Consider the following 576,716-nt stretch of genomic DNA (forward strand, 5'->3'; position numbering starts at 1 on the left):
GCTGATGCTTAACCCACTGTGCCACCTAGGTGCCCAATTTTTGACTGTTAAATACATTTTGTTTTCCTGGGGGGAAAAAAAACAACTTGATCATTATGTATATTGGCCTCTTGCATATTGCTGGAATCTGTAAATATTTTGTATAGGATTTTTACATCTAATGTTTATGAGGGAGATTAGCATGGAATTATCCTTTCTCATAATGTTTTGTCAAATCTTAATATCAAATTTATACCAGGCTCATTAAATGAAGTGGGAAATATCCTCTCCCCCAGCATAAATAATTTATTGCAAACATTCTCATGTTGCACTAGTGGGCTTGAGAGTCCATTCAGGAGTACTCTGCATGGGGGACCAGGAGGTAAGGAGTATAATGAAAATGTAAGGTGTGAAGACAGGATGCTGAGGAGCAGTCTTCATGCTGTAGCCTTGCTCAGCTAAGCGATGCCAGGCAGGAAAAACCAGGCCAGGTCAGGAACCCTTAGTTCTCCATTAGCCAGACCACTCAAGGTTTCTGGTTCTTCCTCCTGCTTCCTCATTCATGGTCTTGTTGGGAAGAGGGCGGTGTGAGGAGGCAAGAAGCTCTCTAGGGGTGCCTGGGGGGCTCAGGCGATTGAGCATCGACTCTTGATTTCGGCTCAGATCATGATCTCATGACTGCATCAGGCTCCGTGCTCAGTGGGGAGTCTGCTGAAGATTCTCTCTCCCTCTGCCCCTCCCCCCCACACACATGTGATCTCTCTAAGTAAAATCAAATAAAATCTTTAAGAAAAAGAAGATCTCAAGCTGTTTCTGGATGCTACCAGCTGAGCACTGGGTCGCTAGTCTAGTCTTTGGCTGGGAAAGCCTCCAAGAACTTGGGCCTTCCTTGTAGTATCTTCAGCCTGGTGGGGATGAGGGATGAGACCTTGCCTGTGGGCCGCCCTCCCTCTGTGGCACCCAGGAGTTGCTGCATGTAACAGGAGGTGCTGAGCAGCATCGGGCCTATGGCTTACATGCTGAAGAGGGGCCAGCAAAGAGCTTCCTTCATGATGCACTTGACCCTGTAGCAGTGTGTGACCCTGTAGCGGTGCGAAATGGAGGATGTGCTATTTTGAGTCGCCTTCACTGTCAACCAACCAATGAAATCCTGTGGGTTCACCTTGTACAAGCCATAGGTTATGCGGGTCACTTCGATCTTCCCGGCAGGCTTATGGGAGAGAATTAGTACCTTGTCTCTTGCATCGAGATAAGCATGTGGTTGGCACCCCTTAAAGACTTCCCCTAGGCTTTCAGTGTTCTCCCCCAGTAGGGGGGACCTCATCTGCTCTGATGGAGACTGCTATTTCTGCCCCTTCTGGAGGACCATGAACACTGTCCACTGTCTTGGAAATACTCTTCTGTTTTTTGGGGTTTTTTAAAAAAAGATTTTATTTATTTGAGAAAGAGACCGAGCACAAGCAGGGGAGTGGCAGAGGGAGAGGGAGAAGCAGGCTCCGCACTGAGCAGGGAGCCCGACACGGGTCTCAATCCCAGGACCCTGAGATGACCTGAGCTGAAGGCAGACACTTAAGCGACTGAGCCACCCAGGCGCCCAGTAGTCTTCTGTCTTTCCGGTGGTGCCATCCTCCTCCAGCACCAGGGAGAGGGCTTGTCTGTCAGCATCAGGCTGTCCCGGACCTGGAAGAGGCCCATCCAGACTGTGCGTCACAATGCCCTTCTGCACACTCTGGTTCGCGGTGCTTGCTCCGAAGGGCTGGGCCCTGGAGGCCTCCAGACTGGGCTCCAGCAGTGGCTACAGGGACATCACCGAGGTGCTCACTGCCACACATGTGAAGAGGGACTTAGGGTAGAAAAAGTTGAGGAACTTCATGGCGTATGCCTTGTACCACATCCACAGCCTCCTAACCCCCCTACAGTTCTGCCTCTGGGGAATATTTCCTCTATCTTCATGTCTGGGAGAGATTATATCAGCCTGGGGGAGGAGAAAAAAGAGAAAAAGAAGAACACAGTCAGTTAGGATTCCATTTATCAAAATTTCAATAACAGGCAAAAATAAGCTATCCTGTCTAGTAATGCATACAGAGCTGGCAAAGCTGTAAAGAGAAGCAAGAAAATGTACATCACAAGGATCAGAACAGTGGCTATGTCTCGAAGGGAGAGAGGATTTATCGTCCAGGATGGGCCAATGGAAACTTCTGTGTTATCTGTGTTATTGACCTGGGTGGTGGTTGTGCAGGACTTAGCATTAAAATTCTTTAAACCTGGGGAAATAATTCTGTTTTAAGCCATAGTCTTTAAATGATGACCTCTGGGCCAAATCCAGCCTGCTGCTATTTTTACAATAAAATTTATCGGAAGAGAACCACATTAATTATGTGCTTTAGTGCTACAAACATTCTACAGAAGTTCTGATGGAGACTGGATGTCCTGCAAAGCCAGAAATATTTACTGTCTGGCCCAGAAGAATTCATAAAACATGTGCGTAGTTTCAAGCAGAGGTTGTTTTATTTATTTTTTAAAATTTATTTATTTTTAAAGATTTATTTATTTGAGAGAGAGAGAGCATAACTGGGGAGGAGGGGCAGAGGGAGAGGGAGAAGCAAACTCCCCACTGAGCAGGGAGCCCAACTTGGGGCTCCACCCCAGGACCCTGAGATCAGAACCTGAGCCAAAGGCAGATGCCTAATCGACTGAGCCACCCAGGTGCCGCAAGCAGAGGTTGTTTTAGACCTTACATATAAATTGCATGCACTCTTCTATATGGATGGCATATTTCACATTTTTTTAAAAGCAGAAAAAGATGAAAAATGAATAGGATTTGTTCCTAATATGGTTAATATTTATTCATTAGTTTATATAATCTTTGTTTTGAAGACCCACTCTGAGAATCTGATTCAAGGATTATTTGGTGTCATTAACCAAAACTCATTTATGCTAGTCATGTAAAGGGAGCTTTACTGTAAACAAATAGGACCCCAAGGAACCCCACTGAACTTCAAGATTGGGAATACCAGCTTCAGACAGTTTCCCTCTGTCTCTCCTTCCTCCTCTCCGCTCCCCTCCCCCCATTGGTCACCACCACCTCCCTGGCCTCCCCTGCAGCTGTCCCCAAGTGGTGATTTAACCCCACGTCTTCTTGCTCTTCTAGCTAGTCCTTCACAGATCACTTGCTCAGCCCCTATGTCCAAATCCCGAAGAGACAATCTTCCTGCCCCAACTCCAAATTCCTGGGGCAAGTGGAACGTCTTCCAATTTAGGTTACATTCCTCCAGGTCCAGTTCAAAGTCCGGTTTGTAGTAATGGGCAGGTAGGGGTGGCAATGATTTTACACATCTAACAAAATAAGAAAGGAACAGGGATGGGCATTGTACAGGGGCAATAAACAGTAGGGGGTGAGTGAGAGATGTTGAAAGCTGTTACAGGATCCCTTTAAAGTGTGTACAAGGATTAATTTGCTCCCGGTATTGAAAGTATAAATACTTTTAAGCCCTTGAAATAGGAGGTTAAATTTGGGGGCAGGATGGAAGAGAATGGTGAGATGTTAGCAAAACAAAACCCTAAAACAAAAACAGCTGAGAAGGAAATGCAAAAGCTAACAATGCCATTGATGAAAAGTCTTTGACCGATCGGGCACATTCAGGGTGGTCTGGCCGTAGATGATGAAAGTCTTTGAATAGGATTGATTTGCAAATGAGCACAGGGGAGTATACACACTTAAATGATTCTTACATCAAAATAGTAGTCCTAGGCAGTGTGCGTTTATGAGTAACATGCTGGAAATCAGAATTATTGAACTCTTACTGCAGTACGCGCCCTGGGCTCTTTACACAGGCAAAGCAGATGCCGACTACTCTAATTCATACTTAGAGATGCAACTGAAATTAGCTGGAACTTTAGGCTGCTCGCGAAGGGTGGGTGTGGTGCAGTTTTCCCAACCTCCTCTAGTTGAGATCCGCAGCAGGGGATAATAGGTTCCTTTGATGGCTCTACCAGGACTCCCCAGGGGAGAATAGAAGTAACCTTACAGTAAATTGGGGGTTAGAATATATTCTGTAGGCAATGGGCTAGGTTTGCATTATCTTCCATTAGATATCGGTGGCAGTGGACATCACTTTGGATAAACTTTAAAATACAGGATACATACCCAGAATTGGAATACCTCCTTAAAATGTTTGCACATTTCTAAAGGCTTTGGACATATATATTGCCAAATTGCTTTCCAAAAACTTGTAGCAAATCATACTCTCCCTGGTAGTGCAGAGGGCTCCTGGCTTCTCAGCATCCTTGCTGGTACTAGAGATGAGTTTCTGTAAGCCTGCAAGTAGAAAATACTACCTTGTTGTTTTAATTTGTGCTGAATTACTTTTGATGACAGATCTAGGTAGATAAAGTTCTAAACTTTAAAAGGTGAAAATTTTCTACAACTGAGAGCAGTCAAAAGAATATGCCACAGAGGGGCGCCTGGGTGGCTCAGTCGTTAAGCGCCTGCCTTCGGCTCAGGTCATGATCCCAGCGTCCTGGGATCGAGCCCCGCATCGGGCTCCCTGCTCGGCGGGAAGCCTGCTTCTCCCTCTTCCACTCCCCCTGCTTGTGTTCCTCTCTCACTGTGTCTCTCTCTGTCAGATAAATAAATAAAATCTTTAAAAAAAAAAAAAAGAATATGCCACAGAGTCCCCCTACCCCCCAAAAAGCCCTAAAGGAGAGTTTCAACAGTGCTGTGAGCAATAATAGCATTGCTGGACTAACAATGTTCATGGACCATTTATTCAGATAAATAACTTCTCACGTTTATGTTTTAGGAAAGGAAGAAAACATTTTTAATTGGATTAATAGGAGTCCTAAATAAAATAATATATGCAAAAAAATTGGCACATAATAGGAGGCCAGAATGGTATTGCGGGGTTTTAAAAAGTCACATAATTTTATTTATTTATTTGTTTTTATTTTTAAATTTTTAAGTAATCACACCCAACGTCGGGCTTGAACTCACAACCCCGAGATCAAGAGTCACATGCTCCATGACTGAGCCAGTCAGGCGCCCCCAAAGTCACATAATTTTAAAGACACACTTCAAGTATATCGTGTATTAGCAAATATGGAAAGTATAATAAAGGTCAAGTTCAGGAAATGATAGTTATGAAAAATACTCATAACCCTCCAACCCCCCAAGGCCAAGCAAGTTTACTACCATCATGGGGAAGCACAGAATCTGTATGTGTTCTAACAGGATCTACCATGAGATGTTTACAAAGTAACCACATTCATTCAAACCAGTTGACCCACTTACTGCCCACATATCATTTCTAGACACTGCTAGCAAACATCTAGAAAGTCAGAACAGTCCATGACTGTCATACCAAAAATGCTGTTTAACCCTGTGCTTAACAGAACAGAACAGGGCACCGAATGGCAGGATAGATTTATAAGTAGATACACTTACCAAAGCAAATTAGTATTAGGTGCAAAATAAGTTCTGTAAATGTATATATCCTGAGGCAATTCCAAATTAAATAATTGTTTCATATCCAACTGCAGTTTTTATTTTATTTATATTTTATTTTTTAAAAGATTTTATTGAGAGAGAGAGAGAGAGAGCGCGCGCGCGCGCGTGCACGCGCGCATGCACACACACGCATGTGTGCACGAGTTGGGGGAGGGGCAGAAGAGGAGGGAGAAGTGGACTCCCTGCTGAGCACCGAGACCAGATGCAGGGCTCGATCCCAGGACCCTGGGATCATGACCTGAGCCGAAGTCAGATGCTTAACTGACTGTGCCACCCAGGTGCCCCCCAAGTGCAGTTTTTAAAAAACTTTTTATTTTGAAATAATGATAGATTCACAAGAGGTTGCCGGAATAAGAACCACCCAGGGAAGTTCAGCGAACTTTGTCTAGCCTCTTCCAGTGGTAACATCTACAGTATAGTATGAAAACCAGGAAACTGACTGCTTATATGATCCACAGCGCTTATTCAGACGTCACCAATTTCATAAGCACTCCTGTGTGTGTGTGTGTCTGTGCAATTTTATTGAAGGTGTATCTTCATGTAACCAGCATTACAATTAAGATACAGACCTGTTCCATCACCATGCAGCTGCCTCATGTTTCCCTTTTATATCCTCCCAACTCCCACCCTTAACTCCTGGCAATCACTGGTCTTTTCTTATCTATAATTTTGTTATTTCTAGAATGTTCTATAAATGAAATCATACAATATATAACCTTTGAATTGGCTTTTTTCATTCAAACTGATTCCCTTGATCCAAGTTGCAGTGTGTATCATTAGTTCATTCCTGGTTATTGCAGAGCAGTGTTCCATGGCATGGATGCATGGCGGTTTGTTCAACCATTCACCCATTGAAGGACATCTGGGCTATTTCCAGTTTGGGGTATCATGAATAAAGCCACTACCAACACTTGTGTGTAGGTTTTACATGACCCTAAGTTATTTCTTGGGATCAACGCCAAAGAGCGCAATTGCTGGGACATACGGGAAGAGCCTGTTTAGTTCTTTAAGAGACTGCCAAATTATTTTCCAGAGTGGCTGTACCATTTTACATTCCTATCTAGTGATTCTATAGACTTGCCAGCATTTCATGTCATCAGTATTTTTTATTTTAGTGATTCTGATTAACTTTATCGTGATATCTCATTGTGGTTTTAATTTGCGTTTCCATAAGAGCTAATAATGTTGAACATCTTTTTGTGTGCTTTGTCATTTGTATATGCTTTCCAGTGCAATGTCTGTTTATTTCCTAGTTGGATTGTTTGGGTTTTTTTAAAAAATTCATCATTTGTATATGCTTTCCAGTGAGATATCTGTTTATTTTCTAATTGGATGGTTTGGGTTTTTTGAGAACTTCTTATATATTCTAGATATAAGTCCTTTGTTAGATATGTGGTTTGCAAGCATTTTCTCCTAATCCATAGTTTGCCTTCTTACCCTCTTTCACAAAGGAAGAATTCTTAATTTTGATGAGGTCTAATTTATCAATTTTTCCTTATGGATTGTACTTTCAATGTCAAGTCTAAAAACTCTTCATCTAGTCTTAGATTCCATAAATTTCCTCCTATTTTTTTCCTATTAGGTTTTAGATTTACATTGTACATTTAAGTTCAAACCCTCTAGGACCGTATGCCAAGCGCACCACTGTCCAGCCAGCCACCTCTCCAGCCAAACACCCTCCATCCTTGGTACTGAAACATTGCCGTCTGTGAAACAGATGAAGGGGCAGGTGCGCTGAGGGTTGCTGGCTCAGGAGGCAGATAATTGACTATTTGCTTAAGTATCTAAACGTAGCTTGAAACGAGTAGCCATTATTTCAAAGTTCTAAACATGAGAATCTGCCCAGGATTCTCTGATAGAATTATTGGTTTTGAACTTGCTCTTCTTGAATAGGAAGCAAGAACACTCAGAGTTGGAGATTTTGCAAAATAAGAGAATGGTAGAGGATGGAGCACACACCTCCCCCATAATCAACCCAAAGAAACCAAATTTCAACTCCAAAAGGAAAGTATGTGTGCCTTTGCCCATGTGGCTCAGGAACCCCATCTATTTTGAAAACACTGGAATTATGAGAGTAGCAGGACTGATCTTCTTGCAAAAAGTTGCATCAAAAATGAGTATAAAAAATTAGTATGACTTGAGGACAGGCAGAGGGAAAGTTATTATTTTTGACTAAAATATTCTTGAGAACAAAAGATCTGGCAGATTCCAGAAGATGTCCTCTGACAGTTTAGTGTTTACTGGTTGGAAAAAGACATCCCCACTTTCCCACCTACGTCAGCACACACACGAAGTTGGGCCCGGTGAGAGCACATAGCAATAGGGCTTGAACACAAGCACAAACACAGCTGTACCAGGCTGCCGAGGCTGGTGGACCTTCCCCAGAGACAAGGGTCAACCTCTACCCTCCTGCGTACGGGGAGGGTCTTGTGTCCAAGTGACAAAACAGACAAGTGGGGATTTCTAAAAGAATTTCATTCTGAGACAACTTTATATAACCTCCTTGAGAGTGAAGGGTTAAAGAGGTAGAATTATAAAAGCAATCACCTTCATTCATTCATGTGGGCATTTGCTGATTCATTCATTCATTCAGCAGGTGCATCCTGTGCACCTCCTTTTTCCATTGCTGTTCTGGGCACTGGGTTTACAGTGACGAGCGAGGCAGACAAGGCCCTGGGCCAGAAATGGCCGTCTGGAGCAGGACTGACCGGTAGAAATATAACGTGAGCCAGAAATGTGAGACACATGTCATTTTAAGTTTCTTAGTAGCCACATTTTTAAAAGTATAAAGAAACAGGAGAAACTGATTATAAGTATCTATTTTATTTAACCCAATATATCCAAGAGTTTATCAATATAAAGATTACTTACCTTTTCTTATACTAAGTCTTCAATATCTGGCATCTATTTTACTATTTTATAGCCACATCATATCTCAGTTTAGACGAGGCAGGTTTCAAGTGCTCAGTAAGCACACGTGGTTTGTAGCTACCGTCTGGGACAGCGCAGATCTAGAAGAAACACTTCCAGGTGCCGCAATTGACACTGTGTACAAAGAAACTTATTTTATTTTTAAAAGACATGTTTGGGGCGCCCGGGTGGCTCAGTCATTAAGCATCTGCCTTCAACTCAGGGTCCTGGGAACGAGCTCCGCATCGGGCTCCCTGCTCCGCGGGGAGCCTGCTTCTCCCTCTCCCTCTCCCTCTCCCCCTGCTTGTGTTCCCTCTCTCGCTGTGTCTCTCTCTGTCAGATAAATAAATTATTAAAAAAAAATAATAATAAAATAAAAGACATGTTTATGTGCATATCCACCGGAGAATACATTGTAGTATGTATTCATACATATACTAAATAACGGTGAAAGTTAATGAACTAGAGCTTCACATATCAAGCTGATGGACCTCTCAGTGTTGAATAGAAAGAACCGTTACAGTAGAATACATATCCTATTCTATTTACATTCAAAATATATAAAATTAAATAATATGCTTAGAAATATATGCATACGTATTAAAAATATAAAGAAATGCCTGAGAATGATACATTCCAAATTAAGGGTAAGCTAAATTCAGAGAGAAAGAAATAGGAGTGGTGGCAATATGGTATTACTCCGGCTGGGTGGTGGGTGCATGCATGTTTTCTGTAGCACCCTTCACCCCTTTACAAATGTCTTAAATGGGGGTGCCTGGGTGGCTCAGTCAGTTAAGCATCTGCCTTCGGCTCAGGTCATGATTCCAGGATCCTGGGATGGAGCCCCGCATCAGGCTCCCTGCTGAGCAGGGAGCCTGCTTCTCCCTCTTCCCCTGCTGCTCCCCCTGCTTGTATGCTCAGTGTGTGTGTGTGTCAAATAAATAAATAAAATATTTTAAAAATGCCTTAAATGTTTCATGGCAAATTTCTTAGGAATGTGGAAAAATACATTATTATTATTATTATTTTATTTGAGAGAGAGAGCACAAGCGGAGAGGAGGGGCAGAAGGAGAGGAGAAGCAGACTCTTGGATGAGCAGGGAGCCCCATGCAGAGCTCAATCCCAGGACACTGAGAACCTGACCTGAGCCAAAGGCAGACGCTTAACCCACTGAGCCACCCAGGTGCCCCCCAAAACACCATATTTCAATACTACTATTACTATTGTTATTTTGATAATAGCTTATAAAGCTAATTGAACCTAAGGACTCTACTTCAGGAGGAAAACTGCAAGTAATAAAAGAAGATAAGGATGCTTGCACATGAAGTCAGATCTGTATGCCCCCAAAGTGTTAAAGAGCCAGACATGAAGCTGCAGCTCTTTCTACCCACCAGCTAAGAAAGGACTGACACTTTGTAGAATCCTTCTGTTAGGAGAGCTTATACTGGAGCGGGTAGGAAGGCAGTATCTGCCATTTCGCCACTCCAGACCGCAGTCCTGGAGATGACAGGCTGCAGACCGTGCTCTGAAAGGCAGGTCTTGAAACCATCTTGTCAAAAACCACATCTGATTACTCAGCCTCCACTGTTGCCTGTCGGTGCCCTGTGGAATGTGGACTCCAACCAGATAAGCTCGTGGTCATTCACCTCCAACTCAGCCCTGAAGTGAAATGGCAGGATCACGTGTAGACAAGCCTGCTCTAAACACAAGGCTTATCTGCTTCATAAGATGGCCAACACTTAGGGAATTCATCCTGAGATGAGAATTCAGTAACCGTAGCCCTTGAGCCTGTGGAAACACTGGCCGTGTGTCTATCCTTCGGTAGAGACCAAAGGACAGGATTGCCAAAGTCTAACCCCAGAGTGGAGGTCACTGACATGAGGTGGTTATCAGGACGTGGATCTGAATCTTGACCAATTTGCAAGAGAAGAAATGAAAGCAAAGGCATTTGTCACTTGAGGAATTTTATTTCTCTGTATGAATTATAGTTAAATTTTTTTTTTAATATTTATTTATTTGACAGAGAGAGACAGCGAGAGAGGGAACACAAGCAGGGGGAGTGGGAGAGGGAGAAGCAGGCTCCCGGCTGAGCAGGGAGCCCGACACGGGGCTCCATCCCAGGACCCTGGGATCATGACCTGAGCTGAAGGCAGACACTTAACGACTGAGCCACCCAGGCGCCCCTGTATGAATTATAGGTAGTTGTCACATTCTTCCACATATTCGAAATTGTTTTTGAGCCAACCTAGGAAGTAAAATCTGACTTTTGTCCCTCGGTCCCTCATTCCCTCCCCTCATCTTATATTTTTTCTTTTGATGGTGAAATTAATTAGGTTAGCAGGTCCACTGCTATAATAGAGAAGACCCCAAATAATACTGGCTTCGGTGAGATAGAGGTTTATTTCTCCGACGCGTAGAGGTCCAAGCTAGTATGGCAATCCCAGCCATACCAGGAATCACTTTCTTACCTAGATTACTCTGTAGTCTTCTACATGTGGTTGTTAATCTTCTCATGATCCAACCCTGCTGCTCCTGAGCCCAATGACTCATCTGTGCTCCATTCTGCAGAAAGAACGAAAGAGCAGGGCGCTTTCCCTGAAAGTCATGTCTATCTGTAGATAGAATAAAGGCCCTCAAGGACATTCGTGTTCCAATCTCCAGAACCTGTGAAATAGCAAAAGGGACTTTCCAGATGTGATTAAGTTAAGGATCTTGGTGTGGGAGTACGATTTCTTAACTCGAATTTACTGCTAGTGAGATAAGCTCCCTGGATTGTTTTTGTTGAGGAAAGACACTTTTTCCCAAAGTGGCAGCAGTAGGAAACCAAATGATGAAAACAGAAGTTATTTCAAAGAAAGGAAGACTGAAATCATCATAGTAATTTGGCTCAGATATGTTTGTGGGTTTATTGATTTGATTTCGTAGGCATCATTGATGGCAAAATGCCGAAACAGTGATGCATTATTTGTAGAAATGGACAGTGTGATGAACCAACAGAACCACCCCAACTTAAGCAGCACTTACATGCAAAACAGGAAGAGTTCCAAACCAAATGATCCTTTTAAGGAAAGAGTAACGGATTAAAAAGCTGATGGGAGTAGCTGTTCAGCAGGTCACTTACAAACGTTGGCACTTTGCAGGTGTCTTATGAAGCCGTGCGTTGGCTTACTCAGATTAAAAAATACAATTGCTGGGGCACCTGGTGGCTCAGTCCATGGAGCATCTGACTCTTGATTTGGGGTCATGAGTACTCTTTTTTTTTTTTTAAGATTTATTATTATTATTTTTCAAGATTTTATTTATTTATCAGAGAGAGAGAGACAGAGGCAGGCAGAGGGAGAAGCAGGCTCCTTGCTCAGCAAGGAGCCCGATGCGGGTTAAGTGTCTGCCTTCGGCTCAGGTCATGATCCCAGGGTCCTGGGATCGAGTCCCACATCGGGCTCCCTGCTCAGCCGAGGGCCTGCTTTTCCCTCTCCCACTTCCCCTGCTTGTGTCCCCCCCCCGTCAAATAAATAAATAAAATCTTAAAAAAAAAAGATTTTATTTATTTATTTGAGAGAGAGCGCACGCACGCACCCGCGCACAAGTGTATGAGCAGGGCGAGGGGCAGAGGGAGAGAAGCAGATTCGACCTCAGGACCCTGAGATCATGACCTGAGCCGAAATCAAGAGTCGGAGGTTTAACCAACTGAGCCACCCAGGCACCCCTGTGTGGAGCCTACTTTAAAATAAAATAAAATTTCGGGGTGCCTGGGTGGCTCAGTAGGTTGTCTGCCTTCAGCTCAGGTCATGATCCCAGGGTCCTGGAATCGAGTCCTGCATCGGGCTCCTTGCTCAGTGGGGAGTCTGCTTCTCCCTTTACCCTTCCCCCCTGCTCATGATCTGTCTCTCACTCTCTCTCAAATAAATAAAATATTAAAATAAAATAAAATAAAATTTCAAAAAGTACAATTGCTGAGACGCTAGCAAAAGACTGAATCGAAGGTTTGCTTGGAAGTAGGTGAATCCGTGGCAAAGAAGATGGCTCAAGAACCATTTGTCTAGGATACCATAGCTCAATATTTTCAGGAACTGACTGATGCTATAGACCAACCAACTGAACAAGTAAAGCTAGTGTTTTCATTGCAACTTGATAAAGGAACAGAAATTGCTAATGATAATGTTTAAAGTATATTTTGAACAGAATGGCATTATGAAGGAAGAATTATTTCTCTCAGCTTCATTGGCTATAGACACAATTAGCTCTGAACTGTATAAAATTTTGAGGGATTATACTGGCAATTAAATGTAGCTTGGAGTTTCAGATTTATGTAGGAATGAGTTTTGATGGTGTAGCTGTAATGACCAGAAAACTTCTGGAGTAGTTACACCGATTAAGGGTTTTATCCCAGAATGTAAATCGACATACTGCTTCCTTCCTCAAAAAGTCATTCCATAAAAAAACTAAAAAATGTACGCTTAGTGTCATAGTGAAAACTATGAATGAAATAAGAACTAATGTGTTAAAATTGAGATTATTCTTTTTATTAGTAACATGAAAGCTGATTGTATACAATTATTATTACATGCTGCAGTACAGTGTTTATCAAGGGGAGGAGTTATGTCAAAAATGTTTGCACTAAGGGACGCCTGGGTGGCTCAGTCTGTGAAGCACCTGCCTTCAGCTCAGGTCATGATCCCAGGGTCCTGGGATTGAGCCCCGCATCGCATCGTGCTCCTTGCTCAGCGGGGAGCCTGCTTCTCCCTCTGCCTGCCGCTCCCCCTGCTTGTGCACTCGGTCTCTCTCTCTGACAAATAAATAAAATCTTTAAAAAAATAATAAAATAAAAATGTTTGAACTGAGAAACAAACTCTGTGCCTCTGCAAGATGAGAGACTAGGTTAGTCCCAAAGTTTTAAAGAATGAATTAGGGGATGCCTGAGTGGCTCAGTCGGTTAAGCATCTGACTTCAGCTCAGGTCATGATCCAGCCCAGAGTGGGGCTCCCCACTCAGCAGAGAGTCTGCTTGTCCCCCTGTCCCTCCCCCGACTCACACTGTCTCTCTCAAATTAATAAATAAAATATTTTAAAAAGAGAAATATTTACTTCCTTTTTTTTTAAGACTTTATTTATTTATTTGACAGAGAGAGACACAGCAAGAGAGTGAACACAAGCAGGGGGAGTGGGAGAGGGAGAAGCAGGCTTCCCGCTGAGCGGGGAGCCCGATGTGGGATCATGACCTGAGCCGAACGCAGACGCTTAACGACTGAGCCACCCAGGCGCCCCAGAAATATTTACTTCCAAATGATTTAAAATCTTTAGAAAAATTTTGTCACAAAAGGGGTAAGTTTCGGTTATCTAGAAAACTGAGCAATATAAAATTCTTCATGCCCCACTGGTAAGTTCAATTAGACAAGAGGTCATAAGGAGTCTCTGTCATACGAATTTAGATCATGAAAAAAACCATGATGATGAGACTTTTCAAACAGAACTTCAGAGTATTCCATTCAGAAACAATGTCCGAGCGCTGAGATGAGAAAATCAGGAAAATGCTAAAGTCCAAGTCTTTGGCCTGGATGGGTAGGTCCCAGCTGTGGTTGCAATTCGAATTTTGGCGGCAAATTAGAATTCCCTGCGGAGCACTTGCAAATCCTGCTGCCTGGCCATACTCAATGAAATCAGGATGTTGAAGCTTCCCAGGTGATTCCAATGTGCCGTCAAGCTTGAGTGCCCCTGGTCTGCAGCTGTGCTTCTCAGAACCCCACAGATCCTGTTAAATGCAAATTCCACTTCAGTAGGTCTGGGGTGAGCCTGAGCTTCCAGCTGATGGCGCGGCTGCCGGTCCAGGGACCTCACTTTGCGAAACAAGGTTCAGGCGGTAGGGGGCATGCTACACCAAAGTGCAACTCATGAACAATTAGAAGGACAACAGGCGAGACTTCAAAAGAAATTCCCAGACACATTGTTTTATTTGCGGTAAAATATGTAGAACGTGACATTTGTCATTTTTGTCATTTTAAGTGTACAGTTCTGGGGCATTACATACATTTACATTGTTTTGCAACTACCACACCATCCACCTCCAGGACTTCTTCATCTTCCTAAACTGATAATCATTAAACTTCCCATTCCCCCTCCTCCCCTTAGCCTCTGACAGCCACCATTCTACTTTCTCTTTCTATGAATTTGACAACTCTGGGAACCTCTGTAAGTGGAATCATATAATATTTGTCCTTTTTTTTTTTTTTTTTTTTAAGTAAACCCTACCCCCAACGTGGGGCTTGAACTAATGACCCCAAGATCAAGAGTCGCATGCTCTGACTGAACCAGCCAGGTGCCCCAAGAGTTGTCCTTTTGTGATCAGCTTAATTCATTGAGCACAATATCCTTAAGTTTCATCCATGTTGTAGCATGTGTCAGAATTTCTTTCCTTTTTAAGGCTGAATAATATTCAATTGTCTGTATAGACACATTATTTTTTAGTAAATTTATCTCTGTTGGAAACAGCAGTTTTGATTGCAGAAGAACATACCCAGAACATGCCTCAGAGCAAAAGGAATCTGTTCCGTGGGGCAAAAGTCACTCCTTTAAATGGGCTGTCCTTTGGGGCGCCTGGGTGGCTCAGATGGTTAAGTGTCTGCCTTCAGCTCAGGTCATGATCCCAGGGTCCTGGAATCGAGCCCCGCATCGGGCTCCTGGCTCGGCGAGGAACCTGCTTCTCCCTCTCCCTCTGCCTCTCTCCCTGCTCATGCTTTCTCTCTCTCTCTCTCTGTATCTCTGTGTCTCAAATGAATAAATAAAATCTTTAAAAAATAATAATAAAAAAATAAAATAAATAAATAAATAAATAAATGGGCTGTCCTTTGTAATAGGAAGATGACTTACTGCCAGGGGCCCCAACTGATCCTCTTCCCATTTAACATTAATTGGGAAATTCCTGGTTTGAAAGAATTATTATTCTTTATTATTAATGACATAACTATGTCATCAAGAAGGCAGCCACTCGCGTTATGATGACAAAGCTTGCAGCTGCTGGACCAGGTCCAGGAGGGTGTGGTCACTGATGAACCTTGGCTCACGTGCTCTGGGGTCACGCCAAAATGATGGAGAACCTATACATGAAAATACCTCAGTGACAACTGTGCAAAGGCTGCCGAGCTCTGGGGCTGGCTCTGGTAACTGGTTTTTTCTGGTGGAGGTAATGCCTCCCTAAAAAAAGAAAAAAAAAAAATCGCCCAAAGGAAATGCACAGTGAATTCTTTGCAGGACTAAAATGAAAAAGGTTGACACCCAAAAATAAAACAATGTAAGAAAATTCCAAAGGAAATACTCAGTCTCCATTTAGAAATGTGAGAACAGACTTCCAGCAAGCCAATAAGAATGAAACTGACAAACAGTGGGGAGGTTCTTTTTATGAGTCTCAAATATCAGGAAACTTTCCCCCTGACGGCCCTGCGCGAATCTCGCTGTGATCTCTGCAATCCTTGGTTTATGCTCTCCTTGGAGGATACATTTTGCCCTGTTGCTCTCTTTCCATGTTTACCTGGCATTTGTGAACAGGGGCTTATTTAATAATTCTTGAATGGGAGGGATTTGTCTTCTTGGTTCCAGAAACAAACTGGTATTCGTGGAAAGATCTTAGAACTGAGAATTCCATAGGTCCAGGAGAGAATCCTCTTCGGCCGCTTAGCAGATTTTGGCAGGTTATTCATTTTTACTGTCTCAGCTTCATTGATCTTATTGGTGAAACGAAACTAACAATACCTTCCACATAGGGTATGTGAGATAGAGTTGGTAGAAGTGTCTGGTTATAGGGGGCACTCTGTAAATGTTGGTACCTACATCCTTTCTATGTTTATAATGCACACACTGTTAGGTCGCAGGGACTCGAGGGTGAGCAAAACTAGACCCACCCTCAAAGAGCTTAAAGTCTAGAGGGGAGGCAAGTCTTAATCAAACAATCACAAATGTCCAGTTGAACTTGGGTTTAAGCTCTGTGGCAAAGGAAAGATACAGAATGCTATCAGATGAATTATGAGGGTGTGGATGTGACTGTCGGGAAAGGTTTCTCTTGGAAGGGAATCTGGGATCTGAAGGACTGTTCTAGGGAGACGCTTCCAGATGGAGGGTCCCTGGCAAGTAAGAGGGTGAGGGAAGACAGGACAGCTGGAGCCCATAGGGAGAAGTTGCGATGGCAGTGGGGGAGGCCCAGCCTGGGGGCAGGGGTTGGTACTTGGTCACACCCAGGAGTTTTGTCTCTATTCTGAGACCAGGGGAAGCCATGGAGGGTGAAGAGGTCGCTGTTGAAGGCTGACATTTCACTCTGGGGAAGTTCCCCGGTCCAGCAGGCAGATAGATGGTGGTAGACTGGGATGGTGGTGATCAAGATGGTGACATGGAGATAAATTGGTAACCTTTGGGGGACATAAAAACCCTAGGCATCACATGGTGTCTGCTTTATACATGTTTGTAGAACAAATCAGTGAATCAGTGGCATTTTTTGTATAGGACTGATGATTGGTCCAATGCCCATCGGAAGCACATGTGTATAATTTGGCTATAAAAAAGAGTGAAACACAGATGAACTTTGAAAACATTAGGGGAAGTGCAGCAGTCAATCACAAAAGACCACATATTACGTGCTTCCATTTATATGAAATGTTTGAAATGTTAAGAAGAGCAAACACTGCGGGTGCCTGGCTGGCTCAGTGGGTAGAGCATGTGACTCTTGATCTCAGGGTCATGAGTTCGAGGCCCATGTTGGGTGTAGAGATGACTTAAATGAATGAATGGATGAATAAATGAGTGAATGAATGAATAAATTAATTAATTAAAAAAATGAAAAGGCCTTGGGGACCCACGGAGCTGGAGCACATTGCCTTTATCTTCAGCCACAATGGCTCCTTTAAAAAAAAAAAAAAAGAATATCAAAAACTATAGAGACAAAGTAGTCAGCAGCTGCCAGGGGCTGAGAGAAATGGGAGGGTTGAGGGGTTATAGCTAAAGGGTCAGTGTTTCTTTTTGAGGTTATGAAATGTTCTAAAATCGTGGAGGGGGTTGAACAACTCTGAGTATCCTAAAACCCATGAAACCATACACTTTAAATGGGTAAATAATATGCTTTCTAAATTACATCTCAATAAAGCTGTTACACAGATATATATATATATTCACATATATACACACGTGGGAGCGAGAGGGGGGAGAAGGAAGCCCACAGTCATAAACACTGCTACCTGTTGCCAGAATAGTCCAATGGGCATGAACTCCATGGTGCTAAGGTTGGCACTTCCTGACTCAGTGTCCTCCGGGGAGGAAAGCATCCCTGGCCCTTAGCCCCACTCTTCTCTTGGCTTTGGATTCCTTCCAGAGCAAATGAAGTGGTACTGTCTACAGACCTCAAGGGAAGGAAGAGGGAGGGCATTTTCTTTTTCTAGCCACCGCATTGCTACTTTGCTCTGTAGATCTGGAGCGAGGAACTGTCACATGACGGCAGCTGTCTCTGAACAGTGACTAAGGGGAGGACAGAAACTCCTACTCATCCTCTACGTCTCTATTTAGATGTCACCTCCTCCAAGAGGCCTTCTGTGACTTCTGAGAATGTGCCAGAGCCACTCTTGCCTTCCTACCCACCTTACCTACAGGTTTGTTTTTTTCTTTAAGATTTTATTTATTTATTTGACAGAGAGAGAGAGAGTGCGCACAAGCAGGGGGAGCAGGAGAGGGAGAAGCAGGTCCCCGCTGAGCAGGGAACCCAATGCGGGGCTTGATCCCAGGACCCTGAGATCATGACCTGAGCCGAAGGCAGAAGCTTAACGACTGAGCCACCCAGGCGCCCTCCCTAGAGAGTTGTTTCGTTACCCTTGCTCCCACTGAGCTGTCCTGTCCTTCAGGGCAGGCAGGGGGCTTATTCGCTAGCTGGACCCCCCAGCTCAACTGTAGGGGCTGGTGCATAGGACCTGCTCAGTGAGTCTTCAGGGAGTGAATGAAACAAATGCAGCCCTGAGTCCATTCACAAAGAAGATGAAAACCCAGCTTTCCAAAGATGGTTCTCGAAGTCTTAGTGCAGAAAAGATTTTGCAGCCACAGCAGCCTAAAGAGATTGGTCTGAGGGAAGCGCTGGGGAGCCAGATGCTCCGCGGGTAAGAGAACAGGAATCAACATGTGCAGATGACCTCATGTTTCCCCAGAGCGGGGATCACTTTTGCATTGCTCAAGCTTTGGGAATCTCTCTTCCTTCCAAAACAGTTCCAGGTCGTAATACAGGTGACACTTGTATGACCAACTTCTCATCTTCCACCCTGTGAGGGAGGAACAATAATCCACCAGTGCTGATACAAAGGTGTTTCCTTTTTTTTTTTTTTTCTTTTTCCTTTCAATAACACACAGACTGGAGTTCTGGAATTCAGGGTTTAAATTCATGGTCTCCTTGAGTGGGTCCCCATTATCCTAGGCAAATGGGTATATACTAACCTATTTTGGTTTCTTTAAAGCTACAAATGTGCAAAATGCCCCCCATCTTCAACAAAGTGTCATTTGGCTTTATTAATAGCTAAAAAGCATTTACATGTAATTGGACTGAGTTGCACCTACCTACTTTAAAAGGGCAAGCGGGCTGTGCTAGGGTCATTAAAACTTAATTTTGTTTGGCTCTGCCATACCCTGGCCTTGGGACCTCAGTTTCCAACTGTATAAAATGGCTGGCTGGTTGAGGGTTTTAAGGTTGTTTCTATCTCTCATGGTGATGTAGTTTGTGAATGTTGGTGAGGTCCAGAGCCCAAAGCCAAGGAAGAATTCTTGAGATGTCTTTGGGGCGAAAAGGTGATTTTATTAAAGCACGGGACAGGACCTGTGGGCAGAAAGAGCTGCTGCCCTGGGGTGGTGAGGGGTGACTGATTCTATACTTGGGAGTTGGGGGAGGTAAGGACACAGGGAGGTATCCAAGAGGACTTGGATATGCTGAAGAAGACCCTTGGGATCCTGGAGGTCTTGCCACTGTCAGGCTAAGGTGGTTTTTCCCTCTAGCAAAGCATTAACATTCAGACGGTTGGGAGTTTCCTGAAGGAATGTCATACTCTGCCGGCCTCAAGTACTTGTCCAAGGACTGCAGGTTATCAGGACATTTTATTTACATTCCCTTCTACCTCAGTTTCCCACATCATTAAGGTGGCGGGGGGGGGGGCTGATGTGAGGGCTCCAGGAAATTGAATTATGGGTCTATCAATAGCCTAACCCCCAGAGACCCATAAGAATGCTTTTTCCTTGTAAATCACTAAGACATTAGTAAACGGATGGAGACTCATGTCTTGTAGGACCGTGATCTCTCTTAGTTAACCATCTGTTTTTCCTTTCCCTGAGTGTTAGGGCAGCCAGGAGGGCCTGAGGAATTCACCCCTGTCAGGGTGTGTGACTAGGGAGAAGTTCGGCTCAGCCAGTGAAGTCTCCACCACGCTACTGCTTAATCCAAACAATTGTGTGAGTGCAAATGACATTCCAAGAGAGATAAGGTTCTCCTTGTACCCATGTTGACAGGACTCTTGTGTCCTTCAACTCAGGTTGGTCTCTTGCTTCTGGAACAATGGACGGTGGCCTCTTGTGACTTGAGGGGTTATGAAAGAATGCCTGCTCCAAGAGCTCAAGAACAATCTCTTCTCCTCAGACGAGGCTGTAGCTGCTGCCTAAAATTTCACCACCAACCACCAAGAGTTAGGTCATTGAGCTAAAACATTAATTTCTGTGGAAAACGAAAATGAAGATAGTCTTGGAAGGGTTAACACATGTGGCTGTGATCTGTCATTTCTCTCTTTCAACTGACATCTAGCAAGAGAAGATGTACTGAACCGTGGGGAGAAGAGCAAGCTGTCCCATCATGAGCCCTGAAGTCCTTGCTTGAAGAAGGTGGGCCTAGGCTGAGCCTGGGGGGAGCCCAGGATGTCAGGGGGGGTGGGATGAGGTTTCCTAGCACCTCAGGGAGGAAGAACGAGCCCGAGGATGGGAGCTTGTGTGAGAGAGACAATGGAGGTGGACTTTGGATCAAAAGCTTTCAGTTTTGAAAGGGACCTTGATGATCATCTGGTGATCATCACACACCCGTTTTACATGTGATGGATCTCGGTCTGAGAAAGGTCAGGTGAACTGATGGAGGCATACAAGAGGCCCCCAGCAGGTGCAGGCCTCAGACTCTCTCCCTGATTCCTAGTCCAGGAACTATACCATCTTCCAGGTGGGTTTCTTTTTTTTTTAAGATTTTATTTATTTATTTGACAGAGAGAGCGAGAGACCACAAGCAGGGGGAGCTTCAGAGGGAGAGGGAGAAGCAGGCTTAACACGGGGCTCGATGCCAGGACCCTGGGATCATGACCTGAGCTGAAAGCAGATGCTTAACCGACTAAGCCATCCAGTTGCCCCTTCCAGGTGTTTTTTTTATTTTGTTCCCCAGAGGTTTGGGGTTCCATGGAGCGGGGCTGAAAAGTTGAGGGAAAGAGACAAGGTGCTGGGGCTTGGCCAGGGGTGGAACCAGGTTTTATGGGGCCTAAGGTTTATATAAGGGGTGGAGGGATGGGTTCTTTAAAAAAAAAAAAACAACTACAAAATTAAAAATACAAACTTAGGCACAAGGCCTTTGAGGGCCCCTGAAGGCTGAGTACCATAAGCTTCATGGTAGACCTGCCACGGGGGTCCCACCGTTGATTCAAACAGGTCAGCTCCTCACGTGACACTCCTGCTTTAAGGTCTTAACGGTTAAAAAAGAGAGAGAAAACTTTGTAAAAAAAAGTTTGAAAATCACTGCTCTGTACTAGCTGTCAGTTGGCATTACTTAGGACCAGCCGGCGTCAGCCTCATCACCTGCCAACATTTAATTGTCAACATTTTTGAGAAATTAATTTTAAGTGAGTCATAAGACATACGCTTGTGCAGGACTTAAGTGCTGGGACTCAGAGACGCACAGTAACATTTGACTCACAAGATGGAAGTTGAGTGATTTTTTTATCAGGTGCTCCACAATCAGATGTCATAGATTATTTAGATTTTAATGGACAGGGGTTTAACACATTTATTTTAAGATTTTATTTATTTATTTGACAGAGAGAGAGTGAGAGAGCACAAGCAGGGGGAGTGGGAGAGGGAGAAGCAGGCTCCCCGCTGAGCAGGGAGCCCGATGCAGGGCTTGATCCCAGGACCCTGGGATCATGACCCAAGCTGAAGGCAGATGCTTAACCGACTGAGCCACACAGGTGCCCCATAATGCACAGGGGGTTAAAAATTACTTTTAAATGAAAAAAAAAGAAGAAGAAGAAGATAGCAGGAGGGGAAGAATGAAGGGGGTGGAAATCGGAGGGGGAGACGAACCATGAGAGACTATGGACTCTGAGAAACAAACTGAGGGTTCTAGAGGGGAGGGGGTGGGGGGATGGGTTAGCCTGGTGATGGGTATTAAAGAGGGCACGTACTGAATGGAGCACTGGGTGTTATACGCAAACAATGAATCATGGAACCTTACATCAAAAACTAATGATGTAATGTATGGTGATTAACATAACAAAATTTAAAAAATGAAAAAAATAACTTTTAAATGAAGCATACCGTAAAAAGCCTTTTTTTTTTTTTTTTTTTTTTGGCATGTCTTCTAAATACTGGCATTTGTTTTCATTAGTGGATGGGGGAAGGAAAGTCAGCTAGAATTCTCAATGCATGAGAATGTGAGGAACATCTTGGGAACGTCCTCATCCTCAGGAAAGAGAAGTTGGAGCAACAGGCTTTAGTACTATGACGTCCTTAATGATCTGGAGGATAAAGTTGTCTTGAGGGTAGCATGGGTTTTATCAGTTAGCTCTATCCGTTGTCCTTATGGATAGTTCTTGGGTTCTAAAATTGCTGTTGTTAGGAGTTAGTTGGACAGTTAGGTAGTCAGGGCCAGGGTCCCCAACAAGAAAATATGAAGTCAGGACAGCTAAAATAACACAGCGCTAACATCCTGTTCCGCAGCTTAGACAGGACGGCACTGACATTCCGCTTTGCAGCCTTTGCAGAAATGACTTCTGCAAAAGGCCTTGAAAAAAGGCAATTAACCACAAGGCATTTGTCAATATCACGGGTAAGGGGGAGTTAAGACATAAGCCCCCAGATGTAGAGAGAATCTTAAGCAAACTCTGCACTGAGCATGGAGCCCAACACAGGGCTCGATCCCAGGACCCCAAGATCATGACCTGAGCTGAAACCAAGAATCGGATGCTTAACTGACTGAGCCACCCAGATGCCCCTCAACCCTTTCTTAATACCCAACTTTAATTTGTAAAAAAAAACGGGGGGGGAGGAATATGTGTTAATTGACCTCATTATGGTAAACATTTCATAATATATATGTGTATCAAATCATCACATTGTACACCTGACATGTACACAATGTTACAAGTCAATTATATTTCCAAAAGGCTGGGGATGGGGTGGGGAAAGAAAAGCTATGAGAGAGGATGGGCTCCAACAGATATTAAATAAAACTGGAAAGGCTTCCTAATTAACACAGTGTGGTGCTGGTACACAGAAGGAAACAGAACAGTGGAAGAGAAACAGATGCAACTGTCTGATTAGTATATGATAAAAGTGTCATCTCATCACTGAGGCAAATGTTGGCTTTTAATAAATGATGCTGGAATGTGTGGTTAGCCATTTGAGAAAATAAAATTTGAGGAATACTTTATATCATACACAAGACAAATTCCAAATGCATCAGGGATCTAAATGTAAAAGGAAAGGAAGGGAGGGGAAGGAAGGAAGGAAGGAAAAGGAAGGGAGGGAGGAAGGGAGGGAGGGAGGAAGGAAGGAAGGAAGGAAGGAAGGAAGGAAGGAAGGAAGGAAGGAAGGAAGGAAGGAAGGAAAGAAATGTGAAGTAGCAGGAAGTCTCAGGAGGATGGTGAAGGGAAGTCCTGCAGGACAGCAATCTATTCACACAGGAGCAGGGGACAGAAGGCTCCAGCAGAGGGTGTCCCAAGGAGGAAGAATGTAAACTGATAAATTATGTGTTTGACTATCCTGAGAGGAACATGATTTAAGTATAAATGGCAATCTAATTATGATGGGAGAGAGGGTAAATGAGTGTGTGGGCATATAGTTGTGCTGGGAATAGAATGCATGGCAGTTAACTCTTCCTCCCCCATAGCAGGAAGTCCATAGATGATGTCTAAGGCAGAAAAATATCAGAAATGGCAATATAAACATGTTACTGGTGTTATGAAAGTAAATGCAAGAACCAACAAAAAGTTCTCTGGAGAACATCATTTGAGCATGAGAAATGGTGGGGCATTATTGTCCTTCATTAGAAACTTTGTAGTACTACTTGAGTTTTTAAACCATAGGTATTTATTACTTTGACCAAACTAAGTTAAATTTAAAAATTATACAGGGACATAGTAAAAAAAAGAATTTCAACTGTACAAAGACATTTGTGAAAAATTAGTCTCCTCCATAGAGATGAGTACTGTTAAAAATTTCTGGTGCATTCTTCCATATTATCTATCACACAAATACATAACACACATGTATATTATTTATATGTTACACAAACGGAGACAAGCTGTAAACATCACATATATTTTATTTGTACACACAGACTCTTCTGTACTTTGCATTTTCACATAACAATATATCTTGGAGATGTTCCAAAAAGCAGTAGATCTCCTAATTTTTAAAAAAGGCTGATTTTTATCCCGTTTTATGGATGTAACCTCTCTTAATGGACACTGAGGCCACCTCTGGTCTTTTGTTTTGTTTTGTTTTTATTTTTATTTTTTTCACCTCTGGTCTTTTGCAGTGAAAAACGTGCCACAACGAATATTTGTGTACACTTACCCTTGTGTAAATGCTCAAATATATCTCTAGGATAAATTCCTAGACATGGATTCTTGCAGCACAAGGCATGTATGTTTTGATATGTGCTTCTGTATTTCCTCCCAAGGGAGTTACACAATACACACCCACCAACCGCCTATGAATGCCCATTTCCTCATAAACACTGTCAATGCAGTGCAAGTCCAGACTTTTTTTTTCCTTTGCCAGTGTGATCAGTGAAAAATTGTTTCTTACTGTTTTGTTTTTGCACTTAATTGGGAGGGACAACCATTGCGCTGGCTGGCAGTTTAGGAAAATTAAAGAGGCAGTCCTCATACATAGCCTAGGCTGCTATAACTTTATGGAAGAATTTGAATACCATTCTTTGTATTGCTCCAGTGTTGGCAACAAAGGCTTAATCATGTCCTAGTTCTAATAAAACACAAACTTTTCTTGTGCTGGAGGCACACCGTTTCTAGAAACAAGTCAAGGAAGACAAATCACAACCCACTAAATAATAAGAACCAGAGAAAAATAAGATGTTTAGAAGCCTTTAAAAGAGTGATGGGTCATAGTTGGTCAGATATTTCTGGAAGCCAGTCTGGTAAATACATAAATATTTAACAATAGCAATGATTAAATAAATCATCAGCAGAAGAAAATATAAATATTGAGAACGATGACTATGCAGACCATTCTACAAGAATTAATAGGCACTTGGATGCCAGAGCAATGTTCTATGCCAAGAGAGACCAAGAAGAATAAGACTCAGGCTCGGGTCTCAAAGGGCTATGTGGGGAATGATTACAGGTAAACAGTTAAAATGCAGTGGGATTAAGGTTTCCTTATGCCATGGGAACTACTGTCTGGGGGCATCTGGGGCAAGGCTTACCCAGAGGAAGTTACTTTGGCTGGAGACTAGGCAGATGAATCAGGAGGATAGAGGAAACATCAAGGGCTATTTTTTTTTTTTTAAAGATTATTTATTTGAGAGAGAGAGAGAAGGGGAGAGTACATGCATGACTGGGGGTGGGGAGAAGCAGAGGCAGAGAGAGAAACAGACTCCCCATTGAAGCAGGAAGCCTGATGTGGGGCTCGATCCTAGGATCCCCAAGATCATGACCCAAGCCAACAGCAGGTGTTTAACCCACTGAGCCACCCAGGCACCCCCTTCAAGTGCTATTTAGAATTCAGTGAACTGCAAGCAGCTTGGAATAGTGGGAGCTTAGTTCGTGAGGGATGAGGGATGAAGTTGGAAAAGTGAACTGTTTTCATGACACAGTGGTACATGATGAAAACAGAACAGAAGGTAATACATACAAACTTCTTAGGATCACATGAAAACATGGCTACATATACTAACAACGGTCACCAGGTATTTTGGAAAACTGTTGATTAATTATATGAATTAAGTTTAACTGGTGTTATCAGCTCAGTTCAATGTAATGTTCATGACATTTTCATATAGATAGGTAATATAAAATCTCCTTGTAGTAAAAAATAACTAGACTAATTCTATAATATTTACATACTCATGAATATGAAAGAAAGAGAGGTGAACTATAATAATGTGCTGAGAAATATTACCTCCCCCGATATCTCTTGCATGTTAAGCATGGGTAGTAACAAAATAACTGAGACACAGTTACCTGATGTTTAAGGTTTCTTTTGCAGTCCAGTTTTTTATTTAAAATGGCAGTCGGGGGGGCGGCCTGGGTGGCTCAGTCCGTTAAGTGTCTGCCTTCAGCTCAGGTCATGATCTCAGGGTCCTGGGATCAAGCCCCGCATCGGGCTCCCTGCTCAGCAGACAGCCTGCTTCTCCCTCTCCCCCTGCCTGCCGTTACCCCTGCTTGTACACTCTCTATCTCTCTGTCAAATAAAAAACAACAACAAAAAAAACCCTTAAATAAAATGGCGGTCAGAGGGGGATGGGGAGATGGGGTAACAGGGTGATGGGCATTAAGGAGGGCACGTGATCTGATGAGCACTGGGTGTTATACACAACTAATGAATCATTGAACACTACATCAAAAACTAATGATGTACTATATGTTGGCTAAATGAATTTAAATAAAAATAAAATAAAATAAAATAAAATGGTGGTCAGAAAAAAGAAGTCAATAAGTAGTAAAGGAGGTAGAATTCCAGCATATTAAATCAGAAGGAATTTGGAAAATAATTTGTGCAGAGACAACAGATTGTATCATCTACATCTGTTGTTTAAAATGCCATTTAAAAGAAAGTGGGGCAGACTATTTGAAGCTTATTGCAAAGGCAGACTCACCCAAGAGGTACCTTCTTATCATGTTTAGAATTCTGGAGCTGTCCTAGAAAATGGCTGGGGAGAATTTGCCTTCCAACTGAGTTAATCTTGACTGCCAAGCACAGGTTACAATAGCACCTAGTATGGCTCGAATACCTTTCTGTTGGCAATAAATGCTTTAGTTTAAGTGACCACTGAGCTTAGTGAAGAAGTGAATACAGGGAGTATCCCCTCCTTTTAAACATCTTTCATTCTTTAGCTCATATCTTGTAGGAAAAAATTCTAGGAAATGAATTTTCAGTAAAATGAGCTAGTTCTCTTGGCAACCTCCCCAGCCTTCCTACCCACATCATGGAAATGCACAGGAGTGTTGCCAAGAAAAGGAAAAAAGGAAAAAGAGAGAAGGAGAAAAAAGAAAACAACAACAAAAAGAAACAGGAAATTGCAAACTGGCAAAATCTGAAAAGCATTGTTAGCCTTACTTAGAAATGACTGTTTCTGTTAATTATTTTCCCGAGCATGGAATTCTTTTCCCCTTGCAAGGGAAAGGTGTTGGTTATGGAACGGGAGTGGCTTCTACATAAAACCGGAATGCTTATTCAATCCTATCAGAGTACGCTGAGAAAGAAGTGCAGAGGCTGGTGGGATCAGGGATGCTCCCAGGACAAAGAAGTAACTTATGTAAGATACATTTCAAAATCAATCTTTATCGTGTTCATGAAACACTTTCAGGGATTGACCTGACAAGGCACCCTGAAATTTGGCATGGTTCTCTCAGAGAGGACAAAAGTCATGACTTCGAGGTGAGCTACTTCCTTTCTCAGCAAGGGTAGCTGACATGCTCTGAGAGTTGCCTTCTCAATGACTGGGAAGGCAACACGGGAGGGAAACTCAGTAGGACAGGATTTGAACATGCTTTGTCTGGTAGGTTCTAGGTGAGATGAGTTTTCAAGGAATTTCTCTCCCCTAGGATGAAACTCCTTCACGTCCTTGCAAGTCTTTTCCAAATCCAACTCTTTATGAAGCCTACCTTGACCATTTATTTAAAATTGCAACTTTCTCCCACTCCTAATCTCTTAACCCTGCTCTATTTTTATTATTTATTTTTTAATGTACAAATCTTAAGTGTACAGGGCAGTGAACTCTTATATATGTATACACTCATATAACCATCACCCAGGTCAAGATAATAGAACTTATATAGCACCCTAGAAGTCTCCCTCAGTGGCCGCCTCCCAGCCAGTCCTGTTCTATTTTTTTCAAAGCATTTGTCTCTTTTTAAGATACAATTTCCCGGGGGAGCCTAGGTGGCTCAGATGGTTAAGCGTCTGCCTTCAGCTCAGGTCATGATCCCGGGGTCCTGTGATTGAGCCCCATGTCGGGCTCCCAGCTCAGCAGGGAGTCTGCTTCTCCTTCTACCTCTGCCTCTCTCCTCTGCTCATGCTCTCTCTCTCTCTCTCAAGTGAATAAATAAAATCTTTAAAAGAAAAAAAAAGATACAATTTGCCTGATTGGTTCACTGACCTATCCAAGCAACTAGAACAGTGAGTGCCTACTATATGCTATTGCTAAATGAATGAATCTTTAAAACAATACCCATCATGTCCCTTTATCCCCACCTCTCCCCACCCTCCACTCCATGTGGTCTGTAGGAGAAACAAACTAGCTTGAAATCTTCAGTGTCTACACTGTGTTAAACATAGCCACAGCAGTGTTACTGATCAGATCTGAGTGTAGGCGTGACGTCTCTCTTCTAAGCAATGCTTTCTTGGACAGGTTGAGCACTTGCTGGTAGATCTGCAAGAAAGAAGGGATCCTTCCTTTAGTCTAGAGTCATCTCTTGATTCTTTTTTTCTTTTTTTAAAGATTTTATTTATTTGACAGAGAGAGGCACAGCGAGAGAGGGAACACAAGCAGGGGGAGTGGGAGAGGGAGAAGCAGGCCTCCCGCGGAGCAGGGAGCCCGATGCGGGGCTCGATCCCAGCACTTTGAGATCATGACCTGAGCCGAAGGCAGACGCCCAACGACTGAACCACCCAGGTGCCCCTCATCTCTTGATTCTTAGCTGTACTGGCCTTTCTCCTGGTAGGGCAGAGCCCTCCTCAGTGGCCTCCCTTCCTTCTAACTCCTGCTCCTACGAACGCCAGCACCTGGCTTGGGGAACTTGGCTCATCTTCATGCTTCTGTCTGCCAGTCAGTTGCAGATTCTGGCCCCTCTGCACCCTGCCATTTTTCCTGATGCTATCCCTGAAAGTTTCTCCTCCTTCCAGTGGTAACTCCTTCAGGCCCTCATTATGTTGCTTTACTAGCTTCTTAAATGGTACCCTCATCTTCAGTCTTCTTTCAAACTAGTCCTGTTACTTTCCCTAAAACACAACCTGGATCGTGTCACAGCTGTGATCATAAACTTTCAATGGTTTCCAAGTGCTGTCAAAAGGAAGCCCAGACTCCGTAACCTGCCTCCCCAGGCTTCTAGGCCCCAGTTTCCTCTCCAGCCTTATGGATAACCACTGTGCTGTCAGCCAACTGTCTTCCCCACTGTTGCTCACTGGTCCCTGTGTTTTCTGGCTTCTGTACCTTTGCTCTGCTGTTGGGTTCAGAAAATGGAAGGAACCATTTGAGATCATCCAATCCAGTGAGGAAACTGAGGCCCAGAGAGATTAAATGATTGACCAGCCCACTTGCTCAAAAGTCAAGTGTGACAGGGTGCCTGGCTGTCCAGTGGGTGGAGTGTGTGACTCTTGATCTCGGGGCCATGAGTTCAAAGGTCACGTTGGGCATAGAGATTACTTAAAAAAAATCAAGTGTGTCTAATGAAAAAGAAACTCAGGGCAGTTTAGGGTTTAACAATATCAGTTGAATCTTTCATGTACCTGGAGATCAAATAGTGGGCTATTCTTTGAATATCCTCTCCACCCAACTCTGATCCCTAAAAGTGTGGATCTCTGAGCCCCATCTTAAGCATGGCCTCCTCAGAGAAGTCTTCCTTAAGCCCCCAAGTGGGCATCTGAACTCTCAGGCCAATGACCTGAACCTCTCTGATCTGCAGGTAACTAGATATTTATCTAGGAATATTATCTTCTCTATTACATTTTAAGCAAACTCTTTGATTCATTTTTGACTTTACTCCATTCTCTTTAGAGCCTCTTCCATTGTGGGTGAGCAATAAAATTCTGCTGAACGGAGTTTCCAGTGTAAAGAGTGTTCTGTATATAGTGTTGAGGAGGCACGATTCACAAGCCCAGACACCAGCCCAGCGACCACGCACGCGTGCCCCAAATTTCCAGCTACTGCGTGCCATTTCACCTGCGGCACCTTGGCCGCTTTGACCCCAACCCCCTAAAGGCGAAGGAGTGTGGTCTCAGCAGAAAGCCTGCTTGCTGCCACTACAGAATAAGTTTCTTCAGGTCTTTTGGCGTAGTCCCTTTCCCCACCCTCCGCGCGGTGAACCGCGACGCGCGTTCGGTGTCCGGTCCTGGAACGTGACTTGGCCTCGAGGGTGTCCAGCTCCCCTTACCGAGGGAGGTCAGGTCCCAGGCGAGCCGCGGCGCGGCCAGCTTTCCCGGCTGGCGCGGTCACCGACGCCGGGTGGCGGCCAGGCCGGCCGAGGGCGGCGGGAAAGTGACGCGGGGACGGTGGGGCGGGGTGGCGAGCGCGGCCCCCAGGGAGGCGGGAGCGCCCGAGGAGCCGACAGCGACCGCAGCTGCCGGGTCGCGGGCCGGGCGAGGCCGGGGACGCGCTCAGGGGACGGCCGGGGCGCCCACCTGCCGCCAGGGCGCACGGAGGGCGCGGGGCCGGACCTGGGCCTGGTGTGCCCGCCCAGGGGCTCCCGGTCCAGCCCCTCTCCGCCCCCGGGAGGGACAAAGGGAGGGCAGACGGCCGGGCCCGCCCCCAGCCCCAGCCCCAGCCCCAGCCCCAGCCGCGGCTGCCGGAGAGAGACTGGAGGCACCACCCCGGAGCGGAGAAACCAGTTTGGCCGGTCCGGGGGTGCGGAGGGAAAAGGGCGGCTGCCGAGGACCGGCGCACGGACGCGGGGCGGGGGAAGGCGGGGAGCCATTGGCGACAGGCGAGAGCCAGAGGAGCCGCCGCCAACTGGACACGCTTCCCGGGGCCCCGGGCCAGCCCCCGTGCGCCATGAAGCGCTAGCGCGGCTGCCGGGCTGGGGCCAGGCGCTGGCGGCGGCGGCGGCCAGGTGCGCAGCGAGCGCGCGGAGGGGCGCGCACCCGGCGGATGTCCCAGCGGGGGCCAGAGAGCGCCAGGTAAGGAGGGGCGCGGCGCGGGGCCCCCAGCCTTCCCCACCCGGCCGATCCCGCGGTCTCCCACAGGTCCTCTGGCCGCCCCGGAGCGGGCGGACTCCCGGGATGCGGTGGCAGCAGCTGTCCGCGCCCTCCGGCTCCCGAGCCCGCAGCGGTGGGATTTAGGTGGGGGCCAGGAAACTTCGCGGCCTCGGGGATGGGGAGGCACAGCTGGCCGGGGAGGCAGCGCTGTGGAGACGTCCAGGAGGTTTCACTTGCCGGGAGGAGAGGGAACTCGCAGGTGGCGTTTGGGTTGTTTGGGTTTGCCACGCACATGTCTGGGGTTAAGCTTTGAGGGGCGAGCCTGGCAGGACTCGCAGGCCCTTGGGGGGCAGTTCCGTTGGCTTCCCTGCAGTGTCTGCCGCCCGTCTAGAAGCCTCCCGTGGCTAAGTTCTGCTGGGGCCCCCTTTGGGAGCCGATGCCAACGTGTCTGAAAAAGACCTTAGGACCTAATGGACCTGGCGCACCTGCGGGGAGGGATGGAGGGCGCCTGCTGCAGGACCAGGTACCCTCCTGACGTCTTCCGTGAGCCTTAACGCAGGTCGGGAGGTGATGGGGGAAGAGGGGCACTTTTCCTGGTGATGGTAGGCTCGTCTCCGCCAGCTCCCGTGGCACTGCCACGGGCCATGTCCTTCCCTCCCCAGTATGATGCCCAGCGCTGTCATTTCGCCGCTGTGCGTGCGGAGCGGCAACTTGTCCGGACGGGGGTTGCAGAGAATGGCGAGTGTTTTAACCCTCCACTTGCCCACGCATCCCCAAGGGAAAGAAGAGCCTTCAGCTGTCTGCCCAACTTCTCCGAGGGGATGTGCGCGCCTGGTCCCGGAACGCAGACTCGCCACAGCTGTAGGGGGAGGACGAGAGTGCGGAGGGAATGCGGAACGGGGGAGGGGGGTTGGCACGCGCCAGTCGGGCCCCGGGGCCGCATTTCCGCCCCGCGAGTGCCCCTCAACCCCACCTGACCCCTCTGGCCTGCCCGCGGTGCCCCCAGGCCGACCCCAAGTCCCAGTTCAGCGCCGGACGCCGCCGAGCTCCCTTGCCAGAAACTGCCCGCCCGGTTGGCTTGAGAAAAGATTCTCTCCCATCTTCCTGGTTGCGTTGCCTTCAGATTTCTGCCTCTACTCCTTGAGAATTCCAGGAGACGACCCAGGCCACGTGCCTGAAGATCACCAGGCACACACTAGGTTATGGACGAAGGTTGACTGCTTTTAGGAACAAAAACTGAAAATGTGTGATAAAATCTCCAGTGATGGTCAATACGAGAGCATATAAAAAAGAGGAAACACAAAATGTGAAGTAAAAGTTCTAATTTCCATCGTCTCGGGAGCACTTTTGTGTTAGACCTAAAATGCCATTCATTAATGTGGAGCCTATTGGAGAAGGCTTTATGTGAACCTACTATAAATATTTTTACCTTGCAAAAGATAATTAATGCTTATTAGCTGATTCCTTTCTGGGGGAGAAGTCTGCCTGCAATTACTCCCTGAATTTTCTTAATGACTTTCATTATGTAGTGGAGGCTTCCTGGTTGTAGTTTTAGGTAAGAAACCTTAACCACTTTCTTCTTTTGCCACTTGCTGGTGGCTGTGCTTTGGTGATATTTGGTGATTCTGTGTGTCTGTTATTGAGGGCCAAACAAGGCACCTGTAGCTTAATACTGGTGAACACAGATGCCATCTGGGTGAAAGCAGCTTTGGCCCTTTTCAAACTTCCTTTCTGGCCTTTATTTTAAGGAAAATGCATGCCAGGGGCACCTGGGTGGCTCAGTCGGTTAAGCGTCTGCCTTCGGCTCAGGTCATGATCCCAGGGTCCTGGGATCGAGCCCCGCATCGGGCTCCCTGCTCAGCGGGGAGTCTGCTTCTCCCTCTTCCTCTGCCTCTCCCCCTGCTTGTGAACTCTTTCTCTGTCAAATAAATAAATAAAATCTTAAAAAAAAAAAAAAGGAAAATGCATGCCAGTGTGCACTTATTCTTGTTAGTGATGGAACTAGGAGGTGTGTGTTTTTTTTTAATTTTTAAATTAAGACTTTATTTTTTAAAAATTTTTTGAAAGATTTTATTTATTAGAGAGCACAAGCAGGGGGAGTGGCAGGCAGAGGGAGAGGGAGAAGCAGGCTTCCCGCTGAGCAGGGAGCCCGATGTGGAGCTCGATCCCAGGACCCTGAGATCATGACCTGAGCCCAAGGCCGACACTTAACCGGCCGAGCCACCCAGGCGCCCCTAAATTGAGACTTTAAAATAATGATTTGGTGGGGTGCCTGGGTGGCTCAATGGGTTAAACATCTGACTTCGGCTCAGGTCATGATCTCAGGGTCCTGGGATCGCGTCCCGCGTGGGGCTTTGTGCTCAGCGTGGAGCCTGCTTGTCACTCTCCTTCTGTCCCCTTCCCCACCGCTGGTGCTGTCTCAAATAAATACATACAATCTTTAAATAAATAAAATAATGATTTGGTAAAGCAAATGGCTTAACAAAAAAGTCTGCGGACTTAAGGCAAGTTTAATACCGGCTCCCATGTTTCCCCTGGATTTCAGTCTTTGGGATCTTAGCATTCATGCACCCATCAGCTCCTGCTATAAGGGGTTTCTTTCCCTCCCTGTCTGCCTGCCTTTCCTGCCTGCCTTCCTTTCCTTATCTTTGAAAAGCAAGGAGTAGTGCAAAACCTATGGATTTAGATTCCCACAGGTTTCATTCAGTTCTTTTACTTATTTTAAATTGTATTTGATTTTTATAATTTTTTATTATATTTATTTTTTATTTGTGTTTACTTATTTATTTTTATAGATTTTCTTTATTTATTCATGAGAGACAGAGACAGGGAGCAGCAGAGGCAGAGGGAGAAGCAGGCTCCCCACGGAGCAGGGAGCCCAATGTGGGACTCGATCCCAGCACCCTGGGATCATGACCTGAGCTGAAGGCAGACGCTTAACTGACTGAGCCACCCAGGCACCCTATATTTACTTTTTAAATTGTCTAACCTTAGGTAAATTCCTAAATTTTTTGAACCTCAGTTTACCCAAAAAACGATATGATCAACTTCCTTTGGTTGTTGAGAGAATTAAATGAGAGAACAGGTGAATGTCCCTTATACACAGGTGTTCTTGTGTTCTTTCTGCTATTTTAGAAGTAGTATAATGCCCAGATGTTTGGTGTATTTTTTTTTAAAGATTTTATTTATTTATTTGACAGAGCACAAGCAGGGGGGAAAGGCAGAGGGAGAGAGAGAAGCAGGCTTCCCACTGAGCAGGGAGCCCAATGTGGGGCTCCATCCCAGACCCTGGGATCATGACCTGAGCCAAAGGCTTAACCAACTGAGCCACCCAGGCGCCCCTGTTTGGTGTATTTTAATATTTTATTGCCTTGCTGGTTTGAATTCCTTTTCAGTTTTTCATAAACGACATTCATGAAGTCCAGGTGATCCTTATAACTCTAGAGAGATTTGAATCTACTATTTATGTTTTCTCTTATGAATGCAGAGGAACTTGCTTTTTAGTTACCAGAACAAGTTTTGTGGGGTCCATTCATGTCATGTATGTCTAAAGAAAGGTGTTTTTAAGTCCCTTAAGCACATAATTTTAGATTTGCTTCTGTATTTGCTTCTAGATCCCTCTCCTGGGAAGTTTCTGTGTGTGTGTGTGTGGGGGGGGTTGTGTGAGTTTTCAGGTATGTGTTGGCATCGTTCAATTAGCTTAATTGTATTCATAACACCTGTAGGTGTTTTGTTACTTATTAAGTAAAAATTAATTTGCTGCCAGGGAGTTTTAATAACACAAAAAGAAGATAGCTTATCCTTTATTTTGTTAACCAAGTTACTCCTGAATGCCCAACTAAAAAGAATGCCCAATCTAAGATCTTGTGAGGTCTTGTGTTACGGAAGACCTGGCATAGTGGAGGAAGAGTCTAGAAAGCGTGTATATATAAAATAGTCTTGTTTCTTGTTCTTAGAAAACAGAGAAATTATCATCTGATCACCTAAGAATACATTCGTCCTCTCCCTAATACTTCTAAATGCATTGTACTTTTAAATACATTGTTTCCCAAACACACACAATAGGAGGTATGTTCAATAACTGATCCCAGGGCCCCCAGAGCCCAGAGGCAGCAGTAAAATAGAGGTTGGTGACACGTGCTTTGGAGTCCTTTGACCTAGCTTGGAATCCAGGTCTCACAGCTTTCTTAGCTGTATAACCTAGGGCAAGTTACTTAATCCGTCTAGCTTCAGTTTATCTGTAAAATGGTATAATAATAATAATAATAATAATAGTAATAATAAACAGTACCTCACAAGGTTGTGTGATGAGTTCCAAATAAGAGATTGAATCTAGCTAAATTTGGCTTGGCACAGAGCTCAATAAGACGTAGTCATTAATACTGCTGTTGTGTTGGGACGCCTGGGTGGCTCAGCTGGTTAAGTGTCCAACTCTTGGTTTTGGCTCAGGTCCCGATCTCAGCGTCGTGAGATCGAGCCCCACCTAGGGTTCCACACTCACCATGGAGTCTGCTTAAGATTCTTTCCCTCTCCTTTCCCCACCTCCCTGAACCTCCCCCCACCTCCCCACACTTGTATTCTCTCTTCTCTCTCTCTCTCTCAAAAAATTGTTTTACTGTTGTGTTGTTGTTGGTATTGCTCAGTAAATAATTATTGCTCATCCAGCAATTGCCTTTCTCCTAGACTTCGTAGGAAACAGGAATCACTTTGCATGTTGGCATTTATTTAGCAAACGTAGGTGACTATTTGCACCAAGCTTTGGTAAGAAAGAGTCCCCTAGGGTAGGGGGCAGATTCTGAACCTCCACATCCAGGATTTGACTTCTGGGGCATAGATGTCTGGGGACAGCATGAAGTTCGACAGTCCTTGGTGGCCTAGGGACATGCCCACTCAGTCACAGCCATGAGGTGCTGGGTCGGTGGAGGCCTTTGGGACATACAGAACACTTATGTGTCTCCTTTACCCCCCACCTCCTATCTCTTTTCCTTTGGCCTCTGTACTTCCATTAAAAAAAAAAAATTACTCTTCCGTGTTCAAAACTCAGGAGTTTCTGGAACTTGAGTCTTCCTGAAAGGATCCGCGCTCTGTGCGAGTGTCTCTCATTTGTGGCGCCTAGTAAGCAGTACTAATCAGAGACCCTTGATACAATCCGATTCATTCATCCTTTTAAAAAATACCTTGAGGATCTCTTCTCCAGCACTGTCCTGGGGATTACCTCCCTGCTTCACTGAAACCTCTGAGGGTCGCAGAGGGCCTGAGTTATGGGTTGGTTGGTTTGTTTTTCCTTCTTTGGTAAGAACGTAGCCCCGGTGTTCCCTTTCCCTCTGGTCTGGATGTTGTCCCTCTTTGCAAGGGGCGATGGTGGGCCCAGCCCAATTCCAGCTCTGAAGCTCTGTGTTCATTATCAGTCTCCAGGCTAGTGAATTGGCATTCAAGAAGGGAGAGCTGGGCCCAGAGGCTTGCTCTCGGTCTGGGAAAAGGCATTGACTCCTGGTGGGGGTGGGGATGGGGGTGGGTGCTGAGGTCACCCTTGTCCTGGGACAGCCTTTCCGTGTCGATGGCCACCTCCCCTTCTTGTGACTGAGAATCCTGTCACTTCGGCATCGAGTACATGTGTATCCTGACCTTTGGCTGGTAGCTTTGCTCTTTATTGACAGGGCTGTCGTTTATGGCTTTGTCTCTTTGCTGAGTGGCTTTCGTTCCACCAGAGCTGAGGTTTGTTTGGTTAGAGCACACAGTGTTTGAAATCTGTTTTCCAACCTTTACTCAACTTGAGCTGGAATATCCTCATTGGAACTCCTCAAGCACCGAGCATTGTCCTCACACAGTCTCCGATTGCCTGTTCTTGCTGTTGGGGGAGCTCCCAATGGGTTGGATGCATTATTTATTTTATGTGCGATGTGACTTGTTCACAGATTCTTACTGTGTCTTCTTGGGATGCAGTGAACTACTAGACCATTCTTGGAGATATGTATAGATGACCCCTGGATCCAGAAGAAACATTTAATGTTCTCTATAAGAAAATAGATGACCATTTGTCTTGGGTGATTTAAATATTCACTTACACGAGAAGATGGGTCAGATTCTGTATGTTTCGTGCTGGAAACTATTGGCCTCGCCACCATATTGGGAATAAATTTGTGGGCCTGTAAGCCAGGTACTAGCAAATGTTATATCAAAAATTCTGGAGGCTTATAAAACAAGCAAAGCAAGTGTGTGGGGTTCATCAGATGGAAGAGATTGTGGAGATTATGTGAAAATCTGTACTCATGATCTCACCTTAGTGCAGAAGTTTATTTCATGGGATTTTTGTTTAATTGTGGCAAAATATTGATAAAATTTGCTGTTTTTAAATGTGAACTCAGTGGTATTAAGCACCTTCATGGTATCAGGCAACAATCACCACTCTCTATTTCCAGAATTTTTTCATCATCCTATTCTGATACATTGTACCCATTAAACAATAGCTCCCCATTTCTCCCTCCCCACAGCTCCCAATAATCTCTATTCCACTTTGTCTCCATGAATTTGGCTAAGTACCCCATGTAAGTGCAATCATACAAAAAATGTATCCTTTTGCCACTGGCTTATTTCACCCAGCAGTGTCCTCATTGTTCATCCATGTCTTAGCAGATGTCAGAATTTCCTTCCTATTCCTTCCTGAATAATCACTGTATATATACCACATTTTGTTTATCCATTCATCATCCGTTGACACTTGGGTTGTGTCCACCTTCGGCTATTGTGAATAATGTTGCTATGAAGATAGGCAAATGAGTATCTGTTCACAGGAGTTTTTGAGATCATCTTCGGTTTTGTGACATTTATCTATCATAGAAAGTGGCTAAGATAGGCAGGGACGATTTCCTCCAAAACAGCTTGGAGATAAGAACGTGTGGCGCTACGGGGAGGATGGTTGCGTGGAGGGCGCATGAAGGGCCTGACACGTTTCTCTTTTTCACCTGCAGCAGTTCTTACAAAGCCGGCCCATGGTGTGGCTGACACTCTGCTTGCCTGTCCAGGCATAAAAGCTCAGGAGCCCTGGTGCCACAATCTGGAGGCCTCTGCAGATCACAGCTGTCTTCTAGGGAGGACATTCTGTAGTAGAGAAAAAAAATCCTTGACTTTCCTCCAGAACTGACTTGGACTAACACACATTGTTTTCTTTTGGTGGAAGGAGGGTTAGCATGTGAGAGAAACTGATATTTAAATGTTTGAAAAATGGGGGCACCTGGGTGGCTCAGTCAGTTAAGCATCTGCCTTCGGCTCAGGTCGTGGTCCCAGGGTCCTGGGATCGAGCCCCACGTCGGGCTCCCTGCTCTGCGAGAAGCCTCCTTCTCCCTCTCCCACTCCCCCTGCTTGTGTTCCCTCTCTCGCTGTCTCCCTCTGTCAAAGAAATAAACAAAATCTTAAAAAAAAAAAAAAAAACCTTTAAATGTTTGAAAAATGGAATACTTAATAGATTGATCTCTACCTTAGGATCGAATCCATGGTTTTCAAAGTAAGCTTTAAGGCCAAAGGTCAGTCACAGGCTGTGGAATGGCAGAATTATCCCATGTTGCACATGTGTAATAATAGCAGGGTCAAAACCAGAAGCCCTTTTTAAATAATTAGATGTCAGTCTGTTAGGTTAAAGGCATCTTAATCTATATTTTTTAGAGAACAACAGGCACTCAGTTTATGTTCAGACTGTGAAAAATTAGCCAAAATAAGAATTTGCATGTTTTAAAAGCGGGTTTTTTTTTTTTTTAAAGTAAAAAAAAATCTTCAAACTAAGCCCGAATACCACCATCCTTGGGTATTTCCCATCTTCCTATCCTCTGCTCGTTACAGCCACAAAAAGGATATTGGGGCTAACATGACTGATCTCTTGGAGGTTTGATACTTGATTTTGTCTAGCTCAACTTGATTAAGATTGTTTAGAATTTTTTTTTTTCTCAGTCTTAGGCTTCCCCCCTTACATAGAGAAACATGGTGAAAATTCTCAAAGGTCAATTTGAGAACCTCAGGCTGTGTGACTTGGTGAATAAATAGCATCTAATGTGTCCTTTGAGATCACTTGGACCAATACTCTTTTTGAAGCTGAAGGAAGTTTGCCCAGGCCCTGTCTCCTGGTTAACTCTTGGTCTCCCTTCCCGAGTTCCATGGCCAAAGAAGGACTCTCTTGGTTTCTCCTAAGGAACTTCCTGTCTTCTCGGTCATTGCACAGAGTGGACTCTTTCTTAGCCTACTAGTCTGAAACAGAGGCCTCGTTCATCCATCCTGCCAGCTACCTGACAGATATTAAAAGGCACATCTTGTGTTGCAGGCACTTGGCATCTGTCGGTGAATCCAGTAGATGAAGAGCCTGCCTTCATGGAGCTCACCTTCTAGAGAGGGGAGAGAGACAGTCGATACTGAAGGGAGTAAAGCGGTACACGATGTCGTATATCTGAAGATAAGTACTAGAGGGGTAAAAGGAGCAAGCGGAACAGGGTAGAGGGGCCTAGGGGAGGGGGTCAAGAGAACAGGATGCAGCTGGAGCGTGGAGAAGGTGACATTTGAGCAAAGACTCAGCAGGGAGAAGGGGAACCTTGAAGATCTGGAAACAGAGTGTCCTAGGCAGAGGGGACCGATTTCTCTGTGCAGAGGCCCTAATGTGCAGGTGCTTGGCTCCTGATTTGTCTGATGAAGCCCATGAACAGGTGGTTGGCTGTTCCTCAAACCTGTGTGTGAGCAGAGGAATGGGAGGAGAAGCCGAGAGCAGCGGGAAGGGGAGCCCCACCGTGCAGGCTTCCTAGGTGTGCAAGGACCTTGGCTTTGACGTTGTGCAGGACTGGGGGGCATTTGGTGCAGGATGTCGCCCAGTGGAGTAGCGTGATCTGTGGTCTGGTTGCATTTTAAAAGGGTCATTCTGGTTGCTGTGCGGAGATGGGGGGTGGCGGGGGTGGTCCTAGGCAGGGAGCCCAGGTAGGAAGCTGACCCAGGTGAGCCATGGTGGAGGCTGGGACCTGGGTGAGCTCTCTGCGAAAGAGAAAGTGGTGGATATATTTAAAAGGTAGAGCCAACGAGATTTCCGGACGGATTGGCTATGGGGTGGCAGAGAAAGAGGAGCCAAAGATAGCTTTCTTGGCAGGACCTGGGTTGCAATCGGAAATCTGAGTTTGCTGTAAACTGTGTTATAAAGAGGCTCTTCAGAAATATGCATATTTATGTAAAGTCGAGGTCCAGAGAGCTTTACCTTTGTTTATCTTCAGAGCCTGTCTTCCTACATTAGTCGGGGGAGAGGACTGGTAGAAAAAAGGAAATGGTTTGCACAAAGCAGGGAGGCCTTTCCTGGAAGGAAGATGGTCTGTAATGCACAGGGTTTGCGGGGCGAGGGGGCCTCTGCTGCGAGAGGGGAGGGGGGGCTGCCCCCCCCGCCAGGTCTGCTGCCAGAGGTGTTGCCCCCTTGCTGTGCGTTGCCTCCTTGGGAAGGCAAGTTCTTGCTACCCCTCAGGTGCAGGCAGGCCTCCTCCATCTCCATCCACATGTTGTCTTTTTTTTTTTTTTTTTGAGGGAGAGTGAGAGCAAGGGGGGTGGAGCACAGAGAGAGGATCTCAAGCAGACTCCCTGCTCAGTATGGAGCCCGAGGTGGGCCTCGATCTCACCACCCCCAGATCATGACTTGAGCAGAAACCAAGTGTTGGAGGCTTTAACCAACTGAGCCACCCAGCCACCCCCCGCCCCCAACATGTGGTCTTTTTCTTAAATAGCTTTATGGAGATATAATTCATGTGCCGTATAATTCATCCCTTTAAAGTGTTTAGTCCAGTGGTTTTTAGGATATTTACAGAGTTGTGCAGCCATCACCACAATCTGTTTTAGAACCTTTTCATCACCCAAAAAAAGAGATCCTGTACCTGTTAGCGGTCACTCATGTTCCTTCCTCGGCTCAGCTCCTGGCAACCTCCAATCTGCTTTCCCACTCTGGCCTCTATGTATTTGCCTATCTGGGCATTTTGCATAAACGGAATCTTACAGCATCTGTTCTTCTGTGATTGACTCCTTTTACTTAGCAGAATTTTTTTTTTTTTTAGATTTTGTATGTATTCGAGAGAGCAAGAGAGCAAGAGAGCATGGGGGTAGGAGCGGAAGGAGAGGGACAAGCAGGCTCTGCGCTAAATATGGAGCTTGACTCAGGATTCGGTCATGACCTGAGTCCAAACCAAGAGTTGGACATTTAACTGACTGAGCCACCCAGGCGCCCCTGAGCAAACATCCACATTGTAACATTTATCAGTACTTAATTCCTTCTCCTTGCTGAACACACAAGTTACTTTTGCACATGATGTGTTCTTGAAAAAAGACACAGGAAATGGAAATGTTAGTCACAAGCAGATTGACTTACATGTTACAGAGGGAATTGTTTGTGCCCGGAGAGCTAAGTGTGTATGTGTGTGTGCGTGCGCAGTCATGCACACACACGCATGTGTGTGCATTAATTTGTTCTCGTTCACAGTTGAATGCAAAGTCCACGGGATCTGGGAATGCATCTAAAGACCAGTGGCTTCTGGTATCTTAATGATTTTCTTTCATTCAGTGATTCAACAATTACTTATCAAATCCCCTCTACGCTCCAGGGCCTATGCCAGGAAATGGTGGTTAATAGAAGGATGAACAAAACAGATATGGTCCTCCCCTTTGTGGAGCTTACAAAGGTCATTACGGGTGGGGTGACAGGACTAGATATGTAATAAAAGATTGAACAAAGATATGAAACAAACTGATCTTAGAATCACAATTTATGATAAGCACTTAAAGGAAAATAAGACACTATTAAGAGAATAATGAGATCCTACTTGAAAATGACCCCAGAGGAACCTGGATGGCTGTTGATGGATGAATGGATAAACAAAATGTGAGGTATCCCTACAGTGGAATGTTATTCAGTCTTTAAAAAGGAAAGAAATTCTGACACGTACTATACCGTGAGTGAAACGTTAGGGACACCCAGGAGGGGCCAGGGGTCAAGCTTTGATAGGTTCAGAAGTCTCAGCTGGAGACGCATAACTTTGGGAACTGGTGGTGCGGAGGTGGGTTTCCGGAGTTCCACCGGGACGTTGGAAAGCTTATGAAACTGGTGTGTCCTGTCCTCAGGGCCGCCTTTTAATTTTGATAGATTTTTGTGAAATCATACATTCAGCTTTTTTTCCTTTTTAAGCAACAAAGCATTTACATTTGAGCAAAAAAAGCACTTGTACGGATGCACGGGCCCCGCCTTATGGATGAAGAGGAGATGGAGGGCCGTGCAGTATTGTCTAATACTCAGGACAACTGCATACACATCAGATGCTTATCAGATGCAGGAAAGGGTCAGTTTGTTTTGAATGGGAACTTGATAAAGTCACAGGATTTCTCAGGCAGTAGGGCATTTAAATTGTGTAGTGTATGTATTTACTGGCCTCTTTTTGCAAGTGAAGGAACTATAACCTACCTGAGGTCTCAAAAACTAGAAAGTGAACTGTGTTTCCTCAACTCCCAAGGTGAGGGTTCTTTCCAGAACCTTACAGCTGTGTTGGAAAAGCAGTACAGATGACCCAGAAATTGGTTAGCAAGTCAAAATACAGGGCACACAGTTACATTTGAATCTCAGATGAACAGTGAACGATTTTTTTAACATAAGTGTATCCCATGTAGTATTTGAGACATACTTATACCAAAAGAAAATTGTATTTAAAATTCAAATTTAACTGCATGTCCTGCATTTTATTTGGAAACACTACCCAGAATTGAACTTTTGGAACACAAAGATGTTTGCAATTTGAGGACTACTTGTATATTCCATTTGACGACTTCTGGATCTTCCATACATTTTTTTAAAATTTGGGGATTGTGAGGGAGGAGGATTGATTTTTCCTGTTCTTTCAAAATGGCTGTGTTGTGTTATTTACCTGGTCTTTGATGAATATTCATTATTTGTAAAAACAAACAAACAAACAAACAGCCTAGTGTTGGGTGGGGAAAGGCCCTGGGGTCAGGAGATGTCAGATCTGGCCAAGTCACTGACCGTTCTTTGACCTTGGCTAGTAATAACATACTGTATTTTTAGGCCACTTCATTGCTTTGAAGTCTTCTCACTTGGTGGTTATTAGGATGGATGGTATCCCCCATGGACCAGATGAGCAACACAAGGGAAAGCAAGGTCTGGGTGGATGGTCTCTGGCTGAAGCTGGGCTAGGACCCTCTTCCCAACTTTCACTTCAGTGGTGTCAATTAATTTTCAAAGCTCCCATTTCTTTGTGCTTCCTGTCACGCCCCTACGTTTTATAGAATATCTTTCTGATGTCATTCCATGACTCTTCGCAGTCTCCTGTGCCATAAGATTCTAGCTTTTAAAAGTTACATGGTAGATATAATTTCAAGTTGTAAGTTAAGATAATGAAGCACATGCCACTTTGGCAGTCATGGGCAGCCTCCCTGTACGTTGTCCTATGATGTAGTCTGTAGTATTTGACAAGCACGAGGGGCCACCGTGTTGCAGTAGCAAGCTCAGTTTCTTAGATGAGGCATTGTCAGAGTAACAATGATGCTTTTTGGGATTTTTGAAATCCTGATGCTTAAAGTGTACCAGTCCCAATGGATACCTCCAATATCTATGGACCCACATGTAGATAGCACGTATTCTATGTTTTGGGGAGTTCTTCCCGTTCCTCTTGGAATACACACTCACTGGCACGCAGTAGGAACTCAACAGTGTGTTGCGTGAATGATTATAACGGACCCTGTCCTTGAAGACAGCTTTGAAGGCCATTACTTTCACTTTAATGCTGACTTTAGAGAGCTATAGCTGTGTTAGAAATAGTGCTTGCCCTTCAGATATTTAATATGTAGTGGGGGAATCGTACAAAAACATATCTAACCAAAGTACAAGGAAGTAATGGTTTTCACACAACGTAAGAAAAAAGAAACCTGCTTTTCTGATGGCAGGTACATGCAGTAGGTTCTGTCTTGTTTCGTTCCATATTTACTTTATGAAGTATTTTTTATGTCTACGCAACGAATACCATCAATCCCTTTAGAAGGTTTATCAAATTTTAAATGAGACCTTTTTATTTTAAATGGCTTTTTTCCCCTGTATTTTGAGAAAATTTAAATCTACAGAAAAATAATACTAACATTCATGTACGTAATCACTGAAGTTTGACAAAATTTGGAGCGTTTTTAAATGAAAAGACTATTTATTTATTTATTTGACAGAGAGAGACACAGTGAGAGAGGGAACACAAGCAGGGGGAGTGAGAGAGGGAGAAGCAGGCTTCCCGCTGAGCAGGGAGCCCGATGCGGGGCTCTATCCCAGGATCCTGGGATCATGACCTGAGCCGAAGGCAGACGCTTAACGACTGAGCCACCCAGGTGCCCCAGAAAAGACTCTTTTTTTTTTTTTTTAAAGATTTTATTTATTTATTTATTTGAGAGAGAGAATGAGATAGAGAGAGAGAGTATGAGAGGGGGAGGGTCAGAAGGAGAAGCAGACTCCCCGCCGAGCAGGGAGCCCGATGCGGGACTCGATCCAGGGACTCCAGGATCATGACCTGAGCCGAAGGCAGTCGCTTAACCAACTGAGCCACCCAGGCGCCCCGAAAAGACTCTTTTTTAAAAGTTAAAAATCAGTAAAGCCCTGCAATCCATAAGGCACTACATCAGTTTTGAAAAAGAAGTTCCCAGCAAGGACCCAGCCAGAATAACAAAAGGAAATCTATAGTGTGTCCCATGCTACCCAGCCTCAGTGTTCTGGTGGGACTTTATGCTTACTTTTTATCAGATGAAGTTATATTTTATATATAGTTTCCTTTGCATGTGTCCTAAGGAGATCAGTAAGCCTAATATGCTTTAATTATACTTGTCAGAGGATTAAGGGAGCATAAATATTGGTGACCGTTGCAAGAACTAAGGTACATTTGATTTTATAAAGTAAAATTTTGTTTGCTACATTGTCTTAGGAATGGTACAATGATTTTCAGTCTAGAGTACCCTTAGAATTTATTATATAACAAAGTTCATTGTCTTCAAATTTTTATATGAGAATACTTCAAATCTTTCAAACAATATATATATTTTTTTAAAGATTTTATTTATTTATTTGAGAGAGAGAATGAGATAGAGAGAGCATGAGAGGGTCAGAGGGAGAAGCAGACTCCCTGCCGAGCAGGGAGCCCGATGTGGGACTCGATCCCGGGACTCCAGGATCATGACCTGAGCCGAAGGCAGTCGCTTAACCAACTGAGCCACCCAGGCGCCCTCAAACAATATATTTTTTTAAAGATTCTACTTATTTATTTGAGAGAGAGAGCACATGAGAGTGAGAGCAAGCTGGAAGGGGGTGGGGCGGGGAGAGGGACAAGCAGACTCTGCTTGGAGCAAGGAGCCAGATGGGGAGCTCAATCGGATCCGGACCCTGGGATCATGACCTGAGCTGAAATCAGGAGTTGGATGCTCAACCCACTGAGCCACCCAGGCACCCCTCAAACAATATTTTTATCCTAACATCCTGTTGGCCAGTCCTTGTATACTTTAGAATTCATCTAAGCTCTAAGTTGTTAGGAATCATTTTTCTGTCCCAAAGTGTTCAGAATCTGTGTTATCTCCCAGATCTGGCTGTATTTTAACCCCTCTTACTAGACGAAGATAATAGTATCTCTCCTTTGATCTTTGATTTTTTTTTAAACTCCCTTTAACATTTTTTGGGGTTCTTAGGTTTCATGAGCCTTTAGATGACCACATTATTGGAATGAAGGCTTTTAGATTAGAGGCTACGCAGCAAAATTCCCAGCTCTTACTCCCTATTTACGTTAAATTTCCTGGATCCTTCCCTCCCCAAGCTCTGTCCACATTAGTCTCCACTTAACAGGTGACCCTGAGATTTCTGTTTTATTTCTTTGCTTGTTTCCTGGACTGGTGCAGGTCCCATCTTTAGACTGATTCTGAGCATATCCTTAGTAGTGAAATTAAAATGGCAGGGTGATTCGTACTTCATCATCTGGCAATGTGATAGACTTTTTTTTTTTTAAGTAGTCTCTACACCCAGTGTGGGGCTCGAACTCACAACCCCGTGAGATCAAGAGTCGCACCCTCCACCTGCCGAGCCAGCCAGGTGCCGCTGTGACAGACTATTACAAAGCCCAGGCTATTGTTTAAGGAGGAAAACATTTAATGCAAAAAAAAAAAAAAAAAGCTGACAATGATATATTTGATCATTAAACTGCTTTGAATAGGAAAGGAATGTTTTCATTCCTGAGGTTAATGGTGCAGTCGCTTCTACTAACTTTATCTGATATGAAATGTCATTTCCCTCTTAGTTGGAATTCTAATAGGACAGAGCACACTCCTCTGTCTCAGGGTCTCTGCATGTACACGTGTGCTGTGTTCTTTGCCCTTGACTCCCATCTCCCGCCCACCTGCTGACCAGGTGCTACTTCCTTCTCGAAGACTTCCTGATTCTCCACCCTCCCAGGTCAAAGTGAGGGGCCCCTCCTTTGTTCTGGTCACTCTCTGTCCATTCTTGACCCAGATCTCGCCATCTCAGAGATGGTGGCTAGCTTTTATTTTACGTGCCAACTCCACTTGATGTAGTGGTAGTTATCTAAACTCTGCTTTTCAAAGAATTGTCCTGGAGTGGCAGCAGCAGACTTACTGAGCTAGAAGCTCGGGAAGTAGGACCCAGCCATCTGTGTCCGAACAGAACTTTCAGATGATTTTGACACCTGCTCCAGGTTGAGGACCACTGGCCTAGAAGTTTTTGGTGAGTAGGATTCTGAAGTCACGTCCCGCCATGGCAGGGAAGGGTATGTGAAGATTCCTTAGTGACAGACATCACCTTGAGCAGGTGAGAAGCAGGACAGGTGTAGGCCCCGGGGTGCTGCCATCCTGAGCTGTATTGTAATCGCTGGTCTAGCTGTCTCTGCACTAGTCTGTCACCTGCGTGAGAAGAGCACCTGTTTAGGGCTCACTGATGTAACCCAGCCCCCAGCACAGGGCTTACCTTATAGTAGCTGTTCTACAAGGACAAGGCCAATGGTAGAGTCAGACATGTGCCTTTTTCTACACTGAGGGTCACTGGAATTAGCTGCCATTATTGGAAGATGTTCTCTGAGAGCAGGTGTTGAAGTTGGTTGTTTTTTTCTTAGTGACACTGGGGTTAGAAGAACCACATGTGGCCTGATCAAGTGAACTTTATGGCTTCATTCCTTTGGTAAGGTGCCAGAGGAGAAGAACCATGTCCTTGGACCTTATTACTTATTCAAATAGTCACAAACAAAAATTGGTATTTTAAGATTCTTTTAGCACCAACTTCTGGTACCTGTTGCCATCCTTTGCAAATGCCACAAAATACCAGGGATTATTTTTAGTTCGCTCCTACTTGGGAAAAGTGGACTCTTGTGACATCTTGGTTTGGATCGGAGATCTTTTTACCAATGATACTTCGAAGCTTCTAGCCCATTCTATCACTCTGAGCTATAAAATATTTGCATAAAAGGGAAAAACAGCTCACACAAAGATTCACTCACTGTTTGGGGGTCTGTGTTTATTATCAAAAGACAATAAAGCTAAAAGGTTTTCAAGATCTGTGGACTATATTGGGGTTAGTAGAACTACAATAGTTTCTTATTAGATAGAGCAAGGTCAAGCGTAGTACTAGGTCTGGTTTTATTCAGTGAATTCTAGGTGCTTGTCCACAAAGCCAGAACATGAGAAAGTTGAAGTGGTTTGTGGAACTCTTCCCCTGGGCGGGCTGTGAACTTTCAAGACCGAAGTCAGGCACCAGCTTTATTAAAGACTGCAAAAGCTTCCCTAACCTAATTAGCCGGGGCGATTTGGGGCCCTAGGGCATATTTTAGGTTGTCACAACTCAGGGGGTGCAGCTAAACATCCCACGATGCACAGGACTGCTTCCACAACAAGGCATCCCACCTGAAATGTACAGTGCTGGGCTTGGGAAATCTTTCCCTACACCACGGACCGGAGTCCTCTGAGAATGCTGGTTCCCCGGGACTCCCTCCCAGCCTGCTTCTGCCTCCCTGAGGGGATCTGCTCCATTTCGGTGGCTTTCGGCACCATTAACACGCCAGTCCCTGCTGAGTTTCCACAGCAGCCAGCTTTTTTGCCCTGCCAGCCAGTCCTCTCCGCTGGTGGGTCTCCAGAGCAGCGCAGGCACGGCGCATCCAGCGCTGACACGCCCCCCCCCCCCCCCCCCCCGGTTTAGAACGACTCCTCTCCAGCTGATGCTGAAGCCAGACACCTGGACTTGAACTGTGACCCCCTTCCTCCTCCACATTGTGCCACCCCGACCTCCATTTCCTTTTTTTTTTTTTTTAAGATTTTATTTATTTGAGATAGAGGGAGCACTAGCTCGGGGGTGGGGGGAAGAGGGAGAGGGAGAAGCAGACTCCCTGCTGAGCAGGGAGCCCCACACGGGGCTCAATCCCAGGACCCCGGGATCATGAACTGAGCTGAAGGCAGATGCTCAACTGACTGAGCCACCCAGGCGCCCTGCGTCCTCCATTTCCAATCCACCTCTTAGATCTGCTGCCTCTACCTCCACAAGATCTTGAGTCTGTCTGATTGTCTCCACTGCCACCCCCTTATTCAAGCCACCACCAACCTCCTCCTGGGCCACCCCCCCCACCCTAAGAGTCCCCTAACTGATGTCTCCACTCCCAGCCCAGAGCGGCCACTCACGTCCTGGGTCACATCTGTGCCCAGCTGCAAAATTTTTTGTAGCTCACCATTGCACTGATAACATTTACCTCCTTCCTGTGGCTTAGCAGGTCCAGCCTGCGACCCCCTGCCAGTTTCACTCTTGTCCTGCTTCAGCCTCTGGAGCATGACCAGCCCTTTCCTGTCCCGGGACCTGCACATTTATTGCTTTCTCACCTGAAAAGCTCTTTCCCGCAAGGACTGCTTATCTTTTGCTTTTGGGGCTCAAGTGGCATTTCATCAGAGCATTTTCTGACCACCCCCCATGAAAGTAGGTCCCTCCCAAGCTATGCCCCTTGCTCTCTTTCTCGTCCCTTCATCTGCTTGTGGGATTATTGCTGTGCTGCTCCCTGAGTCTGGAAGCTTCTGGAGAAGGGACCACATCTGTCCTGCTCTCTACAGCTCAGTGGTGGACAGAATGGATATTAGTGGGAGTGGTTGCTGCCTGGGTGGCTGGGTGAGTGAAGGGAGACTAGCCTGCAGGGGTGAGGGAGGGAAGTGGGAAATGTCAGGCTGCAGGAGCACAGAGAAAGGAGTTACTCACTCAGGTCAGGGGTGTTCAGGAAGCTTCCCAAGAGGAGGTTTACACTGGAGGACAGTCTTGAAGAAAGATTAGGGGTTCCCCAAGTTCGGGAAATGATGAACAGTTTCAATTGGGGTGGGGGAAATACTTGAAAGTAAATGGAGCCCAAAGCAGCTCTGGCCTCTGAGAGACCCCCATGTGGCTTCGCTGGAGGATCCAGAAAGTGGCTACTCCCACAGTGTAGACCACTGTCTTCTCCAACATGAATGTGCATGTGGATCTCCTGGGGAATCGTGAAAATGTAGATTCAGGGTTGGTTGGAAGGTGAAATTCTGCAATTCTCCCAAGCTCTGGATGATGCCGAGGCTGCTGGCCTACAGGGCACAGAGGATGGGCAGGACCAGCTTACTGTCGAAAGAACAGCAGCTCCATCCTCATGTGCCCTTTGATAAAGGGTAGAAGACATGACTTCCGTGTTTTCTCTGAGAATTTTCTTCTGGACTCTTTTGTGGAACACAAAGAGGCATCTGATGGCTTCATTTTAGGGCAGCATCTTCCAGCTGTAACTTGGTAACTTTAAAGTTCTTATTACCTGGGCCTTCCTATGTTACTAAAGGAAGTAGAAATATAAACAGTTGTTTCTGAGCCCTGATGCTCTATCCTGTTACCTGTTGTCAAAGGACCACAGTAAGCATGTTAGTACTTTGTTGAGTATAAATCCACTTAAATATTATCCATCCTGCATTCCACCTTATCTGTTTTATGGTTTCTCCAAAGCACATTTGTTGCTCGGACAGTCTGTTCTCTGCCACTTGTCCTACTTCTGGGCAAGCGCCTGCCTCCCCTATCAGCCTATGTATCTTTAAAAAAGACAAACTAGTATTAGGCCAGTCATCATTCGGAGGGTAAATGTTTTCCTAAAAGAATTGCATCATAGTCCAGACTGAAACAAATGGATTCCACATTATCTGGAGCCTACGTTAAGAGGTATAAACCAGCAATGACTGAGGAGTTGTCTGTGTGTGTGTGTGGGGGGGTGTAAAGTCTTCTTGGGGTTGTAATAAATGAGGTTCTTCAAATCGGCTGCACATTGGAATCACCTGGGGGGCTCAACTGTACTGATGCCTGAGTCCCCCATGGGAGGGTAGGAGTCACCCAAGTGGGGTACACCTGGGGGGGGATTCTAATGCATAGTGGAGGCAGAGAATTGCCAGGGAAGTAGACGCTGGAGAGTCTGCCCTCTATGGGATGTCTTTTAGTGTGTCAAAAATTCACCGGGGCTCATGGAAATGCCATAGTGTCCGCATATGGGGGAAGGGATTGAAATAAATGGGCAGTGTCACTCAGACGCGGGACTGGGTTCTGGGATTACGTCAGCTGTGGGCAGCCTTGATCGAGTGTGCAGCCTCATAGCTCACTTCTGTGTCGTGATTTGCTGATGACAAAGCACCTTCACCTGCAGTATCTTACAGTCACAAGCATTCTAGAGAGAGGGCAGGCCACCTTTGCTCCTTCTGCCCTTTCTTCAAGGGACACGATTCTTTATCATTCGAGATTCAGCTGCAGTGTTCTCCTGGCCTGGACGCCCTCCCAGACCCTCCCCAGGCTGCGTTAGGGACCAAGCTCCTGGCATCTCGTGGCACTTCCCGTAATTGAACTGTAATAATCTGTTACGGTTTCTCTCCCTTTGAGGGTCATGATATCCTCTGCATCGCAAGGGTCTATAATAACCCAGTAGGCATTCACTAACTGATGATTTCATCCATCCATCCATCCATCACAACTTTCCAGGTGGGGACACCAGGCCCGGGGGGATGAAATACAGTTCAGCACTCCCCTCCCCTAACCTTTCCGAGCCCCAGATTCCGCTTGTAAAAATGAAGAGTTTGGAGATTTTCCCTAACATCCCTTGCAGCTCTGAACTAGGTGGTTCTGTTTTATCGTCTTGGTTCTTTGTTGCAAAAACTCAACAAAGCTCTCCGGGCAGGTGTGAAACAGTCCCAAGAAGAAAGAGTAAAGGTGTGATCGAGGTAAATCACCAACTGGCAGGAATAGAAATTCATATTTTCACTTCAGCCTGGACCAGGGACCCAGACCCGACGGCTGCGCATTAGAATCCCCTCGGGAGGTTGAGAAAGTAGAAAGTCCTGTGTCAGACCCTTTCTTGATTTTCCCCGAGTGATTTTGAAGTAGACCAATTGGTGTTCAAGGGCCACTTTTGTTCTTCTGGAGATTCAGACCACTGACCAGCAGTGGTTGTATGAATGGACTTCAAGTCCATTTTTATGAATTCTAAATAGCTGACTGACCCCAAAGGAGCCCGGTGGTGCCACCAACGTCGGCCAGCCCCCTGCATCGTGCACACGTTGCTGAGACAAGCAAGGGGCCTTGTGTCCAGATCATGAGGGAGTCAGGGATGTGGCTACTGTGACCTGACTCTTGACCGCTTAGAAATCACTTCCTAATCAGGGTGAGGAGGAGGGGTGAGTGTGGGCAAACAGAAGAGAAGAGGAAATGTGAAACCACATCTTCCTTCTCTGGGGGTAAAACTGTTCACAGAAAAAATAAGTTGTTCACATATATGGTGTACAATATTATTTGCATCAGGCAACCCCTTTGGCTAAAGCCAATGAGGAGATTTTGAGGGTTGGGGCGCCTGGGTGGCTCAGTCCGCTGAGCGGCTGACTCTTGGTTTCGGCTCAGGTCATGATCTCAGGGTTCTGGCATTGAGCCCTGCGTTGGGCTCTGCTCTCAGCGGGGAGTCTGTTGGAGATTCTCTCCCTCCCTCTCCCTCTGTCCTCGCCTCCCCCCATGCTCTCAGGCATGCGCACGCTCTCTCTTTCTAAAATATGTGAAACTTAAAAGATTTTGAGGGTTGTAAAATGAGATCATTTCTCTGGCCTTGCATATGGTTGGCAAACGATTGAAAGAAAAGCCACAGTGCCAATGTAATTTTGACTCTCCCCGCCCCAACACACACCTTCTGAGAAGTCCTCTTTTTCTCCATCTCCCCCGACCCCCCCAACCCAGCTCTGAATTGGAAGCCAGCCTACCAGCGCTCAGCAGTGTGATAAGATCTGACTCCTAATTGTTAAATTCCCGAGCTGTGAATGTATGTCAACATGCAACAGGATGTTCCTTACAGCTGCACATCGGGACTTGGGAGCCAGGCCAAAGGGAGCCATTTACGGAGTCTATCCTGTAAAACCTTCAGTTACATTTACAGTCATTGTGAACACATCCATTTTCATTGTAAAAGGACTTTTTAAGGAAATTGACAAGTTAAATATTTTTTAATCCTTTCAAGGATTTAGTTAAGTGAGTAAAAGATTAAAATGGCCTTGTTTGCTTTACTTTTTCTCAACTTCAGATTAAAAAAAAAAAATTCTCCATTTATCGACCTCTCCAAGACAGTTTTACATAGACAGACAAACTTGTGAATAGAGATTCATAGTAATCAAATAGGATCAGAAATGTGGACTTAAAGGTCAATTGATTGAGCTGGCTTTTGAACTCTGGCATTTATATGATGCAGTGAGTTACAGTGGGCTCAGTGAAAAGAGAATGCTTAACGTGATTACCTGTGTGTTTCATTTCTCTTTTATTGCATAACACAGGCTAAGCATTGATAATCATTCACCACCAAATAAGATATAAACACTGTGTTCAGTGGTGCCAAAATAAAAAAAAATGAACATATCACACCAGGGCTGATACCCCTTTGATTTTAAAAGCGAATTTTGAATTTTACTTCTGCCTCCTCTGGAGCCTTCCAGTTCTGTGAGTGCTCGTAATGCTTCACATCTGCTGGCGTTCGTTGGCGGGAAGTCACGGCTCCCTGGCTTGCATTTGACTGCTGGACCTCTCATGCTTGTTGCATGCGAGCTGTCTCAGGGCACTTTTTACCAAATTTGGGGCCCTGCTGAAACGTCTCCGGATTCTCATAAGTGTAATTTGCGGTTTCTGCAGTTTCTGGGCAACCTCTCTCCTTGTCGAGCTGGACGTCATGAACAGAATATGGCACAAGGGATGGGAGGTCACTTCCAAGGCGAGGGTGCAAAGAAGACCCTCCTTTTGACTTGCTCTCTGAGCAGCCAGCTTCCAGCCACCAGCCCACGAGGAACCAAATCCTGCCAGCAGGCCTGTGAGCGAGCTGGGAAGCAGAGCCTTAGGTCAGGCCCACGATCCGGAGCTGTTGAAACTGAGATAACACTTGTGTTTTAAACTGCTAAAGTTGGGGGTCATTTTTTATGCAGCAATAGGTAACTCATACAAGGACACCGATTCAAGGTCCAATTAAAGTGTCCCCTGCCGTTGGGGCGCTCACCATCTGTCGTGAGTGCTAGAGTTGCGAAGCATCACTGGTAAGCCAACATGTGAAATCATCATTGTTACTTTCTGATGAAGGACTCCCAACAAAAATAGCTCCCAAGCTTCAGTGTTGTCCTATGTATTTTTTTTGTTTTTCAGTTTAATTTTTGGAGTAAGTAAAACATGTGAATGCTACAATCTTCAAAAGGTCTGAAAGGGTATAAAGTGTCAAGTCAATCTTCCCCTTTCCACGTCAGTGCCCACTTCCCCTCCCCAAAGTCAACAGCCCTTACCAGTTTATCGGTTACCTTTCTAGAGATAGTCTTTGCATTTACAAATGTGTACATTACAAATGTGTACAGACCTATCCCGCCCCCACACAGAAACACCAAGGCAGTGAAATGTGACTTTGAACTTGGATTGGAAATCAGGAATATGCTTGATACATAATCGATGGAAAATTTACGTCATTCCTGCCGATGGATTCTGCCCTGAACTTAACAGAAAAGAAATTCACTTAAGGAAACAGTTGAAAAAACAAGTCGTGGAATGACTGGGCCTAGAGAAGCCATCTGGTTTGTCCACTTGCCTTGGGCAGGATAGTATTTAAAACATCCAGAGGAGCTGCTTTTGAGAGACTTCCATCATGAAATAGCTTCTTGATCTTTGGGGAAATGGGGAGATAAAAATAACTCTCCTCATCAGAAAATGTCCCAGACGGTTGTTCTAGAATTTTCTCCCTAAGAACCTGGCATACTGTGAAAAATTAGGGGTGTGTGTGTGTGTGTGTGTGGTTTGCTTCTGGGAACTAAGATGACCCCGCGTTAGCTGTGGAGTGAGTCCCAAGAACCGATCTGAAGAGAAGGGCTTGTTCTTGCTCTTCTGCTACTTCTTTGTACCTGCACCAGTGGTGGAGACTCTGGGTAACTCTTATTAATGGTGTGGGTGGGTGGTAGCCCAGGCTGTGGAACAGGTGCTAACTCCTTCCTTGGCTCGTTCGGCGACCTTTGCCACACATCTTCACCTGTTCATGTCTCTGTTTCCTCTCTGCAAGGGGAAGGTGATGAAACTGTAGCTTTCAAGGATGAGGGAAGCCTAATGAATATGGTATTTGAAGACCAATAAATGCCTTAGAAGAAAGGCGCCTGTTGAATTTGAGGTGATTATTCTCATTACAGTCATTACCTTTACAGTTCTAGGTAGCCTGCCAGACAAGTCACCACAGAGGTGAAAGAGTAATGGCATGGGATTCAGCTGCACACAGATGTTAGCTGTGTTTCCTTTATGTGTAGTATCGGCTTTGAATGGAATTGAATCAAAAAGTATGCTTACCTGGATCCTTATCACAAGGTCCGCCAATGCTTTGCATTTATTGTTCAGAGAACAGTAGTTGAAAGCATCCTACAAACAACCATGATGGTGGTTATTCAGTGACTCATGGTTCCTTTGACTGGAATCCAGTGGATTGTCTGTGTCTTGTTCTGACATCACTAGTAGATACTTCTTTTTCTTCTGACTAAAGCCACGCAGGAATGGTTAGGTTTCCAATGAATGCTTGCTTATGTCACTGCTCTCTGACAGGATCTCTTTCAATATGGAGAAATCTGAGAACCAGTTAATGTTTCTTAATTTTAGGCCACTCATCTGTGATCCTGGTGGTATGGAATGAGAATTCCTTCCTCCCTGCCTCCTTCCTCTCTCCATCGCCTCCCTCCCTTCCTCCCTTCTTCCCTCCCTCCCTCCCTCCCTTCCTTCCTTCCTTCCAACCTTCCATCCTTCCATTCTTCCTTCCTTCCTTCCTTCCTTCCATCCTTCCTTCCATCCTTCCTTCGTTCCTTTGTTCGTTCGTTCCTTCCTTCCATCCTTCCTTCCTTCCATCCTTCCTTCCTTCCATCCATCCTTCCATCCATCCTTCCATCCTTCCATCCTTCCTTCCATCCTTCCTTCCTTCCTTCCTTCGTTCCTTCATTCCTTCATTCCTTCCTTCGTTCCTTCCTTCCTTCGTTCCTTCCTTCCTTCCTTCCTTCCTTCCTTCCTTCCATCCACCAAACATTGGAGTACCTCCTATGTGCCCGGCACTGTTCTAGATGTTCTAGATTCATCAGGGAGAAAAAGAGACCATGTCTCCACCCTCGTGGAGCTTACATTCCCACATGGAGAGAGCGAGAAGAAACACAGGAGCAGGCATATGTGGGCTGGTGAGAAATGCAATGGGGCAAAAATGAGTGGGGGCAAGGGGTACAGAATAACAGTGAAGGAGGGGAGAGTTTGCAGTTTCGCACAGGCCACAAGGGAGGCCATTTTCACAAGGTGGGCGTTGACCCAAGCCACAAATACCTGGGAGCTGCCTACTGTGTGTAGGGCTGCGCTCTGGCTGTCCGCTTACCATGGTGGGTGGATGGTTTGCCCCACCTGCCTGCTGCCCCCTCCTGTCCCATTTTCCGTCCGACCCCCCAGCTGCTAACAGGCTCCACAGTGTCCTTCCCTGCCGTCTGTCTCTCCCACTGGAATGTACGCTTCCTGAGGGAAGGGACTTTCATTGGTTTTGTTCAGATCTATCTGAAAGCTGTTGCTTCTCCCTCTGAAAGGCTTTCCATGAGCCCTCCGCCTGCCCTGCCTTCGCCTCTTTGTCATCTGCCAGCCACAGGACCGTAGGGACTTCCTGCCATCTTGGTTCAGCCACAGATTGACTTCATCTCTCCCCGGAGTCCCTGCTCGGGGTTATCATTTCTAAACTACCTATGTGATTAGGCCAGTTCCTGGGGAAGAGGCCCCAGGCTCTTGACCCCGACAGTTCCGTGAACAGCGCTCCTCCTCCTTCCATGCTCTGCTGATGCTTCAACTCCCAGAGCCATCCTTGCTTGTTCTGGCACGTTCCTGCCCCTTCTGGCTCCATGTCCTCACTGTCCCCAGTGCCGCTCCATCACAGTGTAGATACTTGTGTGGGCCGTATTCCTGTCTGTCTCCCCTGAGACAGAAGCGTCAGAAGGACAGGAGGTGTGTCTTGCCCACCAACCGCTGACTGGGTACCTGTCAGAAGCTCTGGAGATATTTGGCCAAAGCGTGAGGAGCCTCTCATGGCCTCTGCTTGCTTAGCACACAAGTTCCAAATGCCTCTTACCTTCAAGGCCTTCCCATCTCCTGCCCTGATCACCGCCCAACTCAAATAACTTCCGTCCTCTTTCCGTCCTTCCTTGAAGTCCCTGCTCTCTCCTGTGGCTTCTCCTTCTAGCACCTGTCATGCTGACTTATAGTGAGGTGGCTATTTGTCACTGTTGCTGCATGGACTGCAAGCAGAGGAGGACAAGGCTTCTATTTTATATGTCACCATTTACTTTAGGTATATATATATATTTCATATTCACGTATATTTGATCTTTATATATATCTGCGAATATCTTTAATATACTTCATACATATATCTCTAATCACATGATTTTTGGGTGAATAGAGGAAATGGTGGAATTTTACGTCTTAGGAGGCTTGTTCCTTATGACTAATCTTAACTTTTTTGTAGCGCATTGATATGATAGAATTACAATTTGACCTCAGCGCAGGAAGGTTCCCTGTGGTGGAAATTCGGGGCTCTACAATGTGGCTTATTTGTCTCAAAGCTAAAGGTAGAGCCTGCTTTTTTTCTCCCAGATATTTATCATGAGTTTCTGGGCCTCAAGCTGTGCTCTCTTGTGAACGTGGTTTTCCTGGGTGTTCAAGAAAAATGCTGAGGGTGCCCCTTGACGTTCCCGGAAAACTAACTTCTCTTGGTTGACACTACTCAAATCTTTGGAAACTGGATGTGTTCTGATCAGATCCCTGGTCTCCAACATCAGGGACTACAGTAAAATTTAGACCTGAGGCGACGCCCCAGGGCTGCTGTGTGTGTGGCCCGTGTCACTGACTCGTAAGGCTCATCACATACCGAAAAGGAAACACTGCAATAGACATTTATTTATTGATTTATTTTCAAGTCCGCTCGGTGCCCAGTGCAGGGCTCGAACTCCCAACCCTGAGATCAGGAACCGAGAACAAGAGTGGGACACTTAACCAAGTGAGCCACCCAGGCGCCCCTACTTTTAAAGTGCAGATGCTTTTAAAATCAGCCTGATTTTTGGAAGCTTCGTGAGGGGAACCTGGTAACCTCAGATCACTCAGGAATTATAGAGAAGGTGAATTGAAGGGTCCGAAGTAAAGCGGAGGAGGGACTGGTCTTGAAAGAGGAGATGCACCAGCCCACTGCTGAGGGGTGGGCTGCTTGTGCGAAGGCCTGCCAGCCTATCTTCTAAAGCAGGGGCTGTGTCGCCGAGAGAAATGGCTCTGTCGTGAGTTAATGAAGTGGCTGTGGGAAAACTTAACCCTCTTAATTTTCCTATCAGCTGTCCTGGCACTAAATCCGAATTTCTTGATAAAAATTAAAGTCCATGTCCCTACTAGAGAGGGGACATTAAATAACCCGTGTCTGACTGTCCCTTTTCTGTTCTTCTAGCTCTTTCACAGCGGGGCACATGGAGATGTTTTTGCATACTGATACATTACCGTGCACTTGAAATCGGCTGCGGCGGGGGTTTGCCAAACGTGTGGTTTGCCCCACGGACGAGCCACCCTGCGGGCTGGCTGCCGATCTCGAGGCCCCCCGTCCTCCTCTTTTCTTCTCCTCTGGGCCCTTGCCACCCCTGGAAGCTGTTGTCTCAGCGCCCTGGCTCTGGAGCCCCTGGTTCTCACCGTGGGCCGGCTAGAGCTGCTGGAAGGGGCTTTGTGTCTGCCGCGGGCCACGGGGTGAGCAAGGTGAGCAGTGGGGAGAGGGCCTCTGGCAGCCCTCGCCGAACAGAAAGAAACATTGTTATTGCACGTGGTGACCAGGTGCCTTGGTACCATTTTGCCTAGAACACAGGCCTCTCGAGGCAAATGAGCGTTTTGTGGACGACTCTGGAAAGATCCATTCTGATCTTCAGACAACCAAATAAAATCTTTGGATTCCTATCGGCAGCTTGGGGTGGGTGGGACAGCTGGGAGGCCGGCTGAGCTGATCATCTACTTCTGCCTGAGAACAAGAGAAAGGAGTTCCGGGCATGACAGTTTGTGAGCCGGATATGCTGGAACCTGAGGGACTAGATTTGAATCTAGGCCCTATGACATACTAGTTGTGAGATCCTGGGAGGGTTTCTAGGCCTCAGTGTGTTCATCTGTAAAATGGGAACAACAGAACCTGTTGGTTCACTGGGCCCCTGTGAGCTCCAAATGCATTTGTGTGTGTTAAGTGCTCGGAAGAGTACCTCGCACATAGTATCAGCTCAAACAATGCTGGCTAGTGTTATCACCAATACATTACTAAATCAGGATAACAAGTAAACAATTCTTGGCTACCCCGTGCCTTTTGCTATGTGTCTGGAATGTGACCGGCACAGTGTTCCCGATGAGCCAGCTCTCTTCTCCAAACTCCCCTCCGGACTATTCCGGGGTCCTCTTTGGTGTTGCCTGCACTTGAGATAATCCACAGACTAACTGCTTCCTGCTTTACCCCGGCACCCCAAGGGACCTAACGCTGTTTCTCGCTAGTCATTGTGGATGCTTGCCAAGCTGGGAATGGGTAGATAGATGGCCTTCCATTGTGGTGGTTTGGTGTGGAAAGGCCATGGGCATCCCTGGAAAGGCTCTAGAGAAACTGGTTTTCACCCAAGGAAGGGTTCTAATCAGAGCACGGAGGAGGGAGCCAATTAGATCTTCATTTCCATCCCTGCAGGGCAGATCTGGGCAGAGATGAAGCATGAGGAGCAGGCAGCTGTCCTGCAGACAAAGACCACGCTGGGGCAGCGAGGGTTGGGCTCCTGGGCTCCGGCTCTCCTTTCCTTCTGAGATGCCCCTCCTCTTAACATGCCTGGGCCAGGAGAATGTGGAACAAAGATGCAAGGTGTGGTTGGCCCGGTTCGCTTCCCAAAGCCACCTGTCCCTTGCCGTCGGGACTTGAATGCTCAGACAATCTGGTTGGACCTATGGAAATTTGCCCTCTAGAACCTTCGGGCGGCGGGGGCGGGCAGGTGGGTGGCTCTTGGATCTTGCCTCCCTACTCAGGCAGCTCAATTACTTTCTGAGTGGCTAGGAAAAGAAAAACATCTCTGGATTTTTTATTTGCGGAAGTCCTTACTCGCCCCTGGCTTCTTGGGCTTTTTAACTGCCTAAAAACGATGGCTGGTATGGGCAGCCCAAGGGTTAAAGCTCTCTTCTGGGTGTGTGTTTCATTTTAGAGCATAACTCATTTCCTCCCTGCATCAATTTCCAGTTGTCCTCACTTGGGGTTTGTTACCAACTTGGCATGCGATGTCTCTTGCCTTTTATTTTTAGAACTTAGAGTAAGGATTAGCAATGTAATATTATGAATCCTGTGTATTGAATTAGGTAGAATGCACAATAGAGAAAAAGCCTTCAAAGCTTAGTTTTTTTTGGCATGTAAGTAGTAAAATGGCCTTGTAGAATTTTATTTATTTATTTATTTTTTAAAGATTTTATTTATTTATTTGACAGAGAGAGAGAGAACACAAGTAGGCAGAGTGGCAGGCAGAGAGAGAGGAAGAAGCAGGCTCCCCGCTGAGCAGGGAGCCCGATGTGGGGCTCCATCCCAGGACCCTGGGATCTTGACCTGAGCTGAAGGCAGACACTTATCTGACTGAGCCACCCAGGTGCCCCTGTAGAACTTTAATTTAGGGTATATTATCCTCCCTCAATTCCCTTGGCCAGTTATTTTGAGGATTTAGAAGTGGCTTTGGAGAGTGAGTGTGATTCTAGGATTCTTCTTAGTGGCTTGGAAAAAATATTCCTTTTATGTTTCATATATAAGGAATATATAAGGGTATTTATAGCTTGGATATATATTATGAGGAGCTGCTAATTGCCTAGGTTTTTACTCTAATTAAAAAAAAAATCAATTTAGAGCTCCGTGTGTATTCGTGTGTTTTCCTTCATGAAGGCGGAAACCAGTTACATGCTGACTTAGTGCAGTAAAACCGAGATGCCTGGCACGTCTTAAAGCCAGTCCTGCTTTTTATCTCCTGGACCAGTGCTGTCCAATAGAACTTTCAGTGATGATAAAAATGTCCTCTATCTAGTCACTAGCCACATGAGCACTTGATGTGTGGCTAGTGCCACGGAGGAACTGGCTTTAATTTTAGTTAATTAAATAGCCTCACGTGATGAGGGGTCCCTTGTATGGACCAGCAGTCTTAGCATCATCTGGGAGCTTGCTAGAAATGCACTCTCAGGCCTCCGCTAAGACCTTCTGAATCAGAAACTCTGGGAGTGGGGCCTACTAATTTGCATTTAATAAGCCCTCCCAGGAAGTCTGCTGCCAAGTTGGATTAGAGAACTACTGAGCCAAACCATAAGCCCCGTGAAGGTAGGGATCTCCGACTTTCTGTTTGTCACTGTGTCCCTAGCACACTTCTTGGCTCAGAGTAGTCGATCCTCAAGAAATACCTCTAGAAATAATCCATTACTCTTTGGGCAACTTGTCCACTTCAGAAATTTTTAGCTGAAATCCATTTAAATCTCTTTGTTCTCCAGAGGAGATAAAGAACAACTGAGTACTTTTTTTTTTAATTGGGGTAAAATTAAAACAAAATAACAAAATTTACAATTTTAACCATTTTTTCCCATTTTAACCATTTTTACATGTACATCTCAGTGGCATTAGGTAAATTTTTATTGTTGTGCAACCATCACCACTATCCATCTCAAGAACTTCAAACTGAAACTCTGTACCCATTAAACACTAACTCCTCATTGCCTGGTATGCCCCATCCCCAGTAACACTATTCTTCTTTCTGTCTTTATGAATTTGACCAACTCTAGATACCTTGTATAAGTGGAATCATAGTGTATTTGTCCTTTTGTGACTGGCTTATTCTGCTTGGCATAATATCCTCAAGGATCATCCATGTACCACACTTTGTTCATCCATTCATCTATTGGTGAACATTTGGGTGATTTCTACCTTTTAGCTATTATGATTAGTGCTGCTGTGGACATGGGTGTACAAATATCTACTCAGGGGGCGCCTGGGTGGCTCAGTTGGTTAAGCGACTGCCTTCGGCTCAGGTCATGATCTCAGGGTCCTGGGATCAAACCCCACATCGGGCTCCCTGCTCGGCGGGAAGCCTGCTTCTCTCTCTCCCACTCCCCCTGCTTGTGTTCCCTCTCTTGCTGTCTCCCTCTGTCAAATAAATAAAATCTTTTTAAAAAAAAAACAAAAAACAAAAAACATCTACTCAGATCCCTTCTTCAGTTCTTTTGGGTATATACCCAGAAGTGGAATTGCTAGAGTATATGGTAATTCTGTGTTTGATTTTTTATTTATTAATTTATTAAAAAATTTTTTTAAAAATTTACTAACTTGAGAGAGAATGAGCAAGTGTACAAATGGGGGGTAGGGGCCGAGGGAGGGGGACAAGCAGACTCCACACTGAGCATGAAGCTGGACCCCACAACCCTGAGATCATGACCTGAGCCAAAATTAAGAGTCGGCCACTTAACTGACTGAGCCACCCAGATGTTCCTATGTTTGATTTTTTAAAGGAAACACCAACCATACTGTTTTCCACAGTGGCTGCATCACTTTATATTCCCACCAGCAATGAATGAGGATTCCAACTTCTCCACCTCCTTACCAACACTTGTTATTTTCTGTTTTTTGACAACCAGGTACTTAGAAAAGCTAACTTGAGGATAATGTCAGAAAAAGAGCTCTGAACTTTCCTATATATATTTCTTTGATCAATTAAAACCTATACACTGAGGACCTATTGTACAGTAAGTTTTTGTATTAAAAGAAAATCAATAGAATTTATTCCAGATGGCCCGTGAAAAGGTTTGCTGGAATTTGGGGAAAAAAACCAAAAAACATATGGAAACTTAAATGGTGGAATGTTACTAGTTCCTGATGCAATTTGTGGAAACAGAACTCCATCTTTAGAGAATGGTTTTTTGACAACTGTTCTAACCTTTTGCATTTATCTCTAAGGAAATGACTGAATGACTGACTGCAAAAGTGTATGTTCAAGAAGCTTCATTTCCCTTGAGATTCTCATTGTTTTGGCCCCCGAATTTCATAGAATTTCAAGTACCAGTTATCTTTGATCAAGGGAAGTAATTTCTGTGAACACCTGGTTGTCATTTCTTAGAGTTCTTAAGAAAAATAATTTAAGGCTCTAAAGTCATTGTGCTTGATCATATCTGGGAAGTACATTACATATCAGGAAATACTCATGGGTTTGGTTGTTTAAGTAACAGAGATACACCCTGTCGGAAAAGATATCCTAAGTGCTAAAAGGGAAAAGTGAAAAAGCCAAAAAGTAGATTTCTGTGTTTACGATATGTTTATGGCCATTATACCCATGTTCCATGTAAATATCTTTGATTTGTCCTAACCTCAGGATCAGTGCAAATCAGCCAACTTCCCTCTCTCCTATTGCCTTTTTTGTGTGCCCCACCCTTGAGAGCAAGTCCTACTCAAGGGGGTATTTAAACTAGGAAACGTACATGTCATTATGCGTGTGTCAAGCCCCATAGAATGTACAACACAGGGACTGAACTCTCAAGTAAACTATAGACTTTAGTTAATAATAATGTATCAATATTGGCTCATCAGTTGTGACAAATGCATGGTACTAAAGCAAGATGTTAGTCACAGGACCAACAAGGCAAAGGGCTAAGGGGGTACATGGGAATTCTCTGTACTTATTGCTCAATTTTTCTATAAAGCTAAAACTGTTTTTAACAAAGTCTCATTAGGAAAAACGTGTTTTTAATCTGATGAAATTAGGAAATTTAGTGCCAGAAGGGATCTCAGACATCTTCTAGAAAAGCCTTAGGACAGTCTACCTCTGTTCCCCGGTCCAGTTTCAGGTCTGGGTTAGCAGTCTATTGTTTTTAAAAGCATTCCGTGGGATTCTTATGTGTGGTCCTGTTGCAGAAGGAGCGATCTGGTCAAGAACCTTCGCTTACAGATGAAAATCTGAGCCCGGCTGGGGACACAGCCTGCCTGAGGCCGTATAGCTGGTGTTGGCTGTGCTAGACTAGAGTGTAAGCTCTCTCTCCTACTTGTACTGTCTCAAGGACCTTCAGAAAGGCCATTCATGGTAACCTGACAATTGCTCGAAGCATGGGTGGCACCGTTGCTCTGGTCTCTTTAAAAAAAAAAAAAAGGGTGTGTGTGTGGAATGATTCAGCTGGCCCCTTGGCTGGGCTAGTGGTCTTATTTTCTCTCATTTTGAGAAACTCTTTTCCAGCAAGCTGCCCATCTGGGGAGGTGAAGATATTTTTTATGACTTCTTCCACTTTCAGTAATAAAAATTCTCAGTGATTACTGATTCTAGAACATGTTATTCCAGTTAGACATACTGATCCTCTTAAATGCTTTCTCTAGGACAGAAGCAATTTTTTAATTGTAGAGGACCAATTAAATTAGAATCCATTACATACCGACTTTGGGGGTGTGAATAATACCTATTTCTGTTAGGTATATTTCTCTTAAGAAACAACTTTTGGGCTTTAAAATTTTGATTTTATAGTACAGTGGTGAACAAAGGGGAGGATCGCCATCTTTTCTTGTCAGAGTTTCGTGAAAGGGAAAAGCTGTTGCAGGAGGTCCGGGAATAAACTCCAGGATGTGCATTACTCATGAACTGTATCTTGCGGAAGTCACTGGCGTCTCTTTCCCTCAAGGGAGACCAGTTTTCAGTTTGGGGAAGGTGAGAAAGAAAAGGGGAAGGTAGAGAGGGGCTGGCTGCGGGAGGGGGTCATCAGGCATTTCTGGAGCTGGCTCTGCCCCGCACGCCCTGTTCCCAGCTGGTGGGGTCTCGGGGACAGGACTTTGCCCTCATTAATCCCCTGAGACTATTAATTGTATTACTATACTGAATTCATCTGTGGCTCTCTGACATTTATATTTCTGTGTGCTCATTAAAATCACTATGGGTGCCTGGGTGGCTTAGTTGGTTAAGTGTCTGCCTTCAGCTCAGGTCATGATTCCAGGGTCCTGGGATCGAATCCCACGTTGTGCCGGGCTCCCTGCTCAGTGGGGAGTCTGCTTCTCCCTCTGCCCCTCCCCCTGCCCATGCTCTCTGTCTCTCTCTCTTTCTCTCTCTCGCTCTCTCAGATGAATAAATAAAATCTGTAGAAAAAAATAAATAAAATCACTATGGAGGGGGATCACTTTTAGTCGTCATCCTTTCCCCTTTGTACATTGGAGAGATTGGCCAACTTGGAAAAGCCCGGTACCACAGCATGAACCCCTTCCTGTTGTGCAGAGAGCTTGGTGTGCTGGCGACAAAGAGTGAGGAACTCCTAGCAGCTCTCCTTTATGGCTTTATGGGGGTGGGAAGGATGGGAGGGTGGGAGCAACACCAGTGGGAGAAAATTAGCCTTGAGGGGCAGTTGGCTGGCCAATGGCAGGACTGGTAGTGGGTTTCCCAGCAGCGGTGGTGGATTTGTGTTGAGTCATCCTAACACCTTTTTTTTTTCCTGGTTCCTTTTGACCTGAGTTGCCAGATACTTGCCAGGGATGAAAGGTTCACAAAGGGAACTTTCTTTTTTATCCCCTTGGAATATAGACTTAGTTGCTACCATTGGGGCTACCACTTTAGATCGAAATGTTGCCTGGGGGATGTCCCTGGAAGTCATAAGTATCTTACCTGGATGTTAATAAAGTCACTGTCACAATATAAGAGCCCTGGCGAAGTTGAGTCCCTAGAGGCAAGCTAGACCTTAGGACATGGAGTGGTGGATGAGTACTTCTGTCTTAAAGAAAAGAAAGAAGAAAGGGAGCAAAGCATGGTGGGATCTCTGGATTTCTTTAAAAAATCTTCCAAGGAAATGACTTGTACACACACATAAATATTTCTCTACTTGTAAACAGTGCCTGAAAAGTGACTTCTAGTGATTTCGAGGAAATAGCAAGTAAAAGAAGCAAGTGCAAAGGGGCACATATATTCTACTTCTGTATAAGAAAGATAAATATGAGGGGCGCCTGGGTGGCTCAATCGTTAAGCTTCTGCCTTCGGCTCAGGTCATGATCCCAGGACGAGCCCCCGTCTGGCTCCCTGCTCCACGGGAAGCCTGCTTCTCCCTCTCCCCCTCCCCCTGCTTGTGTTCCCTCTCTCGCTGTCTCGCTCTGTCAAATAAATAAATAAAATCTTTAAAAAAATAAAAAGAAAGATAAATATGAAATACATACAGCTGCTTATTTTTAGGAAAAGAAACATAGGAAGAATAAACAGAAATCAGTGAAGTTAATTACCAACAAGGAGTGGGTGGGGAAAAAGAAGAGAATATGTGAGGGAGAGCCACTTGGCTAAGTATGCCTTTTTGCAGTGTTTTAACTTTTGGGAGCATGTTAATGTTCCACATATTCAAAAAAAATTTAAATCAATAAAATATGAAGGAGTGAAAAAACCCTAAGATGGAAAGCAAAATGAAATGAATGAATCCAAATGCTTTTCAAATGAATACCACAACCACAATGAAGAGGGGGAAAAAAAAAGAATTCAAGGCACTATGAACACAGTATTTTACTATAAATACTCAATCTTAGACAATGTGTGGGAGAAAGACCAAAGACATCCTCAACTATTTTAGGGGTTTTATGTAGTGATGTTGGCAAAGCAATTCTGAGACAATTTTTAGATGTTAATAGTGAGCAGAGGAGTAAATGTATTGTTTGAGGGGCCAGGTTTCTCACTGAGGGAGAAGGAACATACAGGTAATAGGTGGGAGAAGTTGTGGGGATCAGTTGGAATCAGAGGTTTTGGCATGAGCTCAGTTTCTGAAATACGTACATGCAGAAGCATTCTCATGTAACATGTGTGTGTTTTACGTGTGAGTATGTCTGTACGTATGCATGTATATTTCTTCTGTCCACCAAAGGGCCAAGAAGCACAGACACCCCACTAGCAGTGAGCACCTCTCGTGCCCAGACTTTGGTCTCTAATGTCATTCCCCCACTGAAAGGAACAGGCTGCGGCAGGACAGGTGCAGCGAGCCTGGAACATCTTGTTACTGCTGCAAAGTAAGGAAATACTCCAAGAATGATGAGGGCCTCCCACAGGACATATGTGCCAGCTTGAAGGGACTCCTGCTGGCCACACCTTGGGCAATTTGAACACTGATTGTGGATGGGGAGGAATTAGAAACCATTAGGAAAAATAGAATTTAGGCTTCCATACTGATAACCAGTTGATTAAACAGACAAATAACTGGGAAGAAGGGAGCCTCTGCTGACGGTGGAATGCTCAGGCCGGCTGATGAATGTGAAGGGCATGCTGGAACGGGGAGTCATGCTGTTGTAGCCATGATAGCCAAGACAGGATTAGGCAAGAACCCCCAGTGGATGCCACAACTAGGAGGAAATTTTGTTAAGGAGTCGGATGTTCTCATTGTCTTAAAAGTGTCTCCCCGCAGATTACAAGTTTAAAAAAATATATAGTAGAGAAATCAGACAACACCTTGACCAAGTGATGAAAGTTAAATCCGCAATGAGGGGTGGAGGACATCAGGTGCCTCCAGATGCCAGGTCCTGAGAAGGACAGAACATCACCTATGCTGTGTTCCAGCAAGGGTGCATAAGTTGGATTCAGTGGTGGGGAAACCCCAAAGCCCAAATGAGGAACTCTCTGTTTAAGAAAAAGGAAAAAAAAGGGGCGCCTGGGTGGCTCAGTCATTAAGCGTCTGCCTTCGGCTCAGGTCATGATCCCAGGGTCCTGGGATCGAGCCCTGCATCAGGCTCCTTGCTCAGCGGGAAGCCTGCTTCTCCCTCTTCCACTCCCCCTGCTTGTGTTCCCTCTCTCGCTGTGTCTCTCTCTGTCAAATAAATAAATAAAATCTTAAAAAAAAAAAAAGGAAAAGAAAAAAAACGGGTGGGGTGGGGACTGTATTCTTTAAAAACTTCAGTGTCGTCAACGAATGACATCAGTGACAAAAAATAGAATGTTCCAGATTAAAGGACTTGTCCATTTAAGGTAGTAACTGATTCTGGGCTGGATCTCATCCTGGAGAAAAAAATAATACTCTAAAGGACAGTATTGAGTCAATAATAAAAAAAGAATATTAGCATATTAGTATTGACTTATGTAAAGTTGATTGCTATGTTATGATTACGTAGGGAATGGAGGAGTTTACCCCTGAGGTATTTAGGGGTATAGGGATATGGTGTAGCCAATCCTCAGATGGTTCAGAGGGAAAAACACACACACACACACACACACACACACACACACACACGAGAGTGAGCTAAGAGTAAAGCAAATGGTATAAAATGTTAACAGGTGAATGTGGATCAACAACAGCAAATATTGCTAATGTGGAACCAGTCTGTAGTTTGGCAGGTGATTTTTCATTTACTTTTCTAAGAAGTTTATGGCAAATCTGTGGCTCTCTTACGTTTTCGAATTCAGAGCACCCTCTATGGATTAACTTTAGAGGGTGCTTTCTCTCTTGCAGATACAGAATTTGAAAATTACCCAGATGTGTCTGTCCTGCCCTTTGACATGCTAATTCCCTTGCTAAAAGGGGACAGGTGAGCCACAGAGCTTGGTCCTTACAAACACCAGTTCTGGAGTGAAGCCGACCGTGATTGCAACCCCAGCTTGCCACTTACTAGTTGTACAACATTGAGGAAATCACTAACCTCCAAGCCTCAGTTTCCTTATCTGTAAAATGGGAATAGTTGTGGTATTTGGCTCTCCCAAATTCAATTTCTGCAACGGCTGGGGAGGGTCAGGCTGGCTGCCGGAGGGGGGGGCGGGGGGAGACGGGGGACTAGAGCGAGTGGGGCACAGCACACATCACTCAAAAGAAGAGCTACTACCCCACCCCCACTGATGATCGTTTTGCCCAAGTGTTGGATTTTATGCAAAATCAACAGATTTTTAAATGCAACTAATTAAAATCTCAACAAACAAGAAACCCTCAGTGAGCTAAACAGCACATGGCTGCAGGTTGCATTTAACCAACTGCCAGGTGTGGTTTCTGCTCTGACTCCAGTGGGGTCGGGAGCTGGTCTGGGTGTATGGGAATCTGACGCCAGTCCCAGAAAGGCTGCCCCGGTATTCGGGGCTGAGCACCACTACGACTCTATAGAGTACATAAGAGAATATGGAAGGATTCCCTGTATTTAAGGCCTGGGAAAGATTAGGATATTGACCACTTCTGCCCATTCTTTAAACAGTTAAAAGTTAAAAACTCCCTCTGGGAGCTTGCCTGTGTAAACAGGTGAGGCTGAGCAGCTGACCGGGAGGGAGCCCAGCTTGGGATCCGCAGATAGTGAAGAAATCAATCATTAAACACGTAAATAATCAAGGATTAACTTGATTAAACAGTCGATGTGAAATTTCCAAAGCCATTGGAAATTTTATCAAGGATTTTTATCTTGGTAGGAAATAAAGAAGATTCAGTGTCGTATAATCTTCCCCTTCCCACATGATGACGTGGTTATATAATACGTGAGTTCTGCTACTTAAACAGGAGGCTTTCTTAGGAAGAGTTTACTAAAGCAGTTCTGATGGGCGTGTAATATCTGGATACAAGAATACGTTCAGCTCGGGGCTCTCCGATGTACAATTACACATTGTTGGTAAACAACCGAGACTATTTTTGGCGGGCAGTATAGAGTGTCTCTTGTTGGCAAGATAGACGCTGTATATTGTGGCAGAGCTATCAGATGTTAAGACGCTTTCTGTTTCTGAAAGTAACACTTTCTCTTTGTGAAAAAAAAAAAAACAAACCCACTTTTATCCATTATGCAGAAATACGGACTGTGAGATGTTCTCTTTATATTCTACTTTAAATTCCAGAATTGGAGTTTTATGACTGCTTTCCTCTTCACTCAGGAGATCCGAAGAAGGAGGTAATGGATACGCCGCAGGCTGCTTTGTTGTGAGCAGCTGGGAGAGTAAAATATTTAATGTCTCTCTCACTACTAGGGTGACACAGCAGGTCACGGGCTAGGTATTCCCCTAGGTATCAATGATTCAGAGGAAGGTAAATTTGAGCCCAGGCGTGGGCCGTAGTAGCTTCTCAGCTGTTCCTGAAGCGTCAATTTGGTCACACATTTCTTCTCTTAGTGTTTAATTCTCCACCTAGGATTAGCAATGGCTGATATTTATTGTGCCTTTCCTTGGGGCCTGGCTCTATCCCAGGAGCGTTATCTGTATCAGCTCGTTTCATCCTCACGGCGTCCCTAAGAGGCAGGCACTACTATTTTACCCATTTTGCAGATGAGCAAACTGAGGAAGAGCAGTGTTACGTAACGAGCTTTCCAGAGGCCTCATGGCAGGCAGGGAATGCGGCTCCAGAACCCACCTGGTTCCCACTGTGCCAGAGTGAACCGTGGGCGCGCTGGGGATGCCGTGACCTGGGACTGTGGAATGACCTTAGCAACTGGAGAATTTTTTTTTTTTTTTTTTTTTAAGATTTTATTTATTTGCGAGAGAGAGAATGAGATAGAGAGAGCATGAGAGGGAGGAGGGTCAGAGGGAGAAGCAGACTCCCTGCTCAGCAGGGAGCCCAATGCGGGACTCGATCCTGGGACTCTAGGATCATGACCTGAGCCGAAGGCAGTCGCTTAACCAACTGAGCCACCCAGGCGCCCGCAACTGGAGAATTTTGACGTGGCTCCAGTTGCAGCCCTTATGGCAGCCAGCTGTGTGACCTTGAGCCCTCCGTGTAAGCTTTCTCAGCCTCAGTGTACTCATCCTCGAAATGGGGATAGTAGCACTATTTTATTCACGTGCTGGAGGAGAAAATGACCCAATAAAGGATGGGAACAGTATCTGAGCAAAAAATGGTTCTTAAAGATAGTTATAATGCACAAAAACAAGGTAAATGCTAAATGTTCTCAGTGATCTAAAGAGTAAATATGCTGCCCCTGGTACCGTAGAGACAGGGCGGCCCTGACTTAACAAAATGTTTCTGTTTTCCATGCCATTTTCACTTTAGGAACTATTTGGTGAAATTCACTTTTTACTTTGTGAAATCTATAACATTCAATGTCATTTAATAATACTCTTTTTAATAACTATGAAAAGACTTACCGTTTAACATTTGAGTTATTTAATACCTGGGTTCTCAAGATGGGCTAGTGGCTTCTCAGAGCGTGTGTTAGGAGTTAGAACATAACATGCTGCATAGGATGGTGCCCGAATGTCAGTACATTAGTTTATTCTAACGCTAGTTTATTATTTTCATTTTTTAATTGAGGTAGATTTCAAACATATAAAATAGAAACAATCATATAATGAACCCCCCTTCGTTCATGGCCATGGCCAATGAATGGTCTTTCATCTACACCTCTGTCTACTTCCTTCCCCAAATTATTTCAAAGCAAACTCAACCAGTGCATCTTTTTATTAAACCTGGTTTTGAAATTTAAGTTTGTTTCACTTGTTCATACCATGATAAAGATTGTCTGCAATTGTTCACTCTGTAGATGCCTGAGTCCCAGGTACCATACACCCTGCCGAGGGTTTTACATGAGATTGAGGTTTGAGGACCCTGTAACACAGGCATTATCTTCACGTTGTAAATGAGGAGGCTTACTGAGGGTACTTTCCCCAAGGTCTCCCAGGTCGTAAGTGGTAAGTGATTGGGAAATAAGAGTCCTGAGCCTTTGAAATTTCCTGTTAGAATCAGAACCAACCACAATACAAGGTAGAATACAAAGAATGGGTTGGGTAGACAGTAAGTTCCAATACAAATGAAAGAACCATTGCATCAGGATGTCAGGATGTGGGAAAGGAACAAAGTGCCTTGTTGCCTTGGCGAGTGTGTGACTGTGTCCCTGAGAGTGGACAGGAGGCAGAGCAGGGAGGAACCTGCCATGCAGGGTGGGCAACAGGTAGACCAGACTGATTTCTAATGCCATGTGAAACTAATAATTTCCATAGTAGCACACAACACTCACCGTCTGTCATAGCTTCTGAAGACATCCTGAGTAATCTCCCGGGTTTCTCATCTGATCTACAACAGCCATTCCTCGAGAGCTGTTAATTCAGATTTCAGAATGTGTTGAACATTAGTTGTATTTTGTATTTGGTCTAGGCTGCAAAATTTAAATGTCATTGAAAGGAGTCCTCTCTTACTGACAGCCTAAGAGTTTAAACAGGGACCAGCATCCATAATACGTGAATCTCATGTGATACATGCAGACATACCCAGAATTAGCTGCATTAGGGTTGGAGTAACACTGTTTTCTCTGCGCGGGGTGTAGACTTTGGAAAGCCAAGATACAAATTCGTCATAGCCAGAGCACTCAGGTGAAGGAGGAAAAGGGAGGGTGTAGCCTTTGAGTTTGGGTTGGGGTGTTAACCAGTAATGAGCCCAGGGACCGACCTGCTAGGCAGGTCTGACTGAGGAGTGCTGAGAGGTGGCCTCTTTTGTGGCTGAAAAACCAACTTTGGGTCTTGAGTGTAGTTTGGCTTTTCATTGATTGTATGATGACAAAGCCTGTGTCACAATGAGGAAATATTGAGGGATGGCCTTAGGTAAATCCAGAGCACAATTTTTTCAGAGTGCTTTTAAAACACATGCTTTGAAAAGCTTTTAATTAGTTCCAGATATTTGAAGTTCAAATCTATGTGGTATTTTTTTTTTTAATATTTTATTTAATTATTTGACAGAGACACAGCGAGAGAGGGAACACAAGCAGGGGGAGTGGGAGAGGGAGAAGCAGGCTTCCTGCCAAGCAGGGAGCCCGATGCGGGGCTCGATCCCAGGACCCTGGGATCACGACCTGAGCTGAAGGCAGACGCCTAACGACTGAGCCACCCAGGTGCCCCAAATCTATGTGGTATTTAAAGGCTTGTAAGTAGTTTTTTTCTTGGGTTGTGTATTATACATACATATTTATTCCTGACTTGGTTATGATGATTTATGGATTATTTAAACCCTTCATTTATTCCCGATGCTCTTCTTTGTAGTCTATTAACTTTTTTTTTTTCTTTCTTAAAGAGCTTTGGGAAGTCAGGAGAATTATTTTGCTGAAATATCAAAGTTTAGGACAGTTAGATTTGCTCCTTTTGGGAACATATCCCTAACATTGGTTTATGATGGGCAGCTGAGGGAATAAGAGAGTTCTTGGGAATAGAGGTAGACTGGGAGGTAGACTGGTTGAGGTTGAAGGGAGAGTCCTCTGAACAAGGCACCTGGAGCCTGCTTCCTCCCCAGACTTACAAGGAACAGTGAGCTCTGCTTCCTAAATAAAGGAATGATCTTCCTGATTCAACTCAGAGTTCTACAGTCAGGCCTTCACCTAAATCACATGTTAAATATTATGAAAGTGTATAAGCATTAGTAATAGTATGATAAAGGTTAAAAATAGTATGGTGATACCAGTGGGGTTGAAGAAGTAACTTTTCTGTGTCATGAATCCAATCGCATTCAAGAAAGTTCTTGCAAGAGATGGGGGTTGAAGTCTGGGTCTCTGGGGAAAGGGCGGCGGTGTAGAAGAGCAAAAATATTCAAATGTATTTTGGTTGGTTGGTTTACATTTTATTTCACTTCAGAGTTTATTATTTATTTTTAAGGATTTCATTTATTTAACAGAGAGAGACAGAGAGGGAACACAAGCAGGGGGAGTGGGAGAGGGAGAAGCAGGCTTCCCGTGGAGCAGGGAGCCCAATGCGGGGCTCAATCCCAGGACCCTGGGATCATGACCTGAGCCGAAGGCAGACGCTTAATGACTGAGCCACCCAGGCGCCCCCGTTTTGATGTTTTAATCAGTGTTAGATACTCGTATGGTTTTATGTTTTCTCTTTTTTAATGTTTTCTCTTAAAATGCAAATCAGAATATGTGTTTGTGCATTAGTCATCCCTATCTGAGCAGGCTGTCCTTATTTGCATTAAATACCAGTTTCTTCCGGGCATTTCCTGCAAATAATTTTTGTAATCTAGTTAAGTAGCGAAAAATAGCCTGATTTATCTTCGGGTAATTAGAAGAGAGAAGAGAAAATATGGTCATTTATGTCTTAATTATATAATGTGTTAACAAAAACTAGCCACAACTTTCCCTTTTAGGTATACAGTCATGGTGGGGGGGGGTGTGAATTCTGAATTTGTAGACAGAGTGAGCAATATCTGACTTTAACATCCTCTGTAAGGGGGTAGGGGATGCTGTGTAACCAGCCGTACTCAGAATTAGCTTCCATAGAATCCAGTGATTATTATAGGATAAGTCATTTTCTAAAGTGCTTCTTTGATGCTTGGATGGTATCAAAACGGAACGGTAAAACAAAACAAAACAAAACCGAGTGGTAACTACAGCAAAAAGATTTTTGAGAGGAGGAGGATTTTGTCACGGACACTATCCATTCACAGTGATAATAAAGTAATAAAAATTATGACTTTTTGGTTGGTTTTGCTACCGTTGTTTGAATCGTCTGCAGGGACTGTACTTTCTTGTTACCTGTAAGCTGAGCCAGTGAACTCCTCCAACCCCCCCCCCCCCCGGTCCGTCCCTGCAGCCTCAGCCCGGCCCTGACTGGCTGTGGGAATTTGGACGAGTTGCATTGAGGATTCTGCACCCAGTCCCTATTGTGTGTGGTTTTTCCACGCCACCAAGCTCTTCTCTGACATCAGCTGGGTGTCGTGCCCCTCCGCACCATGCGGACACTGTCTCCCTGGAGATGGCATCAGACCCCACAGGTTCAGGGCTCGGTCCCCCAAGACTGTCCTACCCCCAACTTCGGATGCCAACTGCCAGTCTAGCTTATCGCCTGGTGCTTATGACAGGCAGGCTGGAGACTGGAGATTCCGATGACCCCCTTTTTGGGTTCAGTTCATTCTCTAGAGCAGCTCTCAGAACTCAGAAACAGTTTACTTACTGGATCACTGGCTTATTCCAAAAGGGTGTGACTCAGCAACAGGCAGATGGAAGAGAGGCACAGGGTAATGTGTGCCTTCTCCAGGCGGATCGATCTCCCTGAATCTTCATGTGTTCGCCAAGCCCGGAACTTCAAACCCTCTCCTTGTGGGTTTTTATGGAGACTTCATTACATTGGCATGATTGATGAAGTCACTGGCCATTGGTGATTGAACTCAATCTCCAGTCTCTTTCCCCTTCCCCTGATCCCTAGCTTACCTAGGTGCTTTCCAAAAGTCACCCTCTTAACATAACAAAAAAACTTCATCACTCTTATCACTTGGGAAATTCCAAGGGTCTGGGGAGCTCTGTACCAAGAGCAGGAGGAAGATCAAATACATATTTTTTGTTATAGATCACAATATCCCACACATGATCTCTCATTCTTAGTTCCTTGGCAGAATGGGCTTGGCAGCAGTCATCATATGTTTATTTTATTTTTTTTGAAAGCCATAGTTCTTTAAATAAAAATTCTGTAGTATTCCGTAGTCAGATTTAAAAGGGGTAGCAGCTGAACTGCTGGGTCCTGCTGTCCCTAGGAGCTGTGCTAAAGAGCAGTGCCCCGGGGCGTCTCTGGAAAACCACCTGACCGGTGCGTGTGGGGAACGAGCAGGGGAGAGGCCAGGAGGAAACCAGGTAGCACTAACGACAGCTTCTCTCCTTGTACACAGAGGGCAAAAGGCATTTCCTACAAAGTCGGAGACCTGGGTTCTAGGTAATAGTGGAGAAATTCTCCTGCAAGGGTGAACACACCCTTGCTAGTGGGGCCCTCCATTTTATGATCCTCCCCCTTCTCAGTTTCCACCCTGAGTGTCGCAATCAGAGGATGATGTCAAGATGGCTGGGCACCCACCCATTCTAGCACCAACGTAGATTTAACTGTAGATCTCTTAGTTTATTTGTTTCTTCAGATTAGATGAACTGTCTCTTCTCCAGTTTGTGCCACGGAGATTTTAATAGGTACAATTAAGGCACTGAGTGTTGTGACTGAGCATAGACTCTTGACAAAGAATTTTATGCCAGTTACCACCTACTTGTGCTTGGGCAAAGAACTTGATCTCTCAACATCCATTTCCTCACTTGTAAAATGGGGATGATCATTTGGCCCTCAACAAATGATGTTAAGATAACGTATATCAAGCACTTAGCTCTGGGCCTAATCCATAGAATGTGTAGTCTGTTCTCCTATAAACGCTCACCAACATCATCCCATGAAAACCCCGGGAGCTTCAGAAGCTCTCTATTATAAGCGTTATCGTAAGTTCTTAGAACAATCAGATATGTAGAAACGTAGGCACTCCCGTTAATTGACCTGTCCAAAATCTGAAAGCCAGAACAGATCGTTAGGATTGCCCACTGTCTGTAGGAAACTCTGGACATGGTTCAAGCCAAATGTGTTTCCAAAGGACATATAAAATATTAACCACATGTTTACAGTATGGTCTTGGTCCAGAACTTTGGGTGTGAATTCAGCTGTCCAATCTAAGTTGAATCCTCTAAGCTGACTTTAAATACAGCAGAGGAATGTATGGGGATTAACATAACAATAAAAAATTAAAAAAAAAATACAGCAGAGGAGACAGTGATTAAATATAAGATGTGGCCCTCGTCCCTTAGACTTCCGGGATCCAGAATTTGCGAAGGTGTTAACTTTTTTAATTAATTTTATTTTAATTATGTTATGTTAGTCACCATACATTACATCATTAGTTTTTGATGTAGTGTTCCATTATTCATTATTTGCGTATAACACCCGGTGCTCCATGCAGTGCGTGCCCTACTTAATACCCATCACCGGACTAACCCATTCCCCTACCCCCCTCCCCTCTAAAACCCTCAGTTTGTTTCTCAGAGTCCATAGTCTCTCATGGTTCGTCCCCCCTCCGATTTTCCCCCCTTCATTTTTCCCTTCCTACTATCTTCTTTTTTTTTTTTTTCAACATATAATGTATTATTTGTTTAAGGGGTACAGGTCTGTGACTCATCAGTCTTACACAATTCACAGCGCTCACCATAGCACATACCCTCCCCAATGTCCATCACGGAGCCCCCCCCATCCCTCCCACCCCCCACCACTTCAGCAACCCTCAGTTTGTTTCCTGAGATTAAGAGTCTCTTACGGTTTGTTTCCCTCTCCGGTTTCATCTTGTTTCATTTTTTCCTCCCTTCCCCTATGATCCTCTGTCTTGTTTCTCAAATTACTCATATCAGTGAGATCGTATGATACTTGTCTTTCTCTGATTGATTTACTTCACTTAGCATAATACCCTCTAGTTCTATCCACGTCATTGCAAATGGCACGATTTCATCTTTTTGATGGCTACATAATATTCCATTGTATATATACCACTTCTTCTTTATCCATTCATCTGTTGATGGACATCTTGGCTCTTTCCATAGTTTGGCTATTGTGGACATTGCTGCTATAAATATTGGGGTGCACGTACCCCTTTGGATCCCTACATTTGTATCCTTGGGGTAAATACCCAGTAGTGCAATTGCTGGGTTGTAGGGTAGCTCTATTTTCAACTTTTTTTTTTTTTTAAAGATTTTATTTATTTGACAGAGACACAGCGAGAGAGGGAACACAAGCAGGGGGAGTGGGAGAGGGAGAAGCAGGCTTCCCGTGGAGCAGGGAGCCCGATGCGGGGCTCGATCCCAGGACCCTGGGATCATGACCTGAGCTGAAGGCAGATGCTTAACAACTGAGCCACCCAGGTGCCCCTATTTTCAACTTTTTGAGGAACCTCCATACTGTTTTCCAGAGTGGCTGTACCAGCTCGCATTCCCAGAAGGTGTTAACTTTTAAATGGAATGAGTAGTAAGGTCATGAAACCATGGCAGTGTCTAGAAAAATACCCGGTAGGTGCCTCAGTTGTAATTGATGTGTCAGTCATACATAGTGTCTATTTAAACCTTGGCACATATTTATATATGAATATTTGGAAAATTTAAAACATATTTACATATGAAAAGGGTGCCATGAAGGACTCTTAACCTGAGGGTTTGTGTTTTCAGTGGAAGCCACAGACCTTTACGATGCAGATTACAAGGAATAAGGAACTAACTTTGTAAATCACTTTGTCACTGGACCTGTGCCCAGGGCTCTTGAGATCTGTTGACCTTAGTGCATGAAGGTCACTGATTTGGGGTCTCCATCTACACATAGTGTAGGTCAGCAAGGGCTCTTAGAGGAAGAGAATGGACACAGACTAGATTTCGTGGCATCTCATGATCGTTAGGAGAGAACTGGAATCTTATGTTTACTAATATGCTTGGGAAGGTACAATGATACAAAGGAGTCCACATGGTAGTTTCATCTTTCCTGCCCTGACATGCAAGCCATCCCTTCTCTGAGCTCAGACACCGCCTCTGGATGAAACCAGCCAGCTCTCATGCTGCTGTCTTTGGTTTTGTAGTCCTCTGCAAAGACAGAGAGTGATCGTAAAGAAAGTGTGGGTGGGCAGAGTCCACCCTGATGCAATTTTTCTCCCCCTGTGACAAATCTGAAGAAATTTGGGGGCAAACAGATCTGGTTGAACCCTCGCTGTATGACCCTGGAGGAATCACCTAACCTGTATTAAAGCCTTCAAAAGGAGGATAATACTTTATTTTGGGGAATGTTGTGAGGATTTCATGAAATGAGCCCAGCACACAACTGACTGCTTGGTAGACTTTGGCTACAAGGGGTAGGTAGGTATTATCAATTGTCAGTTATTTTGGAAAGAGAAACACAGTAAGTCTCTTGTTTGAGAGCAAAAATTCTTTTCTAAAACGTACACGTGTCTGATTTACAAAGCTGCAGTAATAGGACACCGTTCTGATTGCTGACCTCCCCCCTTTTAAAGTTGTATGGAAAACATTTCCTATGTTTCTATGGCTGTCATTTTTAACAGCCACCCTCAAATCATAATTTATAAAACCATTAGCCTGTTGGACTCCCAGGTGGTTTCTGTTCCTGCTTTTTATAGCTAATCATGACAATCAAAAATTTTGTGTGAATCGTTATTTTACTTGTTTGTTTATATTGGAAGAGTTTCTAGAAATGAGATCATTGGGTCAAATGTTATAAATATCTTTAATGTTCTTGGGGCGTAAAATGTTGCTATATTGTTTTCATACATAAGGAATGTACCAGTTTCAATGCCAGCAGCAGCAGCGTGTGTGTGTGTGTGTGTGTGTGTGTGTGTGTGTGTGTGTGTGTGTGTTTGAAAGAGAAAGAGAGAGAATTCGTTTATTCAGCTCTATCCCAGCCAGCACAAGATGTAGTAATTGAATATTGTTAACCTAATAGGCATAAAGTGGTGTCTTGGTTTTCCTCTGTGTGCCTTTCTTTGATTTTTTAGTAAGAGTACTCCTTTCCCTGTGTGTTTATTATCCCAGTTACTTATACATCTGTCCCCTCTGCTTCCCCTTCCATTCAAACAAGCAGTCCTATTGACTCTGAATGGGGGAATATCAGCTGTCTCTTTGCAGATTGCAAATTTTAAGGTTTATGTTTAGTTCTGGAAAATTATGCCAATTCGTATGTCTTTCTGTAGTGTAGTCTTTTAACTTTTTTTTTTTTTTTTTCAGTAGGCTCCATGCCCAGCATGGAGCCCAGTGTGGGGCTTGAACTCACGGCCCTGAGGTTGAGACCTGAGCTGAGATCAAGAGTCGGATGCTCAACCGACTGAGCTACCCAGGTGCCCCTGTGGTGTAGTCTTTAGTTAAATGCGTCCATTTATCAATAGGTTGGTGACTCTTCAAACATTAAAGTTAATTTAACTCAACAGATTTATTTTTTATTTCACCTTGGAGGTTTTGCTTTTAGGCAGCTATCAGTTGTAAAGTCCCTATGTTTTATATTATTTAAGCATGAATATAATTTAAAAACCTAATCATAGAGGCAATAGTAATGGAGTAAAAATAAGGACATTGTCCTTACCAAGTGAGAATGGAGTGTGACTGTACAAACAATGCTTTTTTTCCTGGTAACTTTCAGTATTTATTATAAAAATACGTTGTGGATTGAGGCTGAGTCTCTAAAGTAAACACTTGGGGAATTCTGGCTTTATTATCCTCTGGGAACCAGTTCTGGTCTTTGGTTTACTTTTTTCCTTAGTTTTCCAGACGAAAGAATGGCAGCCCCGCCCGGTCTTAATTTTAAACACATTTTTTCTAGTTGCCACCACCCTGATTCAGGCCTGTATTCTTCCTTGCTTCAGTTACGTTCACACAGGGAGTGTTGTTTCTGAATGTGGCTGCAGAGGTAATAGGACCTGAACTGCTTGGTTTTACAGATGACAAAACGATGACGGGCGATGCTTGGTGGCCAGCGTGACCCCTGGCCGGTCTCCCTGTCTGGCTCTCACCTTCCGGGCCACCCACACTCCCTCCTCTATCAGATTAATCTTCCTGAAGCACCATGCAGATCATGTTCCTCTCCTTGCGGACACCTTTAGTGGTTCCTTCCACTTCTTGGAAGAGAGCCTGGCCAAGCCCTCATGGACCCGGCAGAGGACTCCAACCAGCCCTTCCCCAGCTTCTCTTCTGTACCCCTAAATCTTTCAGGTGGGTGGACGCCTCATGCTTGCCTGCGCTCAGTCTTCACTCCAGCTATTCCTCGTTCCTGAAAATCTCTCCCCATCCACCCTGAGTGCTCGTTCTCCTCTGTGACTCTCCTATTCCCAGCTCAAAACACCGAAGAAATAATTGTTGATTTAAATGCACTCCTATGTGATATAAACTGGGGAGCATTTAAAGTTTCCCCACTCGTTGGTGTAGGATAGATCTGTCTGTAGATCACGAAGTTTGCTTTATTTTTCTTGTCGGTTTCTCCATTTCTTTTGCTTAGGTTTTTCTTGTGACTGATGGTGCTCTAAGTTGGTGTGTGGCAGGAGCAAGCAGTGGGTGCTGGTAATAGGGGAGCAGGCTCAGGTGCTTCTGGGACAGAACTTGAATTCCAGTCTGAATCCACATGTGTGAACTCTACCACACAATCTGTGTAGCACAGACTCGGCTGTGTGGTCAGAGGGCTTGGATCCAATCTGACATTACCGAGCTGAATAACTTGGGGCTTCAGCACCTCTGTTTTCTTTTTGGTAAAATGGCAACCGTAGTGCCTGGCCACACATTGCAGAATGAGTCCATGACGATTGTGAGAGACAAGAAGTGTGAAAGATACTTAGTGATCTGTAAGGGGGGATGCCTCATCCTTGCTAGAGGATGTTGGTGAGCTCATGACAGGGTTGGGACAATATCACCAAGAAATCCTTTACGTTTCACCAGGAAAATGAGAAAACTGCCCTTCCCTGAGAAGCCAGAGTTCTGAGGTTTCCCTGTACCTTTTCAGCGGTGGCCAGCAGAGTTGTGCAGTACAACATGGTTGACAGCTTCCTTTGTGGCACAGGGCTCCATGGTGGACTTTCAGAGGAGCAGAGGATGAAGCTGTGGACCCAGAGAAGCCCTTTCTATCCCAAGGAAAGGCCTTGGCTCATTGTCCCCACGATGGTGACATCAGTGGTCCCTTAGTTTTATGGGAGTTATCCCAGGCTTCTAGGCTTTTTAGGTTTCAGTTTAAGAGGAAATGAAAACTGTAACCCTGTTTGTCCTGGGGACAGTGGAGTCATGTTTCGATAACTGTATAAAGTTTAAATTTAATCTAGATCTTAGATATGTCTTATTACTATTGCTTCATGAGATTATCTAATTACAACTGTCATCAAGCTTGTCAGATTTTACTCTGCAGAGTATTGGGCAGATTCCAAGCGGGGTGTGGCAGGTGTCTGGACTCACTGGGATTACAGAGAAGATTTCTGCTGCCTCTGAGATTGGGCTCTTCTTCAGAATAACTTGGAAATAATCTTACCACAGAATCCTTATTATTCGTGATTAATAATATGTGTATGAGTTCTCTGTCGTTACAAATTACTCCAAAACTTAGCAGCGTAAAGCAACACACATTTGTTATTTCCCAGTTTTTATGGATGAAGAATCCAGCACCACTTGACGGTGTCCTCTCTTCTTGGGTCTTTCACAAGGCTGCAATGAAAGCATCAGCCCAGGCTGGGGTCTCATCTGAAGGCTGGACTGAGGAAGGATGATCCACTTCCAAGTGCATGAGGTTGTTGGCAAAATTTATTTCCTTTCCCTTCACCTTAAAAAAAATTTTTTTTGCAGTTGAATTGAGATATAATTGACATATTGTATTAATTTAAGGTGTACAACATAATGATTTGATACATGTATATATTGTAAAATGATCACCACTGTAAGCTTAGTTAACATTCATCACCCTTACATACTTACAACTTTTTCCCTTGTGATAAATTTTAAGATCTACTCTCTGAGTAACTTTCAGATCTGCAGTATGTATTGGTAGCTATAGTCACCATGCTGTACATACCCAAAATTGGTTTCCTTGAGGGTTGTTGGTCTGAAGACCCCAGTTCCTTGTTGGCTATTGGCTGGACGGCCACTGAGTTTCTTGCCATGTGAGCCCCTCCATTGGACAGCTGCTTCACTAAAGCCAGGAAGGGGAGAGAGCTGGGTGGCTGGAAGGAAGCCATAGCCTCCTATAACCCAATCACGGATAAAACATCCCATTGCCTGTGTCATATTAGGTTGGTTAAAAGCAAAGTCTTATGTCCAGCCCACTCGCATGGGGAGGGGCTTACACAAGAGCGGGCATAGCAGGTGGTAACGTCATCGGGGGCGTCGTGGATGCTGCCTGCCAGACTTGTAGTTTATTATATTTAGCACAGAACATATAATATAAACACATAGTATAGGACACATAGAGACCTAATGCACACATTTATTATATCATGTTATGTTACTTTGCATTATCTTTAATAATAATAATAATAGGCAAAGGAAATGAGGAAAAACACATGTTAGAAACACCCTTTCCTGTTGAGGGCTTTCTGAGCCATGAAAACAGATGATGTAGAATGAACAAAAATGAATTTTGTGAATCTTCCTTTCTAAGCTGGACACGAATCAAGTCCTACAACAAAGCTGTTATTGACTGGGGACTCTTGGCCTTCTCCAGCCTCTTAGTTCCCTTTGTGTATGCACACAGATCCTACCCTGGCCATGACAAAACTCAGCTTTTTGTCCCTGCTTTTCCTTCACTGAAATCTAGAAACCTTGTGATAGCAGCAAAAGTTTGTGCTTTCATCATTACTGATTTCAGGCTTTTATCGCAAAGGCAGAAAGATAATTCTTTTTGCCTGGGTTCCCTTTTTCTCTCTCCTTCAGTGCCTCCCCTACAAAGGAAGAAGGATATCATTCATTCATTCACTTCGCAGGTAGTTGGTAGCCAAGTATATAAAGGTGACAGATGATGGGTGTTAGGGTTCATGTTCGGAAACCATCCTTCACCCCTTTTGTCTTGGGGGGTTTATGACCAAGAGGGCTTAACTATGGAAGGTAGGATGGAAAATGAAGCACCACTTTATTAAGAGCTGGAAAAGACCCAAATCAAGCTCTGGTACAAATGATGCCTCTTGCTTCCTACTCCTCCCCACCCCCTCTACCCGGAACCCTTTTTTAAGGCAGGCCTGCAGAAAAGTCTGGAGTCTGCTAACCAGACAGCTGTCTGGTCAGGGACGGAACAGGGAGAGAGGAGGACTGTTGCCGGGAGGCAGAGCCCATCCTGGGGTGGTGCTCTCATGGAGATGGTAAGGTAGGAAACAACCCACACGCTCTTCTGAACTTTAAATTCAGGTAAGGGAGTAACAGGATCTCCCTAGGGCTACAGGCTCTGAGCTGTATGGGTATCAAGGCCCTTTCCTTGGGCAGGAGCAGGTGGAGGGGGGAAGGAGCTGAGAAGTTGTCCACTTGGTGGGTATAGTCTGGGTATAGACACAGAAGTCTGTGTTTTGCAAATTCCTGTGTCTTAAGGACTCTGAAAAGAACCCCATGAAAACTAGCACATCGTACCTTATATCTACTCTCTGTGGGCTGTCACTAGGGGCTTTTACAACCATGAGGTATCTAAACAAATCCTCACAGTATTTGAAGGGTCACTAGCCCCCTACCCCTTTCTCTTTTTTTTAACAGATGGGAGAAATAAGCTTCCAAAATGTTAAGTAACCCACCCAAGTTATAAATTCGTGAATAGTAGAGCTGGGATTTGAATCCAGGCCCATATTCTTTCAAATAAACCATGCTGCTTCTCAGCTTAAGCAGGAGCTGGGTAAGAATATTTTCTGAAGATCATGTGACCAGAAAAGTCCTTGAATGCTAAGTCCTTGATGAATCAAAAACAAATCTGATCCATCCTTTGCCTACTTGCTCTAACATCTAGTCCCATTGACTTTGGACGCCATGATTATGAGCTCCTGGGTGAATGAGGAAGTACCACCCTATGGGGGGGTGGCTTTGTTAGCAGCTGCATGCTCACCGTTCCTCACGTGCTGAGGGAGATGATCGTGTGTTGTCCCCCAGGTGTGAGCAAGTGTGTGTCCTCTTCAGTTTCACAGCTTGCGACAACTGAGATGCTACCATTCCCAACCAATAGGGCAACTGTATTGGTGACATTTTTCCCACTACCACACCTGGTCATTTATTCCATATTCCCAAAGCATGCCTGATTGACCTAGGTCAATCCTGATTTTCTCTGGTTGTGGGCCTTTGATATTGACCACATATTGCTACCATCTCTAACTATTGTCTTTTGTTTTAGTCCAGGGGTCAATAGACTTTTTCTGCAAAGAGCCAGATAGTAAATATTTTAGACTCTGAGGCCATGTGGTATCCATCGTAACCATTCAGCTCTGCTCTGGTGTAGAAGCAGCCTGGGTAGTACATAAAGGAATGAACAAGGATGGGTTCTAATAAAACTTGATTTACAAAAACAGGTGGTCAGCTGAGCCTGGCCTGGAGGCTGTCATTTGCCAACTCCCGTGTGGACTATAAGCCCCCTGAGGACAGAGGCGGAAGTGCCTCCTCTGTGGTAGACCCTTGCCAGGTGCTGGGGTGATAGTGATAAACAAGAAAGATCAGGGCTCACCTTCAATGCCTTCAGTACCTTACCACAGGCTGGTTTAATTTTGCATATGTAGTAAAATCTTAGGCACTAAGTTTTGGATGGCCTTGAATAGTGAGACTCCTAAAGAATCTTCAATGTGTACAACTTCTTATCATTGCTGTCAAGCTTCTTCCTTCATCCACTGACTACTTGAAGTCTTTTACTGTGGGGTAGGTAGGAACTGTGGAGAGATGGCAAAGATATCTTTGAGCGTACTCTATTGAAAGTTCATTTGTTCTTTCCCCAGATCTTTGTGTGGCAAGTAGACAGTAGGCACTGAGTATTCACAGATGGGACTCTGTTCTTGTACAGCTCGGGGTGGAGCGGGAGAGGCAGATGACAGATAAGTAAAAGTGAACGTACATTTAAAAATTGTGGTAAGTGCCAGGAAGAAAAGAGAGAGGTAAGTGTTGGGGAGGTTAGTGGTAGCAGGAAGAAGAGGGCAGATACCTGTTCAACACCATCCGTGGAAGTGGATATTGAAGTTGAGATCTAAAGAATGAGAAATAGTAGCCATGCAGAGAACTGGGAGAGGAGCATTTCAGGCAGTAGGAAGAGCATGTCCAAAGGGCCTGAGGCGGGAAAGGCTTCACTGGCTTAAGCGGAAAGCAAGGCCATGGGGCTGAGGATTAGTGAGCAAGAAGGAAGTAGTAGAACTGTGCAGAACTCTCAGACTTGGGGGAAAGTGTGGATTTAGTTTAGAGTGTGAGGCCACAGTCTGCTTGGACTGCCATAGCAAAATACCACAGGCTGGGTGGCTTAAACCACAGACATTTATTTTCTCACATTTCCAAAAGCTGGAAGTCCAAGATTGAGGTGCCAGCCAGGTTGGTTTCTGGTGAGGCCTGTCTTCTTGGCTTGTAGATGGCCGCCAGCTTGCTGTGGCCTTTCCTCTGTGCATGCATGGAAAGAGAGCTCTCTGATGTCTCTTTCTCGTCTTATAAGGACACCAGACCTGTCAGAATAGGGTCCTGCCCTTACAAAATTACTTAGCCTTAATGACCTCCTTAAAGGCCCTATCTCCACACACAGTCACACTGGGGGTTGGGGCTTCAACCTGTGATTTTTTTTTTTAAGGGGGCACCACTCTGTCCAGAACGCCTAGGAAGGGTCTAAGCGAGAGCGTGGCATGACTCTGGGGGCTGTGTGGAAGCTGATCGCGGGAAGTCCAGTTAGTGCCCACCTGTGGCATTGCAGGAGAGAGATGACGGTGGTCTGAAGTAGGGTAGCGGCCACAGTGGGGGGGAGACGAGGGGATGGACTGGAGCTGTGTGTTTCGGCAGGAATGATCGGCCTTGCCGTGGCTCGTGGCTCTCATGGCCGGTTTACTCACCTATACCCCTAAATAACCTGGCTGTCTCCAGGGGGTCTGTTTCCGGTGCCCGCTGTGGTGGTCTGCACCGAGCAGGTGCTTAATGAAGGTTGAGGAAGCGCACACGTGGCCACAATGTGCTACGGGGGTGGTGAGAGACGGGACAGCACTTCCAGATCCATAGTCCACATAGTGCCTGCCCCACAGGTGTCATGGTTTCGACCCAGAAAGCTGCTTATGTCACTCGGGCCTTCAAAGAAAGGATTTCTTCCTAATTTTTCTTTGGTAGTGCTAAGATGATGAACTAAATGATTCCCATATGCCTGCATTACACACACACACACACACTCTCTCTCTCTCTCTCTCTCTTTCTTTCTTTCTTTCTCTCTCTCTCTCTGCAGAGAACTTCCGCTCAGCTCAGAGTTCCGCTTTCCAAGCGGCCCACACAATCTGGCCCAGGGTGGATGTTCCTGTGCTGAGTTGGCTGGTTATGCAATGCCTTGCTTAGTCTGGATCACATCCTCGTGGTTGTCAAAGCCATTCCTCTCTGTCTGCTCCTCCCTCAGCCTCGAAGGACTGGATTCATTCTTAATGTGGGAAATGAGCATGGAGACACTTGGCAATAATCATGATGAGGAAATGATCTCTTACTGATCACTTAATGCTCCTGACGTGGACACCCAAAAATGGTTTAAGTGGCTCATTTTATGTTATGTACTATAATGAAAAAATGTTTCTGTGTGGTGCTTTCAGACTTGTTATTGTTGTATATGTCCCTATGACAGAAAGATTAGGTCCTAAATCCTGCCACTTAGCAGCTGAGCCTCAGTGCCCTTATCTGTAAGATGGGAGAATATTATCTATCTCACAGGGTGGTCCTGCTTGATACATAGCAGGTGCTCATTAAATGGTAACAGCTTTCATTACTTTTGTTCTGAAAGATTGCTGGTGCAAGTTTTGCTTTTAAGGGTTTGGGAATTTTTTTTTTTTTAAAGATTTTATCTATTTATTTGAGAGAGAGAATGAGAGAGAGAGAGCACATGAGAGGGGGGAGGGTCAGAGGGAGAAGCAGACTTCCCGCTGAGCAGGGAGCCCGATGCGGGGCTCGATCCCAGGTCTCCAGGATCATGACCTGAGCCGAAGGCAGTCGCTTAACCAACTGAGCCACCCAGGCGCCCAAGGGTTTGGGAATTTTAAAGAGAGTGCATTAAATTTAAATATCAGCTAAAGCATGGGTGGCATGATATTACAAAACCACAAATAACGCCAATGAAACATGTATAAAACCCAAAGAAATAGTTATTTACTGGCCCACAGAAAATTGGGAAAGCAGGAAAATGTTCTACTCTGCAATTAAAGGGTTTTAAAACAGAATATGCATATGCTTAAGTGTAGTCATACACTAGTATTTTACCTCCTGGTGAGGGGCAGGTACATTTTAAAAGAGATTTTGGGAGATGGAAAAGCCTAAAAGGGATAAATCCCCACACCGTTCCATTTGTTATTATAAATAACATTTTTCTTAATTATGGGGAAATCATCAGTAACAATGACTTCACATTTGCATACTTACTGCACCGTAAGGACTGTATTGAGTATTTACTGGAGGCTAAATACTGAATCGAGTCATTTACTTAAATGATGCATGCCAATTGTTTGACATTTTGGAAAATGAATAAATGGCTGAATAATCAGGACTATTTTATACATACAGATTGTTAACCTACCTTTTAACTCAACATGTTTGGACTTTGGCAATGTCATTAAAAACTCTTCTGATTGGCGCGCCTCGGTGGCGCAGTTGGTTAAGCTGGTTTCCGCTCGGGTCATGATCTCGGGGTTGTGGGATCGAGCCCTGTGTTGGCTTCCGCCATCAGCGCAGAGTGTGCTTGAGATTCTCTTTCCCTCTCCCTCTGCCTCTCCTGCTCCCACGCAATCTCTCTCTCTCTCTCTAATAAACAAATAAATATTTTTAAAAAGTCTTCTGATCATGTTCTAAATTGTGCACTGTCCCATAGTAGGAGGATATCACAATTTATCTACACAGTTACCAATCACTGGATTGCTTCTGGGATTTACTGTTTTAAATGATGCTGGAAAAACCCTCATAATAAATATTTAAACATTTCCTACATGTTCAGCTATGGCTATACAAACTTAGATGTCTAAGATGCTAGATTTGATACAAAGCATGCAATCAGCCAAGTGGTTCCACTCAAGGCAACTAAGACTTGACTAAAACATATAAGAAACTGTAACATAAAAGTAGAATATAGAAAGTCTCTTCTAGGAAAGCAATTGTTTTTGCTGCAAAATTTTTTTTTAAAGTAAGCTAGACACCCAACCTTGAACTCATGACCCTGAGACCAAGAGTTGCATGCTCTACTGATTCAACCAGCCAGATGCCCCTTTGCTGGAAAATTACTGTGCAAGTTATTCAAGGAGTTTTGGTTTTCTTCTCTAGAGTAGGAACGACAATAAAACCTTCAGCAGGGTGGTGTGGGAAGTTTCGAGAAGTCAGTGCCTCTAAAGCATTTCGTGTAGGGCCTGGGGTGCAGTTACCACTAAGTAAATGTGAGCTGCTATTATTAACAATGTCAAGTACAGGGCAGTGTGATGCTTTTGTAAATAATGCCAGGCTCTGTGTCTGTCTTCATGCAACCCGTGGCCTTTGTGTAAATATTTTCCTACTATAACTGAGGTTGTGCTCGTCCCTTCTGCAGTCACTTTAAACAGGGGTGTGCACACAAAGACAAAGTCAGGGTGTGGGTGAGGGTAGTTCGGAAGGGAGGTGAGGGAGTGCTCCCAGGAAGTTCTTAGTAAAGTGTGAGGGCCTAAGCTTGTATTTAAAATGTATCACAGAGTAAAGTCTCAGAATATCAGCGTTAGCAGAAACCGGGTATCCTAGGGCAGGGTTTCCCAAATGTTGCCAGCAACCCGCAGTGAGAGATGCAATTGCATTAAGATCCACAATGCAAATAAATGTGTCTGTGTGTTGGTTTTGTCAGGGGGTCTCAGCAAACAGTACTAACTCTCGCGACACCTGCTGTACTCTGATGTTTTATCGGCTGTTTCATTTTATTGTAAGGTTGGTTATGGATTCACTTTATTTTGCTGGGTAGAGACCCCAATTTGAAATACTACCTTAAAGTTTGTGTATGCTCTAAGAAAAAGAGTTTGTAGCTACATTTTTGCTGTTGTTAATTCTCACCAAAACATTTAATCACTAATGAATGGTTTTGTTCTTTTTTTTTTTTTTTTAAGATTATTTATTTATTTATTTGACAGAGAGAGAGAGAGAGAGAGACAGGAGAGAGGGAACACAAGCAGGGGGAGTGGGAGAGGGAGATGCAGGCTTCCCGCTGAGCAGAGAGCCCGATGCGGGGCTCGATCCCAGGACCCTGGGATCATGACCTGAGCCGAAGGCAGACGCTTGACGACTGAGCCACCCAGGCGCCCCTGAATGGTTTTGTTCTTAGTTGCGCGATAATTTGAACTTGTGGGTCGCTCTTCAGACATCCTTGTTTGTGAGTGAGATAGTGTTCTGTTAAAAGGGCACCGTAACAGGATGCAGGCAGAATTCAGCCAAACACTGGGCACGGGTCATAAGTCACGCTGGTTTTTTTTCTTTTAAACCAGGTGGTTCCAGTTTGCCACCAGCATGAATTCAGAAAGAGACTCAGAAACGACCTTTGAGGAGGATTCTCAGCCTAATGACGAAGTGGTTCCCTATAGTGACGATGAAACTGAAGATGAGCTTGACGACCAGGGGCCTGCGGTCGAACCAGAACAGAACCGAGTCAACAGAGAAGCTGAGGAAACCCGGGAGACCCTCCGAAAAGGTAACCTCCCTTGGACTGGACACGGGGCAGCAGCGACAGGTGCAAAGGCCGGCCGGCCCGTGGTAGGTGGTCCAGGAGGTCTCTCCCCTCTCTGAGGATACAGGTGGGAGAACGGTCGCTGGGCTCGGACGAGCACATGTCGTCCTCAGCACGCAGGGCTGCTCGACCTACCTGACCAGGTCTGCCTGGGATATGGCAAGCATTGGTTAGCGTCGACTTTTAGAAGGGAGTTGCATGTGGAAGAATTTGCTTGTTCCTGCACCCAGGAAGCTTGGCGCTACCACACCTTTTGCTCAGTCATTTGTGACCGCGAGATGGTGTGGGCTCTGTTTGCTCTGAGGGGCCTGTCATACATGCAGCAGACAGCAGAATCGGGGCAGCTCCGAGGCTCCCTGACCAGGGGCCAGGGCCGGACAGTAACTTAGGCTCTGGGTGCCACGCGCTCTCTGTCACACCTACTCAACTCTCCTAGGAGTTCTTAAAAATTGCCCTAGACAGTCCGTCACTTAGGCCGACAGAGTGTAGCTTACTCCCCTGCAGCTCTTCTATTTCATTTTCCGCTGCTTCTCCCACCCTGGTAAGCAAATGTGATCTTTTCTTGTAGCCAATCCTTTCCTTCTTGGGCCCCAGATTTGCTCCAGATTTCAGATGGAAAATATTTCTTCCATGGTCCCTCGAATTCCAGCTAAATAGCTTCTGTTTCTCATTTACAGAAGTTTCCGCTAAGTTACGGTTTCTGACTCTGGGGATGTTGTCTCCACAGCCTCGGTCAGAATAACCTCTGATTCTATCTGGCTTCCCCAAAGTCTCCATCACTAACCCATCTGTCCTCCAAGTCCCCCCGAAGCCCGCTTCCCTTGTGTCGCTCCCTGCTCCCCTCATCTTTCCTGCCGGCTTCTGCTCCCTGGTCCATGTGGGGTTTTCAAACCATTTTCACCTGTAGGAAGAGCAACAGGGCATGAAATGCCACCCGTGGGATGATCCATCCTGCTCTGGCCAGAGGCCGCCTCTCTCCCCACCGCCGTGTGGGGAGGTTCTCCATGGGGGAGAGCATGTGTCCAAATGGGCGTTCACCCACAACGGGCTCCGAAGCCTGGTAGGCCATGGGCCCATTGTAGACTGTTTGCCGTCCTTGGTTTTCCATAGCAAACATTTAGAATGATCAGAACTTGCTGTGGATTTCTGGCTGCAATTCCAAGCTATTGAGAGTTAAGCTTAAGTGCTTTCTGCCTTGAAGCAGAAGGTACTAAAATCATGTAAACTTGAGCTAAATGAAAATGGAAACACTGCTAATCCAGACAGGAATGTGGCCTCTGTCATAACAGGTCCAGGCTGGATGGTGTTCGAGGGGGGATCAAGCCGAAGTAGCCTGACGAGTTAGCAAAGGAGTTCTGGGCGACTGCCCCAGTCCTGAATACCATGTTTCTTCCTCATTCCTTCCCCCACTGAGCCTCTCCATTTCCTAGCACAATCTCCGATTCGCTATCATATGTGGCTATCTGATGAGTTGGCAGAGAACCGGCTCAGTGAGGTTCAGGGTGAACTTTGCTGTTGGTGCTTGGTGCCATGCTATATCAGATGTGTGGTCCAGGACGCAACAAAGGACCGGGGCTGGGTGCATGCAGAAATGTCAGGGAAGCATGTAGTGGGTAGAAACTCTCACCTCTGGTTTTTTTCCAACTCCGCCTTCAAGTCCTGGTGCTCAGGGCCATTTCCTGATCATTCCGTTTGCAAGTCATCTTCCTTATAGATTTCTACTGTTGGAATACAGACCTCAAGGGAGCCCAGACTTGATCTTGGCTCTTCATAGTCTTTTCCAAAGGTGGCTTATATTTTTAGGGGAATCTGGTGGTTCTCATTTCTTTCTTTCTTTTTTTTTTTTTTAAAGATTATTTATTTATTTATTTGAGAGCGAGAGCACGAGGAGGGGGAGGGGTAGAGGGAGAGGGAGGAGGAGAAGCAGACTCCCCACTGAGCAGGGACCCTGACACGGGGCTCGATCCCAGGACCCCGGGATCATGACCTGAGCTGAAGGCAGATGCTTAACGACTGAGCCACCCAGACACCACCACCCCACCTTTTTCTTTTTTTTCAAGATTTTATTTTTAAGTAATCTCTACACCTACACCCAGAGTGAGGCTCAAACACACAATCCCAAGATGAAGAGTCGCATGCTCTACCGACTGAGCCAGCCAGGTGCCCCTGGTGGTTCTCATTTCTTAAAATTCCTGTCAAATGACCTTGCTTGTGACTTTTAGAAATACTATTATCCTAACACCTCTACCTGCCCTTCCAAACACATAGAGGACATTCAGTAAGTGCTAGAACCTCTCTCCCTACATTCCCATTTCTGCCCTGCACGCCCCACAACAGATTGGCTTCCTCTCCTTCTCCCTCTGTCCCTCCCTTTTTCCTCCTCTCCCCTCCTTCTCCCTTCTTAATTTTTTTTTTTTTTCATATTCTCACTTGGTCATTTTCCCAATTAAGGTTGTGTCATTCTGACTTTTTTCAATTTAACCATCCTCTGTCTGTCATGACATTTTATATGAAGGACAGTTTTCTTCAAAGAAATCAGTTCTGGGGCGCCTGGGTGGCTCAGTCGGTTAAGCGTCTGCCTTCGGCTCAGGTCAGGATCCCAGCGTCCTGGGATGGAGCCCTGCATCCGGCTCTCTGCTCAGTGGGAAGCCTGCTTCTCCCTCTCCCTCTGCCTGCTCCCCTGCTTGTGCTCTTCTGTGTCTGTCTCTGTCAAATAAATAAAAAATAAGATCTTAAAAAAAAAAAAAAAGAAAGAAGTTCTTTAGAAACCAGAGCATGAGTCACTCTGTGAAGTCCTGTGGGGCCGAGGAACGCCGGAGGCCAATGCCCATCACAGCAGAGCCGTGCCTAAAAGTGCATGAACCACATTCAGTCCTTTAACAGTATTGTCTGAGTGCAGAAAGTTGGTTTTTCATTTATTTTTTTAAAAAAGATTTTTACTCATTTATTTGAGAGCGAGAGAGAGAGCGCATGAGTGGGGTGAGGGGCAGAGGGGGAAGCAGCTCCCCACTGAGCTGGGAGCCTGATGCAGGGCTCAATCCCGGGACCCCGGGACCATGACCTGAGCTGAAGGCAGACGCTTAACGGACTGAGCCGCCCAGGTGCCCCAGAAAGTTGGTTTCTTAAAGATGCCCTAGCCCAACTGAGTTCAGCAAGGGTTTTGAGAGGCCCATTTTGAGTGCGTTTCCGTTGAAGGACCTTGGTTATGTGCTGTGAGCCTCCAGAACAAGGGTAAACATGCTGTTAGAATGTGCCACAGAGGAGGGGTAAACCCACAGATTCTACTGGAGTGATTTTACCCTTAGTTTACTTTGAGCAAGGTTGGGCAAAAACAAATGGCAGTGTTTCCCATGCTATGGTATGGACCCTTGTTTCCTGATGAGACACGAGAACAGCATTTCCCAGGGTGCGATCTGAGAAACACGACGTTTGCCAGATTCCTTAGGACACAAAGAGATCTGTGGCCCCCGAGACCAGAAACTCAGAATTCTTGAACCTCTTCTTGGAGCTTAAGGTTGTCCATTAGCTTAAAAGGATCCAAGAAGTTGAGGCATTAAAGAAGCCAGTTTAATTTTATTCAGCCACAGGTTCCTAAAATTCCTTGACTCTAGAATGCTGTGGGGTTTTTAAATTTTTTTTTTTTTCCCCATCCCACCATCTTGGTGTCCCCTAGGTCACCTCCTTGGGTAATTCTGGGCCAGTCAGGAACCAGCTTCCAGATGAAGTCCTTGGGAATGCATAAGGGCTCGGGAGAGGCTCCTGGATTAATGCAAACTGGCTCTTTCTTCCGAGCGTGGGGATGAAGGTGAAAGCTGTCTCGGACTGTCTCCTGCCCCCTTGGCCCACTGCCTCATTGATCACCTCTCCCATCTGCCCGCTCTGCTGGCTTACGTGTGTACTCGCAGCTTCCCTGTCCTGCAGCACGTTCTTACCGGAATCCTGCCTTCTGCCTTGGGCTGGCCGCCTGTCTCCTGTTCTCATGGCCAAGCTTCTGGAAACCCCTTTCTCTAGCACCACATCCTCCCGTTCCCCTGGGTTCTTCCCCTCCATGGGCTACCCCACTAGGAACCCCAGTGCCAAGGCCAGTGAGCTTTTCGTCAGCCATCATATTCCAACCTTTGTGATATCCAACCTTTATCAACTTGGTGACAGCCTCTCCTTTGGGAGTGCTGAGCTCCTTGGAAGGTGGTAACATCCTCTTGTCCCAGAACTCTTCCTGTTTCTCCTTCCTTCTGAAGAATGTTCACATCCCCCTTCGTACTCCATTCTCTCTCTGTAGGCCTTCCTTTGGCAAGCTGATTCCCTTTAACCTGCTCACTACCGTACCTCTGCATCACTCTGAGAGGCAAGGTGCGTGGTGGGGAAGAGGGAGGACGCTGGGTGCAGACTGTGGGCTTCAGCCCTGGCTTCACCACTTTCTAGCTGTGTGACCTTGAGGAAAGGACTTCCCCTCTCTGTGCCTCAGCGTGCCCATCTGTGAAATGGGCACAATATCAGTACCTACTTCATTGGGTAGTTGTACAGATTAAATCAGAAAATCGGGGTGCCTGGGTGGCTCAGTCGTTAAGCGTCTGCCTTCAGCTCAGGTCATGATCCCAGGGTCCTGGGATCAAGCCCCACATCGGGCTCCCTGCTCGGCGGGAAGCCTGCTTCTCCCTCTCTCACTCCCCCTGCTTGTGTTCCCTCTCTCGCTGTGCCTCTCTCTGTCAAATAAATAAATAAAATCTTTAAAAAAAAAAAAAATCAGAAAATCAATGTAGGGGTGCCTGGGTGGCTCAGTCGTTAAGCGGCTGCCTTCAGCTCAGGTCATGATCCCAGGGTCCTGGGATCGAGCTCCGCATCAGGCTCCCTGCTCAGTGGGAAGCCTGCTTCTCCCTCTCCCACTCCCCCTGCTTGTGTTCCCTCTCTCGCTGTGTCTCTCTCTGTCAAAATAAATAAAATCTTTAAAAATAAAAAAACTAACTGAGGGGTGCCTGGGTGGCTCAGTCAGTTAAGTGTCTGCCTTCAGCTCAGGTCGTGATCCCAGGGTCCCGGGATCGAGTCCTGCATCGGGCTCCCTGCTCTGTGGGAAGCCTGCTTCTCCCTCTCCCACTCCCCCTGCTTGTGTTCCCTCTCTCGCTATGTCTCTCTCTGTCAAATAAATAAGTAAAATCTTTAAAAAAAAAAAAAAAAATCAATGTAAAGGATTTAGGATGGTTTCAGGCATACAGGAAGTGCTCAATAAATGGTAGCTGTTATCTCCACCACCGCTCTGGCCAGTTCCTCCCTTAATGTCTTTCATATCAAACTGAAAGTGTCTACCCTTCCCCATCATCTCCTCTCTTCTTTCCATCATCAGACCTTCTTCTTGACCCCTCTACTTCCTTTTGGGGTACTCAGGTTCTCCCGGACCCCCTCCCTCAGGCTGCAGCTGTGGACTCATTCTTTTTTTTTTTTTTTTTTTTAAAGATTTTATTTATTTATTTGACAGAGAGAGAGATAGCGAGAGCAGGAACGCAAGCAGGGGGAGTGGGAGAGGGAGAAGCAGGCTTCTTGCCGAGCAGGGAGCCCAATGTGGGGCTCGATCCCAGGACCCTGGGATCATGACCTGAGCCGAAGGCAGACGCTTAACGACTGAGCCACCCAGGCGCCCTGGACTCATTCTTTTAAATAGTTCCTTCTGTCCCCAAATCCAAGTACAGTGAATGGTTGCAGAGGTGGATGGGATGAAGACCAGTTCATTTTCCCAGCAATGAGTTTGCCCACACTTTGAGTAAATTTGGGGTGATTTAGGGTCACCCCTGCCTTTGCCATCCTACAAGCCTTTCCCATGAACACAGCCTTCTCCAGCCTTTTTGTTTGCAGACCTGTGGTCACTCATGCCACTCCCACCCCCCTGCTTTCCTAGGCCCCAGTGGTTTCTCAGGTGAAGCCTTCCACCTGGTGTCAGGTAGTTCAGCGGACCCGCAGGAGGTCAAGGCATAAGTCTCTCCAAACAGAGAGCAGATTTGTGGAAAAGTTCACCCATGCCCACGTGAAACCGCAGGGACAAAGCGAAAGCTTGCAGGAAGAGCCCCACTTCTGCAGTGACTTGGTCTTGTAATGGGTTGACCTGTGTTTCCACTCCGAGGGCTGGGACAGAGGAGCCTGGCCTGCTTCCTTGTGTAAAAGGCATGCTTGAGCTGCCAAGTGAGAGATGGGGAGCAGCTCACTAGGAGAGGGGAATGGGAGGCAGGAGGGTCCTCTCGGGGCACCAGGCTCTGTGCCTGGGGGGGTTGTAGAGGCTCAGTGGGCATCTGTGGTTGAATGCATCAGAGAGCTTCAACACAGGTGTGAATAGGGAATCAGGTGCACTCCTCAGCGGCCTTTCCTGGTCAGGGAAGGCTTCCTGGAGGCGAGGACACCTGAGCTGAATCCTCGGTATGTGTGAGAGGGAAATCAACCCCACTGGTGTCAGGAGCAGGGTGTTCTAAGCAGAGGCAGCAGGAAGGGAGGCTCCGAGGAGCTGAGCGTTCAGGGAACTGGGAGTCATTTTTGGAGCCTAGATGATGAGCTGGGTCAACAGCCATGCCCGAGTTTGGACCTTCTCCTGAAGGCCCCAGTTTTAGACAGCGTTTTAGGCTGAAAATAACACGGCTAGATGTGCAGTGGCCTCCTCCCAGCACGGCTGCTCCTGGAGCCACGCTTGCTCCTCCCAGTCCAATCGTCATCCGGGTGGGGGTGGGGGAATGACTTCCCTGCACTTGGGATCGGACTCCAGCTCCTTCCCTTGGCTGCTCGGGCCCATGTGATCTGGCCCTGTTGTCCTCTCCCAGCTGCCTGCCTTACTCACTCACCCTGTCCTACCCTCGGTTCCTAATTCATGCACGCCTCCCCAGCCCATGACTTTCCATCCACTCTTCCCAAAGCAGTCCCTTCCCTGTGCCTGGCTCCTTCTCACCCTTCAGCTCTCATTGGAATTGTCACTTCCATAGAGAAGTCTTCTGTGAGCCCCAGCCCTAGCCTGGAGCAGACCCCCGGTTGTAGGAGTCCCTTGCACTTTCCTTCATACCCCCGAGGGCACTTAAGATTATGTCCTTGAATGACTGTGTGACTCTATCCCACTAGACTGTTGTCTTCATGAGAATTTGAGGCCATGCTTATCCCATGCAAAGCCCAGAAAAGGCACTCAATGAATATGTCGGGGACATAGATTTATTTAGAAATCCCATGTTGGCAACAGCAGGGAGAAGAGAGTAGACAATAATCCAAGTAACAACTGGTAAGGACCTAAACCAAGATGGCCAGGATGGAGAAAAGGGTGACAGATCATGATCAATGTTAGGGATTTGACATTCACAAATCCCATTAGATCCGAGGGTCAAGAGAAAAGGAGGCCTGAGGAATAACAGGCGCCCCAGTGGATAGTCTAGTTGTCTATTGCTGTATGAAAAACCACTCCGAATCTATTGGCACAAAGTCGTCATCATGGTGCTCACAGATTCTGTGAGTCTGGAGTTCAGACAGGACGTGGCGGCAGTGACTGGCTTCTGCTCTAGGATGTCTGGGCCCTAAGCTGTGTGAAGACCTGAACAACCAAGGTGATTTGAACGACTGGGGCCTGGAATCATCTGGAAGCTTCTTCTCTCATGTGTGGCACCTGAGCTGGGTAACTCAAAGGCTCAACTGGGTCTGCAGATGGAAGCATCTCTGCTTCGTTTGGGCTTCTGCCAGCATGGCACTGGGCTGCAATGGGAGTCCGATGAGGGGGGCCACGTCTGCAGAACTAGCATCCCAAAAGATCAAGATCAAGATCAAAGCGGAAGCTGGTTGCAGAATTTGGGCAGCATCGCTGGTGCTGAGCATCTCTTGGTTATGAGAGAGTCACTGAGGCTAGGTCTGATTCAGGGGAAGGGAAATTAGATGCTCTTTGTTGAGGAGGAGTAAGAAGGTCACATTGCACGTTGGGGGACACTCTTGCAGCCACCTTCGGAGAGTGCTTTCTGCCTCCGTGGATAACGGAGCCATTTGTAGGGATGAGTAATGCAGGGGCAAGGAGAGAGGGTTGACCTTTTGTAGGTCGAGGAGAGAGGGTTGTTGTTTTGATCCTCACTAGTCGGGGACATCGGTGGGACGTCCACTTGTGTTGCTGGCTACCTGGCAGTTAAAAAGATACAATGAAGTGGTCAGAAATGATGTAGAACGAAGCAGCCTTGTTACTGGGAAATGACAGCATTCCACATTCGTAACCACGAGGCGATAGACAGCACTGAGCTTCAGCTCCCAGACGCCCATCCCAGGGAGGGCAGGACTTCTGGGTTCTGCTGCATCACGTAAGTGGCAGGTTCTTAGGGAAGGGGTGACTGCAGGGCATGGCTTTAGGGAAGGAGTCTGTCCGGTGAGTCCTCGGCCCTCGCGCCTTCCACAAGCACACGCACCCCCTCCCACACAGCACGGCCCTCCGCCGGCACCTGGGCTCCGGGCCGCACCCCTGCCCAGCTTGCGTACCTGCTTGTGCTTGAGGCTCGCCGAGACGCATGACGACTGCCTGGCGGGACCGTTCTGCTTCTACAAGCTTTGAAATTGGAGCCAATTCACACAGAGGCTCCAGCATCATTTATCTTTGGTTTTGTTTTTTTGTTGTTGTTTAAAGCCAAATAATATAGTGAACAACATCATGTGGGGAATGCTAAGCCACTCACAGAACAGCTTCTAGGCGCCTCTGAAGCATGTGCCCGTGAGCTGCTGGTTCATTCACATCCAGCCCTTCTTGCCCAGAGTGGGAGGCTCTCTGTACTTGAAAATATAAAACTGCATTTCTTTCTTTTTTAAAGGTAAGCTCTAGGCCCAACGTGGGACTTGAACTCATGACCCTGAGATCCAATAGTCACATGCTCTACCAACCGAGCCAGCCAGGTGCCCCCAAACTGCATTTCTTTAAAACTCTCCTCCAGGGGCGCCTGGGTGGCTCAGTCATTGGGCGTCTGCCTTTGGCTCAGGTCATGATCCCAGGGTCCTGGGATCGAGCCCCGCATTGGGCTCCCTGCTCCTCGGAGAGCTTGTTTCTCCCTTCCCCGCTCCCCCTGCTATGTTCCCTCTCTTGCTGTGTGTCTCTCTGTCAAATAAATAAATATAACCTTTAAAAAATAAAAATAAAACTCTCCTCCAGCTCAGAATTTTATGGTTCAAAATTCTGTTCAGGGGTGAAATGATCAGTGGTTGGCAATATTTAAGATGGAATGTTCAGTCGAGGAAGTTGCCCTTGCTCAGCATGATTTCAGATTGGGTGTGGTGTCAATGAAACAAGGTCAGGTGTATACCTGTTGAAAGTGGTATCCTCCCAGAAGAATCTGGAGATAAGGATGTGGATCTCTAGAGCATCTTTGAATTCATTCTTATCTGGGATCAAAACGCAAATTGGCTCATTGAGATACGTCAATCATAGGAAATCCATGAAACATGCTGAAGAGCTATATTTTCCACTCAAGCAGATGCATTTTGACTTTTCAACGCATACCCCATGTGGAAATTCCACTCTGGCTACTCATTTTTTGTCTCAAAGAAGCTGTAGGCTGCCTTCTACCACTTTAGCTTTATGAATACCACAGTAACTGTCGGCTTATAAAATGAAGGGTGTGTGGGGTGTTCTTGGCTGAGGGTTTTGTAATGGGGGTGGGGATGATGAGACTGTTCTATCTCGTTTTGTAGAACTTGCTTTTGAGTAATGTCGTTTATGACCGAACCTCGAGCAAGAAGCTCTTGCTCATGGAGACCTACGCGGTGGTTGTTTTTCTGAAGGCCAGTTTGAAACCTGCGTCTCTTAAGTAGGTTTTTGATGATAGAAGTCACCTTAGGAAGACACATGCGCTAACCAGGGGTTCTCAGTCCTGCCGGCACAACAGAATCTTGTGTGGGGCTTTTAAACTCCCTAGATGCCTGGGCTCAGTCCCTGGCGATGCTGAGAGGGTAGGTCTAGAGTGAGGCAAGGGGAGGATCCATATTTTAAAGATTTTTATTTATTTATTTGACAGAGACACAGCGAGAGAGGGAACACAAGCAGGGGGAGTGGGAGAGGGAGAAGCAGGCTTCCCGCTGAGCAGGGAGCCCGATGCGGGGCTCAGTCCCAGGACCCTGGGACCATGACCTGAGCTGAAGGAAGCCACTTAATGACTGAGCCACCCGGGCGCCCCAAGGATCCATATTTTAAAATGAATCCCAGGGCACCTGGGTGGCTCAGTCGGTGTCTTCAGTTCCCCCAATGAGACTTGCACCTCTGTGTCTTCTAGCTCATCTGTGGCACCTGTGTCCATCCAGTCACCCCAGCTGGCATCCTGGGGTCACCTTTTTCTCATTCTGACTTCATTTTGATTTCTCATTCTTCCTTGCCCACATTCAGACCATTGTCCTCCAGTTCTTGAATCTGGCTTCTCTCCATTTCCAGTCCCTTAGTTCTGGCTCAGGCTCACATCCACTGTCCCTTCAGTGAGTGCAGTGATCTCCTGCCTCTAGATTTGTTCCCTTCAAATATATCCTGCTCACTGTTGTGAGTGTGACCAGGGCAAATCACAGTCTGACCGGGCCACTGCCGTCCTGAATCCCTGTGGCTTGGCTGGACATCAGAACCCGTAACCCCATAGACTTCCATCTTTTCCTATATTGTTCACTCTTGATTTATTCCCACCCACCATCCCACTGCCTTTAGAAACATATTCTTTAAAATAGCAAATACAATGGTGTAATGACCATAAGAAAATCAAGCAACTTACATATTGGCTTTATATGTAAACCTATAGAGGGAAGGAATTGAATTGTAAGCATACTGTTTTAAAAGGTGGTACATGCATATAGATGTAATTATAGGAGGGAACAGTGAAGATGAAGTCTCCTAACTTGTCTCCTCTTTCCTTCAGCTGTGTGGTTTCCTTTCCCAGAAAGAAACTGATGTTGTCAGTTTCTCAAATGTCCTTCTGGAGATATATACACACTTGTACATGCAAAGAACACTCACCCATGTCCCGTATACCCACAGATAGTTAACACACCTGTCCCAGTGTATAGGCGTGCATCCCTGTTGTGCATTAATTCTGTGTGTCCCATAGCTGAAAGCACAGTATGGTAGACACCCCTGCTTTTGTCCCTTAGTGTAATTTGGAGATCTTCTCTGTGAGTACATGGAAAGCTGCCTTATTCTTTTTTTTTTTTTAAGATTTTATTTATTGAGAGAGACAGAGAGCATGAGCAGGGGAAGGGGCAGAGGGAGAGGGACAAGCAGACTTCCCGCTGAGCAGGGAGCCTGATACAGGGTTTGATCCCAGGAGCCCGACTGAGATGACCTGAGCTGAAATCAGATGCTTAAATCGACAGAGCCACCCAGGCGCCCCAGCTGCCTTATTCCTTTTTGCAGACTGCATAGACTTGTCATGTAGTTGTTTAACTAGCTGCTCATGGTGGCATTTGGGTTGTTTCTGATCTTCCTGATAAACAGGGCTCCGTCGAATAGCGGCAAGGCGTGTCATTTCTCCTGTGTATGAATATATATATGGGGGGTAAATTCTTACACGTGGGATTGCTCCATCAGCCGGTGCACGTGGGTGTGTTAAAATCTGACAGATGTGTGGGGCGCCTGGGTGGCTCAGATGGTTAAGCGTCTGCCTTCGGCTCAGGTCATGATCCCAGGGTCCTGGGATTGAGCCCCGCATCGGGCTCCCTGCTTGGCGGGGAGCCTGCTTCTCCCTCACCCTTCTACTGTTCCCCCAGCTTGTGCTCTCTTGCTCTTCTGTCAAATAAATAAATAAAATCTTAAAAAAAAAAAAAAAAGACTTTCTTTAAAAAAAATAAATAAATAAAAGTAAAATCTGATAGATATGGTCCAGTTGCTGTTCACAGAGACCACTTAAGGTGGCCTGACCCTCCACTCTCTTTTCAATCCAGTGTGTCATCAGATTCTTTCCTCTTTGCCAATGTTTTGCCATTGTAGGCTAAAAATTGGTACCTCCCAGAAGAACTGCATTTCTTTTTTTTTTTTTATGAATTTGAGTATCTTTTCACATATTTAAGACCATTTGAATTTCCCTTTGTATGAAATGTCTATTCATGTCCTTTACCCATTTCTCTCTTCTGTGGTTTGTTGGTTTTTCTTTTTGATGTTAAACTTTAGATCTTTTTACTCTTGCTTTGTTGTAGTTCATACCAACCCGTGTAGCTGTTTGGCTGTTGGCGTGTCTATAAGCAAGAATTCAGAATCAGCAGTAAGGATGAGGGGCCTGGGGAACTTACTTTCTGTATGTCAGCGGTCAGAAGTTTGGGTGACGTCGGGAGCGCTCTGAACATCATGTAGCTGTGTTTAGATGTATTGAATACACATTTACCAAATTTGGGGACCACTCTGAGCCCTAGCTGGCTGATGTCACATGCGTATCTGGACACATGCATCGATGGTTTTACAAACGCTGTTAGTTGCTATCTTCATAGCTTTTTACCAAAGGGCCATACGTGCATTTTTTGCTGGTAAGTTCATTATTTCTTCTCTTTTCTTAGTATTTTCATTCTAGAAGATGGGACAAGCTATCTTCTTTTTCTATAAATTAGTCTTGTGGTCCAAATGTCTAGTAAAGTTCTCTGTTTCCACGTGAGCAATTAGTAAACGTTTGATCAAGAAGACAAATATTTCCAAGTGCTATTTTGCTGCCCTTCCTAAAGGCATGTGCTTCAGTGCAGCATTTCTCAAACCATATTAGGAGGTGTTCTGTGATTTAAAAAAAAAAAATGTGCCTGTGGTCACACTAATTTTGAAAAGACTGAATTAAATACAATTAAATAAATTTCTTCTCTGAGCCTTTAATGTACCAGTGGGTCCGCTGAATGTCCAAAAGAGGGATGCAGTATGACATGCTGTCTTTTGCAAATGTATTTAACCACAGAACACTGTTTTTACTTTTTTTTATGGTCTCCACTCGAAATATTCCTCAAGCAGTTAGCACAACGCTCAGCGGAGAATCAGGAGAAGACATCAGTTTGTTTGCCCTCTGATTTGTCTGAATTTTGCCAAACAAGGAACCTTTTGGAAATTGGGTTATTGATTATTTGGCTGCAGTCAGATTTCTAAAATTAACTAGAAAATTCCTGTGGTTAAGGTCAGCATGTTGCAGATAAAGACATACTGGTTACTTTCTCCAGTCTCCCCAAGGTGTTATCACAGCGTAAAATTAAGAGACCAAGGGCATTTCTGGTAGACCCTTCACTGCCCCTGCTTGAGGTCAGATACCCTTTCTCTCAGAAGCATCCACATCAAAATGGGCTGCGGATGAGGCGTAGTGTGGGCCGGACAGGGACCACTGGCTGGGGACTTAATCATGAGGGAAATTTCAAGCAAACCGAGAGTTGCTGGAGGGGAAGTAGGTGGGCGGATTGGGGTAACTGGGTGATGGGCATTAAGGAGGACACGTGATGGAATGAGCACTGGGTGTTATATACCACTGATGAATCACTAAATTCTACCCCTGAAACTAATAATACACTATATGTTAGCTAAATTGAATTTATTTATTGATTTTTAAGATTTTATTCATTTATTTGAGAGAGAGAGAGAGCGTGCACGAGCAGGGGGAGGGGCAGAGAGAGAAGCAGACTCCCTGCAGAGCAGGGAGCCCAACTGGGGGTTCAATCCCAGGACCATGGGATCATGACCTGAGCCGAAGGCAGACGCTTAACCGACTGAGCCACCCAGGTGTCCCAACTGAATTGAATTTTTTTTTTTAAAAGATTTTATTTATTTATTTGACAGAGAGATACAGCGAGAGAGGGAACTTAAGCAGGGGGAGTGGGAGAGGGAGAAGCAGGCTTCCCACTGAGCAGGGAGCCCGATGCGGGGCTCGATCCCAGGACCCTGGGATCACGACCTGAGCCGAAGGCAGACGCTTAACGACTGAGCCACCCAGGTGCCCCTCCAACTGAATTGAATTTAACTAAAAAATTAAAACAAACAAAAAAGAACCACAAGGGAGCCAAGGAATCTAGCTCATTAACTAACTGGGCAGCTTATTCTTTCAAGTTTTTCTGAGATTGATTTTTATCCCTTCCCCTTGGCCTTTTCTTGCTTCTTGAGGAATCCAGTCTATTTTCCCTCTCAGCCTTCCTGGGGCTTAGAACGGCAGCTCGGTGACATTCTGGGACACTGGTAGCTGGAGATGTGTCGCGAGCCATCTGCAAGCCAAAACAAACCATTAAAAGCACATACGTTTTCAAGTTACCATAACACAGAATGGATTCAAGATGATCCTATAAAATACCTTTTCTACCCACTTTTATTTAGATCTCCTATTTTTTTTTTTTTTAAGATTTTATTTATTTGACAGAGAGAGACACAGCGCGAGAGGGAACACAAGCAGGGGGAGTGGGAGAGGGAGAAGCAGGCTTCCCGCGGAGCAGGGAGCCCGATGTGGGGCTCAATCCCAGGACCCTGAGAGCATGACCTGAGCCAAAGGCAGCCGCTTAACGACTGAGCCCCCCCAGGCGCCCCAGATTTCCTATTTGAGTGGGGAAGAAATGTTCTGATTGCACAACAGATAGTGTGCATTGTAACAGTGCTTCCGAGTCCTCTTATAGTTCCATTTTAGTTTTCCCATTTGATAAATTGCACTTCCACTAGAAAGAGGCTGGATGCAGTTCCTTTTGTAATGGCATGATCATTATGATTACCCAATGAATGGCAGCCAAAATGATGCAGGAGGAATTTTCAGTAATGGTACTGTGGTTCTTAAAAAAGTAACCGGGTTAATCATCTGCATTCTTCAGTAGTCCACACTTGTCCCTTTTGCGTTATTATCTGTACTTCCTATGAGGGAAAAGTCTAGAAAATCCTTTAAAAAAAAATGAAATACAATATTTTCAAAAGTATGTCTTTACTTTGATAATTGTATGAGACCAATAATTTTAGAATTCTTTACCTGTAAATGGTCTTTAATATATTCCCATCTCCAAAAATAGTTCAGTCCCGTTAGTTGTTAATTTCCCTCCGTTGCCAGTGTGCCGGGGAGGGAGGGGTGCATCCAAACTGGCTTGACCCACTCGTGTATATCCTACAAAGGAAGTTCATCTGGTGTGCATGTTCAAACCCAAGTCACTGGAGGACCTGATGCCAAAGAGGTGCTTCCTCAACTTTCCTTCCTGATTGATGACATCCTTGTCTTGAGTTTTCATAACAGCGGCATGCTTATCCCTTCCTGTTGGGAGACCAAGCACTGCCTGATACTTGACTTCCACCTTTCCTGCTGGAAAGGTCAACCCTAAGCAATGCTCCCACCTCAGCTCGTGGGCAGACTTCTCAGGGTGGTTTGGAGCATAGGTTACAAAAACAGGCCCAGTCCGTACAGTGAAGTGGACAGAGAAACCGGACTCCTTGGCATGACTCTTTATACATAGTAAGCACTGAACAAATGTTAGCTATTGAGCTACACATCCTGGGACAGAAGAAGTCAGGAGTAGATGGGTAAAGCAAACCAGGTGGGTGGAAATATTGTTCCTCTGTAGATGTAGACTGACTGCCTGGTGCATCATCTCTGAAGGTCCCTTTAGCTGAAATTTCCATTAGGTGCTGGGCTCCATCAACAGGAGATCCATTGAGTTAGAAAGGACTTGAGCCAGAGGTAAACTAGATCTCACCTTGCGGGCTTTACCTTTCCTATTCGAGGTCTGCAAGCATATCCTCCACGAGTACCTTCAGCACGTGAGGGGAGGCCCCAGCCGGGCCCCAGAGAGCTGCCCGGTGTGGTGATTGCAGGCCTCTTGCCAAAGCAGCTAACCCTGCAGCAGCGGGACCCTCGTTTCAGTTTTGCTGAGTGAAGGCTGTGTAAGTCGACAGCTTGGGAGCCAGGGAGTCTCCAAGCCCAGAGCCGAAGCTCGGAAGGAAAGAAGGGAGGACCAAACACCCGGTAGGAGGAATTCCTGTCACCACAGGATGGCTGACAATTGCTATAAGATAGGGGGTGACAGGTCAACTCAGAAATCTGCCTCCAGCGAATCCTTAGCCAGCTGTGGACCCACTAGGGATGACGAGAAGCGAGTCTGGATCAGCCCAGGAAGCAACAGCCGCAGCCCCACCACGATGGACCCCGTGACATTTCACAAATCAGGGAGGAGCCCATCTCCTGCTAATTCAGGTTCTGGAAGTAAGAGAGCCACTGGGTTGGCTCTTCGTTGAGAAACTTCAAAGCCAGCCCTACCACAAAACAGTGGTCCCACAGTGAGGTAGAGAGGTGGGGGTTGTGTCTCAGGCTGTGGAGCCAGGAACGTGGAGACCACCATGGAGACGCCAGAGGGTAGCCAGGGGCTGGGTTTTGGGAGCAAGGAGGCTGTAATCTTGGAGTGTCGTTAAAAAGGAGACAGAGGAGCGAGCTACTATGGGGGCGCAGGCTCAGAGAAGACTTCCTGGAGACCATTCCAGCTTGCCTTTCTTGTGGGTTCAATATCCAGGCCATCTCAGAATGGAACACATCTTCTGTCGGAATCTCTATGTCCCACAGCCTAGTGGGAACCTCACAGTGGATTGATTGTGTGATGTCCCTATGGTGTAACCTGAGACCCAAGTCTCGGGGCAGAGGACCACCACCTCAACTTCACACTCCTTAGAGCCAGTATGATGGCGCCGCCTTGCCTCAGGCCTTCCTGACTGGTTCCCCAATACTGTAGCTGAAGTCATACCACCCACCTCCCTCTCCTCTTCTCCCCCCGCCGCCACCCAGTGTCCCTGAATATAGACTGGACTCCTGTCCCTTCAGGAGGCAGTCAAGAGATTGTGGGCAGCAAGAATTGTGGGCAACTGAAAGAGGAGAGTCATTACCCAGACTTTCCGCTTCTAAATAGATACCTGAAAAGAATTCATAAGAGTTCCAGAAGACAATCTGAGAATGTTCATAGCAAAATAATTTGTAATAGCAAGATGCTAGAAACACCCCAAATATTCACCAACAGAAGAACTGATAACCTGTGGGATACACACGATACTGTAAGCCGGTGGCAATGAAGAGCAGTCATCCACACTAATATAGATGAAACTCGGGTAGTGTTGATGGTGGAAAAGCAATTCACAGAAGAATCCAAGCAATACAGCTCAAAACTGGCCTGAACAACTTACTTGGGGGGGGGGTGCTTACTTAATAAACCTGTACAGAAAAATAAGGGGATGATAAGCACAGATGTTAGGAATGTGGTTGGTGGTTAGGTTGGGAATGAGGAAGATGTGATCTCACAGAGTTAGGAATTGTTCTACTAAACCCGTAGATAGCATCTTCCACTAAGCGTGGAGAAAACTATCCCCAAGGAGAATCTGGTTAGAAAGAGTTAGTACCGGGCGGTGAGGGAGGGGGGTGGCTAGGGAGAAGGGTTTCATGAGACACCTGTTGGGTGAGAAATGTTCCCCCCAGCAGTAAAGATGCTGTGGACGTTCTCAAGTTCCTTGGAATTCGGATATGCCGACTAAATGGACTGAGTCCGCTCGGTACTGTGCATGTGACATTAAGCGCGTGAGATAAAGCAGTGGACACTGATCTGTGATCAGGACCCAAGAGTGTTGAATTAGTCAGTGATGGCCTTTTTCTTTGATTTATCCATTCACTAAATATTTAATGGATGATAAACTTTACAAACCAAGTAGATGAGTGTGAAAATAATAATTTGGCTTAATTTAGCTGTGACCTTCCAGGGCTCTGGGATTTTGTTTGGGTCATGTTTAATGAGGATTACTCTTTTAGAACTCCAGTGTTCTATGGACAGTTGGTCAAATTACAACATGTCCATTAGTTTGCTAGGGCTGCCATAACGAAGTGTCACAAACTGGGTGGCTTCAACAGCAGAAACTTATAATCTCACAGATTTTGGAGCCTGCAAGTCCACGATCAGTGTGTGGGCAGGGGTTGGTTCCTCCGGAGGCTGAAAGGGAAGGAAGGGACTGTTCTAGGCCTCGCCCCTTGGCTTGTAGGTGGCCAGGTTTTCCCTGTGACTTCACCTCATCGTTCCACTGTGCATTCTGTGTGTAGATTTACTTTGTTTTAGAAGGCCATCAGTCCTATTGGGTTGGGGGCGACTGTAATGACCTCATTGTGTAATATAAAGGTTATATTATAATATAAAGGTTATATTCCAAGGCACAGAGTGGGAGTTTGGACTTTAACATCTGAACTCAGGAAGGACACAATTCAGCCCATAACCGTATGCTAATTCCCCACTTGATGGACTTTTTTCTCTCTCTTTTTAAAAGATTGTACGTGGCAAGTCAAAGCAAATGATCGAAGCTTCCATGAACAACCTCACTTCATGAAAACAAGGTTCTTTTGTATTAAGGAGAGCAAGTATGCGGTAAGTTGATTTTGACTTTCTAAATCCTCTCTACTAAGAGCCAGTTTTTTCCAGTAGCCATTATGCTTACCAGCTTTGTGAGACACCTGCCTTCCAGATCATCCCTGGCCCAGGCCATTGATAATCATTGTCCATTCTATAGAATATCATGTTTATACATCACATTCCATTTCATAAAGGTGAGTAGGAGTGGCTTGACACAGACCAAAATAAAATTATGTAGATTGAAATTCTCCCTATGTGTGCACAGAGCTCTCTTAACGTTTTATTTATTTATTTATTTTTTTATTTTTTAAGATTTTATTTATTCATTTGAAAGAGAGAGAGAGCACAAGCAGGGGGAGAGGCAGGGAGAGAGGGAGAAGCAGACTCCCCGCTGAGCAGGGAGCCCGATGAGGGACTCAATCCCGGGACCCTGGGATCATGACCTGAGCTGAAGGCAGACACCTAACCATCTGAGCCACCCAGGTGCCTTCTTAACATTTTATATAAGAATTTACAATAATGTCACAGAAGCCTTATGTTTGAAGGTAATAAGAATTTGAAAGGATCTTGATAACTTCTCTCCCCCTTCTCTGCCTGTGATAGATTTAGAGACTTTGAAGATACTTTCACCTCAAAAATCCTTATTACCTTTAACATACGGTAACACCTGTCAAGCGTTTGCTTTTGTGTCGTAATGTGTCTTTTAGCTGGCTAGGCCATCTGTAACAGGGACACAAACGGGCCGGTGTAAGACAACAGAAGTTCGTTTTCTTACAGTTAGGGAGCCAGAAGTCCAAAATCAAGGTGTTGGCAGGGTTGGTTCCTTCTGGGGGCCTGCGGGAAGGTCTGTTCCAAGCTTCTCCCCCAGCTTCTGGGGGTGGCTGACAGTCCTTGGCGTTCCTTGGCTTGTAGCCACATCCCTCCAATATCTGGCTCCGTCTTCACATGGCCTTTTCCCTGTGCATCTCCACATCTGTGTCCAGCTGTCCTCGTCTTCTAAGGACAACCAGTCATTGGATCAGGGCCCACCTTAATCCAGTGTGACGTCGCTGTAACTTGATCCCATCTGCAAAGACCCCATTCCCAAATAAGATGGCAGTCACGCGTCCCAGGATTAGGACCTGAGCGTATCTTTTGGGGCACACAGTTCAACACACAACAGTGTCTTTTCCTTTACGCGGTAGCCTTCATCCCTCAAGGAAAAGAGTGTTCCTTCTCCAGCTTTGTGGTCCACGCTGATGTCTCCCTTTGCCCCATTTTCTAAGAGGCTCTGAGGAGTCAAGGAATCTGCCAGCGACATCCACATGGTCACAGCCAGATTTGCCACGGAGATCCTTTGGGGGGAAATGTCTCCTTCTTGTTACTTGTTACTGAGCCTCCAAGGAGTCAAGGAGGCCTGGTTAGAATTAAAGGCGTAAAGGAAATCTCAGTGTCTTTCTGGCTAATGTCCCTGTGTCACTGTAGGCCATCAGGCTTTAAGGATTTTTGCAGGTGTGTCTACACTGGGATAAATGTGTGACCTTATGTAGAATGACTTTCTTTCTTTCTTTTTTTTTTTCCCAACAGAATAATGCAATTAAAACATACAAGTATAATGCGTTTTCCTTTCTACCGATGAATTTGTTTGAGCAATTTAAGAGAGCAGCCAATTTCTATTTCCTGATCCTTCTTATCTTACAGGTAATGCCCTTTGATATCTTAAATCTCTTTTGAATTATGACGACTCAGTAACACTGAGGTTGTGGACATGTATAATCTTGAAAGTCGTTATATTAATATCAGGGTTCTGCACGTAAGGGAATAGTGCCTCATACAGAACCAGGACGACAGTGTTCAGTGAACAGGGAAAGGAAGCAAATGGAGATATTTTAACTCTATATTTTTAAAAATTCTATTTCGTCCTGATGTGAGTGTTAAAACTGGTTTCCCCGAAGTGAATACAATTAAAACCTTCACTTTGTAAAATGATTTGTATCTTAAAATTCTGTTTTTGTGTGTGCTTGCCCTTTGTTTTTTCTTCAGATGCTTGATTTCCTCAAGAATATTATGTATTTGTTTTAATATTTGGGTCATGATTCTCAGTAAGTTATTTTTGTGAACTGGTTTTACGTGGACAAAAGGCCTGTTCTTTTCCTGAGTCTTTGTCTCCGTTGTGGCAAAGGATTCACTTATCTGGAGAGTGTTAATTTTACCTGTCTAGAAGCTGTTGTTATAATCAAAGGAACTCTACACCCTCTAGTTGCCAGAGTATCGACCTTTAGCCCCTGATGTGCAGGGTACAAAGGACAGCATCGCCGCTTGGTTTTATCAGATTCTTGACTGCCAGCATTGGATTTGGAAAACAGTCTCGTCTGCTGGGATTCACTCGGGAAGCCTTCATGAAATGGGAGCGTGTGTGTGTCCAGGTGGGGATGGAGGGTGCAGGAAGTGATGAGGAAACGTGAGAGAGAACCGGATACCCAGCAGATTTAGTAGGGTATGAAATGTACTGGCTTGATAGTGTAGAATGGTCCTGTTATCAGGAGGGACCTTAGAAACAGACCCGTGTGGAGACAAACACCAAAATTTGAAGGTGCTGCTATATGATAAGTGAGCTATTTTTCCCTACCTTCCTTCTAGCAAGGAAAAGGGGAGTTACACACATTGATAATAATGTGGCAAGTGATCTTTCTCTCTTCCAACCAATCCCCAATCATCTTCTCTTAAAGATGGAGCAATTTAAATTAGAATAATAGTTATAGCCTTAGCCGGCCACTTGCTTACATTGTTACGTCACTTAATTCTTGTACTCTGTGATGCAAGGGCTACCCTAACCTCCTAATTTTGCAGAGAAACTGAGGCCTGGGGAGGTATAGGAACTTGCTCAAAATCCCAAAGCCCTAAGTAAGAGAGCAGGACAGGATTTGGATCCAGGAACTTCTCTGCAAAGCCTGTCATTTTAACCACTACACAATATGGCCTGATGCTCCATGGGATGATTACAAGAGATCTTTACTAAACTTGCCTCCCAATCTTTTGTTCCGAATTGAAGCCTGTCTTAAGGGGGGCAAGGCCTCGTGCAAGGCCAGCCTCTTTCTCAGCCGGACCAGTAGTGATGACCCCCAAAGATGCCCAACGCAGTCATGAGCATTCAGAGGCAGCCACTACCTACTGCTGTCCTGACCTCCAGCCTGAGACCCTCAGAGACCACTGGCTGAGCCACCAGCCCTGGAGAGCCTGCTATATGCATGTCCTCTGGGGTCTGTTCCTGGAGGCCAGAAGCTAGAGGGGGCGGCAGGAGGAAGGTTGGCTGGAGGCTTGCATGCCTTTCCTTTCCTGTAGGCTCTGCAGGGTGTAGACTTGGGTGATGGTGGAGGTTGGAATTAGCAGTAACCGACAGAAGCCACGCCTTCACGGGCACATAAGTCTTCCTTGTATTTCTTGCAGGCAATCCCTCAAATCTCGACCCTGGCATGGTATACCACCCTGTTTCCCTTGCTCGTGGTGCTGGGCATCACGGCCATCAAAGACCTGGTGGACGACGTGGTAAGAATTGCTCGTGCAACTTTCTCCTCACTGCAGTGGAATCGATACCTTCTATTTTGAGATGATTAAAATAACCTTTCTCCTTCTCTCTTCTAAAGGCTCGCCATAAAATGGATAATGAAATCAATAATAGGACGTGTGAAGTCATTAAGGATGGCAGGTACTGTGCCTTCCTTAATTTGTCACTTAGTTACAGGGATAGAGTGGATGACTATGTCTAGAAACATACTTAGAGACAACTCTTCTGAACTTACAAGGCAGTCAGCCCAACGGCCTTTTCACTGTAAGGGTCTCTGTTAATTTACTAAGACTTGGTCCTCTCCTCATGACCCAGAGGCTATAGCCAAGTTGGAGTACGGGTGCTTGCCCTTTGGGCCCTACAGTATTAGCACTGTTGTGTTTATTTTATTAAAGCTTTTATTTATTGTTTATTAGAGAGAGAGAGAGAAAATGAGCAGGGGGAGGGGCAGAGGGAGAAGCAGGCGCCCTGCTGAGCAAGGAGCCTGATGTAGGATTCGATCCCAGGACCCCGGGATCATGACCTGAGCCGAAGGCAGACCCTTAACCTACTGAGCCCCCCAGGCGCCCCAGCACTGTTTACACTGTTTCCTCCTTTAGCCTGGAGCTCCCATCTTTGCTGTTCCCAAACTTGTGTGTTCAGGATTTCACCCAAACATCTTGACCCCTTTCCTGATTCTCCAGCTCAAGTGATTTCTCCCTTCACTGCGTTTTCAGAGCATTTTGCTTTCCTCTTTCTTATTATGGCCTGACTTGTATTAGAATTATTGGTGTAGGTGTCTCATCTTCTGTCCTGAACTGTAAGCTTCTCAGGGAGACTATCCTGATGGTATTTGGTTGGGTTTTTGTTTTTTGATTTTTGTGTGTTTTTTTTGGTCCATCAGAGCCTCCAACACACCAAAAGTGCTCCATAAATGTTAAATAAACATTGTCAACTGTGACCAACGTGCCAACTCACAAACCAGTAATGAGTTGTTTTTTTTGAGCAAGCGCCTGGGGGCAGAACCACAAAGTCAGGTGCTAAAAATAGTGACTAAGACAATGCCAAATCACTGTGATGTACACCTGAAACTGTAGGATATTATATATCAATTACATTTCACTAAAAAAGAAAGAAAAAAATAGTGTGAAGGCCCAATTCAAAGACTTTTTTAGGTGTCGACCCTGAGAAAGAGAAGGTGATTTATAGGCATAGTTCCACTGTGTCTAATTTACATATAGACTATGTCAGTCTGTTTGGATGGCTTTTTTTCCTTCCCAAATAAATGGATTCTGTTCTGAAGGTTACCTTTCAAATCACTTAGAATCACTGTCATGGAGAGTGGTAAGATTCACAGCCAGCCCGCATTACCCTGGCAATAGGCCACAGCCTGGTTAACTCCACTGGTAAAGAGTAGCTCTGAGCGGCCTTGGATTTGGGGGTCAGGGTGCATATCTGATAGGGCTGTGGCCCCAGCTCCCCCCCTGGAGGAGGGTTAAGCCTGTGTGGGGACTCGGACCTTGTGGGGAGGGCAGTGCGACCTCCCAAGGGGAAACTACATGTCGCAGTGGAAGGGTTCAAACAGAATTGCCTCTCATACCCCCAGAGAGCCGTGAAAGAAGGTTCTTATTCGTTTATAATTTGACACTCATATGCAAATTGTAATTTACAGTTTTACAGATACTGACATGTAAACCACCATTTCATTTATTGAAAGATGAGCCAAGTTTTTTTTTAATCCTAAGATTAAGAATTGTGTATTAAATTCTAATAAATTGGTGAAACTGGTATATAGGCATATATTTAGAATGTATTTTAAATTGAAAAATATATATATTTTCAACTCCAGGTCTCTTTTATCCATGAATTAAATGGGAGGACACACATGGTAATTGGATTTCTGCCTCCAAAAAAATTAAGCTTATTAGTTGTGATAGATTCACAGTATCTATTAGGGATGCCTTTTCTATATGTGAACAACTTTAAAACAGACTACTGTGTTTTAAAAGATGTTTAAAAAAGATGTTGATTTGTTAGACTTTTTAATATATTTTTTATGTTTTTTAAAGATTTTATTTATTTGACAGCGAGAGCAGGAACACAAGCAGGGGGAGTGGGAGAGGGAGAAGCAGGCTTCCCGCGGAGCAGAGAGCCCGATGCGGGGCTCGATCCCAGGATCCTGGGATCATGACCTGAGCCGAGGGCAGACGCTTAATGACTGAGCCACCCAGGCACCCCGATTTCTTAGACATTTAAATGGTTATTTCCTATGAAATTTAAGACTGAAAATAGTCCTCTTCTTATTTAATTTTGCATTTTATCAATGTCCTTATTAGACTTATGAAAGTGCGACACACTCCTTGGAAAGGTAATTTACACAATAGGGAGGAGGCACGTTCTAAAGTTCCAAGAGGATTCCAGGGGGCCCGTGTGGGAGCCAGAATGCATCCCGGCCCTGGGACCACCTGCATCCTGAGCAGGTGGTGGATAACCCAGAGGAGAGAGAACAGGAGAGGTAGGAGTACAGGACAAGAGCAAAAACAAAGGAGGTGCCAGGTATCATGACATAGGAAAGAACACATCAAAATGGTCCCCATCACCACTGCTTCCTGTAGAGGAGACTATGATTCCCGTGACCTCTTAATGTGGTTTCATCATTCAATGGCTGAACTTTTAGGAACCCTTTTCTCTGTGAAATTCACGTTTTCCCCAGAATCATTGGCTTCTAGAAAGAATAATTCCAAATCCTTTGCCAGTAACTCTGGAAAAGCCAATAAACTGTCATTATTTTTAATATTTAGATTCAAAGTTGCCAAGTGGAAAGAGATTCAAGTTGGAGATGTCATTCGTCTGAAAAAAAATGATTTTATTCCGGTAAGCGAATAAGCCCTGCATCCCTCATCTCTGATCCTCCCAGCTGCTCTGGTGCTCAGCTTCGCCTTGGGGATCTCTGAGTTATCGGTGTGTTTTGTTTTGAACAGGCTGACGTCCTCTTGCTGTCCAGCTCTGAGCCCAACAGCCTCTGCTACGTCGAAACAGCTGAACTGGATGGGTAAGCGGGTCTTCGCCAGGCCTGTTTTAAGACTGACCTTTGAGGGCACATTCATTCCGTTGAAAATTGCATCATGAAAAGGAGCCCTGAGATCTGGCCCTGCCTCCAGCACTTGCTGGCTGTCCAACAGTGTCCCTAGCGGACCAATGTCTCTTTTTTCCAATTCCATCTGTAAAGGGGGGCTCTCAAACCTGCCCTCCCCCCCAACACTGAGGGAAGGTAATAGGGTCAATGCCTGAGCCCTTTGTAAGCAGCTGAGCGGTGTCCAGACACATACGAATGACTATCAATATAAGCTATTTCAGAAAAAAACAAATTTTTAAAGTACTTGTCAATAGGCAATTTTGGATTTTCCCTTTGTTGGCTCTGGTTACAACGCTACCACTTATAAGAATGTTCTGCTTTTGACCCGTTTTGGATGCATTTATTGAGTGCCTGCTGTGTTGGGTTAGCATTATGTATTAGCTCATTTAATCTTTGCGGGGAGCTGAAATCATCTCAGGCAAACTAGGTCTGTCTTTGCGCTATGAATTAGTCAGTTGATCAGTCTTACCTATAAAATGGCCATTATTCCCATGAGTGAGAGCCTCTAAAGCTTTCCAAAGGTAGCAAATCCCAACATGCCCTGTCAGAACAAACCGAACGGGAAGGTGGAGGGCCACAGGTCAGCGTCTGAATAGAGGGGAACCCCAGAGTCAGTGTTTGTGGAGCCCACAAAAGGACGTCCGGCCTGTAAAGGCGGTATTGCTGTCCAGCGCCCAAATGCCCAGCCCGGCTCTTCTTTTTCCAGAACGTGCGCCTTCCTTGCTCTGTGGGTGGGAAATGCCACGTACTGGGGGGTAAGGTTCCCACCTCCTTTCCTAGGTAGAATTATCTTTCAAAGATATGGGATCTGGAAAATAATAGGTTGACAGAGTCCAAACACTTTCTGTAACAAATATGTCTTGTAGAATCATCTTAGTGTGATTAAATATTAGAAGCTAAGTTTAAAAAAAACAATTTTTTTTTTTTAAAGATTTTATTTATTTATTTGACAGAGAGAGAGACAGCGAGAGAGGGAACACAAGCAGGGGGAGTGGGAGAGGGAGAAGCAGGCTTCCCGCGGAGCAGGGAGCCCCATGCGGGACTCGATCACAGGACCCTGGGATCATGACCTGAGCCGAAGGCAGACACTTAACGACTGAGCCACCCAGGCGCCCCTATTTGTTTCTTTTAGAGAGAGAGCACAAGCAAGGGGAGGGGGAAGGGTCAGAGGAGAGAGAGAATCTCAAGCAGACTCTGCGCTGAACACGGAGCCCAATGCAAGTCTCGATCCCATGACCCTGAGATCGTCAAGAGTCCGATGCTCAGCCGACTGAACCACCCAGACAGCCCTTGGAGCTGTTTTTAAATAGCAGTTTTGATAGTCTAGGCTGGTGGCGAAAGCTAAATTAGTAAGAAGGAGGACAGGAAGCTTGTAGATGCCTCTGTCCCAACCATATTGGCCCACTTAAAACAAACAGCAAAGGGGACCAACATTTCCCAAGTCAGAAGTTTTTCTATAGTTCAGGAAATAACCTCACTAAACCCAAAGTTCCAAGGCAAACAGAGTTTGAAAATCAGAAAAGCTAATGATCTAGCCTTTGCTTCCAGGTATACCTAATGTTACTTCGTACAGTTTTTCTTATATTCCTTTTTGAGCTCCAAATTTTATTAATTTAATTTTCTTTTCCTCTCCCTTTAGAGAAACCAATCTAAAGTTCAAAATGGCACTTGAAATCACACACCAGTATCTCCAAAGAGAAAATTCACTGACAACATTTGATGGTTTGTGCAAATATGTCTTACTTTGTTTTAAATTTGTTGCTCAGCTCAGTCCCAATTAATTAAAACCAGAAAATCTTTCGTATGTGAGTACTTATGTGAGTCATATTTTTTTAAAGGTTATATTGAATGTGAAGAACCCAATAATCGGCTAGATAAGTTTGCAGGAACACTGTTTTGGAGAAACACAAGGTTTCCTCTGGATGCAGATAAAATTTTGTTACGTGGCTGTGTAATTAGGAACACGGATTTCTGCCATGGATTGGTCATTTTTGCAGGTAATTTCAGAGTTTCTTGGGAAATTGATCTGATATGTGCTTTTAAGATTTAAAGGAAGGGATTGCTCTTCTGTTCATTCTCCATCGAAACCAAAGGAAAAGTAATTTTATTGACATGACCGTGAATTGATTTTCCCAACTATTGATCATATTGAATTTTCCACTTTTAGGTGCTGACACTAAAATAATGAAGAATAGTGGGAAAACCAGATTTAAAAGAACTAAAATTGATTACTTGATGAACTACATGGTTTATACGGTACTTATTTTCTATTTCAGTAGATAAGAGGCTAGACTACTGTCTTTTGCTGTAACGTTGTTGTATGCTTTTCTTGTGCAGAGAAATCTTACCTCTGCAAGCCAAGTAGAAGAACGCGTGCGGTGTCCCAAGGCTGGATGGGAGAGAGAGGACTCTCTTACTTTTTCTCAGAAATGCCATACCTCTAATAGGAGAATCCTTTTGAGAATGGAAATTCCAGTTGTAGGGGCCTCTGAGTGCTTGAGTATTTTGTTAACTAGAGTGACCAGTTGGAAAACCAGGGATCCCAAGATAAGTTCATGGGACTGGGCTCCTAGAGTCAATGTAGGGTTGATTTTACTTGCTGTTAGTTTCCCCAAGGGGTAGTTCTCTTAAAAGCAAACTTTTCCCCCTGACATATGCTGTATAAGTCTACATAAAAGGCAAGGCTAAATAAAAGGTGTGTTGAGGGGTCCCCAAGACCACCCCCAGGTTTGGTGATTCACTAGGAGGACTCATAGAATAGAGCATCTAGTTGCCCTCATAGCTATGCTTACTGTGAGTTATTACAAAGCAAGATCAGCAAAGGCAAAAGGCCCGTGAGGCAGAGTCTGGAGGGAGCCAGGTGCCAGTTTCCAAGAGTCCTCTCCCAGGAGGGTCACATGGCCAGACACACTTAATTCCCTGAGCAACAATTTGTGACAGCCCATGTGAAATGTTGTCCATACCAGGGAAGCTCATTGGAGACTCTGTGCCTGGGCTTTTATTGGGATCTGGTCACATAGGCACCATCTGCCAGGCACGTACTAAAATTCCAGATTCCCTGAAGGAATGCAGGTGGTTGGCATAAGCCATATTGTTTTACACAAACAGGCACAAAGAGCCATTCTTATCAGGGAATAAGGAATAAGGAAACCCTTCCAAAATCTAAGTTCCCAGATGCCAGCCAAAGTCCAACCTTGCAAGCAAGTCGTTTGAGGATAGCATCTCAGGCCTGGCCCCAAATATTAGGCAGTCCTCTGATTTCCCAATGAGAATTCGTTTTTGCCCAAGTATTTAGTTTAATTTGAATACATAAACTTTTAGGGACTTCTAAAACTTACAGTACTTTACATATACATATTTAAAGTCATATAAAAGTAATATACTAGTTTAAGAAACAATTCGTTTTTCTCTGATACCACATTTCATGAAAACTTTGAACTTTTCAAGTGCGTCTTCCATGTCATTGTCCTGGTTACGGCCAAAGTATTCACAATGAGTTCTTTGTGCCATAGTGGTTTTGAGATATAGCACTTCTGGAATCTATGTCCAGAAATTTAAATATGTCCTTGGAAATTGTATTCCTACCCATAAATATCCAAATACTACGAGGACAGTGGACTTTTCATCCCCTAAGTGTATCCTCATAATTTTCCTAACAGGATATACTTACTGTGCCACTTTTTAAGTGATCTTAAACTTGAAGTGATAATTAAATCTTCAGGAATAATTACCCAAATCTGGGTAAAATTCCCTTAACTTCTCTTTTAAAACTTATTTCCAAAAAAAAAATAAAAAAAAAAATAAAACTTATTTCCATCAAATATTTTCTATAAGCATCCCAAGTCAGCATTGTTTGAAATTATTTCATGCTGAGATACCTTCCCCAAACAGTACAATATTATTCAAACTAAAAGCCATGGATCGAATGCCCTGTAATATGAGGATGTTTAAAGATTTGAATGTAAGACACCACTTTCTCTTTCAAACTATAGCTTTGGGGACAAAACTGTACCTAGATGTGTTATGTAGGATAGATCAGTCAATGATTGAACTCAAACAGGCCTTCAAAGCATCCTGATGGTGCCGTTTTTCCTTTAAGTGTGTTGTTTTTACAGACTACTAAATTATCATTAACATGCAAAGTACTGAGTAAGGTTAATTAGCATCTATGACATTCTGGGAGTTGGCAATCTGTCTTCCAAATACACTTAAATGTTTCATGTCTTCTAGATCTTTGTTGTTCTCATCCTGGTTTCTGCGGGTCTTGCCATTGGCCATGCTTACTGGGAAGCTCAAGTTGGCAATTGTTCTTGGTACCTCTATGATGGAGAAGACTATACACCTTCCTACCGTGGATTCCTAAATTTCTGGGGCTACATCATTATTCTAAATACCATGGTGCCCATTTCTCTCTATGTCAGGTAAGGCTCTCCTCTCTTTGGCCTTCTGCTTTAAGGGAAGTATGTAGTACATTTTCCCCACTTTGCACCTTCATTTCTATCAGTAATTGTTGGCCTTTGAGGCCATAAAGAACAAGTAAGAAAATAACGTTCGTCTCAGGATTGGGGGTAATGGAAGGAAAGGAAATGAACACCGGAGTGTCTGCTCTGCGCCCCGCACAGCGCCTTTTATCTTGACCACTTTGCCGATGAGACCCCCAGAGTTCAGAAGTCACTCACTGGGTAAGATGCCTTCTCAGGGGACTTCAGAGCCCAGGCTTCAGAAGGGGCCTTGGGACAAGGTGGAGATGTCCAGTGTCATGGGAAAACTTAGTTGTTTTCCTTTTCAGGAGCCTTCCTAATCTCTTAGCTGGGTCTTCCTTATTACCACCTGGCACGTCCGTTGCTTGTAAAATGCTTGCTGGCCACTGCTTTCCAATGGGAATGCCCCTCTCCTCGCCCTCTGTCAGCCTCTCAGAATGTTCTGTTTCTCGTCTCAGTCTCAACCACAATAGAGGAGGCAGGGTCCTGTCTCTGACAAGTGGTGATGCCTTGCTTGGTGAGATTTCTTCCTCGTTCACTTCTTTCCTTCTTTAACATCAAGGTTTGCTTCATTCATCAGTTGGATTTTAGACCACTGGAAGGGGAGCTGTGTCTTGGAACATCCTCAGCAGCCAGAGTCTCCTCTAAGTGCCAATTAAGTAACAGCCCAGAGACATACAAGATCACATATACTTCTGTAATTAGAAGTACTTGTTTTATTTTAATTTTATTATATGTGCATTTGTTTTCTTTGTAATCTTATTATATGTAGTTACTGCTGTTCTTTTACCATGAAGTAGAGCCCTGGGGAGCCATGTGTTGTTTGCAGTCACTTAAAAAAACAAAAAAAAACAAAAAAAAACTGAGATGAGTTTTACCTTTGTCGAGGGAGCTATTTAACAGATTATTTTGTTTAAAACTGTATGTTATAAAATAAACTGTGTGTGTCAGTTTCGGTTTTAAAAAGTCATGTCATGGGATTAATGTGATTTCCTTATTTCTCTTGAAAATGGAAGGTCCTTCTAGAGCATAAGTCAGATCAGGTCATTCTGCTCTGTTTTCTACCCTACGGTAGCTTTCCATTTCCTTCAGGATAAATTCATTACTGAGGCCACCCTGTGACCCACAAGGCCCGGCGTGGTCTGGTTCCCCCCACCCCATCGCCTCCTATACCGCCTCCCCCCCCAGGCTTCCTCCACTCCAGCCCCCTGGCTGCTCCTCAGTGTGGTACCATACCTGCCCCAGAGCCTTTGCACCTGCTCTGGTCTTTGCCTGGAATGTTTCTCCCTCTTATCTACGTGGTTGCTCTTTCATTTCCTTCAGGCCTCTGCTCGAACATCCCCCCATCACGCTGGCCTTTCCTGACCCACTCTATCTTAAATGTCACTTCCGTTCCCTGTTGGTCTTCATCTTCCCTGCTTTGATGTTCTGCAGGGATTTTGTCTGTTTTGTTTGCTGATGCGGCCTCCTATGTCTGTACATAGTAGGCACTCAGGAAATATTTATAGGGTGAGGGAAAGAGTTCTTTTTCCCTCTCTTTAATTTATTATAAAGACATCTTTTGCCCACTCAACATTGGCTGAATATTTAAACAGCTTCCTTATAATTGAGATATATTTAATCCCTTGGAGTTTTAAAATCAAGATGATTCTTTTAGAATATCTTATTTGGGACCTTCTTTAACTTCATAAGAATTTAGGGGGAAAAACTATGCTTTTTCACAGTGTGGAATCACAGTGTAGGAGTTACTTACCAAAAGCGCTCGGGCCTACTTGTGAGCACACAGGTCTGTAGCCTGGTGGACCCTCACCTCCAATTAGGGGCACAGGTGAGCGCAGCCTTTCCAGTTGTCCCCGGGTGCCACGGGAATGAGAGAAAAGAGAGTAGGGATTGCCACATCGTCACCATGTCACCGGTCCCACAGGGCCATGGGCTGAGGGTCAGACATACTGAGGAGTGAGTGAGAAATCACACTGAACAAGGCTGGAGAAAGATGTGTCTGGTCAGGAGAACCCAGAGGCTGGGCACATAGACCCCGCATGGCTTGTCTTTCTGCGGATGAGCAGCTCGTTCCCGGGCATGCAAGTGAAGATAAAGCCCGCTCCCTGCCTCTCGGATCTGAGAGCGCCACCCAAAGTAACCTTTCATCTTGTCCCCCTAGTGTGGAGGTGATCCGTCTTGGACAGAGTTACTTCATCAACTGGGACCTGCAGATGTACTATCCTGAGAAGGACACGCCCGCAAAGGCGAGAACCACCACGCTGAACGAGCAGCTCGGCCAGATCCATTACGTGTTCTCGGATAAGACAGGGACGCTCACACAAAATATCATGACCTTTAAGAAGTGCTGCATCAATGGGCAAATATATGGTGAGTGGAAGCCGGTACTCGGTCCCCAGGCCTCTGTGACCAGGGCCCGCCTTCCCAGAACTGCTGGGGCCATCCCCGAGCCCAGCCCTGGTGGCCATTCTGGGCTGAGTTCGGAGGGGGCTTCGCTGGTGGCATCGGGAACATGAGCGGGGGAGAGGTCAGCGGTCAGAAACAGGCACACGTTCCTCAAAAAATGAAACAGGAAGTTACTGTGTGATCCAACAGTGCCACTTCTTGGTGTAAACCCAAAAGAACCAAAAGCAGGGACTGGGAGAGAGATGTGCACAAATATGTTCATATCAGCGTATTCACAATAGCTAAAGTGTGGAAGCAACCCAAGTGTCCATCAGTGGATGAGTGCATAAAATGTGGTCTCCACATACGCCGGAGTATTAGTCCTGAAAAGGAAGCCGTTCTGACACACGCCATCCCATGGATGAGCCTAGAGGACACTAGGCTCCGTGAAATAAAGCAGTCACGGAAGGACGCATACAGTATGAATCCATGTATCTGAGGCCCTAGAGCAGTCAAATTTACACAGACAGGGAGTGGAAGGGGTGGTTGCCAGGGGCTGGGGGGAGGGGAGGTTGGGCACTTACTGTTTAATCAGTACTGAGTTTCAGCTTTACCAGATGAACGAGCTCTGGAGCGGGTGGGGGTGATGCTGCAGAGCAGCTGGACTGTAGTTAATGTCACCGAACTGTACACCTGAAAAATACTTAAGGTGGGAGGCGCCTGCGTGGCTCAGTTGGCTCAGGTCATGATCCCGGGACCCTGGGATCGAGCCCCACATCGGGCTCCCTGCTCGGCGGGGAGCCTGCTTCTCTCTCTGCCTGCTGCTCCCCCCGCTTGTCCTCTCTTTCTCTCTGTCAAATAAATAAATAAAATGTTTTTAAAAAACGGTTAGGGCGCCTGGGTGGCTCAGTTGGTTAAGCGACTGCCTTTGGCTCAGGTCATGATCCTGGAGTCCCGGGATCGAGTCCCGCATCGGGCTCCCTGCTCCGCGGGGAGTCTGCTTCTCCCTCTGACCCTCCCCCCTCTCGTGTGCTCTCTCTCTCTCAAATAAATAAATAAAATCTTAAAAAAAAAAAAAAACGGTTAGGGGGCGCCTGGGTGGCTCAGTCGTTAAGCGTCTGCTTCAGCTCAGGTCATGATCCCAGGGTCCTGGGATCGAGCCCCACATCGGGCTCCCTGCTCAGCGGGAAGCCTGCTTCTCCCTCTCTCAGTCCCACTGCTTGTGTTCCCTCTCTCACTGTGTCTGTCTCTGTCAAATAAATAAATAAATAAAATCTTAAAAAAAAAAAAAAAACGGTTAAAGTGGTGAATTTTATATGTATTTCCCCATAATTATTTTGAAAAAGTTGATTTCCATTCTAATGTTCTGAAATATGCTGTATATTTATAAAAAATGTTAAGGCTAATACTGTATTCAATCAGAATGCTCTAACTTTTAAATAAAGACTTAATACAATTTTTAATTTCTTTTTAGAGAGATTTTATTTATTTGAGAGAGAGCGAGAGAGCGCACAAGCAGGGGAAGGAGCAGAGGGAGAGGCATAACTAGACTCCATTGTGAGCACAGAGCTCGATGTGGAGCTCAGTCCCACCACCCCAAGATCACCACTCCAGCCAAAATCAAGAGTTGGACGTGGGGCTCCTGGGTGGCTCAGTCGGTTAAGCGGGCGACTCTTGGTTTCAGTTCAGGTCATGATCTCAGGAGGGATCAAGCCCCGTGTCGGGCTCTGTGCTCAGCAGGGAGTTTGCTTGAGGACTCTCTCTCCCTCCCTCCCTCCCTCTCCCTCTGCCACCCCACTGTGTGCTCGCTCTCTCTTTCTCTCAAATAAATAAATAAATCTAAAAAAAAAAAAAAAGAAGAGTCAGATGCTTATCTGACTGAGCTAACCAGGCACCCACTTAACACAATTTTTTAAAAGAGCCTTAAGAACGCTGTGTGCTTTTTCCTTGTAGAAAACTACTACCGTGAATGTGTTTTCGCATAAGGAGCATCTCTGACATGGGGGACCGTGAGGAAGGTGGCAGGATACTGGGGGTTAAGGAAGTGGTCCTCATGTGCATGGGGGCAGTCCCTTTAGAGCTGGGGGGTAAGTAAAGCACTTCAAGGGACAGGAGTCTGGCCCCAGAGGAGGATGCAGTGTAGAAGGACAGAGGCACCAGTATTTGAACCTCTAGACTGGAGGCCAGCAAGCTTCTGTAAAGAGCCAGGTAGAAAGCGTTTGAGCCTTTGCAGGCCATATATTGTTTGCATCAGATTTTCTTCTTTGTTAGGTATTATTTTGTTTTCACAACTCTTGAAAAATGTGAAAATTGTTCTAAACTTGAAGGCTGTCCAGAAACAAGCTGAGACCCACAGAACCGAAGCAAGGTGGGGAGGGACCTCTGCACACCGATGGAGACTCAATTTCTTTTGTCCTGTTTGTTTCTCAGGAGACCATCGGGATGCTTCTCAAAACAGTCATAGCAAGATAGAGGTGAGTCCTTTCATTTAAGGAAGGGTTTGGGGGTGTGTATTAGTTGCCCACGACGATGGCTGTAACAAGGTACCACCAAATGGGTGGCTTAAAACAACAGAAATTCATTCTCTCACAGCTCTGGAGGCCAGACGTCTGAAATCAAGCTTCCAGCAGGGCCACAATCCCTCTGCGGTTCTAGGGAAGAACCCTTCCTTGCCTCCTCCTAGCTTCTGGTGATGGCCTGCAGTCCTTGCCGTTCCTTGGCTTACAGACCCAGCACTTACATGTGTGCTTCCATAGTCCCATGGCTCACTCCCTGGGTATCTGTGTGTCTGCGTCCAGATTTCCCTCCTCCTATAAAGACACCAGTCATTGGATTAGTGCCCAGCCTCATCCAGTAGGACCTCGTCTTAACTCGATTACATCTGCAAAGACCTTCTTTCCAAATAAGGTCATCCTCACAGCTACCAGGGGTTAGGACTTCCACATATCTTTTTGGGGGACACCATTCAACCCACCACAGGATGTCTTTTTGTTTTAAGACAGGTGTGAGCCCACTTGACACTTAAGAGTGTGTTAAGATCCCAAGATGACTTTTCCATAAAGACTTGGCTTCAGAGACAAGCTCCTGTCCTTTGTGAAGCCCACGTGGACGTTTTCAAAATCACGTGTTTGTTTGCTCTCTCCACTTCTTTCAGCAAGTCGATTTTAGCTGGAATATGTTTGCTGATGGGAAGCTTGCGTTTTATGACCACTATCTCATTGAGCAAATCCAGTCAGGGAAGGAGTCTGAAGTTCGACAGTTTTTCTTCCTGCTGGCGGTTTGCCACACGGTCATGGTGGATCGCATTGATGGTGAGTGTTTCTCTGGCATCTCGGACGCCAGGGAGCAGTGTTTTCGTTTACCGGTAGCTCCCGCTGGGAACTCAAGTGCATGTAAAGTAGTAGGCCTGACAAGTCTGTCTCTTACTCAAGCAGTGAACATTTGTGAGCCCTACCCTGATGGTAGATGAGGTGGCAAAGCACGAAACCAGCTCTCAGTCTCTGAAAATGTCCAACTCCTCCACAGTTACGGCTCCAAATGTGTTTATCACTTTGCAAGTGAAATCTTATCGTTAAGAGAAATGATTGACTCTAGCATGATACTAGAAGAATCACAATCTTCCCACCCTGTTATTACTTGACATTTATTGAGAGTGAAGAGTCAAGCCTTATCTGGATCATAAGGAGACTTTGAACTTGAACAATCTTTACTACAAAATAATTTCAGAGAGAATTTATTCTCTAGATTCAGATGTGTTTGGGGTTTGAAATAATACCCACCAGAGCCTGGGCTCACTTAAGGTGCCTTTTTCTTTGGAAGGAGCATAATTAACGTATATTTGAATGGGAGCCAGCAAAGCTGACTTGTAGGTTCCTTTGTAGAATTCTTTTTTCTTTCTTTCTTTTTTTTTAAGATTTTATTTATTTGAGAGTGAGCAGAGAGAGAGAGCACACGAGCGGGGGGAGGAGCAGAGGGAGAAGCAGACTTCCCACTGAGCAGGGAGCCCCATGCGGGGCTCGATCCCAGGACCCTGGGATCATGACCTGAGCCGAAGGCAGATGCTTAATGACTGAGCCACCCAGGCACCTCCCCTTTGCAGAATTCTTTTTTTTTTTTAATTTAATTTTATTATGTTATGTTAGTTACCATACATTACACCATTTTTGATGTAGTGTTCCATGATTCATTGTTTGCGTATAACACGCAGTGCTCCATTCAATACGTGCCCTCTTTAATACCCATCACCAGGCTAACCCATCCCCCCAATCCCCTTCCCTCTAAGACCCTCAGTTTGTTTCTCAGAGTCCATAGTTTCTCATGGTTCGTCTACCCCTCTGATTTCCCCCCCTTCATTTTTCCCTTCCTACTTCTTTTTTTTTTTTTTAACATATAATGTATTATTTGTTTCAGAGGTACAGGTCTGTGATTCATCAGTCTTACACAATTCACAGCACTCACCATAGCACATACCCTCCCCAATGTCCATCACCCAGCACCCCCATCCCTCCCACCCCCCACCACTCCAGCAACCCTCAGTTTGTTTCCTGAGATTAAGAATTCCTCATATCAGTGAGATCATATGATACATGTCTTTCTCTGATTGACTTATTTCACTCAGCATAATACCCTCCAGTTCCATCCACGTTGTGGCAAATGGCAAGATTTCGGGTTTTTTTTTTTTTTTTATGGCTGCATAATATTCCATTGTGTGTGTGTGTGTGTGTGTGTGTGTGTGTGTGTGTGTGTGTGTGTGTACACCACATCTTCTTTATCCATTCATCTGTTGATGGACATCTTGGCTCTTTCCATAGTTTGGCTATTGTGGATGTTGCTGCTATAAACATTGGGGTGCATGTACCCCTTCGGATCACTACATTTGTATCTTTGGGATAAATACCCAGTAGCCCTTTGCAGAATTCTTAAATGCAGTGGTGCCAACTTTGTTGTAGCAACTTGGTCCAGTGTCTGTGAAAGCCAGCCATTTTTTCACATATGGACATTACAGTAAGTTATAGAAATACACCTGTGCGTTATAGAAAGAGCAAAAGGGGGCGCCTGGGTGGCTCAGATGGTTAAGCATCTGCTTTCGGCTCAGGTCATGATCCCAGGGTCCTGGGATCGAGTCCCGCATCGGGCTCCCTGCTCAGCAGGGAGCCTGCTTCTCCCTCTGCCTCTGCCTCTCTCTCTCTCTCTCTCTCTCTCTCTCTCTCTCCCTGTCTCTCATGAATAAATAAATAAAATCTTTAAAAAAAAAAAAAAAAAAGAAAGAGTAAAAGGAACCCTTTTGGCATTTCTGCAATGAAGCACGGTCTGCCTGTCCAGCCTCCACTAGAATTAGTTCAGTGTAGGAAGGAGCCTTTCTGTTTTCTGACCTTGCTATATCACGCGTGGCAAGTATGAACTTTCCGGGGGAGGAATATGGAGAAAAACTGAATGTGGACAAGCTCTACGTGCTATCTTTCAGCAGATTTCAAAGAAACCCATTCCAAGGATGGCTATAATGGTGCAGTAAAGAAAGACCAACGACAGAATTCAAATTGGGACAGGTACATGGAAGGCTATTAACAGGCAAAGTGGGGGAAGACAGAAAGAGACACACCAGGTCATGAATAACCAACACAGAGGTCCAAGTCTGTTTCTAGCTGAGCATATTTTACTCACACAGTAAGCATCCACTATGATATTTCTTTTTTTTTTTTTTTTAAATGTTTTATTTATTTATTCATGAGAGTCAGAGAGGCAGAGGCAGAGGGAGAAGCAGGCTCCCCGCCTAGCAGGGAGCCCGATGCGGGACTCGATCCTGGGACTCCAGGATCATGACCTGAGCCGAAGGCAGTTGCTTAACCAACTGAGCCACCCAGGCGCCCCACTATGCTATTTCTAAGCAACTTGGTTCTCTTAGGTCTTGACTCATTAGTAAAATTATTCTCCCCCCACCCCTTTTTTTAATAGCGTGTGGTAGTATTTTGAGAACTAAACAGCCGACTTAGGCAAACATACTTCAATCTTCTGGCCTGTACTTTCTTTTCTCCTCCCTGGGATATTATGGGAAGGGCCCTAGTTTGCTAGAGATGGGCTGGCCCCGTTTGGGTTCCTGCCACAGCACATGGTACAGATCTGGGTGTTCTGTCCGAGCACCAGTGTCCTCGGTGTTGCAGGCAGAAGGTTGGAGTTCAAGGTCCCTTCCAGCCTAACGTCGTGCAGCTCTTTGTCCCACTGTCCACTGAGGCAAAGAGTTGTACATCCCAAGGAAACTTCTTTCACACAGTGTGTGATGGGCAATTGCTATAGCCCCTGAGAATGAAGAACAGCTGGGTTTCTAGCACAGGAGGTTAAAAGAAATTGGTTTGGGTTTGATACATAAAGTACCTTGAAAGGGTCCCTTGGAAGGACCTTGGGAACCGCTCCTCCAAATATGATGGATAATCCAGCCCCAGAAGGCCCAGGGACCTGCCTGAGCCATGCAGCAGGTCAAAACCCCTTCTAGTTGGGTCCCCTCGCAATCCCCCATGCTGGGGCACCTTTGCTTTTGCTCTTGCATTTTCTCTCTTTTGTAAGAATAATGGAGACCTGCCAGTGTTTTATTACATGTGACATCAACAGGAGAGGGGAGGCAGTCCTTTCGTGCCCATTGCCGTATCCATCAGACTAGCTCAGCAGGCAATTTGTGTGACCTGAGTGTGGAGTCCCTGTGGAGGCACCTGGGGAAAGAGCGTGGAGAGTTGGCTCTGATTTTCTATTGCTCCGTAATGAGTGACCGCAACTCCGTAGCTGGAAACACCCATTCATTAGCCCCTAGTTCTGTAGGTCAGAAGTCTGGGCATGGCATGACAGGGTTCTCTGCTCAAGATCTCCCTAAAACCGAGGTCAGGCCATGTGCTCATCTGGAGCTCCGAGTCCTCCTCCAGGCTCATGTGGGAGTGCAGGACTCTGTTCTCTGTAGTCAAAGGACGGTGGTCTTCATTCCCTGCTCCTGCAGGGGAATGGGGGTGGGGGGGATGGCTCCACATGGCCCCTAACATCTTCAAAGCCAGCAAACAAGAATCTCCTTTGCATGGAACCCCTTATATGCTTCAAATCTCTCTCCCCAGGAAAAGCCCTGCCCCTTTTAAGGACTGACCTAATTAGGTTGGGAACACTCAGATAATCTCCCTATCTTGAGGGCACCTGATTTGGACCTTAATTGCACCTGCAAAATCCCTTCCCAGCAGTACCTAGATTAGCATTTGAATAACTGGGAGGAGGTGTGTGTGTACATGGGGTGGTGGGGGAGGGCAGGAACCTTGGGGCCACCTTTGATTCCTGCCTCCCGCAGAGGCTGTGTGAGAGCGGAGTGTAGAAGGCTTGGAGGCCCTTTCTTCGCCTGCAGGTCTTGAAGTCAGGATGTGCTGTGGTTAGAGGCTGCAATTTAGGAGGCTGGAGCAGGGGGACACAGAGGCCGCACGGAGGCTGAGGGCCTGGATTAGGGTGGGGTCTGTGGGAAGGACGAGGAAGTCACAAATGGGGGAGACATTCCACAAGTGATTTGCAGGGGGTGAGATTGTTGAGGGGGTCGTCGGAGAGGTCACTTGTTTCAGGGCTGGTGACCCGGAAATGGGGGGCTGGGAGCCACCAGAGGAAGCCATGGCCGGAGGCTCGCCACGGGTGCGATTTGCCGTTCGAGCATCTCTTTTACCCGCGCCGGTTTCATGGTCCACAAATTAGTTTCTGAAAGAAAAGAATGTCTCTCTGGTTGCCTCTAAGTGTACGGTAAATAAAGAGTTCTCTTTGGAAATGGTTTCCAAGGATTACTTTTTTTGTCCCGGTTTCTTCCTGCAAAACACTAAGTTGGAGTTTGGACCAGCTCCCTGAGTTCCTTCCTGTCTCTATTCGTCTGCAATTCTGTGACTCCATTACGAGAACCAAATGGAAGGCGGGGGTAGGGGGGTGGTGGTGGTGGTGGTTTGGTAATGATAACAATATCAGTGTTTGTTCCAGATACGATTGTCTTAGTCATGGGAACTTTACCACCTTTTATCATTTCATTGCTTTTTTTCTGTTGGAAATAAGCTTGCCATTAGCATGGTGCTGTGTCAGCTACACTCGCCCGAGGGGTTGTGTCTCCACTGCTGGTTGTTCAGCTCTGCTCAAATATTTTGGCCTCTGGAGAGAGAGAGAGAGAGAGAGAGAGAGAGTGTGTGTGTGTTTCTAGAATGGATGGATTCAGCGTGTACATTCGTAACTTCTGGTATATGACTTCCTGGATGAACAGAAAACAACCCAAAGTGTCATCTTCAGTCACTAATTGGGAATTGATTGATCAGACTTAGAGTGAGCCATCTGAGCAGGTGTGTGGAGGTGGAACTCTCCCTGTAGCTTATTCACCCCGGAGCATCCTCTCCTTCCAGGTAGACTGGTGGTGTAAAAAGCTGCCCATCCATCCGTGGTCTGCATCCTGCTCAAACCATGGTGAGAAATGAAATGCCTTTTTCCGTGAAAATTCACCTGCCCGGAGAAGTACTTTTCTTTCTGCTTTGAAGCAGAATAACTGAAGTAGAAAAATGGATGGGCGCCTGGGTGGCTCAGTCAGTTAAGCGTCTGCCTTCAGCTCAGGTCATGATCCCAGGGTCCTGGGATCGAGTCCCGCATCGGCTCCCTGCTCAGCAGGGAGTCTGCTTCTCCCTCTCCCTCTGCCATTCCCCCCTGCTGGTGATCTCTCTCTCTCTCAAATAAAGAAATAAAATCTTAAAAAAAAAAAATGGAAAATCTTTTTCAACTTTTTACTGAAGTACAACATGTGTATGGAGACAAGCATATGGCTCAGTGAGTTTTTTTCACAAACTGAATCCTCCCTTGTCATGAACACCCAGACTTTAAAAAACAGAACATTATGAGTCCCATAGAAGTCCCTTTGTGTTCTCTTCCAGTCAGTGCCCCTCCAAGGGGACTGGTCATAACTTGGAATAGCCTGGGTTAGCTTTGTTGGTCTTGTGGTTTGTATAAATGCAATCACAGGGCATAGACTTGCATGTCTGCCTTCTTTGGCTCGACATGGTGAGATTTATTCCAGTTGTTGAAGTGTGCTTATGAACAGAAGGCGACTTTCCATTAATTAAGCATCAGGCGATGGAACAGATTGATGAATTTTGAGGGTTTTTTTTAGTATGGGACTATGGCTGTGGTGACCTAAGCACAGCCTTCCAGAGGGAAGATAAAGGGTACAACCCTTTTAGAAAATAAATGAGTAATATTTGCCAACAGACTTAAAAATTATCAGTATTCTTTAGCTCCTAGAGCTAAAGATTTTTTTTTTTTTAAGATTTTATTTATTTATTTGACAGAGAGAGACACAGCAAGAGAGGGAACACAGGCAGGGGGAGTGGGAGAAGGAGAAGCAGGCTTCCTGCTGAACAGAGAGCCCGATGCGGGGCTTGATCCCAGGACCCTGGGATCATGACCTGAGCTGAAGGCAGACGCTTAAAGACTGAGCCACCCAGGTGCCCTTAGCTCAGTATTTTCACTACTAGGAAGCTATCCTTAGAAAATAGTCAGCAAAACCTCTGTACACACACAAAATGGTTATTATGATGTTATTTTTAAGAGCAGAGAAATGTGGAAATAAGCTAAGTGCCTGTAATTGGAAAATGGTGACATGTTTACGTTCATTAAAGTAATGTTTAGGAAGAATCTTTAAAGCTGTGTTAACATGCTCAAAATATAAGGTTCAAGTAACCAGGATGTAAATGTATATTCAGTATGAGAGAAACTGTTACCGAAATAGGCATTTTCAAAAGGACTGGAAAGAATTATAACACAGTGTCAATAATGTTGCTTTTCCTCCGGATGGTGGGATTATGGGAATTTTTTCCCTTATTCCTGGCCAGTTTTTTTTTTTTTTACTTCTAGTTTATGTTACTGTTTCTAATTAGAAATAAAAACCTTAAAGTTTGAAGAGTGTTAATGTTGGCATACTCCTTAAGAATCAACGATACGTTTTCTTGGCGATGTTTTGGGCTTTGCATCCTTACCCCCACGTGAACCTCAGCAGTGAGCTCTGGGTGGTAAGCTCTGCATCTGGCTTTATAGCTTTTCTGGTTTTCTCTGTTAGGCCAGCTCAACTACCAGGCGGCCTCTCCTGACGAAGGCGCTCTAGTGAACGCTGCCAGGAACTTTGGCTTTGCCTTCCTCGCGAGGACCCAGAACACGATCACCATCAGTGAGTTGGGAACTGAGAGGACCTACGATGTTCTTGCCATTTTGGACTTCAACAGTGACCGGAAGCGAATGTCTATCATTGGTAGGTCTCCTTCGAGAGTCTGTGTCTGTGTAACACTCATTTAGATGCTGCCTTTTGCACATTTAATGATAATTTATTTAATGACCCCAGAATAAAACAGGCAATGAATAAACCACTTAGCTCCTGGGAGATTGCCATGGACTTATCGAAATGTGGTTTTTCCCTTCATTCTGCCTGGTGTCCATCGCGCAAAGGGACAACAGCAGTGTATCTGAGTCTTGCACATGCTGGCATTCTTCCACGATATGAGCTGCCGGGTGCTGAATCGAGGGTGGGGACACGGTGGGTGGTCGAGCCGCACACACGTTGTTATTTTGTGAGGCCCGCCGAGCACTTCTGCCCTTCACTTGGCATCAGGGGAGGGAGAGGCGGCAAGCGAGGGGTTCAGAGAAAAGCAAGGCTGTGCTTATGAAGCAGAAGTGAACCCCCAGTCCAGGCACGGGACAGCAGGCCACCAGGTGGAGAGGGTGACTGCTTCCCAGCGTCGAAAGTTTTAAGTTCATAATGTAAAACAATTTCAGACTTACAGAAAGACTGCAAGAATGGTTTAAAAAACTCTTGTATTCTCGTCCACATCCACCAACTATTAGCATGGGCCCCATAGCCTTCATCATTTTCATCACATACAGGTTCTTGTTTCCTGAACCATTTGAGAGTCAATTGTGGAGCTAATAAGCTGCTTTTCCCTAAATACTGAAGTAGGTATGTCCTATGAATAAGAACATTCACTTATATATAAATAAAATGGCCAGAATCAGAAAGTTCTAACATGAAACAATATTTTTATCTAATCTACAGGATGTTTTCAGATTTTACCGGAAGTTTTCTTTCTTTTCCCTTCTTTCCTTCCTTCCTTCCTGGTTCAAGATAAGATCCAGGATTGCATAGGGCATTAGGGTATTGTTAACTCTAGTCTCCTTTAATTTAGAAGTTTCTCAATTTTTTTTCTTTCACACATTGACATTTTTGAAAAGCACAGGCCCATTATTTTGTCGAAAGTCTCTCGATTTGGATTTGTGTGATATTCCCTCATGGTTGAATTCAGGTTATGCATTGTTGGCAGGAGGAGTACGTGGATTGGCGCTCTGTCCTTCCCAGCATATCACGTCTGCAGGCGCATGATTATTAGTGATGTTCGCTTTGATCACTCAGAAAGTGCCTATGAGATTTCTCCACTGTGAGATTGAATTTTTAACCAGTAAAAATATGTAGATTCAACTGTCTACTGAACACTGGTGTGGCACATTTTACTGAGTGCTTTCTGTGTGCCTTACACTGATCTAGGCTGATTATCATGCCTGGCATTTACCTTGAAGAATTCAAAATCCAGTTAGCGATGAGGACACATGCTATTATTACTGCACAGATCCAAAAATCTAAGAAAAATGGTCACAGGGAGTCATGTTATGGTCTGAGTATTAAAGGCAGTAAGTGTTACAGGTTTATAGGTAAGAGAGATTCCTACGGCATTGAAAAAGAAGGCATCATGGAAGAACCTAGAACACGGCATGGTGCACAGTTGGCAATCAGTCAATATTTGCTGCAAAAATAAGTAAGAATATGAAAAACTGAGCTGACTAAAGGAATCTTCTCGTATTTATTTCACTATTACATTGTGTGTACATAGTGGCTTACTGAGCTTGTTGAGAGTGAAGTTTTTCTAGGTACATTCATGATTTTAAATTGTGAATTATTAGGAGACTAACACTTCAAATTAACTTTATAAATGTGGATTTCTATTACATAATCACACCTACCTTTATTATTTGCTTTTCCTTCTCTTGCTACTAGTGAGAACCCCAGAAGGCAATATCAGGCTTTATTGTAAAGGTGCTGACACTGTGATTTATGAACGGTTACATCAGATGAATCCTACAAAACAAGAGACACAGGATGCCCTGGATGTAAGTCCCACTCTTACCCTTTATGCCACAGATTGCAAACTTCCTTTCTGATACTATCTTGTAAGCTCAAGTGAGAGTTGTGTGTTAACTGTTGGCCTCTCCCTTGTCTCGGTATAGTTGTGTGGAAAGGGCATGAACGTAGGAATACGGCAGGCTGGTTCTGGTTCTGCCCCTGCTGCTGACTTCCTAGGACATGACCATGATGTCCTTTCCAGCATCCCAGGTCGGCAACATCTGCAGGACTAGCCCAGGGTAATGACTGGTCTCTCTTCTAGTGACCTTGAGCAAGCTACAGAACCATAGCGAGCTGTAGTCTTAATATCTGTGTGGCCTCCAAGAATTCCACCAACCTCCTACCAAGGAAGGTTGTTACAAGGGAAAGCATCTTGCACAATTCCCAGCATTTAGTAAGTGCTTAGTAGAGGGTAGTTTCTTCCCTTTACTTTAATGGTCTGGTCGAGTTTGGGGGCCAGCCAAAGGTCCTTCAGGAAGAAGCCTGTATGTACATGTTGTTTACTCTTGGGATCACATTTTTAGATATGTTGTTAAAGCAGTTACAGTGGGTAATTTCTCATGAGGATATGAACAATGGCAGTTTAATCAAACAGATGCAGAACCTTCCAAAGAATCTTTGAAAGCGGACACTCAGTTGGGTGAACTAGTTCCGCCATCTTGGCTAGACAAGATGCAGTTGTGAAGTAATAAAACCTTTTTACTGGCTCATACTTTAGCTATTTAAAATAGCTTAAATGTGTTCACCATGATTAAATTTTCCAGACACTCCTTTTCATTTAAATGTTTTATATCAGCTTTAACAGTGGCTCGGGTATTTCAGAATTGGCTTGAGGAAATAATGCTTGGTTGAGAGTTCATAGCTGATTGGGCTCGTAACAGTTTGTGGGAACAAGTTATAAAATTGTCAGGTCTGTGTTTACGATATCATTACACCCCAAGGCAGCTCCCTTGTCTGTTATTTTCTGAGTCATTATGAGAAAAAGTTTTCTTCACTCCAGTGACGTGATTTAGAAGAAATGTATACTTTTCTCTTTAACTAATTTGGGAACTACAAATAGGATCGGAGAATACTTGAATACTTAGAAAAACAAAGTATTTGTTTAATCTCGTCTACAGAATGTATTTATTCAGAATTCATTATCTTTCATGACCTCTTTTTAAATTCTTACTGTATTACTTCAAAGATTTCAAACTCGATCTTGAATTACATAAAATTAACTATTGTTTGTTGGATGGATTATCTTTTAAATAGATCTTTGCAAGTGAGACTCTTAGAACTCTGTGCCTTTGCTACAAGGAAATTGAAGAAAAAGAATATGAAGAATGGAATAAAAAGTTTATGGCTGCCAGTTTAGTCTCCACCAACCGGGATGAAGCTCTGGATAAAGTGTATGAAGAGATTGAAAAAGACTTAATTGTGAGTTTTAACCTTCATAATTTGATATTCTAAACAGAATTGGAAGTTTTATTAAGTTTTGTTATATTTTTAATCTCATGCTTGAAAGATAATTCTAACTTTAGCGTTTCAAATTGGTACAATGGAACTAGGTCATTTGAGTTTCTTTTGTTCAGCAAGCAAAATAGAAATTGCCATTATGAGAAACCAAAAGACAGAAAACATTGAGATTCTGATCTGATTCTATTATTTTTATATCACTCATTAAAATGCATTATGATTTTTACATGATAACAAACCACATATTTATTACATTTTGAGAATCACTGAAATGATTTTTATTTTGCAAAACCTTGAAACAAGAAAAATATACCGTTTATAAGTGAAATTTCTCAAAATTTAGTACTTACTGCTTGTAGAGTTTAGATTAGAAGGATATGTTCAACAAATAGCTGGTATCGACCTTTAGTGAAAGGAAGTGGCTTGTGTCCGTGTGTGAAGCAGTAGGTATACAATGAAAGTATGTTTTTAATGTCCTTAATTTTGTACTTACATTTTTATCTTGGTAAACTACTTTAAGAAAAAAGTTTTTGAATGTTTTGGTTTTTGGTGAGTGTGAGACGCAGCAGCCTTCCCTGTCATTGCTGGCCAGCGGCCCCAGTGGAGCACCAACTGGGCTGTATAATTAGCCCTTCTTCTGTTTACAGGTTGGCAAACTGCAATTACAGAACATTTTGAGCTTACTTGCTAATTCCTTTTTTTTTTTTTTTTTTTATGTACATTCCAGCTATTGGGAGCGACAGCAATTGAAGACAAGCTCCAGGATGGAGTCCCAGAAACCATTTCAAAACTCGCAAAGGCTGACATTAAGATCTGGGTGCTCACTGGAGACAAAAAGGGTAATTCAATTTTCAGGGAAGCGCTATCTGTTAATTCATTAAATATTCATAGCTCCTATTTCCCTTGCCCAAGATGACTTTCTCAGGCTTTCCATCCTGCACAAATACTGTCCATTTCTTTGAGACAGAGACGCTTTCTTTAAGAAGACCTTCTCCATTATCCCACTTCTTGCAGACAGCATCCTTCCGGAAACCCCCTCAGTAGCAGAGTTTATGTCTCGTCATTGAGCTTCTGGTCATACCATGCTGACTGTGATCAGTCTTATCTCCCCAGCCAGATGTGGGCTCCTCTCGTGAAAGGACCATCCCTTTTGTCCCTTCTGTCCCCCCCAGCACTTTGCCATTTGTTGCGCGCAGAATGGAACAATACAGAATGCTGATCAACAACTTCTGTTTTCTGGTCCATTTTATTGCTTGAAAACTGTAATTAAAATTTTATACCCAAGGGATGATCTTAATTTTTAAGTTTAGAGCTCCTCAAGTTGTTTGGCATTGCTACCGTACTCCACAAGCCTCTGCGGAAAATCAGATCATTTCTCTTACCCTGACATGGTTAATGGGTTACACACTCTGATAAGCTAAGGGAAGTCCTGACCTTAAACAAATAACAATGGGTGGTAATGGAAAAAGGGGGAAAAAAATCTCCAGTAAGGGCCCCCCATGTGAGGCTTTATGGAAATAGTTATCTTTTTTTTTTCCCTATAACAAAATGATTAAACCACAGGAACCAACTGTGCTTAGTATTTCAGTGAACACTGATTTATTAAATGACCAGTTCATGTATCTGATAATATGGAACTTTTTGTAATCGAAAACATCTCAAACCAGGCTTTGACTTCACTTATTTTATCACAGAAAATGGGCTTCCCCTCCCCCGTTATGTGATTTCTATACATTGCTACAGAAAAAAGAGCATATTGGCTTGAACCTGCCTATTTCATGACTTGGAAAAAAATGCTCATTACTAGCTAAAGTCAGTCATTCATCAGTAGGAACACTTAATTTTTTTTTTCTGTTGTAGAAACTGCTGAAAATATAGGATTTGCCTGTGAACTTCTGACTGAAGACACCACTGTCTGCTATGGGGAAGATATAAAGTAAGTAAAGGCGAAAGTAGAGCCAGTAGACATGGCAGATGCAGAGAAATGGGAGCTTAGACTGTCCCCTCAAACAGTTTTCCGCACATTTAAATGAAGCAAGAGACCCCACGTAGTTCCAAGTTATCATGATTTGATCTTATTTTGAGCAGATTTTAGTGTTACGGGAGCTTGGGGCCTTTATTTACTCTTTCAGGGGCCATTTCTCTCCATTCCTTGGGGAGTTCTCAGTGCTTGCCAGCTGACCAAAAAAAAAAAAAAGTGAGATCAAGACGTCACTAGCCAATTAATCTGAATTCTCTCCGTGAGCTGCCTTTTCTAAGAATTATAATTTTGGAAGAAATATAGAAGGAAAGAACCCCACAATTTTGCTTGGAAGGAGACATTTGGGTGGGATGCACCTCTAGACTTGTCTGGGTGGGGCAGGATATTTCAACGCATAGCTTCTCCTGAAATACTCGAGAGCCCCGAGTCACAGCAGACCTGGAAATGTGTAAGGAAGAGCCTTGTCCTATTAAAAAGCGGGAGTGTTTTGCACAAGCTCTTGGGCTGTGCTATCTTGACAGTTTTATTTATTCCTCAAGTCTTTTCCTTACGACACCTCCCCCAGGCTGTCAAAAGGGCAGAAGCTGTGAACACACATACTTGCTTAGTCTGGCAAGACGATGAGGGGGTTACGCTTGAGCTTAGCCAGAAGGCCGAGAAGTGATAAGATGATGAGGGAGTTGATGGTTGTTGTTAGTCTTCTAATGATGGTGACAGAACTTTTGCAAGTTGTTCCAGTATATTAGGCATTTGGCTAAATTAGACAAAATCAGTAGCTCTAACCTCTAAATCAGTTCTGGTTGACTGCATAAACCATGTCTCTCTGTGCTTTTAGCTTTTAAAAAATAGCAATAGACAAATAAATACTAATATGTTTACTTAAGTAGTTTCTTGGTTTCAAGTGATTTGGCTAATTGCCAGATGGTTTTATTTCTTATAGATGGGGGCCTTAATAGAGTTCTGGTCTCTCTCTCTCTAAAGTGTTGAAAATTGGGCCCTGAGCTAAATTAGAAGGTAAAATTTATGCACGTAGCAAATTTTATGATCATGCTCTTAGCTAGGTTTACCTTTCCAGAGGGCTGAATTCATCTGTCTTTGTAGATGGATGATTCCTATAGCATGGTTTGAATGGGTAACTTCATATTTTTTCTCTTCCAGTGATTTGTCTTGATCACTCCTTAATTTCAACTTGAAAATGAGCAATTAATGTAGAAAAAGAATAATAGATACCTAATCCTCTAGTGCACTGGTTCTCAACTGGGGGTGATTTTGCCTTCCAGGGAACATCTGGCAACGTCTGGAGACACCTTTAGTTGTCGTAATAGGGGAGGCGGGGCACTACTGGCTTCTAGTAGGTAGAGGCCAGGGATGCTGCTAAACATCCTACAATACAACGGACAGCCACATACAACAAAGAAGTACCTGGCCCCAAGACACCAGTAGTGCTAAGGTGGAGAACCGTGGCAGTGTGTGTCACAAGGAAGGCTCTGGACTGAGAATAAGGAGACCTGAGTTTTCATTGCCATTTTCCTATCAGTTTGGTCCAGGTCAATCACCTCATCTCCCTTGGATGAGATTTCCTCCTTTGTAACATGAAGAGTTTGGATGAGATCTTTATGGACCCTTCCACTCCAAAATTCCATAACTCATTTTTCTATCACATGAATGCATTATATGCGGTCTTCTCAATTATTTGTTTATATAAAGCAGTGAGAAATTCTCAAAAGCAAACATAACTTTTTGTGGGAGTAAGCTCCCTTTTGCCAAATAGTAGCCACTGTTTGTAATACACCAGGGGTTCACTCCAGGTATCAAAATTCAGATAAAGATTGCCTTCCTTCTGTTGCTCGTGAGCACATTTTCAACTGTATCTTCTTTTAGCTGTCTTTGGCAAATAATGGTGCCCCATGGGGGAGGAATTAAGACTTAATGAGATTATGTCATCTGATTTAAAAATGGGCAAAGGACTTGAATAGACTTTTCTCCAAAGAGGATATACCAATGGCCAAGAAGCATATGAAATGATGCTCAACATCACTAAACATTAGGGAGATGTAAATTAAAGCCAGAATAAGATATCGCCTCATACGCTTTCAGGATGGCTCCTATCAAAACAACAACAACAATGACAACAAAACCTAAAAACAAAACAAAACAAATCAAAAAACAAAGTAACAAGTGTGGGCAAGCATGTGAAAACTGGGACCCTTGTGCACTGTTGGTAGGAAATAAAATGGTGCAGCTACTATGGAAAACAGTATGGTGGTTCCTCAAAAAAATTAAAAATAGAATTACCATATGATCTAGCAATCCCACTTGTGGATATATGTCCCAAAAAATTGAAAGCCAGAACTCAGAGATTTTCACACCCATGTACATAGCAGCTATTTACAGTAGCCAAGAAGTGGAAGCAATCCAAATGTCCACTGATGGATGAATGAATAAACAAAATGTAGTATAGCCATACAATGGAAATATTATTGAAGAGGAAGGAAATTCTGACATGCGCTACAATAGGAATGAACCTTGAGGACAGTGAAATAGGCCAATCGCAAAAAAACTAATACTCTGTGATTCCACTTACAGGAGTTATCTAGAGTGGTCAAATTCATAGAAACAAAAAATAAAGTAGTAGTGACCAGGGACCAGGGGAAGGGGGAAACGGGGAGTTATTTAATTGGCATAGAGTTTCAGTTTTGAAAGACGAAAATGTTCTGGAGATTGGTTACAAAGCAATGTGAATATACTTACTACTACTGAACTGTACACTTAGTTAAGATGATAAATTTTATGTGTTTTTTAACTACAATTAAAAAAGATTATATATCAAAAGTACCTCACAGTCAAGGGCCTGTTTATAGTCTTTTACTCTTAAACACTTAAATTTCTTTTCCCCCAGTGCTCTTCTTCACACAAGGATGGAAAACCAGAGGAATAGAGGTGGAGTCTATGCAAAATTTGTACCCCCAGTGCATGAAACTTTTTTTCCACCTGGTGAAAACCGTGCCTTAATAATCACTGGTTCTTGGTTGGTGCGTATCATTACTGTGTGCCTTTGGCTTAAACTAAAGCAGTTCATTGTGGAATGATTTTAGATGGTTTCCCATATTAACTGTCAACCTAAAAATCTTTTAGCCTACAAATGAATGGGCAATTTCCCAAGTTTGAGACTTAATGTGATCTATGAAAGGAATTATATCAGACTGGTAATATCCCTGGTTTAACAATCAATAGACAATTTTAATTTTCTTCTTTGTACTTTTTTTTTTTTTTGAGATTTTATTTATTTATTTGACAGAGAGACACAGTGAGAGAGGGAACACAAGCAGGGGGAATGGGAGAGGGAGAAGCAGGCTTCCGCGGAGCAGGGAGCCCGATGTGGGCCTCGATCCCAGGACCCTGGGATCATGACCTGAGCCGAAGGCAGACGCTTAACGACTGAGCCACCCAGGCGCCCTTCTTTGTACATTTTTATAGTAAATAGGTTTTATAATCGGAACACTATCATCCATGATATAACCCAAGAACCATCCCTCACCTGGCTAAGGTCTGGGGAATGGTACTCTTGATATAAAAACTAAAATGGTTGTAATCCTCTGATTTCACAGAATGAAATTCTTCTGGAGAAAAAGACTAAGAGAAGTAAGATTCTGAAGCTGAAGTTCCCAAGGACAGAAGAAGAACGACGCATGCGGACGCAGAGTAAGAGGTGTCTGGAAGCTAGGAAAGAGCAGCAACAGAAGAACTTTGTAGACCTGGCCTGTGAGTGCAGTGCAGTCATCTGCTGCCGGGTCACCCCCAAGCAGAAGGCAATGGTGGTGGACCTGGTGAAGAGGTACAAGAAGGCCATCACGCTGGCGATCGGAGATGGGGCCAATGATGTAAACATGATCAAAAGTGAGTCTCACCCACAGCCAATGCCACCAGAATTGCCAGAGAAGGGATGTTTTGTGGGGTAGTCTTCCCAAATGTCATTGCTTAGGCTTTCATAAAGCTTTCTCATCTGAAAACAAGAATATTATCTTTGGTGTCACCTCCAGTTTTGTGATATTAAGATAAACCGTTTGTTACATGACCACACATGTCCTGTTATGCTGGGTACCTTAACTGCATAATGTATAACTAGACTTAATTCAGCCTATTTTGTAATTCGTGTCTTTTTCTTTTCTTAGAGTCTCTTCCTCCTCCTCCTTGATCTATACTAAGAATATTCCAACTTTATCTTCCTCAGCAGGAGTCAGCTATATTACGTATGTCTTCTTGCTTCTTTATCATGTGTATGTCTGTGACCACTGCCCGTTTAATTCCTCTCCAGTGTGCTCTGCATGTGTTCACCCTACCATAGGACTGGCATTTCTTGCTCCAAATGATACCAATTTCTTTCCCCTACAGCCAGTTCTAGTTCATTTGCCACTGTGTACCCTTAACATAAATAGCTGTGCCAAAAAGGCAAGTAACTCAAACATTATTTTTATAAAGCTACAATGCAGACTTCTAGATGTTGGAGAGGGAGGTTACCTTGCAGATGTACCATTTGACTATGTGACTTAGACTTGAAAATTTTTTTGTTCCTCTGAGCTTACCAATAATAGATAATAAAAGGGATCACAAAAATTCAACATAAGTAACCTTGTATGTCCTAAGAATTTTATTAAGTTCTGTTATATGGCAGATACTTTTATATATAATAGGGAGCATCCATTTGGGATGAAAATCAAAGAAACTCAGGTCTCCTTGGAAGTCAGTAGCTTTATCCAAGTATTGATAGTACTTTTTTGTACTTTAGAAAAACTGGCATCACTTTCATTTGCATAAAAAACAATATGCAGAAATTATGTTTGTTTATAAAGAAGTACAGTGAAATTTAAGTATCCAAAAATCTGGCCATTTGTTAGCATGTTCCACGTTGAGTAATGTAGCCCAGTAGAAGTGGAGGGAGTTGCAACCCGCCATGTTTTTGCTGCTAGCAAGGACCCAAGGGCTCTCACGGGCTGCCTGCCCTCTCTCCCTCTCTTGGGCCTGAAGGTGTCTGCTGGCTGGTGGGTGTTTTTCGTTGGCCTAACACCCTAAGAATGAACAAGCAGCATGAGAGGGGAGACAGGCAGAAAAGCATGAGGACATGATGGGTTTGTTAAGTAACTGTGAAGGAGCCTGCCAGTGAGCCATCTGAAACCACATTTTTGAAGCTTCAGGAAAATCCAGGTGTCTATATTTAGATTATAGGGGGAAAAAAAGCGTGGCCTTATAAAGTACATCTCTTCAGTTGCTTCGAATCCCCTGTGAGCTGTAGCAGTGTTCATTTCACATACTGTCCTTGGTGTGCTCGGCAAAAACGCTGGGCTGGACATCAGGGCTTGTGGCAGGGGTTCTTCCTTCTTGGCTCCAAGAGAATCTCCACATTTCCCTTTGTTGCTTGTTCAGGAAAGAAGGCCACGGTTTGGTAGGAAAGAGCAGTTTGGCAACCATGACTAGTCATAAGAATTATTTATGTGTTTTGAAAGAAATCGTAAATATTGACTGAGGCATGCAATTTATTCTATTTTTTAGAATTGCAAAGTGTTGCTAAAAACATAGGTTTGGCCAAGTCACTATGTCGCTTTGAATTTGCCAGACCTAGTATTCTGCCACTATGGCAGGATTTTGGAAGCTTCTTTTAGTTGGAAACCCTGCTGAGCTGGCAGTCATTCTCCGGGTCTAAGTAATAATACATTGTGTTCTCCAGCACATATTCTCTGATGTCAGAACGTCTTTACTTCCATGCCTCTTAAGACCTAGATAAAATTTGTAATTCTAGAAGTTGAAACTGTGACTAAATGACTATTGGAAGGACGGATAAAATTGTGACTTTCATTTTTATCCATTCTGGAACCTTCCCCGGCAAAAAAATTCTGCCTCTTAAGGTCATGGTGGGCCATGATTAAATGCTGAAAGTTTAATATTATCTTAGTTAAAATACTTTTGATTGCAAATATTAGAGAACTAAAGCAAGCTTAAGACAAAAAGATATTTATTTTAAAAGATATAAAGATGGGGACACCTGGGGGGCTCAGTTGGTTAAGTGTCTGCCTTTAGCTCAGGTTGTGATCCCAGGGTTCTGGGATCAAGTCCCGTGTTGGGCTCCCTGCTCAGCGGGGAATCTGCTTCTCCCTCTGCCTCTCCCCTCCACTCCTGCTCTCCCAAATTAAAAAAAAAAAAAAAAAGAAAGATGTTTTGTGCCTCCCAAGAAGCCACGCCTCAGGAAGATGCTAGAACCAGGACCTGGAGCTGCACCAGGACCCCAGCTTCTGGTTTCTCCCTCTTTCTAGATGACTTTACTTCTCTGCCCCTCAGAACCCCTGAGAAAAAAAATATATCTGTCCCACAACTCAAGAATGTATAGGTTAAAATTCCAAACACAAACATGCCCGAATCTTAATTCCAAAATGTGAGACAGACACTGATTGCCCCAGCTTGGGTTTTCAGTCAGTTAGTACAAGATACAGACCCCGTTGGGTACTTTACTTTAAGCAGGAAGTGATTAATACAGGGGACGAGGTGCTCATGAAAGCTCTGGATGGGCTGAAGAAAGTAGGTGCTAGCCTGAGTCTCTAACATCTTAGTCACTCACCAGAGGAGCTTCTAGCTTTGAGACTCCTGTGAAGGGCTTTTCAGTTGAGCTTTTGTCTATCAGCATCCAGGCAGCTGGGGAGAGGATATGAACTCTGCTGCAGAAATGCCAAAAAGGGAAGGGGTGCTGGGCCCCAGTTCACTTCTACTTCCGGAAACTTCAAGTGGCTCCTAACAATGAAACCCAATTCACCAACAGAACCTAGTGCAAGGGAGTCTGAGCAATGTAAGGTTTTTATGTGCTTTCCCACCTTTCCAGTAGAACAAGGGTGGAATGAAAGTTGGGAGGGCCAATTTGTAGTATCTGCCAATAGCAGCTGACTCAGCTGTGGCCAGGGAGGCAGGAATGCACAGTCCGCATAGACTCCTTGGATTAACCCCATGGGTGGGAAGGGTGGCCTATCAGCTGGGCAGATAATCCAAATGGAATTCACCACCCACCTGAGATCCTTCCACAAATACCTTTTGGAGGCCCCAGCATGTGCTCTTTTGAGCAACTTGTATCTCTGACATTGAGTTCAGAAGCTGGGCTGGGGCTGGTGAGCGAGAGTTTTCACATATATTGTTCCATGAATGTGTTTCTTTGTTTTGCTGTGGAAGCATTTTTATCACTTCAATATTTCGCCTTAAAATTAGCTTACGATTCACATATCTTCTCCCTCTGTCCCACAGCTGCCCACATTGGTGTTGGAATAAGTGGACAAGAAGGCATGCAAGCTGTCATGTCAAGTGACTACTCCTTTGCCCAGTTCAGATACTTGCAGAGACTGTTGTTGGTACATGGCCGGTGGTCTTACATAAGGATGTGCAAGTTCCTACGATACTTCTTTTATAAAAACTTTGCATTTACTTTGGTTCATTTCTGGTACTCCTTCTTCAATGGGTACTCTGCACAGGTAAGAGAATAATTTATTATTACCTGATGAGCAGAAGTCTTATATAAATAAAACTCTACTTCTGAGAAAAACACTTCCCCTCCATACTTGCAGTTTTGATGCTCTATCTCTTAATAGTTGAGGCACAGATTGAGATTATAGATGACTTTTCTAAAAGGTTTCTGGTGCTTTAAAAATACTTTATTTTGCCTTTAAAAAGTTGGGATTTGTTCCTGACCTACTGGCTTTTGTTATGTGACTTTGCCTTCACCCTAGATTTTTTATCCTAAGTCACCTTGCCATTAAGAATAGTGGTAACAAATTATTCATCGTCGAACATAGAAAATGATATTATGACCAAGGCTAAAGGGATTATGTAAATTTTGGATGACTGATTTAACCTGTTGATTTCTGTTTTTGTTTGTGCTGAAATGGCAGTGGGGGACATATAGAGCATGTTGAAATGGTGATACAGCAGAAAAATATCATTAGTGAAAATGAACCTAAGTCAGTGCTTGTGGTTGTCCAAACTTCTGATGCCACTGCCACAGACAGATGGCATCAGAAGAGCCTGAGAAGCCGAGGGCCCGGAGCAGCCCTGAGCACAGCGAGGGCCTTCCTTCTGCTCCCGTGCAGGCCCGTGTAGAGCTGGTGGGGATGAGGGAGCCCGTCTCCTCTCGGCCACCCTGCGGACTGCTGTGTGCACAGCCCTGCTTACCCCTTTCAGAAGCACATTTTTCATATTCAAATTCTGCCTCACAGATGTTTAAATGGAAATGTGAGACTTGCAAAGTAAAAGAACATTTGAATGATACCTTATGTGCTTTTTGAACCAGTTTCGGTTTTATGTCTTCTAATTCATTAATAAAGGGATATAAAAAGGATCAGCACCAATGTATTTTCCAGCATTATTCACACAGAATGGACTCCTTTTCCAAAAAAGGTTTTGGTGTATATTCTCCCATTTTTGTTAGAAGGAAGGTTTGTTTCTGTGGAACGGTCTCTGATTCTGCCCATTCCACTGAACCCAGCTCACAGCCTGGGCAGATGCAGACGAGGGGTGTTTCCTCCGGCAGAAGGTGCACCCAGCCTGGGGCCCTCCCCGCTCCGAGGGAGATGCATGCATGTTGGCTAGGCGGGCAGTGGGTCTTGGTTTGTGACACGGCGACTCTAATCTCCTCACAGACTGCGTACGAAGACTGGTTCATCACGCTCTACAACGTGCTGTACTCCAGCCTGCCCGTGCTCCTCATGGGGCTGCTTGACCAGGTAGGAGCCCCGGGCTGACGGGACACTTCAGGACACACTGGGCACCTGTTTGAGGAGTTAAAAGCAAATATTTCAGTGCATTCTTTTGGTTTTAATTTCTTCCTGAGAAAACCCTATTACTGTGCTGTTGTTAGGCGGCCGCAGTAACCGCTGCACCTCCCGTATTATAGTGACAAAAGAGGATTTCTGTGCCTGCGATGAATTCATGGACAAGAGAGTTTATCATCTTCCTTTTGGACACTAAGAGTTTCTTGTTAAGACACCTGACAGTATAGTATGTCTCTATAATAATAACTTTAAAGTTATTTTAATATTTCTCTAAACGTATGTGCTGAATTCCCAGATTAGTCCACATTCTATCTAGGAGCAATTCTTAGAGAAAGTGCTTTAATGAATAAAAAGAATAATTTGGAATTAACCCATCAACTCATATGTGAAAATACTTTCCAAAAAAATTAGAATATATTCCCCCAGGAGGTAAAAATAGTCTCCCTACATTTTTTTTTTTTTTTTTTTGACATTACTATTTGCTTTCCTTCTATGAGCAGCAAAGTAATAGATCTCTCCCTAGTCCCTCTCTTAATTAAATAGCAAATAATGGTGGACTAAAGTAAAGGGATTGCTCTCTGCACACTGAAAGCATTCAGGACTTACCTTGTTGGGTTTTTGCCTTCCTAAAACTAAGCTGAAACTCTCTGTGAGAGATAAATTGGAATGGATCTCAGAGTTCTTTGATCCTGGATGGTACACAACTAATTGTGTTTTTACCCTCAAGGATGTGAGTGACAAACTGAGCCTCCGCTTCCCTGGGTTGTACGTAGTAGGACAAAGAGACTTACTATTCAACTATAAGAAGTTCTTTGTGAGCCTGGTGCATGGAATTTTAACATCGATGATCCTCTTCTTCATACCTCTGGGAGCTTATCTGCAAACTGTGGGACAGGATGGAGAGGCACCTTCAGACTACCAATCTTTTGCTGTGACCATTGCTTCTGCTCTTATAATAACCGTCAATTTCCAGGTACATGGCTTCTGTCAACTGTTTTCAGTATCTGTCAGTTACCTGTGTTTCTGAATATAGACCAGTGTGCGCATCCACCTGGCCCCCACTCTCCCTCCCGCTGAGCCTCGGCCGCTTTACAAAATATGACTGTTATCTTCACCCCTTACACTGAGCACATTTCCTACTTCTCGCCTGAGCCAAGGATAGTTCCTGATTGTTTAGTATTCAAGCCAAATCATGCCTAAATTGTTGCATTCTATTTTCAGAATCTAGATCCTTTATTTCTTGGTAACTCCCCAAAATGAATGCTTTGTTTTTCTCTGGTTTTACAGATTGGCTTGGATACTTCTTATTGGACTTTTGTGAATGCTTTTTCAATTTTTGGAAGCATTGCACTTTATTTTGGCATAATGTTTGACTTTCATAGTGCTGGAATACATGTTCTCTTTCCATCTGCATTTCAATTTACAGGTTGGTATTTTCTAAATTCCAAAAATAAAGGTATAGAAAAATGTTACTAGTTTAGATTCTGACATAACTTCTAAGTAAAAACACAAAGTAAGTTATTGCTAATGAAAATTAATGTCCTGACTGGCACCTGAATGATGGCTGGGCTGGAAGTGTGGTAATGTAACAGGAAGAAAGCAAAATTAAAAACTTTGATATAATTGTGCATCTGTTCAGTTAGACGGGACCCCCCTCCCCCAAATCTAATATTGGTGGGTTGCTGGGAAATTGAGTTTAGACGTATTGCTGGTAGCATGATAATATAATGTTTCCAAAGCACTATCTGGAAATATATAACAAACTATAAAACTTCTCACACATTTGGACCCAGGATTTCCACTTGGAGAAAATACCTAAAGATAAAACATACCAGTTTTTGGAAAAGTCAATTTGTACAAAGATTATACCACCGCAATTCTAATTGTTTTTTAAAAATGGAAATAATTCAAAGACCTAATAAGAAGACTAGCTAATCAAGGTATGAGTCCCGTATGATGAAATTTTAGAACTCAAAAATGGAAAACTTGCCACATTGTTAGAAAAATGTATGCAGAGCAATTAGTAAACTTAAACAGAAATAGTTTAGAAATAGTTTACAGCTGTATAAAATAGGACAAATGCTAGAATGAATTTGAACTATTTCATATTATAAATTTTAAAATATCATGAATTGGAATTTACAAATTTCTTAGTTTATTAAATAGAGTAGCTTGGATTCACAATGGGGGAAAAAAGTCCCCATAAACTAGTTTCCGTGTAAAAGATTAGTTTGTTTTTTTTGTTTTTTTTGTTTTTTTTATGGCCAGTTGTAAAAAGACAGTTGCTATGGTAACCCTTGGAATTGAGTTCATTTTTTTGATGATTATTTTTACTGACTCTGTTTTAAAAAACTTACTTAGTACCCAGTTACTTAGAATATTCCCAAAGGGAGTGTTTTTATTTAGCAGTGTAAAAACACATTTAAAAAATAAAGGTCACTACTTTTATAAACTTATAGTGTAAGTACAGAGAATACTGTGATAGATTTGGCTTTAGGGGATGTTAATTATAAATATTTTAAAATTGGGTAGTTATATATGATGGCCGGGTTGTATGAATTATTATGTTCTCTGACATAAACTAACTGCCAGATGCAGCGGAAAAAGCGAGGCTCTATACAGATGGATAGGGGGTTTAATTCAGGAGTTGCCAGAGCTAGTTCTGTTACCCTGGGAAATCTTTTTACTTCTCCACAACTCGATTTCCATGTGTGGCAAGGAGGATACTCTTCATCCCTCAGAGGTAATTAAATGGCATGACCTGTATAAAACACCTAGCATAAGGTCTGTCATACTAATGGTGGTGCGAGTTGCTACTGTTATTTGGAGTTTCAAACTAAAACTATAAATTGGAAAGTAAATTCCTGGAAAAATGTAGAAGTACAGATTGCCTAACTTTGCATGTTTACCTAATGCAATGTCAACAAACTCTTTTTTCCTTATTTAGTTGTTCAATGATGTACATTTGCCTTCCTCATTTTGCTTTGTTTAGTCCTATTTTAAAATGTTCATTCCTTCAGCAGTGATGGGATGTTTTGGGGAGGCCAATCTGTGAAACTTTACCATAGATAATCATTTAAGGCTTAAGGAATATTCACTCTGCCCTTAGGACGAAGGACCCCTGGGATTCATTCTCCGTGTTTTTACAGGCACAGCATCAAATGCCCTGAGGCAGCCATACATTTGGTTGACCATCATCCTGACTGTTGCAGTGTGCCTGCTGCCCGTCGTTGCCATACGGTTCTTGTCAATGACCATCTGGCCATCAGAAAGTGATAAGGTACAGAGAAAAATAGTATTCTCCTCATTCTGAGTGCCCCTCACAGAAAGCAAAGCCTGTCCCCAAAGCAGCTTTCCTGAAAAATTCTAAATCCATGGCAAGTTTGGTATGAACGTTTTTTACTACTACTTCTGTTTAACTCCATCTTGCAAATAAGTCCTGTGGGACTGGGATTTTTGTTTGTGTGCTTTTTATTTTAAACATTATCAAAGGGAGAGTAGTATAATGAACCCCCATCCCCTCAATTTAACAATTATAATATTAACATTTTCCCCTGCAAAGAGTTGGCGTTTTTCTTCATTTAAAGAAAAATGCCACCTCTTTTGGCAGGATCCTCTTGGGCTACAAGTTGTTCAAATAATGTATCACTTCAGCTCGCATACTGATTAGCGGGCTTCGGTGACTGAGCACCTTAAGTCATCTAAGGTGACGGAGCACCTTAATGTCTGTCAAAAAAAAGACTGGGGTTCTTTCCATCGCTCCCCTCTGCTATCCTCATTATAGCTTCAGCTTGGAGCTGGGGGTTGGCTACTGCAGATCTAGGCATCTCCTGACACATCACTATCCAGGGGAGGCCAGGCGCTTTCCCTTAGGAGCCCGGGAACTGGGCATGGGAGGGCCCTGCCCACTTCTCGCAGGCCTCTGGAGCCAGACCAGGTCACCTGGCCGGTGCTGAGCAAGGCAAGTCCCCTGGTCCTGGTCCTGGGAGCGCTGTCCACACCTCAGGAGGGATGTGGCTATATGCAGGAAAGGGGTACTTGAGTAAACTCCGTCTTCATAGGAAGGAGAGAGGATGCTGGGCAGGCAACCTTCAGCATCCCCTAGATCGCCCTTTTCCACTGACAAGAAGATGCACGAGCAACAAGGGTTTTCCCTTGAACCTGTCCCAGTCTGACTTGTCAGTGGGAAAGAACGTGGGAATGTCGGCTCCCGTTTTCTGGTTTGGAGACCTCGGGAGTGCTCCATAACCTCTCTGGGCTGCCTCATCTATAAAAGGAGGCCGGCAATGCCGCCTCCCCGGGACAGCCTGGACTAGGTCCCCCGTCCATGGGAGCGCCCGCCCAGCTCCCCTGTCCCGTCCTCCTCCGCCCTCACACACCTGCGAGGTCCTCGTCAGCCGGCCCCCTCTCTCCGGTCCTGCAGATTCAGAAGCACCGCAAGCGGTTGAAAGCCGAGGAGCAGTGGAAGCGGCGGCAGCGCGTGTTCCGCCGGGGCGTGTCTTCGCGGCGCTCGGCCTACGCCTTCTCGCACCAGCGCGGCTACGCCGACCTCATCTCCTCCGGGCGCAGCATCCGGAAGAAGCGCTCTCCCCTGGACGCCGTCATAGCCGACGGCACGGCCGAATACCGGCGCACCGTGGCCAGCTGACGCACCTGCCGCAACAGTCACACTCGTACAGATGTCTATTTTTTTACGAAAGGCTCTCAGGAAAAACTGAATTTGTCACGAGGATGTTAAAGACCACAACCTTCATCACAAGCTCCTTGGGCTGCTGGACTACCGCATAGCGAAGAATACCTTCCCAAAAGTCCTATTACTCAACTGCTCGTGTTCATCAGGATCCAAAGGGAACGTGTTAATCCAGTCTCCATCTAGGACAACAGAATTAGGAAATGTCTTATATTTCAATTCAAAGGGTACTCATTATAAAATCACATTTAGATCATCCTGTCTGGGCTCTTCAACACGAATTTTCCAGAGGTTGCTTTCTTCCCCATAGGCTAACTTTTTAACAAAGATCTTGTATTTATAATGGCAAGGACAAAAAAATTCATGGATGTTCATCACCTGGAAGCAAAGCGGTCCAAAGACTTTTTCCAGAGTTGATAATGAGCTGCGTGGTTTTCTCTTCTCCTTATATTGGTTTAATAGTTCAAGGAAAATCACTTCACATTTCATAAGTACAGGCCTTCCATCTGCTCAGTTTACTGCCAGGTTAAAAGTGTGCATCATGTACGTTTACTCTTACTTTGCGTATTATTTTAGCCACTTCCTTCCCTACTTTCATTTTTAAAAGATGTGTTTAAATATTTATGGGCTTTAAAAAAAAAAAGTTCTTAAAAACTAAGGACATAAGTGATAAATTGTGATTTTTTGGTAAAGCTTTCTTTTGAAAAGCAAACACTATGCCTGCCTATATGTATTTTATAAGAGACCTGAACAGAGGCCTCACATTTTCACTTGCCTTATGTCTACAGAGAAAAGGCTGTTGGCAGCCACATTTCTAAGACTCAAAAATGGAAACTATCCTCAAAGAGGCAAAAGTTATTTTTCTAGAGGCTTTTCTCATTCTGTGTTTTTCACACTCTAGTTTTCATGTTCTAGTGAAGATACAGAAGTGTTTTCAATAATTCTGTTCTTTACCATTAGGCTGTGAATGTTCACAATATCTGTCCCTTTGAATTTCCTATAAGAAAATCACAACATGTATATAGTTCATATTCTAGGTGTGATAAAAGAATGTATGGCTCTTTATCCTATGGAAGTAAATTTCTGGAAGTTTACAACTTTATCTTGTAAATAAAAAAACCTAAATTGTTTTCTTTTTTTTGGTAAAGCAAAGTTTGCTTGTATAATTCTCAGTTTTCTCTCCTGTTTTATAAATTGTGGGAAAGGTCGACAATGCAAATGTGTCAAAGACTTACACTGTTGGGTGCAATATTAACAATTTTAAAATGCAAACTGCTTTGGATAAATTATTTCTATATTCTGTAAATCTGAGATTTAATGTATATTTTTGTTTAAAAAATAAATGCTTTAGTAAAATCTTTGGAAAGTATCTTCTAAGTAGGGTATATGACAGAAGCAGCTAAGGCCTGCAAGGTTTCTAAAGGAACACAGGGGTCCTCTTGTGGTGAGAAATAAAAGTTGGGGGCAGGGTACTAAGTATTAGGGGAGAAGTGAGTGAGAAAAGGCCATTAGACTTTAAAAGTCTGGAGGGTATGGATTTATAGTTGGCAAGGGCAATTGTGTCCAGGGAGGGTGCATCTTTGGATACTTAGATAAGGCACAATTTTTAAAAATGACCTCAATTCTGAAGGTATAATAAAAGCAAAGGTAACCTTTGACCAAAGCAGGGGCTGGGAAGTGAGTAAGTGATCAAAGGGAAATTAGGATGTTGAAGGGCAAGAGAGCAGATGAGAAGGGGGACCTGAGGCGTGAGGCTGGGGGAGGACGGAGTATGATGAGCCAAATGCAGGACAGGCTGGCAGCTCCTGGACAGTATGTGAAGCTGTGACCCCCACTAAGGAAATATGACTATGCCACAGACTTTTTTTGAGAGAGAGCATGGGTGTAAGTTGCAGACTCAGCGCAGAGCCCCAGGGAGGGCTCTATCACAGGACCCTGACATCAGGACCTGAGCTGACATCCAGAGCTGGATGCCTAACTGACCGAGCCACCCAGGTGCCCCAGAACTGTGCCCCAGAGATGGAGGCTCTCTGTAGGACATCAGCGGGGGACTTGTTTAGGAGGCACAACTGCCAGCAGATGAGAGAGTATCAGCCTGGTGGTGCTTTCTAAGGTGGGAAATGGGGACCCCCCTCTTTGCTATTCCACAATTGACAGTTGGCTTGTGGAGCAGAACTTCATGTCTATGTCAGAGCAATCCTTTGGAAATGAGGTGAAAGGACACGGGATAGATTAGACTCTTCAAGAGAAATTGTAGGAGAAAAAGTTCTGAGCAGACCTGGGATATGGTCCCTTAAAAGGGGGGGCACTTTCCCCCCAGGATGTCCTACTGTATTTAAATTGGTTGAGGAATATATGTTTTTAATCAAAGAGCACCACCTAAAGGTTCTTACGGGACTCCAATGTGATAGCAAAACCAAAACACCCCAATGTACTCTATTTTAGCAGTTGTTGCCTTCATGTGATGTGAATGAAACTTGGGAAAATTATAAGACAGCTTCGAAGAGTCCCGTCAGAATCTGCTAGAAAGTTATGGCTACAATAAAACTTCTGGTGCATTTATAATTACAAAAAGGCCCGTCAGAAAACACTGTAAAAATGATTTCTTGACTTAAATTGACATTTCTTTGAAGATCTATAAGTGCCAAAAAGTATATAAAACGTCCTCGCTGTGTCGCTCTCTGTCAAATAAATACATTAAAAAAAAAAAAACCCTTAACAACGTTAGTCATCAGGGAAATGCAAATCAAAACCACAATGAGATACCACTTCACACCCACCAGGATGACTATAAATAAAAAAGGAAGGGCACCTGGCTGGCTCAGTCAGTAGAGCGTAGGACTCTTGATCTCAGGATTTTGAGTTCAAGCCCCATATTGGGCCTAGAGCCTACTTTAAAAAAGGGGGTGGGGTGGGGAAATAAGTGTTAGCAAGGACCCTGTGGAGAAACTGGAACCCTCATCCACTGCTGGTGGGAATGTAAAATGCTGCACCCGCTGCTGAAACAGTTTGGCAGTTCCTCTAGAAGGTAAACAGAATTACCATATAAATAGCAATTCTCTGAAGTGAATACATATATACACTGCAAAACCTTGAAAACAGGTACTCAAATACTTGTACATGAATGTTCACAACAGCCAAAAGGCAGAAACAACCTAAATGTCCATCCACAGCTGAGTGGATACACAAAATGGGGGATATCCATATAATGGAATATAATTTAGCCATAAAAAGGAATAAGGCCAGTTCAAGATGGAGACATAAGCAGATCCTGAACTCACCTCCTCCCATGGACACACCAGATCCACAGCTCCATATGGAATGATTTCCTCTGAAAACAAAAACAAAAGCTGAGGGACTCGTAACATGGGGCAAACCACCCACACTGAGGTGGGCAGGCAAGGCAGAGATGCAATCTTGCTGAAAACCCCACCTTCAGCATTCAAAAGCCAGAGCTCCTCATGAGGAGTGAAGGGTTTGAACCCCATATCGGGAAGCCCAACTTTTAAGACCTACCCCTGAGAAATAAGCCCCTAAAACTTAGAGCTTTGAAAGCCAGCAGGGTTTGCATCCATGAGGCCCAAAAGGCTAGTGTGCAAACTGAGAAATGGCTCAGAACGGGCTCAGGGCCCCTAACAGGGCCCCTGGCCTCCCCTGCACGCCAGAGCCCAGTGCAGAAGTAGCCAGACTTGACATCAAACAGGCTTACTGCTCTTAAAGCATTGGCCTGAGAGGCAGACATCTTATTTAACGCACATCTGGGGGCTTGCTGGGGTACTCTCCAAGGATGGCGGCCAGTGGAGACTTTTTAATCTAGGTACCATCTTCATGCCGTCCCCCCGTTGTGCTCCAGCGTACCAGTATCTCCCAGAGGGGAGCTTTTACATGCATCTGGCACCATTTTTACACCTGGTGCCCCAGTTTTTGCAAGTGCCCACCCAGTGGATGCCCTTTGATCGCCTGGCTCTAGAGGCCGGCAGGGCCTACATTCCGGGGACCCACAGGACTCTAACAACTGGAGAGACAAGTTCTCGGCCGGCTACCGGGGTACTGCACAGCTGGCAGACTGAAATACACGCCCAGTCTGTCTGTGATAAAGGACTATGTGCTTGTCCTGCAGCGTCGGCCTGAGGGCAGGCCTCCGGTTTGGCACCCATCTAGAAGGACTCTCAGGGCAGGGAGGCTGGTGGACGTCATGTTTACCCTCTTTCTCTGCCTCCCTCCAGCGTGTCCGTGTCTCCCAGAAAGGAGTTTATACCCTCATTTGGTGCCCCGATTTTTGCAGGTACTATGAGGTGACACCTCTAGATTGCCAAGCATGGGTCACACAGGACTGTAACCAATAGAGAAAGAGTTTTTAACTGTCTACCATTTCCAGAGCACAGCAAGAGGCAACAGTCCGAGGAGCCGAGTTTTTCTGTGAAAGAGGCCTATGAGTTAATTTCCACAGCTACGTCTGAGGTATAGACTTCTGATCCAACACACATCTGAGGGCCGTCTGTAAACCGTTCCAGAGACCTCAGAGGGCTAGCTTTATGTTCTCCTTCTGCCACGCTCCAGAGTGCCAGCATCCCCAGGGGGCAGTTTGTACACAGGTCTGGTACCAGTTTTTATGCCTGGTACCTGATTGCTGTGACCACCACCTAGCGGATGGCCCTTCACTGCCTAGCTCTGGTGGCCAGCAGGATCTGCATTCCTATAGCCCATAGGACTGTAACAAGTGGGGAGGCCGACTTTGGCCTGCTACAAACTCCAGGACACAATACACACACGAGCTAACACCCCCCCTGCCCCCCAGTCCCCGCGCTTTCTGTGATAAAGGACTATTTGCTTGTCCTGGAGCTCTGGCCTGAGGGGCAGGCTTTTGGTTTGACATACATCTAAGGACCTTCTGAGATGCTGTACTGGGACAGAAGTCAGGAGATGCCACCCTGTACACTCTATCTGCCTTGCTTCAGATTGCTGTTATCTCCCAGAAAGAGCTCATATAGTTGTCTGGTACCCCAATTTTTGTGACTGACACTCAGGAGACACTTCCAAGGTGCCCAGCGTAGGTAGCCAGCGGGATTAATGCTTGTAGTCCTACAGGACTGTATATATTTGTATGGTTTAAGAGCTGCTGTCTGAGGGGTCTGACTTATAATCAGCCTGAATCTAGTTGTTGACTTAGATCCTCCTCTATGGGACAGCTAAGGAATACAATCGATGAGCTGAAAAATAACCAGAGGGGTTCAACAGTAAACTAGATGAAGAAGAAGAAAGGATGAGTAAACTCAAATACAGGGCAGTAGAACTCACCCAATCAGAGCAACAACAACAAAAAAAAAACAAAAAAAACGAAAAACAATGTAAAAAAGTAGATAGCTTAGAGGACTTAGGAAACAACAAACAGACCAATACTTGCATTAGAAGGTTCCAGAAGAAGGAGAAAAGAGAAAGGGGCAGAAAACTCATTTGAAGAAAAAACAGATAGCTGAAAATTTCTCTAACTTGGGGAAGGAAACAGACATCCAGATCCAGGAAGCCCTGAGAGTTCCAAATAAGAACCTGAAAAGACTCAAACCAAGACACATTATAATTAAAATGTCAAAAGCTAAAGACAAGGAAAGAATTTTAAAAACATCAAGAGAAAAACAATTTGCCATGTAAAAGAGATTTCCCCCGTAATACAATCAGCAGATTTTTTAGGAGAAACTTTGCAGACTAGAAGGGAGTGTCAGGATGTATTCAAAGTGCTGGAAAAAAAAAAAAAAACCTTCCAAACTTTCAACCAAGACTACAGCGCCTGGCAGTGTTTTCATTCTTAATTTAAGGAGCAATAAAGAGTTTTCCAGACAAGCAAAAGCAAAAAGGAGTTCATCACCACTACCCTGGCTTAGAAGAAAGCTTAAAGGGACTTCTATAGGCTGAAATGGAAGGGTGCTAATTAGTAACAGGAAAACACAAAAGTATAAATCTCACTAATGAAGGTAAAAATATAGTGAAATTCAGAATCTAATGTAAAGGTGGTGGATTAATTGCTTAAAAAGCTTGTATGAAAAAAAAAGCTTGTATGAGAGTTGAAGCACAGAAGTAGTAAAAATAGCTGCAACTATAATAATTTAATGAGGGATACTCAAAATAAAAAGACTTAAACTGAACAAAAACATAAAACTGGTGGGGGGGGCAGTTAAAAATGTAGAGCTTTAGAAGGTATTCAAACGTGTAAGTCGTTATCAAATTAAATTACTGTTATAAGTTATGTGTAAGCTTCATGGTAACCACAAAGCAAAAACCCAGTCGATACACAAAGGATACAGAGAAAGAGAATCAAGCATACCACTTCAGAAAATCACCAAATCACAAGGGAAGAGAATAAGGGAATAAAGAAAGGAACAGAAGAACTACAAAACTGCCAAAGAACAATTAACAAGATGACATTAAGTACATACATATCAAAAATTACTTTAAATGTAAAAGAACTAGGGAAGCCTGGGGGTCGGTGCTCAGGTCATGATCCCAGAGTCCTGGGATCGAATTCCACATAGCTCCTTGCTCAGCAGGGAGCTTGCTTCTCCCTCTGCTTGTACTCTCTCTCTTTCTGACAAATAAAATCTTTTTTAAAAATGTAAAAGAACTAAATTATTTAATCAAAAGACACAGAGTGGCTGAATGGATAAAAGACAAGACCCATCTATATGCTACCTACAACAGCTTCACTTCACATATGAGGACACACACAGACTGAAAGTGAAGGGATAGAAAAAAACAGTCCGTGCAAATGGAAACCAAAAGAAAGCCGGGTGACTATAATGACATCAGACAATATAGACTTTAAAACAGGGGCTATAATAAGAGACAAAGAAAATCATTACATAATGATAAAAGGGTCACCCACCAAGAGCATATAGCATTTGTAAATATTTATGCACCCAAAAATAATAGCAAAAATATATAAAGCAAATATTAGCAGACATAATGAGAGAAATAACCAGCAATACAATAATACTACGGTACTTTAATACCCCAGTTTCATCAATGGATAGATCATCCAGACGGAAAATCAATAAGGAAACACTGGCTCTAAAAAATCCATTAGACCAGATGGATGTAACAAATATATACAGAACATTCCATCCAAAAACAACAGAATAAACATTCTTCTCAACTGCACAAAGAACATTATTCAGGACAGATTACATATTAGGCCACAAAACAAGTCTTAATAAATTTAAGAAGATTTAAATCATCTCAAGCATCTTTTCTGATCACAATGGATAAAACGAGAAATCTATTACAAGAAGAAAACTGGAAAATTCACAAATATGTGCACACTATACAACATGCTACTGAACCACCAATGAGTCAAATAGCAAAAGAGAAATAAAAAGTGCCTTGAGACAAATGAAAATAATACAATATACCAAAACTTCTGGGATGCAGCAAAAGCAGTTCTAGGAGGTAAGTGCAGAACAATAAATGCCTACCTCAAGAAACAAGAAAAATCTCAAAAAAAAAAAAACAAAAAACCACAAAACACCTAACTTTACACACCAAAGAACCAGAAAAAGAGGAACAGAGCTCAAACTTAGTAGAAGAAAAAAAATAACAAAGATCAAAGCTAATATAAATGAAATAAAGACTAAAAAAGCAATAGAAAGGGCACCTGGGTGGCTCAGTGAGTAAAGCATCTGCCTTCGGCTCAGGTCACGATCCCAGGGCCCTGGGATCAAGTCCCTCATCGCATCATTGGGCTCCCTGCTCAGCGGGGAGTCTGCTTCTCCTTCCCCCTCCCCTTCTCCCTCTGTGTGCTTGAGTGCTCTCACTCTCTCTCTCTGTCTCTGAAATAAATAAATCTTAAAAATAAAATAAAAAAGCAACCGTAAAAGGTCAATGAAACTAAGCTGGTTTTTGAAAAGATACACAAAATTTACAAATCTTTAGACACACCAAGAAAAAAGTGGTACCACAGAAATACAAAGGATCATAACAGAGTACTATGAAAATTATAGTCCAACAAATTGAACAACCCAGAAGAAATGGATAAATTCCTTGAAACCTACAACCTACAAAATTTAATCCTGAAGAAACAGAAAATCTAAACAGACCAATTTACTAGTAAGGAGACTGAAGCAGTAATCAAAAACCTCCCAACAAACAAAAGTCCAGGACCGGAGAGCTTCACTAGTGAATTCTACCGAATAATCCCAATCATTTTAAAACTCTTCCAAAAAACAGAAGAGGAAGAATACTTCTAAATTCATTTTATGACGCCAGCATTACCCTTATAGCAAACCAAACGAATATACTACAAGAAAAGAAAATTACAGGCCAATATACTTGAAGAACGTAGATGCAAAAATCCTCAATAAAATACAGGCAAACAAAATTCAAGAACACTAAAAGTACCATACACTATGGTCAAGTGGGATTTATTCCAGGGATGCAAAGATGGTACAACATCCACAAATCAATCAATGTAACACAGCACATTAACAAAATGAATGATGAAAATCATACAACCGTCTCAACAAATGACAAGAAAGCATTTGACAAAATTCAACATCCATTTATGATAAAAACTCTCAACAAAGTGGGTATAGAGGAAATGTACCTCAACATAATAAAAACCATATATGAACCCACAGCTAACGTGGTACTGAAAAAGCTGAAAGGTTTTCCTCTAACATCAAGAACAAAACGTGGATGCCCACTCTCTCCACCTTTACTGAATACAGTATTAGAAATCCTAGCCAGAAAAATCAAGCAAGATAGAGAAATAAAAGGCACCCAAATCAGAAAGGAAGAAGTAAAACTGTAACTATTTGCAGATGACATGATATTACAGAAAATCCTAAAGACACCATCAAAAAAACTGTTAAAACTAAAAAACTCTGAAGCTGCAGGATACAAAATCAATATAGAAAAATCTGTTGCATTTCTATACACTAAGAACAAAGTAGTAGAAAGAAAAATTAAGAAAACAATTGTATTTACAACTGCATCACAAAGAATACCTAGGAATGAATTTAACGTACACTATGTGCACCCCAATGTTTATAGCAGCAATGTCCACAATAGCCCAAACTATGGAAAGAGCCAAGATGTCCATCAACAGATGAATGGATAAAGAAGATGTGGTACATATACACAATGGAATATTATGCAGCCATCAAAAAAACCCCGAAATCTTGCCATTTGCAATGACGTGGATAGAACTAGAGGGTATTATGCTAAGTGAAGTAAGTCAATCAGAGAAAGACATGTATCATATGACCTCACTGATACGAGGAATTCTTAATCTCAAGAAATGAACTGAGGGTTGCTGGAATGGTGGGGGGTGGGAGGGATGGGGTAGCTAGGTGATGGACACTGGGGAGGGTATGTGCTATGGTGAGCGCTGTGAATTGTGTTAAGACTGATGAATCACAGACCTGTACCTCTGAAACAAATAATACATTATATGTTAAGAAAAAAAAAATGATGGTAGGAAGGGAAAAATGAAGAGGGGGAAATCGGAGGGTGAGATGAACCATGAGAGACTATGGACTCTGAGAAACAAACTGAGGGTTTTAGAGGGGAGGGGGGTGCGCGGATGGGTTAGCCTGGTGATGGGTATTAAAGAGGGCACATATTGAATGGAGCACTGGGTGTTATACACAAACAATGAATCATGGAACCCTACATCAAAAACTAATGATGTAATGTATGGTGATTAATGTAACAATAAAATAAAATTAAAAAAAAAAATTAACGTACACTAAAAACTATAAAACATTGAAAAAAGCAATTGAAGATGACACAAATAAATGGAAAGATATTCTGTGCTCATGGAATGGAAAAATTAGTATTGTTTAAATGTCCATACTATCCAAAGCAATCTATATATTTAATGAAATCCTGATCAAAATTTCAATGGTATTTTTCACAGCAACAGAACAAACAATCCTAAAATTTGTATGTAACCACAAAAGAGCCTGAATATCCAAAGCAATCTTGAGAAATAAAAACAAAGCTAGTGGAATCATACTCTCTGATTTCCAATAATGTTACAAAGCTATAGTAATCAAAACAGTATGGTATTGGCATAAAAACAGACACATAGATCAATGGAACAAAACAGAGAAATAAACCCACACATATATGGTCAATTAATTAAAAAAAAAAAAAGAGCCAAGAATATACAATGGGGAAAGAACAGTCTCTTCAATAAATGGTGTTGGGAAAATTGGACAGCCATATGCAAAAGAATGAAGCTGGACCACTCTGATACAGGGAAGATGGAGTAGGATTCTAAACTCACCTTGTCCCACAGACACACCATCCGCATTCATGTAACTAAGCCAGAAAATGACCCAAGGACTGGCAGAATGGCTCTCCAGAGTTAACCATAGAAAGGGGGCTACATCAAAAGGGGTGGGAAGGGCAGAGACGGTCAGAAACCAAACCAACCTCTGTGACTAATCACAAGTGGGAGGGACACCAGGAGCACACAGGGAGAACACACCTACACCAGGCCCCCCAGACAGGACCTGCACTGGGAAGACAAATCCCCATAACATCTGGCTTTGAGAACCAGAGGGGCTTAACACCAGGAACTTTAAAAATCAGGGGGCCGGATCTGGGAGAGCCGGAAGGCAAGGGTGATAGGAAACAGTCCCTGTCCTTAAAGAGAGCATAACAAACAACCCCTCAGAGATAGAGCATAGAAGCAGTGGTTTGAAAAGCGCCTGGGGTACGCGGGAAGATTTATTTACTAATCTCAAAACACGCACTGGAGGGGCAGAGATCTTCAGGAGACTTCTCCAAGAATAAAAGCTGGTGGGCACCACTTCTCTCCCCTCACCTCAGTCTGGATACAGATAGCTGTGGGAACCAACATAAACTCTCGGCCAGCCAGCATGTGACACCACAGCCTGCCCCCCCATTCTCCTGTGGACTGCCCCCTCCAACTGCCCCACCCAGCAGGAGTCCGCGCAAAGCGACACCACAAGCTTCCCCTGGTGCAAGCAGCTCCAACAGCCGCTCCAAAGTGACTCTTGCCCTGGGGAGAGGGGGAGATAAGCACACACAGCAGTCCCACTGCGGCCCAGCAGCGGGGAGGGCGCAGACAGCTGATCTGACCGCTGGCCCTGCCTACCAACACAAACCTCACAGGGGGCAGCACAGAGAGTCTGGTAGTAGTTCAGGGTCACTGCAACCCCAACAGGCTGAGGACAGACATCTGGTCTGACTGCAGGCCCTGCCCACCAGTGAAAGCCTCTCTGGGGACAACATAGGGAGAGCACCCTGCAGGTCAGTGCAACCAGTTCTGGCAAATGCGCAGAAGGCAGGCATCCGGCCTGACCCAACTCAAGCCCAAGGCAGCCCCGGACTGGCCCCTTAACAGCACTGGGACCAAACTGCCCACAACAGGCAAAGAAGGCCACTGCAGACCAGCGGACCCAAGGCAGACATGGCTCAACCACAACAGCAGGGCACATGCAACACAAGTCTCAATCCTCTGTCCCCATGTGTGGGCTTCTTTGTCACCTCGCCGGTCGAATTTATCACCCAGTTGGCTCCCATCATTGTCTCTGTGAGACTGCCTAAATATACGTGGGCTCCGAGGGAAGCTGAACTTTAACATTTACCAAGGACAAAATGACTCCACAAAACCTCAAAGCATGGGCCCTATTCCTGCCCTGAGCACACAGTCCACATCTGCTTTCTTTCTTTAAGATTTTATTTTATTTTTTGACAGAGAGAGAGGCAGCAAGAGAGGGAACACAAGCAGGGGGAGTGGGAGAGGGAGAAGCAGGCTTCCCGTGGAGCAGGGAGCCCGATGCGGGGCTCGATCCCAGGACCCTGAGATCATGACCCGAGCTGAAGGCAGACGCTTAATGACTGAGCCACCCAGGTGCCCCCACATCTGCTTTATTTAAAAAATCACGGGGGCACCTGGGTGGCTCAGTGGGTTAATAAGCATCTGGAGCACCAGGAGCACCTGCTCAACAGAGAGCCTGCTTCTCCCTCTCCCTCTGCTGCTCCCCCTGCCTGTGCTCTCTCTCTCCCTCTCTCTCAAATAAATAAATAAATAAATAAATAAAATCTTTGAAAAAAATCACCAATAAAGCATTCCAAACATAAAGATAAAAAACATTTCTGGTTCCCATAATATGAAAGTCATGCAGCCTTGCACATACTAAAAACATAAGATAAAGTCTATTAACTTTCTAGAATGCCCTTTGTTAATAATCTGTAATTTTTATGTAAAAAAACCACATAACCCTGCACCAAATGTTCCCTTCCCCCAAGCACTCTTTTCTTTGTGAAGATTGTGTATCCAGAGCATCTGTCCTAACTTGGGCTCAACTAAAACTTTCTTCCTTTTAAAAATTTTTAACAGGGTTTGTTCATTTTGCATCAACACTTCTTGGCATAGTCTGCAGGACATCAGAGCAACTCACCTGAGATCTCCTGGGGTCCTCTGGAGCTCGGTGCTCAGTGCCAGCATGGGCCCTTTGTGCCCCTCTGACTTCGCAGCACCTCACAGGTGTATCGGGTGAGTTCAGATATCCGGACCTCCTCAATTTGAGTTGATGGTCCTGACTTCTATTCCAGCTGTTGAGGGTTACCGGTAACGTTCTCTAGGTGGGAATAACCTAGAGGGGTTGGTGTTGATGGGTGATTTGTTTTAATTTGGCATTATACAAATTAATGTTTTAATATAAGGCTTGAGTAAATTTTCTGACTAGAAATATGAGAGACTAAATCTTTGGTAGCCTAAAACTAGCTAGGTTAAATGATAAATTGGTTCAAACTCATTGGTTATCTAAGTCTTTTCCAAATAAAATAAAATAATAAAACACTAAATACTAAACACAGGTTTACCTACTTTTGTCTTATTAGAGGAAAACTAAAAATAAATTTGGGTTTATTAGTAAACATGTTTTATGCTTTATTAAAAGATTGTACTACGAAGAAACATTTTTAGAAATTATGAAGTATATTCATAAACGTACCAATCTAAAGGATACAGGCATAACAGTTCACAATTGCTTACTACTTAGTTTCTACTACAAATCAAGGTTTCTAAGCATTAAAAATACTGATAAATGTAACTAAGACCACTGGAAATAAAAAGGAAAATATCTTGGCATGCAAGGAAAGTTAGAGATGTGTTTTTGGTAAGATAGAGTATGAGGAATAAAAATACATTTTTGTTGAGGGAAAAGAAGGTCATTTAGTCCTGAAATGAGACTGGTTATTCAGAGAGAAAAAAACGTAGGACAAAATCTGAATGGAAAAGAAAGTTGTAGGTTTGTGAAGGGGAATCTTTGGAAAAAAATTTTATGAGTGCTCAGGACTAAGATTAGGATGAATGACTCTTAAAGGTACACTAATATAAGATTGAAATTTGGTTTTTCCCTCTCTTAAAAAAGCAAAGTTTTCTTCGATTCCTGGTCTGCTCTTGATAAATTATAAACCAACTTTTTTTCCCCTTTATCTGCCCAGAAAAAACAAGGTTTCTATATTTGTTTTTATCAGGTCCTTGATTACTTAAGAAAACTAAATCTTCTCAGCTATAAAGGAGCTAATAACCCTATGAATTTGCCTTCTGAATCTTTTGTTGCCACCTTGGTTGAATAAATAATCAAATATTAAGTTCTATAAAAATCTATGATCCTATTTAGGCATGTGCTTTAGAACCTTCTGAGGTTTTTAACAAACTTCCCCAAAATTCAAATTCTAAATAAAGTCTTTTTAACTAATTAGGCTTATTTGGTATGTTGTTACATGGGAAGTGTGGGCAAACAAACGATGATAAATCTTAGGCTATATTGTGTGAGTAAACGTTGTAACTATTCCAGAAAATATATAAAATTCCTAAAATTTTAATATGTTCTGGTATAATGTCATCACTTAAAATTCTAATTATTAAAATGTTGTGTACCACAAAAATAATCAAATTTTCTTGTCAACTGCATTATAATGAACTCTCATCAGATTAGATCCCTATAATGTGAATATTATTACACATTATGGTGTCACTGAGTTCCCTTAACCTAGTCTCATTTTTATTATTTTTTCTTTTCCTGTTCTGTTTGGTTGCTTTCCATTACTCTTTCTTCCAGCTCACTGATCTGTTCTTCTGTTTTCTCTAATCTTTTATTCCCTGTACTGTATTTTTAATTTCAGTTATTGAGTTCTTTATCTCTGATTTTTTAAATAGGTTAAGGGAACTCAGTGACACCATCATGTGTAATAATATTCACATTATAGGGATCCCAGATGGAGAAGAGAAGATAAAAGGGGGCAGAAAATTTATTTGAAGAAATAATAGCTGAAAACTTCCCTAAAGTGGGGAAGGAAACAAATCCATATCCAGGAGGAACAGAGAGCCTACAATAAAATCAATCTGAGGAGACTCACACCAAGGCACATAACAATTAAAATGGCAACACACAGTGATAAAGAGAGAATTTTTAAAAACAGCAAGAGAAAAGAGTTACATACAAGGGAAACTCCATAAGGCTATCAGCTGATTTTTCAGCAGAAACTTCGAAGGCCAGAAAAGAGTGCTAATTTGTGCTAAAAGGAAAAAACCTGAAACCAAGAATACTCTATCCAGCAAGACTATCATTCAGAATAGAAGAAGGGATAAAGAGTTTCTCAAACAAAACTTAAAGGAATTAATCATCACTAAACAAGCCTTACAAGTAATGTTAGAGGACCTCCTGGGTGGCTTAGTTGGTTGGGCAGACAACTCTTGATTTTGGCTTGGGTCATGATCTCGGGATCATGGGGTCAAACCCTGCATTGGGCTCCACCCTCAGTGTGGAGTCTGCTTGTCCCTCTTCCTCCCTCCCCCCACTAGCGTGTACATGCTCTCTAAAATAAATAAATAAAATCTTAAAAAGAAAAATGTTAGAGGGAATTCTTTGAGTGGAAAGGAAAGGCCACAATCAGGAGTAAGAAAATTAGTAAAGGACATAATTCACAGGTACATACAAACATAATAAACGTAGATTAATCCCTTATAAAACCAGTACAAAGATTAAAGCACAAAAACAGTAAAATCAATGATACCTATAAAAATTAGTCAAGGGATCCACAAAATAAAAGGATGTAAAGTATGATGAAACCATATACATAAAATGTGTGTTTGTGTGTGGGGGGAATAAAAATTTAGTGCTTTTATTTTTTTTTAAAGATTTTATTCACTCATTTGACAGAGACACAGCAAGAGAAGGAACACAAGCAGGGAGAGTAGGAAAGGAAGAAGCAGGCTTCCTGCTAAGAAGGGAGCCCAACGGGGGCTCGATCCCAGGACCCTGGGATCATGACCCGAGCCGAATGCAGACGCTTAACAAATGAGCCACCCAGGTGCCCCAATCTAGTGCTTTTAAAATGGATTCAAAATTAAGCGACTATCAACCTAATACAGACTGCTACATGCATAGTATATTACATATAAACCAAATTTGAACAGATAAATTGCTAGCAATAAAATTAAGCCAATAATCCAAAAACTCCCAATAAATAAAAGTCCAGGACCAGATGGCTTCACAGGTGAATTCTACCAAACAGTTAAGAGTAGAGTTAACAACTATTTTTCTCAAACTATTCCAAAATATAGAAGAGGAAGGAAAGCTTTGAAATTCAATCTAAGAGGACAGCATTGCCCTGTTAACAAAATCAGATAAACACACTTAAAAAAAGGAGAACACATGCCAGTCTCTGACCAACATAGATGCAAAGTTCCTCAATAAGATGTTAGCAAACTGATTCCAGCAATATATTAAAAAAAATAAAATAAAAACACCACGATCAGGTGGGATTTATTCCTGGGATACAATGGTAGTTCAAATCAATCAATGTGATACATTGCATCAACAGGAGAAAGGATAAAAACCATATGATCATTTCAATAGATGCACAAAAAGCATTTGACAAAGTACAACATCCATTCATGATAAAAACCCTCAACAAAGTAGGTTTATTTTTTTGTTGTTTAAAGATTTTATTTATGGGGTGCCTGGGTGGCTCAGTCATTAAGCGTCTGCCTTTGGCTCAGATCATGATCCCAGAGTCCTGGGATCAAGCCCTGCACTGGGCTCCTGCTTGGCGGGAGGCCTGCTTCTCCCTCTCCCACTCCCCCTGCTTGTGTTCCCTCTCTCGCTGTGTCTCTCTCTGTCAAATAAATAAATAAAATCTTAAAAAAAATTTTATTTATTTATTGGAGAGAGTGAGACAGAGATAGCAACAGAGATAATGAGAGAGAGCACGAGCTGGGGCGGCGGGGGCGGAGAGGGGCAGAGGGAGAAGCAGAATCCCCACTGAGCAGGGAGCTGGATGTGGGGCTCGATCCCAGGACCCTGTGATCATGACCTGAGCCAAAGGCAGACACTTAACCAACTGAGCTACCCAGAAGCCCCAACAAAATAGGTTTAGAGGAAACACACCTCAACATAATAAAGACCATATGTGAAAAATCTACAGGTAACATCATGCTCAATGGTGAAAAACTGAGAGCTCTTCCCCTAAGATCGGGAACAAGACAAGGTTTCCACTCTCACCACTTTTATTCAACATAGTATTAGAAGTCCTAGCCACAGCAATCAGACTAGAAAAAGGAATATAAGGAATCCAAATTGGTAAGGAAGAAGTAAAACTTTCACTATTTTCAGATGACATGTTACTGTATATAGAAAGCCCTAAAGACTCCACCAAAAAACTACTTGAACTGATAAATAGTAAGGCTGCAAGATACAAAATTGATATACAGAAATTGTTACGGAACCTGGACTGGATCGCCCGATGGAAGAACCAAGCGGCACCCGGAAATCTTGGAGGATAGGAGGTTTATTTAACGCCGGTGGGCTCAGAGGAGAGTGGTCTCCAAAGGTCTGAGCCCCGAGCACAAACATGGGGGCAATTTATACACATCTACTTCTGCATACTTGGCACTTTTGGTGCGTGCATGAACCGGGGCAGGGAGAAGAACCCAGATTGGTCCACGCAGGAAGCAGAGCAAAGAGAAGAACCTGGAAGAGCCCTGGGGCAAGGACTGGGACTCTCGCGCTGGCTCAGTTGGCCATCTTAGGACACAGATTTTCCTTATCAAAACTGGTTCCATCTCTATACACTAATAATGAAGTAGCAGAAAGAGAAATTAAGAAAATAATCAACTGCATCAAAAGTAAAAAAAAAAACAAAAACCTAGGAACAAACTTAAGAAGATGAAACACCTGTACACCAAAAATTGTAAAACAATGATGAAAGAAGTTGACGATGAGACAAACAAATGGAAAGACATTCCATGCTCAAGGATTGGAAGAACCAATATTGTTAACATGTCCATACTACCCAAGGCACCCTACAGATTTAATGCAATCCCTATCAAACTACCAACATCATCTGCACAGAATTAGAACAAATAATCCTAAAATTTGTATGGAACTACAAAAGACTCCAAACAGCCAAAGCAATCTTGAAAAAGAAGAACAAAACTGATGGTATCACAATCTCAGATTTCAAGTTTACTACAAAGCTGCAGTTATCAAAACAGTATGGTACTGGCACAAAAATAGACACGTTGATCCATGGAACAGAATAGAGAACCTAGAAATAAACCCATACTTATGTGGTCAATTAATCTACGACAAAGGAGGCAAGAATATACAATGGGAAAAAGTCTCTTCAACAGATGGTGATGGGAAAACTGGACAGCTACATGCAAAAGAATGAAACTGGACTACTTTCTTACGCCATACACAAAAACTCAAAATGGATTAAAGACCTAAATGTGAGATCGGAAACCATAAAATTCCTAGAAGAAAACATAGGAGATAAGCTCTTTGACGTCAGCTGTAGAAACATTTTTCTAGATATGTCACCTTTGGCAAGGGAAACAAAAGCAAAATAAACTGTTGGGACTACACCAAAATAAAATCTTGAAATTTACAACAGCATGGATGAGCCTTGAGGGCATTAGGCTAAGGGAAATAAATCAGAGAAAGACAAATATTGTATGATTTCACTTATATGTGGAGTCTAAAAGCAAACAAACAACAATAAAACAAAACAAAAAAAACCCCTGGACCTCATGGATACTGAGAATAGACTGGTGGTTGCCATAGAAGGGGGAGGTAGGGAGTGAAAAGGTAAACAAACTTCCACCTATAATATAAGTCATGGGGATGTAATATACACAAAATGTACATTTGTTCTATACTTATTATTGTATTGTATATTTGAAAACTGCTAAGAGTAAATCCTAAAAGTTCTTGTCATAAGAAAAAAAATTTGTAAGTATGTATAGTGAGGGATGTTAACGAGACTTGTAATCATTTCACAATATATACAAATATCAAAATATTGTGTTGTAAACCTGAAACTAATGTTTTATGTAAATTATATCAATAAAAAATATTTTTAAAAAGGAATGAAGTGTTGGGGCACATGGGTGGCTCAGTTGGTTAGGCATCTGACTCTTGGGTTTCAGCTCAGGTCGTGATCTCAGGGTTGTGGGATCGAGCTCTGCATCGGGCTCTGCGCTCAGTGCAGAGTCTGCTTAAGATTCTCTCTCTCCCTCTCCCTCTGCCCCTCCCCCTCTGTGAGCGTGTGCATACATGCTCTCTTTCTCTCTCATAAATAAATAAATCTTAAAAAAAAAAAAAAGGAATGAAATGCTACTACAAGCTGCATGGTGGGAGAACCTGCAACACATTATGCTAAATAAAAGATGCCAGATTCAAGTTTACATATTTATGATTCCACTTCTATGAAATACCCAGAATAGTTAAATGTATAGAGACAGCTGATATGTGGTTTTCAGGGGCTAAGGATAAAAGGGAATTGTAATACAAGCCCTGACAGTTTTTTGCTGTTGTTTTTTACAATGCAAGTGCATGACTTGAGCTTTGATTGCCCCGGGCATCTACTTCAAGAGGGTATCTCTAATAAACACATGGCCAGCCACAACTAGAAAAAAAGCTAGGCTGCCTACCTCGACTTAGGCTCCTTTGTTTTAGAGATCTTGGTTGATTTTGATAAATGACCATTTGGGCCACTTGCCTTTTCTCTCTCCACACTTTAAATTCACACTCTTCTGGAAAGCTTGATTTTCTCTTTATACAAAACAATAACAATGCAAAAACCACCTTAGCCTTAAGATTATAGTGATTCTTTAGGATCAGTTCAAAGATCTTCCTTTACTCCTGCATATAAATATGAAGAAGCAATGATGCCTCCAACAGACATGGGTGGATAACTCACCACCTATTCCCAACCCCCTTCCTTCCTTGCCTACCCCCACTACAGACTGGAAATATAAATACCTACTTTCCCAAACTCCCTTGTAGCTAGGGATGGTGACGTGACCTACTTCTAGTCAATGAGACAAAAGGAGAAGCATGATGGGAAGACTTACTTTACTGCCTTTCCCCTCATCTTACCTCATCTCACTTCTTCCTTTGAATATGAATGGGATGCCCAGAGCTCTGGCAGCCATGTCGTGATCATGAGGCAACAAGCCAACATGTTAAGACAGCAGAGAAAAAAATTACGTTACTGACGTAGCTGAACTTCTGAATTCCTACCTCCAGACTACTTCCATGTAAGAAAAATAAAGCCTTATTTGTTTAAACTATGTTAGGTTTTCTGGTATTTGTGGTTGGGGGAAAGCAATTCTAAATGATACAATGCATGAAAATGCAGCAAACCCAAGGAAAAGAAGAGGATTAAAGAGGAAAAATAATTTGAAAACAATTAGACAAAACAAACAAAAACCCTCAAATAAATTAGAGACAAAAAAATTGCAAGGAAGGAAACAAATCTATCATTTTTGAAGGGGATATGGTGGGATTCTTGGAAAATCTAAGAGATTCAACTAAAAATACTATGGTAATAATTCAACAAGATAGTGGAAACAAAATAAATACAAGGATAACTTGCAGTTTTACAAACAACAAACAGAAGACATAATTGCAATTAAAAAGACAAAATACTTAGGAATAAACTTTACAAGACCTATATGAACAATGTTAAAACACTAGCGTATTTAGAAGAAGAGCTAAGCAAATGAAAGGCATGTCATGTTCTTGGCTAAAACCTAACATCACAGAGAGTCAATTCTCCCTAATTTATACATGGCATATCATCCCCACAAAAATGACAACAGTTTTCGTTAATAGGCTGATTGTAAAGTTCATATGGAGACATTACTAAGAGACAGAAAACTGAAAAAGACAACAATGAGGGAGACTACCCCTACCAGATAATAAATCATAATTTAAAAACTAATTTAAACAGTGTGATTCTAATGCATGATTATACCATCCATGGAACAGAACAGAAAACCCAGAAATAGACCCAAACACATGGAAACTCACTACACATAAAGGTGGTGCCAAAGATCAGTGGGGGTAAAGACAGACTTTTTAATAAAGGGTGTTGGAACAATAAGAAAACAAACCGGATACCATACAATGTAGTAGAATAAACTCCAAATAAAAGATTTAAATGTAAAACAGAAACAAAAACAAGAAAAACAATAACTCATAAAAGTTGGAAGAAAAATATAAGAAAATTCAAATATAGACTAAGAGTAGAGAAAGCCTTTAAAATTAAGATTAAGGGGCTCCTGGGTGGCTCAGTCGTTAAGCGTCTGCCTTCGGCTCGGGTCATGATCCCAGGGTCCTGGGATCGAGCCCCACTTCGGGCTCCCTGCTCGGTGGGAAGCCTGCTTCTCCCTCTCCCACTCCCCCTGCTTGTGTTCCCTCTCTCGCTGTGTCTCTCTCTGTCAAATAAATAAATAAAATCTTTTAAAAAAAATAAATAAATAAAAATAAAAAAATAAAATAAAATTAAGATTAAAAATCCGAGGGTGCCTGGGTGGCTCAGATGGTTAAGCGTCTGCCTTCGGCTCGTGTTGTGATCCTGGGGTCCTGGGATCAAGTCCCACATCGGGCTCCCCCTGCTCTGCGGGGAGGCTGTTTCTCCCTCTCCCTCTGCCTGCCATTCCCCATACTTGTGCTCTCTCTCTGCCAAATAAATAAATAAAAAAAAAGATTAAAAATCCAAAGCCTCGGGGCACCTGGGTGGCTCAGTCAGTTAAGCGTCTGCCTTTGGCTCAGGTCATGATCTCAGGGTCCTGGGATCAAGCCCTGCATCAGGCTCCCTGCTCAGCAGGGAGGAGTTTGCTTCTCCCTTTCCCTCTCCCTCTGCCCCTCCACCCCACTCATGCTCTCTTTCTCTTTCTCTCAAAATCTTAAAAAAAAAAAAAAAAAAATCCAAAGCCTCTAAGGAAAAAGGGTAATGACTTCAAATGAATAAGGATGAAAGCGTTCCTTATAGAAGAAAAAAAATGCTATAAGCAAAGTCAAATGGCAAAATGGGAAAAAATATTTGCAACTCATATCACACAAAGGGCTAATCTCCCTAATACATAAAGACTTCCTTGGAACTGAAAGATGCTGACAATTCAACACAAAACAAAATGGGCAAAGTACATGAACAAAAAGAAAATCACAGAAAAAAGAAATACAAATGGCTCCTAAACACATGAAAAGATGTTTAAACTTACCTGTACTAGGGGTGCCTGGCTGGCTCAGTCAGTAGAGCATGTGACTCTTGATCTCAGGGTTGTGAGTTCAAGCCTCATATTGGGTATACAGCTTACTTTAAAAAAAATTAAAAAAATAAAAAAATAAACTTACTTGTATTAAAGAAATACAAATCAAAATGATTTTGATAGACCATCCACACCTATCAACTTGACAAAAAAGGAAAGGTCTGGTAATGCACTGTTGAGACTATGGCAAAATAGGCTTTCTATTCTATTATTGGCAGGAATATAATTGATAAAACTCTAGGGAGGGCAATTTATCCATTAAAATTTCAAGGGGGGCAGCTGGGTGGCTCAGCTGTTAAGCATCTGCCTTCCCCTCAGGTTATGATCCCAGAGTCCTGGGATTGAGCCCCGCATCGGGCTCCCTGCTCCGCGGGAAGCCTGCTTCTCCCTCTCCCACTCCCCCTGCTGTGTTCCCTTTCTCGCTGTGTCTCTGTCAAATAAAAAAAAAAAAAAAAAAAACTTAAAATTTCAAGGGCAGGGGCGCCTGGGTGGCTCAGTCAGTTAAGGATCTGCTTTTGGCTCAGGTCATGATCCCAGTGTCCTGGGATGGAGCCCCATGTCAGGCTCCCTGCTCAGCAGGGAGTCTGCTTCTCCCTCTCCCTCTGCCCCTCTCCCCGGGCTCCCCACTTGTGCTCTCTGCTCTCTCTCATGCTCTCTCTCTCAAATACAGAAAATCTTTTTAAGAAAATTTCAAAAGCATGTACATTTCGACTTAGCAATCACATTTTTCAAATCTATCCTGCAGTTCTATTTGCCCACAGAAGAAAAAACATGTATTACAATGATTGTACTACAGCACTATTTGTAATAGCAAAACATTGGAAATGAGCAAGAAATCCATCATAAGGGATGACAAGAATTTAATAAAGTACATCCTGATAACAGAACACAACAAAACTAAAATGGAAACTAAGGGAGAATAAGAAAAATCTCCATGATTCACTACGAAGCGAGAAGAGCCAAATGCAGAACTGTGTGTATAGCAGCTACCTTTTATGTAAAAAAACAGAAGAGAATGAATTGACCTATAAATTTAATGAAATCCCAATCAAAATCCTACAAGATTTTTTGATAAAAATTGACAAGCTGACAAGTTCAATTTCAATTCAACTGGCAAGCTAAAATTCAAATGGAAATGCAAAGGACCTAAAATAACCAAAATGAGAAAGAAGAATAAAGTTGGAGGGGGTAACGCTACTTGATCTCAGGAATTATTATAAAGCTATTGTTATCAAAACAGCAGGGTTTTAGTCTTAAAGATAGCAAACAGATCAATGGGACAAAATTAATAGTCCAGAAATAAACCCACATATACATGGACAATCAATTTTTGACAAAGGTACAAAGGCAGTGAAGTGGAGAAAGGACAGACCTGTCAAGAAATGATGCTGGAACATTTGGATATTCATATGCAAAAAAAACCTAAACAAAAACTCCCACAAAACTTAGATCCATACCTCCTACAGGCAAAAGATGTGAACAGACACTTCAACAACGGTATACAGGGGTGATGTCATCAAGATGGCAACACTGTCTATTCCTGACTCTATTCCCCCTTACAAGGAGATCAACGAACTATTCATAAACAAGATACTACAGAGAGAATCCTAGAAGCCGAAGCACCCCCTGCAACATAGAGACCAAAGAAGACCTCATTAGAAGAGTAAAAGGAGAATTACACACTGACCTCACGGCCTCTCCCCAAGGCTGGCACAGCAACATGCTGAGAGGTCTCCCCTGAGCCTATAGGTCTTCCGATGGGAAGAGAGAGCCCAGTGTGGACATCCAGCTGCCCCAGCATTGTGGGTTGCCTCCTGGGAGCCTCCATTTGGACTAATCCGACAGGGATCACAGAGGAATCTAGAGGGCTCAACTACTGGAGATCTGATTGCAACAGAGAACGGGGAATGGCATGCACCAACCAGCACTCAGATCTTGTTAGAGCAGATTCCTACCTGCAGCACCCAAGGAGCAATCCCAACCAGGAGTTTTGCTTGTGCAGAGCCAAGCCCATAGCGCAGTCTGACCAGAGAACTCAGCAGGGTACGGGTTTGCCTGATGGTAGGGTCCTCGAACAAAGAGCTTTGGAAGCCCTGTGAACTGGCTTGCTGTGCACAGGCAGACAAGTGAGTCACAGCCTGGCACACGGCTGGCTGTCACTTCCAGTTTTTCCAGATCAGAAAGCCTGATCTGGTTCACCTATGAAGCTGCTTGGAACTAGCCTAGGCAGAAGTCATAGCCCTGCCCATTGCTGAATAGAGCTTTCAGCCTGCCCAACCAGAAAACCTAACCACTGCACACGAGAACCCACACAGCCCATCCAACAGCCCTGTTTACGGCAGCTCTTGAACAGAGAGCACAGCCTATGGCTTTGCCCATCTGCAGAGCAAAAGCAGTGGCCCCATCTGGCCAGGGAATTCAGTACACAGTCTTGCCTGATTCAGGTTCATAAACCTGCAGCCCATCCTGCTGCTCCACCAGGGCAGGGAAGCTAATTCATAGTGCCATATACTGCTGAGTATAGTACCCCATCCTGACTGTCTAGTAAGCCTGACCAGAGAACCCAGGCAAAGGCAGAGCCCATCCTACAGCCTCACTTGGGCAGGGAACAGCTGTCCTAACTGTTCTCAGCCAGCAGTATCCCCTTCACCCCAACCTCAAAGCTTGGGCAGTGGCCTTGAACAAAGACAGATCCTGATAGCAGGTCCCATCTGCCCAAAGATGTTACCAGCAGACATGTCCAGTAACCTACACTGAACCGACTGGTAAAGAACTGTCCCTACTAAAGTTAACCTATAAAGTATAGAAGAGGAAACTGCTCACTCAAATGCATACATAACAACATAAGGAATCAAAGACAATGAAAAATCAGGTAAACATGACACCACCAAAGGAAACTAATAAAGCTCTGATAACTAATCCTAAAGAAATGGAGATCTGTGAGCTGTCAAACAATTCAGAACAGTCCTCTTAAAAGTTCAGCAAACTACAAGAACACACAGAAAGAACACAATTAAACAGTATTAGGAAAACAATGCATGAAGTACTCTAAATAGAAAGCCTCAAAAAAACCCACAACATAAACCCTAGAGCTGAAAAATGCAATGACTGAAGAATTCAATAAAGAGCTTCAAAAGTAGACTCAACCTAAAGAAATGCAAAAGAAAGAACCACTGATTTAGAAAACAGGACATTTGAAATCACAGGAGCAAAATGAAAAAAGTAAAGAAAGCCTACAGTACTTACAGAACACAATCAAAAGAAATAATATCTGCATTATGGAAATATCAGGAGAAGAGAAAGAAAGGGATAAAAACATATTTAAAGCAATAATGGTTAAAAATTTCCCAAACTTCTGGAGAGAAATGGGACATCCAGATCCATGAGGTCCAAAGGACCCCAAATAAATTGAACATGAATAGGGTTATACCAAGGATACCTTATAACTGTCAAAAGTCAAAAACAGAAAAATAATTCGGAAAGCAGCAGAAAAACAGGGAAGTTTCATACAAGAAAACCTCCATAAGACTATTGGTGGATTTCGGGGCGCCTGGGTGGCTCAGTCGTTAAGCGTCTGCCTTTGGCTCAGGTCATGATTCCAGGTCCTGGGATCGAGCCCCGCGTCGGGCTCCCTGCTCCGTGGGAAGCCTGCTTCTCCCTCTCCCACTCCTCCTGCTTGTGTTCCCTCTCTCACTGTCTCTCTCTGTCAAATAAATAAATAAAATCTTTAAAAAAAAAAAAAGACTATTGGTGGATTTCTCAAGAGAATTTTCAGGCTAGGAAAGAATGGGATGATATATTCAAAAATGTTGAAGGGGGGGATATCTGTCAACCAAGAATTTTATACCCCGCAAAGCTGTCCTTCTCCCAAACAAAAGACTCTCAAACAAAAGCTGAGGAAGTTCATCACCTTTGTACCTGTCTTACAAGAAATGAAAAAGGGAGTTCTTTGAGTAGAAGGACACTAACAGAAATCATAAAAACATAAGAAGATAACATAAAACTCGCTAGTAATGGTAAATATATAGTCAAAGTTAAATTCTGTAATACGGTAATGGTGGTGTGTAATTCACTTACAACTCTAGATTAAAAATTAAACATAGTAAAAATATCCTTAACTACAATAATGTTATTGGTTACATAATACGAAAAATATGTGAACCTTAGCCTCATAACTTAAATTGTGAGGGGGAGTAGAAATAAAAATGTAAAGTTTAGGAATGCTATTTAAATTCTTCTCAACTTGAGAAAGGGTGTTATAATTTTAAGATAATTTATTTAAGCTTCATGGTAACCACAAGGGAAGAACCTGTAGTAATTACACAAAAGAACATGATAATGAAGTCAAAGCATACTGATACCAAAAGACATCAAACACACACAAAAATAATAGGATAAGAAACAAGGAACAATGGATCTATAAAATACCAGAAAACAATGAACAAAATGGCAATAGTTAGTGTTTACTTATCAATAATTACCTTAAATGTAAATGGATTAAATTCTCCAATTAGGGGCACCTGGTGGCTCAGCTGGTTAAGTGTCCAACTCTTGATCTCAGCTCAGGTCTTGATCTCAGGGTCATGAGTTTAAGCCTCACGCTGGGCTCCAGTGTGTGCTGGGTGTGGAACCTACTTGAAAAAAAAAAAATCTAATTAGAAGACATAGATGGCTGAATCGATTTGAAAAACAAAAACAAAAACTAAGACCCAATGATATGTTGCCTGCAAGAGACTCACCTTAGCTTTAAAGATATACATAGACTGAAAGTACAGGGATAGAAAACAGTATTTCAAGAAAATAGTAACGAAAAAACCACCCCCAAACAGGAGTAGCCATGCTTGTATCATACAAAATAAACTTCAAACTAAAAATAGTAAAAAGAGATAAAGAAGGTCATTATATAATGATAAAGTGGTCAATCCATTGAGAAGCCGTAACAATTGTAAATATTCATGCACCCTACATCAGAGCACCTAAATATACAAAGCAAAAACTAAGAGAGCTAAAAGGAGAAATAAACAGCAATACAATACAGCTGGGGACTTTAAGACCCCACTCTTAACAATGGATAGATTATCCAGACACAGAATCAATAAGGAAACAGACTGGCAAAGCACTATAGATCAAATGGACTTAACAGACATATACAGAACATTCTATCCAACAGCAGCAGAATACACACTTTTCAAGTGCATAGAACATTTCTTAGGATAGACTATGTTATGCCACAAAGTAAGTCTCAGCAAATTCAAGAAGACTAAAGTCATAATAAGTATCTTCTCTGACCACTGTGGTATGGCACTAGAAATCAACAACAGGAAGAAAACTGAAAAGTCTACAAATACATGGAAATTAAACAACATTCTTCTCAACAACCAATGAATCAAAAGAGAAATAAAAAAAAGTATCTTGAGACAAATGAAGATGGAAACACAACATACTAAAACTTATGGGATGCAGCAAAAGCAGTTCTAAGAGGGAACGTCCTAATATTAAGTGCCTACAGTAATTATCAAAGAAGATCTCAAATAAACAACACTAAGCCATAAAGAACTATAAAAAGAAGAACAAACTGAATCCAAAGTTAGCAGAAGGAAATAATAAAAATTATAGCAGAAATAAATTAGAGAACAGGAGAAAAATAGAAAAGATTAACAAAACAAAGAGTTGGTTCTTTGAGAAGAGGACCCAAATCAACAAAACTGTAAATGGAAAAGGAAACATTACAACCAATAACACAGAAATACAGAGGATCATTAGAACCTACTATGAACAACTATATGCCAAAAAACTGGACAACCTAGAAGAAATGGAAAAATTCTTAGAAATATGCAATCTAGGGGTCCTGGGAGGCTCAGTCGGTTAAGCATCTGCCTTCAGGTCAGGTCATGATCCCAGGGTCCTGGGATCGAGCCCCACATCGGGCTCCCTGCTCAGCGGCGTGCCTGCTTCTCCCTTGCCCTCTGTCTGCTGCTCCCCCTGCTTGTGCTCTCTCTCTCTACCAAATAAATAAATAAAATCTTAAAAAAAAAAAAAAAAAAAGAAATATGCAACCTACTAAGCATGAAGCAAGGAGAAATAGAAACTCCAAACAAACTGATTACTACGAAGGAGACTGAATTAAAATTTTTATTTATTTGTCAGAGAAACAGAAAAAGCACAATTGGGGGGAGCAGCAGAGGGAGAAGCAGGCTCCCTGCTGAGCAGAGCTCGATATAGGACTTGATCCCAGGACCCTGGGATCATGACCTGAGCCGAAGGCAGACACTTAACCAACTGAACCACCCAGGTATCCCAAGGACATTGGGTTAGTAATCAAAAATCTCCCAGCAAAGAATAGCCCAGGACCAAATGGTTTCACTGATGAATTTTACCAAACTTTAAAGAATTAATGCCAATCCTTCTCAGACTCTTCCAAAAAACTGAAAGGGAAGGAACACTCCTAAATTTATTTCATAAGGCCAGCATTACCTTGATAGGAAAGTCAGGAAAGGACACCAGAAGAAAAAAGAAAACAAACAAACAAACAAACAAAAAACAACCACAGGCCAATATCCCTAATGAATACAGACACAAAAATTCTCAAAATACTAGCAAACCAAATTCAGCAGCACATTAAAAATATCATTCACCATGATGAAGTGAGATTTATCCCTGGATCAAGGATGGTGCAGCATATGCAAACCAATCATTGTGATACATCACATTAAAAAATGAAAGAAAAAAATCATATGACCATAACCATAGACACAGAAAAACATTTGACAAAATTCAACATCCATTAATGATAAAAGCTCTTAACAAATTAGGTATAGAAGGAATGAACCTCAACATAATAAAGGCCCTATACAAAAGAGACCCACAGCTAACATACTCAATGGTGAAAGGTTGAAAGATTTGCCTTGTTCCAAGAACAGGAACAAGACAAGGGTGCCCACTCTTACCATTCCTGTTCAACACAGTACTAGAAGTCCTAGCCAAAGCAACCAGGCAAGAAAAAAGAAGTAAAAGGCATTCAGAATTGGAAAGGGAGAACTAAAATTGTCTCTCTCTGCAGATAACATGATTTTATATAATCCTAAAGATGCCACCAAAAAACTGTTAGATCTAATCAACAAATTCAGTAAAGTTGCAGGTTACAAAATAACACTTTTTAAAAGTAGCATTTCTATATACTAACAACAAATAACTCCAAAAAAGAAATAAAGAAAACCACCCCATTTACAATAGCATCAAAAACAATAAATACTTAGGAATAAATTTAACCAAGGATGTAAAAGATCTCTACTCTGAAAACTACAAGGCATTGATGAAAGAAACTGAAGAAGAGACAAATAAATGGAAAGGTATCCTGTGCTTATGGGTTGGAGAAATTAATATTTTTTTAAATGTCTACACTACCAAAAGCTATCTGCAGATTCAATGAAATCCACATCAAGATTCCAATAGCATTTTTTACAGAAGTAGAAAAAACAATTCTAAAATTTATAGGGAACCACAAAAGACCCCAAGTAGCCAAAGTGATCCTAAGAAAGGACAAAGCAGGAGGCATCACACTTCCTAATTTCAAGCTATACTATAATGCTGATCAAAAACAGTATGATACCAACATAAAAACAGACACATAGACCAATAGAACAGAACTGAGAGCCCACAAGTAAATCCCAACATATGCAGCCAACTAGAATTTGACTAGGGAGCCAAGAATACTCAATGAAAAAGATGGTCTCTTCAATAAATGGTGCCGTGAAAACTGGATATCCATGTATAAAACAATGACACTAGACCTCTATCTTACACCACTCAGAAATTAACCCAAAATGGATGAAAGACCTTAATGTAAGATATGAAACCATAACAATCCTAGAAAAAAACATAGGAAAAAACTCCTTGACATGGGTCTTGGCAATAATTTTTTGGATATGACACCTAAAACATAAGCAATAAACTAAAAAATAAACAAGGGGGACTACATCAAACTAAAAAGCTTCTGAAGAGCAAAAACAACAAGTAAACAAAATCAACAAAATAAAAAGACAACTTGCAGAATCAAAATGCAAATCACAGATGTATCTGGATAAGGGGTCAATACCCAAAATATACAGGGAACTCATAAACTCAGTATTAAAAAATAATAATAATATAATTTAAAAATGGGCAAAGGACTGGAGTAGACATTTGTCCAATGAAGACATACAAATGGCCAACAGGTACATTAAAAGATGCTCAACATCCCTAATCAGGGAAACGCATTTTAAAACCACAATGAGGTATCCCCTCTTGCCCGTTAGCATGACTGCCATCAAAAAGACAAGAGACAACAAATGCTGGTGTATACGTGAAGAAAAGGGAAACTTTGCGCACTCGTGGGGTTGGTAAGTGATGGCAGGATTGTAAAATGATGCAGCCACCGTGGAAAACAACATAGAGGATCCTCAAAAAATTAAAAGTAGAACTACTGTATGATCCCACAATCCCACTTCTGAATATATATCAGAAGGAAACAAAAGCACGATATCGAAGAGGTATCTGTACCCACATGTTCATAAGAGCATTATTTATAATAGCCAAGACATAGAAACGATCTAAGTGTCCACTGATGGATGAATGGATAAAGCAGTTGTGGTGTAGCGTGTGTATACATATACACAAAGGAATATTATTTATCCATAAAAAATGTGGAAATCCTGCCATTTGGATAGACCTCGAGGGCATCATGCTAAGTTAAATAAGTCAGAGAAAGATAAAACTGTATGATCTCATTTATATGTGGAATCTAATAACAAACAAAAAACCCAAAGTCATAGAAAAAGAAACCAGATTTGTGGTTACCGCAGGTGGGTACAGGGCGGGAGGGGAGATGAATGAAGGATGTGTAAAGATACAACTTCCAGTTACAAGTAAGTACAAGGAATGTCACGTACAACATGAAGACTGTAGTTTACACTGCTGTATGATATACATGAAAGTGTTCAGAGAGGAAATCCTAAGAGTTCTCATCATGAGGAAAAGAATTTTCTTTTACTTTGTATCTATATAAAATGATGGATGTTAATTAAACTTACTGTGATAAGCGTTTCACGATATACATAAGTGAAATCATTAACTTAGTGCTGTGTATCAATTATATAATTCAATAAAACTATAAAAAATGAAGATATACATATGGCAAAATAACACATGAAGAGATGCTCAACATTATTAGTCATTAGGGAAACGTATGAGGAGGAATACAAAGGAGCATGAGAAAGCTGTTTGGGGTGAGGAATATGCTATCTTGACTGTGGTGATGGTTTGACAGGCATATCAATATGCTAAAACATACCAAACTGCACACTTCAAATATGTGCAGTTTGTTACATATCATTTGTATTTCAAAAGAAGCTGTTTTAAAGAAAGAAAGAAGTTGGGATGAGCACTGGGTGTCATATGTAAGTGATGAATCACTAAATTCTACTCCTGATGTTAACACTATATGTTAACCAACTTGAATTTAAGTGAGAAAAAAAAAAAGGAAATAAGGAAGTGACTTTAAAAATGGAATTATCTTTTCATTCATAAAGGTTATAGTTTTGAACAGTATTAATATTTTACCTATTCCAAAAATGAAATTAAAAGTCAAAATTCTTTTTAAGCCAAAGAACAGTAGTTGGAGTTCATATTTTTCCTGCTTACGCTACATATCCTCTCAAAATGAGAATCTCCCTAGCCTACACATTTCCCACTAGACCAGAAATGCCGAGCTCTTTACTCTGCCCTCCTGGATGACTGAGAATCCCAAGAGATGGTTACCCACTGAGAGGTGCGTTTTGTTAGGCCATTTATATGCAAATGTTGTCTTCGCCCTCAGAAGAGTCTGGGTAACATCTTAAGGTCATGGAAAATAAGCAGAAGTTCCAATAAAATTGAAAAGAATGTGCCAGATTCAAAGACCAATATATATATTATATATAATAAATAATTTTAAACTGAATAAATATGGTTTGTATGTTAAAAAAAAAAAAACACCACCACCAAAGACCAGTGTAGATTTGCCTCTATGCTGCCGAATCAACTATCAGCTAAGATGACCTCAGTAAGTAAGATGCTTAGGAAGAAATAACCCTCAGTTTTTCAATCATCAGGAATTTGGCCTCAAAACTTGAATAAAATTAGAATTCATTTATTGACAATAAATATAAGAGGAAAGGGATCTAACATGGAAAGAAATCCAAACCTCCTGACCAAGCTTTGTGGTTAAAAGCCCAGGGTGCTCCTGCCAAATTCAGGATATGTCACTCACTCTGGATAACTTGTTTATGATCTCCAGTTGGGAGTGATTATCAATGCTCCTTTGGCCCCTGATGCTATTAAACAACAGCAACCATTCTGGAAATGTGGTCACAGCCCTGGAATGCCTCCGTTTCTTTTTCACTAGAGAATGAAAGATACCGGATCTGGCCTGTGAAGCCAACATGGGAGAGTCCTCTACTCCAGCATTTCTCATCAGGAATCAATTCTCCCAGGTGCTGAGAATCAACCTTATAAAATAGAGGTCTGATACCAGAGGGGGCCCTTGGGCTCAACAACAGAAACTGACAAGAAGCCAAATGGGAGTTCCAGGCAAGGCTTTACTGGGGCTTCTGCCCCAGCACAAGGGAGACAGCAGCACAAAGGGAAGAGCCCTGAGGTTTTTCAGGCTGGCTCCCTGAAGAGAGGTCAGGGAGAGCTTTTAAAGAGACTGAGGCAGGAAAAGGGTGACATATGAACACGGAGAGGTGGGGAATTTTCAGCTCTCAGCACTTAAAGGTCTTGCTTCTTAGGCAGGACATGTCTAATAAGCATGTTAAATCTCTACCCCTGGGTGGGATTTTTATTATAATGAGGGAGAAAGTCAGCCCTGGGGTCCATCTAGGTGCAGACTGGTGTGGCCTGGTCTTTGTAGTCAGCATCTTCCTTTCAGTAAGCATCTTCCCACTGCACTCCTGCAAGATAACTACTCAAGAGGCATAGAGTTTTCGCCTTTTTTTTTTTCCTTATGGAGGTGGTCAAGGAACGCTGGATTTTGTGGTCAGGGTTGAGGGGACCCCAGTCCAGTCCCTCCTCTGTCTCATCTTCAGAACCTGCTTCCTGATGAGTGGGGGCTCCTGTTCCTTCCCCACCCTGGAGGGGTCTCGCTGACTGTTCTAATGATTTATAAGAACAGGGATCCTCCTATAATGGTGTAGGTTGGAATCCTAGCACCACCATGATCTTGACTTGGAATTACTGAAGCCTGGAAGACACAAACTTCCAGAAGCTTAAAAACCCAGGGCCCCAACAGTAACAGCAATAAAATGGCCACTAAGGGTCCAATGAAAGGCAAGAACCAAGCACCATTTGGTAGGTACCCTCTACTGGAGTCCCAGGTGGTTTGGGCAATGGGGTTGTTAAAATTTTGTAGCCTGTTGGAGGACGATGTCAGCCTTTGGTTCCACCTCTCCAGAAACATTACTGAAGCAACAAGATGTATTTGCAATAGCACCTATTCCTCCTTGTTCAGCTAGTAAATAATCCAAGGCTAACTGGTGATCTAAGACCAACCACAGAAGCCAGAGAATCTAATGATTTTTGTATGACTTTAAAATCCTGTCCTGTTTCAGCCACCACCATGGACACAGTATCTGACTGCACTGTTGTAAATTAATTACCCAGCCAGTCCCATCAAGGAACCAACCAAGGTAACTATCCTGGCAATCAGCAGACACACTGCTCATCTGGACCTTCATGGTGATAGCTGAGTGCTCTGGGGGTTATTGGAGAATACTTTAATATCCTCGGGGCAGGGAGGGGGGTGCAATATATTCCACAGTCCGATCACCTCTAGTATGGTTAGTATCAAGGGACTGAACCACTATCCCCTTCCCATCTACCCTTTCCAGGAACATTACTCCCTTAGCTAGACATAAGAGTCCTGGGTAGGGTGGGTGTTAGGGGGCTGCCACAAGGAGTACTTGTATTTGTCTCTCTGGTTTTCAGTGTTGGCAGTCCAGGACACCTGTGACCCTGTGTAACAGGCCGGGTAACTACGCCACCATGGCCATATCTTCCAGATGTCATGGCGTGTCTGAACTGCAGTTGGTCATAGTGCACATAAGGGGGAACAGGGATCCGGCATGGGGTTAACTACACCTTTTGGTGGGCAGGTTCCTCTTGTCTGGTTACAGATGGGGGTCCTGCAAGGAGCATAAGAGGTGTTACGTGTGGGTAACACAGGTTTACCAGGTCAGGGCTGATGGATTAAAACATTTTGTGGTGGTCAGGTTAACGGGTGCTGGGGGGATGCGGAGGACTGGGTTCATATGAGACGTACTGGCTCTGGAAATGGGGTGTTTTGGGACCAAGAACCATTCTGTGGGGTACCCCTACCAGACTCTGCCTCTGTTATTATAGACCTTGAAGGCCTCCTCCACCAAGTCTGACAGTGGAGCCCAAGGGCCAGCCTCCCACTTCTGTACTTTTCTCCTAACATTTGGAGCCGACTGCGTAATAAACACACAGCAATACCCTTCGCTCTGCGCGCTCTAGCTCTGGGTCAGCATCCTTTCTCAATGTTTCTGTTACCCAGCTCAGAGACCGCCAGGTTCTCATCCTTCCCATGAGTAATCTCTCTAACCTTGTCGTCATTTGCAAGTTTTATCATACACCTTTTAATCCCTTTGGACAAACAAGCAATACAATGCCTCATTCTAGTTTAGTCAATAGGACACTGACGTCCTGCCAGGTCAGTGAGACCATCAGCCCTAATCTGACAAACTCATCCCTAAACTTACCAAGATTTTCTGAAAATCTACCAAACCTTTCTTTGCATATCCCTAGGTGTCTCACAGAGAAAGGGACACGTACTCTAGTACTTGCCCCATTCTCATTAACCACCTCCTGTAGGGGAAAGAGACCCTGGCGTGGTGGTGAGGTGGAGGAGGGAACTAGCTTGGAGCCTGGCTGGGATCCCATTGGGGATAGTGCTGGGGGCTCCAGTTGGGGGGTTCTGGTGCTTCAGGAGCCTGGCTAGGGTAAGGTGGGGGTTTAGGGGCTGAAGGGAGTGTTGGAGCAGGAGGCTGAGGGGAGCCAGCTGGGACCTGAAAAGGAGATTCTGAATGGAGACAGTTTGGCAGTGGCTGGACGAGAAGATCCATGGGCAAATCTGGCTCTGAATCCTTTGGAGCTGGGGTAGAGATGGAGGCCACACATATACCCCAGGAGTCCTGCCCGCCTGGGTCTTGGTACAGTTTTGTAAAGGCCTGTATGTAAAGGATCTCTCCCCACTTTTGAGACCATTTACCAAACAGATGCAACTGTAAAATAGAATTAAAGTTAAGGGACCCATTTGGTGGCCATTTCTTTTGATCACCCAAAGTGCACTGGGGCCAAGCCGAGCTACAAAAGAAAACTAATTTCTTTTTTTTCAGGGCATTTAATTTGAATTGGTCCAATTATTAAGAATGCAACCCAAGAGGAAGTCTTTTGGAATCCTCTCAGCATTTCCCATATTTACAAATAAATCTGGTGTGCTACTATCAAAGAAGGAAGCTGGGTGGGGCTTCCAGGATCCTGCATCTTACGGATACATGCCCAGTCCCGGTTACTATGGGAATAAAGGCTGTGCATAAGAGAGAGACAAGCAAGTACAGAGAATGGAGGGGATCCAGCAGTTCTGAAATGTGTGTCCCAGCAATCTCCTCAATTTCCTCAATCTCACACCAAGTCCATGTCCTGCTCAATCTTAACCCGAACTTCCTTTGGGCTGAAAAATAATTAATAAGGTGGCTAACCAGACAGGCAGAAAGAGAGAAAACAGAGATTTTAGGGTCAGAGAGAGCCTGTGCCCGTGTACTATTTAGGGGGTCTTCACAGGACAATGAGATCTAACCTGGTGACAAATTCTTGACTGGAGAGGCAACAAAAAAGCCCACCCTGCTCCTCTCCCCACAGATGGGGACAAAGGATTGAGAAGCACCCAGGAATTTTAAAGAGGGTAACAAGACAGGGAGTCTCCAGGTTGAAAGGGGCAGTGGGTGGAGGAGGGAGCTGGAAGAAGGAACTGGAGAGAGAGAAGAAAGTAACCAAGCAGGGGCCGGTGGAGGGAGGCAGTCTATCTACTGCCCATCAGGGTGGATTAGGCCCGGTGGGGGGGGGGTGGGGGGTGGCCATTTCAACCGTCCTTTTTCTTGGGTGTCTATTCAGGCAACTTAGAACCAGGGAACAAGAGAAGGATAAAGAGAAAACATAAAGTTTCCTATGGCTGTCATAAGTATACCTCCACCATGGTCACTAGTCCCCATCAGGGGGCAACAGTTTGACCAAGGTCTACATGGTGTGAGGCAGGCCTCTCCCACCTCTGCTGGTTAGTTACAGGCCAGAGAGAGCAAGCTCTCACAGGCTGAGAGGAGCTAAGCTGTAGCTGTCTGGTAGGGGCCCCCACAGAGTATAAGGAGGGGAAGGAGCCTGGAAAAGAAGAGGGAGGTTAAAGGAGAAGGGAAGGAAACTGGGAAGGAAGGGAAGAGGGAAAAGCACTGACTGAATGAGTAGTGGGAATCCCAGGACACTGGAGGCAGACTTACTTAGCCCAGGGACGTTGAAGCAGCCACGAAGGGATTGTGTCCAGCTGCCCCAATGGGTCCTAGACCCTCTCCCAGAGCGGGTGAAAGATCCCCTGGGGTCCTTTTGTGGTCCCCAAAGAATTAGGATACTGAATCAGGCTCTTGTGCTCTCTACACCATAGAAATTGACAGGAGGCCAAACGTGAGTCCCTGCTCTGTCTCAGGTCGATTTGCTGACTGGGAATCATCTTGCAGTTTCATTATAAAATGGTTCTGCTTAGCTAAACTGTGTAATGAATAAGCCAATCTATGGAAATCCTATAGGAGGATTCCAGTTACCATCAGCTTTGGGACTCCCACCTATCTTCAGCTTCCTTATTTAAATTCTATGTGATCAGGGGTGCCTGGGTGGCTCAGTCGTTAAGCGTCTGCCTTCGGCTCAGGTCATGATCCCAGGGTCCTGAGATCGAGCCCCGCATCGGGCTCCCTGCTCAGTGGGAAGCCTGCTTCTCCCTCTTCCACTTCTCCTGCTTGTGTTCCCTCTCTCGCTGTATCTCTCTGTCAAATAAATTAATAAAATCTTAAAAAAAAATCTCAACTGCTAAAAAAATAAATAAATTCTATGTGATCAACACAAAAATTTATGCTTATTGGAGAGTTTAATAAAGGTAACACAATGTACTATTTTTAAAGGGAGAATTTTGGTTCAAGTTTCTGGAAAACTTGCATCAAGACTTCATCACAGCAAACATCTTGAATAAATGTGGACCCAGAAGAGCTTTTTTAAATTGACTGGATCTGTGTAAGACTTGGGATATTTCTCAGGATTTTGTGGCTTGGCGTGAAAATACTTTCACGACCTGCTCCTACAGAAAAAAACAAAACAAAACAAAACCCCTGATAAACTAAGAAATCATCAGCTGGGCTTGAGACTCCATGGAGACTCACTAGGGCCCCAGCTCCTGCCAAACTGACATAGTGATTGTTCTTCAAACTAACCTAGAGGTTAGTTCTTCCTCATTGCTTTCAGAAAACACAATTCTGCTTGTGTACCCAGCTTCTTCTCCATTTTACTGTCTTCACCTTTTTTTTCTTTTTTTAAAGATTTTATTTATTTGTTTGACAGAGAGAGAGGGACAGCGAGAGAGGGAACACAAGCAGGGGGAGTGGGAGAGGGAGAAGCAGGCTTCCCGCGGAGCAGGGAGCCCCATGCAGGACTCGATCCCAGGACCCTGGGATCATGACCTGAGCCGAAGGCAGACGCTTAACGACTGAGCCACCCAGGCACCCCGTCTTCACCTTTCTTAAAGGCTATTCCAGCCTGGTGATTCTGTATGGACATTGGGGTGGATCCTGAGAGCAAAAGGAAATCATAGAAGGTTGCCAACTGGAAAATGAAATGGTTGGGTTTATTTTTTTAAGTGTTTTCCTGGGCTGGAATGCAGATTAGCTTGGGGAGCTGTGGAGATCCAGGAGACCCCAGAGGAGTTGTCAGGAGAGAAGATACTACGTGCATTGTCCTAGAAGGAAAGCATAGGTGTTGAATAGGGAAGTTTGAGGGCAGTAAAGGAGGGCAAGCAGAGAGCTCCTATTTAACAGTTTGAAGCAAGAACCAGGTCATTTGCTGAGAGGTGGGGCAGTGAGAAGGATCTGCAGATTCTGAGACATGCTGAATCCCGAATTCCTGAGACTTTCAGGAAGTGAAGAGGGAGTGGTGAAGGTGGAAATGGGGCAGGTCTACCAACAACCCTCAGCAGTTTGGTCCAAGGCTTGAAGATTTGATTCACGTAGAATCATGAAACAAAAGATTAACAATGATTATTAATACCATTTCTACCCTAACTCAGAAGGCTTACTGGATGCCAAGTATATACTAGGCATATATACTTAATCTCATATCAACCTCACAACAACCTTTCCAGAAGATTATCATTTTACAGTGGAAAAATCTGGCTCATGGAGGTGAAGGAACCTGGTCAGGGTCAGAGAAGCAGAACTGAGGGGTCTGGTATCCTATGTATGTAGCTGGCTTTAGAGCCCCAGGTACAGAGTTGTCATTATTCACCTCCTTACAGGGAAGCAGGACTTTATAACGACTTCACTTTTTTCTTTTTTAAGGGAGACAGTATAGATGAGGTGCTTATAAACGAGCAGTTCACAAACATGAAGGAGCTGGAAATCACTGAAATAAACTAACGAGCAAACCTAAGCGCTTAAACTTTACACTGAAAAGGAAAGTTACGTTTACGATTCCTTAAACTGAAGAATGTCATCGTAATAACTCCCACTTTTTGTTTGCAGTTTCAAGCCGGTTTTAAACAGGACTGAGAATTTTGGACTGCTGGACGGCTCGCTAATTACCAGAACCCTGGGCCTCCCCTCCCCCCACCCTGCCCCCGTTCCCCGCCCGGGGATCAGTAAAGGAGCCTCAGGGGTGCTTACAGTGATGTTGGCCTCTTCTCTCTCCGGAGACTCTTTTGAGGAGCAAATCGCTAGGTGCACGAGAGAACACTATAGACACTTGTGGGTTTGCTCCGAAATGGTGCCCGAAAAGCAGCGGTCCCGCGACAGCAGCGAGGCCGACAGCTTCCTCCCACACCTGGAGGTGATGGGTGGAGCCGCGAGGCAGGACCAGGTGAGCGAGACGCAGAAATGGGCGGGGACAACATGGCGCCGCCGGCGTCGCGCGCCCTGAGCTCAAACAAGCAGTCGGATACAGTGGCCCATGAGGGCCATTACACCCTTAGGATAGCGACTCGCATCTGGTGCCTGGAGAGAAACGGGTGTCAACCCAGACTGGGACATCCCTGAGTGGCGCAGAGACGGACAGTCGAGGACCACGAGAAGGGGGCGCCCCCAGCTGGCCAGAGTCGGATGAGGAGACAGAAGAGCAATGCCATTCATTTTCATTTCATTTCACTCATTCAGTTTGTTCTTGGAAGTGACCCTTTCGGTGATACTGCAAGGAAAGTTCTGCTTCTGGAGGGAGGTTGGACTAAATGAGACTGTCGGCCAAACACTTAGTGCATGAAGGGCAGTCCAATGACAGTTTCTTAGTGCCACCTGACCGGAGCCACATGCAGCCAGCTTGCGGCAAGGGAGCTGGGCGAATAAATACCCCAATCTTACTATCCTCCCTCTTGCTCTCCTGCCTGTGCTCCCCGCGAGCTGTATCTGACCAGAAGACAGCACGTTGATGTGGTCCCCATTAGTCAGCCTCTGGGAGCCCAGGGCAGGGTGAAGAGGAGAAATTCATCCAGCTGGCCTGTGGCCGGCAACCCCTAAGATGGTTCTCACTGAGCTCCACCACCTGGTATTCACCCCCTTGTGTAGCCCTCTCCCGTGTTGTACTAGGGTTGGTCTGTGTGACCAATAGAATAAGTAGAAATGATGAAATGTTACCTCACTAATCGGGTTACAAGAGGAACTGCATCTTGGGTGTTGGTCGAAGTGGAAGGCAGCTTTCTAAGCTGGCCACCTCGACCTCACCTCCTAATAGTCATGCCCTGGTGTAAAACCCTTTCTTTGTGTGTAGGCTGGACCAGGTGACGGGATTCAAATAAGCAGAATATGGTGAAAGTTAGGGATGTCACTTCTGAGAGTAGGCTACAAATGACTGTGGCCTCCATCTTGTTTGCTCGCTCTGATGAAGCTAGCTGCCTGATGGAGTGGCCCACGTGGCAAAGAACTGAGGCCAACACTCAGCTGAGTGAGCGTGATAGAGGATCTATCCCTGGTGAGACTTTTTTTTTTTTATAAAGATTTTTATTTATTTGTTTAACACAGAGAGAGAGAGAGCACAAGTAGGCAGAGCAGCAGGCAGAGGGAGAGGGAGAAGCAGGCTCTCCGCCGAGCAGGGAGCCCGATGCGGGGCTCGATCCCAGGACCCTGGGATCATGACCTGAGCTGAAGGCAGCCGCTTAACGACTGAGCCACCCAGGCGCCCCATATCCCCGGTGAGACTTAAGAATCTTAAAAGTATGATGCCTGCAGTCCCAGCTGACACCTGGATAGCAGCCTTTTGAGAGACCCAGAGCCAGAGTCCCCAGATTCCTGGTCCACAGACAACACGAGAAGCCAAATGTTGCTTGAAGTTTGGGGGTCATTTATTATACAATAGGTAACTAATACAGCTTTCTTTCTCTCTGATCACTTGCTTTGGGAGATGTCAGCTATCCCGTCATTAGAAGCGCTATGGGGAGCCCGCCCCACAAAGAACCTAGGCCTTCCGCCAGCCCTATGAGTGAGCCTGGTAGCAGATCCTCACCCAGCCAAGCTTCAGAAGACTGTAGCCCCTGCCCACAGCTTGATTCAGGAGACCCTGAGACCGAATCCCCAGCAAAGCCACCCCTGGATTCCTCACTTTCAGAAACTGAAGTAATGAATGTTCGTTGTCTTAAGCTCCAAAGTTTGGGGTAATTTGCTTTGCAGCAACAGTTAACGATTATGTGTGTGAGAAAACACAAAAAGTTAGCAAAGAGGAAAAAGGGGAAGTCCATCAAATTGGGTGAAATACTCTGGAAGAAAGTATTTGGTTCATATTCTCCAGAGTCTGAACCTATGTATGGAGTTATTTTTAGTTTCTTTCATAACACATATAAGTTTTCCTTTGACTCAAGGACAAACTCTGGTATTCCACTCAACGGAGAATGATAATGTTAGCTACCCTTTATTTAGTATCTATCATGTGCTGGACATGAATTTACATCATCCTTCATAAATAGGGAAATTGAAGCTTAGGTTAAGTAATCTATCCCAAAGCACAGTTAGTAAAAGGCGGAACCAGAATTCCGACCGGGTTTGAAGCCCTAGTTCTTTCCACATTATTATGGCCTCCCTAACAGCGATCATTGTAACTTTAAATAAAAATACCAATAATCCAAATCATAAATACAGAAGTACTGCTCCTCATCCATTTAAGTTACAAAGTTAAATGGCCTTGATATTTCACAACAGGCAATGCACATGAGATAGGACTATTCTTATGCCCCTAACACTCCCCCCACCCCCGTGGCTGGTGCTCAATACATTTGATGATGACATTAATTCCACAAGCATTCCAACATTTGGGGATAAGGAACAAAATTTTTGGTCTCGATTCCAAAAGGGCCCCAGCGCACCTACAGCTGGGGGCGGAATTGGACGACTCAGCAGGGGAAGTAGGGAGGTGAGGCCCGAGAGCAGAGAAGACTGCAGCCCCTTCCGGGTCTAGGCGGCCACGGAGTCCCGGGGAGCCCGGTCCGGGAAAGCCCGAGCGCGTGGGGGCGGGGCGGCGGACCCGGAAGTTGCCTCTGTCCGGCTCAAAGATGGCTGCAGCAGTGACGCCCGCCCACTTACCGTAATCCTCCTGTAACCAATGGCTACGCGACGCTTGGGTGACTCACTGGAGCGACCTATGCAGGAAGTTCTGATGCAACGTCCTAGTCGAGGAAGCCGCCGGTGCACGTTGGGGTGACAAGGCGGCAGAGTCTTGGAGACGATGTCCTTGGAGGTGACCGGGCCGACCGCGGGGATGGTACTAGGTGAGTGAAGCCCGGAGACCCCGGGCTGTGTAAGTGTGGCGGTGCCCCTACGTGGGGAGGAACCGAGCTGCGGCCGGTGGCCTGGCTTCCAGTGGGCGGTCCACCTCTGTACGTAAAAGCTAGGAGCGGGGGGAGGGGCCTGGACCCCAGCTGGGCCCCGACTCGCTGGGTGGGGTTTTTCCCTCTCGGGGGGCCGCCTGTTTCCGGGGACCGGGATGGCGGCCGCTCCTCGCTCTGCCCCACTGCGAACAATCTGGTGATTCAGCTGACACTTAGCCCCCGCGAGGCACTATGAGACGTCAGAGTAGCCCCCAAATATGTAAGCTCTTCAAAGTGATCGTCCGGAAAGGACTCGTGAATTCTAATTCGCTTTCACACATCCTCATTTATATTGAGATTTCCAGGGAGACCGTATGGTGCAATAGAAAAAGGGAAAAAGGGACCAGGATTGATGTCAGTGTTCACACTTAATTAGTTGTAAGGCCTTCTGCAATTCGTTAAGCTCAGAGCTTCATTTCCTTTAAAGATCAGAAGGAACTGGTATTTATTTGACATCGGTGCACTCTCACTGGGATATCTGATTTGTATGTGTTACTTTATTTCGTCCTCAGTACAGCCATTCAAGATGGGTATTGTTTTTTTCCCCTCACTTCGTAGACAAATAAGCTCAGACAGGTTAAGTGAATTCTTTAGGGTCACCCAGGTTTTTTAAGGTACAACATCCAAGATTCCAGTCTGGTCTGGCCACCTTCAAAGCCTTTATCAAGTAGCCAGAAGCAGTATCACAAATTAAAATCATCAAAGTGCATTTTGAAAAGCCAGATTTGTAACTAGTATGTTTTTATGTGATAGATGTCACTGAAATAGGCGTGGGAAAGTAATCATGATATAATTTCTTTTGGACTGTGGTAGTTTTTACTAATCAGATGGCTTGTTCTGTTTACAAAAATAAAGAATGGATAAAATAGTTGCAGTACGAAGTGACTAATAATTACTGGCCAAATGAGTAACTTACTCTCCTTTTGTAAAACAGCAGAGCTCTATGTCTCCGATCGAGAGGGAAATGATGCTACAGGGGATGGAACCAAGGAGAAACCTTTTAAAACAGGCCTAAAGGTAGCGTCTCTTCTCGTTCGCAAAATGACTACATTTGTTAATGACTCGTGTCTATTAACATGTGACTCATCAATAACTTTATTTCAGGCACTAGATTTTGAAGAGAATTTTCAGAAAAGAGAAAATGAGGAATGTATACAGCTATGTAGCTTTAAGAGTTTGGATGAACAAGTCTAAACATAAATTTGAATATTTTTAAAAGGTGTCTTCTTTTCTTCCTTATCATGCTAAGAGAGAATATGCTAAACTCACTTGAGGATTTTAGATCCTGAGAAATAATAGTACATTGGTAAATTAGCATTCTGTCTTCAAGCTCCAGACTCAGGAGTTACTGAGTGTCTGCTCTGAGAAATGGGTCCGGTCTTAGTGTACTGATATAAATTAGGTCTTTGAATCTCAAGGCTCAGGATCACATCTGGATTCTAGTAGTAAATTCACCAAGAGGCCTCTTAGGAGTCCATTTAGAAGAACTCTGGGCAGGGGCGCCTGGCTGGCTCAGTCGGTTAAGCATCTGCCTTCAGCTCAGGTCATGATCCCAGGGTCCTGGGATCGAGCCCCTCGTGTTCGGGCTCCCTGCTCAGTGGGAAGCCTGCTTCTCCCTCTCCCTCTGCCACTCCCCTGCTTGTGCTCTCTCTCTCTGACAAGTGAATAAATAAAATTTCTTTTAAAAAAAGGGAGAAGAAATCTGGGCATGAACTTAGTGGGACTGGGTGAAGCTGAGTCTTACCTTTTAATTTTTAAAAGGGAATCATTCTCTCATTTCCAGTTGTTGAGGTGATTCCTGTGGCTCCCCAAAACTGACGTTTAGGTGAATGTTTGCAAAATGTCACTATTAGCAAAAGTGTACCGTTCTGATTTGGGGAATTACAGTTTGGCTTGTAACTTTCAATTTTGGTGATAAAAAAGGAGGGATCAATAGAGAGTGTCAGGTAGCAAATTCCTAATGATTTACAAACATCTCTACCAAGTGTAATTATTAAAAAGAAGAACTCTCAGGGCGCCTGGGTGGCTCAGTCGGTTAAGCAGCTGCCTTCAGCTCAGGTCATGATCCCGGGGTCCTGGGATCAAGCCCCATGTCCAGCTCCCTGCTCAGCGGAGAGCCTGCTTCTCCCTCTGCCTGCCGCTCTGCCTACTTGTGCTCTCCCTCTATCTCTCTGTCAAATAAATAAATAAATCTTAAAAAAAAAAAACTCTCTTAGATGTTTTTATTTTTTTTTTTTAATTTTTTTTAAAGATTTTATTTGTTTATTTGACAGAGAGAGACACAGAGAGAGGGAACAAGCAGGGGGAGTGGGAGAGGGAGAAGCAGGCTCTGCGCGGAGCAGGGAGCCCAATGCGGACTCGATCCCAGGACCCTGGGACCATGACCTGAGCCGAAGGCAGACGTTTAACGACTGAACTACCCAGGTGCCCCTCTTAGATGTTTTTAAAAGATCCAGGTTCCCTCCTCTACAGTGATCACTGAGTTGGGGTTAGTGTTAAAAGAAGATGAAAAGTATTTTCCAGGTTTGGAAATTAGACCTTTAATTTCCGTAAGCTTCAGATCCTACAATTGGAGAGAGTAATTTGTTACATTTCTTGGCTGGCTTAATCAAGTAATACAAACTATAAAATTTAAACGGCACAGCAACACCTGACATGTCCTCGTATTTATGAAGAGGTATTCTACATACAGGAATTTTTCAAATTAAATTAAGTGTAGCCTTTTATGTTCTTAACTGTTATTTTTCTTTCTGAAAGAGTTTCGGAAACAACTTCCCTGATTTCTTAGTGAAGATTAACCATTTAGGTGTGATCTGCAGTTGACTTCTACTGTCAACTTTCTCTCCTCTGTTGTTCTCAGTATACTTCCTGCTGGTTCCCACAGCCACTTAAAATATGTTGCTTCTAGTCTACTTGTACTGGGAAATGGTATACAGTTGACCCTTGAACAGCACAGGGTTAGGGGCGCTGACCCCTGCCAAGTCAGAAATCTGCATACAGCTTTTGACTTCCTTAAAGCTTAATTACCAATAGCCTACAGTTGATCAGAAGCCAATAACATAAACCAATAACATAAATAGTCAACACATATTCTGAATGTTATATGTATTCTATATTGTATTTTTACAAAAAAGCAAACTAGAAAACAGCAAATGTTAAAATCATAAGGAGGAGAAAAATGTATTTACAGCACTGTACTGTATCTATGGAAAAAAATCTACATATAAGTGGATCCACGCAGTTTAAACCCGAGTTCAGGGATCAACTGTATTGTGTAGCCCCACTTGCTAGAACTGTTTGTGAAAGGACCCGAGGGCTTCTACTTGAAGCAAAGTATTCTTAGTACATCCAACCAGTCATTCTTTCAACATTCACTTTTGGCTGTTGGGGTCTGTATGCTTTTCTTCTTGGCTCTTGATGACGTTCTAGATGGTTGAAGTTACCTCATAATTAGGATGTGATTTTGATTTCAAATATGGTACAATGTTAAATTTTCTTTTTCTCCCTTCCCACCCAAGGCTTTGATGACAGTAGGAAAAGAACCGTTTCCCACCATTTACATAGATTCACAAAAAGAAAATGAGGTAGGATGAGCCAAAAACTCTACCGAATTACATTTTGTAAATAAGTTTTCATCAGAACATAGAGGTTCTTGAAAAAATTAAATATCTGTTTTTTTCTCTAGAGGTGGGATGTTATTTCTAAATCACAGATGAAGAACATTAAAAAAATGTGGCATAGAGAACAAATGAAGAGTGAATCCCGGGAAAAGAAAGAGGTGAGCAGTGATTTTGCCGCTGTGAACATTTTTTAAGTTAGAATACTAGAAATCGTGTTAACAAACTGCTTTATTGTTAAAATTAGGCAGAAGACAATTTGCGGAGAGAAAAGAACCTGGAAGAAGCCAAGAAGATTACCATTGAAAACGATCCAAGTCTCCCAGAGCCAAAATGTGTGGGTGTGACACATTCTGTCCCAAATATCGCGGCCGCGCCTCGTCAGACTGTCAGTTCTGTGTCCGAGGGCCGGGCCGCCTGCTTTGCTTCTTGACACCGTTTGCCCTCCCTTTCCTTTTAGAAGGGATAGAGAGAAAATAACATTTTAGAGTTATGAGGCAGGTTCTTTGGGGGTTCATTCTTTATAAAGTTTAGTAATTAGGTGTTGAATGATTCCCATCCCACCTGAAAGCTAGCTAAGTGTCCTCCCTCCCTACGTGTCCATTTCCTCACCATAAAATGAAGAGGTCAAAATCCATGATTTTCATGATTTTTTTAAATAGATAAAGTGTTCTGTGATTTTATGAATTGGATTCTCTGTATTTTTTCTAGAACAGATGTTGGGCTGTGAGCGGACATGCTTAGATTTCAAATAGTTTTTTTTTTTAATGTTTTATTTATTTATTCATGAGAGTCAGAGAGACAGAGAGACAGAGAGAGAGGCAGAGGGAGAAGCAGGCTCCCTGCCTAGCAGGGAGCCTGATGCGGGACTCGATCCCAGGACCCTGGGATCATGACCTGAGCCGAAGGCAGACGCTTAACCATCTGAGGCACCCAGACGCCCCTCAAATAGTTCTTACTGCCCATGGATTGTTGTCTTTTTTCTGTGTCCTTAGTGGTGAAGCTGTCTTGGCTACCTTCACCCTCCCCTTCCTGTACTCCTCTCCTCTGTGCTTCCTCCTCCAAACCAATAGCTAGCCTTGGTTAGCTTCTACTTTGTGGTGTCGGGAGGGACTGTGAGGGCAGGAAGGTCTTCGTGCAGACTCCTGTTGTTACTCTTAGGAATTCATTTATTCATTGATTTTATATAGCAGTATCTAAAATTCCAGATGGTTCTCAGTGTCAGTTTTGCACTAAGAGAAAGAAGACTTGGATTTTTTTTTTTTTTAACCACTCCAATATGGTGAACGTTTGTTGTAGAATGACTGTCATTTTGCATCGTTTGTGAAATTTTAACACTTTACTGCCCCTCATCTAGTATTAGTGGAGAAGTTGATATGTGATAAATTACAGGATTGGTCAAATGTTATTGATTTCAATTTCACAGGTGAAGATTCATGCACTAGAAGGATACAGAGGCCAAAGAGTAAAGGTATTTGGCTGGGTCCACAGGCTGCGTAGACAAGGTAAATAAATGGTATAGCTTTTCTTTTCTCTCTCTTTAATTTTAAACATCCCTGGTCTAGATGAAGAAGAACATAAAAACATTTACTTAGGTGGGGGATATTTTTGGTTTGGGATGCTAGTTTATAAAAGAGGATAGTGAATTATATCCTAAATTTGTTCTTAAATGACTATTACAGGTTTAAAAATTATTTAGTATATGTGCTGCCGAAGCGAGCACAGGTTTAAAAATTATTTAAATGCTATCTAACTGTAACCAACCACAGAGATCAGCAGGCATATCCAGTAAATATTTGTCTAGTTGAATTTAATTATTTAATGAAAAGCAGGGGATGTATTACAGGAAGGGCAGAGCCAAATCCTAAATTAATTTATGGCAGTAGTGTTGGCTTTTATAATTAGTGTGTGTTTGCATTCTACTTCTCTCAGTCCTGACTTTTTGCTTTGTCTTATTATTACGTGTATTTTATTGTAAGTAGTTACCACATCCTTCATAAAAAGAGATGGGGCATAAATCAAAAGAGTGATTCTATGCAGTGATATTTATGCACCTCTCGCTGAGCGCACAGTACTGTGCTAGGTACTGCAGAGGATTCAGTGGTGAGTGAGATGTAATCCCTCGTCTCACGTTTTTGATGGTCTTGCTTTCCCCTGATCACGTGGATCATGAGGCTCACGTAGGATTTGGAAGTACAGTGAAGAAGGTGAAATGCTTTACAGATACTGAGTAGTGATGTTTCCGATGGCCACTTGAGAGAAAGGGGGCCACGCGGGAGGTTTGAACTCTTAACAATTTAACCATGGAGTTACCTATTATAAGGTTAAATTATGAGAAAGTACTTTTAATTGCCTTGAGAACAGTCGGCCTTAATTTTTCTTTCTCATTTTTAGGAAAGAATTTAATGTTTCTGGTGTTGCGGGATGGTACAGGCTATCTTCAGTGTGTCTTGTCAGATGATTTGGTAAATATTTTTTCTTATTTATAGCTGAAAACTTGATTTTTTTTTTTTTCAGTAAGTTCCTTTATTGTTAGTTTTGGGAATTTTAGGATCTTTATATTTACTTTAAACTGTTATAGAAAATTTCCAACACATAAAAAATAGAACAGTACAGTTGACCATTGAACAACATGGGTTTGAACTGCATGGGTCTGCTTGTGTCTGGATTTTTTTTACAGTACTGAGTGAATTTTCTCTTCTTTATGACTTAATAACATTTTCTTTTCTCTAGCTTATTTTAAGAATACAGCATAATACACATAACATGTAAAATATACGTTAATTGACTTTATGTTATTGGCAAGGCTTCCGGCCAACAGTAGGCTGGTTATTAGTTAAGTTGTGGGAGAATCAAGTTATATGTGGAATTTAGACAATGCAGGGCATCAGCACCCCTAATCCCCAAATTATTCAAGGTCAGCTGTATAAAGAAACTTCATGTGCTCATCACCCAGCTTTGGTAAGGTCAGTTTTAGCTGCTGTCATAAGATACCATAGACTGGGTGGCTTATAAACAACAGGAATTTCTCTCTCACAGTTCTACAGGCTGGAAGTCGAGCTCAGGGTGTCAGCATGGTCATGTTCTGGTGAGGGCCCTCTTCCAGGCTGCACACTGCCAGCTTCCTAGTGCATCCTCATGTGGCAGAGAGCAGAGAGGGGGAGCATACCCTCATCTGAGCCCATTCACCTGTCCAAGGGCCCACTTCCTCGTACTGGCAAATTGGGGCGTAGGATTTCAACATAGGAATTTTGGAGGGACAAAAACATTAAGTCTCTAACAAGTAATGGTTAATAATATGGCCATTCTGGTTTACCGCTCGCCCCTTTTGCCCCCTAGACATCGTATCATTTCATGTAAATATACTTGCATACGCATCTCCAAGAAAAAATATTTTTAATGTAACCACGCTAATGTTAACCACACCCTCCCCAAACAAAGGCAACTCCTAAATATCCAGTCAGATTCTCCCAATTGACTCATAATGTGTTTTTACAGTTGTTTGGTTTGAATGAGAACCCAGACAAGATCTATGTATTGCATTGAGCTGATGTGGCTCTGAAATCTCTCTCAGTCTGTAACTGTTCGCCCTTTTCTATTGTCTTTTCTACACCGTTTGTTTAAAAAAACCTGGTTGGTTGTCCAGTGGAACTCCTCCATTCCAGGTTTGGCTGGTTGCATCCCGAGGGGTCATTTAACATATTTCTCTCCTCTGTAGTTCTTACAAGCTTATCAAATTCAGGTTTTGGGGTTTTTTTTCATTTTGTTTGACTTTTTTTTTTTTTTGCACAACTACTTCATGGGCAAGGCTGTGCGCTTCTCATTGCCTCACATCAAAGACACATAATGTCCTCTTGTCTTTTTTTATGATTTTATGATAGTGGGTTGAAGTGTTGCTAGCCTGATCCCTCCATTATAAAGTTACATGTCACTTTTATCCTAATGGTTTTAGCAAGTATTGATGATCATAGTCCAGGTGGACGGTTTATTATTTTAACAGTGTGAATTTAAAAAAAAAATAAAATGTGCTGTTCAGATATTTTTAAGAGGGTGCCTGGTGGCTCAGATGGTTAAGCATCTGCCTTCGGCTCAGGTCATGATCCTGGGGTCCTGGGATCGAATCCCGCATCGGGCTTCCTGCTCCTTGGGGAGCCTGCTTCTCCCTCTGCCCCTTTCTCTCTCATGAATAAATAAATAAAATCTTTAAAAAAAAAAGATATTTTTAGGAGATGTGGGCTACTGTCGTTTATGCATATGCATATATGTAAAATATCTATTTACATACACATTTCTCTGTAGATGAATCCTCCACAAAAATAGCTATTCTTTATGAGTACTAAAAAATTGATGGCCATCTCATTTTACTAGTTTTAGACCAGGTAACTTATATGTAAGTAATCCGCTTAGCTTTCTGTACATCAGAACATACATTTTAATGTAAATATGAGTAAATAAATTTGAACTTTCATTTTTTTATAGTGTCAGTGTTACAATGGAGTCGTCTTGGCCACTGAGAGTAGTGTTGCGGTGTATGGAATGCTAAATCTGACTCCAAAGGGCAAACAGGTGAGTAGATTGAATTTTGTACTGGGTGGGTAAGTGTTTGTTCTCCAGTGTTTTTTTGTTTGTTTGTTTGTTTGTTTTAAAGATTTTATTTATTTATTTGACAGAGAGAGACATAGTGGGAGAGGGAACACAAGCAGGGGGAGTGGGAGAGGGAGAAGCAGGCTTCCCGCAGAGCAGGGAGCCCGATGCGGGGCTCGATCCCAGGACCCTGGGATCATGACCTGAGCCGAAGGCAGACACTTAATGACTGAGCCGCCCAGGTGCCCCGTTCTCCAGTGTTTTATTTGTACTTTTGGTATTTGGCAAATTAATGCACAGATGTGATGTACTTGCTAAATTTAGGATGCCTTTTCCTTTTCCAGTGAAATAAGTATGCTGTACGACTCATATGATACAACAAACTCAGGGATTTCCAACCTTATAGAATTCCTAAATAATCTTGATGGGCCATAGTATAGTCACTTTGCTGTGGATGCATGAATAATTTTTCAGCCAGGTAGTAATAAAAACAGTCTACCCAAAAAAATTCAGGAGAGAACAGTAATCTAAATCTGAAACTTTCTGAATAGAATTTGGAAGTCTCTTTTAGAAAAAGTTAAATATAATTCTGATATTCAGAGAGTTGTTTCTTCTCCAACCAACAGGCACATAAGAGTTACTTGTTGGTAATTACTTTTCAAATAATTACTGTGGTTATATTTGTTGTCTTGGAAAGAAAACAAACAAATGTGACCTATTAACCACCAGAGGGAGCCCCTAGAGTCCGCCTTAATAGACTAGATCAGAGGGTCTCCGAGTTCATGTTAAAGAACCTACATTAAGCATAAATATCTGATTCAGCTTCACTGATGTAATGTGATTTGCAAAACGTATTTGTCATGACATGTTACTTGCTATCCAGGGTTTGGCACCAAGATATTGTATATTCCGTGATGTGTGGCTTCTAAAATGAATCGGAATGGAATTATTAGGGAGAATTTGAATTTCTATCATATATCTGTTCCAAAGAGAAACAGCTTTTAGTAAAACCTTTGCATTTGAGGAGATTTTCAATGTTGATAAAATGTTATTTTAAATTATCAGGGAAAGGTTAGGAAGATACACCAAATGATAACAGTGGTTAGTAGTTACTCCAAGTTGCAAGATAATCATTTATTTTCTAGTTTGTGCTTTTCTATTGTTTAAAAATCATGTGTGTATTTACTCTGAAAGGAATATTAAATATCAAAATAAAATCAGATTATTGGGTCTTTGTGTCTAGAAGGGTAGGCTAATAATGATGAGGCCTAAAAATAGCTTACCAACAATTTTGACATAAATGAAAATCTCCAATAATGTTAGTTTTTTGTCTCCTTCTCTCTCCTTTCTCCCCACCCCCCCTTTCTAAAATGGAGGCTCCCGGTGGCCATGAGTTGAGCTGTGACTTCTGGGAACTGATCGGGCTGGCCCCTGCTGGAGGAGCTGATAACTTGATTAACGAGGAGTCTGACGTGGACGTCCAGCTCAACAACCGACACATGATGATTCGGGGAGAAAACATGTCCAAGATCCTGAAAGCACGCTCGGTGGTCACCCGGTGCTTTCGAGATCACTTCTTTGATAGGGGGTACTATGAAGTAAGAGTGTGTTCGTCATCTTTTGCAAACAAACACCTTCTGCCATTTTTAAACTTGAATAGTGGCACTCACAATATGCCTTTATTTACTCCTCCTTTGCATTTGAACAGGTTACTCCTCCAACGTTAGTGCAAACACAAGTGGAAGGAGGTGCTACACTCTTCAAGCTTGACTATTTTGGGGAAGAGGCATTTTTGACTCAGTCCTCTCAGTTGTACCTGGAGACCTGCATTCCAGCTCTGGGAGATGTGTTTTGTATTGCACAGTCATACCGGGCAGAACAATCTAGAACACGAAGGCACCTGGCTGAGTACGGAATTACCGTTTCATTTTTATTAAAAAAATTATTTTTAAGAAAATATGTTTAGAGAAGCAGTCTTTATGTAGGCAAATGATGATTATGTAAAAAAATTTGATATATTAAGAGGGTGTGTGGAGGGCAGTTCAACAAATTAATGAAAGCCATGTATGAAGTTTTGCCTCCTAGGCCATAGCTAGCTATGGTCTCTTCTTTCACTTTGCCTTGATCCTTTTTATGTTAAGGAATAAACAAGAAATCACTATTCAAGGGGGAAAGGTAGGGGCTCTAAAACTAATGTGCTGGGTTGGGAGTTGGTTAGCGGTGCTGGAATTTTGCATTTCTGGGCAGTTTCACAATGTTAAAATCCTTGCTTGAGAGAAACCTGATGGAAAAGAAGAGCGGCTCCCAGATAATGTCTTGTTCTTCAGATACACTCACGTGGAAGCAGAGTGTCCTTTCCTGACCTTTGAGGAGCTCCTGAACCGATTGGAGGACTTGGTTTGTGACGTGGTAGATAGAGTCTTGAAATCACCTGCAGCGAGCATAGTGCGTGACCTCAACCCGGTAGGTGTGCTGTTTATGGAACTGCAAAGTCATGATTTTTTTTTTTTTGGAGGGTAATGATGTCTTCACCCTCAGTTTTTGTAAATTTAATGGCTTAGTGAGCTTTGAAATAAGTGACACATATATATAATATATAACATATTTATATATAACATTTATGTTATATATATAACATATATAACATATTTTTAGATAAAATTGATATATAGCATTATATTCGTTTCAGGTGTACAGCATAATGATTTGATAGTTGTATATATTATGAAATGATTATCGTAAGTCCATTACCAGACATTGATAAAATTTGTGCTTTCTTATGATGCAACCTTCTAAGATCTACTCTGCTAGCAACTTTCAAATTTATAAATAGAGTATTGTTAGCTAATTATATATGTATATATATATATGTACGTACATATATATATATATATATATATATATATATGGTGCTGCACATTATATCCTCAGGACGGACTATTTTATAACTGGAAGTTTGTACCTTTTGACCACTTTACTCATTTCTGTACTTAATATTTTTAAGAGTAAAATTTGATACTAGTCATTGCCAATAATTTTATAATATTTTACATAGGAGGAGGTCATGTATATTTTCCATTTTTAGGAATGTCTTCAGTTTTCTAGTCAGGAATAACATTTTACACTAATGACAAATAGTTTTTCTTAAAATGGAAATTTTAGTGTTATGGTTTCTTTGTATACACTGTTTTTTCTTTCTCTTGTAGAACTTCAAGCCTCCCAAACGGCCTTTTAAGCGGATGAACTATTCAGATGCTATTGTGTGGCTGAAAGAACACAATGTAAAGAAAGAAGATGGGACTTTCTATGAATTTGGAGAGGTATGTGTTGCTTGCTGTTGCCAGCATGGCATGGCGCGTAAGTCGATTGCTACTCTGGTTAATGAACCAGTAATGCAGGAGGCAGCTGCTCTTTGTCAAATAAATGGTAACAACAGAAGCTCCTCCTTGGGGTTGTCTGAGGATCCACTGAGTCAATAGATGTAGAGTCAGCCTTAGAACAGTATCTTTCCATAGTGTTCGGTAATGATTAGCGTCGTGGCAGCCTGCACAGCTCGTCTTGTACCTCTTTCCTCTTCTTTCGTGGTCAGTCCATGCTCGTGACTTACTCTAGTGGTAACTCTCTAGGCTGGCAGGATGCTTCAAAAAGCTGTACACTTTACAGTTTCATGTAAAATGTTGATATATATATATTCATTTTATTTGCCTGAGAAAGTATCTGGCTCTTTCAAAAAGGATGCCTCCCCTAAAGGAGTGTATTAAAACTCCTTCACATGGAGAAGAGTCAAAGGGGAAAATAGCTGTTGGTTAAAATGCAAAACCAAGAGAGAAGGCCTGGCTGGGGAAGGTGGTCTGGTGTCCCAGATACACAGAGCAGATGTATCGGACGTGTAGATTGTTGGTACTGTTAAGCCCTCTTCCCTGTGCATTTAACCATTTCTCACTTAGTATTTGCAAATCCATTTTATAGATAAAATAGGAGCAACTACTGCTAACTTGAGTTTTGTTTTATTTTTAGAAGGAATTTATAGAGAGAACAAACAGTACATTAGACCTATATAAATCATTCACCATTTCATGAATTCAGTTGGTGGTGTATAATAACAAAATTTTGTATTAAAAATTTAAGAAGTGTTATTACCTAAAACTTAGCAAAGTAGTATGATGGAGTGGAAAGAGCCCAGTCTTTGGAGTAAGAAGCCCCCCCTGGGTGGCTTAGCTCCCACCTGTGTCTTTACTGCTGTATGACGGAAGGCCAGTGACCCCACCCTCTGTTCCTTGGAGGTCACATCTGCTTTGCAAATTTGTGAGGACTCAAAGCTAAATTCTTGGCAGGGTCCACGGCTCAGGAAGCCCTTGATGCTCGTCAACATTTATTGTACACGGATGGCATCCCATGCACATGAGGACACCAGAGTAAATGGTCTTCCGACTTTTTGGAATGTGCAGTGAGACTGTTTCCCCCCAGTTAAATCTTACTCTAGTATGTAAAGCAGATAAAAGCTGGGAGACCAGAACTATCCCACTCATCTCCCACAGGCCTCCAGGGACTGGGGCTTGATGACAGCTGTGCCGGGTGATTGCTAAGCTCCATTTTGGTTCTTACATTAAACAAATCCATGAGTCTTGTCGAGTTGCCTCAGTCAGTTTGTACTGGGACAAGAGTTTTCAGTTTTAACTTGAGTTTATGTGTGGTTTACTGAAGGATGTTTTGAGAGAGGGGCAGATTAACTTGGTTCATCATCATCTAACATTTCTTGGCTAAGTATTCCAGGTGTGGTTACACTTAGAAATTTCACACTGGTTATTTGTCTTATGACTCTGTCTTACTTCCTGTTGAAGCCATATAGATTTACTATAACAGGAAAGAAGTACAGATAACAAAGTTTAAAGATTGGTGTTATTAATAACACGTTCTGTGCATAGACCGATGATGTTCTGGAGCATTCACTGATTATCTTATGCCTTATGGGACTAAGTGGACTACGTTTGCTTCAGAGCTAGATAAAACTGGCCGCTGAAAAAAATAACTACCAGTATCTAGTCCCAGTGAATAATGGCTTTGAGTGGTTTGTTTTTTGTTTTGGGGTTTTTTTGGGGGGGGGTTCATTCCTCAAGCAGCATGGCGCTTGAGATATACTGTAGAAGGAAGCGGATCTTTTTGCAGTTGGTTTAATAACTGAGTGTGAGTTTTAAAAATATCTTTATTGTTTTTGGAAGAAATTGTTGCTTCCACCCACGTGTATGAGTTGTGGATGGGTGTGTATTCTCTGCTATGCTACATTAATAAGAGGAAGGGCTGCTAGTGGGTGAGGGCTGCTTCTGTCTTAATGCCTTTCGAGTTGTAAATGTTAATGAAGTCTTGTTTAACCTCAGGATATCCCAGAAGCTCCTGAGAGACTGATGACGGACACCATTAATGAGCCCATCTTGCTATGTCGATTTCCTGTAGAGATCAAGTCCTTCTATATGCAGCGATGTCCTGAGGATTCCCGCCTTACAGAATCTGTCAGTTTGTGATTCAAATAGTATTAGTAATTTTGCTTTCTAAGGGGGCGGGGACTGCCACTGTAATAAGATAGAGTCATGGCAAATATTTCATTATACATCTAGCATGGCAGTATTTAAAGAAGTGGCTTTTGTCCTCTGATTGGGCTTAACATACCTTATTAAATTATAGGATTTGAATATTTGAATATTACATGACCATAGTGCTCCTTTAGCTATGAGTTTAATTGTGATTTTCCTTGAAACTATAGCCTGGTAGTAACTGCATTTTATTTACTTGTTTTTATAGGTTGACGTGTTGATGCCCAATGTTGGTGAGATTGTGGGAGGCTCAATGCGTATCTGGGATAGTGAGGAAATACTGGCAGGTTATAAAAGGGAAGGAATTGACCCCACTCCTTATTACTGGTACACAGATCAGGTAAAAACAGTTTTGTGGGGTTTTTTTAACACTCTTTTAAAATGTTTTCATTGTAATAGTTCTGCATAAATTGGAATTTTTAAAAGGAGAGAATTCAGTGTGGTACTTTGATGTGGGAATGAGCTGTATTCAGTTTCATGGTTATAATGTGGCATATAACTATTGCTAGTTTTGTCTTTGTCTAATAATATGTTGACTTCATTTGAAAAACTGCTCAGCTCTGGCCTTGCTCAATGCTACTGAGTTTTTAAAAATTTGTTGTTAGATCCTACCAATATCTAGTGCTGTCTCACATTTTCCTCTGATAAACAGCGACATTGACTTAGTTGAGAAGTTTGAAATTAGGGTGACACCTAATCCCTGGTTTATTTTTCATACCAAATCATTTCTACACACGTGGTCCATGAAAGCTTCTAGATTAAGGGTTGAATTCTTAACCACAATAAGCTGACTCATTTCACAGTAGAAAATTTTAAATATTTTAGACAAAATTTTAAACATCTATTCTTCTCTCTCTTTTTTTTTAACAGAGAAAATATGGCACATGTCCTCATGGAGGATATGGCTTGGGCTTGGAACGATTCTTGACCTGGATTCTGAATAGATACCACATCCGAGATGTATGCTTATACCCACGATTTGTCCAGCGTTGCAAGCCGTAACTGATTCCTCCAGAAGCATTAAGGAAAGAATATAGTTTATGAAGGGAACAGACTGCCTCTTAACAAAACAAAAACAAAAAGCCAAAATCTTCCCTTTTTTTATTCCATTGGTGTATAGCCATTTCTTTTTTCTCCCACAAAAAGCAATCCAAATCATGTGAATATCCAGTGATGTCAGTGTTATCATTTTAAGAAACAATATCCATCACAAAGTTTGGGGGAAATATGTGGCATGTAACACTACAGTTGTAAGTCTATCCAGTTATAGGTTATAATTTTTGCATCATATATACCGCATATATAATTAAACAGATTTTAATTATGATCTAAGACATTCCAGTAACTTAATCTTTCCGTCCTGTTAAGTGTAACTGGAATTCTTTACTTTATATCATTTTATTGTATAGGCGAGTTATAACAAACATCTTGGGGGAAAATTGACAATGTGGTGTAAAAATCTGCTAGTACTAGAACAGTGTAATTCATTGATAGATACTGGAATCAAACGAAGACAGTTTTGCATTTGTCATTAATCTTTTCTTAATTCTGAAGAGCTACTTATAATTCTAAAGCGTACGAATTGATGTGGAGAAATCTGTAAGAAATGGGAATTTTGTGTTAAACGATTTGAAATAACAGCAAATTCTTTTTTTTTTTTTTTTTGTTCCTTGCATTAGTTTAAGCTAAAGAGGCAGAGTGATCTTCTGTCTTTCCTGGTAGTTTCTAAGTAATTAAGAATAAATAAGTTCCAAAAGAATTTGCAGCTGGAATTTTAATGACAACCGTAAGTTGCCGTTTGACTCTTCCCACACTGTGACTTTAGATTTAATCTGCTACCTTATTAACTCCTAGAAGCCTTATTGAATGGCCTCATTTCAGATTTGGTTAATTTCTCTCCCCAAATGCATGTCATGTATTCTCAATAGGCTGTATTCCCAGCAATCAATAAATGGACACACATAAAAACTATTTGCTGGCTTTAATTTTTCTAAAGCTGAACACCTCAGTCTTACATTGGTTTGTGTGTTTTGCATTTTTTTAGTCTTTTTATTTTTCATGATGTATATATGTGGAATTAGATATTACTAAATTCAGTAGGTATTACTAAAAACACATAATGAAAAGGAACAGTTCTTAAAAATTAGGTGTAGGTTCTAGTCGTGTTTTATAATCTTTTTTGTGTTATTTTTGGACACATTAGATTATATCCTGTTTTTCAATTATGTGAAATGACAGATGGAAATGGGGCATTTATAGTATATTTGACCTGTATCTTTAAAATAAAAAATACTTGTAAGGATGTGAATGAGCTCTAATTGGATTCATCTAGGCAGTTTATTTGATCAGAATTTAAGGAAGAGGTTAGACCCAATTAATCTAAATTTTAATTGTGCAAATGAATCGGGAGTTTTAAATATGGAGGGAGAGCTGTGGAATTAGGTCGGGATAAGAGCATCAAGGTCATGGTGACATGATGCCAAGAATCTGAGCATGGTGAGCAGCAAACCCCATACATGTGGATTTTTTTTCCCCTTGACTGTGTCATTTTTGCTGCAGTCTGGTGTCTCAGCCCCATCCCGTGCCCCCGCGATGTGTCCAGCACAGACACCCCAGTTCTGAGTTCCTGCTCCTATGGGACTCTCCTCTCAAGGCTCTTTCCTGTTGTGGCTCTTAAGTCGATTCTTACACCAAAACCCTCTTTACCTTTGCTACTTGTGTAGCAGACCTGCTTGAGGTTTTGGAGCCACATGGGAGGCTGATAACTTCAGCAAATCGAATGACTTGGGTATTAACTTTCCCTCTTCCTGAGTGTCCTGCAGCCACTTCTAGCCACCCTGCTTTTCCCTTGTTGCTCAGCCACCCCCCCCCACCCCGCACCTGCTTGTCTCTAGCATTTCCTAATAATTTCTTTGTTAGTGTACAGAGCAGTTCAACTCTATTAGAAGCAACCTTCCTACACACTGGAATCACTTGGGGACCTGAAAAATACTGGTGTCTGGGCCTTATCCCAGACATTGAATCCAAATTTCAGGGATGGGCCCATGATGTTTTTTAGAAGCTCCCCAGGCGAGGCTTTTGCAGAGCTAGGTTGACCATTACTAAGTAGCTCCCTGCTACTCCTAAACTCAACCTTAAGCCTCTCTTACTATCACTGTAGGTCCTCATTTAGTTATTTCCCATTAGTCCCTGGAGTTGAAACGGGAAACTTTGGGCAAAGCGAAGCCTGCTCAGTATCGGCCAATGGCTACAAAAACGCTCCATGTGTTTCTATCTTTCAAGGCATACTGAGAAGTTCTCCAAGTTAGGACAGCTCCCACTCATGCAGGAGTGCCTTGTGTCAGGCCATGCCCTGTCCTGTGCTTTAATCCTCACAATAACCTGGGATAATTTGTTAGCCCTGTTAGCCCCGAGATAATGGCTGAGAAAGGTTAAAAACTTGCCCAAATGGGGCGCCTGGGTGGCTCAGTCGGTTAAGCGTCTGGCTCTTGATTTTGGCTCACGTCATGATCTCAGGGTTGTGAGATCGAGTCCTGCATTGGGCTTGGCATGGAACCTGCTTAAGGTTCTCCCTTAAGCCCCCAGCCCTTTTAGGGAAAAAAAAAGGGTGTCATAATATCCAAATACTGTTAATAGTATTTGGTAATTGCTGGTGTATTAAATGATTGGGTTTCTTATGCTGAAAATTTTCTTTCTACCTCATGGATCATTACCATGTGATGGTAATGGGATGATTAGTGAGGAACATCAGGTAGCCATAGTTACTTATAACTTCCCATAGAAGCTTCTCCTGGAGCCTCTGTCTGCTTCAGTCTGAATGAACCACCCTGTGTTCTTGGCACGGTTATCCTGGGGTCATCTTTCACTCTCCCCTTTGCCTTTCTGTTTTGAACACCCTATTTCTGTATCGGACATTTATTTCCTATGTCCCATGTTTCCCTCCTTGCCTCACTTCCTCGTTTTGGTGGTGCACATCCTTCAGTAGTTTACTGGGCAAGGGTGTGGGGAAAGGAAATTCACTGAGAAACTTGCATATCTAAACATGCTGTTAATCTATCTTCCTGCTCAAATCATAGTCTCCATATAAAAATGTGGGCTAGCAAGCATTTTCCCCTCAGGATTTCGAAGTCCTGGCTTTCAGTGTTGCTGCTGAGAATTCCCAAGCATTCTCATACCTGGTCCTTGACGTATGACCTGTCTATTTCGGAAACCTGTCCCCACTCTTCAGAAATTTCATGATGCTAATTCTTGGGACTTTGCATCCATCCCACTGGGTGGCTGACAGGCCCTTCACATCCAGGAAATCATGCCCTTGAGTTGTGAAAAAGTTTCTAAAATTGCTTCATTGAAAGTCTCTACTCTCTTTTGCTTTCTTTCTAAAACTGCTACTACTCAGGTATTAGGCCTTTATTTATTTATTTATTTATTTATTTACTTATTTATTTATTTTTAAAGATTTTATTTACTTGAGAGACAGTGAGAGGACACAAGTGGGAAGGGCGAGGCAGAGGGAGAGAGAATCCCAAGCAGACTCCATGCTGAGCGCAGAGCCTGACACGGGGCTTGATCTCATGACCCTGAAATCATGACCTGAGCGGAAACGAAGAGACGGATGCTTAACTGACTGTGCCACCCAGCCGCCCCTTCAGATATTAGGCCTTTTAAATGTTCTTTTATCTTTTATTTTGCTTGCTATTTTCTGGGAGTTAATTTTCCCCAATCTTTCTATTGGGTTTTTCATCTCTTAGCAGAGTAAAGGGGAAAAAAATTTTTTTTAATTCTTATTCTGGCCTCAGAAAGTTCCTTCTTCATGGTCTGTCATCCAGATCTTCATCCTGCATCTTCCCTGTTTCTTCCATATTCTCTTCTTCTGTTTGGCTGGGTCTCTGTTTCTCCTGTTAGAGGCTTTCCTCAGTTGTCAGGTGGTGCTTAGTTACCTGCTGAGAATTCCCAGGAGGGGTGCAAATGCTTGGGTGCGTGGGTAGGAGACGTGGACCTGCTCCGCACTGCACCTGAGCTCTTCAGGTCAGAGCCAGGTGTGGCTTCCCAGCAACATGACCTCCAGCCGGCTGCTGCCGTGGGGGGACCTGGGCAGTCGGACTTCTTTATCCCTCTTTCAGTCCATCTCGTTCTGGCATCTCGCTCGTCATCCCCGCTTCCAGAGGTACCTGGTACTGCCGATCCTGAACCGCCTAGGGATTCTGTCATGTAAATCTCCATGGTTCTTGTCTTAGGATGTTGGCCAGCGTAGGATTCGGTTCTCTGGGGTCTGCTAAATCATTAACCATGTATGCATCTGCCTTCCAGCTTCCAAAAGTCTGTTGCCATGATTCCCTTTTCTTCCCCCACCCCCATCCTTCTAGGTCTGTGCTTGAAAGCAGACAAAACACCACCAGCGCTGTCTCCCGTCTGCTCTCCCTGCCAAGCCTATCTGGCCCCTGTAGCCTGCACGTGCTTGCTCAACTGTTTTCCACAGAGCACAGCCCCGGACACTGACTGTCATGACTATCACCAATCCGTGAGCCTACGCACGAAGGTCCAAGTCCTGAGAACTTCCCAGCTTGCCCCTCAGCTTAACTCTTAATCCTTCCCATCTCCGGCGAGGTGGTGAAGAGAATGCCTCGCTCTTGGGCATGCTGTGCTTTTCTGCCTCCGTGGTCTCCCCTCCCGTGGAGGACATTCCAGTGCTCCTCGAATGTTCTGAGACCACTTGGATAACAAAGCATTCCTTCCTCCTCTCAGTCTGAAATCATCACTGACTTGTATCAGGGAGACTTCTGCTCACCTCTTGCTCCCCCACTGTAAACAGATCGATTTATTGAATAAATAGAATAATTCCCTCCACCCCCAAATCTTAGCTGAGTGTGAAAGGCACATCTCTAGGCATCAGAATTGGAGGGCAGGGGCGCCTGGGTGGCTCAGTTGGTTAAACGACTGCCTTCGGCTCAGGTCATGATCCTGGAGTCCCGAGATCGAGTCCCGCGTCGGGCTCCCTGCTCAGTGGGGAGTCTGCTTCTCCCTCTCCCGCTCTCCCCCTCTTGTGCTTTCTCTCTCAAATAAATAAATAAAATCTTTAAAAAAAAAAAAAAAAAAGAATTGGAGGGCAGGGAGGTCCGAGGGTCTCAAAGCCAGGGCTGTTAGGTCAGGGTTGAGGGTTACAGTGGGAACTGAGCCCAGATAAAGACACAGGGAAGGTGCTTTTTAATTTCTTTTTTTAAGATTGTACTTATTTATTTCAGACAGAGAGGTAGCGAGAGAGAGCGCAAGCGGTGGGGGGGAGGGGGGCGGAAGAGGGAGAAGCAGGCTCCCCGCTGAGCAGGGAGCCCAACACTGTGCTTGATCCCAGGATTCTGGGATCATGACCTGAGCCAAAGGCAGACGCTTAACCAACGGAGCCACCCAGGCGCCCTACGGAAGGCACTTTTTAAAAAGTTATATTAAATTCCATGAATTTCCACAAAGTGAATGCATCCTGTACCCAGCTCCTAGAACGCCCATGCCCAGAAAGAAAGGCAGAGAAAGGGCCGGACCCCTGCTTGCATGAAGCGGGGCCTCAGAGGGCTGAATCTTCTGTGATAAGAGACCTAGAAAATTGGCCAAGGAACGCCAAGGAAGCCTGCCATCTGCCCAAGGCTCTGCATAGGGAATGAAAGCTTCCTGGAAAGAGTCAACTCCCCTGATTCTTACACCCCTGCAAGGAACAGGCCTCCCAAGCCGAGAAATGAACACCACCCCCATCTAAGACTGGTGGGATCCCTGGATCCTTTCAGAGGCAAACCAGAAAGGCTCTTAGGATCCTTCCATGACCCAGGGAGCAGAGAACTCTTTGGGAAAAAAACCACTCTTTGCCCAATATGAGCTTTAAAAAAACCACCACTCAGAGGAGAAAATGAACGCCTTTGGTCAGGCAGTGTCTTAATATGGGCTCAGGAGCTGCCGTTTCTTTTCCCTACTGCAAAGTGAACCTTTGAAATGTAAACATGGATCACTCTGTTAGAGGGAGATCACCCAGTAGGACACAGTCTTTCATCACCTACAAAGTCCTGCATTATTTGGCCCAAATTTCTTGCCACTCACCCCACACACTCTGCTCAAGACACGTGCGTCTCCTTGCTGTTCCTCAAAGGCCTTGTTATGGATTGTGTCCCTTAAAAAGATATGCTGAAATCTTCACCTCTACTACTTGCAAATGTGGCCTTATTTGGAAATAGGGTCTCTGCAGGTGTAATTAAGTTAAGATGTGGTCCGTAGGGGTAGGCCCTTAGTCCAATATGACCAGTGTCCTTCGAAGAGGGGAAAGCTGTTACAAAAGGACAGACACATGGACAAAGATGGAGGCAGAGATCCAGTGATGCAGCTGCAAACCAAGGAACATCAGGGATTGCTGGTCACTCCCAGAAGCTGGGAAGAAACAGGGAAGGATTGTCCCCTACAGATTTCAGAGGGAGCATGGTCCTGCTGGCACCTTAATGCGGGAATTTAAGCCTTCTGAGCTACACATTTCTGTGGTTTTAAGCCACCTTGTGTGTGGTATTTTTGTTCCAGCAACCCTAGGAAACTAACAAGCCTCAAAGGTGTTCCTGCCTTGCTCATCCTTCTGCTTGCAGAGCCCTTCCACAGAGAGCCTCCCTGACTCCCCACAGGTCCCTGCTCCATGCCACCTCTGCAGAGACACCATGTCCAACGTGCACCCCTGAATAGCAACTTCTGCCCCTCTCTACTCCCTTGCCTCTTCTATTTTTCTTCATGGTCCCAGTCGTACAAACATTATATGGTATATCTGTCATTTATTGTATTCCTTGCCTTCAAAAATGTAAGTTCCGTGGAAGTAGAGACGTCCAATTCATTGCTGCAAACCCACTGCCTAGCACATGCCTGACGCAGGCAAGCTATCCATGTGTATTTGTTTCATAAATGAATGAGCTCCTTGAGAGTACAGTTTACCCTTTATGTTTTTATCCTCCTGTTGCCTGATACAATGCTTTGCTTATCACGGACTCTCAGGAAATGTGTACAGATGGACTAATAAACCCATCATCACTCGTGGGCTTAAGGCTCTGCGTGGTGAAAAGAGGAAGTCAAAATGCACACCACATTGGCCTGTGTTGGGTGGCCTCTTTGCTGTAAAACAATTGTGGGGACCATCGATCCGATGTCTCTGAGTGATCGTTTTGAGCTCACCATTTGTCTGCCTTGTCCAGCCACTGTTTCTCTTGTACTGCACACCGCCCCTTCTTGCCCTGTTGTTTTTCTGATTAAGGAGACAGAATTGAGTAATCTAAATTTAGTGTGTGTAGCTCAGAGGTGCCAATCATGACAAATAATGAATTAGGTGATCCCCCTGCCCTTCCCTGAAGCATTGAGCTGAAACCAACAAGTTCATTTTATTTAGGACCAAAGGCTGAACTCAGAGTGTTGTCTGTGACAGGAGAGTGCTTTCTTCACTAATTAAGTCACCCGGGCTCAGACAAACCCTCTCCGGGGTGTGGGGGGGTGCAGCTTATCAGTTGGCCCAGAAACTGTGCCTTTGGCCTTCTGTTTGTTAAGAGAAGTGGTAGATACATTTGTTACAAATATGTAAGCCAGAAAAAAAATGCATTTATGTGTACATATGCACACACACACACATATAAATCTCATATACTTTTATAAATTTCTTTAGCCTTTTAAAGACTTTTCTGGTTTTCTTAGTAAACCCACATTTAGAATTCACAATTTCTGGGGCACCTGGGTGGCACAGTCAGTTAGGCATCTACCTCTTGGTTTTGGCTCAGGTCATGATCTCAGGGTCGTGATGTCAGGGGCATGAGATTGAGCCCTGCCATCAGGCTCCATGCTCAGCTCAGAGTCTGCTCTCCCCCTCTCCCTCTGCTCCTCCTTCTTGTCTCTCTCAAATAAATAAATAAATCTTTAGAATTCACAATTTATGGGTTAAGAGCTGTATTTTCTAATCAGTTTTGAAAAGGACCTGTATAAAACACATTTTATTTGCTTTCATAAAAACATAAAAATTTACTTGTTGAAAAGCTATTATATTTGATGTTTGTAAGAAATGAGCCATAGATTAGAAATAATAATTTTTATGATACTCTCTGTTCTGGAACAATAATGAAGTTCTGTTTCCATCTATGACCTTTGAGTCTTTATTTATTTATTTATTTATTTATTTATTTATTTATTTATATTTTTATTTTTTGATCTATGAGTCTTAATATGTGCATTGGGGGGGTTATACATGAGGGATTTTGAAGAATCTTTTTCAATTTAGTAAAAATGAAAATAAAAGATGTAAATAAAATGTATGGAAGAGGGCACCTGGGTGGCTCAATCGGTTAAGCGTCTGCCTTTGGCTCAGGTCATGATCCCAGGGTCCTGGGATTGATCCCCACGTCGGGCTCCCTGCTAAGCAGGAGCTTGCTTCTCCCTCTCCTCCCTGCTCGTGCTCTCTTCTTGCTACCTCTGTCTCTCTCTCTCTCAAATAAATAAAATATTAAAAATAAAATAAAATGTATGAAACGGTGCTAATTCATTTTTTTAAATGTTATTATGTTGATATATTTAATAAAGCACGTGTTGCTAGTTCCTTTCTCCTCTCTGGTCAGATACCTGTCCCAGCTGTTGATTATGTGAGATTTTGGCACCTTTGTGCATTGTCACTAATCATGGGTATTTCCCTAGGAGGGGCCAGAAGACTCCTGTTATCTCTACCTTGCAGAAGGGGCACAGCCCTGGGGATGGAAGGGTGACTTATCCAGAGCCTTCCAGAGTAGCTGAGAAGAGCCCATGCATTTCAAACATCTAAAACCCTCAGTCTTTCCTAGTTCTCTGGACCTGTCTACACTTTGTCCAGCACAGCAGTTCAAAATGTAGAGCTTTTTTGTAGCAGCTTGCTTGAAAGAAATGGGTTTAAGCTTTAGGTAGAGAAGTACATTATAAAGATCACCTCCAAAGGGCAAAATAAATGAATATAATTTAATTATGAGAGTAGAGAGTTAGCAAAATATATAGGAAAGCAGTTTGGAACTTGGAGCAAGTTTTACTGTTCATTTCTCAGGGAACATCTCCTTTTTGGATCTGAAAGTCATGTAGGTAATATGAAAGACAATCCATTTAATGTGATATTTTACATTTGGCTTATAACCATAAGGAGGACCAACTTTAATAATAAACTAACTCAATCAGGAACATAAATTTTATGCTCCAGATAGGTGATTTTCAACTCAATCTAGACTCCATCTTCCCAGAATATTCCATGAAGCTTGCCCCCTTACTTCCTTCAGGCCTTTGTCCAGATGTCAGAACTTCTCTGACCCATCTATTTCATTTTTTAAAAAGATTTTATTTATTTATCTGTCGGGGAGAGAGAGCACAAGCAGGGGGAGTGAGAGAGGAAGAAGCAGGTTTCCCGCTGAGCAGGGAGCCCAACACAGGGCATGATCCCAGAACTCTGGGATCATGACCTGAGCCAAAGGCACACTCAACCGACTGAGCCACCCAGGCGTCCCATCTATTTCAAATTGCATTAGCCTCCCTTTTCCCCAACTCCCTCATGTTGCTTCCTTCTTCTTTCTAATGCTTATCATCACTCCAAATAATACATATTCTGATTATTTTTTCTCTCCCTTAACCCCCACATAAGCCACTTGTCTGCTCTGTTCACTGCTATTTTTCCAGTGCACTCAGTAGGTGGTCAATACTTGTCCAACGAATGAATAACGTCTGAGACCTTCCTGTTCCAAGGTTGGTCTTGTACTCCAAGTTGCACAGAACAATGGGCAGGGTGGGCATGTGGAAGTGTGGGAATGCAGGAATGGCTAGAAATGAGGGAGGTGCCTGTCCCGTGTGTGGATTGGGGCCCGATAGCTACCTTGCAACGGTGCGCAGATATACCCAGAAACTTCGCCATGCCATCCCTCCCAGAAACGCATTTGCTGGGCTGGCCTTCACTTTTCCTATGTTCCCCTTTTCTCCTGTTAGCCGTATAATGTTGGCTTTCTGGTCCCACCTGTCAAACTCGGCTATACAGAGATGCTACAGAGAAATTGAATAATATGCCATTCATGAGTGTCTCATATAAAACAATTCCTTTTCCTATTCTGAAAACCAAGCATAACAAAACTGGGTCGGCACAGTTGTGCGGTAACAAGGCAAGCAAAGTGGAGAATTGAGGCAAAAGCATCCTCCTAGCTCAGGACTAGTATTGGAAATGTCTGGAAAGTCCTTTGCTGAGTTGTGGCTACGGTTCCTGACTTGGCCAGGTTGGCAGTTGCAACCAGGGCATTCGTTCAGGGTGATCAGGGGCCGAGCGGGGCTCCAGTGCGGGGAACTGCCGGGTGCTGGGGCGCGGCCACTAGCGCGCACCCGGCCCCTTTTACCCCCCGGGACCGCCCGGCGGCGGGGCGGGCCCCCGTGAGGGGCGTGTCTTCCCTGGCCCCGCCCCCGAGGCTCCGGCCCGGCCGGCAGCGAATGAGCAGGTGCGCCGCGAGGGCTCAGGGGACGGCTACGCGAGATAAGGCGGCCTAGGGTGGCAGTGCCAGCAGCTCGGCGCCTTGGGGACCGACACCCGATCGCGCCACCGCGGGAGGAGCCCGGGTCCCGGGCCGAGGCTGCTCCGGGAATGCTTTCAGGCGGCACAAACATGGCTGCGGCCATGCGAGCTGCGAGCGCCCTGCTCCGCGATCGGCGTAAGTGAGGCTGTCGCGGCCGCCACCGCCGCCGAGGTCACTGCGACGCCCGGGGCAGCGGGCAGGGGGCAGCTAGCGCCGGGCTCCGCCGACCTGGGGGCTTCCGGGAGCGGCGCAGGAGGCTCCGCGGGACGGGGCGAGGGGCGCCGTGGAGGTGGGACAGGAAAGGGGTCGTCCCCTGGGAGGGCGAGAGGGGGGTAAGTGGGTCATCTGGGGGCCCTGGGGCACTGCCGGGGGGGTGTCCTGGAGCACCACCGGTCAGCTGGGTGGCCATGAGCAGTGCCGGAATTTGCCAGCGCCTTAGTTCTTATCTGTAAAATCAATAATGAGAGTCACGGGGTTGTTGTGAGCATTACGGGAGGGAGCGTGAGTTAAGGACCTGACTTAACTAAGGACATCTGTCCTGGGGTTCCTTCCCTCCCTTGTGATGGAGGTCGCAGTGTGCCCACTGCTGCTGAATGGTGACTGGACACAGACCTGACTTACTTTTTCTAAGCAGTTCCACAGTTCATCAGTCTGGTGCCTACTGAGAGGGAATGGAGAGAATCCACTTTGAATTTCCATATCTTATCACAGGTGTCTTTGTGAGGAAAATAATAAGGACCCAGTTTATACTGAGGGTCAGGCCACTCAGGGTACTGGAGCAAAGGGCATTATTTTTTAAGAAGAGGAAGCGCAATGCCGGTAACGGGGCTGAAAGATGTATTGAATTAATGTTTTCTTTCTTTGGCCCTTTCTGTGGCAAAATCTGACAGGTTCTACATTTGAGGTCATAGAACAATTTGAAAAACTTTAAATGATTTGTTGTCCAGATTATAGGTGACTAAGTGGAAGGATTCAGAAACCATAATGAAAGTGGATTTGAAGTCAATTGAATTATGGACTCTGATTTTATGATGTAGTTATAATACTTTAATCATCCTTTTGAAATGAAGGAATTAACATTATCTGGGTTAGAAAAAATTGGGTAGTATTACTGAAAACAAATTCTGAAAGTAAAAGTGTAAAAGCAAAGTTTTACACCATGTATCAATAAGAATCAATAAGAAGCTCCCTGGGGTGGGCCACATACTGTGTATACTATATATATATTTAAATTAGAAAGTTGGTAGATTAATGAATTACTGTTTTTTGTTTTTGCCTTTTCTTTCCAAATTTTCTACACTAAGCATCCATGTCTTTCATAATTAGAAAAAAATTTCTGGAATACTAAAAAAAGTATTAGTGTTTAAATTAAAGACACTAGAACATTTTGGTGCCATACCAGAAAGTAATTCTTTTTTGAAAGCCTCCCCTCCCCGAGTGTTTATTAATAGCCACCATATAGTACATTATTTCTGTTAATTTTTAAAATGTACCTTTTTTTAAGATTTTATTTATTTATTTGACACAGAGAGAGAGACAGCGAGAGAGGGAACACAAGCAGGGGGAGAGGGAGAAGCAGGCTTCCCACTGAGTAGGGAGCCTGATGTGGGGCTTCATCCCAAGACCCTGGGATCATGACCCGAGTCAAAGGCAGACGCCCAACCGACTGAGCCACCCAGGCGCCCCTAAAATGTACCTATTTTTATAAGTACCTTTTGAAATAAGCCTCATCTCCTATGTGATAGAAAAGGGCTCCATTATATATTTAAGTACTTGTGTGCCTTTATACCCTCCTTTGCCCCACCCCTAAGCATCCAAAATATAATAATTTGGTTTTGGAGAACCAGTTGATACCCATGAACTTAAGTCACAGATAAACTTTTGAATGCTTCACCTTTTGGGTTTGTCCAGGAGTTAGGAAGTTTTGCTTTCTTTATATTCTGCATTTTCTTAGTTTTATACCCTTTATGGTTTGTAGGCCTTCCGCAGTTCATGTAAAAGTAGGATTAGAATACCTGGTCTTAGTTCATAAGTGGGCAAGTCCCTGCTACTGAGTATTCTTCTTGCTTAACCATATACATTGTGCCTGGCACTGTTCTTGGGGCTGGACATAGATTTAAAAAATTTTTCCTAATCTTCACAGCGGCCCTGCAGGGTTGGCCTTATCACCATTTTACAGATGAGTAAAGTGAGGCTTGGAGGAGTTCTTTGAGTTGCCCAAGTACTGCCACACAGCCTCTTGGGCGCTATCTGGGATTTCCACCAGATCTCTCTGGCTCGAACACATACGCTCTATGCCACAGTGAGCTGAGTATATTGAGGAATCTCCGTTGGTCCTTTGTTTGAATAATTAAACAACTTTAGCTACAAGTATACAAATCGTTTGGTCAGAGTCTACTCTTTGTTTCTCTGGAACCTTCAGATCATTAGGGGAGAGGAGTATCATAGAGAAGTTCTTGAGAGGTGGGTCCTGAGCACAGAGGACCCATTATTAGCAGCATTGCCCTGAGAATTTGTTCAACCACAGAGGATTGTGTAAGTGGAGGGCATGGCAGTAGATCAGCAGCTTGAAAAGCTACCAGCTCCCAAATTGTCCTAGGAAGTACTGATGTACTAGTTGACGACTCTAGTCTCACCCTGATTCCCTTCTGCCACTTTTTAAGATTCACAGGGGGAAATCTTATTATCAGCAGTCAAATCATGTAATGCCCAAATTCTATTCTGATATCCCATGGAACCCAGTATAATCTCATTCGTATAAGGAATTACAGACATGGTGGCGTGATTGAGAACCTGGTTAGATCTCATGCAGTTCAGAATTGAACTTGTCTAAAATAAGGAGATGTGAGTTGGTTTGAGACTTCATTTGAGCAGAATTGAACTTCTTTATGTCAGTCTTTTGCACTTCCACTTTGAGTTAATAAGGACTGTTCAGCACAAGCTCACGTAATTGGCTCTGTTGGGATTGTGCACAATATGGATAGTTGGAAATCTAAGGGGCCTGGAGATACCATTCTCCTATATCTTATAGACAGGGTAGGTGAAAAAAAATCAGAGCAGATGTAGTCCCTGTGCTCTAGACACTTACAAATGAAACGAATGCCAGCACTAATCATATATGGCAGGCGCTGTGCAGAGTGCATCACTAGTCTTACCTGCTGTAATCATCACAAGGATCCTGGTGGCAAGGTGTCATCATTTTACTGGGGAAACTAAGGCTCAGAAAGAGTATAGCCTGGCCCAGTACATTACTAGTAAGTGTCAGAGCTGGATGTAGTCAGGTCTGCTGGTCCGCAGCCTGAGTTCCTCACCCAGACTCCTCTGACTCCTAAGTAGGAGGAGGGTAGAAGGAGACTGATCTCAAGCTGGTTTCAGACCAGCTGGTTTGAGAGCAGGGAAGGGAGAGGTCACGTGTACAGTGTGGGGCTCAGCAGCAACCACAGTCCCACGTTGCCATCTTGAGGACCTACTGTACGGCTTCAGTTTAATTTCATTGTATGTCGTTTAAGGATGAATATTCTTTTTTTTTTAAAGATTTTATTGAGAGAGAGAACAAGCGTATGGGAGAGGCAGAGCGAGACGGAGAAGCAGGATCCCTGCTGAGCAGGGAGCCCGATGCGGGGCTCTATCCCAGGATCCTGGGATCATGACCTGAGCCGAAGGCAGACGCTTAACGACTGAGCCACTCAGGTGCCCCTTAAGGATGAATATTCTTCACGCTACAACTAAGTAGGGCCCATGGACTCCTCAGTTCAGGTGGCTTCTCCAGGCCCACACCTAACTCTTGTGGGGGCCAGGACAAGAGTGCAGATGGAGACCCACATATCATGTGTGGGATAGCAAGCTAACAAGCTGTGAAATATGTTCTCTTCTCCACTCCTGGCGACTAGACCTTCATCACGCCATGGAGGGGTGCACTGTTGAACTCTTCGGAGTGCCTACAGAAATGTCGCGGCCTTGGGAGAGCTGCCTCTCGCCTGTAGGCTTCCCTGCTTCTCTTTGCACCACCGGCTCTGCCCCGCATGGTGAAGAGTCTTGTGCATGCACCCGAGTGGACACTCCAGTCTGCATGTTCAAGCTCTGTTCTTGCCCCTGCAAATAGCTTCCCTTCAGGTCAAGAATTGCTTGCGCTGACGGCACCGTCAGGCCTCAGGAGGCTAGATCTAGGAAGGAGGCCTGTGCAGACCCTGGCAGTGGGTGTGGGGCTCTGGGGACAGGGAATTCTGGGTTTCCAGGTCCTGGGAGGCTGGTCAGGAATGTGAGCTGTGGACTCTGGGGCCCATGAGTCCTTGGCTCTGCTGACTGCATACCCCGTGGGGGGAGCTGCAGCAGGAGGAGGGCCAGAAAGGGCCCTCTAAAGTAGAGCCCTTGCCCTTGGCAGGGTCCAAGGGCAGTGCTAGGGTTCTCAGCACTGGTGCTTTTTTTTTTTTTTTAAGATTTTTTTTATTTATTTGTCAGAGAGAGAGTGAGAGAGCACAAGCAGGGAGAACAGCAGGCAGAGGGAGAAGCGGGCTCCCTGCTGAGCAGGGAGCCCGATGCAGGGCTGGATCCCAGGACCCTGGGACCACGACCTGAGCCGAAGGCAGACGCTTAACCAACTGAGCCACCCAGGCGTCCCTAGCACTGGTGCTTTAAGGGAGAAGGCTTATAGGCAGATGAGGTCTGTGCAATTGACAATGGAAAACTGGCTCGACTGCCACTCCCTAAATCAATGGCTCTTAGCCTGTCGGGCAAGCTTCTCGCCCTTTGTATGAGCGGCACGCTGCTGCCAGTAACTTCCAGAAACGGGCAGTGGTTTTCATGAAGGATCGTGTCAGAATCTGCCGAGGCAGAGTGAGGAGGTGTGTTTCTAAAAAGGCTCCATGCAGGTCCTGATACGCTATCCTAGGGGGTGCCCCCCCCCACCCCGCCATCAGAGGGATTGTAAGTGCCTTTACCCATGTGCAGAGAAATGCTGGGAAGATCGCCTTCGCTACAGCATCTCTTTAAATTTTAAATCTGGGACTGATGCTCGGAGGACTTCTTCCAAAGTAATTACTTCCCCGCTAGATTTCATGGTGTTACTTTAATTTTGCCACAGTGGTGCATGGCGGCTCGAGGACCTGCCAGCCATGGAGGGGCCAGTCGATTGGAGCCACGGCGGCCGCTGCCACAGAAACAGCCCAGCATGGCAGAAGCCCCAAACCACAAGTTCAGCCGGGGAAGAGGTATGACTCTAATTTTAGGTACTAATAAGAATTTCTTTTTGTGGATGCCAACACCAGTGAGTGGCTACAAGCAGCCTTAGGAGGAAAGCTGCGGGGGAATGCCAGTATGTAAGGAGTGGGGTGTTATTTTCTTGGCTTTCTTTCAGTAACTGGAAAACTGCAGGTCTCTCTCTCTCTCTCTCTCACACACACACACACACACACACACCCCCCTAAGGTTTTAAATTTTTTTTTTTTAAAGATTTTATTTATTTATTTGACAGAGAGAGACACAGTGAGAGAGGGAACACAAGCAGGGGGAGTGGGAGAGGGAGAAGCAGGCCTCCCGCTGAGCAGGGAGCCCGATGCGGGGCTCGATCCCAGGACCCCGGGATCATGACCTGAGCCGAAGGCAGACGCTTAACGACCGAGCCACCCAGGTGCTCCTAAAATTTTTTATGAAAAAAATTTTTTCCAGCTTTATTGGGGTATGATTGACAAAGAAAATCCCACCGGGCTTTTGTTAAAGGACACATAGCTCAGTACAGTCTGCAAATCATGTAGGAATCTAGTCCTGGAATATGTCATGTAACACAAATTATATGTATTGCTGGAAAGGTATTTACGAACCTAACATAATCACACCTATAAAATGTAGGTCGTGTAGAGGATAAAGAATAACTAATCTGTCAAGAATTTATGTGGTAAACTCTGCCCATTGTTTTTCACTGTTAACACACTGAACAAAATTAGAACTGACATAATATGATTTGCGATTTATTAAAGAAATAAAGTATCTGTTGCGTACTTCGCCCCTGCTGTTTGCTGGTGGGCGTCAGCGGGCATGGTGGGCATGGCGTTGTTGTCGGGTGTCCTCTTCCATAGCAGAAGCCACAGCCCTTCTTAAGTCTTCCTTGGTACAGATGCAGCACAAGACTCTAAAAGGCAATTATTTAGATGAGTACACAGAAATAGCACACTTCAATACTAGCAGGGTTAAAGAAGGAAAGTCGCTGTGAACTATTAACTCCTTGACCTTTCTTCTAGACAAGATGTTCCATGAAAGCAATACAGCTATGAAAATGAATAGTCTTATTTTGTGTTTGTTATTTTTCATTGTGTGATCCTGGGTACGTTGATTGAACACTGAGTAAAACTGAGGTTTTGGGGGGATAGAGCCTTAGGCAAAGTGTTGAAACCTTTTCAAGGGAGAAGTTTTAAATTTATGCTATTTATACTTTTACATTCAAACAAAGGGAACTTGACATTCAGAGCTTGGTGTCAGATGGGCTGTGTCTGGAGGGGAGGAGAGACAGAGTGACCCTTGCTAAAGCTTTGCACTTCACATTCTCGCAAAGAGGGTGTCAGACTAGGACAGCTAATGCGCCATTCATCATGCACAACACAGTTTTGAATTAAGTGCATGTGTATTTAGGTATTTTCAAATCGTGTGCATCTCTTTCATGTGTAACATCATCGTGGTTTACAAAACATGGGTTTGCAGGACAGAGTAACATCCAATTTAAAGCCACTCTTGTTCTGAGCTCAGGTGTTATAGATGAAAAACGGTTCTAAATCTCGTTTGCACATTGATACCCTCTGTGGCTTAGGTAAGTCTCTTAGCTTGGGGTTTCTTAACCAGTAATCTGTTAACTGGCAGCAATCCATGGAAAAATGCGCTTAATTTATTGTGAGTCACAGATTTTGAGGGTGAGAGACAGGATCCCAGAACACTGGTGGTCTAAGTAGAAAGATTAAGGGAGTATTACAGTTTCACAATATAATGAATCTGGAATTTTCAGGTATCAAGAAAAGAAAACTAAATACCAGCTTGTTAATTCACCGATAGGATTTTTGGTCAGAGGAGCTGGAAAAGTTGTAGGACAATGACCGTCTTCCAAAACAATTGCTTGGTTTAGTAAAAAGGAGGGTAAACCCTCTTCCTCTAACTCAGTGGTTCTCAGTAGAGGGAGGGGGGAACCCTCCCCTCCCACTCCCCAGACATAGTTGGCGATGTCTGGGGACGTTTTTGGTTGTCACAACTCAGGTGGGGTGTGTGCTGTTGCCATCTAGCAAGTAGAGGCCAGGATGCTACTGAAACCCTGCGTCGTACAACACGGCCCTCCACAGCCAAGGATCATCCAGCCCAAAATGCCTGTAGTGCCAAGGAAGAGAAACGTTGGCCTAAGACGATGTGAAAAGTGAACCTAGTTCATCCTTATGATGGGCTCTAAACGGGAAGATCCCTGACTTCACTGGAATGCAACATACCCCTTACCCCAGGAATTGGTTCTTATTTTGAAAATTTAGGCTGAGAACTGATTTCTGCCTCATTCCCCTGTAGTGTGTTTGCTCAAAAACCAGTTTCCACGTGTATATATTTGACACCCTCTGCTGCCTCACATTATCACCACATGTTAGTGTTTGTTTAAAAATTGCAATTAAACTGTCCTCGTGATCTCATTGGCTTTAGAACACATTAGGAACAGTCTTCCAAACAAGAGCCATCTCGGCAGGATCGGCTCAGTCACTGCAGCAGTTTGAGGTGGTCTTGGTGTAGGAGGGTTAGAAAGTGGGACCCCTCCGCATTTGTAATAATGGTGTTTTACATAAACCTCAGTCTGGTCATTCTCAGCTGCTTTATCAAAGAGTGAATGGAGACTACATTCAGCCATAAGAAGGAAAGAATACTGATTGATGCTATCGCATGGATGAACCTTGAAAATTGTATGCTAAGGGAAAGAAACCAGATACAAAGGGCCACATATTATGTGATTCTATTTCTACGAATAGGCAGATCCATAGACCCAGAAAGCAGGTCAGTGGTTGCCAAGAGTGAGCAGGAGGGAGAATGGGGAATGGCTCTAGTGGGGGGAATATTCTTTCAGGGTAATGAAAATGTTTAGGAATTAGATAGTTGTAACGGTCGCATAACTTGGTGCGTGTATTAGAAACCACTGAATTGTAGTTTGACATGGCAGATTTTATGATATGTAAATTATATCTAAATTTTTCCAAATGCAAAAAAAAAAAAAGTGCAGGAATGGAAGAAATACTCCTTGTCCTTTAGTGTCCGCACCTGCAGGCTCTTTCACTGCCGTCACAGGGCTACTGTTCACAGGAACACACGGGCCTCCAGTTCTCCAGGCTCTCATCTCTGGCTATGACCTCAGAGTTCCAAGTCTCCAGTCTTGGGCTGCTGGCGGCCACCCGAAGCATGCGAGGGGCACTTGGTCCCACTCTGGCTCCATCTTGCACCCTGAAGGGGTGTAGGAATGGAGAACTCATCTTGACCTGGCTCACGTTAATCTGTGCAGGCTCTAGAGCTGCTCCAGATTTTAGAGGTTTAGAGTTTGCATAGTCCTTTGGTTTATTTAACTTCCCCCAAACTGCTTGATTTTCTTTTTTTGCTTCTTCTGGCTCATTCAGTGCTGGACCTATTTGAATAAGTTAGAGCAATTTCTTGCAGGAATCCCCTAAGCAGTGGCTCTAGATGGAGGATGGAGAGGTGAGTGCCACATGAGACGTGTACTTTATCGTAGCTGGAGACACTGAAGATGGAGTAAAGGCAGGCTCTGGAAAAGGCAGCAGAGTAGCAAGAAATAATTTGTCAGTAGTAATTTAATGTAATAATTAAAGAGAAGGGAGCAGGTAAAGAATTAGAGATGGGCTGGTATTATACTGTGGAGGTTTAAACTTCTGGGAAGCCCATGGCTTCTCTGTGTATAATAGAATTTCTGTGTTCCAGATCATGCTAAATAACTAAGTACGCTATCTTATTTAATTCTCAAAACAACCTTTTGAGGTAGTCGGTGGACTCTCTATCTTATAGATGAAGAAACTGAAGTTTGGAGAGACCACGTCATTTGTGTATTCATAAGGCATTCACATGAACAGTTTTTCCAGCCTCAGGACAATTGTAGATTTATACCTTGGCTCTCAGTCCCTAAGGAATGGGATCTTTGTTCAGGACTGACCGTTTAGTGGAGAAACGTTTCGAGCCCAGAGAAGACCAGCGTCATGGATGGAGCTAGGAGACCGAGGTCAGAGTCAGAGCTGGGACCGTGCGGAACCAGAGGCCTGGCGTGTTCCCAGATAGGCAGCCATGGGATGCCAGTGCACAGCTCTAGGTCTGTACCTTTGCTTTGAACAGACTGGGTGTGAGTTTGCTAGCTGAACCAAGATTGTACCCTAGAGGAGAAAAATAAAAAGTTACAAATCAACCATTGCATTTTGTTTTCTGTAGGAAGCCAAAAACTGGAATATTAATGCTAAACATGGGAGGCCCTGAAACCCTGGGAGATGTTCACGACTTCCTTCTGAGGCTCTTCTTGGACCGAGACCTCATGACGCTTCCTATTCAAAAGTAAGACACGTCTAAGTACCTGTGCTTCTTCCTAACTTGTGCCGTCCCTCTGGCCTTACACGTACCTCGGTCCTTTAGTTTCAAAAAATAAATGGTTTTAATGCTTATCTGGTAGTGGCTAGAGCAGCATTATTATTTTCTTAGGTATAAGAAGGATTTGAGGGGCGCCTGGGTGGCTCAGTGGGTTAAGCATCTGCCTTCGGCTCAGGTCATGATCCCAGGGTCCTGGGATCGAGCCCCGCGTCGGGCTCCTGGCTCGGTGGGAAGCCTGCTTCTCCCTCTCCCTCTGCCTCTCTCCCTGCTCATGCTTTCTCTCTCTGTATCTCTGTGTCTCAAATGAATAAATAAAATCTTTAAAAAAAAAAAAAGAAGGATTTGATATTGCAAGAATTGCAGGAGAGAGAGAAAGCAAGTTGGGGAGGGGATCCCCCTTGAGCCCTTTCCTCCCCAGAGCTCTGGAAATCGCAGTTGTCTTGACACAACTGATGTCCCTTTAAAGATGTTACAGGGACATTTGTACTTGGCACTCACCGGCTGATTAATACTCAGGGAAGCAGTGATTAGTATTCATTCATACTGTGAGTATGGACGGTGACTGCCTCTTTCCTTTCATCCCTCCCTCCCTCCTTCCTTCTCTTCTCTTTTAAAATAGGTTTTTGTAATGAAAAATTTATACATGCATATGATAAAAAATGCAAATAGCAGAAAAATGTTCACAGTAAAAAGCAAGTGTCCCTTTCCTTGGGACTCCAGCCTTCCAGTTACCCACCTGGGAGGTTACAGATGTAACCAGAAATAGAGAAATCTGTAATTGTACAGATGTCTTTCTGGTTACATTTAGAAATAGTTCGTGCATATGCAAGCGTATACATAACTTTATTTATAGATATATAGGTATATATGCACATATATATCCTCCCTGTTCTTTTCAACACAAATGTGAATGTACTTATGTACATGATTTAACACTTTGCTATTTTCTTTTTTTGAAATTTAACAATGTATCTTGGAGATTGTTCCGTAACAGATTATATAGATCTGGTTTTTTGTTTTTTGTTTTTTCCCCTCGACTGTATAGATAGTTGCATTGTCTGGTCATACCTTAATTTATTTAACCTGTGGCTCATGGTGGACGTTTTCGTTGTTTACGTATTACAGTGAACATTCATGTGGTTTGCGTACATCTTTGCTCACATATGCAAATGTATCTGTGATTAATATGCATTTTCTTAAAGTAAGAGGAATATATGCTTCCTAATGTCTTCTATATCCCACTTCCTACTAGGTGTAGGATCAGGAAGTGATAAGATAGTGGCCAGCATGCACCTAGGGTCTGTGCCTGCGTGTTTGGTGTCCTGAATCTTCAGGCTGTGTTGCTAGAGTAACACGTGGGGCAGAGGTGGCTACTCCTCACAGAGTGTTTAGTTTTCTCTCTCTACTTGAGGCGAAAAGAGCTGGCTGTTTGTCACTCAAAGCTTCTGTTTTTTTTTTGTTTTTTTTTTTTTACATCAATCAAAGCTTCTGTTTTTAAAGGCTTGATCTTCTTAGGCTCTTCTTACAATTTTGCTTATCTTTTCTATCGAGTAGTTTCTGAGGTTGCTAAGGTGGAATAAAATCCACTTACCTACCTGTTAAATGATTTAGTAAGCTGGCACCAATCATCGCCAAACGCCGAACCCCCAAAATTCAGGAGCAGTACCGCAGGATTGGAGGTGGGTCTCCCATCAAGATGTGGACCTCCAAGCAAGGAGAAGGCATGGTGAAGCTGCTGGATGAGTTGTCCCCACACACAGGTACAGCGCTTCTTAATCAGTATCTCACTAGGCTTGTTCTTGCAAGTTAGATATGAAGTCCCAAACACTAGTGGATGGCAGATGCGGTTCTCTGTATCTGCAGTCCTTGATCTGTGGGGGTTTCTGTATGATGCATGGTCCCTTAGCTCCGTTCTTAAGGCATTATCCTTTGTCCTTGGCTGTGTAGCCGTTATTCCTTATGTTACAGAGGAAAGAGCTAAAGATTTGAAACAATTGGTTCAAAAGGAAGTTTGAGGTGTGTGTTAAATTGAGCTAGATTATAAGGAAGAGGCCACATACCATGAATAAAAGATGCGTATCTCATTGCCCCCGGGAAGAAATCTTTGGGAAATGGATCAGGGCTGCTGTTGGTGCCTTTCCTTCTGTGCAGACAGCTAATTAGATGAACAGAGCAGAATTGGCTAGCTCTTGTGGCAACCGTGAGACTGTAAGCAACTTTCAGCAACCGTCCTCGGCTCTCAGCAATACCGGCTAGTGTGAGGCGCTAGAGGGTTGGTGTGGCAGGTAACCGTCCTCTGAGAACCTCTAATGCAGAAGGATAATGTGCAGAATGAAGCACTAACTGCATGAATGAATTGTAAGTGCCGTATTTAGCTGCATTCAAGACACATTCAAGATTGCAGGACACACCATTGTTCACACACACACACACACACACACACACACGAAACTCTGCCAGTTAATTTTAAGACGGTATCTGTTGCAGATGTGGACCAATATGAGGAATGTTAAACCAAGAAATGTGCATGTAAGGTGCATGAAATACATTAATTAACAGTGCATTTTGGGGCTCCAGAATGAGGACAGGAGTGTGACACAGTGGGGAGCCTCGAGGACAGCCACCCCTCCAGGCGGGACCAAAAGCATCTCACTCTGCTCTGAGAAAACACCATTGAGTGTCACCTCACGCTGCTCTTGGAAGCCACTGTTTCCCGTCACATACAGGGACAGAGGCTCTAGCTCAGCTCAGCTCACTTGGAAAATTGTTCAGTCATGCTTCTGAACATCGGGTGTGCTTCCTGCCTTCGCTGGTGGCTCAAGGGCATTTCTTATACAATTCAGCCACTCGTACCGCAATGTATCTTGAAAACATTAGGTGAGGGAAACTTGGCTGTGCCCTACTCACACCTGCCTGATAGAGAACAAGCCCTCTAGTCATTAACAGTTTATCAGTGTAAAAGGTCTAGTGTGAGTCAGATCTGCAGTTGCTGTGCTGTCTTCAGTGGAAAAAAAGAAGTGGCAAGATGCCATTTTTGTCTGTTGATGTGGTAGGATCCATCCAGTATCCCCGCAGAGCTATTAGCCTTGAGCAAGGAGTACAGATGGAGGGCATCCTTCCCACCTCCCCTCTCTCTCTGGTGAGGCTGCTGGGTTGTCCGGATCAGACGGACCAGCCATGGCCTCAGCCTCCCGGGTTGGCTTGGAAAGAGTCCCATGGAATGAACTAGATTTAAATCACTTACTATCAAACATCTGATTATTTTAATCTGTGGCCATCTAGTACAAAGGAAGTTACATCGTCTAGATTCTAGGATTATTCCCTGCTTTGGTAGGGACCAAAGAATAGTAATATCCACTTCATATTTTCATAGTCAGAATTGTAAGTGATTTTTTAAAAAAATCAGTTATTAAGCATTCCATCTTATAGAGGCATATGAGAAAGTAAAGTCTATTATTCTTCATTATAATTTGGGGATAAGTTTAGGGTATCCATGAAGTATCATCAGCTCAGTGGCTTGCCTGTCCAGTCACTAAATCACTACTAATGTGACGGGAAATCATCTTTCCTCCTTTCTCACTCCATTTACTTGCCCATTTGGTTGCTCACGTAGCTGCTCTTTCACGCATTATTTCCCACTTGCATCCATTCTTCCATCCAGCCAACCACCAGGTATTTGTAAGCACTGACCACACTCAGGTACAGTATAGTGATGAGGGATAAAGAAGTGACTAAGTCACACCCTTACCTTCATGGAGCTGAGTTACCTGGTCATTTTCATTGAGGCAGGGAGTAAATTGTCTTAGGGGCTACTTTTTTTTTTTTTTTTAAGATTTTATTTATTTGACACAGAGAGAGAGAGATCACAAGCAGGCAGAGCGGCAGGCAGAGGGAGAGGGAGAAGCAGGCTCCCCATTGAGCAGGGAACCTGATGTGGGACTCGATCCCAGGACCCTGGGACTGTGACCTGAGCCGAAGGCAGATGCTTAACCGACTGAGCCACCCAGGTGCCCTTTTTTTTTTTTAAGATTTTATTTATTTATTTGACAGAGAGAGACACAGCGAGAGAGGGAACACAAGCAGGGGGGGTGGGAGAGGAGAAGCAGGCTTCCCACTGAGCAGGGAGCCCAATGTGGGGCTCGATCCCAGGATCCTGGGATCATGACTGAGCCGAACTCAGAGGCTTAATGGCTGAGCCACCCAGGCGCCCCTTAGGGGCTACTTTTAGTTTCTCTGGATCTGGGAGGCTCGTCCAGATCCTGGTCCTGGGAGGGCTTTGGTACTGATGACCCTTTGACCTATCACTGCCCTCTGGCCCACACTTGGGACCCTCGGAGCAGGCAGGTTAAATCGTTGTTCTCTCCTACATGGTACATGACCACCTAACGGTTTTGGCAGACCTGCTCTGGGGGTATGGTAGAGATGCTTGATAAGGCCCAAGACTGTCCACTCGGTCAATCATCAGTGGCACCCTGAGTGCCCTGCACTGTTCGATACTGCTTTTCAAAGTAAAAAAACATGGTTTCTACTTACGAGAAGCTTCCAGTCCAGGGACACCCTGCGATTACAGCCTAATCTGCTTAAGGGGCAGAGAGAAAATCTTTTAAGATTTACTGGAGAGATGCTATACAAAATGGGTAGGAAGGCCAGTGATCACACAGAATGCAGATGGAGGAAAAATGAAATAGTCTCAAGGTTTGGAAACTGCTTTGGGGGAGCTTTGTGCTAAAGACCAGGATAATCAGGTGTGGCTCTGCCAGGAGCTCACCCAGATTAACTAGAAAGAGGTTCCTTGTCCTGCTACTTAATGCTTCGCAGAACGGACCCGAGCCAGCCGGGAAGACCCAGGCCCCTCACGCCCTTCGTGTGGCTTTTCCTTCCTGCTTTCTCTGTCCCTCCCTCCATTCCTCTCTTTCTCCTTCCTCTTCCCTTCTCATACGTTCACACAAAACCATAAAGTATACTTTTAAACTATGTCTATTTGTTTATTTCTATTGGGAAAAATTATCTTTAGGCAAAACAGTGTGATGATTATGAACAGATAGAAATGTTTCAAACTCTCATTTTTAGGGCAGTAGTTGTTGCTTAGTAGCTGTTATAGAAATTTCGGCTTGCACTGGCTTTCTGTAAAATTGACTATTAAGTCGTACGGTCAGTTTAACGAGGGAATATAACTTGGAATTTTTTTCATAGGATTACACCACATTACAGGAATTGAGGGAATAGAGAAGGAAAATAGATGAGAAGTGTAATCACTTTATGAAAGTTTAAATCTCAAATACATTTAAAAAATGATAGTTTGGTTATGTAGACTGTGACTGCTTCTCAGGAAGCTGTAAGTGCATGCTGCTCCGTAGAATAAGTCAGTTGTTCTTTACAGGATGCCTGATGGGGAGGAGCGTGGGCTCTCTTCAGATGGAGCTGGCTTCCCCAGTCCTGGTTGTAGGACTTCAGGCAGATGACTACCCCACTAAGCCTCATCTTGAAAATGGCGGTGATCACAGAACCCCATTCGTAGGATCACTGTGAATATTACATAAGATAATCACGAAAGGCATCAGCCTGGTGCATGGTACATGGTAAAAATTCAATAAATGTGAGCCTTTATTATTATTCATCGTTGGCCTAGGGCTCATGACGAGCTACAACTCAAAAAGCATTATGGTATCTATTTTACACCTTTCTCTCAAAGAGTCATATACAAGTCAGACATTTGAACTGTGGGCTGGAAATTAATGAAGTTTCACTGCTCAAAAATTCAACTCAGTCCTTTTTTTTTCTTTTCCTGGTGACATGTCACCAAAGACTCTTGGCTGGGCCATGTGGCTCCAAGGGTAGACTAGGCCAGGCCGGCCAGTGGCCTTCGGGGAAACCTTTGCTTCCTCAGGCTGGGCCTAGTCAGGGAGAGCACATGGCCGTACTCCTGCCCTACGTTTGTGCAGGCCATCTTTAATCCGACAGTTTAGCAAGTCTTATCTGTTCCTCCCAGAGTATTTTACCCTCCCTCACCACCCGGCCTTTATCTGCAGGGGCAGTCACTTCACCTCTCTTGTCTGCAAGATTTGAGGAACTCCCAGGCCCCAGGCATTTAGGCTCATCTTTTCCAAAGGTGGAAAGAGAATGCCAGAAGCTGGTTGGCTTGTAGCATTGGAGGATCTTACCGCAGCAATCTAGTAATAAGATTGTCTCAGGAGAATAGATTAGAAGGCAAATCCCACTTCAGCCTCAGCTTAGGTCCCCCAGAGCTCCTCAGGCAGGGACTTGGGAGCATGACAGTTGGCAGTTTGGGGTGAACCACGTTGTAATCTTCTCGGTCAGTCAGTCATTTGGACTTTGCTTACTGCATCGGGCATTCTGGTGTATTTTAACTGCAGTTCGTCATTTTACACAAGAGAACATAAAATTGGTGGCCTGGAGGGACAGACTGACGAAAATGATTCTCCGTATGCCCCTTCCTTCCTCTTTTTGTGGTCCCCAGCCAGAGACTACCAGAGCAGCCTGTCCTTCCCACACACATGCACGCCTCTCTCTCCTTCCCATGTCCGCTCCTGTCCTTGGGAACGTGTGCCCCTGCTTGCCCGTTCCCCGTGTCCCGTCACCGAGGCGTGGTTTACACAGACACACCAACAGTGAACACGTTACCTTTTCCTTCACTTCAGCCTAAACATTTCTTGTGGCTGTTTCATGTCCCGTACTTAGTGGCAGCCCCTGCTCACACTGGGACAGTAGCATCATCTTGGTTCTGTTATGACTTAACATTTATGTTGCGTATTCTCAGCGCCATCCCTGAGTGGGAGTTAGCTTTGTCCTGTGAAATGACAGGAGACTTTCAGTTTTATGATTTTCTAAATGCCTAAGAAATTGTGTGGTGGTGGGTGCTTTTAAGATCCAGGACAAGAAGGCGGAGGAGGACAAAGGAGGGATAGGAGAAGGGGTTTGTGAGGAATGCGTGGGGAAGGAAGGCGCGGGTACACACCGACTTGGGCTGTTATTTCAAATCCGAATCAGTGCCTCCAATTTAAGCTTTGTTGTTGGTGGTTTTCTTTCATCTATTAAATGAGGAGAATCATTACAATCGTTTGTTATCCCTGAATGGTTGTTGAGTACCCCAGAGCTTACCCAGGTGACCTGGGGTCTGAGGGAGCAGGAGGGAACCCAGGTGGTGGAAGCAGGCTGTGGGGCCTGGAGGGGGCACCGGCTTGGGAGGGGTGAGACCCACATTCAATTTCAGCTCCACCGTCTGCTAGGTGTGACTTTGGGCAGGTTCATTAACCTTGGAGAGTTTCAGTTTCTTTATCTGAAAAATGAGGTTTAAATGAAAGAAAAAATACGAGCAAAGTGGCCACCACGGTATCTGGTACATCAGAGGAGGTTACATTTCAAGAGTAAGTGCTAGTTCTTTCCTTCCTTCCTTTGAGTCTCTCTTATCTCAGTCAAGAGCAGAGAATAAAGAAAAGACATTTGAGTTTTAATAAAAACCACTGTGCTCGGTAAAGGTGTGTGTGTTGGGGGTGGGAGGAGGTTGATCCCAGAAAATAGTGGTGAAAAGTCCAGGCACTAGCGAAGACTGGATAAGATCCGAGGAATATTCTAAACTTAGCCTAAACATTATCAGCCTCACAGGAAATTAGGTTAACTGTTCTTTGTTCTGGGCTTTGCATGATGTTTGGTGACTCCGAGGAATCTATATAAAGATTAATACTTTCTCCTTTCCACACATGCTTCCTAATAGCCCCTCACAAATACTATATTGGATTCCGGTACGTCCATCCTTTAACAGAAGAAGCAATTGAAGAGATGGAGAGAGACGGGGTAGAGAGGGCTATTGCCTTCACGCAGTACCCCCAGTACAGCTGCTCCACGACAGGTAAGGCTTCCCCTGGACGGTGGGAGGGCGGGGATGCCGGGCCCTGGCCGCCCTCGCCGGGGCACCTGAGCGCGGAAGCGAAGGATAAATCATTTTCCATTTGAATGGCAAATCCAGCCTGTCTGCTTCTTTAAACACGAGAGTGCAGGTCTGTCCATTTGAAATCTCACGGTTCATCTGTCCCTTGAGTCATAGGCCAATCGGCTGAGAATTACAAACGGTGGGTGGAAGGCGGTTGCCCCTCGTGCTCAGTGCTTTAATGCAGTTGTGTAACGGCTCAGTGATGAACGTTAAGCCACTTTTTATGTTTGCATACTAAACCCTATTTTTATGGCAACCCTCATATTCTCAGTAACGTAGCAAAGGTGATCGCAGTTTCCATTTTGAAAGCAGAGGTGCCCAGGTAGTACGAGAAATACTGGTATGTTTTGTGCTACACTTTATTTATGGGTTGGTTTACTGGGGAAACCAAAGCCCAGCTTGAGGTTCGCTTTGTAAACTTCTCTCAGTGTTCTGGATTTGGGAAAATATTACTGCGTGTTGTTTCCTATATATTTAACTGGAGCAGGAGAATAATCAGTTTTGCCCTTCTCTGTAGCACTGATAATAGGTAAAGCTTCTACTCACACATACATTTGTTTGCATTCTATTTCAAGGATTGGGCTCAGCACGTTTTGACTCCCAAATTGCTTTTGGATGTTAGTGCATATTGTTTCTGTAATTATAAAGAGAAACAAAAGGCTGTCAGAGGACATGTTCCAAGCCTGTTGTGTGCCTCAAATGTTTGTTCAGAGCCCCTGTGAAAATGCCTGAGTTCTCAGACACCCTCAAGAGTTTGAGTTTTGACTTCTTTTGGAAATGTACCTCTACAACTCAAAATGCCTGCTAATGTGTTATTGGAGAAGGAATCAGATTTTATAAATTTCTAAGCATACCTTTGCCTTGCTTTAAAAAATATACCTCAAATGTAGGTGTGCCTGGATGGCTCAGTCCGTTGAGCGTCCGACTCTTGATTTCAGCTCAGGTCATGATCTCAGGGTCGTGGGATCAAGCCCCGAGTCAGGCTCCACGCTCAGTGCAGAGTCTGCCTGTCCCTCTCCCTCTGCTCTTCCCCCTGCTTGTGCGCTCTCTCTCTCGCTCTCTCTCTTTCAAATAAATAAAATCTTAAAAAATATATATATACCCCAACTGCAGATGTCTGCTCTCAAAATTAGACAAGTTAAGAAGATGGTTCTTTGTGTGACAGAGGATTGCCTGGGTTTCGTTTCACAGCTGACTCTACCAGTGGGCCTCACGTGTCGGCTTCTGTGGGGCTGTTCCCTGGTCCATCTCACGTGAAAGGGCAGGTGATCTGCACTCAGAGATTCAAAAGCCTTTGGAAAGCACTTCCATTCTGTGAGGCCGCGAGAGTGTTGTTTACCTGTTGTATCATTTAGACACTCGTTGGAGCAGAGAGGTATATCCTGTGTACCAATCACATGCAGTTGTTTTAGTTCTATTTTCCCCTTCATTACTACTTTGGGTAGTTGATCAAATGTTTCTGAGTGACCCAGTAGAACTGATGTGGCTTCCAGAAGTCCTTTTGTGCCTTCAAAAATCCTAAAGACGATATTCGCCTGTGCGGTGTGGCTTGCGGTACGAACATGCTGCTGACTCTGATTTCTGGAGAGATTGTTTTCGAACCTGCAGTGGACTCAGTTTGGATTTATCTGACTCATTGTTTTCCGGAATGGAACTCCTTTATCTTTTTGAAAATTAAGTTTTAGGCTAAATGTACATTTGATTTAACTATGGGCTGTATCCCGGCTCGTATTTTAATCTGGAGACCTATCAGATTAACAGTCCTCATTGTTACAGAAACCAGTGCGTTGCTGTTGGGAAGCAGGGAAATGTTTTGGAACATTTGCCCTATGTTAAGATTGAGAAAGAGGCTCCGTGTTAGGATTAGTTGCACACGCCAGCTCCCCTCGGCCAGGAAGAAGTTCCATTGGGTTGGCACCATCTGTCTTCCTTCAGTCGTTGAATTTTCGTGATTTTGACCTCTTGGTTAAAAATACAAGTTCTGTTAGGTTACTCGTAAGGATTTGCTATCCATTTAACTTATTCTGGGGAATGATGACAATCTTGTAGAAGCAGGTAATAATAGAGAACGCTCATACAAATCTAAATAAGCTAGTCTTCTTATCAACAAGTCATTTAAAAAGATAGCTATAAAGCTTTTATTGTAAGGTAGAAAATATGCATCTCATAATAATAAATAAAAATATGCCAAGTGCTCAGGATACAGAATTGCATATGTGCTAAAATTACAACTTTGTGAAACAAAACAGCTGTACAGGAAAATAATAGGAAAGAACTCGGCTAGAGTAACACGATCGCTGTATTAGCTGGATCATGGCCAGTTTCTTTCTTCCTTTCTTCCCCACCCCCTTCATTTCCTGCTGGGGTTGATTACCTTCATAATGGGGGAAAAAATTAACATGCTTTCAGTTGTTAGACTTGGTTCCTGCAAATAGCGGCGGCTTATATTTCATAAATCCTCTACCATTGTCTTTCTCACTAGAAATGGCCTCACTCGTCTTTGAAAGGCCATTGCAATTGATTGCTTTTTAGTGATCTTCATTTGCAGGTTAGTTAAATCTATCTGCATTTTAGAGCGTTGAAATGATTGTAATTAGACCAATTCAGTATAGGAACGGTTACCTATTTCGAACTTACTGCCTTTACTAGTCTGTTTTTCATTTTCACTATCATCAACACGTGTCTACTAAGTGGTCCCCTGTATTTTTCAGGCAGCAGCTTAAATGCCATTTACAGATACTATAACCAAGTGGGAAAGAAGCCTGGGATGAAGTGGAGCACCATTGACAGGTGGCCCACACACCCCCTCCTCATTCAGGTAAGCCAGCCACTGCCCACAGCCCCCGTCGGCCCAGCTGCTGGGGTGGGTCAGGTTCTTGTCCCTGCCTAGTTTGTGGCGTCCTTCTGAGCCTTCCCATTCTCTTGCTTAAATTGTGTGCTGGGATTTAAAAAAAAAAAGGTATTAGAGACTCGACTTGTTATGACAAGAGAAAATAAATGTAATAATTAAAGGTTAGAGTCTTTCTTTGGATTAACACTGTTAGTTACAAACTAGAGCAGAATTATGTTTTGAGTTTCGTGTTTCCCAATAACCAGGACATGAAAGATTATACAGAGTGTTTCCATTAATTTACATTTATATATTGAGTGCCCGACAGATCCTGTATTTTCTAAATCCTTTAAAATGACAAAAGGCTGGGATGCCTGGGTGGCTCAGTCGGTTGAGCGGCTGCCTTCAGCTCAGGTCATGATCCCAGGGTCCCGGGATCGAGTCCCACATCGGGCTACTTGCTCGGCGGGGAGCCTTCTTGTCCCTCTGCCTGCCTCTCCCCCTGTTTGTGTTCTGTCTCTCTCTCTGACAAATAAATAAATAAAATCTTTAAAAAATAAATAAATAAAATGACAATAGGTTTTAAAATTTTTCAAGGTACTGAATCTACTTGTTCTGACATGAAACTAGATTTAACATTTCAGTTGAGAAAGTCATATTAGAAGAACTTTCAGATTTCTCCCATGCCATTGTATTTATAATATTTCTATGAACAGATGCTTGGTTTTTGGAGAATCAGTTAAAACTATAAATCAAAAGCCAATAGCTTTGAATTGGTGTTGCCATATACTTTTTTGCCATTTGTACATGAGAGGAGTATTGGTAATTGCCCTAAAATGTACAAATATAGTTTTGTTCTGTCAGAGGAGGTTTCTGCCTTTGAGTTAGTTTAGGTAGGGGACGTATGGAGTGATTTAGGTTTCATCCAGTTTATGTTTCACTCCGTGGACATTCTCTGCCAAAATACCCATTTAACATCTTTTTAAAAAGCCTGGAGTCACTTAAAATCTGACACCACTAGGTGGGGCTAGACATCGGTAGAAGCAGGCCCGCCCTTCCCCGGAGCAGGCCCTGTTCCTCAGGCACAGCGGTGATGTCAAGGGTTAACACTTAGGTGGAGAAACGGTTTTAAGTAAAAATGAAAAGGAGGTGCCTTCCCTTAGGGATAGGTGTAGTTCCAGTCTGAGAGCCCCCCACCCCTTCGCTGTACTGCTGGGTCCAGTTAGCGCCGCGAAAGACCCAGTGTGCCCCTACTGGTTTGCTCTGGGCGGCCTGTGACTGGGAGCGAGGGGTTTCAGGTCAGCACTGACATGTGGTAGCAGAGAACGGAGGGGTCTGCACAGCATCTGCCTGCCCTGATCCACTGAGTAATTAGATTTGCATTAAAATTCAGCCCTTTGAAAAGGGGGGAAGCAGAAAGATGGAAAGGTCTCTTAACTGAGGAAGTCTCCGTTCGCAAAATGAAAGGGAATTTTAGAGGCATTTATCTGCCCTTCTCGATGGTGTGATTGAAGGCTCAGAGCCGCCTGGCTCTTTCATTCCGCAGAGATTGCACATCGAGGATGCCGCAGACGAACTGGAGGTGATCTAAGTCGCCTTTTCCTTGCCCGCGGCTCCTCGGTGTGGACGGCGGCTTAGCGTCTGTTGCAGGCCGGAACAAATTGTGTTTCTGCTCGCTCTTTTGTGAGAGGAGAAAAGGAAAAATACTAAAATTTTTTAGAAACAAAAGTTTATAGACCGGTTTTATTCTTCATATCGTGGAGCTGACACGAGGAGATTGGATATCTAGCAGAAATTAAAAAAAAAAACAAGTCAAACCCTAATTGGAAACTAAAAATACAGTTTAACACTGAAGAGAACGTCTCACTCTACATTTCTACTTGTTACAAGTAGTAATTACTGGAAATTGGCATTTCCCTACTGTCATCCCTAATATTGCTGTGTCACGAGCTGCCAGTAATTGGAGTAAACGTAGGCTCAGGCTCCTTGTAAGCTTCACAGTGGGTCTCCTTACCCAGGCTGCTGTGGGTCCAAACACGGCCCTTCCTGAGCATCCTTCTTTCCAAGCACTGCGAAGACTGCCAGAAAATACTGGTTTTGTTCATATCTAACAAAGATTTAGATATAACCACATTTGCTCTGTAGATAAATTCTAAATTTTGAAAAGGAAAGTCTCTAGGCACCATCTTGTACCTTAGTGCATTTATTCACCAAATTTTGAGGGTTTGGAAAGATTAGTAATATCTCCGTGTTGATTAGGGAATTATTTGCTCCTCTTGTAGTATCAACCACTGATATACCAAAATACCAAATAGCAAATGTACGTGGTTCTGGTAAATCATCCTTTATGATTTTTCAAAAACCTTTCTATTTGGAAATAAGTTTAAACATGCAGAAAAGTTACAAGACTGAGAATAGTAGAGGAACTCAACTCTTTGCCTAGATTCACATATTATTAGCATTTATACCACTCTATCATTTGCACACTCGTGTGTGTGTGTGTGTACATTTTTCTTCTGAACCTTCTGAGAGTAACTTATATCTATAAAACCACCCTTGACACCTAAATAGCAGGGATCTTCTCCTCCATAACCATGATACAGTATTCAACTTCAGTAAATTTAACATCAATACTTAAATTCATCTCATCTACATTCATATTCCAATTCTGTCAGTTGACCCATTAATGTCCTTTGTAGCATTTGCTTTCTGAGTTAAGTGACGAAGAATGATTAAAGTGGAAGATGAAAGAAAGCCTCTTCACATCGGGTATTTCAGCACCTATTGATGTAGATCGGAAAGAGCCAACTAGACGGAGGGAATTAACTGGTCTGGTGGACAGAGCTTTGGAGGCGGAGGCGGGGCCTGCCTGGCAGCCCAGGTCCCGCAGATGTGACTGAATGGCCCCCATGTCGGCCGCCTCTTCCCCCTCTGTGAATTTAATGAGAGTTGTATAACCTCTCATTTGTTGTTATGAAGGTTGTTGCAAAGACTGACTCAGGGAGGATACTGGGCTCAGAAGGAGAAGGTCGTAAAAATAGAATAGTATTTTCTTATTCCTCTACTATTTGTGTCTAATGTATTTTAATGTGATAGGTCTGAAAGCCAAACTGAGGAAGATTTAGAAAGAGCCTGTAAGCTGTTTTCCTGCTAACCGAGCAAATGAGAGGTCTTAAAACAACTTCTCCTTCCCATCTGTGTCTTCTCTCCATCTGGAAGTGTGCCCTGTTCCTCCCGAGGGGAAGCAGATCCAGAGCATTCATTTTCAGTGAGCCATTAGCGAGCTTTAGAAGTTTCCCATCAAATTCCCTAGGCCCCTGAAACCGTTATGAGCCATTTTCATGATGAACCAAAGCGAGAGGAGACTGTACTGTTTGCAATTTTTTAAAAAGAGAGTTCCAGTTTTTGAGGGTTGCCAGGAGATTTTTGTCCTAGCTCTCATTTTAAACATACTTTCTTTTCCTTCTGTTTCTTTTCTTCCCACCCCTCCTTCTCATCCTCTTTTCTTGCTGTTCCCGCAGTGCTTTGCAGACCACATAGTGAAAGAACTGGACCATTTTCCACTTGAGAAGAGAAGTGAGGTGGTCATTCTGTTTTCTGCTCACTCACTGCCGATGTCTGTAAGTAAGAGCGTTTCGTTGGATGACCTAGTAGTAGAGGATTTCTGAATGTGCAAATGGGACCCATCTTCTAGAACATCCTGAGCCTGGTGCAAGGATGAGTTCTAACGTCTCAGACTTACCTAGGTGCTCATTTAACTAGACTCATTTCTTGAAACCTAGTAATAATTAATTCAAATTACAATATTGTGAATAAATATTGTCTTAATAAACCCCTTTGAAATGATAACTTGAAGGTGTATTCATGAATAGGAGTTTTCAGTACATGGGGCAGGTAAAGGAAGGCTGCTTTTGTCTGCCCCGTTGAAGGAGCTCACCTGATCTTTCGGTCAGTGTCCAGCGCTGAGGGCCTCCAGTCACACTGAGCCATCTCCCACCCCGTTCTTTTGTCAAGACTAGATAGAGGCTGTTTGAATTGATGACAGTTTTTGATCTGCTAGGACTAGAGCCCACATTTTAGCAAGTGAATATGGAGTGTATCAGGTTGTGATCTGGTTGCTCCTGAGTTTTTCACATTACACTTGGTGTTCGCTAAAATACCACCTGCGTACTCTAGTTCTTTGCACATTTGCAAACGAGAATGATTGAGCTAGTGCGCTGGTACAGAGATGTGCGTGGAATGAGCCGTCAGTTTCATCAGCTCAGAACTATCATTGTGCCCCCAAACAGTGCTTTCGAAGCCAGAGAGGTGGAGAATTGTCTTTGGAGGTGTCATTAAGGGTTTAACTCCAGAGTTAATGGAGTTAACCTGAGTGTCTGGGGCCACTTTTCTAATCGGTCTTTACTGCCACCTGGTGGTCACTGGGCTCGAGCCCTTAAAGCTTTTCCACTCCTCCATCTCCACCCAGCAGGTGCCGGTTCAGCTGTAGGTGACTTGGGAGAGGAATTTCTCTCCCTGGAAGCCTGCCTATTTTATTTTAACAAGTTCATATTCTCTCTTCTGGTATCATGCAAATCCTCTTCACATGTCTATCCCGCTGCTCTGCCCGCATCCATTTCATAACCGTGCTAGGTGTGATGAGGCCATGTCTGAAGGGGAAGCTTTTGAACCGGGAGAGGAGGAGGCACCTTTTCCATGTGAACAGTTCCGGGTGCTGCTTGCCCTTCCCTTCACCATCCGCCGCACTGCCCTTTCTTTCCCTCAGGGACCGAGCATCCTGCTGCCAGCTTTCTTTGTCGCCCAGGGTCCTGTGTGGGACTGAGGAGGGCCATGAGGTCATGAGGATGAGGAAGGGGTAGGGAAGACGAGGGCTAGTCAAGGGAGAAGACTGTTCTAGCAGGCTTTTCTTTTCCCCTGCACTTGCTGCTAATGGCTTTTTCCTCCTTAGTGACTTTTTAAAGACTTATTATTCGGAAGTAATTGTAGACTTTAGACAAAGTTGCAAAAATAGTACAGAGGGTTCATATGCATACATACATACATACATACACATACATATACATCCTTCCCGTAACTTCTCCTCTTGCTGACCTCTCCATAACCATAGCACAGTGACCCAAACCAGGAAGCTAATAGCGGTGCAATGCTAGGAGCCAAAGGCCGGGCTCGATCGGATTTCACCACTTCGTCCACAGTTGTCCTTTTTTGTTCAGGGATCCGGTCCAACATCCCATGTCACGTTTCGTTGTCCCGTCTTCTCAGTTATGCCCCAGTCTGTGACAGCCCTCATGCTTTCCCTGTCTTTCATGACCTTGATATTTTTGAAGAATGATTTAGTGGAATATCGGTTGTTTGGTAGCACGCTCTTGCACTTGGATCCGTCAGGTATTTTCCCATGATTCGATTGCGGCTCTGCAATACTGGGAAGAACACTCCAGAGTGATATGTCCTTCTCAGTGCATGGTACATGATGACAAACGTCCTACCACTGGTGACGTGATCCCTGGCCATTTGTCTAAGGTGGTATCTGCTGGATTGTACATGTAAAGTTACCGTTTTTCTCCTTGTGATTTTAAAATATCTTAGGTGAGATACTTTGAGACCATGAAAATGTTGTCTTGTTCCTCGACTTTTGCCCACCGATTTTAGCATCCTTCAGGAGATCTTGCCTATAGCAATTATTTCTGTGTTGTTCTAATGGCAACTTCTGTTTCCCTCATTCATTCTATATTTAGGTTTCTAGTGGTCTTTTAGTCGTATCATAAAATGGTTTATCAGTATTTTATTTCAACAATATTTATTGAGCACTGTTCTATCCACTATATTCTAAGCACTGTTCCCTCCACTGTCGTAGGATACGGGAATGAACAAAATAGACAGAAGTCTTTGCCCCCAGAGAGGGGGGGTGGGGGACAAATAATAACCATAGTACAGAAGAAAATAGTACAGTATGTTAGGAGATAATAAATGGTATGGGGAGCAATCGTGCTGTGTAAGGGGTTAGGGAGATTGTACACAGCTAAACGTTAAAGCAGTAAAAATAAAATTCCCGTTGAACATTCTTAAGAGTATTATCACGCTGTTGTGTCAGGACCGGTCACCAGACGTTCGAGGTGCAGTGCTCGCCTTGCAGTCCATTGCTGTGGGGGACGTGGGGAGAGGAAAGGGATTAGAAGGCACAGGTGGTATTCTCGAGGAGTCTGGAGTCTGAACCCACGTGCTGCCTCTCCCCTCTCTTACTCCACTAGCACTTGCCCTTGTGTTGAGCGGGCCCCATGGATTCAGTAGGTCCGTACGCCATCCATACAGCACTCTCAATTCCTCCTTCCCTATTTCAGATGGGGGAACGGAGAGACCCATCCTCCCTCGTTGGACGTTGTCAGTCTCCCGTGAATAACATGGATGTAGAATCTGACATATTCCTAGGTACTTAGAGATGCGTGAGTGCGGTGTCCTTTGGCCCACGAGGAAATGGATCCAAGGAAGTTTGGCAGTTGAGCTCAGATTATACCATCATTAGTGCAGAAGACAGAAGGGGAGACTCCGGTCCCCAGCTCACACCACCTCACTGCACAGCCTGAGGCTCTTAGAACCGTTCACAGTGTTGGCGACTGAACACCCATGTGTCTCTGCTGCAGGTGGTCAACAGAGGGGACCCGTATCCTCAGGAGGTGGGTGCCACTGTGCAGAGAGTCATGGATAAGCTGGCTTACTCCAATCCCTACCGACTGGTTTGGCAGTCTAAGGTAGGTGGTTTCCACATGCTTGCGGGCAGTCAGCAATTCTGAGGACGTCTATTTTAGGACTTACTTATAAAATGATTAGGTTTGGCTCTTTCATATACACAGAATGTTCTATAACCTGGTGGCTCACCATGAGCAGAAGGAACTCTGCAAGCAGGTGAAATGGAGGGGAAATCAAGTGACTAGTTGAATTTCATTGATTTAATGTATTATTTTTAGTTGTAATGACAGAAATTGTGATTTATTTATATTATGCCAACTTCAAGAAGGATTCAAGCTTAGTATAGAAATATCAAAACCCACTAACGCAGATGTAAAGCGTGGCCCTCACTCTTCCTGGGAGTGGTGTTGTGTGTGTGTGTCCGGGGCAGTGGGCCGTGGTGTGCCTTCCATCCTCCTTTCTCACAGGTTGGTCCGATGCCCTGGCTGGGCCCTCAAACAGATGAGACTATCAAAGGGCTTTGTGAGAGGGGGAGGAAGAACATTCTTTTGGTTCCAATAGCGTTTACCAGCGATCACATTGAAACGCTGTATGAACTGGACATCGAGTACTCTCAAGTCCTAGCTAATGAGGTAAGTGTGATTATTAATCCCATTCACAAATTGTGATTTGTTTTCAAAGGAAACTTTCTCTGCAACGATATAATTGTATCCTTCAAAAATACTGTTCAGTGGTTAGCAGAGGGGTGGTGGGTGGGGGACGAGTGAAGTAGGTGGAGGAGTTCAGAGTACAACCTGTCTTGATGAGCACTAACATGCAGAACTGTTGAATCACTGTATTGTTTATCTGAAACTAATAGAACTCGGTGCCTTAACTTTACTGGGATGTTTGTTACATTGTTCGCTGCGTCTGTGGGCAGGTACCCTGGCCTCCTGATTCTGAATCATACCTAACCTGAGTTCGTCTGAACACATCAGGGTAACCCACAGCAGCCGTGGGAAAGCACTTCTGTGCCTTTGTGAGACCAGGTTCACAGGCGCCGCTACGAGCAGTGTCGTTTTGTCTAGTTGGAGTTACTGTACTGCCTGGAAGTGGTAAAAGGACATTTTCTTAAGAAAAATTGTTCTTCTCACCAATTGGGAGGAAAAGAATTGTATTGTGCTGTCATTCCTTTTCTTGGCCTGATGGTGCCCTTGACTTGGGGCTTTTACACTGGTTCTTGGTGGATTTTGAGGCATAGAAGAGCATTGTCATTTAGAAGACCGTGGAATGAACACCGAAGCAGTGTGCGTTATAATTCCCTTGACCTCTTTCACACACTCACTTAATTAGCTGTTTGCGGCGGTGTTGTGATCAATCTGATTATTGAAATAACAAATACCACCCGTAGTGTCTTGTGATGTAAGATGGATGTGAATTATCATTCACAGTGGAGAAAAACTTGCTGTTCACCCATCTCACGCCTTCAGAGGGCCGGCCTGAAACCTGAATCCAATTTATAACATTGTTTCTGTGGGAATTGTGGAAGCTCCGGGACCCACAAAACCCTTCCTCCTCTCATCTTCTGCCAGAACTGCTGATCCTGGTCCTCCCCAGGCGTGATTGATGGAGGCCTGGCCTCAAAGGATACTTCACCCTCTCTGGGACTGGGTGGCAGGTGCAGGGCAGGGTGAGAGTGGGTTGGGGACAGCTTTAGCCAGCACCCAGCCCCACAGGTTTTTGTTTATGCATGCTGGTCATCAATCAAATGTTGAGGAAGTTAGAGGGTGCGTAAATTACTTGTCAATAGTTCTGATACAGAATTTATGGTGAAGCTGTAATTGGCTAAAGTGAGGTTGCAGGGTTGTCTGTGGATTTCATGTAATGGTGCCTTCCATATCCCACCCTGACCTTGGCTAACTGTGAGCTTACTAAAAAGACTTACGTGCAAATATAGTTCATTCCAGTGTGTTTAGAAAATAAGTTTTTGTTTGTATTGAACAATAATTCACATTCATTAATATCACCAAACCGAGGTTATTCCTCAGTAATCAACTGGATTATTAGTGACTAATAAATTAGCCCATAGAGAGAATAAAGAAAACCATCCAGCTACAGTTGATTTCATTGTTTTGATGGAAGAATATACTGTGTTTAAAATGACTTTCTTTAAAAAGTAGTTTGAATTTTTTCCTAAGATGAAATTATTGCTTTTCGATAATACAAATAATAAAGAGCTCAGACAATTCAGAGAAGTATCACATAGAGAGTAGAGCTCATTCAGAATCGTACCCCTGAGAGGGGCGGCGCCTGGGTGGCCCAGTCGGTTGGGTGTCTGGCTCTTGATTTTGGCTCAGGTCCTGATCTCAGGGTTGTGAGATCGAGCCTCGAGTCTGGCTCTGCGCTGAGCGTGGAGCCTGCTTAGGATTCTCCCTCTCCCCCTCTGCCATTTTCCTCTCTGTCTCTTTAAAAAAAAAAAAAAAGAATCTTACCCCAAGAGATAAGTTAATATTTTGATAAAAATTAGTCCCCTTTTTTCTCTAAATGTATGTGTACTTTAAGAAAAATTGTATGCTCCTACATGTTTATGAATAAAATACCATTTTTGCATGGTATTTTATACATATATTTATACAAAACAGTAACCTTTTTTTCCCCCTTAGAAATATATTATGGACCTAAATCAATAAATGTAATTAGATCTATATAATTATTTTGTTTATTTATTTAAGATTTTATTTATTTGACAGAGAGAGACACAGCGAGAGAGGGAACACAAGCAGGGGGAGTGGGAGAGGGAGAAGCAGACTCCCCGCCCAGCAGGGAGCCCAATGCAGGGCTCGATCCCAGGACCCTGGGACCATGACCTGAGCCGAAGGCAGACACTTAATGACTGAGCCACCCAGGCGCCCCTTTATAATTATTTTAAATGAATCCTTGATCAGTATATATTTAAGATGTTTCCAACATTTTACTTTCCTAAACTGCTCTGTAATAAACATCATTTTCTTTTCCATTTTCCAATTAATTTCTTTCTTTTTTTTTTTTAAAAGATTTTATTTATTTATTTGCCAGAGAGAGAGGGAGAGAGAGAGGGAGAGTACAAGCAGGGGGAGTGGCAGGCAGAGGGAGAAGCAGGGCAAGGAGCCCGATGTGGGATTCGATCCCAGGACCCTGAGATCATGACTTGAGCCGAAGGCAGATGCTTAACCATCTGAGCCACCCAGGTGCCCTCCAATTAATTTCTTAGGAAAAATTCCTACAAATGGAATTTAAGTGTTGGTAGATGTTTTACTCGATTGCCCTACAGAGGTATATCCTTGGACTCTCCCATCCATAGTCTTCAAGAACACTGCCGGCATTGGTTGTCTTGCTGTCACTGACTTCTACATGGAGTCTTAGATACAGTCTCTACAGTCTCTTTTTTTCCTTTTTTTTTTTAAGATTTATTTATTTATTTAAGAGAGAGCGTTTGCGAGCATGCTTGCGTTCATGTGAGGGGAGGAGGGGCAGCAGGAGAGGGAGAGAGAATCTCAAGCAAACTCTCTGCTGAGCGTGGAGCCTGATACGGGGCTCGATCTCACGACCCTGAGATCATGACCTGAGCCAAAATCAAGAGTCGGACGCTTAACCAACTAAGTCACCCAAACACCGTGAATACAGTTCCTTTTTAGGTTGAGAACTGTATGTTTGCTGAATCTCACCATTTTTCCCATGCTGATTAAAGTTAACTTAAAAGATAAAGCAACCGAAAGCCATTGGCATTTTGGAAAGGGAAAGAGAAGATCTTGACTACCTGAGTGAACAATAATTAGATGTTTCTTAATTATTTGGGGGATAATCAACTGGGTATTTTGGGGGAGGGAAGCAAGGATAGTAAAACAGTCCTCAGGTTTTATTTTGGGTTTTTCTATGTAAGGATATATTTAAAAACCCCACTCTGCATTGGATCCAATCTAGGTTCAATATACATTAAATTAATCTACCTCTTTTGGCAGTTGGAATCAAAACAGGCATAAAGAGTTATTTAATTAAAGCAACATTCTGCTTAGGTAGAGTCTGTAAAAGTGTGCATTAGAAAGGTAGAATAAAAAAAGAATAGGGGGCGCCTGGGTGGCTGAGTCGTTAAGCATCTGCCTTCGGCTCAGGTCATGGTCCCAGGGTCCTGGGATCGAGCCCCGCATCGGGCTCCCTGCTTGGCGGGAAGCCTGCTTCTCCCTCTCCCACCCCTGCTGCTTGTGTTCCTTCTCTCTCTGTGTCTCTCTCTGTCAAATAAATAAATAAAATCTTAAAAAAAAAAAAAAAGAATAATAAGCAGATTTGAGTTACTTGAGAAGTCTGTCAAATACAGCCTCAAAAACGGTTTGGAAACTAAACACCTATGGGGAAGGTAATAGGGTGGGGGAAGGAATAGAAATTGAGAGCAGTTTTATGATAACAGAGGTGAAAATCTACATCTGTGTCTGGGCCTGGGACTGTTTGCATTTCTGAGCCATCTGGGAACACTTTGGAAGTCAGACTTTTAAGTTGTGTATGTATCTAAGTTCGTTTATTTATTTATTTTTGTAGCGGTTTCTTTAAAAAAAAACGGAAAATAAAACGTGTATGTGTTTTTCCTTCTTTTTCTCATTTGATTCAGTGTGGAGTTGAAAACATCAGAAGAGCAGAGTCTCTTAATGGAAATCCATTGTTCTCCAAGGTATCTGTAGTGTTACAACCATTTTAGTAGAACATATCGGAGAGAAATCCTCTGAGAAACTCTTACAGAATATTGGTTTTCTCACATATTAGAACATTTTGAGTTCCAATTAATTACAAAAATAAAATCGAATTCCTTATACTCTTGCTCCTTCTTCCTTTAGATAGCCCCAATTTTCTTATTTCTACCCACCTATAACTGTGTCTAATTTAAGACCTGCCTTCCAGAGGCAGGGTTTAGCAGGTGGGGTAAGAGGATGTCCTCTAAAATCTCTATTTTAACTTTTCTCTAAGCCGAGGATCCTTAGGAAATGAAGATATCAGAGAACCCAGTTCAAAGCAGTCCTAATTCAGACGAAAAAAGCAACCCTCAGCCATAGTGATTATCGGAGCAGATGGGAGGGGGAGATGCACTGGGAGAGAGCAGACGTTTTGCTTCTGAGGAATCTCTGCTTCTTGTCGCCCGTCTTCCAGGCCCTGGCCGACCTCGTGTTGTCACACCTCCAGTCAAACGAGCTGTGCTCCAAGCAGCTGACTCTGAGTTGTCCGCTCTGTGTAAATCCTGTCTGCAGGGAGACCAAATCCTTCTTCATCAGCCAGCAGCTGTGATCCCCGCCGGAGGACCCCATGGGATTAGGCAAATGCCCAACCCCCAGATGCCCCTGTTGTGGAGGAGATGTATTTAGAGGTCAAGGAAGAAAGTTTCATTGGTATCTGTACAGACTTTGGGCAAAAAGTGTGTGATTTCTTGAGGAACAGACTCTGAAATCCTCATTGGGGTTTTCTATTTTTATATACCAATACAGTAAGCATTTATATTCCCCCTTTGTGGGTAAAGTTACCAGTTTGGAATGTCCACTGGGCTATTTAAAAAATGAGTTTTAAAAATTTATCTTAATAGATGCACACATATTTTAAATATAGATTTTGGTTTTATTGCCCAAAAACCCTGCAAGGATATCGAGAGTCCCCTCTGTGGGCTGTCAGTGTGAATGAGCTCTGTTTACAGTCTTGTGCATGTAGTTAGTTGTCCTTGTTTTTTAAGGGAACGTAGTTGAGTAAAGGAAATATAATTTGAAAAGGAGCTCTCACCTGGCCTTTCCCTAAGCCCACGGGGCACGGGATGCCGCTGAGGCGGTGTGCTGGCCCCCAGCGGCTGCTTTGGCCTGTGATGGCTCCATTATGGTCACTTTGGTACTTCTGTGTGAACCTCACTTTCTTCACCCTAAAACCAAATCAAGTACAGATTCCAAAAGTGCTTTGTGATTCCCCAGGCACACAAGGCTAATAAACATGCAGAAATCCAGCATTTGTCGTCCATGCCTTGGTGAGGATCTGTGGTGCCACAGGAAAGGGGGCTCCCGCTGCTTCCTGTCTCAAAGGCCGGTGAGGCCGGAAGTGCTGACGATGGACTTCATCTGTAAGGCTCGTCCCGGGACCTGGGGAACCTTTCCGTGGAGCATCTTCTTTATTTTGGTTGAATGTCTTCTTTCTGCCTCTTTGTTTGAAGCATTATTTTATAAAGTCAACTATGTTTTGTAATCTGGAATTCTTTCTTAACTTACAATTTTTATTATAAAAATTATATAACCCTCCTATTGGAAATTTGAAAAATAGAGAAAAGAGAAATAACAACTCTAACATAACAGCTATTAATCATGTTATTATATCTCATGCCATTCCTTTCCTGTGGATATTTTTAACGCCATTGTAACCTTGAATTTGTGAGTGAAAAGTTGTTCTAAAAATGTAGAAATAATGTAAGATCAGAATCCGATCTCCTATAAGTGGATTTAAATGGATTAAAAAAAATCTCTGATGGATCCGTAATGAATTTGTAATGATTACCTTCTCTTTCCTCCAAGCTCTAAAACTTTGTTCTTCAAAAGAGCATGTCTTTGATGTTTTTGAAGCCAGTTTATAAACTGGAAGTATTAGAGGAGCCATAGATCTTCTATATTCGGGATTTACTATATTAATAAATATTATCACATCATTAAGGTTTTAACCACTTGATTCATGCTCTCTGTGAAATCAAAACTAATGCAGGTTAGTTAATAATCAAAATTATTATAGGAGGAATTTACTTTGGAATACAATAAATGTGCTGTTCATTTTAGTTAATAATTTTCCCACACTGATAACAGCTCTGAAATTTGAGTAACAGGTGCATTTTTTTTCCAAATTGGTTTTCCTGTTAGTAGATTGTGTTTCCAGAGAAGGATACAAGGCATGGATAGTTGGCTATTTCCATCAGCTTTGGGGGGATTAGCTTCAAGGTAGACGGGGTGACCGTCCCACAGTGAAGTGAATGCTCGGGGTTAGTGGGATGGCCCGGGAAGGCAGGATAGGCCTGCAGCCTTTCTCCCTACGGCACATTTGCTGAGGGCCTGCTTCACTTCGACTGTATTATGCACATGTTACAGAAAACTCTGATTCATGAGTCTTTTTTTTTTTTTTAAGATTTTATTTATTTATTTGTCAGATAGAGGGAGAGAGGAGGGGAGCGGGAGAGGGAGAACAGGCTTCCCACTGAGCAGGGAGCCCGATGTGGGGCTCGATCTCAGGATCCTGGGATCATGACCTGAGCCGAAGGCAGATGCTTAACGACAGCCACCCACGCGCCCCCAATTCAGGAGTCTTGCTAGGATATCTGAAACCCCTCATTTGCTAAGGAAACCTCTGAATCAGCAGTGACTGGGCTGTCTGGAAGAATATCCTTGATTGTGAGCAGGACCAGACCAGCCCTTGTAGTGAGAGGCCAAGGGGGTGTTACTGGGATCCCTGCTCATGGCATGTGTTGTCCTGAGAAGGGTTACCTGGGACTGTTGTTAACCAAAGATGGATAAGGGTCGCACTCGAGGGGGGCACGTGGTAGGACAAAATCCACGACTGTTCTCGGAGCTGATAGTCTTTGAGAATGGTGATGCTCTTTGTCAACTTTGAAATCCACGTGGTTGCCCTGGTAATGACTTAGCCCGGGGGCTGCTGGTAGAGCCTCCTTAGGAACAGACCTGGCTTTAACGGATGGATCAACCCGGACAGGAGACTTGCTGTGACAAGGAGGCAGTGCGGCCTCCCAGGGTCCTTGGAAGGCCCAGCTCCCTGGATGGACAGCACAGAAGGAAGGAATGCTCCCAAAGAATCTGCATTCTGGAACTACTTACCTTTTTTAAATTCAAAGAAGTGTTTGCACTCGAAGAAGATTTAGTCCACTTGAGGAGCAATGAAACTCCTTGTTAAAGGCCCTATAAATGTCTCTCAGTGACTCGTTGGTACTGACCACATAGGGAGCCCTCATGCCTTCCCGATAGTACCTCAGAGGACAGACACATCCTTGCTCAGTAATCCCATGAACAGAAGGTTACGTTTCTCTAGGATTCCGTTAAATATTTCTGTATGACTGAAATTATTGAGACAGGAATGGCTCTAGGTAGGAAGAGAAAGGGGATTTTTCCGCTCCAAGTTGCCCAAATTAAGCCTGTCAGAAGGGACATTAGATCCACAATCCTAAAGTCATTTTAGGTCCCGGAATAGGGAACCACACGGGTCGACAGTTCTAGAACTCTGCTGTGTTCAGTCCTCCGTCCTGGGGGTGGGAGGGCGTGGGGGGAAGGGGCCAGCTTGTATAGCTAGAGCCAGAGGGCAGCAGTTAAAGCTGGCCACCAGAACAAGAACTCATGTCTGTGTGTGCTCATGTGGGGATGCAGGTGCATTAAGTAGGGGGCCTCGGAACCCATCTTTAGTACCTTGTCTCTAAGCTCTTAACCTAGCCTGAGAAACCCCTTCTGCCAGAATCCTGAAGATGGCACAGGAACATGCTTCCCAACACTGAATGGAAATGGGAAACTGGTTGAGATGTCACAAGCCAGAAAAGAAAATTCTTAGCTGTCGCTGAAACTAGTGCCCTGAATTAAAATCATCCAGTTTCTCGGTCTCAATAGCAATATGGGGACTCCTCAGAGGAAGGTAAGAGCTAACCATTCCTTTTGTTGTTTCTAAAAATTATAAAATTAAAAACCTGTCACCAAGGTCATGCCCCAGAAAGGCTTTGTAAATATTCTCAGGAGTTTTGTTCTAATTGCCTAATAATTGAGATTCCTTTGTAACAAGTGCCTTCAGTAGCTTCCCAGTCCACGTGTGGCTTTTTGGGCCACATTTTACTTTATAGAAATGAGTGTCATAAGGTTTCAGAGTCCATACATCAAATGGATTGAATCTGAATCAAGAAACCTGCATTATGCTTGAATCGTTGGCAATTAAAATATTTAATCACGCCGTAATTGTGCCGAGTGTGCTTACCTAGCCAGAATTCCTGGTAAATTCAAATGGTGGCACCTGAAAACTTTTGATTTTTGTTTTTTTGTTTTTTGTTTTTTTTGCTAGATGTCTTCCAGCTGGACCATTGTGTGGTATGACTACTATCTGATCTTTGCCTAAAATGTTGTGCTATTTTCAAAACCCACTTACTTTGGAAAGGATAAAGTGTGCCGAGCTAGACGGCACCCAGTGGAGTTGTGAGGACCGGTGGGTGCTCAAGAGAAATAAGGTGATGTTGTTAATACTTGCCGCGTGGCCCTACTGTGACCAGCAGGAGTGCATGGTGCATTGCTCCCTGCGCGCTAGCTGAGTCTTCAGAGAGCTCTGAGGGCGTAGATGCCCCCTAGAGAACACATTCATAACCTCGGGTCCCAGGGGAGGAAGAAAGCCTTTTGCTCTTGCTCTGGGAATCCTAGCAAGCCTTTCTACAGGGAGAAGGACGTGGAAAACAAACACAGCTGGTGATAATCAGTTTCTTACGATATACTTCGATAGTACTGTGGCTTAGTTGTTAGCTGAAATCATTAGCTTCCATTTTTAGTAGAACAAACTACCGGCTAAATTAGTCGACAGTAAGCCATTAAGATGGATGTTGGAATTAAAAACATTTTTTGGAAAGGGCGCCTGGGTGGCTCAGTTGGTTAAGTGACTGCCTTCGGCTCAGGTCATGATCCTAGAGTCCCAGGATCGAGTCCCGCATCGGGCTCCCTGCTCAGCAAGGAGTCTGCTTCTCCCTCTGGCCCGACCCCTTCTCATGCTCTGTCTCTCAAATAAATAAAATCTTAAAAAAAAAAATTTTTTTTTTTTTTGGAAAAAAGCCTGGTTAGAGCCTTTGTTCTAAGCCCCTTGGGCAGGGATCGGGTCCTGTTTCTGGTTGCTTGAGAGCTGTCACTCCGACGTTCCGGGCATACACTCAGCCCACCGCTCCTGGTGTGGGAACACGCAGGTCACCTTTTCTGCTTGCAGTCTCCCCTGTGGGTCAAAGCTTTACTTGCCTGACATGTTAAGAAACAATAGATTTTACCCTGAGAATTCATGAAGTAGTCTGTATTTTTACCTTTTCCTTAGGGTGGAAAAATATCTATCTATCTATATGTGTGTGTATATATATATTATCTACAGAATACAAGCTATCTATATATCTATCTATCTACAGGATACAAGCCAGGGTATGCAGGCTGATAGTTTAAAATATCAGTTTGTTCAAGAGCAATTGTTAAAAATTCTCTATCTTAAATTATATTAAAACCAAAAGTAACAAATATTCAAAATTCATCACTTTTCAATTCTTTTACTCCATTTTATTATGGTTGTTGTAGCAGTCATTTACGTTCATTGTGCTATCTGGTGGAAATACTATATAGGCTGAGTTACTGTTCCTCTCTTTCCAAGTTGGTGCAGTAACATCGTGGTAGCTTGCAAGGGGTTGTGATGGGGGCTATTTACACTGTGGAAATCAGCAAATACTATAAATTAGGACTTGTTGATTATCTAGACTTAAGAAAATGATGGAAAAATATTAGTAATGCAGCTGAAAAGTTGTCAGCTGTAGCCATTACATGGTGAATAGCGCAACAACTTGAACATTATTTGAATAGCGCAACAACTCTTCCATTATTTGAAAACTATTATCCAATTGATCCAAGTGAAGTTTTCAACATTCAAAGAAGTTGTTTGACATTTGTATTACTCATTTAAAAAAAAAAATCCATATTCATGTCAGAACTCTACTTTTTGACCCATTGCAACTGGAGGCTGCCTACAGATGCAGGAACTTGGTAAAAATCAACAAAAGGCTTTCTTTGAGGATCCACTGACTATATGGAATTTACAGTAAAGAGTCGCGTGTACTTTATAATTTGTATAAAGTGTGTCATATCTTTTATCCTGCTAAAGTTTACAATAAATATACACTCACAAAGGCATAGGTTATCTTTTCAGAGAGCTGGTTGGTGAGTATTTACCAAAACACTAGTGCCTGAAAGGGAACTTCTCTGGGGTGATGGGAGTGATACATGTGGACTGCATACTTGCCCCTCGGATGCACGACGCGTAGAGACAACTCTCTCCTCACTGTCTCTTCCGAGTGGAGGCTGCCCCATGGTGAGTAGGAATTTTAATCTTTTTGGTAACATTCCAATGGTCTCCAACAAAATTCCACGAGCCTGCTGTCGTAACAGAAACCCTGAAAAGCGAGTGTGCGCCTCTCCCCATCGGTTGCAGCCAGGGGGCTGGATGCGGTCCGCAGAGGGGGCTTTGTTCTGCTGCTCCTGTCCCGCGGCCCATGGAGCTGTCACGAGTGAGGGCCACATGCGGCGGCCGGGACTTGCTCAGGGACCCTGAATTGCGCTCTCAAGAGCAGCAGGGGCTCTGTGAGTGCGTGCTCCTGTTTCTCGTCCATTCCTCGGGAAGGACCTCATGACGTCCGTGACAGCCAGAGTCCCGAGCTGCCCCCTCACTGCAGACTCATCCCATCTGAGTGCGTCTGGTTCCACGGTTCCTATTTTTCCTGAAGCCAAGTGGTCTTTACTCAGGGCTGGGCTCTGCAGACAAGCATTTTCTTTCTTTCTTATGTGTCTTTCTTATGTCAAGTCTGCGACAGAAAAGATAAAACTGAGTCAAGCAGTGAATTCCAACCTCTTCTATGCCTCAGAACTGGACCAGAATAGAGCCGAGGCCTCTCTCGCGGCAGCCACTTTACCCTCCTGGGCTTCTAAGAGGCTTTCTTTTGTTGCCAGCCCTGTGTGATCCTTTGCCGCAATCCCTTGATCCTCAGGAGCCAGGGCTATCCACAGGGTTTCATGCCTGATCCTTCCCATAGCCCCCGAAGGCCAAGTCTGCCGCTGAGCCGTGGTTGGGCTAGCCAGCCGAAGGGGTTAGGCTGGCCTTACGTTGCTGGGAGCTGGGCATCTCTCGGGGAGCAGCTCACACGTTTGATGGCCACTGTGCCACATGAGGGAGCGTTTGGTGGGTAGTTGGCAGCTCAGTGACAGCCACTTCTCAAAGAAATTTAAATGGATTCCCCCAGACTAGGGACCTGCACCAGCGAATGCTTCTGCCCGTTGTTTCTGTCTGCATTAGCACCATCTGGACCGAATTATCTCCTGATCAAGTTTCACTCCCAGTCGCGTTGTCCTCAAATGCTGAAAGAGCAGAGATGGTTCACGCAGCGTCAGCGGAGGTGGCCCAGGGACAGGCTGCTGCGCCCGAGGGTCCCCGAGGGAAGTCCCAGGGCCAAGACCGAGTTGTCGGAACCAGGCCCGGCACCTACTGGGGAGCAGGCTACTCTGCTCATTCCCATCGTCAAATTTAGAAATAAAACAAGGGGGGGGGCACCTGGGTGGCTCAGTCGTTAAGCATCTGCCTTCGGCTCAGGTCATGATCCTAGGGTCCTGGGATCGAGCCCCGCATTGGGCTCCCTGCTCCGTGGGAAGCCTGCTTCTCCCTCTCCCACTCCCCTTGCTTGTGTTCCCTCTCTCACTGTGTCTCTGTCAAATAAATAAATAAATAAAATCTTTAAAAAAAAAAAAAAGAAAAGAAGGGCGCTAGATGGCCTTTCTTTGACTCTGAAGAGAACACAGCAAAAGGAAGCAAACTTAAGTGGCCGCAAGGAGGGTGGAGAGGAGGCAGACTGGCAAGGTTTTGTAAATACGAGGAGTTTCCTGAACAACGTGTCATCATGTTGAAAGAGCGGTCACATCCCGCGTTAGTCTATGCAGGTGTAATCCCTTTGAAAGCGGGGGTGTGCGGAGGGGGACCTTCACTGCAATATATGGATTTCTAGTTCTGATGCTCTCCAGTGGGGGGCTGGTGACTTTAACTCTTGGCTCTTTGGGGGGAGAAAGAAGCCCTGATTTCTAGTGTCTGCCACTTTCCATGGTGTAAATGCTCCCACCACGGCCGACTGCAAGCTCCCTTTGTGACGTCACCGATGGCAGGCTTGGGAAGAGATGCCAATAATTGGCTTTCCTCGGGGGGTCAGAGGCAGCTCCCTGGTACTGCTGACTCTCATCCTGGTCATAGATTCTGCTTCCCAGGTATTCGGGAATGTTGTCCCGCCCTTCTTGCTCCGAGCTGAGCACAATCTTGGAGAACCTGAGCCCTGGCAGGGGAGGGGTCGGCGAAGCCAAAGGAGGAACAAGGCAGATTGCTTGGAGAGCCCGAGATGCAGCCGATGGAGCCGCGCTCCCCTAGTGGACGTGGAGGGCTTGGAGCGGATGGCCTGAAGGCCACGGCCAGGGGCAGCCCTGCTCCATGCAGCCTTGCGCGCTGCCTGTCCGTGGGGCGAGGGGGGCCTCTGGCTTCTTCTTACCATTCTCTTTCATTTGTGTGTGTGTGTTTGAGAATCTCTGCAATTTCCAAACATTTCTGTCTACCTGAAAGTGTTGCTGGGAGGGTCAGCTGAGACAACGTGGCAAAACCACATTATAAACCAGAGAGGGCTTTGTGTGTAGAATGGGCTCTTCTTAAGCTAATGCAGAGCTATGAATATTTGGACATAGTACCTAGGTCATAATTTTAAAAAATACTTTTATTAGAAATTATAAAAGATTAGAAAGTAAGAGAAATAAAATGAAGAAAAAATCACCCATAATCTGATGACACTTTGATGAATTTCATCACATACTTTATGCATATATGTATTACATACTGTAATTTCTTAAAAATATTCCTATTGTTCCTACTCTTCTTCTGCTTACCGAATACTATCTCCTAGACATATTTTATGGGTCAATACACATTCTTTCACAGCATAGTGTTAAATGGCTACACAATATTATATTGAACGGATATATTGTAATTCTTCTACCACCTCTCCATTATTGGAACTTTTTCTTATTTTCATTTTTTGCTTAAATTTGATAAACATCCTTATAAACAAAATCTTTGGATGTATCCTCAATTACTTCCATGGGAAGAATTCCTAGAAATGGATATTCTGAATCAAAGGATATTTTTGCAGATTTAAATAAAAAGGATTCAATGAAATCACATGCATAATGTATTTACTACAGTGTGGTGCTCAGGGGTGTGTGTGTGTGTGTGTGTGTGTGTGTGTGTGTGTGTGAAAGGGCCCATAAATGACAGCTATCACTTTCTTATTCATTTGATTAGCAGACTATTGCCGTATTGCTCTCAGTGGTGACTATTCTAGGAGGTGGAATTTTACTGTGTTGTTGTTCCGGGGGGCATTATGAAGAGCGCATGATGGTGGAATGGATGTCATCCCCGAAGTTCAGAGCACTCACAGGGCCTCCAGGAATCAGGGATCAATTCGCTAGTCTTGCCTTTGATGTTCCTTGTTGCATTTACTTTTGGTCACTTGCCCTGAGAAGGTCACGGGTAGAGGGAGAAGAGACCGACTATAAAGCTGTCAATCCTTATTCGTCAATAACTTTGCAAAGAGTTTGAATGTTGAGAGAAAGTTGAGTCTCGGGTTAAAACAACTTGGGGGCTTATGTGTGGATTTCACTTACCCTTTATGGGTCTGCAGGTACCTGAGCATTGCCTGTGTGTGTCCTGCACACCCTCCTGTCCCCGCGTGGCTCTGAGACGGGCTCCCAGAGGGCAGAACCGCCATCAAAGCCGGGCAGGCCTCCAGCTCAGGTAACCACCGCACTTACACAATTGTCCCTTTAAGAAAGGTCAGCAGGGGATGTGTTTCTTCCTGCTTCTATGCTCCTGAAGGTTTTCACGTCCACACTAACCCACTGCGGGTCTGGGCCAAGGCCAAGTTGCCCATCAATATTTTAAAGTAGCGGTGTTATAAAATTTATGGAAGATGCACAAAGGACAATTCCCTGAAGTGACGAGCCCGCTGAGAGGGGATATTGGCTAAAAGGAGATTTCGCTTTGAAACAGTGTGAGATCAGGTGCCAAGCTGCGGAAACCCTTTATATGCATGGGCTCGGAGCGTGGGGGAGAGGGAAATCTGACCTGGTTTCAAATCCCACCTACAACTGTTAATTTATTTGGTTATCTATTAACAGTCTCCTGGCAGCTTACTTTTATGTTTAAAATTAAGTGCTTGATTGATTATTTTCTAGAACAGTGATGGGATGTTGTTCTATACTTAAGCCAATCCATTAGTGGGCTCTCTGATTACTGATCTCTTTCCCTTCCTTTCTTGGTTCATTGTGGGGGCGGGGGGCGGGAGCGCGCGCGTGGGGGCGGGGTGCGGGAGCGCGCGCGTGGGGGCGCGTGCGTGCGTCTGCGTGCGCGCGAGTGCATGCGTGCGCACCTGAAGGTTGAGAGGGTTGAGAGGGTTGGAGGGGGGAGGAAAGGGGTCTTCGTCCTGAAAGTGAAGGAAAGTGGGGCTTTCGTATGTTCCCCAAACTACACGTCCACAAGGGTCTTTCCAGCGTCCAAGGCAAAGTGGTTCATTGTCGGCGTGATTCACAGGTAGGAGCAGAGTCCCAGAGAATTTTTTATTACGGTGATCTCATTCTATCAAAACCCTTGGCATAAGCTTCTATTTTTAAAAAACCTTCACTCTCTTTTTATTTGCTTGGGAGGCATCTTTAAATATTTCCATATATCTTAAGATTTGCTTCTGAGGATTGGAACTCTATCACTTTTTAAAAAAAAATTGGGTTTATTAAATATTAAATACATGCAGGAAATAAGCTTTATAAGGCAGAGCCTCGTGACTCTTGTGCTCGGGCAGGTGTCTCGGTGTTCTGGTTATTGGTCCCCTAGCCCTTGGCGTGGCCAGGTGTGGCCTGCGGTGGCCTGACCTCCCGGGCTGGTCACGTTTGGCCGCCCAGAACCGCACCAGCAAAGCAGGATGTGGCCTGCGTCCTACAGGAAAAAGGTTGGGAATCACTGGAAGAACGTCCGCGGGGCGACGATCAAATGAGCCTCTGTGTCGGCCGCGCCCAGTGGGAGGGGTAGCTGTGCCATTTCTTCTCACCTGCCCTCGCTTGGGGTAGTTGGTCCTTCTGGTTTACAGGTGAGAAGCACAGGCACAGGGAAGGATGGCCCCGTCCAGCAGTGGGACTGACCTGTGGTGCCTGCCCTCGGTCACAGGCCCTCCGCCCTTCACCCCAGAACCTGAATATTCAGCATGAACAAACGGGCAGTCCACACCGTGGACCGTGCTTTTCCTAAGAGGCCTGATCCTAAACATTTGCACGGAAAGGGCAGTTTTGTGCATCTTGCGACCTTTCTCAGATACTGGGGAGGGACTGGAATCTAAAGGAAAGCTTCCATGGAGTAAAGAACCTTCCTCTAACACATGCCCACGATGGCTAATTTGTAAATCTGGGTTTTTGACTCAGGCTAGCACGTGTCTGGGTTCGCTTGCCAAGTCTCACTAAGAGAAAGGAACTGGGTGCCATTAAGCAAAAAGTGCATGGGATAATAGTCCCCAGAGCCACTCCTGGCAGCTTTAGGATGGTCAAGAGCCTGAGGACAGCAGGTTGGGGCCTGGGCTGGGGTTGGCACTCACTCACCAGATGGCCCTTCTAGCTCTCACGCTTCCTAGAAGGAAGGAGATTTCACGTTGACAGAACCGACGACCTCAGAAGCCTAAGTAACTACTCTGGCTTCACGAGAGGGGCTCTGAGGACACAACCCTTCTGACAGGAAATGCTGTCTCCGTTTCCTGGGGTTGCTGTAACAAAGTACCACCGAGTGACTTAAAAAAAAAATCCAGAAATGTATTCTCTCACAGTTCTGAAGGCCAGAAATCCAAAATCAAGGTGTTGGCAGGGCTGCGCTCCCACCAGAGGCTCTGGGGAGAACCTTTCCAGCTTCTGGTGGCTCCAAACGTGTTCCTTGGCTTGTACCAGCATCACTGCAGTGTCTGCCTCGTCTTCACGTGGCCTTCTCCCAGGTCTTCTGTCTTTCATAAGAATCACTTGTCACTGGATTTGGGGCCCACCCCAGATAATCCAGGATGATCTCACCTTGAGATCCTTAATTATATCTGCAAAGACTCTTTTCCCAGCATAGGTCACATCGCAGGCTTCAGGGGTTAGGACACGGACATGTCTTTCCAGGGGACACCATTCAACCCCCTTCACACCCCCTTCTTGCCTGTCCCAGAAAGCACCGCCCCACACACATTCCTTAGGATCTGCTGGGTTCACATCTCCCCCTTATAAGGCAGCATTGTATGGTTAGAGCATAGAAATGGGGTCTCAGGGCTGAGGTGGGTGGTGACAAGCAGAGGCCTGGGATCCAGCAGAGCCTGGAACCCAGTCCTAGCTCCCCAGGGACCAGGTGTGAGATCTGAGCAATCAAACCTCTCAGCACTCTGGTTCCTCATCTCTGAGATGAGGAGAGTAACGCGGTTGTAGAGATGAGATGATGTGAACTGTAAATAGCACATGCTCTGGGCCACAGTAGCCACTCGCTATCATTGACTCATTATGGACTGGGAGTGGAGAAACCCGACTCCCAGCCTGACTCTTCCCAGCTAGCCACGTGACCTCCTATGCCCCGCCCCCCCCGGAATTGGATAAAGTGAGTGTCTATGGAATGTGTAGAAGGTGGTGATCTAACGAAGCGACCCCTGGCCTTTCCAGCCACAGCGGCCTGGAGCCCTCGGTCCGGCAGACCCCGTCCAGAAATGTGAGGTTCCGGCAACTCAGTTTGCACCAGCTCTCCTCTAGTTCATGTCCGCGCCTTGGGCTGGGCTTCCAGAATAGCCCAGAGGATGTTGCGGCCCACTTAATAATATTTGCTGCTCAGTTATCACTTGGAAAATGGTTTCAGTGGGTTGTAGTTCTCTATTTCTGAGAAGGAAACAATTTGTGGAAGCCCTGAGTGAAAGAATAGGGTTATAGAAACAGTGGTTTAGTCCGTTCTCCTGTGCCCACATAAGAGTGGCCAGAACCAGAGAAAGCGTGAGCAGATGTGGTGCCGTCCAGGCACCTGGGCAGGGCCTGTGCAGGGCAGGCCGTTGGAAAGCAGGAGTGTGATTCGAACTTACAGATGAAGAAATTGAAGCTCAGGGCGGGCGGGGGTGGCCTGCCTGAGACCTTCCAACTGTAGGACCAGGCTTCTTCCTTCCTCGACTTCTTTCTGGTAATTCTTAATTCCATCTGACATTGCTTTTGGGACCCAGTGTTGGGGACACATTTTTATCCAACACAGTTGTGCTACTGTTAGATAGAGTCAACAATATATTCCCTCCTCCCAGCGAAATCACAATCCTACGCGAAGTTGAAAGAGGAGGAGCCTGGAGGAGACGGAGCAGAGAGAACTTCTTCCAGATGGAAGATCAGTGACGGGAATCTGGATGCTCCCACACCCTGCTTCAGCTTCACTGTAGAAGGGGACACGCATTTCATTTGCAAACCAAGTCTTCGTTTAAAAGGGTAAGGCAGACCGTCTCTCCCCGTGGTCTAGTCTCTGAACACAGCTTCCGCTCATACTGACTCATTTGGCAAAGTTCTAAAGGCCTGTTTCCCAGTATCAGCATCCTCCCTGCCAAACTATATATACACACACGTAGGTATTTATTTTTTGGAGAAGTAAAACTTTCATAGTCATGAAAAACAGGAGGCCGACCTGCTCAACAACCTAACTGTGTGAATAGAATTTCTCGCCAATTCCAAAATGAGTCTGACCTTTGTCCGGGGGCATGTGTGCCAGGGATTAAGGGCTGTTGAAGGACACTCCGTGTAGTATGGGAGGTGACATCTGTTCTACAGAATGGGACAAGTCCTCATCTTTCTTATCAACTGCCTGCTTTACTGACTTTCAGCCTGTTTCTGAGGATGGTTCTGGCGACCAAGGAGAAAGCACTTGGCCTTTGATGGGTCTCACTTATTTGTCCAGCTTAGCTCTGGGCAAACCTTCAGAAAAGAAAATGCTTGATTTTCAAATAGTGGCATGGTGTTGACCAGTGTGTGTGTGGTGTGTGTGTGTGTGTGTGTGTGTGTGTGTGTGTGTGTGTGGAGGCGGGGAGTGGGGGAAAAAGACCATCTATAAATCACATCTTGCAAATCCTTCCATTTTGAACCGGTTGTAAACTCATTTCTTTGCTTTTCTCAAGCTTTGATTTATGTATTGGGATCATGGGGCTTGTGTCCCTTCTTCTGACGATAAGTTTGAATTTATCAGGATGCTCCACAAAAATGTTGGGTGATTTGCATGCTCTGGGCTGATTGAGTTGCATTCTTTATATGACCATTTTTAGATGGATTGTCTCTGTGGGCCTCTGCCCTTTTGTTTTCTGGGGTTCAGAGGTTACATCAAAAACCTCCCTGCCTGCTGCCTGATGTGACCTTTGAACTCCAAAGGGCACAAGATCATGAGGCCATAAAATCCAGCACAAACACTAAAGGTGTCATTCTGATTGTCCTCTGAGGACAGGAGTTTAGGGCTCGGTCACATGATTTGGGGTAGCGGAAATACCGAGAGAGCAAATAGCGGGCAACGCCAACCATCCGAACGTCAGCCCATAGCCGGGAAGGATGTAAAAAGCCTCGGGGGAGGGCCACGGTGCAAACTGCTAAATATGTCAGCTGTGTGTTTCTCCAGGCATTTCTGGTAGGACAGCCCCGAGAATGTCAAGCATGCCAAATCTGCGGGCTCTTGGGGTAAGATGTCATTTTCCAACGGTGTCCCCACAATCTGGGGCGCTTTTCTGTAGGCTGCATGTCCTGGGCAGTGTGAAGACAGCAGGGAGTCACGGGGCGGAGGTCTGTGTGCTGTTCCAGCTCTCAGGAAGGACGGGCTGAAATCTAAGAGCCGTGGCCTGCGTGGCCTGGAAGGAAGAGCTCTAGATTAGCTCTTGGTTTTTTAAAAGGGAAAGAGGCACTGACTCAGTGTCAAGCCTCCGAAGAGCATGTCATTAGAAAGGGGGAAATCTATTTGGAATAATGATAGAGGTCTCCTTGTGGCTGGCTAGCATTTCAGGGCAAACCAAAACAAACATGCAAGGGAAATGCAGTGGAGCCCTGCAGGGCTTAGGCTCCTTGACACCAAATAAATTATCCAGAATATTCTAAAACCATAAATGAACTTCTACTGATTTATGCAGAGGTTTCCGAGGTCTTTCAAAAATGCATGGGAGGAGCATTTCCGCTCCCCAGTGGCATGGGAAATGTTCCTCAGCAGCAGAAAGGAGCAGAGCTCAGCGTGGCTGAAAGCCTCCAGCAGCAAAGGAGCAGCCATCGTGGAGAAAAGCCCATAAACAGCATCAGGAGCAGGGCGAGGGGCCGTCCTTGGAGAGAGGTCAGGGTCCAGTCTGGATTGCACATGGGGGAAACCGAGCCCCATGACAAAGGTGGCCCAGAGACATCTGTCCCCAGATGTTATTCTCATGCCCAAACTGAGTGGAGGGAAGGGTTTTTCTTTTTTTTTTTTAAAGGGTGTGTAGAAATCTGAGCTCCCCCCGCCAAGGGCAAGGAAAGGGGACACCCCTGATCTGAAACTCAGATGGAGGCTGTGGGTTTGAAGGCCTTAGAAATCCAGGCACAGATTTGAGAGTTTGGGGCTAAATTCTTGATAATGGACTGCCACTAAGGAGTGAGGGGTCCAGGTAGGGGTGGGGAGAGGGAGGACGGAGGGCAGCCGGAGGGAACGAGAAGAGGCCGGAGGGAAGATGGCGCTCACTAGGATGGCTGGTTCTCAAGCTGGAGAGCAATTTGCAAACGTGCACATAGAATGGAGTACGGATGCTTTTTCCTCTGGAATGACTGGTTTTATACTTACTCCAGGCCCCCCCACCCCTCGACCCCTGGCACTTAGGGATTCGTTCCTGGGAAGAGCTGAGCCATGGGAACAAAACTCTTGTCTGTTTCTGCCTCTCAGAGTAGCTATTTTGAAGGTGAGGACTCTGAGTTTCAAATGTTTGATGCACCTGTGCCTTTGAAAGGCGGCCTCTGCCCAGGGGTGAGCCCCGGGTCTCCTGTCTTCTGGGACCACCTGCGTTGTCTCCTGACGCCTGCTCTCCGAGAGGTCAGAGGGCCCCGCCTGGGTCCATGTGCTTTCTTGGATTTGGACTAGTGGCAGTTTAAATCCCTGCGTTTTTCTGGTTTGCTCGATGGGAAAGGGGGGCAAACTGTGAGGCTGCAAGAGAATGATGAACCTCGGACAGTTGGTTGACCAGAGCTCTGGGAGCCGGCTGCGGAGAGGCCAGAGAACACACCTTCTGGCGGGGCCGGCTTTTCACAGAGAGGTGGGGAAGATGCTCCCTCAAGCACCCACATGGCTGGCTACCCTGGCCTGTGGGCTGGTTACCCTGGCCTGTGGGCTGCCCGCCTTTTCCACTCGTCTGAAACCTACCTTTCCTCAAAAGACCAGGTTAAATCCCCCACCTCTGGGCAGTCTTCCTGGACCAGCCAGGGCAGAGTGACCTTTCTTTTCTGATTGTGTGGAGTGCCATTTGTTAGTGTGTATTATGCTCGGTCTCCTACTCTCAACCAAATAGACTGCATGCGTACGTGTGTATTTCCATGTGTGTGTATCTACCTGGCATCTAAACCTCTCCTGCAGCTCAGCAGGAGACCTCTCCAGAGCAGGACCCTTGTCTTTCCTCTCCTTCATCCCCCTTTCTAAAAATATTTCTTGGTTAATTGACATATTGACTTCTTGGGTGCACCACACATCTTCCTTTGATGGACGTTCATTTTATTAGAAGCCTTAGTGGGAGAACGGTGATGGAGCATCCTCCATCCTTCCCCGAGGCAGTGTTCCGTGAGTCCCTGGATGTGGGGGATATCCACGCAAATGACAGCCCAGTCCCGTGTCACTTACACACAGTGGTGCTTTTGGGGGGCCGAGGGTGTCAGGGAGTTCAGTTTCGATGCAGCTGTGAAGTGAGTCAGCCTGGGAGCAGGGGCTCCGACCCTTGGGCCCCAGCCTCAGGGATTCTGATGTAAGTGGTTCGAGTTGAGACCCAGGTGTATGTATTTCTTCCAAGCTCCCCAGATGGCTCTGATGTACCTGCAGGGCTGGGGATCAGTGGTCTGTATGGTGAAGTAAGACTATCTCCAGGTTCTTGGGTTTAGCTGTTACAATTCCCACCCACGCAAGGTCTGCAGTCTCTGTCAATTCCAAATTAGTGGGAGAGGACATCGGATTGGCTGGCTAGTTTGATCCAATTAACTATGGCTGGGGGTTGTGGGGAAGATGAAGTCATGAATTACAAACCTGACGATTGCTACTCCTTTAAATTTGAGGTGTATTTCCTAAGAGTGGGAAGTTGTGAGCCGGGCACACATCCCCAAAGCTGACTGGTACATCTCCTCGTGCCATTATGACAGCAAACTTTACTGCAATTGTTTGTTTTGAGGTCTGCGACCTCTTTAAGGGCAAAGGCTGTCATTTTTGGAGACCCCATGTATTAATCATATTTTTAATTTTCTATATTTTATGATGCTTTGATATCTTGGGGCCTTGCAGACCCAGGGAGGGACTACCCCTCCCAGGGTTGGCCTATTCCTAGATAGCAAACAACTGATCTGCAATCCCCAGTCCCAAATCCATATCCTCCAACCACTTCCCTTCATCAGAATATTATTCTCCTGCCCTAAATCACCCACCCCAGAGCCAGCGATGGGACAACTGGGAACCCTAGAGCCGAGAGCCTGCTGAAAGTCTTGAAACTATCCATCCTCAAGCTTGCTCAGCTGCTTACCCTGCCTCACCCATTTCTTCCCACAAAAACCACAAGAAAGGCTTTTGCGCATGACTTTCTCCTTGCTCCTTCTGTCTCCTGACTGCTTCTCTGTGTGGCCCCGCGTGACGTGGCATGGTGTGCCTCCTCTTAGCCACTGTAAACAAGGAACTATCTTTTCCTTTTTCTTCTACATTAGTATTCACTCATGTAACAACCACGCAGAGCACCTTATAGAACCTATTTAGCACGCCCAGATGGTTCCCTTCTAAGTCGATACCCACCCACCCAGAGGTAACCACCATTCTGAATTCTGTGAGTTTTAGATGTTCTTTTTTCTTTTGTTTTTAAAGATTTTATGTATTATTTATTTGAGAGAGAGAGCAAGAGAGGGCGAGAGCGAGAGAGAGCACGAGCAGGGGGGAGGAGTAGAGGGAGAAGCAGACTCCCCGCAGAGCAGGGAGCCCGATGTGGGACTCGATCCCAGGACCCCGGGATCATGAGCTGAGCCAAAGGCAGACGCTTAACCGACTGAGCCACCCAGGTGCCCCTAGATGTTCTTGAACTTCACATAAAGGGAACTCCTTTGCATCTGTCTTCTGACACTCATCATTGTTCTCAGATTCATCCCAGCTTCTGCATGTGTTTATAGCTTGTTCTTTTTTGTTGCTGTGTGGCGTCCCACCGCATCAGGCTGGGACCCATAAGGCTTGGGGGTGGGGTATAGCGAGCTCTCTTTTTGGTGCTGGCCATTGCCTGGTCTCACCAAACCTGAATAAAACCCAGATCCCTGGTATGTTTTAGAATACCTCAGCACCTGGCACAGGGCCTGTCACATACAAGGCAAATGGTAACTATTTGCTGAATCGAAGAAATGGGTGGGTGGATGAGCAGAGCCTTGAGAATTCAAGTGGGGGCCTGGGTGTGACATTCTATGCCTGATCCGGCCCTGGGGATGGATGCCTGGCTTACTTCTCTCATGCTCCTCCCTCTGTCAGAAGAAGAACCATGGGCAATTACCACGGGATAACCGATTGCAGGGACCAGGTGACTCTCTGAAAAGGAGCCATCAGACTGAAGGCCCAGGGCAGAAGATGAAGTGTGAGTCGAGCATCCCTGACTGTGTGGGAGCCCTTCACGGTGTCTGCAAATGGCAACGAGGAATGTGCATTTATGTCACCGTGCCAGGCCTTTCTCCCCACTTCCCCTCACATTCTCTCCCCAGGATAACAGCTGCTTGGCACCAAAGAACCTTTGTCCGTTCTACTCCGAACCGGAGGAAACTGACAAACTCCATTCTAGTTCATTAGACCCCTCGATGAATTATGGGAAATGGAGGGAATTCATGACTGGAGCACGGTTAATGAACCCAGGAACTCCAGTGATGGATGGATAGATGGAAATGAACATTAATCTACTCTCAGTCACTCCGATGATGTCATCTTTAACCACCGTGAACATCACCCAGAAGCCAACCTGGAGACAGAGCAGGGATGGGGGCAGGGTGTAGCCGAGGGAGCACCGTTAACCAGATTTCAGAATCCTGACAGTGGGCCTTGGCTATGAGTTCATTTAAATGCTATGCTTAGCTCTTGAATTAAAACAAGACAGGGCTAAAGCTTTAATCAATCCGGTTCAGCCGCCACACTCAGGCATGAGCAGAGAATAAAATGAAGGTCACAGGAGAAGTCCGGGAGAGAGAATTTGACAGTCTGCGCAGATGAATGGGGCGATGCCAAATGGCCTTTGAGATGAAAAGGAGGCCCAGGCCGGCAGTTCATTTAGAGCAGGAGTAGCAATCTGTCGATAGCCGGTGCCAGGTTCCCGAGCCCTGTTATTCCAGGGGATGCAGGTGTGTGTGTGCGTGTGTGTGCGTGTGTGTGCATGCACGCACCTGCCCTAGTGGAAAAATAGGTAAGAAACCGCTAAAACAAACAAACAAAAACCCAAACCCAAAAACCCTCTCCTTCCATGTTCACTTAATCAGAGACTTATTTACGTTAGTTAGCAACTAATTTCCATGGAGGGTTATTCCATTTTGATGTACGTGGTATTTCTTCACATAATTAGATTGCTTTAGTCTGAATTCCTCAGGAATTCAGGGAAGGGGGTGGGGATGTTGAAACCCGGTGCAGAGATCTGGCAGGCCTGATCTGGCAGTGTGGGCAGGAGCAGCTAACGAGGGTGCAAAGCAGGAGAGGAGGGGGCGCAGGGTCCAAGGACCCGTTTCTCCTGCAGATCTGGCTTAGCCCCCTGCAAGCACCCATCCGCAAGGTACCCGGGAGGCCAGCTGTCTTCCACGTGCCGGTGAGAAACTGTGCATCGGGGTGGGGTGGGGGTGGGTGGGACAGGGCGTAGCAGCCTGGCAGTGAGGAGAAGGAGGATACCGTGCCCACCTTGGGGCCGTCGGTCACATCTGACGTGACTGCAGCCCAGACATTCCCTCTTGTGACACCCCACCCTCATTGCCTTGGCCCTTCATAGCTAGAAACGTAGATATTACTCTAGGAAAGGAGGAGAGAGGCCCGGTATTAAGTAAGGCTACCTCTGTCCTTTCTATCCAGAGAGGCTGATTGCACTCTGTTTCCCTGCTAGTTCTCTGACTCATCTTTCTCTCTCTCTCCCCCCGACAGTGGCCTCCTTGCAGATCTGTCTATGCCAAGACACACTCCTGCCTCAGGGCCTTTGCATTCGCTGTTCTCACTTTCTAGAATGCTCTATGCCCAAATATGCTCATGATTCCCTTCCCACTCCACTGGTTAAATGTCACATTTTCAGAGAGACCTTCCGTGACACTTTATTTAAAATAACACCATCATCCATCACTCTCTGTCCTGTTTTGTCTTCAGAGCACTTATCACCACTGACATTATTTATATGGAAATGTGTATGGATATAAACCCTATATATGTGTGTGTATATGTATATAAGCCATATATTTTTGTTTATTGTCTATTTCCCTCATTAGGATGTCAGTTCCATGAGAGCAAGGACTCAGTCTCTTAGTACCCGCAGTGCTCAGAACAGTGCGTGTGCACGGACACTTTGTGAATGGACGCCCCTTCCCCCCCTTCCCCCGCCGCCCCCGACTGCGCGGGCACATGCAGAGCACTGGGGACTTGGCTGCAATCTGCCCCTCAGGGCTACTGTCACACACCTCTGCCTTTGGGACCCGCCATTTAAGCCCTCTCTTCCTCTCTACTTCGCCACTGCCTCAGCCCTGAGAAACTTTATCTAGCCTGGGGCAGAGCTGTCTGGCTCTGACTGATCACGTATTCTTCCAAATCTATTATTTATGCCTCAACCGTATGCCCAGAGTCCTTCAGGCCTGAGGCTTCTTATACTCAAAAGCCACGCTTTGAAACACGTAACCCCCCCCCCCCCACTTAAAACTATAGTCTCTGATGTGAGTTTCCAAAAGCCTGTTTTGTAATGTAGAAGGAGAAAGCTGGATTCCTTTTACTGCATTTTGCTGTGTCATCACTTTCCTAATGCAGGAGCTGTGAAGGTCCCCGCGACGGCCTGTATCAGAGGGCAGGCCAAAGGGTAAGGAATAGGGTGGGGTTGGTAGAGCAAAATACTATCTGCCTCATACGGTGTAGAGAGGAACTCCCATAGGTATCGCAAGTGTAAATGACCTCAGTAAAATCTCTTGAAAAGCACTTTCTAATTGGTGCTAAGGAATTAACAAACATAAGTGAAAATAATAAAACCCACTGCAACTGCGGATGGGGAGAAGCACAATGCATTGCTGACATCGCACTCATTTGTTCCTGGATTTCTAGAGAGCAGCCTGGCATAACAAGAGCTGTGAGATAGTTAATCGTGGTAATGCATTGGTATTGCCCCCTGGTAATCCCCTCTAGGGATTATGCTCGAGGAGTATGAGCCAGAAGGAGCAAATGAGAAACCAAAATTTGTTCAAAGATAATCATGGCGTTATTTAGCAACCATGGAAATGCCCAAGACAGAACAGTGGTTAAGCAGACTGATCTGTTATGAAAATAGCCAAGTAGCTAAGGATAGTAGCTAAGTCCGGGGTCAGGGTAGCGTAACTGTTTTAACGAACTACATCAAACCTGGGCAGCTTATCATAGCAAATGTTGATTTCTTGCCCACATCACAGTCCAGCATTCGTCAGTGGAGTCTACTCCACATGGTCACTCAGGGACCCGGGCTCCTGACATTTATGGGCCCCATCATTTCCTCTCTCTATCTGGTAGGTGCATGAGGGAATGAAGGGATAACAGAGGACCACAAGGGAGATTTCGCAGACCAGATTTGGAGTTCTGGGGGCAGCATTATGACAGCCTGCACTCTAGTGGGCAGAGTGCAGTCATCTGGTCACACCTAACTGCAAGCGAGGCTGGGAAATATGTGCCCAGAGAGTAAGGGTGATGGGGTTTGGTGAACACATAGCAATGACTACCACATAATTAAAGTGATATGCATGGGGGCACCTGGTGGCTCAGTCCGTTGGGCATCTGCCTTCGTTCAGCTCAGGTCATGATCCTGGAGTCCCAGGATCGAGCCCCATGTTGGGCTCCCTGCTCATCCGGGAGTCTGCTTCTCCCTCTGCCCCTCTCCCTGCTTGTGCTCGCTCTCTCTCTCAAACAAATAAAATCTTAAAAATAAAATAGTATGCATGTTGACTCTGCTGATACATGGGAACTTAAATATTAAGTAATATTAAACAGAAAAGGCAGAACACAGAAGCACTAATTAGGAATAATTAGGGCTAGTTACTAATTACTATGTAATTGCAACTATGTATATTCACCAACTTAGAAGTGATTTTAGAGTATGGTGGGCTTTGTGGTTATGCAGGGTCTTTTTTCTTCTGTGAAATGAGAAAGCGTGTTGAGCAGAGAGAACAGTGGATGTGGAATCATGTGACCAGGGTTGGATTCCATTTTGCTGTTTACCTTTTCCAGACTTTTTAATGAAAAACACTGAGGCTTATCTCAATTATTTTTTTCTGGCTATGCAAGAAATGTCTTCTTTGCCACTGAAATTTTTCCAAAATGTTAATGTCTTTACAATATTCCATTCTGTAGATATGCCATCATTTCAACCACTCTCCTCTTGGGGGACATTGTTTCCATATTTTACCGTTACAAATTACTCTCTAGAGAATGTCTTTTACAGACATTTCAGCGCATATTTCTGATCACTTTTTAGGATTGCATCCTTAAAGAGGAGTTACCAGGGCAGAGAGTATGATTATTTTCAAGGTTCTGGAAACATGTTGCCAAACCACCTTCCAGAAAGGTCATATAATTTATATTTCTCTCACTTCACTTTTGTAGCATCTGGCGCTATCAATCTTCCTATTGTTTTTGCTAATTTGATAAGCAAGAAGCTGTATCTGGTGACTGTTTTTAATTTCTTTGATTACTTTTTTATGGCTGAATAGCTTTTCTTACGTGGATTTGGCAGACATTTGTATTTTCTCTTTTGTAGATTATCTATTCATAACCTTTACCCATTTTTAAATTTTGTTTTCTTATTGATTTGTATGGATATTTTATAAAGTAAGAATATTAACCTTTTGCCTGTTATGTGTAGGGCTCATATTTTTTCAGTTTATTGTTTGTTTTTATTTTATTTTTTATATCTGGACATTTAAAATCTTTGTGTGATAGAATCTGTTAGTCTTTTCCCTTATGACTCCCTGTGTCATTTTGTGCTTGGAAAATGCTTTATCCGATCTCAATGCAGAGATCGGATAAATAAATATTTACCTACATTTTCTTAGAGTTTTTAAAGTAATTTCTGGGTATTGTAATTTTGACGTGCCTGGAATTTATTTTATTTCGTCATGTGAAATGAGGATTTAGATGTTTCCTGCCCCTGGAGAACCAGTTTTCTTAAAATCACATTTGAACAATTTATTCCTTTTTTTCACTGACTTGTGACACCTCCTCTATTAGCTATGAGGCTCTTATTAAAGTGCAGATTTTAGAAACTGTAAGATGGAAATAATAATCTGTTACTAAGCACCTAGATAGATCTATGTGAAGGGGGTTCGCAAATTCTGAAACATTCTACAAATGCTTTGATGGCTCACAAAAGTGAAGAAAGGGGAAGCAAAAGTAGATACCAAAGTGCTCACCATTTTTGTACAGAAAACACACATGATGATGTCCAGGCAACTATTGATTACCTAGGGTTGGAACAAACGTGAGGATTATAAGACCTTTTGTATTTTCCCGTTTCATAATTGTGTCTCTCTTTGCTCATATTCACGTCTTGCAAAAGCCAGGAGAAGAAAAGGCGGGCTGTTTTTTTCCTCAAGTCTTATAAAAATGGGGAGAGAATGGTCTGTGGGGGGGAAAGGATGGGAGGTTACAGTACAAGAAAAAATGAACAGCAGAAATTAAATTCAGGTATGGTCTAGAGATTTCGTTGTCCTTGTGCCCCAGGCAACAATGGACTGAGGGTCGCCGTGAGCACTGCGCTAGGGCTTGGTGAGAGACACATGATGTAGGACAGATTGTCATGTGTTCAAGGAAGGCAGATTAGCCCATGAAAAAGCCAAGGGTACTAACGCGATACATGGCCAAGGTCCAAATGGGGTCCCAGAAGAGCCATTGGGAATTGTAAGTGTTTCTGGTGATGGGAAATAGGAAGAAAAAACAACCAATGAAGAGAAAGGGTATGAAGAAATGGCAGCAGTAGGTGGGTTCTGAGTGCAAACAAAGATGACCTGAGATCAGGTTTAGGTGCATCCCCATGCCCCCCGAATGAGAACAGGTGGGCCTGTGCGGGAGAGGCAGATACGTGCTGGGCTGGTGTGGACACTGAGCAATGGGCAGCTTTGTCAATTTCTAAAAAAGCTGTTCCCCAGGAGCAGAAACTTAGGGAAGTGGGTTTGTGGGGAGAAGTTTGGGCAGAAAAGAAGGTGTAATGGACAAATGGTTGGACATTTTCATGGCATTTTAGTTCATCATGCAAACTCTTAGTTGAAAGTGGTCTTCAAAAGATAACGCGCTCCAAGTGTTTAATCAGCTCAGGGCTGGAATACTCCTGATGAACTTCATCTGTGATTTTTCTGGAATATGTATCTCGCTTGCATTTGACAGTGCCCCAGGAATGGAAAATGACTGACACTCTTACTTCCTTATGGATTTGATCACATCCATCCCCACAGTGCATCCCCTTTTCTTCTTCCATTTTAATCCAAAACAGTCATAGTGCTCAGTATTCAGAAAGCTGTGAGTCTAGATGGGGAATTATTAATTTTTTTTTTTTCACAGAGGACAACGGTGAAAGAGCTAATATCCACTCTGCATGGCCCTGGGTAATTTTTTTTTCTGTCATCTTTAAGGATGATGCACAATGTGTGAATATGGCCCACAACTGAGGCCTAATTATGATTCTCCAGTGAGAGTGTGCTGCATTTTGGAGGAAGTCTTAACCGAGCACTTAAGCAGTAATGTCTCTGAGCATGCCACTGTGGATTTGGAGGAGAGCTTTGATTCCTGCACCAGGAGCAGATGACTCCCACGCTGCTCCCACAAGCACTTTTATCACCAAGTTATTAGACCATTATGGTCTACGATTGTCTTTTACCGCCTTTGATTTTTTTCTGTTGTCAGACGTGAGGAAAGTGATGTGTAATACGATCCAAAATGCTCTTGTTTGTTTTAATCTACTGTTTTAATATATTATGGCTTCCTGCCATTACCCTTCTCTGGCAGGGCCCTAGGGCCCCTTGGATTTGCTGCAAGCCTGAAATATGCCAGGCACTTTGGGGCTTTGGCCCAAAGTGTGGACATGAGCGCTCCCGCCAGTCGGGGACTCAGCTGAATGGATGCTGGAGGTCCCCAGGAAGGAGAATGGCCTGGGCACTGGACAAGTGGAACTGGCCCCCCCAAAGAAATCTCTTATAAGCTCTGAGTCCCAGCAGGTGCTTGCACGAATTTGGGGTTCAAAGCCTTCTTGGGCTTGAGGTTTAGGTCAGTTTCCCAAAACCCAGCTTGGCACCATTGAAGAGAGTTGCTTGTCTCCAGGAAATGTTTCAAAATAGGATTTTCAGGGTTTAAGGCATAGTTTCAGGTGATATGTGACAATTGTATGAGAAACTCTAGTCTTGGCTCTGTCACTAACTGGGCAAGTCTCATTTCCATTCAGGGCCACTGGGTCCCTCATCTCTAAAAGGAGAGTGTGAGCCTTAATGGCCCAAGGCCCTTTCATAATTCCCAACCCTTTCCTGTAGACCCCCTGTCATCTTGCCTGCCTTCCTGGTGGTGATGAATCCTTTATACATGGGAAGCTGTTGGCTTGTGAAGGCTGTGACCAGAGCTATCTGTGCCTCCTTTGCTTTTGTGGGGATCATCAAAGTCGTTCTGGAAAGTTCTCTGGAAGAGATGGCAGAGCCTGGTCCACTCTGCATGCCAGCCTGGATGCTGGCAGGGAGGTTGATCACCCCTGTTGGCTGTTAGTCAGGCCCTTAAAATAAGACACCTGCCTTGAACCCTTCACTTAATCCCCCAACAGAATTTCTTGGGGGCAGAACGTGTGTCAGTACGTTAGCTCTTGCCCTCCTTGTATCGGCCCCAGCAGACGTGCAGGAGTGGTGTTTACAGCCTCCTTACAGATGCGGCAACTGAAGCTCACAGGTGTTAGGGAACCAGTGCAGAACCGAGAGGGACCCTGCGGAGACTAGAACCTGTGTCTCTTCACCAGGAGGCCAGTGTTCTTACACTATATTGTGGGTGACAATACACAGACGCACCCTTGGTCCTCAGTTCCCCTAAAGCACCCCCTAAGCACTCGTTAGAGAAGGAGGGGGGGAGGGTAGGCGGTGTCTCTACACCCCGTAAAAATGTTTCAACTTAAGAACTTTGGAGAGGAAATCGGGAGGCATGTGCCTGGGCTCTGTTTAGACTGCCATTGGGTCAGATGATCATTTGTCAGTGTAAATACCTATGCTTTGGCTAATAGGAGTTCCACCATGAAAATCAAATTCAGAAGTCAAACCTTTGCTCATTATCTTTTGGGCAACAACGACTTTAGAAGAAGAGGGATATTTCCCTTAAAGATAATTGGTCTTTTGATTCAGGAAGGCAGATGTACACAACATCCCAGTGTAATGACAGTGAAAACCTCCACAAATGAATAAATCCCGTATCAGCAGCAAGAATGGAAGTGGGGAAGGCACCTGCAGCCCAGAGATTCTAATTTTTATAAGAGATTCAGTTAATAAAGAAAAAAAAGATATATCCAAAAATGATCTGAGAGATGTCTGGAGAAGGCTAGGGCTCCTCACACGTATGCTGGTGCCTTATAATAAGACCCTTTAAAAACTTTGGCAGTGTGGGGTGCCTGGATGGCTCAGTGGCTTGAGTGTCAGGCTCTTGCTTTTGGCTCAGGTCATGATCTCGTGGGTTGTGGGATCGAGCCCTGTGTCGGGCTCCTCGCCCAGTGGGGTGTCTGCTTGAAGGATTCTCTCGCTCTGCCCCTCCCCCCCATGCACTCTCTGTCTCTCTCTCAAAATAAATAAATAAATAAATAAATAAATCTTTTAAAAAACCCCAAAACTTCGGCAGTGAGTGGGGAAGGGGCATAGGGAGGTGCCAGCTCACAAGAATTGAATTCACCATCAACCACCACCATTGCCCTGATGCCGTTGAGAGGCCAGGTCATGTGTGGAAACACACACCTTCTTAGAGGGAACCCATCATGGCTTCCTGGGTTAGTCAGCTGAGTGTTTCATGCGTAAATATGAACGGGCAAGCCAAGACAGTGAAGGAAACAAGCAGCACACAGAGAAAACTGAAGTGAAAAATGAAACCCAATGGTAAAAAAAAAACCTCAGGAATGAAAAGAATTTTTTTAACTGAAGTAAAATTGATGAAAGAAGTTTTAACAATCTGATGAGAGTCCTCAGAGTGATTCCAAGATCTTGTACCCATAAAGAAAGAACAGGCTGCTATGAAAAAAGCCTATAGAAAACAAAAAGAATTATTAAAAATGAAAAATATGACTGCCAGCATAAAAATTGAATAAAATGGCTGAAGATGAATTTCATGAACTCTCTCAGAGCAGAGCAAAGTGGTGAAAAGATAAAAAATACGGAAGGAAGGGGCACCCGGCTGGGTGGCTCAGTCAGTGCCAGACTCTTGGTATCGGCTCAGGTCATGATCTCAGGGTTACGGGGTCAAGCCCCACACTGGGCTCCACACTCAATGCAGAGTCTGCTTGTCCCTCTCCCTCACCCTTCCTCACCCCCTCCTCTCTCTCTCTCTCAAATAAATAAATCAATAAAATCTTTAAAAAAAAAAGAAAAATACAAGAGGAAAATTAAGAGATAAGAGTTCCAGCATTCAAGTAATGAGAGGTCCAGAAAGAAAGAAGAGAGAAAATGATGACATAAATTATAGTATGAGCATCTAACAATGACAGAAAAACACAAGTTTTAAAATTTATAAGTCATACTAATTTCTAGGCAAGAAAGTGGAAAAAACACCCACATCTTTAGGTGAAGCAATACAGCACAAAGACAAAGAGAAAGTTCTAGACCTGCATTGTCCAATGGAGTGGCCAGATGCCACGTGTGGCTATTGAGTAGTTGAAATGTAGCTAGTCTAGATTGAGATGTGCCGTAACTATAAAATATACACTAGATTTCAAAGGCTTAGTATGAGAAAAATAATGTGAAATATCTAATAAATAACTTTTAACTTTTTTAATGTGGCTGCTAAAAAATTTTAAGTTACATATGTATGAAGGTAAAGTAAACACTTTTCCAGCCATTCTGGGTTCCGAACAAATCAGAATCTTTATCTACCAAGATATCTTTCTTTAATACACTTATTTGAGGGTGTCCTCTACCAGGAGTACAGGAGAGAGAGAGAAGCAGCTATGGGCCCAGGAAACAGTGGTACTATTCTAGATTTGAAATGGAAAGTTATCCTGGGTGATACCTCTACAGCATACCTAAAAACCTAGCTCAAATTTAAACATAAAGTAAGAGAACCCTAAAAATTGCTCCAAGACTAGAATGGGAATCATTTAATAGGTAGGGCGATTAAGAAGCTGGGAGCTCTTAACCCAATAAGGAAGAAGAATTAGGTATTTTTTTTTCCCTCTCAGCAAGAAAAAAGAAGCACAATTAGAAATGCCAAAAAAACCATTGAAAAACTAGAGAAGAAACTTTTTTTAAAAAGATTTTATTTATTTATTTTAGAGAGAGCATGAGCCGGGTGGGGGTGGGCAGTGCAGAGGGAGAGGGAGAAGCTGACTCCCCACTGAAGAGGGAGCCTGATGTGGGGCTTGATGGGATCATAACCTGAACTGAAGGCAAACACTTAACCTACTGAGCCACCCAGGCGCCCCTAGATAAGAAACCTGTGGTTCAAAAACAAACTAGCAAAATTGTGGCCTGATCTTGGCTCTAGATGGAATAGAAGGAAATCCATTTGACCTTAAACCTTGGGACATTCTCCTTTGAGAGAATCAGTGACAGATTTCTTTTTCCATGGATCTAATCACACAATTTCTTTCTTCCATCTTTTTCTTTCTTTCTTTCTTTCTTTCTTTCTTTCTTTCTTTCTTTCTTTCTTTCTTTCTTTCTTTCTTTCTTCTTTCTTTCTGTCTTCCTTCCTTCCTTCCTTCTTTCTCTTTCTTTCTCTTTCTTTCTTTCCTTTCTTTCTTTCTTTCCTTCCTTCCTTCCGTCCTTTCTTTCTCTTTCTTCCTTCCTTCCTTCCTTCCTTCCTTCCTTCCTTTCTTTCTTTCTTTCTTTCCTTCCTTCCTTCCTTCCTTCTTCCTTCCTTCCTTCCTTCCTTTCCTCCCTTCCCTTCCTTCCCTTCCCTTCCCTTCCCTTCCCTTTCTTCTTCCGAGAGAGAGTGTGCCAGGGTGTGGGGGGGAGGAGGCACAGAGGGAGAAAGAGAATCCCAAGCAGGCTCCACGCCCAGGGCAGAGCCCAACATGGGGCTTGATCTCATGACCCTGAGATCCTGACCCTAGCCGAAATCAAGAGTCGGATGCCCCACTGACTGAGCCCCCCAGGTGCCCCTAATCACACAATTTCAGCCGTGACTCATAGTTATATAATCACATTCACATAGTCATAATTAAATGGTTACTAGTTTCAATTTTTATAATCAGAACAGAAGGCTTAATTAACGTTATAGAAAAGCATGTCCGTGCAATAACTGACATGGTGAAGGTGATGCTTCAGGGGCAGAGTTCCAGTTGGCAGCAGGGGGTGGGAAGGCGAGGGTAGGGGTGCAGCTTTCCTCATTTGACTTCGGGATGAAGCAAGAGATACTGTGTAGGGAAGGTGGAACATGGAGGATGACGTATAAAAGTGTATGTTTAAAAGTGTAAAGGCAACTGATAGAGGAAGTAAATGTACCGGCGTAACTGACAAAACTCAGAAGAGGGAGAGACGAGTGGAATTGTAAGCTAAATTCTTCCTTTCTCAAAGAGAACAGAAATGACTTGATGTTTTCTATCACTGGCAAGTCCAGGAATTGAGATCTGGCCATATTGTTCAGAATTATGGTAGTAACTTGGAAGAATGAAAAACCAAAGGTTAACAGGGGTTTCCTCCAATCTGTGGGACTTGGGGACGGGGTAGGGAGGGTGAGGCAGATGGCTGTACTTTCCATTTAATGCCATATTTTAAAAATATATGTATTTATAAAAAAATTGGTGTTAACAATCGGTGTAAAGAAAGCCCTAATTAAAGAATTGCTTTTCTCTGCTGGTGGCATTTGCTAGCTTGAGTCTTTAGCTAACGATGTATCTACTTGTCCTTTGGGGGGTCCCTACTCTGCGGCTGAATTCCTTTTCCTTCCGAGGACACTCTCCATCATTCTAAATCAACGCATGCACTTAACAGCGCTCTTTAAGCCTTAATAAATATTGTATCAACCTTCACAGGGGATGGTATGGAGAGATGGGAGTTCATGAGAGAGAGACTCTCGTCATGGCCATTGTGTGTGTATTTGTCAAAGAGATGGGCACAGAGAGGAAACAAAGTTTCACTGAGATTCTGGAAAATCTGCTGGAGAAACTCACAGGGTCCTTAAACATTTCCTCGGGAAGGGGAGTAAAGCCAAGGGCTCTCTAGGCTGCTCAGGGCTCATTCTCCTGGCCCCAAGTACATCTGCCTTAATCTGTCTCTTGCATTGGGCTCGTAGGCTCTGAATGTTCTCAGCAGCATGGTCATCAGAGGCCACGGTACCTGGGTGCTTCTCAGAGCCTTCCCGTGGGAAGCTGAGCCCCCGCCCTTCTGCCCTACCAGTGCTGGCACTTGCCCGACCCACAGGGCGATGTGTTCCCCCAGAAGCTAGCTCTTTGTGGCTCAAGCCCAGGCCCTGCTTCTCCACAGAGCCCTGCTCACACCTGCTCTCTACTTCAGTCAGTCCTCTGCCAACACTTGCTTAGTTCTTGACCTCACTTCTCTTGCTTGGTTGGTTGGCTCTTGGCTCCTTTCCCCCCAGCCCCCACCCCCCACCAGGGGCCTGACCCTTCCTATCCTTATCATTTCCCACTTGTCTCTAGATCTCATGTCCCGCCATGTACAAGATAAGATGCTGGTGATACAAAAATGAATACGATTCAGCCCTTACTGCGAAGCACCTAAGGATAGGGGAGAGTTGCCAGAACCAATCTTGAATAGAGGGTTGGAACGTTCATTTCTACCCCCAGACCTCCTGGGAGGTAAGAACGGCTGGAGATTAAGTTCAACCACCAGTGGACAGTGATTTAGTCAGTTGTGCTTGTGTAATGAAGGCTCCATAAAAACCCAAAAGGAGAGAGTTCAGAGAGTTTCCATGTTGCTGGACATGGGGAGAGTTGGGTAGCGTGTTATGCTTGGAGAAGACAGGGAAGCTCCACGCCCTTCCCCCAAACCTTGCCCTACGCACCTCTTCCACCAGGCTGTTCCTGAGTCCAGTGAGTAAAAAGTTTCTCTGAGTTCTGTGAGCCGCTCTAGCAAATGAATGGAACCCGAGGAGGGGCTTGGAGGAACGTCCAATCTGTGGCTGGTGGGTCAGAAGCACAGTGGTAATTGGCATCTGAAGGGAGCGTAGTCATATAGGACTGAGCCGTTCACCTGTGGGGTCTGATGCTGTCTCCGGGAAGACAGTGTCAGAATTGAGTTAAATTGTAGGATGCCCAGCTGGTGTCCAAGAATTGCTTGCTTTTGCTTCCTCCTGCATTGGAATTTGGGCATAGAACTCCATTAGTATGACTTAGAGTATTTGTTTAAAACACATCATCTTACTTTATAATGTTATTTAACCATATTATGCACATACCTTGACTCTCAATTGGATTATGAACTTCTGAAGGAAAGTGGACCATGTTACACTTCGCACGTGCTGTGGTTTCTAACATAGATGCTGGGCCCAAATGAAGAGTGCTCATAATTACCCGTGAAAGGAATAAGGAGACAATGTACTTGTTAGGAGAATAAATAGACAGTAAATGCTGTGTTGTCTGCACTTTTACCAACGGGAAATCTCCAGGAGTGGGCATTTTTTATATTCTCTCTTGCAAATCACTGAGCACAGTCATTGAAATTCAACTACAGGGCCAGCACATTTGAAAGAGGTCTGATCAAAATGCAAAGTCCATGTATGCTGTCTCCAGTGACTTCAGCTAAGTAAAAATAAGCCTAGAGGGGAAAATAAACCTTTTCCCGAAACGTCACACAGGGAGAAAGTAGAAAGTTTCCCAAGTTTCTGAGAAATGGCTAGTAGCTCCAAAGTGGAGTTTGATTAGGAATGCGGGAAGCCAAAGGTGGTTGTGAGCAATCATGGGCAATTGGGAAGCCCAGGTACCTGAAGCAGGCTTGGAGAGCGAGTGATAGAAATGCAAATCTGCAAATCTAATGCTGCTCCCAGATCCCCTGTGACATAGAAACACCTGGAGGCAGAATCAATTTCTCACCGCTAAATGATGCCTGCATTTTCTACAGGTTGAAAGCACAGAGGTAGGTAACTTTCAAAGTTCTCAAAAAATGACAGGTAAATGGCTTAAAAATCATTGCTTTTGCCAAACCATTCTCCCTGGCCGCTTTCCTCCCCTGGAGACGGTTTACTGTTTCCACCCACCCTTCCTGTCCAGGCTACAGTTTTGCAAGCCCAGCTACTAACTGGTTTGTGATGGAGTCCTGGCTCAGGAGGGAGGGGGCTGCCAAGAGATCTAGGGCCAGTGGGGGGCAGACCTGAGTGTGGCTCACAGCATGAGGACCCAGGGACCTCTGGGAGGAGCGTGAAAAAGCAGAGAAAGGGCATCAAGGATAAATTGCATCTGCTTCAGAATTTTGCTGAAGGCCTGCTCTGCATACACACTGTGTATGTGAGGGTATGCATGCGTGCGTGCGTGTATTATTGATCCAATGGCTGTTTTCTGTTTACTTGTTTGTTTTTTTCCCTGCTTTGGGGACTAAAGCATATTAAGGGAATGCTGTGCAAAACTGCTAAGACTGGAACTTTGCTGGGAACTCTGGGACGGCTGCCTCCAGGAGATGATTAGAGACAGGTAAACTATTCACAAAGACAGGGCTGCGCCTCTCAGGTCCAAGCTTGGAAAGCCTGGGGGTAGAAGGGCTCTCCAGCTCTCTGTCTCACTGCAGATGGGCTCCTAGCCTCAGCCTAGATTTGCGCTGAGCTGACAATTCTGAAAATCTGGGAAACTGGGAGTAGGGAGTGGATACAAAGAAAAAGGTACCCCACTCTTTCAGTGTGGCTGCATGTAGTGACTGCCTTCCAAAAAGGATGGCGTGGGGTTGGGGGGAACAAAGCAGCTTCCCAGTGGGGAAAACTGATAACACTGCCTATGGGAGTCACCGTGACCAGCCAGGAGGAGTCGCAGTGACCATATAAACCCTCGATTTGATGTGAGGAGGATGGAGGATGGCACTTTACTTCTGTGATCTTCCTCCCCCAAACCATTAATCCTAGTCTAATCATAAAGGAAACATCAGACAAACCCCAGTAGAGGAACAGCATACGAAATACGTGTCCAGTATTCCTCAAAACTGTCAACATTTTCAAAAATAAGGAAAGTCTGAGAAACTATCTCAGCTTAGAGGGACTTAAGACATGATGCCTAAATGTAATGATATCCTGAAGCAAAAAAAAGTATATTAGGCAAAAACTAGGAAAATCTGAATAAAATATGGGCTTTAATTAAGAAAAATGTGCCATTATTGATCCATGAACTGTAGCAAATGTACCACACTAATATAAGGGGTTAATAATAGTGGAAACTGGTTACGAGGTATAGGGAAACTCTCAGGACAACCTTGGCAATTTTTCTGTGAATCTAAAACTGTTCTAAAAACATTAAGTTTATTTAAAAAATTAATGTCCACATGAGAAGATGCTCAACATTCTTAGTCATTAAGGAAATGCAAATCAAAACCAGAATGAGATGTGACTTCACATCCAGTAGGATGGCTATGATCAAAGAGACAGACAATAACAAATGTTGTTAAGAGTATTGAGAAATTGGAAGCTACACATGTTGATGGTGAGAATGTGAGCTAAGGCAGCTACCAGGACAGTTTATGGGGAAAGAATATTCTTTTCAACAAATGGTGCTGGAAGAATATGTAAAAGAATAAATCTAGACCCTTAACCTCACTCCACGTACAAAAGTTAACTCAAAGTGGATCAAAGACCTGCACATAAGAGCTGAAATTATAAAACTTAGAAGAAGAAAACATAGGTGTAAATTCTCCATGACCTTGGTTTAGGGAATGGTTTCTTAGATATGACATCAAAACCACAATCAGAGAAAAGGATGTGTGATGTGGGGGGAGCAAGAATGAACTGGAACCCATGGGGTGAGCTGGAATCCACATCTGTCCCTCACTGTCTCCAGACCAACTTCCATGATGAAGATGTGGGAAAAGCGGATGCCCTTCACATGGAGCTTAGTCGCCTGCTGATTTAGAGCAGCCGAAGGAAGATGTGGAGGAGTGACAGGATGGGCAGCTGCCCCTACAAGCAAGGAGAGTCAGCAGTTTGGTGACCCCATGTTTGATCTGCAGCAGTGCTCTAGCCCTGTACCAACCTTCCTAGTGCTAGAAAAAAAGGTGCGGGGAGCACTGCTTTACTTCTGGCTTCCAGATCTTCTGCACAATATCTGTTATGGCTCAGGCTAACCCAGAATTAGGCAGGTAAGGAAATTCTGGGGAATAAAAATCTAAGTAGACACAGTTCTAATCTACCATAGGACTTTAGCATCCTCCCAAAGAGCTCTTCACCACCACCGAACCCCAGTTTCAGGAGCCCGCAATATCTTATCTGTGCATCCTCTCTTTTGAAGCTCTGTTTCTGCCACTGTACTTACAGTTCTGCCTTGCAGTTATTACTCTACATGCTCATTGGCTTAGTGATTTATTAAATATCTCCCCACTACCTGTCCATCAGCTCTCTAGAAGCAAGGACTTTGTCTTACTTCTGGATCTTCAGGATCTAATATTTCATGGTGATGAAGATGTTGATGAACAGTCATAATGGTAATCATTTATATAGCTTATATCATGTGCTAGGACCACTGTAGTGGTTTATGTGTATGAGTTTTTGCTTATTGAACATGGAGCTCAGTACCTGGCAGAGAGCAGGTGCTCTGCCTCTGACCTGGACTCCAATGGGATGCCCATCGGGATCTCTCGGGCTCAGTTTGGTTGCCTAAAGACACGTGGGAGTGGATGAAAAGGGATAGCCTAGTGGTTATCCCTTATTTTGAGGGGGAAAAACTCACTAGAAAGTGACTTGGAGTTTTTGCAAAACCCTTTTGCTGACCCGAAGGGGCTATTATTCTAAAGAAGATTTTGTCATTACCCACCTCTGAGAACATTTGGCCCTCAAAAGCACTGCTGTTGGGAGCATAATCCCCTCTTGGGGGCTCTCTGCTGTCTGGCGAGCCCCTCTGACCCCCCCAGACGGCTTCTGGGCTGCTTAGTCTCATCTGCCTGGTGACCAGAGCCCATTGTCCACCACTCACTAACTCTGCAGGAATGCACTTCAGCTTCAGGACATTGGGGATGGCCATCTTCAGTGTGGAATGTTTTTGAATCTTTAAAAGTTGCCTACTTTAAAGACTCGTTGCTCATATATCACTGATAGGCATCTATTATTTGTGGTTATATCACTTTATTGATCCCCATGTCCCATGGGCAAGCTGAATGACTTAAGCAGGAGTACTATCATAGAGGAGCACCAACACCTTTCAGAAGAGTCTGGGGTCCGATGTGTTTCTGTTTCTCTAGATTGTTCCTCTTGATTTATAGTTGAAGCTGTTTTGGGAAAAAGGAAACACGCTGCAAGTTGAAATTATCTTAAAAGTTAAGAAAACAGGGGCACTACCTGGGTGGCTCAGTCGGTTAAGCGTCTGCCTTCGGCTCGGGTCATGATCTCGGGGTCCTGGGATCGAGCCCCGCGTCGGGCTCTCCGCTCAGCAGGGAGTCTGCTTCTCCCTCTCACTCTCCCTATGTATGCGCTTTCTCTCTCTCTCTCAAATAAATAAATAAAATCTTAAAAAAAAAAAGTTAAGAAAACAAGTTTAATAAAAGGAGATACCCCACAGCCCGCCAAAATGGATGGTAGCACGTTCATGAGTGAAGGAACTTCTCCTGGGGTGGAAGTCTAAGAAGACTCACATGCTGCTGGTGTGAGTGTAGACTGGGGTGGGCTTTCTGGAGAGCAGTCTATCCATACTTGTTCAAATGAACTATACACCTACCTATACCCAGCAGTTCTACTCCTGGTATTGACCCCACAGTCATTCTCCTATGGACAGTAGGGGGCCATGCACAAGGATGTTCACTGCAGCAGTGTTTAAGGTGGCTGGGAGCGGAAGGCAAGGCGAATGGGTAAAATGAGGTGATACCCTCTGCGGGTAACCATGTAGCACTTAGAGCAATGGGTCAGAGTATACACAGCAACATAAATGGACCTTAAAAATCGGGTGATGAATGAAAATTATAAGAAACAGAATGAGAGCTCTAATATAATATCATTTCCATAAATTAAAAATGCATGCACCCAACAATACACATTTTATATGAACAACAACAAAAAAGATAGTGTTGCCACGGGAACAGAGCAGAGTGTCTCTCTCTTGACACTGCTGACGTTTGGGGCTGGAGGATTCTTCACTTTGCAAGGCTGCCTTGTACCTTGTAGGATGCGTAGCAGCTTCCCCAGCCTCCCCACTGGATGCCAGTAGTACCTCCTCCCCAGTTGTTTCTAGACATTTCCAAATGCCTCCTGGTGGGGAAAACCGCCCTGGCTGAGAACCACTGGTACAGGAAGCAAGGATAAAAGGGAAGGAATAAAAGTATATATGCTGGAGGTGGGCCTTATGGGAAAAGTCAATAAACAAAAATGAAGAGGCAAAGAAGGCAATATTTAACCCAAAAGGTGACACTGTGCATGGCGGGCGTCAGAGCGGTTAGCACCTGCCCTGTCACACACCATAGAGGCCGCTGTCCATTCCACTGTGCATGTAGAAGGGACAAACTTGATCTTTGCTTCTTAGACTCTAAGCATGACTTCCTCCTGAGTACTACAAGGCTAGATTTGTTCTGGAAGATACAGCTACTTCTCTGAGGGGAGAGCAGCTGTGCCTTTGGAACAGTGGGCCATGAGCTGTCCTTCCTCGGCTCACTGAGGGCAAGGCCTCTTGTCTTCTGCTCTGCTCTGCCCTGTGGGTGGAGTCGAAGCGCCCCAAGACCTACACTCTTGATCTCCTTTCCTCTCTGCTGGACTTGCTGTAGGATACTGCAAGCTGAGGTGCAGCCAGGAGAGAGGCAGCTGAGGGGTGGTGGCCAGTCATGAGTACTTTGGGCAGAAAATGGTTTTGGAAGCTGCCCATGGCTCTGGAATTGACCTCACAGCAGAACTTAGAGAACATTGGTATTTCACCGTGGGCAATTTTTCTAGGAAAGAAATGTCTCTAATTGTAGATAGGCCAGTGTGTGTGGGGGGGAGGGGCAGGGGGGGGGGAGGACTCTGATGCTCCTGTCCAGCCTTCCTTTGCCATAAAATCCACTGGAAGAGTACTTTAGTTCTTGTGAAATTTAAGGCTTACAAACATACGTCATAAAATTTAATCCATATGGGTGATCTTGATCTTGGGTTTTGTGGTTGGAGTAATGTTGAAGACACATTTGGGGACACAGCCACCCTTGATACACTTCTGGCAAAAGAGGCTACAGAACCCAAGCCCTTACTTGCCAATTCCAGGCCCTACAGCATTATAATAAGTGACATACCGTCCTTCTCCTTCACTCTCTTCTCTTTTTCCCTTCCTCCTTCTCCTTCCCCACCCCCTGTTTCTCCTCTTATCTTTCTCTTTATCCTCTTTCCACAAAATGTTAAGAGCAAATTATAAGAGTATCTAAAATGAAGCAGAAAAAGTATAAATGACTAATTAATTAACCATAGAACCAAGAGGTCTTGATCAAGGTTCAAGTGTTAAATGACCAGGAACACTTTCTCATACTGACTGTTATGGGTTGAGTTGTATCCTCCAAAAATTCATATGTTGAAGTTCTAAGTGCTGGTACCTCCGAATGTGACCTTATAGGGAAATAGGGTCATTGCAGATGCAATTAGTTAAGATCAGTTCATACAGGAATAAGGGAGGCCCCTAAGGCAATATGCCTGGTGTCCTTATAAAAAGGGGAATTTTGGACCCATACACACAGAGAGAACATCCTGTGAACATGTGAAGGTAGAGATTGGAGCCATGTGTGTCTACACACCAAGGAAGGCAAAAGATTGCCAGCAAACCACCAGAAGCTAAGAGAGGAGCCTGGGACAGGTCCTTTCCTAGCACCTTCCAAGGGAGCATGGCCCTGCCAATACCTCTGGACTGCTGGCCTCGGGAACAGTGAGATAATAAATGATTGTTATTTTAAGCTGCTAAGTTTGCCCTAATTTGTTATGCAGCCATAGAATACTAATTCACACCCCAAATCTCCCCTCCCAGATGACCAGCCATATTCCAGCAGCAGGGTGGGGAGGGAGCTAGGCTAAGCAGGATAGGGTGGTCTGAGCCATTATAATTGGAGGCGTGAGCATATAAAACAAGGGGCTACCTCCTTTGATGGTGTTGTCTCTTGTTCCATCATTTGCTTTCACACTACTTTTAACATCTGTTCATTGTCATCATAACCATCATGTTAATGAAAAAATCCTTGGAAAAGATACTAGTTTTATAAGATACGCTTAAGAATAGCAATGATTTCCCAACTTTCTCTCTATCTTCAGTCGGTTCATACACTGTTTCTATCCCCAACACAAGCTGAGGATGGCTGTGTTCTTCTCCTGGGGGATGTCCTGGCCTCCGGCACTGCCTCCCACACTCCTGGGTGGCCTCGAACACCCAGGGCCTTCAGCCCTTCTTATGTCGCTGGGTCACAGTTTTAGTTCAGCTTACATCTTAGATATTTAAAGAGGATAGAGCCTCTTAATTTTCTATTTCTGATCTTCAAGAGCCCTATTCAGTTGTTTTGGGGAACAGGTCAGGAACTTAGTTTTATCATTTCATAATATCTCCTTCTCTTACTGTTCAAACAATCTGCTTTGGGAAATAGTTGAGTCTTTTAGATTTCCTCCTCTTTCCTTCCTCCTCCCCAAGTTAGTGTCTGGTTTTGTTAGGGGAGGGGAGAGTGGAATGGAGGAAGGCATATAAGTAGGTGTGTTGGGTTAGGTTCTCTGGGAGGGAGACCCTGAGACCCCAAGGTCCACATGCAGGAGGTTTACTGGGAAGTGCTCTTGGGAGCAGCCCCTGGGAGGAGCAAGGAAAGCAGGATGGAGAAGAGGGAAAAGTTGGCTGGCAGTTTGGGGGTAAAGTTCAATTCAGGAGGATTATATTAGGAAACCCCTTTGGTCACAAATCTGATGCATGTTCTCCAAGTCAGCTCTACCAATAAAACATTTAAAAAAAAAAAAAAAGGCTTTCATGTCTCATTTCTTAATTAGTTCTGAATTCAGGAGAAGACAGGAGGGTTTTTTATTCATCTGAAAATCCAGCCAGAGTGGTGAAGGTGAAGGTAATGATGACAGTAACAATGATGGCGATGGTGAGGGCCATTTAGAGCTCAGATGAGATTATTCAAAAATAGTTCTGTTAGGAGATGTATTTGTAGCCACTGCTTCATACCGATACCGGCTGCTTTCTTTGTGGTTTCAGTTTTGCAGCTCTATTAGTATCCTTTAAAGATTCACTCTTGGGGCACCTGGGTGGCTCGGTTGAACATCTGACTCTTGATTTCAGCTCAGGTCATGATCTCAGGGCCATGAGATTGAGCCCCACATCAATCTCTGCGCTCAACGGGGAGTCTGCTTGAGATTCTCCCTCTCTCTCTGCCCCTCTCCCCACTCACATGCATGCGCTCTTTCTTTCTCTCTCTTGAATAAATCAATAAATCTTTAAAAACTAAAATTAAATTAAAAATCACTTTTGTGGGCACTTTGAGTACACACGGCCAACAGTGAACTCTTACTCCCACTCTGTATGCTTCTCTGTGGTTGGGAGGTCCCAAATCGTAGGTGTCAGCTCCCTGGAGTTCCAAGCACATGTGCTGGATGGAGTTCCCCAAGAGTGAAATGAAGACTCAGAAAAGGGAGCAAGTTCCAAGCAGCCATAAACTATGGCATCAAGCTGTGAACAGATTTTGTGGAGATGTTGGAAGGGCATTTGAACTGTTGACCTTCACTTCTACCCATGTCTGCTCCTTAGCAATCAGGATTTCCTATTGAAAGAACACAGGAGTAGGAGTCCCCAGCTGTGAGAACTAGTCTAAGTTCTGCTAGTAACTGAAGGAAACTACAGAAATAAGAGATTAGCCCTGGAGTCAGGCTGCCTGGTGGTGACCTGCAGTAAGTTACTTCATCTCTAAGCACCAGTTCCTTCATCTGTAATGTGGAGATAATTTATAGTACTTGCCTCATGGTAGTTGGGAGAACAAGATGAGATAGACCGTGTAAAGTGTTTAGCACGATGTCCAGCACCTAGTAAATATTCACCCACCTAAGCTGTTATTAGATGAGTATGAAGAAGATGATTTAAACTCTTAGTACTTAATTATTCAATGGGAATAAAAAGACCTGCACTATAGGTTGTAGAGAAAAATGAGATGAATAAAAGAACAAATGCTATGTAAAATATTGTTATTTATATTGAAATTAACATATGCTATTCAATCTTTTCTAACATAGGATGTGGATAAAACATGAACTTTTACTGTAATGACTGTGACTTTTTTTTTTAAGATTGCATTTATTTGGGAGAGAGAGAGAGATGGGGGGGTGGGGAGAAGCAGAGGGAGAGGGACAAGCAGACTCCGTGCTGAGCACAGAGTCCGACATGGGGCTCCATCTCATGACCCTGAGATCATAACCCGGGCTGAAATCAAGAGTCAGACGCCCAGCTGACGGAGCCACCCAGGCGTCCCGTGAATGTGACTTATTTTAACAGACATTAGCACAGATAGTTTGGTGTAATTTGTGTCAGTTTGTTTGTGCTTCCATCTGGGGGCAGTAAATTGTCTTAATCAGGGTGTGCAGCCTTGGATGATCAGTGAACATCGTTTCTGAAGGGTCTCACTCCGGGGCAGCCACTGCTCACACCAGTACTTCAGCCATCGGCCTCTCAGGCAACACCCAGCTCTGCTAATTAGCATCCCGAATGCAAAAGTGAGTTTTAATGGTGAAAATAGTAGACTATCAATTATCATGAGAAATGTGACAAATGGACTTTGGTGTTAGGTAAGCTGAAAGGTATTTAAGATAGTGGGTTGGAGAGCCCCTCACACCCTCCCTTGCATGCATAGGGTGTGAGAATCCAGAGAAACCTTCAGCCTGCACAGCTATGGAATATACAGTAGGTCTGATCCCTAAGAGATCCCGTGTTCCAACCTTGGTTGTGGAAGTTGCTTCTTGTCTGATGCTGCCCAAGGGCTAACCAAAGCCTGCCTCTGGAGTATTGCTGGGTCTGTCTAGAGTATGTAGGTCCCTATAGGCAGAGAACTTGGACTTCGATGAGGTTATACAGCAGACAGTGTCCATAGGGTAGTGACTCATTTGCTCAATAGAATTTGTTAAATTTTAATACTGTATGTGGCAGGTTTGTCTTAGACCCACTTTCTGTAAAATCTGACAGGGAGTTTTGGGGAAGTAGGTAAATTTTTCCCATCTCAAAGCCTTTCAGTTGCTATGATAAGCCACCAGAAAGAACCTAAATGTTGTGCATGACCAAATTGGATTAGTCAATTCATGACAATTTTTATGAATAATCCTTGCAGGGTAGAACAAGTGAGTTTATTCTTCTGCTAGTTACACTTCTAATGGCAGGGCTAATTGTTAATTAATGCCTCGTGACATGGTATGCATTGCTACAAGTACCACGGCGTGGCTCTCCTTTCACTTGGGGAATCCATGGTTCGGTAGGGACTTTCATGTGGGCTTTGAAACTGACAATCCTGGGCTCAAATCCTGGCTCCACTAGTGTTACCTAGGACAAATTACCTAACCTCTGTGAGCCTCAGACTTCTATTTTTTTGTGAAATGATAGCTATCTTTAATAGCTCACATCCATATATATTTCATTGCCTGATATTCCCAGTAACCTTGTGAACTAGGCAGGGCAGTAACACACTGTTATATTCTTATTCCCCTTATATGGGAAAACTGAAGATCAGAGAATTTAAGTGACTTGCACATATTGGTAAGAGGTGGACCTAGGGCATGAGTTCAAGTCTTCTGACTCAAAATCCTGGTTTCCCTCCCAAATCAGAGCTAGAGGTAAAAATGGAAGCATGATTCAGAGATCTAAATATTAGTCATCTGAAGAGCATACTATATATTTGAGGTTAGTTATGTGGGGGGAGGCGTGTCATCTCTTCCCCCAAATCTAGATTACTTGGCCATGCTTGAGCTGTGCTCAGTTGAGCTTGTTAATAAAATGTAGTACTTAGAAATCTACAGGAGGTGAGAGAAGCCTTTTTTTTTGACCAACCCAGTTTGGAGTGGTCCACATTTCTTCTGAATTCTTGGCATTTTTTAAAAGTGTTTGTGCCACTTATTTGGAATCTAGCAGAGATGACTCTATAGTAGTAGTGATTTCATGGTGTATGTTTTATCACCCCAACCAGAGAAAGCATACCATACTATCTCTTGGTCCTCGTGATGCAACACTGAATGACTAGGTACAAGGAGATTAACTCTGACGTCTGGGTCTGAATGCTGGTTTTACCGCTTACTCCTTACATTGTTACACATCCCATTTTACTATTTGCAAGAGGCCACGATGAACCCTGCCCCAGCCTACTGCACAGGGAGGGTGGTTGTGGAGGTGAGGGCAGAGTGAGTGCTTCCAGTGTTGGCTACCACCATTAGTAGTACTTCCAGAAATAATTATTCTCCATGAACAGCTGTGGACTGGCCACTGTTTCCTTGTGTGTGATGGGTTTACAGGGATTTATTCCTGCTTTTTATTTTCCTTTTATAAGAACTTCCACGCTCTTAAAAATAGCCCCATTTAAGGAGGGAAGGGTCCAGGAGCAGATAAAAGTAAGAGAGGGGATTTGTAAGGACTGTGGCTAATAATTTTGGGTATTTTTACTTAAGGATACCTCATCCCATCAAATGGCTTTAACCAAAGGCTAGACAGATGCCCTCATGTCAACAAGCTTCCCAAATGAGACAGTATTTTCCTTGATGAGGCCCATTCAAAGGGTCATTCAAAGGGTTCACCTAGACTACGAATTTCTTTTACTTCTGCTATCCTGATAGGGCTAAAGTGAGACCAGAGGTCTCTTAGCCTTGAAATTTTCCAACTTTAGCTATTGTTTAACATTCTGAGTAACAGTGACGGTTTATTCGAGGCAGCAGATATCAGAGGTGGAAGAGGTTTTGGTGATCATCTACTTTAGACTTGGCCTAGCATGTTTATTCTCTAAGATGGTCTTCTCTGTACAGAAGCCTGAATAAAGGGTAAGTCATTTGGGGAAGAAAGATACCAATGGCAGATAAGAGGGATTCTATCTTAGAGCCAAAGGCCATGCTATTTCAAGATCTCCATGACTGGCCCAAAGGTCATGCTAGGCCCATGTTGCCTGCATGTGGCTGGTGTAGCCAAGAATCCCTCCAGAGTATGCTAGCAGGAAGAACTCCATGCCTTCCCAGTGCTTCCCACCAGCTCTGCACATGGAATGAATGGCCTGGTGAGCAGGCACCAGTAGCTGAGGCTGAGAGTTCATCAGCCAACAAAACGAGTGTCTAAATCATTCAGTCTGTGGCAGATTTTTTTCAATTATATAAAGTCAGCCTATAGGTGATACCTACACTGCAAGTTTGGAAGTTGTCAATAGTTTCTTCATAAAATGAGTTCAAGCTATACAATGAAGGTATTTGAAAGAGCTGGCACAGGTTAGGGTTGGGGTTGTGGGAAAAAATGGAGAAATAGTAGGTTTTACAGTAGCGTTTTACAAATTTGCCTGGACATTAGAATCTTTAGGAGAACTTTAAAACATATAGATTATAGTAGATTGCAAAAAAAGGACTGCATTATTTCACTCCTCCTTTGGCAATGTGATTGTGCACCTCTTCCCATCAAGGGCTAGAGTCTCCTTCCATTCTTCTCCCTGGGAATCTGGGCTGGACCTATTATGGTTTTCTTCGGTCAGTAGGATACAGCATTGGAAGTATACCAATTCCATTCCCAGGCCACAAGGTGTCCAAACAAAGGCCATCCTAGACCATTCCCTCTGACAGGTGGATGCATGAGCCAGCCAAGACCAGAAGAACCACCCAGTTGAGACCAGTCCAAATTGACAACCAACAGAATTGTGACCCATAACATGGTTGTTTCTTTGTGTGTGTGTGTGTGTGTGTGTTTGAACATGGTTGTTTCTTTTAAGTCACTATGTTTTAGAGTGGTTTGTTATATAACAAAAGCTAACTGATACATAAATGTTTGGGGTCCACCCCTGTCAAATCCCAATGATCTATGATGAACCTAAGTATCAGCATACTTTAAAAGCTTTCTAGGTGATTCTAATGTATATCCAGAATTGAAAACCACTAGCCTAGTTAAAGGCACTTAGTGCTTCATGGGCTGGGTTTTAGGTGGGTCTTTCACTTAGACCAAAGGTTTACCTAATGGAACTCCTTTGCAGCTTGGGGGATATTTAAATTTAAAATGAATAAAAGAACTCTTTAACTCATTAACTTTAAAAAAATAATAAGCCAAGATATGACCTATAGCAAAATATAAATATCTTCAAAAATTTTTAACAGGAGATGTAAAGGACTTCAGATATAACCTATCCTAACCTTAACCTTGTTGGAGAAATTGAAGCCCAGAGAGTTTAAGGGACTTGCTGAATGCTACATAACTTATGGCAGGGCCTAAATTCCATATGAGATCCCTGGCTCCAAATGGGTTTGTTTGTTTTCATTCTTCCATATGGTGACACTAAAGTGATCCCCTTTTTGACTCACCACATGTAACCTCATATGGAATCTGTTCAAGGACAAGGTTGGGATAGGTCATCTCTAGTGTTTTAATGGGTTAAGAATAAGGCAGTCTTTACAGGGCATCCCTAGTCTTTTGTGGTTGATAACATGGTTGACAGATTGTTGATTATAAGATGTGCCTTGCATCCTGTGAGAGGTAATGAAATTTCAATCTTACTAAGCCGAGCAACTTTATTGTTCTTTATGAAACTACAATGGGATGCAATAGGAGAAGGATGCTTAATCCTTTCCATGAAAAGAGAAAGAAGCCAACTGAGCCATGGTCAATGAATGAAAGCAGTTTATTTGACATTAATTGCAGAATTTACAGCACTACCATTTAATGATAGGAATAAAAATAGAAATAATCCAGTGTAAGCAATGTTGTGGACAAAACATCAGGGTGGGAAATGAGCAAAATTGAAAATGCAATTAACATTCAAAGAAATCTTCCAAAGGACTGGGAGCTTATCAAGGGGTGAGCAGCCCCTTGATAGTGGTGTGTGATCCTCATCCCCACCAGGATTTCAGGGCGGTCACTGAACATATACCCTGTTGACCATCCCTGGAACATCTTTCAGCACAGTCTGACTTAACATATCTGAGATGGGGTGAAATCTGTGTTATAATATGCTTTGGAAATACAGCTCGGGGTATAAAGAAAATAAGAATGTGGATTAACTAGTGTGTGGGTTTTCTTTTTCAAAACAGAAGGGAGTGGCAAATTTTAGGGGTGTGTTAGATTTTAAATATACTTGGTGATGTCAAAGGGATTGACTAAAAATAAAGTTTAAAGCTTTCCTCTGTGATCTTCTTGGAGATAATATCTGAAAAACCAAGGAAATAGAACAAGAGGTGTGCATGTGACTCTTTGATCTCTTGTCATTTTGGAATCTGGATAGAGGCCTATGAAAGGTAGTTGGGTTTCTACTACAGGGCTGGGTTTCTGGAAGAGCTGACCTAGAAGCCACGTGCCAGAGCATGGGCTCTGAACGAGTATGGGGGAGTATAATTAACCACTCTAGAGCCATTTTCCCATGGCTTCATAAGTCTCTTCTTTACATTTTAAAACTTTAAATAGAGCTGGGGCAAATTCTTCTCTCTTTTCCTCTTCCTCCCTTCCCTCATCTTAGTCACCTTTAAAACCATAAGGCAACCAACAGATTGCAAGAAAGGATTCAAGCCCCACAGGCCAGCATGTGAAATTAAAATGTGTTTTAATACCCCAAATTGACACATTTGAGGTCAGGGCCTAAAGTGAGAAAATAGCCAGGACTCACTCAACCCTGAGAACAAAAACCCATGAAAGAAAAGCTATTAGAACTTGTTCTCACTCACTTTGGTGGAAGGATAGTTTCTCTACTAAGAATTCATTGACCAAGAAAGAATCTACTATACCTGTACTAATAAAATGTTAATTTGGATAGAACTATTAGAATAGGAAAGATGGAAAAAAGCGGCCAGGCTCTTTCTCTGCAGTCCAGGAAAATCAAAGGACGGAGAAGAGAACATAATTGAAATGTTGGTCCATCTCTAGTGATCTTTGTCCTTGAAACTGTTTGGCATCCTAGACTGGGGGAGAAAAGCCTGAACTGCCCTAGGATTGAGGGGGGGAAAATAAGATCTGGTGGTTGGAGATATGGATTAAAAGCAAAACCAGCACCAAGATTATGCCCACATCATCTCAGTCCCTGCCTGCCAAACTTAGATGTTCTTTATCATTTTTTTAGTGTGAAAGTTGTCTTCCTGTTTCAGGAATTCCAATTTGGCAGACGTCTTACAACCTTGCATGGTAAAAAGTTTGCTGGCACCATTTAGACATAAAATGACATAGCAAAGGAAGGAAATAATATTCTGCCTTCAAGGAAGTATCTGTTAATGGTAAGACTACCAACCCAATAGCTAGTCTTTGAATACTTCACCTCTCTTCCTAGGTAGCATAATCTGAAAAAACTTTCTTCCTAGGTAGTCATAATCCGAAAAAACCTTCACTTTCTTCCTAGGTAGTCATAATCTGAAAGTCACTTCACCTCCTTCCTAGGTAGTCATAATCTGAAAAAACTTTCCTAGAGAACAAACTGACTCTTAGGCTAAATGCCAAATTGAGTCGAAGCAAGGAAAATGGGGGAAACCCCAAGTTCTTTTTTTTAGTAGGACTTTCAAGAAGAGACAAAATAGGCATTACTAGGCCCTGTTCTTGGTTAACTAATAGCTGTGGTTCAGCCTGTCCAACATGAAAGATCAATAGCATGAGCGATGTGCATGGCCCCCTCCCTCAGAGAAGAGCAAGGCTCAGAGAGGCAGTGGGTCTCCTTTTCCCTCTGGTATCCTTCCCGATCAAAGAACTGGGAATAGCTAAAATACAGATTAGAAACAAGACGACAGAAAAACCTATTCATACTTTTCTTTGTTTTCTAAGTAATTGTCTATAAAAGTTATAGATGAAATAGCTAAACCAGGATGAAGAGGCAGAGTGGTAAGGGGGATTCTGGTTTGAAAGAGCCCCACTGGATTGTGGGGACCTGGATGCTTTGCCAGAGTCAAGATGGTAAAGCCAACCAGATGGTCCACCCATGGTCTTGGCTGGAAGAGCCCAGCTTGGGGAGAGATGAGTGCCTGGTGGTCCACCGAAGATTTGGAATTACTATTTTTTCTTCCTTGCCTTTCCTGTACAAATTGGGGTCTGCTTTCTGCTGGCATGTGCTCAAGGCCAAGGGATCTCAGAGAAGTGCTGGGGTCGAGAGAGAGAGAGAGGTTAGCAAGCTTGGGCCCAGCTCTCTTTAAAGTGACGCTCAGGGAGATCTCTTCCTAGTGCCCAAATCTACCTTCTGGCCCATGACCTTAATTTCCCAGGCTAGGCCCGTGTTCTCCCATGACAGCAGAAGCGAAATCGAGGCCAAGCTGAGGGAATTCCATAGTTCTTAGTGTCTCCAAGGAAAGGACATCCACTGGCACAAAGCATTGAGTAAAAACCCTTTAATAACAAAATAACATTCACGATGTAGCTACTTCAGTTGTCTGGAAAACTCAGCTTACACTTGATTCAACATATCACTTTCCACAAAAGTTTTTTTTTTTAAAAAAAAAGGACATAAAATGGCATAACAAAATATACCTTGAGTTTCATAAGACAAGTCTTCTTGGCAAATTCTAGTGAGCCAGACCCATGCGTTGCTTGTAATAAAAAGAGCTGGGCACGCTCATGTCTCAGACACTCCTCTGTTTACTTTGGATCGAAAATGCATTTGAACTTTGTAGGTATTACAGTATCTGCATCAGGAGGAATAGTTTGTGGGTTTGTGAATGTGAGGAGAACTTCACCGAAACAAATTATCTGTTTGGTTTATTGTGGAAGAACATATAAAGCTTTCTGGAAGATCGAACACTATTACAATCATTAACTGTCTTACAAAAGCCAACTTAAAATTCTGGTATCCATTCCCATCTTTGGCAAATTAATCAGGGGAAAAAATTAAAAATACTATATATTACAAAGCTTTCATGATCACAACCTACTTTATAAGGCCAAATAAAAAAAAATTTGTTTCTATTATTAATGAAAGCGCATTCCCCAAAATTCTCATTGACCGGTACTATGAATACTATACTGTCAGAGCTTTCTGATATTTTGCAGAGCAGACTGCTGCTTTCCCACCACTGTTTTCCAAACTGCACTCTCCTGTGCAGAAGAAGGGGTGCTGGGCAGTTGGTTTGGCTTTATGTCAAGCACATTGATGTGGGAAATCGGTATGAAACTTAAGAATGAGTTTCAGACCCCAAATGTAAGAAAGAACAAATTTGCCCAATCCGCTGCAACTGTAAAATACTTTTTGAGATAGAGAGGCCTCAGATAATTGGGAAGTTTAAACCAAGTTGGTTTTCCAAACCTGGGGTTCAAAACTTCTTATGCTCCCTATAGGATAGGCGAAATCTTGTTGGGTGGGAAACGGGGTCACCTCTGACTTTCAAGAGCATGAGGGGACTGCACAGGGGATGTTTTGGGGAATGGCCATCAATTTTTGCCTAAATCACTGGAACAGTTGGTGGGGTTATCCAGGAGAAGGGACAAGAAAGCCCAGAATAATTACTGATATTGGCGCCATTTGAGTTGCTATTTGAGAATTGACCTGTCCACCAAATACCGGAAGAAACTAAGCACAAGGTGGCCATTCCCAAGCAGAGATCTCGGAGAAGCTAGGGCCGGATGATTTCACATCTTCATATACATGGCCAGTTAGGTCTGAGATCATGAACATAAAGCCAAAGTGACTCCTTTTCGAGGAAATTAAAAATGCAGAGTTGAGCGGTTTTCTTCCATGCTTGTTTCCAAACCCCTCTCGAATACAGCGATACTGCTGGGCTCTGAGGATCCCAATTTGTGGAATGCACGTTGGTAACTCAAACTTGGAATGACCTTTCTCCTCAAATTTGAACTCGATTCAATTGGACTCATTTTGAAATCCCAACAGACGTAAAGGTATTTTTTGAGGTGAGACATCTCCCAATAAAACCAATATTACCAATGTCTGAGGCTGACCTGTGTACATTTTCACAGTTTATACACGACTGTACCACAACGGCCAACAAACGCTCGGCACCCATGCATAAATAAAGTCCGTGAACCAAAGGGGAAGATCTAGTTCCAAATGAAAAATGTTGCTATTAAGACCACAATGCATCACACTGCTAAAGTTTTAGCCTCATGCATAAAATTATAGCACTGATTGGCAGTTGCTAATTATAATACTACACTGTTAACACAGAACAATTAATTGTTCAGACCAAGTAGCACAAATGTAGAAAATAAATTTTTTTTTCAACAGAGCAAATGAACACAGATTGTTTCTTCAGCAAAATATGAAACTGTAAACTTTGGGCTCATTCTGCAACTTTCCCCAATCCAGAATAAATAAAATCCAAAGGAGGGGGGGAGGAAAAGAACATACATTTTTTTTAAGCGCACCTTTTTGTCTATTACAAAAGCACAACCTAAAACGTATAAAGCTTTTTTTTCTTTTTTTCTTTTTTTAAATCACAGTTACCAAAAGAAACAGTGAATAATTTATTACATACGCTATAATAACATTACTCTAAACACTATTATCTATGAGGTATATCTGAGAAAATTCGGTAAGGATTTGCGCGGTCTGCATTGCCGACATGCCCAGGTTCATATTAAAGCTTTGGAACCGTGAAAAACTAGAAAAGGGACAAGAACGGGGGAAGCAGAAGGAGGAGACAGAGAGAAAGAACCTTTGGTATTAGTACAAATCTTGTTCTTTGCAGGGCTGCATTGCAAAGCACCACAGTACAGTAAGCCCACCAATTTACGGTATGGAGGCCCAGTTGAAGCTGAGGTATTCACAGGAAGGATTAAAAAAAGCACAGAGGTCCAGACTGGCTAAATCGTTGCTTTGGTTCAAGCAAGGCACTCGTCCCGTGGTTATGTCACACTTTGCAAGTGAAGCATGAGGCTGAGGGGGGTTGCTGAGGAGGGGTCTGCCAATCGGGGATGTTTTCTGTGTTCAGGCTGTAATCGCTCCCTCTAGGTTCCCTCTTGTGGAGGCTTGGTGGGGGGGGGAAGGTGGGGTTTGTTTTGCTTCTAGGGGCGCATTCTGTTGCCCACCTAGCAGATCTTCTTTCTTATGTCTCCCAGGTATTCTGAAGATTCTATTTTTAATAGGAATTTGGGAAGAAAACCAAAGTCATTCGCTGTTTGGAAGGAAGGCCTTACAAGTTTGCCTTGTCTGGGGGGCGGGGGGAATGGAGCTTGGAGCTTGTCTGGACAAGACAGAACTTCCACCTATGTCTGTATTGGAAACTGCAGAAAGGGGTACGTGTCTCCTAGGCTGTCGATCTGGCTTCTAAATTCCTCTACTAGCTCGTCCTTTGATGCATGGGATGGTGTGTTGATTGGTCTTTTCCCTTCTTAGCTTCTTTTTCTAATGGTCTCTTAAAAAGCTCAAAGATGACTATAGTATGTGAAGTGAAAAATACTAGTGCTCAGTAAATACAGACTGGAGGTGGATCTTTGCATACGTCTAAAACCCATCTGGTCAAAAGCTGAGAATGATTCACTGGCTAACATACAAATCACTCTGATGAATGGATCTTAATAGTGATTTAATCATTTAATGGAATCAAAAGAAACTTACAGAAGACCAATTAATTTTATGAGTAAGAAGGGAAGAGAGAAGCAACTTTAAGTAATCATTTCTTAAAGTGGCCCATCCATTTCTCTGCAATTCTAGGGTCATCTTTCATTTACAACGAATAATCCTTAAGGACCCAAGGATGTAAGGCTTAAACTTCTCATAAATATAGAGCTGGCGTAGAAACAAAGTATCAACACCCACAAGTCAAGAGGAACAGGATAAAAGCTGAACAGCATCACTGTCCCATGTGCAGAGATCAAACTCCCTTTCTCTGATTAATATGACCTAAAAATATTCGTAATAATGAAACTCAACAGACCAAGAAGGAACTTTCTCTTCTCACTGAATTAAATGTTTATATATGCAACACTGTAATGCAGAGATTCAATGGTGGTCACACGGATCGAAGCATACTTCCAGGGTAAAAACCCCTCTATGGGCTTGAATATTTCACGACTGGCCACCTTTCCAAGCAACTGATCCTATGTGACTGTATGTTGAGCTTCTAACCAGACAGACTTGGAAATGCCCGTGGCTACTTCTACGGAGTGAAAATGTTAAGTGATAAGCCCCAGGCCCCACTCACTGCTAAAGGATGGCCAGCTTCCCCTCTGCCAGCATGTGGCCCATCTCATGCAGAGGTAGCTCTGAGCAATGGGTATAGCACTGGGGCTTGTCTGGGCTTTGCCTCTAAACAGTTGTTTGACTTGGATAACTATTTCACTCCTCCGGGCCTCTGGGGGTTGGACTAAATGATTTCTAAGGTCCCTTCCAGCTTCCACTCCTTGATTAGAATCTCTATGGTTCAGTACATTAGAAATCTTTACTGTGATAGCTCCAAAGTGGGGACAGAGGTCATGGCTAAGACTGAAGGCCACTTCCAGCCAGTCTTCTTCACCAATTTGGAATTGGAATTTAAGGAGTCCCATTACAGCAGCATCTGAACTTGCATCCTGAACGTGTGCAGGGGACAGCGAACAAATGAGAGAAACACAGAAAATATCCCTTTCCACATTAGCAGCCCCCGTCACGTAGATAATTACTTCTGTGGGGTATCTGAGCTGTGGTTGTAAATAAATACCATATGTCAGAGAGAACAGTTAAAATTATAAAAGAGCACAAGCAAGATGCAGACCGCACAGAGAAAGAAATCTTTGGTATCTTTGGTGTCATCAACACGATTAAAATTACAAATGGAAAAAGTCAGTGAGGTAGCCTTCTTTGGTTCTCACTAGAAATAGAAAGTTTTTCCTTTTATTCCTTTTTTTCTGCTTTTTTTTTTTTTCCCTTTTTTGTTTTGTTGTTTTACACACACACACAGAGTTCATTCTTGGAAGCAGCTAGTGTAAGGGTTCCTCTCTTTTTGCTGTTATGATCTTTGAAATTTTATTTTTTTTCCAGTTTCTGCAAAGAAGCCCCGACATCCGGGCTGGTGAAGCAGGGTCTCGACATGTGTTTTCTGAACACACAGGTTCGGGCTGAATAGTCTTTGCTCGTCCACAGACTTTGCTCTGTTGTTCTCACAGCAAACCAACTGCAGTGCTCTCTACTGTTTTAAATAAAAACTATAAACTATACAGTGCACCTTTCGTAGATGCTGAATAAGTTAAATAAATAAGTTACGATAGGAAGGCTCTGAGGGCCCCAATAATTAAAAGGTGACGTTTGCCTGGTACCAGGCGGGGCTGCAAACTTAAATTAAATAATTTAATAATCATTATTTAAACTATTTTCAAAGTTAATTCAAGAAGGAAAAATACCTTGACTTTTTTTTTTTTTTTTTGGTAACCTGTACTTCTTCCCTGTCTGTAACAGAATTTCACTGCTTTATAAAGCAAACCATCTTTCAAGAGAATTCTAAAAGAAATTTTGCATCTCTGATGCACCACTGGTCTATGTTTCGATAAATAAGCATGAGGAGTAAAATCAACCTAAGATGACAAACTAATTACCAAAATCCTATACATTTGTGTGCTAGAAACTAATTTAAATAAATTAATTACATTAATGGTACATAGCCTGTTGGGTCATAACCCAAAGAGACAAGGGGAAAAAAAATGTTTCTGTTTGATGGTCTTCATTTTTTTTTTTTTTGATGGGCAAAATGTATAGCCACTTTCGATAGTCTAAATGAAAATAAAGCAGGAAATCATAACCTCTAAAACTTCCTCACATTCATAAAGACCATTTCGATGTGACAAGCACAAAGAAAAAAAATCCCCGTTTCCCCCTCTAGCTGGTGCAGCCCCCACGACACCACATCCCATTGTCTCAACCCTGGAAACCAGAGCCCACTTTTCTCCTATGAGTTTGCACTTTGCTATTTTTTTCTTTTCTTTTTTTTTTTTTTCTTTTTTCTTTCTTGTCCTTTTCCAGGTCTTTGGATTTAGCTGTAGTTATGAGAGATCCAGAATAAAGCTATTCAACCGAAGTCATCAAGCATATGTGTCATTCTTACACAGATGATTAAACAAGAGCCAAGGTTTCTTGAAAGTTGAGTTTATCTTGGATGTGCCCAAATGAAAGTAATTCCAAGTGTACACCATGAAGATGCTGGGATACTTTTCTTTCCTGCACTTAATTTTCAGTGTTACAATAAAGAAAGCAATGTACATTGTAGAAGTCTCACATACATGTTAAGTGATCCCTTGAACTCATTTATTGTAACAGATGACAGTATATATGTATGGAAATGTCTGTGCACAATGTCTATGCACAGTCTGGACGCCCGTAAGTAATGTGTGTTGCTCTAAGGACAACTATGAGGATACATGTCGAGAGACGCCTCTAAATCCATATACATCCACACTGACGGACTGTATAAGCTTTCGGCAAACTTATCTACCAAGGTGTATGCTCTGTGAAATGTCTGCTGCTGGAGAGGGAGCAGAGTGGAAGGCTTCCATGAAATGAACAGACCTGTAGCGATGTGTTCTTTTCCTATACACATTTTCTCCACTAAAAAGGTCTTAGCTGGTTGACTCCAGTCAACCAGACTCAAAAACCTGTAAGGACAGCTTGGGCTCTAGCTTTAACCTGTCTCAGACTGTCAGAGTCCTTTTTGTATCTGAGAACAATGTGGGAGTCATGCAAAATAGCCCATCGGCCTCAATTATAGGCTTTGTGTCTACCTATATACGTAAGGCCTTATATTATTTTAATAATTATTTTGGTATTTTATAACACATTCTGAGACTTTCTAAAACAAACCCTCCCCCCCCCCCCGCCCTCTCGGGAAGAAACAAATCATGGACAGAAATGGCCATTGGGGACAGCCATATTTAAAGCCAATGTCATTAATTTATGAGACTTATACAACGAACCAACCCTTCTTCCTTTAGTAAGGATTTTGGGGCCTTATTTGAAAACTAGAATCTCCTGTTGTTTTAGAGGTACTTGGTCTTAGCTAAATGTACAAAATTATTAAGCTATCCAGTCTTGCATGTGAATATTCGAAAGTTATAGACGCACCAGCTCTATCCCTTCCTTCTCTATCATTTCCTATTCACTCCTCCTGGTTAGGCTAACAAGTCCGAATCACCCAGCATCAGCAGCAACAACAAGAAAAAAATCACCTCTGATCTGTTAAGAATAATGACAGTTATTTCCATAGGACTTGTGTTTGGGCTTTGGGGTCAACCTTAACTACATGTATCACCTCTTTTTCTCAGCTTTTTAATATAGTTCATTCTTCGTCAACAACACTGGGACTCAGGCTGTTCTTTTTATATTTTTAAAAATTCCTACTATACAACCTGCAGAAAATCTGAGTTCACCATAAAGGTATATTGTCAGGACACTTCGGTAATGGTAATCAGACACTTCAATAATTCTACAAGCATTTTCAAAAGTGGGCAAGTGTCCCTGCCTGTACCAGGTGGTGCTGATTTTTTTTTTAATTTGTTCAATTTTAATTTACTGGCATTAAAAGATGTGTTCCCAGCACAGGTAAGATGAAATGACTGATCATCTAAAAGGTATTTATATTTAGCTTTCAAATACATTGTTTGAATTACAAAAATGCACATATATATGTATATATATGTATGTGTGTGTCAGATTTACCTTCCGAATTCTGATTTCATTTTAGCTAGAAATGAAAATTAGCTTAAATTTCCTAAGCCCACAATTGCCAAGAGCCTGTGGGAAAAGATGCAGAGGTGATGCTCTGATCTCTCCAGAGAAAGCGTCATGCTGAGTCCTTCATTCCTTTTTCTCTCCAGTACCTTTAAGTGGTATAACCTACCATTTTACATTTTGGAAAAGCCTTTGCATATCAGGGTTGAGTTTTATTGTTGTTGCTGTTTTCCTTTAAAAATGAAATAGACCGGCTCTTTTAAAAATCTTCCCCGAATGAAAGAATTATATCCCCAGTACCAAAATCACATTGAAAACAAAAGTAAAGCAAGCCTATTTCCCTATAGGAATAGAGAAAAGTTATTTTTCCACTCAATAGCCTTTAGATTTCTGTTGCCTCAAGAATGTGAATTTTGGTTCAGAACTGTCCCTTCACGCTGTCCCCTTTGTTGCTAATGGCTGAGGCGTGTCTGGAATTTTTCTTGGATTGAAGAAACAGATCCTCAAGTATAACCAAGTCCAAATGGTTATTTTCTCTGAAATTATTAACTTAAGTAAATTTTAAAAATGCTTGAGGAAACCCACTGGGTCAAATTTCATTACCTTTCAATTGGCAGGGTTTTTTTTTTTTTCTTTCAGATTTTTCACAAATTGAAATTCTGTAGGGCTTACAATTTTGATAACATATATGAATACACACATGTATGTATTCGTATGTGTTCATATATGTATGTAAATAGTTTTCTAAAAGCAAGCACCTCTCTCTGGTATGACATTATCCAGTAAGAGACATTTAACAAAAGTCCTTGGAGAGAAGTTCTTGCCTTTTTTACATTAGGACGTCCTCCTCGGGTCACCAGGACCACCGAGGGGGTGGATGTGGCTACAACAGGTTTTATCGGTATTGAAATCTCAGGCCACAAAGGCAGCCTCTTTTGGTTTTGACATCTTCAGAGGGTGCCCGAACCCAAATGGTGAGATTAGCGTGCCGAAGGATCACTAACCAAACCAAGCAGGCTTGCTCCCTCAATCCAATCTCCAGAACACTGGCCGCAAGTCACAAGGATCTCATGTAGAAATAGCCGGGCTGAAGTTCCTTTGCATCAACCCATAGGGAGCATTCCCCGGCTGAAGTATGCTCTTTTCTCAGTCGTTTGACAAAGGAGACAAGGGGTACGAGCAAGACACAAAAGGATACAGGGCAAAGTCCTGGGACATCCCGAGGTAGGATGAAATGCCAAAGCCACGGAGAGTCGCATTCCTTCACAGCTCTGTGGGTGCTGGCCCTGCAATGGGAGACCCCCATGGTGGGAGCCAGGAGGTGGCACCATGGACGACGGGGCTCTCGGGGGCAGGACGCTGGGATTCTCCCCAAATCCTGCTTTGTGTTTTCCCTCCAGGAGGGAGACAAGCCCCCAGTCGGTACCGCTGCCTCGTTCCAGCTCCGGTGTGGCTACTCACAGGCTTATGTACCTCGGGAATTAGCCCCCGGGGGACACCTGATCAGCCCATTGCGACAGGAGCTGGACTTCCCCTGTGAGAAGTCCCTTTGGTGGATCTGCTCCCTGAGGGGATCGGCAACACCCTGATGGGACAGGGTAGCTCCTGGAGGGCAGATTTCTGGGCTGGCCTCATTGCCACAGCTAGAGGGACTGGACCGCTGAGCCTTCCCAAGTTACAGAAGACAAGCTCCCCACTGGTGGGCCAGGTCTCCTGCACAGACCTCACTCGCCACCTTGATGGTGGTTGAGGCCATTAGACTAGAGATGACCCCAAATACATATAAAACTCATTTGCACCACGAATCCATTTATCAACAGGTTAAATGTTGAAATGCTTGAATTTGACTTTCAACCTTTCCTGGGAATTTTCACAGAAATCTGAGTACTCCAAATCATCCACAGTGGAAAACGGACTCTGGGATGGCATGAGAAATGAGCGCGATTTGGAACTGAAAGCCTGATAGATGAAGCACTTGACCAAAACAAGACATGGATTTGGACAGCAAGAATTTGGGGTTATCACCAATGTCAAGTTGAATCTATATATGTATTCATATATTATATATATATCTCTTTCTTTAGAAATGCAACTTTACAGCTGATTTTTAAAAAGCTAATAGAAAAGTAGAAACTGGCAATTATTTTCACATGTTTCCCCCCACCCCCAAATGAAGCCGTTAGGATGTAGCAATCACATGAAAATGAGGCTGTTGATTCCTCTATAAACTCTTTGGTTCTGTGGTTCAGGAGACGCTGTGTCACCAAGACCGCTAACCCTGACCCTCACTCCCCTTCCCTCCCCTGATGCTGAGACTCTGAACATAGAAGGAACCAAGTCTACGGGATAAGCAAAGAACATTCAAGTGACATTATTCCCCGTACTCTGAGGAGTAGAGAGAATAATACTTCAGTATCCCAACATCTTAAACTTGGAGTCCATGGAACCTTTTGAGAGATTCCATGTTGGGGCAGAAAGCCATAAAACAAAATTAAAGGGAAACAATAAAATCAAATGAATGACCCTTGCCTTTTGTTGCTCAGAAACAAAATTGATTACCTTTACACAGATCAATGACGCTATTAGTATTTTAGCCAGACAAGAGGAGATAATGAACTGAACAAAAGATGTGAGAAATCCTCATCTTTGGTATTGTAGCTGTTGAGGTTTCTGTTGCTCTGTTCCGTGTTCTTTTGAAAAACTGCATAGGCACAAATTAAAGACAATCTTCAACTTTAAGATTACCGCGTGAGTTGTCAAATGAGGCAGGAGCCGCCGAGGCTTTTCCTTCTATCTGTTCCTGCCTCAACCCTTTCTTTAAAATCTGCTTCCAAAAAATGTCCCAAGAGGTCTGTTTAAACACAGTGTGTCTCGCTTTTTTGTTTTGTTTTGTTTTTTTTGTTTTTGTTTTTGTTTTTTTTCTGGCGTGCTTCCTTCTTGTTGGTGGTGATTTTCACTGATTTATGTATTTATTTATTTATTCATTTTAATGGAACAGTTTTGTTTGTTGCAGAAGTAGGTGCAGAAAAAGTTTCTTTGGTTTCGATTAAGTAATTCATAAAAAATTCAGTCTCAAGTGTCTGTAAAGAATCATTGCAGCGTTTGGCTTGCTTCGAACACCCCCATGGGGCCCACCTGGGGCCATTCACTGGTAAATATGCACATCGTGACCTTCGCAACCTCCCAGAGTTCTGTGGGCGCTCTTCTGCGTGCTGTGGGAAGGTGACAGCCAGGACCCAGAGCTGGCGTGGCAAAGCCACTCCCTGGGTGGCTTGGCTAGCCGGTCCGCTCAGCCCGATGGTGAGCCAAATGCAAGAGCTGAATGCCATTCGGAGTTGCAGAGGTTTTCTGATTTCTAAAAGTAATCACAGTATTTTTAGGCTAGAAAATGGCAAGTAATAAATGTCTTTGGTTTGCAGTATTCTGCTTCTTTGGTGTGCTGTGTTTTCTCCAGATTTACTCAGCTGTTTTGCAAGGATGATTCGACAATGGAAGAGATTGGGACTAGATGACCCTCATGAGTAACACGTATGGTGGTTTGAATTACTTCTTTTTTTTTTTCTTGCTAGAAAACACTGAAAAACGTCCCTACCGATGGGATGGATGAAGAAACAACTGAATCCGAAAGAATGAGAATGAATGATATGGTAGTTACAATGCACAATAGGAGGAGCCAGGTGACTAATAACTGAGAAGGATACATCGATGATCTAAAAAGTATCTAGATCTTTTAAAATGCTGCATTTGCTCCATGTACCGTAACAGTTAAATTGGCCTCCTGAGTGTGCGTCTGCATTATGTACAAACAGAATTTGTAGCAAACTGCAAAATGTGCTTGAAGCCATATTCCCAACGATTCCCTAATGACTTCACAATCAGCGTCTTGAAAATCCAGATGTGGTGAATCCAGAACCTTCCTTACTTCTCTGTTTATCTACGTTGTGCTTGATACATTGAGCTCAAGAGAACTGATTTTTTTTTTTTTTTTGATGGATCCAAGACCACGTGAGATTTCCAGGAGGTAAGGAAAAGAAAATTGTAAACTGGATCAACTTAAAGCTTTCTAAACCATTCAATGAAACGATGCCTGAGTTGGAAAAACAGGTCCTTGGATTTTTTTTTTTAATTTCTGTATTTAAAAGTTGTGCTCAGTAATTATTCTGATGTTTTTATGTTATGGCTGTGAGCTTTGGTGTACTGTGGTATGATGAGGCTAAGCACTTGGATGAGGTCATTCTTGTTGCTAGAAGAATCTCTCATGGTAGCATCTTGGTAGCCCAAACTCAGAATCCTTACACAGGCAAATTCCCACCATGACACGTGGGAACTCTGACTGCAACAGGGCCCAAAGTGGGACTGTTGACATCTGAAGGGATCCCAAGCTTGGCTGACACCACACTGAAATCAACTCGCTCCAGGAAGGCCCCTCATTTGGATTTCTGGGATGCTTAGCATGCTCAGAGGACGAGGTCCGGTTCAAAAAGATTAATTTTCAGCTTGCACTTGGACTCCATAGCCATTAAAAACAAAACAAAACAAGAACACCTGGCCTATGATTACAGCTAGAATAGAAGTTTCTTTTCAAGAGAATTGTGCTTTCAAATCACCAGTGAAGGGCCCCAGCTAAGAATCCGGTGTCTTTTTCCTTTGTATTTTCTTTTGTGTTGGTTGTCCTCATCTGGAGGTGACCTGTGCCCAACCGAGAGTCCTTCCATCACGCTTTGGTACAAGTGCTGGAGGTGGACGAGGAGCCCGCTGTGCTCAGATCGTCCTGCCACTTCTCTAGGCTGCGGCGCCGGGCATTCATGAAGAAGTTGCTGACGGTCGTAAGCTCCAGGCCCAGCTGCTGGGAAATAGTGATCTGCATCTCTTTGGACGGCCGTTTGTTCTCCTTGAAGATGGCAAAGAGGGTTCGGCGTTGGAGGTCGGTGAACACCAGGCGGGATTTCTTCTGGGAATTGTTCCTGTCTTTGTTTGGTTCTTGCTCTTTGCGTTTGCACGCTTGAAGGGAAAGAGAAGAAGGAGCGAGTCAGTACGAGTGTGAGAAGCAGCCCCCCAAGAAGGTGAGCCATGGAAAACATTGACAGAGTCATACAAGGGGATGTAAACCGTTAAACTTTATTGTGCGAATTGCTCAGCTGTCAATAACCAGCCTTCCCAGTTCGGCTCCGGGTGATGGAAGGCACCAGTGAGTGGAGAAGGGAGGAAGGGTGAGAAAGGCCGGGCGGCACTGCACCGTCTGGTTTTAAACCAGTGGCAGCCCCCTGCCTCCCAGCACACCCTGAAAATTCTTCATCTCTGAAATCAGGCACCAGGAAGGGAGAGATGACTCTGAGTTCCCAGCGGGAGCCTGGGCAGGCAGTTCCTCTTTCATACTCAGCTTCTAGAAGTGTTTACAGCCGAGCTGAAATGACATTGTGGAGTCAAAACTTAAAAGTGCATCATTTTTTTCCAAAATCAAAGCTTCTACCCATGTGATTCAAAAAATTGTTAACAGAATGAAATTAGAAGTGACAGGACGATGGTATCATCCCAACCCAAGTCCCCTTCTTCCAGACTTTTGAAAAATTAAGGAAAAAACGGAACAAAAACAAAACAAGGAGGGAAAGGCCGGAAGAAGCTGGTTGAGCCCACTCCAGCTTGGGTAGTCTGAAGCCAGTACAAGAGGACGAGGGCTGGGGGTGGCAGGAGCAGCCCGAACTAGGGGGGACTTTAATTTATGCACCACTACCTCTGCCTTACCCTGCAAGTTCCCAGAAGGCAGGGAGCAGGTCTGTGTAATATTCCCAACTGGCCTGTTTGGGAGCCGTGGACATAATGGAATACTTGGGATGCCGAGGTCACGTGATGCCTGGACTATTTCTGGGGGTCTGTACACTTCACAGACCAATTTGGGTCTCAGAAAAGAGACTCGTAGGGTGAAATAACACGGGGCATACAAATCAGGAATGGAAACATGAGAACCCCTGTTCAAGTCACTGGAAAGGAAGCCCAGCTCCCCCAGGGGCGTTGTGCAGCATCGACAGAGCTAACACGGGAAAGGCAAGGAGGGAGCAGAGACGCTCCTTCCCGAATCAAACCCTACTGGACATTCTGGGCCCAGGTTGGACATTCCTTTGTACTGGACTGACACTCCCTCCGAGTGAGCAGTTTGGGTGCTGCCTGGATGTCTTCCCACACTTCTCAAAGCCCCGGTTTGCCAGTTTCCCGTCTGAGCCGTGGGTCAGGGCGTGACCTTCTGCAGGGAGCATCTTGTGCAGGGGAGCTGTTACCGTTGGAGTATTGGCGGGGGGAGATAGCCTTCCAACTGATGGGTCTTACAATTTAACCTGAGGACCAGCATGCAGAGAGAAGATCTTGTGGATGCCGAACTGCCCCCCACCTAACTGGCTGTCCTCCCTGGTGGGTGCTCTCTGCCATAAAGGAGTCACTCCTGAAATACAGAAAAAGTGAGGACACTTTGCTTTGCTAAACATTTTCTCCCTGATCTTTTCCTTCTTCCTTTTTAAAAGTAAAAGGAATCACAGTACCTTTGAAAATGAAATAAACACACCCATCCCCATACTCATACGCCGATGAAAGCAATTTGTTTCCACCTGAAAACCCATTCTCTTGGAGGGTCGGACTTTCTCAGAGAAGGCGTGCTTCCAGGGCGACGGAAGCTCAGGCAGAAAGGCCGAGATGCTCCACACCTGTTCACTCCTCACGGCGCGTCCCACTAAAGGCGGTCTCCTTGCTCATCCCTGCGAGGATCTTCCATTTCTGTTGGATTCTGTACACTTACCACACCCTTATCTTCAGACTCTCTCTCTCTTGTCTGATCTCCTGTCTTCCTCAACAGTGCTTCTCAACTTTAAAAGGGCACAGGGATCCCTGGAGACTCTGGGGCAGGCAGCCTGGGCAGGGCCTGAGAACCTGCATTTCTAATGAGCTCCCAGGTGATACCAGTGCTGCTGGTCCATATGCCTCAGCTGACTCCCAAGCATACACCTGACTTCCAAATTCTCCGAGGAGCACTTTGATGGAAAGGAGAGCTCTGGAACCAGGCAAGCCTGCATTCACAGCCCGGCTCCTTTTCCTACAGGGCCTTGGGACCTCGGCAGATCGCTTCACCCCTCGGAGCCCGTGTTCCCCACCCAATGGAAGTAACGGTGCTGACCTGCAGAGGTACGAGAGAGCATGGACAAGCGCTCCCTTCCCTCTCTCTGCATTTCCCCAGGAATCCTGAGGTAGATAAGCCGGCAGAATTGTTTTCATTTTAAAATGAAATAAATTGAGACCTAGATTGGGTAAGTCATCGACCTTGGAATGAGGTCCCATTCCAAGTCTGCTGTGGACCCAGGGTAAGAAGAATCCAGTCCTTCCCTCTCTCCATCTTCCCTCCTTCCTTCTTTCCTTTCTTAAGATTACTTATTTACTTGAGAGAGAGAGTGAGAGAGAGCACAAGTGGGGGGCGGGGAGAGGGAGAAGCAGGCTTTATGCTGAGCAGGGAGCCCGGTGCAAGGCTTGATCCCAGAACCCAGGGATCATGACCTGAGCCGAAGGCATACGCTTAACCGACTGAGCCACCCAGGCGCCCCTCTCTCCATCTTTCTCATCTATAGGAACGGCATCCACGCTGTTGTCACATCTGAGGGGATCTGTTTGCAGGGCAGCCTCTAGGGCTTCACCCCCAGAGATTCTGGTTTTTTACAAACCTCCTTGGGCCCTCCTGAGACGTGGGAACCAGCATGCTTGCCTACATTGTCACTTCAGGTCCCAGACTATTGTCCCCACCGCAGCCTCCTGGGACACCTGGTGCCAAGCCTTCATCAGGAGGATTCTGTGTAAACAGTGGTGCATGGTAATCTCCTGATAACAAAATCTGGGCCAATATCCTCTACAAACATTGGCGTGCCTCCTGCCTTGTTTTCTCTTTTGGTCTTCCCTGGGAAGGCCTGGTGTCCCAGGTGCGTGACCTCAACCGTGAGTGTGGGAGGGTGTAGAGAGGAAGGGGGACAACAGGAATGAGTAGGTTCTGTGAGGCAGATAGAGGCCGCGGTCATCCTGGAACCATACTTCCCCTTGACACCTGGTCCCTGCAAGGCACCTGCCCATCTCGCACCACAACTGCATCCTCATCACTGAGTCATAGAACGCAAGGGCTCTGGGCTGGCCCGGGGCTGTCACTGTTCATGTGGGGAGCCGGAGGCCCAGCGAGGTGAGCCGGAGCAGAAGCCGAAGGCTGAACCCCATCAGAACTTTCTTCCCAAGACGTCTGGGAGCGGAATGTGGGGTAGAGATGTAGATTCTCATCTTACAGTCGGTGAAGGCTCAGGGACTACTTACGTAGGGTGATACAACCAGCACTGAAGTGAGGACAGGCCTAGAGACCCCTTCCCAGCCTCCCTAGTGCCCGGGGAGCCCGCGAAGTAAAAGGAAGCCAACGCCAGGTCAGACTCCTCGGCACCCCCTGCTCTGGCCCTGAAGCTTCTCACGCTGGGGGGTTTTGTCCCGTGAGTTCAGGTCCCGGTTAGACAACCTCTTCTGTTTGGGCTGGACCACTCCCACTTGTTTCTGGAGAATTCAGGCCGACTGTTTGCTACAGAATTAGTGCTGGACGGTCCTTTGGGCTCCTGCCTAATGGCCTCAATTGACAGGAAAGGAAAATGTCTCATAGAAATGAGCTCTACTCCTAAGACTTGAAACGAAAGACTCTATAATTTTGCTTTTCTTGAGCAACTGACAGAAGGAGAAGGCTGAGGTGGATGAGGGCCTGGCAGTTAGTTCCCACCGACCCAAGTGCAAAGCCCAGCTCTGTGACCTGGGTGTGGTCACTGGGCCTCCCCGTGCCTTCCTTTCCCTAGTGGTCACTGCACGGGGCTCAGCTGCCCAGGGCCTTCCCACCTTGGGGATGGATTTGCCTTCATGGGCCTCTCCCTCTGTTTAGTACCATTTCACTTATTGTCCCAAACCAAAGGCAGATGCTGTCTTTCTCAGTGACACCTGTTCATCTCTCCTCAGGCAGGGAAGAAGAATGGAAATTTTGGCTGTTACCTGCAAGCTTAATATACACAACTGTGTTAATATACACAATACATTCTACCTGGAAAGTCCCACACTGGGCAGGTGCCTCTTTTGGGGATACTTCTCCCACCTACTTAGTGGAGAGTGGAATCAGGAGTTTCTTTTCCCTCCCAGACAAGACACTTCAGGGTTTGAGCTCTGGGACCACCACCTTGCAAGGATCCTAGGGGGCGCTCATGAGTTATGTGCTGGCGGAAGGTGGCCCGGGCACGCACTGAGTGTGAGTTAGCAGGGCAAGCATGGCCAGAGTTGGTCTCCAGGGGGGTGCAAACATCGGCCTCCCCTGGCTTTTCCTCTTATTCTGATCTTTCAGACTGGATTTGTAAACCCCTGTCTCTCCAGTTTCTTCTCAGCGTGTTGTTTCTTTTTTCATGAGCTTTCAGGCCTGTCCCTGTCCTCCAGGAATCCAGCAGCTCTTCCCACCTCTGCCCAGCCCTCGCTTTCCCTCTCCACTCCACCCCACTCAGCACCTCCCCGCTCCTCCCTCCAGCTTCCTGTGTAGGCCAGCTTGGCCCTGGAGTCCTGCAGAAATGGACTTGTCCTTGCCACCCTGCTCCCTGGAAACCACAAGCACACGGGCCAGAGAGGTCCTTGCAGAGGCCGCTGGGAAGGTGAGCTGCCGAGCTCCTGGAGGGGAGGCGATGCTTGGGGCCAGGCAAGGGGGAGCCCATGCCAAAGGGGAATCCGCAAGAAGCACCAATCTCAGGTGTAGGCAGAGAAGGATCTATCTGTGTGTTTTCCAAGACCCCTGGCAGGCCCGCTGCCCCCACCCCACCCCAGGCTCCCCTCACGCCTGCTTTAGCTTCATCAGATGGGTGGAAGACCTAACCCCTGCCAGAAGGACTGCCCTTCTTCTCCTGGGGAACAGAGTCCTTTTAAATTCTCCGCAGCAGCGGTCCCACCCCTTCGTGTGAATGAGGACAGGCTCCTAGAGCAGGCTTTGAGGGGGGAGCAGAGGCTTACAGAAAGCAGGTGCCCCCAAGGGGGCAGAGCAGCCCCGCAGAGGGAACTGAGGCCGACTAATTGCAAAATTGGCCCCAATTCTTCCCTTCCCAATATCTATACCCCCTGCAATGTGACTCTATAGCTCCTCCCAGCACGAGATGGCATTTGCTTGCCTTTGCGGGGGTGCTGGGCCGGCCAGATGATTTGCTTTAGCCAAACGAATGTGGCAGAAGTGACGGCATGGCAGTTCTGAGCCCAGGCCTCAAGGAGCCATGTGCTTTGTTCATGCTCTTGGAACTCTGCCTGGCGGCCACGTGACAAGCCCACACCAGCCTGGGTCAGCCGGGCCTGGTGGCCCTGCAGCCGACGGCAGGTGCGGAGACCACCCACGCGGGAGAGGCAGAGCCGCCCAGATGACCCACAGACTCTGGAGCAAAAGTAAATGTTTCTGGCTTCATGCTATGGGTTTTGTGGTTCTGTGTTATGTAGCATCGCTGTGGTGATAGATACAGAAGCAGAGAAAAACCTTTGCCTTCCTGCCCGGGGAAAGTCAAATGTCGGACAGGAAGTCTCCACTTGAAACTGAGACCTGGTTATCAACTGCATGACCTTGAGCCTCAGTTCCCTCATCTACCTCATCTATAAAATGGGGATACTAATGCCCACCACTCCGGACATCACGAGGCCAACTGTGGGGTGCCTGGGTGGCTCAGTCGGTCAAACATCTGCCTTTGGCTCAGGTCATGATCCTGGGGTCCTGGGATTGAGCCCCACTTTGGGCTCCCTGCTCGGCGGGGGAGGCTGCTTCTCCCTCTGCTCCTCCCCCCCAGCTTGTGCTTGCTCTCTCTCTCTCACTCTGCTCTCTCTCTCTCAAATAAATAAAATTTAAAAAAAAGAGGCCAGCTGTAGCACTTGGCACGCAATAGGTGCTTAGTAAATGTAAATATTCTTTTCCCCTTCATAGAAAAAGAAGAAAAAAGGTTTATAAGAAGGTAAGGTTAGGGGTGCCTGGGTGGCGCAGTCAGTTAAGCATTCAACTCTTGATTTCGGTTCAGCTCATGATCTCAGGGTCGTGAGATCGAGCCCTGTGTCGGGCTCTGCCCTCAGTGCAGAATCTGCTTAAGACTCTTTCTCCCTCTGCCCCTCCCCACCCCATGCTCTCTCTCTCTTAAAAATAAATAAATCTCTAAAAAATAAGAAGGTAAGGTTAGGAATTCATAATTTGAAATGGTTTTCCAAGACTCACTCAATGGTAGATGAACTGCCCAGGGGGCTCATGGCAAATAAAAGGTTAAGGAGATTTGTTTTCATTGTGAAGTTGTCTCATAGTCAATTCCCAGCCTCGCAGAAAAGGTAAGACCGTGATGCGTTTTCATATATGTGTCAGAGATCCTAATAGGCTTGGGACCACTGGTGTTTCCTAACATCACTAATTTATGTCCAAATACATTCTACATATGATGGGTATTGTTAGCTCCTAATAAATAATGCAGAAGGGCCATATTCTCCTTGCATTCAGTAAATACTTTCCCTGAATAGTTCAGTGTGATCTTGCCAGGGCACAGGGTGGGGGTGTGGGAGGCAGTCATGGGGGTGTGCCCTTGTCAGTGGTCACTTGACCTCCAAGGATATGGGTTTGGAAAATATGCTAAGGAGAATCAATGCTATCTTTCAGTTGGAGAGCCTGAAGCTGCCTGCTCACAAGGGCTTTTGCAAGGTGGGAGAGTGACTCTCTCTAGCAAGGAAGGCACACACACACCAGGGCTGGTGCTGTGCTGGAAAGATCAACTGGGTTGTACTGGAAAAACCAACGACAAACGTAAATTCATATGTGTAGCTCCAACCCTGTTCCAAGAAACCTATGGGTTTTTCTTTTTAAGTGTTTATCTGAATTCCAGTTAGTTAATATACAGCATAATATTAGTTTCAGGTGTACAGCATAGTGATCCAACACTTCCATGCATCACCCTGTGCTCATCATGACCAGAGCACTCCGTCATCCCCATCACCTCTTTAACCCCCCCCCACCCACCTCCCCTCTGGTAACCGTCTCTGTAGTTAAGAGTCTGTTTCTTGGTGTGCCCCTCTCTCTTTTTGTCCCTTTGCTCCTTTGTTTTGTTTCTTAAATTGCACATATGAGTGAAATCAGATGCATGAAAAGATGCTCAACATCACTCGGCATCAGGGAAATGCAAATCAAAACCACAGTGAGAGATCACCTCACACCTGTCAGGATGGCTAAAATCGACAACACAAGGAACAAGTGTTGGCAGGGATGTGGAGAAAGGGGAGCCCTCCTGCACTGTTGGTGGGAATGCAAGCTGGTGCAGCCACTCTGGAAAACGGTATGGAGGGTCCTCACAAATTTGAAAATAAAACTACCCTACGATCCAGCCATTGCACTACTGGGTATTTACCCAAAGGATACAACAGTACTCATTCAGAAGGACACACAGCCCAATGCTTATAGCAGAATTACCTACAACAGCTACACGGAAGCAGCCCAACTGATGAATAGATCAAGAAGATGTGGTGTATATATACAATGGAACGCTACTCAGCCATAAAAAAGGAATGAAGTGTTGCCCTTTGCAATGACATGGATGGTGCTAGAGAGTATTATGCTAAGTGAGATAAGTCAGTCAGAGAAACCTATGGGGTGCAGGTAAGAAGAAGGAAATAAACTCCCTTTACTTCCCTGCTCTGCAGAGGTGACCCTTTGGTACTGACGGGAGAGCAAGCCCATGGAAGAGGTGCCGGTGTCCAGGAGGGTCCCCTGCCTTTGGAGCTAATCTGCATATCTAGGAGCTTTGAAAACAGTAACAGGATCCCCTGCACTCAAATAGGGAAGCAAGGATAGAGGCGTTACATACTCTGATAGTACATATTTAATGTTCCGAAAGCCATCAGTGCTGCTAAGGCTTAGCAGTGCAGGCTTCTCAGGCCGCGAAGGACTAGGTGCTGGCACGTGACTACAGGGACAGGGAGGGGAGGGGTGTGACGCACCAGCCTGAGGGCTCCAGCTCTGCGCGTTGGCCGCTGGGGGCCAGGGGTGGCAGGAGCACTGACTGATCACTACCCGTGAGGGGGGAGGCCTTGATGGAAGGGGAGGGGCTGCAAGGGACACGAACTTTTCAAATCATTGAATTATCTTGTGCTGTCTAAAATTTGGAAACTATACATCATTTGCAGTTAAATGCTTTGCAGTTTTCCCTGCCTCCCTCTGCTTCCTGACCTCGGTCCAGATTACTATGGAGCCAGCAGTACGGTGAACTTGGCCCCTGAGAGCTAAACTCTAACTTCACTCCGGTTTCTGCAAATGTCCCTGGCCCGAATCAGATGGGAAACTTAATGGCTTTGTCTCAGGTTGGGAGGTGGCTTTCTTCACGGATCAGAAGCCAAGCCACTCAGGCAGCGGAACCAGTGACATCCAGACCCACATCCATTTGAGAGGCCAAGAGCAGAGACAGGGAGGACGCACCTTGCAAATGGACTTGGAGTCATTCTCGGTTGTTGGGTTTTATCCTTCCTTCATTCCCTTCGAACTGTGAGTGCAGACAAAACCCTGGTGAGAAAATCCTCTAAACCATTTGGCAAATTTTCCTGGACAGCCCGGGCACTCCAGGTTGAAGGACTATGTGGCAGGGAGAGAGCTTCTGTCTGGCTTCTTAGAGCAAATATGAGCTGGGGATGGGGAGGTAGGGGGAAAGAGGAGAGAGAGAAAGGAGAGAGGAGGGAGAAGAATCGAGAGAGCATGGGGGCCGTGCACACATGAGCACACGCAGATGCCCCTCATTCAGGAGACTCTCTGGAAGGGGTCATGTCCAGAGTGCAGAGATGTCAGCAGCCCCAGGAAGTTTGGGGTTGCCCCTGTGTGCCTGAGCCACACCTCAGGCTTCACTTCTGACGTGGGGCAAATTTCTGCTCATCTGGGTATCCCTGCAGTACCCTCTTCTCATCTGGAAATGTGGATGAGAAATGATAAATGTCTGCTGCTCCTCTATATCCTGCCCCTGCCTTGGCTCGGGGGTTGGGAGGGTTATAGTGACAAATGTTAGAGCAACTCCCCGATGTCCATTTATTGTCAAATGAAAGGCAGCCCGCCAGCCACCATTCTCAGTTCCCGCGCCTCAAAGACATTCCCTGAAGAAAACAGGTTTTATTTCCTGTCTTTATTTTTACCTTCAATACAAGGGCACTGAAGGGGACTTAGGAAATGGGGGTCCTTGGGTGCCTGACCACTTTTGTAGGTAAAGCTAGACCCAGAAAAAGGCCCAGGTGGCCCCAGAAGGTGAATCTTCCAAAGGCGGGCACCCGCCCTGGGCACCTCCCGCACCTCTAGCTGCCCGTCCCCAGCAGGTTCTGCTGCCCATAGCTCAAGCGTGCACACCCAGTGCGCATGTGCCTTCAGCCCCTGCTTCCCTTTCAGCAGAAGCTCTGAGTGCAGAAGGGACAAGTTTCTAATAGCAGATGTTCCAGGGCAACTGGTAAAATCCCCAGGTCCCAGAACGGCAGGACGTTAGAGACCATGGGGTCCCATCCTTTACCCTGGATAGAGGAGTCTGAGGCTCTTAGAGGTGCCATGTGTAGCCCAAGACCACAGCTACTCTGTGCAGAGCCCCGAGAACCCAGATTCTCTCACTTCTACTCCAGTAGGACTTTTATTCCCATCTGGTTATTAGAATAAGTCTTTTGGGGACACTCGGCCTTTGAAATGACAATTTCTGGTTATTCATTCTGCTGATGATGAAGTCTGGCAAAGAAAGATCTTTCATCCTGTGGCATGGCTGCTTTCCTACAAGCTATCTAGGAAGTCGTGAGTTGCTAAGACAAATATTTCATTCTGGATAGAAACGTCTGGCTTAAAATGGCTAAGGGAGCCAGTGTAGCCGCCCCTAACTTCCCACTAAAATCATCTCAAAAACCTAGAGTAGGAGATAAAGCTCCCCAAACTGAAAGCCAGGACTGCAGTCAACCTGTGTGAGGCCATCTCTGAGGAATTTTCACCTCAACACAAGGCCAATGGAACTCGGTTAAAAAATAAGATCTGAATTGAAAAAAAAAAAAAAAATACCTGCTTCCTCCAGCTGTTTGGAAATTCAAATTAAGCAGCCAGCCTATGTCTTGGTAGGTATCTTCTGAAATGGCCAGAGTGCTTTCCACTCCCTACCACCTGAGAACTGCAACCCTCAGAAAACAGATAGAAAAAAAAAATTGGGGGTGGGGGTTGGAAGAGAACACCAGCAGTGGTAGATCACAGTGTGGAAGGCTGAGTTTCTGAAAAGTGCTCTAGGCGAACATAGGACAAGAGGAGGTGTGCAGGATATGGGGACTGGGGTGCAGGGTATGGGGACTGATGCACATACGCCATTTGACTGGCTTACCAGCAACCGGAGCTGAATCCATGTCAGTCCAGCAGGGCCAAATGAAAAGAAACCTGGTCAGATGTTAGGAGCTGGGTTAGGTGTATCAGTTAGCAATTTAGTGCAGGTCTCAGAGGGTGAGTGCACGGACCCCCCAGAAAGGAAGTCATCAGGAAAACACACACCGTTTCTGTTAACCACATCAGGGCTGACTGGATTTTTCTCATTTGAGAATGAATCAGAGGAAATTCTTCAGAAAATATCTTACAGAAACTTAAAGAATATTTTAGACAATCGTGGTATTTCAGTATGATGCAAAAGGAGATGATTTCTATAAAACAGAAACAGAAAATGATAAAACAGAACTCTGTAAGTAACAGTATGTAATAAAAAACAGTAAGACGAGATGAGAAAGATAAAAACTTGTCGAAGAATGAGAAATACACAGCATTGGAGGAAACCCAGGGCAACACTGACCGTGCAGTTGTAATGCTACAGTTTCTGTCGTGCGGGTGGTCTCGGCTGTAGGGAGTTATTCTCAGGCACATACTGACTCAGAAACGTGTGTCTACAGACTCTTTATGAAAAGAAAAATAACAGAAGACATACTCTAGCTTACTGGGTATACAATCAGAATTAAAAGCTCAAGAATGTTATATCATCCTAAAAAAAGAACTGGCTATCAGCCCCATGTGGCTAGGAATACCCCTGAACTCAACCCAAACATCCAAAGGAGTATCATTACATTAACAAACATTGCCTCTTTGAAAAGGCTAAAGCAATGAATCTGCAGGCAGGCAGAATGGTTGATGCCTCCTTTTGCGACAGGATCTCAGTAATGTTTACAAACAAATAATTTCATTAATGTTTCTCATCATTATGTGAAGTACATAGTTTGAAAAAAAATGCTTCTGGAGAAGTATCTCCCTCTTGCAGAGTGAAACACCAGATTCATAAGTCCAGTTAAAAATGATTTCATATATGTCAAACAGATGAAAAAGAAAACAACTATGCCTACAACAAGAAAAAAAACCAGAAGGAAATGCTTCAAAGTGTTCAGGTAAGGCCCGAGAGCACCACTATTATCCAATATTGTGCTGAGAAAGGGGTCAATGCAATGAAAATAAGAAAAGACAAATAAGTGAAAATTTAGACAGGAATGAAACTAGTTGGTAAAATGACAAAAGTCTACATAATTTGAGTGCTCATTATTTGATAGGCATTATTTGATAGGTATTAACTCATTTAATTTTTACAATCAACCTCTGAGGTAGTTTGCAACTAATGATACTGAGTCCCAGAAGATTAAGCAAATTACTTAAGGTTACAGAGTAAGTAATGGAGCTGGGATGCAAAGTCAGGTGGTCTGATTCCAGACTCCTTGCACCTAACAGCTACCCTATACTGCTTCTCCATGCAGAAACAGAACACTAATTATAAGTTAATATGATTTTTTTTTAAAACCTAGAAAACACAAGAGCCTCAATACTGAAATTACTAGAACCAATAAGATAATTCAGAAAGGTGGTCAGTTACAAGATGAACATACAAAAACCAATATTGACTGTATATACATAGAAAAGCCAAGATAATAAATAGATAAACTATTAAAACTAATATGAGAATTTAGCAAGGTTCCTAGACTCAGTATCAGTAGACAAAAATCCTCTATAACACAATAAACAGAAGATGAAAAAATACCACTTATAATAGGATCAAAATATCAAGTATATAGAAATAAATCTAACAATATGTATGCAATATTTTGACAGAGAAAACTATAAACTTTGTTGGAGAAATTAAAGAATATCTAAATAAAGGTATTGGAATACTCGATATTATAAAGAGTTTAATTCTCTCCATGTTGATCTATAGATCCAATCAAATCTCTAATGAAAGTCCCAGCAGATTTCTCTCCATTCCTCCTTTTCTTCTTTCTTGCCTTTCAGTTTTTGGGATTTGACAAGCTGATTCTAAAATCTTTATGAGAATGCAAAAAAATCAAAGAATAGTCAAGATATTCTTGATAAGAAGAAAAAGATAGGAAGACTTGTTGTATCAACCATCAAGACCTTTAATAAGACGATCATGGTGTAGTACTGGGATAAGGACAAATAACTAGACCAGAGGAAAGAAGACAAAGCCCACAAACAGACCCACACACACATACGGACACTTGATTTAATAACACAATCTAATGACACTCGATTTAATGACAAGTGCCATTTAATGACAATCGCATTGCAGAACATGAAGAAAGTGTGTTCTTTCTAATAATGGAGCTGGGGTAACTGGATAGGCATTGGCAGGGCTTAATTCTTAACCCCTACCTTCATGCTGTACACAAAAAAATAAGTTCTGCATGGATCACAGACCTTCATATTAATGGCAAAACAATAAAGCTTATAGAAGGTAATATAGGGTCCTATTTTCATAATCATGGGAAAGATTCCTTAAGACTCAAAAAGTACTAACCCAATGGAAAAAGATTTACAAATTAGAGCACATGAAAATTAAGAACTCTGCGTATCAAAAGACATGAATAAGAGAGTAAAAGGGAAAAAAGAGAGAGAGAGGGAGAGTAAACAGAGAGCCATGGATATTTGCAACACATACATAAGACAGACAAAGGGCCCAAATCTAGAATACATAAAATCTCTTGGAAAGCAATAAGAAATGCCAGATATCTCAATATGAAAACAGGCAAAGACTTGAACAGGCCCTCACAGAAGAAGAAATCCAAATTTCCAGTAATTATAGAAAAAGACACAATTATTCGTCATCCAGAAATTACAAATTAAAAACAACATTACACATCCATCAAAATGGCTTAAATGTAAAAGTCTCTAAATACTAAGTGCTGGCAAAGCTATGAGAACTCTCCTATGCTGCTGGTGGGAGTGTAAACTGGTACAACGGTTTTGGAAACTATTTGGCAGTATCTGATAAGGTTGACTATATGCACGCTCCATGACCCAGAAATTCTGCCTCCTACATAGACTTTCTTGTTGAAGATGCAATCATGTACTGGCACTCTCCCTTGGCTGTCACCATTGTAGTGCATGCCAGCCCAACTCCCAACCGCCAGCACCTTTATCTCTTTGCCTAATGGCTTTCTCTGGTTGCTAGACCCTGCTCTGTCCATAGGCAGGTCATGGCAGAAGGGCTGGGGAATCAATGCCCCCGTCCCAGGAGCTTCTCCCAATCTGTGAAAGATGAGTGCTGCCAGATAAATACCCCAACACCCTTGTTTTCCAGGTGTAAGAACTCTGAGGCATGTTTTCTATGAGCACACAGAGAGTTACTCAGTAGGATTAAGCTCCAGTTGCCGGCTGTGGGAATGTGCTTGATAAAACAACGCTTACTGTTTTTCTTTCCTTCTTGGTCTTACTTCTCCTCTCCCCTACCAGTGCTTTCTGGGATCACGTTTCAAATAAATGACCTGTACTAGAATCCTTGGTTCAGAGTCTGCTTCTGGGGGAACCCAAATGAAGAAAACCCTACAGAAATATATGTCATGTACATTAGGATAGATGTCCGAGAATGTTCAGAGCAGCTGTTTGTAATAAAACTAGAAACAATGCAAGCGCCCATCAACAGAAGAATGGATAAATTATGGCATATTAATTTAATGGAATACTATATAGCTTTGAAAAAGAAAGAACTACTACTACTACTACCACTATTACTACATGCAACGACACGTAACAACATGAAGAGAGTGCTGAAGAAAAGAAGCCAGACCAAAAGAAATACACACCAAGTGAATTTATTTTTATGAAGTTTAAAAACCTGGCAAAACTAGTCATCAGGGATACATATTTGAGTGTTAAGAACTATAAGACAAAGCCAAGAGATGATTATCATAAAAGGCAGGTCATTACTTAAACTTTATGATTGAGGGACGGGTTTTTGACAAGGAAAGGAAATATGGAGGACTTCTGGAGAGCTGGTAATATTCAATTTGCTTTAAAATAATTCATTAAGCAATCCATTTATGTTTCATGCACTCCTGGTATACATGTTTTCTTTTATAATAATACATTTTAAAAAGCTATAGCTTTTCTGTACACCAGAAATAACCTATTAGAAAATGCAACAGAAAAAGAAATTCACAATAATACAAGTACCTAGGAATAATTATTAGCAAAAAAATGGAAAGACCAAAGCTAAAACTTTTCTTAATGAAAATATAAACAAAAATTTGGATAAGTGAACTCTATGCCTTATCTATAATCGAAAAGGTCAATATATAAATTCAAGCTGATTCTATAATTCCTGGAAGAATGAAAGTGCAAGAAAGGCTAAGAAAATGCAGAAACAAAAGATGAAGAGGTAAAACATGCTTTACCAGACCTCGAGACATTACAAAGCAAAAATAATTTAAATAGTGTGATGTTGACATGGGAATTAATAGATCAATAGAAGAGAATAGAGTTCAGAAACAGACCCAAGTATATAAATGAATTTAATACATGATAAAGAGAATACTGTATTTCAAAGCCTAAGAAAGGGATGAATTGTTCAGAAACTAGTGATGGATTAAGTGGTTATCCATTCAAGGAAGAAAACAGATACAAACCTCACATCATTTACAAAAAGAAATTCCTGACAAATGAAAGAGTAGATTAAAGCTAACAGCATACTTAATGGTAAGAAACTTGAAGCTTTTCCACTAAGATCAGGTACGAGGGAGGAGACTAGGCAAGTAGGAGACAAGGAGACAAGGGAGGAGACATGGAGACAAAGGCGCCACTCCTTTTCAACATGATACTGGAAGTCCTTGCTAATGCAATAAGGCAAGAAAAGGAACTAAATGGTACACAGATTGTGAAGGAGGACATAAAACTTTGTTTACAGATAACATGTTCATCTATGCAGAAAATCCAAAGGAATCAAAACAAAAAACCAAAAAACAAACCCAAAAAAACAAAAACTCCTGGAACTAATAGCAATTAGAACAAGGCTGCAGGATGCAGGTTAATACACAAAAGTCAATTGCTTTCTCATATACCAATAATGAGTAAGTAGAATTTGAAATTAAGAACATAATACCATTTATATTAGCATCCAAAAGAGTTGAAATACTTAGGTATAAATTTATCTATCTATCTATCTATCATCTATCTATCTATCTATCTACATACAAGATCTATGAGAAAAAGCACAAACTCTGATGAACAAAATCTAAGAACCAAATAAATGGACAGGTATTTCATGTTCATGGGTAGGAGGACTCAGTACTGTCTAGAGGTCAGTTCTTCCCAACTTGATCTATAGATTCAGTGCAATCCCAATAAATCCCAGCAGTTTTATTTTATGGATATTGACAAAATGATTCTAAAGTTTATACAGAGAAGCAAAAGACCCAGAAGAGCCAACACCATTTTGAAGGAGAACAAAGTTGGAGGGCAGACACTACATGACCTCAAGACTTCCTATAAAGCTACAGTAATCCAGACAGTGTGGTGTTGGTGAAAGAATGATCAGTGGGACAGAATAGACAGCCCCAAAATGGACCCCTATAATTATAGTCAACTGATAGAATGGAGCAAAGATAGTCTCTTCAACAAATGGGCTGGAACATCTGGATATCCACATGCAAAAAAAGAAAAAAAAGAATGCAGACACAGACATAACACCCTGCCCAAAAAATGACTCAAAATGGATCAGAGACCTAGATGTAAAACACAAAGCTATAAAACTAGAAAGTAATGAAGGAGAAAACCTAGATGACCTTGAGTGTGGTGATACCTTTTAAGAGATGACACCAAGGACAAAATCCATGAAAGAAATAATTGATAAGCTGGACTTCATGAAAATTAAAAATTTCTGCTCTGCAAAAGATAACATTAAGAGAATTAGAAGAAAAGCCACAAATTGGGAGAAAATATTTGCTAAAGACACATCTCATAAAGAATTGTTATCCAAAGTATACAAAGAACTCTTAAAACTCCACAAAAACAAAAACAAAAAAACCCTCAATAATAAGAAAAGAAACACCCCAATTAAAAAAAAGTGGGCCAAAGACCTTAACAGATACCTCACCAAAGAAGATACACAGATGGCAAATGGCAAATAAGCATATGAAAAGATGCCCCATATGTCAGCAGAGAAATATGCAAATTAAAACAATAATCTGATGCCACTACACACCCATTAGAGTAACCAAAATTCTAACGTCAGTCCAGAGCACCGACATCAAATGCTCGCAAGGATGTGGAATAACAGCAACTCTCATATGTTGCTGGTAGGAATGCAAAATAGTAGTCATTTTGGAAGACACTAAACATACTCTTACCATATGATTCAATAATTGTGCTCCTTGGTATTTACCCAAAAGAGTTGACAACCACATCCACACAAACATTTGCACACAGATGTTTAGGGCAGTTTTCTTCATAACTGCCAAAACCAAGTAACAGCCAAGATGTCCTTCAGCAGGTGAATGGATAAATAAACTGTGGTACACCCAGACAGTGGAATATTTATTATTCAGCACTAAAAAGAAATGAACTATCAAGCCATGAAAAGACATGGAGGACTCTTACATGCTTATTACTCAGTGAAAGAAGCCAATCTGAAAGGCTACATACTGTATGATTCCAACTATCTGACATTCTGGAAAAGGAAAAACTACGGAGACAATACAAAGATCAGTGATTGGGGCACCTGGGTGGCTCAGTTGTTAAGCGTCTGCCTTCGGCTCAGGTCATGATCCCAGGGTCCTGGAATCGAGCCCCGCATCGGGCTCCCTGCTCAGCAGGAAGTCTGCTGCTCCCTCTCCCACTCCCCCTGCTTGTGTTCCCCCTCTCACGGTGTCTCTCTCTGCCAAATAAATAGATAAAGTCTTAAAAAAAAAAAAAATCAGTGATTGCCTGGGGGTGGGGGGAGAGGAAGAAATAAATAGGCATTGCACAGAGGATTTTTAGGGCAGCGAAAATACTCTGTATGATAATAATGGATACGTGTCATTATACATTTGTCCAAATCCATAGAATGTACAACACCAAAAGTGAACACTAAGGTAAACTATGAGCTTGGGTGATTTTGATATGTCAATTCAGGTTCATTCTAGTAAAAAAAAAAAAGTGTACTATTCTGGTAGGGGATATTGATATGTGCGGGAGGCTGTCATGTGTGGGGCAGGAGGTATATGGGAAATCTCTGTAGCTTCCTCTTCATTATGTTGTAAACCTAAAACTTACAGAAAAAATAAAGTCTTAAAAAATAAAGAGCCAAATGTTTAAAAATTACCCAAGAGGCAAAATGCATAAAGTAAAACAACACAAAAGGGTTAATTTGATTGCATGAAAGTTAAAAGAAACCTTATTAAACTTCAAAACAACAAAAGTGTGAGAGAAAATGTTTGCAGTGTATAAAAGAAAGGAGTATTAGCATTCAGAATCAAAGAAGTACAAAAAAAGAAAAATGAAAGAAAAATAAATCAGCAAAAAAAATGGGCAAAGGATATGAACAGAACATTTTCAGAAAAGGAAATACATATAACTAGTAGGTCTGTGAAAATGTTCAGGCTCACTAGAAAGAAATCATGAAAATGTAAATTAAAACAACACAAAATGTCATTTTTTACCCATCAACTATGCAAAAAAAAAAAAAAACAAGGGAAGATGGGTGTATTCTCTTTATAATGTATTAAATTCATTTATATACTTGGGTCTGTTTCTGAACTCTATTCTGTTCTATTGATCTATTAATTCCCATGTCAACATCACACTATTTAATAGGTGAAATAGGTGGGGGAAATAGGTGCTTTCCCACATTGCTGAGTTTAGTCATCTCTATCAGAATTCAAACATGCGCTTCTCCACAACCCAGCAGTCCACTTCTCAGTGTCTTTCCCAGGGAATACTCGCTCACATACCCAGGGAGGCGTGCACAGGGCTGTCCATTCAACATTGCCCAACAAAACAGCAAATAGCAAAATGTGATAAACAGTCCAACTGTCCGTCTGTACAGGAATGGCTAATGAAATGAAAACAGCCATGCCATGGGCTACAATGCAGCAGATCTGGGTTGGGTGACTCTCAGTTATATATAGAAACTAGGTGGTCTGACCACCGAATGAAAGCGGCAAGCTTCAGAATGATGTGTACTGTGCAGTGGGACTCGTGCTAAAGCAGAACAATGTGCAAACCTCTGAGATCAGCATTTCTGTGAGTACCAACCTCAGTAAATAAATGCATTGGAAGCACCTGGATTGGCAGACACCATTGCATCTATGAGTGTCACTACAGGGAAGTGATAAAAAGAGGCAGAAGGGCACCTGGGTGGCAAAGTCAGTTGAGCCTCTGACTCTTGGTTTCGGCTCAAGTCATGAACTTAAGGTTATGAGATTAAGCCCTATGCTGGGCTCCCCACTCAGCCCGGGGTCTGCTTGAGGTTCTCTCTCTCCTTCTCCATCTGCCACTGCCCCTGCTTGTGCGCTCTCTCTCTCTCTCTAAAATAGATAAATTAATTTTAAAAAGAAAAGAGCATGGAGTCTGCTTGAGGTTCCCTCTCTCCCTCTGCTATGCCCCCTGCTCGCGCATTCACACGTTCTCTCTCTCTAAAATTAATTAATTAATTAAAAAAAGAGAGTCTGGGATTACAGGTGATGGGCAAAGGAGACTTCATCCTGATCATTATGGTTTTGAGTTTTTACATGGAGAATGTTTTAATGCATTACCTAAGAAACTAAAAAATACATTTAATAAAAGCAAAGTATTAATATGGTTGCCTTTGAGTGGCGAAACATTTTTGTTTTTCTATTTTTTCTATTTTCTAATTTTTAAGATTAAGCAAGTATTACAATATAAATGACCATCTATTTTTAAAAATTGTGCTAAAATACACATAACAAAATTTACCACCTTAACCACTTTTAAGTGTACAGTTCATTAGTGTCCAATATATTCACATTATTGTGCATGCAATTGCCAAAACTTTTTCATCTTATAAGATGGGAAACTCTGTATCTATTAAACAACAACCTCCCATTCCTCCTCTCCCCAGCCCCTGGCAACTACCGTTTCTCTTACTGTTTTTATGAGTTTGACGACTCTAGATACCTCATATAAATGAAGTCACACAGTATCTGTCTTTTTGTGACTGGCTTATTTCACTTAGTATAATGTCCTCACGGTTCATCCATGTTGGAGCATGTGTCAGAATTTCCCTCCTTTTTAAGGCTGAATAATATCCCATTTTATGTATATACCACATCTTGTTTATCTATTCATCTGTTTTTTTTTTTTAAGATTTTATTTATTTATTTGAAAGAGAGAGAGATCACAGGTAGGTGGGAGGGGCAGAGGGAGAAGCAGACCTCCCTCAGCAGGGAGCCTGATGTGGGGCTTGATCCCAGGACCCTGAGATCATGACCTGAGCCGAAGGCAGACGCTTAACGGACTGAGCCACCCAGGCACCCTATCTATTCATCTGTTGATGGACATTTGGTTGTATCCACCTTTTGACTACTGTGAATAATGCTGTTATGAACATGGGTGTACAAATATCTCTTAGAGACCCTGCCTCAACTCTTTCAGGTATGGAGCCAGAATTGGTATTGCTGGGTCATATGGTAATTTTATTTTTAGTTTCTTTAAGGACCTGCCATATTTTTTTCATAGAGGCTGTATCATTTTACATTCCCACCAACAGTGCACAAGGTTTCCAATTTCTCCACTCTAATGCTTGTTATTTTCTGATAGCTGCCATCCTAATGGGTATGAGGTTAAATAAACTTTTAATGAAAAGAACTGGCATCAGAACTCTGCGTGGGAAGCAACCTTCCAGAGTGTAGGTGGTGCCTGGCCACACATCTCCAAGAACTGAAGAGAATTTGCTTGCCTTTGAGAAAGGCGGTTTTCTCTGGGCACTATCCTGTCCTTACCTCAGGTTCCAGAAGAGGTTCAAATGATGCTCACCTCCCACCAAGAAGCTCTGCCCCCACTGCATCCTCCTTAAGCCCTTCTCTTCCCCTCTAGAAGACCAGTCCTCACTGCAGGCTTTTTCCCTCCCTCCCTGCATCCAAGGGCAGGCACGGGGTGCAGTTGTAACTAGACCCCATCAGAGCCGCTCAAGATGTGCCTGTGGATCAGAACTAATGGCATTACGCGATCACTCAGGGAATAGAGCTGCAATTACCCCTTGGATGCGTTCTCCAAGATGACCACATGCAGAACACCGAGAGGGAGAGAAAATGAATCACCAAGTGAATTAACTGGAAGCTGCTCTAATTAGTGTTATAATTTTTCGTGAAAACACTAATGAATATGAAATAATGTGGCCATGAAACCACCAGGACAATTAATGCTTGGGAGTAATTTGGGGTCAGGAAGGGATTCTAGAGACTGTTTAAATAGACTCGTGTGTTGAGAATTCAGAGGCCCATGGCTTCGAAATCTTATATTAGGGAAAAAAGTTGCTACTTCAGAAAAACCAACAGCAGGGTATCTGTGAGATTTCTTTCTTTTCTTGTTAAGGCTCCTGGCTTTGGGAGTAAAGATGATGGTGTGAACCAAAACAGGAGCTCGTCAGGGAGTTAGATGAGAGCCCAAGTGAATGCACAAAGAATGATTTGGGGAACATAACAAGGATGCAGGGTCCAGACATACTGAAAGCAGAAAAGATGTTAAAGAAGAAACCATTCTCAGCACGCTTAGCCTCATAACCACCTGGGTGTCTGAGAAAATAACTTTGTGATATGACCCCCGGCCTGTGATCATGATGAGGAAATAAGACGGTTGAGCCTTGTTGGCTGGGCTGCAATTTTCACATGTAAAGTCATAAAATTCTATCAAATGCAGAGTTTGTGTTCAGAATGTAACCCACCGAAATGGACTTTATCCCAACATAAGTTAGTAAGGATTCAGTGAGAACCTACTACATGCATAGTTGACTTCTGTGTGCTAAGCACAAGCTTGCAAAGTGTCCATAATTGTTGAGTCTTAAAAGGACACGGGGGTGAGGGAGTAGGGGTGGCGTGAGAGTCAACAGTACTGCTACGCGTCTGATCAGTTTGAACAGAGCGTATCCTGAGACCAGTGTGGTGTCTGGCAATCCCTCTCATCACAGATTCCACCAGTGAAGATGATGCAGACGTTATGCTGAAGAACAGATGTGTCCCTGTGAAATGGGGTGTCATCTGTTGTGTGGAGCAAGTAAGGGTTCAGTACACCAGGTGCAGCGCTAAGCATTTGTGGTTAGCCTGCGTACCAACCAGCTGATGTCTGACAGCAGCCTTACCCCCCCATAATACAGAGACAGTAACTGAGTCTCCCTAAGGTGAATTACTCCCCTGAGGTCACATAGCTAACTAGTAACTGGTGCAGCTGGCACACAAATTAGATCTGTCTAGCCCCAAAGTTCATGCTCTCAATGACCACACCAAGCAACACTCTTAACGTACACAAATGACAGGAGAGTTGTTGACTCAGGTCAAATATCCTACTGATATACAGAGAACTTACAAAAGGTGATATTAATCAAGAGTAATAATGATACAGCTGAATTAGCAAGCATTCATGATGCACTAGTTGTTCTAAGCATCAGCATTAGCTCTTTGAAGGCTCACAGTAACTTAATGATGTACTTATAATCTGAGGCATAGAGATTGCTGTGGGCTGAATATTTGTGGCCCCCAAATTCATATGTTGAAATCCTAACCCCCAAAGGTGATGGTATTAGTAGGTGGGGTCTTTGAGAGGTGCTTAAGTCATAAAGATGGAGCCCTCCCCAACGGGGTTAGTGCCTTTATGAAAGAGGCTCCAGAGAGATTCCCAGTCCTTTCATCCACATGAGGACACAATGAGAGGTCTGTGGCCCAGAGGAGGGTCCTCATCCTACCATGCTGGCACTCCCCCCCACCCCCCAATCTCAGACGTCCAGCCTCCAGAACTGTGAGCAACAAATTTCTGTTGTTTATAAACTACCCTGTTGGTGGTATTTTGTTGTAACAGCCCGAATGGACTAAGACGAGATAAGGATAAACCTGAAGACCCTGAAAGAGTCTAATGAAGCCTGAAATGTTTAAAGGCTAATTAACAGTGCAACAAAAAGCAGTTCTTTGGGGCTACTTTTTTTCAAAGATTTTATTTCTTTGAGAGAGAGACAGAACGAGCAGTGTCCCCACTGAGCAGGGAGCCCGACGTGGGGCTCGATGCCAGGGCCCTGGGATCATGACCTGAGTGGAAGGCAGATGCCCAACCAACTGAGCCACCCAGGCACCCCTCTTTGGGACTATGTTTAAAAATATTAAAGCAGTGCCTATGGAGTGCCAGCTCTCCAATTTCAGCTTTATCACTACAGGTTCCCTTGCCATAGAATTTAATGGAATGGCTGTCTCAAGAAGAGCTAGGATAAAAGACGAGGAGGGTCTGCTTTTCTTGTCTTCAGTAGTAGAGTGGGTGGAGCTGAGAGATAAGGCCTTTCTCCTGTTTCTTGCTTCCAAAGATACAAAACATTGAAAATCACACCTTTTCCACTGGGGATGAACCCTCAGACAACTCACCCTATTTGCTTTCAAACCCAGTCTGGAATTCTACCCTCTTGGCTGTGCAAATAAGATTGCATAGGAAGCTAGTTGCCTTGAGCTGGAGTGTGAGCTTATACATAGGAGTCCCCGGACTCCAGCTAATCCATGAAAGAAGTTATGAATTTTGTTCACAATGCTCAGGATTCTGAATAAATCAGCCTGCCAAACCACAGGCACAAAAATGCAAGGACATTTTGGAATTACAAAGTTCAGTAACCGGGGACAGCTTATTATAATAACAGGAGACTACATCTGCCTAATAAGGGTGTCATTTTTTTCACATCTATGGGAAGTCTACGCACTGGGTATTGATTCATAGGATGCCGTTTCATATGTACACAAAACGAATCTGGCCAAACAAAGTTATCTGCCCAATGGAACTCAAAAATATTTCTCAATTTAATTTTAAACAGACCTTGATGTGAAGGAAATTTAATTAGGTAAGTAATATAGAACACAATGAAATGTCCGTCAAAATCGCTTCCAAAGGTTTAAAATGTTTTCCTTTTCAGACAATGTAGTTAGAGCAGCTGAGATATCTATGTAAGTACAATGTCTTGAAAAGTGGGGCTCAGAAATCAATGGGATCACCTCTCTGAATTAAGTATGCACAAATGAGAGCAACTGAGATCCATATAAATCAGCTGAAGTAGCCCTCTGTGTACCAGACCATTAGGGGACAGGCAGAGAAGAAGGAAGATGCAAATAAACACATTATCTGGGGCATACTCACTAATGGAAGGCATCTCTTAACACCCGCATTAAGAATCAAGACAAAACTGTCCAGTATTTTTTTTTAAAGATTTTATTTATTTATTTGAGAGAGAGAGAATGAGAGAGAGAGAAAGCACATGAGAGGGGGGAGGGTCAGAGGGAGAAGCAGACTCCCTGACAAGCAGGGAGCCTGATGCGGGACTCGATCCAGGGACTCCAAGATCATGACCTGAGCCAAAGGCAGTCGCTTAACCAACTGAGCCACCCAGGCGCCCCAAAACTGTCCAGTATTTTTAACATTGTTTATGTCTTAAAAAATAATGCCCCCCAAAACAAAGAAAAACAAACCTTAGACATTGTCAGAATCACAAATGAGCAAATCTTTTGATCTTTTGTATATCATCTCCAAATTGCTTCCATATTCATTGGCAAACTCTAAGCAAATTGTTTGCATTGTTTGGATTTTGTTGGCACAGAATAACAGAGATCTGACTTGAATGCCTTAACTTCTATAGGCATCAGATATTTGGTGATTATTTCAGTGGAAAAAAAAAAAAGGAAAAATAGAAAATAAAGCCTTATTTAAAAATACATGTAGAGCTGCATGTGGTCAGCTGGAGGGAACCTCCTATTAGGATACTAGAGCTGTGTGACCCTGGGGATCATTTGGCACTCTGTATTTACTGGGTGCCAACTACATGTTAGGCCCTGCACTAGCGCTAAAGGGAAGACGAAGGAAAGCAAAGCTCAGGAGGCCTGCCTGCTATGATCTAGAAAAGCAGGTCAGGTATGTCCACAAACAGACATAGTACAAAGAAACATGGCTCCCATCAAGTTGGCCATAGGTTTGTTACTTGTATAAAATACAAAATAACAAAGTATATTGAAATATGTCCATATTTATTTTCTATTTATTGCCAAATTTCTTATCCTATCCTATCCCTACCATAGGAATGGCTTCTTGAAAAATTAAAAGTGAGCTAAAACATATGGTATTAAGTAGACTGCAGAATAAAACATCCCAAATCACCCTTCCCTATACCCATGCTCCTTGCCATGTAACCTTGTAGCACCTCCCACTCTGTCTCTGGGCTCAACCATGTGACATGCTCTCACCAATGGTATGTTGCAGAGTATGTTATTGCTTGTACTTTCCCCTTTGCTATTGCATGCAACAGACATGCTCAGGCCACTACGGTGGCCCCAGAAAAGTGTGGGAAACATGTGGAGCACAGCCACCCATAGACACATGATAAAGCCAGCTGAACAAAAGATGCATGAGCAAGTCTAGCAGGGACCAGCCTAGATCAACCAAATCCCACAAATTTGTGAGGAAAAAAAAACGTTTATTGTTGAATGTTGAGTCTTGGGGATGGTTTGTTACTTGGCATTGTTACAGCAATAGGTAACTGATACATAGCATATAATAGAATTTCAGTAAAATCTGATTTATTTCCTTTCTCTCCCCCTCTCTAACATCCAAAGTCACCTCTCCATTGGGTCACCACTCTAAGTAAGTGATTCTGTGGGGAAGTCCTGAAGACAGCCCAGCAGCCTGTTACCTGACAACTACTTTATACAGATCATCTCTAATACTTACATCTATTCTCCAAGGTGGACGTATTATTCCCATTTTATAAAGGAGGAAACTGAGACTCAGAGCAGTTAGTTTAGAGCTAGTAAATGGCAGAATTAGAAGCAAAGACCATTCATTCTACCGCACTAACCTGCTGCTACTTCTATCGGCTGGGTGAAGGGGTGGTGAGAAAGGAATTTTCGGTGCCTCCAACCCCTTCCCAACAGCCCAGGAGAGAAAGATCTGGGTTGTGTAGATACTGTTCCCAGGACCTGCTGTTGACTCTCACTCTTCTTAGCTTGGGGCTCCTCCCTAACCTCAGATAGGGATATGCCTATCCCAGGGAATTTCAGAGCTCTAAGGAGGCAGAACACTTGGGCTTCTGAGTTGGTATGGCTTTTAGCAGAAAAGTCCACCTATTTCTCCTGTTGATTTTCCTCCCTTCCCCCCTCCAATCCAATCACCTACCTACTCCCCACTTGGCCCTTATTAATTGAATTTCCAGCATCTGCCTATGGAAGCCCAAGTCCAAAGCACTAGGTGGAAAACTGGTCGTGGAGGGCTGAGCTCAGCAGTTCTGCTTCTGCTGGGTCCAACGTGATTCCTTTAGGTGAATGGCAGAGGAGAAGGCTGAGGTCCCAGGCATAAGAGAAAAAAGCAGTGTGTGGTCTTTGGTGCCAGCCCATGGTGTCCAAGCCAGAGAGAGGGTGGCCCCTACTGGGGGGTCTGAGGCTCTTCAGACAGGCCCCAGGGCTGCCTCCTGCTCTGTTCAACCTGCCTATCTCTGGAAAACTGGTTGGTCTATGCAAGGCACATGAATGACAGTCACTTAAGTCAATTGCTTACTGAGAATACCTAATTATCATGCAGCCCAAAAATGCATGTAATTAAAGGCATCAGGAAAGAAAAAGTCTGGGATGTTTTAATGTTAACACTAAATTCTGTTTATATATGCTTGGTCTTCTTAGTTTGTTACTCATGTAATCTGGATATCAAAACATAACTGTAAAAAACATAAAACATCTCAAGGCAATAAATAAGTTCCACATAAGATGGATGGCAAATTCTCTTAGTTTCAATTTCTCACTAAAGTTGAGATAACCATAAAATCTCTTTTCGTTCAATCCTATGTGGATATTATAAAGGTAAATGAGGATTTACCCACTTATATCTTAAAAATCCAGTAAAATGAAAGGTTAAAAAAATTAGTTAATTTTTTCCCATTCTAAACTACTTAGTTCAGTACTGTATAGGCAGAACTGGTATATCCGAAAGTTTTTGAACTACTGGGTTGCAAAGATCTCAGGTAATTTTGTTTATGTACACATTTGCCAGAAGATAAGGAAATGAGAAAGGAAAAGAATAAACTTGAGAATATAAAAATGTCGACCTCTGGCTTTCTTTATAGGTAAATTTAAGCCAATAATCTAAGAATTTGCAGTATATGGAGTAATGGCCATTTAAACGCAAATTTAGTTTACTGGTAACTAAAATGACTTAAAGGAGGACACCAGCCCCTCTGATTCGCTGATGTGTTTGCAGGCATCAGTGGTCTAAAATGTTCATCTTTGTGTGGAAGTACAACAGCCTTGGTTATTATCTGACCATCAAGAGCACTGTTTTCTCCATATTAAGCTTCTCTCTCATTTCAGGTTGACATAGGAATCTATTTTTGGGTATGTAAGCAAGAATTTCTGTCAACGACCAAAACATGTATAGAAAAGAATATTCCTTTTTGAAGAGCAGAGCCTAGAAAAGAATGCCAGATATAAGTCAACATGCACCTATTCCTTGCAAGAGTGAAATTAGGGGGAATCCATAAAGACAGGCAGGAGTCCATCAAAGGTCTCACTTGAAAAAACTGCCTACTATGGGGTCAGCTGTGGACCAGGAGCTGTGGGATATAATATATAATATTATAATAGCTCCTCTCCAGAGTTGTAGGGAGACATAGGAGAGGTCTAGAGAGTGGCGTAAGACCACAGCTAAGAAGCTGCTCTGTAGTTTGGAATGGAGGATTGCAGCCAGAGTTCAAGAAAGAAAGAGAAAAGAATGGGTTAGAGTAGGATGGGAACATCCAAAGAAGGAAGAACTCAGGTGGCCAAGAAGGGATCTAGAGAGAGACAGGAAATAAGGCATTCCGGGTAGGGGGAAAGAGTGTACAAAAAGACATGGTCATGGCAAAGACGACAATGTATGAGCAGAATAGCAAGGAAGACTACCTGATTGGAGCAGGTTACCTTGGGGGACTAGTGTCAACTGGTAAAATGGGTTCCTATTCTAGTGTCTAGTCATTGTCATTTTACCTCCTTCACCTCATTGATGATAATCTGAAGCTTTGGATAAGATTTAACCCCACTTCAAGATTCCCTTTAAAACTCACACATATCTACAGTATCTTAGCTTAGGAGGAAAATGACATTAATGAGAACTTGATATTGTGAAATATGAAATACTGCCCCAAAATGATGCACCAACACTGATGATTCTTTTTCAAATGCCATCTACTTGGGACACCTGGGTGGCTCAGTCACTAAGCGTCTGCCTTCAGCTTAGGTCATGAGGATTGAGTCCCACATTGGGCTCCTTGCCCAGAGAGGAGCCTGCTTCTCCCTCTGCCTGACACTCCCCCTGCTTGTGTGCACTCTCTCTTAACAAATAAATAAATAAAATCTAAAAAAATTGTTTTAAAAATGCCATCTACTAACTTGGGGAAGTAAAATAGGAAGAAACAGTGTCATACAAAAGAGAAGTATTTATTAATTTATTCACAGATACTTATTGGCTGCCTATTGTATAATATATCCAAACTTTGCTCTTGTGGAACTTAGAATCTTTGGCAGGAAGATACTGACAAATTAGCAGGTGATACCTGTTTATGTTCTATATGCAATGGGAGGGGTTGTCCAAGGGCATCCCAATTTAGGAGACTAGAGAAGACTTCCTAGAGGCAAGGACATCTACGCCAAGATCTGAAATTGAGTTCAAGTTAGTTGAATGAGGAAAAAAGCGTTCTGGGCTAAATGAACAGCCTGATGTATTTGGTGAGCTGGCAGTGGTATTGCATGGCTGGAGCAAAGGGAAGGGGTAGCGATGTGAGATGAGGCGAACGTGAGCAGGGGTCAATCCATACAGACTGGCACACACTGCTTAGGGGTCTGGACCTTCATCCATTGGTCACAGGAAGCTAACAGAGAGTTTTAAATAATGGTGTAATGTGATATTTGGGTTCCGGAAAAATCACTCTGGCTTAATTGGAAAATGGATAGGAGAAGTCACGACTGGAGGTAGGGAGACCAGTCAGGAGGCTGTTGAAGTTGGGATGGCTCCAACTAGGGCAGCGGTACAAGGAATGGAGAGACATAGACAGATATTTAGGAGGTAAAATCCATATGGCTAGTATGGTTGACTCAAGGAGAAAGAGGAAAAGGAAAGAGTCTGAATTGATTTCCCAGCTTACGGTGTGTATGAAGGGGTATTACTGAAAGAGAGAGGGAATAAAAGAAGAGCCTCACATATGGTGGTAGTGGTGAGGGGATCAGAGTGAAGGAAGAACATGAGTTCACTTTGAGGTAAACCAAATTTGAGGGCATTCAGGCAAAGATGTTCAGATGAGGAAGGAAATAAGAACCTGGAATGAGGAGAGACATCAGGGCTGGGGAGAGACTAAGAAGTCCTCAGCATAGAGAGATGGTAACCAAATGGATGAGATCTTCCAGGGTGAGTATGCTGAGCATAAAAATTAAATAGCCTCGGCCAGAATGCTGAGCTAGATGGACAAAGCAAGAGGAGCCTAGAAAGGAGACTGATGAGGAGTGGCCAGAATACTAACAAAAGAAGAAGAGAGTATACTATTACTTCAGAAGTCAAGAGAAGAAGGGGTTTCAAGGTGCGGGTGGTCAGCGGTGTGTCAAATGCTGAGGAGATGAGAAATAAGAACTGAGAAGCATCCATTGGATTTGCCTACAAAAACCCCAACAGTGACACCGGTAAGAGCTGGTTTAGTAAACAGGACCTGCAGAGGGCTGGGTCTGAAGGGGAAAGTAAGAAACAGGCACAGAGTTAAGGCAACTCCAGAAGTGAAGAGAGGGAAGAGATGAAGTTAGAACAGGTGTTGGGGGGTGCATTTTTTAAAAAAAAGATAAGAGAAACTGGAGCATAAAAATGTGGATGGGAAAAAGGTAATGGGAGATGGAGAGGTTAAAAGCACAGGGAAGGCTGAGGTCCTGAGAAGGCAGGAGAGGCAAGGGCCCAGAATCAGGTTGAGAAACTGGCCTTCATCAGAAAAGCAGATTCTTCCTTTTCAGAAGAATGAAAGAGAAAGGAAGAAAGGTTGTACATTGAGATGAATAAAGAGTCCACTCTTGTGCCTTGTACATGAACTGAAGTGAACTCTGGTGTACATTCGGAGACAACTGAATCCAAGATTAAAAAAAAAAATCTCTTAGATTTGGGAATCTGTCATACTGTCTCGGAAAAGCAAGAAGTTCTTTACTCCACCCATTTTTTAGTATTTGGAATCAAAGAAGACTAAGAGAAGTCCTGTTCATATTGCAGTCTTGTTGAAATATCTTTTGAAAAGCACACAATTCACTAGAAAAGAGATGCATTTAAGTACAAGCCCTTGCAGAGCGTACTGCCTTATTTTAATAAGATGCACTGATAAATATAAAATAGACTTAAGAAAGGCTTTGCTTACCGTCAAATACGTGTTTTACTGGGAAAGGTTTTGATGGTGTAACCCAACAACTACTAAGAAATGCATGTCTGCAAATTCAAAGATTATATAGCTTGAAGAAACTGCTTTACTCAGTGTTTATCAAATAGATTTAAAACCAGTTCTTAGATCTGATTTAAATATGTTCCTGCTCATTTCTAGGGCAAAATTTTAGGCATTTAGACAAAGAGAATTATTTTTTTAATATTCGCAGTGAATGCCCTCTCACATTTGTTTTGTTTTGGGCTGTATTTTCCTTCTTTTCATCCAAGAGCCACTTGGAATTTAAAGATGAATTGTCACAGGGAAGACCATCTCATCTATCATATTCTTGACTTTCTTTTTAAAGTGGACACACTTGTCTGTTCCTGTGCCCTATCTCCCTGAGAACCACTTTAGCAATAAATTAGGCTTGAACTAAAATTCCTTGAAATTAAGCAAAAGTTTTACATACTAATTAGCTTTGAGAGGGGCTCCTGGGTGGCTCAGTTGGTTGAATGTGTGGCTCTTCTTTTTGGCTCAGGTCATGATCTCAGGGTTGTGGGATCGAGCCCTGCAACAGGATCCATGCTCAGCCTGGAGTCCACTTGAGAATCTCTCCCTTTCCCTCCTCCTCTGCCCCTTCCCCCTTTCTAAAATACAATAAATAAAGTCCCTTATTAGCTTTGGGAAGTCAAGGGCCATTTTACTAGAAACCCAAAGAGATATGAGTTGTGCACACCAAAAGAACCCACCTGTCTCTTTTCTCTGGAATAAAAACACAAATGAAGCAGAGCAACTGACTAAAAATGGCCGGAGTCAGGGGTCTGTGCCTAATGTTAGCTCTCACCCTGGCTAGGCCTGTCTGACTCCACTGTGTGGCCTGAAGGAAGTGACTCAACCCTTGACCTGCAGAAGTGGTGCAGAGGTTCTAAAAGAGAGCCCATCAAAGATGACTCTCAAGAAATCAAACCTAGCTTCAAGATTTATTGGAGGTAGTGATGTCCCTTAGTTGGCTCTCTCTGCAACATTACTGCTGATACAGTGTGAGAATATTGTTTAATATAATGAAAACTATGTTTTCAAAAATCAGCATGTAGGTGGGGCGAGGTTGGGGGAAGCAGGCTGTAAACCTTGAAAGGAAATCCAAATCTAAAATATCGTGTTGAGAGTGGCAATCAGCATCTGCACGAGACAGTAAAGTGGAGTAAAACAGTTTAATCCCTCAGCCCCCCAACAGAGGTAATGCTCTTCCTTTTCTGAAGGAAAGGGTCGTTTAGCATCTTTTGTCCTCTCACTCGGCATCGCCTCCTCTCCCTCTATTATCGTTGACCTCACACAGAGAACCGAAGCCATGGGGCGCCAGAGAAAATCTGAGGCCCTGTTATGTCTGGGGCTCTGAGATCTAGAGAGCTGGAGCTACTGATCAGGGTCCTGCCCAGATTTAACCCGAGGAGAGGGCCCATCTTCCGTCTCTGGGTTGAGATGGAAACTCGCTCAGACCGCAGTCCAAGCGCGTAGGCTCTGGGGCGCTCCGTGGCGCTGTTCGTGGTGCTGAAGCCCGCGCTTGAGCGCGGAGCAGCAACCCACCCACGGGGGCTAGGCAGCCAGGGGCTCGGGGCCGAGATCGATGTGAGGCGAGTCTGGAAACAGCTGCCGCCCACAGAGCTACAGCCAGCTCCACAGTTTGGCTCCAAATCTAGCTCACTGGCTCACTTCTTTGCAATTGCAAACCGGCTGGTTCCCTTTTTCTCGTCCCGGGGGATTTCGCAGGGCCCACCGCTGGCTCGCTGATTTGGCATATCTCTTTCCTGATGTCCTCCCTTGCCAATACTAATTCTCTCCCACCCCCTCTCCTTTGTACAATATGTTACCTTTGCAGAACACCTTACAGCCCTCACAGCTCTCACTGGCACCATCAACTGAGCCGTTTCTCCTACACACACAGCCATTCTTCTTCTCTCCCACAGATATTTTTTTGCTTTCTCCACCCCTCCTCTCCCAAGCAGGAGGAGACTATTGCCTCAACGTGCAGGGTGGGCAAATCACCTCACCCATCACAGCAGACCCACTGATTTCTCTTTGCCGATGAATTCGGAGAGGCAGAGGCTAGAGTCCCAAAGGACAAGGAAAAAGTCCCTCAAGAAAATGTGGGTAGTGGCCTGAAGACTGGGGGCTGGGGACGCATACTAGGAGCAAAGTAAAGGAAGGGGCTTGGGCCTCGTGGGAGGTGCAAGGCTTATTGCAGTTAGAAGACTCCCGGCAGGTGGCACTCTAGCTCAAGGTGCTCTCCACAGAAGCCCTGACTATGCTGGGGCTCCACCTCAAACCTAAACAACTCCCCACCGCACCCCAGCCATGTTTGCAGGTCTGTTTTCCTCTTGATCCAAGCACTTATCCAGACTATATTCCTGCTAATAAGCACCATTTGCACAATTCTACTTACTGTAATGCACAATGAACAAAACATAAATAGAAAAGAGAGGGCTAGTGGGAGGATTTTCTTTTTCCTGGGGTGATTGATGGTGCTCAGATCAGAACTGTTTAATCATCAATAACATGATTCAGCAATTGGGAAATGTAAACAAATTGTGCAACTGCTTGCTGCTTGCAGGTCAAAGCCCTGAAGGGGCCTACAGCACTGGGCCAAGCTTGGGGAGGGCAATGCCAGCAGAATGCCCCCTGCCTCCCACCAGGGCAGAGCTGGCTATGCCTACAGCCTGACTGGCGTGACCTTTGGCTTTTGCAGCACACACACGATTGGGCTGGGGTTAATGGCACTTTGCAGGGAGCTCCAATTGAGTAAACAAAAAATGCCTTGCCCTGTTCTAATGGAGCACATTATTATGAGACCTAAGCCTTCATCCAGGCCCCCGCAGCTGCTCTGCAGGTCAGTGCTACCAATAAAGCAATTAGCCAATGAGAAAACTCTTCTTCCCCGAGGGGGACTGTGAGGGTTTTGTTGCAGTTGCTGTGCTTTGCTTTGGGTTTTTAAACAGGCAATCCAAGTTGATCTGAGCCTCTTACATCAGACTCCAGGATGAGGACAGTGAAATTGTGTGTTTGCTGAGTGTGATATTTTAAGGGACTGGACCCTTGCTCAACATAGCCTGGAGAGCTCACTGCTTCCTGTTCAATTAACCTGAACCATAGCTGAACTCTGCCCTTTGAACTCACTCAGCAGATAAATACATTAGCTCACCTAAGGAATCATTAATATTTTTCAATCACAGAAAACAAACATGAATGTCCGAACATAACCCAAGAGATAGCCAATTAGGAATAATGCATGTACCATGTTGAAAAAAATCACAAATGGATGTTATTTACAGAACAAAAAGGGTCAAGGAAGGAATGAAATAGATAATGCCAAGAATTCTGGAAACAAAGAGGACTTTCATTTTCATATCTGCAAACATGAGGGATACTGAGGAATATTTAGCAATTCCTATTCCATCTATACTGCTCTTTAAATAAATAATTTAAAAAAGTTGTCCTTTCTGTTGGCCTGGTTTCTACCTACTTCCATCAGAACACAAAACTCCAGGCCCCCTCTCTTCTGGAATGACTTCCGTGTCTATGCTCAAATATATATACAAAATGTTGCATTTCTGGGGACAGTTCTAGTCTATTCCTGATTTGCCACAAATGAACCAAAATGATTTTTATGGAAGTATTAACTGCTTTTAAGTACCAGCTTGAATGAACCAAGCTAGTGGCTTGATTGAAATAATTTTATAGTAGAAAATGATGTTCCTGAGACGTTGCTACTCTCGGATATAAACAGATTTTCTTTTGTAGAAAAAAAGGAGAGAGAGAGAGATGCTAAATACATCTATTTTGTTCTTAACCCTGTGTCATCTTAGAATGAGAAAAACATCTCCAACCGAGTCATTACACATTTCAGTTTGATTCAATTTCACTTCCCACAGTTCTGCCTCCTGACCCCTCCCCTCCTACCCCCCTTTTCATTTTTGTTTGGTTTGGAGTGTGGGCTTAATGCCCAGCTATCCTAGATGAGAACACTTAAAGGAATATCACAAGCACGAAGGGTAAATCTATTGAACGAGGGTCTTTAACTATGTGGTTTCCTTAAAGGGAAAGGTTGGATCAATAGGATCAATATGAAAGGTTTCCCTGGCCCTGCATAAAAGGGTAAGGGCTTCTCTTTTCACTGGTTTAACTTTACACTCTGACAAATGCAAATCAATGGATCTGTGTTTACAACAGATTCCCTAACAGACTCAACTTGGGTAAAGCCCAGAGCCTCGCCCTGGGGGTGGGGAGTCGGGGCTTGCTCCAGGAGGATGCTCTAAGGCAAAGCTTCACGCTCAAGGCCCTGCGGGTAGAGTAGGGAGTGAGCTGCCAATAGCTACCAATCACTGTTAAAGAAGGGGCTTGTTGGCCCACTGAGGTCCTGATGCTGCTGCCTGTGGAACACCAAATAGGTCCCTCCAAGGATGTCTCAACCCAAAGACAAAGCCAGTCTGGTGAGCCAGTCAACGTTGTTTCCTCCCTGTATAGATTTGCGAGGTTAACTATACAGAGGAGGCAGGAATGAAATATCTAAAATTGGAGCAGGCCTTTCTTAGGTGGTAACTGGCTCTCTTAGCAATCGCAAGGCAAACCACTAAACCTGTGGGTTCTTTTCCTCTTAATTTTACCTTTCCCTTTAAAAATGTGATGCTTTCCAGAGATTACATGACTTCAAGTCAATACCAGTTACAGAGAAATTATTTTTCTTCCTGCAGGAGAAAGTATATGTATATTTGATTACACGAACCAAAGTCTGATGATTAAATTACATTGGAGGTGTGCTTCCAACCCAAACAAAGTCTGCATTCTACAGAAGAGTAATGGATCTTCGAATGGCGACAGAGGCACTAAGGTGGAATGCAGAGCCTCCCTTCCCTCTGGGGCAATTTGTGTGGGGACACTTTTCATAAAAAATGTGCACAACTTCTAGGAATCCTGCTCCCCAAGTAAGACTAACTCTATATGCATGTCGACAGCCTGCCTTAGTGCTTTGCCCATCCTGCACCTTGTCAGGCACCAGATGGGCTGAATTACCCAATAAGTTTCCCTTCCTCCCCTCTCCCTGCACCTACAAGAACCTATGCACATTTTCCAGAGTTGTTGCCTTGAGTGAGACTTGGAAAACAAAAAGCCTTTCCCAAAGGCAATGAAGTGGGGTGGGGGGACAGAGTGGGTGAAGAGGGTTGCTGATGGGCCTCCAGCCCGTCTCGAGCAGGCTCTGTACATGATAGCCTAAATGATCCCGTTAGACTTCTTCATAATGTTCTCTCCCCACCAAGAAAAGTATCCCCTGGTGAAAGTGGCTTTCCCCAGGTCAGGGAAGAAAAAAAAAAAAGTGTTTCTGAGATGGTCAGGGGTGAGGGTAATGCAGAGAGTCTGTAGATAAAGTTTAAGGCCCAGGGTGCCTGTATACTCACCCTTTTCCCCAGAGCCCTTTATCCAGGCAATTATTTCTATTTATTCCTTTCTCATTTCCCTTCCTTTGGCAAGAACCCAGAAATTAAATCTCTCTCCTTCTCCTTTGAGGTTTTCATTCCTCCAGGGATGCCCCTACATGATACCACTCTTCCTGAAAACAGTTTCTGCCAACATCAGCCACCAGCTGTAGTGTGGTGGGGCTCAGTACTTTCTTTCTTCAACCTCTTTCCTCTGATATTCCTTTAGAAACAGATACTAAAGGCCAGAAAACCAAGAGGTGAAGACAGAAGGAGAGGCAGGCTCTCCTTCCCTCAGGGTTCAGGTTTGGAGCTTGGGAAGGTAAACCTGCCCAAAGCCCTGTTACCTCTAGACCTGGCTCTAGAAGGAAGTAAAACATTTCTCCTCTTGGATACAAAATCTGGGGAGTCAGTTTCTCCTCTGCCCTACCCTCACCGTTCACCAGAATCCCCGCCCTATTTTGGGATTCTAAGATGGGTATGGAGGAGAGTCTCAGCTCACTCACCCCTCCCAGAACCTAGGAGCTCTTGGGGGAGGGGGTGGGGGAGGGGGGCAGTTGTCTTCCTGACCTGAAGGACACCACCCACTCTCCTTGGTTTCTCTTATCTGATCACCTGACCCAGGTAACTGTAGTTTTCAGGAGGGCGGTTGGGCATATTCTGAATAGAAATCAAGCTGTACCAAAGATCTCTTCTTTAAGAAGTCCACTGGTGGGGGGGCATCTGGGTGGCTCAGATGGTTGGGCGTCTGCCTTTGGCTCAGGTCATGATCCCAGGGTCCTGGGATCAAGCCCCGCATCGGGCTCCTTGCTCAGCGGGAAGCCTGCTTCTCCCCCTCCCTCTGCTTCTCCCCCTGCTCATGTTCTCTCTCTCTCTCTCTCTCTGTATCTCTGTGTCTCCAATGAATAAATAAAAAAATCTTAAAGAAAAATAAGTCCACTGGTGGGAAGATGAACCCCATCTCTGGGAATGACAGAAAGAAATACCAGTTCACCCTTTGGCACACCTCGAAGCAGAACCATGAAAGATTTTTCTTCTTTCTCTTCTTCCTTTTTCTCATTTTATTCTTGGAGAAGGAAGGAAAACACTTCTTTCCTTCCAGATTGAGACCTCCTCTTGAAGGAAATGCTTAGTTTTCACCAGTTGGAAGATTTAGAATTTCAAAAAGCCAGAACAATTTAATTCCCATCCCACCCCCACTACCACCCCAGCTCTTTCATGCTTTTCAGTAAAATTCACCTTATTGTTCCTTCTGGAAGAATAAGCCACCATTTGGCAAGGGGAGCCACTGGGGGCATGGTGTGGACTTCTCCCCCAGGGGAAGGAAGGAAGAGCTGAAGAGTCCTTTCTTTTCCAGTCAATGCAGATGCTTCAGAGAAAACCTCCCATCCAGGGTCTCAGAGCATAAGTTCTCTCCAGCAGGTGGGAAGGGGTGGGGTGGGGTTCCCCAGTCTGATTTTCTTACCTTCCCGCCCCAGCCCCTATAGGAAACAAGATTCTTCCCTGGTTGACCCAATTAGCCCAGAGCAGACCGTTCTGAGGGATGAAGCTCAGGCCTTTGTCACTGGGGCAGCATTTAATTGCCCACCTAATGCCTCAGTGTAGAAAGTCGGTGAATGCGAACACTTTCGTGTGAATGATTCCTTTTAATGAAAACAAGGAAAGATTCGAGGGGATCCGAGGGTCCGGAAGCTGCGCGGTTATCATGGCAACTTGAGAGATGTTTCCAAGTTGGGTTTGGTCGTTCCCGCATATCAAAAGGTGGGTCAAATTTCCTGGACGGTTTAGAAGGAGGAAAGAAGTTGCCCCGGGCCCTGTTTGACCAGACGAGGACCATGGGGACCCGGGAGCGACGGTCCCCCGAGAACGAGAGAGCTGGGAGGACTCCGGCGCCGCCCGGTGCAGCCCTTCGCGGTTTCGCGGACTCAGCCGGCCGCAGAGCCCTCCGCGGGGAACGCAGGACGCGGTGCGCGCGCGCGCGCGGGGACCACGGAGATGGCTAGCAGCTCTGCGACCCGAGAAAGCCTTAGGAAGGGGCCGGCCGGGGCCGCGCGGGGAGAATCCGCGGTTTGACCGGTGGGCCCGCCGGGAGCAGGCAAAGCGGCGCGGCGGGAACGCCGGGGAGACGGGGCGCTGGGGAGCGGGGGCGCTGGCGAGCGCTCTGCTGGGAAGGGCGCGCCGTCGGGCTTACTGGAAACGCGCCGGATCAGGTTCCAGATCAATGAGATCTGGGTCCACACGTTTACGTTATTGTTGCCAGCATTAATGCTCTTTTAATCTTCTAAACATTATCAGCATCGATCTCCCTCCATATACACATTTGTTTGAAAAAGTGACATAACCACACGGTGGAAAGCCTGGAATAAAAATAAATGCACAGCCGCTCGCGTCGAGGGCGCCTGGCGGCCTGGGCTACTTCTCGCGCTCGGCTTCACCACCTTTCCTTGCGTTCTGTCTTCTCCGCCCGCTCCCGCTCACCCTGATGCGTGTTAGAAAGGTGTTTTCCAGGCACCCGGGACTTGACCAAACAAGGACAGTAGCGAGCTTTTCAATTATTAATCCGACCAGCCAGCAGGCGAAAGTATCTCGTGTTCGGTACGGACGTGTGTTGCGTTCGGTCTCTGGGGCTCGGATCCCGCCCTAAACTGCGGGGAGACAGGGGCTGAGCTGGGCCTGGAGCCGGACCGGCGGGAGGGGCGGTGGGTGTGAGGTTCCGACAATGAGGTCCCCGCCTCTCCGCTTGGAAAGATGCCAGTCGGCCAGCGTAGCCCACGACTTTCCTGGTGCCGAAGGAGAAACGCAGGCCTGTGGTGCCCCTGGCAGGAGCCGCTGCGCACGGTCCCGGGCAGGCTCTGCCGCCGCGGGCGTCAGGTGGCCCAGGCAACCTCTTGGCAGGTTGGTGAAAGGCCACGGCTGTCTGAACAGTTGCCTCCAGACTGGCCGCTGGGAGTTGCTGTCTGAAGAGGGCCGTATGTCTGTCCACGGCCGGGACACGTGGCAGGTTCCCAGCAGGCCGCCCCGGGAGCCCGGGTCACGGGAGGCGCAAACCGTGGCAGGCGATACCGTCAGAGGCTCCGCTCTGGCTGCTGGGCGCTGGAGGGAACCACTCCCGCCACGGAGGCCCTGATTTTCCTCCGTGAGCCGCCCGTCCGGGTTTTGCCTGGGTTTTTTTTTCAGTCCCTCCTTTCTCGCGTCCGTGCTTGGTTCAGAGGCTTCTTGGGCTCAAAGTCGGGGAGTGTTAGTGTTTAAACCCGCGGGAGTTTGTCCTCGCCCGCCTGGTGCCGGGAAATACAAACTGCCCTGCGGGAGCCCGCGCTGAGAGCCGCCGAATGCGCGGTTGCAACTCCTTGCTGCCTTGGCCACCCTTTCCCAACGAAATCGTGCTCTTGGGGTCCGTTTCTCTGAAATCTAGTGCTGGGGCGATCTGGGTTTCCCCGACGTCTTGTCCCTGACCCTTTGAAATGCCACCCTGAGCTGTGGATACACCCAAGCAGGGGGCGCAGAGGAGAGAGACCTGGGGGAGGCAAGTGGGGGAGGAGAGGAAGGACCTGCTTCTGGGGCGCCTAAGGGTGAGGTCTGCAGGAGCGGGTCCAAATCAGACATCTTGATTCCGAGGTCCTTCAGATCCCTGTCTGCTTGGGCCTCTGGCAAGACCCAGAGGGGTCCAAATTGAGAAAGAGAAAGGGAAACTAAAAGGAGACGAAGGGAGAAAAAAGAGGCCTGGTTGGGGCGAGCAGAGGTGCCCAGGCGGCTCTTGGGAGGCCCTGGCCTGGCAGTCAGGCCCAGCTGCCCTGCGGAGCCATGGGCTTGTTGAACCCCCGAGCCCTACCGTGTGGGCCCTCAACAGCGTCCCTGCAGGGATTCCGATCGATACTCCTGGTGGGGAAGGCCTCTGCTTTTCTTCTCCATTTGCTCCTGTCCCCTAGCGCTCCTGAGCACATAATACCTACTTACCAGTCCTAGCTTCTGCGTCAGTGTCTGAAGAGACTGATCTACTGACCCCAAACTGAAAAGCCTCCTATGTAATAATAACCACTCAACACACTTGTAGTTGCTGATAAAATGGCCAGATAAAAAGGCTAAAGCTCTTGTCCCTTTTCAACTCGGGGTAATAAAACAGACACACATTTGAATGCTTGAGCAAAGCGGGGTCCTCAGCAGGAATTTCCCACTCGCTGAAGGGGGCTTTCAGTCTCCTGTGGAGGTGGCTTCAGCACTCCTCCTTGGGAAAGCCTCCATGCTTCCCGCGGCCAGCCCCTAAGGATTGCCCCCCTACCCTGACTTTCCTGGGGTGGGGTGGTGGGTCTGGGGACCCCCATGTATGCCACACTCTCCCTTATCCCAGCAATGGTTGGGGCTGAGTTGGGCTAACACGTAAAGCATTACGTGCCATATCACTTTCTGACACACATAGGCACAAGGTTCGTTCGTTCGTTCCTTCCTTCCTTCCCTCCAGCTCTGTCCTTTGCAGGACAGGCATGAGGGGGCGGCAGTGCTCTGAGATGGTCTGGAATAGACTAGCTGTCATCCTGCCTTTAATGTACCCTCTACTCCAGCTGCCAAGTTCCTTCTGGCCACCTGTGCCCAGGAAGCCAGCCGATGCTAGAGCTTACCTGAGAGGGACTGGGGGCGTTTTGGGGGGCCAAGACAAAGGGGTACCACACTGTTCAGAAGTGTCAGTAAGCCTCCAGTTTCTCACCGCTGCCCTCTATCCACTGCTTAATCTTTCCTAGGAACCAGGAGCAAATAAGAGAAAATTGTAGTGGAGAATGAAGTGTAAGCTAAAGGAGAAAGATTACTAAATGCACACCAAAGTATTGGGAGTCCATTGATTTGGGGAAGCTTTTGTGGGAATAGTTTTCTTTACCTTTTCAGATCAATACTGAGAGGCGGTAACTGCCTGGAGATCGGAGGCGGAGGCGGTCAGAGTGGCAACGCCCCCTCCCCAAGCCTGGGTGAACACGCCCCCAGCCCGGTCCGGCGTCGGTAGAGTGCACCCCATAAGCCAGGCTCAGCGGTGCGAGGAAAGCCCCAGGGAGCGGGAGAGGAAGCCTGAGCTTGCCGCTCCGGAAGCGCGTTGTGTATAGCTCCGAACCGTGCCGGCCGCACACAACGCACATCCCACTTTCCGCACCAATGTAAATCACTGCCACTACGGATTGTCCCCTCGGTGGCCCGCGGATCCAGAGAGATGGCCCCAGTCCAAGAGAAACTGCCCATCCAGACTTGCAGTAGGGTACTGTGTGTCCTCCCCAGTGGGGCGCCTGGACACTTCGGCCCTCTGGACCCACGGCTAGGTCCTGGGGGCTGCGCAATTGCCACGCGCACCGCGCTGGGTCTGCGCGCACAAAAGCGCGCAACTGTGTGCCAGTCACAGCCGCTGCTGCGTCTTTCTCTCTCGCTCCCGCCGCCCACACAGGAGGTATCTGTGCTCCTAGAACAATAGAGGGCTGTACCTCGCGGCTCGGCCGCTAGAGGAGGCACAAAGAACCAAGCCCGCTCCAGAACAATGTAACCAGCGCGTCGACCCGTCCCCTCCCGCGGGCCGCCTGCCCTCCCCGCCGCCGCGCTACGCGCACAATCAGCGTCCGCTTAATGCAAAGGCGGAGCCTGTAGCCCGTGGCCAAGATGCATTAACTAACCTGCATCTTAATTTTTCAACGCCTCTCCTCACGAGCGCCCAGCCTCTCTCCGAGCCCAGCCAAACCTCGGGAAATCCCAGCAAAAGCTGGGAGCCGGGCAAAGGTGGCCGGCGAGTTAGTCAGGGAGCTCTCCATTCTTAGTTTTTCCTCCCCCATCCTCCTAGAGGTGAACGTGTTAGTCCTAACCTTCGTCTTTGCACCCTCCCCTCTCTGTAGGCAGTGACACGGGAACTGGCCCAAGCCGGCTCTTTCGGTCAGAAACTCCCCGCGCCAACGCCAAGGCCGGAGATGAGCCTGGAAAGCGCTGTTGTATCCTAGCCACCCGTTCCCCGAGCGGTCAAGATTGTGACTCCTGCTAATAACTAACAAGTTTGCCTGATATGATGGGTAGGAAAAGAACGGAGAATTTTTTTTTTTTCCTTTCTCAAGAGCAAAGCCCCTCAACTGCCTCCATATAGGGAAACCAGGCAGCCTGGAAAACTGAAATGTATTGTCTAAGCAAGAGTTCAAGTGCACAGGGCTTTGAAAAGGGCCAATCCCGGGTCTCTGTGAGTCCTGTAAAGAGAAAGCTCCTAGTGGACATCGCGCACCCCGTCCCTTGTCCCACAACTAGGGAAGGTCAGAAAGAGGGGTAAAATTGTCACACTCAGGGGAAGGTGAATGAAATGTGGTGGAGGGGGGTCGGTCAATGAAAGCTTGGAGTCAAGGAGGGAGGAAGAGAGGTAAGAAGATGCAAAAGAAAAAGAACAGAAAAGGAAGAAGGGAGAAGGAAATGACAGAAGAAGAAATAAAGTCGAGAGAAAATAGGAAGTGCGGAGCGGAGAGGAGGAAAGAACCGAGGCTAGGCGCGCTGACCTGGGGCCACAAGCCCCCCGGAGCCCTCTCCACAGCAGCCGGGCTCCAGGAGACCCTCTGTGCTTACCTGCCAGGCGTAAGGCGGACATGCGCTGGAACTCGGGCTCCTGCAGCCACTTCCACATCCTGCGAAAGGTCTCCCTGCCAGATTTGAGTTTACTCCACGGTTTTGGGTTCCGGAGCAGGTCGGAGAGAGTCCCCTGAGACCGGCACAGCACCCTCTGCGCGAAGATCGCCTGTGGGATGCTGTAGCGCTTCAGCTCGGCGGTGATGCGCTGGGCCACCTCTTTGGTGTTGATCTCCTCCAGCTGGCCCGATGTAGCCACCTGCGAGCCAGACGAGGACGAGGGTGGCCGCTCACGGCTGGGCGCCAGCACCGGCCCGTGGGACTGAGCATGGCCCGGGTGGTGCAGGCCGTTGAGGTGCGACATCATGGCCGCGGGCGGGGTGCCCAGGCCGCGGGACAGGTGCTGCTCACCGCGGGTCAGCATGGCAGTGTGGTGCGCGTCGAAGTTAGGGCTGAGCATTTTGTCGTGGCCCGGCGGCCCGTAGTTGGGCAGGCTCTGCTGCGCGTTGTGGAGGCCGCCCAGCCCGTTGCCCAGCGGCGTGGCGGCCAGCGGGGACAGGCTCTGGCTCATGCCGGGCATCTCCTTGTAGGGGCTGTAAAGGTTGTTCATGGCCGGGAGCCCGCGCTCGTCGCGCATGAGGGTGAAGCTGCCGCTGACGTTGCCCGACAGGCGCTGGGGGTGGTGGTGGTGGTGGTGGTGCGGGTGGTGGTGCGGGTGCGGGTGGTGGAACTTGTCCGACACGGTGGAGATGGGCGGCAGCGGCTGGAGCGGCGTCAGCGTGGTGTAGGTGTTGCTCATGCCCATGCCGGGCGGGGACGAGTCGCAAGACATGCTCATGGCGTGATGGAGCGGGATGGAGAGCTCGGGCCGGTAGTCGCTGCCGTCCAGGATCGAGGCCATGCTAGTGACCATGGCCGAGCGCGACGCCGCCGCCGCTGCCGCTGCCGCCGTCCCCAGCTCCTGGTGCGCCGTTGGCGGGGGCGGAGGGCCCCGCAGCGAGCCAGCAGCGCCGCGGCCCGCGTGGTGGGGGCTGGGGCTGGCCAGCAGCTCCTGCTCATGGCTTGGGCCCCCGCCGCCGCCCCCGCCGCCCCCGCCACCGCCCCCGCCGCTGCCGCCGCCGGCCGGCCCGTGCAAAGTGCCCAGACTTTCCATTGTCAGCTCCGGGTTCATGGCGCAGCCTTCTAGGTCTTTGGTGAGGCATCGATAGGCGGTGTAGGCAGCCTTCATTCAGTCCATCGGGGCCCGGGGGCGGCGGGGGCGGCGGGGGCAGCCGGCGGGCTGGCAAGGCGCGCGTGGCGGAGCTCGGTCGCGGGAGCGGGGGAGGGCGCGGGAGTGCGTGAGTGTGTGGAGGGGGAGCGTGCGTGCGGGTGTGCGCCCCGGGCTGCGGGCGGGCAGGCGGGCGCGCCCGGGGTGGGGGCGGGGTGGGGGCGGACCGGGCGTGCGAGCGGGAGAGGGGAGGGGGCGGGGAGGGAGGGAGGGATCACCGGGCCCCACCGCTCGGGCCGGCGCGCTGCCTCGCCATGTCCGAGCCCGCTCCGGCGCCGACGTCTTCTGTTTGGGTGAGCGGGAGCTGTCCAGAAGGGCTCTGCCGCTCGCCGGGGCAGCCAACCTAGCCTCCCGGACCCGGGGCGGGGCAGCGCCCGATGGGCGCCGCAAACAGCCACTCCGAGTGCGCCGCTGCCCTGGGGGGCGGGCCTCCTGAGTGCGACTGCCAATGGCTGATGAGGGGGCGGGGCCATGCGTTTCAGGTTTGGCTGACGGCTCTGTGCCTTTTTTTCCTCCTTTGCCACTAGACTCAAACGTCAAGGAGAGGGAGGGAGGGGAAGAGGGGGTAGTGGGGAGAGAGAGGCGAGAGTGCGAGCGAGGGAGAGAAATTATGTTAAAGATGCCGCTCTGTGTCCCTCTTGAGCAGCTGCGATCTGTAGAAAAGGGCATTGCTTTAGTTCCCTTTGCCTCACCCCACAGCTTTTCTGGAGGCTAGCAAGCCAGTCTGTACTGTGAAAAAACAAACCCAAGTCTCCTAGCAAGCCACTTCCCAAGCGTCTCTATATGAGAGCCAGTAGTTTACCCTTTTAAAATGCAGGCGCTTATGTATTCTAATGCAGGGTAAATTCCTGAGACCGAGGCATGCATAATCTACCAGGCGAAAGGAATCCTAGGACCCTCGCTGCCTTGGAGCTGCGGCCGGCGACGCAACCCCACAGGCGGCGCGGGCCACCGTAATCCAAGCAAAGTTAACACAATAACATCATTTAATTACCCGGCGAGCCCATAAATCTCCCAGTTATGAGGCTTCAGAAGGGCCCTGTTAGATTGCAAAACAAAACTAGAACTCTAGGAGCTGCGGTTTCAAGGTGACCAAATGCTCCCCCCCCCTAGCGACTTGTAAGGAAGGGTGGTGGGTAGGGGGCGGCAAGATTGTTGCCAAAGCCTATAGTGAGCAAACTTCTCCTGGGAGCAGGGAGTACGTAAACCGTCCGGGACGACACCCGCGGATTTCTCGTCTACCGCGCGCGCGCGTGCATACACACACACACAGACACACACACACACACACACACACACACACTCGAGTCCCGAGAAAGGAACGCCCCAGGTTGCGGCTGTGGGTAGATGACACGGACCCTCGGCCGACATCTGTATATCCAAAACTTGTTTCTGAAAAGACCAGAACCCTGGCGAGTTTCAGAACGCTCGCAAGCCGCAGCTTTAAAAAGTGCACCTTCGTTTACCCAGAATTTCCGTTGTTTGGTAATCCTAGGTCGGGGACTGGAGGTGGAGCGGCGGAGAAAGGAGGTGGAGATTTCCGAGGCCTGGGTGGGGGTGGAGGGGTGGCTGAAGACAGGGAGCTACCCGGCATTGAAACCCTTAAAAGTAACAGATTCTTCCAAAGCAGGTTGCGCTCTGTTTGCCTCCGAAGATTCAAGCTAGCTGAGGTTGCGCAGATGTTGCCTTTGTTTAAAGAGACAGTAATTAAGGACAGGGTGGACATAAGTTTGAGAAGCGTGACCTATTTTCTTTTGATCAGCTGTCAAAAGAAGAGCAGGGGGTCTCCTTAAGACAGCCCCCTCCAACCACTTCCAGCTGTTAAGGAAAACTTGATAAGAAAACAAGGACACGCAGCCTGGAATACTGTATGTGCCTTCCTGGTGCTAGAGAAAGGTTTGATTCATTTGGAAAATAGTTCTTAGTCTTGGTGACCTTTTGCGGCTGCCCTCCTTTCCCTTCTAGCTACAGAGCAAAAAAAAAAAAAAAAAAAAATCCACCCCCTCCCACACCATCCTGTCACATGAATGTACAGTGACGTTATTCATAGATCAACTTCATTGAGCTCTGGCCAATACCTTGCCAATTATTCTTTCAAGTAGATTCTTTTTTGTGATATCAGAGCCTGGGTAAGAAAGTGGACATTCCTCTACTTTGCTAGGCATACTTTTCTAGCTGCTCACATTTTTAATGTCACAAAATTAGACAGGTAAAATAACTGAATTTTCTCTGTCTTTCCTCTCCCCCTCAACCCTCTCCTACTGACTCTCTTTTCACTCCCCACCTTATATATGGCAGCTGGATACTTGGGATAATTTGAAACAGTTAATGTTTGAAAAACTTACCAGTTGAACAAAAGTTCACAAGAGCACAAGCCTCCTGTTGGTCTAGGAGTGCTCAGAGACTGAAAGAGGGGGAGAGAGCAGCAAGGCTGGGGAAAGAGTCTGATATGCCCCAATGCTGAACACAGCCTTCCCTGCCTCGGCTTCAGACTTAAAGAGTGGCCAGGGACCCCAGGCTGGGACACTGAGTAGGCTCTGCCTCCATACAGAAGCCTGAGTATATAGATGGCCATTAAAATAATTTTTCAAAATGATAAACTCGTTTACCAGGCTACCAAGATAAATCTGCTCCTGGGAATTGCATTTTGGTGTGCCTTGGAGCAGTCACGTGCTGGAGAGTTGAAAGGTGAGTTGCATATTCTTGCTGCCTTGCTCCCTCCCTCTCTCCCTCCTCCCTCTCTCCCACCATCCCTCCCCCTTCCCTCGATCAATATTGGCGATCTCAGGGAAATCATGAAATCGTATTGGCTTCTTTGTGTATAATTTCATTGGGCTAGATTAAAGCAGATTTTTCATGTTGTTTTTCTTAATGATGGTTTGAGGTTTTGTATGTCAACCTAAAACCCATTTAAAAAAGGAAATTAATGTGCGTTTTTAGTCAGCATCCTAATTTTTACTAAATTAGTCTTGCATGCCCTTTCCCTTTCTTTCTAAAAAGGAAAAAATATTTTCTGCTTGAAGAAGATAATTTTAAGAATATCAATATTAATAAGATTTTCAAATATGTTTCAAAATATCTTTGATGTTTCTTGCTCTAAGAAAATAAAAGGAAGAGCTGCTTTCTAACTGCCCCTTGTTTACACACGTACTCTAACCTTCAGAAGTTGTGTAACTCAGCATTTGATTCACAAATAGACTGTACAGAAATATGGTAGCAGGCGTGCTAGTTCACGACTGTTAGAATCTGGACAAACAGTTGCACCAGCCATTATATCAGGATCAGGATATCAATTTCTTAACGTACCACATCCGCAGGTCTGATTTTCTTCAAAATCAGACACTTAAATGGGTCAAAAGAAGTCTGTAAATAAAATGCAGCTTTGACAACAAATGTAAGCTACTGCATTATAAAAGAAAAAAAAAACTTGAGTTAGGAATTGTAGAAATAGACTGGAGATTTTTACTGCCAGAGCTTTTCATATGTGTTTTCACATTCAAAAAAAATTTTTTTAGGCTCTGAGAGGGAGAGAAAGGTGAGCATTCAATTAAAACAGAGACCCTATAAATTATTCACGAAAAAAAAAATACATAGACCACAAGTAAACCCAGTCGGATAAGGGGCCCAACAGCTTTGTTTCCACTAAACAACAGTAACCACAGCCCAAATCCCAAGAAGAGGGGGGCTGCTTATTTCTACCCAAATGTTCAAAATCCTGATGAAGGTTTTGTGTTGAGAGAACACATTTGTGCTACAACTAGGTTTATCAGAGCAATACAAAAAGACATAATGGTGGGTTGATTTGGACTATTTTATTTTTGTCCTTCCCCAAACCATCTGGCGCGGGAGTGTAGGGGTATTGATCAGGATCTGTGAGCTGCAGACCCCATGCCAATCCATAGCGTTTCTGGCAATCAGTGTCGCCCATGAATTGCAGCTGTCTGTGTGGCTCCCGAAAAGAAATCTTCAGAAAAGTCCCCCCCTTATCAAACACTTCATCCGTTCAGGGGTAAGTCAATATCATTTCTTTGTCATTCCGTGGGCGAGGATTATGCAGGAGAAAGTTTTTGTTGTCGGTCGTAGCTGCTGCTTAGCCTTTTTTTTTTTTTTTTTTTTAAGGAAGGAGAGCAATTTTCTAGCCATTGAATGGTAATGGTTTTCCAGAAAGGCCTCAAGCGTTTGTGTGAATCGTACAACAAATGCTGTTTCAATATTGTGGGGGAATTTTAAGGGGAGGGGGGGAATTCTTATGTTGCTATACACAAATAATAATAGTGATAATAGAGGGTTCCTTTTAACGACGGAGAAATTTCTCCCCCCCTTTTTTTTCGGAGCCTCTAGTGATGAAGACACCGCAAGTCTCTGTGATTACCCTTGCAGATGGACGGTGGGTGCTTGTGGCGGAAAAAGAGCCTTCGGAATCCTGGCTCTGTTTGATATCTCCATTAGCTTCAATTTTATTCTGCTTGAAAGCTCAGGGTGGTTGAGCACAAGGAGAAGAAAACTAGAACCGAAGCCCAGCACCACTAACCCTCTTCTGCCTCTCAGGTCAGAAATTCTCTGACACTTCGCAGATTCCAGTCGAATCTAGGAAAGTTGTTGTCGTTTAAGTGTTTTAGGTGGTGAGGCCAAATGGGTCCTTTTTCGTGAACTCTCTTCTCCTCCGTGTCAATCTGGTTAAAACCCGAAACGCCAGTTTAGTTATGAGCTGTCAGGGACTGCCCTTAACTTTTTGGTTGACCCTCTCCGCCGGGGCGGAGGAACATTTGGAGTGTGTTAGTGTTCTTCTCACCCTCAGCTGGCCTCTTAGGAAAAGAAAAATGGAGCTGCGAGAGCCCTGCCGGCTGGGGGAGCGTCCACTCACAGCCCCAAGGCCGGTGCCCGAATTCGCAGGTGCGGAGCAGGGCTGCGGGGCGAACGCAGCCAGGTGGCTGGGCTGGAGCGAAACCCACCGCAGCCTCAGTAGTCCGGGCGCGGGCAGTGGGCGGGCTTGGGGGCGGGGAGAAGGAGGAGGAGACCCCGAGCCGGAAGAGCATTAGCACCTGCTCCTGGGGCGACAAGTCCGGAGAGGCAGCGGCAGAATCCCCAGCTCCGCAGAGCTAAGTTGCAAGCGCGTCCTCCTGCTTAGTTTTAAAGAAAGCCAGGATTAGGTCGGCGGACCTTGATCATTCGCCCTCCGTTCCCATAGATTGGAAATTGTTGGAGTTTTTGTGCCCTCAGGGATGGACACACACACATACACACACTTCTGTCCCTCTCCTTTCCAGTTCTGGCTTGGTTCCCCGACCCCCTCGCGGGAGGAGTTTGGGCGGAAATAAGAGCCTGGGCCTCTGATACGGACTGGAGGGGACTGTCGCCGTGGTTGAGTGCTGGGATTGCAGACCTTGCCCAGGACATTTCCTTCCCCACCACAGAAACTTCTCTGGGGCCACCCTCTGGTTCTGTTTTCGCGGCTGCTACCACTGAAGAAGCTGGTGGGAGAAATAATTTGACTGCTGGGGAAAATGAAATTCAAAAACGTGAAAGGGAATTTGAGGATTTGAAACTGCAGAGATCAGAGGGCTTCTTTTTTGATTGGGGGGACGGTGGGGAGGCGGGGGGGGCGGGCTGGAGCACGACTCTCACAGGAATACAGCCTTTTCTGTAAAAGAACGTTGCACTTTTAGAAGGCAACTTGTTAGCCTGAGAACGTAGATGAGTTTTGTCCCCGCCGGCCTTTAGTACCTGTCCCATTATTTCTCTCCACCAAAGCCCTGGAGCGTCGGTTTTGAGCCACGTGAATCTGCAGTCGCATTTTCTTTTAACAGTGGGTTTCCAAAAGTACAATTCATGTATGCTTAAAATAAAGTTTTCCTCTCCTACAGTTGTCACCCCACAAAAGAAAAACTGGCGTGAGGTCCTTTTGTTCAGGTCAAGTTGTGCGTGAAATCTTTTTGTTGTCCTTTCAAAGGGAAGGCAAAAGTTGCAGTTGATTGTAAAAAGGACAAATTTAACTCTCTGAAAGTGGAGCTGTTTTCAAGTTGCCCTGAGACACTAAGCACGGGCATCGCTTTTTATTTATTACCTTCTTAAAATGATCATTTATTTGCTCTGGACGTAACCACTTTTGATTGAGGATTCAACATTGTTTAGGCATTAATACAAATACCTAGCATTTTTACGCTCTGAAAAATGGGAGAGTTTAAAAATCTTTTTCTGTAATTTCAATTGTTTCGCTACGATGTAATTAAAAAGAGTACAGAGTACCGAAAAAAAGAGTTGGCCAGCTTTTAAACTTAAGAAATATTATTTCCGATTTCTAAAGATAATATTTCTATTTGAAAACTAACAAAAGCAATCGAGGGGTTTAAAATACTTATGCGAGTCAGGCGATTTCTTTTAAAAAAATCACATGGTATATATTTTTTTGATTCGTGTATATTAGCTCCCAAAGTAATTAAATCACTGAGTCTGCGCTGATCTTTGACGATAACACTATCAAAAGTAATACAGCACATTCAGATTATTTTAGGAGCATTTTATCTTGGAAAATCGCTTCGGTGCCACTCTTTTGGAATTTTGAATTGTTTCGCTTCCAAGCGTGTAAGAAAAAGCAACTCTGGCCGACCACAGGGTTCACAGGCGGCGATTTAGTAATTGTGGGGGCCGTGGTCGTTGGAGGAGCCGGACGCGGTCCCCGCGGGCCACTCGGACCAGCGCCGGGGCCGGGCCTGGCCAGACACAGGTGGTTTGGCTGCTTCTGGAGAACCCAGGCTCCGAGGGCGTCCGGCCGCCGGGGCCGGGAGAGACGATGCGGCGGCGCTCCCGACTCGGGAGACCTTTGGCCGCGGAGAAGCGGTGCTCCGGCGGCGCAGAGACGGGCGTCGAGGCCGCGGGCGCGGGGTGGCTGCGAGCGGCTCCCCGGGCCGGCCGTGCCCTGGTGCGGCTCTCGGCCCACCCTCGCCAGCCCCGCGGAGCCGGGCGGCCTCCGGCCCCGAGGCGAGCCGCTTCTCGGGGAGGGGGTTGCGCGGCCCCGCGGCTCGGGAGGCGGAGGGAGTGGGCCAGGATTGATGTCTAAATCAATGCCGTTTCTAGGCGCTTCTCTCCGCTCCTCTCCATCTTCCTCAAAGGCAAATCGCCTCCCGAGGGTGATTTCCTCTCCCTTCTCGAAGTCAGCGTGAGGAGAGTGGAAAGCGCAGCCCCACGCGAGGCACTGCGGGGCAGGAGGATCTGGAATAAGCCCCCCAGTGGAGCTCCTCAGCGGAGCGCCCTGCTGGTCCCCAGGCTACCCGCGCTTACGCCCTACACCGAGTTCCTGCTTCCTCACGCCGAGCCGCTCTCCCAGCGGCGGCACAGGGCGAGGCCTGTCCCCTGGCTGCCCTCCCGGCTCCCAACTGGGCCCCCAATTTGATGGGATCTGGTAGGGGAGACCCCTAGTCTCCGACGCCAAGCCGGGCCCTGCTCAGGCAGGCCTGGCTGCTTCTGATTTAATTATTCACTGATGAATTAGACAGCTGCAATTGTCGTGAAAAATCAGCGGTCACTATTGATTCCGGGAGCGAGTGGGGGTGGGGAGACCGCGGGGTGCGGGGAAGGGAGGGGAGTCGGCCCCGGCCCTCGGGTGCCTTCGACCGGGCGCCCTGGCCTGGCTCCCCGCCCGGGCCCGGGTCGCGCTCGCGGCAGGGTCGGGCCACCGGGACTCGGGCTCCTCTCCTCGAGCTAGGCCCGGCGGGGCCGGGACCGGGGCCAGGCTTGGATCCCTCCTCCGGCCTGCTCTCGCCCCCTCGGGAGGAGACCGAGGGAGGCGAAGACACCGGGCCGGGGCTGGAGAGATGCTCCCCCGAGGCCTGCCGGGCCACCCCCAGCAGGCTTCCCAGGCCTGGCGCGGCTCCCCGGCCCGGCGCCCGCGTTCTGGCGGCGGAAGGGCGGACCACGGGCGCTTCCGGTCCCCGCGCTTCGGGCGCTGGTTTTGTACGCCCGCCGCCGGGCTCCAGGCCCGGCCCCGCGAGGCGCAGAGGCTCGCAGGGCCGCGCCTTCCCCCGCGCGCCGGCCGACCGGCCCGGGACGGCGTGTCCGAGCACATGCCGTCCTCCTCGTGGGCAGGGCGAGCGGCGTTCGGTCGATAATGGTGAGTTCCCGCCGCCGGAGCAACAAGTCTCGGTGTCCTCGAGGCGAGAGCCAGGAGCCCCGAGGGCAGTGCAGGCGGCTTCCGTCTCCTTTGCTCAGGAACTGGGTCAGGAGTGTTGTCCTGAGGAGCATTAGCCGTGTTCTCCGAGCCGCGAGCCGACACAACTGTGTGCAGAGTACATGCTAAAGAAGCCATTATGGTTCTATCGACACAAAAATGTAGAAGGATTTGATGGATTCAGATAGTGTAGGAAAAGCTCCCCTCCCCCATCTATATCGGAAAAGCCCTGGGAGCCGGGGGTGGGGGTGGGGGTGGGGGGGTAGTCTTTTGGTCTCTACAGTTTATGTTCTCCTCCTCGGTCGTCTTAAAGCCGTGTGGTTTACATTACAATTTGAAATTGCTTTTTACACTACATTTTAGAGGGATCACAAATTATACAGGAAATTAATAGGCTATGTAAAGCAAGAATAATACGACGTTTAACACTCCTCATCCCCAATGTTTCATTTTTCTCTTTCTCTCTTCTTAAAACTACTTTTAAGTGTTTACTATCTACTTTTGTTGGTGAAATGTGTTCTTCAGACTTTATCCGGGAAAGAGTTGAGTTCTGGCTCCCTGGAGATCAGATATAGAGTCAAAAAGGCACTACATTGCCTGCTTCATAATCCATGGGGCTGAGTATAGGTCACTGAACACAAAATGGCCTTTCCTCTCTTGCTTACTGAGATGGTTTAATGGATTTTGTAATGGTTTCCAACTATCAGCCGGGGGAGACCTGGTTTTGGGGCTTTGTGTTCACATAAACCAAATACAATGCACTATGTTAATATGCACTTTGCCTTATCAACGGAAATTGGTAACAAGGGAGTGGAATTTCTTAGGGCAATTCTGAAACATCATGTTTCAATACACCATGTTTCAAACATGGCTTGTAAGTATAAATGTGAAAAGTCTTCAGAATTTTCCATTTTGTTGATTCTAGGCTTGAAAGATTTCTGAAAATCCTTTGAATAATATTCTGTAGCCATTGACTACTAAACTATGATTGAATTTGAAAGCAGTTTTCAGTATTAATCCTCCCCCCTCCTTTTTTTTAAATCAGGGGATTTTGTGGGGGAAGGGATGAGTAATGGTTGATTTCAGCTTTCAGTGGAGTAGAGGTGGGGCGAATGGAAACATTTTTAAGAATTCACAAACCAAGTAAGGTTAAATAGAGTCATCTGATTAAAACAAAGATTTTTGTGTTATGAAGGGACACAGTTCTTGCCTTTGCAGATGCTGTTCCTTCCAAGTCCCTGAACCATTTCCACCCACATTGCCCCCCCCCACTGCTAATGTCACCTCCTATCTGAAGTTTCAGTTGCCTTTTTAAAGACTTTTTTGAAGCTATTTCTAAATCTAATTTCTTTTGAATAAAATTATTTCACTTTTTTCATTTTTCATACTCATACTTAGTTTTTCTCCCTAGCTCTTATTTTAAACTCCTCTTTTGAGAGCTTTTACTTAATCAAATTGCTTATTACTTAAGTGGTATTGCTCATAGTGGTAACTGACACCATGAGATATTATGGCAGACTTTGAGAAATGAAGTCTAACCCTAGTTTAGTTAAAAAAAATTTTTTTTTTGTATTTGATTCTTGCATTAAGAAGAACTTGCTTTGGTTGAATATCATAACTTAAATATTGGAAATAAATGGGGTAGCAACCGGATGCAGAATAAGGGGGAGTTTTCGAAAACTGTAAGTGTTATACAGAAAATTACGATGGTGATTAATTGCTTCATTAATTTATTTGTTCATTTAAGAAATATTTACTGAATGCCTACTATGTGCCTATTAGAGTTTTTTGGTTATAAGCAAAAGAAGCCACCTTAAACCAACTTAAGTAGAAAAGAACTTCCATGGCAAAACCCAGGTAGCTCACAGAAACAATAGGAATGCAGGAGATTCAAGCTTGAAAAAGAAGGAATGACCAGGGGAGACTAGGAGCTGGAGGAGTCCACGCAGTAGCCTGGCTAGGAAACCTCTGCCGATACTGCTGTCTCTGTCACTGCCTCCAGGAGTAACTTCTCTGCTACCTCTCTGTGTTTTTATGTTGCCTCCACAAGAGCCAGTTGGGGGCTGTCCTAACTACCAGAAGGTGAGAAGCGGGTCACTGCATTCTACCTATACTGCATACTGTAGGGAGTTACTTAAATAAGAAGGGTGTTTGGATCACGGGCAGCAAAAACCAGAAAACAAGCAAAAAGCACCCAGAAATATGTTACCACATAGGTGCTGGAGATGAAACAATGAACAAGTTAGATGTGGACCCTGCTCTCATGAATCCTCTATTTTAGTGGAATATTTTATTTTATATTTCAAAATATTTATATTTATAATATTTAATATGAAATAATAGAATATTTAAAATATTTATACTTTAGGGCGCCTGGGTGGCTCAGATGATTAAGCATCTGCCTTTGGCTCAGGTCATGATCCCAGCGTCCTGGGATCGAGTCCCGCATCGGGCTCCCTGCTCCTTGGGAGTCTGCTTCTCCCTCTGCCTCTCTCTCTCTCATGAATAAATAAATAAAATCTAAAAAAAAAAAAAAAAATTTTATACTTTAAAATGTTTTGTAGTTGTACAAATCTTTATATTCCTTGTATAGAGGAGAAAAAACCCCAATTATTCAGATCCCATCTCAAAGTAATGGACTCAATTTCCTTCTATTTTTTTTTTTTTTTTTTCCTTCTTGTTGTCTTTTGGATATGGTTGGATGTTGGTCAGGGCAAGTCAGAAAATACTGATGTAGGAAGTGCTGTGTCTAGTCCACTACCCTCAGTCTCAAGGTCAAGGATGTGGTGGAAACAAACTCTGGATCTGGAGGAGGAGCCCTGCATTCCAGTCACATTTCTATTATTGTCTCCTGTGTGACTTTGAGCTCCTTTCTGTAGATGCTCTCTGAGGTTCTTTCCATGCTTCAAGTCTGATTTGATATGGATCCCCTTTTATCAAAATGAGGTCTTTATGATGGTTGGGTTAATTATCTGAGGGCTTTCTTTTAGATATCCTAAATCCGAATCCAAGTAGTTATGGGGCTTATAGCCTTAAAAAGCTATTTTTTAAAAGATTTTATTTATCTGAGAGTGAGAAGAGAGAGCGAGAGCATTAGGTGGGGGGGGGGGAGGCACAAAGGGAGAGGGAGAAGCAGACTCCCCGCTGAGCAGGGAGCCCAACATGGGGCTCAATCCCAGGACCCTTGGAGATCCTGACCTGAGCCAGAGGCAGACTCTTAACCAACTGAGCCACCCAGGTGCCCCTTAAAAAGCTATTTCTGATGGGATAAATTTGTAATGATTAACTTCATATTCCAAAAAGCTTTTCAGATTCTCATTTTCAAAAATGAATTTTCTTTTATTTCTAATTCTAAGTGATCTAGTTCAGTGAATGGGCTTGTTGCTTTTCAGTTTCAGATTACATTCTGAGTTTTTGGTTCGTATTTGTAACTAATTTTCAGACCAAGAAAGGCAGAAGGAATAGAAGACAGGATGAGAGAACTGAAACTGTCATGATTTAAAGTTATTAGGGAGTCTAGAATTGCTTCAGAGTTATGTCATTTTTTGGATATTTACTACAAATTTTTGACAGGTATTGCTTTTGAAGAGAATTTTAAGTTTTATGTGAAAAAATTACTTGATGGGGCAAAATCCTTATTTAAACCCTATTTCTTCAAGGTGGAACCATGGTGATATTTACTATATCATCAAAGTGTCCTGACTGGAAAGATGTGGGAACAGTTTCAAGGGTCATGTTTAACATTAGGTTTGTTACACAATATAAGCAAACAGTGGCCACCCTGGATATTTTGTGTTCTTGGTATTCTGAAAAAAACTGCGTGTCAATCAAATGAACCCATATTAAACCAGGGTCACTTGCCTTGTACATGAGCCCTGTGTATGACCCATTGTATTTCATTTTATATTTTAATTTAAAAAATTTTAGAAGATTTATTTATTTTAGAGAGAGATCAAGTGAGCAAGTGGGAAGAGGGACAGAGGGAGAAAATCTTCAAGCCGACTCCCCACTGAGTGCGGAGCCCCACCTAGGCTCAATCTCCTGACCCTGAGATCATGACCTGAGCCTAAATCAAGAGTCAGCTGTTTAGCAGATTGAGCCACCCAGGTGCCCCTTTAATTTTTGTTTTCTTAGAGTAATCTCTATACCCAACATGGGACTCGATCTCATAATCCCAAAATCAAGAGTTGCATGCATGCTCCACTGACTAAGCCAGGCAGGCCTCCCCTGTATGACCCATTTTAAAAGTGAGTAATTCCTTGGGAAACCAGTCATTTAAAAACATATATACTTAAGATATTGATTTCTGCATATTGGGGTTGGGTGGGTGGAGTCAAGTTGGCCGTGGGAAGAGTTACATATAGGAGTTTGTTGATCCATAATGGGGTAAGATTTTTTCCTTTGCTAATTCCCTCCTTCCTTATGACATTTCAAAATCCTACTCCTCCTTTAATACTCTGTAAACTTTCTGGGTGAGATCATTAGTAGGAAATGGCTTTTATGTTGCAACCCTAGTACATACATATGCACATTTCAGGAATGAGATACTTTAAAAAAAAAAGATTTTATTTACTTGAGAGAGAGAGAGAGAGAAAGAGAGTGTGGGCGTGCGCAAGACGGGGAGGGGTAGAGGGAGAGGGAGAAGCAGACTCCCTGCTGAGCAGGGAGCCTCCAGACTGCACCCCAGGACCCTGAGATCATGACCTGTGCCAAAGGCAGATGCCCAACCCACTGAGCCACCCAGGCACCCCTGAGATACATCTTTTTTTTTTTTTTTTAAATGCCTTATTGTAGCCAAACCTATATTTGAAATTAATTACTAAAATGTAGAGCCCGGTCTGATGGTTCAGAGATGTGTTGTTTTCTTCTCTGTATAGCATTTGTTTTTCTTCCTGCTCATTCAGTACCTGTCAACTAAAGCTTGGCATTATTATTTGTGTATGGAGTTCATTGACTGTTTTAGATGGTAAGCACTTGAGGATGCCATCCGGAAGGGAAATCTCCAGTGGTATGCCATAGGGCTCTTGATCCTATCTTGTTAAATGTTTTTATTAAAGTCTTTACTGAAGGTCAAATTTGTAGGTGACACAGAGCTCGCAGCCATAGCTAATATATTGAAAGGTGAAATCAAGATTCAAAGTGAAATGTGAATGTTGGAATGAAAACCAACATGACGTAATTTAACAAAGACCAGTAGAAAACCCCTTTACTGAAACTGAAAAATATAAATCAAAGGAGATGTATAGATTAACATACTATAAATGCAAAACAATCCAAAAGTGTTATGCTGCATACAAAAAAAACTAATGTAATTTTAGGCTGCATTAATAGGAACATGATATATAGCTTACAAGGAAGCGAACAGATTCCCTGCATTCTGGGCTGGAGATTTATCTAGCTCTGGCTACCTCATTTTATTATACACATTGATAAGTGAGAGATTAGCATGGGCTGTCAGGATGTAAGGGAAGAAGAAACTATACTTTATGTGGAAGAGTTAGAGCAAATGTTTAGCCTAGAGAAGAGGCAAATGATGTGGTATGTGATTGCCGCTTCAAATATTTGCCTAGCTGTCACGTGACAGAGGGGCTACGTAGAGCAGTGTTTCCTGCTCCCCAGGGCAGAGTTAGGACTAAAGGGTAAAAGTGACAGAAGATCTGACTTTGATCCTCATACTTAAGGTTTTCCAAGAGTGCAGTGAGTTGCCCCATGAAGGAGTGAATTCTTCACCCATAGGAGTATTTTGCAAAGGCTGAGTGACTGTCTGAATAGGATGCTATTAGTAGGGATCAGCTGAATTAGGTGACAGTTTGAAATAAATGATCTCTCTGGTTGAATTCCAGAATTTGCTGAATTGAATATAAAAAAAATATTTTGAAAGTGATTTTATATAGATGATTTAAAGAGATAGAGTAATATTAATATTCAAATTTGTAAGAACTTTGCATGTACATGGTAAGCATTTTCTATCTCAAGGCACTATAAACCCATTCCCCTTTTTATCAAAAATACAACTTTATTTTTATCTGCATTTTTAAAATCCAAAATCAGCTCTGAAAACCAGAAGTTTTTTGAATCTCATGTTGAAATAACCTTAACTGAACTGATGTGAGACTATTCAGTGTTTATCCCCCTTAGCCTGAACATTCACACATACTCAGCAGAAATAATTATTGTGTTTGATTACAGGGTGCTGTCCCAGACTCTGCTGGGGGTTATATAATATACGATTTTTACCATGAACACCTTTCAAATATCTGAAACATTTTCAATTTTAAATCTATCTCCAAAGGATTTGGCTAAGGGATTGTTATTATTAGCTCTCCTACAATCAGATAGGTCTTGTTTTCTCAGGGTAACGAATCCATTGGCCAGAAATCTACATAAGCTACATTACTTCCCCACACTAGAATGATTCTCAATAACTATTATCTGGTCCCTAAAACTTGTCACAGGAGGAATTTGCTGTATGAGCCAAATTTATATAATGAAACAAATTAAGTTGCTCTGCCATTTCCATATTTATTTTTTGAAGAGGTCAGTGGCAGAAATTTTCAGTGTCAAGGGTCTCCTCTCAAAGCATATTTGATATTACTTTAGGCTGGCTCTGGGTGACAATATCACACTTTTCTGGTCTAGGTGGAGGATATAGTAGGATCAGTTAATTAATGGCCTTCATTTTGCATCTTTTCTGTAACTATTACTCATCTGTAGACATTTATGGAACACCTACTCCAGTCTAACCCTAAGCTAGTCAACAGTGTTACAAAGATGAATGAGATGAAGATAGTAGCCCTAATATGCTCACACACTCATTTGATCCTCAAAACCAATCTGTAGGATAAGCAGGGCAGATATTACTGTTCTCATTTTAAAGATGAAAAAAATGGGAGGGTCAGGGAAGTTGAGTGACTTGCTTAGGATCACACATTTAGTAAGTGGTAGAACAGGACTTGAATCTAAGGTTTTAATCCAGTCTACTTATTTATTTATTTTTGGCCATATAGATCTTTTATTTATTTATTTATTTTTATTTTTTTCAATTTTTAATTAACATATAATGTATTATTTGTTTCAGGGGTACAGGTCTGTGATTCATCAGTCTTACACAATTCCCAGCACTCACCATAGCACATACCCTCCCCAATGTCCATCACCCAGCCACCCCATCCCTTCCATCCCCCTCCACTCCAGCAACCCTCAGTTTGTTTTCTGAGATTAAGAGTGTCTTATGGTTTGTCTCCCTCTCTGGTTTCGTCTTGTTTCATTTTTCCCTCCCTTCCTCTATGACTCTCTGTCTTGTTTCTCAAATTCCACCTATCAGTGAGATCATATGATAATTATCTTTCTCTGATTGACTTATTTCACTTAGCATAATACCCTCTAGTTCCATCCACATCATTGCAAATGGCACAATTTCATCTTTTTGATGGCTGCATAATATTCCATTGTATATATATACCATATCTTCTTTATCCATTCATCTGTTGATGGACATCTAGGCTCTTTCTATAGTTTGGCTATTGTGGACATTGCTGCTTATAAACTTTGGGGTGCACGTGCCCATTCAGATCACTACTTTTGTATCTTTGAGGTAAATACCCAGTACTGCAATTGCTGGGTTGTAGGATAGCTCTATTTTCAACTTTTCATAGACATTTACTTTTACTTGGCTGCTCAGAATTTATAGCCACCTTTTGTTTGGAAAATGCTTTGTGAAATGAGTTATTATGGAAGATGGGTCTCCACTTTTTCCTTTGAAAGCCAGAATGCCAACTCTCCCTTCATCATCATCCTGTGGTAGTTGGGACTCAGAAATATCAACTAAGCTCAGCCAATTAAATACACTTCTCTGGCGGGAAGACACCAAAGAACAAAAGAATGGATACAGCCTAGAATTCATGCTGTTGAAGCTGGTGTAGCAGTGGCAGCTTATCAACCAGGTTGGTTCTTTGGCTCTGACTCCTTGTACTTAAACTTCATTGATTTCAGACCATTTTCTGGATTTGGTTCTCATCCCCTTTGTTCTAGCCTATGAGCTGTCTGATTTCCTTTCACTAAATTTGTCTGCAAATTTAGCCCAAGTCAGTTTCTGTTGTTTCCAACCAGGAATTTTGACTAGATGAGATCCATCTTATAGAAGAGGTGATGAAAATTGGTCCTATTTTGGACGTATTTTGAAAAGGAACTTGACAATTTGTTGAGGGATTGGATGTGGAATGTGAGAGAAAGCAAATAAGGATGACTTCATCATTTCTGGTCTGAGTAATTGAAGGAATCAGCTTGCCATTGGTTCCAGTTTTTTATTAACTACAAACCACCCCTACAATAGTGGACTAAAACAACAACCATTTCTGTTGTCTTTTAAAAATGTTATTGACTTGGGCTTTTTACAGGATAATTGTTGGGGGTTTTGAAAGGGAGAGCTTCCTGAGGGTGAACATTTCAGGAGAACCAGGAAGAAATTCCATGGCTTTTTATGACTGAGCCTCAGAATCACTTAGTGTCACTTCCCCCATGTTCTATGGCTAGAATTATGCACAGGCTTGTCCGGATTCAAAGAGGTGGGGACATTGAGGTATCAAAGAACTTAGAGGCTTGATTTAAAACTATCATGCCATTTATTAGAGAGTTCTAAGAGAGCTTTCTTTTTCTTAGAAGCCCCTAGAGGAAGACAAGGAGAGGAACAAGTTGAGATGGGAGATCACGTGCTTGAATATGTTAAGTGTCGATGTCTATTAGGTGTTGAAGAGGAGATATTCGGTAGGCATTTGGATGTGAGTCAGGAGTGCAGGTAAGAAATTGAGGCTAAAGTTATACATTTAAGAGTTGTATGTGTATGAATGGTTTGTAAAGCCATGGGACTGGTTGAGATAGATCATCTAGAGATGTAGCTTTGGAATGTTTTGAAATCAGGGAATGTGATGCCTCCAGCTTTGTTGTTCTTGCTCAGAATTGCTTTGGCCACTCAGGGTCTTTTGTGGTTCTGCATGAATTTTAGGATTCTTTTTTCTATTTCAGTAAAAAATGCCATTGGGATTTTGATGGAAACCGTTGAATCTATAGATCACTTTGGGAAGTATGGATATTTTAACAATATCAGTTCTTCCGTTGCCCGAACATGGGATGTCCTTCTGTTTATCTGTGACTTTAAAAATTTCTTCTGTCATTGTTTTGTAGTTTTTAGTGTACAAGTCTTTCACCTCTCCTGTTAAGCTTATTCCTAACTCTTTTATTTTTTTCAATGCTATTGTAAGTGAAATTGTTTTCTTAATTTCCTTTTCAGATAGGTTGTTAATTTTTGTATGTTGATATTGTATTTTGTTACTTTACTGAATTTGCTTAATCTAACAGTTTTTGTGGAGTCTTTAGGGTTTTCTATGTACAAGATCATGTCATCTGCAAGCAGATAGTTTTACTTCTTCCTTTCTGATTGGGATGGCTTTTATTTCTTTTTCTTGCCTAATCAAGACTAAGACATCTGGTACTATTTTGAATAGGAGAAGTGAGAGTGGGTATTCTTGCCTTGTTCTGGATCTTAGAGGAAAGCTTACAACTTTTCATTGTTGAGTATGATGTTAGCTATGAGCTTTTCATAAATGGACTTTATTGTATTGAGGTAAGCTACTTCTGTACCTAATTTGTTGAGAGTTTTTACCACGAAAGGGTGTCGAATATTGTCAAATGCTTTTTCTGCATCCATTGCAATGACTATGCGATTTTTAGCCTTTGTTCTATTCGTGTGGTATATTACATTGATTGATTTGCATGTGTTGAACTATCCTTAAATCCCAGGGATAAACTCTACTTGGTCATGATGTATGATTCTTTTCATATGCTTTTGCATTCAGTTTACCAGTATTTTGTTGAGAATTTTTACATCAGTGTTTATCAGGATATTGACCTATAGTTTTCTTTTCTTGTGTAATCTTTTTTTGGCTTTGGTGTAAGTTTGAAGCTGTCCTCATAGAATGAATTTGAAAGTGTTTCTTCTAATTTTGGAAGACTTTAGGAAGGATTCGTGTTAATTCTTTAAATGTGTCATAGAATTCACCCATGAAACCATCTGGTCCTGGGCTTTTCTGTGTTGGAGGTTTTTTGATTACTTTTTTAATCTCTTTATTTGTTTTTGGTATGTTCAGACTTTCTGTTTTTTCTTGATTCAGTTTTGGTAGGTTGTATGTGTTTAGGAATTTCTCCATTTCCTCTAGATTGTCCAATTTGTTGGCATATACTTGTTCATAATAGTCCCTTATGACCTTTTTATTTCTGTGGGATCAGTTATAATGTCTCCTCTTTATTTCTGACTTTGTTTGAGTCTTCTCTCCCTCTCTCTTTTTTTAAAAGGTTTTATTTATTTGAGAGAGACAGAGCACAAGCAGGGGGAGCAGCAGAGGGAGAGGGAGAGGCAGGCTCCCCACTGAGCAAGGAGCCTGATGTGGGGCTCAATCCCAGGACCCTGGGATCATGGCCTGAGCCGAAGGCAAATGCTTGACCGACTGAGCCACCCAGGTGGCACTCATCAATTTTTAAAAATGTTTTTCTATTTTTCAATTCATTTATTTCTGCTCTACTATTTATTATTTCCTTCTTTCTCCTAATTTGGGGCGCTTTGTTTGTTCTTTTTCTGGTTCTTGAGGTGTAAAAGTAGGTTGTTTATTTGAAATCTTTCTTCTTTTTCAATATAGGGTGTTTATTGCTATGAACTTCCCTTTTAGTACTGCTTTTGTTGCATCTTATAAGTTTTGGTATGTTGTGTTTTCATTTTTATTGAGATATTTTGAGCTGTTTTCTAATTTCCTTTTTTATTTCTTCTTAGACCCAATAGTTATTTGAGTGTGTTGTTTAATTTCCATGTGTTTGTGAATTTTCCTATATTCTTTCTCTTGTTGACATCTAGTGTCAATCCATAGTAATTGGAAAAGATACCTTGAATTTACTCTATTTTCTTAAATTTGTTAAGACTTATTTTATGACCTAGCATGTGATCTATCCTGGAGAATGTTCCATATGCACTTGAATGAATATTCAGCTGCTGTGGGGTGGAATGTTCTTTATATGTCTGTTAGGCCCATTTGATCTGCAGTGTTGTTCAGTTCTATTGTTTCTTCACTGATTTTCTGTCTGGATGGTCTATCTGTTTTAGAGAGTGGGTATAGAAGTCTCCTATTATTGTAATGCTGTGCATATCTCTGTCCAGATCTGCCAGTGTTTCCTTTATACATTTATATTTAGGTGGTTTGATGTATATATATTTATAATTGTTATATCTTCCTATTGAATTGATCCTTTAATCACTATTTAATTGTTTTTTTATTATTATATAATAGCCTTCTTGTTGTGTTCACCCTTTTATCTTACATATGGCTTTTGTCTCTTGTGACAGTTTTTGACTTAAAGTCTATTTTGTCTTATATAAGTATAACCACCCTGCTCTCTTTTCATTTCAATTTGCATGGAATATCTTTCTCCACTCTTGCATTTTCAGCTTATATGTGTTCTTAAGTCTAAAGTGAGTCACTTGTAGACAGCATATAGTTGAGTCTTATATATTTTATCAATTCAGCTACTCTGTGTCTTTTGATTGGGGAGTTTAGTCCATTTACATTTAAGGTAGTTATTGATAGGTAAGGACTTAGTATGGCTCTTTTGTTAGTTTTTTGTAGTCCTTCTGTTCTCTTGTCTTTCTTTATGGTTTGATAATTTTTCTGGTGATATGCCTTGATTCCTTTTTCTTTATCTTTTGTGTATCTAATGTATCTTTTTTTGCTGGTTACCATGGGGTTCATATTGACCATTTTATAGTTAAAGCAGTCTGTTTTAAGCTGATAACAATTTCAATCACATACAAAAACTCTTCACTTTACCCCCCCCATTTACACTTTATGTAATCAATATCAGATTTTACTTCTTTCTGTGTTGTGTTGAATTGACAAATTTCTGTGGTTATAGTTATTTTTACTACATTTACCTTTTAATTTATATAACCAGTGTTAAAAGTGATTTACATGCCACTACTGCAGTATTAGAATATTCTCTTTGTCTTTATATTTACCGTTAGTAGTGAGATTTTTGCTTTTGTATGCTGTCATTTTGTTGTTTAACGTCTTTTTGTTCAACTTGAAGAACTCTCTTTAGCCTTTCTTGTAAGGCCCATCTAGTGGAGATGAACTCCCTTAGTTTTTGTTTGTCTCCTACATTCTTTTTTTTTATTGTCTATAAGAAACTGACTTTATTTTTTTATTTTATTTTATTATTATTTTTTAATTTAAATTCAATTAATAGCATATAATGTATTATTTGTTTCATGGGTACAGGTCTGTGATTCATCAGTCTTATATAATACCCAGTGCTCATCCTACATTCTTAAAGGATAATTTTTCTGGGTACAATATTCTGGGTTGGCAGATTTTTCTTCTTTCAGTACCTTGAATATATCATCCCATTCTCTCCTGGTTTGCAAGGTTTCTGCTGAGCAATATGCTTTATAGGGTGGGGAGAGTTTCTCTTGCATGTAACAAGTTATTTTTTTCTTGTGGCTCTCAAAATTCTATTTTTCTTTGACTTTTTTTTTTTTTAAGATTTTATTTATTAGAGAGAGCAAGAGGGCATGAGTGGGGGGCGAGGGGCAGAAGGAGAGGGAGAAGCAGTCTCCCCAATGAGCAGTGAGCCCAACTCGGGACTTGATCCCAGACCCCAAGATCATGACCTGAGCCAAAGGCAGATGCTTAACTGACTGATCCACCCAGGCGCCCCTCCTTTAAACATTTTTAAGCTATTTTAGTTCTTTTGTTTTTTCATACACATTTTAGGATAATCTTATTTATATCCACAAAAAATCTTCCTGAAGTTTTCATAGGAATTGTGTTAAACTTTTATATAAATTCAGGAATAATTAAAAAAAATAAATTCAGGAATAATAGACATCTTTATTATGCTGACTCTTCTAATCCATGAACATAGTATATCACTCAATTTATTTATATTTTATTTGATTTATTTCATCTCAATGTGTAGTTTTCTGCAGTTCTATACACATTTTGTTATATTTTCCCTAAGAGTTTCATTCTGGCGGGTGATTGTAAGTTGTATTTTTAGTTTTGGTATCCATGTGTTCATTGCTATCTCTAGACATATGATTATTTTTTGTGTTTATTTTGTCTCCTCCAACCTTGCTGAGCTTACTTATTAGTTTTTTTCTTTAAATGGGAGGAGTCCTTAGGATTTTCTATGTAGACATTCATTGTCATCTGCAAATAAGGACGATTTTATGTCTTCCTTTATGATCTCTGGAAGTTTTATTTCTTTTCTTGCTTTATAGTACTGGCTAGAACTTCTAGTACTATGTTGAATGAGAGTGGTGAGAATGGACATCCTTGCCTTGTTCCTAAACTTGAAGGGGAACACATTTAGCCTTTCTTCATTTAGTATAACATTATTTGTAGGTGCTCTTTATAAAGTTGAGGAAGTTCTCCTATATTCCTGTTTTGATAAGAGTTTTATCATGAATGGGTGTTGAATTTTATCAAATAATTTTAGGCATTGATTGATATGATCATGTAATTTTTCTTCTTTTGTTTGTTAATAAGGTGGGTTACATTGTTTGATTTTCTAATATTGAATAGGCTTGCATCTCTGGAATAAACATCATTTGGTCATTGTGATGATTAGTTATAGGTGTCATTATATGTGTCAACTTTACTGGACTAAAGGATACCCAGATAGCTGACAAAACACTATTTCTGAGTATGTCTGTAAGAGTGTTTCTAGAAGAGATTAGAATTTGAATTGGGTGAACTGAGTAAATAGTCTTCCTCAATATATGTAAGCATCATCCAATCCATTAAGGGCCCAAATAGAAGAAGAAAAAAAAAAAAAGCAGAGGAAGGGCAAATACTTGTTTAAAATAAAACAAAGAAAGAGGGAAAAAGAAACATAACACAGGCGGAACAAATAGTAAACAAATAATAAGATGGATGATACAAGTAATGTCAGTAATTGCTTTAGATGTAAATGGACTTAATGCTTTAGCTAAAAGACAGCCATTATAAGACTGGATAAAAACCATAACCATATTAAGTGCTACTCATAAGAGATATACCTTAAACATAAAGATAGGAAGATTGAAAGAAAAAGGAGGGGAAAATATATATTTAATATTCAACAAAATAGACTTTAGGGAAGAAATACTATAATATTTCACATCAGCAAGGTTTTATGAAGACAAAAGGGCCAATCCAGTAGAAACATAAAACAATATTGGAAAACTGTAACATTCTCTGTCAATAGTTGATAGTATAGACAGATAAAAAAAAAAAATCAGAAGGCAACAATGTTCACATCTCACATTTATCTTTTTGTCAAATAGGACTAAAGTACCCAATTTATTTCATGGGGTTTTAGATCTTGTTGTATTGGGATAAATCAGAAGACTAGGTAGAGACTTGAACCTAGAATCCTAGGTTCTAGTCCTGCCTCTGTTACTGACTTTCTGACATTGTCACTTATCCTAAGTGTTTTCATCTATAAAATAAGAGGGTTATACTCCTTTCTAGTTTTCTGCATTAGGAAGAAAGATGTCAATTGTTCCCATTTCGCAAGTGAGGTATTGTAAGATTGTAAGATACAGAGAGGCTAAGTCACTTGTCCAAGGGCACACAGTTTATTGGTCAGGGACAGGACTAGAAATAGGTCTCCTGCTTCCTGGGCATCTCTCTCTCTCTCTCTGTCTCTCCCGCTCCCCTTTGATTTATTTATTAACTTGACCAACGTAAATTAGTGCAGAATATGCTTGACAGAAAAGTGACCATCTACATGGTATGATCTGAAGGACTGATGGTTTCTGAACTTTTTGCTGAAAAAAAATGACTCTTTCTTTGGCTTGCCAATGGCATTTGAAATGTCCATCTTTTTTCATTTCTTTAAGTTCAAACACCGAAGCAGTACGCTGAGAAGGCACATAAAATCAAGACTTCAGCACTAATGCTTCCATCGTATTGTTCTGGAATAGAGCCACAACTCAGGAAATGGAACACAGCAAGGATGTGAGTCATGGCTGCTGGGATGGAAATCAGTGTCCTCAGTCAGGTAGGAGTGAATCGTACGGGTCTCTCAGTGTGGTGTCAATGTAGATCATTCATGTGAAGAAACATTTTATAAAGAAATGAATTTTTAAAATTCGGCAGTATGTTCTTTTGTGAAATGGAAACCTGTCATTCAAACACTCAATGCAACTCAGTAATGGTAATTGGTAATTATTACATAATTATTACAACTGTTTACATGAGAGCAAGAGGCTACTCATGCCTTGCCCTTAGTCCTGTGGCGAGGAATCAATGCTGAACAGTTCCTGGCCTGGCTTCTGGAGCGCTCGTTTATATGGGGGAAATTACAAGTTTCACAAAGGAGGCTAGGTTCTGGAAATTAATGTGTACTCGGAAGGCCTAGGGAGGGAGTGAGATCTGAGGTAGCTCTGGGAAAGAGAGCCGTTTGGCTGAATACATGGGGAGTGGGGTGCTAACATAGATAAAGAAAAGGGGACGAAGGATAAGGAAAAAAGTTAGCCTTACTCACAGGAAGAGAATACAGGGTTTAGGGCCGTTTAAAGATGAGATTAAATGGGATGGATTGGATTGATGGAGTTTTTCCAAATCATTTTGATCTGGCATTTGTTTGAGTGTTTTTTGAATTTTGGTCATTGTGTTTCCTCATAATATATATGCCAGCATTGAAGTGGTTCAGTGACCCGGGGAGCCGGATTCATGGAATTGCTTTAAGAAGACAGATAGACAGGTTTCTCACCATGCAGCTATTTGGCCACAGTCAGGTCCCACTTAAGAATATTACCCGGATTTGAGATAATCCTCAGAGGATTTTGGTTCCATTAAAAATTTTGAGCACAGGATAGATGTAATCCTTGATTCCTCATTTAATAAAATGTAAAGATAAATCGGTGCACACACAGCAGCACCCTGAAATAAGAGATGATTAGAAATAACTCGATTGGAATGCATTCAGACAGAAATATATTTAAAATCATGGGGTGGCCTTTCAGGTGGTTTGGGAAATTTCCCCAAACCACCTGAAAATCTGATGCAAAAAACAAAACAAAACAAAACAAAACCTCTTTTCCATAGAGTATTACAGAAGTATTTGCCCTGATTCCTGTCTTGCAAGTTAGGGGAAGACCATAAGTACCAATTGACAAACACTGTGCTAGTGGTTTTGAAGGTAAATGAAATGAAAGAGCAGGACCCTGTTTTTTGTTAAGAAGATAAAGCCTCTGGGAAGATGTAAAATATTACCTGTTAGCTATATTATTGTAATCATAACTGCTAGTGTCTTTATAGCATGTTATAATTTCAAAATAGTTTTGCAAGCATCCTTGCATTTGATACTCGCTGTATATTGAGTGTTTACTATGTTTCAGATATCACAAAATATTTGATTAAATGACTTCCATAGGTTATTTGACCTTAATGACCTAGTCTTCTAACCCTTTTTCATGTGAATTTTCTGACACTAAGTGTCTTTAATGTACTATCTTTTAATCAAGTCTATTTCAGTCTTCATATCTATAGTCCAGCATTTTGTGTTGGAAGAAGCAAGTTACTTTGCAACAGGTTTTTTTTTTTTTTTAAGATTTAATTTTTATGTAATTTGTACATCCAACGTGGGGCTTGAATTCACAACCCCGAGATCAAGAGTTGCACGTTCCACCAACTGGGCCAGCCAGGCGCCCCTGCAACAGGTTTTTAAAAATAACTCGTATAGCCTCATAGACTCAGAATAAGACCTGGAGGGACAATTACTCACCCAGATTTTGAGAGGGCACATTGATTTGATTAAATGAACCCACTTAAGTAGATAAGAGCCAAAATAAGCCACTTCTGCTCAAGGTTCCAGTGCAGTCTGTGTAGGCCACGTGGAGATGTGTGTGGGCATGCCTCTCTCAGATGGAGTACTTGGAAATAAACTTTGAGACAGAGCTTCTTGCAGAAAGTTTATTGCAAATGTATTCAGGAGGGATATCTATACGGTAGGGGGGAAGGCAGGATTGGGCAGAGGGAGGCACTGACCTGTAGTTCTGTGGCAACAGGGACCTCAGCTGATTCTGCAGGGAGCTCTGGACCTGGGATGGCCCTTTGGAGCCGTATTAAGGCATTGGGATCGGACCTTTGTATCCCTTCATAAGCCTGTCATTGGTCATCACTAGTCCCCTAGCAGGGACCATCATCCCTGTTGAGGCAGGTCCCTGCAGCTGGGATTCCTAGTGAGGAACTCAGCTGTGAGTTGCCATCATGCAGTATTCTGAGCAGCTGGGACACGAGTGTGTCAGTCCTGAAGTGAGGCTCTGGGTGGAGCACCTTAATGTGCACCACGGTCCATCCCCTGGGCCGCTCAACTCCACTTCCTTTTTATAATAAACTCACCCTATCTGGGAATATCTTTCATTGAATTTTGGTTGGTCTTGTTTCCTTGGAACTTAAAAACGAAGGTTCAGTAGGAAATAACACAGCTTTTGTGTCTGCAGTTGATCTCAAGGCTGTAACTGATGCTTCTTACCAATCATTCTAGATTCTTCTCGGCCCTGGCTAGCTCCTCTGCTGGTGTAGGTGGCTGATCTCCCAGAGAAGCCTGAGCCCCTGGTTACTATGCCCCTGGTTACTGTGCCCCTCTCAAGTTATGGCTCCTGTTCTTATCCATTTGCCATTCCATGGTAAGCATGGAAGCATCAAGAGATTCCCACATTTGCCTCGATTGCCAAACACATTCTTCACTGCTTCCACTATGGAGCTTAAGCGAAGCTCCTCACGTGGGCGAGGGGCAACTTCCCTTGCCAGTATGGTTGACTTCTTTGCTAGCCTGCAGGCCTTCTGGCATGAAAATCCTGAAGTAACTGGGTGTCAGCTATAGCTTGAAGGTCAAAGGGACTCTTACTCTGTCCCCAGGTAGAGGTATTCCTCCTTGGAAAATTAGGACCTTTAGACACACAGAGCCTAAACTTGCATGGATAACAAGCATAAATACCCCACGTGGGTTACTGGTGGCAGGGGTGATAAACAGTTGTACCTTTTGGTTCTTGGCTCTATGTATTCTACCTAATGGGAACATGGAACCATGTACTGGTCATTTAGAGTATATGTTGGGTTCTGGAGGATAGTGAGCTTTCCCCATGGGGTATCATCCCCAAGGTGGCCCCTCAGCTATGTCATTAGGAAGCCATTCCACTGCTCTTTCAGGCTAGAGGCTTCTCAGTACTACAGTATGTGAAAAGGCCAGTGGTTTTCATGGTCATATGCCCCTAACCACAGTACCTCTGCTGCAAAGTGGGTAACTTGGTCTGAGGTAGTTTTTTTGTGGAATTCCATGTTGGGGGATCGAACACTCTTTTGTTTTTCCAGATGAATCAAACATTTTATTTAATTATAGCAAGCAAGGAAGTGCTCCCTTATTCTCTGCTTAAATGCCATACTTAGGCAAAAATATTCAGGCGTATATTGAAAACACCACTCTGAAAATTTCCAGAACATTATTTGCCACTCAGTACCCAAGCTGCTGAGATTTAAAATCATATTTGGCAGTGCACCACAGGATTCTAAGTAAACAGGACTTCACCCATATCACGTTGAATTTCCTGATTATCTTGTCATGTTGTCTTTCATCCATCAGAACAATTAGTTCAGCTTCCTTAACTGCATAACCTAAACCTGATGGTTCCTGATGTAAAAGGCTGAGTCCCTCCCAAACACTCTTATAAAAATCTTTGGATAGTTATACTGTTCGGGGCTGTGGGAAGGAAAGGCAGACCCATAGCTGGAATAGGGATCTTTCCTAGCTGAGATGAATGATAGCATTTTCCAGGATAGAAGAGGTCCAATGTGGTTGACTTACCACCAACTGACTGGTTGATCTCTTTGAGGGATGGTGCCATAGGTTGGGTATTTGGTAATATTTGGGGCTGGCACTTGATAACTGGGAGCCTGTGCCATTGGACTCATTCATAGACTTCATCCCTGCAATCATGGCTGCTATGTTTATTCATGCATTCAGCACCGGGGTGACTGGTAACAAAGATAGGCCAATTCACTGTCAACATGGTTGTTTAATCTCTTCCATCAGAGATGCTCTCTGGTGGGAATTAACATGCAATACAAAGATCTTCAGTGTTCATGCCCACTCTCATAGGTCAACCAAATGCCTCTTCTCAAACATTCTTTTCCTCAAGCTTCCAGATTATCCCCAACCAGGCCCCTGACTAACTGGTTAGGCCATTGTCCAGGAGTTAATGTATAATTTAACTTCCAACCATTTACTTTCTGCACAAATAGAAGACATGTGCATCACTTGAAGCTTTGCCTTCTGGGAAGAGTGCTGTCCTTTGGGCTCCCCCTGAGTGGGCTGTAGTGAAGCAGCAGGCTAAGCCTCTTCCCTCCTATGTCTTTAGGGCCTGAGAGGCTCCATGTGGCTGTAGGAGAGGGGCTGGCGCACCAGTCCTGAAGGACCTGTGGGTTACTGCCACTTGCTTACGTAGCCTTACATGTGCTCTCGGAAGCTGCTTATGCCTGATCCCTGTTGGAGAACTTTCATTTTTAACCAGTTCTTATTCTTTTTTTAAACTCAAAAAGATGATGGTACCATGCCATCTAGGAGGGTTCAAAGACCTAATAAGTTCTGTATTTCCTGGCTTACGGATTAAGTAATAACTTGCAAGAATAAATGCTGGTACCAAGTGCCCATAGTTGAGCTGCATCTAGGAAATTTGGCCAAGGACTAAAAGGAATTTCAGAGAGAGCCAAAATACTTCCAGTGTCCAAACAGCTAGGGCTGGCTGAAGCTAACTTATGAAGGAGGCAGAGTTTGTTTTTTTCTTTTTATACAGTTTTGTACTCAAATGTTTTTGTAGTAAAAATTGGAACGTACTTGGGTTTTGGTGTTTAAACAACCCAGATTAAGATCTTAGCTCTATTATCTTCCAGCTGTGTGATCTCAGGCAGACCATTATTATTTTTCAAAAGTTTATTTATTTGTTTATTTTAGTGATCTCTACACCCAACATGGGGCTAGAACTCATGACCCCAAGATCAAGAGTCACACGCTCTACTCATTGAGCCAGCCAGGTACCCCTCTGAGGAAAATTGTTTAATCTTTTTGAAACTCAGTTTGCTAGCTAAAGATTATAATTAGTAGTATGTACCTCATAGGGTTGTTGTGAGGATTAAGTGAGATCTTCTTTGCCTGGCCTGTAGGAGTTGCCCTTTCAATGCCGAGTAAATGATTAGATAAATGGTTGCTTTGAGCTGGTGTGTGCACAGTGCCCTGTGCAGTACCCGTTATGAAGGACAGGTGAAGGGGAAGAGGAAAAAGGATCAAGAGGAGCTGGGGTTGCCTCAGACGTCAGTCTCTGCAATCTGGGAGGTGGCAGGTACTTAGAATGTTCAGGTTCTCTGACCATCTAGAACTGTCACCCTAAATTCACTGAGAAATTATAGGGGAGGCCTGGGGGCTTATACAGAGGGCGTGAGAATGATGGGCAAGGCCATTGTAAGGGGTGATCCTGGGGACATATTTATATTCCTTGAAACTCCTCCTCTTCTCAATCCTCTGTTTTGCTTTTGAGGTCCCACCCCTCTTCAGCCTACTACCTAGTTTGCTTAAGCTCTTCTCCCCATCCTCTTTTTTTTTTTTAAGATTTTATTTATTTATTTGAGTGGGGAGCATGAGTGGGGGTGCAAAGAGAGAAGGAGAAGCAGACTCCCACTGAGCAAGGAGCCCCAGAGGCAGATGCGAGGCCAGATCCCAGGACCCCGGGATCATGACCTGAGTTGAAGGCAGATGCTTACCCAACTGAGCCATCCAGGTACCCCGCCCCATCCATTTTCTTCCTGCACCTTTTCCAGCGTGTTTCCCCTGTTTGGATTGTCTTCCACTTCTCACTTCATCTCCTCCATGCAACCTTCTGGGGTGAATCCCTTCTCCTTGTTACTTTGAACCAAATGGGCAGGTCCCAGTTAGCACAGGATGGATCTCTGCTCACCTCATTTGTGTATTTCTTATTTGTCTGTGGAGAGTTACATTTCTGGAGAGCGGCCATCACAGTGCTCAAAACAAAAACAAAAAAAAAAAACACAACACTGGCTCAATACCTATCTGTTGGGTAATTATCATGTGTCTCTTTAGACCTTCCAGCAAATAAACATGGAAATCCCTGTGTCGAGAACCCTGATTCATTTTCAGTGTGCTTTGGAGACATCATGTTACCTCCCTGAGCCTCAGTTTCATAAGTTGAGAATATTGGGTTTGATCACTAAGGTCTTTTCCAGTAGGACAAGTACGTGATTCTAGGAAGTAGGAGGGCAATAACTTATATGCTACCAGATCTTTGCATGGCTGGCTCTGTGTCATTCAGGTCCCCTAGTCTTATGGCCCCAGCTTTTAATTTCTGGTGGTGATAAGTTCAAGGAAGAAACTGCCAGCCTTCCTCCCATCCTTCTTTCCTTTTTTCTTTCCTTCCTTGTTTATTTATTGTCTGTCTCTGCTGACTAAAATGTGAGCTGTAGGAGTTCAGGGCCCATGTTTTATTCAGTTGTTTCCCTAGCATCAATAACGGTGCCTGGTGCGTAGTAGGTGCTCTGTAAATATTTGTTCAATGAATGAACAAGGTTGGATAAATCCAACTGTACTTGGACCGTGAATAGCCAGACTCCTTGCCACTAGCCGAGTTCTAATAGTTCCTCCCGTATTCCATCTAGAACTACACAGCAGTTGGGCTGGGTAAGTGGGTTTCCTCATTGCCTGCATGTCTCAGGGCAGGAAGTACCACCGCTCCTTTAGTTGCTTAGCCATTATGCTTGTCATGCTGTTCCTTTTGCCTCTTCTATCATGCAGTGGCTTCTTACAGCCTGGGTTTTAGGAACCACACATGATGGCAGCTCCAGCCTTGTGAATATGATTTGAGGATTTGTTTTAATTTATGAGTTCTTTGGACCAGTCCTTTCTCCCTTTTGATGCAAGTCTGGAACCATCATTCGGTAAATCCCGTTGATACTTTTTCATCTCCCACTGGCTGGTTCATTACCCTGTCTGGTTTATATGGTCTCCCCATAGATTGTCAGCTCATTTGTATGGTGGTTTGTTCTATCTACAGTGCTTCATTGTTTTCAAAATAAAACAGTGTTCACCAGCGAGCAGGGCTGCAGATCTTGCTTGGCTGAGATTCTGGAGATGAAACAGCTCCACAGATGAATGCTTGCTTGAGGCCCAGGGCTAGTGGAATTTAGTGCCTTTCTGAAACTGAATGTTTTGGGTAGGGTGGTGATCTGGAACAGCTGGGACCTCTAGGATGGAAACAAAAGTCAATCTTAGTTGAATTGTAGAGCAAGGGCAAGGGGAGGGTGGAAAGAAGGATGAATATGTACCAGGGACTGTGTTGTGCACAATTATCTGTTAGTCCCCTGGCAAAACAGGAGAACACCAGTGCTCGTTGATTCAAATACCTACAGTGAATAGGCTGAGCTAGTGACTCAACACAAACCTGGCAGACATGAAAGGCCATGACTTTTTTCACTCTACCGTGCAGTGCTCAGAACAGTGCCTGATACATCAGGGAATCTTCATTGAATGAATGAATGAATGTTGACCAAGCTTGGTTTTACTTCTTTGCAATTTCCATTTTGATGCCCTCTTTTCCATCCTACTCCAGAACTGCTGGCCACTTAGCCCCTCTCTCTAACTTTGGTGCTCCCTGTGGGTCTGCTAGTCTCTTAACTCGCTGTTCCATTCTTTACCTTGCAAACTGAGCTCTCCACCCATCCAGACCTTCCAGTCTTGCTCCTGCTGTTTTCAGGACCTTTGCTAGGAGTTTGGTAAAATTACACGTGCCTCAGTGTTTATGGTGCTCGTTATGCCCCTTTCAGGCTCCTTCTTGAAGACTTACTTTAGTGCAAGATAGATCTCTAATAGCAGCTGTTTTGGGAACAGTTGCAGGTAGGTAGAGGGGACAGATTTTGGGTGGGAGGGAATTTGAATGTCTTTCAAGTTGTCATAGGCCTTCTGCTCCTTCTACTTGTGCTGATGAAGCAGAATTGAGAGAGAAACCTAGGTGCAAGGAGAATGTGTGGCTGGGAGATAGAACAGGGGATTGAAGGATGTTCCAGATATGAGGAAGGAACTGTCAGCTGGGAGACCAAGACCTTTAAGTTTCTAATGCTGGAGAATGAAAACAAAATCTCTTCTCCAAACTTCTTCCCTAGATTTTAATGAATAGGATGGGGGATTTGTTTTCCTACCTTTTAAGAAAATGTGACTCTGTATATAACAATCTATATTGAACGATCCATCATAAATAGGGAGATTTAGGAGCAGAGCTTTGAAGCCTTAAAGACCCCCAAAAGACTGCATCAGTGGTACTCACCTCACTCCGATGCCCCACCTTCCAGGGTTGCCTGCTTACTGAAGCCCAGCCCCATGACCTGAGAAGTCTAGAAGTTTAGAGGGCAGCCCCGTTGATTGTTTTCAGGTAGTAGGGTTAGGAAATCCTCTTCCTACTTGTGACTTCCATCCTTTAGCCTGTGTGTGGCCCTGGGGAGGGAACAGATTCAGTCCTCTGCCAGGCACAGCTCCAGCCCTCAGAGGGTTGATTATGTATGCAGCTCTGCTCTGCAGAGGGAAAGCACAAAAGGCAGGGTAGAATTGAAGTCACAGAAGCAGTACTTTCTAGCTGATTGTCCTCTGCCCCACGTTCCCAGACACCGAAATGTGGGTAAAAGCTACAAACGTGGGTCACAGTTTTTCAGTTGACTGCAGGACAGATTCTCTGCCGCTGGGCCTCTGCATCTTCATTTGGAATTTCTATCTCTATGTCAGTGATTCTAAGCACCAGAGAAATAATCCCTGCTTTCTCAATCTCTCTCTCTCTGTGGGTGATGAGGAGTAGGGTGGGGTAAAATGTTAGAAGGGAAGAATCCCAGAGATCTCGGTTATTCTATAATTGATAAAGAAGGAAGACCCTTCTGAAATTTTTGCACAGTTCTCAAGTAAAGTCACTGCACATACCGTAGCCATAATCACTGAATTTGATTAATCATTCAACTTTGAAATGCTCTCCCTTTGGACATGGCATCATTCATGTTTAGTTGGTGTTTACTGAGTGTCTACTGAGTGGATAATCCAATTTCTGCTTCTACATGAAATGTATTATTTCAGCCAGGTTTGAAATTGACCAGGAAAGAAAAGTCAGTGATACTAGTCAAATCGTCATAATTGTAGCCCCCATTTATGGAGTGCCTACTCATTAGATAGATGCTGTATGATTTATGTAACCCCTGCCCGGCCACCCCTCGTCGTGACATCCTTGCCAAATGGCTATTGTCAGAGGTTCTGCCACCAGGATCTGACAGAGCAGGGGCTGCAGTCCAGGCTCTTCTGACTACATAGCCTCGGGTCTCTCCCGGGAGTCACCTTGCTTCCCCAGAGAGATGGGGGCAGGAGCCAGTCACAAGGCAACAACAGCAACTTTGTGCTGAAGACACCGTGAGATTAGTCCAGTCCACACAGCTTCACTGAGCATGCAGACATCTTGTAGGGTGAGTTTAGTCTAGGCAGACATCTCGGAGGAGGTGTCTCCTTGGCAAATCATACAAGGAAGGGAGAAGTCAGATTCACGGGGAAATCAACTTGGGCTTGCCTTGGTTTTGGTTTGCTTAGGGATCCAACATAACTGACAAATGGAAAAGCTACTCTCCCTTCTCTCCCTCCCTTTTTCCTTCAGTAAGGAGAAAGTCTAACTTAAAGGCAGGGATCTTCTCCCTCTGGCTCTTTTTGCCTGTGCTGAGGTAAGAAAACCCATCTCCCTATTCATCTTCTTCTTCCCTCTCCCCTCAGACTGGAGTTCCCATCCTGTACTTTGTGGTTTTCACTTAACAAATGTTAATGAGATGGCATTGTAATCACCGGATTTTATAAATATCTCATCCACAAATTGGACCACAAAACCCAAATGAGCCAGCTGAGCATCTATATTCCATGAGCCTGTGTTTTCCCCACAGTCTTAACCAAAGGATATAAAACGTGTTCTTGCTTTGAAGCTGTTCAGGCCCATGGGTGTTCAATGCTGAGGACAACCGCTGTTTGCCCAGCCTTAACTCAAGTGTCTTGTTGGGTATGAGCCTTTCACAGAGTCCTGGGTGATGTAAGGGATTTAGGCTTGATCAATTATACCCTTTTCAAGTTAACGCTAGAAAAATGAGAAATTGATTTTTTTGACGAAACAATATTTTAGAAATTCAGGATATAAAAATGGGATTTGACCTCTCTTATCAAGTCAGCTATCATCATGATGATTACAGTCTACAATTATGCCATATTTTGTATGTCACGGCCTAACGTGATCAGCTTGTCAGATTTGTTCGGGGAGAGGGGAGAGCAATGATAAAGCATCCAGCTGTGACTGCTTTGTGGTGTGAAGGGGAGAACCTGGAAGATCCATCTTGTTCAGCAAATTTGCTGGAGTGAGCATCCTCAGACATGGGCATCAGAATCTAACAATCCTGGTTAATCTCTCTGCAGAGATCTAATAGGCAAAAGCTATATTGAATGATTTTTCTGGTGTTTCATATTTGTACCTGATATTTCTTATTTTAATGCCTCTATTATTATACCTAAATCATAACCAAACAATAAGTGAAGAAATAATGTATATTCGAGTCTGTTTACTCACTGATACGTTAAACAACATTTTGAAGGTAGGATTGAACTTGACGCACTTTTGTATCCTCAGTACTTAGCACACTGCTTGGCCCACAGGAAGGATTTAATTCATATTCATTGAATATTTGTAAATAATATTCAGCCTTAGAGCTGTCTGAGAAAGAGTCCCCAGGCTTCTCCCCTGCAGTAATATAGGAGAAATCTCAGTTCTTTAAAATTTGCCTGTAAAAAATGGTGTTTGCTTTGGGTAAGTGATTGTTTGCAAGGTGGTTAGTTAATCCAAACATTTGAGTGGCCTGGTGAGTGAAACAAAAAATAAATGTAATGGAAGGAGAACATGAAAGATTTTGTTAAAACAGCTACCACCATCACCACCTCCCTTCACATATGGGAACCTGAATGACTGTAACTTTAACTTTCTTACTATTCATTTCCAGGTACTTCTGTATTTTTCAATACCATTTATTTAATCACTATTTAAAATGTCATTATAATCATATACTGAATTCTTGGATCTGCTTTCAGAATTTCTTTTTTCTTTCTTTTTTTTTTAAGATTTTATTTATTTGTTTGATAGGGAAAGACACAGCGAGAGAGGGAACACAAGCAGGGGGGAGTGGGAGAGGGAGAAGCAGGCTCTCCCCTGAGCAGGGAGACCTAGGCGGGGCTCGATCCCAGGACCCTGGGATCATGACCTGAGCCAAAGGCAGACGCTCAACGACTGAGCCACCCAGGCGCCCCTGCTTTCAGAATTTCTGTTCCAGAACAGAATATATTGACTTTTTTGTCTACTCATTCACTAATAATACACTTTTAATTATAGTAACTCTTTTATATGTTTTAACATCTGCCAAGGCTAGTCATTCATTATTAATTGTTTTTCAATATTTTTTTGGGTTATTTTTGTATAGCTATTTTTTAGGCTGAACTTAATAGACATTTTGTCATGTTAAGTTGTTTTTTGCTTGCTCTCTGCCTTCTGTTCCCAAAATCTGGTTGGAATTTTTATTGGAACTGTGTTAAATTTATTTATTAATTTGCGGGAAAATTGACCGATTTATGAAGTTCCATCTCTCCATTTGCTGTTCCATCTCCCAGTATAGAGGCCACACCGTAGCCGGGAAACACCCGGACTAAGAGTCAAGGCCTGTGGATTCTAGTCTCTGCCCAGTTGTAACTGTGTGCCTGTTGATGTTGTTTTCTTGTCTCAGATGTTGAAAAACATAAATACATTTACATATCTGCAAATTTAATATTTACGTTTTTAAAATGATTTGTTATCCTTTGTTTGATAGAATGTGGATAGCCTCTCCTTAATTCTAGGATTTTGTGTCAGATAAAAAATGAGATTATAACTCAATATCTAGAAGACTTCTAAGTCTGGTTAGGGAATAGGAAGTTATAAGAGACCATTCTTTCCACCTTAAAAAGGAGAATAAGCTGGATAAGCTACAAAATCATAACTTTAAAAACTCATCAGACACAATAGCAACCCAAGTATCCATGGAGGGGTGAACAGATAAACAAAATGTGGTACCTACATACAATGAAATATTCAGCCTTAAAAAGAAAGGGAATTCTGACACATGACAACCTGGGTGAACCGTGAGGACAGTATGCCAAGTGAAATAAGCTAGTTACAGAAGGACGTAGATCATTGGCTCTGTTCGCATGAGATGTCCAGAGTAGTCAAATTCATAGTCAGAAAGTAGACTTGTTGTTGTCAGGGGCTGGGGAGAAAGAGAATGAGGAGCCATTGTTTAATGGGTACAGAGTTTCAGTTTGGGAAGATGGAAAAGTTCTGGAGATGGATGGTGGTGCTGGTGCCACAATGATGTGAATGTACTTGATGCCACTGAAATATACACTTAAAAATGAGTAAAATGGTAAATTTTATGTTATGTATATTTTATTTATTTATTTTTTAAAGATTATATTTATTTATTTGAGAGAGAGAGAGAGCACGAGCAGAGGGAGGGGGAGAGGGAGAGGTAGAAGTAGACTCCCCACTGAGCAGGGAGCCCGATGCGGGACTTGATCTCAGGACCCTGGGCTCATGATTTGAGCCAAAAGCAGATGCCTAACCGACTGAGACACCCAGGCGCCCCTGTTATATATATTTTATCACAATCAAAAAGAAACCCATGATAACTGAGGACAGAAAGAAACTTGAAGGAAATATAATTCAGAAGTATTAAGCTAATGAAGTAAATAAGCTATTTCTGGGTGGGATGATCTGGGCAGTGGGAGGGAGAAGAACATGCCAGAGGCAGGGATAAGAAGCTAGCTGAGCTTCAGATAACTTAAAAAAATTAAGTCTTTTATGGATCTTTAATTGACATATAATACATTTCAAATATTTAGAGCGTAAAATTGGATACATTTTGACATCATTATACACCTGTGAAACTATCACCACAATCAAAATAATGAACATACTACCTCCAAAAGTTTCTTTGTGTCCCCTCTGTAATCCTTCCTTCTCAACCCTCTCCTGCCCCCCACGCTCCTATCCAGGCAACCAATGATCTGCTTTTTGTCACTATAGAGTAATTTGTATTTTCAAGAATTTTATATAAATGGAATCATGCAGTATGAGCTCTTTTAGGCTTGGCTTCTTTCACTCAGCATAATTATGTTAAGATTCATTTATATTCTTGAGTGTATCACTAATTCGTTTCTTTTTATTGTGGAGTAGTATTCCATTGTGTGGCTACTCTCCACAATTTTTTACCTCTTCATCTGCTAATGGACATTTGGTTGTTTCCAGGTTTTGGCTGCTACAAATAGAGCTGCCATAAATATTTGTGTACAAGTCTTTACATGGACATACGCTTTCTTTTCTTGGGTAAATACAAAGGAGTAGACTAACTAGATCATAGAGCAGATAGATGTCTAACTTTTAAAGAAACCACCAGATCATTTTCCAAAGTGGTTGTACCATTTTAGATTTCCAACAGTGGGGTATGAGAGCTCTAGTTTCTCCATGTCCTCACCAGCACTTGATAGAGTAAGTCTTTTTAATTTTAGCCATTTAAATGAGTATGTAGTGGCATTTCATGTTTTAATTTGCATTCACTAATGACTGGTGATGGTGAGCATCTTTTCCTGTGCACATTTGCCATTCAAATCTTCTGATGAAATTTTAGTGGCCCCATGTAGGTTGGCATGACCAGTTAGTATCTCAAGGAACTACAGCCACAGATCAAGTTTGTATCAACCCATAAATGCTTTATAGTGGGCTTCCCTGAGTGCTTGGAGGTAGTATACTCTACCAGTTTTCTAGGGCTCTCATAACAAAGTACCACAAGCTGGGTGACTTAAACAACAGAATACAAAATAGAAATGATCTTAGATTCGTGCAAAAACACACCAAAAAATGCTCCATTATATGTGTAATTGAGATAACAGAGAGGGGAGAGAGAATGGGACAGAGGAAATATTCGAGGAAATAAGGGCCAAGACTTTTTAAAAATTGTTAAAAGACACTAACCTACAGATCAAGGATCTCCAAGAACTCCAATTCAAAGGAAACCCATTCTAGACACATGTTAGTCAAGCTTCTGGAAAACAAAGATTAAATAATAATAATAATCTTAAAAGCAGAGAAAAAAGAGTATATCACACATAGGTGAAAAACAGTGAGAAAATGGGCCGACTTCTTGTCTGAAATAGCGGGCTACAGAAAACAATGAAAGAATAACTTTCAAATACTGAAAGATAAAACAAAAGCTGTCCATCTGGAAACCTATTATCTTGTGACAATATCCTCGAAAAATTAAGGTAAAATAAGACATTTTTCAGACAGACTAAGACTGAGAATTAATTTTCAGCAGATCTGCACTATAAGAAATGCCAGAGGAAGTCCTCCAGGCTAAAGGGACATGATACTAAATGGAATCCTGGATCTTCAAGAAGATCGAAGACAACCAGAAAAAATAATTATCTGGATAAATATAAAATACCTTTTAAAAATTATTAGATAGGTAGACACACCTATATGTATCTCTCTCTCTCTCTCCCTGTGTTTGCATTTCTTTAAAAGAATATAGACTGCTTAAAGCAAAACAATAACAGTATATCCTGGGGTAATTAAACATTTGTTGAAGTAAAATATATGAGAGTAGGAGCACAAGGGTTAGGTAAAGGAACAACTGGGTTATCCTGTTTTAATCTTACAATGTTAATGAAGCTATGTTAATATTATTTGAGATTAGATCTTAATAAGTTACAGATGCATATTACAATTTCTAGCACAATGACTAAAAAAACAGTACTAAGAAATATAGCTAAACAGACTGCAGGGGGTATAAAATGAATTACTAAAAATACTTGATTAATACAATAAAAAAAATTAAAAAAAAAATACTTGATTAACTTCAGGCCTGGAAAGGAAGAACAGAAAATAAACAATAGAAGAAACAAAGAGAGAATAAATACCAAGATGGAGAACTAAAATAGATGCATATATATGCATTAAATGTAAATTATCTGAATACCCCAGGTATAGGGCAGTGGTTATCAGGCTGAATAAAACACACACACACACACACACACACACACACACACACACACACTCTCTCTTTCTCCCTCCCTCCCTCTCTCTCTCTCTATATATATATATAAATATATAAAATAGAGGGTGGAAAAACATATACCATCCACATTCTAAGCATAAGTAAGTTGGTGTGCTTAGTATCATAAAAAGTGACTTCAAAGCAAGAGTCTTACCAGAGATAAAGAAGAATACATTATGATGATAAAGGGATCAGTTCATCAAGATTTAATATTCCTAAGTGTGCATACATCTAAGAGAGGTTCAATATTATGACACAAAATTGATCTTCCTAAACGGAAAAATAGACAAAACTACACTCATAGTTGGTGATTTTATACCTTCTCAATTGACAGGAAAAGTAGACCGAAAATTAGTGACCCTGAGCTTCTGGATCTCTGGCTTGGTGTAATTAATTTTGGAAAATTCTTGGTCATTATTACTTCAAATATTTCTTCTCTCTTTCTTGTCCTGGTATTCTAATTCTCCTGGTATTCTTCTTCTCCTGGTATTCCAATTATGCATATGTTGCACCTTTTGATATTGTCCCACAGTTTTTGGATGTTGGGTTTTGTTTTGTTTTCCATTCTTTTTTTCTCTTTGTATTTCAGTTTGGGAAGTTTCCATTGACATATCTTCAAGCTCACTGATTCTTCCCTTGGCTATGTCCAGTTTACTGATGAACCCATCACAGCATTCTTTATTTGTTACAGTGTTTTTGGTTTCTGGCATATCTTTTGATTCTTTCTTTTGCTTCCATCTCTACCTGTTACCCATTTGTTCTTGAATGTTGTCTTCTTTTCCATTAGAACTCTTAACAAGATCATCATTGTTATTTAAAATTCCTGTCTGATGCTTTGACATCTCTGCTACATCTGAGTCTGGTTCTGATGGTGGTTTATTCAGACTTTGTTTCTTTTTTCATTTTTGGTTTGCTTTGTAATTTTTTCTTGAAAGCTATGCATATTATTTTGGGTACCAGGAACTGAGATAAATGGGCCTTTAGTGTGAGGATTTATGTTAACCTGACTATGATTTGGGCTGTGTTTTTATATTTGCCATAGTTCCAGGTGCCAGAAGGTTCAGCTTCTTTTAGTGTCTTTGCTTTTGTGTCCTCTTGACTTTCAGTGTCCCTAAATACTCCTCATCAGTGAGAGTCTATGGCTTGCAGCTCTTTCATTACACTGGCATTCTCTTGGTGTGGTGGTAAGGTAGGGGAAGGAGGAACATTTTCTAGTCTAAATCTCAGTCTTTTAGTGGGCCTGTGTCTCAGGGCTGTGACCGACACAGCTGTTTCTTCAGGGGTATTCCTTTTTCTTTTGGCCCCTTACTCCCCTACCTGGATGCAGCACTTCCTATCTATTTTTTTGAAGCTCTGACCCATGTTGATTGCATTTTCCCCTTTTAGGTGAGACAGGAAGGTGGTCGCGGGCTGGAATGGGAGGAATTCCCTTCCTTCAGCTGGTATAGGGCTCTGGCAAAATCTTTTCCCTGGAAGGTGGACCTTTTTTATAGATAAGGCTCTAGGTGGGTGTATTTAAAATGATTACCCTTCCTTTCCCCCTTCTAGAGTTGTAGGATCCATTTTATATGAATTCTAAGAGCAGGGAGAGTAATCTATGGGGATAGAAATCAGGATGCATTTGCCTCTGGGGTGGGAGAATTGACTGAAAGGGGATAAATGGAAATTTCAGGATTCATTGAAATATTTTATATGTTGTTTTGGGTGTCAAAAGTCATGGGACTGAACACTTACAATTTGTGTCCTTTGTTATTATAAATTATACTTGAGTAAGAAAAAAAGAAAACTAGCCGATAGATATAGAAGAGCACAGTAATGTTAGCAAAGTGTGTGTAGTAACCGTGGGGATACTGATGAATGGAGATCCTAGCACAAGCCGAGGTGAATAGTTTGGGAGAGGCAAGTTGGTGTTAATGCTTCGCTTTGTGAGCTTGCATCAGTCCCTTCACTTACCCGGGTTTCAGTTTCCTCCTCTATGAAAAGAAGAGGCTAGACCAGATGATCAGTAAGTAGGGTGATCTTATATATTGTCCACATCATGACATTCTTGAGAGGGAGATGCAGCTCTCTTAATAATGATGCCAGGAGAAGAATCATAAAACCACTCCTTTCCTAGGCTGTGGGGATGAACATCATCTTCTCAATAAGCGTCTCTAAAATGCCACCATGGGAGATGGCAGCCTGGATATCAACAGGAGTGGGGATCTAGGAGCTGAATTTCATGAGTTCTCATGGGTTCTGTTTGATCTGATGACATGTTGGGACCTGTCAACACAGCTGCTGGTAGGGCAGGAGAGGGGTTTCAGAAAGGCCTCCAGCACTTCCGGTCAGCGGACTACTGTCTTCCATGCCTGTGGAATAATAATGACTTTCTAGTAGTAAGACATTGACATTTCTAGGCTAAAAACTATTGTTAAAATGAAGCTGATTTCTCAATAGGATAAAAAATGGGTCTTGCTTTCACCTGCTCTGATGATATGAAAATCATGGGTCTCCTTTACAGATTACCCCCCTTTTTTCAATCTTCAAAGGCAGTTGATTAACCTCTATTTATTTGTTTTTTTTTTTTAAGATTTATTTATTTATTTGAGAGAGACAGAGAGTGAGCTGGGGGAGGGGCAGAGGGAGAGAAAGAGAATCCCAAGTAGACTCCCCGTTGAGTGTGCGGGGCTCAATTCCACGACCTTGAGATCATGACCTGAGCTGAAATCAAGAGTCAGACGCTCAACCGCCTGAGCCACCCAGGCATCCTGATTAACCTCTATTTATAAAACTCATAGAGTTTTTAAGGTATTAGTGTCATCTCTGTGCTGCCAAAGCTTTGAGGGGACTAAGAAGTTTCTAAGTGACTAGGATTCTAGCCATTCTGAAATATAATAATGTCATATTGATGGAATTCACTTTACCAAGAGACATCTGACTGGAATCCTCTCCTAGAAAGAATCTAGTGGGTAGTACAGACTCTAATATGGAGACTAGGAGATATCTAGGAGGTGACTGGAAAATGCTCCAGAAGTTAGTGAACCTCCCTAAGATTCTAGGGAGTAGGATTTAGACAAAACAAGGTACTATGCTCAGTTAGGTGGGACTGAGACCCTTATTAATAAATAAGTTTATTTATAAATGAATCCAGTCTCCAAGATAGTGAGAGCAGCCAGCAGCCTTCCAATTTGTATGCTGCTAAATAGGAACTTTTTGTCGCCACACGTGCCGCAGTGGATGTGTCCTGTGCTGAGAATCAGAAGGGGAGATTCTAGTCCCAGGTCTGCCCTGGGAAAGTCAGATTGCCTGATGGCTAAGTGTATGGACTTCATTAGCATGACCTTGGGAGTTAGTCAACAGCTTAAAGATGGTATAGAGGAAAATGAGATAATGTTTTAAAGTCCTTTAGTATACTGCCTGGTACATCATTCCATAAATTCCACTACTAGAATTCTGCATGGTGCCTCAGATTCTGCATGGTGCCTCTACAGTTCTTAACCCTTTTTGTGCTGCTGGATCTCTCTGACAGTAGAGTGAAGCCTATTGACCTTGTCTCATAATTTTAGAAAGGCAATTGTATTACATATGACTATCAAAGTAGCAAAAACAAAATTTTTGATACAGTAATATCTATTTCTTAGATTAACGCATTAAATAAGATTTAGTGGTGGCTGTAATACCTATTTATTTCAAAGTAGTGATGAACATTTGATATTTTAAAATACCTGCTGAAAGTTGATATGCAAATATCTGGAATTTCTGTTGGTGACCAGGGCACAGGTATTGCTAATATCATTGTGATTTGTTGCTTACTTTCATAATTGAATGAAATTTGTTAATTTTAGTTGGAGGTTAATCAAAATAGAGATGTAATTTCTTTCCCATCCAGATTCAGGGACCTCTTGAATTCTTTGTAGAGTGAGTGACTGTTTCCCACGACTTAAGAGTTCTAATGCTAAAATTGGGACAGGCCCATGCAAACTGGGATAGTTGGTCACTTAGTGAACCCCAGTTTAAGCATCCCTGCTCTGGAAGCTCCATGGTAAGATGTACATTTCTTTCTCAAAGGCAACCTATTACCCCACTATTACTTTTTCATCTATCAGGAGGAATTAGAATTGGCTTCAGTAACCTGACTTACTAAGGATATAGTTCCTTTAAATCTACTTTGCTTTAATTTTTTAAACACTTACTTGATTTTAATTTTCAGTGGACTCCATTGTGTGTTTATTGTTGCTGTTGGAAGCTGGCAAGTTCGTTACTAATTACAGCATAACAGTGGTTGTTTCAAATCTAAGCCAGTGCCTTTTGATTAGAGAAGTCAGAAAGCCAAGTCCAGCAGAGGCGTGCACACAGAAAAGCCAAATAGGGCCACGGCAGTGAGGGGTGGAAGAGGTGGATGCCCACAGGGATGCCAGGAGGCACTTTGTTTCTCATGTCCCCGTGCTTTTTTTTTTAGCACGGTCATGCAAAGGGGCCCAGTCCTGAATAAGAGTCAAGGGACTTAGGCTCCAGGCTTGCACCTGTCATTCACTAGCTGTGTGACTTAGTAGAAGTCAGTTCACTCCTCTGAGGCCCTGAAATTCCTTCCAGTGTCAATATCCTCTGGTTGTCAATCTGAGAAGCCATACTTTTAGTGCCCATTCACCTGGGAAGTATCATCCCTCAGCATTCTGTTACTAGATGGAGGAAAGGAAGTATACAAGAGGTACATGTCCCTCCTCACTCCCCACTTTGAGCCAGGTCTAACACGCCATTAGTCATGGTTCATGGAGCTGCTGGCTCCTGGTCTGTAGGCTCCCCACAAGGAACGCCATGGAGTATTCATGGAGCACCATTGGTATTCAGCCCAAGGGGGTTATTTGGGACAGCTCTCTGTGGAGATTGATATTCCTGTGTATGGCTGTAAAAATGAATGGGCCTACTGGTTTTTCCTGTTTAGCTTCTACTGGCTGAATATTTTAGCTGATGAATAAAGACACCTCACTCTGGCTCCCAATGCTTCATCTAGTCATGGCGGTCACTTATAGATAGGGCCGAGCCACATGGAAGGCTTCCATATCCTGTGAGGGTTGTTTTTAATTGTATTCTGATAGGAATCATGGGTTTTTTGGTGGGAGGGGAAAGAAACAAAGCAATCAAACATTTTTTTTTCAGCTCCCAAAAATAAATGTTTATTGGAGAAAATTTAGACAATTACAAAAAAGGCACCAAAATATCACCATGCTGTGATAACCACTGTTAAGTAAGATGCTGGTATCTATCCTTCCATGTATAGATGTGAGAGAAAAGCCATATGGAATATCTGAAGGGGTTTCTGAATGTATCTACTCATGAAAACTATCTCTACTATCCAGTGAGCTTCATTCTGAAATTAAGTAGTATGTCCTGACTCCTCAGAGCTCTTTAGAAGAAAAGAATAGGGTGGGAAATGCAAGCCTTTTTGGAGGAGCTAGGATCTGTAGCTGGATACCAAGAAGTTCAATTGGGATGATTTCTATTTGCGCACCGTCTTTTGGTGATATCTATTTGTAAAAGTGTAAAGTCTAGGGGCGCCTGGGTGACTCCGTCAGTTAACGCGTCTGACTTTGGCTCAGGTCATGATCCCAGGGTCCTGGGATTGAGCCCAGTATCGGGCTCCCTGCTCAGCAGAGAGTCTCCTTGTCCCTCTCCCTCTGCTCCTCCTCCCCAACTCATGCTCTCTCTCTCTCTCTCAAATAAATAAATAAAATCTTTAAAATAAAATAAAAGTGTAAAGTCTAAGGTACTGTATTAATTTGAGTAAGCTAGGTTATGTTTTGGTAATAAATTAACCCCCAGATCTCAGTGGTTTAACAACAGAAGTTGACTTGCCTCACTTGAACACTTTTGGGAATGCAAAATCATGACTAGGTTTCTGAAGATGTCATTTTTCTTTGAGGCTGTCAGGAATCTATCTGACCACTCTGGCTTCCTGTCTCCCTTTCTGTGGCCACTTTCTCCCTCCACAGAGGGACTAAGTCTATTTTTCTTTCTTCATCACAGTGCTGTTGCCTATATGGTCCCTTGAGCTTCTTCTCTGTGCCCCCAGACTGCCAGCTGAGGGGGCCAGGCTCCTAGTTCCCAGCACCTAGGCTTATTTTCATAATTCTCTCCTTACATGGGCTGGGGCTTGGGGGTGCTATGGACTTACCCAGTCATGTCCCAAGTGCCTGGCTCGAGGAGCCCCATTGCAAATCTGAGATTATTATGGCTTGTGCATCTCAAGAGCAATCCCTGGTTTGAAAACAAGGTAAAGTCGTGGAATTGGAATGAGGACACCAAGCTGGGAGCTGAGCAGGAGGGGGACTGTGGGGAGTTACCATGTGAGGAAGGTCTGTGTGGTCAGAAGGAAAGCAAATGAGAAGGACTTCCCTGAAGCAGCATGCTGAGACCATTTAAAGGGGTTGCCAGAGAGGTAACTCTACCCACAATGGGGAAATAGTCTAGCATGCAGCAAAGGGAATAGAGAGAATTACAAAGATTAAAGAGAATGACAAAGTTCTGTGGTCTCTTGTCCCTGGTTGGTAGTTCATAATTCTCTTCTTTAGAGAGTATCCAGGTCAACCCAACCCTCTCCCTTTTATACCAAGGACTTACTGAACTTAACTCTTCCATCATTACTTGTCCCTGCTCTAGTGTTTGCTCTATTCATTACATGGAAGATACCCTCCCTTAGTTAAGGCTGGATCAGAGAGTGAGAACAGACTGGCCATGTGTGTTCCCTTGCACTGGCGGAGCATTTCCTGGTCAGGCCATCCAAGTTCGGGGCTTGGGGGGCAATGTCTCCCATTTGGGAATGCTCAGTTTCCTACAGGAAAAACCATTTGGGCCATTTCTTTCTTTTTTTTTTTTTTTAAAAGATTTTATTATTTATTTGACAGAGAGAGACACAGCAAGAGAGGGAACACAAGCAGGGGGAGAGGGAGAGGGAGAAGCAGGCTTCCCACTGAGCAGGGAGCCCGATGCGGGGCTCGATCCCAGGACCCTGGGATCATGACCTGAGCCGAAGGCAGATGCTTAACGACTGAGCCACCCAGGCGCCCCTGGGCCATTTCTTTTTAGAAGCCTTCACATTCATGTAATTTTGTCTCATAAGAATGCAGGCTCCAAGTAGTCATTCTGGTCCTGACATACTTTAAGGCAGAAAACTTTCTTGTGCTGTAAATGTTCCATTTTGAAGGATGTAATTCTTCCAAAAGGACAAAACAAATCTATGTGTTCAGTTTCTGATTTTCTATTTAACTCTGATTTTTCTCTCCTTTAAGTCACTCCATCACCCTCCTTTATATCCTCTATGCTTTGTGAATGATAGTTTCCATTTCTGAGAAAAATGTCTCCACCTAAATTTTCACCTTAGTTCCCAACAGGCTTTGTTTGCTGATTAGGTCACAAAGGTTTCTGGAGGCGAAATCAGACATATTAGTGTTTGTGACTAAAGTTGTTTAGATCTATATCTATATTTCTATGGTATCTGCTGCAAGATGAGAATGAGTTAAATTGATCTCTGAGTGTTGAACAACTGTGTCTACTGAAACATTTCAGACATTTCTTCTGAACTTATCACTTCATGTCATAGGTTGGTCAACTTTTGTATTTTCACCATACACGTTTTTTACTTTCAATGTGGTTGCATGCACCCCAGCTGGAAAATTCACTTAACACTAGATCAGTATCTCTGGCACTGAACATCTCTTGGGTGTTGGAATGAGTTCTTGTATACAAGTAACATCTTTAGTATTTGTTGATTTTGGAGGTGATGTTTGATTTGTTTCTGAATCCATTGTTGGAAGCACATCCATTTACTGTCTATAGGCTGGAGAACTTTATAAATGTAATTTGAGAACATAGCTTCCACACCCAATAATGCTGTTGGGCTTTTACTGTGTGGGTTTGTTACCTTTAAAGGGGAAAAATGACACCTGAAGCACATCTGAGTCTGCATCACTGAATTGTGTTCCATGGCCCCTTCTCTATGGGTCCTCGAATGACTTGGTGGTCGGGGTTATAATGTAAATGGATGTAGTGGGTTGAGCTGTGGCCTCCAAAAGATGTGTCCACCTGGAATGTGACCTTATTTGTAAAACAGGTCTTTGCAGATGTCATTAAGGTAAAGATCTTGAGATGAGATCACTCTGGATTATGGTGGGCCCCAAATCCAATGGCAAGCCCTTAGAAGAGAAGAGAAGGGGAAACAGATATAGACACACAGAGAAGGCCCTGTGAAGATGGAGGCAGATTGGAGTTATGTACCTATAAGCCAAGGAACACCGGGCTTGCCAGCAGCCACCAGCAGTTAGGAGAGAGACCAAATGATTCTCCCTCAGAACTTCAAGAGGGAATCAACCTTGCTGATAGCTTGATTTCAGACTTCTGGCCTTAAGAACTGTGAAAGAATAGATTTCTGTTGCTTTAAGCCATTGAGACTGTGGTAATTTATTATGACAGCCGTAGGAAATGAATACAATGGAGGTTGTCAAATGAAATATTTTACATAAAGAACATGTTACTTAAAGCATGGGTTGGCAAACCATAGCCCCATGGGCCAAATCTGGCTGCTGCCTATTTTATAAATAAAGTTTTATTGGAACACAGCCATACTCATTCATTTATGTATCATAAATGCTTTTTTGAGATAAAAGCACCAGTGCTTTTATGTTATGATGTCAGAGTTGAGTAGTTGTGAGAGAGACTGTAAGACCTACAGTGATTAATACATTTACTGATATATTTTTTGTGCAAATACAGATTTACTTAAGAGAGGGACAGCAATGGGGAAATGGGGAATTCTGTAGTGATTTCTTCAGCCACCCTTAATATATCTGCTTTGAAAATCTATATGTTCATATTTCAATTTGCTTAAAGTCACATCTCTCCTATAGAAGTGGAGATATTGATTAAAAGAAAGTACAACAAAAACAACAGATCTATAGGATTTGTGTAGCCTCAAGGTAGATTGTTAGTTCATCCTCCTCATTTTGGGTTCTTGGACTTAATGTGAATTGTAAGCATTATTAGGTTGGTAGGATTGAGTAAGCAATAAACATCCTCTTGGAATAAGGAAAAGAGCTATCTATCATTGTATTGAAGGTTTGTCTTTCCCAGATAGTCCTGGTGCTTTTTATTTGATTAGCAATGAGGAGCCATTGGATGAGCTTTCTCTCTAAATGTGTGAAGTTCTCCCATCTCCTAAACAGGAGAAGTAGTAACTGAGTTGATGTAGCACACACCAGTAGCTTATTTATTTATGTTAATATAGTACATTAATAGGCATTACCTCTCTGGAGGAAGTCATCCTCAATGATGATGCATGCTTTTCTCCTAACCTTTTTGCCTTTTCTAAGCTTTTTAAAGTTTTCTAGGGAAATAAAGATTGAGAAAGTTGGTCATTGACCTTACATTGAACATTTCTGACTGCCTTTGAAAAAGACTCCTCTTGCAAAATTTTTTCATGTCTCTTGAAAATCTATGTCAAGGGATTATTCCGGGAAATAATCATGGATGTTCAAACATTGTTACAAAGATGTTCATCGAAGCACAGTTTACAGTGATGAATAATGGCAAAGAACCTAAACTTAAATTTGAAACAATAGAAAATGGGTTAAATAAATGCTTCCGTCCTGTGAGCTTATCAAAGAATATTTAATGACAGGGAAAGATGCTCTTGATATATTTTTAAGTGGGGAAAAGGCAGAAAACACACAGGATGCATGGTGTAGAAGAAGCACACAGGTGAAACAGGTGAACATTTTGGGTGTTTTTTAAAACTATTTTTGCTTATCTCTATTTCCTAATGGTTTTTCAAAGAATATTTTTATAATAATAAGAAAAAAGAGTTAAGATGAGCGGACTGTCCTACCAAATATTTCACTGAGAGTTAAGAATGTTGGTTGATAGGGGCGCCTGGGTGGCTCAGTCGTTAAGTGTCTGCCTTCGGCTCAGGTCGTGATCCCGGGGTCCTGGGATCGAGCCCCGCATTGGGCTCCCTGCTCCGCAGGAAGCCTGCTTCTCCCTCTGCCTCTGCCCCTGCTTGTGTTCCCTCTCTCGCTGTCTCTCTCCCTCTCTCTGTCAAATAAATAAATAAAATATTTAAAAAAAAAAAAAAAAGAATGTTGGTTGATAGAAAAATAACTTTCTTCTCCTTTTGCTTCCCAGAAAAACTGATAAAGTATTTAAATTGTTGCTTGCTAGGAGAGTACATTTGGACAAGGGACTTTCTCCCCTGAGCCTTGATTTCTTCATCTGGAAATGAGAGCTTTGAATTCACTGAATCCGGAAGTTCCTGGTCACCTATGACTTTCTGAGTGGCATGACGCACTGGTCAGACCAGCCTATTCATCAAGCTAGCTCACTCACTAAGAAAAGTGCACTCAAAATGGGGGACAGGTCCGTTGTTGAGGCAGGTATCAGCCACCCCAGGCCTTCAGACCCTGCGCAAGGCCCACTGGGTAGGGAGCCCGCGCTCTTGCTTACACTGACCCAGAAAGCCTACTTCCTTGACGGGCTTGGGAGCGTTGGGTCAGACTGGTCCTTTTATGAGTGGGGTTTCCTTAATACTCTTTGTCTTGATCAAGCTGTGGCAATGCATTTTCTTAGGGAAAAAAAATTCTACTTTTAAAATTTAATTTGTACTAAGCGGCCCCAGGCAAAGAGAGCCTGCAATAAACTTGGTGTCAATTTCATGTTTTGTCCAAATTTGTGAAGTGCTTTGTTTTAGAAAAACTTACCATTTCCTTGTTGGGGTGGGTAATCATCAGACCGGCAAGGAGTTTTCAGAAAATATAAGCCTTAAGTATTACATTTGGCCTTTACCATTTTTATTGCGTTCACTTCAATGGGGCCATTCTTTTTTCTCTCTGCCCCTCTCTCTGTCCTTACCTGCATCCCAACATTCCCTGGCACTGCCCAGGATGAAAGATATTCCCTTGTAATGTGTTGAACTGTAAGTTCCTTCAGGATAGGCATTGTGATTTTGTATCCTGTTCCTATCCTGCCCAGTGTTGTACATAGTGACCAGTAAGGGCTTTTGGTGTGAATTAAAGAGCATTGCAGCAGGCTCTTCCAGATGGGACCCTGTTTCCTAAAGGCAGGGTCTTTCTAATAATGTGATATTTTTTACCCTATGCAAGTTCTTGTTTTGCTTGAAATTATAACCAGACAAGTACAAGAACAGGATGCACTTTGGTGCATGAATATGCTGGGACATTCTTGATGTTGGAGCATGGTTATTGAGAAAAACAATCCCTAGGACTGTTCATTCATTCAGTCAACACATATCTTTCACGGTGCTATCTGAGGCAGCTCAGTCAGAGCAGAGTGAGGACTTTTGGTGTCTGTGGTGTAGGCATCAAGATGGGAAGGGAGATAAAAAAGAGAAGTGACACATTGACTCTGGTGTATCCATCCATCCATCCATCCATCCAACAGAGATGAATTGCTAGCCTATTAAGTGCCCAGCACTGTTATCGGCACTGGGAGCATAGTGTGATTAAGACAAGCAAAGTTACGTACTTTGTAGAAGGTAGAGCTTATAATAAGTGGGAGATGCAAACAATGGAGTAATTAAATACTATCATTTCAAACAAGGAAAGAAAATACTGGGGCTCCTAGGTGGCTCAGTTGGTTGAGCATCTGACCCTTGGTTTTGGCTCAGGTCATGATCTCAGGGTCGTGGGATTGAGCCCCGAGTCAGGCTCTTTGCTCAGTGTGCAGTCTGCTGGAGATTCTCTCCCTCCCTCTCCCTCCCTCTCCCTCTACTCCTCCCCCTGCTCATGCATGCTCTCTCTCTCAAATAAATAAAATCTTAAAAAAAAGCAAGGAAAGAAAATGCTATCAAGAAAAATAAAACCATGTAAAGGGATGGAGGCTGATGGAGGCACTGAGGGACGGCTCTGTGAGAGGGTGGCCTGAAGAGAGACTGGAATGGGATGAAGAGGCAAGAGAGAACACTGGACTGAGCATCAGATTGTGATCTCATTTTAACTCCACCACTGACTGTGCGACATGGACCAACTCCTCAGTGTCCCTCTCTCACCTGATTATTGATGAGATAAAGTGACGTGTGTGACTGTACATTCAAGATGAATGTATTATTATTAATAATGTTTAAGTCCTGTTGTGTGATTTGCATCAAGGACCTATGGAAGGTTGATGTGTGGGGGCACTTTTACTATTTGCTGCTCATTCATGGCTGGAGACAGTCAAGCCCAGCCTTCCTGGAGTGGTCCAAATCTCTGAGGAGAATTCCTCAAAACACAGGGAATGAAAAAAGGGAGGGTGCACTTAATCTGTGCATTGGATGGAGAGTGTTAGTGTGGGGGTGGGGGTGGGGGGTCTTCCAGATAGGACAGAGACACCCAGCCGTGTTTCCCAATGCACAGTAGAAGAGTTTATTCAAAAACAATGCATTCAGTACTGTGTTTGGCACATGAGGCAATGAGGCAGGCATGGTCACATGGAACAGGTGCATCTGGGGAGACGTTGAAGCAGATCATTGCGTTTTCTTCACACACTACAGTCACAAGATACACATGATTACCTCTACAAAAGAAAATCATCCTTGTTTACCAAGAAGGTGGAAGGTATTTACATGTTCCTCAGTCCAGCAGTGCTGGCTCCTTTCAGGTCTCCGTGGCCCTGTCCATCTGGCACCTTGTTTCTCAGGGCAGCTGAGGCTGCCCGTCAAAGGAGATAGGAGTCTGATCCGAAGGGCCGCAGCTTCTCCCCAAGAGCAAGGGTGCTTCTGATGTAGTTGAGAAGGAGTGAAGTCTTCAATGCCAGTCTCTCAGCATAAAATGACGTTTTCCAAAATAAATGCATCAGGTGTGTGAGGGGAGGGCTCTATGTTATGACAATATAAGAAGCATTTTTCCCTGACGCATGCTTCTTGCTCTTTTCTTTAATAACTTACATTCACTGTTCTCCCACCTTTTGGTTTCATCATCACTCTGAAAAGAGCTTTGTTCCTCCTTCTACAGTGGTATAACATTCTTTAAAAAGATGCTGAAATGAAACTGTGAAACCAAGTAGGTCAAGTGAGAGAAGATATCACAAACATTCTTTTGTCTTGATTTCTGATTTATGCTTTACAATGGATTGTCAGCTTCCCATCTAAAGAATGGAGGCAGCATGGTGTGCTGGAGTAGAATCAGTGGTTGGGAGACCCGGACTCTAACTGCAGTTAACTAGCTGGGCAGCTAAATCACTTCCTACTTTCTGGACCTCAGCTGTCTCATCTCCTTGTTGAAGATGTTGATCTGGAATCTAGACCTGAGATAATGTCTAGACCTGTGAAGTTCTGTTCTGCACGTAGTTGACTCTCCTATGTGAGTACACGATGCTGCATGGTTATGTTTCAGTATTTTTGTTCTGTGTCCTGGGAGAATTTCAGCGCTGATTGCTGATGCTTGGTGATTGGATCTCAACTCATCAACAAACCCCTCCCCAGGGCTCTTGGCTGTAAGGCTGCTTTTCGCATAATAAGGGCTTAGATTTGGATTTTGAAGTGTAGTTAAAGGGTGTTCAGACATGGAAACCAATTATTCTAAGTCTTGCAGAATGATCTAGATTCCAGATTTCAGAGGGAAACCTCCCCTTTCCTTTTTGTAAGTACTTCAGTGACTTTATTCCACATCTGCACATTGATCAAACCTCTCTCCCGTCATCTACCATTTTTTCTAACCTACTTCCCTAGCTAAAAATATTGTGGGAGTGACTGGTTCCTCAAGGCTGGTTTTGCTGTGAATTTGTTCATAATAAAATGGGGCCTACTGTCAAGTCCTTTCTGCTTGTAGCTATGGACTTATCTCTTTGGTGTCCAGAAAAAAGCCAGGGGATGAAGGTATATTTTTTGCCGAGGCTACAGGCAATTTGTTGAGTATAGAAAAACATCTGAACGTATACCTGATTTATTTACAACAAAATGTAGCTTATTCAGTATAGAGAAGCAAGCTCATTTCAATGACTGCTAAAGAGTACAGAAAACAGAAGGCTACTCTGGCCTTTTAAACTTAAGATAGACAATGTTCCAGTTGAGTTTCAAACATTTGTAGTCTAGAAATGCCTTACAGACCCTGAAGGATATTTTACTACAGTAAGGAAAGTAGATTTTCCCTGTTATGATCTAATTTTGATTTACTACATACAGAATGAAAGCCTATGTCCACTTATCATGTTTGAGGAATTAAATACATTCTTTTTCGAGTGTTGCCTTCCAAAGGATTGAATCAAATCCACCTAAGAATGATTTCCATCAGAAAAATCTTTAATTTGCAAACAAAGCTTGTTTTGTGGTTCACCAGAGTGTCTGATTTCTAAACACTCTGTGAAGTAGGGCATTCACTTACAGCTAGTGGGAGGAAGAAGGAAAGCTGTGGTACTATTGCTCAATGCCCAGGGGACTACAGTGGCCAAACGTTTGTTGGTAGGTTTTCTCAGGGTCCAGCCTTACGCTAGCATAGCTAAGGGCGGGCATCACACGATGTCTTCCTCTACAAAGTTTATCCAGTGGTGTTCCTAACTGTGGTCTTTATTGCCCATTAGAAACTTTTTGTGGGCAAAAAAAGCCCAGCTGAGTGCATACTCAAGCCTTGGGCATGAGACTTAGCAGATTTCCCTTAATGGGGTAGAGACATTTGAACCATGGAGCCTCTCCAGGTGTGGTGGGACTAGGTAAGCCTACTGGATGTTTGTTCTTCCCCTGCTCCTGTGCAGGCACTGATTTCTGGGTGCTGTGTCAGAGAATGAGGAGCAAGTGGACAGGGAAAATTAGAGATTTGGGGAAACAGGCAATGGACCATAGGATATGAGAAAAGATCAGCCAAACATGGTTTCAACTGGCAGTTAAATTAAAGGATGTTTACCTGGAAGCTCAACCATGGCGGGTAGTCTCCCAGAGGACTGAGTGGTCTGTTGAGAGGTTCCTAAGAGTCACATGGCTAGGAAATATTTTGCACACCTTAGAGTCCTTAGCCTCAAGGACCCAATAATATACTAAAAATTAGTAGATCTAACCAAAGTAGAAATGCCTCCTTGCAGGGAGGGGGCACTTGGGAGTTTCTCCAAAGCTGCTGCGAGCCTCCCCTGTTTGGTTCTGTCTGACTCCGAAGATGCCCAGGCAGGGCTGTGCTGGAGCCAGCCCATAGTGGCTCCTGAAAACCTGTTGTTACATATTCACCTGGTTGACAGCAAGTGAGGAGCTTGAAACTGTCTATGTTGAGAGTATTTATACCATGGGAATTGGCAAGTGCTACACATTAGGGCTCCACCTTCTCCAGAGTCAGTTGTTAAATATTTAGCAGCACACCAAAGAGCTACAATTGTCTCAGAGTCCCACAGAAAGATAATCAAAGGAGCCCTTTAGTGTCTCTGATGAGTAAAGGCTTTGCATGCGCACAGCTGTCAAAAGGAGCCTGGCCAAAACGTCACCAGCGCGGTGGCACCTTACCCAACAGAGGCTGATACATGGCAGCCAGTGATAGCTGCTTCAGTTAGTCTTAGAATTTTAACTTCTTGAATTTCCTTTTTTGATTGGTTTCGTTTTAACGTGAGGATCTTTGCATTTTGGGCGTTACCTATAGGTTGAGAAATCAGACCCTTTTAGGAATATTTTAGGCTCTGGGAATGACATCCAAGTAGAATCTGAATGAATCATTTAACTTCCCTGTTTCTCAATCTGTCTATTTGTAAAGATGAATGACCTGAGATCTGCCTCTTCGTTTGAAATATCAAAAGTGAAATATAAAGAGCTGGCCTTGGGGTAAAGTATATTAAAGCTATGTCCCTCACTTCAACTGTCTTCAGGCTTGTATCCATTCTGACTAAATTAACCAGTTACTATTTGCTTACAAATTAGTGACAGGTCAGTTCAGCCAAAACAGTTGAATAGTTGAGTCACTAAGACTGTGTCTATTATCGCCATGTATTATGATAACTTCAAGGAACAGATGTGATACTAATTGCATGAGGAGTGATAAGCATTCAGCTACTTTGGTCAAAATGGTATATATGACTTTGCTATACATTATTTGTTTCCAAATGCTGGCAACATCAGAATCACCTGGGAATCTTTGTAAGCTTAGCTTATCCCAAGACATTCTGAGTCAAAGGTCTGGGGTGGGGCGCAAGAGTTGTGTTTTAAAGAGCTCCTCATGTCATACAGCTTTGTTTGCTGGTGGATCAGCAGCATAATCCAGGTCCTAACCCCATAACCCCATTGTAATCTTAGATTGGAGTCAGTTTTTCTGTGACAGGCTCTTCACTGTGATTCCACTGTAATTAACAACATGAGAATGGGCTTCATTGAGGGAAAAAAGCATCTATTAAAACACATATCTTCAATGGTAAGTCAACACAATAAAAACAAATTTTAGGAAATACTGTGTAATACAATAATTACATTCTAAAATGTTTCCCATTTCAAATGTTGTATCTATGTGGCAAAGCAATCAGAGTGTGAGAGAGGCATATTTAGTCATTTTGGTCCTTGGTGTCAGTTCATCCGTGGCCTTGATTAATTGGGCCACAGAGCCCAGATAGGTCAGTCAGGTGGCCCAGGGGGGTCTCTGGCACCTGTGCTGCTCCATCTGGGTTTTTCAGCCACATATACACAGTCCCAACAATCTTTGTAAGCAAAAGGACAGTTCTGCATATTCAGAGAGAAGTAGAGGCTTAACAGATACTTTTGCCTGGCACATTTAAACAATTAGAGGAAAAGGACTTAAGGATCCAGATTTATACAGAAAATTGTTTGGTCTGTTATTTTGCACATGAAGACTCAGCTCAACATTATTCGTTATTATTTGCACATCTTCTCAGCATATTGAACTAATGCAGTAATGCAAAGTCTGCTGTTGAAATTACTTACAATGTGGAAGGCATTGACAAAAGGTATTCCTTACCTTAACAGGCCCCAGCTGAAAATAAGACAAATGGAGCAATACAACAAGTGGGTTTTTTTTTTTTAGGTTAAATAAACTGAATAAAAAATTTAAAAAGATGTACATAACTATTCTCAGTATTCAATTTTAAGTTGTGCATACATATTGCTAAAACAATGTTTTATAAGGTGAATACTGAATTACTGGATATGATTCCAGCTGTCAAATGTGAACTGTTAGTAACTAAATTGTGATTTACCAGAATCATGACTTACCAAGTGGGTTTTCTCTCATTTCAGGGGAGAATGTAGGTTATTACCAATGGACTGTTGTATGCCTAGGCAATCATCTCCTTTACTGTTTTACATTGACAAATAAATATTTTTTGGGGGCAGGGAAGAGAATAAATTTTCCTCCTTTACAGTCTGGACTTACTTTCTGTGCCATGGGGACCCCAGACTAAAATACTTTCTTTTTGGGCCCATCTTCATTTAATGCTGATGAGGAGGAGATGAGAAGTCATACTTTTTCTACTGATTATCTATGCAATCTTGGGAAAATCACTTAGCCTCTCTGTTTCTCCTTTGTAGCATCTCCTTTGTAGCATCAAGGATTTCTCATTTGTAGCATCAAGGATTAGGACTAGAGAAGCTGAAAGGCTCTTCCATTTGTGGTATCCTGTGGTTCTACAATTCGTCCCTGCTCCCTCTGGCCTCAGGTCAACCTTTCTTTGCCGTCTGAGAGTGTCTAATAACTACTGTGTAGCCCAAAGTCAGAGGAAATGCTCTTCCCTTCCTTAGCTTCCCCACCAAATTAGGTTAATCATGGCACTCACATTCGTAGATAACTGGAGGCCCCGGGCACAAGGAGGCTGGAGGAACCTCTCCCCTTACACGTCCTGGCTGGCAGCCCCATGGTCACGTGCCCGACATCAAGGTCACAGGCAAATGGTACAGCACTCACAGCACTTTTCAATGGTCAAGGACACTTGAGATGCAGAAGCAAAGGCAGAGGAACTGTAAATGTTTTAATAATCAAATATGGGAAAGATTTCTGGGTGTGTGGGGAATTCTTGATACCTCATTTTAGCTCTCTATCCCCTGGTTTAAATGTCTGCACATGACTCTCAGAACAACCAATGAAAACTGGTTGAGGGACTGGCATTAAGCTGGTCACTAAATGTTTGTGGGCTTTTTTCTTCTCTGCAACTGACTTGGTCATTTGTGTTGGTATCATACGTAGATGGCCTTGAGGGCTTAATGGTGGAATTTATTCCAATAGCTGAGGGTGAATTCTGCTGTGAGGATCCCAGACAAAAGGATGCACTTAGCCTAGAACCAATAAAGCAAGGGCAATGCACAAGCCAGGGGTTTGTATCTGAGCTGAACCAGAAAGGGGGATGCAATAGTCCTGTCTGCGTGTTTCACTGCTCTTGACCGCATAGCCCCGGAGTTCTGGTTACTTACACTACTGCCTTTCGAATCAGGACTCAGGGGACCCGCCGACTCTTTTGGTCACGACAGTGGTCATATAGATTTGATCTTTGAAACCGTCTTTAAAAACAAAAAGAGATTGTGAATGATCAGCTAGAGGCTGAGTTTCTCTATGCTGGAACTACAGGTCAAGGGCACAACAAACAAAAGAAGCAACAGTAAAAGCTGCCATATACTGAGTGCTTACTACAAGCTGAAAACTGGGATAGAAGCTTTACCCACATCCAGAGTCTCATTTTTCAAACAGGAGGGAGATAGGCTGTGCAGAAAGAATTTATAAGGTATGAGAATTGTGGTTAACCACTATGGCAGGGCTTGGGGCTTTCTTCAGAGATTTTTTAAGAAAAGGGAAAGGTGGTCTTTTGGATCAGTTCCAGGATGTCCTGCCTGGCAACAGGATAAGCCTGATCTCTAAGCCCTCTGGTTCTGGGAAACAAACCTGTTTCTTCAGTATCTGAGTTCTTGTGAAAGCGACAGATGAAATGGTGTTGGGAGATGGAAAAATCCTCTCACTCTGATGTTAAGATGGAGCCAAGAGTGATGTGAGATGTAAAATGTCTTCCTGAACTTGAAAAGACAAAAAAAAAACCCAAACCAAAAAAAAAAACAAAAACAAAAACAAAAAACAAACGAACAAAAAACCCCAAACCAAAAACGGCATTACGATGAGGTCTACTTTAAAAGGTCTACCATAGAACAATGAACTGTTTTTAGGGATTTTGGTCTTTTGCTCTTTTAACCTGCCTGGTTCAACGTGTCTACATATTTATATTTAGTGAAATCTAATGGGCACATTGGGATTAAAACTCCAGAGTCAGTATCTGGCCCATGTAACATTGGCATTAATATCACTTAGCTGTAACCAAATGAACTAAGTGCTTAGGAAGAGCCAACTAAACACTTCTGTCAGTTATCAATCTCGCAGTGACCCTAACAGAGCACAGCATGAGCACTGGAGTACTGTCCTCTTTAAAGTGACAGGAAACAAGCATGAGGTGGTTTTGATGCCCATCAAATTATACCAGTGAATTTAAAAATGTTTTTTTACTGTCTCACCTTCTAATTATTTCAAGTATTGAGCTGTGTTTGTGTTTCCCATTCCGAAACATCTATTCCTATTTCTTCCTGTCTGTTTGGATTGCCATTCATATAGCATTGTAAGATGTGTCACAATTGGTAACACATTTGAACCCATACGGTTTTTCTTTCACTAGTTAATATCTGGATCAATGTAAGCTGCTCTGATGAGCTTTCTGAAAAACATGAGAATAAGACAGCTCCCCTTTAGGACCAGGAGGCAGATGAGCATAAGAACTATGTCTTTCCTTATTGCATTTGGTTTAACTCTGGGCATGATGATACCTTCCCAAAGAGGGACAGTGAGCTGATTACTGAACTACAGCAATTATTTTAAACAGCATTTGTAACATTACAAGCAATCTAGGCTGAGATTTCTGGAAAAGAACAAGCTACCCCACCCAGATGTATTACAAATGTGCTTGACTGGCATTTGGAAAGAAGAAAGAAACTCTTATTAAAATTTAACGTCAACTTGGCCAGACTTCGGGCTGAACTGGAAGAACAAAGTGCTGCTCAGTGAAAACCCAGGGGTGGGAGTGATGTGATTTCTACTTCTGAGGCTGATATAATAAAAAAAGAAAATAGCCAACTAATTACTTCATGCCAGGTCTACACAGCTCAAATTCCAAGGGTTATTTTGGACCAAGTCTTCCTATTACCCAATGGTTTTTCCTTATGAAATGCTTAATTTTTAGGTATACAGATTTTATTCATTTTTAGATGTACAGATTTAGATATACAGATTTCAGTGGAAAAAGGGACTATCCAGTGTCTACAATTGTCTTGAAGAGAACAAATGGTTCTGAGCGGTGCTGGTGGACACAATGATACTGAAGATGACCTCCCCTCAGCCCTAGTCACAGGGGGCCTGTCCTGGTCAACTTCAGATCTTCTATTTTGCTCTAACCCTCCTGGTTTTCAAAGACTCTGAATGGGCACCATGGTTACAACACTTTAGGGTATACGGGGATTCCATAACAACTTCTAAGCATTCTTCTTCCTTTTCCTCTATATGTTCCAGGCTCTTAAGCTGACTCATTGCCTCTATATTCTGAGAGAATTCCCAGCCCAGTGCTTGGGTTGAGATTGTGGGAGGCATTAAACTCAGGCTGGAATACTCTTGCAGATGTGGCAATAGAATGATTTGCCATAATAGCACTCATGTCAAAAGATGCAATGCCACCCGTGACAAAAATTTTCTTTGTGATTAGTGAAAGATGCACTGCAGTATATGCCACTCACCACAGAGGGACCGTTCTGCTGTAGAATGACTGCGCGGACCAGTGAGAACTTCGTTAAGAGGCATTTCTTATAAAAGAAATCCTAAGGGGACCCATCATGATTTGGTCAGTTTGTCATGAAACATCAAAGTTACCCAGAGCCTTGAACACATCAGACGAGTACAGATGCAACACATACAAGCAAAGCTAATTTAATATGATTCCTAGCAAATTATTAACTCCACAGTGGTGGGGCAGGGGGTTGTAGGGAAAGAGATCGAGAACGACAGGGAGAAAAGAGAGAGTGAGAGATGAGATATGCCAACGATTTTTGTTTGTTTGTTTCCGTTTTGAAGAGTCTGATCCCACCCAGGCAAAACTGGAATCCTGCCCAAACTGGCCAGAGGCCTGTGACTATGAGGACTGTATCTCAAAGCTGCGGGAACTACAGCTCTAGTCCTCATAAAAAACGGGAGGCAGTTTATTATCAAAATACAAACACGAAAATACTTCAAACCATTTCATTAGCAGCATAGTTCCAAATGCAACATTCCCTTTATCAATCAAGTTTGAGTCATGTGGCTTCAATTCGTTTGTCTTGCCAAGACCCTTAAAAGAGCAGTGCAAAAGAGGGAGAGACATCTTTCCTTTTAAATGGCAGACAATCTTTATAAGGAATTCTCTAGGGTTCTATTCTGAAGACTATTCCATTTGATTTGGGGCACTTTTTAAATGGCCATTTGGCACTTTCTGTTCAGAGTCTTAGGCACAGTGTGACAGAGTCAGCTTGGTGAGCCCTTCCCCATGCATTCGGTACAGCAGCTGGAACTCGGCAGGCAGCTGGTGTGACTCCTGCCACTTGGTGGTAAATTTGGTTCCTTTTTTGTCATAGTAATGGTATGGAAGATCTTCCCTTGTGTTGGGGTCAAATCCAAAAGGCCAAAATCCATACAAGTGGATCTCTTCACATATTGCTGATGCAAGGGTGTACATAAGAATACCTGTGCTCAGCCGTTTGGGTGACAAATGTTTGTTTTTCCAGTACCTGCGGAATAATAAGTACATGTGGATTCAGAGGCCAGTGTTGGTTTCAATCCGATAAGGTCACCGTGACTGGGCCGGGAGGTGGATTTGTATATGGAACTTAAAGAGTACTTGCCTTTTTCTCCTCCCCCGCAAATAGTACTGGCTTTGAATCTATCTTTTAGACCACAGAACAACTCAGGGCACTGTTGGGAACATAACTCGTGAGACCCAGGGCAAAACGCAAATGTGGGCCCTTCCTTCAAAACTCACTGATAGTTTCAAGAGGGTGATAGCGGAGCATTAAACCAGGCACTGGAGCCTTCTGAGCACAGCTTCCGGGTGACCATATGGGCTGTGCATGGTCGATGCCAGCCTGCCTCTCGGCTGTCCTAAGGAGTGGTGGCTCTGGCTGGGTGGTGGCACCACAGAAGGCCAGCAGGGAGAATGACCCTGCTTCTCATACACAAAGGGCCCTTGGAAGTAGGGAGGAGGTCGTTTAATCTACGGGCACCTCCTGTGTCACTTTCTTACCCACATCTAGAGATTAAATCCTTCTTCTTTGGTCTGGAGAGAGTGTGGGGACTTATTTTTCTGTACCTTCTTGTAAAAGGTCATACTCCCTGTTCCACTGGTGTCTAGCTAGGGGGTCCTGAGCCCTCCTTTAGCATGGCAGGGCCTAAGAAAAGTATTTAAACATTTTCTGAATTAAAAAAATGCTAAATTATGGCTGTTTTTCCTTCATATTTGGACAATAATTTGAAGCCTTCCTACCTATACTACCACATATTTGAGACTGCAGGGAGTGTGTGTGTGTGTGTGTGTGTGTGTGTGTGTGTGTGTATCATTGGCTATGCAGGAAAATTAAACTCTTCATGAATCAGGTTTCTATGGACTACATTTCCTTAGAGTTTTCATTGAACCAATGTGTTTGGTTCAAGCTTGAGTGGCTGTGAAGCATCACGGCATCACGACTAACTCCATGGCCCTTCAGAAAAACTGGGGCAGGGTAGGCCACACAGGCCAGTTTCCTGAAGTTTCAAAGCACGTGTAGTTCCTTCTTTACTACACATAGATCTTTCCCCATTCCAGTTGAAATTTAAAAGTTTAGTCTTGGTTTTCTTACCTAAGGAGTTAGAATGACTTCTGACAATTCTTTTGGCATGGCTGAACTTAAATAAAGCAAGAGGGAAGCAAAATAAGGAGGTCAAAGACCACAGGAGGACAGGTTAGCTGGAAGCCTGGCTTCTAATTCTGTTTTTGCCCATTTTGGGCAGTGACACTGCGTAAATAACTCCTTTTCTTTGTACCTCAGTTGACTCATCTTTAAACTTAGGAGTTGGGCTACATTACCCCTCAAAAAGATGACCATACATCCTGAGAAACTAGGATAGTTCCAAATTTTGTTTGTTATCCTGCTGTCATTGTTAATAGCACCTTCTTTCTCTCAAAGACAAAGCTCCAGTTTGGGCTATACATTATGGTCCTAACCCTACCTGTTAGATACATACCACTTTATTAGATGGTGATTCCTCCTTCTATGAGAGGTCAACTAAACAGATCTTAAGTTTGGGAGACTTTAGAGGACTACCAGTCCTCCCAGAACCCACTTTAACTTGTAGGATGATCTGGGCAGTATGTTAGGGCATGGAGGCTACTTGCATAAGGGAAATTAGAGTTGAGGCAGTTTCCCCAGATGATTTAAAGAAAAATGAATCTTACAATTAATTTTGCTTTATAAGATGCCCTGGACTAGTGGCTCCCAATTCTGACTACATATTAGAATCATCTGGGGAGTTATTAAGAAAAACAGGTACCTGGGCCCCTCCCTTCCCACCTCCAGATAAATTACATTAGAATCCCTTAAAGTAGAGCCCAGGCAACAGTATTTTTTAAAGTTCTCCAGGTGATTCTAATGTATAGCCAGAATTAAGACTCATCAGAATAGGTGAAAATATTGCATTTCTGGTCAATCTCTCTATCAAATTATAAGGGATAACAACAAGCTAATAAAATACCCTTCACATGTTTTGGCACTAAAATCCCAAATGATAAAGGCCAATTATACAATTTATGATTTACCTAGGTGGTTTTCTAATCTTGGACATCGACAAAACTCCCAAATATCAAATAAAAAGGGACATTTTAAGTCAATTGCATCTTTTTAGAAAACTGCTTGGTTTGTCTAATTCCGCCATTGGCATTATGGGGACCTAGCCATCCATTTAAAGAAAATTCTTGATTTTTGGTGATTTCCATGACTGCCTGTTAGGCTTATCACCAAGGAAGGAGACAGGGAATAGAGAGGGGAGGCTGATGAAACACCAATCCCCCCATTTGGCACTCTGTTACCAGCAGGGGGTAGAAGATTGAACTTCTTACCTAGAATGCTTCATTCTTTCATTACAAAAACATAAGAGTTTGCCCTAAAGTGCTAAGCTAACCACAAGAAGTAACTAATCGGATACCTCCCACCCCCAAGAGATTACAATATTGATCTGCCATCTGGTGGGGTAAGACTTAAAGGCAATAAAATATACCCACCTGTTGACATGTTGCATTATATTTCCAGGCCAAGCCAATTGGACCTTTAACTGACCTCTGTGTTCAACAAAAAAGTCAACTAATGTCCTGGTAACAGTTGCTGAAGTGTGGAAGAAAAATGCAGGGATCCAAAGAATGGCCCCATCGAGCTTTTTTAAACTGAGGAAAAAGTTGTTACGGTCCTGAATGGTCAAGAGATTGTTGTAATATTTTTCCAGAATGCTGGGATTGAAGGTGGTAAGGTTGGTTTTCCTTCCAACATCTCTTTGGAAAGCCTCCGTAGGGGCGAAATTGCAACGGAAAACAAAATCTGACTTATCTATTTCTTGTCCACACCGGCTCCCTGTCAGGATCCCACTATTTCCAACCACAGCACAAATATTAAAATGCTTATTCACAATGGGTGACACATCTGGAAGCAGTGATCGGAAGTTATTGCTAATAGAGAAAACATATTTATGGCTGGAGTAATCATAGTGCATCAGTTGTCCGATCCGAACACTATTCTTGGTCAAAGAAAAATTTTTTATTACATCGACATGCTGAAGAATTTCTTGCCTAAAATGAAAAGAAATTCATTAAATGCATCCCATTCAAAAGAATTGATTTTCCATCTTATGTCTTATGCTGCCATTTCATTCAGACAAGCATCATAGGAACATTGTATCAAAAAAAGATTATACATTCATAATAATTGTGGTTGTTGGGGGAAGGACTGCTTCAGAATCTACAGACTAATTTCTCAGTCAAGTTCTGTATGTGCTAATTTCTCAGTCAAGTTCTGGATGTAATCCTTCAAGGCTTATAAATGTTGTAACTCACAGTTTTAGCTGCCATTCTTTGGTTTTCTGTTCTACATGAAAAGTGTATTTGATCAAGGGGAGGCATAAGCCGAACTATGTCAGAAAATACAGGGAGACAATTTACACAGGCTCCAAAGAGCTCACATTAATGCACAAACATTGGTGACTTAGAGTTTGTAACTAGGGACTACTTGTTTGCTATTGGACTGCAGTGTTCAAGGAATATCAAATATCACTGGTGTCCAAATAAGAGCCAAATAGATATGTGTCAGTATAGTACCATCTATTATTAAAATATGGAAATGGTAGTATCAGTGAGTGTAGTTGAATATTTAATAGAAATGAGATGATAATCTCATTAAGGTCCTTTGAATAATGAAATGGGAGTATTTTTCTACTTGATAATATAGAAACACAATTTAGTTGGAGTAACTTAATCCTTAGAAAAAGAGGCTATGGTAAACCCTGCAAATGTGTGTATATTGTAAGAATTCAGAGGATAAACAAGGCAAGGGTGATACTTAGCACTAATTTCAGGTTACTTTCATGTTGAGCTTTAAGTAAAATTAAGCATTTCTTCTTAAAACTTCAGCTATTTAAAATATTTAAGAAAGACCAGTAACATGTTACTTTGCTATTAATTCTAAGAAATCACATTGTGAATTTCCAGTGTCTTTTGCCTAAAAAATAGCAGGTTTGAAAATAGATGTTGTGTATATCATCACTTTACCTGGAATTTTATTTTAAAAAATTACTTCATTTGTCAAAGTATAAAGCAACATAATCTAAAACTTCCAAAGTTACCAATGCTGTTCTTTACAAACTGTTCTTTACCTGTTATAAAAGAAAATTTGAAATGATACTGGGAAAATTAATTAAAGACTACTTAATAAGTGGATTGAAAGGAGGGAAGTTTTGAGAAAAAAATACTGTTCTGACTGGTCATTTGGGTCACATGGCCTAGTGTGGGAAGGAAACTTTGGGGAAGGTATAATGCATACTACCATTAAATATTTCTGGGTTGTCTATAAAATTAATACTGGACTAAAAACCCAATAGTTTAAAAGAAAGGCACTTCTGTGGTTTTCATATTAATCAATTTTTGTCATGGAGTAATTTCTAATTAAACAGTTTTAAAAATTTTAATACTAATCACATGACTATTTCAGCTTTTCAAGTAAACAACATTTTCATGACACCATAGATACCTAGTGACTTTGTTTTAATTCCGTCATTAGCTTAAAATAAAGAGTGTGGTAACTAGAAATGCTGAGACCAAACACAACCCTGTAAATGAGTGGTAAAATGAGTATGTGTAAAATAAGTATTCACACCCCTAATGAATACACTAGATGGCTCACATTCCATTTAGCAGCATAATAATCCCACCAAGAAGGAAGGAGTAATGACTTATCTGGGGTTGCTAAGAGTAGACCAGAATCACTCAAGATAATAAATTTGAATAAATCTCATCCTTCTTCCCCAACACACGCACACACACACACACACCCCATACATACATACACATAAACTCCCTCACGTATAAACAAGGCTGTTACAAGACAACCTATAAAAATGATGTTGGGTAGCTTTTACAGTATGTTAAAGGCTGTAAAGGTTTAATGAAAAAAAAAATAGGTGAAACCAAAACAAAACCATACTTAAATACCTGCATATATTGGGGCCAAGATTTTCACTAGTAATTGATAGGGGCGGATTATAGTATTTGCTGTGTATTTCAGGGTGAGACAATTCTATTTTATTTCATTTAAAAATTTTTTTTCCTCAGAGGGAGAATGAAATGCATTATCGCATGGTCTTGATGCAATTAACTTTTTAAATTATTTATTTATTTATTTATTTTTAGTAGATGGCTTTGGCAGTGTTACCCATGCATGTTAACTATAAATCATTGTGCTCAATTAAGCCCAAGTTAGGGTGGATATTGGAAATACCTTTTTCTCTTCCATTCAGTTGGTCTTCTTGATGTTTTCTTTTTATGGGAGTGCACTACATACATAAGAAAGGGTTACCAATCAGCCTTTGTGCAGTCAGGCCGAGAAGACAATGCAAATAACACCTGAGGGTGGGGGATAGATTTTCGTTGTTTTGGATCATTTTGTTTTGTTTTGTTTTGTTTTTTGAACTCCAGAATTCAAAAACACCTTTCAGACCTTTTCCCCCTATCCTACCTTTGATGTAAAAACGCTGTCCGATTAAATGTCCACTTAGAAGGTTTCTCTTGGAGTTCGTGGGTCAGAGAATTCGTAATGGGCACAAATGACGGATCTAGAAACTTCAGCGCAAACTGTGACCTGGAGAGGAGCATGAGTACACAGACAAAAGTGCTGGCCTCAGCTGGGGGAAGCCAAGGTAGCCATTAAAGCCCAGGCGACTTGGGGGGAGGGGGCACCTGGCGCACGCACTGGCTCCATCCCGCCTGAGCCTCTCTCATTTGGTCCACTCTCCGCTCCCACACACACCCAGAGGGAAAAAGAAAACTAGGGAAATCCGCCTCCATTGTCCATCCCTCCCGGTGCGGGAGAGACCATAAAATGGCCGTCTCGCGGAGAGCAGGGGCGGGAGCCCGGCGCACTGCTGGAGCCTGATGCGCCGTGAGGACCAGGGAGTCAGCACCGCGGACAGCGGCCGCGCCTCCGCTAGTCCGACCCGCGACGCCCCGGCTGTCCGGGTGAATTGATTTTTGGAGAAAGGGCAGAGGAAACCGGAGACCCAGGGGAAAACTGGGGGTGGCTCCTCCCTTAACCTCTTACTTCCCGAGCCTAGTCTGGCTTTACTCCCTGTCCCCTGACTGGGGACCCCCGGAGGCCACAGGCCAGCTCCACTCTTCTGCCCGCGGAGGGGTGGAGGGGGGGGCTTCTCTAGGTTCCGCACCTCCGGCCCGCTTGGACCACAGGTTGCAGATTGTATTTGACACCTGCCCCTCAGGAGGTCCTCCTGGGAGAGCTCCTAAATGTCACTGGTAGAGGCAGGGGTTCTCGATGAGTTGCGCCAAGCTGCGTCTGGCTCTTTCCCAGTCCAGCCCCTCGCCCGGAGGTGAATTGGACCTGGGGCGAGGGTAGGCGGCCCTTAAGAGGCTCGTTTCCCGCAGAGGGCGGAGGAATTGCAGAAATCCCGGAAAGGGGTGGGGGTGGCAGCGGGGGAAAGGATCGAGGTAAAATACCCCAGGGGCTTCAGGAGAACAGACCCGCGGCATCATTTGATGGGGTGGGGCGTGGGGGAGAGGAGTGAGGACAGCGCAAGGGGAGTCCAGCGCCTGCGCCATTAAATCGGCCCTGGACCGCCGGGAGTCCGGCCGCGGAGTCTGCGGACGCTGCACCGGGAAGGCGCTCACCTCACGCACGCCCATCTCCCGGTTCAGCGCCCCCTCCTCCCCCTCCCCCCCACCTCGCCTCTCCCTACATCATCATTCTCCTTAAACCCTCCCCCCATTTTTGAAATGGGGGAAGGGATGCCGAGGAAGAATACGAGAAATGCAATCACATCGATTAGGACAACGGCTTTTAGGGGCTTTGGGTTAAAAAAAATAAAGGAGAGGGGGAAGGGAGAATCAGAGAGAGGAGTGGAAGGACCACGCAATTATCTTGCCCAAAGTGTCTCAGAGAAGCCAAAACACCACCCTGTTATCTCCCCCCCCCCAAATAAACCAGATACCCGAGGGCGCTCAAATAGAGGCCCGCACTCACCGGAATCCCGCGTGGAACATGTACATTCGGGGCGCCCCTGGGTTGGCGTACTTGGGAGTGGTGAAGATGTTCTCCTTTTTCAGGGACACGTAGCTGATGAGCGATAAAATCAGCAGGGCGACGCTGAGCATGACCAGTCCCAGCACACTGGCGACCCGGGCCATTTTGCAATTTCTCATCCCGGGCTGGGCTGGGATCAGGGGAAGCAGGGAAATCGGTCCATTGAGCGACCAGCAGCTCGCTGGCGTGTCAGTGTGTGTGAGTGTGTGTGTGTTCGCGCGCGCGTGTCAGCGTGTGTGGCGGGGGAGGGGGGCCGGGCAGGGGAGCCGCGGAGGCCCGGGGGGGTGGGGAAGGGCAGGAGCCCTAGAGAGAAGCCGACCCCCAAGGCAGGGCCGAGCGGGGCCAGGAGGCTGGGCAGGAAGATGGAGGGTCTGCGCGGCGGCGTGGCGAAGGAGCGCGCCGCGCTGTGCGTCCCCGGCCGCCTGCTCAGGCTCCCCCGCGCGTTTCCAGCGAGGCTGCCATCTCCTCCGCCGCCTGTAAGATAAATGTGATTGGAATAATGTTACAGTTCGATCTAAGCACAGGATTTAATTAATGAACTCTAATCTCCCAAATAAGCAGGGGGAGGGGCAGAGAGAGAGGAGGGAAGAGGGGTGGCAGAGGGAGGGAATTGAGGCTGGAAGGCTGCAGCCCACGTCCACGGCTTCCCCGGGTGAGGGTTCGCGCGAGGAGGTGCCCGTGGCGAGACAGAAGCCCAAACTTGGTTCAACCGACCGTTCATTACTTTATAAATATATTACAGGATAGGGTGATAAACAACTGGACTTGCTGTCGTGGAGGTTATACACCAGCTGCGAGCTTCTCCTAGAGGCAGAGTGGTTTTAGGAAGACAGACATTTAAAAGCTCCTCTCCTCATCACTGAGGCACCGCCCTGGGCCCCACAGGGTAGCACGTGCCCCAGCAAGCCAGCACCCCAGCCCAGAAGCCCTAACAGCTGCTGGGCCAGCCTGCCTTATGAGCGCTTAAAACCTCCCTAGAATTTTCCAGAATCTCTCCCCTATCCACTTCCTATGCCCACCACATACCTTGTTTCTCTCTAAAGGGTGGGCAGTCTAGCACAGTTGTGAGGTGAGCTGTGAGCGTGGAGGGCCTGGCTTCTCCTTCCCTGTCCTTGTCCAAGCACACAAGTGGTCAACTGGGCAGTGCCCCTGAGTTGACCAGGCCTGGAGCAATTCTCCCTCATTTAACTCTACACTGCCCAATTTCCTGACCCATCCCTAGGGCCAGGTCTTGGGGATGGGCCACTAACTTGGCCCTGTGTGGCCCAGAAGCTGAAGGCATTATAAACTTCATAAATACACAGAACTCTCTCTCTCTTTTTCTTTTTTTAAAGACTTTATTTATTTATTTGACAGAGAGAGACACAGCGAGAGAGGGAACACAAGCAGGGGGAGTGGGAGAGGGAGAAGCAGGCTTCCCGCAGAGCAGGGAGCCCGATGCGGGGCTCCATCCCAGGACCCTGGGACCATGACCTGAGCTGAAGGCAGATGCTTAACGACTGAGCCACCCAGGTGCCCCCAGAACTCTCTTTTGAAGGAGCCTGAGAACAAGGTAAGAGAGGCTGCCTCTGAGGGTGGAAGGAAAGCTCACTGTCTAACATTTTGTATTGCTTGACCTTCAGTTTGTTTCAGAATATTCATATGTTCCCTGTTTTAACACCCATTGGAAATAAAAATTAATCCATTTTCAGTCAGGCTGCTGGATTCTCAGAGGCAACCCTCATGTTTCTTGAGTTCTCTTCTTTGCAATTAGCTTGTGGCTTCTTCCACCCTAGTCTTACCCTTGGCCTGGTCCTCCCAATACTGGTCCATAAGCACTAATGAAAGAAGCTGGAGGTGAGACATTGGCCTCTGAGAACTTTTCCAATAAAGAAAACTCATACTTTCCAAGGTGGTTATGATTTATTTCTCTCCTGAACTTCTTGTCTATGGACTTCAGTGGACCTGATGTTATGGTCTTTCTGTGGACCTCGAATTCCTCAAAGGGGTGAACTGCTGGACTGTGAACTTCTATAAAGCCAGGGCCATATCTTCTTCCTTGCTGTTTGCCCATACTGTCCAGCAGCTGTCCCATGTAGGGGGCACGCTTAATAAATGTTTGAGAACTGAATGAGGTCCCTTGTGAAAAACATCTGTCCGGTGGTGGGCAGCGGCATGCAGAATGCAAATGTCTGTTTCCAATGAATGACAAAGGGAGTTGTTCATTTTGCACCCACTGAAGGCATTTAATACCAAAATCTAAAAATGTGGGCCAGAATGCCTGGGTGGCTTAGTCGGTGAAGCATCCAACTTTTGATTTGGCTCACGTCGTGATCTTGGGGTTGTCAGATCGAGCCCCACATTGGGCTCCGTGCTAGGCATGGAGCCTGCTTGGGATTCTCTCTCTCCCTCTCTCTCTCTGCTCCCCTGCCCCCAACACCTGCATGCTCTTTCTCTCTCTCAAAAAAAAAAAAAAAAATTAAAATGTGGGCCAAGCGGACACAGATAATCTTTTTCTCATAGCACTTGTATTATTTAAAAAATGTTAGAAAAGGCTTGCATATCTGTATATGATGATTACTTGAATCCTATTTGTTGAATAATTACTATCGTTTGTTTTATTTTTTATTTTATTATTTATTTATTTTTTATTTTTTATAGTTTCTTTTATTTATTTATTTATTTATTTATTTTTTTAAAGATTTTATTTATTTATTTGACAGAGAGAGATACAGCGAGAGAGGGAACACAAGCAGGGGGAGTGGGAGAGGGAGAAGCAGGCTTCCCGCTGAGCAGGGAGCCCGATGTGGGGCCCGATCCCAGGACCCTGGGATCATGACCTGAGCTGAAGGCAGACGCTTAACGACTGAGCCACCCAGGCACCCTATAGTTTCTTTTAAAGAGAAGATCATATGAATATAGTGTAAAATGCCGAAAGGAGTAAGATCTTCCCTTGGAGAGCTGTCTAGGAATTCCACATATTGGAAAAACTCTTCTTGAACACGAAATCAGGGAACATGCCATGGAGCTCAGAGTAATGGTTACACGTTCAGGCTCTGGAGCCAGCAGACCTGACTTCAAAAGCTGACTCTGGCATCCACAGCTATGTGACCTGGGATAAGTTATCAGCCTCTTTGTGTTCCAAGCTCCTCAGCTGCAGAATCAGAATAAAAACCTTCCAGGAGTTGGGGAAAGATTACACAAGGCGTGCAAAGGCCTTGGCACAGCTCCGGGTCCGTATTAAGCTGTTAATAAATATGAGCTAAACAGCTTGGGCAAGTTTTCAGTATCTTTCTCTGACCCCATAAATGACCCACTACAAATGCATGGGAAGGGATGTACTTGGTGAGGCATTTTCCTACAGAAAATGGCAGAGATCAGGAAGCTCTTTGGTTCTCTTTTTAAAAGAACATAATAGGCTTTCCTGGGACTTATGATACAGACTCATTCTGCCTGGTTTTAAAAGTTGATATATTGCTTATGTTTAGCATACCTTTGTGAACCTTCTAAAGACAGTCTTAGTAGGATGATTCCCTTATTGCATATGGGTCACTGAAGGTCATATGATGTAAAGGAACCAAATTAGCTAAAAAATAAACCAGCAGGCAGGAAGCCTGTGCCAGGCCTAAAGGTGGAAATGGCAATTACCAGAGGGAAAAATCCTGGGGAGGGTGCTTCACGGAGCAACTGCCGTACTGGGTATGGGGTTTTTCAAGCCTGGCTTGATAGCTACTTAGTAAATTAAAAAATAATTAGGACATTTCTGCAGAATATCACTTAACAAATTTCATTAGAAATGGAACCTGTATGAGAGACTAGGAGAGTGTAAACAAGAAATACAGAAATGAAAGACCCCTCTGAATGAGGTTTTCTGGGGGAGCTGTTCATCTGGACACAAGTACTTTCCTCTGCCACCTCCATGACTGCCTGTCTTTTGCAAACATGGCTCTGTGCCCCTGTCTAGTTCCGCACCAACTCATACCTACCAAGAGTAGATACCAGGCATTTTGGATGGGAAAGCTGGGAAGGATGATGTCTTTCCTTAGAGCTTCATTCAGGGGCGCCTGGGTGGCGCCATCGACTGAGCGTCTGACTCTTGGTTTCAGCTCAGGGTCATGATCTCGATCTCACGACCGAGCCTCATGTTGGGCTCCGTGCTCAGCCCAGAGTCTGCTCAAGATTCTCTCCCTCTCCCTCTGCCCTGTCCGCTTGTGCTCTCTCTCTCTCTCTCAAAATAAATAAATAAGTCTTAAAAAAAAAAGAAAGAGCTTCACTCATTTATTTGTGTTTTCTTTCATCAATTCTTTAAATAAAATGTGTTGGTTATCAGACACCTTGCTGGACAGATAAAGGGTAACAAAATCATCCTTGACCTCCTAATGCTTACGGTCCTGTGGGAGAGAGAGGAGTAAGCCTAAGTAAGCAGGCACTGGGCGGTCTGGCCAGTAGGCACGCTGGCTGTGCTGCGGAGAGCTTGACAACAGAGGGCTGATGGGAGAACCGGGGGTACACCATGACAGGTTGGCAGCGTTCTTCATAGGGGGCAACATCTGAACCGGGTTTTAAAGTATGAGTAGGATTCATCAGGTAAAGAGGCTAAAAAAGGACATTGTAAGTAGAGGAGAGATGAGGAGGCAGGGAAGATTACAGTGGGCTTGAGGAATGCCAAGAGATCACGAGGTGACAGCCATCAAAAAGAAGCGCCTAGAAAGGGAGTGAGGGCCAGATTGTGAAGGGTCCTGGGTGACGTGCTAAGGAGTTGGCTGTGTCCTTGGCAGCCCTGCTCATAGCCGCCTACATTTAAGAGAGGAATGGCTCAATTTCATTTGCACCGAGTGGATGTCGGGGCAGTTGGAGGTGGGCCCATGGGCAGATGGGAACAGCAGCCGCTCAGGTGGGCGTCAGGAAGCCCCAGTGTGCCTGAATTTATCAATGAACCCATTGACCACTTTCTGTTAGGAGGTACTTGCTCCTGAGTAAGGCGCCAGGGAGTTGACTTTTGGAAGGGCAAGTGACCCCTCTAGATGACATGGAGATCATAGTCCTGGGAGCTTAGGGAAAGTCCACTGGGAAACCACTCTTCGGCCACACGTGACTGGCGTTCTTCCAGCACATTATTGCCTGACTTCTTAGTTTCTACTACGTCTAACAGTGGCCACAGGGGGGAAAAAGATTTTGGGACTCTGGGGGTTTCCACCTCCTATTTTCCCATGGAAGAGACTTTATGAGCTCAGAGTTGGGAGGGCCATTGTAGTCAGAGAAAGCTTCACAAAAGCCCTCAGATGGAACTGAAACTAGAAAAGATGCATGGAAGTTTCCAGAGGAAATGGTAGCAGAGGGCAGGCCAGGCAGGGGCAACCAGGCTGAACAAAGATGTGAAGGCAGAAGAGAGAGAGGCATGTCGGGACCAGCAAATAGATAAACCCGCTTGGAATAAAGTGAAAACAGCCAAGATGTAGAGAATACTTATTATGTGCCAGGAGCCTTTTATACATCATCTGTAATCTTCACTCTGATCTGGGGAGGAAGGTATAATTATTTTTACTTCATAGCTGAAGACACTGATGTTAATGATTTTGTTCAAGGTAAAGCCTCTTTGACTCTAAAGCCCACCCTTTCTGCTGTTCCATACTGCTTGTAAGTGGTTCCTGAGACAGAGCTGGAAATGTGATGTGTGCAGCCCTGGGCAGTTTGAAAGCATCATCTTTTGAGAGTGAGAATCAGTTCATACTGATGAGGAGGAGGAGTAGGAGGAGGAAAAAGAGAAGGAGGAAGATGATGTAGGATAACATTTATTGCACACCTACTATGTGTTGGGTATTATCGTAGGCATTTTAACAACTGATCTCATTTAATCTTCATTCCATCCCTCTGACGGATGGCCAGCATTTCAAGAATGAAGAAACTGAGGCTTAGTGAGCTTAAGTAAGTTGTGTCTAAGGCCACACAACTAGTGTGTTCCAGAAGAGGATTTGGCTCCGGTGTGTTCCACTGGTATTCCAGGGCTCAGAGGAAGAGGGGCTTTAACTTCCTCTCTTGGTCATTGTGTCTCAGGGTTACTGAGGAAGAGAGTACATAGCCGCGTTTAAAAAGCTACTTATTCATACGAGTGTAGGGCCAGGGGAAAAACCAGAAGGATTCATCTGGAGAGCGGTGGCCTGCTCTGGGGCTGGAGGAAGCTTGCGTAGGGCTGGAGCCCACGGATAGAGGGCCAGCCATCCTGTGCGGTCAGCCAAGAGACAGCACCTTCCTTTCATTATATCCTTTAGTGCCCGCACAACACTCAACCCAGCTGATGCTCAGTGTGGAAAGAAGGCAGGGAACTTCTCTGCTCTGCAGACTACCTGAGGTCCAGGGTAAGGAGAAGTTTGGTCTCCACTACAGATTGTAGAGAAAGATCATACACCTGGACAGGTATTGAAGAGACCATGTTTAATGAACTTAATTAGTTACATTAAGCTAGATTAATATTAATGCATGCACATAGTACAAAATTATAAAGCACAGGAGGGATGCACTGGGAACCTAAAACTCCCTCCAACCTTATCTCCTTAGAGACAGCCACTGTTGCCATCCGGAGATGCTCTGTGCATTCACAAGCGCATGAGTATTAATTTTTAAACATAATTGCTGAGACCAGTTTAAAATGATATTTATTTCAAGGTTTTTGTCTGTATCTTTACAAAAGACATTTTGCATAAAATTTTAACATTTCAGATGTTTGCAACGATTACATTTTCTAGAAGCTGAGGAATTACTCATTTTGTGCATACAGATGAATGCTTCTCTTAAAGCTCAGTGAAGCATCTCTATGTGAAAGGAATACAAGAACTTCAAATAGCCCTTTCTTCATTGAATAAATAAAATATATTTGGAAAGCTGTCTTCAGGCTTTTTGTGATCCAGTCCCTAGGAAATGGTTTGGAAGGAGCTATTATGTTCAATTGTGTTAATCTCCTAGGTTCTTGCATAGAATTTCCACTTTTCAAATGTTTGCAGTGATTATTTTTTCTAGAAGCTCAGGTATTGTACTTGGAGAAGCTACTTGAACAATAATCTTACAGTTAACTTTTAAGCTTTTCTTATGTCTATTGTGTCTTTTTATCGCACTGACTGTGGATATAGGAAATCACTCACGGTTAGCGCCACCACAATAACATTACCTACGTACCATCAGGGGAGGTGTTTTAAAAAGAAATCTAATTTTAGCTTTCATCTTGAGTTTTGGGGCAGTTTTTGTCCCTTATGCTTCTAAAACGGTAATTGTCAACAACATATCTTTGAGAGCAGGAGAAAAAACACTTTTGTTTGTATATTATTGTAACAAAAGTCAGTAAAATTTCCATGTAATTATTAAAAATGCACTACCACTTGCTGATTTATTGATAGGTATTGCTTCCACAGAGGAAATGGTAGGGATTGTTGATGGATGGATTACTAAGTAACCCCCTCTCTGGGTTCTGGACCCCCTTTCCCAATTATAAGCATGCACCTTAGCTGAGATTTCTTGTGCTCTGTGCACAGGGAATTCACAGGGATAAGAGGTTGCTGGACTTCTGAATATTGAAAATTCCAGTCTCAGCAGGGGCAGTGGGGGAAGAGACTGAGCTATATGTTTTAGATGTCCGTGTTCTATATCAAGTTACGTTCACAATAATGCTATGTGATAGCATTTCTATTCCTTTCCATGGATATGGGAAAAAGAGACTCAGAGAGGTTAAGTAACTTGGCCAACTTCACAGCAGCTTTTTAAAAAATGGGATTTTAAAATAGGGCTGAATGACTGCATGGTTATTCCTCTTTTCACCAAGCCTTGTTGCCTCCCATGCTAGAAGCTTAGGATTTGTACACTGGGGCATGAAACAGTCTTCTTTGAAGTGGATGTTTCTCATTAAAAAAGGAGCCAAGGGTATGGTATCCACCTTGGTTTCTGTACCCCTTTCTCCTCATGGTTAGCTTTTGAACACAAGGGAAGTAACTTCTCAGTGGATGAGATGATTAATATAAACTTATGAAGACTCTCTTATCTCTTTGTTTCAGAATTCTATTTTGTTCTGTCATAGTACAGTTTTATCTGCCAAAGGGTCTAAGTCCTGTTGGGGGTGGGGTAAGATGAGGGACTATCTGGCTTTGGGTGTCTGTACTTCTGTTTTGAGGAGGGTAGTTTTGAAGCAAGCTTTCCTGCAGGTGGAAGAGGTTGGGTGGAGAGTATTGGAGGAGTTGCAGGCAGATCAAGAATGTAATTAGCACCTTCTCCCTCATCACATCTGGAGTAGAAGGAGCCAGACCAGGCTCAGAGGCGAGAGCAAGGTAACTGATCTTCCCCAGCATATCTCTGATACCTACACCAGTTATCTGACACCTGGCTTAATTCCTATGTAGGAGCTTGCCTATCTTTTTATTCTTGCTCTGAGTTCAAGCTGCTTATTAGAAAAAAAGAAACTCAACCATTATGTATGCTATTTACTTGACAAAGAATTGTATTTCTTGTCTTTCTACTGGAGGAAAACATCAAGCAAAAGTGAGTAGAGAGCATGTTACCATGCTGCTCTTCACGTCTGTCATCTGTGGACCTGTTGGACCTTGGTCGCCACAAACAGGTACCGCTGCTCACCTGGTAGCAGGTGCTACTTCAAGGGCAGTCAGAGAGTGGCAGATGGAGAGTATTGCTTCATTTCTTGGGGATCAGGCATGACATATTATAGAGATAGGCATATTCAGGTACCTGAAGTAGACCCCAAGGTGGTCAATGAATTCTACTGTTGATTTTGGCTCAGATCTTGGATAATCTTTTCCCATCTGCCAGGGGAATTAGGCTCTTCTGAGCCAACTATAGGATAGTTGAACAAATAGAACAAAATAGAATTTTGAAACAAAGAGATAAGAGATTCTTCATAAGGTTATATCAATCATCTCATCCACTGAGAAGTTACTTCCCTTGTGTTCAAAAGCTAACCATGAGGAGAAAGGGGTACAGAAACCAAGGTGGATACCATACCCTTGGCTCCTTTTTTAATGAGAAACATCCACTTCAAAGAAGACTGTTTCATGCCCCAGTGTACAAATCCAACTATATTAGGATCTTGGGGGTAGCTCCCAGGCAGGCATCTGTGTGTCTTAAATCTCTTCAGGTGATTCTGATACACAGTGGGGATCAAAAACTATTACCTGCATTACCTGCTATCACAGACGCCTCTCAATCTCTCCTCTGCCTTCCCAATTCTTTATAACAAGTAGGATTGACAACTAAATGGAAACCTTATAACATTAAACTTAATTTTTAATCTCTATAGCAGCATGCTTCACTCTTGAGTTTTATGTTGGATCGCTGTGTGATTTAGCAATATTAGGTAGGATTTGCAAGACTGTGGAAATGGCATCTATTATAGGTCCTGTGCCAGGCTAGCTGTGAAAAAGTGAGAGTTGCAAACAGCCTTAGACCTTTAGATAGTGGCTGCGAGCACTTATCAAAGGATGCTTTCTTTGTGAGCTCAGTGGAAAGGGATGCTGGTTCCACGTGGGTCTTTATAGTTGATAATCACTATCTTTAGGGCCATCTTTGGGGAAAAAAACTGACAACCATATAAATCTTACATTTTTATAGCACTTCAATCTTTTTTCAAAGTACTCTCACATCTATTATCCCATCTTGACCTCCCAAGGAAACTGTGAGTTGGGCACAGCAAGTATTTCTATCCTGATTTCACAGATAAGACGCACGGAGGTTAAATCACACAGCCAGGCAGGAGGAGACTGAGGCTAAACAACCATGTCTGATGTTAAGACTGCTAGTTCCACTACTAAAAAAAATACCCTCTTTTTTATTCTCTGCTAGAATCTAGCTTCTACTGCTGAAATCACTTTATTTAAGGCAATGTTTCTCAACTCTGTTTATTTAGGTCACTTGAACAACTGAAAAATAATTCCAGGGCCCAGGCCCCACCCCAGACCAACTATATTAGGATCTTGGGGGTAGCTCCCAGGCATCTGTGTGTCTTAAAGCTCTTCAAGTGATTCTGATACATAGTGGGGATCAAAAACTATTGCTAAAAGCTGACCAGTGGCAATCCTCATGTCAAATTCAGTGGCTTTTTCTTCACTACTAGCCTGGGCCCATTGGACATTAATTTCTTCTTTAAACCCACTCCTTTCTGGTTTTAATGAAATGATACTCTCTTGGTTCCCTATTCTTCTCTAGTGGTGTCCTCCCACTATTTTCTTATTTTCTGTTTCACCATCTTTGTTTTGTCTTCTCAACTTACATGACTTTGACTTTGCTCTTTTCTCTTCATGGTCACACAGGATACAAGGAATAGTGTGGGAGGTTGTGCAAGGGGTCATTTATTTACAAGGGCCTGGATGTTAGAACACGAGCCACATAAGAACAGAGGCTTTATTCCAATCATTGCTGCAGCTCTAGAACCTAGGACCATTCTAGAACCTAGGACAGACTCATGCTCAATGATTGGATGAATGGATCTGCTTGACTGAATCTCATACCTGTGTGTACAGTCCTGACCTGCATTCCAGTCTTGCCCCTCCAATGCTATCTCTTAGATGTGCCACCATCTTCTCAACCCCAACCTGTTCAAAACTGAGCACATCTTCCTTCCTTCTACAAAATAGCTCTTTTAAATATTTTCTAACCACATCACTGTTTCCAATAGCTCATCCTTCCAGTCCTGAAAATCAGCTTTGAATCTTCTTTCTCCTTTACCAAGGCCTACATCATGGTCTCCCATTTGACTGACACTGCCCTGCCCTTGGACCCTGATGGAGGATCGGTGCTAGGCTGTGCTCTGGGCACTGACTGGACCAGGAGAGGATCCATGCATCCATTGGCCAGTTGTTCAGGGAGGAAGGCTCTCAGTTCCCCTGGAATGTGGAGGGAGAACATGGAGAATGTTAACGGCAGATATGGGGGAACTACCAGACTGACTTTGTGAGCCAACTTGCTTAGACACCAAATAGCTTTCTGAATTCAATTCCAGGTCCTGTGAATCCTTTGTAGAAATTAAATTTTTTTAAGGTTGTTGACATGAGACTTTTCTGGCAACACCCATCCATAAACAATTATATCGATGTCAGTACTAGTATTTCTTCCTTCAAAAATAATATGCTTTTCAATTTGCCTCTTTCTTTTTGTACCATTTAACCAGGTCCTAACTACCTCCTGCCTGAACCAGGTAATAACTTTCTAGCAGGTGCACTTGTTCCTTCTGCCTAGACTTTCTACCTCTAGTTAAAGCATCCAGGGAAACTCATATTTGTCCCTTTGAAAAGCTTTTTGCAAGATTAGGGAGGAAGAATGGCCCAGGGATTAAATAAAAGAATGGATCTGGAATCAGCCTGCCTGGGCTGGAATCCAGGGATCAGTTAACTAAATTGGTGACCTGGAAAAAGCTACTTAATTTCTCCATGCCTCAGTTTCTTATCTTAAAATAGGAGAAAGTAGTGACTATGTCAGAGGGTTATTGAAGGGATGGAATTTCGTGACCTATGCAATGCATCTGGCACAGTGCCAGGTGTAGAGTAAATGTCCAGGTATGTTGGCTTTATGATCGGCATCTCCTCTGAGGAAGCATTCCAGTTTCCTTTTCATTCCCTGCTCAGCTCCCACTCCCCACCAAAGAGTTAGAATTAGGAACTTCTCTGCTTTCATCAATTACTTATTTTCCTATTATTTTGTAATTTAGGGCTAAGCAATTTTTTCATATATTGAATGTCACAATGATTATTACATTGAAATGTGGGTAACTTGACAACTACCTTGGAACACAGTGAGACCCCTGACTAGTGCCTGTAACTGGCACTGTTGGCAAATTCTCCAACACCTGTCTTCTGCTCAAGAGCAATTCTTCATCAGTTCTGCTCTTGAGCAGAAATGGTAATTCCATTTCCTTACAACATTCTGCTTTGAGGGGGAGCATGAGCTCCTTCTGGCCAATGAGGCATGAAGGGAGGTGTCTGGGAGGATTTCTGAGGAAGATTATTACCTCAGTTTTAAAATGATTCCTAAGGAAGAGTAGTTGCTCTTCTTCCCCTGGACATTGTTGTGTTTGTTGTGAGGTTTGGAATGGTGGCAGCCAACCTGTGACCATGAGGGGAGATAGTTGAGGACAAACCCAGTGCTGTAGATGATAAGGTATAGACAGATAAAGACAGAAGGAACTAGGTCCTTGAGGACTTTGCAAAGAATTGATCTTGCTTTGATCTTACAGCATCCCTTTGCCATGACCTCTGGCTATGTGAGAAAATAAATCTTCCTTATTTCCTAAACCAGTTGAGTTTGGGTTTAATTTGGCCAAAGGTATCCTAACTGACAAAGTGCCCATGCCACATTCTTTAAATTCTGATGTTCATTAAAAAAAAAAAAAAATCTAGTCCTTGGTCTAATGTCTCTGGGACCTCTTATAATTTTTTTAAAAGATTTTTTAAAATTAATTTATTTGACAGAGACACAGCAAGAGAGGGAACACAAGCAGGGGGAGTGAGAGAGGGAGAAGCAGGCTCCCCTTGGAGCAGGGAGCCCGATGCGGTGCTTGATCCCAGGACCCTGGGGTCATGACCTGAGCCGAAGGCAGACACTTAACGACTGAGCCACGCAGGCACCCCTCTGAGACCTCTTAAAGAGAGACTTTTTCTGATAGTGCTAGATGAGGACAGTATTTCAGTACCCATGAGAGAAGATGAAGGAAAGGTGGGGGGAGAGAAAAAGATGGGGAAGGGGGCATAAGAGAGTGAGGCTGCCTACCCCCCCTCGGTCTATGAAGGACAGGTTTGCAGCCTTATAAGGGCTCCCAGGCTCATAGTCCAACACCTCCCTTGCATGTAGACTCAGCTCTTCTTTCTCGCTGGCCAGCTCTTGTCAGTTACTTGATAAAACAACATAAGGTGTCAGGTTTGTTTATTTCTCCCTTACTATTACTTAAAGAACTTCTCTCTGCTTCTAATATATTTCTCCAAAGCATCTTTGAGCTCAGCTGAATATTATGCCTTCATTCACTAAATATTTAATGAGAACATATTGTGTGCCCAAGCAGCATTGCATGCTCTGGGGATCTAGTGGTAAGTGACAAAGACAAGGTCCCACTCTCATGATACTGTGTGAGTGACAGATGATAAGTGAATAAAATTATTTCATAGGGTGCTGGGTGCTATGTATAAACTGTAAAAGGGGATGTTATAGAGGATGTGACATTTGAGACGAGGCCTAGTAGAGAACAAGGAGCCAGCAAGTCAGTGGCCCAAAAGTTGGACTTAACTTGGCATGTGAGAGGTACATAAAGGTTAATATGAGCGTGTGGTAAGAGGGAGGTGGGCTCCTGAGCCCATAGGCCCTTGTAGCTAGTGGAATTGGACTTTATCAGGTTGCAGTGGGAAGCCCTTGGAAGGTCTTCAGATGTAGAGCAGTAGGGTTAGATTTATAGTTTTGGAAGCCACTCTTGAAACCGTGTGCAGAATGGTAATGGAGGGTGGGAGGGGCAAGGGTTGAAGCAGGGAGGACAGCTAGGAGCCCACTACAGTGTACAGGTAAGAAGAGAATGGTTGACAAGATGAATAGGAGCTCTGTCCTCACAGAGCTCATTGTCCTGTTAGGGATACAGATGAATAAACTGGAAATTCTGGTAGAGTATGTGCTACAATAGGAAATCTTACAACCTGTATCCTATAGTTTGCTTATTATGCTTCATGGTGCTATGGGGACCTAGTTTGTAGGGGACCAGGTTGGGCAAGTGGCCTAGGGATTCAGCAACTGAAAAGCAGGTTTTTCCATCTAGTAAGGAGGGAAAGACTCATAAAGTACATGCAAGGCACTTCTTATGCTTTTGATGTACATATGCCTTGACTTTTCAAGTGAGATTTTAGGTCCTCTGCAGTAAAGTGATGCTTTTTTGCTTTTTGTAACCTAAGTGAAACCTGGTATACATTAACTGCTCAATAAATATTACTCAAGTGTTTGTCAATGATTTCTGCACTCAGTTGAGAGATGAAACAAGAGTCTGGTACTTACTAGGAAAGAGAACTCAGTAAAGATCTTGCGAGGAAATAGTAGATACCACCAAACTGGGCATTAGACAGAGTTTAATAAAGGTATAAACAGGACTTAGGGAGCAGTTAAGATACGGTGAAGCATCATGGGGCTAATGACAGTGAGGAGCTCTTCCTCCCCTCCCAAAGGGCAGGAAAACAAGAGACTACCAGAACTTGCACAGGGTAGGTGAAGAGGAGGACAACCTACAGGAGCTGGGACCTTTAGTAGAGCATGCAGCCAACCTATGGCAAACAGATGCATGACCTCACACTCCTTCCAGTCTCTGATCTCCAGCTGGGATCTTGGGTTAGCTGAACCTAATACCATCGATGCAGTTCAGACCCAGGTCCGCATCCCAGAGCATGAAGCAGACCAGATCAGAATGGAGAGTGGCTCTGGAGGTGGAAACAGAGGACATCTGACAACAGGTGTATTGCCTCTTCCCATCTCCCTTCTTTTTGGAGCATGTACTTGAGAATTGCAGTGGTTGTGCCTATGGGAATCTGAGTAAAGCTATCATCATCGTCATCATCACCACTTCTCCTTACACAAAAGGAACCTGAATGGTTCAAGGTAACATAGTTCATGTGGAAGAGCCAATATTTCACCCCAAGCCTTTGGACTCCTGGTTCAGTACTTCCCACCATCACACTCAGTGTCTCCCCAGCCACCTGCTCCTGTCTGCACATGGATGACTCATCTTCATCTTTGTAAGATGCTGGCAGCTCACCACAGAGGATCCCAGCCCAGAACCCCCCAAGCCTGCACACCCTGCAGCTAAGTATAATTTCCTATTTGTACTGTGTGCCTCATCACTCTAAAGCCCCTGGGAGCCCAGGAGCCACACCACGTCCTGGCGAAGTGCCAAGGCTGGCACCGTAATTACCAATGAGGAGCTCCCTGGTCTGAATGATCTCTCCTCTCAGCAGGACACAGTGTTCTGTTGCTGTGTCTGCTGCCAGGAAGGCTGCCTGCCAGAGCTGACTCTTCCCCAGGCAGGGAGATGTCTGTGGCAGGGACCGCTCCGTTGGCTTTGAGATCAGGAGCTCTTTTCCAAGGGGTCAGCCCAAGAACTATCAAATGGAGACACTTGGGGCTTCAGTCAACTGTACATTAGAAGTAGTGGCAATTCTTGAAGATGGAGGGGATTTAGAAAGAGGGGCCTAATAAGAAAATGAAGAACGAATCTGTATTGCATGTTTTTATGTTAGGCACTTTACATGTGTCATCTAAGTGAATTCTTAAAACTTTATGAGGGAGTTGCAGGTATTACCTTGACAGTTCGTCTGTATTTCAGTCTTCTACCCCACTCATGTGGATACCTGCGGCCCCTCCTCCTCTCTCTATACCCTCTTCCTCCTTCTCACTCTCACATGATGACTTCGCTGAGAAAATGGAAGCAACCAGAATAGAACTTCCAGAGCTGCATGTCCTACCACCTGAATCCGCCCTCCCTTGTGTTACCATGGATGAACTTCTGCCCTTGTACTTGTGCACTAGACCCTGTCTGCCCTTGCCTCCCCAAGGGCATTCTTTTCCCCTGCATCATCGAATTGTTGCTGTCTGCCATTTCATTCCCAACTGCCTACCAGCACACTTTCATTTCTCCCATCCCTAAAACAATTTCTTCTCTTGACTCCACATACTCCTCCAACTACCTCCCCAATTTTCTGTTCCCTTTTATAGCAAAACTCCTCAAAAGAGTTGTCTGTTCTTTCTTAGCTTTAATGAGGAACAGTTGACAAATATAATTGTATATATTTAAAGTGTATAATGTGATGATTTGATGTACATATGCATTATAGAATGATTACCAAGATGAAGATAATTAACCCATCCATTACCTCACTTAGTTAACATAGTTAATACCCCCATTTGTGTGTGTGTGTGTGTGTGTGTGGTGTGAATGTTGCAGATCAACTCTCACCAACTTTCAAGTGTACAATACAGTGCAGTTAACCCTAAGGTATTATATGCTTGAAAAATTGTCTATTCTTGATGTCTCCAATTTTCCCCAGAACCCACTCTGACCAGGCTTTTGCCTGTACTTTTCCAGAGAACCCACTCCCGCCAAGATCACCAATGACTTCCCTGTTGCTAAATCTAATACTGATACATCTTTCCGTCCTAAGCTTACTAGACTATTAGCATCATTTAACACAGGTGATCACTCCCCTCTTGGAACATTTTTGTCTCTGGATTCAGGGACTTCACGCTCCTGTGAGTTTTCCTCTTCCCTCACTAATTGTCCCTCCTCATTTTTTTTTCCTGGATTCTCCTCATTTCCCATGAAGGCCCCCCTGACTGAGAACTCAGACTATTATTTTTTTTTTTTAATCTGTACTCATTCCGTACATGAACTCAACCAGTCTCCTGGCTTTAAATATGGCTGAATATTTCTGAAATTTTTTTAGTATTTCATTCGTGAATTTATTTATTATTGAGATATAATTGACATATAACATTATATTATTTTCAGGTGTGCAACATAATGATTTGATATTTGTATATACTGGGAAATAATTGCTACAATAAGTCTAGTTACTATCTGTCATCATACATAGTTACATAATTTTTTTTCTTGTGATGAGAACTTTTAAGATTTACTCTCTTGGTACCTTTCAAATACGCACCATGCCTTGCATTACAACCCATGACTTAACGATCTTATAACTGTAAGTTTGTATCTTTTTTACCTCCTTCATCCACTCCACCTACGCCCCAAACTCCCTCTCCTCTGGCAGGCAATATTCTGTTCTCTATGAGTTTTGTTTTATTTTGTTTGTTTGTTTTGTTTATTAGATTCCACATATAAATGAAATCATGCATTATTTGTCTTTCTCTGACTTATTTTATTTAGCATGAAAATTTGCAAATTTATATTTCCTCTGATATTCCTGGCTTATTTTGTTCTCCGTAACACTCATTACCATCTGACATGCTATATATTTTGCTTATTTGTTTGTTTTACCACAATCAAATGGTACACTCTATAAGGGCAGGGATTTTTAAAACTTTATATTATGGAACATTTCAAATATACAATAAATCCCTTATATTCTTCATGCAGCTATAATAATCATCAACTCTTAGTGAATCTTGTATCATTCATACCCCACCACCCCATACCACTGGATTAATTTGAGGCAAATGATAGCCATCATGCCATTTCATCCATAAATCTTCAATATAGTTCTCTAAAAGACAAGGACATTTAAAATACAACCATAGTAATTCCTTAATATCATCAACTATCCAGTCAGTGTTCAAATTTCTCCAGTAGCCTCACAAATGATTTTTATTGTGATAAAATGTATATCACATAAAATTGACACCATTTTGGTAATTTTTAAGGGTACACATCAGTAGCATTCACACGCTGTTGTGTAACATCACTCCCATCCATCTCCAAAACTTCTTCATCATCCCAAACTGAAACTCTGTACCCATTATGTACACATAAATGATTTTTCAGTAGTGAGTTTGTATGAGGACATGAAGATCCATCGATTGTGTTTGACTCATATTGCTTTTATGTTCCTAGATTTCCCCTCCCTCTTTTTGTCCTGCCTTTGAAGTTATTGTTGAAGAAACTGGGTGGTTTGTCTTGGATCTTGCTGATTGCATTTCTATGAAAGCATTTAACACATTCTTCTGTCCCCTGTATTTTCTGCAGACTGGTTGATCTAGAGGCTTCTTGAGATTCAGGTTTGGTTTTTGTTGTTTGCCAGGAGTTTTTCAGAGATGGTGCTGTGTCAAGAGTCACATAGTGTCTGGTTGTCTTTTTTTGTGGTGTGGGCAGGCATTGATGATCATACCCAGATCCATTAATTCATTAGGGGTGTTGCAAGATGATGCTATTCTGTCATTTCTTTTCCCTTTATTGTCCAAAATATAAAATCCACTCCTATAGAGTGAAATATCCCCTCATCAACTATTGAATTACCTTGAGGTACAGCTCATTCAGGAAGGGTGACTTCAATGCTTGATTTTATTTTACTTTTTTCAGTTTTCAGGATAATACATCCAGCATCCTCAAAATGTGATCATTTGAAAAATACCAGTATGAACTCATGGATTTTTACAAATGTGATGTGTTTCAATCCATTGTTATTATTAGTCTTATTTGATGCTTTTCCTCAACCAGTAGGAATCCCTTCAGGTTGGCTCCTGAGATCTTTTGCTGTGACATTGGATCGCTGCCTGGTTTTCTTGGGTGACAAGATGTTCCTGGCTCATTTTGTAACACATTCTCCTCTAGACCTGGGCTTTCTGTCTGTTTTGTTCCCAGCATTGTTGCATATGCCAGAAGAGAATCTCTGGGGCATAGTAGGTGCAAAATAAATACTTGCTGAATGAATGCATACATGCTCTTTTTAAAAGAGACCGAGAGAGTAGGGGCTGGCTAGCACGTATGCAGTTGGCACATGGGAGAGCAGGATTTGGACCAAGAGAGTTTGCTTTCTGATTCTGTGCTCTTAACGGAAACACTTGTGGGCCTTAAGATGGGCCAGGATGAAAGTACAAATTGCAAATTGATCAGAAAGGCGTAGCACACATTCATGAATGGTCAAGCCAGAGGGTTCCCTGAAGAGAGTAAAGGCCACTGGGGGCTGCTCCATTCCCATGGGCATCCTTCAGGGCTGTTCTCCGCAGGGAACGCCTATTTACCATATTTATATAGTAGATGCTGATGTGTTATTTTATTTGGCCTTTGCAACAACCCTGAGAACTATAGTATCTGAATTTAACAGGCGAAGTAGCTGTGGCTCAGGGAGGTGGAGTGGCTTGCTTTGGGTCCCACAGCTAGCTAGTGGAAGAGCCACTGGAGTCCAGGTCTGCCTGGTTCTTTTTTTTTTTTTTTTTTTTTTTTTAAAGATTTTATTTATTTATCTGACAGAGAGAGACAGAGAACAAGTAGGCAGAGAGACAGGCAGAGGGAGAGGGAGAAGCAGGCTCCCCGCTGAGCAGGGAGCCCGATGCGGGGCTCGATCCCAGGACCCTGGGATCATGACCTGAGCCGAAGGCAGCCGCTTAACCGGCTGAGCCACCCAGGCGCCCAGGTCTGCCTGGTTCTAAGTGAAGGCCTGTTCTTCCTGTGTTTTCCTGCATCCAATAGACTTTGGGACAGGATATTCATTAGGGCAGCCCGATCTGGCATGTTTTATTACCTTAAGTTTGGAGACATTTAGGCCTTCTGCGGGGAGTCCTTTTCCCCCTATACCCTGTGGCAATGTCCTGCCTATCCTTCAGGGACTGGCTTACACCGCCTCCCTTTTAGCTCTCCTATTATATTCCCGTGGTCCATTATTTCTCTTTCTACCCAGCTGCCCTGAATCTGAGCGATGTGTGCACCCCCAGTAGCAGAGGTGGGGTGCTCCAGAGAGCAGGCTCCATGACCAACTCATCCTTGGGTTTCCCTGTATTCTGCTCAATACCCAACACAGTGCCAGGCACACAGCGGTCACTTAGGCACTTTGAATTGTTGCAGAATGTGTAGGCTGATCCTTTGAGTTTGAGGGCGAGGGTTAATCCTCTCATCTCTTCTTCCCACCCTCAGCCATTCTTTAGCAAGTTGGCACATCTGACATGAATGGCTGGGCAGAGACATGGCACCTCCAACACAGTTTAAGGAACAAAAGCGTAACAGACAATGAGGCTGCTTACAGCCGTGGCTTCCAAAGCAGGCTGTACCTGATGATTGGCTGGATGGAGTAGAGGAAGAAACATTAGATCTATTTGCATTTAATTTTCAACTCATCCTTCAAAAATGCCCATTTCTGTGTATGCTTTATAATGTACTAACATACAGGTACATTTGGATGTAATTTATAAATTTTTTAAGTGTACATATATTGGGAACACAACTACAATTTTTTACTAATAGAAATGAGTGTTCAGAAAAACATTGGAGACCATTGATTTCTAGAAATTCCTGGCTGGCACCATCCGTTGTTTCTCATGGAAAATTCCAGGCTGTTCCTCCAGGAGTAGAGGAGAAAGGAGACAATTATTCTAAGGCACCGATGATTTGAGCAAGTGTTTTTGCAAAATGTGCCAATAGTTGGTCTATCCCAGGGACCCGAATAGCTGGGTTTGCTCCTCTCTGGGGAGGTGGATCTGCTCTTGGTTGGGTGAGATGTTAAGTGTGAGGTGGCAACCTCTACCCGCCAGGGCCAAACACCTTGGTGCCCCTGTAGAGGTGACCCATACAGACGCTGGGGCTGATTGCCTGCCTTTTAGTTTGTAGGCTGTCCTTTGGTTGCTCTGCTCAACCTTCTCCCCTACCCCCACCCCGCTTTTCTTCTTTTCAGCTGCCCTAGGTTTTCTCTTTGGCTAGATTTACCTAGATACGAATGCTGGTGGGAGGGGTCTGGCTAGGGTGGCCTGAGCTGATACTGTCCCTCAGGACACTGAACTTTTGAATGTGCTCCCAGAACTGCTCCCCTCTCCTCAGGGTGCTGAGAAATGGGGTTCTGTGGGTCTAAGGACTGCAATAGGGCCTTCTCCTGTAAAACAAAGTGGGTGTCTGGGTTGAAGGAACTGCCAAGGCTGCTGACCCTGAGGGTCAAGTAGGAATCCAGCAGTGACAACCGGAGGGGCCTCCAAACAGAGGACTAGAAGCAGGTGCTGAACAAGCACCGGGGGTGGGAGTAGTGTAAGGAAGTGTCCTGAGAGGCCCCCTGCTTCTTTCACCAGCTAGTATACCCTCCATGGGGGGTGTCACATGTGCTGGGCGGTACTTAAAGCCAAAAGAGGAATGTGGTGCATCTTCTTGCTGTGTATCAATTTTACCTGGAGAATGGGGGAAAGATTTTTACAGTAAAATAAAGACAGAAAGAGTATGGAATAAAATACAAAAAGCACATGCATTTTTAAAGTGAAAACAGATTTTTGCTGTAGATCACTTTATGCCACTTCCCGGATCCCAGAGGATTGGCCCTTCCTGTCATCTGCTTGTGGGAAGTGCTGCAGCAGAGCATTAGCCTGTGGGTCTGTTCCGCGTGAAGGGTGGAGGTGGGGGAGAGAGGCCACCTTCGGCCCCCGGGGAGTGGGGAGCGAGCATGAAAGGAGCTGATCTAGCCTCCTGCACAGCGCCCTGGTCGGTCTTCCCTGGGGAAATCTGATCCCACCCAGGGGTGCAGTTTCGGCCTCAGCTCTCTCTGCAAGCAGCTCTTTCTTCTCAGTGTCACTTGCCCAGGGAGCTGGAACTAGAGAGAAGTTTCCACTACGTTAGAGCCAGGGCCTTTTCTGGGGGAAGGGAGAGTTATTTTTGGAGTGTTACTTATGAGAATCCGGGGGCCCAGAGAGGCAACTGGCTGGTTAATGACAGAGGTAGATTCAAAATAACATTTTTTTAAAAAAAAGATTAACAACATTTTAAATGTTATTATGATAAAAACACTTCGTATGAGATCTACCCTCTGAACAAATTTTTTTTTTTTAATTTTTTTTTAAGATTTTATTTATTTGCGAGAGAGAGAATGAGAGACAGAGAACATGAGAGGGAGGAGGGTCAGAGGGAGAAGGAGACTCCCCGCCGAGCAGGGAGCCCGATGTGGGACTCGATCCCGGGACTCCAGGATCATGACCTGAGCCGAAGCAGTCGCTTAACCAACTGAGCCACGCAGGCGCCCTGAACAAATTTTTAAGCGTATAAAAACGGTATTGTTATCTCTGGCACAATACTGTACAGTAGATCTCTAGATCTTACTCATCTTGCATAACTGAAATTTTATACTCATTGACTAGTAACTCCCTATTTCTCCCTCCCTGCAGCCTCTGGCAACCACCATTTGATTCTTTATTTCTATGGCTTTGACTATTTTAGACACCTTATGTAAGTGGAATCGTGCAATATTTGTTGTTCTGTGACTGGTTTATTTCACTCAGCATAATGTCCTCAAGGTTCATCCATGCTGTTGCATATTGTAGGATTTCCTTCTCTTTAAAGGCTGGGTAATATTCCATTGTATGTATATACCACATAATCTTTTTATCTATTCATCTGCTGAAGGACATTTAGGTTGTTTCCACCTCTTGACTATTGTGAATAGTGCTGCCATGAACATGAGAGTCCACATGTCTTTGAGATCCTGATTTCAATTCTTTTGACATATATCTAGAAGTGGGATTGCTGGATCATCTGGTAATTCTACTTTTAATTTTTTGAGGAACCTCCATCCTGCTTTTCATCGTTACACCATTTTGCATTCCCACCAACAGTGTGTGAGGGTTCCACTTTCTCCAGATCCTCAACAACTCTTATTATCTTTTTTAAATTATCACATCCTAAAAGATGTAAGATGATATCTCAGTGTGGTTCTGAGTTGCATTTCCCTTATGATTAGTGATGTTGAACATCTTTTCATATATCTGTTGGCCATTTGTATGTGTTCTTTGGAAAAATATCTCTTCAAGCCTGTAGACATTTTTTAGTGGAGTTGTTAATATTGTTTGTTTGTTTTTGGTTATAGAGTTGCCGTTCTTTATATATTTTGGAAATTAACCCCTTATCAGATGCATGGTTTACAAATATTTTCTCCCGTTCTGTAGGTTTCCTTTCACTCTGTTGATTGTTTCTTTCACTGTGCAGAAGTTTTTGGGTTTGCTGTAATCCTACTTGTCTATTTTTGCCTTTGGTACCTGTGCTTTTGATGTCACATCCACGAACTCACTGTCAAGGCCTATGTCATGAAGCTTTTCCCCTATGTTTTCTTCTGGGGGTTCTATAGTTTCAGTTCTTAGGTTCAAGTCTTTAAAAACCCTTTTAGTTCATTTTTGTGTGTAAGATTAGAGCCAAATTTCATTCTTTTGCATGTGGATGTCCAGTTTTCTCAACTCCATTTGTTGAAGAGATTATCCTTTTCCATTGTATATTCTTGGCACCATTGTTGAAGTAACATTTTGGCTTCTCAACCCAGGGCTACTATGCACTCCTCTAATGTCTTTTGTTGGAGGGGGACTGAAAGGTCTGTCTGCTCCAACAAGGCCAGGCCTTGCCACAATGGTCAGAATCTTCTAGAACAGTCTTTGCTAAAGATTTATCCTAGCAAAATAGGATATTTTGGATCTTTATAGCAAAGGTATAGAAAATGGATCTTTATGGCAAAGGTATAGAATACCGTAAAATACCGAGACAAATCAAAATATTTTGGTTTTATCCATTGTGGAACAACCACCCAGAGTAATAATGTATATCATTAAAAATCTTCTTGCAAAGAATATGTACAAGACCTCAATGATGATTACAGGGTCAGTGGAAATAGCAATGCGATCTCTGGGTGCTGGACTATAGGTGGTCTTTATATTTTCTTTATAACTTTCTATATTTTTCAAGTTTTCTACAATAAGCATTCATTATATTTATTTTATATTATTTTACCTTTCAAAATAAAAGTGAAATGTCTTTTTGACTGACTGTAGTTACTAGTTAATGAAAGTTGCCAATATGTTTTACAATCTCTGCTTTCCTTGGGTGGCTCATGCCTTACCTCTAGTTTGACTTTTCTTTTTTGCTGAAGAACACCCGTTAGTAGTTTATACAAAGAGGGCATGGGGATAGTTAAAAAAAATCTATTAGTTTTTGTATATTTAAAATGTGTTTATTTCATCCTTACTCTTTAATGATCATTTAGCAGAGTATATAGTTTTTATTACATTGTCCTTCAGCACTTTGAAGATATTGTTCTATTGTGTTCTGGCATCCATTGTTGCTGCTGAAAAGAGCAAGGTTGGTTTAATGAGTGTGTTTAATGAACACATTTTTATAGGTTATCTCTCTCTCTTTCTCTCTCTATCTCTCTCCGATAGCTTTGACGATTTTATCTTTAATAACCTGCAGTTTCACCATGCTGTGTCTAAGTGGGGATTTATTTCTGTTTATTCTGCTTGGCACTTGGACACTTTCAATCTGAGGATTCATCATCTTGCATCAATTCTTAGCCAATTTCTCTTTGAATATTGCTTGACATCAGTTTCTCCTTTCTCTTCTGACAAGTCTGATTATATGGATATGTGAGTCTTCTGATCTATCTTTTATGTTTCTTAACTTTAAAAAAAATTTTTAATTGAGGTAAATTTTATATACAGAAAAATGCCTACACCTTAAGCATACAATTTGGGAAATATATGCACCTGTGTATCTACAACCCCAATTAAGATTTCGAACATTTCCATCACCAGGAACATTCCCATATGCCACCTTCCAGCCAATTCCCACTTGTTATAGACTACTGTTCTGTTTTTTTCCATCCTATATTAGTTTTCCTGTTCTTGAACTTCTTATAAATGCAGTCATGCAGAATACAGTTTTTGTATCTGGTCTCTTTCACTCAAAATTTATTTTTGTGATTCAACCATGTTGTATGTACTGGTAGCTCATTACTTTTTTCTGGCAGAGTACTATTCCATTGTAGAAAAACACCAGATTTTGTGTAATCTGGGGGGATTGGGGTTTGTTCTACTGACCGCTTTTTTCTTGAATTTAGTCACATAAAACCAGGGGGAAAGTCACTGAAAGCAATATTGTGTCACTTCAATCTCTCAATTCTGCCCTCTTATGCCGTTAATACTCAACGTCCTCCTCTTACCCAGCTCTTGAGTCTCTCCATTCACCCCCCCCCGCCCCCGTCATTAGCTGGGAAGAAATATGATTGCGTCATTCACTCATCCTAACCGTTAGGGAGTGTGATAGACAGAATAATGCCTCCCCCCAAATGTTCTTGTCCTAAACACTAGAACCTGTGAATCTGTTCCCTTACATGGCTAAAAGAACTTAGCAGATATGATTAATTCATGGATTTTGAAGATTATCCTAGATTATTGGGGTGGGCCCAATGGAATCAAAGGGTTTTTGTTAAGAGGGAGGTTAGAGGGTCAAAGGCAGAATAGGAGATGTGATGAGGGAAGCAGAGTCAGAAGAGAGAGAGAGAGACAGAGAGAGGGAGACAGAGATTGGAAGAGGCTTTGCTGTGTCTTTCAAAATGAAGAAAGATGACCATGAGTCAAGGAACACAGGCAGTCTCTAGAAAGTAGAAAAAGCAAGGAAACAAATCCTTTCCTCAAGCCTCCAGAAAGAATGCACCCCTGCTGACTTATCTCAGGCTTCTGACCTCTAGAACTGTGAGAAAATAAGTTCATGTTGTTTTAAGCCAAAAGTTTTTGATCCTTTTTCAGCAGCAATAGGAAGCTAGTATGGGGACTGAAGGTTGGACCTCCCTAGAAATGTTGAAAATCTAGAATAGGCCCCCAGGAGAAGGGTGCTACTTAGCTCAAATAAAGGACTCTGTAATGGTGGGATTTCAGCCTGTGGGTGGCTGCATGCCTCACCTACAAGGCCTGCTCCAGGGATGTTCATCCTGTGTTTAATGCCTGCATTTCCCTCACTGTTACTCCTTTGGAGTAACCTTCTCTAAGAAGGCTCTTTCCATAATGTTATTGAGCTGGGAGGGTACTGGCACTAGAGAAGGTTTTAATGCATTAGAGGACAGGTACAGTGAAGGAAACTGGGTGTACAAATATGAGAGGTTCTCAGCCTACATGCTGGAGGCCATATGGGGCCCTGGGCTCCTTGAGGGAGATGCCAGGCTGGTGGAAGGAGGCACCCAAGGAGGGATGGCCTGGTGAGGTCTTGCCCTTCAGCCCTATAGGCCTGCTGAGGTCATGTGGCGGCCCCAGTAACAAACCGGACAGAGAAATGGTTGCAGTGAGAAACAAAGGTGATTCTGCTTCTGATTCTTCAGAGATAGCAATATGTCAGCAGCCTCCAGAGAGACTGGAAGTAAATGAATCAGTGCTAGAAAGTGAAGGATACCATCCGCATTGAATGGCGAAAAGGACTCCTGAACAGTATCTTCATTGATTTTTCCTGTAATTGACACAGCATCTCGGTTTGCCTTCGGGCTTCAGGAGGAGAAAACGGGGAGCCCATGTACACAGCTTTCTTGGGCTGGGATTTAAATCTAAAAAAATTCCCCTGAATGAGCTTCTTTCCTCCCATCATTCCTCTTTCTCTTTGTGTCTTCTTGCTACTCTCTCCCTTCCTATCCTACTGCTTGCTTCTTAACTTCTTCCACCCTTCCCTCCTCTCCTCCCCCCAGTCTGTCTATCTGTCTGTCTCTCCCTCTCATTTCCCTTCATACAAATAAGAACTTAGAAAATACACAGCACAGTATGGTGGTGACACCAAGGACTTAGGAAAGAAAAATATATAGCACATTCCATCTTTCATGCTGGGTTAAATCTCATTTGGTCAGAAGCTCTCTCTCTCTCTCTCTCTCTCTCTCTCTCTCTATATATATATATATATATATATATGTAGCCCTCACAGTTGTCATATCTGAGAACTGCCCTCTGGGGTAGGACACAGGGGGAGGACCTGGGTTTCCTCCAGGGGCCCCATCTCACAGGGATGCAGGGATCAGGTCCTCACTTCCTGCCTCAGGGGGCAGAACATGGTTCCTGGTTATGTTGCTGCTTACAGATTTCAGAGGCAGGAAGAACAGAGATGAGCCAGATAATTTTCAGGAGAGAGCCTTCTACAGTGAGTCCCTCTGTAGGGCAAGCCTGGTAGGCGAGGTAGAGTGCTGTTCCTGGCTTGAAGCTGGCTTCATAAAGCCTGGGAGAAAAAAAGGAGCTTCTAACCCAGAGGGAAGAGCTTTTGGCAAATTTGTCAGCAGCTGGGAAGTGCCCAAGGAAAACAGGATTCAATGCTGGGAAGGCAGATTGCTTGAGAATCTCTGTTTGTACCAGGCATGCTTGCCTAAGTGCTCAGAGGAATGGGAGAGCATCTCAGACAGTCTAGCATAAAAATGTCTGGGCACGAAAAGCACGTCTGGGCACCGAAGAGGTTCAAAAATTCCTTAACAACTTAAAAGGATCCTAAGGGTTTTGTTGTTGCTGTTTTTAAGAGTTGGCCTCAAATCTGCCTTTGTGAACCATATTCATTCATTCATTCAACAAATATTTATGAAAGCCCTACTGTGTGCCAGGCACTGTGCCTTATGTTGTGAATATAATGGTCAGCAAGAAATCAGATGGAATGTCTTCTTTCACATGAGAATATAAAACTACCAGCATGACGGATGTTATGGAGGAGAGGTGGTGGGGTCACAGGAGGGATAACAAGGAGGACTGGTCTGGTCAGAGAGGTCAGGACACAAATCCCTAAGAATGTGTTGACTCAGTGCTGGAGCTGAAATCTGCAGGAAGAGTAGGAGTTAATCAGGGGAAGGGAATGGGAGAGGAAAAAGAGAAGGCATGTGCAAAGGTCCTGTAGCATGTTGATTTCAAGGAACTAAAAGAAGCCCATCCAGTTGGCCAGTGCTGAAGGTAGGGAGAATGATAAGAAGTGAAGTTGGAGAGTCAGAGTAGGGGCCAGGCTGTGGTGAGGATTTTAGTCTTTATCTCAAAAGAGATAAAGGCTTTTTAGCAGCTTTAATGTGTGTGTGTGTGTGTGTGTGTGTGTGTGTGAGAGAGAGAGAGAGAGAGAAATATCAGGAAAAGTCAATGGAGGGCCAAGAGTGGGGAAAGATAAGTCAGTTGTAAGACAGTGATCCTGGCAATAGCTGGTATTGGCTGGGACTAAGGTGGAGGTAGAGAGCAGTGGATGGCGTCCATAGATATTTTTAAGAGAAAATTGTTTGTTTTGGGTGATGAGTTAGGCGAGAATGGTGGGCAAAAGCAGAGTTAATGACTCTTGGGTTTCTAGCCTGAGTAACCGTATGTGTGGATAATGTTGCCATTTATGATGAGGTGGAGAACCATAGAGAAGGTGCAGATTTGGGATGGGCATGAATTTGGTATTAATCATATTGGGTTTGAGGTGTCTTTGAAAAATCTAAATGGAGATGTCAGACTAACTTCCCCATGTTCTTCATGGTTCTTCCTGCTACTGATTGAGAGCTACTGCCTTAAACAATTTCATTTGACCCCCATAATGTGTAGGTGGGCAGAGCGAGTTTTGTCATCCTCACCTTTAGAGGAGAAAACGGAGAGTGGCTAAGTTGCTTGCCCAAAGTCCCACAGTCAGAAGTTTGTAGAATTGGGGCCAGCTTAATCATTTTGACTCCTAGTGTGGGTCCCCTTCCTTTTTACCCCAGTGCTTTCCTGTTAGGGCTTATTAATAATGGTGGGCTTCTCGGCACAGAGCTAACTGCTGGGAGAAGATGTTTGGCAAAGAAGGGCTGCTGCCTAGGTGGCCCCGTGGTCTGCCTACAAATGAGACTGACACCACAAAGCATCCTGAGTTTTCGGGACAGAAACGGACAGTGTCAAAAATGCTTTTGTGTGAGGTCACGGTTCCAGGCTCAAATATCGCATTCAACATTCAAAATTCAACTCAGAGGACTGATGTTTATTGTTGACTCATGTATTCTTCATAAAAGCTCTGTGGTATGGTGGAGGTGGGTATTGTGATCCACTTTTTGTGGACAAGTAAACTGAGGGACCTATATTAATATAAGTTCCTTGCCCAAGGTGGCTCAGCTAGAAAGTGCCCAAGCTGGGATTGGAACTCAGGTGGGTCTGATGGTAAGATCATGCTTCTTGAATGAAGCCTCCCGATTCCTCAAGGGATGAGGCCTTGAAGGGACCTTCTAATGCTCCCATTTAATTATCCAAATCATGAAAACACTGTTAGGGGGGAAAAATAACACTGAACATGATCCTAATGTGAACGGTCTATTGCTTTATGTTATTTTTTCCTCAAATACCAAGGGTCACCTCTGTGGATACATGGAATACTAATACTCATTTTTGTCTGATCTTATAAGAAAAAAATCAAGCTCCAAGTAAAGCAATAAAACAATTTTTATAGAGCTGTCTTAACAAGGAGAAATTGGTCTATTCTACTTATTTTTCCTTTCTAGCAGACTGTTTTCAGCTTGAGAGGGAGATAGGATTTTTGTGGGGGAGGGAAAGATTGAGAAGTGAAAACGTTTGAGAAGTGGCTTCAGAAACCAGAAGCAGGACAGATACCGGGCATGCCCTTTGTGCGGGGGGGAAAGGTTTTGTGAGCCCCCTCTCCCTTCCTCTTGTGACGTCCTCTGCCCTTTCCTCTCACCTGATCCCCCTCCCCCAAGAGCTGCTCAGTGCCCTACAACACTGCATTGCCACCCCAGCCTCACAGCAGAATTGCCTGGGGGACCTGAAAAAACATACAGGTACCAGGCAGCGTCCCAGACCAATTACTTCAGATTTTGGCCCTGGGACTGGGTGACTGTGATGTCTCACCATGGCTGGGAAGCACTGGTCCAGGCTCTGGGGTTTGGGACCAAAAGCCTTCTTGGGATTTTTGGTAATTTCAGAGTAACCCATAGGGGAGGAACTACTGAAGATGACCCAGATAGACTATCAGAGAGGTGGAGGGACCTGCATATGGCTGACAGCGTAGGTGGGCGTCATGCCAAGGTCAGCGGGGAGGCGGGGCGGTGGTCAGTGACAGCTCAAGGAGAGAACAAGGGGGAGAGGCTGGAGAGGAGGGAACCCTGGGTCCCACCATTTCTTCGGTTGGAGCCACTTCCAAGAAGCCTGAAGTGTAAGGGGTCAGAGAACAGGGCGCATACGTTTTTCTTTCAAGGCAGCTGGTGGCAAAAGGAAACAGTTTTAGAAGCAGTAGCATGTTGTGGACAAGGTGAAGGGAAACTTTTTATTAAAGTGGGAACTTGAGCATGATTGTGCACTGCAGTCAGCACCTGCAAGGAGAGAGGGAGCGCTGAAAGTGATTGACAAAACTTCCTCTTTCTTCCAGGCTGGGATCTGATTTCTTCTCATTCTCTTTTACTTCTCTGTGCCTCAGTTTCCATATCTATCAAATGGGGGTAATAATAATAGCTGCTCCAAAGGGCTGTGGAGAGCCTGGCACATAGTCAGCGTGACATGATATGTGTTTGCCATCGTGTCCTCCCCCCAACCCTGACAACCCCAGAGTCATCCCCCTCGTTCCTTGAAGACTTTACCTCCCAGCTGGCTGTTACCCTTGCCAGTATTCCTGCCGTAATTATTGGTAGGTGATCCTTTCTTGCCTTAACCTACTTGACCTCCCCCTTCCAATTCATCCTGCCCTCCACTCCACCACCCTCTCAAGTCATAGCCTTGGCTGTCATCACCAGTCCCTCAATTCCAGTCGTTGTGCTCCCGTAACACGCACATCACATCTATCCATTTCCCTCTCTCTGCTCCCCAAACCTAACAACTCATTCTTGCTCGGTACCTGCAAGAGTACCTACTGCCTTCTCACTGTCCTCCCCCTGCCCACTGTGGCTGCACGCCCCCTCCTTACCCACCTTTAGTTCTGCGGCCTGTCATTTTATGTACATCCTCACATACATGCTCCCCTTGATAGCTTCTCCCTCCGAATTCCAGCTCTGGCCCAATCTAGCTGTCCTCTTGCCCCACAACTGCATCTACACAGCTGAATGGGACCAGACAAATACACACAGACACACTGACTACTCTTGCCTTGAATTCATGACCGCTAACTTCCAGTGGACAATTCTACTGCGTCTCTCGGGTCTGCTCACACTTTCACATTTGACTAATTTCTACTTTCTCTCTCCTCAAGCCTTCCTTATATTTACTACCAGTTGATGATCTTGGTTTGCTATTTCATCGGGAAGATAGAAGCCATCAGAACTTGCACACACTCCCGCTACCAAGTCCATTCACCTACCTGCGCCTTTGCCCAGTGTTAAAATCAAATACAAAATGGAGACTGGTCTTGGAAATTCCTTCAGCAGACAAAACCATTTAAGCCACCTAAGCAAAATTAAACCTAGCTTTTGAACATAAGCGAAACTTAACTTAGGTTATTTCTTGTAAATGTCTCTGATCATCGTAAAAGAAACTTGGTCATCTTCCTAAAATGGTATGAGATACTCACTTCTAACTGATCCCCTGCTGACCAGAAACCCCAGTTGTAATAACCAATCATTGTAAAGGTTAAACAACTTCTTGATTCCTTATAAGCCACTCTGTAATGTCATGGCCCTGAGTTTCATCAGTTTTGAATTTGGCAGCTCCTAGTTTGTGAACTGTTTTTAAATGCATAATAAACTCTTACAAAATACTATTTTATTGATCTGATGGTTTTAATTTTGCTATTTCTGGATTTCTAAAAAAATATTTTATTTATTTATTTTTGAGAGAGCACGAGTGTACAAGTGGGGGGGAGGATGGGGCAGATGGAAAAGCAGACCCCCCCCACTGAGCAGGGAGCCCAATGTAGGGATGTGGGGCTCGATCTCAGGACCCCGGGATCATGACCTGAGCCAAAGACAGACACTTAACCAACTGAGCCACCCAGGCACCCACTATTTCTGGATTTTTGACACCAGAAAGTTCTGCCCTCCCTCCTTTTGCTATGGATGAACAATCTCTGCTCCTTTTGGTCCAGAATCTCAGCTTTTTCACTGGGTTCCTTTTTCTCTCCTATTCAAGGACATAGTTCCTGAAATCATTCTTCTCTCTCCTGAATTATTAAAATTTCCCATCCTTTGTAGACCATTCCTATCATCAGGTAAACATGCCTTAATTTCTCTACATCCTTAATAAAACACAGACTCTCTTGACTGTCTCTAGCTATTGCCTCATCCTTTTGCCCCCTTTTATGGCAAAAACTCTGAAATGCTGTCTATACTTTCTGTATCCAACTGCTATCCTCCAGTCTCTCTTGAGTCCACCATAATAAAGATTTTGTCCCCAACAATCCAAAAGTATCACTCTCATTGAGGTTCCTGATGATTTTCATGATGCTGAAACCAACAAGCAATTCTTAGTCCTCATCTTATTTGCTACAGCTCTGACATGTAGCCTCTTTACTCGGTGTATCCCTCTCTCCGCTTTATCCCTCTCCTCTCTTCTTCACCTGAATCTTCAACACTCTTCTGGCTTCCCTCTTGCTGTGTGGACTACACCCCCTCAGAATCCTTCGCTTTGTCCTCATCTCCCCAGGCCCAGTACCCAGTCATTGGATCTCTTATCTTTTCTATCTTCTTTCAATCCCCTGATCATCTTATCTAGTTCCTGACTTTAAATATCATCTATATGCTGATGACTCATACATTTCCATTTCTAGCCTGATTCTCATTCCTGAACTCCAGACTCATATGGTCAATAGCCACTTCAACACCTCTACTTGTCACCTTCAAAACTGAACTCCTAATAGTCATGTGGTCTGATGGTGTTGAGGGTGATAATATTATGCGAGGAACTAAATGTCTTCTCATGGGTATTTCTAGTTCTAGGACTATGGTTGTGTCCACACATGGTCATGAGAACTGGTTGATGAGAAATAATTTAGACAATCAGCCTATTGGCTGTTAAGACTCAGTGTACTTGATTGTGCTTACATCTAATGCCTATCTTCATGAGTCAGTGACTACCGGCATTCATTTGGCTGTTTTCTCCATGAAAACTTTCACGAGTCCTCTGGTTGGTCTTTCTGGACAGAGAGAGAAATTTGAGGCAAGCAGAATTCTTGATTATTTTTATTGTCTTACAGGAGCCAGTCCACAGTTGTCTGGATCTCTGATCTCCAGCACCTAGAACACAAGGGTGGCCCTTGTGAAGGAAAGGGTCAGAGGCACAGCTGGATAAGCATCCTTTCTCCAGTTTACCTGGGTGGCCTTGGGAACCTACACATACTGTGGACTTGAAATGTGCCATGGAGGTAGTGCAGACTAGCTAATCTGAGCACCCCAGAGGGTACCAAATTAACAAATGAAACCAAAGCCAAGAGCAGAAGCCAGCTTGCAGGCTGAGTGATCATGCAAGTTCCCATTCTGGGACACATTCATGATAATTCCAACTGGAATTCTAAAAAAAGATTGGAGAAAGGTGGATCCGAATATTACTTGTGTTCCCCTGTTGACAGCTTTGAGGCCAGGAGCTATATCTTATTCATCCAGCAAGGTACCCAGCCTCCAGTGATGCTCAGGAAATCTGTAAAAAATGAATAAATTATTCAGAACTCTGTTGCTGTCAGGAAGCTAGAGAAAGTGGGGGCTTTGGGTGCTCATTTAAAAGAGTGTTTGGGAGGTAGAAGTATTGTCTTTGTGAAGCCAGTTTTGGGGAGCGGTGATCACAGATCTGAAGGTATTTGTAAAAGCCTATTTAGCCAGAGCCTGTTTGTGTGCTGGGGTGTGAAACTCTATGAATGTATTATCAGCAGGACCCTGGATGGGTTTGTGTGATTTGCTTTGGCCAGATACAGGCTCCTTCTTCACACATTCCCTGGGGGGAAAGAGACCAATAGGACCACCTGCTACTCTAATGATCTACACACACACCCCAATTAATGGGGGAGATGTTTTGGTCTTTAAAGGAACAGACTCAGCTTGCTCTAAAGGTACAATGTCCAAAATGGTAGACATTAGCCACGTGTAACTGTTAGCACTGGAAATGTGGCTAATACAAATTGAGATCGCTGTGAGTGTAAAATAATCACCAGGTATTAAAATTTGGTACAAACAAAAGCATGTACAATCCCTCATTAATAATTTTTATATTAATTATACAATGAAATAACATTTTTGATATATTGGGTTAAATAAAAATTTTAAATTACAATTGCTATTGCTATTATTTTTTTAATGTGGGTACATAAAATTTAGAATTATATAAGTGGCTCACATTATATTCCTATTGTATAATGCCACTGTAAAAGATATTCTGTCAGGGGTCCATTTCTAAAATGTTCATATTTTATTTAAGTCTTGAAGAAATTTTAGGAGGAAAATGGGATCCTGCATGGGAAAAATGCAAATATGTGACACTACAAGATATCTTTAGTAAAAGAGGGTGGACCTGTTGGCCTGAAACCACCCTAGGTTTCCCTGTGTTTGATCTTGTTCTCTGAGGATTCAGGTGTCAGTTTCGCCATCATTTCAGCTGGTAAAGAAAATGCAGTAATGACAGCTCACCGTAGTGAGCTGAGAGCTGGCTCCGACTATTCTGTCTATGTTTTATTACTGGCAACTTGCTAGGTGCCTTAGGCTGTCCTAATGACTTTATCTACATTTGCATTAATGAAGTAGACACCCGAGGCTCCCCATTTTACAAGTGAGCAGATAGACAGATGGTATACAAAGGGATCAAGATGGTGGAAGTTGCAAGGGGTGGGGGATGAGCGATGGAGCGTAGTCATGGGTGTTGCCTCAGTTCCTGGCTCGACCAGTGGGTGAACGCTGGGCTCATGCCCTGGTTGGGGTGGTAGGAGGGACCGGTTTCCTTGGTATCCTTCTAGCAGATGCCTGGCAGAATGCCTCGTGTGTAGCTTGTGTTCATTAAACATTTGTTGATTCACCGCCTGAGCCCCCTCCCTTCCCCCTCATTTTAATCGTACTCCTTCCTTGTTCTCATCACCTCTTCCCACAAAAACTGCTGCATTTTATTGCTGTGTGGTGGACAAAAGATGGTCATTAGAGTCAAGTGGACTCAGGTTTGGAATTAAGTACCTGGGAGAAAGGTGAAGCTCCATGTCCTCTCTTGTAAGATGGGGTCCCTGACACCCACCTCACAGGCTGTCCCGGGCATTCAATGACATGTTGAATGTAACGAAACTCCAGGCATACAGAAGGTGCTAGTAAATATTAGCTAGTGTCATTATTTGTCCTTTTCTTGTGGCTCACCTCTGCTGCCTATTTTCCTGATCTCACTTCCTGGAGGAGAGGGAGAAACTGATTCCTGGGGGACTGAGGTTAAGAAAGCAGTGTCCACTCTGACCTCCACCTCAGGCCAATTCTTACTTCTTACTTCACCTGTAAACTCCTTGGGATTTGAGAAGAACCGGTCTCTTTTAGTGTCAAAAAAGATTTTTCTTAAGCAATTTCTTTGTGTAAATATTTTGATGACTTTTTTCCTTCTAAACATGTATGTGTAATTACTGATACACATAACGCAGCTACCCGTTGGAAGCTGGTGATGTGCTTTACATGGGCGGGTAGCAGACAGATAGCAGAAGCCGTATCAACGGTGTGGTTTCGGATGTGATCTTCCTCTGGTTTCTATTGTCATGGTCCCATGACCAGGCATGTGCCACAGGCACAGGCATGCCAACTGAGGACACTATGTTCGGTTAGAGGTGGAGAGCACACGTTGGGGCAGAGCCTAGCCTTGGGCTAGCAGACCTGGGCTTCAGTTCTAGCTCTGGCACTCGGGTGTGAGGTGGCTTTGGACACATCCCTTTTCCTCTCTGGGTCTTGGTCTCCTCTGTCCTCATCTGTCTAGCTAGGGGATTGGATCTGATGGTCTCAGCTCTCGAGCCCCTTGATGGGAACTCCGGAAGGCAGAGACTGGAGCTTTCTTGTGTGTAGCTGGGTCCCTCGTGCCTTGCACAGTACCTGGCAGGTAGTAAGTACTCAGTAAATGCTTGTTGAATAAGTGATTGATCCTCAGCAGTTTCCGCTGGGGCCACCTGCCCCCTAGATGGTGCTGACCCTAAAACATCTCTTGGGAGAGATGAGGAATAAGGGGACTTCACAGACATACAAGTTGCTTTGGGCAAACTGAGGGGTTCTCATCTTTCATCTTTCTCATCTCTATGCTGTGTACATACCATACTCTTCCTCAATCTACACATAGCAGAAAATCATAAAAAAGAGGGGTAGTAGTAAAACTAGTTAATTCAAAAACTCCCGAGTATACTGAAAACAACGACTAGGACGTTTAAACATAATTATGTATGTTTGTTGATGGTTAAACATGAACATATTTAGTTTATTTTTTGTTTAGTAAGCAAAACAAAACAAAAAACAACAACAAAACTACTTTATTGGGATTCAAGAGAAGGAGCCTAGCCGATGCCTAATGATTTGTGTCAGTTCGCATACCCGGAGCATCTAATGTAACAGCTGAATTGTCATGGGCTGTGATTACTTCGCTCAGCAGACCTGAGAGAGATTTCCTTCTCAGCAGCCTGCAGACCCTCTTGACGTGTTTGCCCCTGGAGGTGGGCAAGAGTAGCTGAAAGGACCCACGTATTTTATTTGTGAAGTCCATTAATCTAATCCTTTTACCAAGCCAGTGCCTGCAGACCATTCCCCTGGCCTTTCGGGAGACAGCAGGTTCCCGGAATCCTCCTCCTTTAAGAGGAAATGGTGCACACAGGGGACATTGGGTCCTGGGAAGCGCTCAGCTCAGCACCCGGTGAGTAATGAATAGTCATTAATAACTTATGATTAAAGGTACCTCGTATCCAGAGCACAAAAAGGAGGCGCTGTCATTGAAATTATGAGCCGGCTTATGGAGTCAAGATGGGAACAGGGTGACAGGTGGGTGCTGGGCTCAGACCTCCTGAGCAGACAGGCATAACTCCACAGCGGGGCGCAGACGAAACAAGACCTCGGCCTGAGGAGGGACCACAGAACAGCGCGAAGCTCACAGGCTGCTGTCTGGCTCTCCCTCAGGTCATTTTCTCACCTCCTGGCTCTTCTCAGTCTCTCTCTGTCTTTACACACACACACACACACACACACACCCCGAAGACGTGCCCAGACCAGAGCAGTAAGATACACAGAGCATCACAAAGAAATCACGGAAATGTAGGGCTGTCATCCTAACGGGAAGATTTCCATCCTAGCCTGCGTCATTTTACTGTCTTGGCCACGTGAATCCTTTCTATTTTACAAAATGCTCCGAGAGCCCACGAGGGATGACTTCCCCTCCTGCGTCCTTTCCAGGCTCCCAGGGCGTGTGCTGCGTGGACGGGGCAGGCTGCCCCGGCTGGGGTGCGGCGCCGTGGGCTGCCAGCGTCCAGCCCTCGGGCCCAGCATCCTTGGGGCTCAGGCCGCTGAAAGACTGGCACAGTGGGGCCAGCCGGAGACACCGCCCTCTGGGAGGCCGCAGCTGCTGCTTCAAACTTCGGACCACGTCGCTTTTGTTCTGAGTGAAAACAAGTCCCTGCTCTGGGCCTTGGATAAACACTCGGAGGGGGAAGAAAGGCTGGAGCCTTGTGATTTTGGGTTTAGTTACAATTCCGTGCCTAGATTTGCTGAAGCTGCCAGAGAGAGGCAGGGTGGGTTTGGGGGGCTGGGCGGGGCTTTGAGTCTGGGGACCTGCCTTCCGGCCCCCGTGGGCCAGCACAAAGCAACCTGAGAGGCGCTGAGCCAGCCTTATCGCCTCAGCCCCCACACGGCGAAGTGAGAAGGATGGTTCGGATTGTGCCACTGCCCCTGAGAGATGCTCCATGAAAACCGAGCTCCAGGATCAATGTGGTGGACGATGCAGCCCACTCTACTAATAGCCAGCCCGTAAATTGCAGTTGGTTTGGATCTCAAGACATATTAACTTAACACAGTCCTTGCAGGCGGTCTGTGAGGCAGGTGCTATTGGTATTCTTATTTTACAGATGAGGTACAGAGAGGTTAAATGATGTGCCCAAGGTCACACAGCCAGTAGGGGGCAAAACTGGGGCTCAAGCCCAGGCAGGCTTGCCTCCAAGTCTGTGCTTTAACCACTGTCTGCTCTGTGCAGGGCTCTGAGCAGTTTTGCTGGAAACAAACAGGTAAACACCCTAGCAGTCCCCGCACTGGCTTGACCTTCAGGAAGCAGCAGGGTGTGATGGCTAAAAGCAGTCTGGCATTAGATACGGCTGAGCTTACATCTTTCCCTTGCCTTTAGGATCGCAGTGACCTCTGGCAGGTGCTCAAGCTTTGTAAACCTCAGTTTCTTCATCTGTAAAATGGGCACAATGATGATGATGATGATGAGGTTTCTGGGAGGATTAAAAGAACCAAGCCATGAAAACTCTTGCATGATGCCAGGCTTAGCGTATGGATGCTGCTTTTACTCTATCTACCTACCTCGGCATATAGAGAGAGATGGATATATACTACCCGGAAATGTGTATCTATATATTATGTATATAGATACCAACAGGTGGACATACATAGATAGATACATGCTATGAAGATACGTATTTATATTTTATAGGTAGATAAGTAGATACATACACATAAACACACCGTACATACACACACATACATGCACAGCCTAGTAAGAGTCTGCAGAACTAATATTTTTGAAACACATTTTGGACAATGTTAGTCTAACAATCTCTAGAATTTTCTTCTTTTCTTTTCCCCCTGTTTTAATAATTTTGAATTCTTGAATGTGGAGGATCTTACCGGCACCTGTGTGGGCTTCCTGTGTAGAGAGCAGTCACGTGATGGGGTCACGTGATGGGGTGTTATGGCTGGGGAGGCCCTTGCAGATCACGCTGTGGAACTTTCTTCTTTCAGAGAGCTGAGGCCTGGGGAGGTCCAGTGACTTGTCTAACGCCACTATCCATGTGCCCTTGTTGAAAACAATGTAAACATATGCATTCATCGTTACGGGACAGCACCTCATCACCTCTCTTGCCCTGGGATGGGGTGGGACTTCGGTCCCTGTGAGCCTTTCGAGCACGTTCCCAACAGCCTCAGGGAGAATGCTCTGGGCTTTCCTAAAAACCCACTCACACGGTTCTCATAGGGTAGCTAGGGACCCGTAGGACCCTCTGTTTCAACTAAGCTCCTGCTGGTCCCTCTGATTTCCATCAGGAATATGGACATTCCCTAAGATCCAAGTAACATTTAAGGGGGTTGCAAACTCCTTGGCCTTTCCGGCCAAGCACGTAATGAAGATGGCTGTAGGGCCTTGAGATGGTTCAAGGGGTTATCACCGTGGCATTGGGGGAATGCAGGTCTTCCCTGAAGGCATTCCAGTCCCCAAACCCCACAGTGCTGGTCACCAAGGCAGGCCCTTGCCTGGATTGAGCTTTCCAGGTTTACAATTTGTTATCACCACATGAGTCACCTAAAGCACCTTGCTGTTGGAGTCTCCTCCCTCCCTCTGTCCCTGGGCTCTGTACTCCATGCCAGATCCTGGCCCCTCTGGTGTGACTGTCTCTTGCATCTCCACAGTCCGCTGCGCTGGGTCCCTCCTCTGGCTTTGTCCTCTGTGGCTAACTTCCCACCAAAGTTCTGTGTCTCCCTTTCAGAGTGTTGTTGCTAGAAAATGGTGGACCCACCGGGGATCATAGTTCTCATCCCCTTTTCATCCAGGTGGGTCAGTGACTGGACTTTAGGCCAATGGGATGTGGAAGAAGTGACGTGAGCCACCTGCAGGCCTGGACTACATACAGCTTCCATGAGATCCTTGCCCACCTCTCCCTATTTGCTGGGTGAATGTTGAAGCCCTGAGTAGCGTTGAAGGGCACATGACCAAGATAAGTGAACCCCCAGCGTGGGGCCCTGAGGGCCTGCATGGAGGGGTCCCACCCCCACATCCCCAGTGCCCGGTGTTCTGCATGTGAGCAAGAAATAAGCTTCGGTTGTGTCAGGGCCCTGATATCTCAGAGTGATTTGTTACTGTAGCTAGTGTTCCCCTCATACATATTCATATCTCCTCAACTAGTGATATTCCGCCCCCCCCCCCTCCCGTTTCCACCGCCGGTCCAAGTCGGCCTTGTGCCTGGAGTCTTCCTGGCCTCACTGATCTCAGTGCGCCCTGTCCTCTGCATTTCAGCAGTTCCCATTGTCACACTCAGGCAGTTCCCACTGAGCTATGCGTGGACTTGTAGCACTAATTGAAGAGGACAGAGACCTTGTTCTGTACTCATTTTGCATCTCCCAAAATGCCTAGCGTCAAGCCCGGCAAACAGTAGGCACTCAATCAATACTTGTTGATCGATTTGAGAGAGGCTGGAATGATCCATATCAAACTCCAAGCATCATCTGGGAGCTTGCTGATTAAACAGATGAATCTTTCAGCCTTTCGTTACCGCCACCACCCCAGCCTTTGCTGAGGGGCGCTCCGTGTCGGGGGCTCCCGGCTGCAGAGCCCTCCTTACCCACCGGCTCCTGGCTGACGTCCCAGGATCCAGGGTGCTCCAGGCCTCTTTCAAATGGCCAGGGCATCCATCAAATGACCTGTCGACTGAAGGTTATTCTTTGTTCTCTCTGTTCTTCCTATTTAAAAAAAAAAACCAAAAAACCAAAACCAAAAAAAACTCCATGGTAGACCCCTTTCTGTAGGGCTCCTGTTTCCCTCTCTACCTATCTGGAGAAGAGTGGAATCGAAGGATCTTCCAATTACTGTACCTGTATTTTAAAATATAAACTATAGGGGCACCTGGGTGGCTCAGTCGTTAAGTGTCTGCCTTTGGCTCAGGTCATGATCCCGGGGTCCTGGGATCGAGCCCCGCATCGGGCTCCCCCTCTGCGGGAAGCCTGCTTCTCCCTCTCCCACTCCCCCTGCTTGTGTTCCCCCTCTCGCTGTGTCTCTCTCTGTCAAATAAATAAATAAAATCTTAAATAAAATAAAATATAAACTATATATTTATGTGATAAAGTCTCATAGAAGTGTCATGACAAGGAGCCTGAGAAGCCTAGATGTTTTGAACATTTATTTTTTTATTTTTTTGAAAGATTTTTATTTATTTGACAGAGAGAGACACAGTGAGAGAGGGAACACAAGCAGGGGGAGTGGGAGAGGGAGAAGCAGGCTTCCCGCCGAGCAGGGAGCCCAATGCGGGGCTCGATCCCAGGACCCTGGGATCATGACGTGAGCCGAAGGCAGCCGCTTAATGACTGAGCCACTCAGGCGCCCCTGTTTTGAACCTTTAGTTAGCATACTTTGAACTGGGTGTTTCTGCTCTAATTCTGCAGCCGCTGACATGTTACTGAAAAATTTGGCCATTCCAGGTAGCTGGCACCATGGTGACCAAAAATACCTTAGAACCACTACACTTATTTTTATTCAGTTTTTCATTACTTTCTGTAGTACAAGTAATATCTGTTTAGAGAAAAACCATGAGAGAATGCAGAGAAGCAGGCAAAGAACACCACGCGAATTTCCGTGAACCAAGGAAAACTCACTCTGAATATTTTGGTGTACATCTTTCCAATGCCAAAATATAAATTTCTGATAGTTCCTTCACACTCTACATACTCTATGCTGTTTTGCAAATTGGTTTTTACTTAATATTTTTCTATCTTAAATAGAAACAGTATCATTTTAAATGACTTCATATTGTTTCATTTTATAGAAATCATAGTTCAGAAAACTATTGTTATCTCTTGTTGGATTTTTAAGTGTTTTTCTGTTTGTTTTGCTGTTATAAATTCTTTGATGGACATTCTTGTATATAAACCTTTGCCTGCTTGTGTGATTATTTCCTTAGGATAAATCCATAGAAGTGGAATTACTGGGTCAAAGGGAATGTAGATTTTAAAGGTGTTTGATACCTGTGGCCACAGGTCACAGCAATTTCCCCTCCCTCCAGCTTTCCAGCTAGCTTTAAGCTCATCTAGTCAAATCGGCTTGTGTCTGTGGATACAAACAGCGGACGGGTGGGCTGGGGAGAACGAATTTAAACAGTTAATGTATTTTTAAAGCTGTTTATCTTAATTCAATCTGTTCTGGTTGAATTCTCCTGCTCTTTAACACAGACTTGTGGGTTTAGATACAGTTTCCGTCTGATGCAGGGTTGCAAAACACCTTGAAGTGGTACATTTGCATGAGTATAAAGGAGATGGGTTTGCTTTCAGCATGATTCAAATGGGCAAAAAGTGTGTTCTGGACAGCTGTGTTCTGGTGTTTATGTCAGGGAAGGTGTATATATTCATCCTGTAGGTCATAGCCCCCTGAGTCAAGGGCTTGTTGTTTCCATAGGGAGAAAACAAAAAGGAAGAAGAAATCTGCTTTTGAGATAAATGCTCAGGGACAAGACAAAGCAAGGTGAAGTGTGGGCCGCTTTCTCTTGCCAGAAAGAATGTTGGAGCAGGGGAAGCTGCACTTGGGAAACTGGCTTTTTCGTGTGTGCTGATGTATTCAAATTCTTCTCTTTCATGTGTCAAAAATCTTTCAAAGTAAAAAATAGAAACAGTTAATATGTCCCCTTCCCTCCTCCCTGCCATGCTCCCTTCTCTTGCCTGCCTTTTACCTGCCCCGCTTGCAGACTTGCTGGCGGATGGTAAGAGGGGTGGTCAGCATCTGCCCTGGACACAGATGCTTGCTGCCGGGAGCACTTTCGCCCCTGGACAAGACCCTTCATGCTGCTCAAGGTCCCGTGTCCTGATTAGCTCCTTCCCCCGAGGAAGGAAGGGGTTGGCTTATTCGTGGATCACGGAGCAAGATCGCTCCTGGAAGTGGGCGCTAGCTAGCTGTCTTGTGCCGAGGAACAGGGGACATATCTTCTGGTTAAACCCTATCCCAGCCAGGCCAGTCCATTCTCCAGATTATGGGCTTGTACTACTTCAGAAAGAGCTTTCAGATCGTGTTATGCAAGGGCAAGGGGAGTGGAGTTGATTAGGAATCCTGGCTCTGCCCATGACCGCCCGAGTCCTTTAACCATCCTGAATCTCAGAGTCTTAATGTGTCAAATGGTGATGACAGGGTGGTTTGTGACGATCAGATGGGCTGATCTTTCTCGTCCCACTGACTGGTACATATTTCCTGAATCTCCAGATCGATGTGGTTTCTCCCATCATTCCCTCTTTGGCACGTTGTTTGCATAATTCTCACTGCCCTCAGGGAGGACAATTTCCAGGGTTTGTGTTCTCTGCTGGACTATTGTTTCAGGGTAATGCTAGTGGCCATGATGAATAAAACCATTAAGTTTTAGAGGCTTAACCCAATAAAAGTGTATTTATTAATCACTTGGAGTTCAGGGACCCCGATTCCTTCTGTGTGGTAGCTCTGTCATCCCCTAGATCTCTGGAGTCGTACACACCCAGCCAGAAAACATGGGAGGAACTCATGGAGAATGCACACCTGCTTCTTCTGCCATCTTGGATCATGAGTGACTCATGTTACTTCTGCTCACATTTCATTGGTGAGATCAGTGGTTCCACCTAGAGGCAAAGGAGATGGGGAACAAGAGTCCTTGGCTGGGCAGCTGCACCAGAGACAACTCTATTCAATGAAGAGATATGTTTGAATCTTTAGTGGACAGTTAACTCTCGCTTCCACATCTGAGATCTCTGTGAGGGCAAGATATTATCCTTCCTATGTCTAGGCACCCTACATCATTCCTGATGCAGGTGTTCAGTCCAGTAGAACTGCATCATCTAGCTGTTGAATTTCTGTAAATCTAGCTGCACAGGGACGAAGAGAGAGAAAACCATCAAAATAGTGTCTGTGATTCTGTTTACCAATCCTAGGCAGTGGGTGGGCAACTAGAATGGGGTCTGCAAACTACAAAGGGCAGGTCAAACCTTGACGCCTGCCTATTTTTGTAAATGAACTTTAATTGGGACACAGCATGTCCATTCATTTACATGTAGTCTAGGGCTGCTCTCGCACTACAATGGCAGAGTTGGGTACTTATGATAGAGACTGCAAAGCCTAAAATATATGCATCTTGTCCTCTTCAGAAAAAGTTTGCTGATTCCTGCTCTAGAGAGAGCATGAAATGGGAATCTTAAATCTGCCGTTCTTTGGTCAGTTTCTGTTTCCTTGAGCTCCTCTTAGAGTGGGCCTCTCGTGCTGAATGTGATTATCACCTGGTGTTTGAATAAACATGTTTTCAATACAACAAAGAGTCTAAATGCAAACCAACTACTTTGTCAATGCACAGATCATATATATGGTACTTTATAGGTTATTTCAAGAATTTTTAAGGGCAATAATTATCTTGCTCATCTCCTTTAGAGCTTACTGCTTCTTATAAAATGTAACTCCACCGTAAAAGCATGTTGAATGAAAGCATAAGTGAATAACCTTTTGGAAAGTTAAAGGGATCCTACAAATCACAGTATTGCCATTACTTTCATTTCTTAGTTATTGTGTTTCAGGAAACAAAGACACCCCCATCTGGACCTAAGAAGAACCTCTCAAGCCCAAGATGCTCATTAGGAATTTATATCCTGCTAGTTTTGTGATTGATGGCCTTTCTCTTCTTGGTTAGTTCATTGTCACAAATAGAAAATAATAGTTTTTTTTTTTAATTATTTTTTTAAAGATGGGCAGGGGCATTACAGACACTCTGACCAGCAAATAGTGAAAAAGAGATTGACATCTTACTACATGCCACAGTGGCAACCTAGGCATGAATGCACCTTCTTGGCCTCCTTCCCTTCCTTGGCTCTATTTCCTGCTCTCCTACTGATGCTTCCTGAGATAGTCTCCCAAATAAACTACTTGTACGCAAATCCGTTGTCTCAGGGTCTGCTTCTGGGGAACCCAAACTAAAACAGCTTCACTTTTTAAACTTTTATTTTGTTGCCTAAACTAACCCTTGAATATGGACTCTTAGGAGGTAGAGAGGAAAAAGAAAGAAAATGCTGAAAAATGTTCTAATTTCAGACTTTCCCAGTCTTTTTTTTTTTTTTTTTTTAAGATTTTATTTATTTATTTGAGAGAGAAAACGAGAGAGGGCATGAGTGGGGAGACTCCCTGCTGAGCAGGGAGCCCGATCCCAGGACCCAGGCCTCCATCCCAGGACCCTGGGGTCATGACCTGAGCTGAAGACAGATGCTTAACAACTGAGCCACCCAGGCACCCCTCAGACTCTCCCAGTCTTGAAGCTTACTTGAAAAGAAACCAAAGAAATATTCAGGGGGAAAAAAGATTACAAAATCAGACCTTCTCAAGTTTGGAAACACCTACAAAGCATAGTTGTGTTAACAATATAGTTTGGAGAATGATAAAAGTGATTCCTCCAATGAGAAAATCAGACTGCTTCTAATAATAGAAATCGTCAATCAACAAGAGTTTTTTAATTTACTACAGGTAATCCCGATGCAAAGCCAGGACTGAGAGTCACTGCTCTGTATGTTTAAGTCCATGACATCATAGTTACTAGTGTTTACTGTTGTTTCTATGGGCCAGGCAATGTGATAAGTCCTATGCATATGCTGCTTCATCTAATTCTGACAGGAATCTGTGGGCCAGGAGTTTTTATTATCTGCGTCTCTCCTGCACTGAGCAAAGTTAAGGAACTTGCCTTTGTGTCTGAAATTTAGCCTTGTGCCTTCCTCAGGTACCACGTGTTCATGTGCTTTCTCTCTTTCTTAGCCAAACTTACCAAAGGTTGGTCCCATCAAAAGAACAGTTTTACTTTATTGATTAATTTATAATTTGAAAAAAATCTTTTCTACTTCCTTCCTTCTGTTTTCCTTGGATTGTTTTGTTGTTGCTCTTCCTAATTTGAAAGTTGAGTTCATTTCATTTCAGTCTTTTTTATTAATAAGCGTGTTTATTACTATTCACTCGCTTCCAAGTACTGCTTTGGCTGCATCCCATAAATTTTGCCATGTAGCACTCTTGTTGTTATAAATAGTTTGTAATTTGCTTGTATTTATTCTTAGCTTGTGAGTTATTTAAAAATCTCTTTTGAAGTTTTCAAGCATCTGAAATCCAGAAATAGACAAACTAAACCCAAGTCAGTAAGACGGTATTTAGTAAGAATTTTTTGTGTGTGTGCATATAAAAGCAGTTTGCAAACTAAGAGCTTTCAAATTCAAACCTGTTATGAAATTCAGGGATACGATGTTATAGGAGGGCTAATAAAGTAAAAATGAGAAAGTAATTTAACCTTTACAATTATTGGTTATTACAATTGGGGTTTCCAGCCAGCAAGGGATTGGATAAAAGTGAGTGTCTCATACCATTTTAGGAAGATGATTGAAGTTTCCTTTAAAATCATCAGAGGCATTTATGAAAAATAATCTCAGTTGAGTTTCACTTGTTTATTGAAATAAGCTAGATTTAGTTTTACTTACATGACTTAAATGGTTTTGTCTACTTGGGAGATTTTCAAACCTGGTCTCCATTTGATTTTATTTAACAACTGTCCTCTTTTGGTCATTCTTCCAGCAAGCTGAGTGTGTGACTAACCAGTATAGCATTACTCTCAGAATCATTGTTGACCTAATCAGGATGGAGAGTCATGGAGTTGCTGCCTCCATTGGTTGAGTAGTTGGGATGGAGGGTCACATAGTCACTGTTTTCATCATTTGTATAACCATTCTTGGATTCTTCCAGTTTTCTAATCTTGATGGATACATTTGACCTATGAATAGCATTTAAAACCCTGGAGAGGATATAAAGCACTAGGGAGGTTGATATGATGACTACAAAGAGACTAATAGCCCAGGATTGAAAAATTCTCCAGAGCAGAGATTCACAGGAGCCAACATTTAACCAGCTAAATAAGTAAAAAGGCTTATATTAAGATTCAAGTTTAAGTCAACCTACACTTTTCTGAGTAATGTGTAATTTGGCCTCAATTTTTTTGAGTTATTTACATAGGCACAACATATGTAATAGCAATCACTATCTTCATGATTACTTAGGAGAAGATGAACACAAGGATATTTCATTTCAGGAGGGGATGTTGCACGTGAGCTTCCACCTACATAGCCTCTATATGTTGTGAATAATCAGATAATTTAACAAGAGGCATTTCTATGAAAACAAAAGAAAAACAAAGGTTAATAGTTGGAGCAAATTATAAATTTAATTTCTGAGTTTGGAGGGCAGCCAGTTGAAAAAATTTCTATATTTGAGTTTGAAGGAACTAAATTTTTTTTATTTTTATTTTTTTTTAAGATTTTATTTATTTATTTGAGAGAGAGCACAAGCTGGGTGAGCTGCAGGCAGAAAGAGAGGGAGAAACAGACTTCCAGCTGAGCAAGGAGCCTGATGTGAAGTGAGGTTGGATCCCAGGACCCTGGGATCATGACCTGAGCTGAAGGTAGATGCTTAACTGACTGAGCTACCCAGGCACCCCTGAAGGAACTTTAGATGGTGGAATGAGGATGGCAGTTTCAATCTGATGGATTTTCCTGATTTGCAGTTTGACTGTCTTTGATGATGAAGCCATTGGGTGTTCTGGTCTACTCTTTTGAGTGGCCTATTAATAACAGGCATGAAAGTCATTTATACATAATCTATTGAGGTAGTTTATCTGAGTTTTACAGATAGATGATAGACCGCCGTTAAAGATAATGAACAGAACTAGAATGTGATGATGAGTATATTTGTAGTTTTTCTACTGAAACATAATTTTTTTCCTATGGTCATCCCATTTTAATCAAAAATAATCACAGGGAAACTAATTTGTTTGTAAAATAAGTCTAATATTATTAAACTTGGCTTGATTATTTATATAAAGGTAGCAAGAATAATGATTCTATGCATATTCTTAAATATGACATTTTGGCCAAAGCTTTGCTAATATCCAAGGGGCTTTATTGGCTCCATAAAGTCAACATTAGTTCTTTAAAATTGTCTGATAATAGGGAATCTCAGGTTAGACCTTTAAAAGTCTCTCTAGGCAAAGAAGGCAAGCTAAAGTTTGTCTAATAAGGACTTGTCTAATTGTGTACTGTTACAAAGAGAACAGATTATTATTGAATTTATGTAAATACATATGATGTCATGAAAAACAAGAAAATTTAATGAGTTTCTGAATTCTGGAGGGATCAGGTAGGGGAAAAAATTAAATGTTTCAACCTTTGTTTGCAAAGGTATAATTTACCAAATTGCTGTAAGTTATAGGTAACTTCAAAGAGAGGAGAAAAGGGGTCCTTAAACCTGGAGAGCAAAACATTAAAGAACCAGCAATGTTTTAAATGAATTAACAAAAATTATAATTATTTTAATCAGTTGATTCAGGCTCATGTAATTAATTCATGTTTGTTTGATCTTGGGTTAGCTGTTTAATGAATCAATCAATTTTTCTATTAGAGTTCTAGAAATTTTTACCCAGTTCAGTGTCATGATCTTAAAGTTATCAGAAACCTGTATCCTAGAGTACTGCATTCTAGAGTACTGTCCATGAATCTCTTTGAAGATGAAGCATTTTTGCCTATAGTTGATTTATAAATGCTTTCAGAGAAGAATCAAGAGTAGAATAATAACTGTCTGTGAATGAAAAAAGACTTGAAAATAGGCATGGTTAAAGGTCTGGTGAGAGTTCACTAAAAAATGATGCAATTGATAAGTAAATTTGGTTATTTTTGTGACATACAATATTATAAAATAGTAACTGGAACTGTGACTGATAACGTTATACCAGGATATACCAGATTTTTAGGAATTTCATATAAATTTCTGAATACTTATGTTAATAATATATACCTATATAAATATAACCTAAGAAGGGTAAGTATTGTTTCTCATTTGATAATGTTTTCCATACAATTTAATATCAAATATAATTAACATTTCTTTTAGTAAAAGGAGAGAGAACAAATCCTTTGAGATCTTCCAAAGACCCTCTGGAAAATCACTAAGTCAGTTCAAGGTCAAAAAAGACTTCATTCAGAATTTGATTTTGGGAAGTTTGTCCAAAACGTCAAAAAGTTTAAAACACTTAATCAAATGGAATTACAAATCACTGTGAAACAACACGTAGTTATCCATTCAGCCAAAGTGTCAATTAAAAGATTTTAAGGGCAAATACAAAAAGTTTCATAGTTTAAAAAAAAAATCTTAGCTCTTTCAATATTGAAAAGACTTAGTTTTTCTAAGTAAATAAAGACCTGATAAAGACAACATGAAACATAGGAAATATTTTGATGAGATGTAGAATATTTGTTTCCCAGGGCTCCTGGCTGGCTCAGTAGGTGAAGCATGCAACTCTTGATCCTGGGGTCATGAGTTCAAGCCCCACATTGAGCATAGAGCTTACTTGAAAAAAAAATTTGTTTCCTAAGAAGATTACATTAAAGGTAAAGAAAACTTTATATAACCTTTTATTAAAAGCAGATCAATAATCTAAGACATTCTGTGATTTTTAAGAGAGGGAAAATTAAACTCTAGGTTTGTATCAGTACACTATTGAGCTTATTTAAAAACCCTTATAAATAAATCTATTCAATTTTAGCCAGCATTGACCTCACAACATAATTTTTTTTCCATAAACCTTCAGCAGTTTTCTATATTCACTTATGTTTTGTCTTCTTTCTTTCTTTCTCTTTTTTTGCTCTTTCTTTTGCTCTTTCTTTCACTTTCTTTCTTTCACTCTCTTCCTTCCTTCCTTCCTCCCTCCTCTTTCTTTCTTTCACTCTTTCGCTCTTTCTCTCTTTCTTATTCTGGAACAACCAGTCATTTTTTAAAAATTTCTTTCCTTTTCTTTCTTTCTTTCTTCCTTCCTTTCTTTCTTCCTTCCTTCCTTCCTTCCTTCCTTCCTTCCTTCCTTCCTTCCTTCCTTCCTTTCTTTCTTTCTTTCTTTCTTTCTTTCTTTCTTTCTTTCTTTCTTTCTCTCTCTCCCTTTCTCTCTCTTTCTTTCTTTCTTTCTTATTCTGGAACAACCAGTCATTTTTTTAAAGAAAAGTTACTTTAAAAAAAAATAAGGAGAGCCTGGGTGGCTCAGTTGGTTAAGTGTCTGACTCTTGATTTTGGCTCAGGTCATAATCTCAGAGTCTTGAGATCGAGCCCCTTATTGGTTTTTTTTATTTTTTTATTTTTATTTTTTAATTTATTTTTATTTTTATTATTTTTTTAAATTTTATTATGTTATGTTAATCACCGTACAATACATCATTGGTTTTTGATGTGGTGATCCATGATTGTTTTTATTTTTTTTAAAGATTTTATTTATTTTTGACAGAGAGAGAGTATGTACAAGCAGGGGAAGAAGCAGGCAGAGGGAGAGGGAGAAGCAGGCTTTCCGCGGAGCAGGGAGCCCGATGTGGGGCTCGATCCCAGGACCCTGAGATCATGACCCGAGCCGAAGGCAGACACTTAACTGTCTGAGCCACCCAGGCGCCCCTCCTTATTGGGTTTTGCGTTCAGCAGAGTCTGCTTGAGATTCTCTCTCATTCTCCCTGTGCACCACCCCCCATGCGTTCATACTCCCTCTCTCAATAAATAAATAAAATCTTAAAAAAAAATTAAAAAAATAAAAACACATCCTGTAATCCTTGCATAATCTTCATATAAAAAATGCGATTTTCTTCTTATACTTTGTATACGAAATTATTTCCCTTTGCTCTTATTGTTTCTAGTAGTTTTATTTTTACATATGATTATAAATTTTAACTAGTAGTTACTTTGACTTCCCAAGGAAAGGTAGGAAGCAGGCAATTGAGAATTGTCTATCATATATCAGCATCCTATAATAGATTAGCAAATTTATTAATATATAATTATAAAATTTATATTTTAGAGACATATGTTTTCATAGTATAATTTTTAATGTGGCAAAAGCATAGTTATTAATACACCCAAATACCTTTTGTCTCTCTGTAAAAATTAAGAAGCCAAAAGTAGATAAACTTATGTTTACCAATTAATATTTAGTAGCCTCAAGTACTTTTTTATTAAAAAAAAGGAAAGCAGATTGGGTTTTGTTAGAAATTATTTTGACTGAATATTTGGTGTTATGTAAAGCTAAAATAATTGGGAAAATGTTCTTGGCAAGAACATTACATATATACACATACATATATATACATGTACATATGTGTGTGTGTATATATATATAGAGAGAGAACTGTTGATACTAAGAGACTCTATAATTATATTTAAAAGACATATTCCACTCTAAACCTATATGTCTACTCAAATGGGGTGAAGGTATTGATAGATAACAGCCCTCATACCGAATGGAAGTGACTGAGTCTCGGTTGGTGGGTTTGCTAGGTCAGAAGATAGTTATTTAGATACCCTGGTGTGGAAAGTGGAGGTTTGAGCCTGAAGGCAGTGTGACAGTGTTGGAGCCCTGCCTAAAGGAGAATATACTCTTGTCATATTCCTAATCTGTTGGTTCTGATACTATAAAAAGTACCAACCAAGATAAGGACGTAACTCCCTAGGATGGTTCTTGTCTGGTTTCAGTTAGGCTTTTTTTGGGGGGTGGGGTGGGGGCTATATTATATGCAAACATTGAGTTTCAGCATAATGTAACTATTTCTTTAGTGTAAAGAGAAAATCTTTAAAAAAGTTTTCCCCAGGAAAACCTCAACGTATTGCTGGTAGTGTCTGGCATTTTTGATGATCTCATACTATTTTAAGCGCATGCCATACTTTTTGTATGGAACCTTTGAAATGGAGATTGTTTTATTCCAGAGGTTATTACATAATTTCCTTGAGCATCTCAAGGGTGGTAAGTACTTTCACAAAATGAATTGTAGGAAACTTATATATGGAACTCCTCAAGTAGCCTTTTTATTACAAAAAAAAATTGTGTGAGATAGTGAGACTTTTATCAGAAAAATACTTAACAAAAAAGAAGCCAGAAGTAGATAACTTCTGTTTAGCAATTAATATTTCAGTACATTATCTTATTTGGAAATTATCTAGATATTCAATGAATATCCATTATTTAGTTTAACTTAGTGCAGACTTTTATCTTATTTACATCTATTTAAATTACTTGTTTTTAACAATTATGTCTGGATTAGAGATTAAACAGCTAAACATTATCTTAAGTTATTTTTCTTGTTGAAAAATCTTGTAACATAGAGATAGTATGAGCTCATTTTACTAAGAAACCCAGGTAGAAAAAGTTGTATGTTTGCATTACATTTAATGTCTGTTTTTATTAAACCAACAAACTTGAACTATCTTTTATTTATCGAATATTATTTGAGATCATGTAAACTTGAAAAACATTTGAGTTAGTTTCTATATTTCTGAGAATTTTAGGAATACTTAATTTATATAATGCTTATTAATTTAAAGCCAATTATATAGAACTTTTTAAAAACTATCATATACATCTAACACAAATGCATACATAGAAATATGTAAAGGTATAAACAGACACACACAGCTCTAATAGTTTTCATTAAATTTTTTTTTGCCATTTCTCAGATACAGTAATACAAAGCTCAACAGAATAGCTTGATACAAATTGTGTTTCTGGTAGATGGACTAAATTAAGATTACCTGCTCAGATGGGCAAAGGTTTTATACCAAAGATTTATTATTTGCATGCTCTAAGGATTCTTTTAGAGAAGGTATTTCTGGAGTCATTTGTCTTTGATTGCCCACCAATCAAAGAATGCATTCCAGCGTCTCCCAGAGGTTTGGGATCCTCTTTTCTCAACAGTGCCCCTTAAAGTGGACTATCATATCTTGTAAGTTAAAGGTTCCCCGAAGTGGTCATTATAATTCCAAATTATCCAAGAGTTCACCCATTTTCTAAAAAGGCTCACGATCCTGGTCTATAGTATGGGTATGCACATAGGAAGCAGGAGTTTTGGAGGGAGGTGGAGACTTTTAGACCAGATGGTACCCATCTTTGCCATTAAATTCCCTAAGACGTCTTAACTATGAGGGGTCCTGTTTTCCAACAGCTGTTCCAAAACACAGGAAATCACATGCCCACCCCCCCCCCCCCCACTGCGCCCTTTTAAACAGAATAGGATAAATTACCAAGGAGCTTCAACAAACAAAATGCAGGTTTGTGCAAGAAGGGAGCCCCCAGAGTAAAGGGAGCAGAGCTCAGATCTGAGAGACGTACCTAGACCCCCGTCATCACGGAGAATGCAGTGAGCACGATGGGCTCTGAGGATGCTGGCACCTGGTTATTCACCAGCCGTGGAGTCACTGACTCTTTTTTGGGTCTCACTTCTGATGCCAGAAACTGTAGAAAATCCAGAAATAGCACATTTAAGCCACCAGACCAATAAAATAGTATTTAGTAAGAGTTTATTATGGGTATAAGAACGGTTCACAAACTGGGAGCTTTCAAATTCAAAACCGATACAAAACTCAGGGGCATGATGTGACACGGTGGCTTATAAAGTGGAAATGAGGAAGTTGTTTAACCTTTATAATGGTTGGTTATTAAAAAGGGGGGTTTCCAGCTGGCAGGGGATTGTTTAAAAGTGACTTATGCCATTTTTTGGGAAGATGACTTAAGTATTTATTATGATGATCTTATTTTATAAGAAATAATGCAAGTTAAGTTATGCTTATGTTAGTGAAACAAGCTGGATTTAGTTCTGTTTACGTGGCTTACATGGTTTTGTCTGCTTGGAGGATTTTCAAGCTCGGTCTCCATTTTATCATATTTTAACCAAGTTATAGATATTTTTTGTAGTTCTATTTTTTTTTTTTTTGGCTAATTGAATTTATTTATTTATTTACTTATTTACTTATGTTATATTAGTCACCATACAATACATTATTAGTTTTTGATTTGGTTGTTGATATCTAAGTATATCACATTGTGGTCAGTGAATGAATTCCACATGATAATAATTTTTCCTTTTTGGTCCATAATAGACAAGGGAGGTTTCAGAATTTCTAGCTAGGTGGAATGGAAAGCTGAACCTCGACAGGCTCCATCGATGTTACCTAAAATTGAGAAAACATCAAATCCATGTTAAAGAATGGAGGGGGTAAAATTCATATGTTGAGACATCCCTAATGCGATGCTATTGGAGGCGGGGGCCTTTGGGAGGCGATTAGGTCTTAAGGGTGGAGCCCTCATGAATGATACTAGTGTCCTTATAAGGGAGGTCCCAGAGAGTTTTCTTGTCCCTTCTCTGTGTGAGGACACAGGGAGAAGACAGCTATCTGTGAACCAGGATGCAGGGCCTCACTAGACACCAAATGTGCCAGCACCTTGGTCTTGGACTTCCCAACTCCAGTACTGTGAGAAATAAATTTTTATTGTTTATGAGAAAAAAAGAGAGAGAGAATGAAAGAGGTGCCTGAAGGAGACTATGGGAAGACTAAAACCTTTTTCTCTACTCCCAAGCTGCCAGTGGTACAGACCATTATAAACAATCTTTGTAGTCCCTCTCGACATTTTGCATTCTCAATATTAGTGACTTTGTCAGAATAAATCTTTAACCTATGTTGAGTTAAATAGTTACACCCACTATCAAATAATTAGTACTAGGTAGCAGTATAAGAAGTATCAGCAGTGAGAGCAAGAAGAATTAGAGGTCCAGGTGACCAGGTATCACCAGTTACACGAGGGAGAGCTTGAATAGGACCCTGCAGGATGAATAAGATGGGGCAATGGGTAGTGGAGTGGAGGGTGTTTCCAGGGGGGAGAGTAGCACATCAACCTGTTGGCAGTGGAAACAAGAGGATCTTGTTCATTTGCATGAAGGTAGAAATATAACAAATTGAGTTTGACTGCAGCAAAGAATTCATGCTATGGAGTAATGGGAACTCAAGGTGATCAAGCAGAATAAGGCAGGCATGTTTAGGAATTTTATTTATTTATTTATTAAAAACACTTTATTTATTTATTTTGGAGAGAGAGAGAGAGAGCGCCAGTGGGGAGGGCAGAGGGAGAAAGAGTCCTAAGCAGACTTCACGCTAAGCACAGAGCCAGATGCGGTACTTGATCTCACAACCCTGAGCCAAAACCAAGAGTTGGACCCTTAATGACTGCACCACCCAGGCACCCCATGTTTAGGGATTTTAGAGCACGAACTTTCGTATGGAAAGTAGGATTCACTGTTGGTAAGGCATGGCGAGTGTTTTAAGGATCCATCAGTGGTGGGCAAGGTGGACTAATCCATCAATGATGAGCAAGATAGGTTAGAAAGGAGAGAACAGGGTGGCAATGAAGAGAATGATATAAGTCTAGGAGACATTTTTAAGGAAGAATCAATAGAATTTGGGGACTAATTGAATGTGTGGGCTGAGAATAGAGAGGAGTCTATATGCCAGGCAGGGAGATGGTAATGGCATTCAAGACACAGGGAAGTAGGGGCACCTCGGTGGCTCAGTCGTTAAACATCTGCCTTCGGTTCAGGTCATGGTCCCAGGGTCCTGGGATCGAGGCCAGCATCGGGCTCCCTGCTCAGCGGGAAGCCTACTTCTCCCTCTCCCTCTCCCCATGCTTATGTTCCCTCTCTCTCTGTGTCTCTCTCTGTCAAATAAATAAATAAAATCTTAAAAAAAAAAAAAAGATACAGGGAAGTAGGTTTAAAAGGAAGACCACTAAGTCAGCTTTAGATGTGTTGAGGTTGAGGAAAGGTCTGAAACTCATCAGACAGCAGAAGACAGAGGTGGTAGAAAGATAGTAAAGAAAGCCATAGAAACCAGGAAGAGAGAATTTCAAGGAAGTGTTTATTTGGGGGGGGCAGGGGTTACATGTGTCAAATGCTGTAGAGAAAATGAGAGCAGCGTGATTAGACAGAACACTTGGGTTTCATTTAATGTGATGGTGAAAATCAGGTTGCAAAGATTTAAGGGAGAAGGGGCAATTAAGCACAGGAGGCAATTGGTCTAAAGGGCACAAGCATCATTACTTTGTTTAACTACCAAAAAGGAGATTCAAGACTTTGAGATAGAGGTCACTGGAGTTAGAGGGCTGTAGGCCATTGAGAACTTAGGTTTAGAGGAGAAATTAAGTCACTAAAATCTTCTAGACTGGTGAAAAATGGGTCTCAGGGACAGTATGGAAGGTGATGAAGGGACCAAGTTGGGGCCAATTCGAAGGACATGGACTCTGTGTGCTGGGTGGCCGATATAAGCTGGCAGACTCAAGGACCATCTCATCTTGGGGGAAAATGGGGTAGGAAGGTGAGGCAGTCCTCCTCACCATAGCAGCAAGATTTGTGGTGATTTAGGGGGTTTCCGTGGTGATCAGAAATAACCACTCTTGCCTCAACAGTTTCCACTTGTGAAGATTTCTTTCTTGGAAGGCCTTGTTGGCTCATTAAGGTTGGGGAAAGAAAATGCTCCTCCCTTTGATGGGCCTGAAAGTTAAAACTCTTTTCTTTCAGGTCACACTCAGCACAGATATTAGACTTCATTAGCTGTACATCAGCTCTTAGAGGAAACCTCGCAGGATTTAATATTTATAGCTCAGGAAACGTAGGGCTCTTCCCAGAGGGAATAAATTGGGCAATGTCAAGTCCTTGGTTGGGGGAGGGGCCTGAAGGGAGATGGTCAGATTTTTAAGAAAAGGAGGTCTTACTCCTTCTGCCAAACTGCTAGGATGCACCCAGGCCGGTGGGTTGCACATGTAGACGCATGGTGCAGACAGAAGCATGCTGGCCTGAGGACGGGAGGACTTGGATTTAGATCTAGCTGGTTGCACTTGGCTAAGTCACTTGCTCTTTCTGGATCTCCATTTTCAACTGTAACTGATGGATGTGGCAGTGGTGTGGAAAAGTAACCCATCAAGCTTTTCAAGCTAAAACTCTCTCTTCTATGAGTCAAGGATGAAGGCAGAGCTGCCAAGTAAGGAGGAGATTGAAGCAGCCCATACGTTTGGTGGGAAGACCTGGCCTACCTTGGGGGGAGGTGGGGTCTGGGCCCATTTCTGCCATAGTCAATGGCAAGTCGCAATTCCCCCAGGCCTGTCTGACCTAAAATAGGTGGTGCAAACTACTGCTTAAAAATACACAGAAGTCCTCCTTTTGTAAGAGAAAAAAAGCATATGGTTTAGAAGCCTGGTGGAATTTAGCCCTCTGAGATTTTATAGGGCAAAGACCAGCTAAACACTGGGAATCCTTACATCACGAGATTGGGACTCTCATTCCATTTGCTTCCTGGGAGAGGAGTTTCAAACATCATTCTGCGATTAGCTGGTCAACCATGATAGCTGGCTTGTATGTTGATGTCAGTGGAATAGCTTTGGATTTTAATTTTTTATCTGGAGAACTTTCCTGCTAGAAAGGCTAAACATTGATGTGCTACATAGCTTGCGTATATATGTGCAGGTGGGGGTGGGAGAGGAGCATACATACTTAAAGAGGATGCTCTCTAGGGCACCTGGGTGGCTCAGTTAGTTAAGCATCCAATTCTTGGTTTCAGCTCAGGTCATGTTATGGTTCTGCGTCAGGCTCTGTGCTCAGTGTAGAGTCTGCTTCAGATTCTCTCTACCTCTTCCTCCTGGTCGTTCGTTCTTTCTCTCTCTCAAATAAATAAATAAAGTCTTTAAAAAGAATAAAGAGGTTGCTCTCTATAACCATATACCTTAAACTTTTCCATTTCTGTGATGGAATCATTCCAAAAATGGGAGACAAACCTCCCCAGATTCTGTATCCCCCATCATTGATCACCCTTGTTCTTTCCTCCCCATTGTAGACGAATTTCTTGAAAGCCTCGCTTACATTTGTTTTCTCCAGTTCTTCACCTGGCCCTCATACCTTACCCACTCCTGGCTTCCATCCTGTTGCTCCACAGAAATGTTTTTTACCAAGGTCTCTGTGTAGCTAACAGACATCTTTCTTTCTCTTAAGTCTTCAGCAGCATTGAAGAGTTGATCTGCATTGGATCATGCTTTCCCCAATGCAATGGATTATTGTATGTTGTATTCTTTCTCTTTGTTTCAGCCATTCTCCTTGTCCCTTTGTGGGCTCATTCTTCTCTATCTAGCCACTAAATGGTATTGTTTGAGAACTGTCCCCACTTCTCATTCCTGTCTCACATTATGTCCCTTCTTAAGCAATTTCATTCACACCCTTGGTTTGCGTAACTCTCTAACAACAATGATACCCAGATTTGAATCATAGCCAGATCCTGCATATACCCTTGGGGTCAGAATGGCTTTCCATTTCTAGTGCCATCCACCATGAAGACCATGAAACATGCGTGATTCTTTATAAAATTAAATGATCTCTCTTTTCTCTTCAAGCTAGCAGAATTGAGTTGGTACTTTCATCGAGATAATGCACCCTGTGATGGTAGGGAAAAGCTTGGCCCCACCCTGAAGACTACAGTTCATTTGGAAAGATAAAATGCATATAAGTGAAACAGTACATCCCAAGGCAATCTGTGAGGGAGTACACAGAAGAGAAGAGGCCATGAGCAACATCGTGGCAAAAATAGTGAAATCTGACTAAACAAGATGCTGGAACCCTTCCCTTTGTGCAAAGATATCTCTTAGTTATAAAGAGAACCAGGCAATCTGTAGTATTCTGTCAGAAATTAACACCATCACCAGCTCTCATCAGAATAACACAAGAACAGCACATCTAAAAGCTATTTAGCAGAGCCACTCAATATTACATGAGAGGTTTGAAGATGCCCACTTTGAAATTGCTCCTTTTAATCACACACTGGAAGCAGCAAGATGTAAGAAAAATTATTCTTGCCTCAAATTAATTAGGATTCTCTCTGGTTGAAAGCTTTTTCAATGAAAGAAAAGGAAAAATAATTAATGCCATATAAAAGATGATGATGGAAAAGGGCTATGTATGAATGCAATGACTATTTAAACCACTCAGTGCTTGCAAAGCATCCCTTTCTGCAGGGATGCTGGTTATGATGACCCACTCAGGAAGAGGATTGTTTTTACTCTTGAGCTAGTGGCTCTTAGAGCCTGTTAGAAGTAGAAGAAGCAATGTTGCAGCCATAAAATTTTTCCAAAGATTGATGCTGGGATAGAAGGCTGGTCGAGGGCAAACCTGAATGGGTGGAAGTTTCTCGCATCTGTTCCTTCTCAGGCTATCCTCGACTATGTTCTGATTTCAGATACCCTCTTATTAACCCTGGGATCCTTGTCCCATTGTGTGGAAGCTCCATACCTCCTATCAGCCTTCTGTCCTCTATCACAATGCCTCTGTCCAACATCTCATCTCCTCAGGACCTCCCTCATCCCTAATTGCTTGTGTTATGTTACCTTTAGGTAAACTGGTTTTTATTTGAACATTGGCCTCCCACAGGTGACCATACAACCCAAAGGAGTGGCCTCCAGGGAGAAGTTTCAGACCACCTGACAAGAATATCCCCCTATAATCACAGCACACCCAATGTTGGAGGAGGGATGTTGACTTTGAGGTAGAACAATCCTGGCCCCAGGAGAGGTCCTACCACTTACTGACTGGGAGCACTCAGGCGTATTGCTTAACCTCTCTGAGCCTCAGTTTCTTCATTTATGAAGGACAGATCAAGATATCTACTTCTCAGTGTTGAAAAAGGTTAGAGGTAATGGATGTGACAGGCTTAGTAGACACCCCTTAAATGTAAGTTGTTGTGTTTACATAGGACACTGACCCTGCCTATGGAAATATCATTTTCCATAGTGATGGGAAAATGACGGTTCAGCCCCATCCAGCTGTTGACAAGCCTGTGCACTGGCTGCAGGTCCCCCCAACTCCACATTCTAGTGGAAGGAACACTTGCTGATCCAGGAGTTAGGAGAACTGGGTTCTAGTTGGTTCTACCTCAAACTGGCTGTCTAATCTAGAGGAAGTTAGTTACATTTCTGGTGAAAATTAAATGAGCAACTGTATCGGGAAGCCGTTAAAAACTGTGAAGTGTAAATGTTGGCTATGAAGAATATCATCTCCATTTTGGCCTCATGGAGTCCTGAGGGAGGCCAAATCATGTTCACAGGTTCACAGGTTCACAGGTTCATGGACTGTCTGGAAAGCAGAGGAGAGGGAAGACCACACAGATTGTCTGGGGAGACAAGGGGACCTTATTTTCACGAGGTCTTACAGAAATTGTTTTTCAATCCTGAATTATGTAGAGACATTCTCTTCCCCTTACAGACACCCTAATTTTTATAAAGAAGTTTCATGCCAGTTGCCTCCCTTGGATCAGGGATGGGAATCACTCCATTTTCTTTCTCCAATGAGTAGCTTAGAAAGGATGGCCTTGCCCAAATGCCAATGGCCTCTTATAATGCAATGCCCTTCTTAGAGTGATTGGGGGTGGTAGGGCTGGTTTTAAAATGACACCTTTCAGTCAGTCTTGGAAGAAGGACCCTAATGCCTATGGGTTTTCTGAGCTAAGAATGTTGCCTTCAGCCTTAGATCTTACAGGGGATTTTAGGTTGGAGGGGAGAAGAAATTAATGAGAATGAAGACAGAGTGTTAGGGTCAGGGAAGGGAAATAACCCTTCCTTCTTTTTGGAATCCCCTTTTAACTTTGGAAACCTGAAGGTGGAGAGGGCTTGCAAGACTTGCTTCCAGGATGAGGCCCAGGGACTCAGCAAGACTCACAGTCAAATCCTCCAAACTGTCAGGGAGGGGCAGCAGTGGAGCAGACCAACGGTGGATGAGGTGTGTGTAGGCAGTAGAAGGCTAGAGCAATCTCTCGGGTTTTCATGGTAGGCCAAGAGCTGGCTGGCCAGCAAGTGAGGAAGAAGTGAAGGAACTGCAGGAGCCTGGGAAGATAAGCAGACCACCCATGGCCTACCTACATAGACGCAGAGGATGGAGCTAGATCAGTGTGGAGAAGAAGCTGTTTCCATCCACGCTGGGCCATAGCGACATTGCACAAGCTCAGTTCCTTCCTCCCCCTGGAGCTTAGGGTCAGATGCAGGAAGGCACAAGGAGGGCAGAAAATCCCAAATGTGATTGAGATTTAAACAGACCCAAAATGGTTGAGTCATCACTGAATTTGACGTTCTTCTGAAATTCATAAGGTTGAGTTTTTGGTCATCATGTAGAAATGAGATATTGATAAATAAATGAAACCCTGTTAAAGGATAAACCCTTGAGTTTGTGACTTAAGAAATTTGCACCTGCTACATGCATCTTTGGGTACTAATCTTCAGGGCCAAGGTAAAATCTTTAGGTAGAGGAAAAGGGGAGATGGTATTGACCAGCGAGCTATGCCCCTGTGCCTGTGGACCGTGGTTAGCCCTGCATGTGTGGTCATCTTCGACATTAAGGCCTCTGCCTCTTGGGCTGCTCTCTTGGTGAGGGAGGGAGCAGTCTGCTTGCCGGTGCCCACAGCCAGTAACCACAGGAACTGGTTGTTTCTAAGGGACCCTGAAGCCTTTGCCCAAATAGAGACTCTTCATCTCTGAATTCAAAATGCAGGTTTGCCCAGGATTGATGAATTTGTACAAATGAGAACATTCAAGTCCTTTCAGGCAGTGGTGTTCAAACCTCAGAGTGTATCAAAGTTACGTGGTAAGGTGAGGCACATGGTGTGGGATAAGATGCAGATCCCCAGGCCTAGACCTGCATTTTGATTTTGATGTAAGTGGTCCTTGGTACATGCTTTGAGAAACAGTCTGAAGGGGGTCATACACCATTTGGGTTTCCATAAAGGCTCTCAGAATGGACTCATAACTCATTCAGATTCTCTCCTGCAGATTAGCTTGAAAGGCAACCCAAAGTTTTTAAGGGGGAAAAATCATGTGAAAGGTAGTTTCTCTAGAAAGTTGACAGCAACTAGAAGGAAAAAAACGTGCCTGGAATAGACAGGACATCTTAATCATTGGTACTGAGGAGCTGTAATGCCAGACTATAGAAAGCTTAAATAAAACTGTAGCTCTTTTTCTTTTATTAAAGAAAGAAAGCCCAGGAGTACAATAGCAGAACAAGAACTAATTCGGGAAGCTTGCTGGTATGATATTGTCAATCACACCAGTGATGTGGATAAAAGCTTTTAGCACATGAATAATTTCAGTGAAAGGGCTTTATCGCTTTTTATTTGCTGGGCATTTACAGGAGAATAAACATGCTGGTATATATTATATATGGAGTGAAAGTCAGCAGCAAATGAAAGCAAAGACCCCCGGACCCAGTTACCAGAACAGACGATGGTTGCTTAGCAACCAGGCAACTGGAGAATTCTCTCTCCCTTTCTTTCTTTTGTTTTTAGATTGCAGTAACCTTTGATCAATTTTGGCTCCACAACAAAAGCCTTGGATATTTTGAGCGAAGGGTACCTGCTAATTTGTAGTAGAAGAATGTAGACCATGACACCAATTTCTCTCCCCAATTTCATGTTAAACAGCAAAACAGTCTAACGTTCTTTTTAAAAGTCTTAGTGCTGGTGGGCTAGGTCCCTGATGAATCAGAAGTTACATGATAATTGCTTCCAATTACTCTAAAAGATGTTGCTGTCTGTCAATTCACCTTGATTCTTCTGCTCATCAGCAACCTTTGGCAACCTAGTTTTGGGTTCTAAATCCAGTTCCTAAGAAGAAGCATCTGAATGCCCAAGTCCTAAATTGTTGGGAGACTTTAAATGTGCGTTCCTTTAAAAAAAAAAGTCATGAATTAGGGAATGCTAAACTGGGAAGTGCTTTATAAGTCATCCCGTCTGGCCCTTCTTTCTTTACAGGCTCTTTCCATTCAAATTCTTAGGGGCAGCTTGCCAATGTCCACAAGCCCAGCTACCAACCATGAAAACTCCAGATTCTTCTTCCCCTCAGGGAGCTTTAAAGCTATGAAGAAGGAGGAAGGTGTAGATAATGATCCTATTTGATTCAAATGCCCAACCTTGAAGGGAACTAACTATCTGACAGTTTGCATGTAGCATGTCAATGAAGATTCCATGGGATAGAGCAGTTGCTGGCTTCCAAGGATTAAATCTCATCAAAGTCTGCTAACAATTTGGATTTTAGAGGCCAAGTTTATTTCAATGAAATTAACTTCCCTGAAACAATCAATCAGGCAAGAACTCCTAATAGGCCAGTAGCGCCCTTTCCTTTGTTGGAAAGAGATGCAAAGGAGGTGAAGGGGGAAAAAACAGAAAGAAGTTAGGGAAGGTGGGGGTCATGCCTTTCTGAACTCTTGATTCTTCCTTTTCAAGGTCTTTTGTCAGCTAGAGATGAGTGGGGACCATGTGAACAGTGCAATTCTTTTCCCATTTGCTCTTGGTCTTGGATCATCTTTGGAGTGTACTTTGCCTTGATAAGCCAAGGTTAGTTTCATGGCCTCTCCATGGCTCAGGTTAAATGAGGAGCATAATTCCCAAGAGGCAAATTCCCAGGCCAGGGGGCTTATAAAAGGGATGGGCTTGGTGTTCCTCTCTCGAACCTTGTCTAAGTGCCGAGGCATGGCAATGTCCTTTGATGTCTAGAGATGTTGGGCTCAGGGGAGGGGGAATTGTTGATCCACCAACCCATAGAGTATTATAGAGGATCCTGAATGGGCCAGGCACAGGAGTCTAGAACTACACACAGTTTTCTGCTCTGAAGCCCCACATCCAGGGTTGTCACCAGTTTACTTTATATTGCAGGAACACAGCAGCTCCTTGTGCTTTGCTGAAGAGAGGATGAGCAACGCTCGCCTGCCCGGCAGATCCCCACAGTCTGAGCTCGTTCTTGTTAGGCTGGTGTCTGCTGCACCTGTCACTTTTCTCCCTGTCCTCAATTACTGCCACCTGAGCAACTGCCAGGGCGGGGAAGCACTTTGAACTTAAACTGTCTTTGTGTCTGCGCCTCGCGTTGAGCCTTAATTACGGTTCTCCACCCGCTTCTGCATTCCAGGAAACCTCTGGGAGCCCTTGTGTGGCTCATTTAGAACCTGGAGGATCCCAGAGAGGTCGGCCAAAAACCTGAGGGCCTAGGAATGAAGAAGTTGTTGTTTCTTTCCTTGGTAGCTGGCTACTCACTCCCTAAGGAGCTGATTCCCATTTCTGTGAACAGAGTAGCATGAATGAAATTGCATTCTGATGATTACCACTTCCTAAAAGAGGATTTAGGATTATGAGACTAAGGTTGCTGAAACACCTTCTCCTTGCCTAGCGGCAAGAGGGGCCGATTAAAAAAAAAACAAAAACAAAAAGAGGGGCCGAAAACTGGAAGTAAATAGGTCAGTGGAACAGTCGAGCCTTTCAACAGAAAGGCTCACAAACTCAAAGTGGGCACAGAGGGACATGGTTTTGAGTGGTTGAGTTAAACCCTTTACAGCCAGGACTGTTTCATTCTAAGGCTGAAAATTTATATGTGAATCTAACCCAGTTGCCGGCAAGAACGACTCCTAATACACTCTTCATGCCCCGCTCGATGCCGGAGCTGCTCAATTCAGCGTGACGACAATTTAATTTAGTAAATGGTATCAGCCAAATTGGTAATTCTGTGGTGCGGGGGCAAATCAGGAGGCTGGCTGACTCAATTCTTTGCTTTTTCCCAAGTTGAGTGAGAATCATGTAGAGGTTACCTGTAAGCCTTTATATCTTTATCCTCCATTATTAACTGTATTTCTTGGGAACCGGAAGTCAGAGAATTGACACAGTGGGGAAAATGGGCTCCTCAGAAAATAACAACCAAGGTGTGCATTGTCTGGGGTTCAGAGACCTAGAGATCTCTACTGAGAAATCTTTGAATTGGGTATTTCACTCAGAATGTATATTCCCCGTAATCTTTGCTCTGTCAGCCATTGGACATAACGTTTTCTTAGGGAACCCCCATGGAATTAACCCTTTGGGTAGAGCATGTCAATCGGTAAAGCACGTCGTGCTGCTTTTGATTTTAACCATTTGTGCAAATTGACAATTTGTAAAGTTGCTGAATTTCCCCAAAGCTTAACTTGGTTAATCACAGTTCAAATCGAGGAAAATAAGAAGAGGAAATGGCAGCATAAGCAAGCCGCCATCACTGAGTGGGGCCACGGAGCCTTCCACAAATTGCCGGGATTGGAAGGGAGCATTTGGAGACCCAACAAAAGGGGCCTGAGTCTGGGTAGCACCTCCAGGCAGCCCTTCCCTCTGGTGTCAGATTTGCAGACAAGAAGAATATGGTTGACACTGAACATCAACAGAGCAGCCTTCATTAATTCCACAGAGCCTGAAGCATTGGGGCTGGAGCACAATATGCTGTAGGAAGAAGAGGCATTTCAGGAAGGCTTTGGGCAGCCTGGGGACATCTCAAGAGAGGTTTGTGAGGCGTGGGTTTCCTGTCCCCAGTGGCTACGAGCCAGATGCTGTTATCATTTGATTTGCCTAGCAACCATGTAGAACTTTAGGAAAGCAAAATTGTTTATGGGATGTCTTCTCCACATTTTAATCCTTGACTATAGGGAAAAATGTAAGGAGGGATTAGGATTTTATCCAGTTTCTAAATGTCCTGGTTTCAGATATGACCAGGAGGGTGGGAGGAGAGCTACACTCAGCTCTCGGAGGACATTTGCAGAGGACCCATGAACTTTCCAGACCAAGGGTAGTCTGGGAACTTGTCTCTGCATCAGGAGTGTGATGACAACCAGGTCCCCGGGGCACTTGTGAAGACTTTGAACAGACCTCATCTCAACTGTGTTCTGCCCTCCAACTTCCAGCCACTGCTTCCTCTCATGTTGGCCTCATGGTTTTGCAACTGGACATTCCAGCCTTATCAGAGAGCTGGTCAAATGTTTGTCTTGTGTGGACTTCACATTTACTTAGAGTGCAAGAGTGACTAACCACAGCACAATAGTCTCTTGGTTAATCAAATTGATATTCTTTTATTAAGCACCTAGTTTCATCCGAGGCTCTGGAGTTAGCCTGCCTGAGGCTGAATCCTCCATCTGTAGGTGAGTTACTTAACCTCTCAGTGCCACAGTTTCTCTGTCTTTAAAATGGGCTAAAAATAGAACTTACCTCAGGGGGTTATGAGGATCCAATGATCCAGCATAGGTGAAGGACTTCGAATAGAGCCTGGAACATGGTAAATGCTCAGTAAGTGTACCTAGATGGCACTGTCGCCTGCTGTTGATGGCCGTGTTTGTGTGTGTCCTTGCCCGTGTGCACTGCGAAAGGAAGAGGGAATGACTTGACTTCTTTCAAAATGACAGTTCCACCAATTCTCTTTACAGCCCTGGTTATTCTCCCAGGTTATAAAATAGTTACATTACCTCCTCCAGGGCCTGGTGATGCATTGAAAGGCCCCATGGTGGTCAGACCACTTCTTATAAGGCCTTGCAGTAACAGGAGAACACATTCTTAATCATTTAGGAGTCTACTAAAATAATCTTTGAGACTTCTTTTCAGGCCAGCTTGGCATTGGTGTGATGCTCATGTAACTGTGGAGGCTGGGGTGTAAGCCTGGGGTGCTCTGTTTTGACACCTGCATCCCGAATCTTCCAGTGACGAAAATGGAGGTGTTTTTGCCGGAAGTCACTTTGGAAGTTGGGGACACTTTAGTCCTCAGAAGGATGAATCTCAGGGCCAGAGACAGTGATGTAGAGGGAATGGAGAGAACCAGGGTATCACTGGAGGACACAAATTAATTTCTGGGACCATTCAAGTTTCATCATTCAATCCACTTTGTTTTAACACTTGATGTTTTCAAAATGCTTCCAAGCGTCTAAGTCTTCTCTGGGCTATGGAATATCCAGTCTTGTGGGCAGAATTCCATCTTTACTAATAGAGGATCATGTTGGATTTAAGAAGCTCTGCTCTGAGTGCAGTCTTGCAGACCTAGATGTGATGACTTCTCGGATTCCCAGACTCATTATCTATAAGATGGGGATAATAATAGAGAACTTGCCTCAACTAGTTATCATGCAGCTTAAGTCTAAATTACTCAGCACAGTGCCTGGCATGTACTGTGCAAATGTTCACTATTATAATGATTAAAAATTTTTATTCCAGGGAGACTTATTAAAAAACAAGTTTTTGTTTCTAACTGTGAGGGAAAGATAGAGCAGGATGCAGTTGGACTAGGAAGTATCAGGCATTTCTTCTGGATTTTATCTGGGTGATATGCTTCCTTCCTTCCCAGCAGAGTGTTGTGTCTAGGCAGACATCCCGTAAGTACCAAGTGATTATGAACGTGAGGGCTGATCTTGTTTGCAGCCCTGATTTGATGCTCCCAGGCTTGGGTGCCAGGGCAGGTGGCACCATGGTTCTGGAATTTTCTCTCTCCCTTTGCTGGATTGTGTAAAGAGACAGCTCTTTTGTCTTAAGAGCAAGTCCCTGAAGATTGTTTTACTCTCTATAGCTTCCCCCAAATTGGCCAATGGTTGAGAGCCTCTAGGGAAGATATAGTTTATCCTAGCAGGAGAAGATGGTAGCCTCAAGTACCTTGATTAAAGTCAGTCACTAGGGCCAGGCCAAGAGCAGCTCAGGGAGCATCAATTCCTGGGTAATAGGGGCCTCAACTTTATACAATGCCTCAAGCCAATATGGCTGCCTTCCAGGTTCATTAATTGCTATTAGGGGGACACAAAAAGGTGAGCAATCAATGCATGCTTATTTATGATACCCCTGTCTCTGTCATTCTTATTACTATTGCCATGCATAATGTATTCTGGTTGGCTCATAATCATGCTGCATGTCGTCCCTTATATATTTAATTGTTAAGAAATAAAATTTTAATTAAAAATTGGAACTTCTTGAAAGGGACCTAATGTAGAGCAGATTCTCAAGGGAAATAAGATTGACCCAGACATGCATGGATTTTCAACTCTGGTGTAGGTGGCAATGAATTAAGAGACCAGGGGCTACACACATTTCCTGCATTTCGGTGTCTTTTGCTTTACAGCAAAGAAGATACAAGTATATTGGTGTCCTGGTGGGAACCACAGTTTTCTGATTAAATACGCCACGGAAGGCTGTGTCTTTGTGTTGTGGAGCAAGGGAATTGTAAGACAAGTGTTATAGCATGTAAACAGCTCTCTATTATTTGAGGAGTAGACATGCTATTGGTCAATACTGTAGAACATTTTCATCGTTCCATTGCTTCATTTCTCTTCAAAGAGGTAAAGAAGGAATCTGTGTAGGAAACAGAATCTTGACTAATTAGGAAGGCTTGGCCTTCCACCCCCCCATAAACTCATTTATCAGATATGCTCCTATTTTAACTAGTTACTTTAAAAAGCAAATATTCTTTATCAGGCATGTCTCTATTTTAACCAATTACTTTATTGCATTTTTATTACAAGTGCAAAGGTCAGGCAAAGTCGATGCCTGCTGTCTACATGACTCTTAGTCACAGCAAACACTGCTGGTCAAGGAACTTTGGAACCAGGCTTCTTATTGTCCAAACTGTCATTAGTGCCTAAGTAATTATTATAAATGTCTTTTATATGTCAACCATTATGTTGAAAGTCTTCCCAAGTTCAAGCACCCAAGAGGGGAAAATCACCTCCACCTTGGATTCCTCTGATAATCTTGAAAGATTATTTTTTCAACCCTAAATGGATGTGTATAAAATGGTCTTTTGTGAGGCAAAGCTTATGGTGCTACCTAGTCATAAATAGAGATTGATAGATGCACAAATATTAATTACACAGCATGTTAATTTGGGCTAAACTTCCATTTTCCATTTGAATTTTGAAATGTATTTGGCTATTTGACGATTTGTCTTGTACCAGCCTCTTGCTCATTCCAGCAACCACATAGACAAAGTATTCCATGATCTCAAACCCTCTGTGCAAGAGACAGGCAGGAAATGGAAGTGGGGGCAGAGAAAATATCTAGATATTTTAGGGGTTTCAAGTGTTCCTTTAATGTTCATTCAGATGATTTTTGCCCCGGATTCTAATTTTCCTCTGATTTTGTTCCATCTTTGTAAATAAGACTTTGGGAAGTGGGGAGAGGTGGCAGGGCATGGGGGAATAAGCAGAGCCCCGTGGACCCCTGAATTGACTGTCTTGAGTTGATATTCTTGTTACTTTGGGTCAGAATGACAGAGTTCAGATTTTATTTATTCATTTTTGAGAGAGAGAGAGAGAGAGAGATCCAGCGCACGAGCTGGGAGGAGGGGCAGAAGGAGAAGCAGACTTCCCGCTGAGCAGGGAGCCCAATGTGGGGCTCGATCCCAGGACCCTGGGATCATGACCTGAGCTGAAGGCAGACATTTAACTGACTGAGCCACCCAAGTGCCCCAGAATGACAGAGTTCAAATGGATTTTACCACTGGCTGATTCTGTGGTCTTGGGTAAGTCACCACACCTTGATGCCTTAATTTCCTCATTTGTATTTCAAAGGAGCCTCCTGGATAAGTATTTCTCCAGGTGTGGCCCTCAGTACTTGTTAAAAATCTGGCTCCTGGCTCCCACTCTGGACCCTTGGATGGCTGGGATGGAGCCTGAGAATCTCCATGTTTAACTTGCCCACAGCTGTTGCACTCAGCGGTCTGAGGACCAGTGGTGGGGAGAGCACTAAGGCTCAGTAGGCTCTCACAGTCCATGCTGCCTGCAGGGACAGGCATGGGGGGCTGCTCCAGGTGCTTGCAGCTGACTACAGGTAACTTGAGGAGGTATTCATTTCCGGAGAGAGGGGGACAGTCTTCTGACCTATGGTCAAGACGGAATGGGACTCAAAGGTCTGGTTGCATGCACTTTCACTTCCCTGAGACATACTACTGTCCCTCCTGGGTGAGACTGGGTAAGGCTCCATGTCCAGGAGGAGTGCAGAAATCTCAGGTAACCCTCTCACTGTTCCGTTTGCTTGTAGCTCAGATAGTCTAACAATCGACTTTACCCACATGATTCAGCTCTGGATGCAGCTTTTATTTCTAGAGCTGTGTGCAATTTGGACAAAGGTTCTTCCTCCCTCTTTCCCTCCTGAGAGTTTCAGTAGGAGAAGGTTCCAGAGAAAGACGAGTTTTCTTTGTGCCACTTTCTCCACGTGACTTTTCAACTTCCCATTTGTGAGTGTGTTAGCGGTTGAACGTGCACCAGTTAAAAGCCTGTACCGCAGTGGAGTTGGGGATTTGAAATCATGCTACAATTCTCAGGCCTCGGGTGATCTTCTGTGACTCTGGTGCACCTAAGGATTGCTCCCGGTTTTCATAGCCCTCCAAGCTGCAAAATTCCCGAGAATCCTTCTCGCTTTCATCAGTGTCAATGCCATCACCACCTTTCTCCTACTGCCGTGGTTTTTAAGAGGGTGTTGCACTTTCCAGTGTGTTTTTATCTGTAACTGGTTTAGACCCCCTACCAGCTCTAAGAAGTAAGAGAAAAGAGGATCATTATCTCTTTTCTAGGAGGGGAAATGAATAAATAGATTAAGTGACGTGCACAGCTTCCCTGGCTTAACTTTTCCTCCCTCTTCTTCCCAACTCCAGAGCCCTTCGTCCAGATGTCATTCTCATGGGTCTTATCTCTTCTCACTTTGTATTATCTGCTTCCCTGTTGTACTTCTTGAAAGCAGGGTCCATACCTTTAACCCCTATATGATTCTGTGTGCCTGTACATGACAGGTGCTCAATCATTGCTTGTCGAATGAATCAGTATGTAGCGGCTACTATGTGCTGGCCTCTGTGCTCTGTGCCTTAACATACTTACATCTCATTTAATTCTGTAGCCTTCCGCCATAGGTACACTTTTCATTCTGCATTTCACAAAGGGAAAGCTGTGGCTTAGCAAGGTTAGGTGATTTGGCCAAGGTCATGGAGCTAGTCAGTGCTGAAACCAGGATTTGAACCTGGATAGACCTGACTGGTCCAGCTGTTGTGCTTTATCAATACCCTGTCCTGGATGGTGGTTGCATAAGGAATTGAGAACAAACCAGACTAGAAGCCGGTCTCCTGCCTCTGGGCATCAGTGTCCAGAGCCCTGGTACAGCTTATGAGTGTCCTTTAAAATAATCCACCATGAAATGATGCCTGGGTGGCTCAGTCAGTTGGGCATCCAACTCTTGGTTTTGGCTGATGTCATGATCTTGGGGTCCTGGGATGCAGCCCCGTGTCGGGCTCTGTGCTCAGCATGGAGTCTGCTTGTCCCTCTCCCTCCCCACACTTGATCTCATGTTCTCTCTCTTTCAAATAAATAAATAAAATCTTAAAAAAAATCCACCATACAACATTTTCCATTTTCATAGATAGTTTAGATTTCCCATCACCTAATCTGTTTGGCTCTTTCTAGTTATTTCTCTTGCAAATTTGCCTCAGATACATACATGCATGTATGTCCACACACTCATCTTTTCAGTTCTGAAAGCTCATTGCCAAGCCTGAAAACAGATCTTGACATTTCTGAGTTTCAGTTCTTTCCCAGATTTTTTTTCCCCCAACTCCTTCCCATCCCCTCCAACCCCAAGCAGCCAGAGTGAGAATTTGGGACTTCGAGGACACAGGCACATTCCCCAATGTCACTATAGAAGTCTCCATCTACAAAGCAGGCAGTGAATGAGACAAAGTCTCATGTTTTCCCTTGGAGTTGAGCAAAAAAAAGCTCTTGCTTCAGGACGCAATTTATTGCTAACAGTCTAATTATGGACAGAATGTATTATTCGTAACAAAATTCTGAAAGCGTATTTCGGAAATTAAAGTGAGACATCGCCGTTTTCCCCTTCCTCCAACTGGCTTGGGAGGGGTGGGTGTTTCACCAGCTCGGCCTGTCCAGCGAAATCCTGCCCATGGGTGTGTTTCTGCAGCTTGAGCCTCTCTCTGGGAGCCAGGTGTGTGCTTCCGCAGGCCGAATTTGGCTGTAAATTATGTTTTGTTTGCTGTCAGCTGCCTGACAGCTAAAATCATATTTGCTGTCAGAGGTGACAGGGGCCACAATGGTGATGTATGAAAGTGCTGCAGAGTCACAGGGGAGCAAGCTGGGCAGCTTCCTCTGGCCCTTCTGCCCTTACTTGCTTCCCGCAGCGCGTCGCCCGAGCTGGTGGGCCTGGTGCAGGAGGGCCCCACAAATGAGATGCAGTCTCATCAGAGTCATTGAAAACATGGCCAGCTTCCATGAGGATCTCTTAATAGGCTTAAGATGTTGGCAAAATCCTAGCCCTAATTGCATTGTGCGACAAAATGCAAAATCCATCACCGTAATTACTTCCAAGCACTGGATTCCAAAGCATTTTGGTTATATTCAAATGGATATTTAAACTCACAGACAACAGGCTTAATTTTCCCCAAATGACTGATGGTTTCTTGACATTGTCCCACCCCCAGCTCCCACCCCAAAGGATGTCTACCTTTTCAATTTTAGAGACCAAAGTGTCCTTTAGACTGGTGATAAGCCCAGCTTTATGGCTTCACTGCTCACTAAATGGAAACAAGATGTTTTCTTGCTCTACTCCTTATAGCCCGTTAGAAGCTGATCTCTGGGGGCACCTGGGTGGCTCAGTTGGTTAAGCGTCTGCCTTTGGCTCAGGTCATGATCCCAGAGTCCTGGGATTGAGCCCCAAATCGGGCTCCCCACCCAGCTGAGAGCCTGCTTCTCCCTCTGCCTGCTGCTCCCCCTGCTGTGCTCGCTCTCTCTCTCTGTCAAATAAATAAATAAAATCTTTCAAAAAGAAAAAAAAAAAAGAAGAAGAAAAAGCTGATCTTCTTCTGTCTAGATTCCTCCCCTCTCCTTTTCCTGGCTTCCCAATAGACTTATAGGACCACCTTATAGGATTGGATCTGGCTTCTGAAGCATTATTATTGGAAACTCACCACTCCGTCAAAGACAGTTAGGACTTACTGAGCCCTTCCTAGGGATTAGCCAACATTAGCCAAAGATTAGAAATATTGGGTTTCATAGGAATTAGTCCTGGAACTCATCTGTGGAGAAAATATTGCTCCCCAGGGCCCTTTTTCAAAGATGCTGCCTCTGCCTGTGGGCAGGGTGCTTCTCTGCCTCTTCCCATAAGTCTAGAACCCAAGAGAGAAGGAATACGGGAGCCAGTCCCAGATTGGGCCTCTATACAGCTAGTTCAACATGGTAAGTTTGAATAAAGAACAAACATTCTCCCTTCTGGGCAAAAACAGATTTCTCCAAATCCCACACAGCCTTGACTCGTTGATCCTTGAGATTGGAGTGGGAAGGGACACATAGTCTACCCCTTGGCCTAGTGGCAAATTATAGACAATAGGACAGGGTGTTGGAGTCAGTTAGACCTGGACTCAATGACCAAAGTCAAGCTCTGCCAGGTACTTGCTGAATGATCTTGAGGAAGGAATGTATTAACCTCAGAGTTTCCCAGGCCACCATTCCTCCAATGGAGACAATACAGTAGCGTTTGCAATTTTATCAGAGTTGGATTCTAAAGTCAGTGTTTAAGGAAGGAATCACTGTTGGCTGGAGGTTCCCTTGAAAACCCTTTAAACCCATCACATTTAGTAATAGATTCTCCCTTCTCCTCACTGGGGGTCAAACAGTGTCTCTCACTACACAGGTCAGGCTCTCTTTGGTTCATCAAAAGAGGCTGTGGCTGGTTTGTTTTGGGGGGCCAGGTTATGTGAAAAATAGCTCTCTTTATTTTTTTTTAAGATTTTATTTTATTTATTTGACAAAGAGAGACACAGTGAGAGAGGGAACACAAGCAGGGGGAGTGGGAGGGGGAGAAGCAGGCTTCCCGCTGAGCAGGGAACCCGATGCGGGGCTCGATCCAGGACCCTGGGATCATGACCTGAGCTGAAGGCAGACGCTTAATGACTGAGTCACCCAGGTGCCCCCAAAATAGGTCTCTTTAAATATTATAATTACATTTTTCACAGTGACATGCTGACACTTTGGAAGGCACTTAGGAACCGAATCTGATGGGGGAAGAAAAGAAGTTTCTGTCTCCTCTCGCCCCTTCTTCCACACAGCCTATCTTCCAGTGGAAGCATGATGAGATCACCCTTGCTGCTTAATCTCCCTTCCCCCTTTCAGTGTGCATCACTTGTTATGGGTTGAATTGTGTCCCTCCAAAAAACCTATATTGAAGTCCTAACCCCTAGGACCTCAGAGTATTACCTTATTTGGAGACAGGGCCTTTACAGAGGCAATCAAGCTAAAGTGAAGTCGTTAGATGGGCCTAATTCCAATATGATCAGTGCCCTTATAAAAAGGGGACATTTGGACACAGAGACACATACAAAGGGAAAGTTATATGAAGACACAGGGAGAAGAGGGGGTTCTACAAGCCAAGGAACGCCTGAGGCCAGCAGAACTGAGAAGGAAGCTTGGAACAAGTTCTCCTTCACAGCTCTCAGAAGAAACCAATCCCGTCAACACTTTGATTTCAGACTTCTATCTTCCCAAACTGTGAGACAATAAATGTCTGTTGCTTAAGTCACCCAGCTGGTGGCACTTTGTTATGGCAGCCTTCCAAGGAATGAATATGCAGTGGGATTTGCCCAAGTTAAATGTGTTTTTGATGAGACTCCCCTGAAATACCTACCTTGTAGGGTCTTCATGAGAATCAACTGAGCTAAATTCTGAGGGCAATGCTTAGATCTGTCCAGGACATATTAAATACTCAGTGTTAGCTCTCACTATTATTACTAGACCGTGATTATGATGGCATCTGTGAAGTGGTAATTGGAACAGGTGTTAGCTGCTTGGGCTTTGCAGTGAAGAGGATCCCAGGCAGCAGTTGATGGAGCCCTTTGGCAGGCAGGCCAGGATGTCACCAGGAGGCCAGGATGCATCTGGTGCTAACCTGGCAGTAACCTGATCTCACTTTGAAGCACATTTTAGACCAGAAAATACATGGAATGTGCAGAAAATAGAGCCTGTGCCACACTTGGTACTCTTTGGAGTCACCAGTAAGAGTTTCCTCTTGGAAGCCATGCAGTGTTGTCTCTCAGGCTGGGTAAATGTGGAGATCACTTCTATGCTTAGGGTGATGACAGCAGTGACAACAAGGGCACCAGTCCTCATGGAGGGAGACTCAGGCTGCAGACACATTTCCCCAGCGACTGTCCCCAGGGGCATGAAAATCAGGTCCCTTGGAGAATCCTTGGAATAGGATGCTGAATGGTCCCTTCTGTGGCATCAGGATCAGCAACCAGGATCCACAGGTGAAGACAAAGGTTCTGAATGGTGAGGGGTCAGGGTGCTCCAATGGCCCACCAAGAGTTGGGCAATTGACTCTGCTGCCACCTGACCCTCCCTGAAGATCCCTCTCCCCACAGCTCCCCAGTCAACATGAGGAAACAATTGAGCAGTGAAAGGAAGGGGAGGGAGAAGAGCTGGTAGGAATTTGGGGTTTATTGGTCCAGTGGAGACTGCTATGATCTTCCCCACCTGGGGGGGGGGCAGGAAAGGGATGCCTCCCCAAGTCTAATCAGAGAAGCTTTAAGAGAATCCCTCATGGAGATCAGGCCTGTCTGCAGGAAGGGGAGCCTGACGTCTCCTTTCCTGATTGCTCATGCGCATGCAACAGACCCTCTGACGTTCTCCCTGTGTCTAACTGAGGAGGGGAGAGGAGACTGGGAGAAAGATGCCAGAGTGGGCAGAGAAGGAAGGTGGCAATTCAGGAACTACCAGAACCTGGGAGCGAGGCCTGGCCTAGATCCTCCCTCTAGCACCTTGAGCAGGAGTACAGCCCTTCCAACACCCTGATTTCAGACTTCTGGCCTCCAGAACTGTGAGACCATAGATTTCTAGTATTCTAAGTTTGGTTACTTTGTTACAACAGCCCTAGGAAACCAATACTGTTGCTCTCATGGGAGCTGGGATGACCCTTTGGGGTTCCCTCAGCTCAGTCCGGGGTCTGGGTCTTTGATCTCCTTATTGACCAGTCATTGGATGTGGGCTGCCCCCACACCTGAGGGGCACACACTGGGATGAGGCAGCTTCCTCTGGCCAAGGGTCCTTCTGGAGAGTTGCCCCACTATGTGCCATCAGCAGCCATTACTCCCTGCCAGGGCCAGGCCAAGGGAGAAAGAAGTAAGGCACTCAGCCCAGTGGGGGAGGTGCCAAACCACAGCAAGCAAGATAAGTAATATTTTGATGCAAAATTATTAAAAATTACAGTGAAATCAACCCTCTGTGATAAATAAACACCTCTCAAAATTTTACATAAAACACAGGGTCAGTAGTATTGTTCCTCTTGGTGTGGGGGGCAGAATGGCCTGGCATGGCACATGGTCCTGAAGGGGACATCTGGGTGCCACACCACCTGGGTGACCATTACACCCAGGAAGAAGTAACATCAGGTTTAGGACCTTGGCAGTCAAGCTCCTCAGTTTGGATGCTTAACCACTGCCCTCTACTGCTTGGAAGCCTCTAGAGGAAGTATTTTGAGGGAAAAGAATGATGGAAGCAATAGGAAAAGTTGTAAAGTCTGTTGTGTTACAAAATCAGATCTACCCCTTGTACTGTGGAATGGGAAGGCCAACAGGGCCACCAACAGCTGGAAGTAGGGTCCTAGTGTTCTGGGGTCTCTGCCTATGAGCCTGTGGACCCATTTGGACTCAGGAGAGAGGGGAGCCCATGCTGGCTGCTGAGCAGGCTTCTGTGTCTCCAATGGCACAGAAAAATCAAGGTCATGATGCCCAAGGACAAGGGCATTTGCTTGTCCCTCTCCTGCCATCAGTCCAGCCTTTTGAGTGATATAGGGCTCCTGCCTGGACATGTTCCCTGCTGCTTAAATGACAAATCTGGTCGGTTTTATGTCCTGTGTGCTGGGTCTTTGAACTCGTGGCAGATAGGCTCCAGGCTCGGAGGGATGGATGGATGGTCTCTGTACATTGACCCCTACCCTTCATCCCAAAGATGGTCTCCCCAAGGCCACCTGAGTAAATCACTCCTCTCCTTCCAGGCCTTGATTTCTGCTCCTCCCCCACCCCCTGACAGAACCTAAAACAAGAGACAACCTTCCTTTGCTCAACTGTTATAAATTCCCAGCTTAGCAGATCTCGGGCTGATTGCCTTGGCTTGGTTGTCTGTCTGTAAATGAGGCTCCTCACACATGACGGATGGCCCCACGCTCCGGACATACATTTGACCCAACTGGGAAGTGCTGCTGTTAACTATTTAACAATACTGTTTTGGAGCCAACTCCTTTGGATGGCATTATCCCGGGTTGACCATTTCTAATCAATAAGAATTGTCCGTGGAACTAGTAACTGCCACCTCATGTTGAATGACAGAGGCCGTATCTTGGCTGTGAGCTCCAAGAGCCCCTTGCCTCCTGAATAAACATCACGTCAAAGTTATTCTCTGTTCTTCCTGTCAAGCCTAAATTTAGCAAAATTAGGATATGGATTTTCCTTTATTCTCTGTGATCACAAATGTAATGTCAGATTTTTTCTCCCAGAGAGCTTTTCATCCCACCTCTACTCAGTGTCAAGGTTGTCAGAACCATAATTTATTCATATTTTTGACCTCTGGGGAGGACAATATCCAAAGGGTCAGGGAGTGTTATTGGATGTCAGGACGAAAATTCACCGCTCGGCTCCCTTTACAACGTTACGTTTAATCAGGCGCGCAAATGCGGCTGAGGCGTTGGCCGCTATAATGACCCTGAAGAGCACCCCTTTCTTATTAGTAATTATGCAATATGTATGCATTTCCCAAAGTCCGCAAAGTAGAAAACCAGTCAGAGCCTGCTTGTTTTTCTCAGAATTGGGAAGTGGGGGTCTGTGCTTTCTGGCCCTGGGCTCCCTGCCCAGGAGCCACTGTGGGGGTGAGGGGTCCTGAAGGGTCCTGCTGGGGGGTGGGCCTGCTCACTCGGGTGGTCCTCTGGCCGGGCCACTCTGAGACCTGGCTCATTCTTGCAAGGCTCGCCGTGCAGCTCTTTACCCAGGATGTCAAGGCCCAGGCAGCCCTGGAAGCTTAATGATTTTCTGGGAACCGTGTGGAGAGGCCTAGAGGGCCAGAGGAACAATTAATCAATGCTAAATAATAACAATAGTTATTCTCTGATTCACGGGCGGAATAAATCTCTCATTTCTAACCCTCAATAGATACAGTCCAGACGTGCACGGCAGAGACCGTATGCTCATTAGAATTCTTGCCAAGGAGCATCTTACATGTCTTCCAGAGGGTTCTATTTTCCCAGTCATTTTTTAAATGGCTTGGAAAGTGCTTCTGTAAACCCCACTGTATTTCGATTGGTTTGTTCCCATTCTCCTTGAGGCAGTAGGGGAAGAAGGCTCTGCCTGGGTCAGTTCAGGCAATGGGTGAGAGAGTCAGGCGAAGGGCTTTGGAACCACCCAGACACGTGTTTAGAAACTGGTCCAACCACTTTCCTGCTACATAACCTTCACTGTGTCACCTAACGTCTCTGAGCCTGAGTCTCCTTATTTGCAAAATGAGAGCAATAATCGCGCCTATCCATATGACGGCGGAGAAGATTGTGTGAGATGCTGAATCTGGACTGAGATGGAGAAAATGTCATTTTACAGGAGAGCTTCTGAGGTGGAAAGAATCCCTAGATTAGCCCACTTGGGGTTGAGCCCCCAGGGCCTGGGTATTGACCTGTCAGGGCTTTAGAGGAAGGTGGAAGCTACTTTGCAAAGTGGAGGGAGAGGAATTGGGAACTAGAGAGGGGAGGTTGGAGAGGGGATGATAGGGCTTCCGCAGGAGGGAGTGGGAGAAGGGAAGGCCAAATAAAATGGGAAATGCTGTGCAGAGCACCCCTCCAAGTGACCTTTCTCCTAGTTTTTCCAGGGAATTTTCAAGAAATGCTTGGTGAGGCCAGATCCTCTAATGGATGCTGGGTGATGGTGGTGGGGGTGGGTAGGACACTTGGGTCCAGGTGGCTCAGGGAGGGTCCAGAGACAGCAAGGACAATGAGGGCTGAGGGAGAGGAGCTTGTAGCTCTCACGGGAAGTCACAGAAATCTTCGGGCAGGACTTGAGCTTTAAAGGGGGCGGGGGGGTTGGCGCTCAGGACAATTTCACCTTCAAGGCAAGGGTGGGGGCTCCCCAGCAGACAAGCATGGTGGGTGGCTTCTGGTAAATGCACAGTAAAACGGTTGCTATGATAAATGTTAGTTTTATCCTATTAGTCTGGATGAGCTAGGGTGTGAGATGGATTCCCAAGGTAGCTCAGCGCTGGAGAAGCAGAGTTGCCCACTTTCTAATTCACAGAGCCTTTGAGAAAGAACCAGTAGAACTGAGGGCTGTTAACAGTACCTAAAAAGGTGGCCACTGAGACACTGAGAAGTCCTTATCTTATCTCGCCTTGCCTCGCCTCACCTCACCTTGCCTTACCTTATTAACCATTTGTAGGCTTTTTGTGCCTTATGTATGCATCAGTATAAACTATTTGTATTGTGAATTTCTTTTTTAATTCAAATGCACCTGCTATAGTTTCTGGAACCCTGAGAAGGGAAACATCACCCTCTCTTGTTGCTTTGTATCTAGCATAGCAAGGGTTTCTTCCATGGCTCCCTATGCTTGCAATGCTCTCCCCTCATCTCTGCAGGTCTGAACCCCCTGAACCTTCCAGGTTCATCTCCAATGCCACTTCCCCATAAATATTTCCATGATCCCACAGCTAGAGGGTGCCTCTCAGCTAAACATGCACATCACAGCTCCTCTGGTGGCACCTGCCACTTCTGTGGGGGGCAATGGCTACAGAGTGGACCTTTGACACAAGGAATGTGCCCAGGACCTTTGCAGGTATCCAGATCACAGCTTCCACTCTTCGCCATGGATAGTTGCTTCCATACAACTTTGAGTTTCTATTCAAGAGCCTATCTTTACCTCCTCCTCATGTTCCTCATCTGGTCAAGCCACTTCCTTTCTTACGGGAGCCATTTTGTTTTTACAAAGCCACAATATTTTTACCCCTTCACTCCAGTTAACTGCATTGGCTGTTCAATAGAACCTCTGCAGTGATGGAAATCCATATCTGTGCCATCCAGTGGGGTAGCTACATATGTTATTGAGTGCTTAGAATATGGCTAGTGTGACTGAAGAATGAATTTACATTTTTTATTTAATTTTAATTAATTTAATAGTAAATTTAAACAGCCAAAGAGGGCTGGTGCCTGCCATTTTGGTAGGCATAGACACTGACATGAAGAGAATCACACAGGTAGGTGCCTAGGCTCACTCACAGGCTAAGGAAGCTGCTTTTGCCCTCGTGTCCTTGAAGGGTGCACGATACAGATCCATACCTTGGCTAAATCTCAGCTTACCTCCCAGGGAGGGGATGCAGGAGTTAACAACTTTGGCATGCCAGTGGTCAACTGTTTTTTTATATGATCTTCACCACCGTTACTTTAGGTAAGCGTATGTAAAAAAAAGTTCTATAGCCCCACAGTGCCTAGCATGGTGTCTTTCAAAGACTGTGTACGATAAATATTAGAGAAGAAAATAAGTGGGGATTTTATGAAACTGGGCTGCACTTTTGAGAGACTAGCAGCCACTGTGATTCTGTTTTTAAAAATAGGTACAGTGATGTTTGGGGTGAGGATATCAGGAGATTGAAAAGAATCATTCAATAAATATTGATTGAAGGCACCTTCTGGTACACAGGAGTCATGGTGGAGGAGGAGACATGAAAGCTGTTTCTTTTTTGCCTTTTGCACAGTAGTTCTGGAAGCTTCCTCGAGGGACCTTTGGTGAGCTGATTGGTATGGTCTGTGTTATGGCTTGAACTGTGTCCCCCAAAAAAGATCTGTCCCCAGTGCTTCCCTCAGAATGTGACTTATTTGGAAATAGGGCCATTGCAGATACCATTAGCTAAGATGAAATGAGGTCATACTGGAGTAGGAGGGACCCTTAATCTGAAAGGACTGGTGTCCTTATAAGAAGGGAGAAATTTGGACACAGGGACGGAGACACACAGGGAGAACACCAGGTGACAGCAGAGGCAGAGATCAAAGTGTTGTGTCTCCAAGCCAAGGAAAGTCAGGGATTGCTGGCCACCACCGGAAGCTGGAAGAGGCAAGAACGGATCCTACCCGCAGTCTCAGAGGGAGCACGGCCCTGCCGACACCTTGATTTTGAACTTCCAGCTTTTGGAACTGTGAGAGATTACATTTCTGTTGTTTTAAGTCACTGGGTTTGTGGTCCTTGGTTGCAGCGGGCCTAGGATACTAAGACAGCTGGTTGACGCGGAATTGGTCAGCGATGCTACCAGCTGGTCAGTGAGGGTTGCTTGGACTGTGCTTTGGCTGGGAAGGCACAGAAGAGGTGCAGACCGAGATGGAATCCTTTCAGCGACCAGTGCCCTTGGAGAAAGCACTCTAAAAGGCGCTTGCTCACATTCTGCAGCCAGGGAGTGGATGACGCTCTGACGCTGCTCTATGACTCACCCCACCCAAATCATGCTTCTCTACTCTGTGAAACTGGGATGCATTCCTTCGCTTGGGCAGCCCAAGCATGATCTCCCCAACTGGATGGAGCCCTTTGGAGGCAGGAATCCTATCTCTTCCTACCTTCCCTCCTTCCCTGAATGCTTAGGGCATATTTGGTGTTTATTGCACAAAGCCCCATGGTGGCGTCCATCACATCTGTTCCAGTTATGACTAGAGACCCAGAGCCTGGCACATCCTTGATGCTCGGTAGAGAGTTACTGAGTCAGTAATAAATTAATAAATGCAGGCCATATGCTGAGTGAGTGAGCAAAAGGACTGGACCCCAGGTCTGTCCCTCACATGTTACTGATGCTTACTTTGGGGGTGGGGGGCATCAGGCTCACATAATGGGCCACCAAAGGGTGATGTCAATCCCGGATTGCTCTTATTCTTCGAATCTCAGATCAACAGAGTGGGAAGCAGTAGTGAGGGATGAGGCTGGGCAGGGGACCACGGGCCTCTGCTTGACCCCACAGCTGTGAGGCCTCCATCTTCCATCTGCCAAAGTAGGAACTTAAATGGTGGGTAGGGGGAGGTGAGCCGAGGCTGGGTTCAGAGGTGGGTGGTGTGGCACAGTTGCCTCAGACCGAGGATGAAATTTAGTAAGATTTGGCTCTTCTGGATTGCTGCGGCCTAGAGCATGTCTGAGTATTCCCAGTAAATTTTCAGCTGAAAATAACCAACTGATGAAATTAAGGCAGCACTGTGCTAAGATCAGATAATCATCAACATACAAATAAATAGCAAGAACAGTCTCCTCTTTACAAGAGGGTCTTCCCACCTTCCCTCTGTTCTTTACTTCTTTTTAGAGCAAAACAGACCAGACATCTTCATGTTTCTATCCTGTGGCCCTGCGCTCACTTGGAAATACATTTTGATCAAATTCATGCAGGTCTGCCTCATTAGGTTTTTTGTTCATCCTTGTCAGGATTTTCCACTTGACCACTGTGGCATTATTTCCTTGGTTGGGCATCTCAGGGGAGAAGCAAGCAGCGGTGAAGAGACCTCCGCTGAGAAAAGAAAAGGTCTAACAAGGAGATAGTGTCCTGTGTTACCACTGGGCCCCTGCCGCCCCCAGGGAAACAGCGTATTCTGTTTTATGAGAATGGCAGGTTGCCAGTCCTGCTCACCTGTCCCCCTTGCCCGCCACACACCTCCCTGCTCCTGAGCCTCTTTGGGCAAGAGAGGCGGGGAGGCTGCCCTCCTAGGATTGAACCTGAACTGGAAACAGCTCCTGTGAGCTCAGTTCCCTCTGAACAGAGCTGTTGGCTCCCTCTTCTTCCAAAGGAAAATTTACTGCTCCAATTTTTACAATTTACATCTTTCATTTAATATTCCAGCCTTCTTTCCTCAAGGCTTCCAGCACAGCTCGTGTCAGAAGGGACTACTTATTTCCGAACCCTTTTTGCATTATTAGTTTCATTTATTATTTTTATGTTTTCTACTGGGTCCATGTACATATCATTTCTCTGAGCTCCCTGGAGCAACCAACAGTAAGCTGGAGACCATCAGCTCTCAGCAAAGGGAAGCTTAAGATGCTGCCATGGGTTCTCCAGGGAAAATGATTCTAGTGTGTGCATTTCATATTAGCCCCAATTAACCCCTCATCAGCCAGCCCCCAAATGTCCATGCGGGTGGTGTCAAACCTTCTACTCCCCCTTCCTATCTGTTCCAGACAGCGGAGGACTGCAGGGGACAAATGTGATGTTTTAAACTTCACAGAGAGCTAAAATGCCTTTCTCCCACACCCATTTGTCTTTTGGAGATACTCAAAGTCTGAGAAGATTGGACTTTTTTTTTTTTTTAAGATTTTATTTATTTATTTCACAGAGAGAGATAACGAGAGCAGGAACACAAGCAGGGGGAGTGGGAGAGGAGAAGCAGGATTCCCGCCGAGCAGGGAGCCCAATGGTGGGGCTCGATCCCAGGACCCTGGGATCATGACCCCAGCCAAAGGCAGATGCTTAACAACTGAGCCACCCAGGCGCCCCGAGAAGATTGGAGTTTAAAAACCCACTATTGTTTTGGAGTAGAAAGGCAAACTGATTTTACTTTGTCTTTGAAAATTGTGTTATTTCCATGAAGTAAAACTGGAACAACAGCAGAGCAGCTGTGTGTTCTACGACACTCAGTGGGACATTGCAAAGGAGCCTTGTTGCGAGGTGATGCTTGCTGGCAATGATCATTTCTAGATGTCCCCTGTCATTTCAGAACCAGCAAAGCCCTTTGACAAAGTCATCTTTCTAGATTGGTTTTTAGCAGTTGAATTTTGAGTTATTATGAGTGAAAATAAATTCTTACCTGTCTTCTAAGAAGTCAGAGTATGCCTTGGAAGCTTTTCTGTTTGTGGACAAGAGAATTGCTGAGAGCACCGAGAGCACATCTTCTGGTAATTTAGACCCGAACGCTGTTTTGGGGGGGTGGGGTTGGAGAGACTCAGAAGAGGGACAGTGATTGTGTCATGGTTGTGGGTTGGAAGCTCTTTGCTGGGAAGACAGCTGTCTCACTCTGACATCATCTGCTGTGATGTCTTAACCTGGGCCTCATGTGGGGGGGATGCCTTATGTTTGCTGATCTTAATCATTCCATTTCTCTCCATGTGGGTAAATGTACCGGGGTGTTAGCCCGGAGGAGTGCAGATGCGTGATGCACCTGAGGGGACTGGCCCCTCCCAAGTTGGGGACAGCTTTGTGACAGGTCCCATCATCAGCTCCACAGCTATCCTTCTGTTGCCTGGGCAGCTCCTAAGTCCTCCTCTGAATAGCCTCGCTGTGTTTGCTTGGGAAGCACTTAGGAAGTGCAAGGTTAAATGTAGCCCCTTCTTTACTTTGGGCTGAGACGTTCGCAAATCCAGCCATTCCTGGGCTCAGCCCTATGTACTACAAGACTCAGAAGATTTCACGTTACCCTGGGAGACTGAAAATCCTAATGTGAACAAATGTAGTTACATGAAGATCAAGCTGAAGGAGAAGCTCATATTTACATATTTATACCCTCAAAGCACTTTATCACCCATTACCTCATTTTTATGTCCCCATAGCCCATCAAAAATGACTCATTTTCTGTGTCATGCTGGATCCTTTCAGAAAATGCTCTTTGAAGTTAAAATACTTTTTTTTTCCTAGTGCCCGAGTGAAAAAAAAAATAAAACTTTGCCCAGAAAGAGGACTGGTCTTGCAAAATCTGACTACATTTGAGTCAGACACGTTGGCAAAGAAGAGTTGATTCACACTGGGCCAACACATGGTGTGTTTATTTCTTAGAGGTAATAGTAAATTAAGAACAATAAAAAAAGGAGAGATGTATTTTTAAAAATATATTATCTTTTTGAAAAATACTGTGTGCTGCTTATTAACCTCCTTTGGAATGGACTCCTGTTGGCATTGAGGCTTGGTGACGTGGTTTGATGTCCGTTGCTCTACCCCCAGATGAATAGTAAGTCTTTGGAATGGTACTTACAGTCTGTAATGCTATTACCACTCGGTCTGCTGTGAGGTCCCTCAGTCATTTTTTCAATTAAAAAAGGCCCAATGCTCTATTAACCTTTTGTCTGCTGCTCCATCCTTCATACTGCCATTGCCCTGAGATGATGAGCCATGTATTAAAAAACGCATATATTACTGTAAGCCACCTCCAAGTTCTCTGTCATTAGAAAGATGAAGTATCATTTTTTCATTAAAAAATATGAGACAGTTTGTCATACTCACAACTGCTGGGCCTGCCTGCAAAAATCTCTTTGTTACAGGAGATGAGGGGTGACTCCCACCACTCAATGTCCCGTGGCCTGGAAACTCAACTGAGCCCCTCCCCACAGATGGGCCAGGGAAGGGTTTTGTCCTCAGGAGGCAAAGCTGTGGCCTATTGACATTTTTTCCTGACAGCTGCTTGTAAGTGAACCACTGGCCTTGGTTTACCAGATGCCCGAGCAGTAGATAAAACTGCACACTTCACACCATGTAAGGCTGCACAAGAAAGGCAAAGGAGGCTATCTGAGCCCCCTTCCTACCTCCTCATGTGGGAAGCACAAAGTCTAGGCCTTATGTTCTGCGCTGTAGATTTCTCTTGCTTTCAAGTCTCATAAGAAGTTGCCCAGAATGGACAAACAATCCTGTCAGTTTGTCAAGGTTCTCAATGACTAGAAGATAAGCAGGGCGAGGTGTCCAGAATCCAGCCACCATTGTTACCTCTTTGGTCCCAGGTGATAACCATTTAGGGACAGTATCCTGGCTTCCAGTTTCCAGAACACTTAAGAATTGCCTTTCTTTCCCCCATCCCAAACTAAATAAGGGGAAAAGGTGCTGAGACCATTGGTTTTTTGGAAATATGCCTTGGCTACATTGACTTGGATGTGGGGATAGGTTTGACGATGACTGTTGTTAAAAAATCTGTTAGGTTGCACATGCTGGATTTCCACGTAACCCTCTGCTTGTCCTTCTGGCCAACCATATAGGTAGGGCCCGATCTAGTAGAGAAAAGCGAACATTCCGACCCCTGCCTCTCTGTTTCTCCCACCTCAGAGTCTCAGGGCCCTCCTAATCCCTTCAGCACTTCAGTCAAAACCTACTCACAGGAAAGAGGCTAGCATCTCATTCAAGTTGATGAACATTTATGGACCATGCTGATGGACACTATGACTAGTTTATGATTTCTGACCTCACTTGTGAATGCTGTGAAGTGATTCTTTGATTCATTTCTAATTAAACACCATTCCTAGGCCATTTGTTAACATTTCCACAACCTGTTCTCCCTCCTCATGGAGGGGATAAAATTGCCACCTACGGGCTTCCATGCACCAGGTATCATCGGAGGCAGTTTTGTGCAATGGTTAATAGAGGTGCCGGAATGCTCAAGTACAAATTCTGGCTCTAGTATTAGTTCTCTGCACTTGGAGGTCATTTCGTCCCTTGTTAAATTGGGATATAACAGAATTTACCTCATGTGAAGATTAAATGAGATTACCATGAAGTCTATGCCTGGCGCAAGTTTAAGTGCTCAACAAACTCTACTGCTATTATTTTCAGCTACTCACCAGCACATAATTACCTCTTTAACCCTTATTAGAATCCTTTGAAGTAGGCGTTTTATCCATTTTTTTTTTTTTTTTTTTTTTTTACTGATGAGGAAATTAAGGTTCAAGAGTTTAAGTAACTTACCCCAGCTCTCCCAGTGGGTGAGCTGTGAAGCTGGTACTCACACCTGGTGTGTGGTTTCCCTGATGTATCTCCTTTCCACCCTATATTCCCATTACATTTTCTTCCAATGTATCTTCTTCTTCTTAAGTCTGAACTCTTAAGTGCTCCCTACTCTCATCTCCGGCTTGAACTCTCAGTGGATGATATCATCTATTAAAAATGGGAGCCCCCCCCTTCATGGCCTTCAATCCTAACTCTACTCCATCCCAAGGTGACTAGCCATGTGCTTCTTATTCCATCCCCTTCAGCTTCCTTCAGGACTTGACTTCAAGAATTTTCACTGTACTCTACTTATGTCCCTGTATCTTCTGTCTCTCCCTCTTCATTGGCTCAGTCCCCTCAACTATAATTTTCTCCAATTAACAAGAACAAGAAGATCAACAACAGCACTTCTTAATCTCCCATTCAGTGGTGTGCTGGAGCTAACTGGTACCAGCTCACAAGAGCTGATTGCTACAATTTCAGGAATTCGGCAAGACAATTGACATCATGTTAGTAGATTGAAATCAGCCTCAGTGGGAATATTCACACTGTAAACATCAGAAAATGCGACAACTCATGGGTTTGGTGTGTGTGTCCTTAGAGTTGGTTGTTAAGTTTAGCAGCATATCACTACTCCCACCCCCCTGTTCCCAACTACCAACACATCTCTCCTTCCCTTTAAAAACAAAGTTCCTGAAAGAGTGGCTGATACTCTTCTACCTCCCTTTCCTCATATTATATCTACTCTCTCCAAAGGCAGTGAAGCTTTTGTCCTCACTCTTACCACCAAGGTCAGCAATGACCTTAGCCCATTTTAACTCTGTAGCATTTGGTGCTGATGACCTTCTCTCCTTGACAATCATATCTCCTTTGGCTGATGTGATACTATCCTGGTTCCCCTGCCTCTCTGATCACTGTCCTTTCCTTCCTCTGGGTCCTGAGATTCTGTTCCTATGCCTCTTCTCTTCTCCTTAGATTCACCAATCTTCTTTACTCCATGATGTCAAATATGACCCAAAGTCTCTTGATTTCCGTAGAACATGCTTTATGTGCAACACACCACATCTCCTCAGCCCACTGGATTTTAGTGCAGGTATGCTGAAGAACTCAATGCATGCTCTAAGTGTCTTCCTGCTGTCCTGCCTCAGGGCTTCTTCTAAAGCTATGCCAGGCCCAGATTGAGTACAGGAAGTATGGAGGAGCTACAATTTCACGGGTGCAACCCTCAGCTGATGGAGGATGTGAGTAAGTAGATAAATGCTTCAGCTTCCCATCTTTAAAGGGATCGTTCTGAAGTGGTTACTCCATGCATTCCCCATGGTTCTTCCGAGAGTCTCCAGTGAGATTGAGTCCCAGTTGCCCACTGAGATAAGCAACTCAACAACACATCCATTATTGGCTTTTCTTAACTCCCTGCCTCACTTAATTCCCTGTCTCCTTTACTCTGCTCCCTGGCATCACCTCTCAGCTAAACTACCTGCACCCAAATCTATGTCTCAGGTTCTCTAACCCAAATTAGAATACCCAGGGATTGAAATTTCAGTAACAGACTCACTTCATCTCTAGGCCTGTAACACCTGTAGAAGTATATCATCTCAAGATCAACATGACCCAAACAACCCATTATATTAACGATTGCCACTTTCCTATGTTGATTTCTACTTCTGTCTTCTCTGCACTCTGGGTCACTCCATTTAGTATGATTCATTCAAGTTCCCAAGCTAGAAATTCCAAAGAAGAGTTCTCTCATACTTTCTCTACCATATCAAAGTCTCCTAACTTTGAAATGACTCTTGAATTTGTCCCCTGGGCTTAGGATAAACTAGTGGAAAGTCCTCCACTCACCAGAGGTCCTTTTTCCTCCAATAAAGAAATTATGCAAGCCTCCCCTTTGCATTCACAAAACAAGAGCAACATAGAGGTTTTGCAATTGCAAAATGCTCTCAAGACATCAGAAAGAGTATTTTTTCTCTACCAGTATGTATACTGTAGCTGAGATGTTTTCTTCCCTATTCACAAGAAGTGGCTGCTGGCCACTAAAATCACAGGAATTATGACTTAGTTTGACAAGCTTTGTTTTTGAACTGCCAACCAACTGAAGAAATCATTATTGTAATATGATAGATAATGACTGTAGCCCATTGGACCAATCTTGTGTTCTTAAACTTCTAGGGTCAGGACCCTTCTTACCATCTGTGGAGGCCCAGCAGGTGTTTAGGTTGAAGTGATGGTGGATGCATGTTTCTGATGCTCCAAAGCGCTATTTGCCATGCTCTACTCTATTTTCAGAGCCACAAGACAAAAATTGTCTCTTTTTCAAACATCACTATTAAAGGGTGATATCCCCCTCCCGAAATAGAGTCTTCCTGAGACAATGATATTCCCTCTCTAAGGAATTTGGAATTGGGATTCAGAGAGCCTGTCTCACATAGTTGCCAACCCTGGCCCCAACATAACACTGTTAGCCAATGTAGATTGTCTTGGTTATCGAGGCTGCCATATTGGGGCAGCCATTGTGAGGCAATGATCAGTGATTGACACTGAAAGGCATGAGAAAAGCCAGATTAAAGAAAAAAGGTGCAGAGAGAAACATAAATGAGCACCAGGAAAATCTGGGGAGAGACAGATTCTAGTTTTTTTGACATAAACAATGTTTTGATGAACATCCTTACATGTGTACATCTTTCCACATCTGTGATTATTTTTTATGAAGCCTTTCTACAAATGGAGTTTATGAGTCAAAGAATATTCATATTTTAAAGGATTTTGATTATATGTTGCCAAACGACCCCTGAAAAACATTTTTTTTAAATCAGTTTTTACCCCTGCTTATAGTCTATGTCTAGGTTCTTATGCTCTTATTCTTCCTAGGTATTATCCTTTAAAGAAAAAATGGAGAATGATTTCCATAATGTAAAGGTACATTTTATAGAAAAGGAAATAAAAATGGCTGTTTAATATATGGAAAGATGCCCAGACTCACTTATAATAGAGAAATGCAAATTGAAACTATCCGGAGATACCACTTTTGCTCATCCATTTGGTAAATTCCAGAAGCTTGTAACAAACTCTGTTGGCAAGGCTGTGGAGAAACAGGCACACTCATATATTTTGGGTGGGTGTGTAAATTGATAAAACCTTTGTAGAAGGCAATTTGGCAACCTCTTTCAGAATTAAAAATGCATATATCCTTGGTCCCAGTAATTTCACTTCTTGGAATTCATTCTACAGATACCTTGGCATATTTGAGAAATGACGTATGTTCAAGGTTATTCATTGCAGCATTGTTGGTAAGAGCAAAAGGTTAGAAAATATCTAAATAAATTATTGTACATCTATACATTGAAAAACTGTTTAATGATAGAGAAGAAGCTCTTAATATACCCATATGAAAAGTTGTCTAATATATATTGTTAAGCAGAAAAAGCTAGGTGTGAAACTGTATATAAAATATGCTATATTTCATTTTGAAAGGAGGAAAGTAATAATACATACTGATATTTGCTTATATATATAAAAAGAAACTCTGGAGGATATACAAGTATTTGTAACAGTGGTCACCTTTCTGGGGTATGGTGAGCACTGGGCAGATGGGGAACAGGAATAGGAGGGAGACTGTTCACTGTATTCTTTGTTTTTTGATTTTGGAACCATGTAAATATCCTCACTATCCAAAAAATAAAATGAAAAACAAAACAAAACACTTTTCTGAATTAAAATTTTAATTTGCTTTTAAAACTTAGTGAGTTTGAACAGCTTTTCCACAGGACTATTGGCCATTCACATTTCTTATTTGGGAATTATGCCATTTATATCCTTTCACAATTTTTTAAAAAAATTGAAGCATCTTTTCTTATTGATTGTAAGTGCATCCTATATATGAAGTATACCAACTTCCATCTCTCATATATGTTTCAAATGTTTTCCCAGTTTGTTGTATAGCATTTAAATTTTAACAGTATTTGATTTGATATATTGGAATTTAAAATTTTTATGAAGATGAATCTCTTCTTTTATTTGTAAAACTTCCTTTGCAAATATAGTTAGAAAAAAATTCCCCTCTGAGTTAAGGTATTTACCTATATTTTTTTCAGGGTTCTTTTGGAATTATTTTCATGAAAATTCTTAATTCTTTTGGAATTTCTTAAATGTAGCGTAGAAAGCCAGAATAGAGCTTTTCTTTTTAGCAAATGGCTAAGCCAGTTGTCTCCAAACTAGTTATTAACTAAGCCATCAGATGCCTACTAACTTGAAATGCTGTCTTTATCACAGAGTAAATTATTTTTACCCATGGGCCTGGTTCTGGGCTTTCTCTTTTGCTTCTCCGCTGATCTCTCTGCACCAGACCAACCTGACACTCATTAAGAAACCACCATGTTCTTCTGCGCTTAGAGCTCTGGGCTTCCACATAGCCTTTGTGTAGACCCTGGCAGGACCTGAGCCCTCCCCCACTGAATCCCTGTGACTTGCCTCATTGTATGGTCTGTTGGGGATGGCTGTTCTTGCCCTCCACTCCCATTGTATCTGAAAAGCATATTATTCCTCTCCACCAATCCGTGAGCTTTTCAAGTATCTTCTATTTTTTACACTTCTCCCATGTGCCTACCATCCGGCAGAGCACACCGTTTCAGATTCAGTTGTGAAACCACGGAGAATCCACTAAATTCCAATTTGTCCACTTTCTAGCATTTTTATGTTATATTGGAAAAAAAAAAGACAACTTATTCAGGCTTACTCTCAGAATCTTTGCCATCAAAAATGAAGATGATAATCCTTACCTCATAAAGTTAGTATGAGGATTACAATAAGTAATACTCTTAAACATTCCTGGCACAGACCCTGGTATATAGGAGGGCCTCAGTAAAGTTTCATTTACTCATTCATTCAAGGTTCTTGTTCATCAAATATATATGAATGCTTTGATTGATTCATTCTGTCCTCCATCATCACAAGCTTGGCTGTGCTGAATTAACTTCTCCCATAATGGCTTCTTAGGCAAGGGACTAGGCAAGATTGCTGATGGGTTCTAGATGGCTCAAAGCCAGATTAGATCCCATACCACCTTCAGTTGGGGTTTTGACTATTTTGGGGTGTGCATAGAAAGGACAGAATAAAGGGCACTGAGTTTAGTGCGGAAGTGCGAGACTATGATATGTGTATGTGCATATATATGTATGTGTATATATACAAATGTATATATGTGCACATGTATATATACACACATATATGTACATGTATTGTGTATTTGTGTGTGTGTATATGTATATATTTTTTTAATGCATGAGGTTTTTTGGTTTGTTTCCAGTGGTGGCCAGGGAGTACATGTTCCAGAGATTCAGAGAGAGAGAAAGAGAGGTAAGGTTTGAGGTGCTCCTAGGTAGGCGATCTACTTTAGTTTTCTCTTCAGCCCCTGCTCTCTTTCCTCCTACCTTCGTTTCTCCCTCCCTCCCTTATGGCCCCTCCAGAAGACTCAGAACTGCTATCATGTCTCTGTGGCAGCTCCCAGAGCTTCTAAGCTGAGCTGTCAGTCAAATTTCCCTTCTCCTCTGGAGAATCTGCCGGTGTCATGGAAGAAGGCGGGGAAGTGGGAAGAGGCGCAGGTGTCAGATGTGAATGTGCATGAAAATCTGTGAGAAGAGAGAACAGGACCCCAGGGCTGCAGCAGAGCCTCCCCTGACCTCCCCAGGCACCGTTGGTTTCTCCCTCTCCAGCCTCCTGCAGACATTGCTCACTCCCCGATTGGGCTCTGTAATTGTGTGTCTGCATATCTGTTTCCTCACGAGGTAGTGGGCCCCTCAATGCTGAGTATTGATTATTTTTACCCCCCACCCCCACCCCATTGTAGCACAGTGCCTGGAATATAGTAGAAACTCCACAAACACTTGCTGTATGGATGAGTGAGTGAGTGAATGTTCTGTATGTTTTGTTGGCCACTAGTGAGTTTTCTACAATACCATGTGATCATGCCATTCACCTGTTATGGTGTGGCAAGCATAAGGATATGCTGTACCCCCTGAATGAATCCATTGAGCTGTTTCTGAGTATCAGTGGGGCGGCTTTGATTGTTCCATCTTGTCTGGGATAACCACAATGAAGCGTTGCGTCCTGGCTGCTGGACTGCGTGAAGACACAGACAGTGCCGGTCTGTTCTGTCTGGGCTGCCCCCTCCCCCACCAAGATGAAGATTCTATCTTGCAGGTCACAGTAGCTTTAAAACAGGGGCTTTTAGAAGAAGATGGGGGGTGTCAGTCATGCATCCACTTCCCATGTGACGCCGGGCAACAACTTCACTGCTATTTTCAGTACCTTTCAAGTGGGAGATAGAACCCACCTCAAAGGGTTGGTGTCGGCATTACATGAAATAACATGTGAGAAGGGGTGACCACAGGGCTAAACATACAACAGGCACTCGATAAATGCTAGCAGTTATTACTAAGCTACATCAAATTGTGACTGAACAACTATGTTGGAGGAGATGAAAGGGGGAGGGTGGGAGAGAGAAATAAGACTAGTTGCTGAGCTTCACCTTCCTAGCTCTGTAAAACACACTGTGTTACTTGTAAGGCATTCGAGGCATTGGAGGCACTGGGGAGGTGAGGTGACTGGAGGAACAGGGCTCTTTTCCGGACCCATAATCACAGCACACGAGGGCTCTCAACTAGGTCACTGAGCAAGACTGCTTTCTGCTCTCTCTGCTTTTGGATCTGAACAAAGTTCTCGAGATAGAAGGATTTTTCATTTTGATCATTCAGTGCAGATTGATTGAGCACCTACTGTCTGCCAGAGGATATAAAGATGAATTAGACACAGTTCCTGCCCCCCCTGAGGAGTTCCCAACCTACTTGGCCAAAACAAGGTAAAAACTCAGAAAAAGTTATATCTTAAATCCAAGAGTTGAATAACAGCTCAAAACATCCACCATGAGAACAGTGCACGACTTCTGCCTTGGGAAGGGTGATGATAAGTACTCTGCTCCAGAGGAGGGAGAGAGATCCAGATGGGGGGGCTGGTGAGAGAAGATACCCCAGACAAAGAGGTGTTAGATGGAGTCTGGACCCCAAGGAGGAGGGTCTCCAAGGGAGAACCTTGGAGAAATGGGAACTGTCTCCTGGTGGCAGTGAGGAGACCAGTCTGAATGGAAAGGAAGGTTCATGCAGGAGGAGAGAAGCCTGGGTGGGCAGGCCTGCAATGCTGAACCTGAGGGTCTTGAATACATGGGGAACCACGGGCAGCTTCTGAACAGGAAAGTGACACCATGAATGTGATGTTTCCAGAACTTCCATTTCAGACTGTCTTAAGCATTCACACCTTTACTGTGAAGATGAGACCCACACTTGGAAGAGGCTGGGGATCCCTGTGTGGGGTCTTTTCCTGTGCCCCTAAGACCACTAGGGGCTGGTTGCTGCTCATTCACCCCCCAAGTGCAGTTTTCTGAAGAGCTGTTTTCTAACATCTTCTGTGGCTAATAGATCCTGGTTTCATTTGGTCCTCACCACAGCTCCTGTAGAGTGAGGAGCATGAATCACTTACCCAGTAAGTTAGTGGCACGTCTGGGGCTGACCTGCACTCACATCCAAGTTTTGTGAGCCCACGTTCAGGGTACCGGCTCCTACTGAACCAAGCTGTCTCACGGAGCCATGACTGGTCCCAAGGGTTGGCTACGAAAAGCTCACATGAGCTGAAGTCTTTGCCTTTAAGGGAATTTTACATAATCAGAATATGAGCCATTTTCCCAAAACTTGTCCTCAAAATAGCTAACAGGCATTTAGGAAATGACTCAAATAAGAAACGATACTTCAAGACACTTAAGGAAAGGTTGCCTTCAACCCTTCCCTCACCCAACAGGCTGAGGTTTAGCTGCGCACCTCAGGGTGGGACTGGTGAACGGTGTGTGGGAGCCAAGTGGACAGCTGGTCATCTGGACCACCAGTGAGAACAACTCTGTCCAGGGGGCCTGAGGGCAGAGAGGGGGATGTATTGCTGGGGGCACATGCCTTAGATATGACAGGCAGAGACCTGGGGCTCCCCTGACTCTCCCAGGAAAAAGCACGTTTCAACCCCTTTGTGGCCCTTTTGGTGCCAGGTCTGGAGACCATCCAAGAAGCTAAATAAGTAGGAAAGTGAGGAGGCAGCAACCCAATTTGGCAATTAGCCCACATCAGACCAGGCAAGATGGATTTTCAACATCAAGGAAATTGGCAAGAAGAGCAGAGGGAACCCTTACATTTTTCTTTCCCATTCTGGGTCTCTTTCCAGTGAGTTGAAAAATCTATTTTGCAAAATATATGGGCCCAGAAAGAACCCAAACCTAAGGAGAGTTTTTACCATTTGATATATTGTCGCCTTTATTTAAAATGATGAAAGAGAGAAAATGTTTTTCAAAGTGACATCATTTATCTTATGATAATCAATGAAACCCTCATAAACTAATATATTAAAGAAAACATTTAAGTTCAAACCAGGCAAAAATGCAAGAGATCCTAGAGTAACCCCCGGGCTCCTAGGGGAGACATGGTAGTCTTCCTGGTTCCCCTTCCTTAGGTGGTGTCATTTTCTGGACACTCTTTCCTGCCCGTCAGGGTGGCTGATCACTGATAAACCACACGGCCAGTTGCTACCAGCTCTTTCCCCCTGTGTACTGTCACAAATATAACGAGACCCACTTGACACCCTCTGTGTAAGACTGACCTTGTTATTGCCAAGTGACTGAGGGCCAGGCCACCTCTGCCCACTTCTCTGGGCTCCCTTCTTTTCCAGGGCAGCCAACCAAACAGGTTTGATTTTCTAGGAAATCATCCACCAGGAGAACATGGGACCTCCGGCAAAAGTAGTTTCATCGTTTCCCTTCCTTGCCATTCAAGGCACATGCTGTCTTTTCATGTTCTCCTGACTTGCCTGGCAGAGAGGAGGTGTTTGGAACAAACCTCTCCCTCCCGCTCCCACCTGCGCCCACCGGCGTGCGGGGTGCGGGGGAAGCAGCATGCGCTGAGTCTGTCAGGAGAATCACTCTTGGGTACTTTTCCATTTTCAGTCGTTGCTGACCCAGTTTCGCATGCAGATGCCTCAAATGCAGTGGAAAAGCTGAAACGTGTAGATTTGCCTTCCTGTTAAGGCTGGCTTGCCCAAGAACTGAGCAAGGGAATCTGCCTTGGATTCTGTTTGGAATAAGGGGGCTTCAGCACTGGTTTAACTTTCTGTGGAGGCAGAGGGGTCATGATCTATTTTTTTTTTAAGATTTATTTGTTTATTTATTTAGAGAGAGAGAGCGTGAGTGGGGGGTAGGGGAGAGGGAGAGTGGGAATCTCAAGCAGATTCCCTGCTGAGCATGGAGCCCGACCCAGGGCTCGATCCCAGGACCCTGAGCTCATGACTTGAGCTGAAACCAAGAGTCAGCCGCTTAACGGACTGAGCCACCCAGGTGCCTCGGGGTCATTATCTTTTTTATTGTGATCTGAGAATACTACAAGACTTCCTGCCACCAAATATCTTACCAAAATATCTCAGTGCCTGAGGCTTCACCAGGGTGTGTTATGCATATAGATCAAGTATTGCTTGCTTACTTTCTTAAAAAAAAAATGTGGTGGGGGGGGGTCTCTGTTCTTGAGAACTTCTAGGCATCTTCTTATAACATGCAAGACCTCTTGAGGGCAAAACATTGAGTCTGTAGACTCTAAGGGCCAATGACTGGATGACCAGGCAGGCTGTCTTCCGTCTGAGGACTCAGGCAGTGGAGCTTCCTCTTTAGTCCCTTCCCTGGATCCTAGGGGTTATCCAACGATCCTGGGACACGGTGGACACGTCTGCTAGCTTCTTCATCATCCGTCCTCACGAGAACCCTGCGACGGAAGGAGGAGGAGAGCTGAAGCCCCAGGATGAACAACTGCCGGAGGTCACACAGCTAGAGAGGGCCAGGGCTGTGGCATCTTTGACCTCACCAATGGCAGACCCTACACAAGAAGGGGGGTGGCTCTCCTCTGTCTTCTCTGGTGCAGGGACTGGTCAGCACAGCCTCCCGGAGCTTCCACTGCACCTGCCCACGTCCTCCCCCGCCCCCACTGTGCTGCCAACTGGGAACGGCTGTCCCAGCCAGCAGCCGGCTCTTTGTTCCACACTAACGAAGCATGTTCTACGGGGAGCTGGGGGTCCCACTTCGATTTCCAGGACCTACCAATAACGCTCTGCAGCACATTGTTTGCTAGAAATTACCCAGAGTTCAGCTCTCCCGGGCTCATTCTGCTATACGGAAAGAAGCCACAGTAACAATCGATGGGTTTTCCATGGTCTCTGACTGTCCACTAGCTCTTATTTTGCTGGCTTTATTTTGCTTATGCAGTCCCAGCTGTGATTATCAATATGTGCATTCAAACCGTTCCTGTCTCTGATTGTAGCAACAGTAATAAGATTTGAGGGGGGGGGCGGCGGTGAGGGGTTGTCGATCTACCACTCTCTGACAAGGTTACAGTCTCTGGATTGAGGGAGCAGAAAGGAGGGAGGGAGGGAGAGCATGTGACAGAGCTAGCTGTGAGGTGAGCTCCAAGAGGAGGGACGGAAAGCAGAGTAGGGCCCATACCAGCCGTGATGATGCTGTGAGCCACTCCATTTCAATGCTTGGAGCAAACTCGAGTCCTAACACATCCATCTCTGAGCTCAGACTTTCTGCATTCACAGACCAAACCCCTTTCTCCAGCTCTTCTGGAAATGTTAGACTTTCAATCCTTTAAATACAGTCAGATGAAACCAGTGCGTTGCAAGATAAATTAACATGTTCAAGCAATTACCAAGGCTTTATGATAATGCCGATACAAGGGGCTTAAGCGTTGAGTCTAGAAGAGAGAGAAACGAACTTCTGAATCCCTCACGTTGTCTTTAAAAGTCTTACAGTGAAAGAGAAAGATTTTCCAGGTGGAGTGGGAATAGGGGTGGGGGCCAACTGATTGGCAGTTCCCAAGCTAGTCTGGAATTTCTTTCAAATCTTCGATCACACCCCTGTTTCTTTAGCAAGCACCTTCACATTTAATTAATGCAGATGTTCTTATTTATCCCTCTGGTAAGTCACCTAAGCAAATGATCAGATTTATGAGTCTCTTGGATATTCAGAATTGGCCAATAACTTGTCCAGGCTCCTAGGTGGGCCTAAAAATATCTTGGAGTGTGTGAGTGTTGTATATATGTGTGTGAATATTGCTGGTAGGAGTTGTAATTCGAGTCAGACACAGCCGTAGGAGATATGCAGAATTCAATCAGTTATTATATTAATATCCATACAAGTTGCAAAGCCCTAACAGAGAGGAAGAATAAAAAATAAATCAGAATGGAATGGAGTGGCAAATAGATTATTGAACCCAATGAAGTATGCGGTTACCTGAGGAGAGAGGTTACAGACATTGCATGACTTAAAAATTATCTAAATCATAACCCGAGGAGAACCAGGACCACATGATCATTCCATTCCTTGAGTTTCGCAAGCCGTGAGTGTGACGGGAAACATGGCTTAAGCCTGGATGCTGGAGTGGTAGACAAGAATCTGGTCAGTTTATGGTTAACACCCCTAGTCGTTTAAGAAATCACAGCCAGTAGAAGGGGGGTGGGGAGGAACCCTGGGAAAGCCTGGGAAAGGCCTAAATTTGTTTAGGATGATAAAATTATTTTCTTTGAATGCAAGCATATTTTAACCCAGGGGTTTTTTAAAATTAAAAATTAAACTGTCAGCATTGGCATTTTGCATTAGGAAATTCTGTGCAGATATGGTATCTTACATTTTTCATGTTTAAGAGAATTTGTCTTCTGCAGTAACTGTTAAATTTTGTGATACTAGCTTAAAATGTGAACTGAGTGATTCATCAGACTTGTGCTCTTAAATGGAAATCTTATAAAATTAACATACAGGGTTAAAACATTTAGGAGAACTTAGGGTTTACCATACTGATATGTTTAATTTATTAGATTTATAAGGATGTAAGTAGCTGGGAGGTTTTTGTTTATTAAATCAGTCAAATGAGGTACTTAAAAAGGAAACAGAACATTGTAAATTTATAACTGCCATTTAAAATGTTTAAAGGAATTTAATTAACCAAGTTTATAAATGGAATCAACCATGAATCAAAGTGTCCTTTAAAGTGGTTGTTAAAATTTGTGAAACTTTCATATAGAATAATGAGATTTATAAGCGAAATATAAAAGCCCAAGTTAGAAACAGGTTTTTAAATTTGGCTCTTTAAGGAGAAACAGTAGAGCATGGCTAGTCTCCCCCTGTCCTATCTCCGCCCCTTAAAACACACACACATGCTCAGTGATTTTTTTTTTTTTTTTTGCATATTATAGTCAACCAATATATCTATTTTTATGCTGATCGTCTTCAAATGTGAAAGACAACTGTGCTTTGAATTACGGTGTTATAAAGCTAGAAGAGACCCTAGTTATCATCCTAATCAAACTCTCTGATTTTACGAATGATAGAACTGAGGCCCAGAAATCATTGGCGACTTGCCCAGGTCCAGATTTGAGTGACCTGATCCTAGTCTTCAGGTGAGACCTCAGGGCTCATTAGGTCTACCATATTGTTTTGCTGGTTCAAGGATACAGTGAATAGGATTCTCTTTTGGGGTGGATCCAAATGTTTTGGATCTAGATAGAAGGAGGATCTTGTTACACAACAATGTGAATGTATTAAATGCCACTGAATTGTACATTTTAAAATGGTTAATTTTATGTTTTATGAATTTCACCATGATAAAAAAATCTTAAAAAAAAAAAATATAGGGACACCTGGGTGGCTCAGTCAGTTAAGTGGCTGCCTTCAGCTCAGGTCATGATCTCAGAGTCATGGGATCAAGCCCCACCTCAGGCTCCCCACTCAGCAGGGAGCCTGCTTCTCCCTCCCCCTGTTCTCTCTCTCCCTCTCTCTCTTCCTCTCCCTCTCAAATAAATAATTTTTTTAAAAAAGAATATAATGAGAATAAATTATATCAAATCCCATTATTAACTGTATAGGAGTAAATCCACTTGAACAGCATTTACCCCCAAGGCCAATGTTATTAATTCAGTCCCCCAATATCATGGTGGTCTGCTGTACAACACCGGGTAAATAAGGCTCTATGTATTGGCTTTTATCTCTCTTCAGTTTTAAGACAGGCACTGTTGTTCCCAGGGTACTGTAATGTCGGGGAATTATGTTTAAGCCATCCTTAACTCCTCTAGCCCACATTGATCTTTCTCTTCTCTGAAACTCCAGCACTTACAGCCAGAACCAGATGATTTAGAACTTAATTATGTTCTATCCTGTGCTGTTCTTTAATTGTTTGATGTAGGATAATCTCGTCTTGCAGTAAGACTCTAAGAACTTTGAAGTTAGAGACTCTGTCTTATATTCACTTATTAATGCTTTCATGCATGCATTCAGTAAACACTTTTTACCACCAATTATGTGCCAGGAGCCGGGGACACAGGACAGCATGTTGCCATCAACTGATGACAAGGAGTTCAACTGATGACAAGGAGTTCAGGGTCTGTATTGTTGTCCCCGTGGACCTGGTATGGCACAGGACATGTGGGTACACCAGCATCTAGACTTCCAGCTGAGAGACTGCCTCACTCCGGATGCCCTCTCTTTGGGCCCCCTGTTCCAAGGAATGGCATGGAACTCTCGATCAGAACCTCAGCTGTCCTGCTCAGTCCCCTCCCTTGCCTCTCGCGTCTCAGTCCCCTCTGATGCTCCCTGGCACCTCCCTTGCTGGGCTCTGCAGCTGCCCTTGACCCCATCTCCCCACAGCCCGCCCCTCCCTCTGCTCTCCTCCTCTCCTTATTGTAGCCAGAAACATCTTTCTCCAACTCACATCGGAGTTTATCGCTCTCTAAAACATCCCCCTGTCCTCTCAGTGCCCTTAGGAGAAATGAAGCCCAGACCTTCAGTGGGATGTGTGGAGACCTTGGTGATTTGCACCCTCGTGATCCCTTCAGCCTTATGTCTCCCCCTTTCCCCCATCATCATCCATTGTCCCAGGTCCAGCTATATACATTTCACAGTTCCTCCTACCACACTCAGCTCTCCTCCCTCCAACCCCTGCACATGTTCTTCCTTTGCCCCGCAGCCCTCTTCTCTCCTTCCCTTCCCCCCCCCCCGTGGGTTTTGACTGCTAACTCTGGCTCGTCCCCTAACGCTTAGCTTTGATGTGGCTTCTTTCTCACGGAGCTCCACTCCTGACCCCCATCAAGAGCTCAGGAGCCCTACCTCACCCTCTGCTCCCTTTGCTGACATTCTTACCACACTGTATAAGAAATTCTGCTTCCCCATCTGCATCCCTTTTTGTCCTCTGGACTCACTGCTACATGGGACTAGGCAGGGAATAGGTCTGTGTGTTTATTACTGTCATCCCCAGGAAACCTGTGGATCACAATGAAGGTATGAGTATGCTAAGGGAAAAAACCCACCTGGATGGTTACCCATCTCTGAAAGCTGGAAATCATCTCCTTCCCAGATGAATGGTTGCCTAGACCAGCTCCTTGAGTTTTTTTACTCTCACCCAAAAGAACTCTCTAGCAGGGTGGGGACACTTGGCCCTGATTGTGACAACCTGAAGGAAACACGGAGGTCCAGAATGAAGTGGGTCTGGAGCCCAGGGAGACCAGGGGAAGAACTGAGAGCCTGAGCCCAGGAGAGGGCAACCTTGCAGGGGGGCAAGGGGGCCAGAATGCTGAGGGCAAGTATTCAGTTTGACCTACTGAAGAGTTCAGCGTGGGGCCAGCTTCCTGCACCCACAGTTAGCTTTGGGGCACCCAGGAGGGGCCGACTACTGGGAGCAGGCAGCATTGTAGAGCTTTATACCCACTGGCTGACAACACTGTCACTCCCATCTTGCGCACTGGGGACAAGGGGTGGGGAACTCGGCAGATTTCAACGACAGCAATGCCTAACATGCATCTTGACCCTCCGGGCCAGCTGCACCCAGGTGCTCAGCTGTGTGGTGTGGTTCCAGCAGTCCCAGAAGGCTCAGGTTCTCCAAATGCCCACCCACCTTGGTTAGAGCTCCCTCCCTTCAGCTCAAAGCTTGGATGCATTTAAAATGCTGATGTTCCATTGGATGGATGCTTGGTGGGGGACAAGTGAGAGATCTGAGACTGGGCTCTAGGAAGGTGTGCTGGGAAGAAGTCAGGGTTGGGGGGGGATGCCAGCAACCCCAGCAAGTGCCAGGAGGAGTGAGGAGGGCACCGTGCTCAGACTGGGGAACTGGGGGCCCTAAGGACCAAGGTCAAAGTCCTCTCCTTCACGACATGAGGGCCAGTCCTCGCCACGCACGGACGCCACTTCCTCTGAGTAGCCCTGGGTGGTGACCAGGCACTGTGTCTGTTGAACTCAGTGACATTTGGCTGTGACTCCTCCCTGCCCTCAGTTGATCAGGAAGAACTCCCCCAAACTTGCTCTCAGTGTTAATATGGTCTGGGATGCCAATACCAAGGTGGAGAATTTTCCCACCAGGGGAATAGCATGATAAAATTCTGGTTCAGAGTTCCGGCCACCCCTCCTTGTTCAGAACCCGGAGCAAAAGAATGAGGTAACAGGACTGGCTTCAGCAGACAAAGCCCGATTGTCTTCATGACGAGAGGCTGTGCTTTGCCCAGCACAGAGGAAAGCCTGACAGACATTCCCTGTGTTCATGTTGGTGTTTGCGAGGAGAAAGATGCGTCCTTGTGCATTCCTGCCCAGGCCGTGGAGTCTCAGCCTGGCTGGCTGCTTTCGGAGGGAGAGCTGCATAAATGACACCAGCCTGATCCCCTTCATCACCTACTGGGTATTTTAAGTCGGCTTGTTAATGCCTCGTCTTTCCTATTCCGGATTACTTCCCACCCCTTTTCCCTCTGTGTTGGGGCTACAGAGTCAGGGGCTCGTCACCAAGCACTGTTAGCAGGGCGTGTGGCTTCCGTGAGTGGCAGATTTACTTAGAGGCGTCCCCTGCCCTCGGAAGCCAGTTAGAGCGGCTTCCCCCTGCCGTTTCTCCACCTCCCTGACTATTAAATTTCTCAGAGAGGAGATCCATGGGCCCAACAGAAGTTGTATTTATCTTCTTCCCTCCATGGGGCGTCTTTGCTGCCACTGCATCTTGCCAGCAGTGGATGTGATTCTGGAACTGGCACCAGTGGGCAGTGGGTGTGGGAGAAGGAGCTCCCAGCCTCCTCTTGGCTTTGTCAGCATTACACTGAAAGATATCACGACATGTGATTTGACATCACGGCATGTCAGAGATCAATAGGCCCCATGGGAGGTTGGCAGGTGGGAGATGGGCAAACTGGGGGGAGAAGAAAAGCTTGGCTCAGCCTAACTGATCGCCGGGGCTTTTTGCTTTAAATCCCCCTTATCATATACCCACAACACAGGGAGAAATATTCGTCTGTTTAATGTCTGTCTTCCCCCACAGTGAGCTACGTGAGGGTAGAGACTGTGAATGAATGAATGAATGAATGAATATGAAGGTAATGGGGAGAGATGTGGGACATGAAGACTCAGCTCATTTCATGCTGTATGTAACAGAAGCAGCTATTTTAAATTTAAATGTACTCATATAGCCACTGAAATACTTATCACCAAGACTGAAGTGATATCAATACAAAAAAGAAGCCATTAAGTCCATGAATAATTTAATCTGTCTTGGGATAATTTGTCTCTGCATTGGAAATTTGGATTAATTGCCTTTGTGCCCAAACTGACTGAAATGGCTCTGTATTTTGATTGTATATAGACTTTGCTTCTGGCTTACGTAGACATATCCTGGGGAGGGCTCTCCATTCTCAGACATAAACTCCTTGATCTCAATCATTTGGAGAAAAGCCCTTGGAGAGCGTTCAGTCCTGCTGGGGAGTAGTTCTACCACTTGCCCTTTGGGGCCTGGACCTGTAGCATTTGAGGTTCCTGCCTCCATCTGTGGTCGGCTTCCGGGTCTCTGACAAGGCTCCGTCATACCTTCCAGGAACCGGCTCAGCTGCTTGCCTCTCAAAGTGACAGCCCTTGGGGAGGAATGGGCACACGTTTAGGAAGAAGAGGGGCATGTGAAAGCGGCTTGCCAGGAGGACCAGGCCTGTGAGGAACCCGTGGGAGAGAAGGCAGCAGGAACTGCCACACAGAACGGAAGAGTAGCCCCGAGAGTGTTCTCCTCCGGAGGAGGGCCAGAGCACCCCTAGGGACCGGGACAGCCACCGGAGGCCTCGGCAGTGGCCCAGAAGCTGACACCCCGGGGTCAGAAGGATTTCAAGTTCAAGAGCTTAACCATCGTACACACAATGGAGTAGTCGCTGTTGCCAGCCCGCGTCCCATCTCCCATCAGGGCACCGCTCCCCAGCTCACCCCAGGATGACAAAGACATGCCTTTTAAATGTCATGGGTTATATCCCACTCCTGTTCTGCTCAGGTTCCCCCTTTAGCCTCTTTGCCCTGAGATTTATTATTCTACAGCAATTGCGTTGAATTGCATTTGAAATCAATTAGCACAGGTACTCAAAGATGAATGCTTAGGCTCTGAAGAAGGGGGATGAAAACATACCATTTAAATAGAAATCAATTTTCCTTTCATGTATTTCTTCCTTGCTGCTGCCCCCAAATTAATAGTTTTTAGATATTTGTGTGTAAAGGGGAGACTTATTTCACATAAACCACTTCCGCCGCCGCCTCCCCCTGGCTCCTCGGGCTTGCACTGGTTCCACAGAAAAGCAGGGCAGCACCAGGAGCCGGGTCAGCATGGTGCAGGGAGGGGCAGCACTTTGTGTTTTGCCAACAGCAGTTCCGGTGCGGTGTGCAGGAGGCAGCCCTTCGGTGGCCACATCCCATGTCAGAGCAACAGACAATCAAGTCCCCACGCCCCACGCAGCCCTCTCTGCACCTCAGTCTTGATCAGAAATCCTGAGCGGGACAATTAGACTCTCGCCAGTGCCACTCTGAGCAATCAGACCCTTTCCAAATGCAGGGGTCAGAGTGGCTGCAAAGAGAAAGAGAACTAGAGAAGGGGCACTGGAGTCGAGGGTGGAGGGATGGTCAAGGTAGAGGTGCGTTAGCTCGGGAGCTCTGGTCTGGTTTCTCCTTGCTCCTTTTCTACGCATCCCCTCCCGGACAGCGAGGGTACTTCCTATATCCTAAGCGTTCCACTAAGGATTTTCTGTGTTCTCTCTCTCTTGAACTCCTCCCTAGCTGGGTGAGGAGGGTGCTACTACCATCATGCCCGTTTTAAAGATGAGGAAACTAACCCAGACAGGTGAAGTCACTTCATTTGGGGTTCTGAGGGTTCATTGAATGGGTGCCCAGCCATTTGGCTAAATACGATTCTGGATGTATATGTGAGGGTGTTTCTGGATGAGAGTAACATATCTGAGTTAGTAGACAGAGTAGAGCAGATCGCCCTCCCCCGTGTGGGTGGGTCCCATTCCCACGTGGTCGAGAATTGCATAGAACAAAAGGCTGAGTAAAAGCAGTAAGATTCAAATGCACTTGTAAGAAATAACATAGGGACATCCCATGTACTTTTTACCCGGTCTCCTTAAAGGGAGCATCTTGCAGAACTATAGTACAGTATCACAACCAGGATATTAATGCTGAGAATCATTCCTTTCCTTTCTTTTTTATTTTTTCGAAAGAAAAAATATGAATCGAACCTCAATGAAGGGTAGTAAAGCTCAGACTCATAATTATGACCAGAGCATGTATTCACACTTGGCTGCCCATTACAAAATGGTTTCCCTAGATCTGATGTTTAAATTTGTATTTTAAAATTCGTGTTTTCTGTAGGCTAGCTCATCGTATTGGGGTGGGTGGTGGTGGTAAATAAAGAAATGAAAGAAAAATGGCTATTGTTAGCATTTTGAGACAAGCTGTGTGGACGGCTGGGCTTTCTAGGCCCTTACTTCAAGGTGGGTATTGCTGCCCATGTATAAAGGCTGGTGTGGACCCCAGCCTGGACTTTTGAGGCAGGTGCCATGCCTTCTTAGGGGAGCAGCAGGCCCCCCAGATGGGTGAGCAGGCCTCCCTAGGCGTGTCACAGCACTGTCCCCCCTGGAGGCCACCCTCCAAGAGCAGAGAGGGCTCAGATCGGCTCTGGCCCTTTGCCTTCAGTCTTAGACAAGCTGCGGCCTGGTCGAGGGGGAGCAAGTTGCCTCACTGGGGTGCTCCAGTCTCTGGATGCTCAAGTGTCTGACCAACCTTCCCCCAGTTAAATCCCCCAAAGGTTGGGGAGGTTGGGTGGACCACACCATCTTCCTTTAACTGTGTTAGAATCCAGCGTGGGAAGAATCCATTGGAGGTAGGGCTGATGGTTCACACTCTTCACTGAGGTTCAATTCATATTTTTCCTCCCCAAAAGTGGAAGGGGCATGTTAAGCTTTGGCTTTCTGTGGGGGGTTTTAGATATCTTTTTTTTATGCTAGAACTTCAAAATGTGCTCCTTGAGCTATGCTTTCAAGAACACATATTTCTCTCCTGCCAGCTCTTTTCCAAGCATATTGAATGGAGCATTTCTGTAATTTCACTGCAGAATGTAATTATTGTTCAGTTCCATTTCAGATACATCTGGCACTCATTTTCTGTCTTCATCCTCCCTCATTAAAACATGTCATAAAATGAAGGGGTTGGCGCAAGTGGGAAGAAAAGCATCTGGGGACCCAAAGGCAGCCTCTCTTCATTAAAAATGTGTCGGGAGCCCTGTAGGAACACTCGGGGAGGCGCTGGTTGGAGTGCCCGGCTTGTGAAATCAGACTACAGAGGAACTGAGGGCTTTCTCTGCTACAGATGGTGAAGACTGAGTCAATTCATCAGGGTCCCCCGGACCTTAACTTCTGGTAAAACTGCCCAGTGTATCTGGGCCTGAAAAAATATTGGCACGTGTTTATTTTACAAAGCTGAACCAATTCTAGGGCCAAGCAGCATCATATAGGAGTTCCACTGAAATGTTGTAAGGGTCCTTCCATCCCTTGCTGTGGGGGCATAACCTAAAATCTAAGATCAAAGCAGACCCCATATGGCTAAAGGAGAAAGATGGACAGTACCAAGTGTTTACAACAACATAGAGCAAATGGAACACCCAATTATTAATGGTAGGGATACAAAATGGTACAGTCACTTTGGAAAAGTTTAGCAATTTCTTTTAAAGTGTATACTTGCTGTGCAAACAATTCCATTTTTTTTTAAAAAGATTTATTTATGTATCTGAGAGAGAGAGAGAGACAGAGCGTGTGAGCGTGGAGGAGGGCAGAGGGAGAGGGAGAGAGAATCTGAAGCAGACTCTGCACTGAGCACAGAGCCCCACGTGGAGCTCAATCCCACGACCCTGAGACCATGACCTGAGCCGAAACCAAGAGTTGGGCATTCAACTGACTGTGCCTCCCAGGCACCCCAAGCAATTCCATTTTTAGGTATTAGCCCAAGAGAAATGAAAATGCGTGTTCACACATAGGCTTATACATGCAAGTTCACAGCAGTTTTATTTAAAGCAGCCAAAAACTGGGGGCAGCCCAAATTTCCATTAACAGATGAGTGTAGAAACAAATTGTGATATAGCTATTCAATGGAATACTCTTCAGTGTTAAAAAGGAATGAGCTACTGATGTATACTGATGGATGAATTTCAAGCATGAAAGACTATGTGACTACCTTTATTAAACTCTGGTGAAAAGAATACAATTTACAGTGCCAGGAAATAGATCAGTGGTTACCTGGGGCTGGAGTGGAGGGGGTGGCAATTAACTGGGAAGGGGCTTGAGGAACTTTTGGGGGTGATGGGAATGTCCCTTCTCTTGATTATGGTGGTGATTCTATGTGTATATAAATTTGTGAAAACTCATTAAAATGTACACTCAAAATAGGTGCATTTTGCTGTATGTAAATTATACCTTAGGAAGGTTTATTTTAAAAATAGAGTCTGAGTCTCATGGTTCTGGGACATGAATTATAATATTTGGATGGAAATATGGTACTAAAATTCTCTTAGGATCTGCCCTTCATTTCACAGAGACAGACGACGAGAGAGGTTGAGACTCGCTCGTCCTTATTTGGTTTCTTAACTCATGGTACAGTCTTCTTTCCAATACATCAATCTGGATTCTCCATCAGAAAGTAAACATGAGATACCTCCAAAATGCCAGCAGTTCTAGAAGTGGAGGACTTGGCACCACAAAGTTCGGCATGGAGGCTCAAATGTGAGCATCTCCACCTATCTGGAAAAGTCATGTCCCCATGTCTTCTCTCCTCTTCTCTCTTTCCACTGCCCAGTCTCCCAAATCCACAAGACCTGCCTCATAGGTGAAGCCTCCGGGATCACCCCAACAAATGCTCTCTCTTCTGAAACTCCTCAGTAGGTGCGTAAGTGACTGCAGCAAAATATCTTGAGTTGCGGTTCAATTCTTTTGTTACTATTTTAACTTCTATGTTGGCATATCTTGTTTCACCAAATACACAGCCAGTTTCTGTACAACCATGGCTGTGTACTCTGAGTGATTTCATTTTCTCCACAGCTGGGCACACGGTAGGTCCAATAAATATTTCTTGAATAAATGAAATATTTTTTGAGGACAGCATCTATACCCAGTGGTTCTTGACGCTGAAGAAGATACAAGAGAAGAGGGATATCTGGTCCTTGTCACCAAGGAGCTCAAGGACCAAGTGTCTGGAAGCCAGGTCTCAAGGGGAGAGGCAATGTTGAAATCACTAGGAGTAGTTCTCAATCTTGGCTGTGCAGGAATCACCTGGAAGTTCTAAAATATATGGACCCCTGGGTCCCACCTGTAGCTATTCTGACATGATGATCTGAAGGGGGGGCCTAGGTGTTCAGTGTTTTGTACATTTCTCCCAGATGATTCAAATATGTAGCTGAGGAAATAGAAGGTATAATCTGCCTTCTAAATCCCACTCATTAGCAAAAATGAGACTGGGTCCCAAGAGCCTTCTCCAACTAGGGATGGGGTATCAGAAGGGGAGTCAACTTTGCCTCTCTAAGTTTCGAAAGGAACTTCATGACATCCTCCCCCAACATTCCCTCTACCAGCTGCTCTATTAACATTTCCAAGAGAAGACAGAGAGCTCCAGAATGTTCATTAAAGGCTTTGGCAGACATCAACAGACAAGATTAGAATTCTACGAGAACTCATTCCTTTGTATGGCAAAGAAGAAAAACAGCTGATATTTACAGCCTTGGGAAGCTGCTCCTTTAAGAGAAATATAGTGCACAGTGCTTGTTCATGGGTTAGATGTGCCTTTCTTCTCCATGCCCTTGAGGAGATTGTTCCAGGTGACTCAAACCCTGTCCCTTCTACCTTAGTACAGCATTATCATTTAGCTATTATGGAAGGGCCTAGAAACCTAGCCAAAGTCAGATTCATCACCCCAGTACCTACAGAAGGAAGCAGGGATTGGTAGAATCTTCCCTTGGGGGCTTCTAAACTCAGATGTCTTTCTTGGGGAGCTGGAAGTTATATCATTCTTCACTCCAGTTGTCTCAGCCCTCCAAGGCCCTGTTTCTCAAGGTGTACATTAGAGTCACCTGCAGGACTTATTAAAAATACAAATTTTTGAGACTCACCCCAAATCCTCTGGCTCAGAGATACTTTGGTGGGAGGCCTGGAATCTGCATTTTAAATAAACTCTATAGGTGATTCTTTTGTCTCCTTAGGTGTGATGAGCACTGATATAAAAGAATGAACACTGTACTTGGAGTCAGAAGGACTGAATGTGAGTTCCCGACTCTACCACTTACTGCCAGGACCAGTCATTCAGTCCATCTGAAGCTCCATAAAAAAGAACTAGTTGTATTGTGAGGGTTACATGAAATACATGTGAAAATGCCGCACACAGTGGGCCTTGCATACATGTTGGATGAATCTAAAGATGACCCTCTGCTTGGTTTATTTATTCTTAACTTTTTATTATGCGAAGTTTCAAATATATACAAATGTAGAGAGTATAGCATAAGGAATCCCCAAGTCCTCATTACCCAGTTTTCTTGTAATTTTGGTGGTTGTTATAATAGAAAAAATGATCTTCTATAGCCATGGTCCTCAGATTGTGGTTTCAGTTGAATGGGAGCTTGTTAGAAATGCAAAATCTCAGGTCCCACTCCAAACCTAGAGAATCAGAATTGTCTAGCCCCCAAAAGCTCTCCAGATGATTTCCATGCAGCTAAAGTTTAAGAAACGTTGCTGATTGCATCCCCTCCGGGTCCTTTAACATGGTCCTTTCTTTTCTACAATTAATGTCATTTGTGGTTAGACCTAAAGGTTTGATCAGAGTCAGGGCTAATTTCTTTTCTTTTCCTTTTTCTTTTTCTTCCTTTTTCCTTCCTTCCTTCCTTCCTTCCTTCCTTCCTTCCTTCCTTCCTTCCTTCCTTCCTTCCTTCCCTTTTTGTAGACTACTTCTTAGGTAGGGCTGTTAACCCTCTGCATTAGATCACATCTGTACTCTATCTTACCTCTCAATGCAGTGCTTTGAAAATAGATCAGTCAATATTTGCAGAGTGAAAAATAGATTCCTTGCCTAATATCATTCCATATTTTTCCAACTATATTTAGCACAATTTCTACATGCTACCTTAATTGGTCCACTTTGAAATTAAATTTTCATCTGAAGCAAACATGAGCCAATGACTTGGAAAACTAGAATATTAGCATCCATTAAATTCTTAGCATCTTCTAAGGGACTCATACCCACCTGCTTGAGCCACATAGACAGGCGCATTGGTTACCTTTGTGGAGTGATTTAGAATGAGCCTGGGAAGGACCCTTACCTAAGAATCCCACTGGCTCACCATACTGCCGAAACCTCACCAGCTGTGATTTATTCCTTTGGGTTTAAGGCATCAGTTCTCCCATTAATTAGGTTTAAAGTGAAAATGTTCTGAGGGGAACAGGTACCCATTTTCAGTCACCAGCATCCCACTGGCTCTATTAGTTCCTTAGGGAGACTGTAAAAATTACCACCAACCTGATGGCTTAGAACAACAGGAATTTATTCTCTCCAGCTCAGGAGGCTATAAGTCTGAAATCAAAGTCTCAGCAGGACTGTGCTCCCTCTGAAGGCTTGAGGAAAGAATCCTTCCTCACCTCTTCCAGCTCTGGTGGCCCCAGGCATTCCTTGGCTTGTGACAGCATCGTTCCAATCTCTGCCTTCACATGGTTTCTTCTGTGTGTCTCCATGTCTGGCTTCTCCTCTTCTAATCAGGATACCAGTTGTAGGATTTAGGGTTTACCCTAAATCCAGGATGATTTTTTCCTTGAGATCCTTAACTCATTACATCTGCTAAGACTCTATTTCCAAATAAGGTCACATCCTGAGGTTCTGGGTGAGCTTGAACTTGGGGGTGGGGGGGCAACCCTTTAACCCACTACACTAGCAATATATTTCAGGGCCAGATTGCTGAGGAAAGCGGTGGGGGAGGCTGAGGAGCGATCTGGGGTACAGTTAACTGTCCAGCTGAAGCCTCATATAGGGAGTTGGCTCAACACAAGGGCCCCAGTGGAGTAGAGGGATGGAACAATGCCAGTGGGCAGGCCAGAAGGCCCTGAGATGACCCGCGCTGACTTGATGCCTATAGCAAGGTGTATCATCATCTTTCCCACTTCACTGATCCTGAGTCAGGATGCAGTTTTTCACAAACTCCATCCCATCTCTTACGGGAATCTTCTGATGATTGCTGTCCAGCTAATGCCCAACTCACTGCCTGATAAGTCCTGGGGCATCACTTGAATCCTGTTCTTAATTTCATAATAGCCATTGGTGTTCATTTTGCAACATCTTAAGCTCATGTCCATTAAAAAGTTCTCTTTCTTTTTCTCCCCCACTTCCTTCCGAATCAGCAGTGGGGAAATGTGCCTGATGTTTGAGAATGCACAGCTCTTTGTTCTCCTCTGTCCCACCAGCTGTAGCTTCATCAGCATCAGGAAGTGAACGTCCCAGCTTGGTCAAGAATTTCAAAATATTGATGACATCACCACCCTCAGCTTCTTTGACTTTATTTTTCTTTCTTCAGATAACTTCCTTAGCTTATTCCATCTGTCACATTAATTGAGTACCTGTTGTATGCAGTTTGCCATGGAGATTCAGAGATGAACACAGTAGGGTTCTGGTCTACAAGGGTCTCACACCCCGGCCTGAGAGATGAACCAGGGACATGGCCATGTATCTACGAATCCAAATATGCATGTAAGAGAGGATCATATTTCAGGCTTGGAAAGAAACCTTCCCCATCCCATATTCCTTGACGTATTTGGACCATAGCATCCCTCTCTGACCCCAAAGTCCCACCATTCCAAAGACAGGGTGAAGTAGAAGGAGGCAGGGATACTCCCTGAAAGAAGGATTTGAACATTGGTAATAATAGCTAATATTCAGTAAATGCTTACTACCCGTGAGGTACTGCTCTTAGCATGTTATCTGCATGACTTAAACAATCCTTACTTCATTTCCATTTTTCTGGTCAGGAAATGGAGGCACGGAAAGATAAGTTACTTGCCATGCCCTAAGTTCTCCACAGCTAGGGAGTGAACCCAGATGCCATTTTCTCTTAGAAATCAGAGCTTTGGCTGTTCGTTCTCATGTCAGCTGGTTTTACTCAACCCCCTAAAAGCCCTCGAGAGAGAGGAGAACTCAGCCTTTATAAATAAAGGCAAACTTGTCTGAGATCCAGAGTGAGCCCTCCCAAAACAGAAGAGGAGGCTCTGAAGACCTCAGACCGGACCTCTTAGAGAGGACAGGTGACTAGGGGCCAAGTGTGAGTCACCTAGACAGGTAGGCAATTCCCACTCTCCCAGCACCCCCTTACTCGACTCTCATTATCACACACCAATGGTGTGGTCAAGGCCGGTCAAGAAAAAAGAGGGTTAAAGACAAGCCGTGTGGTACATCCCCATTTAGGGGTGGGAATGGAAGTGTCATTAAAGGAGAGGAAGAATGACGAGAGCAAGGTAGAGCCCTGTCCTGGAGGCCCGGGGAGGGGAGTGGTTCAGAAAGGAGAATGTGACCATGGATCCCATAGAGGCAAAGAAAGCAAGGAAGACTGAGAAACAAGCACTGGCCCTGGGTGTGAGGGCACTTGGAACCTTCTGGAAGGCTGACTGGTTAAAGCATTGTGGGTGAGTCTGACCATGGTGGGGGTGAGTGGCAGGTGGTGAGTGGTAGCGAGAAAGTTCTAAGGATTCTCTGCTTCTTTTGGAAGACAGAATAAAAGGAAGAAGAGAGAGAGCTTGGGAGCTTGGTGGAGGGGCTAGTTGAGGTAAGACATGGTCTGAGAATGTTTTGTGTAGATATATCATGTGGCTCAATAGTGGAATACAGGCCTGGAGGCAGCAGGGAGCAGGAAATGCCTGGAATGCCCAATAATAGGGCAATCTAGCAAGGCACATCCATATGGTGGCATATTTTACAGCCAAATGTGAAAAATTACATTTTCGAAAGATATTTAACAACATGAAAACTATTTCACATGAAAAGTTTTCCCCTAAAATAATATAGGGAAAAGAAGGGTGAGAAATGACGTTATGCTTATAAGCATCCTAATAAAGAAATATTTTCATATTCCAATTTTTAAAAAAATCTCTGTTATGATTCCAATTTCCTTGAAGATGTGTGGGTATTTGCACTGGCAGGAAATACACCAGTATGCATGTGACTTTTAAAAATTATTTTCTGTATGTTCCAAATTTTCTAAAAACAAACATGTGTTCCTTTTACGATAATTAAAAGGAGTACAGATGGCTGGTAGCTTTGGTTACACTAGTCATATTATTGTGCCTCTTATTCTGTTATCCCACTGTCTGGGAACAGAGAGGAAGTGCCTTCCCCGAGGTGACACACAGGAAGCAATGGGACATTATGTGTTGGTCACGCACTGTGTACCCACAGTGGAGCTAGGTGATGGGGTGGGAGGAAATGGGGAGCAGGCAAAGGGCTTTTGCATCTGGCTGGGGAAAGGAAAAAGCACATGAGAAGGAAACCGAGCTCTGGTGACGTGGCTTTGCCTTTTCAGGGAAGGCGTCCATCTGTGAGGGCTGGAGTTAGTGGAGAAGTGGGACCGTGGAGAAGGAAAAGGCCGTAGTGCCGTGTCCATTGCTTTGGCCTGGAGTCACTGGCTTGCACAGGGGAAGCTGGTGTGCTGGGCTGGAGAAAGGAAGACTCCATTCATCTAGAAGTGGGGGAGCCACCGAGGGCCCAGTACCTGCTGGAACTGTCAATACTGCTTTTCTAGGCTTGGTGGTTCACATGGGGCAGTGACCTGCTAGGGAATGGGGAGCAGTGGGCCTGGAGGGTGGGCTACCCCACTGGCTCAGTCCCTCCCTCCACTTCCACTCTTCATTGGTTCTGGAGGAGGGACAGTGCCTGAGAGATGACAAGAAGGAGCAGAGCTCAGGTGGTACTGGGGGAAAAGGAACAGAGTGGAGGGGTGGGGTATTTGCTGCCAGACAGCCTTCAGCTCTAATAAACTAGTGGGGACGGCAGGTGTCCTGTGTCCTTTGTAGGCATATGAGTCGCATGGGGGTCCTATGTCTACCTTCTTTTTCAGTCTTTGACTTGCATGTTCCCCACCACAGAAACAAGTTTTCTTCCCTGCCTTTCTATCCATTCCTTCCTGCCCCTACCCACTCTGTAATTGGGCCTGTTTCCCCAGTTTTCTACCACTCTGGGCTGCTGTGCCACAGGAGGGTGGGTAACTCTGGACGAATGGCCATGCCTGAACTCTATTAGTCTCTCTGCTAAGAGTTGATGGAGGAGGCAGGTCCTGTAAGCATGTCCTTTGGATCAAAAAGGCAATGGTAAGTCAACATGGCTAGGCTATACTACCCAGTTATTTAATCAAATATGAATCTAGATATTACTACGATGATATATTGTAGGCGCGGTGGCTGACATCTACAATCACTTGCCTCTAAGTAAAAGAGTTTACCCTCGATAGTATGGGTGGGCCTCATCCAATCAGTCGAAGGCCTTAAGAGCAAAAACTGAGGTTTCTTAAAGAAGAAATTCTACCTTAAGACTGGGGCATCAACTCCTGTGTGAGTTGTCACCCTTGCCAGTCTGCCTTACAAATTTTAGACCTGAGAGCCTAGCCCCCACAATCGCATGAACCAGTTCCTTGAAATAAATCTACCTATCAATCTATCATCCATCATCTATCGTCTATTTATCTATCGCTTTTGTGCATGTCTGTGCATGCACATGCGCACTCTCTCCTATTGGTTCTGTTTCTCCAGAGAGCGCTGATTGATACAGCCTCCCATTGGTCAAAATTACACAGAAGCCAGCTGGCAAAGGGGCCTGATAAATGCAGCTCCTTGTGATTCTGTGCAGAATGGGGGACGGCCGGGAAATGAATGTGATTAGCACAGTCTCTTGCCTGAAATGGCATTCAGAATTCTCCTATTCAATATTTTCCTGGAATGCTCCTTTCTTTTATAGTTCCCAGATGTTTGCACAGCAAAAGCAGCTAGCCTTTCTTGAGTATTTACTATGCACCATGCCCTGTACTTGGTAATTTACATGTATTATCTCATTTAATCCCCTTGACTATCAGGGAGGCAGATACTATTATTATCTGTCGTGCAGATGAAGAAACTAAGAAACGAAGGCACCGAGCATTTAAATAACATGCCCCAGATCACACAGTATTCCAGCCTCCTGGCTCCTTCCTTTCAAACGTAGGAGTGTAGTTAGAAGATCATCCATCTGGGCATCCCACGATCCTGGATTTGAATCGAGGGTCTACTATTTACTATCCTTGTAACATTGAGCAAAGCCGTGAACCTTGCTCAGATTTCATTTACTCGTCTATAAAATGGGGTATGAGACAGAGTTGAAAGGATCAGAGGAGGTCATGTGGAGGCTAGTACTCCACCCACAGAGTGCAACACACACCTAAGCATCTTCATTCACCTTTCTGCCCTTGTTTCTCCCACCCAAGGGAGTTACCATATGTCTTTCTCGTTTCACTTAACCACATTCTGCTCCCATTTTTATTGTCTTTCACCCTGTATAAGCCACCTGATTTTGTCCAGCTCGACACCCAGACACGGTGATGTCTGGGACGTGTCACCATCAGCCAGTCTGAGGGTTGGAAGGAAACAAGGCATGATTTGCTATTGTCTGGTGCTCACACAGTAAAAAACGCAGGGTGGGAGCTTCCCAAACCAGGATTATGGCATTTTCCAGAAGCACTGAATTTATTTCCAGCAGGCTCTTACTGGCTCCTTTCATTGAATAAAGGGTTTGTCTCTACCTCCTCCTAGCCCTGTAAACCTGTGTTCACAGCTAGCTGCTTTCTTGCACACAGTGCATGGATCACGCAATAAAACATGGCCTTTTGGTTTCTTTTCTCCAGGTATTGATCACTGTTCTGAATTTTCCATTCCAGCTTTGTCCTGCTATGATTTATTTTTAAAACAGGAGGCAGGCCGTTCCTTCTCAAGCTTCTCTTCCTTTCTTTTGTTGTTTTTCATTTTTACCTACCTACTAAGAAGAGAAAAATAGTCATAGGATCTTAGAATATCAGAGAAATAATCCAGGCCTGTATTTCTCAAACTGGAGGATACGTACCTCTGGGGGATCTGTGGCCATGTATCAGGGTATGGTTTTTAAAATACAAATTAAGTGTGGAACAGCTTTCTGGAACATCATTTCCCTAAAGATTCAGCAGAGAATATATTCATATTAAAACAAACTGAGATTTATTATGGAGTTGATTGCAAAATCCACATGAATTTTTAGGTTAAAAACTAAGACTCTTAACTCAAGGACTTCACAGAGAGGGAGGACAGGGCAGAGCACACCAGCTGTTGACATCTGAAGCTCCCAGGATGCTTATGACTGACTTATCATTCCAGGCTGGAAATTGAAGGCTTTTTCGTTTCTTTTTTATATATTTTTTTATTTTAGTGAGAGAGAAGGAGCAGAGGGAGAGGGACAAGCAGACTCCATGCTGAGCACAGAGCCCGAAGCAGGGCTGGAACCCACGACCCTAAGATCATGACCTGAGCCAAAATCAAGAGTCAGATAATTAACCGACTGAGCTACCCAGGTGCCCTTTGAAGGCTTTTTCTGAGCAGAAATTAAAAGGCCCAGAAAAAAGACTCCTTTTCATAACATTTGGGTAGCCCACCTCCCAAATAAAAAGACAAGGTTCCCACCTGTGATTTCTGCCACACTTTTAAAGATGAAGGAATAACCCATGATCACTGGAGTCTTGGATATGGTGGATCAGCACTGATTCATCTCTACCTCCTTTAAATTTGTCTCTCTGGACTCTACAACCTGGCAAGCTAAAATCTACCTTCCTCAGACCCCTTGCAGCTAGCGTATGAGAAGAGATTTGGTTCCACCAATAAGAAGCACCTAAACAATTTTGGGAAACGGAGGGGAGATGGAGGCCATCTTCCTGGGGCTTTGGGCTGTTTTTGTGCTGGCATGCAGGTTACGGAGGAGTCCTGCAGTAGCCCTCCCAGGATCTGTCTCCAGCTTTGTGGCAAGTGAGTGACCACTGGGCTCTTGTAACTTGTGGTAGCCTCCCCATCCTTGGATGGCATTGCTGGCAACGTGTTCTTAAATGTAACTCTTCCCATGGCAGCCTCCTGGCTCCCTGGCTCTCTGAATATGGCAAAGTAGTAGTGTCCTTGGCATGTAGTTTTCTTAAGTTGCTGAGTGCTCAGCATAGAATCCTAGAGCCCAGTCTTCCAGCCCTTCCACTGACTTTAAAAGCACTCCATTCCCTGTATTAAATACCTTTCTTCTTGAATATCTGGACTGATTTCTGTTTTATGGCCTTCTGCCAACCCTTGAGCAATACAATAGTAAGTAGGTAGACTGTGGCTAAGACTGCTAGCTTTTTACTAATATCTATCCTCTTTAATTCTGAAGCTCCAGAGTTTTAGCTGAATACATGGCTAGCTAGCATAAGACTATTTCCAAGTCTCATTTACAAGATGTGACCGTGTGACTAAGTCTGGGCCAATAGGGTGTGATCAGAAGTGATGCGTGCCATTTCCAGGTCCTGCGCTCAAAGGGAGTGGGCCGGTACTCTCTTCTTCTGTTCCCCTTTCTCTCTGGGTGGGACGCAGCTGGGATGGTGGCAGTTGAGGCAGCCAACCTGGACCCAGAGACAAAAGCCATATGTTGAGGATGTCAGAGTCACATCAGCAGGACAACCTATGTCTAGACAAGTATGTGACAGGAAAATAAAATTTTATATTGAAGCTAGGGTTTGGGGGAACTCTGTTACAGCAATTTGGACACAAATTTAACATGTAGAACCTGTCATTTTGGGAAAGAATCCAATAGGAAAGACAAAGATATAGCGAAAAGGAATTCAGAAAACAGAGACAATGTAGGGAATGGGAGAAAACTTTACAAAAACAACAACATAAAATCTTTAAAAAAGGAGGGGGGGCGCCTGGGTGGCTCAGTCATTAAACATCTGCCTTCTGCTCAGGTCATGATCCCAGGGTCCTGGGATTGAGCCCCACATCGGGCTCCCTGCTCAGCAGGGAGCCTGCTTCTCCCTCTCCCACTCCCCCTGGTTGTGTTCCCTCTCTCTCTGTCTCTCTCTCTGTCAAATAAATAAATGCATAAATACATAAAATCTTAAAAAAAAATAACAACAACAACCCATAGTTAATATTCCCAGGGAAAGAAGAAAATATACCACATCCAGAGAAAAAGAAAAGTATATGGTACTTTAAAAAAAAAAGAATGTTCAGAAATTTTAAAAAGAGCTCTTAAAATCAAATAACCGAAATTTTTTTAAAGCAGGAGAAGGATTGGAAAACAAGGTAAGGAAATCTTTCAGAAAGAACAAAAAAATCAAATAGAAGGAAAAATGAGAACGAAACCGTCAGAAAATTAGGCAATCATTTAATAGGTCCAAGATCCTACTAACAGGAATTATTGTGGATGGAAACCCAAACTAGAAGAGATGAAATAATTGAAGACCCAAAAGAAAGCTTCTCTCCGTAGAGGCATGTGAGTTTCCAAATGGAAAGGAGAATTAAGTGCTCATTACAAGCAGACAAACCAGTCTCAGAATACAGAGAGCAGATTTCTAGGGCATTCAGGAGGAAAAACACGCTCACAAGTAAAGTGTCAGGCATCTCAATGACATCAGACTCCTCAACAGCCGCTCAAGAAGCCAGAAGGCACTGGGACAACGCCATCAAAATTCCGAAGGAAAAGGATTTTCTGTTGAGAATTTTCTGTCTAGCCAAATTATCAATAAAATTTGCCCATTCTAGGGGGAAATATGTTCAGACAGGCAAGATAGGAAATAGCCTCTCATGCATATCCTTTAGAAAAAAGCTGTTGAAATGTCATCCTCCCCAGTGAGGGAACACGCCGAGAAAGAAGGGACATGAGGTCTGGGAGACTAGAAATATGGGAGAGTTAGGAGTTGAATTGGATCTCCCCAGAACTCGTATGAGTTGAAGTCCTAAACCACATGTGCACATGGGGCAATGCAGACGTAATTAGTTACTTTGCGTTCGTACTGGAGTCGCTTGGACCCCTACCCCAATATGACTGGTGTCCTTATAAAAAGAACTCCGTGTTAAGGTTCGAGTTGTGCCTCCACAAGCCAAGAAACTACCAGAAGTTGGGAGAGAAGACTGGCAAAATCCTTCCTTAGTGCTTTCAAAGGGAGCACGGCCCTCCCAACGCCCTGATACCAGACACCCAGCCTCCAAAACAGTGAGACAATAAATTTCTGTTGTTTAAGGCCCTCAGTCAGTGGTGCATTGTTATGGCTGCCCAAGCAAACCAATATGGAGGCAGAAGAACGCTGACAGGCAATGCGAAGAGGGGCCCCAGAATGATAGTGGGCAGCAGGCCTAGGGAACAGCCTGTCTGCTCTGGAGTGGGAAGTAGAAGCCTCCAGAAATGGTGTCTTCAGGAGGAAAGCCATGTTCATATATTATTTGTTCTGTGTTCTCCTGTGGAAAATAACACAGGGAGAAGATTTACAGCTCTGTTGGCAACTTTGGGAAGAACTAGGGACAGTACACAGAAAAACAAACCAAGCAGAACCAAAATCAAAAACAAAGAAACGAGACAACTCTTGAGTCCAAACACACCCAAAGGCACTGTAATTATAGCACACTACCTGGCCGGACAAGAAGCAGTAGCTAGTTGTACTCTCTATCCACTTAACCAAAAATGATGATGTAGCTATACTGCAAGGACGGACATGTGGACGGGGGTCGGCAAGTGAGAGCTAAGTTGTCCTTGCCCATAATAAAAACCAACAGACAATATAAAAAGTCAGTGAAATCAAGAAGTGCAGCGCAAGCGTATTACTTGAAGGTAAATAACGGAAGAAACAGTTAAAAGAGTTAAAAACAAAATGGCAGCGCAGGGAGCAGGACTTGGGGCTGGGAAGGATTCGGGTCAGGGCTGGCTAGTTTTAGATAGAAGTCTTTTAGCACTCTTTAATTTTAAAGTGTTTGCCTGTCTCACTTTGAAAAAAAAAAAACTTTTTGAAACACAGCCTTCCCTTTCCTTTTTCCTTACTGAGAGGGGAGGCAGAGGTAGAGGTAGATGTGCCTCCCTCATCCCAGTCAGGTCCCTGATGGCAGTTGTCATACCCGATAGCCTTCTCTTTAGTTCTGTATCATGTGTTACCATTGCACAAGGCTATGTTTTGTGCCTTGTTCTACTTCGTCCAATTTGCTATGAGATGGATGCCATGGAGAGTTTGTACTATTAAAATTTTATCATCTAGGCTACAGATAAAGATGGGTAATCTGAGACCATTTATTCCCTTCTGGAACTTTCTATCTGTCTCTGTCTCTCTCGATCTTGAGAACATGGCAAGCACTAGGCAAACAGATCCTGCTTTTGACTCTGCACACGCCCAGGCTCAGTTATGGTATCCATATAAAACTGGAGGCTGGCATTTTGAAGGGAGGGAGGTGCAAATCGCTGAGGACTTGCTGGCTGGCTGTGTGCGGTGGAGGAGGTGGATTGGGGTGAAGCTCCCCTGTGCTAGTCTCCTAAGGTCGCAGCTCATCTGCATAAGCATCCATCCATCCATTCATTCAACAATCTTTATTATTAAGTGCCACAGCACAAACCCAGGAGGCACAAAACAAATGTTTATCAAACAAAACTGCGTGGCAGTGAACTTGGAATCATTGAGGCGATGGAGCAAAGAGAAGGAGAGCATGGCAGGAACTAGATCCCCTGCCATGTTGCATTCGAGCTGCCAGGTTTTTGACCCCTGGCCTGAACCAGAGCAAGCTGGCTGGTCACTGAGTCCGTCACGTGGGGCAGAAGCAAATGCCTTGCTGAGGTCTCAGGTCGATTACATCTATTGCTTGCACCTTATCTACATGGCCTGTCACTCTATCATAGAAGGAAATTAAATTGGTTCGACTTGATTTACTCTTTACACGGCTGTGTCCATAAGCTCCCCAGGCCTTGCCCCCTTCTGGCTGACTGCACATTGATTGCTTGATGATTTGTTCTAGCATCTTCCCCGGAAGCCGGGTTAAGTTTATCGGGTTGTAAGGAATGTAGTCATCTTTTTCGGCCTCCTAAATGATGGGCATCGTGTTTGTTCGTTGGGACGCTCCCAAGGTAACACCCCGTCTCTGGGAAACACTCAGAATAATTGCTGGTTCCTCCCTAGTGGTCCCTGACAATTCCCCACAAGTCCATTCATTCGAGTGTCCCCGTGGGTGGGTTTTGCTCCAGGCAGCTTCTTGCAAAGGACGCTCTGCTCTATTTCAGGTATGCTGGCCCCGGGGCATGTCACAGGGGGTGGGACTCCCTGCCTGGAAAGCAAGCCCCAGGGTTGAAGACAAAGGAAAGTTGAAAGAAGAAACCTATGTACTCATCAGCCAGGGGTGGGGCTGAAAGATCAGAAAGCCTGAGAATTATTGGGAACTGGTCCCACCAGAGACAAAATGTCTGCTTGTGGTTACTCTCTGAGTGTAACCCACAGACCTCATATCAAAACAGAAGTAAAGACAGAAGTAAAAGATACACATTAAAACCTCTGCTCCTTTGTTACCTGCTTGCCCTCTTGGTCCGTAGGGAACGGTATTTTCCCGGGTTTTTCGTTTGTGTAATGTAAATGAAGAAGACTTCTGGTAAAATTTCATAAAAGCCTGTCTAGCCTTTCTGCTCCTGTGTCTGCACGGTCTGGCCCCTTCTCTGTTCCTCGGTGATTCGTTCTGTTCCACCCTCTCTCTTTACCTACTCTATCTGCTCCCACCTCCCCGCCTTCGGGTCCCAGAACACAGCACCTTCTTGCTACTCTTCCCCTTCTTTCCATGTCCCAGTGTCCTTCTTGAGTCCCCTGAGCAGATTATTTAAAGGACATTTGCTTTTTCCCATATTTATTCACCTATTTGATTTTTTTTCTGTATTAAGAACTGAGAAACTTCTTGTGAATTCCTTTAATTTATAGAGATCTGTTTTGTAAAGGTTCTCTCTTTTCCTTTTTGTAAAGGTCTCTTTTCCTTTCTTTTTCATGACCAACTTCTAGTTAGGATCATAGAGTTTTGCACCAAGATCTAAATCCCAAATCCTCCTCCTTCAAGGAAATCAATCAAGATAAAGTAAATTGCTCCTAATGTACCATTAGAATTTAGTGATTCTTGTTCTAACTTATTCTGTGGACATTTTAGTGTAGAAGGGATTTTCTGCTCCAAACACACACACATACACATGCACCACCCCCAGATGCCAACCTTGCATTTCTTTGGCGGATCTTATTTCCCACATCAGCCCCTAGATTTATAGATGAACTATATGCTTCACTGCCATTAAAGGAAATGGTTTAATTTTTTTTCCCATGAAGGAACCAAGAAATTCCAACCATAGCCTAAAATCTCCTTCCAGCTTTATTTTCTTTCCAATATTCTCCCCTCCCCATCCCCCTTACACACAATGTCCCCCACTTTTCCTTCTTTTCTTCTAGCTGATCCCGGGCAGATGAAACCACTTATAAGAGCAGAGGCATGATAAAAACCTTGCTTTACCCCCCACTGCTCCCCACCCTGTCCTGTCCCCCTGCCTGGTCTTCCTCACTAGTGCCGTCTTCTTGGGAAACACCTGGTCTCCAGAAGGCTATGTGCCACATTTAACTCAGCAAGCTATTATCATGCCCTAGAAATCACTTATTAAGACTCTGAAAAATTGGGACATGAGACAAGTAAATTTTGATGATTCAAGAAGAAAATTGCCATGTGCTATGCCAGGCGGGGAGGTGAGGTCAGGGTGAGGAGGGGCATCAGCGGTCCAGTCAATGGAGCTCCAAAAAAGGGAGCAGGACAGTAAGGAATCAAGAGGGTAAAGGTGCAGACATGCTTTGCCAGTAACATTTGGCTGAGAGATAACGCTGAGTTTCTCCATAAAAAATATAAAAGAGAGATGAGGAAGGCCCATTTGGGGATTTGATCCAAGCCACACCAACATAGGGTAATGGGTAGACATCTTCCTGAAATGGCTTTAAGTTCATTGCTAAATTATTGAAGTGATGGGATGCCCACCCCTTTACCGGGAAGATGGAGAGCCCTTCCAGAAGGCACCAATGTGGGGAAATCTGTTCTTGCATGCAGCTGAAGTTCTGAGCTCGTTTCCAGTCAATTGCTAGTGTCAATAACAATTCCTCCCTAAAGCGGCAGGCTTTCCAGTGGTGCTCCTCCATTTTAGTAGTTTGCAAAGGGAAATTAAAGTGAAATTGAATTCTGTTCACCTTCCTTCCTCCCACCCCTGACTAAGTCAATGCTGTGCTGCTGGCTCAGGGGCACTCAACTTTCGCTGCACATTATGATCCCTTGGGGAGCTTTTGAAACTCCCACCCCAGACCAATTAAATTAAAACTTCTGAGCATGGGACCCATGCAACTAAAGTTATAAAACTGCCCGGGGACTGCAATGTGCAGCCAAGGCTGAGAATCGCTGAGTTGTTGGTCTATATTTTTGGGTAACCCATCCTGAGTGGGGCCAAGGTGCTTACTGGGTAGCCTTCTTCCCCTCACCCCCAGGGCATTGGCTCTGTTACCTCATTCCCGGGGTTGCTGATTGTTCTGCATTCGTGTCATCCTTAGGAAGCCTGAGATTTCTGGCAGCACACTTGAAGTGACTCGAAGACCCAGAGTCACACTGACCCCCTGGCAATTAGCACAGCCAGTTGGCACCTGGGATTCTGGGGTCTCTATAAGTGGCTATAAACACTAGTGGGTGAGTTGCTATTCCCCACTGGGTTGGGATGCCTTGGCCCTGGCTGAGCTCTCCTGTACATTTCTCAAGGCAAAATTCTTCCTTGCTCCAGTGATCACTCCTTCTTTGGCGTCAGCCTGACATTATGCTATGCTTCTTACCTATTTCTCTTAACAAGTTATACCCATGGTGTTAGAGCCGCTCATATTCCACTTGAAAGGTACCGAAGTAGCATTACTTAGTGGTACACTTTGATCAAAATCTAGCACACTCCTATGAAGAGGTTTGGAAAATGAGCTACAACAAAGGAATTGGGTTCCCAAGTCAATCACTGACATCAGAATCCTTTCCTGTCTCTGGCTCAGTTCTTCCAGTTAGGCTAGGTGGGGACTTCCTCCCTGCCCCCTGCCTCCCGCAGGCTCTGGGCTCCCTCTACCCTGCAGGATGGTCCCATCCCAGGAGGAAGTGTGCAGTAGGTTTTCTGTCTGAGCAGGGAACTGCCCCTCTCCAGAGCTTTCCTTGTCACTGTCTATCCCCTGCTCTCCTGCCCTCTGGCCTGACTTTGGATGCCTGGCCCCACCTCACCCCTTGCTTGCCTGGCTTTTCTTTCTGCTCACCCATTCCCACCCTGACCACCAGCCCTCAGTCTCCCCGACCCCTCCTCCCAGGGCCTGGATCCAGCCTGCTTCCCTTGGCCCTGCCTTGCCTCTCCTGGCCTGACTGTCTGGTCTAACTTCCAAGTGCCCGCCACCACCTTCAGTCCCGCTGTGAGAAAGAGCTATCTTCAGCCAATGGTCAATCTTAGGACTCTGTTTTGTTCCACCATCTGTCTAGTGAGGTGATCATGTTGGTGCCTCTGACCCAGAAACCATGCTCTACCTTCACCCAGATGGTCTCTTTTGCTTCCTTCTCTTGGCCTTGCTTCCTCTATATTACCAATCATTACATTTCCCTGTTCCATTTGATGCAGAACATGATAGAATCTCTGATCTCCAGTGGTGGAGTCGGCAGAGACGCTTCTGCCGTCTTCCGCCCCGCTGCCAAGGACTGGAGTCCCACATCCAGGCAAGGTTGTGCTCAAGAGCCTGGGATAAAGACATGGAAATCAGATCTCTGAACACCTCAGGCTTCTACTTCTCTCATAGCTCATGGCTGCTTTCCGTTCAGAAATCCCTGAGCCCGGAACAAACTCAGAGGCTGACTGAAGAGAGTGAGGAGTTCAGCCACAAGGAAGGGCACAGGTCCTAGCAGCTGACAGTGGCTGTGTCTTTTCCTCCTGACGCTGTCCCTGAGGTCACCAATGTAGCAGCCCCAAGACTGAAGGAATATAACCATGTCATGAGAGTGGCATTTGGTCATGGTTCCCTCGTGTTGACCAAGAGGCAAACATTTATTCCCCTCTATGGCTACCTCAGCCTCCCAGAAGCAAGGAGAAAAAAAAAGATGTCTCCCCTGGGATGTGACAAGGAACCCATGTAAAAAGCTAGCCCCTTGAAAGGACTCTCAGTTTCTTCTTTCACAGGTCTGTTGGGGTCTTGTGAGAGTATTTTGGCCAAAACAGCTAGGCTGTTGAGGAGGGACGAGGAACATTGCCCTGTGTCCTGCATAATAGCCCTTTCTTCTCTTAGCTTCTACTACCTCCTCTGTAGGCTAAATAATCCCAGCTTCTTGTGGAGAAGGTAAATGAGGCCAAGCCAGAAATAATTGGAATGTTGGCTCTAGAAAGAGCATCTGGGACAAGACAGTGATCTAGAGGGCAACTGCAACCAAGTGGTACTGTCTGCCTGGAGGGCCAGTCATGAGGCTGCCATGTGGACTGGTCATGGAGAGTGCAGTCATCGATTACTGATGTCTGCCATAGGTGCAAGAATGGAATCAGGTGCTCCAAATCTACCACTCTGACCTGATCCAACAATTTCATTTCCAGAGAGCTGAGGTGATTTTCCAGAAGTCACAAAACTAGTTAGCATAACCGGGCATTGAACTGAAATTACTGACTTCTGGCTCGTTGACTGTAGGCAGTTACTTTTCATGGTATGCCTGGAAGTTAAGTACCCATATTTGTGGCAGATCCTTCTCGTGTGAACTGGGCACTCCTACGAAGTCCCATTATCTCTGTGGCTCTGAGATCTCTGTGGGGAGATTCTCAGCAAAGCCAGCCATCTTCCTGTCTCTCTTTCTTCCTCTTTTTCTACCACTTGAGGCAGTATTTGTCTTTCTGTCTTTGGCTTATTTCACTTAACATAATGCCCTCAGGATCCACCCATGTTGTCACAAATGACAGGATTTCCTTCTTTCTCATAGCTGACTAATATTCCATTGAATATACGCCACATCTTCTTTATCCATTCATCCACTGATGGACACTTAGGTTGTTTCCATGCCGTGGTTCTGGTGAATAATGCAGCAGTGCACATGGGAATGCAGATATCTCTTCAGTATCCTGCTTCCATTTCCTCTGCATAGATACCCGGACGTGGATCATATGGTAGCTCTATTTTTCATTTTTTGAAGAACCTTCACACTGTTTTCCATATGGCTGCACCAATTTACATTCCCACCAACAGTGCACAAGGGTTCCCTTTTCTCCACATCCTCTCCAATCCTTGCTATCTCTTGTGTTTTTCTATGATAACCAGTGATCCTCGTCTCCTGGTCTTCATGCTCTGTCCCCTTGTGTGCGGGCTGGGTTTGGCAACTTGCTTCTAGGGAATAGAAAGCGGTGGAGTTGATCGGATGTCAGTTCCGAAATTGGGATATAAGAAGACGCCCACTTCTGTTTTGGGTATTCTCTCACTTGCTTTGAGAGAAGCCAGCTGCCATGCCATGAGTTGTCCTGTGAAGAGGCTCTGGTGGCAGGGAAATGTGGGGGGCCTCTGGCCAACAGCTGGCAAGGAACTGAACCCCTCGGTCCAATAACCCACAAGGAACTGAATCTTACGAAGAACCACAGGAGTGAGCTTGGAAGTCGGTCCTCTCTGGGACAGGCCTTTGGATGAGACCATGATGCCAGCTGATGCTTGATTGCAGCCTTGTGAGACGCCAGGGCCAGAGGCATCCAGCTAAACTGCCAGAATTCCTGACCCACAAAAACTGGCAGATAATAATTGTTTGTTATTTTAAGCTGCTTAGCTTTGTCTTAATTTGTTACATGGCAATAGAAAGTAAGACACTTATATAATGACATTTTAGAAATTACTTTGTAAAAAAAAAAAAAAATCCTGGGGACAAATCTGCTGACAAATTTAGTCTAACTCCTTAGTCTCTATTCCCTTCCTCCTGCCTAGGGCTTTCTTTCGGACGTTGCTAAACTAGTTAGATTCAGACATCTGGGTTCTGGTCTCCGATTGGCCACAGAAACCCCATCCTCCCTGGGCCTCAGTTTCCCCTTCACCATCCCCAAGGACTTGCTCGGCCCCTGTTTGCATCCATCCTCCCTACTCTGTGGGACGACTTTTTCAGGGGTGAGTTCCCCACCTCATCACCCTGCATTTCTTCTTCTCATTTTCCTCTCCCTCTCACTTTGTATGTAGAGTCTCCAGTACTGATGAAGTCCGCATTCTGGAGAAAATAAACAAAGCGAAACAAAGCAGCCCTGAGGAGGACCACGACAAGGAATTCAGAGGCACCAGTTAGCTTTAGGGTCAGATTGAGGGAGCTCCTCTCTCACTGTCCCACCCTCTTCAGCCACTGCCAAAACAGGAATAAGAATTTTCTAGAAACACAACTGCAACCAACCTACCACACTCTGCATAAAACCTCTCCCGGAATTTCCAAATCTGAAGAAACCTGTGCTTGTGGCCCAGCCTCTGGGTCAAATCTGGGCCTGCCTAAGAAAGAAGGGCCAAGAGGAACTTCTCAAAGCCCTCCAGACTTGAGGGTCTCTGCACTTTGCGTTCTCCGCTGGCCAGGCGTAGTGGAGAATTCAGTGTGCCGGGAATATGTTCTGTAGTCATTCATGGAGTTACACTCACTGAGGGAAAAGAGACGAAATGAATACCTCAAGCTTCCATCCTGTAATCCCAGAACAGCGATGTGCTCAGGAGCCCAGTTAAATGTGATAAAGAGTGCCGAGTGCTCTAAGCCCTCTAGAGATCTGGAAGCAGGCTATTTTTCCCTCCAGTGTGGCTCATTGCATAAACCCTAAGACAATCCCGCTACAAGCATAAAATGGTATATTTCAAGGGTGATTAAGCGCTAAATATTCACCAGGACAGAGATCTAAGTAGGAAGTCATAGGATTATGATCCTTGCAGAAAACAGATGCCATAGCAGGCCCACTTTTTGCTATAGCTCCTCGGATGGTTTGGACTTCAGGGATGCTGCCGAAGCCAGCTAGTTAGATTCCGATTCTTCCCGTGATGACAGTCCTTGGTCTCTCCGCAAGGTCCTTACCTCCCTATGAAGTTGCAATAACAACAATAGAACAAGAATAAGAACAGCTGGAGACTATATACATAGGTATAAAATCTTGTTCAAATTTTGAGCCTATGGCATAGGCACAATTCAATCCATGGAAGATATGAAGAGATTGAAACATAGCAACATTAAGTCATCTCCAAAGACAGAGCCATTAAGTGGCAGAACTGGGATTCAAGCCCAGTCTGTGTAACTGACTCCAAGCCTGTGTTCTTTGCACTATACGCTGAACTCCATGGCTTATAGGTACTTGCCTTAACCTGCTTCCTCCTGCCTGATCTGGGCGTTGCAGGATGCCCCACTCCAGCACTATCGCTCTTGGCAATCCCATTCAGCCAATGAGAGAGACGGGCGCTCAAGGTCAGTGGTTCCCAACCCCTCTGAACATCAGAATCTGCGGGGACGCCAGGCCCTACCCCACTCCCAAGACTTTCAGACTCGGGGGTCTGGGATGGGACCACAAATACGAATTTTGTTAATAAGGGCTCCAGTTGGTTCTGACGCAGCCAAATCACACACCCACATTTTGGAACCATCAGACTGAGTGATCTTAAATTCCCTTCTGGAACTAGGGTCTGTGGCAGTAGGTCACTTGGACAGCTGCCCGGTCACCTGCCCCTCCTCACTCCTCACTCTGTCAGGTGTCCCCTTGTTGGGTCTTGCTGTGCCACGCCACACTCTTTGGCTCCCTCCTGACCCAGACTGGGAATGCAGGGCAGCAAACACACCGGCCCAACATTGGACCCCCACCCCACGCCCAGCCTCTGCCTGAGCTCATCTTTGTCAACTCTTTCTCTGGGTTTGAGTTCCTGTTCCCTGTCATCTCACCCTTCTACACCTGTATTTTTTTTTAATAGGTAATACATACAAACAGTATAAATCTCCAAAGTCACATAAAGACAAACTGAGAAATATTTCCTTCCTGCTCTATCACCTAGGCACCCAGGTCTCATGCCCAGAGGGATCCCTAAACATGTTTTACAGAAAGAAATACAAATGGTAGCTCGCTGTACATACTATTTTGCTCTGCTCATTTTGAAGAAAATATGTCTTTTTTAAAAAAGATTTATTTATTTATTTTAGAAAGAGAGAGAGCATGAGCAGGGGGAGAGGCTGAGAGAGAGGGAGACAAGCAGACTCCCCGTTCAGCAGGGAGTCTGACACGGGGCTCGATCCCAGGACCCCGAGATCATGACCTGAGCCAAAACCAAGAGTCGGAAACACTTAACCGACCGAGCCACCCAGGTGCCCCTATTTTGAGGAAAATATGTCTTGAAGATTATTCCAGATCCATGCATAGGGAATTCCACAGCTTATTTCTTCTTTGCATAAGTATTCCGTAGTTTATTTGAACCATCTTCTACTGATGAAAATTTACGTTGTTTCTAAACTTTGGCTATTACTAACAATGCCACATATTTCTGTATGCATGTCATTTCCCACAAGTATGAGAATATCTATAGAATAATTTATTGGAGTGGAATTGTAGGTTAAATGGGGATACTGTCCTTCTGAACTCCCAATTGCCCAGCCTGTCTGAGCCAGACTTCCAATCCCTAGTACTGTGGGTAACAGAGCCCAGGCCTCTGCTGATTTATGGCCCAGGTCTCTAACCTGTGTCCGGGACATCTCAGAGGGTCTGGCCATTCCACTCACCCTCAGCCGACCAGTGTTTGCCCCCATCTCTGCCTCTAAAATTCTGGCTTCCAGGGATGCCTGGGTGGCTCAGTCATTAAGCATCTGCCTTCGGCTCAGGTCATGATCCCAGGGTCCTGGGATTGAGCCCCACATCGGGCTCCCTGCTCCATGGGAAGCCTGCTTCTCCCTCTCCCACACCCCCTGCTTGTGTTCCTTCTCTCTCTCTCTCTCTGTCAAATAAATAAATAAAATCTTTAAACGAAACTAAAATAAAATAAAATTTGGGCTTCCATCACATTAGGCTGAATAGTTTTCCCTCCCTTCGTGGGCTTGATCCCCAGATCCTGGGATCATGGTCTCCATCTAGATGTAAAGTTCTCAAGTGGCTTTCCAATGCTCATTAACCTTGCAGTGGCCATATCTGCATATCCAGGCTCTCTTTTGTCTACTTCAACCAGACCCACTCTTCACCTCTTTTAGCTGGTCTGCCATGTTGAAACTGAAGACCTAGCACAAGTCAGATGATCTGGATCATTTCTAGATAAAAACCTCAATATAGATGACATTTGTCCTGGGGCCTATCCATTTTCTCTGAGCCACTCCATGCCCTCAAAATGCTCTCCGACTACCCTGAGATTCCTCTGGACCCCTTGCTTGGATTCCCTGTCTCTACGTAACAGTGCCGTTATACTCTCCTTGGCCTTATTTCACAACATATGTGTCTTGTCTTCCATCTCCTAAGGGTCCTAGTAGATAGAGTCACCCTCCTTGGCAGCTAATGTCATCAATGCGATAATCCTTCTGGAGGCATTTCCATCTTGGTGTGGGACTCCCTAAGAAAGAATGGCCCTTCCTGCATCAGGGTAGGTCAAGGGTGAGAGACTTGAGGAGAGGAGGGTGGCTTGTAGAGATGGCGTGGTGTGGCAGGAACAGTACAGCAGAAGGACCACACCGAACAAAACTGGTTCCGGGTCACCATTTCTAACCGCGTGAAGCCAGCAGCCGCTCACCTTGCAGACAGCCCCTGACCTCATCATATATTACTCTTAGCGGTGTGGAGGTCAGCTCAGATAACTGATGTGAAAATACTTTGTAATCAGCGAAGACTTGACCGGATACAAGCTCTTGTTACTCTTCCTCCGGCATCCCCCGAAGCCCAGCGTTCTGAGCTGCCGAGAATACCAGCCCCTTCAAGGAGCCCCTTGGCAGGAAAAGAGGACAGACTCATTCTATCCTGTTTGCATCTCATTCTCTAGAAAGTACTGGCAGCCACAGATTAACCAGTGCAATTCTTGTTAAAATCTTTACATCATCAGGACCAACTGTGGCTTTTTCATTTTGCCTTGAACACTAACTTTGCTTTCTTAGATTTGTACAGGAACACGTTGTCCTAAGTTATAAGTAAAAACACGTTGTCCTAAGTTATAAGTAAAATAGACTACCTGAATTTCTTGTTGTGAATGCTAGACAAAGGCATGTCCTTTTGCATCCTATCAGCTCTTACTAATTTGGGGGAGACGTTTCCTGTGTCTGCTCTTCCCACTGTGTCTTTTTGCTTATTTAATTTGCTGTGGAATCCTGACTGTCACGGGAGGTCTCAGAAAAGCCCAGATGAGAGTTGACAGCTTCCCTGCTTGACACTGACTTGGGATTCCCAGAGCACTCTTGCCACAGCTTCTGACCTGAACTGTGCACACCCAGGTATCTGGGATGTGGATGCTTTCTTTGTTTCTCCGTATCGTTCTACTTTTGTTCCATTTTGTACTTGTCCATGACGGCTGGCTCCAGCCACGGCATCCCCGATGACCTCCTCGGGGAAAACAGGGATCATAGTATTTTGTCCCATGCCTACAAGTAATACGAAGCGAAAAGAAGATTAAATGCTCCTTTCTACAATAGCTTTAGGGACTTTTTTTTTTTTTACTTCTCTCTTTCCCCAGGCCAACTCAAAAGAAAATAAAATGCTAAATGCTAAAATCTCATTCCTATTCCTACCTGTCCTTCACAGCCAGACAATGGCTAGGACAAAAGCATTTGAGGGAAACTAGAATCTTGAGAAGTTAAAAGATTGCCACATGGTTAGTAAGTAGCCCATCCAGGACCCAGAGGCAATGAAAGGAACATAAGGATCCCCTTTAGCATTGAAACCCCATAAAACACAGGGTCAGTGTGTATGGCAAGGGAAAGAGTCTGCTTATTTTGGGAAAACTCTATCTTGAAGATTATCCCATAGCAATACACGGAGAGGTCCCCCAGCTTAATATTCTATTTATGGGTGTGTCATAGTTTATTTTTACCAGTTAGGAGGAATTGGGATTAATATTAAAATCACCAGGGTGTCATACCCAGCTATAATCTGCTGTATGTGTAAACGTGTGTGTGTTACTAGTTATCGGTTAAATATACCTCTATCTGTATGATGAATGCAAACGTTTGTGTGTAGGGATATTTATTCATATAGTATAGGTTATATCCCTGCTATCCAGAAGTAGAGCGTTCCTATGAAATCTTTCATAAGCCAAATGGTGTAAAGCAAAGAAGCAATTATCATTAATTTACATGGAAACATTTTTGAGCGTTCCCAGACCCAAGAAATAACCTCTCTTAGGCTTTTTTGATACCTTACGACACATCTTGCTAACAGATGCCCAAAATAAATCGAGATACAGCACAGATGCTCAGGCAGTTCAAAGCGCTGGGGCCTGCTGCTGAGATGCTCAGTGTGGTTCCCGGGGAAGGAGTCGGGCCGCTCCCGTGCTCTCGCTGCCTCCAGACTGGCCCGCTGCAAACAAATGCTGAATGCTATTTTCACTTTTATGAAAAAAGTGAGTTTTTTCCATAAAAGTGAAAATCCTCTTTGGATTTCTTTTGGTTAGTGAAAACAGGTACTAATGTATGTCTTTCATAAAAGTGAAGTAGTGTAACATGAACTTTTGAAAAGTGGGGGTACCTGTATATTCTCCCATACTAGTAAATAATCTTATTTGTTCATCCGTGATGGTGTTTTTAGTTTAAAATGAGGGGCGCCTGGGTGGCTCAGTTGGGTAAACATCTGCCTTGGGCTCAGGTCATGATCCCAGAATCCCTAGGATCAAGCCCCGCATCCGGCTCAGCGGGGAAGCTGCTTCTCCCTCTGACCCTCCCCCCCTCATGCTCTCTCTCTCATTCTCTCTCAAACAAATAAATAAAATCTTTAAAAAAATAAATAAAATGAATCCCCTTGTTCTTTTATAGTCACCAATTCAGAATTTGTCCAAGTTTTGAATATTCTTTCAGCCAATGGCTTCAATATCAAAATTCACTGAATCTTTAAAATAATTTACAGGGGCGCCTGGGTGGCTGAATCATTGGGCGTCTGCCTTTGGCTCAGGTCATGATCCCAGGGTCCTGGGATGGAGCCCCACATCGGGCTCTCTGCTCCGCGGGAAGCCTGCTTTTCCCTCTCCCGCTCCCACTGCTTGTGTTCCCTCTCTCACTGTGTCTCTGTCAAATAAATAAATAAATAAATAAAATCTTTAAAAAAATAAAATAACTTACACACACACACACACACACACTGTTTTGGTACTTGATTTTTGATCTTCCATATTTCTCCGGTTCCCCTTCCCTATCATTTTTCTAGAACAAGAGCATCACCACTTTTTTTTTTTTTTTTTTTTCTTTAGTGGGAGGTGGTCATATTTTCTCTATTTCTGCAAAACCATTTCAAACACAATGTTCTAGTTTTGGAGGGAGCATTGAATTCCCACTTGGACGTGTTATGTTGAAGATGTCCATCCGACGGTAACGATGAGATGTGAAGGATATATCTTCCAACCCTCAGCCCAGGGTGGAATTCCTTAGTTCCATCTTCAGATGACGTGGAGATCCTTATTATCTTGGGCCCCTCTTCTAAGAAACACTCTGGTTCTCAAGGTTCCTCTCTAATGTGACACCCGGAATTAAATGTAGTATACCAGTTGACCAGCAAGACGGTATGTTCTATAATTCTTAGGGACTACAGCAGATGGTAACTGCTGCCCAGCTCATACCCCCTTGAGCCTTATCATTTAGCGCACACCGGTCTGACTTAAGCATCAGCACCTGTATGTCTTTGCCTGAGGGCTTTCTGGGGCTGCCAGAACTCATTTGGACTGTGCCCAGTCAGCAGTGCTGAGGAATGCACAGTGCCCAGGGGAGCCGTCAATGAATGGCAGGTGGGAGCTGGAGTGTAGATGCCACAGTTCTCTCCCCCCGCAGCAGGGGTCACCCTGAGATTCAGGTCTTCGCCGTGTCTTGGGGTTGCACAGCAGCATCCGGCTCCTGTCGCCTGCCTGGCTGCTGGCTTCATACTCCCCCTTTATTGGCTCTTCCCCTGTCTGACTCCCTCCACCCCCCCTACAGGAGGAGGTGTCATGGGGTCACCTCCCAAATTAATTAGTTGTACTGGAATCCTTATCTCGGGTTCAGCTTCCAGGGGGCACCACCTAAGGCAGAGCCTAAGAGTGCATCAGCTTTCTTAGCAGTCACATCATGCCGGTGCTTCGTCCCGATCTTATGGTCAGATAAACCTCCAACCTTTCTTTTGTGTCAGCTGCCGCCAGGTCATACGTCCTAATGCTGTGCCTGGGCTATTGATCTTTTTTTTTAAACCTGAACTCAGACTTTCTGTTTCTTCCTGTTATATTCTTGGTTTATTTCCGTATTCCAACCTAACAGAATAACTTTGAGAATATTGACTTGTGCTCTTGCTATGTAAACTGTGCCCCTCCCAGACAAGAGTCAGGTTTGTAAATCTGAGAAGCCTGTCTTTTTTTTTTTTTTTTTAAGATTTTATTTATTTATTTGACAGAGAGAGAGACAGTGAGAGAGGGAACACAAGCAGCGGGAGTGGGAGAGAAGCAGGCTTCCCGCCGAGCAGGGAGCCCGATGCGGGGCTTGATCCCAGGACCCTAAGATCATGACCTGAGCCGAAGGCGGTTGCTTAACCAACTGAGCCACCCAGGTGCCCCGAGAAGCCTGTCTTTTATGCCTTCATTCACCTCTTTGAGGAAAATGGTGAACCAGGAAGGGTTGGGAACAGAATTCTAAACCAAATTCTTCCTTGGAGTCAATAATCAGGATCTTTTCAGTAAGAATCCTTATTGATAGTGATTCACACTAACTGCACACATTTAACCCAGAATTTACAGATTTGTCCATAAGAATATTGGGCAAGATTAGCTCGGTTGCTTTGCTAGAATCAAGATGAGCCCTGATTATGTCGTACTTGTGATCTATAACCTCATAGAAAAGGAAATGTGGTTTGTTTGCTTTGTTATTCACAAACGTTAACTACAAAGAACCTCCGGATTTGTTTCTAAAAGCCCCCAATGTTCCTTTTAATAATCTGTTCTGGAATTTTATCAGAGAGCTATGCTTGAATGTCAGGGGATAGGGGAGAGCTTAAGTTTAAGGTTGCTAGAATCTCCCCTTTTTTTAAATTTGAAAATGAGGACTTTGGCCAGTACCTATTTTCCTCTCCTCTTTCCTTAATGTCTTAACAATAGAAAGTAGTACTAAGGTCACATTTGCAAGTTCTTTTAGGAGCCTGGCGGTTTAGCTGCTTAAACATCAACCCATTTCAAGTGTTCTCATGCTCCCCTGTGCCCTTCACTTTCTCACTACTGCTCAGCAGCTCCCATCACTAGCAAGGCTGGTTCTTGCTCGAGAACCCAGTTGGGCCTTGTGCCCATAATCCCTCACCAACCTTCTCAAATCTGGATCCTGCCCTTCCTCACTTATCTTCTTATACCAAACACATGGTTTAGAGCTTCTGCAATTCTCTTCCATTCTGTGGGAATCCAGGTTCTTTCTGGCTCAACAACTCCATCCCCACCCCACGGTGGGTCAGCCCCCTATGTTCCAGGACTCCCCAGCCCTGCAAACAAACACTGCCTTGAGCCCCCAGAACAGCCACCAAGGATTTTGCTTTTTGTTTTGATTTGCTTTATTTTTCCTTTTCACCAGGGTCATTCGCATTCAATAATCTGATTCATTTCTTTAAAAGATTTTATTTATTTATTTGAGAGAAAGCAAGCCCAAGTGGGGAGGAGGGACAAAGGGAGAAGGAGAAGCAGGCTCCCCCCTGAGCAGGGAGCCTGATGCAGGGGCTCTGTCCTGGTACCCTGGGATCATGACCTGAGCTGAAGTCAGACACTTAACTGACCCAGGCACTCCAATCCGATTCATTTTTACCTTTTCCTTTTCCTCATGAGAAACACTTCCTTTTTAAAATTTTTTTTTAATTCAGTTAATTAACATATAATGTATTATTGGTTTCAGAAGTAGAGTTCAGGGATTCATCAGTCTTATATAATACCCAGTACTCATTACATCACATGCCCTCCTTAATGTCCATCACCCAGTCTCCCCATCCTCCCACCCCACTTCCCCTCCAGCAACCCTCAGTTTGTTTCGTTTGATTAAGAGTCTCTTATGGTTTGTCTCCCTCTCTGATTTCATCTTGTTTTATTTTCTCCTCTCTTCCCCTGTGATCTTCTGTTTTGTTTCTTAAATTCCACATATCAGTGAGATCATAGGATAATTGTCTTTCTCTGACTGACGTATTTCACTTAGCATAATACACTCTAGTTCCTTCCACATCATTGCAAATGGCACGATTTCATCTTTTTGATGGCTGCATAATATTCCATTGTATATATACCCCACATCTCCTTTATCCATTCATCTGTCAATGGACATCTGGGCTCTTTCCATAGTTTGGCTATTGTGGAATATATATACATTGGGGTGCAGGTACCCCTTTGGATCATTACATTTGTATCTTTAGTGTAAATACCCAGTAGAGAAACACTCCATTTTATGATCTTTTACCTTGGGATCAAACCCATTTTTTCTCGATGGTATTTTGGGTGAGGCAGGCATCTCCTCTATCTTTGATCTTACTCACCAGCTTTCTTCCTGAACATTCCTCAATTCTGCTAAAACCTTAAAATGATTCAGGCTACTGCTATAGCCTGCAATCCCCCCGAGGGCGAAAATGGGCCCATATTTGTGTTTGTGTTCAGCACAGTACCTGGTTCTTCTAGCCCTGTCTACTCATGTTTGTGGAACTGGATGCCTTCCTTCTTGCATCCAGGATTAGGGTCACTTGCCTAGAACCTTGTCTAGCAGGGGTGTGGTGGGGGGAGGGGCTGGGATGCTCATGGGTGCGGGGGAGCAAGAATCTGACTTCCTGACAGAGGTTCTCTCACTTCCGAGCAGCCTTGCCTTCCTCCTCAGGAAGCCTCAGGAATCAAGCTGGCAAGGATGTCTGCCATCAGATGGCTTTCGGCTGAATAACTCAGGAGGAGGAGGAAGGGGCTCTAACAGGCACCTGGCAGGTCAGCAGGGAACTGGACTGCAGGGGAGGAAGCGGGAAGAGAAGGAGAAAGATGGATGGGGAGGAGGAGCGGAGAGGAAGGGAAGGAGGAGGGAGGGAAGAAAGAGCCAGTCATGTCTCCCGACTGCCCCCGAATCCCCTCGCCAAGCCATTATCAAAATTGATTTTAATAAATGAAAGATTTACCTGGGTCGAACATTGTTTTTAACTGGCGGCTATTAATTAATTAACCATCACCAGCCTGGACATCATAATGGGATGATATTTTGATGCTAACACATTATTGAAAAAGACAAGCCATGTTTTTTTTTTTTCCCCAAGTAATCAATTAATCAGCCCCAAATGAAGATTCCAACCACTGCCTCTGCTCACGGGTACTTGAAAATCTTCTGCCAGGGTCCCAAATACCTGCCTTATGACTCTGGGCCCTGGTAGGCAGTGTGAGGCAAGCCAGGCAGTGTTAACTCAGGATTTCTTTTCAAAATTACTATAGTTAACTTTAAGAAATCTCTGAAACATCTTCATAATTAATAAATGAAAAATGTTCCTGCAGCTAATCAATAAAGTTGTTAGCGAGAATTGATCGGATGGGGAGCTCTTTTTGTGGGTACAATTTTTCACCTATTCAGAACAAAAGACTCCCTAGAGCGCCATCAGCATGATAGACACTTAAGAGTCTGACCCAAAAGGAAAAAAAAAATAGAAAGACGATTAATTAAAATCTCCAGGAGTGACATCGACTTCCATCCTGTGGGTGGAGAACTGGGTCAGGTGTGCAGGTGGCTAATGGGAAGCTTCGGGGAGGTTAGGGAAGCAGAAGTGCCCTGGGATGTCCTCACCATGAGGCTGTGCCCTGGACATGCTGGAGTCCTGGCCTCTCTGGAAGATAAAATAGGACCGGCCCACGGAGGCCTATGGTCATTCAAGTTTGTTAAGAAGCTTGATAACCTCCTTCTCAGAGGTGGGGTGCATAAAATGTGTGAGAGTCTGCTGGAACAGAATAACATCTTGCCAATTATTTTAATGTGTAAGTTGTCCAGCATGTTCAGAAGCAATGAACGCTGGGTGTTTTACTGGATCCCAAACCTGACCGCGCCTCAGAATTATCTGCACGGATTCTGGGGCCTGTGCCCATCTGCTGAATCAGAGGCTGTGAGTCTGGGGCCTGAAAATCTGTGTTTTCAAATCGTGCCCCAGTGATTTGACCCGGTTTATATCAGACTGAGGTTACCGCTGATTTCACCCACTTCTCTGTCTCCAGTTATAAGTTCAAGTGCTGAATGCTATGTACAGTGCCCCCTCCCCCTTTATCTTTTGTTGGGCAAGTCACAATATAGAGTATTTACTGAGCACTTACTATGTGCCAAGAATCGGGCTGAGTCATTTGATCCTCACCGCAATCCTATGGGACTGGCAACACGATCCATTTTACAAATGAGTCCACTGAGACTTAGAAAGGGAAAGTGATTGGCTAAAGGTCACACACCTAATAAGAAGCCCCCAGGTTTTGAAGCCAGGTTTGTCTGATTCGAGGGCATGTGCTCTGACCACCCAGACACACAGCCCCGAGTGGTGGGCCGTGGGGAAGACACAAGGCAGAATTCCAGATCCATGAAACTTTACCTCATATGATTAAGTGGATTTAAGTAATATATCGTCCCCCTTACAGTGTTGACTACCAGTCTTTTCAAGTGGAAAATGATGAAGGTGGGAGAGAAGGTAGATCAAAAAGACAGATGTCATTGTCCCAAAGCATTTTAGCCAATAAACTTGCTCTTTCACTAGAATAACTATAATCTAATGAATTGATGACTCTACAGGGTTTTATGACAACTGGGGCACGTGTTGAAAATGCAGGCACTCAGATCCACCAGACCTACTGCAATAGTCAGGGGACTTGCATTTTGGCAAGCTTCCTAAATCATCATAATATCTGATTAAGTTTGAGAACCACTGATGTAGCACCTTCCCCATTGGCCCCAACTCCCATTCCCCAAAAGATGCTGGCTGTGTTTAATAGGAATATATTGGACAAGGAGTATTCTACTCATGTATTGCTATGTAACAGCAATAGTGACCTAAAACTTAGTGGGTTTAAAACCACTAAATGTGAAAAACATTTATCTAGCCTACCAGTCTGCAATTTGAGCAAAGCTTAGCAGGGAAGGTCCATCTCTGTAACACTGATTTGGGCTGGGGTGGGGGCTGAAGGATCCGCTTCCAGGATGGTTTATACACATGGCTAGCGAGTGGGTACTGGCTGCTGGCTGGGAGCTCAGCTGGGGCTGGGAGCCAGGGACTTTGATTCCTCTCCACATTGGCTTCCCCATGCGGCACCTTGGGCTTCCTTACAGCATGGTAGCTGGATTCTAAGACTGGGAGTTCCAGGAGGCAAAAGGTAGAAGCTGCCAGTTCCTTAAAGCCCTGGGCTGGGAAACAGCTTATAGCCTCACTTCTGCCACATTCTATAGATCAGGCAATTATAGGGCCCAGATTCAAGAAGAGGAGACATAGACTCTTTCTCAATAGGAGAAATGTCAAAGAATTTGAGGACCACATTTTAAAACCACCACTGTTGGGATGCCTGCCTTGAACCCACTTGGGCAATTCATTTTGTCACATTGGAGGATTCTCTTTACCTTTCCAATCTTAGGTGCTTTGTGTACAAGAGGAAGAGGTTGGGTGATATTCCTATCTCAGGGCCTCTGATTCTATGTCTACACATAACCAATAGGAGAGCTAGAACACATGGGTGCAAGTAGGCTCCTTTGTAGGATTTGTCTTTGTTCTTCAGTGTTTACTATTGTATTGTGGCTCCTTCACACATGCCTGAAATCCATGTCCTTGTGGAGCTTTTTTAGCTTGGCTGCAGTTTTTGGTCTATCTCAGAAATCCCCCTGAGTTCCTAAAGGGGCTGTGGAGGTTAACTCAAGTGTTGGGATGCAGGCCTAGTTATACTGCCATTCCTTCCCTTAGGCCTGCCCAGCACGAGGACACAATCATGCAGCTTCTGGCTCAGAACCTAAGGGTCATTCTTCAGAAGAATGTGGAAAAGAAGAAAGGTTGCTTCAGTGTTACCTCGGTGTCTTCTTCAAGATCTACTCAAGAGAGCATCGGACACCCTCACGTTAAGCAAGGGTGGGAGATGGAGATATTTGGCCAATACATCTTATTTCCTCATTCCAACAGATGAGAAAGATGTTGCTCCTTCTGCCTCACCATGCTGAAGGGGTCAAGGGGGTTCAGGGAGATCAGGCCATCATGCTAATACCTGTAGTACAACATGAGGGACTTATACCAAGATCTCGTGTCGGTGTGTGAAGTGAGGGATGAAAATACAGCACCTTCCAAACCACCAAGAACAAGTGGATCAACTTGGTGATGTGGTCGCCAAATCCGCGTGCCTGGTTCTAGGCACAGCTATGATAAAGACCGAAACATCGTCATTTTCACTTTTTCCAGTGGATGTGTGCGGGACACCTCTTCAGAGAGAACTGATCAGGGAAGACAGGAAGAGGGAACAGTGGAGGAGTGCTGACTTTGTTATTAAGGAATTTCTGAGTGCCCTAGATGAATCACAAACCAAGGAGAATTCAGACGGGCATCTCAAATAGAGAATGTGGACAAAAACAAGTGGGTTTTTCATATTCTTCTTCACTTCTCATTTGAATATATTATTGCATCATTTACAAGCTCTTCTTCCTTTACATAATATATGTGTTCCAAAGAAGTTCTAAGCAGAAATATTTTTCTAAAGACTTTATTTTTGATATACAATGAAAAGTGCTTATTTAAAGGACCATTGAGATAAATTATATTTCTAATGACCTGGATTGTCAAGCTGCAATATATTCTTTCTCCTTACTTTATATCAGAATCTTTGATATCATTTGTCAGTTCTAAAATTCCTTGACCCTAGAAACTTGTTAAAACTTTTTAAAATTCCAAATTCAATAAACCAAAGAAGCCCTATTCTCGGGTTTGAGAATGCTCTGTTACTATGTGGCCACACGATGGTCCTTTTAAGCACAGAACTAGTAATCAAAAAGATTAGGGGTTCCTAAAGATACAAATGTAGTGATCCCAAGGGGTATGTGCACCCCAATGTTTATAGCAGCAACATCCACAATAGCCAAACTATGGAAAGAGCCAAGATGTCCATCAACAGATGAATGGATAAAGAAGATGTGGTGTATATATATACAATGGAATATTACACAGCCATCAAAAAACTGAAATCTTGCCATTTGCAATGACGTGGATGGAACTAGAGGGTATTATGCTGAGCGAAATAAGTCAATCAGAGAAAGACATGTATCATATGGTCTCACTGATATGAGGAATTCTTAATCTCAGGAAACAAACTGAGGGTTGCTGGAGTGGTGGGGGGTGGGAAGGATGGGGTGACTGGGTGATAGACACTGGGGAGGGTATGTGCTATGGTGAGTGCTGTGAATTGTGTAAGACTGATGAATCACAGACCTGTACCTTTGAAACAAATAATACATTATATGTTAAAAAAAAAAGATAGTAAGAAGGGAAAAATGAAGGGGGGGAAATCAAGGGGGAGACGAATCATGAAAGACTATGGACTCTGAGAAACAAACTGAGGGTTCTAGAGGGAGGGGGGTGGGGGGATGGGTTAGCCTGGTGATGGGTATTAAAGAGGGCATACTGAATGGAGCACTGGGTGTTATACGAAAACAATGAATCATGGAACCCTACATCAAAAACTAATGATGTAATGTATGGTGATTAACATAACATAATAAAATAAAAATAAAAATAAAAGATTAGGGGAGATTAGGGAGATTAGGGAGACACTCTATTGCACTTTCAAGGAAAACTAGGGATTCTATTTGCAAGAACTCTTTCAGATAGCTTCATGTGACAGATACCCAACTTAACCTGGCTTAAACACACAAACAAAAGGAAAATGCAGGACTTAGGGAAAAGCTCAGTGGGTACATGACAGGAAAGTTTGAGAGATGAATATCCTCAGGGATAGATCCAGTGAAGTCATCAGAATGTCCTCTCTCTCTCTCTCTCTCTCTCCCTCTCGGCTGTGCTGTCCTCTGCGTTGACTTTGTTCTCATCTGCCTATGATGGCGGGGAGAGGCACCAGCAAAGGCAGCCTTAGATATCGACACGACAACCTTAGCTGGAAGCATTCTATGGGAAGTTGCAGGATGTGACTAGGGCCACATGCCCAATTCTGAACAACCATTTGGTTGACTGGTTGGGTCTGGGTCACATGACTGGAAGTGGGTCACATGACTGGAAGTAGGGTCAACCCCACTGTTAACCACTCAGACTGAGCCAGGAGGAGAGGAATTGTGTTGTTGTGGCCAGAAGAGAAGAAAAAGAAGGTTGGGCAGCCAAGAAATCAACCCTTTGCCCAAAGAAAATGCACACACCTGATTGATACTCATTTCCTAAGGCCTCTGTCACAAATTTCCACAGACTTGGTGGCTTAAGACAATAGAAATTTATTCTCCTACATTTCTGCGGGCCAGAAGTCTGAAATCGGGGGCTTGCAGGGACTATGCTCCCTCCAAAGACTCTAGGGGAGGATCGGACCATGGCTCTGCCTACTTTTGGTGGCTCCCGGCCTTCCCTGCCTTGTGCCAGCATCACTCCAGTGTCCCCCTCCCTCCATCTTCACATGGCTTCTTCCGCGTGTCTCGGTGTGTCCTCTCCTCTTCTTCTAAGGGCACCAGTCATTGGATTTAGGGCCCAAGATGATTTTATCATAACATCCTTAACAAATCACATCTGCAAAGACCTTATTTCCAAAGAAGACCACATTCTGAGGTTCTGAAAGTGGACATGAATTGGGGGGGGATGCTGCCAAACCCACTCCATACCTCATAAACACACACACACACACATAAAGTTTGGCATACATTTTTAGGAGGTTCATGGAATGACTCAGTTCCATCAATGGATCATTGGAAAGGAATATGGACCACAGATTAAGATGCTTAGGCTAAATGCCTGGGTTTCTCAACCTCACCATACAGACATTTGGGGCCAGATAATTCTTTGTCATGGGGGCTGTTGTACACATTGTAGGATGTTTAGCAGCACCCTCAGCCTCTACCCACTAGATGCTAGTACCCCCGGGGAGAAAAATCATCCCCAGTTGAGAACCATTGGTCTATACTCCAACCTTATGTGCTATCAGGACAGATAGAGCCATTCTGGTGACCTAGCAATCTTGGCAGCCTATGCCAAAGATGTCACGTAGACAAACATGTACAAGAATGCTCAACAGAATATTGTTTGCAGCAACTGGTACTGGGGACACAATCTAGGTGCCCATCACTGTGGGGAATTAATAAAGGAAGTATAGATTAAAGTAGCCTTTTATCCCATATACTCCTTTATCTTTAGACCCAACGGTCCCCTCCACCATTAACCATGTCACTAGGCCAGACTTCAAAATGCCTCAAAGCTTCCATTTGGTATTTTGAAGTCTAAGTTCCATGGTCATCTCTCCTCAGCCCTTCCCTCAAGGCTCACACCCTTCTATTGTTCACAAACTCCTTTTTAAGGAAGAGGTTGCGTTTGATCCATCTTTGTTTGCCTCCAGAATTTGCTCGATGCTTTGCACTCAAACATCATTCAATACAGGCTACATTTATTAAATATGTAATACGATTACCTGGAATTTATTTGTTAACTCTACATAAGATGTATTAAGATTGCTTGAGATAAAAATAAATGTTTGATTCTTAAGAAAATAATCTATTTTTAGAAAGTAAATATAATTTAACTTGGTTGCCCTGCATAAATAGGAAATCTGATTATTCTTTGATCTTACTTTTCCTTTTTAAAATTTAATTCACGGAGAGATGACCAATTATGGATGACCCCACAGCTTAATAACACATCTGTTAATGTTCTAGGGAAAAAAAAGCCAAGGAATTAAATTAAGTATTAACGGGGTTTGAATTGATTTGAGGAACTGAAACAGATAGTTATTGTACCCTGTTGTGATCTAGTTCTATGTATTTGTACTGCCAAGACTGACTTCCAGCTTGGAAATAAAGAGGGACTCTATCCTTTCCTTGCATTTTCAGAATCCATTTCCCTTGGGTCATGGAATGGTACTAGACTCTTCGGTTGTATGTGAATAATAATAAACACAGTAGGGGTGCCTGGGTGGCTCAGTTGGTTAAGCGACTGCCTTCAGCTCAGGTCATGATCCTGGAGTCCCGGGATCGAGTCCCACATCAGGCTCCCTGCTCAGCGAGGAGTCTGCCTCTCCCTCTGACTCTCCTCCCTCTCATGCTCTCTGTCTCTCCTTCTCTCTCTCTCAAATAAATAAATAAAATCTTTAAAAAAAAATAATAAACACAGTAGCCAAAGTGTTAAGTAGGTTTGTGCATATAAATCATTCATTTATTTATTCATTCATCGGTTTAACCATTCAGTAAGCATCCATAGTGCACGGCTGTGTCAGACATTGCTCTAAGTCCTAGGGATTTAGAGACAAAGTAGAAATAGTCCCTGTCCCCAGGGAGCTGTCAGAATGGCAAGGAGAAGCCAACATGCAAATAAGTTGGGTAACAGTATTAGGAGGTGGTGGTAAGTCGTATACAGCGGTATACAGAAAACAGTGGAGACACCGGGCGGGCAGATCTACCTGGGAAGGACCAGTAACGTCCTCATGGAGGTGACCATTCACTGGCACAGTGGGGTTGAAGGACATCAAGGGGAGGTGTCCAGTGGGCAGGTGGACGTGGAGAGTTGGAGAGTAGAAGAAAAGTTGGTCCTGGAGATCCTGACTTGTGGTTATTAGCTTTGAGGTGGTTTTGCAAAGCAAGGAGTAGCTGAGATCCCTCTCAGTGAAGACCAAAAGGCCGGGGAAAGCACAGAGAGTATTGGGTTAATTTAAACAGTGAGATCAGAGAAGGCTTTCCTGAGGAGGTGACATTGGAGCATGGACCTGCAGGAAGCCACGGAGAGAGTCTTGTGTGTTTGTCTGAGAGGAGGAGTTTCCAAGCTAAGGGAAGACCAAGGTGAAGGCCCTGGGCCAAGAGCGTGCCTGACATGTACCCTGGGCCGTGGGGGCTCGCCAGGGAATGGGAAGGAGCCTGGAGGCCAGGAGGAGACTGAGCCTCTGTCTTTCACAGTCTGGGGTCCCCCAGCACCTGGCCAGGTGGGAGTACACAGTAAGTGTTCAAAACAGGAGGCATTCCAGGGAACGAATTCACCTCTAGGCCAAACTGGATTTGCCTCCTGGATTACTCTCCCAGGGAGACAGACTAGGGCAGAGGCTAGGTGAGGGGCCCGAGGTCAGCAGAAAGAGCTGATCTTCCCTTAACTCAGCCCCAGGACTGCTGGCCAAGGAGAGGGGCAGGGGGAGCCCTCAAAGAGCACAAATGAGGCCTGGGCTGCTTCCCAGGGGTACTTGCTAAACTGAGGACACAGGCTTCTTCCCCGTTTGTGAGCTAGGAAAGCTGGTGATCGCCCCGCAGCTTCCCCCCACCATGCAATAGCTCCCCTCCCTGCCCCAGGCGCCGGAGTCAGCGGGAAATCACGTGGTGACGGCCTGGCGGCAAGTGGGATCATTGTAACCCTGAGCGATCCTTACGGAGCCCTCATTTGTGCCGGGCACTTTTCTGAGAGCTTGACTCATTTAAGTCTCACCAAAAAACTTCCTGAAGTAGGGAATATTATTATCCCCACTTCCCAAAAGGGGAAACTGAAGCCCAGAAAGGCGAAATAACTGGCCCTCGCACACAGGACTAGTCAGCAGTTAAGCTGGGAGTGGCCCCAGGTGTTCTGACTCCAGAGGCTCCAGAACCTTCTTTTTAACCACCACACTGAACTGGCTCTGGATAGAGACCATGGTGGACACCGAGAAGACCCCTCAACCAAGGCCAGTGGCTACCCAGGAAGGACTCCAACCAGACAGCATTTGTCCCCTTCTATCCCACGCTCTCCCCCACTTGGGGCTGGTGAAGGAGAGACCAGAATTACAGGTACGGGGGAAAAGATCTCAAACGGCAAGAAATCTAGCTGATTGGAAAGTGCCAGGCTTATCCGAAGCTTGCTCGTTGATTTGCTGGCATCCTGAGGCTTGCTCCGAAGGTTCTAGAATGCAGACTCAGGCAGACCTGGCAAAACTGCGGCCCCTCCCTCACGTGCATGCGGGGTGGTTTTAACCTGGCTACCACTCCCCTCTGCTCTGGAGGGGCTGCGGGGGGGAGGCCCCATGGCAGCGGGGCAGGGCCTTCGCGGGCCTGCGGTTGGCTGGAGCGGGGCTCCGAGTCTGTTCCCTGCCTGCTGGGTGCTGCACCGAGAGATGGGACCTGTAGGGGCTCATGTGACGAGTAGCGACCATTCAAGGGACTTTTACTCAAACTCTCAAAAAGGAAGGACTATTTGACTTTGGGAGCTCAACATGTCCTTTCAGTCCAGTGCCCCAAACAAGAACAGTTGGATTCCAAAGAGAGAAAAGGCATTGTCCTGGATGACACAACCCAGGTAAGAGAGGGGCTGCCTCTGGACCCCAGAGCTCCTGATCTCCACTCCAGTGCCCTCCCCGCGACCCAGCAGGGGCCTTTCAGGCTTTCCACACCGGGGACCACCACCTGCTCTCCCAGGCTCCTACTCGGGCGTGTGGAGTGAGCTTGAGGGGAGGCAGGGAGAGAGAAACTGAGCTCTGGTGACTTTCCAGACATGTTTTGGGAGAATGATCCGCATCTAGGACAGCATGTCAACGACGGGGCAGAGACAGCCATCTTGCAGGTGTTCGGGGACGGAGATGCAGGCGCACTCCTCGGACCCTGTCGGGGCTGCCGCGGGCCTGCTCTTACCCACAGGCAGGCTTTTCTGGAAATGGCATGGCAAGGGAGCCGAGGGACACAGGGCCAAAGGACACAGAGACCTCCTAAGGCGATGGAAACCATTTCCTCGTGCAGCGTGAGGCTACACAGGGCAATTCCTTGGTCCAGAAGCCTTCGCAGTAACGGGTCAGAAGGGTGAGAGCATGCGCGTTGCAACCTGAGGAAGAGCTTCAAGAAGGCGAATTCCTGGTTCCTCTTGCTGCCAGTTTCACTGTTGAAGAATGCCCTCTCCATGGTAAGGGCACAGAGGATGTGGCCAGGCTGGGGCCATGGGGACAAGGGTTCATTCTTGGTACACGGTCCATGGGTTTGGATAAATATGTGATGACATGTACCCATTATTATTATATCATATAGACGACTTTTGCTGCTCTAAAAATTTTCTGTGCTCAGCCTATTCATCTCTACCCCCCAAGCCCACCCTGGCAAACACTGATCTTTTTACTGTCTCCATAGTTTTGCCTCTTCCCGAATGTCCTAGAGTTGGAATCATACAGTAGGCACCTTGTCAATTTTTTAAAAAATTTATTTATTTGTCAGAGAGAGAGAGAGTGCACACAAGCAGGGGGAGCTGCAGGCAGAGGGAGAAGCAGGCTCCCGGCTCAGCAAGGAACTGGATGCGGGACTCGATCCCAGGACCCTGGGACCATGATGTGAGCTGAAGGCAGACGCTTAACCCACTGAGCCACCCAGGCGTCCCAGTAGGTTGGCTTTTGCATTTAAGGTTCCTCCATGTCCAATCATGGCTTGTTAGCTCATTTCTTTCTAAAATAATACTCTGAATGATGAAGAATATTCTATTGTCCAGATGTACCATAGGTTTATTTGTCCATTCAGCTACTAAAGGACATCTTGGTTGCTTCTAAATTTTGGCAACTATAAATAAAGCTGCTATAACCATTGGGTATAGGTATTTATTTATTTCTTTATTCAAAGTTTTATTTAAATTCTAGTTATATAATATATAATAATATTGATTTCAGGAGTAGAATTTAGTGATTCATCACATACATATAATACCCAGTGCTCATCATAACAAGTGCCCTCCTTAATCCCCATCACCTATCTAACCCATCTCCCACCCACCTCTCTCCATCAACCCTCAGTTTATTCTCTATAGTTAAGAGCTTCTTATCATTTGCTTCCCTCTCTCTTTTTTTCCCCTTTCCCCTATGTTCATCTGTTTTGTTTCTTAAATTCTATATATGAGTGAAATCATATAGTATTTGTCTTTCTCTGACTGACTTACTTCTCTTAGCATAATACACTCTAGCTCCATCCATGTGGCTGCAAATGTCAAGATTTTATTCTTTTTGATGGCTGAATAATATTCCTATATATATATATATATGCATACCACATCTTCTTTATCCATTCATCAGTCCATGGACATTTGGGCTCTTTCCATAGTTTGGCTATTGTTGATAATGCTGCTATAAACATTGGATGCATTTATCCCTTCAAATCAGTATTTTTGTATCCTTTGGGTAAATACCTAGTAGTGCCATTGCTGGGACGTAGGGTAGCTCTATTTTCAACTTTTTGAGGAACCACCATACTGTTTTCCAGAGTGGCTGCACCAGTTTGCCTTCCCACCAACAGTGTAAGAGGGTTCCCCTTTCTCTGCATCCTCGCCAACATCTGTTGTTTCCTGTGTTGTTAATTTTAGCCATTCTGACAGGTGTGAGGTGGTATCTCATCGTGGTTTTGATTTGTATTTCCCTGATGATGAGTGATGTTGAGCATCTTTTCATTTGTCAGTTAGCTATCTGGATGTCTTCTTTGGAAAAGTGTCTATTCATGTCTTCTGCCCATTTCTTAACTGGATTATTTGTTTTTTGGGTGTTGAGTTTGATAAGTTCCTTATAGATTTTGGATGTCCTATAAAGATAATCTGTCCTATAAATCTGTCCTATAAAGATAAATCCACTTTATCAGATATGTCATTTGCAAATACCTTCTCCCATTCTGTAGGCTGCCTTTTAGTTTTGTTGATTGTTTCCCTCGCTACATGGAAGCTTTTTATCTTGATGAAGGAATATAGGTTTTTATGTGGACATAAGTTTTCAACTCCTTTGGGTAAAAACCAAGGAACATGATTGCTGGATCATGTGGTAAGAGTATGTTTAGTTTTTTAAGAATCAACCAACTGTCCTCTAAAGTAATTGTACCATTTTGTATTCCCCCCCCCCCCCCAGCAATGTATGAGATTTTCTGTTTCTCTACATTCTCACCAGTATTTGGTTGTTGTCAGGGTTTTGGATTCTGGCCATTGTATGGGTGTGTAGTGCTATCTTGTTGTTTTAATTTGCATTTCCCTAATGACCTATGCTGTGGAACATCTTTTTATACACGTACTTGCCATCTGTATATCTTTGTTGGTGAGGTATCTATTATGATCTTTGACCCATTTTTTTGAGTCTTTTGTTGTTGTTGTTGAGTTTTAAGTGTTCTTTGAATATTTTGGATAGCAGTCCTTATCAGATGTGTCTTTTACAAATATTCTCTCCCTGTCTGTGGCTTGTCTTCTCATTCTCTTGACATCTTTTGAGGAGCAGAAGTTTTCAATTTTAATGAAGCCCAGCTTACCAATTATTTCTTTCCTGGGTCATGTCTTCAGTGTTGTCTCTAAAAAGGCGTCACCACACCCGAGGTCATCCAGGTTTTCTCCTTTCTTATCTTCTAATTTTATAGTTTTGCATTTACATCTAGGTCTCTGATCCGTTTTGAGTTAATTTTTGTGGAGGGCGTTAGTTCTAAGTCTGGATTCATTTTTTTGCGTGTGGATATCCAGATGCTCCAGCCCATTTGTTGAAGAGACCAGCTTTACTCCATCATACTGCCTTCGCTCCTTTGTCAAAGATGTTGACTATATTTAAGGAGGTTCACTGTGTTTTTGTGTTAACTTTTTATTATGGAAATTCTCAAACTCATACAAAAGGAGAGAAAATGAAAACGAATCCCCCTGTAGCTATCGCCCAGCTTCAATAATTATCCATGTTTGAACTGTCTTTTTATCTACATTCTTCCCTGTCACGCCATGGAAGTTTCCTAAAACAAATTCCAGATGGAGCCCTGCAACTCAATAACAAAAAAAAACCCAAACAAATAACCTGATTAAAATGTGGGCGAAGGACCTGAATTGACATTTCTCCAAAGAAGACAAACAAATAGCCAACAAGTACATGAAAATGTGTTCAACATTGCTAATCATCGGTGAAATGCAAATTAAAACTGGAGAGATCCTCTTACAACTGCTGGGATGGCTAGCATCAAAACATCAGCAACAACAACTAGAAGACGACAAGTATTGTCGAGGAACTGGAGAAACACACCCCGCACACTCTTGGTGGGAATGCAAAAATTGTGTGGCAGCTGGAGAAAACAGTATGGAGCGTCCTCAAAAAAATTAAACTGGGTACTACCATATGATCTAGCAATCCCACTTCTGGGTATGTATCCGAAGGAAATGACAGTATCTCAAAGAGATATCTACACTCCAATGTTTGTTGTTCATTGCAGCATTATTCACAATAGCCAAGAGAGGGAAACAGCCTAAGTGTCTGTCAAAGGATGAATGGATAAAGAAGATATGGGATAGATATACAATGGAATATTATTCAACCATCAAAAAGATGGAAATCCTGCCACTCGTGACAACATGGGTGAATCAGGAGGAAATGATGCTGAATGAAATAAGCCAAATGCAGAAAGATGAATACTGCATGATCTCACTTACATGTGGAATCTAAAACAGTTGAACTCACCGAAGCAGGACTAGAATGGTGGTTACCAGGGCTGGGGGGCTGGGCGAAATGGGGAGATGTTGGTCAAAGGGTACAAACTTTCAGTTATAAGATGAATGAGTTCTGGGGATCTAATGTACAGCGTGGTGGTTAGAGTTAATAATACTCTACTGTATACTTGAGAATTGTTACAAGAGTAGATTTTAAATGTTCTCACACTGAAAACCACACACACAAAAAAGGTAACTGTAAGATGATGGATGGGTTAATTAACTTGATTGTGGTGATCATTTCACATTATTATGTATATTAAGTCATCACATTATATACCTTAAAAAATCACATTGTACAACATAAATATATACAATGTATTTGTCGATCATACTTCAATAAAACTGGAAAAAAACAAATTCCAGACATTATATCATTTCATCTATAAACATCTAAGTGTATATTTCTAATTAAGAAGGACTTTTTGAAATATAACCACAATATCATTATCAGCCCTAACAACCAGTCTGTGATCAGATTTTCCCAGTGGTCTAAAAAATGTGGTTTTATAGTTGTTTTGTTCAAACAAGTTCTAAACCAGGTCCAGATATTGGATTTAATTGAAATGGCTCTTAAGTCTCTTTCACTTTTATAAAAAAGCAACCAAAAACCACATCTGTGGTCAGGAGGGCCTGGCTCCAGCCCCTGGCAGCAACAGGACCGAGCCCTTCACCATTCCTGCCCTGTGGCCCTCGGCACCATTCATCACCCATGGAGCGCTCTGAATACGTGCTTGCCAACATCCTTAGTTTGAAATCCACTTCCATCTGGGAGGTGCAATGTCTGGCACCCGACCTCTTGGTTTTTGTGTGCACAGTACCTGCCACTATATAGTAGGTGATCAGTGATCCCCACTGGATGATGCTATTCGTTCAGATCCGCTCCTAATAGTGGGTTTTTAGGGAAAGAAGACCTAGCAGTTAGAGCATGGGTGTAAAAATTTCAAACAACAAATGAAGGAATTGTAACACTAATATACTTGTGTCAGGCATGGTTCTAAGGGCTTTACATGTATTCACTCACTTATTCGTCACAATAACCCCATGAGGGTAGGTACCCATACTCTGCTCTATAGATGAGGACACTGAGGTATAGACTGGAGAAGTGACTTGTCCAAGGTCACACAGCTAGCAGGTACGGAGGCAGGAGGAGAACCCAGGCCATCTGGCTTTCTCCCTCCACACTGTGTGCTTGGGACCCCAGAACACAATCTCTGTGGGTTTAGTTGTGTGCAACACACAAGGGGACCTCGACAGAGAGGCAAGGAGCTGACCTCATAAATGACTGATTATGATATTTGGATGGGGAGGGCCACAAACCGCACACACACTGGCCCAGCATGGGGACTCACACAGCCTAAGGGGGGCATTGGGCTGGGGTGGGGGGGGAGGGGGGGCCACTGCAGGAGGGGCAGAAAGGCCAAGGGAGGCCCCACAGCTCGGCAGGAAGCCCAGCATCACTTTGCCTGGGGCGATGCCCTCCGCCAGACCTTTCAGCGAAGTGCAAACACTCTAGAAGCCAAACCCCATTGTTACTGGTTTTTAAATGACTGAAATCAAGAGGTCTAAAAACAGCAATCAGCAAAGTACTGAAAACAGGGTTTCTGGGGGCCAAATCCAAGGTCATGCTTCCCATTTCTTAGCTTCTAGATCTGCCTATCTGAGCAGGTGCCACAGGGGATGAGTGGTCAGGAGGGGGGCCTGTGGCCTCCTAGAGTCAAGGCCAGGCCTCTGAAGGAGCCTGCCTCCTGTCAGTGGTGGACCCAGTGGACTGGAAGGAACTGGCTTAATAAATGTTTCTACTTTGGCATTTGGAGGAGGGCAGACCCTGGCCAGGCCTTGGAGCCCTCCGAAGTGCAGTGGGGCCTGCTGACACTTCCCTGACCTTTCCAAGGTGTTCTCCAGACACCTGCTACCTGGGGGCCGTGGGGCTGGAGCCACTGCTGGGCAAGGTGGTGACCTTCTAAATCCAGATCAGTTAATGAACTTGGCTGGCCCGGGGGTCCTGAAGGCTGCACCCTCTGTGGTGGCTTCTGCCAAATTCCTCTTGTTGTTTTTGATTCCCTTTTCCCTCCTCCTCCCCCTTCCCATTATGCCTGACATTTCTAAGGCCAAGTTTTGTTACAAGCAATTAGCCTGTGTCAGGGATCTGGGGAGATGAGCTCGTGCCAAGACATAGGCCGAGGTAGAAAAAGCATGAGTCTGGAGGACTGCCTGCAAGCTGGCTGCCAAGAGGGTCCTGGAGCGTTGGCCCTACACAAACCACCCAGCCCTGCCCTGACAATGGGGTGCGGAGCTCCCAGGTGAGCCCAGGGTGTGGGAGCCCGGTGCTGTGCAGCCCAGATGGGGGTCTCACACACCGCTCCGGAGCCCTTTCCCTACTTCTAATCTAGAAATTCATCCTCCCAACCTGAGCCTCCCAGTCCCTGGAAGTGCTCAAGGGCCAGAGTTCATGGCCTCTTTTCAATCTTTGAAAAGGTGAGGGGGGGGGGGGATGATGCAGTTATCCACAATAAGCTACACAGGCTAAACAAACATGTGTATATATATTTTTTAATTTTTCCTGGAATTATTCATCCAGTGTTGTTGTCTAGAAGCTCAGTTATCAATTTTGTGTGCTGGCTAATAAAAATAAGGAACATAAAATTTCTGAATCAATGTGTTTTATGGGGTAGACAGTGTCCCTCACAGGTGGGTCCTCCAAGGGAGCCATGAGGGAGGAGTACTGAATTCACTGGCCATTCAGCTCCCGCTTCCCCAGTTCAGTCTCAGGGGCTTCCTGATCCCACCTGCTACCTCACTAGGCTTCCACCCTCAGGTCTCCCAGGGGCATGTCCAGCCATTCAAACCCAGTCATTAGAGTCTTGGGTTTAAAACTACACCATTCAAATCCAACCATGGGTTTCAATGACCTCATCTCTTTGGTGCTGGGATACAACGAACCCACTGAAGAAATCAACACACGCTCCTGAGGGAGAGTGAGGGCTCCCTTAACCCTTCCAGGTCACAAAGGAGGACTTCCGTGGTAGCTTTCGTGAGAGAGCGTCCATCTTTGGCGTGGAGCCACAGGTGGGCATTTCAGGAAGATGAGGAAACGGGAGGCCATGTGAGCTGCCTAAGGTCACACATGGGGTTGTGTAGATGCTGTGCCCAGAGTTCAGGTCCCACACCCTGGCACAGGACTCTTCCCACTTGGAGAATGACAGTGGCTTCCGGCCATTTGCATTCAACCCATGTTCCACCTACAATCCATGAAGGGAATATAAAAAGAGATCTGCAATAACAAGAGGATCCGGAAACCCAGTGCTCTCGTGAAGCCACTTGCAGCCCTGCGAGGAACTCCAGCGGATGGCACGAAGCTGCCTGCCTTCTGAGGCAGGGGAGGGCAGGGAGGAACAAAAAAAGGAAACAGGGAGGGAAAAATCTTGGTGGAAGCTGAGGGCACGGAGGGCTAAGTGGCCACCAGACCTCTTAGTGTCAGGCGTCCTTTCCCTCGAGCAGGCAATGGAGCCCCCTGTCCTGTCTTGTCCCCAGGAAGGGTGTGAATGTGCCCGATGCTTGGGTTACCTGCCCCCCCACCCCCGCGTGCCTGGATCAGGTAGCCTGGGCCACCGGGACTGATGGCACTCCTGACACCTCTCCTCTTCTGCTGCTGCCGCGAGTAACGCGGCTGTCCTTCATGTCTTCTGACCTGCACCGGACCAGCACAACCATTTGCAGCTCCCCCACCACCCCCCACCCTGCCCCCGGAAGTTTCCAGACCATGCAGTGGTGCTCTGGCTCAAACATTCTGCTGCTGAAGCTGAGAGAAGCCCTCCTCCGTGCTGCCCAAAACAGAACAGAGGTGACCATCCAGCGTCTCCTTCCCCACTCTCAGTGCCTTTGCAGATTTTTCAGGGTGATATATTGACATGGTGGTTTTTACAACCATGGCCAAAAAATAAAAATAAAAAATTAGAGGAAGCAACAAGGAATATGCAGTTGAAACATCGATGAAAAGGACCCTCATTAATGTGGTCACCAGTCAACAACACGAGCTCCTCCCAGGGGTTAGAGCCAGCTGCTCCAGCCCCCCTCCCTGCGGTGAGACCCCCCCGGATGGCTTTCCCCTCCTCAGTCCTGGGACTGGCCTCTTCTTATATTGGGACCATCCGTAGGTGATGACAGGTCTAAAGCACCACACCTAACTGAACTCCTTCCTTGCTTTTTCTATTTGGATTCTGGTGATTTTGAGTCGCTCCAAAGGATGGGGGTGCAGGAAGAATCTATTTAACCCCCAGGCTTCAGTAAGAACACCGTCCAAACCTGGCACCCTCACCTGCCAGTGGTACCTTCACTGGAGGGACAAGGAATAGAAAAGGCTAGTATGAATGATCTAGACCTGCTGGATCCTTGTAGTTATCCGTGAATTAGGAGAGGGGGTGCAAATGGGGGAGGTAGGTGTAGCACCCAAGAAATGATAGCTGAAGTTCCAAAGATTGAGCAGAAACCAGGGAAAACTTTCTTCCTCCTCCCTGCCCTTGCCAAACAAAAAACAAAATAGGCAATTAACTAATATCACCTTTCATATTTAACAGGAGTGTAGAAAACAGCCAGTCCCAAGGAGGTGGGGACAGCATCTAGCCCCAGCCGTCCCCCCACCAGACCCCCAGCGTCAGAACCTCCGGGGGCGGGGCCCGTAACCTGCTGATCAACAAGCCCTCCGGGTGAAGCGGGTGTTCACTCAAGGTTGAGGAGCCCCTCAACTGGAGCTGCACCCCCCAGTTTCCTGCATTTGGGGCCATTCAAACTGGAGTGGAAGACGCTCCAAACACGCACTCCGGACCCCCAGCTGTTCTCACCCATTCACACGCCTTCGCCTTCCATTCCCTGCGCCGCCTTCCCGGGCATCGCACCCGCTCCTGTTTCCTGGCTGTCCTTCAAAATCTTACTCGTCTCTTCCTCCCGAGCCATCAGCGCTGCTCTGAAGCACTAACATCTGTAACTCTCATTCCGCACTTGCCTATTTTAAGATACTCATTTCCCCAACAGGCCAGCCCTGCCTTGGGGGGCAACACCCTTGCCCTGGAATTCCCCCCATCTCCCGCCCCGTGACCCCATGCACTACTGGGGTGATCTCAGGTGGTGGGCCCAGAAAGCTTAGAGTCAGTGTGTAAATCAAAAAGGATGGCCTGGGGGCACGGGGACCTCACAGTTTCCTCCTAGGATCGTCCTCCCAGCACACAGCCCAGGGAGCAGGCCCTCCCCTTCAGGCCCCTTCATGTTATTCCCCACGTGGATTAGAGGCTGAACACAAACAGAATACAAAAGACAAAAGACAGGGAGCTCTCCTTGCTGTCAGAGTCTATAAAAGTCTTGGAAGTGACAGCAGGAGCTCTTGCCTACTGCTGCCGCCCTGAAATCCAGAAAGAATCAATTTCAGACCCAGGGCCAAATAGTGCCCCAGGGGGTGTGCCTGTGACAGGCACTGACTCCGCCCCCGCCAGCGATCTGCAGTCGGGGAGGGAGGGGAGGGGCGCAGGGGGCGTCCCGCGGTTTACAAAGGGGATGCGCACCTCGTCCCGCCCCCACCCTTTGGCTGTCCCCTCTCTACCACCCGCTTCAGTCCTCATCAGAGCCACAACTAAGATAAATCATTTTCTTTCTTGCCCCACGAAAGCTAGACCGTGACCCCAGGATAGGGACTGTGCCATCTTTCCCTTTGGATCCCAAGTCCCCGAAAAACACGTACGTTTTCAGTGGTGCTTGTAGTTCATAGATAAAGACTGTTTAGGGTTCCAGAAATTACATTCATATTCTCCTTCTGGATTGCAAGGAAGGAATTACTTATCAGGGGCCAAGCGAGCGTGTGGCTATGTGTGTGCATGATGAGACCTCTCAAGACACAATGTGAGTTTTATTTGCTCGCTTGGTTGTTACAGGAATATTGTTCATCCTATATAAGTTAGCCTTTTCCATTTGGTAGAAACAGGAAGCTCCCAGGCCAGGGTTGCCAGATTTAGCAAATAAAAGCACAGGGCATCAGTAAACTTGAATTTCAAATAAATAGCAAATAATTTTTAATATAAATATATCCCAAGCATTGCATGGAATATACTAAGACCGTGTTTGTTGTTTATCAGAAATCCAAATCTACGGAGTATTTTATCTGGTAATGCTGTCTGAGGACAATTCAAGTAGAGAAGGGCAAGGGGACTCTGGTAGAGGAAAAAGAATAACTAAAAATTGTATTATACTTTATTATATTGTTCTTTTAAAAAAAAGAACAAAACCAAAAATCGCTTCTGCAACACATTTCTTAAAAGCAGAAATCAGGCTCCTTTTATGTGAGTGCAAAGGTAGGTGCCAAGCTGGGGTCTCAGATGGAGTGATTTTAAATCTCAGAAAGAGCTTAGCTGTTTTTGTAAAAAGGAAAGTTGGCAAGTGATTAGTGCCAATGTGGCCCAGCTGCTCTTTTGTACTTTGAAAGAAACAATTAAAATGGCTGGGACATTAAACTTTAAAGAGCTGGGTCGTTCATATTCAGAAGCTAATTTTAAAAAGAGCCTGATACCTGGGAGAGGAAGGGACATTTCTGAGAGGACATGATTTCTGTCCAGCCCTTCAGCCTT

General features: G+C 44.1%; 5 protein-coding genes, 2 long non-coding RNA genes and 1 pseudogene across 16 annotated transcripts; 4 read left to right on the top strand and 4 right to left on the bottom strand.

Annotated features, from left to right (window-relative positions):
- Positions 1-826: 826 nt before the first annotated feature.
- On the bottom strand, positions 827-28,791 carry LOC118539091 (lipid transferase CIDEC-like; annotated as a pseudogene).
- Positions 28,792-30,363: 1,572 nt separating this feature from the next.
- ATP8B1 (ATPase phospholipid transporting 8B1) lies at positions 30,364-151,690 on the top strand. Its single transcript, XM_036097509.2, has 28 exons — positions 30,364-30,720; positions 89,153-89,355; positions 107,603-107,700; positions 109,252-109,365; positions 111,112-111,210; positions 111,309-111,370; positions 114,010-114,082; positions 114,190-114,260; positions 115,984-116,066; positions 116,183-116,341; positions 116,512-116,600; positions 118,575-118,765; positions 120,987-121,195; positions 123,641-123,684; positions 124,365-124,521; positions 131,298-131,486; positions 133,278-133,390; positions 134,658-134,822; positions 135,589-135,700; positions 136,722-136,797; positions 139,742-139,874; positions 140,451-140,739; positions 144,121-144,344; positions 145,509-145,592; positions 146,368-146,613; positions 146,928-147,066; positions 148,790-148,920; positions 150,064-151,690. The coding sequence occupies exons 1-28, from the start codon at positions 30,692-30,694 to the stop codon at positions 150,286-150,288; spliced, it is 3,807 nt and encodes a 1,268-aa protein (XP_035953402.2). The 5' UTR covers positions 30,364-30,691; the 3' UTR covers positions 150,289-151,690.
- Positions 141,473-189,261, bottom strand: LOC144379838 (uncharacterized). 6 transcript variants are annotated; one of them, XR_013443292.1, is made up of 10 exons: positions 188,932-189,261; positions 176,410-176,559; positions 171,881-171,975; positions 169,752-169,796; positions 162,759-162,953; positions 153,612-153,661; positions 150,020-150,512; positions 146,432-146,524; positions 145,139-145,637; positions 141,473-144,336 (listed from the first exon to the last, which is right to left on the bottom strand). It is a non-coding gene; the product is annotated as an uncharacterized LOC144379838 (long non-coding RNA). The 6 variants fall into 6 exon arrangements; XR_013443290.1 differs by lacking the exon at positions 169,752-169,796 and having other exon boundaries at positions 176,410-176,562; positions 188,932-189,258; XR_013443289.1 differs by lacking the exon at positions 169,752-169,796 and having other exon boundaries at positions 188,932-189,257.
- A 2,590-nt stretch (positions 189,262-191,851) lies between these two features.
- On the top strand, positions 191,852-207,870 carry NARS1 (asparaginyl-tRNA synthetase 1). 2 transcript variants are annotated; one of them, XM_036097472.2, is made up of 15 exons: positions 191,852-192,011; positions 193,045-193,127; positions 195,629-195,694; positions 195,796-195,888; positions 195,975-196,064; positions 197,154-197,232; positions 198,122-198,192; positions 200,207-200,293; positions 201,688-201,909; positions 202,020-202,219; positions 202,639-202,774; positions 203,518-203,631; positions 205,687-205,818; positions 206,108-206,239; positions 206,770-207,870. In XM_036097472.2, the coding sequence occupies exons 1-15, from the start codon at positions 191,969-191,971 to the stop codon at positions 206,899-206,901; spliced, it is 1,680 nt and encodes a 559-aa protein (XP_035953365.2). In that variant the 5' UTR covers positions 191,852-191,968; the 3' UTR covers positions 206,902-207,870. The 2 variants fall into 2 exon arrangements, with proteins under 2 accessions (XP_035953365.2, XP_035953372.2); XM_036097479.2 differs by having other exon boundaries at positions 191,868-192,011; positions 193,048-193,127.
- A 9,464-nt stretch (positions 207,871-217,334) lies between these two features.
- On the top strand, positions 217,335-251,002 carry FECH (ferrochelatase). Of its 3 annotated transcripts, none has more exons than XM_036097492.2 (11): positions 217,335-217,583; positions 222,529-222,655; positions 226,881-227,000; positions 228,645-228,793; positions 234,766-234,900; positions 237,693-237,799; positions 241,333-241,431; positions 244,450-244,557; positions 244,963-245,127; positions 249,114-249,173; positions 249,647-251,002. In XM_036097492.2, the coding sequence occupies exons 1-11, from the start codon at positions 217,517-217,519 to the stop codon at positions 249,779-249,781; spliced, it is 1,272 nt and encodes a 423-aa protein (XP_035953385.1). In that variant the 5' UTR covers positions 217,335-217,516; the 3' UTR covers positions 249,782-251,002. The 3 variants fall into 3 exon arrangements, with proteins under 3 accessions (XP_035953385.1, XP_035953392.1, XP_035953388.1); XM_036097495.2 differs by having other exon boundaries at positions 217,350-217,373; XM_036097499.2 differs by lacking the exon at positions 222,529-222,655.
- A 29,614-nt stretch (positions 251,003-280,616) lies between these two features.
- Positions 280,617-353,291, bottom strand: ONECUT2 (one cut homeobox 2). 2 transcript variants are annotated; one of them, XR_013443295.1, is made up of 4 exons: positions 351,737-353,291; positions 307,363-309,804; positions 285,410-285,576; positions 280,617-281,239 (listed from the first exon to the last, which is right to left on the bottom strand). XR_013443295.1 is itself a non-coding variant. In XM_036097450.2 (2 exons), the coding sequence occupies exons 1-2, from the start codon at positions 352,962-352,964 to the stop codon at positions 309,518-309,520; spliced, it is 1,515 nt and encodes a 504-aa protein (XP_035953343.1). In that variant the 5' UTR covers positions 352,965-353,291; the 3' UTR covers positions 305,428-309,517. The 2 variants fall into 2 exon arrangements, 1 of the variants encoding a protein (XP_035953343.1); XM_036097450.2 differs by lacking the exons at positions 280,617-281,239; positions 285,410-285,576 and having other exon boundaries at positions 305,428-309,804.
- LOC118539115 (uncharacterized) lies at positions 352,877-357,081 on the top strand. The gene is made up of 3 exons (XR_004918981.2): positions 352,877-352,929; positions 355,616-355,691; positions 356,858-357,081. It is a non-coding gene; the product is annotated as an uncharacterized LOC118539115 (long non-coding RNA).
- Positions 357,082-403,816: 46,735 nt separating this feature from the next.
- Positions 403,817-420,804, bottom strand: ST8SIA3 (ST8 alpha-N-acetyl-neuraminide alpha-2,8-sialyltransferase 3). Its single transcript, XM_036081766.2, has 4 exons — positions 420,199-420,804; positions 418,684-418,806; positions 415,689-416,246; positions 403,817-413,166 (listed from the first exon to the last, which is right to left on the bottom strand). Exons 1-4 carry the CDS (start codon positions 420,375-420,377, stop codon positions 412,884-412,886), a joined length of 1,143 nt encoding a protein of 380 aa, XP_035937659.1. The 5' UTR covers positions 420,378-420,804; the 3' UTR covers positions 403,817-412,883.
- Between the last annotated feature and the right edge of the window lie 155,912 nt (positions 420,805-576,716).

This window comes from Halichoerus grypus, chromosome 13, assembly GCF_964656455.1.
Source record: "Halichoerus grypus chromosome 13, mHalGry1.hap1.1, whole genome shotgun sequence".
Lineage (NCBI taxonomy): Eukaryota > Metazoa > Chordata > Mammalia > Carnivora > Phocidae > Halichoerus > Halichoerus grypus.

Coding starts and splice junctions, on each gene's coding strand:
- ATP8B1 (XM_036097509.2), top strand. CDS start 30,692: ATGTCCCAGCGGGGGCCAGAGAGCGCCAG. Junction 107,701..109,251: donor TTAAGGAGAGCAAGTATGCG/GTAAGTTGATTT, acceptor TTTTCCCAACAG/AATAATGCAATTAAAACATA. Junction 116,342..116,511: donor TGGATTGGTCATTTTTGCAG/GTAATTTCAGAG, acceptor TTCCACTTTTAG/GTGCTGACACTAAAATAATG.
- NARS1 (XM_036097472.2), top strand. CDS start 191,969: ATGTCCTTGGAGGTGACCGGGCCGACCGCGGGGATGGTACTAG. Junction 200,294..201,687: donor TGACTCCAAAGGGCAAACAG/GTGAGTAGATTG, acceptor TCTAAAATGGAG/GCTCCCGGTGGCCATGAGTT. Junction 205,819..206,107: donor ATTCCCGCCTTACAGAATCT/GTCAGTTTGTGA, acceptor TTGTTTTTATAG/GTTGACGTGTTGATGCCCAA.
- FECH (XM_036097492.2), top strand. CDS start 217,517: ATGCTTTCAGGCGGCACAAACATGGCTGCGGCCATGCGAGCTGCGAGC. Junction 234,901..237,692: donor GTACAGCTGCTCCACGACAG/GTAAGGCTTCCC, acceptor TGTATTTTTCAG/GCAGCAGCTTAAATGCCATT. Junction 241,432..244,449: donor CTCACTCACTGCCGATGTCT/GTAAGTAAGAGC, acceptor TCTCTGCTGCAG/GTGGTCAACAGAGGGGACCC.
- ONECUT2 (XM_036097450.2), bottom strand. CDS start 352,964: ATGAAGGCTGCCTACACCGCCTATCGATGCCTCACCAAAGACCTAGAA. Junction 309,805..351,736: donor GTCCGCCTTACGCCTGGCAG/GTAAGCACAGAG, acceptor TTTCCCTTCAAG/CGTGCAAACGCAAAGAGCAA.
- ST8SIA3 (XM_036081766.2), bottom strand. CDS start 420,377: ATGAGAAATTGCAAAATGGCCCGGGTCGCCAGTGTGCTGGGACTGGTC. Junction 416,247..418,683: donor ACAGCGTTTTTACATCAAAG/GTAGGATAGGGG, acceptor TTTTCATTTTAG/GCAAGAAATTCTTCAGCATG. Junction 413,167..415,688: donor ATAATGCAACATGTCAACAG/GTGGGTATATTT, acceptor ATTATTCCGCAG/GTACTGGAAAAACAAACATT.